This window comes from Danio rerio, chromosome 11 (assembly GCF_049306965.1).
Source record: "Danio rerio strain Tuebingen ecotype United States chromosome 11, GRCz12tu, whole genome shotgun sequence".
In the NCBI taxonomy this organism is placed as follows: domain Eukaryota; kingdom Metazoa; phylum Chordata; class Actinopteri; order Cypriniformes; family Danionidae; genus Danio; species Danio rerio.
The window spans coordinates 26961952-27427306 of NC_133186.1; the positions used below are offsets into that span (position 1 = coordinate 26961952).

At 35.9% G+C, this 465355-nt stretch overlaps 15 protein-coding genes, 3 long non-coding RNA genes and 1 other non-coding gene across 53 annotated transcripts; 15 read left to right on the forward strand and 4 right to left on the reverse strand.

Moving 5' to 3' along the window:
* The first annotated feature begins 2135 nt into the window (after positions 1–2135).
* Positions 2136–8913, forward strand: lmod1b (leiomodin 1b (smooth muscle)). The gene is made up of 4 exons (XM_073916759.1): positions 2136–2604; positions 3775–5493; positions 7309–7468; positions 7529–8913. Exons 1-3 carry the CDS (start codon positions 2335–2337, stop codon positions 7333–7335), a joined length of 2016 nt encoding a protein of 671 aa, XP_073772860.1. The 5' UTR covers positions 2136–2334; the 3' UTR covers positions 7336–7468; positions 7529–8913.
* A 4354-nt stretch (positions 8914–13267) lies between these two features.
* timm17a (translocase of inner mitochondrial membrane 17 homolog A (yeast)) lies at positions 13268–19175 on the forward strand. Its single transcript, NM_198367.1, is given in 6 exon segments — positions 13268–13297; positions 14879–14978; positions 15099–15162; positions 15989–16117; positions 17439–17549; positions 18297–19175. Coding segments are annotated over 6 exon segments (501 nt in total). The 5' UTR covers positions 13268–13271; the 3' UTR covers positions 18368–19175.
* A 1077-nt stretch (positions 19176–20252) lies between these two features.
* sulf2a (sulfatase 2a) lies at positions 20253–102417 on the forward strand. 9 transcript variants are annotated; one of them, XM_005169270.6, is made up of 22 exons: positions 20253–20293; positions 69061–69492; positions 77081–77320; positions 77717–77956; positions 80453–80604; positions 81927–82096; positions 83154–83304; positions 85243–85418; positions 85505–85633; positions 87570–87635; positions 87885–88008; positions 88098–88296; positions 90244–90487; positions 90588–90684; positions 90779–90873; positions 91914–91973; positions 92069–92238; positions 95892–96034; positions 96116–96224; positions 96329–96362; positions 98755–98808; positions 101456–102417. In XM_005169270.6, the coding sequence occupies exons 3-22, from the start codon at positions 77140–77142 to the stop codon at positions 101484–101486; spliced, it is 2625 nt and encodes an 874-aa protein (XP_005169327.2). In that variant the 5' UTR covers positions 20253–20293; positions 69061–69492; positions 77081–77139; the 3' UTR covers positions 101487–102417.
* Positions 102418–103956: 1539 nt separating this feature from the next.
* arhgap46a (Rho GTPase activating protein 46a) lies at positions 103957–151796 on the forward strand. 3 transcript variants are annotated; one of them, XM_005169287.6, is made up of 11 exons: positions 103957–104098; positions 120799–120954; positions 121040–121266; positions 135602–136874; positions 141076–141700; positions 143345–143437; positions 145376–145449; positions 146860–147059; positions 148374–148465; positions 148550–148719; positions 150438–151793. In XM_005169287.6, the coding sequence occupies exons 3-11, from the start codon at positions 121043–121045 to the stop codon at positions 150630–150632; spliced, it is 2946 nt and encodes a 981-aa protein (XP_005169344.2). In that variant the 5' UTR covers positions 103957–104098; positions 120799–120954; positions 121040–121042; the 3' UTR covers positions 150633–151793.
* LOC141376609 (uncharacterized) lies at positions 107762–113584 on the forward strand. Its single transcript, XR_012387167.1, has 2 exons — positions 107762–112312; positions 113456–113584. It is a non-coding gene; the product is annotated as an uncharacterized lncRNA (long non-coding RNA).
* A 2291-nt stretch (positions 151797–154087) lies between the features above and the next one.
* Positions 154088–173578, forward strand: phf20a (PHD finger protein 20, a). Of its 4 annotated transcripts, none has more exons than XM_021479839.2 (17): positions 154088–154225; positions 156616–156713; positions 156810–156981; positions 158796–158880; positions 160133–160209; positions 160301–160772; positions 163063–163119; positions 163200–163337; positions 163418–163468; positions 163550–163960; positions 164062–164160; positions 166235–166416; positions 166786–166894; positions 168572–168776; positions 168855–169215; positions 171031–171184; positions 172041–173578. In XM_021479839.2, the coding sequence occupies exons 2-17, from the start codon at positions 156631–156633 to the stop codon at positions 172181–172183; spliced, it is 2799 nt and encodes a 932-aa protein (XP_021335514.1). In that variant the 5' UTR covers positions 154088–154225; positions 156616–156630; the 3' UTR covers positions 172184–173578. The 4 variants fall into 4 exon arrangements, with proteins under 4 accessions (XP_021335514.1, XP_021335516.1, XP_021335515.1 ...); XM_021479841.2 differs by having other exon boundaries at positions 166786–166885; XM_021479840.2 differs by having other exon boundaries at positions 163421–163468.
* A 951-nt stretch (positions 173579–174529) lies between these two features.
* On the forward strand, positions 174530–249176 carry ndrg3a (ndrg family member 3a). 7 transcript variants are annotated; one of them, XM_021479547.3, is made up of 17 exons: positions 174534–174631; positions 206274–206364; positions 211718–211750; positions 229022–229127; positions 229219–229339; positions 232150–232212; positions 232439–232499; positions 237916–238002; positions 239090–239146; positions 239231–239334; positions 239612–239677; positions 240109–240160; positions 240266–240313; positions 242426–242461; positions 242587–242638; positions 245955–245993; positions 248305–249176. In XM_021479547.3, exons 2-17 carry the CDS (start codon positions 206308–206310, stop codon positions 248448–248450), a joined length of 1128 nt encoding a protein of 375 aa, XP_021335222.1. In that variant the 5' UTR covers positions 174534–174631; positions 206274–206307; the 3' UTR covers positions 248451–249176.
* A 162-nt stretch (positions 249177–249338) lies between these two features.
* On the forward strand, positions 249339–265116 carry sla2a (Src like adaptor 2a). Of its 2 annotated transcripts, XM_009306053.5 has the most exons (8): positions 249339–249682; positions 254365–254503; positions 254608–254707; positions 257106–257192; positions 260935–261038; positions 261126–261272; positions 264298–264427; positions 264527–265116. In XM_009306053.5, exons 2-8 carry the CDS (start codon positions 254425–254427, stop codon positions 264642–264644), a joined length of 765 nt encoding a protein of 254 aa, XP_009304328.1. In that variant the 5' UTR covers positions 249339–249682; positions 254365–254424; the 3' UTR covers positions 264645–265116. The 2 variants fall into 2 exon arrangements, with proteins under 2 accessions (XP_009304328.1, XP_073772862.1); XM_073916761.1 differs by lacking the exon at positions 249339–249682 and having other exon boundaries at positions 254313–254503.
* Positions 265117–267489: 2373 nt separating this feature from the next.
* trpc4apa (transient receptor potential cation channel, subfamily C, member 4 associated protein a) lies at positions 267490–290575 on the forward strand. The gene is given in 19 exon segments (NM_131569.2): positions 267490–267625; positions 273433–273561; positions 273684–273800; positions 275499–275553; positions 276815–276870; positions 276978–277106; positions 278033–278234; positions 279915–280103; positions 280675–280817; positions 280898–281029; positions 281123–281181; positions 281274–281375; positions 283340–283423; positions 283506–283596; positions 283684–283824; positions 283904–284015; positions 286659–286771; positions 286862–287068; positions 288856–290575. Coding segments are annotated over 19 exon segments (2325 nt in total). The 5' UTR covers positions 267490–267499; the 3' UTR covers positions 288994–290575.
* On the reverse strand, positions 288352–325074 carry myh7ba (myosin, heavy chain 7B, cardiac muscle, beta a). Of its 7 annotated transcripts, XM_073915468.1 has the most exons (42): positions 324268–325074; positions 323832–323985; positions 323466–323569; positions 321832–321975; positions 320640–320796; positions 320425–320452; positions 320103–320199; positions 318151–318243; positions 317876–317939; positions 317693–317791; positions 317491–317594; positions 317266–317404; positions 317076–317194; positions 316678–316827; positions 316417–316587; positions 316121–316300; positions 315786–315918; positions 315630–315706; positions 315164–315251; positions 314704–314821; positions 313051–313174; positions 312781–312917; positions 309424–309679; positions 307185–307427; positions 306925–307101; positions 306686–306831; positions 305261–305351; positions 304693–305082; positions 303953–304079; positions 303529–303647; positions 303244–303440; positions 300871–301220; positions 300454–300578; positions 299631–299746; positions 299328–299520; positions 296996–297199; positions 296788–296913; positions 296534–296704; positions 293968–294072; positions 293594–293689; positions 293357–293503; positions 289665–293266 (listed from the first exon to the last, which is right to left on the reverse strand). In XM_073915468.1, the coding sequence occupies exons 2-42, from the start codon at positions 323929–323931 to the stop codon at positions 293255–293257; spliced, it is 5817 nt and encodes a 1938-aa protein (XP_073771569.1). In that variant the 5' UTR covers positions 323932–323985; positions 324268–325074; the 3' UTR covers positions 289665–293254. The 7 variants fall into 7 exon arrangements, 6 of the variants coding, with proteins under 6 accessions (XP_021335219.1, XP_021335218.1, XP_073771567.1 ...); NM_001324479.1 differs by lacking the exon at positions 324268–325074 and having other exon boundaries at positions 292131–293266; positions 323832–323975; XM_021479544.3 differs by lacking the exons at positions 320103–320199; positions 321832–321975; positions 323466–323569; positions 323832–323985; positions 324268–325074 and adding an exon at positions 318328–318348 and having other exon boundaries at positions 288352–293266; positions 320640–320728.
* mir499a (microRNA 499a) lies at positions 315439–315529 on the reverse strand. The gene has a single exon (NR_030503.1). It is a non-coding gene; the product is annotated as a microRNA 499a (primary transcript).
* On the forward strand, positions 320658–340305 carry LOC141376610 (uncharacterized). 2 transcript variants are annotated; one of them, XR_012387168.1, is made up of 3 exons: positions 320658–320828; positions 325744–325938; positions 336973–340305. It is a non-coding gene; the product is annotated as an uncharacterized lncRNA (long non-coding RNA). The 2 variants fall into 2 exon arrangements; XR_012387169.1 differs by lacking the exon at positions 320658–320828 and adding an exon at positions 324324–324402.
* Positions 340306–361775: 21470 nt separating this feature from the next.
* On the reverse strand, positions 361776–367879 carry snai1a (snail family zinc finger 1a). 2 transcript variants are annotated; one of them, NM_001313699.1, is made up of 4 exons: positions 367773–367879; positions 367037–367237; positions 365445–365957; positions 361776–362914 (listed from the first exon to the last, which is right to left on the reverse strand). In NM_001313699.1, the coding sequence occupies exons 2-4, from the start codon at positions 367110–367112 to the stop codon at positions 362721–362723; spliced, it is 783 nt and encodes a 260-aa protein (NP_001300628.1). In that variant the 5' UTR covers positions 367113–367237; positions 367773–367879; the 3' UTR covers positions 361776–362720. The 2 variants fall into 2 exon arrangements, with proteins under 2 accessions (NP_001300628.1, NP_001300629.1); NM_001313700.1 differs by lacking the exon at positions 367773–367879 and having other exon boundaries at positions 367037–367328.
* Positions 367305–370055, forward strand: LOC103911839 (uncharacterized). Of its 2 annotated transcripts, XR_012387170.1 has the most exons (4): positions 367305–367430; positions 367817–367893; positions 369235–369280; positions 370000–370055. It is a non-coding gene; the product is annotated as an uncharacterized lncRNA (long non-coding RNA). The 2 variants fall into 2 exon arrangements; XR_662916.4 differs by lacking the exon at positions 370000–370055 and having other exon boundaries at positions 369235–369322.
* Positions 370056–370318: 263 nt separating this feature from the next.
* tp53inp2a (tumor protein p53 inducible nuclear protein 2a) lies at positions 370319–376518 on the forward strand. The gene is made up of 4 exons (NM_001326480.1): positions 370319–370528; positions 371896–372123; positions 375842–375938; positions 376056–376518. Exons 2-4 carry the CDS (start codon positions 372000–372002, stop codon positions 376309–376311), a joined length of 477 nt encoding a protein of 158 aa, NP_001313409.1. The 5' UTR covers positions 370319–370528; positions 371896–371999; the 3' UTR covers positions 376312–376518.
* Positions 376519–387029: 10511 nt separating this feature from the next.
* cyld2 (cylindromatosis (turban tumor syndrome) 2) lies at positions 387030–402567 on the forward strand. The gene is made up of 13 exons (XM_009306058.5): positions 387030–387490; positions 389055–389181; positions 389635–389879; positions 389958–390120; positions 392665–392797; positions 393204–393311; positions 395028–395107; positions 395220–395286; positions 396937–397069; positions 397147–397255; positions 397380–397498; positions 399236–399440; positions 401425–402567. Exons 1-13 carry the CDS (start codon positions 387077–387079, stop codon positions 401604–401606), a joined length of 2085 nt encoding a protein of 694 aa, XP_009304333.1. The 5' UTR covers positions 387030–387076; the 3' UTR covers positions 401607–402567.
* Positions 402568–406648: 4081 nt separating this feature from the next.
* Positions 406649–421963, forward strand: top1a (DNA topoisomerase Ia). Its single transcript, NM_001044324.2, is given in 21 exon segments — positions 406649–406801; positions 407195–407219; positions 410978–411074; positions 411314–411434; positions 411595–411641; positions 412460–412549; positions 412759–412840; positions 412925–413022; positions 413216–413331; positions 413616–413737; positions 413840–413962; positions 414042–414229; positions 414310–414454; positions 414898–415041; positions 415259–415444; positions 416684–416752; positions 416846–416960; positions 417035–417162; positions 417287–417381; positions 417499–417648; positions 420460–421963. Coding segments are annotated over 21 exon segments (2277 nt in total). The 5' UTR covers positions 406649–406768; the 3' UTR covers positions 420563–421963.
* Positions 421347–438331, reverse strand: zhx3a (zinc fingers and homeoboxes 3a). 3 transcript variants are annotated; one of them, XM_073916763.1, is made up of 3 exons: positions 438267–438331; positions 425735–428807; positions 421347–425255 (listed from the first exon to the last, which is right to left on the reverse strand). In XM_073916763.1, the coding sequence occupies exons 2-3, from the start codon at positions 428644–428646 to the stop codon at positions 425222–425224; spliced, it is 2946 nt and encodes a 981-aa protein (XP_073772864.1). In that variant the 5' UTR covers positions 428647–428807; positions 438267–438331; the 3' UTR covers positions 421347–425221. The 3 variants fall into 3 exon arrangements, with proteins under 3 accessions (XP_073772864.1, XP_002663833.3, XP_073772865.1); XM_002663787.8 differs by lacking the exon at positions 438267–438331 and adding an exon at positions 434468–434707; XM_073916764.1 differs by lacking the exon at positions 438267–438331 and adding an exon at positions 432410–434707.
* Positions 438332–438448: 117 nt separating this feature from the next.
* fam83d (family with sequence similarity 83 member D) lies at positions 438449–447204 on the forward strand. 4 transcript variants are annotated; one of them, XM_073915837.1, is made up of 5 exons: positions 438449–438535; positions 438592–439067; positions 441484–441651; positions 441764–441888; positions 445756–447204. In XM_073915837.1, the coding sequence occupies exons 2-5, from the start codon at positions 438594–438596 to the stop codon at positions 446591–446593; spliced, it is 1605 nt and encodes a 534-aa protein (XP_073771938.1). In that variant the 5' UTR covers positions 438449–438535; positions 438592–438593; the 3' UTR covers positions 446594–447204.
* The last annotated feature ends 18151 nt before the right edge of the window (positions 447205–465355 follow it).

Below are 465355 nucleotides of genomic sequence, written 5' to 3' on the forward strand. Positions count from 1 at the left end.
ATGCTTAGTGAAAGTAACATCATCATCATCATCATCATCATCATCATATTATATAAACTTTAAACGACTTTCAAAACTCGCTGCGTGCCGACACTTCTGCACAAAAGGCTGTTACTCCGGTTTCACGGCGCATGAGCGGTGCCTATTATGTCGGCGTGCATGCAAACAACCAACCGGGATTCACACAGGAGTGCGTGAGGCGCGCGGGAATGGTTTTCCGCGCGCATGCGTCAGTTTGCTTTCACCAGCATTGAACCAGAGGGGGAGAGCTACGTCAGTAACACCAACAATAATTTAGTGACTGCATTTTATTTATTTATTTATTTATGTATTTATTTATTTATCTAAATATTGGGAATTTATAAGTTCATTTAAATCAATAATGTCAACCGCAAAATTATATTGGGGTGGCCAAAGGGGTGGCCACAGGGGTGGCCAGAGTTTACCGAGGGGTGGCCGTGGCCACCCCTTGGAGGCGCCCCTGGCAGCGCGATATCATAAATTGTTTGCATTGTGAGAAAATACAGTGTGTTTCATTAATTTGTTTGCGTTGTAAGCAAATGCAGCATTGCAGCTTGTGTGCTGTCAAACAGATAAAGATCTTGTCTCAATTTGCTGGCGTTTTTTTTTTTTTTTTTTTGTAATTGCACATTTTATTAAATTGCAGCATGTTAAGCTCTCTCGGCCACCATAACCAAATGTTCTTTTGAAGAGAATGTAATCACAGATGACCTGAAAGTGAGTAAATGAAAAGCAAATTACATTTTTGGAGTTAAATCTACAAACGTGAGTCAAATCTTTAACTTCAAGACAAAAACAAAAATCTGGCACTTTTCTTTGTCTATTTAAACTACAAATGTGTGGTAATTTACCAGCACACAACATGTTTTTGCAGTTGAAATACAGTAATTAAAGTCGAGTACCTTAATTGGGAATTTTGCAAGGAACATTTTCCTGTTACAATTTTTTATTGTTATGCGACTTAAGATGGCACTTTTATTGCCTGCCAAATTTAGTGTTTTTCAATTAACACAAGCATCATTGTATTGTCTCTGCCTTATTTTCAAAGTTTATCATCAATTACATTTCGTCCAGTGGTCAGTTAGAATGTATTTAAAAAGAATTAGAAACTATCTCATTAGAAAAATTTTGTTCAAAATGATTCATCAGGTACATATGAGGTGCAATTTGTTTTGATTTTAAATGATTTGTGCTTCCTCTTCATTTCACATTAGTTGTGATGCTTTGTCCACTGTTTAAATAACCTGCTAGTTATTTAAATGAATGTAAAATTAACAGTGTTGTTTTTTGCTATATACAGCATATGATACAGTTTTGTCACTTTGAAATGTGAAGTACAAACAAAGAGGAATTTTTACAATGTGGAATATTAACATGTATTTCAAGAGGAAAAAAGGGAATTAATAGGCTACTAGTGTTTGAACTTGCACTAATCAATCCTATAAAAGAGCACTAATTGAACAGACTGGAAAAGGAGTATTGCGTAATTCTCTTTTTACAATAAAAAAAGTTTTGACTTTGCATGCAGTCTCTGATTATTGCTAGGAACGACAAGCAAACATATTTGGTCTATATATTTTATTTTATTTTGTTTAGTTTCTTTATTTATTTAGTTAATTTTGGTCTATTGTTTTACCAAGACAGTTTTTATTTTAAAGTGTTGGAGTTGCTTTTTTAGCAGTTAATGTTAGCTTTCACAATTAATGCTTGACATTGAATAATTACTTAAGTGGTTTACATTTTAGATGGCAGTATATAATATGTATATAATAAAAGACAATTTGGCCCACAGTTTGCTTCTAATTTACAAACATAACCCAATATCATTTCAAATTTATGAATAGTCTACAAATCTTCTGCACCACAGTAAACTGATTCCTTGAATAGCAGAGCAGCCTATTATAGTATCTAATCTATTTCTATAACCCTGGAAAAATATTGTCAGTACTCCAGGAATCCTGATTTGTTCAGTGACCAGGAAGTATGTTTCGGATGCTTTTGAGTTTTACTAAACCATAGCCTTCCCAATTGCCTTTAAAGGACTATGTACCCCCATCTAAATATGGGCATGAGCTCGCGATGGATTTCAAGGAATGTCCGAGCACCACAAACCAGGGCTAATAGTCCATCGCGTCTCGCCCTGCTCCTCGAGTTTCTTTCAACATCCAGAAAGGCTTCAATTTGACTCCTTTTTGTCCTCCATCTACTATTTCTATTTTATTCACATTTGACTGGTAAAGTAAGTCAAAAACGCACGGATAACGTTATCTTCAGCATATTCTTCTGAAATCTGCGTTAATACTGACAGCGACCATGTCAAGGAGGAAAGTGAAGGGACTCACTAAAACCGGCAGACAGGTGAGTGAGGACCCGGAACTCGACAGTTTACTGTCAAACCTGTCGACTGCAGAAATGGAAGAGTTGGAGAAAGAGGTGTCGGTTGTTCCCGATCCAGATCCGAGTGAAATTATCGTTGTGGACCAAACGGATTTAAAACCAAGCGCTCCGGTTAGAAAGGAATCGCAACTGAGCAGCCAGACCGACGACTTCAAATCCCGCTTCCAGAGAAACCTGACAACTGAGGTAAATATATTCCATCACAGGTCGGTCTGTGTTGTAGAATGTAAATATGAATTCCTCAACTTGAAATTACATACTTAAATCCAAATTAAAAGTAAACTTTTAGGGTAGCATATAAAAGTCCTATTTTATTACTCCTGTGGCAAGTAAATATAGCTTTTATATCATTTACATGTTTGTGCTTTGTTGATAAAGTAAAGATGTAAATGTTTTGGTTTTAAATGTTGTCTATATAATAAAAGCTGGGTAAATTGTTCTTAAATTATTTCTAATGGAAACTGCAGTTGGCCCAGATGAAGTTCTTGGGTTAATTGCTCCTTTGCTCACTGCCTTTTAAGGATAAGTCTGCCAAGGCTGGAGCTTTCCAGTGCAAAACAGTGTGTCTCACAAATCAAACACTCAGCCACTGTGCAAGTTTACATCTTCACTTTGAAACAACCACTATAGTGTAAACATCCCATGTGCATGCAGCACAGCTTTTGTTTCAGTCTCAAAGCAATAGCATTAGTTGTAATTTTAAAAGGAATCACTCACCCGAAATGAAAACTTGCAGTTAATTTACCCAGGCCATGTCTTTCTTCTTCTTCGTCTTCTTCTTCTTCAGTAGACCATTAAAGAAGATATTTGGCTGAAACTGGTTCTTGATGATTCATAAGATTCATGCCAATGGCTGCCAAAACTTTAAAGAGTAAAAAAATACACAGGCATATATACCGTGGTTTCTGGTAATACATTATGAAGCAAAAGACTTGCTGTGTGTATCCTAGAATGTCATGAATGCATTCTAAACCGCCTGCCAAATCTGTTTGTGGATCAATTAAAGGCATTCATTTTGTAAATAACATTCAGTATTTTACCCTTGAGTGTGTCATCAAGAGCCACAGATATTAGTTTTGTTTCACTTGTATGTGCTTAATTTAATTACATTTTATGAATCACTAAAAACCAAGGTTTCAGCTAAAAGTGCTCTTTATTATTCAGCTGAAAAAGTCACCCAAATCCTGGTTGACTTAAGTAACTAAAATAACAGCAAGGTTTCATTTTTAAATGGACTATACCTGTTATCATTATCAAGTCATTTATATGTTTTTTTTTTTTGCTCTTCAAAATATTAATAAAATATTAGTAGTTGTTACCCAGTTTCTCCATAATTCAAACATGTTTGATCCCCAGGTAGAGCCGAAGAAGGAGAGCCGGAAGCAAGAGTATCTGCGTAAGATGGGCCTGAGCCAAGAGAAAAATATCTCTGCATCTGACAGCAGAGATGGAGGACTTCAGAGGACGTCCTCCACCTCTTCCTTCCCTAAACGTGATGGTAGATTGGAGGACAGGACCCGCAGAGTCACAGAAGGCACCAGAGATGAAAAATTCGGCCCATCTGCTGTTTCCAAGAGAGACGAGGAGATTGAGAAAAAAAATGACACAAAGGACCAAAACGATGGGAGTAGATTAAGAGACAGAAGAGAGATGAGAGAAAGTAGCAGCAGCAAAACCAAAGAATTAATTTCCAAGCTTCAAGAGAAAAAGGAGGATAGTAAAGAGAAAAATAAAAAAGAAGACAGAGGGAAGAGGGAATCTGGAGAAAGTAGAGCAAAGGAGATGATTTCTAGGATACAAGAGAAAGAGGAGAAGGAACGGGAGAAAAAGGAAGAGATTAGAAAGAGAGAGGAGACTAAGAGTAAAGGCTATTTATCCAGGTTAGAGGAGAATCAAAATCAGGTTCATGAAGACAAGACGAAAGAAGAGAATAAGCACAGGGATGAAAAACAAATAAGGTCAAGCGAAAAGGTAAAAGAGACTACTGCATTGTCTGAAAATAAAGAGAAAGAATCTGAAAATGTAAAAAGGCTTCAGGAATGCAATGCAAAATCAAGTGACAAAGGAAGAGGGGATGTTCAGAAACACAATGAAAATGTAAATGAAGTTCATAAACCAAAAGAAGAGAAAATTGAAAACTGTGTCTCGGACACTATTTTGAAAGGTAAGACCAAAGAGGAGGAAGAAGATGACGAGTCAGCCAGCATGTTTGATGAAGATCTGGAAAAAGTTCGTCGCAATGACCCAGGCATGACTGATCTCAACGTGAACAATTCTGAGGTCATAAAAACCAAAACTCTTATTCAGTTCTCTGAGGCATTGAAAAACAACACGCACATCAAAGCATTTTCTTTGGCAAACTGTCGCGCTGATGACCATGTGGCTTACGCTATTGCTGACACCTTACGCAACAACAAAAGCATCACTAGCATCAATCTGGACTCCAATCTTCTTACTAGCAAAGGCATCATGTCTCTGATTCAAGCCCTTCAACACAACTCCACACTCACTGAGCTACGTTTCCACAACCAGCGACACATTATCGGAGGAAAATCTGAGATGGAGATGACCAAAATTTTGAAAGAAAATACCACTCTACTAAAACTAGGTTATCACTTTGAGTTAGCTGGACCTCGTATGACCATGACCAATATTCTTAGTCGGAATATGGACCGTCAGCGGCAAAAACGGCTCCAGGAGCAGAAGCAAGCTCAAGCACAAGGAGCTGGAGACAAGAAAGATTCATTAGGAGTTCCAAAACCCAGCTTTGGTAAAGGCTCCCCCAGAGCATCACCAATACCTTCACCCATACCGTCACCTGCTCCGTCACCCAAGTTGACTCATAAGAAAAGGGTAAGTGGGCTTGTTGGTGGACCACCACCTCCTCCACCACCACCTGGAGGACCACCGCCACCTCCACCACCAATGCTGGACGGAGACTTTCTGAAGAACTCCTTAACGCCTGTGTCTCAGAGGAAGCTGGACGACAGGAGTGGAGGAAGAGGAGCAGCTCAAAACACACGGGACCAACTTCTAGCTTCCATTAGGAACAGCAATGTTAAGCAGCTCAAAAAGGTAGGAAATGGAAATTAAATATCTAATGATAGCTATTTTTATTTTAGTCAAAGATAACACAAAGGTAATCACAAAACAGTTTTGAAATGTAGGTTTTCATTATTACGGAAAACCAAAATTCCTTGTTGGGTCACCCTTTATCAGCAGCAACTGCAGTCAAGCATTTTCAATAACTTGCAATAAGTCTGTTACAGCACTGTGGGGAATTTTGGCCCACTCCTCTTTGCACAGTTGTTGTAATTAAGGCACACATGAGAGCTTTTGAGCATGAACTGTTTTTAAGGTCATGACACAGCATCTAATTTGGATTCAGGTTAGGACTTTAACTAGGCCTCTCCAAAGGCCTCATTTAGTGTTCTTGCAGTGTTACTTTTATGCCACATATAATGGGACACACACCTTTCAAAAAAGTTCAACTTTTGTTTCATCACTCCACAGAGCATTTCCCCAAAAGTCATAATCAAGATCAACAAGATTTTTTCTGGCAAAACTAAGATGAGCCTATCTGGCCTCTTTGCTCAGCAGTGTGGTTCGTCTTGGAATCTGCCATGCAAACCCTTTTTGCCCTGTCTTTTTCTTATGGTGGAGTCATGAACACTCATCAAAACTGAGGCAGAAGAGGCTTGTAGTTCTTTGGATGTTGTTGTGGGGTCTTTTGTGACATCCTGTTTGAGATGTCTGTGTGCTCCTGGGGTAATGTTGGTCAGCCAGCCACTCCAAAGAATGTTCTTCACTGTTCCATGTTTTTGCCATTTGTAGATAATGGCTGTGTAGATAACATTGTACATCATAGATCATGGTGTATTCTGCTGCAGTTCCAGATAGGTGGATGTCAGTTCTTTTCTTTCGCATTTGTTTTTTTTTTTTTTTTTTTTTATTTCTTTGGATCTTGGCATGATGACTAGCTTTTGAGGATCTTTTGGTCTACTTCACGCAGATATTATTTAAGTGATTTCTTAATTGCAAACATGTTAGATAATCAGAGTTAAGTTGTTTTACCAGTGTTTAAAAACATTTTTTTCACACAGGGCTATGTAGTTTTTCACTTTTTTCCACCACTGTATTTATGGAATTTAAAAACTACACTAGATATTAAATAAACATACAAAAAAAAACTTTTTATACATTGTGTATTAGTTAAAGGTTATCGTTTAATGTAGTATAATTAAATCTGGTATAATTTATGTTATTCAGTTTATAACATTTCTTAATTAAAGTGTATACAATTATTATATTGTTGCTAAAACTGTTTTTATTGTGTACTGTAGATTGTAGTTGATGAACAGTACAACACATAACATTTCAAATTTCATGTTTTTTTGTACTTCAGATACATTAGAATAAACTTATTTTGCAGATAAAAAAAATCATCCAAATTTTAAATAAACATTAGAAATGTGCTTTGCTTTCATTAAAATTATAGTTGGTCAGAGAATGCTGAACAATATAATTTGTAACAGAAAATCAGCGTTATTCCACCAAAATTTTTATCTTTAACACTTTCGAAGTTTTTTATTTACTTTTGAAACATTTTATTTTGTTGTTGAAATATTATGTAAACATGTCCAAAAAAACATTTATTTTATGCACAAAAAGAAATCACAAACACGTTTATTTTAAATGTAATCTAAATTAAACTAATGGCATCAGTTTACAATAGTTCAAAGAATAAATTGACCTTTTATTCAAACCCATTATTGATAGTAAATCCAGAGAAACTAACAAATGTCAAGCGGTTCCTTGAGTTCTTGAGGTATATATTTCCTTTTTCACTTTACCCTGAGAAAATGCTCAATATAATTTTTTTTTTCACAGGTTGCAGTACCAAAGCTTTTGCAGTAAGTGCAAAGAGATAGATGTGGATAAAGAAAAAGCCAGGAATGAAAGGACAGACATCTCACAGACCTTGAGAAGATCATTGCTCAGAATCTTCCATACAGAGTCTTACTACAGTTAAGAGGACAGGCAAAGACTGGTATATATATATATATATATATATATATATATATATATATATATATATATATATATATATATATATATATATATATATATATGGGGATATTCACAGCTTCTGGCCAAGAGTCTTTGTACAAATACACTGGACGATAGGAAGACATGAAAGTGTGGTGCAGTCATGGGTGCTCAGAGGATCCGATGGCCTATGGGACTGCAGACGTGAGGCCTTGCTTGTCATTTGCACTAAATGAATAATTTCTAATAATAGATTTATGAATGTGTGTTTGGTACAGTGTGTGTGTGGATGTTTGTGTCTGAATTAGAATGGCATCTGAATTAAACAGCTGGATGTTATCCTACATTATTAAAAATATCAGTGAATTAACAGGTAACATGATTTTGTATTTCATTATGGGATCTGTAACTTCCAACAACTTTTGATGTTAAAATGTTTTTGAAAAGTGACTTTTATTGCCATTTATAAAAGTTTATAGTAACATATTGTCTGGGTTGATGTTGTAAATGATGGTATAATAACCTGGTAATAAACTGTGAGTACTTTTTTGCTATTTTACGTACATATTTCTCTCTATTTTATTTCTTACAACTACTAAAATGTCAATGAAAGTCGCATTGTTAACTGCAGTGTTGAATTATTTTCAACATCAAAAGTTGACTGCAGAGATCAACAGTCCCATAATGCAATTGATAATCATAAACAGGAAAATCTTGTGAATCGCAAAATACCTGAAAAAAAAAGCCTGGTAAATAACATATTACTTTTACAGTGTAGTATTTAAGTTATATCTGAATAAAAGCTCTTGCTGATCAGGGAAAAATGATTTGAATCAGAAATCACATAAACAAAGGTGTTGTTTCCAATACACTCTACTTTGAATGAGTGAGTGAAAGAGAACAGGATTACAGAAAGGGATGGATGATCAGATCTATGTGAATATGACTTCGAACACATACAGTATTTATTTTGATCTGATTTCCTCGTTAAGCTTTTATGTAATTCATTGAGTATATACATGTTAATCGCTACCAATTGTGATTAAATATCATGCATTTGTAATTTATGAAATTATATCAAAACAGTTTTTACTTTGGGAGTGGAAGCAATGTCAGCACAAATATTTGCATGTGCCTCACATGCTTTGAAACCAGTTGCGTATATTTTTTATGCTTGTACAAAACAATCTCAGTTTCTTAAGAATGCAGGATGCAGGATATTGAACATGAATTCACTGTTCTTTTTTCAGGTTTCAGCTGGGAGAATTGATGGAGTAATTCCATTTGTTTTATTTAGAAAACAAAGTGTTTTTGGATGTATCTTGTTAAAGATGTTATTGGTCCAAGAAAGACATCCGGGTTGTGTGATTTTATTTTATTACTTCCAGGTCATTGTCAGAATAATTTTTGTGTCTCTTTTAATAATGTTTTCTTTGTTAATGTCTCTATATGTGCAATATTATGTCCTAGTAGAAGCTAACCATGGTGGTGGCCGTAATTGTTAGAATATTTAACGCAATTTCACAGCAAATTTTAATTTAGTGGCTAATTCGTATGAATTCGTACAATCTAATTTGTACAAATTAGTACGATATGCTCAGCACCCAATTCAATTCAATTCACCTTTATTTGTATAGCGCTTTTACAATGTAGATTGAGTCAAAGTAGCTTCACATAAAACATCATAGTAAATTGAAACAGTTTTCAGAGTCTAAGTTCTGTTCAGTTTAGCTCAGTTCAGTGTGGTTTAATAATCACTACGGAGAGTCCAAACACTGAAGAGCAAATCCATCGATGCGCAGATCTACAGATCCCGAATCATGGAAGCTAGTGGCGACAGCGGCGAGGAAAAAACTTCACCAATTGGCGAAAGTGAAGAAAAAAAACCTCGAGAGAAACCAAACTCAGTTGGGCACGATCATTTCTCCATTGGACCAATGACGGTTGGGTTTAGGGGTGGGGTTAGGTGCCTCCTTTTTAAAATTGAATATTCTTGTATGACTGCACTCTACAAATTAGCCACTAAACTGACAAAATGTAAAATGCTTAAGTTTTCTCGTGAGATCAGGCTGGAACATCCCACAGATCTGAAAATATTGAGTTTTTCTATGTTCAAAACATGATTTCAATTGATTATGTTAATTTTATGTTATTATATAGTCCTCAAAATAAGGTATAACAATTTGGGGTTGTCAACACATGGGTAAAATATGGAAAAATCCAACTGCTGAGAATAAAAGTGTAAGTTTAATTGAAAAAACAACAACAATGCTGTCCATATTTTACCCAATGTTGGGTTACAAAAACCCAAAACCTTTTTGCACTGTTAAAAAGTATCAGTTGAACTGACTTGTAAAGTTCATTTGATTCAGCAACAAAGAAAATAAGGAATCAACTATTTTTAAAGTGTGAAAGGATGTGTAAATTATGAACAAACATCTTCAATTGGTTATCTTTATGAATATTAGTCACAGAACCTGGAGTATAGTAAGTGACATAGTATAAAACTACAAAATACTAAGCATCTTTTAAATTTACCTCAGCCTAAGTAATTTTATCAAAACATAAATATGCCATGCGTTCTTTCGAGTTCATAACCATAGACAGGATAAATTATATTATTATGTACCAGTTGCAATCCAAACAACTACATTCTCGCCTAAAAAAGCCTCAAAAGTACATTATGTTGTCCGACAGCAGCAATATTTGTCAAACTGTAGTAGGTTTATTTCTTTGCTAGGCACTCTATGTGGACGGAGTAATACACAAGGGTAAAGAGGCTGTACGAGTGCTGTTATTGCAGAATATTGCACGATTATCAGCCAATCAGATTCAACAACCAACGGTTGTATGGATGATTATAGTGAATTCGGAATACCCTTCATACAAGAGGCATAAATAAAGGCATAAAAAAGCCAGTGATCTAATGCATTCCTGGAAATGTCACGAAATTCTGCTTAGCTCATTTGGTCACTGCTAGAATAAAGAACTATACATGAAGCTTATGGTGGACAGCCAAAGTAAACGAACAACATGGGTAACAAAAGAGCCCACCATTTGTTACGTAAGATAATAAATGAACCGGGTTTCAGGTCGCAAATTTCAAAGTCTTATTGTAGAATTATGTTCTTGGGATGAATGACAGATGCTTCTTTCAATGCATAGATTAGAAGTAATTGCTCTGGGGTCTTTCTACTTTTTCTTTCAGAAATGACTTCTCCTTCAAACTCTGGAGGTTGATTGGATTGAAAGCGAGCTAGTTTATATTTTGATTGCCAGGACTAACCCTCAGCACTGCTGAAATGTCTATATTTGGTCATTTCTCGATGCAGGCTCAGTCTGCGTATCATTCCTTCCCTCTTCCTAATAATGGAAACACAGCCAACAGCCTGTCGGACTCAGAGCAAGGCAACATCAAGGAGCAAGAGAGATTCTTGACTTTAACATAGAGCCATTACCCAGCCAAATATTTCTGTTTAGGAAAAACTAGGGCCAGGTCATTTTGATTCACTTGCCACTTGACAACATCTATTTGCAAGATATGAACTTGAATATTGCTTTCTAATAAAAGAAATACAAATAGAATCAATTTGGACACGGTGGCTCAGTGGTTAGCACTGTGGCCTCACAGCAAGAATGGTACAAGACTGGGCCAGTTGGTGTTTCTGTGTGGAGTTTGCATGTTCTCCCTGTGTTGGCTTGGGTTTCCTTCGGGTGCTCTGGTTTCCCCCACAGTTCAAACACTTGTGCTATAGGTGAATTGGGTAAATAAAATTGGCCATAGAGTATGTGTGTGAATAAAGGCAGCTGGAAGGGCAATCTGCTGTGTAAAACATATGCTGGATGAGTTGGTGGTATAAAGAAAATTGAATGAATGAATCAAATAAATTTGCAAGATGAAGTGCTATTAATAACATTTTACACTTTTCAGATATAATTAGATGTTAATTATAAACATCATAAAAATGAGCATTTCCCAGAGATTCCCAGAGGAAGGGCATCCGCTGCGTAAAAACTTGCTTGATAAGTTGCGGGTTCATTCCGCTGTGGCAACCCTGGATAAATGAAGGCACTAAGACGACAAGAAAATAAATGAACGAATGAATAAAAATGAGCAGTGTTGGGGTGTAACTTGTTATTTATAATGGCATTACATAATTTAATAAAATGTAACTGTTGTTATCCATTACAGTTTCTGAAAAATGTAAAATTCAACTAAATTGGTTAAATCTGTATATTTTTTGTAAAAAGCTTCAAGAAGTTAGAAAATATTCCGATTTTTTTCTCTTGTTTAAATTTGTTCAGTTTAGGACAAAGAATAGGAAACATGCCTATTCTATAAATGTTTTGTTTCCTGTAGTTAGTTAGTTCTATATATTTCCTATTAGTGTTGTCGCAATACCACTAGTTCACATTACAATACTTTACCAGCTTAAGTATTGTAATACCAAGTAGTATTGCGATACTGTAATTCATAACTCAAATTTATGAAATAAAGAAAATGATCAGAAAAGCTATTTTATAAGTTATAACAGGCCTACTTGAATTGAATTCATAATTCTCTTATTATTCTAAAATGTATTTGCACATCAATATAATACATTAAAATAAAGATACAAATTATACCGAACAGAATTTATTACAAAAAGAGCAAATTAGGCAATAAAAAGAGGTCAAAAATGGTTTCGATGTTTCCTGTTGCTCTTTTTGTTTTTCATCTATTGTTTTTTATTTTTATTTTTTCCTTATCAGGTAAGAATCCAAAGTAGGCCTAATTATAATTTTTACTTTGTGAGTCGTTGTTTTTAAGAGATTGTTGTGTTTGTTGTAGCTACTAAATCATATTGACAGGAACAGAAATGAACTGATTCAGATGTGCGTTTAAACTGAAGTGTCAAAAATCGTAAAACCATAAAAACCATAAAAGGTGCAAATTTTACACAGTTTTGCAACCTTTGACTGCTTTATTCTAATAAAATGGACTATTGTTGCACAAACTTGTGAGCAATTTAGTGACTTTTCCACACACATTATTTATTGTAGATAGACCATTAATGACGATACTACCATATACAAACTACAGTGGTATTGCCAGTATTTTGGAGCCATAGTGTCACGATACTACCATAGTACCGGTAAATGGTGCAACCATCCTATATAGCCTAGCCAACAGTTATGACAGTGTTTCTTATTAAAGCTATTATTTCAAAACATTAATTATGAAATAAATAAATAAAAACTATTTCATATTATGATTTTAAATTTGTACTTACCATCAGAATGGTTTCAAGGTAAAAAAATAAAATAATGCTACATTATGATTATGTGTTGGCAGTTAAAAACATTTATTAGAAATTTCGAAATGTTATTAAAAAAACACCATCAGTTACATTACTTTCAAAAAGCACTTAAATTAATTAGGTACAACTTTAAATATTGTAACTTGTGATCTTTCTTAAAACTTTAAACCATGAGCAAAAGATCACAAAGATCTCTTTTTTCACCTTTGTTGTTCATAGTGAAAAGAGGAGTCCTCGTAAACTAGAATACTCCCAAGTCTCAGCTGCCGGCAAACGAATGACAACGTCGCGCACCTCTGATGATATATGATAATGATAATATATAATTGAGTCACATTTTGTGACTTTGAATGGTTTGTTGGTTTGTAAAACTTCCTCCACTAGAGGGGCGTCTTTGCAATGTTCACACAGAAAGAACCAGCAGAAAACGCACGAGGAACCTTACGTCACTTGCAGCAACAGCACGTGCTTGGTTACGTCAGTTGTGAACGGGAAAAGAACAAAATGGAGGAGTACGCGAGGGAGCCATGGTGAGCCGACAGCCTCAAACCTATTATTTTATACGTTCAGTGAATGTATATGGTTTTATTTCTCTAACGGTCATACTGTAGTATGTTATTTCTACGCTGTAATTAATTGTCAGGGTGTCTGACGCTCGCAATATTGTGATATGGTGGTTTTGATGGAGGTTTTTTAACACGATGCCCTTCAGTGAAGGCTTCGTGCTGTCAGTGCCGCACATGACCTTGTTCTACCGGCTTTAGAGATCACTAGATTTTGTTTTTGTATAATGTCTTCCAGAAATGTCTGTTGTGTAAATTCGTCGACTGTTAAACGCAGAATATAGATTACAATATACGTTACAGTTATGCTTGCTGGTTTCTGCAAATCACCTGGGTAGCCTTACGGTAAATAACTATGTAGTTATGAAGTAACTATGTAGAATGTAATAACCTTGTTTGGTCCTATTGATCACTGTTGGTTTTATCAGATATGCAATAGGCAAACTATTTTAACAAACTTGTTTTTACTACGAATAATACCAAAAGACGTGTTTTTGTAACGTTGTTTTATCCATGACATAACCACACATTACCCTATGTTAACTACAAAAAAGTTTCTTATTTAGTGAAAACCATAGTAAATGAGGGTGGACGTATAAAGTAAACACTAATGAAATGTCTTATTTATAAAAAAAAAAAAAACTGTTTTTTAAATAATTTCCTGTTATTCAAGCAAATTTGTATTGATAATATTTGTATAATAAATATTTACTGCAAATACCAAGGCTAAGATATGGTTAATGTAGCAAAACTATAGTTATTTCACAGTTAGCATGGTTTATCTACAGAAATCATGTGTTATGCATTTTATTTGTACCACAACCATATAGACGTAAAGTCATTTTTATATTCTCACATTCGTTCAGTGACAACTTGTGACACACTCCCAATGTTGTTTACCATGCCACTTTAAATATTCGGTCTGAAATAAACTGCAGGTATGACTTGAAAACAACATTAACACTGTTTATTTGACTGTTGAAAATGTTGTACTTTGATAGTCATTGGCTGCTAATTAGGCATGGGACGATAACCCTTTTCAAAATATACTACGGTTTGGAAAAGTCAAGGCCAAAATTTACTATAATACCGTTCCTAACGTGTGTGTAAGAGTTTTTATTGACCTTTTGTTTTTTTTAGGAAAACAGTATCTCCAGCAGAAAACCTATCCAAAGATGCAGTTTTTAAAACAAATGAAGACAGTAGAAGTCAATGATTGATTTGAATTATTTAGCCTGACATGTTTACTGCTCCAAAATATTTTAAATCTTTCACAAAATTATATATTGCGTTTAAGGGGGAAAAAGTTTTTGTTTTTCACCCATACATTTAAAAAGAACATATTTTAGAGCAGCGATCACAATCATATTATGAAGGGGAAAGTCTGAATTTGCGAATATAAAACCAACTTTACCTCTATCACAACCATAATACATTTTCATTGGTGATGCGTTTATCATGCTATTTTACTGTTTTGTAAGAACTGCAAGAGTTGTTAGTTGGAAAGATGAACACTACATGTCATGACATCTCTCTGTTGTTTGTCAGTCCCTGGAGGATAGTGGATGACTGTGGGGGCGCCTTCACCATGGGGGCCATCGGTGGAGGGATCTTTCAGGCAGTTAAAGGCTTTAGAAACTCTCCTTCTGTGAGTCATGTTTGATGCTGCTACTAAAGCAATGCTGTTTAACTAAATGATTAGTGCTTGGTTGTACGTTATTGTCCCTGGCGTTAAGGTGAATGTTGTTTTTGTTTTTCATCTTTTTAGGGAATGAATCACAGAATGAAGGGTAGCTTGACAGCCATAAGAACCAGAGCTCCACAACTAGGAGGTAATGATCTTGTTTAAAGTTATTTGTCACATGAGTGATGCAATACTTTTCATAAGGTTTGGGTTTTTTATTTTGTATTGTATTGTTGATTAGCTGATTTAACTATTTGTGTTTGTGTATATTACACAAGTTTGAAAAGGTTTTATTAAAAACACGTTTCATATTAATTTGTTTATTTGCCATCAGCTTTTTAAACTGTGACCAAATTAATATCATAAGATCTGTGAAAATGACTGGAGAAAAAGCAAAGCATTAATTCTTTTAAAAGTTTAATTCACACAAAAACAGGATCAAATAAGATTCAAATAAATAATCTAAAAGGGATCTAAAATAAATATATAAATAAACATTTGATCATTTAATATTTTCTTTAAAATTAATATTAGAAAGTTTTAAATAAATTAAAATAAATTAGTAAATACAGTACATGTATCAAATCTATAATATAATTATTTCACATTGTAAATTTGGTCTTTATTTTAGACCCTATACAAATCCCTTTAAGCCCAAAATATGTTTGGTTTTATATGCACAGCCTTTTCAATTACAGCAAAAAATGATTTAATGTGCTTGTGCAGCCTGTGCATAACATTTTGGACAATGTTTTTTTTTTAAATTAAATTATGAAATATATTTTGAACTTAATGCTGAAGAGCTCCTGGACAAGGATGATAATAATTGGTGGTCTCGTATGTCTAAAAGATTGAATAATGATCTACATCCCACTTTTTTGTGCTTGCTCAAAAATCCATTCAGTGACCATACAGTTTTTTTTTTTTTTTTTTTTTTTTACAACACATGACATTCAATTGTCTTCGAACATCAGGAAGCTTTGCTGTATGGGGTGGCCTGTTCTCCATGATTGATTGTGGGCTGGTGAAAGTGAGAGGCAAAGAAGACCCTTGGAACTCAATCACAAGTGGAGCCATGACAGGAGCCATTTTAGCAGCAAGAAGTGAGTCAAATCCTGATCTAAAGCTGGTAATGCTGTGGTGTCTTTAATCTTTTCTAAAGTATTAACAACACACAGAAATGGTGAGAAGGTGTCTGTAGCTTGTAATAACTCTCCTCAAACCCTTTTCCCAATCTTTCTTCTTACTACTCGGAGTAGAAAAACAAGCCACGGTGACAGTTTTCTCATTTAATATTCTTTTCTTCTAGGAACTGTCATAATACAAAAAAACAAAGAAAAAAATGGTCGCAGCTTTGGGTTTATGTGGACTTTAAAGGGGTGTATTTTTAAGGCTTTGATGTGTTTATGGGGTGCAAAGCAATGTCTACTCATGCTTAAAAATCACATTGTTTTTTTCATGCATCTTACTTTGATTATATACAGCTACTCAGCTAACATGAAAAAGACTCAAATTTCCTAGTTCCTCCAAAAGGTCCGCCCTCAAGAAGCTCTGATTGGTCAGCTAACATAATGTGCTGTGATTCGCAGATCAGCTCCACATCACCAGGAATCATCTCTGTTATAACATTACAGTGCCTCTGGCCACACCCCTTCGCTGCGCGGGGTGTATGTGCGTAAACTGAAGGGTGTATTACATCATTAACCCGGATGTATTTTTTTGTAGTCCCCAAGCTTTGTTCACTGTAGGTTTGTTCACCTAAGCCAATAGCTGCGTCCCAAATTGCATACTTATGCACTATTCTACGCCATTTTGTAGTATAAATAGTGTAAGTAGTGTGTTTACTCTGAAAACTCGAAAAATGTTAAGTGCACTTTAATTACCCGAATAATGCACTCATTTAGCCGGTAAAATGAAGTGTCTAATATTGGACACTTCGCACTTAATGACCGCAGGTTTGCTCACGTAGCGGAAGGGGCAGAGCTATCGGGCGCACATGTTGGATATCTTTATTTTTTTTGGGTGGTGAAAGCAAAATTTTCCCACGAGAGTGATTATAGCGCCTCCTGATGTTGAATGCGGTTATACTCATTGCAGGTATTTGATAGTTTGGTCATTTATTTCACTGATTTAGCAACCGTCGAACGTCATTAGGGAAAGGGTTGGAATTTCCGCTCAGTAAAAAAAAACATTGGTGTTCCATTTGGGACAACACTACATACATATACTATGCTTTTAAATGTGTAAGTGCATAGTGTATAGTGTGCCATTTGAGATGCAGCTGTAGTCTCACTTTGCATTGAACTTTGAGCATTTTACATTCAGAGATGTTGTTTATGTTCACACAGCTACGTCACACATTAACTAAAGTTTAAAATATGATATCGTAGTGGACCACCCCTCTAATCTTCTGTCTTTTCACAGATGGACCAGTGGCCATGGTTGGCTCTGCTGCAATGGGAGGAATACTGCTCGCATTAATAGAAGGTGCTGGAATTTTGCTCACAAGGTTTGCTTCAGCGCAATTCCCAACTGGTAAGTGTGGCAGATTATTCTCTGAGACGAATTGAAATACAAATTTAGGCATGCACAATATATTGTTCCAGCATTGATATTGCCATATGTGAATCTACAATAGTTGCATTACAATATCTGCAATGCCAAGTTGGTATTATAATTAACAAGAAACACGGTTCATGCTCATGCAAAGTTTAACCTTAAGAGACTAGAAATTTTTAAGGCCTGTGACTGTGTATGATTCCAAGCTCTTTTAAACCATTTGGGCACTAGAAATTATTACATTTGTAGCTTCAACATAGTTTAATTGTATTTCATTATTTCTACAGTAGTAAACATTTGAAGAGGATCAATGAAGTTTTTCAAAATTGTCCAACAAAAAGAATGAAAATTGTTGAATAGTTTTAGGACAACTTTGAGAAAAGGTTTTGATTTACTTCAAATGTTGACTACACAGTGTTATTTTACATTTGATTGTTCAATTTCTGAACCATATTACTGTTCAACTGTGCAGAAATCCATAAGGCACGGTTTATTTCTTTTAAATCTTCATTCTATTGTATGTCCGTAATGTGTTTATTATATTTTATGCAGATGCACTCCCAATCAATGTTAAGTTATAAACTATTTTCAAATAGAGTTATTTAAATCCGCTTGTGAAATTAAATTCATATCACAGAAAAATTAAATAATGTCAGTTTTTCCAATATCATACAGCCCAAATAGGTACTTGAATTGCTAAACAATTGTCATCTTTCTCTACAGGCCCACAGTTTGCAGAAGAACCTGCTCCAATGCCCACTTCTTCATTTGGAGACTATAGACAGTACCAATGAGAAGTCCTTTAAAACTCAAGGCCTTTTCTTATTCCATGAACTCATCTGAGACACTGAATTTACAGTGTGGACCTCATTCATCAACAGAGCATGACTGTGACAAAGGAAATACCAAGGCCAAACACTATTGTTCCTGTCATTGCGTTTATCTGCAGTATGCCTTTTGCTGTTCTCAGCTTTCTCATTGGCCTCTGGGTCATCCTATTTAAGTCGGAAAGGAAATCAGACTCATCCACGTGTTTTTGTTTTCTTTGACCTCATTTTGTCGCTGACATAACTTGAAAGTGTTTGATGATGCAATGGGTATACAGTTAATATCTTGTTCTTTGAGTTGAACCCCAATCAATTGGCTGTATAAAGTGTGTGTTTGCTGCGTGTGCAAATGATTTAATACCATTTTTGTGTGTGTGTGTGTGTGTGTATGCAAAAGAGTTTAATACCTGCCTATGAACAGATTGTTCTCTTTAATGTAAACATTCTTATGGGCTTTAGCAAGATCATATAAACATAGTGGAGATTTTTATTGACTGCTCCATGCCAAACCATCCCTCTCAGAGTATATTCCTCAGTTTACTTCCTGAAGTAGCTATTTATTTTGTAGAAGTCCAACTTCCTCATTTTGAGATGTTATGCTGTATTTTACTTTAAGTATGACTCTACGGTGAAATATTTGGATTTTTTTGTTCAATAAGAGAGCATCTGGGAATAAGGTTGATGAATTAACAGAATTAGTTGTCTCTTCTGATGGTTAATGAGCCAAATTAGGCTGAGAAACATCATAAATAAACTAGCTATTACTATTGTGTCAGTCTCTGTGTGAAAATCTGCTAGATGTTATTGAATATGGTCAATTATGAAGTCACTTCTTTTTATTATTAGTGGTTTTTCAAAGGGTTGTCTAAAACTTGGGGTTATTTTCCACTAGAGGGAGCCATAGACTTATAGCAATTGTCAAGTTAAAAATTTCAATGTCAACGAGACCTATAAAGTGCATGTATTGAACTACCTGGAGGGCCGCAGCTTTAATTCTAATTAAACACACATGATCAAACCAATTGAGTCATTCAGGCTTGTTTTAACCCCCAGATAAGTGTATTTTAGCAGGGAACTAAACTGCAGGTCTGCAGCCCTTCAGGAACTGAGTTTAACACCACTGCTGTAAAAGAACAGAAGATGAAGATGTATAAAACAAGGACAGGCTTATGTTGATTGTTTAGAAACTCATAAACGCTTTAAAAACAAACCCTTAAACAGCGTTCATGCTGGGTTGCCTGCGTTAAATCCTGCATTTCTGCGGATTTAAGCTGCTTTTAAGCCTTGTTGTGGGTTTTTTATAACGCGGTTTAAAAGGTTGACAATATGCATCAAATATATGGTTGTGTTGTTTAACTTTTTTGTATTCTACCAATGATAACTTCTAGACAAATAAAACTAATTAAGCACACTTTTGGAGGGCTTTAGTTCCAACCCCAATTAGACAGACTGACACACCTAGGCTAGCAAATCAAACTCTTGCAAGGTTTTCTAGAAAAGTCTTGCAGCTAGGTGTGTTAAGGCAAATTGGAGCTAAAATTTGCAGGACACCAGCTCCAGGACCGAGTTTGGACACTCCTGCACTAAGAAGGAAACGTGCCGTGCTGCTGCTGATACTTGTGTTACTATAGTAACAGATTGGCAATGGCAGCTTTCTTCAGGATTGTTGCTAAAAACAAAAAAGGTATGTACTGTAAGTTAATCTACAGAAGAAAGTTCACTGATAAAAATTTAATTAGGATCTTATGATTATTTTAGATATTTAAAATATATATGATTTGTTATAATTTCTACCAATTTGGGGTGAACTTCCGGTGTAGTTCTTTATTTGTCTTCCATTAGGTTCATCGACAGCATGGCAGTCACGCGAGGACACATCCCCTCTATCTGAAGGTAAAATTATTTCTGAAAATAGAATCTTTGTTTGCTAATATAAAGTGGTTTTAAAGTATAAGGCGTGTATAGTGCGTGGCTTTGTAAAATGACAATTTTGAGAGGCATATTTTCAGTCCTGCTAGTTTTGTTATGAAAACCTAACAACCCTGCGTTCATGGGAACAGACTCAGTTAAGTAAATGTGTTGTAGCCACTGGTTATTTCAGATTAGTGTTTGTAGTTCATGAGGCTTTTAATTTGATGCTAATACTAATATTGCTTAATTTTAATCTAGTTTCATCAGATAATAGTGCGTTAACCCAGACTTTAGCATATAGGTCTCAAATTTGATTCCTGGAGGGCCGTAGCTCTGCAGTTTTGCTACAAAACCCTATGAAACACAGTTGATCCAACTAATCAAGGTGTTTAAAGCTGCGGGCACACTGTACTTTTCTCCCCATAGACTTCCATTCATACACACACTATACAATGTTCGATGACTTTAAACGCAAGCTTGTGCGTCAAGTTTCGCAGTTTGCTTTCATTGGAAAGTTCAAGCAAAGTAAAATGACTAGCGAAATCGCATCACATTTGCTTGAGACTAAATTAAAGATTAAAATATGATCTTTCTGGACAGGAATTTAAAATATGGACCAATCGCTCGCGTTTTTTAAATGTCTAATCAACTTGTTTTATCCCGCCCCTATTCGCAGCACCGTACTAAAGAATTTAGCAAGCTCAAACTCTAGTGCAGTGGTAGAGAAACCTATGATTCGAGCCACTTGTGGCTCTTTGACCAAAAATACGTGGCTCTCCAGCTGTTTCCCTTCAATATTATTTTACCGTTTAAAAATGTATAACCATCACTAAAAATCCGTTTCCCATCGAAAATACACCTACAATCCCCTTTTTAATTGTAGTTTTATACAGCACAATGAATAAGAACTCCGTTAACAATAAAAGGACGTTTCGACCTATGTGCGTTTGTGGCAATGTGGATAAATTTGAATTGCAACACCAAAAAAGGGCAAACAACTTACATTGCGAAAATGGCGAAAGTGATGGCGAAAATAAAAATACTATAAATTGTTCTTTCTTCATTCATGGACTTGCTCAACATGTGATGCTTCAAATTTGTTTATTGTTGAGTTGTGTATGGACATAAATTAAAGTTTAGTTTAAATCTGTATTTATATAGTATTATACTATATATAATATTATATTATATTATATATTATTATATTATATATAATATAGTATTATTAGTAATACTGTAATAATTTTTAGTAATTTATTGTAATACAGTAGAAAGTGCATTTTTAAGAAGCCATTTTGAGATCTATACACATCCAAATGGCTCTTCAAAAAATGCATTTGCTAAAAATATCAGTAATGGTTCTATTTTTATTTTATTATTTTGTTTTTTTGCTAAAAAAAAAAAAGGTTCACGAGACCCCTGTTCTAGTGTGACCGTAGCTTAAGACTAATAAACACCAGTGATTTTGAACACCTTGATAAGTTGGATCAGCTGTGTAAAATTAAGGTTAAAAATGAAGTAGCAAAACTATGCAGAGCTGCGGCCCTCCAGGAATTGAGTTTGTGACATTCCACAACCACTCCACCGCGTCACAATTTCTGTTTATAGCATGTTTTATTAAAATATATTTTTATTTATATAATGATATGACATTACCACAATCTTCAAAAGTTTGCAATGGAAAATTAAAATGAGTTTAGAATGGTGGGAATTTCTGCAAATACTACAGATAAACTATGTAGTTCGTGTTTTAAAACCCTGGCTGATTTTTGGTTGCCATGATTTAACAACAGTAACCACTTTTTGTGTATGATTTTATTTGTAGTAAAACCATAGTTCAGTACAGGGTTTAGTTATAAATGACAATAAATAGGCAATTATATTGTTGAGAAATAGATTAAGTATTTTTATTGATGAGACAAGTCAGTGCATTTAGTATCTTTATTACTTTCATTCTCTTTTCTTGTCTGTTGCTGGACAAAAGCATTCTAGCAGACAAATGTTTTCCTTGAAACCCGACACAACCTGCTGTTTTCATTGATTTTTGCTGCGTTTCATGCCATTCAGTGTCTCGCTCTGTGTCTTTTCAGCCTTGCCGGTTGACGTTTCTTTATGAGAAAGTCATTTTCTTTGACCTTTTGCCTCTGCATTCAAAAGTCCAAGTGGTTTGGCTTGACTTCTGCAGCTGAGTTTTATTTTCACTCCAATCCTTCTCATTCAGAAAAAGCATGTCTGCTCTAAAAAGCCTTGGCACTTTACCTCACACTTCTTCCTGTTCCATGCGAGTTTGTTTGGAGATCGTGGCGGCAGAAGGAAGGTCAAGTTGTGGTGCAAACAACTCATTAATAATGGAAGGCAGCAAACATGACTGGTTGCTAATCTGCGTAGCTCCTAAAAAGTGCTGTGATTATTAATTCAGGGCTTTTGAAGGCACTGTGGGAGCGTAGCATTCTTGATTGTTTACAAGAGCATTGAACAAGCTCTGGCTGGGCTCTCAAGATGTTTGGTGAAAGACTCCAAAACTTTCTGTTGCTGGAGATGGGGGTGTCTGAATGAGGTAGAGGCAGTGCATGTGGCATTTTAAGTTATAGGCGAATTCTTATACAATGACGTGTAGATGCTCATGCAACAATCCAGGTCTTGTATGTCCATCTGTGTGCATCACTAACTAACTAAAAGACTTTCAAAGAGACTTTTAATTGGATGTTTTTCTCACTTGAGGCCCTACTCTTTATCACCAAATGCTCACTAACTAGCTCTTATTTCATGACCTGCATAATATCAATGGGAGAATTTTTCTTGGTCTAAATCAGTGATTTTTGAGAGACTAAAAGTTTTAATTCCTATTTTAAGGATTAATTATGACAGGCCAAATTTGATGTCTTCGTAATTGCTTTTTATCTATGATGTGATAGCTTTTTAACAGTGATGTGAATATTAATACAAGAATTTCAGAGTTTTACGTTTGTCTGCATTTAGACTTTCAAATTAAGATATTTTAGTGTTATTGACATATTATTATAGTTTTCATGATCAACAGCGATCAAGCCTGTGCAAATCGCTGGAGAACTACACATATGCTACTGATTAGAACTACGAATCCCATCCCGCACCACACACACCAGTTCCAGTTCTCTCTCTGATTGCACTTATACAGCTGGAAGCTCATGATGAATAATCAAATAGACCATTTAAACAGCACACACGCACACACACGCACACACACACACACACACACACACACACACACACATACTTTGCAGAATCTTGTTTACCTGTAACATTACCAAGCGTTATTCCTGTCTAGCCTTGCCGTTCCTTTTGGTCCTTGCTTTGTTTTTTAGTGGTGGGCTAAGCAAGGCTTCATGAAACACTGAAACAGTTGAAGCAAATATGTCGAAGCCTCACAACATTTTGAATCCCATTTCTAAAGTGACAGCTAGTGGTCATTTTTTTGTACCACTCTGAAGCATCTTCAGCAAATAAACAGTTAAGCAAATTGAGGTAATAAACCGCACATGGTACAATTAAGGCTTGGAATGATTTATTGAAGCACTAAGAGTTCCAGACTAGCATGCTAAGATAATGGGTTTGAATCCAAGGTGATGCAGCTATAGATGCTAGTTTTTAAATGTTCTGTTCTTGTAACGTGTTTTGTTTTAACATTGGTCTGACATCTGGATGAACACTTTGTGGATAAATATATCTTGTTTGGTCATAAAAACATTTATTAGAAATAAATCAATTAATGATTTCATAATATTCGTACAAGTTGGGATTTAAACTTGGGCTATTTTGTTCTTCTGAAATGGCTGATGCTTTGTATTGCTTTAGTCACGTAACCTGGTGTGTTAAAACACTTAAGCCACATGACCTGGGTGTTTTGAATTACCTTAATCACATGACCTGGGTGGTTTGGATCATGCTTCGGTGCAGTGTTTTGAAACACTTGCACTTTAGTATCTCGACACTGTGTCAAAACATCAGTTTTTTCGTCAGCCTTTAATAGTTTTATTGTTTATGCTATTTGCCGCCTACACTGACCAACTACTCTCTGTATAACCCTCTAGCTCTTGTTTGTTTCTGTTTGACCATTGCCTGCATGACTTAATAAACTGCATTTGGGCCCTCAATTCTATTGTACCCTGACTCACATGTACAACAATGTTATTTAATAATGTTTGAATCTGTTTTTATATTTGTAAATTACTAATTAAAAGAATTAAGGAAAGTTTTTTTTTTTTTCATTTTATTGATTTGGTGTTATATTTAGTTTAGCTTTAGAAATGTAAAATAAGTTTGTTGTTTTACATTTGAACTATAAAATCCCTCCTTTTTCATTTGAACTTTTCATTTATATACAATTAGAAGTTAAAAGTAATTAGTCATACTTTGCAAAAGTAAATGTCCTTGAATTGCTCATCAATGCATTTGTGTCCAGTTTTAACCAATGAACATCATAATTCTCCCCTTTTAAATGTTCACTGTGTTTTCATCACTCTTCTGCTCTGTCCTTCACTTCTGAATTACAGATCATTTTTACAGATGTGAGGCTTGCAGGCAATTGAATGGAATAAGCGGCAGTTCATAAACGTCATATTAACTATTTATGTGAATAATCAGAGTCTGTGGTGTGAACAGTTGCAAGCGGAAAAAATAAATAAGACAGAATGCATTAGACATGACAGCATGATGTACAGTCGACATTATCACTGTTGGTGATAATGACCCTCAGATGTTTTGCTGGAACGCTGTGCATTTAATGAGGTCTTGCTATGCCGTGCACTACTCTCAGCTTTTTGAAACTATTTGCAATGTATTCGCTTCTGTGACACACTGACATTCAGGATTTATAAATATATATATTTTTTATCTCTGTAGCATGACGTTGATTACTAAGAACTTTCTTTAAAAAGCAAAAATCAAGGTTACAATGAGGCACTTAATGGGACCAGTTTTAAGAGGCTTTCAAAGAAAGAATGTGAAGGTTATCATTTTTAACAAAGCTGTTAGCTCCAGTTCTCGAAGCTGATTGGTCAGTAGCTGTGTTTTAGTCAGCTCTGCCATGACCACTTCCCCCAACAGTTTTGTATATCAACAGCCTTAGGAACATAAACAAACAATATTCTGTCTACTCTTATATGAATTGTATATGTCATAGAAATGAAGAGTTGAGTTTATTTAAAGGTCCTATGAAATTAAAATAATTTTTTTTTTAGATGTTAGTATCAGTATGTTTGATTTTAAGGATATCTATAAGCTAGTGTGCTCCAAAACTGTGAAAAAATTCACATTTAACATATAAACCTGATATAAACATTCAAAGCTTGCAGTTTGTCACTTCTGTCTAAATGGATAAACTATTTTTTGACAGCACCTCATTCTTCATTTTCTCATCAAATCTTCTGACCAATCAAATGTTCTCTAGTATCTGACAAGTCCCGCCCCTGCAAGACTCTCTTTTCTTTTGCTTTTCATTTTGCATTTCAATCACTCTAACTCTCGGAGCTGTGATAGCAAGAAACCAATGACTGTAAGAAATATGGACGACGCGACAGCCCTTTTTCCCATTGAACGCCTTGAGGGCAAAACGCCTGCTTGACGGGCACAAACTGTCGCAAAAGACTGCTGAAATTGGAGCCTTGACATGCGCAGAAGGATGGAGCCAGAGGAGGAGCCGCGAAAATGAGCGGAGTCGAGCTTCCAACCAAACGCTTTATGTAAAATCAACCACGCCCCCCGAACTTCTCAGCATGCGTTTGCTGTCATATCAACACAAATGGATGTAATAACGTTAACAAATATGAGGGTTTTATATATTCAATCGCGCCAGCTCCGGGCCGCCCGCAGCGCATAACCTACTCGCGGCGTCGCGGGCTGATTTCAGCTCGCATGCGGCAGCGCCGGCTCGCTCGGCCGCCGCATCTGGCTCGATTGACTCGGGCTGGAATCGGGCAGTGAGTCCAGGCATCCGGAGTAGGTCTAGCAGAGGTAGTCAGTCTGAGTTCTGAGGGGTAAGTCTCCGGCTGGAATCTAGCTGGAACTGGCCCTAGTGTATTTTGCTATCTGGGTGGTTAGGCGTGTATCAGCAAACTAATAAAGCCCGAAAAAAGCCCTGACCTTAGCGAATAAACAGTGTTCCACCAGGATCATGTATGTCAGAAACTATAGTTTACTGCTGAACTCATTTTGTCATGGTAAAATAACACAGAAATCGAATAATAACACTTCAGTCTTCTACCGAAGCTCAGACGCGCTGCTTTGAGAAACTGTCAATCACAGCTGTCAATCACGATGACATGCCCAGCATTAAATTACAGCTAAAAACAAACTGTTTACAAAAATGAAGATCTGCACCTATTTCAGCACAATAACCAGTGCCTTAATCGACCAGAACCATCTTTCGGGACAGTTTATTGCAAGTGTAATAAATTTTTTTATTTGGGCTCAAGTCTCCTTCATTAACACGGAGGAGGCGGGCTTTATGACTTGTACTCTAGCCAGCCCCCAGGGGCCGATCTAACGGCCGAGACCTTCACTCAAACGCAGGCTTGCGGCACACTTGCAAGAAACGCTAGTGGCTGTTTTTTTTTTTTTTTTAAAGGGGAAGAGCTACTATATGCCCCACCCTGTCGTCATGTTCGAGTTGAGATTGTTAAATTTCTATTTTAAAAAAGCACGTCACAGAACCTTTAAAGGGTATGAGTGACTTTTGCTGGTTTTTATTGCTTGGAATTATTAGAGACAACACGCAGAACAACATGCAGAAAAGAAAATTTTCTCTCGTAGAAGAAACTTTGACGTGTGCATGTCTGTGTGGAAGCAAAATTTTGCATATCTATACATTGCATTTTTAACTTCTCCCCCAATCTCCCGCTGGCCTGCAGATACACGTTTCTCTTAGATTGCGTCTTTGATAGTTCACACTGTGTGATTGTTACTCACATGAACGAGTACTGTTTGCTTGTGATTTTTGGGCATTTGTCGGTGATTTCTCAAAAGTTATTGACGAGTTAAAATCGGGGCTAAAATCTTGTAGTCTGAACTCGGCATAGCTTGTCATAACTTTGCCAAGTACAATGCGATCTGTGTTTATCCTGGAACATCACTTTTGTTGGAAAATGTAATCAATATCTATTCCCTACCCTAAACCGAATCATAACTGTAAATTATTTCCAAAATCAGAGGAATAACAATCATCTAGAAGTGAATAAACCTAACCGTAAGCCGTAACGTAAACATATCCCTTAAATCTGATTGGCTGATTGGAATGTTGTTCCAGTATAAACATAGATGTTAACCCAGGAACATTTTTACTCATTACAATTTTGTATTTTTGTAAAAATTTCAATGGCCTGAATAAATGTTATCAGTCATTTAAATTATGAATTATAATTTGCTGATATCAATTATATGTGCAGCACTTCTATTGTCTCACAGTCTCATGATTTTGGTTATTTTAAAGAAAATAATAAGATTTGATTATAACTAATAAGTAGATTTTAAATAGATTTTAATATATCATGTCAAACTACTAATCATGCTACTTTTTTAAACTTTTCAACATTTATTGGAGCACAAATCAATGTCTCATATTGATATTTAAAAATGACAAAACAAATGGAATAAACCTGTAAATCATAAGCTGTAGGCAGCCAAATTAATTTAGGATATTAGGATATTTTTTACAACACAGAGATCTCCAGTCTTGAATTGAACCCCGAGTTAAATTAACCTTGAATCACGAAGAGTTTATTACCATTCCAGAACTGGCTATACATTCCTATACATTCAGGCCACAGGAGTAACACATGAGCAGCAGTAAATCCGCCTTCCCCTCAATCCTCAGTGTTGTCCTTCAATATTTAAGACACCACCATTCAGATTCATTGTAACGGCAGCTCCGTCCCTAAGGTAGTCATGGTGATCACAAGGGCATCGACCGATGGATAGAGACGCTCTTTGAGCCGTCAGGAATAAAAGAGGAGCAGTTTTGAAGAGGCAGTGTGGGGTGATGGAGGAGGGATTCAGGCCCCAACAAAATAAAATGCCCATAGAGAATAAACTGCTTTCAGAGGTAGAGAGGGGTTGGTCTAATTTGCACAAAGTCCGCTCCTTCTCAAACCAGAGCTGACAGCAGACGTTTTTATCAGTGAGGAACACACTGCGTGCAGAGAAACACATTCATTTCAATGCGGAATCCTTGCCAAGGACAATTGCCCAGCAGGATGGAACATAGGCGCTCTTTTCGGAAAATCAGAGTAAACATTATTCCGCTTTACTTATTTGGCCAAGCAAACATCCGTGCCCACAACTAAACGTGGCTTTTAGATTAAGGCTAGTGGTTGTGCAAAATACAGGTGGAGCGGTTTTTATTGATTGCTTTTGTGTATGGGATTTTCTTGTTTTGGTACATGCACTAGCAGATAAGTGCTTGAATACACTCAAAATTACTTTTACTGCTTTTTCAAAAGTACTTATTTAAAAAGAGTTAAAACAACACAGTTCTTCTTACATTTTTTTGGGGTGGGCCAACTTAATTAAGATGTTCAATCCACTTAAATTAGTAGTCAACTTAATCGATTTGGGTTGGGACAACATGAAGGAATTGTGTGGATCTCTGCATTTTGTACAGTGTACATTAGCCCCTTTCCCACATACTGACCTTTCCAGAAAATTACCTGCAATTTTCCGGAAAGGTCTGTATGTGTGAACAGAAATTCGTTCCGGCAATTTTCTGGAAAGAGAAGTTGTAACATTACCGATATTTTTCCGGAATGCTGTGCTGTGTAAACACAGAAGGAAAATTGCCGGAAAGAGCGCGTTCACGTTTAGAACGTGCTGTCGTGAGACATCTACTCCAGCCAATCAGAACATTCAGAAGCATGTTTATGAAATAAAATCTCTTGAATATTTTTCCAGACACATTTAGCTGCTAGATGTTAACATTTCTATGTTTCTTCTGAATGCCAATTGTGTAAAAAAATGTGCATTAAAACGCTTATGATAAATCGCTGTTTGTTTACCTTCAAACTCTGCTTCAGTTGCTTGATGCGTGTGCACAGGAAGTGCACGAGTGCTCCGGCAAAGAGCTTAGAATCACCAAAGCCCCTTTCACTCAGTGATACCGGTAAATATCTGGAAAATTTCCGGTAAGACTTTACCGGTATATTGAAAAAAGCGCTGTTCACACAGGCGAGGACGTTACGGAAATTTTCCGGAAAAGAGCATTCACACATCCATTCCAAAATACCGGTAAATTCTGACATCATTCACCACAAATGAGCTTTAAACGGCTGCGCTTGTATTTGTAAACATTTGACTAAATTACAAACTCTGTGGATGATCAATATTGTGAACAACTTTCTCAGGATCACTTTCGCATGTCGAGATGTTCATAATATGTGCGTGTGCAGGCGCTCATAGGCTGTATCACAGGCACACGCAAAGCTTGAAGGTAAACAAACAACGGCTTATCATAAGCATCTCATCGATGATTATTTACACAGTTGGCATTAAGAAGAACATATAAACGTGATCTGACTAACTTCTAGCAGCTAAATGTGTCTGGAAAAATATTCAAAGGCTTTTATCCTCACAAACCGCGCGGACGTAAATGCGTCTGACTGTTGTGATTGGCTAAAGCAGACGTCTCACGTCAGCACGTTCTAGACATGCACGCGCTTATTACGGTAATCTTCCTTCTGCATTCACACAGCGCAGCATTCCGGCAAATTGCCGGTAATGTTACAACTTCTCTTTCCGGAAAATAGCCAGAACGAATTTACCGGTATTTTCAAAAAGGACCTGTTCACACATACAACCTTTCCGGAAAATTGCCGGCAATTTTCCGGAAAGGTCTGTATGTGTGAAAGGGGCTCAAGAGTCCCTGTATTCTGCTATTTTGGAGTTAAGTGATCGGCTTTCCATTGGATCCTATTGCTGTCGCATTGTCAAGCAGCTGCTTTGTTTTTATTTATTTATTTAAAAAGTGCATTAAAGCTGAGATACAACCTGAAAGACGACAATACAACACTTACTATCACAATCATCAGCACTTTTAATAGTTTATTTTACAGACTTATAATGTGCAGTTGTTCTTTTGGGATTTTCATTCCAAAATGGCCGCTGTGCCGTTTAGTGGCTATTTCCTCTTAGTGATTCTATGCCAGGGGTGTTCAAACTCGTTCCTGGAAGGCCAGTGTCCTAGAGAATTTAGCTTCAACTCTAATCAAGTTCACGTGAACCAGCCAATCAAGCCATTACCAGACATACCAGAAACTTTCCGGCAGGTTTGTCGAAGTTAGTTGGAGCTAAACTCAGCAGGACACCAGCCCTCCAGGACCGAGTTTGGACATCCCTGTTTTATGCTTTTTGGCTCTGGTGAGCGCCAGCACACACACATATTATCTACATCTTGACATGCGAAAGTGTTCCTCCATATGTTTTCATCAAAGATGTTCACAATACTTTTCTATCCACAGAATTTGTAATGTAGTCAAGTGTGTAAACATTTAGCTGTGGCTCACATTTCTGCATTATGGATGTCTCTGGGACAAAAGCAGCTGCATGAATGCTAAATCTTAAAAAAAAAAAGTCAACCATCAACAAAAGCCAACCCCTTCTGTGTTATGATACAATCGCAGCCGTTTAATGCTAATTTCTGGTTAATGATGTCAGAATTTATAAGTATTTTAGAATGGATGTGTGAATAGTCTTTTTCAGAACAACATTCTTTTCAGTACGTCCATCCCTGTGTGAACAGTGCTTTTTTTAATATACCGGTATCGCTGTGTAAAAGGGACTATCATTTATTGTTTTAGTATGTTATTCCAACAACTTTTGTACTGGTTCAAATCAGTCAATTCAAAGGAAATGATAAGTCAGAATCAAAAGATATAACACAAGAAATAAAGTCTGAATAGTAAGAGACTATATTCACAGTTGCAAGAATCAAAATTCAGTGAAAATAGTTAGAGATAACAATATCAAGTTTATATCTTACAATTATATCTTTAAAATGTAAATGTAAGTTTACATTTTTTTCCCTGAATTGTGATTTATATCTCAAAGTTTTTATCATTTAATGCTGATAGTTTTATTTTCATCCTTAAATGGACTTCAATCATATAACAACATATAAATACTTATAACATGATATTATGTTTATGAAATGTAGAAAATATGTTTACATTCTATTATTTGAAGTGTTTAACATAAGCCTTAAGGGATAGTTCACCTAAAACAATATTCTGTCATCATTTATTCACCCTTCACTTATTCCAAATCTGTTTGGCTTAATCTGTATTTCAGAGGTCGAACACGGGGAGAACATGCAAACTCCACAAAGAAGTGCCAACTAGCCCAGCCGGGATTTTTACCAGTGACCTTTTTGTGAGGCGACAGTGCTAACCACTAAACCACCATTGGAAACGATTAACTATTGACTTCCATAGTCAACTTTCATAGTTTTTCCTACTATAGATGTCAATGGCTATTAGTTTTCAGCTTTCTCTAAAATATGTTATCAGCAAAACAAAGAAACCCATGAAGGTTTGTAGATAAGGAGTACATTTTCATTTTTGGTGATGAACTATCCCTTTAGGGTCAACAATCAGATGTGTAGTCAAACATATACTTTGCCTTCTAGTGTATGTTTTTAACTAATGAACCAGAAACCACAAACATCTTTTTTGAATCAGCTTGGTGAAGGCTTCATGTTTTTGTGTGAATCTTATTATTGATTACTGTTATGGAGAAAATTACAACAAAATATGTCCTCAGGAGAATCGAGATCAGTGACACCTGTTTACCTCTCCCTTGTCAATGCAGAGACTGGCCGAAATCTCTTAGGATCCGAATCCAGACATTTCATTTCTCCCGGGAGAACATATATTAATAAATCATGCCTTTCCATTCAGTGATGAGCGTGTGTGTCTGCACATTTCATCTCCTCTTTAGTCCTACATGTCTGTCACAAGGTCTGTTCCAGCTGCTCATCTCACTGACTGTCTCCCTTCCTTTAATGATTTTGTGATCAAAACTGACAATTAGGGACTGACGCATGATTTCAGATTATCACCAGGGGGACGTTTTTACCTATTTGAAGATTAAAAGCACTTGCATTTGGATAGATTAAAATCAAATTTAAACCAATATGAAGCAGTTTTTTTATGGTAAATACTTATTAAATGCAGGCATAATGAGCACTCCTTGTTTGTTATGAGGGTAAATAAGAGTAATGCAGGTTTAAGGTTTTTTTTGTTTGTTTTTTTGTCAGAGCAGTATTAATGACCAGCACACATTTTATTATGTGATTTACAGAAGACAACATAGCAGTGACAGGCCATCAACATGACATCAGATTGACATAGTTCCCCAACGCTGTGAGATTTTTGGTGGAAATGAAAATCGGGTTGACGTCAGACTTATGTCAGTGTCTACTGTTGGACAGACGTTGCATTTTGGTCACTTTCCAACTCAATCTAAAAACAACCAGATTTTACTGTCTAATGATGTGGCAGTTTGATGTTGTGTGGACATAACCACTGTGACGTCAATTAGACAGATTTTGGTTGCCAAACTGACAAATAAATGTCATTACTGACGTCTTAAAACGTTGGCTTAAGATGTTGGCTCAATGTTGGATTTTGGTCTCTGACCAATGCAATCTAAAAACAACCAAATATCAACATTACCCACATAGCAAAATAACCAGCTTTTGCCTGGCCCACATGCCGCCGTGAATTACGGTACATCACTGGACCAAGTCTGACTTCCAGACAAGGGACAAACACGGACCATATCTGGGCCATGCCAAGGTAATAACCCATAACTGGGCCTGAACTGTGCCAGATATGTGCATGTGTCACGACTGCAATGAAGTTAATAAACTCATGAAGCATTGCCTTTAGGTGCGCTATGGGCGTGCTTTTTCTTAAAGCGACCTGATTGGTAGATTTTTTTCTTTCCTTTATTCAAAAATAATGAAAATGTATTTTAAATGTGGGTCAAGATAGACCAAACTTACATGGCCCACATATCCATTATTAGCATCTGGGCCAAATACTACTTTTGTTTTCTGGCCCCAAGTCTTGTGTGTCACCTTAAGGACGGTGCCTCCTGTGCCAAACCCGGATCATGTTTGGCCCACATGCTGTATGCCAGGGCTGGAAGAATATTTGCTGTGCCAGCTTTCTGCCAAATCTGGGCCAGAATTCTTTGCTACCCGAGTATTTGGCGTCATTATTGGAAATCAAAATAACGTATACTGAATTTTGGTCACCTGACATCATGACCTAAATCTAACCTAATATTAATATCATTTGACGTTGCCTAACTGCTGGGAATCATTAAAATTCAGTGTAAGAGTTTTTATATAAAATCATTCTTGGCATATTTGGAACAATAATTTAAAAATGTATTAGAAGATTAAATTTAAAGGAATAGTGTATTCACAAAGGACAAATATGGGATCTTTTACTGGTCGATGACTTGTTTCAACCCAGTTAGATTTTCTTCTGTTGAACACAAAAGAAGATATTTAGAAAAATGTAGAAAAAACTGTAGCCAAAGACATCCATAGTTAGAAAAACAAATACTATGGGTGTCAATGGTAACAGGTTTCCAACATTCTTCAAAATATCTTCTCATGCGAGTAAATAATTGAAATTTAATTTTTGTTGGATCACCGTGCAATTCCAAAATACTAATAAATGTTGTTTTTTTCTTCTCGACCAAGATTTAACGCATTTGTCAGCCAAATATTTTTAATGATTTAAAACGAAACAATTTAGTTTGATCTCTTATTCCATTAAATAATTTAGTAGTACATATCATATGTGTTTCATTTTTATGTTATACTGACTGATGATGGCGATGGTGCAGTGGGTAGCACTCTCGCCTCATATGAATAATTTGCTGGATAAGTTGGTGATTCATTCCGCTGTAGAGACCCCTGATTAATAAAGGAACTAAGCTGAAAAGAAAATAAATTAATGAATAATTGATGATGGAATACTATTTCACCCATATTTTGACATTTTAACAAAAGTTATTGGCAAACTTTCCTAGTACTGAGTCACGGCTGGAAGGGCATGCGCTGCAGTAAACGTGTGCCAGAGTAGTTGGCAGTTCATTCCGCTGTGACGACCCTTAATATATCAGTAACTAGTTGAAGGAAATTAAATGAATGAATATTTGCAACCTTAAAGAAGTGACATTACTTGCTTTTATCCTGCTTTCTATGCTTTTGTTATCTTATGACTCAAGTGTCATTTAGCCAGTCCGATGTAAATTTCCCCACAAAATAGAGAGAAAACTTTCACAGTTTGACTGCAATAGTTTCATTTTCATTAGAGATGCCGCCTGCAGCTGCCGAGATATACAGTATGTGTGGAAGGGGGTGGATGAGTGATTAGATGTCCTCGTCCTCTGATCGTTTGTGCCTCTGTGTAAATAAATAACCTGCGAACGCAAATAAACAGAGGCATCCATCATGAGCGCGTCCCAAAGACAGTGACTGATTTGGGTGTGAGGCTCCCGGGGGAGTAGGGTACGTGGCACTGACACTTTTATTGTGAGAAATGGCAGCTGCCAGTGAACCAATATTCACGTGGGTGACATCATCACTGAGCTGCATGGGTGAGCAAGTATGTGCTTTCTATTGGTGTTTTATTTATCCCTTGATGAACAGCCTGATTAGTAGCTGTCTTCAAAAAAAAAAGTGTCCTTGGGAATTGATATGGGTTTGCAAATAGAGAATTTATATTTTGTTTGTCTGAAGATGCTTGCTGTGGGTCTGCAGTGGACGATGCCTATGGTGTTCTGATGCCACACCTCTTCTGTGAGCACTTCACTAAAACACTTAAAATGGAATTGTTGCAGCTATTCCTCTTCAGCTGAAGCCACACCTCTTCTCCCAAAACCACACATTTTCTGCTAAAAACACACCCCTTCTGATTCCGATGCTGCACAGACTATGGTTTTTTTATTGCATAATTATCTTCTGCTGAAGCCACACCTCTACTGTGAGCACTTAACTAAAACAACAAGTGTGTTAAGCTTGAAGTGACACTGCAAAGACAATTTAACTTCATTATTATTCAAGCCACACCTCTTCTGCTGAAGCCACGCCTCAACGGAAAATGAACTAAACCTTTCAGATTTTTAATTTTAGTGTTGCCTCACATGGATGAGCCAGTTGGCATTTCTGTGTGGAGTTTGCATGTTCTCCCTGTGTTGGCGTGGGTTTCCTCAGGGTGCTCCTGTTTCCCCCACAGTCCAAACACATGCGTTTTAGGTGAATTGGGTAAACAAATTTGCACATATTGTGTGTATGTGTGTGTGAATGCAAGATGGTATGTAATGTGTTTTGGCTGGAAGGGCATCTGCTGTGTAAAAAATGTGCTCAGGGCAGGGCAGATTTAGTGATTTAGGGGCCCTAAACAACTCCAGCCATGGGGCTCCAAGTCCTTAAAATGCACCCCTTCTACATTAATTTAATTATTATTTATTTTGGCTGTTTTTTTTTAATAAATCACTCAATCTTTTTTTGTAAATTTTTTCTAAATGTAAATTTTACATTTTAAATTATTAAATGTCTTAAAATAAATTTACAACTAAAAATAATAATATATATTTTTTATAAATTTGACTGCTGCACTACTCCATGATTGAGGGGTGTGGATTGTTTTTCATAATATTATATTACATAACATTATGTCATTACAATAATATTTTTATTGTATATTAAATAATATTTAATTACGTTGTATTTGTTTGACTCTCACTATACAAAATATGATAGAAAATGATGTTATATATAAGTTATACTTCTAGATATTTATTTGGGGCCCTCAGATGTCCTGGGGCCCAAAATAAATATCTAGAAGTATAACTTATATATATAAGTTAAGCTACACCATGCAAACTCCACACAGAAATGCCAGCTGACCCAGCCAGGGCTCTAACCAGCGACCTTCTTGCTGTGAAGCGATCGTACTACTGCGCCACCATGTCACAAGCTTAAATTTAATTATTGCTTAATTGCCCACTTCTCCTGTGCTCGCTTCTTTTAACATCAAAAGTAACTGTAGCTTCTGTCCATCACTTGATTATCTGATTATTATTCTTTTAATAATTATTCATTCATTCATTCATTCATTCATTCATTCATTCATTCATTCATTTTCTTTTCGGATTAGTCCCTTTATTAATCTGGGATCTCCACAGCGGAGTGAACTGCCAACTTATCCAGCATAGTTTTAAGCAGCTGATGCCCTTCCAGCTGCAACCCATCGCTGGGAAACACCCATACACTCATTCACACACCTACACTATGGACAATTGTAGTTTACCCAATTCACCTATAGCACAAGTCTTTGGACTTGTGGGGGAAACCGGAGCACCCGGAGGAAACTGTGTGGGGAGAACATGCAAACTCCACACAGCAATGGCAACTGATCCCGCCGAGGCTCGAACCAGTGACCTTCTTGCTGTGAGGTAGCAGCACTATCTACTGCGCCACTGCGTCACCCTCTTTTAATATTAATGTTTTATTGAATTTTTCAAGAACAACCACAGAGAAACACATATACACACACACGCACACAACACTCGGCACTGTCCCGGACAAAACCCATACAATGAGTCAATGAGCAAAACCACAATGACAATACAGTTTAGTGAGTGAAAACAGAAAATAAAATAAGGAAAGAAAAATAAATAAATAAATAAAATCTCTTAAGAATTCACAGAGTTTAAGTGGCTTGTTTGTTCATCCAAATATTCAAGAAATAAACCCCAGACACTAAAGAATTTTTCGATAGAATGAGTCCTCAGAAATCTCAGTCTTTCTATCTGTATTACCGAGATAATGTTTGCAATCCACATTTGAAATGAAGGAGGTGAAGATGACTTCCAAGCCACAGCACAAGCCTTTTAGCCACAATCATATCTCTAGACAAAGAGATGTTAGAGTCCATTTGGGAGAAGAGAAATGTGTTGTGAATATACAAAATATAGCAAGCTCTGCATCAGGTGATAAAAATTTACTATAAGCCTTAGAAATCCAATCAAATATGCTTGACCAAAATGTGTATAACAAGGACAAAACCAGAAAGCATGGGAAGTCGTTCTGATTATTATTCTTGATTAATGCTTATTTAATGTTAGTATCATCGTATTTATTTAATTTTAATACATTTATTGTGTTTATTTGTATTTATTTGTGTATCCAAAGTTCATTTGTATGCATGTGATTGCGTCCTTTACTGTTTTCAGTATTTTGTTTCCTATTTGGGTTGATTTGTTTCTTGGAGCGCTCAACTTTCCAGTTTGTCCGTGCCCCTGTTAACAGCCCTCTGCTCTCCAGAGCTTCTGATAGTTGCCAGCCCAATAAATACTGTCTCTGTACACGGCAATCCAGTCCCCTTGCCCTCCTGCTCCAAGATTGATCCCTTATCCCCACCCCTTCTTTTCTCTGGGCGCTGCCAGACCCGCAGCTTTAGAACCCAAGTGAATAGGTGAAACTCTGAGGCTCCAACAGATGGCCAGAGCTGCCCTGATTCAGTCACACTGCTGCCGGATGAATACCAGCTCACAGAGCCCAGAAACAGAGGAAAAAACAGAGTTCAAGGCGAGCAAAAGAGAGATAGAGAGAGTGATAGAGTTTCCCCCATGTGTGTGGGAGAATAAGGCAACGTGTTAATATGCATGAGGGGAAGAGTAACTGTGAGAGAGGGAAAAAGAGACAACAAGAGAGGGGAGTGGACGATATTGAATTGTAGATGGAGGGACTTCTTTCCCTCCCGCCCTCTTTTATTTATCTGCTATAGAACCACGCCTCCTTCCTTTCACCTCTCCGTGTGTCTATATCAAGGGACCGGCTATGAGAGAGCCCACTTGTGTGGCTGACAGAGGGGGAGTCGAGTCAGAGGTGGTCTTTCGAGGACCGAACAGGTGACGGATCTTTGTATGCCAGAGTTTGAAGGCTTCTATAGTTTTGCTGTTCCTCGGGAAGGATTCAGAGGTGGGAATCAGTGAGGTACGTGCCTTTGTCTTAAATTATTGCTTGATAATATCACCTCTGCAAGACTATAATGCACAGGTATATTCGTCCATTGTTAAACATCCTACAGAGGTGTCTGTGTAATGCACGAGCATCAATTTAATGGATATCTGAATAGACTATAACTGATAATTAATATTTTTCTCATAAAATTATTTTCTCATTGTCATTAAAAGATTTAGAAAGTTGTCTGCTGTGATGCCAAGCTAGTATACATATATAAAAAGCAGGGTTGTATTTATATGCACTCTCTAGATTGTAATATGCACAGATCTGCACTGCATGATCATCAGTTTAATGTAAAAGCTGAAATTTGAAACACTTGTGAAACGCTGTTTTCCCTCTTGTCTTTAAAGCCCAAATCATTGCATTTGAGAAATTCAGAAGGCTGTCTCCTGTGAAGCTAGTACTACATCTGTGCATATATATACTGTATGAGTGGGTTTTTATTTTTATGCACTCTTTAGATTGTAATATGTGTCATTTTGCATCATATTTAATGTACAGTTGAAGTCAGAATTATTAAACCCTCTGAATTATTTGCCTCGTTTATTTTTTCCCCCAATGTCTGTTTAACGGAGAGAAGATTTTTTTTCAACACATTTCTAAACATAATAGTTTTATTAACTCGTTTCTAATAACTGATTTGTTTTATCATTGTCATGATGACAGCAAATAATATTTGACTGGATATTTTTCAAGACACTTTTATACAGCTTAAAGTGACATTTAAAGGCTTAACTATGTTAATTAGGGTAACTAGACAGGTTAGGGTAATTGGGCAACACTGCAAAAAATGCTTGTCTTACTTAGATTTGTTTGTCTTGTTTCTAGTCCAAATATCTTAAAATTCCTAAATCAAGAAGCATTTTCTAGACAAGAAAAACATATAGTCTTGTTTTCAGAATTAATATGCCAAAAGTAGGTGAGTTTTTCCGTAAAACAAGCAAAATAATCTGCCAATGGGGTAAGCAAAATAATCTTACGTCAAAAGAAAAAACATGATTATTTTGCTTACCCCATTGGCAGATTATTTTGCTTGTTTTAAGGAAAAACTCACTTAATATTGGCATTTTATTTCCCAAAACAGGACAATATGTTTTGCTTGTCTAGAAAATGCTTCTTGATATAAGAAATTTTAGATATTTAGACTAGAAACAAGACAAAAAATCTATGCAAGAAAAGCATTTTTTTTTTTGCAGTGAAGTTATTGTATATTGATGATTTTTTTCTGTAGACTATCAAAAATATATATATAGCTTAAGGGGGTTAATAATACTGACCTTAAAATGGTTTTGAAAAAATTAAACACTGCTTTTATTCTAGCCAAATAAAACAAATAAGACTTTCTCCAGAAGAAAATATATTATCAGACATACTCTGGAAATTTCCTTCCTCTGTTAAACATTATTTGGGAAATATTTGAATAAGAAAAGCTGTAGATCTAAAACGAACTGTTATTTTTTTCATTTGTGCTCAACGCGCCTGATTCTTTTAAGTAAATCTGTTTCTTATAAAGCCCAAATCATTGGCATTAGGGATAGCAATTATAGCGTTAGCCAAGTAATTTATTTAATATACTCTCTAGACTGCAATAAACACAATTCTGCATTGTAAGATCCTCAATTTATTGTATGGCTGAAATGAATGCTTGTGAAATGCTCTTGAAATCATAGTCATAAAGGACTGGTGGATGAGTGTTGTTTTAATGGAATTTGATAACAAACACCAAATGGGAGGGAAAAAACTTTGCATTTCAAAATGTGTAATTCTGTGGTCCTTTACTGACTCGATAGTTGCAGAGAATAGTGTCAAACAGCTGTGTGTGTATAGACTATCCTGTCGGAAGCAGTGAATAATCCTACATGACTATAATAGTATGTTTGTGGTGTTTACATGTCTGTTCTGCACTTCAATAATGCAACTGAAATCGGCATACTCCACATGTCTTAATTCGATTTTTGTTTAGTTCGATTATCCAGATTAAAGTAATCAAATTGCTGTTTACATGGTAGACTCTTAATCAGAGTATTGTATTAATTGAATTAAAATCGGATTATTGGTGACTATGTATACGTACTCATTGATTTAGAAAGTTATCTGCTGTGATGTTAAGCTAGTGAATCTATAGTTATATACTGTACTGCATTTAAAAAGCATATTTGTTTTTATTTAATATCCACAATTTTGCATAGCGAGATCCTCAACGCATATCCCTTGTCTGACTGAACTTCTTCCGTCTGCGTTGCTTTGTGGGTGATTTTGGCCCTTTTAAGGACTTCAACAAGAGTCTGTCGTCACCTCTGTAAAATGCTACATGACTCACGCTGCATTTTTGAAAGCGAAGAACCGCTCTCTGGGTCAAGTAGGTCTCTGGAAGCTTGTGATGTTTTGAGTGCTCAGTATTCGCCGGGTAAAATATGCATGACTGAGCGTGTTCTTGCGTGAGGCTATGAGGTAATGACAAAGGTGATGAGGGTTGAGAGATCTGTGCCTTGGTCATTCATTATTTAATGTGCACTCTGTCTCTGCTCGGCCCCAAAACAACTGGCCTCCTTTTCCTCTTCTGCTGTCTGAACTAGAGCTGTGGACCAGCGGTGCTATGACATTTAATGCAATGGAGCTTTATAAATGAGTTCTCATTGTCAGAGTCACCCCCCCCCCCCCCCCCCTTTTTTTTTTGATTAGTGACCTACAAAATGAATTATTCTTATTTGGATACATAATAATGTTCGTATAGGTTTCAAATCTTGGCATTAACATGTTTTCAAATGCATTTTTTTTTGTGTGACACCTGGATTTCGTCAAGACCCATATTATTTCATCATGCTCTATCACATTTTCAAAAGCATTCAGTGCAACACTTGGGTGCTGTTGAGTGAACAAATCCATGTTATGCAATGATTATGCGGAAAAATATGTGAATACTGTGTTTTTGTAATGTGAGAGGCATGCTGACAAAGAAGTGTGGATCCAAATGCGGGGTTTATTGAACAAGAATGGTCAGGCGAGCAACGGTCAACACAGGCAAACAAATGTGTACAGGGAATCCAGAGTGATGGTCAAATAACAGACAAATGGTCAGTACAGGCATGCAGCAGACAGCATAAACAAACAAATAAACAAGGTGAGGGTGAAAACACGGCAAGGGGAGGCAAGAAAAATGCATCGTAATGTTCACAGTAAAAGTATAACAAGACTCAGCCCTGATGCGTGTATGTGTGCTCTTTTTTTAAAGTCCATGTAATCAGTCCTTGACAATCCTCTGGCTGTGAGTGTGCGTGCAATCAATGAAATGAGGAACTGGTGTGTGCGTGCGGTGCATAACTGAATTTGTAGTCCATGTAACAGCGGATTTGTAGTTCTTTAGCAATCTGTGTTCAAACTACTTCACTAAAATTAGTTGAAGCAATTCTTGAGTTTTTTCGGACAACTTAATTGTTTTATGTTCAATCTACTTAAATTAGTAAAAAACAATTAAGTTAATTTAATCCATTTGTGTTGGGATAACATGAAGGAATTTTTTTCATTTTACAGACCATTAACTTCCATAGTATGAAAACTAATACTATTGAATAGTTACATGTTTCAACATTTTTCAAAGGAACTCTGAACAAAAGATTTTTATTTTATGGTGAACTACCCCTTTTAGTCAAAAGACAGAGTAGGGGGGTTTTTTTGTGGCTTTTTCACATGATCATCTTCTCTGTGAAAGCAATTCCATTGAATGCATTTTAACTACATTTCATACCCTATTTAGAACTGTAATCTGAGTCATTAACTTATAATAAGATACGTAAATGCACAAAAATGCATCTTAATACCAATTGTAAACAGAGCCTTGTATTTTGTACGCTCAGATTTTGGACCCCATTGAACACATACACATACACAAAGGCTTCCTGTGTATGCTCTTTCTTTCTTCAAAGATATCTTAAAGTAGTTCAGCAGTAACTTTAGAGCTGAGTGAAATGCTCATTTGGGACCTCTGTCTGACAGCACAAAATGGGGAATTTGATCTCAATTTTCTTATTCTTGAGTGGGAGCTATTTAGGGTTCATTTGCATATGTACGTCCGTGCCTCAATAGGGTTCTATCCTGTAATGATTTAATCTAATTTACAAGCTAGAAACCACCTATTTTTGGATCCCTTGCAACAATAAAAGCTGGTATTGTTGGTTTTAGAGCAAATACTATATAGCAGATTCATGTATTACAAAAGCTTATAATATTTTGATCAGAATGTGAATGCCGGAAGAACTTTTTTAAATCTTAGATAAGCATACATAGATTGACTCTTCTGTAGTTGCACTGTGTAGAAAGACAGATGGAAAATGGAAAGTTGCCATTTTCTATTCAAATATATTTTCGGTTCCAGTATAGGAACCATAGTTACAAAATCAAGGATCTATACTCTCTCAAATAAGGAACTGGCGAGAGCACTTTTTTAGCTTAGCTTAGGATACATAGATAGACCACTACAATCCCACTCATAAATGACCAAAGAGTTTTGATAATTTTCTTATTTAAAGCTTGACTCTTCTGTAGTTCCAATGCGTAGCAAGACAAATGAATATTCATGGAACTTTGCTGCCGTACCTTGACTGTAGCAGTTGCAATGATATTATAGCACCTGAAAATCAGCTTTCACAAAAATAACCATGTCCACCTGCTTGCACAAGAGTGTGTGCCAGTCATGTTAAAAGTTACTGAGGACTATTTTCAGGATGCTGCATAATATTATTGCAACTGTGGTAACCATTCATAGAAGCAAAATTTTATTGGAAAAAAAAAAAAAACAGAATACACCTAACCATAAAGCCTCACTCCTAACTAAACCTTACGGCTAACCATATATTACATAATTTAATTAGCTGGAATGCTGGTCATAAGTCAACATAATTTGATAATTTGATTAAGTTGAGAACTACATTTACAAGTTAAATACACTAACTGGCCCATCACTAGCTGAAACCCTATTTATAACCGTGATTTAAAAACTTTTATGAAAAGCTATAAAAGTAATTTTTTGGTATTGTCATAGTCATTTAATATCATTTGTTTTTGACACAACATTTGAATGTGTTAGCAGAGGTTGAGCTTGAAATAAACAGCTTGTCACAGATGAATAAATTCAGAATCTATTGACCGTTCTAAAGGTTAAATCACATTGCTGAAAGTTGTAAATTCATTTTTCTTTTCATTTAAAATGGTTTGATAATGCAAACTGTGACTAAGAGCTGTGTTCAATGTTGTGCTCTGTAAATAGATGTGCTCATTAAATCAATAAGTACAAGCTTTAAATGAAATGAATATAAGCTGGCAGCAAAATTGTGAGTCCACTCTGACCATAACCCATCATTGATTACATGTAGATGTTACATTTTACATTACATTTCTTTAAATGGTTCTTTGGAAAAAGGTTCTTTAGATTTTTAAATACTACATACTAAGAAATAATGCCTCCTTGTAAGATGTCTTGTAGTTGCAGTTGCAAATTTTTTAGTCTGTCTACTTGTATTGCTAGAAGTATTTTAATAAAAATACTTCTTGTTTGTCCTCATTTGTCTCTGCATCTTTAAAAAAAATTATTCTACCGCACCCCAAAACATTGGAGCGAAAATTTCTAACCAGCCCACAGCATGTCTATGTGAGACACAGGATCTCATTTTCATGAGCCGCTGAGAGCAAAACAAGGCCTGATATGAATCTAAAGTATAATTTGAGCCTGGTGCCCACCATCTTAAATGTTAATGCTGACTGGAAGTCTTTGATGAGTGATTTGGAGTACAGCACCTCTGGCGGTGCCCTGTGAGGCAGAGAGTGATGTGAATGCATTATTACAGAGCTGTGCCAAGATACGGCAGGTGTCCAGTGGAGATCTGTAATTACATCAAGCCAAGAACACAGAGAGCATCAATCTTAGATCACAATCAGAATTTGTTATCAAAGTTTTTTTTTCTTTGAATTTCATTAAAGATTACATTATTTTTTCTTTAATAATCAGATCTGAATTCGAATGAAATTACACTGCTATAAGTCTATGTAAGCTTTGTTGTCAATTATATTAGTATTATTATAATAATAGTTGTCCCTCATTAGTCATCACTCCGGCTGCTTCCTCTATAAAACTCTCTCTTCATCAAGCCCAAACATTCAATACCAGAATCCATCTCTCGTCTCATGTAACATTAACATCTGTCACAACAATAAGTGGCCATCTGATGCTCAGATGAAGTACTGTATATTGGATATGGATGTAGAAGTTTAGGTTTCATTCTTTCGTTCTATTACATTTAAATGTGGAGTTAAAAGAAATTAGGTCACCATTCACCAACTTTCCTTATTCTGTGGACAACCTAATAATAATAATGATAATAAGTTTTTGTCTGTCAAATGGAAGTAAATGGGGTCCAAAACACCACTCAGACTAACTTGCTATTATTATTATTATTATAAAAATTTATATATTTAACTTTCTTAATTAAATTTTGGATCTGTTGGCCACGCTGTTAGTGATAAAAATACTGATTCAAATGAGCTGTATAAGATTTAGGTTTATTTCAGTTTCTGAAACTTCTTAGAACAAAATCTCATAGTCTGTTTTTTTTTTTATCACAAAATCTGACAATAAAATCTGACAACAACACGCCCAGTTTTTCTGATGCACACCCAGATTCTCTTTTCATGCTCTGCTAATACTTCATATACAGCCCAAATTCTGTATGAACCATGCAGTTTGACCGGGGTTGACGATGACGAATCTCTTCATTAACTAATTAAATGTGACATCTCCTCATGGCTCCACTAACTTCCACCCATCGCAACATACTGTATAATTATCATGGTGCCACATGCAAATCCTGCTTTAAACAGATGTGAAATTATGACATTCAATGTAATTGACTCAGACAATTGGATATGCACGTTTAAATGTAGGTCAGATGTCCAAATATCAGATATGTATATGATTTAAAGCCACATTATAAAACGGCCCAAATCAGATCTGGAAAATATGATCTGTATCAGATGTGGGCAAAAAATTTGGCAGTCATACGGAATTGTTTTTACTGATGTGATATCTTAAATACCACAAAATCTAGTCAATAATCCAGGTAATTTCAATTTCCTATGCCATAAACATTTATTAGAAGGTCAAAGTTTGATTTGAATCATGAATTGTGATCATCTGAAGCCATAGTAGGCTCAGGCAACTCCCAGGCTAATTAAAACAACCTATTCTTAAAAGAGGTGTTGAATGGATTTACAAATGCTTGATCGTTGTCTGTTAGAGAATATTATTTTAGTTGGAACAGGGAAGCAGTTTAGGGAACATATGTGTAAGTACTTGTGAAAGTTCAATAGGGGGGCTTCTGCATTCAGGATGAACTGCAGAGGTATGATTACATACCCCGGAAGACAACTGTGACAATCATTGGAACTAATGAAGAATTGCACCGAATGAAACAACAGTAATCGTAAAGTGATATTAAGTACTAATGGGGAAACAGACAGTCACAATATGCGTGAGTGATGTTATCAGTATTCATTATAAAGCATTTAAAAAAAATGTTCATATATAATACAATGTAAAGACGCGTCTTATGTTCATTTTTAAAAGGCATTTCTTTGTGTTATCTTTGCCGTTCTCCTCAATCGCGGACCCTCAGGGTTCTCCCAACTGAGTTTGATAGGGTCTCGCTCAGACTTCAACTCACATCTAGCCCATTACTCTCTCTGGCTTTCTCTCGCTCACTGTATCTATCTCTTGCTCCCTCAGGAGCTCAGCAGGCTTTGTGGCTGCTTATTAACTTTTATGGAATTATAGATTTCTGAAATTGGATTTTCCCTACTCACTAAAGAAAGCAGATTAGCTGGCTACTTTTACATGCGCCAGAGTTTTTGTGGCCTGAAACTTAACTTGAATGTTTGACTGTGGACCATTAGTTTGGATGGCAGGTTTATCGGTCTCTTTTGTTTCTTCTCTGGTAGAATCAAATCGCACTTCAGCCTTTGCTTTTGTTGTATCCAGTTAGTCAGCTAAAGCATATATGAACACTTTATTTTTATTTATTGTTTCAATTTGTATCAAATATTGTGTATTTCTGCCTTTTTTATTTCTTTATTTTGACAATAAATTAACAGTATTCATTTAAAAAGTGTTACAAATCAACTATATTTTATAAAAGATATAATTAAAATAACTTTTTAACTTAACTGTGATTTAATTCCAAGCCATGCCATGAAATTGTATTTTTAATGGTTTATAAATAATTTAATTATCTATGTTCTACATTAAACCAAAAATTATGTACACTGTGAATTATCAGATTTAATATTTGAATAAATATTGTTAAGTCTTATAAAATTATTATAAATATAAAAATATGTGGTACAGGAACCTCAAAAAAATCCAGGGGGCACTGCACTAACTAGGGACTGAACTACTTGGGATCTTAATTGGGTAAATAAGTGGATTCTGGAGTCGACTGAGAGAGATTTGGACCAGACGGAATTAAACAAACATGGCCTGAGGGCCAGTCTGCAACTGATCTGAGGGCTCTGATAAAACACTCATTAAATAGGCTTCGTATTTCTCGTAAATTAGAAATAATGAGTTGGCTGATGTGCACTTTTCTGACAACTATGCATTAAAGAGATACCTTGTTTCAGTTATTTTCTCCCAGTATAGAATACTTTTTTATAATAGACATTAATATCATTTTGTTTCACTGCTTTAAAAATATGTGATTTACTTTTACGGAATGGTATAAGCAGTATATTTTAAGTGTATAACTTCACCAGTTTTCATTTGTTACAGTGTTGGTAGTGTTGTATATGTTTATTTTTTCTCCATGTTACATGGATCAACAAAAACCTGTTTATTTGTCAGCATTCAGAAAAGGTGAGGTGTTTTGACAGCTACTGTGCTCTTGTAAACACTACAGATGCCTCTGCATTTTTGTATTACTGCTAGCTCTTTGGTTTTGGTTTGTAAACAAAGTTGAATTTACATCCAGTTAACAATTAAACAAAACTGGGTTCCACACAATTCCTTGATGTTGTTCTTACTCAAATCAATTTAGTTAACTTATTGGTTTTTACAAATATAAATGGATTGAACATAAAACATTTAGGTTGTCCCAAAAACCTCAAGAATTGCAAGTTTTTAACCCAGGCTCATTCTGATTATGTTCTCCTATATACATTTCTAGAGAGAGTGAAATACATCTCTTTTTTTTTGCAGTTTTTGTTTTCGCGAATCCACCAGAGGCTGATGTGTATGTTTTGTTCAGATCTTAAATTCCTCTGGCAAGTGCCATTTGTACCTGCTCACGTAAATCCACCAGAGGGCCCTAATAGTGTTTTAAAAAGCACTGATTGACCCGATTGACTTTTAAAGATAAAATGCAGCCATACGTAGCTCTGGCTAAATAATTCACGATCTCCAGAAATATACATAGGGCTACGTTTTCAGACTGAGCCTGTTTTGCAACAATTGTGTTGATTCAGCTTTGAACAAACAAAAAAAATTTTTTTTGAGTGATTATACAGTTTTACCGGAACAAAGAGCACATTTTCCATACACTAAATGTTTACCTAAAAATTATATTATTTTTTATTGTAATTTTATTGTTTCTATTCAGCTGTCGAGTTTTAGGGCTGGATTTCTCATGATGTCATCACAGCAGGTGCGTGGAGTGATGATTGTGATTGTGAATGTCAGCTGTTAGTTGTGAATCATAACAAACGGCATCTGTGAAAAGAGATTGAAGCATTTACATGAAATGAGCCATAATGAATGACAATGATGGATAACAACTGCCATGGTTATGTGTCTTTTTTAAGTAATAGTCATTCCCAGACACAGATGTTAGTACTCTTAAGTTTATCAAAGTTCAATCATCAGGCCAGTGGTTCGAGAACATAAATTTGACACAAGGCCTAAGTATACAGAATGCGTCATCATGCTTTAGTTGAAGCCCATAAAAGTTTGATAGCAGTAATGATTAATATAGGTTTTACCAGTTCTAGCACAGCTATATTGATAACAACAGAGAGGTCCAGAGAATGTTTTTTTTTTACCCATGAATGATATAAACACTGTCAGCTAATCAGAATCCATCCTTCTTTATAAATATACACCCATCAGCCACTTTATTAGGTACACCTGTTCAACTGCTTGTTAACACAAATTACTAATCAGCCAATCAAATGGCAGCAACTTAATGTATTTAGGCATTTAGACATGGTCAAGATGATCTGCTGCAGTTCAAACTGAGCATCAGAATGGGGAAGAAAGATTATTTAAGTGACTTTGGACTTGGCATGGTTGTTGGTGCTAGACGGGGTGGTCTAAGTATTTCTGAAACTTCTGATTTACTTTCACGCACAACCATCTCTAGGGTTTGCAGAGAATGTTCCAAAAAAAAAAAAAGAAAATATCCAGTGAGTTCCAGTTCTGTGGGCGCAAATGCCTTGCTGATGTCAAAGGAGAATGGCCAGACTGGTTTAAGCTGATAGAAAGGCAACAGTAACTCAAATAACCACTCGTTATTTGAAGGCACAACACGTAAAACCTTGAGGCAGATGGGCTACAGCAGCAGAACACCACACTGGGTGCCACTCCTGTCAACCAAGAACAGGACACTATCAATGGTTCAGGCTGGTGGTGGTGGTGTAATGGTGTGGGAAATCTTTTCTTGGCACACTTTGGGCTCATTAGTACCAATTAAGCACCATGTCAACGCCACAGCAGACCTGAGTATTGTTGCTGACCATGTGCATCCCTTTATGACCACTGTGTACCCATCTTCTCATGGCTACTTCCAGAAGGATAATGTGCCATGTCATAAAACACGAATCATCTCAGACTGGTTTCTTGAACATGACAATGAGTTCACTGTACTCAAATGGCCTCCACAGTCACCAAATCTCTATCTAATAGAGCACTTTGGGATGTGGTTTAACAGGAGATTCACATCATGGATGTGCAGCCGACAAATCTGCAACAACTGCGTGATGCTATCATGTCAATATGGACCAAAATTTCTGAGGAATATTTCCAGTATCTTGTTGAATTTATGCCACGTAGGATTAAAGCAGTTCTGAAGGCAAAAGGGAGTCCAACCCGGTACTAGTAAGGTGTACCTAATAAAGTGGCCAGTGAGTGTATTTTAAATGTATATATTTAAAGGCAGTAGATGACAAAAAGTAAAAGTACTGTGCTCACAACAATAAATATGCATCCAGTTGTTAATCTAAGTAATCTAAAGTATACCAGTTATTATTCCATATAGTTTAGTAAAGGTTTTATATGAGAAAGTGCACACTATTTAGTGCTACATCCTCCCTTATGCTTGCCTCCTTAGTGTTACTTTCTCTGTAATTGGTTGTGGGTGGCAGCGCTTGGGTTTAAGCCTGATTTGAGACTGAATTGTTGCCTAGTTTCTGCACAGCCCCAGAACAGAAATAGAGCGATGCCTATTAGTTTTTATCTTGCCATGTTTCCTGCAGTGAGTCAAGCAAACAGGCCATTACACAGTTAGCTGTGCTCTGAGTAATGATGCGCAGCCCTCATAAGAACCCACGTTCAGGAGCATCTCTGCCCGTCATATTATTTCGAGTCCTCATTTATATTAAATTGCTGCCAAAGTTACTAATAGCCACCTAGGCAGGGGGAGACGGGGGAAGATCAGTAGCTCCGGATGCTGTGATCTCATGTCTTCACGAGTGTGAGCGTGAAGTAATGCAGTTTTCATGAGGGACCTGCCCTTTGGACATAATCAAGACCAAACTGAAGGCTAATGGCTTTTCTGTTCTGTACATAATTACATCAGCGTTCGTGGCGTTGATCTTTAGGTGGAGCGTTGCATTGATGGATCACACTCTGGAGATTTGGCACATTGTTAATGAATTGTAGGAAGCCATAAAGCTGTCCGTCAGCAGATTCGGAGACTTGGATTACTGTTTGTGTACTTGAAGGGTTTTTGCTCGAATGTTGCAGGAAAAGGCTATATTCAGCTATTCTGTTTGAGGCATGATCGTGTACTTCAAAAGAGAGTGTGTGTACTTTACCTCTCGTTTCCTTTTCAGGCTCTTTTTTGAAATTGCCTTCAGCTCAGCAAGATAAAATAGCTACTGCCACCTGGAAGAAAGGGAAAGAACTCTTCAAAGACATAGTGGAAGTGTTGAGATATATATTTTTATGATTTTTAACACGTCCTTCTTCCCACAAGCCCATGAATTTTTTCAATCTTGCATATAATTGCATAAAACACTTAGGTGTTTCTAAGTGTTTTCCATCAGAAATGGCTGTTTATATAATGAAAAACACAAACACTGGCTGATTAAAAGTTTTAGCATGAGTTTTAACAACTTATTGTAGTATAGTCTTAAAATGTAATATAGTAATTCAAGACTAAATTGTAATATAGTCTTAATAAAAACATAATGTACTTTTGAGGCTCTTTAGGTGATAATGTAGTTGTTTAGATTGTGACTATGCAATTTATTTGTAAGGATAATGCCTATTTTAAATACTCATAATTTCCGAGTTTCGGATTCATTGCTTTGGCGGCCATTAGCCTGTCACACTGAGCAGAGCAAAGACTGTTGACGTTCTGCCACAAGATGGCAACAGAGACCGCATAATAAGCCCTTAAAAAAGGATATGCATAATTTCAAACTACAGCTGATCAAATCATTTTAAAACTGGTAAGTGGCATTCTAACTTGATCTCTCTATTTTGAATTTTGTAGTGCTGTATTTATACCACAGAAATTGGTCATTTTTTTGCTTTGCTTTGGCTTTCGGGGTTAATTATTGTGATATCCCAATTGCAACAGAGAAATACTGGGAAATCTCTGTGGACCAGGCATGTCCAAACTCCTGCAAACCTGCAAAGTTTAGTTCTAACCTTAAATCTGACACACCTGGGCTAGCCAATCAAGCTCTTACTAGGCTTTCTAGAAACATCCTTGCAGGTGTGTTGAGGGAAGTTGGAGCCAAAATCTGCAGGACATCGGCCCTCCAGGACCAAGTTTGGCCACCCCTGCTGTAGACTGATGGCATTTCATCTTAAAATGTGAGAAAAATCACCTGTTTTGTCCTCATTTTAGACATTAAGCTAAAGAATCATTCATATAGTAGTTCTAAAGTGGTGTTTGTGAAGTAGCAACAGTTTCTGCTGTTCTGACTATAGCTGCAGATGTAAATGAATGGCTGAAGAAATTAGTTGCTTGTACAAAAGGGTTTTTGAGACTCTGTATTTGATTTTCGTTTTTATACAAATACTTATGCTGTCGAATTGTTGTATAAACTCAATATCACACTTGTAGCAGTGCGATGCGGCTGTATATCATCACTGGTGGGGCACTAAGGCACTCGACCTGCAGCCTTGAGCCAACACATGCGTCATTTGCGCCATATAGCACTGCTACTTGTGTGATATTGCTCGTATATATAACAGGACCTATACATATGATTTGACAAAAAATAAAAACGTAAAATATGAAACTTGAATTTGCAGCTTTTAAAAAATAGTTACAAATTGAAATAAAAAGTAAAATAAAAATATAATACATAAATTAATTATCCTCATCAAGGCTTCATTTAACCAAAATGTCAATAAAGACAGTTTTATATACAGGTAAAATACACAGTGTATCAATAAATTAACCTTTAAAACTGTGTAATAAAAATTTTATGAGGTCTATTTTATCGTTCAGCATTTTTCTGGATTAATAAAAAGTTTAAAAGAACATAATTTATTTGAATATAAAAGTCTTTTGTAACCTCTAAAATGACTTTACTCTCACATTTGATTGATGTATACAGTTTTTATTTCTTTTTTAAAAGACGTCTTGCTGACCCCAAGCTTTGGAAGGGTGGTGTTTATATTAAAAAACCCTGATCTATTTACACCAGGGATCTCCTCCTGCAATCTAATTAGGAGTCAGATATTAAAATGGCGAGCTGTGCGCTGGGATAATTGATTCTTTCCACTCGTTGCACACGAAACAAGCAGACAGCAGGAGATACCCTGCTTTGTCAACATCAGGCGATGTGCCCGCTTTTCGAAAAAAGGCACCCCAATCAAGCTACGTAGATTGTGCCAACAGACACCCCACACACAAAGGTACGCCACATGCATCCCAGTGTGTATAGAGGCGACTGAAAAACCTCCCGTTTGTGTGTGTGGGTTCGTCTGGCAGGTCAGTGGGAAATCATACGCGCTTTGTCTTGCAACACTTTTTGGCTGTCATGAGAGGATCCGTCTCTCTGTCTCTCCTCCGGCAAAAACGCTCAAACCCTGATAATTACCCTCTTCCTTTGAGAGTTATCAAAATGGACAACTCTCCTGCTGCTTTGCTAATTACTTTAATAGGTTCAGATAGAGATTAGCGACAGCCTAGAAGCTTATGGGATGTAAAATGCTGATAGTAAGCGAATAATTCCTCTTACCCTTTTGGCTTTGTTTGTTTTGTTTGTATGTTTATTTTAAGACTCATATCTGGTGTATTTATACCATGTTGACTGCAGATCATATCACGAATGTTAACGTTTAGGGCTATTAACTCAATAGTTCAGACTTGAAGACTCGTATTGTTGTTCGCTCACCCAAATGTAGTAGCCACGACTGCGTGTCTGTAGAGTCATTTACTAATGCGATTTATGGCCTATTTTATAGAGGTTGGGTCAGACTTGGTCTCTCATCAAGTAGTTTAGCTTTGTTTAGTGTCGTCTTCCCTCAAGCAGATTCTACAGGACCTCTCTATTAGCAGAGGTAACCACCTGCGCTGGTCTGTTTGGGAATGTAATGGCCATTGTGATCAGCAGGAAGCAAATGGAGGGGGAAAGCAGTGAAATTGTGGGAATGGTAATAGTCTTTTTTATGGATTACAGATTACAATCATCAAAGAGGGTCCAGTCCCGCCACAGGGTGAAAGACTTTTACATGAGGCCCAATGACAGCATCATTAACCCAAATGGCCTTTAGTGGAACGACTCCACATTAATGGCCAGTTACCAAATGGAGGGAAAAAGTGGCTATTGTAACTAGATACTATGCATTGAATAGGTACAGCTGAATGTATATGCAATATGTGGGAACTCTGCCTACTCTCTTAAAAATAAAGGCTCTTTATAGGCATCAATGGATCCATAATGAATTCTTAACATATTTGGAACCATTTAGTTGCAAAAGCATTTTTCGTGATTAAAATGTTCTTCACACCAAGAAATAAATGGTTCTTTTAGAATGTTTTGACTATGCGGTGTCCTCCTAGCCTGTTTGCATTAGAATTCATTTGGTAGATGTTTTTTCTAAACTTGAAATACATTGAGTATAATTATACTTCCATTAAAAGATTTAGCGAATATTTGTGCCATGGGTTTCTAGTCCTAGCTGGACTAAAAGGCCTTTCTGTGCGGAGTTTGCATGTTCTCCCCGTGTCTACATGGGTCCAAAGACATGGGGTATAGGTGAATTGGATTAACAAAATGTAGTGTATGAGTATGTGTGGATAAGGGCATCTGCTATACACTGTAAAAAATGCTGGGTTCCACTCAATTCCCTTATGTTGTCTCAACACAAATCTATTAAGTAAAACTTATATTTTTATAAATTTAAGTGGATTGAAAATAAAACAATTAAGTTGTCCCCCCCAAAAAACAAGAATTGTTTGTTTTAAATAAATTTAAACAAGCAGTTAAAGACATTTTTTGAGTGTATGTAAAACAATTTCTAGAGTAATTGAAAGTTCTTTCCGCTGTGTTGACCCCCGAAAAAAGCAGGGAATAGGTGAGTGAGTGTGTGATTGTGCCATAGTTACAAAGTTTAATTTAGTAATTTAACTTTTTAGAAATTATAAAAATATGAATTGAAAAGCATAAATACAATAATGAATCAAAGCAAAGCTTTAACATTATCAGTAAAATTAAATAAGTTGCAGATTATTTTAGTCACAGTTGTGAACAATATAAAGTTTTATTTTGAATTGTAGTTTTAATTTCAAGGTCTAGAAGCTGTCGATGATTAAAAAAAAAAATAAATAAATAAAAAATTATTCGTTAGTTAATGTCTACATCCAAAACTGCAATGTATAGTAGACAAAACAGCATGTACTGTAGATCTATTATCAAATTCACAGTACTCTTAAAAGTGCAGGTTTATGATAGACAGATTACTGAACCATAAAATGACAGGATTTGTGCAAGATACGTGCAATGAGCAAAGATAATTAAAACACTCAGGTGACCTGAGGCTGTCACACTCCTTTTATATTTATTTTACTCACACTGTTAATTCTTGTCTCTAATAATCTGTGGTTGAACATTTAGACTTATTGGAATGTCTAGAAATAATAAAGCAGAAAAAAATCCATCCTGCATGGGATCAGTGCAACTTTATTCATGAATTTATTACCTTTTCTGAGTTTTTTTCATAGAACATCTGTGGCTTAAAATATGGTAAAATGTGTTAAATAAAACTGAGAACAATTTTTTATAATGAGGGTTAGGTTAGGGTTTGACTTCATCATAAGTCCCAGGTATCAGTTTTGTTTAAATCTTTAAATTCTAAAATCTTTTTTTGGTTTTGAAGAAAAATGTCACCTATTGGATATCCTGAGAGTGAGTGAATGAACAGGATGAACTTTTACAGTTTACAGTATTAAACCACAGCATGTTGGAAATGAGAATAGATGATTTCCACCAGATGTTTTATCAACTTGGCACTTGTGTGTGACAGCCAGTGGATTTATTTCCATTAAACCTGTGTGTTTATGATTATGCTAAGTGTGAGAAACCACTTTGGATATGGATTACACATTACATCCAAATTTAGCCAGACAGGAATTAATTAATGTGATAAGAACTTTCCAGGAATACATAAAGTACTTTGTTATTCTGAAGTCACAATGACATATTAAATAAACAATTTCCAATATGAAAATAGATGTGTAACGCTTTAGCTGTTGGTATTGGCTGTATGATATTGGAGGCATTTCCTATACCTCAGTTCTACCCAAAAAGTGTTATTCTGAACATTTAGAATCATTTATATAGTTTAATATATGATCGTTTAGTTTAAAGAGAGAGTTCTGTTTACTTGTCATCCTTTTTGTTTAAAACCTTTTGGAATCACTCTTCAATAGATATTTTACTTTAAAAGATATTTTAAAGAATATTGAAAGTCGGCCATAATTGTTTACTGCTCTGGAGGTCAATGGTTACTAACGTTCTTCAAAATATCTTCATTTGTGTTCAACATAAAAAATGTTACAGTTTGAAACCAGTTGAATAAATGTATATTTTACTCAAAGGCTGTTTAATTAAGTTCACTCTTAAAGCAATTTCAAATTTAAATATTGTTAGTATTAGTATGTTAGTCTTAAATACATTTTAAAAAATGCTGGCTTCTACACAAAAAAAAATTTCGGGACAACGTGAAGAAATTAAGTCAACTTAGTTTTTTTTTTTTTTTTTTTTTTTTTTTTACCAATTTAAGTGGATTAAACATTAAATAAATAAATTGTCACCCTCCAAAAAATAAGAATTGTGTTGTTTAAGATTATTTTCATTAAGTAGTTTGAACAAACAACAAAGGTAATTTTTGAGTGTTTATCTGTAAGCAAATCAGTGACAATATTGTCATTAAGAAGGTTTAAACATACAAAGCTTGATCACTTGTTTTTAGATCAAAGATTTTTTAATGTCACCATAGTTCGGTTTCTCATCAAATCCTCTGACCAATCAAATGCTCTACACTGCCTGACTAAATTCTTGTCGCCTATTCAAGTTTTAGGAACAATAAATAATAATTTGGCTTAGTTGATCATTTGGGATCAGAAGTGGCTTATATAAAAGGCAAAGGCCTCTAGATTACGCTTATTTTACCAAAATTAAATTATGATGATGAAATTAAATTAAGAATTTGCCCTCTCCTGTGGTTTGTAATGAAATGGGCAGCACAAATGTCTTGATACCTCAGGCTGTTGATGTTGCCATTCATCTCTCACACACCCCCATACTAAATGTAACCCCAAACCATGATTTTTTTTCACCAAACTTGACAGATTTCTATGAGAATCTTAGGTCCATGTGGGTTCCAATAGGTCTTCTGCAGTATTTGTGATGATTGACATGCAGTACAACAGTTGATTTGTCTAAAAAAATCGACCTTCTGCTACTATTCCAAACGATCGACTAGAAGTCAAGTTATTATTTGTTGCTGTTACAACTGAGATCATCGACAAGACTTTTGTCAGGTGTATAGTATCGGGGATGTCCTGCCCTTTTTAAAATGCTTCTCATTTGCTTTTCATTTGATGCGCATGATCTCAAGCCCTCTCACTGGCAAAACTGTGATAAAAACTAAGCACTATTGGCTGTTTTTCAACAAGAGGAGGGGCTGCTATATGTCCCGCCCTGCCTTCATGTTTCAGTTGAAGCTACTAAGTCACAACAAACACAGTAATTCACATTTCAAAGCACTTTACCAGACCTTTACATTTGAAAAAAATAATTATTTCTAAAATAAGTTTCAAGCTTCATATTTCGTAATTTATTCTTCCATGTTTCATTAACTCTTCCTCTCCCTGTAAAGTATTCACAGACAATCGAAACACTGATTTCTGATTAGCTAAGTTTTCTTATGAAGACTCGGGTCAGTGTGCGAGGCGTCGGACCTTGCCTAATTCCTCTTTTCAAGTTCCCATCCATCCCCGCTGTTCTTAAAGCCCTTGTGTGTTTTTGGCAATGAGGCCTGTAACATGTATAGATTTTGGAGGGGCTGCAACTAAGCCTGCTAATCTAAGCACAAAGAGAAGGAAGGGAGAAGGAGAAGAGGATTAGGATGAGGAAAGTCAGAAAAGGAAAATGCCAACAGACGCACATCCCCTGGGACAATCTCCAGCGAAGATTAGAAAATCCCCACAGTGGCCACACTGACGCTGGGAAGCCCATGTAAATTATTACGAACGTTCATGTGCTGGAATCCACAGGGGTCAGAGGCGATGGATGTGATAATTACACTTTCTGCTGTGAGCTGCGAAGTGCTCCTTTGAGGGAGGAATATTGAAGATGGTTTTTAGTGAATGGAAGGAGAGCTGTGCTTTCAAAGCTGCAGTTGGGGGTTATTAGGGGTTTGGAAGTTTATTTAGTTGTTGTGTGTATTTTGGGTTTTCAATTACAATTTTCAGGGTTCCCACGGGTCATGGGATTTCTGGAATATCTAAAAGATGTATTCCAGACTTTAAAAGTATATCTGTGGCAATAAAAAAAATGCAAGCTCTCTATTTTTTTTTACTTTTTCACTCAAAAATAGATTTTTTGCTGCTTGTTCTTGTTATTTAAAATCAACACAATTTTTCTTTGGACAAAATAATTGTTTTATGTTCAATTCATGTTAATTTGTAAAAACAATTAAGTTAACTTACTCTATTTTTTAGTTGGGACAACATGAAGGAATTGTGTGCAATCCAGGTTTTTTTACAATGTAATTTTGCATTAAAATCTGCAATGACTGTATTTTAATCAGTGAATTTATATTTGTCATAAGTCATGGAAATTTAGCTTTAGTGTGTGAAAGTTGGAAACGTCAAGGAATTTGACTTTTTTTTTAAAGTGGGAACCATGAATTTAGTTTTTATTTACTTTTAATTGTTCAAAAATAGTTTTTTTCTTTAAATTTATTTCATTCTTGTTTTGGAAATTAACTTGTGTTTGATTTCAGTATTAGTTTTCATTTCTTTACTGTAAAAACATTAAAGGTGTTTTCTGTTTATTTCTGTTTTTGAATTGAGTTACATGTCTTTTAGACAAATTTGAATTTTGAAAGCAATTGATTTTTTCTATAAGTTTTTTTTAAATGTCAACAAAAATCACTTTGTTAAACATTAGAGTTGCATTTTTAATATCAAAAGTTTACAAAGCAGAGATCAAGGTTCAGTAATGCACTTTGAAAAACATACTTGAGTTGACAATTTCATTGTTTTCTAAGAAAGTTTTCCAAAATTGCTTCATTCAATGCATTACTTCCAAATTTCTTGAAATTCACAGGACAGCTTCACAGTGACTCTTTTTACAACTTTTATAATAAGAATAATTCCTTACATTACAATAGTGCTTTTCTGGACACGTAGCATTTTACACACTTTAAGGGAGAATCTCCTCATCCACCACCAATGTGCAGCTTCCACCTGGAAGATGCAACGGCAGCCATATTCCGCCAGCCGCACACCAGCTGATTGCCAGAGAGGAGGGAGATAGTGATGAAGCCTATTATAATATGAGAATGTTAAGGAGGCCAGGATGGACAGAGTCCAGTAAATTTGGCCAGGATGCTCTTTTACTCTTTTTCGAAGGATTTTTATATTTTTTAATGACCAGAAAATCAGAACCTCAGTTTAACGTCTCATCCAAAAGACACTGCTCTCTAAGCAGTATAGAGTCCCCTCAATATACTGGGGCGTTAGGACCCACACAGACCACAGGTTGAGCGCCCCCTGCTGGTCTCACTAACCCACTTCCAGCTGCAACCTAGCTTTAGCCCTGCTTAGTTTCAGTGGGCAACCATGTGAGAGTTGTAGAGAGCTAGCTGCTGGCTAGCTTTTTTTATTTATTGATTAATTCAGAATGGCCTTGCATTCATGAACACAATAATTTACTTTCAATATTAGTGAGCCATCGAGTCATTCATTCAGTCAGTTTGTTGAAAAATGCAGACTCATTCAAGTTCAATTATTTTCATCCTGAAGGAATGAGAGTTTTGAATGAACAATACAAAATAAACCTTTTCATTCATAAATTGCCAATCATATTTTTTTAGTCTGTACTCCATTAAAATGCTTTTGCTATTTAGCCAGCATAGCTAGTTTTTGTGTAACCATTGTGTAACATTGCGTTTTGTGATGCTTGTCATTACGAGTGTGGTGTGGTGCATATAGATTTATGCATTTCCTTGTATTCGCAACAGAGCCAGCTTACTGAAATAAGAAACCAATATTGTCTGTAATCATCATTACGGCAGGGCCATTACACTTCCCCTCTCCCCAAGTCATTTAGAGGAGACAAGAAAAATTGGAAGTAATTAAAAGAAAATGAATGATGTGAACTGGCATCCTGTAGTGTGGCAGAAAGCAGATTGTATAGAAAACTGATACTAATTGTTGAATACAAACAAAAGACAGATCTTTCACTACAGACTCAAAGTAGATTGTAATGAGATTCAAGGTACAGGGAAAAATGATGGAAATAATGGAAGAATTTTAAATCCTAAAACTGACAAAAACAAAGTAAATGTGGTGGCCAGAGATGCTAAATGCTTATAATTGATAATAGTCATCATACAAATGAGATTTGGTAACTAGATTAGCCATTTTGGTAAAATAAAATTGCCAGATTGGATGTTTTAGGTCCCCTAAATGGTCAATAGCTAAATTTACATAGCTAAGTCACCAAGTTTAAAACACAAAGTTAAAACATCACCTGAAATGATAATTTTAGCTAAATGTCTTTAGCCTCTCAGTGAAATGACTTTACGATTGATTGAATGTCTAATTCATACGTTGTGTGTATTTAAAAGACTCGTGATTTTAATTTGATGAACATTTGGCTGAGCAGCATGTTCCTATTTGCAGTTTCTCAGGATTTCTCCTTTTGAAATAGAATTTGTAATTGAAGTCACCAGTAGTCGCTCTGCCCTCACATTTTATTTCTATCATTCTTGCTCACTCGGTCTGCTGCTTTCTTCAGAATAGGATGAGTAGGACTGGTTCTCTCCTGAACACTAATCTTTGAGGATTTTCCTGCCGGTTAGCGGTGGAAAAACACTTTGTTGAGGTTGAAGCATTTACCAGAAACTATTTTCTACTTCAGTTGCTTGTTAAATCCCAGATATCTGTGGTCCGCAAAAAACCCTCAGAGGCACAATCACAGTACTGCTCATATTTGGTACAGTGAGGCCAAAAAATAACTCTTCTAGAAACTAATTCTTTTTTGCATTTGCAAGTTTAATCCAATTTCTTTCAGTACAAAATATGCATGATAATTTAAGGTTTCAAAAGAACATTTGGTACACTTTACAGTACCAGTACATAAATAATGATGTGATCATATGTAAAATAAACATTAGTTTATTATGAACTAATGATGAGTTCATGTACAGTATGCACTAATCATAAACTAACTTTAACTACAACATGAGCCACATGAGTTCATGTGTGAATATCACCTACCTTAATTACTTATTAGTACATGTTGTTTGTTAAGTCATGTATTAAATACCACATTAATGTATGCTAAATTTATCCATTATGAACTCATAATATGTTGATATTGTGACTACTTGAAGGGCACATCATCAATAACTCATTCTTAACTACTCATGAACTCCTTATGCATGTCCATCTAGTGCGTTTACACTGAATAACAAAAGAAAAGTGGGTAACCCTTTAGTTTAGGTCACAATTCATTCAACTACTGGCTTATTACCTGCCTATTATTAAGTTATTAACTGTTCATTAGTAGTAACACCAAAACCTAAACCAAACTTCTACTTACTAATTATTAATAAATATGTAATTTGTCTTTTATTTAGTTAGGAGTGTTAATTAGTTTGTTAATACTGTGAATTGTGACCTAAACTAAAGTTTTACCAAAAAGGGTCAACATCAATGTGAACATTTTAAACACAGGAGTTCATGAGTAGAAAAGGATTAGTTGATGACGATGTGCCCCTCCAAGTAAAGTCATGACATGATTATACTTTAACAGTTCATGTAGGTTGCATTTAGCTTAAACTTAAATGGAAAAGGAATTTGTGGTTCATTCTGCTGTGGTGACCTCTAATAAATCAGGAACTAAGCTGAAGGATATTGACGATAGTGGCAGAACATGAGCTAAGCTAAGTTCACAACAACAGCTTGTTGAGAGTTCAAAAAACACCAACTTTAAAAAAAAGTCCTTCAAAGAGCTGTTTTTTTGTTTAATATTAGATATTGTTGAGTAAAAGAACTTCAGCTTTTGTTTCTTTACAATGCGACAACACCAATTAATGGCCATTCATGCATAGCATTGACAACATTTTCATCTATATGCAAATCATTTAGAAAAAGCCAAATACATCTATTGATTGTTGCTGAGTAAACTTAAATCTCTTGAATCCCATTTGTTCATCTTGGATCTTTGATTTTTGGACGCCACTGTATGTGAGGCCTCTGTCCTTATGTCACAGGACAGACGGAGGGCGGTAGAGTGGCCTTTTCGACACCATGGTGACCCCATCAAATATCCCCCATTGGCCACAGGGCTCAGGACCACCACGCTTGCATTGTGAATGCCATATGGTTGCCCAAGGATACAGAGAACAGGATTCCTCAGGAGAACAACACATATCATTTGTTAATCAGTCACTAGTTAGACACTGCGATTAGTAAGGGCAACTACAATTAGCAGTACCTAGAGTCCCTGTCTAGTTGACTCCAATTTTGAGCCCTAAAATAGCAGCAGTGCACACCTTTATTTAACACATAATAATAAGAATCTCTATAGATGAAAATGAACATTATCTTTGATGCATTTAATCTCTATTTATTTGAGTCTGAAAACTGTCAATGTTATTTTGTCTTCAGAGGAAGCACCAAATTGTGGCTTTGATGCATTTGTTATTAGCCTATCTCTACGCTAACAGCAGGAGATTGTGGTGATGATTAGCACTTTTTTGACCTTTCTTTGGTGTTGTTTGAAGCTGAAAAGGAAAAGGCTCATCATAAACTCACTTAGAAATCTGTTCAAAGACAGTGGTTTAAAGAGGCTATTTTTAAAAGCTTTTTATGTGCTTATAACGTCCTTTAAAATTAACATCCTGGGCTCGAAATACAAGTTCAAACAACAGCAAAAAAAAGGAAGGTTATGGTGAGGCACTTGTGATGGAAGTTAATGTGGAGCATTTTATGCAGCAAAATGTGAAACTTTACATTTTACAACAAACTAAAGGCGAGTCCAAAATCTCATACTTATGCACTATTCTGCGCCATTTTGTAGTATAAATAGTGTAAGTAGTGCGTTTACACTGAAAACTCTAAAAATAATAAGTGCACGTTAATTACCCGGATGATGCACTCATTCAGCCAGTAAAATGAAGTGTGTAATGTTGGACACTACGTACTTAACGAGCGCAGTTTTGCTCAGGTAGCGGAAGGGGCGGAGCTATCGGGCGCACATGTTGGATAACTTTATTTATTTTGGACTGTCAAAGCGAAATTCTCCTATGGGAGTGATTATAGCGCCTCCCGATGGAGAATGTAGCAATACTCACGGCAGTTATTGTTATTTGTTACTAGGGTTATTAGTGTTATTTGGCACTTTGTTCATTTATTTCACTAATTTAGCAACCGTCAAACATCATTTGGGAAACAGGTTGAATTTCCGCTTAGTAATAAAAACATTGGTGATCCATTTGGGACAACACTGCATAGATGTACTATGCTGTTAAATGTGTAAGTGCATAAGTACACACTAGTGTATAGTATTCTCCTGTTAATTCTTCTGTTTAAGCTTATTTATTATGTGAACTGTAAAACAATTTAATGCTGGGTTAAATGTTGTTTTGACCCCAAACTTTGTATCATGAGCAAGAAATGCTTGCTTACTGATCAGTCATTGCCATCTTTAATGATATGTGTGATGTCATTAATAAGGCAGAACTAGCGACCGGATAGCAGCATGCTTTCTGTTGTTGCCAGAAGGTTTCCTTCATGTACTCCGCTTTCTCCCACAGTCTAAAGACAATCAAGTATAGGTGAATTGGGTAAACAAAATTACCCATAGTGATTGTGTTTGTGGTGGGCGCGGTGGCGCAGTGGATAACGTTATCGCCTCACAGCAAGAAGGTCACTGGTTCAACCCTCGGCTGGGTCAGTTGGCATTTCTGTGTGGAGTTTGCATGTTCTCCCTGTGATCCTGTAAGCTAAATTGTGTGTACGAGAGTGTATGGGTGTTTCCCAGTGATGGGTTGCAGCTGGAAGGGCATCCGCTGCATAAAACATATGCTGGATAAGTTGGTGGTTCTTTCCGGTGTGTGTGTGTGTGTGAATGAGAGAGTGGTATGGAGTATGGGGTTTCTCAGTGCTGTGTTGTGACTGGAAGGAAATACAACACATACAAATTATTATACATAATTGGTGGTTCATTCCTCCGTAACAGCCTCTGATAAATCAAGAATTAAGCCGAAAGATAGTGTTGTAGCCAGATAAGGACACAAAATAGCTCCATGAACCTTTAATCTATTGTTTAATTCCACCTAGCAGCATCAATACCATCATCTCTCTCTCTCTCTCTCTCTCTTTCTCTCTCTGAGTTAGTTGAAAATCATTGAAAATATTTCAAAGATTCAAACTGGTTGAGATGTTAAATGTTTTATTATTTAAAATTTGACACCCTATGTCAAATATGCCAAAATTAGTTTATTAGCATGTAGTCCAAACTCATCATAAGTCATCATGCTTATTGTTGTTTTACAAAATGTAGGAGTTGTCATGTAATCAGAGTTATAAAACTGCATACTGTATAGCCTTACAATTAAAAGGTTGGTCAGCAACATTTTAACATGCATGTTGTTCACATCTTGTGGATATACTAATGAAACTGAATACAATTCCAATAAGTTTCCTGCATATTATGAGCATTGGCTCTGTAATAATTCATAATTGGTGCTGTATTGGTTGACATGTCAATGAGATCATATCTTTATTCTTCAATGTGTGCATTGTAGGTAAATCATCCCCAGAAATATCCAATCCTATCTGAACTTTTTTGGAAATGCGCTCTTTTTGGAAAATTTGGCCTTTTACATTTAAATTGGCAGAGTGCAGTTTTGAAGGGGTTGTCCAGAGTGTATTTTTAAGGCTTGGTAGTGTTTAAAGGATGGAGAGCAGGGTGGTGCTCATGGTTCATTAGTAAAAAAAAAAAAACAATTTAAATTTTTATTTTTTTGTCATTATTTTTTCATACATCTTTAAAACAGAACAAGTTCTGGGGAAATAGCACCGTTTTTGGACAACATTTTAACTTTGTCTGCTACATTACAGCGCCTCTGGCCATGCCCCTCTGCTGCGAGGGCTGTATGCGCATGGTGAATGCGCATAACCTGAAGCATTTGTGATCTCACTAGACTGGATACATTTTTTGTAGTGCTCCAAATTCGTTAGCTATATGCTTTGCTAAGCTAACTCTATAAAAGCCAATCCAGCTAACTCTATAAAGCCAGTCTTCCTTTGCATTGAACTTTGAGCGTAATACATTCAGAGATGTTGCTTATGTTCACACAGCTACATACACATCAACTAAAGTTTAAAATACGATATCATGGTGGACCACATCTTTAATAAAAGAAAAATCCACTGGTTTAAACTCATTTTACCTACTGTATATTTGGGTTAAATCAACTCAGCCTGTTTTAGGGTGTCAGTAGGCAACTTCAGCCATCCCCAGTAACATATAAACCACTGCTTTATGTTTCTCATTTGTTCTCTATTTCTTGTCAGCACAGTCGTGTGATGTGTCTCTGAGGATTTAAATGTCAGTGACGATTACGGGACTCGAGGTTTCGACTCTGACCAGGTTAATTAGTTTAAACCTATGATTTAGAAGCCCTTTGTGTCCACACAGTGCTGACGTCCAGCTTTTCTGCTGTTTATCATACTGCTGATCAAGGCAGAATACGCTGTTTGCTCTCGATAATTGCATGTTCAATGTTTGCCCCCTCTCTAAGCGCTCACGGCATCATTAAAACCTGCGAATCAATTGTTATAGGTGCCACTGCATATACGTTCCAGTCTAAACAAGACGGATACTGACGTTGACCAAATCCGACGCAAGTCCCTTTGACCACAAAGAAGCCTGATGTACAGTATTGAGCTGGGGAATCCACATTTCCCCCACCTCACTTTAAACTTGCTGGCAGATAAAGGTCTTCTCTATGAAAGAAGCTTGTCAGAGCATTTGCATCTGAATGGCAGCTGCTGTTGGCAAATTCAGGGAGACTTTGGAAAGTTTGCATACTGAATCGGAGGGTGGACGCACATTCCCCAAGCCATGCCAGTATAGTTATGCGGGCAGCAAGAAGACTGATGGTGGTACTTGAGAGGCCCGGGGGCAAGAAAGTCGGGTCAAGTGGCCCTTATTTCACCTGCCACCAATGGCTCTTAGCAGTTTAGGTTGTTCTGCCATGTACAGTACAAGACCTTCTCTCAATAGTGTAATTATGTTGTTTTGTCAGTGAGTCTAGTGACTGCTTTCTTATGCAGCTGCTTTTCTTTGGTTTTTATTTTATGTGATATTTATCATAAATATCTAAAGATATAATATTCTAATTCTCTTATTGCCTGTTTTATCAGGGGTTGCCACAGTGGAATGAACCACCAATTACTCTGGCATATGTTTAACAGACAGTGGATAACTTTCTAAAACAGGCTGGGTTGATTTAACCCAAATATGTAATGTCGCAGAGAAAGCTAAAATGCTGCTCAATTGCTGTTATTTCCTCAGAGCTTGTTCTGTTTCTGTATTTGGGCTTCCAAAGGACACGACACAAAGAGAGAAGTGCTTTTTCACTTTAATTATGTTCTAGAGAATTATAAAAAAATATATAGCTAGCATTTGACAAAGAACAGCTTCCTCAGTGCTGGGAAACATCCACACACACACTCATATACCATAAACTGGTCAACCAGGCAAAAATGTCGAGCCAGTTATGCTAACCAATTAGCCGCTGTGCTGGCCATAATATCTAATTATATTTATATATAATAGTTTTCTTGGTGGTCAGAATGCAAATATGTTCTTAAGTAGGAAAATTATCATTTTAAATCACTTTTCTATATCATTGGATAAGTGACTGCACAGGCATTGCAGACAAAGAGACACACCCTCTCTCCTGCTTTCACTTCTAATTCTAATGGAGGGAGCAATTTATTTATTTATTTTTTTGTGAATGAATATCCATTTTGAACGATTAGCGTGAACCATCCCTGCATCTCAATGTGCACATCCACCTTTCTGTAGGTGGTATATTGACACATGCTCAGGGTCCTTATGCGAGATCTAGTGTATATATCTATGGTGACAGGGGTCCGATGTCGGCATGCTAACAACATCATACATCATTGATTTTCGTTTTGGTGTTAAAGAATGCAGAGAAACATCAAAAACCAACACAGGCTCATTTTGAAAACGTAATCCCGTGGATGTTTCTGGAGACCGCGAAATACGTTATGGAGGTACGTATTTTTGCTTGTTTTGTTTTCACAAGTCCACGAGAGGCCACTGTGTGCGCTTTTTCGTACCTCAAATGCCTCTTGCAAGGGCTGTTCGACCCCATGCTGTTCTCGCATAAACCCACCAGAGGCCACTGTCGAATGACCATCTGTCTGACTGACTAAATGATTAACTGTGCGACCGGCCAATCGACTGACCCAGCCTCCTCCTTCCCTAAACCCAACCAAATTTACAGATTGACCCGCCCACCCGCTTACTTCCCTAAACCCAACCAACAATTTACAAAAGCCGTCCACAAAAAGAAAAGCCCTCGTCTGATTTTTACCACGTTTTCAGATTTTACCACATTCTCACCCTGTTATTAACTTGTTTATTTTATTTTTTGGATTCTGTTTTTGTCTTACCTGATTTCTGCAACCACTCTTCCCCGGACTCGAACCTGGCCGTTGTCATCATGGTCAGCTCCTCTCTGCGTCTCAAGTCCGCTGACGTACACGACAAGCTAACTAGACAAACTGGTTGCAGCGGGAAAGCCCTCCACACGGAGGTAAGCGGTCAACAAGGGAAGTGCAAACCTTGTAGCGTTCGCTTAAAAAATAAAATGCAGCCATACATACCTTCGGCTACATAATTTGCAGTCTCCAGAAACCTCCACGGGACTATGTTTTCAGAATAAGCCTGGGTTGTCAAAAACGTGTTATGCATTTTAGTAGATTGCATAGCAGCTCGTCCATGAACATTATTTCTGCAGGAGTACTGAATGTATTGTAATGTAATGTGTATTTATATAGCACATTTTATTGTGTATGGCCATACACCCAAAGCGCTTCACAATTATGAGGGGGGTCTCTCCACACTACCACCAGTGTGCAGCATCCACTTAGATGATGCGACGGCAGCCACAGGACAACGGCGCCAGTGCGCTCACCACACACCAGCTATAGGTGGAGTGGAGAGACAGTGATCGAGCCAATTCGGTGGAAGGGGATGATTAGGAGGCCATGATCGTAAGGGCCGATAGAGGGACTTTTGCCAGGACACCGGGGTAACACCCCTGCTCTTTCACGAGAAGTGCCATGGGATTTTTAATGACCGCAGAGAGTCAGGACCTCGGTTTAACGTCTCATCCGAAAGACGGCGCCCACTGACAGTATAGTGTCCCCTTCACTTTTACTGGGGCATTAGGACTCACACAGACCACGGGTTGAGCGCCCCCTGCTGGCCTCACTAACACCACTTCCAACAGCAACCTAGTGTTCCCTAGTGGTCTCCCATCCAGGTACTAACCAGGCTCAGCCCTGCTTAGCTTCAGTGAGTAACCGGTCTTGGGCTGCAGGGTGAAATGGCTGTGGCTAAAGACTGAAGACTACAACTCCCATGATTCCACATTCAATGTCTCGATGTCATAAAACTACACCTTTGTTTGTTGTAAATACACACTTTCTAGCGGTGAAAATCTCTTACTTTCACAACAGCTCCACAATTTATAATTGTATTGCATTTTTTTCCTCAACATCTGGATAACATTTAATCAGTCTAAATATTTTTTTCCACACTGTATCACATCATGCCGTCTTGCATTGAAAGTTGAGCAAAGCGCTGAGGGCAGCAATAACAGGAGCTTGGCGCTAGAGGACAAAGCTGGCATGCAGAACAGTAGATCAGATACAAAACATCTGATACTGGCACCATTTTACCTTCAGCCCCTTGTCATAAATTATTCTCACTTCTGTGGTAATGAAGACCCTCGAAGAAAACACAGAGATTACCCTAAACGTATTTCTCCAGTAACCCTGCAGCATCCATTATGCTGAAATTAAGGCAAGACAATGCAAATGGGGTAAAAATGAACTACTATTAATCACCATACTACTAGAGTTGACTTGATTACATTATGAACTACACAAATGTTTGTAATACATGCTAACTCAGTATGTACATACAGTAATATAGTAATGTCGTATGTAAATACACAATGCAAACAAGGCATTATTTCATTGCAGTTGCACTAATTTGCATACATTTCCTGCAGAAAACAACAAACAATTAATGAAGTCATGTTTAAAATCCTGATTAATTTTATTTTGACGTATTAGTCGAGACAAAAACAATTTACAATTTATTTTAGGGGATTTTGGGAATAATCTTTTACCCTACATAATTCAGAAAATACTGCAAATAGCCAGGAAACAAAGTACATTAAAACAGTATAGAATAATATATCATACATATTTACATTTGACTAAAAATCTGTATAGCAGCAGCCAAAAAGTCCACAATTTTCAAATCAACAGTGTTTTTTCCAGTGTCTTGCCTTTAAAAAGTGAAAGATCTCCTATTTGTCCAGCTCTTTAAGATTTAACTCTATTCTCAAGCTGTTGTTTTTATCAATTGCCAGCAGTGAGTCCTGGAGAGGCAGAAGGAGGAGGAGATGAAGGGGGGGGGCTCGGGGTGAACAGAGCAGCCAAGAGAATTTAAAACAGGAGACCCCCAAGGTCAGACCTCATCCATTCCCCTGAGAGGGAACAATGACGGAGGAGAGAGCAGGAATTAACATGGACTGAATGCAGCTGCGTGAGGGTTTGTGGGGAGATGCTGGGAGAAACAGAAGGACGAGAAGAGAGAAAGCTGTCAGATGTATGATTCAAAAGTTGAAGAAAGCTGTGGAGGATTTGTTTGGATGGGAATGTCCAGGGATGAGCAGTGCATGGTGTTTGTTGATGAAGGTTTTTGCTGTTTGTTTGGATGGGTGAAGTTTGTTTGGTCACCTTTAACCTGAGAACCGCAGGGTGTCTGGATCTACACTGCAACAGGATTCCACTTTTCTGAGGTAAGGTTATGAGGATGATGAAGAATGAAATTAAATTTACTTTATGGAAATCTGATAGATATTAAGTTTGGGATGGTTGAGTTTTATGGTGTTGAAAGATGTCTCTTCAGGACTGCATTCACTGGATTAACAAAAAAGGTGAAATATTATTAGAATGTAAATACAATATGTATTGTAATGTGTTTTGAAATGCAGTTTATTCCTGAGATTCAAAACTAAATTTCTTTTGTCAAAACAGTATTTTTTATAAACTTTTTTTTGTTCTGCTCAGATTTGATTATTTTTCATAACTGTTGTGTAAACTGTGATATGCTTCAAAAAGACAAATGTAAGATGAAAAAACATGAATAAATCATGGATTAAACTGCTCAAAACTGACAGTATATACATTTTTAATGTTGCAAAAGATTTGTATTTCAAATATTCGTTTTTTTTATTAAGTATTTTTGAACAACAAATTATGTTTTCAACCAAAATACAGTTTTTCTCAGTCACTTTGGTCCATTTCTCAAATCAGAATTGAAATATTTAAAACTACCTGTTCAATCTTCAGATCATTGTGTCACTTGTGCACATCAAAAGATTTTTCTCATTTCTTTGAACAAGTTGCAAATGCTTTTGTACAACCATGCAAACGATTATGTACAATTCTCTGATGTTTCTTACATTATCAATTGGTCAAAACATAATGCAGTTTTTTTCAGTGGCTTTGGTGCATTTCTCTTAACACTATTTACATGTACACTATAGTTAATGCATTTCTCAAAAAAATGAGTACAAACTGCAAAACCTGGTTGATAACCTGCAAAACCGTGTCACTTGCTTAAAATGGATAGCTCATTCCTCAAAAGGAAGTATTCATGTCAATGAAAGTGTCAGTGTCACCAAGATGAAAAGTACTGACACCATTGTTTATAAACAAGATAGTCAAATGTCTTTGTCCTGTTTTCATTATGACAGTTTACTCTAAACATTTTTTCAATGCAAAAAAGTCAGATTTTTGTGACACTTGCTAAAAAAGCTCAAGACAGCACTATATACTATTTGCACAGCCATTTGAAAACTACACTAAAGTTACACTGCATTAAGTGAAGTATCTGAGTACAAGACACTGAATATGTATGTTTTACATTTTTACTGCATTTGCTCTTTACAATTCTAATTTATTCACAGCATTGTGCAAAAGAATAAACACACCCTTATTTACAACAAACAAACTTCATTTGGGTAGAGCTGCGCACAACTGTAAACAATAGTGCAGAACATATTGGAACTGAACCTACAACACAGGTCTGTAAATCATTCATCAAATTGTTCAATTTAGAAAACATTTTCAGGAAGAAAAAGATTTAAAATTATTTTTAAAATTAGCTTGACAGATTTTGACAACTAGTTCAACATTTTTGTATGTAATGACTCCAGTAATGAAATGAGGACTATTAGTTTAAATGGAATGTCTATTCGGCATTTACAAGTTTAGTTTATTTTGACTGACATGACATAAACAAATGATAATGTTATAAATAGCAGAGAGTTGTATGAAATCAATTGATGCATGTCCAAAAGCATTTGCATTTTTTTGGAAGGATTGAGAAACCGCTACTATGATGTGCACCAAAAATAGTTTTGAGAAATCCCTTAACTGTTGTGCAAATATAAATAGTGTTGTGAGAAATGCACCAAAGCGACTGTATTTTAGTCTCTGTTGAATGGTTTCACCCTCAACAACATTTGTCTGCAGGAGATTCTGCTATATTCACATTTCTACTTTTTGTTTTTCTTTGTACATGATCTGTCAAAAAAATTTTTTTTGCCATAGTTTGGATCAGAACACCCCTTCTGAGAAGTTATTGATAACATGACTAAGTAATTTGATTGTCTTATCCGCACACAATGACACAAGGACTTGTCTTTCTGAAAGCACTGACATGTTCATTGACACAGAAATGTAGTTTTGAGTTATGAACTAAGGATTATGAGCAAGAGACTGGCTTTTGCATGTAATCCATGGTGTTTTGCTATTTGTACGCATTGTTTTGAGAAATGCATTAACTGTTTCACTAATTAAAATTTTGATCTCAGAAATGTACCAAAGTGATTGTTCAATATTGATAATAGTATTAATAATGAGTACCAAAAATGATTAATTACTATTTTGATTAATTACTATTTTGATCAATGTAAAATATAATAAATCTTACTTATATCAAACCTTGGGTATTCGTCACAGTTTACACTCATTTAAAGTTAAATATTTTACTCCTTAAGGCAGGTGGATGGATGGATGGATGGATGGATGGATGGATGGATGGATGAATTGATTGATTGATTGATAGATTGATAGAGTGAAGGATGGATGGATGGATGGATGGATTGATTGATTGATTGATTGATTGATTGATTGATTGATTGATTGATTGATTGATTGATTGATTTGATTGATTGATTGATTGATAGAGTAGGGATAAATAGATAAATTGGATGGATGGATGGATGGATGGATGGATAGATAGCTAGACATATTTAAAGTAGATAGATAGATAGATAGATAGATAGATAGATAGATAGATAGATAGATAGATAGATAGATAGATAGATAGATATGGATGGATGCATGGATAGAAATATAGAGTGATGGATGGATAGATAAATGGAGTGACGGATGGATGTATGGATGGATGGATGGATAGATATTGATGAATGGATGGATAGATATTAATAGATGGATGGATGCATGGATAGATGGATGGATGGATGGACAGATAAATGGAGTGACGGATAAATGGATGGATGGATAGAAATTGATAGATGGATGGATGAATAGATGGATGGGTGGATGGATAGATAGATTGATTGATAGAGTAAAGGTGGATGGATGGATATATTGATATAATGATAGAGTGATTGATGGATGGATGGATAGATTTTGATAGATGGATGGATGGATGCATGGATAGATGGATAAATGGATAGATATATGGAGTGACGAATAGATGGATGAAAGGATGGACACTATGTCCACTAAGGCCTGGAGTGAGACTGAAAAATTGATTACTTTTTAAAATGTCTTTAAATAGAAAAGATTTAATCAAAATTAAACATTTTTAACTATTTTTATTGTATTTCTAATGGAATAAATGCAGCCTTGGTGAGCAGACAAAAACATAAAAACAAACGTCTCTAGTTTTTTGACCAGTAGTGTATTTGCACTGTTTTTAATGGACCTCATAAGATGCTCTTATAGATTTGTGTTTTGAAGGATGACACTGTGGGAGTCTGGTTTCCTGTGGTCTCCAAAACAAACAGTAATTCCGGTCTTAGCTCATGTTTCTTTCTGAATGTAACCCTTCACAGCAGGTGGTGTGTTGGGTTAATGCTGTGTTAAGAAGCTAGGCAATCCTTGCATTGTGTTTGACCATCAGTTATTAAACTTTTAGTTTGACCTCCTCAGGGACAAAGAACAACTGCTGAGCCTTTTATCAAATAATTCTGCTGTTTTACGACATGTGTTTCGCAATTGTGCTGTTTTTAACAGAGGAAACTTAACAGTGAATTATGAGAACAAAAAAATTTAATAAATAAATAAAATAATTTTTCATTAATCGTAATCGAGTTAAATGTTTAATTAATCGAGATTTTGATTTTAGGCCAATTCGCCCAGTCCTAGTGGCACTTTTGAGGTGTTTGGCCTTGGTAGAATAGATCTGCTATGCTACTGCTGCTGCAGCTTTTATTATGACAGAGCAAGTACAGACACTTGCCACTGCCAGTACATTCATAGATTTGCAGTCTGAGAATTTAATACACTGCTGCCGCTGCAAACATAATATACATCTAACTCTCATAGTAGATCTAAACACAGGTGGAGCTGGGGTGGAGGAGGGTCTCTGAAAACACGGTGCATAATCTTAGCGGAAAACAACACTGAGGAATTTAAAATGTTGAGGAGCAAGCTCATTGGCTGCATTTGTGACGGCAGCCAATCATCTGTACCATGTAATGGATATAGCAGCAGATAGGAATGAACTGCATATCCATAAATTAATCAGTATCATTATAACTTAAGAAAAAAGTATGACATTTCAGAAATTTAGCATTTTCATGTATTTAGCCAAGTGTTTATTTTAAAGGGCACCTATTTTATCACTTTTTCAAATTTTAAGATAAGTCTTTTGTGTCTCCAGAATGTGTTTGTAAAGTTTCAGATCAAAACACCCATCAGGTTATTTATTATACCTTTCAGAATATTGGAACTTTCTGCTCTGAACACAATGTAGCTGTTTTTGTTGCCTGTGCCTTTAATGCTAGTTCTCCCCACCCACCATTCCCACGTGCCTGTCAGATTGTGCCTCAATCTCCGCCTTGGCTATGGCAGATAAACAGCACAGTGACAGACATGATGAAGGAAGCAGATATCATTTAACGTCTGTGAGAAATACTACAGTAAGAACTTTCCCAATGATTATTTGATGTATATGTTGTGGAGTTAATTCAAGCCTATCGTCGACAATTAGTCACACACAATGTTGTTTCAAAGTTCATGCACACACACACACGGTGTGCGTTTATTTTTGCAGTGTTTCTGCATGGCAAAATGTGACAGGATACACGTTAACATCTACTGTATTGATATCCGTTATGTTAATGTACAAAATAAACCTGATTTAACCTCCACAAAATGGGACTGAAGCGTCTTCTTTTATAATTGTACTGACATGCGGCTGTGGTCATAAAGACGCTGTAATTTATTACAGACATGCACTGTTTTAAAAACATTTAAAACTTGTAAAACTCATTCTTAATCACCTTTGATGATGATTGATGATCACAGAGAGCTGAACAGATCTTTTATCGTCGCTTGCTTTGCGCACGTCCTGTCTTGTTGATATGATACAACGGAGACATGTTAATACATGGCTGTCAATCAAATAGGTGGGTGGGGAAACTGCACTTCGTCATGTTGCAGTGGGCCTCAAAATGGGAGGGATTTGGATCCTATTTTAACGTCAGCAAATTTAAAACAAGTGGACACACTATACCTACACACGGTTTTTGTCCAAATAGCTTCAAAAAGATTATTTTCATTATAGATGCCCTTTAACTGTTAGAGTGGAAAAGAACTTTTGTGCTGTTGTTAATTTATATATGCTAAATTATTAATAATTTACTTACTACCTTACACTTACTATTACTTCCAGAATATGTTGTATTTTGTTTCATTTAGACATATTCATAGTTTTGAACAATAAAAAACTTAGGTTGATGTTCATTGTGAAATTCTTAAAGCAAAACCAATTATCCGCTATAATCTGTTTTCTAGCTGTGAGGTCCCTGAGTGTGAGGTCAGTCTAAACATGCATCTACACATTTCCATAACTAATCTGCATCAGACATCACATGCCCTCCCTTTTCCAATCTATTAACACCCCACTGTCTTCTCTTATAATGGCCCTTTCCTCTTTTAACCTTTGGCCGTATCAGTCAGCGTCTCTCTGACTCTTTTGGCCTGTAGCCGCTGTCATTATCATCCACACCAGCTGCCATGTGTTCAACAGAGCCCATCGTTACACTTCGGGAATGAGTGGCTCTCTATGCATCATTAATGATTAATTAATGCCAAGCATCATAAATAAGATCATTTATATGGGTGAGCTCCTCAGTTACTCTGCAAATGGTGACCGAAAACCCAAAGGAGTAGAAGTGGAGGGTCATTTGAGAAGTGTGTGTGTGTGTGTGTGTGTGTGTGTTTGTGTGTGTGTGTGTGTGTGTGTGTGTGTGTGTGTGTGTGTGTGTGTGTGTGTGTGTGTGTGTGTGTGTGTGTGAATGTGTGTGGGTGGTTCTGGTGTTAATCACATTCTGGGGACCAAATGTCTCCTCAAGTATAGTAATACCAGTCATTTTTGACCACATTGGGTCATTTAATTATATATTTATTTGGTCCTCATGAGGAAAACCACTCATACATCATTCAAAATGAATTATTTTGAAAATGTAACACTGCAGATTGTTTTGTGTGAGGGTTGGGATTAGAGGTAGGGTTGGGAGAAGTGGACAGACTCCATCTGTACAGTATGAAAATCATCATGTCTATGGGAAGACCCCATAATACATGACAACCCAACATGTGTGAATGCGAATGCCAGTTTGAGTTTATGTATTTAAAAATCTTCAGTGTCACATGATATGCTGATTCTGATATGCTGATTCTGATATGCTGATTTCTTATAGATATGCATGACATTTGGCTACAATATCAGCAATATATACAATATTAGACTTTTATATTATTAAATGTTAGTTTTAAACTATTTAAATATATTGTTTAAATGTAATATAAAAAGAGTTGAATTACTTCATTATTATTTTTAACATTGCTGTTATTGACTCTACAAGAACATTTTTGCCAGTTTATCCACTTTTGGGATATGGCTATTTTGATTGGATGCTTAATCATGACATGAAATGTCGCATGTCACATTTTAGTAAGGTTTTTGCTAAAGGATAGACAAGATGTCAGCATTGTGGCAGAAAAATGTAGATGTTTTATTTTTTATTTAATTAAATAAAGATTTGTTGTCCACTCTGTTTATTTGCATGTTGTTTTTGTAATAAACATTGCAGCACAAGCTCTTTGGAAATACATACTCCTGCCTACAGTTATGTAAATGCACTAAAGCACATACTTAAACATACATTTGATTGCAGTTTCTAGGTAAAATAAACTGTACGTGGCAGTATGATGTCAGCGACTTTTGTTTCTTTTCACACTAATGATATTTACAGGGACATATTATTAACAAATAAATAATTATTTTAACACATTTCTACGCAAATCATCAAATAAATACTATAAAACAACTTAACAATGTCTATAATTTGTTTTCTAATATGTTTGCCTCACCCATCTAACTGTAGTCAGTTTGTTTAGTAGCTTTGTTTGGTGATGCAAAGTGCAGTATACATTTCTGGAGATAGCAAATTATGTAGCCAGAGTTACTTATGGCTGCTTTTAATCTTTAAAACAAACACTATGGGGCGATATGAAGCCACTGATGGCTTTTGTTTTTTTTTGCGCTACCAGCTGACCGCTTGCCTCTGTGTGGATGGCTTTTCCGCTGTTACAGTTTGCCCAGTAGCTTGCCATGTATGTTGGTGGACTTGAGACGCAGATAAGAGGTGATACAATAACGGGGTTGGACTCCTGTGAAGAACGGTTCTAGAAAGCAGATAAAACAAAAGGTAAAAAATAATAATAATAATAAGTAAATAACAGCGTGAGAACGTGGTAAGATCTGAAAATATGGTGTAAATCAGGCAGCCACAAAGAATTTTCTTTGTCTGGATTGCTTTTGAAAACTCAATTGGTTGGGTTTAGGGAAGGGTACAAGCCGCCTCTGGTGGATTCTTGAAGACAAAAACTGCAAAAAAAATGGCACCTGATACGTATTTTGTAATCTCCAGAAATGTATATAGGGATACATCTCAATAATTAACCTGTATTGGAACATTTTGGTGGAAACCATTTTTTTCAGGATCCTTTGGTGAAAAGAAAGTTTAGAACATATATACTCTTTGTTCTGTTCTCCAGGTTGACAAAAAACTGCGACCTTACTAGTAAGTGTGGGAGGTGGAGCACTGGTTAAGGTCATGGCAGTAGGGTGGAGACCGGCCACCCTTCTCCTAGTCTTCATCCTGACGTTCATCTGTCTCTCGGATGGATCCACGTACCTCTCTGGCCAAAGACAGAGGTCTCGTCTTCAGAGAGATCGGCGAAATGTTCGACCAAACATGATTCTCATTCTTACTGATGACCAGGACATTGAACTTGGTGCGTTGCCCATTTGCGTTTCTTTCTGTAAGGACATAATTTAAAATGACGTGTGAGTTTATACAGAGAATGAATGACAATTATGAATCATCATCATATAATTCACTTTAGTTTCCTACAGAAGGACATCTCACACATTCAGTCCTGTAGTATTGACCAACTGCTAAAGTCCATTATGCCAAACGTGCTGTTTTTCTACTAGTTTTTTGGCACTTTAATCACTGAAGTGGCAGCATAACAGCTTCGCTGCTGGTCTTTGTTCAGGCTTTTCATTCAAGCTCTTTTAGAGAGGAAATTTATGGTCAAGCATCTGTTACATAAAACAATCTGGATCTCTTTTTTGCTCTGTTTCCTTCTTTTTCCAATCTACATATATTCTCTGTTTGTTGCCGAAAGGCTCCATGCAGGCCATGAACAAAACAAAGCGCATAATGATGCAAGGCGGCACTCATTTCTCCAATGCATTTGCAACCACTCCAATGTGCTGCCCGTCTCGATCCACCATCCTGACTGGGAAATATGTGCACAACCACCACACATACACCAACAACGAAAACTGCTCATCGCCGTCCTGGCAGGCCCATCATGAACCACACACGTTTGCCGTGCACCTCAACAATTCAGGCTACAGGACGGGTTAGTAGACTTTCATTTCTATGTACTCACCTCTAGGCAATCTAAGATGTGTATGAATTTCTTTCTTCAGCAGAAGGGAAACCAAGGTTCTATGTAAATCTTAAGGTGGTCATGAACTGCCTCTTTTTTTATTTTGTGCTGTTCTCAATAGGGTCTACTTATGTTATTAATAATTTACAAAAAATAAAGGTTTATTTTCTCACCTGTTTTGATCACCCGATTTGAAGAGTGATTGTAGACGGCCACTGGTATGACTATCCTACGGTTTCATATTCAATAATCATGTAGATTTGGCAGCTTACATGCTTCATAGATAATAAGTAATTTGTATTTATATAGTGCATTTATCGTGTATGGCCATACACCCAAAGTGCTTCACAATTATAAGGGGGGTCTCTCCACACCACCACCAATGTGCAGCATCCATTTGAATGATGCGACAGCAGCCACAGGACAACATCGTCAGTGCACTCAACACGCACCAGCTATAGATAGAGTGGAGAGATGCAGCCAATTTGGTGGATGGGGATGATTGGGAGGCCATGATGTTTAAGGGCTGATGAATGGAATTTGGCCTGGACACCGGGGTTACACCCCTACTCTCTACAAGAAGTGTCATGTTTTTAATGACCACAGTGAGTCAGGACCTCGGTTTAACATTTCATCCAAAAGATGCCACCCACTGACAGTATAGTGTCCCCTTCACTATACTGGGGCATTAGGACTTACAAAGACTGGAGGTTGTGCGCCCCTGCTGGCCTCGCTAACACCACTTCCAACAGCAACCTAGTTTCCCCATGTGGTCTACCATCCAGGTACTAACTAGGCTCAGCCCTGCTTAGCTTCAGTGAGTAAGTGCTCTTGGGCTGCAAGGTGATGTGGCTGTGGCCAAGATGAATGCTGCTGTGATTTAAAAATGCATTAATACTCCTTACTTATCAAATAATCTATAACAACAGATAAAAAAATTGTGAATTAATTCAAATCTACTTAAACTTCAACCTCAAGGTTGTGTGGTTCAACATTACTGTCAGCAGAACATTGTCTTTTTGTTTACATGTTTCTGAAAATTCAGCATTGAATTGAGCCTTCTTTCTAATCAAATCTGTGTTAAAAAGGGGGAACAAATGATCTGATGTTATCTAGAACTTTATTAAAATCTCCTCCTATTATTGGGATCAGATTGAAAGAAAAGCAAAGCTGTTTTTCCACATCTTGGCTCTGTACAGCATCTTGGTGTCTTCACGGGCCTGTACCATGAAGCTGGATTAGCTGGCTGGCCAGTTCATTTCAGTTTAGTTTGCATCAATCTTGGGTTTTAGATAACATTTAATCAATCGTTGTTGCCATGGTATTATGGAGCAGCTGAGCTGAGCTACATTCATGGTACCTAAACCCAGAGTTGGTGCAAACTAAACTGAAACTTATCTGGTTTGCCAGCTAATCTGGCTCTATGATACAGGCCTCTGATTTTGCCTCTCTTGTTATTTAGATACAGCACAAATCAGTGGGCGAAGCTAAACAGACAGTGATGTAGAAACCTCTTCTTCTGTGGAGGCAGAGTTTACCCACCTTTTTATATAACAGTGTTTTCACTCACATCACAATTTGGTTTAGATGCCTATGATGCCCATGATGGAGATACTCAGGTGCAAACACCAGCACTGATTGCATGGTAATCTATTACTGAAAACTTTCTGCTTATTTATGCTGTCTAAACCACAGGAAAACATGTGGAAGCTGCTAAATAATAACTGCTAAACTTAGCAAGCAGGAAAAGAGGAAATCATATTTTTTTTTACAAATTGACTTTCTATTCTTCTAGATTTGTTATAACTTTTTCAGTCTTTAGAACAAGAATGCTTTTCTGGTCCGACTGATTAGGAAGCCAAGGTTTGACAAAAATGTATCATTTTCAACAGCAAAATATGGAAGTTTTGTTCAGTTCAGAGGCATTGTTTATGTTCTGCTCTCCATCATGGCTGACTGATGACGTGTCATGAAAACACTCTATAAAGAGGCATAAATCACAACCTTCTTTGCAGACTGCCCTTAACATAAGCTGTTTTAGACAAACAATAGAGTTTTGAGTTTTGTAACTTACTGGATTTTTTTATATACACTCCAAATATTACATTTGCTGCTTGTTTAAACTACTTATTTAAAATTGGATAAAACGACACAATTCTTACAATTAGTTTTAGATCAAGGACAGTTTAATTGTTTCTGTTACTTCCAATCAACTTAATTGATTTGTGTTGAGACAACATGAAGGATTTGTGTGGAATTATACTGTAGTAAAATGACTTCTCATATCAAAACAAATCAAATTTTGATTCCTCAGTTCACGATCAATTTAATTTCTATTCAGCTGCAAAAAGTAAAATCATAGAGAAAAAAGTAAATACCCACGAAGGATTTTTTTTTTGACCGATTTTTTTCTTTTTTTCCTTTAAGTCTGATATTTGTTCTGATAATAATGGCTTTCTGTTTCAGCATTCTTTGGGAAGTATCTGAATGAGTACAATGGCTCTTATGTTCCTCCTGGCTGGAGAGAATGGGTAGCACTGGTGAAGAACTCTCGTTTCTACAACTACACACTGTGCAGGAATGGAATCAGGGAAAAGCATGGCACACAGTACCCGAAGGTTGTTCACTTGTTGTCTCTTTTCATATAACATGACTCAACATTTTATGATCTAAAAGTTTACAATTTCCTATATAAAGTTAATACATACTGGCTGTTCATTTCAATATTTCAAAAGTTTTAGAACAATAATATCTTTGTTTTGTTCACCAAGCCCGCATTTATTGATCCAAAGTTTAGCAAAAGTGTCAAATTTGTAAATATTTTTTACTATTTAAAATGACTGATTTCTATTTGAATACACTTTAGAATGTAATCTTCTGAAGGATCATCCGACTGTAGTAATGATGCTAAAAATGCAGCTTTGAAATCACAGGAATAAGTGACATTTTAAAATCTATTCAAATAGAAATATTTTGATTGTTTTTGCTTTATTTGAATCAAATAAATGGGTAAGACTTTATTTTGATGGTCCCTATTACACAATGTTGACTAAAAGTTGCAATGCAACTACATGCCAATTAATTCATTTTTTTGAATATTAGTAGACTGTCTGCTTAATATCTGCTGATACTGGTCTTTCAACAAATTTACCTGACTGTAAGAAACTTTGTAGTACATGTCAATTTAGACTAATCCTAAACTTAACCTAACAGTGCTTATAATCTAATGAGAGTTTGTGGGCATGTAGATACAGTGTAACTTAAATTTAACAAAATGTGTTAAAGGGACCATCAAAATAAAGTGATACCAATAAATGCAGGCTTGATGAGCAGAAGTGATATCTTTAACACCAGGGTTTGCACAGATTCTGGTAATGATTGAAGTTGAATCTGGTGTGTCAAAGTTTAAAAAGTGCTTAGACTTTGGTCTTTGTGTTGCTTTCATTATAATTTACTAAAAAGGCAATAATAATGAACTGTTTGAATAAAATGAAATATATTGTTTGTATAAAATGTAAATTTGGAGGTCAAGAAACTCTGTGCAGGTGCCTGTAGAGTAATTTGCATTGTCTTTTTTATTTGGGCTCTTTGCTTAAATAGTGGGAGAAGACATAATGCATTTAACTCAAATGAGATTACCAGTTCATGAGTGAACAATGCATGAAATTAAAATAAATACACATTTAAGATTAAATATGACACATTTACTGTATTTCAATGTTGGTCTTGGGGCAAACATTTCATCCATATGTAATGTGCCACACTTGTGGATAGTTTTGAAAAAGTTTGATAATGCAACTGGAAAGTGCTTTAAAGTGTTTAAATTGGATTTTATTTTACTCATCTTAACCTTTTGACCAGTAGTGTACATAATAAAGACTTGATGCGTACAAGAACATTTAATAAAAGTTACCTTTTTTACCAATTAACTAATTTACAGGACTATCTCACTGACGTTATCACAAACGACAGCATCAACTTCTTCCGTATGTCAAAGCGAATGTACCCTCACAGACCTGTGATGATGGTTCTGAGCCACGCTGCCCCTCATGGACCAGAGGACGCAGCGCCTCAATACAGCAGCGCTTTCCCCAATGCATCGCAACACATGTAAGACTCTTTCTCTTCATCTTTCCTTCTCACTTACACACACAGTCTGCTTGAGTCTACAGCTTCACATGGCCTCATAAATCTCATTCAGTATCAATTCTTCAGTCTTCAGCACTTCATTGAATATTCCCATGCCGTTTGAGATACGACAGCCTAATAAATAATGCTCACTGTATTGCACTGTAGCCACTGTTCTCATTACAGCCGAGCTACTTTTAATGAACCAACCCTTATGACTTACTTTCTCTTGGATTATTGCAGGAACAGAGGTTTTATTATGTATTCTTGGTACAGTAATTGTTTGCACAGTGCCGCCAGCAAATGAGTTTATGGAGTAGGCTCCACAGAGATATAACAGTGCTATTATTATAATATTGTGATTTATTATTCGCCTTAGTGTTCATTCATTGGTCCCAATAGAGGTATATAGCCCACGGCTAGTGCATATACTGTTATTTTTGTTTGCATTTGATTACTCTGCAGCTCTTTGGTTGTTTTCTGTTCTAAATGAACTTACTGAACATACCTGATTACAAGTTGACTGTTAGTTTGTTTTGGTTCTTAAAGCTGCAGCTGGTATGCGCAATGCACTTTTATGCAAATCGAATCCCTACGAACAACACTGCAAACAATAAGATGACAATGCGTCGGCTTATTACAATATGAAACAGGACTTGAGAATTTAGCACAATGCACAGTTATGCAACAATGCCATTTTCAATCTTCAGCACAATGACATTTCTCAGCTTTTCATTCAGCATGTCCGACACCATGAAGCTGCATACAATGCATTACACACAAAGCTTCTCCATTCACAAATGTTTGTGTACTCAGTATATGCACATAAAGTTGGACTGTGACTCCAAATTCCCTTGGCAGCAATGGTAAAGGGATAGTTGACACAAGCATTGTTGTTAATTTAGCTAAAAATCTTTGCTGTGCAGAATTTAGTATGGCCTAAGTATTAATAAACCTACAGCAAATGTGATTTTAAAAATGTTTTTTTATGATTTATGTACGGAAGTTTTAAAAAATCTTTAAACAATGTCACACACAGAACCCCAAGCTACAACCACGCACCCAACCCAGACAAGCACTGGATCCTGCGTTACACGGGACCCATGAAGCCTGTACACATGCAGTTCACCAATATGCTGCAGAGACGAAGACTGCAAACCCTGCTTTCAGTGGATGACAGCGTTGAGAAGGTCACATATCTTGCTAATTTCACAGAATAATGCTGTGCTAATTTGCATACACTATGCTCTATACTAAAGTATATACTTTCCTTGTGTAAAAAAAAAATCTATTTGAGTAGGCATGCATTACTGTACTACATGGTTAAAGTTTTGTCTTAAAAAGAAGGGATAGTTCTTCCCAATTTTAATTATGTCTTGATTTTTCTGCTCTTTACTTTTTTTAGACCTTTTATGAGTTTCTTTTATCTGTTAAATACAAAATAATCTATTTTGTAGAAAGCTGGAAACCTGAAACCATTGACCAACCATAACATCTGTTTTTCCTAAAATGGAAGTTAGTGGTTACAGGAGTAATACAGTTTGTCTAATATGAAGAAAGAACAAGGCTGGGTCAGTGATTCTAGTAGGCTAAGTGTTTATTTTGTTTTGGCACAAATGCTCAACACTCTTTTGGTGCATTCTCATTGGCTCCTCTCTGTCCCTGGCTGGCCCATTTTCCCACTTAAAAAGCATCTCTTCAACCGACCCAATCACTGAGAAGAAACAGGAGTTAATCATAACTCTAATTGACCTACAGCAAGGTTGTCCAAACTCGGTCCTGGAGGGCCAGTGTCCTGCTGAGTTTAGCTCCAACTTGCTTCAACACACCTGCCAGGAAGTTTCTAGTATATGTAGTAATAGCTTGATCAGCTGGTTCAGGTGTGTTTGATTGGGGTTTGAGCTAAATTGTCCAGGACACCAGATCTCCAGGACCGAGTTTGGACACCCCTGACCTACAGTAATCAACATTTGAAGTGGATCAAAAGATTTCATCAAAGTTGTCCTTAAAGTATTTAATAACACCCATTTTTGTCTTAGGACAGTTTTGGAGAACCTTTTTGGTCCACTTCAAATGTTGACTACTATACTTTCCAGCCGCTGGTCTCCTAAAGCCGCAGCCATCCTGGAGTTTGTGCTTTGCAAAATTCTGTGTTGTATCGTGCTACAAACATGGGCTACAGAAATTGCATTTTTGTAGAAAGAGGTCATGTTTTGATCATCTATTGGTCTCACACAACCACATGTGATTTCGCAGGTCAGAGCTCTTCAAGATTTAAGTTTTGAAAGCAGCAAAATGCGAAACTTGTCACTTGAGCTTGGGTTTCTGGTCTGCTGCATTCGCATGTGTATGAATGGATGACTATGGGGCTCAAACTCTAGTGTGACTGTTTAACTCACTCTCCACTGTTGCGGGGCATTCGACCACTCCTTCCTCGCCACAACAGGTTTCTAGTAATCTTTGAAATATCTTCTTTTGTGTTCAACAGAAGAACGAAACCTCTTTTTGGGGAGAGCTGTCGCTTTAATATAAGTGAATATTGGTTATTTATGTACAGCCTCACTGTTTAGTTGCTCTTGGATTGAAAAGAAATGTAGCACAATGATTAAGACGTTCAAGTGGAGAAATTTGCTCATAATGATGCCAGTAATAGTTCACAGTGTCTTTGCTGATAAAATACAAGGTGCATAACATTATAAAATAAATATATAGTCATTAAGTTAGATATTGTTGATATTGTTAAGAGTTGTATTGTTCTAATTGAATCATTATCCATTATTAGCCATTAAAAAACTTTTTTTTTTAAGTGAACTAAGCCTGTTGTTGAGATTTGTTGAGACCTGTCCAGATTTCATTCTTCTGTTGAACAAAGAAAAATATATTCTGAAGAATGTTCACGACTTTTAGACACTAACTTCCCTACTATTTTTCCTACTATGGAAGTCAACGGCTGTTAGTTACCAAAATATCTACCTCTGTGTTCAACAGAATAAAAAGAAACTTATAAAAGGTTTTAAACCATTTATGGGTGAGTAAATATTGAGTAAATGTTCCTTTATGTGCGAAGTGTTTCTTTAAAATAAAACAGCTTAAATCGATGTGCTCAATTATTATCTTTTTTCTGACAGGTCTACAATATGTTGGTGGAAACTGGGGAGCTGGACAACACCTACATCATTTACATGTCTGATCATGGCTATCACATTGGTCAGTTTGGGTTGGTCAAAGGCAAATCAATGCCATATGAGTTTGACATTCGAATCCCCTTCTACGTGCGAGGGCCCAACGTGGAAGCTGGTGCCATGTGAGTCCCAGATAATAACTAAACTTTACAGTGAAGTACAAAAAAAAAAACACAGAGTTGACTGTACGTTTGTGTTCCTGCTCCAGTAATCCTCACATAGTTCTGAACACTGACCTTGCTCCTACCTTGCTGGATATGGCTGGGATTGATATTCCACAGGACATGGATGGCAAGTCCATTCTCAAGCTGTTAGAAACAGAAAGACCAGTTAACAGGTACTAAAGCACACAAACATACACATTTAATGCTGAAAATGTGTAATTTTATCTGTCTGACTACACTGAACTGATTTTAATAACTACAATATTGCCTTCTGTACAAATACTGTATACCTATATGTTATAATAATATTAACGAATTTTGCATTGCAGTTTTATGATTTTTTCTTTTTATATGAACTAACTCAAGCAAATTGATGACCCAGCAAGCAGTTTTTGTTTTTAAAATATGTCTAATAGATGTCTAATAGACATCTTAACATACTGTAGTTGTCTTGGCTAAAACAAGGCTAAACTTGGACTGTCAGTGAAAATCTAATAGATGTCTAAGAATAGGCCAAGGCTAGACTAGTCGTCAAATAAACAGAAATGAATGACTACACATATAAAAGTCTAGTTTTAAGCTATTCTTAGATATCTATTAAATTTTTAATGACAGCCCAAGTTTAGCCTTGTTTTAGGCAAGCTGTCTATGTTTAGATGTCTATCAGACGTCTATTAAACAAAGTTGTTTGCTGAGAATTGTCTTCTGTATAGCTGCTTATGGTTGTATGAACTTCATTATATGATTATAAAAATAGTTTCATAATCAATGAACTTTACTTCCAGTTTATTTAAAACAAAGTTATTATTCCTTCTTAATGCAGTACAAATAAGTTAAATTTACCTGATTGGTATATTCAGACCATAGAAATGTGTAAATATTTACTGTGTCTGTACTAAAGTAAATATACAACTAAACTTGCAGCGGTGAGAAAACAGCTGTAAAGAAAGCTACACTGTAAAAAAATATCTGATAATCAACAGGTTTCATATTTTGTGATTCACAAGGGTTTTCTGTTTATATATAGTTGTGATATGCATTATTGGAGTTTTATCTCTGCTCTGTTGACCTTTGATGTTGAAAATTTAACTCTACTGTTTAACAAAGTGACTTAGATTGGCATTTTATAAGTTTGAAATATTGTAATGTATAACAATATAGAAAGAGAAATCTTGAACAAATAATATTTGAGTTACTTTTTAAAAAATGTAATGCAAGATACTTTTTAGTTTAATTAATTAACTTTTAAAAACAATTGCTGAATTAAAATGATCGTTGTAACGTTAAATCATTCACTCGGGAGAGAATGCAGGAACATGCAGAAAGGAAGATGGCAGAGTCTTACATTTCTGTGATCAATATATTCTCATGATTTCGAAAACATGAAAGAAAAGAAAAAGAGGATTATCGGAATGGAAAGTGATTTTACTTTTTAATAAGACAAAAAATACAAAAGTAGCAAACGCATTGCTTTACACTTTCATTAATCTACATATATACGGTAGAGCTCTGGGGTCTGGACATTTTCAGAAGATAACATTCTACAGTGTGCTGTTCATTGGAGAGCTCCTCTATTTAAAAAAAAAAATCTTGCAAGTTCTGAAAGAGATCAAGCCTCAGCCAGGTCAGAAAAAGTAACACAAAAGTAACTCAAAACTAACTTAAATGTAACATAACACATTGCCTACCATAAAAAGTAACTAAGTAATGTAATCAGTTACTTTTTGGGGAGTAACTTTCAACAACACTTGTCTTTAAACAATAATTTACAACAAAAGACAGACAATATATCACTTTAAACTGTAAAAAGATAAAAAAATAAAAGTAATTTTTCAAACTTTTCAACATCAAAAGCTTTTTGAGGAAAGATCAAGATCCCGTAATGCAATTCAAAAGCATAAATAACTGGAGAAAACATGAAACACAAAATATAGACAACTGCTATATTATGTAGATTTTTACAGTGTAGTAATAATAATAGACATGCCAATGCCAAACACTTCAGGTTTACTACTTTAAATTTGCATTAAAACGAGTATATATTGTTTAAAGCACTATATAAAGAAAAGACACTTCAATAGTGCTGACTTCTGATTATATCTTTCCCAGTTTCACCAGGTTTCATTCGTACAAGAAGGCAAAATTGTGGCGGGATTCTTTCCTGGTAGAAAGAGGGTGAGTGCATTTGATCAGGCCAGATGAACCCATGCATTTTTAATTAAACACCGTATCACAAACTCTTCCACTGTACCGCTCCTAAAAAAGATTTTTAACCCCAGAAATTGATTAGACACGGCTCCATTAGAGAGGCACCAGATGGCACACTGACACCGGACACATCTGCGTGTTTTAAAAAGGGGCTGTATCTAATTCTTTGCTGTATTTTTGGGTGGCAACCTGATGTGATCTCTTTGCCATCTCCAGGAAGCCACTGCATAAACTAGCAGATGGCAAAGAGGTGGAACAGAATTCGCTGCCAAAGTATCAGCGGGTCAGAGACCTGTGTCAAAGAGCCGAGTACCAGACGCCCTGCGAGCAGCCAGGCCAGGTAAATACTTTTTCAATTACAACTGAATATTCCCTAGATGACGTTTATCTGTCTAGTGCTTTCAAGCTAACATCATTTCCTCTGTGCAGAAGTGGCAGTGTATTGAGGATGGCACTGGCATGCCAAGACTGTATAAGTGTAAGGGTATGGCGGGCCTCTATGCACCTCGAGCTCTCGGCCTGATGGCTGCCAACAGAGGACAGATCAGTGCTGCTCACTCTGGTTCAGACTACTGTGATTGTGAACCCACAGCGTCTCTCAAGAGGAAGAAAGCACTCACAAAGAAGAGTGGGTCACAGTATAGTTTCACATTATCTCTCTAGGTGGCCCTGCTTGCTGTTGTGCTTTGGTGTCTTTTTATTTCATTTTCATGTGAAATTATAAAAAAATGTTAGTGTAAAAATAAATGTGCAAAACTTGCAAATTTTCTCTAGTAGTTGCTCAACTTGTACATGACTCTTATTGAGTCTGGTTTTTAAATCTTGGACAAAAAATTATTCAAAATATTTTTTACTATGCATATTTCATATTTATATGTTGCAAAAATGTTAAAGGTGGAAACTGGATCAAAACAAAAGCAAGCGCAGGTTGTCAGATTGAAAACCAAAAGGAGTGAGTCTGACTATCGAGCCTAAAGGCTGATTTAAATCGTGTTCTAAATAAAAGCAGCGATGCGTGATAGAAAGAATATTTAAAGGGGTTTTTGTTCTAACAAACACATTTAATAGATATATTAGAAACAGATTTTATTTATTGCAGCTGAACAACAGAAAAACTGACAATGATCACCTCAGGTACACCTCATGTGCGTTATTCAGTGTTAAATGCTAACAGTGTGCCATTTTACATCACATTTATAGCCATATACTGAAAACAGCAGCAGAGAGTTTACCTCAGATCTTGAAAATGAACTAAACCGTTTGAAATTGTACTTTAGACTCAAAATCAACACATAACAGTGATTCAGCATGTTCATTTAATAATGTTATAGAGGTTTAATAAGTATTAATTAGAATATAAAACTACCTTACCATGTCGTGAATGAGTGCATATCCTGTGTTTCTAAATGGCTGTATTTAAATTTCTGTCATGTTTCGTCTTGTGCAAATGGCCAAATTCCTCATCACTACATCTCGTCATGTAGCGTGTTGCTAGTACACGCGGTTAGTAACCTGCTTACCTAATGTTTACATTCACAATATTTATGTCATTTGCTAATTACTTAACACCATATGTGGATCTCTGAATCTGCATCTCATTTCTGTGCTACTGTCCACCAGAGGCCGCATTCAGTCACAAACACATGCTTTGAGAGCCATTCTGAATGAATGAACGGAATACACAGTTTTCCACCAAGGCAACCTGCGGTGCTGAAATATAATTGGCTAAACTGGCAGTGGGCGGCTTAAAAGAACCAAAACAAAGACAGATTTCAGGCACATAATTTGCATTTTCAAAGCAAAATATCTGACTTCGGTATTGTTTTTCAGATAAACATGAATGTTCACTTAACATGTTTCTTAAATATCTGCAAACATATTATGGAATTTTTATGCTTTTAGAAGAGTCAAAAATACATACATTACAACTCATTACATACAGCACCTTTAAATAAAATATAGAAAATATTTTAATCATAATGTGAAATTATTAATACTATGTTAAGGGTTAGTTCCGAGGACATCTGTAATACCTGAAGAAACCTAATATTAGTATGTTTTTTTTTCATATGTAGGATGAAATATTTAGCTGAAAATAATTTTTAAAAAAAAGTCAATTTCAAAGTGCATTTTAAACTTGTAATATTCCAACTATTCGAGATTTATGTAATGAGATTTGAGATTTAAATAATGTTGCAAAAAATGTATTACTTTTAGATAAAATAAGAATATCGCAACAATTTCTTGTGGCATTGGCCAAAACAGGCTAACTGAATGATGTGTAGCAAAAAAGTGTTGATTTTATATTTATTATAATTTGTCAGATCAATTAAATTCATATTTTATATTACTTATATTTTCCGTTTTTAGTCATTTTGTTGTCATTTTATTAGCTTATTTATTTATTTTTAAATTAACTGTGTAGTTTGTATAGTAATATGACAGTTTCTTTAGTTTGAATATCTCCACCTGGTGGTTGATTAAATACGTATGTAATGTTAAGTTATGACACCGGTTTAATTAATCGATCATACCTGTTACTGCACCTGTACTAATTCCATGTACTATTTTCCAGAACTGAAGAACAAAAAGAGTGTACCACGGAATCGCTGGGCCCGCTCTGTCCCCTATAATTTGGACTCAAATGTGTACACTTTAGACCTGGAGAAGGGCTACCGTCCCCTCAACCTCAACACCAGCCTCATGCTAGGCAGCAAGCAGGCGGTGTATGGACAGAATGAAGAATATAGCGGCATGGGGCCCACAGAAGACAACTTCAACTCCCTCACGCCACCTGCTGCTCTTAAAGTCACCTACAGGTATGGCATACATAGTCCAGTTATGCTGGATAACAATAACAATACATGCCAGTGATAGAACAGTAATTAAAACACAAAACCTCTCTGTATTTTTGTTCAGATGCTCAATACTAATGAATGACACAGTTAAATGTGATGGTGGATTATATAAATCTCTACAAGCATGGAAAGATCACAAACTACACATTGAGCATGAGGTGAGTTCACAAAGTAAATAGCTCTCTAAGGCAACAACAATAAAAGAAACACATAATATTTTACTTTTAACTACTTTTGTTGCTGTTTAAATAGATTGAGACACTGCAAACCAAAATAAAGAACCTCAGAGAGGTTAAAGGACATCTAAAGGAGGTTCGACCAAAAGAGTGTGAATGCAACAAAAACATGTAAGTCTTTTCAAACAAAAAATTAATGTATACATTCACCAAATAGTTCACCAAAAAATAAACTAGCTGTTAATTTACTTATGCTCAGGCCTTCAGTTGTGGCTTTTTTTCTTTAGTAGAAAATTAAACACATTTTTAGCTCAAATCGTAGTCCTTGGACAATGGCTTTAGTTACTTTGATTATCCAATAACATACAAAGGCAAAATAAAATTAATTCCTGTCACTACTGATGATACATTGAAGTCTTATTCAAAAACTGAACTATTGATCTGTGCAGGAAACATTATTTTTATTATTATTACATTTAATCCAGGGGAGGATTTAACTTATAAGCGAGGTAATCGGCTGCTTAGGGCCCTATGAAATCTATGGGCCCATAGTAATTGTTTAGAAGTATAAATTATACCTATGAATTATATATATAGTGTTGTTTTTTATCTTGTTTTCTCTAGAGTCTATTAAATAACATTTTAACATCAATTATTACATCTACGCAATTTTTTAAAGTTGTGAATTCATTTTAAGGAAACAAATGAAGAGTTGATGCAAGATGCAAAAACCTATCAGCGCCATCTGGAGTTTTCTTCTCTTATATTTGTATTCAGTATTTCATGTTAAAGGCAATGAAAGTAAGATATTCTTTGCCATAAAAGTCAAATTTCTGAACCTACACATAAGAGCTTAAAAAATTGCTCATTTTAGGAGAAAATTTCGCTTAGAGGTTTTTGAACTCTTTGAATCATTCAAAATCTAGAGCTTGCATTGAGATTAAATGTAGAAAATGTGAGAGGAAAAAAAACCCAATATAAATAAACAGAAAATAAGTACAAAGGGTGTATTTTTGCATTGTCGGGCCTTAGGCTGGAATGACTTACGGCCCCCAAATTAATAAATCCGCCTCTGATTTCATCCACACTCTTAGCATGTTCACAACAGTCAAACACCAAGTTTTTTTTATAAATTTTTTATATGAACTTTATAAGTGTTTGCTTGATTTTTTTCTCATATCTGACATAATTATGTTTACATTTTTTTAAAGGTATCAGTACAGCAGCAGAGCACTGTTTAAACTCAAATCAGCCCAGACACATTCTGTCAAGTACGTCTTCGTTCATCATCTGTACATAAAGGTACATTGCTGCAATCTAACATACACACAGTTGATATCAGTGATGTGTGTTCTTTTAATCTAAGTAGAATGACCTCCAAAGATAAGAAACAGTGGCTGATGAAAGAGCAGAAGCGCAGGAAGAAGCTGAGGAAACTCCTGAAGCGTCTGCGTAATAATGACACTTGCAGCATGCCTGGCCTCACCTGCTTCACTCACGACAACCAGCACTGGCAGACCGCCCCCTTCTGGACAAGTACTGCATTACATGCCACAGCTCTTCTTTCAGATATCACATAAAAAACTATTTAAATGAGACATGACTTTTGAAATTAAAGTTGCCTTGATCTTTTTACATATAAGAGGTTTCCATTAAAACATCCTAAAAAACGTTTTAAAAGAACTTTCGCTTTGACACATCTGGTTTAAACAGGTGGTTTCCGTCACTGTACACTGAATTCAAAAGGATCTTAGTACCAGGAACAAGGAACAAATTAAGCTAAAGTCACCCTGATCTTTTGACATATACAAGTTTTTTCCATTAAAGCATTTTGGCAGTTACAAATAAAATCTTTCGCTTTGACGCATCTGGTTTAAACAGGTTGTTTCTGTCACTGTACAGACTTTAGCAGGATCCCAGTATCAGGAACTAGAAACAATTTAATTAATTCATTATTTTTTAACAATGGCACATGTGCATTATTAGGACATATTACTCCAGATTGTTTTTACTCCAGAGTTTTTTTTATAGAAAAGCAGTCAACTAAACTGGATCGGACAGCGGCTGCATAAATATATATATATTTTTTATTTCATAATGCTTTGTTTGTTAATTACAGTTGTATATGAATAACAGTTGTCAAAGCACATTCAGCAGTACAACACTGTCTAATAGTGAAGGGGCGTTGATGTTGTTTCCTATGCAGTGACATCAGCCAATCCAAACACTGGATTTCAAGGGTCACGAAACACCAAAACACATTTTTTGAGATGTTGACAATCATATATGTGTCCCACATTGCTAAAAAAACACTATTAGGACGCAAATGTTTCACAAAAAAGTGAAAATTGTGTTGTTTTTGCATTATTTGCAGCAAATTCGTACTTCCTGTTTGAAAATTTTTTTTTAAAGCTACGTCACGGCAATGAGATCATTGAGTAAATTCCAGTCTGAAGACTGGATGTCTGTACCGGCCGGTACAACATGACATCTTTGAGTTTTCAGCATTAATTCATGAGAAAGACTTGGTTTGAACCAATCAGCGTGCTCTATTGTGAATGAGGTGGAACTTCATTAATATGCATGATAGCTTCAAAGACTGTTTTTACCTGTTACAGTGTTCAGAGAGATGCCACGTTGTGTTGCCAACCATAATTAAAACAAGTGAAAGAAGAATTGGTTGGAGACATGGGTCGTCAGTGTTGTTTATAAATGTGCGGCAAACAAAGGTTTTGTTTCCATTTTTCCGCAATGAGAGCACAGCTCGCGTGTGGACATGTGGATTACAGTGGTCTGCTAACACGCAACAAAAATATGCTTGTGAGAAACATTTTTTACCTAAGAGCTTTTCGCATCTGGAAATAGTAAAATCCAGATTTGCCACTCATCTTCTTTAAAACAAGTGTCTTTCCAGTTGGTGTTAATTGTCCTCTCTCTATAGATTTGGTAAGTGTGTGATCAGTGCCTACTCACACTATGTTATCCGAACCATGGCCAGGCCCGTTTCCCGGATCGTTTGAGAAGTGTGAGTGATTTACTTGGCCGGCCCTGGCCCGGTTAGAAAAGGTTTCCCAGAGCGCGGTTCACTTGGGCTCAGGTGCAGTATGCTTGTAGTTTAAGTGCAAAGCGCGCCAGAACCCGAAACTGAAGACGATACGTGACTTTTACGGGATTGTTTCATATGGATTTATTAATCATTCTTACTGTTCAATGAACACAAACTGTCGTAGATTATTAAAGACGCAAACCCCTCACTGCACGACAGCTGCACCTTCTGCAAACCTCCTATTTCCTGCAGCAGGAGGACTTTATAATTGTTTATGAGGGCCAAAAGTGGCGGATCTGTTTGGCGAAATATTTGACTGCGTGTCACTGCATCCCAAACAACTAAAACAATATAACTAAAGAAATCTCCACTGTACTGAGCGAGAGCGCTTGTCTACTAATGTAATGTGAGTGCGGGTCGTCGGGGGAGGGAGGACAAGTGTGCTTTGGCCTGGTTCAAGGCAACTGTGCATAGTGTGAGTACGCCCTATAACTTGTTTGTCATGTGGGGCATGCATGAACTATTCCTGAATGAAAGTGAAAGTGCCAAACTGAAGTTAAAGTCGACAAATTAAGAATCAAACAACCGAAATTAATGGCGAGGCTGTGGCGCAGTAGGTAGTGCTGTCGCCTCACAGCAAGAAGGTCGCTGGTTCAAACTTCGGCTCATTTGGCGTTTCTGTGTGGAGTTTGCATGTTCTCCCTGCCTTCGCGTGGGTTTCCTCCGGGTGCTCCGGTTTCCCCCACAGTCCAAAGACATGCGGTACAGGTGAATTGGGTAGGCTAAATTATCCGCAGTATATGAGTGTGTGTGAGTGAATTTGTGTGTGGATGTTTCCCAGAGATGGGTTGCAGCTGGAAGGGCATCCGCTGCGTAAAAACATGCTGGATAAGTTGGCGGTTCATTCCGCTGTGGCTACCCCAGATTAATAAAGGGACTAAGCCGACAAGAAAATGAATCAATGACAACCGAAATTACATGAAACTCCAGAGGAAATGTGCATAGCGCGACGCGATGACGCTAATCGTTAAATTATGTGCTATAACATGTAAAACAGGATCATGAAAGGAACATACAAAACGGAACTCATGTAAACACCTTAATCATATTACTGTCTTATTCAGATTAAGGCAAATAATTTGATTACTAATGTCCATGTAAATGTAATTCACTGCCGCCATGAAAATCAGCTGTTGTGCATGTACTGAAACTCCCCTTTTCATCAAACCCTTTCCTCTTTCGCCACTCGATACGCTCACCTAAACAAAGCTGGACTCACCTACTTTCCTGACTTTTTTTAAACCAAAGGTGTGAAAACACCCTGCTGAGACGAGGTTTCATGGCCCTTTAAAGCACAGGTGTCAAACTCTTCTCCTGGAAGGCCGCAACTCTGCACAGTTCAGCTTTACAATAAACACAATCCATTTGTGAAAATGAAAATTTTGTTATTAAATACTCGCCCTCAAACCCCTGATTTATAAACTGACCACACTGTAACAAGTGTAATGATAAAAAGTGAAGACAACAAACAATTTTATGTTGCTTTACATATTTTAACAAGTTAATCAGGTTTCAACTACATTTTTAAAGTTATGCCAAGTTTAACCTAATATTTTTAGTCAGTTTGATTGATGTAAGTTAAGATGACTAGAAAAGTTCATTTGATTCAATGAATACATTTAAGGCTGCAAGATTTTTTAGTCCATATGCCTTCAGTGATTCAATTGAAATATGAGTGAGCACATTAAACAAACTGTTTGTTTACCTCAGTGTCAGTACAGGGCAAGTGTTTACGCTATAGATGTGCTATGCTGTTGATGTTTTACCTCAAATGCAAACTGTTCTTAGTTTTAAACAGAGGAAGTTGTGTGTGGTCATCTGAGAGGGAATACATCGGTGTACAGTGCTCAAAATACTGACACTGAGGAGAAGAAACTTTTGAAAGTTATTTTTGGTTTATGTGCACACAAAAGTATTCTTGTAGCTTCATCATATTCACAATTCATAATGGATATTATTTAGGTAAATTAATATAAAAAAAACCTTCATGTTCTGACAGAATCCTTATTTTTGGGTGTACTATCTCTCTAACTAAACTATTTACTTACATTAACTTGTTGTTGTTCTTTTTGTATATTGTCAGTGGGGCCTTTTTGCGCTTGCACGAGTGCAAATAATAACACTTACTGGTGTCTGAGGACTATCAATGAGACACACAACTTCCTGTTCTGTGAGTTCGCCACTGGATTCCTGGAGTATTTTGACCTTAACACAGATCCTTATCAGGTAGATTTTTCCACTTTAAACTTTGTTTATTGGTTTAATATGATTTGTAAAGGAAGTATGTTTTACTGCTGTTGTCTGCAGCTGATGAATGGTGTGAGCACACTGGATCGTGATGCGGTTAATCACATGCACCAGCAGCTCATGAAACTGCGCAGCTGCAAAGGTCACAAAGAGTGCAATCAGGAGACAGGTGAGTCACACAACGTCTTTGATGAGTCCCTTGGCGCTTCAATGTAATACCTGTAAACATATAATCTACACTATAGCCTGATGACATATCATTATCTGTTACAGGTGGTAAAGAGAGAAACACGTTGTACGATTACAGGTATGGCTTCATTCAAAACATTTTAATAGCTATTCATTTATAAACTTCCATATAAAGTTTTTTTTTCCTAAATTCATATTTTTATTCAGGAAATTATTGAAATTTTATGTTTATATGCTAAATGTTTTTACACAAATAAAAAGGAAAAAAAAACTATTTTATTTAATTTAATTTGTATGTTTTTATATAAAATATATATTTTTTATTATGTTTTGAAAATACAGTTCAAAAGACTGCTCAATGGGTTTTTAAACAGAAAATAAAAGTAAAGGTACAAAAATGCAATACTTAATTAAAAAAGTAAACTTTTGTAACATTACAAATTCTTGCGGTTTCATTAATAGAATGCTTTGGATTAAATATTGTATTAAATATTATAAAAGATATAAAAATGCACCACAGTCTTTAAATGTTTTATTTGAAAAAATAACAAATGTTTCTTGGACACCAGATCCTCATATAATATAAGAGATTCTGAAGGATCATGACACTCTATTTGCCTCAAGAGGATTAAATTACATTTACAAATATTATAATATGGCTTTCATTTTAATGTAATATTTCACAAGTATTCTATTTGTACTATATTTGTAATCAAATAAATGCAACCGTGCTGTTTAAATGACATATATATAGAGCAAGAAAATTTATAAATATTAGTAATTAGTAATTATATCTAAAATACCTAAAATGTATGTAATCATATAATCTTTTGAAATAGTGAACACAATTAAATTATGTTAAAAGTTCAATAACAATGACTTTTCAAGATCTTTTTCAGATCTAAATCTTTGGAAAGAATTAAAGGTGCAGTAGGTGATTGTCTTCAGAAACATTTTTTTGTTGTGCTGGTTGAAAGTCTCTTCACATTCCAATAATAGTGATTAAGGTCAATGATCTAAATGTGTTTGTATGTATTTTTATATTCTGGGTTAGGCATAATGCTGCGTTCACACCAGACGCGAATGAGGCATCAAGTGTGAGTGATATACAAGTTAAGTCAATGCAAAGACGCGAATAGACATCCTGCGGCACAAATGAAGTGGAGGGAGATAAGCGTTTTGTGCATTCAACACGCTTAACATGCCTATCGTTTGAATCGCTTAAGTTGGAAAATCTGAACTTCAGTGGACATTCGCGCCACGTTAACCAATCATAAGCTTGCTCTTGCAGGGGCGTGATTATGACAAAGTGCCTGTTGTTGATATCCCAAGGAAAAAAATCTTGCCGAAATCAGTCAACACTTCATCAAACTGGGCTAGGTTCAGCCTCCGTCATCCAGGTACAGTTTCTGGAAAATTGATGATCTCACAGAGATGGGTGCACCTCTGAAAGCATCTAGTGGACTCAGCGGCAAACGAATATACACTGTTTGTCAGCCATCCTAAAGCACATAAAGCACAGCTACTATCTCAATAAAATCCACATTAGCCATTTAGCAACAAAGCTGAGTCACTGGGCAAACAAAAGGAGACAGTCCTAGCTGCAGCCCGCAGCTTGATGACATAGCTGACCAGGTCTGCTATGTAGTTGGCGATCGCCTACACCTACCCCCACCCTAAACCCTACCGTCACAGTAGCATGGGCGGCTCCCTTAGTGGGCGATACAACGTCCACTACATAGTTGATGATCACCTACACCTCCCCCTACCTTAAACCCAATCATAACAGTAGCATGGGCGTTACCTTAGTGGCCGGTACAAGGTCAGCTACGTAGTTTAGGATCGCCTACACCTCCCCTAAACCCATCAGTCACAGTAGCATGGGCTTTACCTTAGTGGGTGGTACAAGGTCCGCCTACATTATCAAGCTGTAGGATGCAGCAAGAACATCTTAGACAGAAGCCTTGCCCATGACGCGAATCTGTGTCTATTGTGAAGTGAATTTGACGTGCGAATGAAGTGAGTAAACTCAAAATGTTGTGTGATTTATTTGCACGTTCTGCATCTGGTGTGAACACAGCATGAGACTAAAAAATGTTTATCCAATTGAAATGTGTCAGGCCGACAATTCCTGAAATTCTGATAAGTTTGTTGGGAATTGTAGTATTATGAAGTACTATAAAGTTTTCTAACTGGCGAATGACATAATCTAGTTGGTAGTCTACTGTCATCTTTAAGGTGCGCGTTCGTGATTTCAGGAGGTGTGGCTTTGGACAGCAGGGGAGAGACTGTGTTTTAAAGACATTATGCTAACGTAAAGCATTGTGGCAGATTACCTACCGCACCTTTTAAAGATTTTTCATGTTGTTGATGTGTATTTTGGCATGGGGTGTTGAACGTGTGTGTGTGTGTGTGTGTGTGTGTGTGTATGTGTGTATGTGTGTGTGTGTGTGTGTGTGTGTGTGTCTGTGTGTGTGTGTGTGTGTGTGTGTGTTCTCCACATTTTTCAGGCCCCTTCATCGTCGAAAGAGGCCAAAAGTGAAGAAAGCATCCTCCAAATCAATGTGAGTTTGTTGTTCACACCATCTGCTTAATATAACTGAGCCAGGCAGTTATGAGCACTAATCCTCCGCAGCTTTCCTCCCTCTGTCATACAGTACATACACATGCTGTCACTCCCCACATGAGCAGCTTCTCAATTCTCCTGACATTCCTTTAGATGCACAAGCGTCCTTCATTACCGATTTAAAAGTGTGCTAACAGAGAGCAGTGTGGAGCGACCCACTGCCATAATTACACATTGTCCTCGTTTTCTGCTGCTTGACTTTCTTTTGTCTTTATGTACTCAGAACTTATTGAATGTTCATATTGGGTTTTACATCTTTCTGGATCTTATTTGTATGTCCAGTTGATGCTCTTTTGGTTTTCAGAAAGTATGTCTTGTATGGAAAGCCAATGATGCCAAAGGTTTTGAAAGAAAATAGGTGAAACATGATGATGCTGATATGCACAGCTTGACTATGTGATTAAAAAGTAGAGCAGATGAAATTGTAGTATTGAAGACTTTATATGTCTCTTTAAGATGTGCTGATATTTTTGAATATACACATACAAAGATCAGATGGCATGTTTATATACAGCAGGGAAAATAAGTATTGAACACGTCATGTTTCTTCCTGGTAATAATATTTCTAAAGGAGTTGTTGACATAGAATTGAACCAGATTTTGGTAAAACCCAAACAATACAAACATAAAAAAAAAATAAAAATAAAAAATCTGAAAAACTTGTTACGTGCAATGAAATGACACAAGGAATAAGTACTGAACTACTGAAATGTATTTAATACTTTATAGAAAAGGCCTTTGAGAATAAGGTCACATTCATTGCTCGGGGGGGAATTTTTTTTACAAACTTCAACAGAGTGTAAAAATCTTGACGGTTCTGTGGGTCTCGTCTATCAATTCATTCATTTATTTTCTTGTTGGCTTAGTCCATTTATTAATCCGGGGTCGCCACAGCGGAATGAACCGCCAACTTATCCACCAAGTTTTTACGCAGCGGATGCCCTTCCAGCCACAACCCACATCTGGAAAACATCCACACACACATTCACACACACACTCATACACTACGGACAATTTAGCCTACCCAATTCACCTGTACCGCATGTCTTTGGTCTGTGGGGGAAACCGAAGCACCCGCAGGAAACCCACGCGAAGGCAGGGAGAACATGCAAACTCCACACAGAAACGCCAACTGAGCCGAGGTTCGAACCAGCGACCTTCTTGCTGTGAGGCGACAGCTGATCTTTATTTTGTATTTTATATTGGGTTCAAGTCAGGTGATTGGCTTGGCCATTCTACAGCTTGATTTTCTTTCTCTGAAACCATTTGACAGTTTCCTTGGCTGTGTTTTAGCTCATAGTCTTGCTGAAATGTCCACACTGGTTTCATCTTCATCATCCTAATGTAGATGTTGAACTGAAGCAGCTAATATTTATTTACAATGAGGAAGGTTGCTGGAAAAAAAAAAGATTTCAGCTGCTGTCTGGGCTTTCACTGCCTTTCTACACCTCGGTTTCTTCATGTGTTCATTACATTTTTCCAATGTCATTTTATTTTATTACACATAATTTTGTTTGTAATTTAATTAGTTTAGTTTTCTTTGAATATGGATTTTTTGGTGGTTACCAACATCCGGTGAAAATTTCAAGTCAACTGTTTTTGAGAAAAATGATGACGTGTTTTATACTTATTTTCTGTGCTGTATGAAGCATATAGTAATGATATATTCACATGTACGTATGCCAACAACATTAATTATACTATCCTATATTAAATCTGACTTAAAAGTTACATGTTAGGATCATTAGTACCACAAAAGTGTGTCTTGAATTTTTAGGAATAAATATGTACCATTGAGGTACTAATATGGACCCTAGAAAATTGTACCTTTTGAAATGGTATTGTCCCAGTGAGGACAACAGAATACATTTTTTTTCTTGAAAGCAAAACTGCATATGTGTGCTAAAAATCAACACAATCAATTGTGTTAATAAAATAAAATGTCATGTTTAACCAGCAAAATCCAACCATTTAAACTGAACCATGTTTTCAGAAACGTGAATTTATTAAAGGCTTTTAAACAATGTATAAACTTGTTCAGACTATCGGTTTAAATTAACTATTCATGCATAACCAATTGGATTTCAGTCATATTTAGCAACTGTAAATGTCGAAAAATGAATGAATAAATAAATAACATTTTTATCTGTTTCAAACTACATGCATGTGTTTTGAAAGCCTATTCAAATAAATGTACATCTGTGAGCTTAAAATGGTGTTTAAAAAACTAAAAACTGCTTTTATTCTAGCCGAAATAAAACAAATAAGACTTTCTCCAGAAAAAAACATTATCAGACATGTTGTGAAAATTTCCTTGCTCTTTTATACATCATTTGGCAAATATTTAAAAATGAAAAAAAAATCAAAGGGGGGCTAATAATTCTGACTTCAACTGTATATCAGATTTTGGTTGATTACACTAAAGATTGAGTTTGCTCTGACCTAGCTCATGTAGCTTAAAATGGATTTGTAAATATTAGTATTTCACATTTTTGTTGTCATTCACACTTGGTAAATAAGACTGGATTCAAATCACTTGTAGAAAAATCTGATTTGGACTGAGATTTTCTTGTCTGTTTACCCAGGGGCCAGATTTGGGAAGGATGGGTTGGTTAGACCGATCTCTGCTATCCGCTGTGAAGGATGTGCAGAGGTGAGGAATGTGAACCGATGAACTCCTGACCCGAGGACAGCATAAACTCTTCAAACGTCCAGCTATAATCAAGTGAGGATCAGCACGGTTTTCTCTCAAAATGAAAACTTTTTCAATTCACTTTTTTTTGACCCACTACTTTATTCGTGAACTTTTTAATGACCTTTTCTCTCCTGGATTTTTTAATGAACGTTTTTTTTTAATGGGCCACTCTCTATCCGACCAAGCACCTAACATTTTGTGGCTGAGATTGATCAACTTCACGACTCTCATAAGACAAGAACACTCATATGGCTCATCATCAGACTTTTTCCTTTATTATTCCTGTAAGACTGTGATGTGGGACTCTGATACTGTGTTACAAACAGGGCCGCTGTGTGCCCTGACTTCTCTGCTGCTGTGGATACTGTAATATTACTCTCAAAGTGAATATTCCAAGGAAACGTCATGATACTTTACACACATTGTGCTGTAGTGTATGATATTAATGTCATCTGCAACAACAGTATGTAATTCTGTTCATGTTGCTTTCTGAAACATGGTGCTACTGTAAGTTAACACTTGGAACTGAATGCTGCATAGTATGTATTTTGAATGTATGTGCAATTAATGTAAATATTAGTGTATTTTTGCCAGACTGAACAAACGGGAGTAAGGAGAGCGGTCTCAGAAAAACCCTCAGTCTAACAAAGGTTTGACGTTTATCTGAATGCACTTATGAGTAACATACTAAACGGTGTTTGAGTAATGACGTGTTATTAATAGTTATGAAATTTCAGATATCTGTGTAGTTGTCATCACAAGCCAGTTCTGTCATTTTTGCTGTTTTCCTTTGCCTTTAAATGTGGAAAACAATTAAGGTGTAGTAGTTGTTGAATAAAAATGTTAAATACACGTGTATACCAATTTTTACATATTCCCCATTAGTATATAAGATTTTTCTAACATTAAAATTACCATTACTTGCAATGGAATAAGAATGTATATAATGAATCCCAGAATTTAATTTGTAACTAATATACACTCGCAGGCCACTTTATTAGGTACACCTTACTAGTACCGGGTTAAACCCCCTTTTGCCTTCAGAACTGCCTTAATCCTTTATGGCATTGATTCATTAAGGTACTGGAGATATTCCTCAGAGGTGTTGGTCCATATTGACATGATAGCATCCCCCAGTTGCTGCAGATTTGTTGGCTGCACATCCATGATGCGAATATCCCGCTCCACCACATCCCAAAGGTGCTCTATTGAATTGAGTGTTGGTGACTGGGGCGGCCTTTTGAGTAAAGTGAACTCATTGTCATGTTCAAGAAACCAGTCTGAGATGATTCGTGCTTTCTGACATGGCACGTTATCCTGCTGGAAGTAGCCATCAGAAGATGGGTTCACTATGGTTATAAAGGGATGGACTTGGTCAGCAACAATAGTTTAGGTAGGCTGTGGCAATGACACGATGCTCAGTTGGAACTAATGGACCCAAAGTGTGCCAAGAAAATATCCCCCACACCATTACACCACCACTGGCAGCATGACCCATCAATACAAGGCAGAATGGATGCATGCTTTAATATTGTTGATGACAAATTCTGACTCTACCATCTGAATGTCACAGCAGAAATTGAGACTCATCAGACCAGGCAACTGTTTTCCAATTTTCTATTGTCTAATTTTGGTGAGCCTGTGTGAATTGTAGCCTCAGTTTCCTGTTCTTAGCTGACAGGAGTGGCACCCGGTGTGGTCTTCTGCTGCTGCAGCCCATCCGCCTTAAGGTTGAAAGTGTTGTGCGTTCAGTACTTTGTATCTGTTTTATTCTATAAAAATTTGACAAGACAAAAATTAAATGTGACATTTATGATTTAATTCTGTTTATGATTTAAATCTGTTGGTACAAGTCTCTTACCTTATTTTTGTCAAGCTTTCACCATGAAAAGTATTAAAAACAAATGAATAACAGATATTTAGACATTATTTAGTTGTTAAATCATATTGAGCGAATCTTTATCAGACTAGGATACCATTTAAACCAGCTAAAATCAGTTTGGATTGTTTTACATTCATCATACTTTTCGAATTTTCAGCAGAACATTCAAGACTACGCTCCTCTTTTAAATATCAGTTGCCTAGTTCGCCTGCAGGTGGCGCTTTCTACAAATTTCAATATAATTCCCTTCAGGCAATCAAATATATGAATCCATTTCCACCTGAACCTGCACCTGTCGCGTGATATGAACCAACAACAAAACCTTCGAACAGGAAAAGTTTGTTTTACTCAGCTTTTAGGACGTCACGTTTAGAAAGTATGGGACAAGAGTCACTATTTGTGTGAAGGGGTGGAGAGAGCGAGAGAGAGAGAGAGAGGGAGAGAGGGGACTGGTGGCCACGAGACACCCCTGCGCGTTCACGTGCACGCGGCAGCAGAGGCGCGCGAGCATTCAGAGCTCTGAACCCATCACGAAGACCTCGCGCAGGACGTCCGACACAACGTGGAGATAAAGTTTTTACCATCTCTACCCTGACTTTTACACTATTTGTGGTTTAACCCTGCTATGTGAGGAGAAATGGCCGAGACTACGTAAGTTTGAATCTTTTTAAAAAGAAATTTAAGTCAGTTTTGACATGGGGGGGTTAGCGCGGTCAGTTGAACGTTAACGTTAGCTACTCAACTAACTTAGTTTTAGCTCTTTAAATCAGCTATTACTTGATGTTAAACTTCAAAAGCAGCGTGATTTTGTATGTAAGTCGCCAACACGTCAGCGTGAGAGAAAATGTGTAGATTTTGTCAATGAAGTGGTGTTTTTCTCTTGACTCGTGTAAGTTCAGTCATATGTTTTTGCTGTCGATTGCCCAGTCTTGTCATTAAAGCAGTCACTGCCAGAGGCCCGTTTTTTCGATTGTGTCTAATTTATTTGATTTGAATTGACTTCCCTGTAAACATGACTTGCTGACAGAACCCGAGAGTTATTATTGAAGTAAAGTTGGTTTTATATTCGCACATAATTTCTCCTTAATATAAATTCAAATCTGATACCATTTCAAAAGGTACACTTTTTTACTTAAATGGTCTATATTCGTACCTCAATAGTTCATATTTATTCCTAATAAATTCAAGATACACTTTTTTGGTACTAATGATCCTAACATTTAACAAGTCAGAAATTCAAATTCTAAATGGGGAAATCATGTTAACAGCCAATGACTATCAAAGTACATCATTGTTTACAGTCAGTAAATATCGCTAATGTTGTTTTGAAGTCTGACTTGCATGCTATTTCAGACCTAATATTCAAATTAGCATGGTAAATAATATAGGGACCGTTAAATGAAATAATGTGCAAATATAAAAGCAACTTTACCTCAATATGGATATTGGCTGTTTACACTAGTTTTACTCTTACTGTAATCTCAGACTGATCTCATCTGATAAACGAAAAAGATAAATTAACGTTACATCACTGTTCATAATCTTAAACATGGAACTACACAGGTTTCACAACATTACCCACCATAAGTTCTAGAAATAGCAATATTTATATTTTTTCAGTTAGTCATAGATGATTAGTGGATTGTAGTTCTATTTTAAGCTTTCCCAAATGTTTCTTAAACTTATAATAAGCACTGTCATATATTAGTTCAAAGAACTATCAGAGTGAGTCTTTATCCATATTTTACTTGCTTTGTTTAATTTCATTAACATGGTAAAGGTTTTATTAACCCTTTAACTGCCTGCTCTAACGTTAGCAAATGGTTGACCATATTTTGACTATTTGAAATAATCACTGTTAAAGTCTTTTAAATAATGGTTTACACGCACAGCATTGTTCGTTTACAAAAAATCAAACAAACATAATCCTGTTGCACTACTACACTTGATTTTGGTTTTATTGTAAAAAAAATAAATACATAAATAAAAATGGTTTAGTGTTCAATTTAGAAATTGTGGTTATGTTTTAAAAATAAATTGGTCTTACAATTAATATTTTCATAGTTTTCATAGTATATGTATTAATTCTGGTACTTTTACCATAAACCAACATATCAACCATTTGTTAGAGCTTGATATTTTAGAAATTACAGGATGTGTAAACTAGCAACAATAGGAGTTAAATAATGCAATCCAAATTTCTTTCTTCGTTGGCCAGTAAAAGGGTTAATTATTTTTGTGTTTTTATTTTTATTGAGGTAAAATTGGTTTTATATTTGCACATTCAAGCAGTTCTCCTTAATATAAATGAGGAAAACTATTAATACCAAAGTCTAAATAGACAAATCTAATTAGCAACCAACGACTCTCAAAGTGCAATATTGTTCTCAGTCAATTAAATGGTGTTAATGTTGTTTTGAAGTCATACTTGTTTGGGATTTCAGATTGAATATTCAAAGCAGCATTATAAGGACATTGTTGATGTTTAAAAAATGAATGAATGTGCGAATATGGCAAAACTATGCTATTTACACTCAGTTGTACAAATAGAGAAAAAACAGTTTTGATAAATATATTATGTTGCCAGTTTTAAGAATGTACTATGTGTTGTTATAGAGTCACCACTGTAATTATTCATTTTTGTTGGTAATATTCAGGTAATTTTTTTCATTTAAAGACTACAAACTTCTGAAGAAATGGCTACTATTTTTAAATATAATTAAAATATTGGGTACTGCGACAATATCATAAGAATGTTTTGTGAGCATATTGGCAGTTCAATAGATGGGGCTTAAAATTGAAAACTAGGGCTTCACAGTAAAGCGTTTTAGCATCGATATTGCAATGTGTGAACTCTCAACAGTCTCATTGCAGGACCTGCAATATCGAGTCAGGATTAGTTGTGCTCTCATTGCAGTTTAACCATAAAATGGTTAAAGTTTGAGAAGTGTGTGTGTGTTTTAAGGCCTGTGACAATGCTGGCATTTCTAAAGTAAATTTTAAAGCATTTGAGTACAAGAAATTGTTGCATTTTAGCTTTAACAAAGATTAATTGTATTGAATTATTTAAGACTTATTATATCATACAGCTGATTATTGTGTTTTTTACCTGATTACTGTTAGTCTCCTTCACTGTATTTATCTATGGTTGTATTTTGGTTACTATTATTTTATGCAGATGAAAAATCATCCTAATCAATCTAAAATCATGAATTCTTCCCAAATAATCTATTAAAGTTATCTGCTGAAATATCACAATACAAATTGCAGAAAATATATATTTTTTCTAATATCCTGCAGCCCTATTGAAAACTATCATCAATTAATAAATTAATTATTTTATATTAAATAGAAATGACATTTTCACCCAAAATTTGTCCAAAAATAATATTTTCACAAAAGGTATTTGAAACATTTTAGTAGAAATTTACTTGCATATAATGTTATGTCTACCTATATAACTTTTACCTAAACATCATTCCCATCCCGTACGAGCCTCCATGTGTAACCTGCCGGTCCTACTGCACCCAACCCATACTGAGCTAAGATAGAACCAATAATTTTTTTTAAATCGGGATTCGGTTGCACGTACAAAAAGACTGCAGGCCATGTCCTTGCAGCATATGTCGCTAGAGCACCTTTAGAGGTCAGAGGAGCCAGGTTTACCTGCATAGCACTTCACTAGCTGACCTCCGTTACACTTGTATAATGTCACCATTGTAGATTTGATTGGACTGGACGTTGGATATAGTCTTTGATTGTTTCTTCATGATTTGCATTAGTATTATTTTAAAATTTCATTGTTATGAGAGTACTTGGTGATCAGAATTTAATGATACAGTCAGTGAATCTGGTCTTATTCACTAGTGTTGTATTCAAAGCAGCTTAATTTCAGCTGATGGTCACAGGAAACCACCAGAACCCTCTTTGATATCCCACAAAACCTTTACTGTGGTTAGAGGCTCTGAAGTCACGTTATGTGAGCTGCGTACACATGTTGCGTTTGCGGGTGCTGTGCATCTGTTTAGCACAGGCTTTCAGATGTACGAATTAATTAAATTCATTGAATTAAAATATAGCCTAACCTCTTTTTCCACCCTGAGCTTGATTATGACACAGATGCTGAAGTGTAAATAGATAAAAAGCGGTGGTTGAAAGACTTGCTGTGTGTGTGTGTATGCTGTTTGATGTAACACTACTGAGCTTTGATCAGCCGTATGAAGTATTGATGGCTCACTGTTGGTCTCCGAGTTCGCCATTTAGAAGCTGAACAGGGGCATGACTTTGGACACTTGATGCTTTTTTTACATTGATGGTACATCATTATACAGCTGAACTTGAAGCTTATTTAGTGGTGCTGTCGTTTTGAAGCTTATTTAGTGGTGCTGTCGTTTTGTAGATCTCTGACAAAACTCTGATATGATAAGAGACCGCTGACTGATGTTAATGGGCACTTTTGTGGTCTGTAGCAGTTAGTGAGTGTAAATGTATGTTTTGACAGGCTGAGGTTTATCTTTGATCCAGAATGGGATTTCACAATGGGATGTTTTTCCCCTGTTTGCATATCTGGTACACAATAGTGTGCGGACAAAGGGAGGACATAGCATTGTGACAGCAGTTTAGCACCAGTGTTTTAACAAGACCTTTGAGCTCCATGTGAAAAGCACTCAATGGCCAATCTCCAGCACTCTGCCTGAGGGCGTTTCTTACTGGCGTACTTTCTTTTCTATTACATTTTTTGCTTGATTGTTGTTGTTGTTGTTTTTTTTTTTTTTTTTTTTTGAGAATAATGTCAGATGATGACGATACTGTTTTTTTGTATAGATGATAAATTGTGAATCGGTACATAGTGCACAGGTAGTCTTGTGGTTTGTAAAATAATACAATGCATTTCTGCCGTCATAAATTTAGCAGTTTGTTTTTGACAGATCTTTCTTTTCTTTACAGTAAGTATGTTATATGGACATTAATAATCCTATTTTCACACTATTAAGACAATATTCGGATTAAGAGTCTACCATGTAAACAGTCATTTTTGGTTAATTTAATTCGATTAAGGTCATAATTGAGCTAAACAGAAATCAAATTATGACATGTGGATTATGCTGACTTTAGTCGCATTATTTAAGTGCATTGCAGACATGTAAACACCGCTATCAAACTATCACCATCATGTAGGGTTTTCGCCACATTTAGCGACAGAATAGTCTATACACAGCTGTTTGACACTATTCTCTTCACCTATTGACTCAGTGTAGGACCACGGACACCTGCATCGCGAAATGTGGAGGTGTTTTCCCATACAGTGTTTGATATCAAATTCTATTAAAACAACACTCTTACAGCAGTTTATACTCTCATCCAATATCTCGTTTGTTACAGGGGGCATGCATGAAATGTTCCAGAATGAAAGTGAAAGTGCTAAACTGCAGTTAAAGTCGAAAAATTAAAAATGAAACACCCAAGATTACATGAAACTCCGAAAGAAATGAAGATAGCGCTGTGACGCAATAACGTTAAACGAATTATGTGCTATAACATGTAAAACGGGATCATGAAATGAACAATCAAAATGCAACTCGTGTAAACACAATCACACCATTGTCTTATTCAGATTAAGGCAAATAATTCGATTATTGATGTCCATGTAAAGGTAGTCAATGTCAAATTGGTCTTAAAGGTTTTATTTTGTTACGTTTACAAAAAGTTTGGTTTACAAAAGATTTCATTTTCATGCACTCAAAATGCTCTTGTGTAAATTATCGTCCTTTAAATGAGTAAGTCACTTACTGTAAGTCTTGCTCCTTTCATACTTCTCATAAGTTTTGTCTGGATTGCAGATGGATTGAACAAAGTCCATCTACAAATTGTTTCACCTATTTCACTGTACATCAAAATAAGTTTTTGGGTGTAATTAGTTACAAAGTAAATTCATTTATTAATTTTCTTGTCGGCTTAGTCCCTTTATTAATCTGGGGTCACCACAGTGTAATCAACCGCCAACTTATCTAGCACGTTTTTACGCAGCGGATGCCCTTCCAGCTGCAACCCATCTCTGGGAACCATTCACACACGCTCATTCACACACACACACACTCATACACTACGGACAATTTAGCCTACCCAATTCACCTGTACCGCATGTCTTTGGACTGTGGGGAAACCGAAGCACCCGGAGGAAACCCACACGAATGCAGGGAGAACATGCAACTGCGTCGCCTACAAAGTAAATATTTACTGTTAAGTAAAAACTATTTAAAAAAAAAAAAAGAAAAAAAATTCAATTACAGTACACCGGCTAGAGCTGTATGATTCTGGCTAAAATGAGAATCGCGATTTTTAAATTTTTTTTTTGCTTAAAATAAAGATCACTATTTTCTCACGATTCTGTAGATGTAAAATAAAGGTATGGTAAAAACAAACATATGGCACAACATCGATAATAATATTATGTGTAGGTCTACTGGTTTCTATAAATAATTCTATTCTACTTATAATAATTCTGATGTTGATTTATTATGTTTGAGATATATGCTTGCAATCTGTCATATTAGACAATTTTATTCACTGGTAAAATCAGACATTTGCCATTATCAGATTATATTCAACAATATATAGCCTAGAGTAGTTATACTGACACTGTAAACATTTATTTTCATGCACAACTGTGTGTTCGCTATGAAAGAAAAAACATAGCCTATCAAATGCTTGTCGTAATCATAATCTCTAAAATGCGATATGATCATTTAAATTAAGTGCACACTTTCAGTTTCATTTTTACTGTTAAGTGCTTGTTCATACTTCGTGCGCGGCTCTCAAACGTTCACCACAAACTGAATATTATTTACAACTTACCTGTTACTCGCAACATATGCAGGTTCTGTTCACTAAAGTAGACTCACGCGCGTCTATCATTAAGTAGAGCGCACGCACGCCCTCTCTGTGAAAACAGCTCACGGTCAGCAGCTCACGGCACGTGTGATTTCCAGCTAGCGAAAACATCATTATATGAAGACAAAAATGACATTTTTAGGTGAATTATACCTTATGAATACAGTATGTGACTCATTCAACATCATTTGGAGGTGTTAATGTCACTGAGCAACGTATGTGAAACAATACTCCTAAACTTGAAAATACGATTGGCAGAATCGTAGAAATGCTGGATTAGGATCGTCTAGGGCGTCGAATCGAGATACTGCTTAAGTTAAGTCGTTTTATAAATCAATTCAACAAAGCATTAATTATAAATATTTAATATAGATTAATAAATATTTTGCAGAGTAACTGCATTTTCAGCTACAGCTGCATATAAATTAAATGCAGTTTTGTGGTTGTATATAATAATGAAATATTTTTCTAAAGTAACTTACATTACATCACAATGACTAATTGACAAATTGGTCTTAAGGAAACCCTGCGTTTCTTACACACTTTTTCACAAATGTCGTCTGCGTTGGAAGTAGTTAATGGGCATTAATGGGCCATCAAATAATGATTGGGTTATTTGATCATGACATCATTTGATCAAAAACCTGTAAAACACTTTAAATAGGTGGGCATTTTAATTGTTATATTGGCATTAATTGCTTTCATCTCAACTCTGGTGTTTGTTCAGGATGTAGCACTTCAGTGCAGCTGTGGCCAACACCTCGATAATTTGCTACCTAAAGGCCCTCAAGGCGAACTCATTATTTTTATCCTATCCTTATACTTGGAACTCCTTACAAAGCCCTGAAACAAACAATGACAACTCAATCAGTTGACTAGATTCAGGCTGCCATGCCCATCTCCTAGGAGCTTGCTCTGACATCGTCATCCTTTGAGGTGGGTGGGTGACCTCTGACCTCTTCTCCCACCCAGTCTGACTGTCGACAGCAAGAAGAAATCTGATGCGTTGAATCTGATACTTTTAAACACTCCCAGTGGATGGTAGATGTTAACCTGTTGCCCATAGGACCCTTCCTGGACATCTTATAATAAGGTCATCGTGTTCAGCAGTGATGGTCATCTCAGAGAACAGTTAATCTCTTTATCTCCCTGAATAATAACAGTTGTTTCTGTATTTCAAAATGGGATGTTTCAAAAGAAGTATTGATACTGACGTTGACAACTGGAAGTCGACAAGAAAATCTGTATTTTAATGAACATCTACACTGCTATCTTCAATGTGTCCCACCCCCCTCGCACATGTCCATTCACATCTCACTGTTGCTGTCACTGTGCTCATTTGTCCTGAATGGGGTGGTGGTGTGTGCATGCCTGCAAATGGCGGGCTTGTCAGAGTTGTCCCCTCTAGAAAGAGGATTTATTGTTTCGCCTGCACAGTTGCTGTTTGGCAGTTACAGACTTCCCGCCCGGAGTAGAAGTTTCCGGCAGCACTGTCCACCAAGACAGGAAGTAAATCAGCAGCCGTGTGGACAAAAAGAGTCATACTGCAGTGCATCGTCCCAAAAGAGGTCAACTTTTCTGCCTTTATTTAGAAAGAATTCCCGGAAGGGGGTTGTAGTTCAGCAGTTCAGCATCTCAGACCCCTTATCCTTTACCCCAAAAGCTTCATGCCCCCACTAAGACTCAACTCGCGTTCTGATTGGCCTCCAGGGCCTTGAGCGTTTTATTTGTGAAGGGGGTTGTTCTAAATGAATAGAGCCCAATGGTTAGCCCAACAATGCTCCCTATTGTCACGTTCCCATTATCCACTATTAATGGGTGGAATTCCCATGTATTGTCATGCATATGATACTGACTGACTACAATTTCACTAGACAGTATGATCCCCTGCTTCGTTGAACACCAGTATAGTCTGGTCATTGGTCATATTGGACATTAGTCAAACGAACACTGCAAACTTGGCATCATTTTCAGGCCCCGTTTACACTAGTGTGTTTTAGTTTGAAAACGCATAAGTTTTGCTACGGTTACGCCATCCGTCCACACTACGCCGGAGTTCTCGAGCGCCAAAAACGGAGCGTTTCGAAAACGCTGGAGAGGCCGTTTTCATTCTGAAACGCTGCTGCTCCGTCTCAGTGTGGATGGGGAAAGACGGAGACATCTGAAAACGGAGGCGGGGCTGCAGACATTCGCCTCTCTGATTGGGGCTTTTCCTCAATATTAAGTAGCCTAACACACAGTTCAGTCCTGAATCTTCTCCGTGTAAGTTCAGACTTCGCAAGTTTGATCAAGGCTGCATCTCTTCTTCTCAGTTTGATATGGAAAACATACCGAGGACACGCGTCAATCTTCACAGGGAACAGTGTACTTTATAACTTCATTCACATCACCCTGGCTACGTTGTTTCACTTTCTTAACAATAAAATGTAAACTTGATATAAGGAACTGCCTATTTTTATTTTAATATTAACAACTAAACAGACAGCAGACATGTTGAGGCGTCGTGCTGCCTGAGCGTCATCTTCACTGTGTGGATATTTATAACAAAACGGAGCCGATAACAACTGCCTCCTTTCAATTTCAGTGAAAATACGAAACATACCCTCTCTTTTGCTGAATATCAGTTTTAATCGATAATGGCCATTATAAAAGTATAACATACAATAAGTTTATACATTATAGGAAATAAAGGCAAGCAATCAGTCAATATACAGAATGTAGGCTACGTGGTTACATTAATCATTAACTCATCTTTGCGCTCAGCCAAAACATGTTACCTGAAAACAAGTAATAGATTCCAATGACCAAAGTCAGGGAATATGTCGTTAGATAAAGACAACAAGATGAATGAAATATCACGTTTAATAAATATAGTGAGATTAGATCCAGCGGGAGATGCTTGATGAGAAGTCCGACCAGCAGAGCTCTCATCTGGGTAGATGGGCTGCAGTGCTTGCCAAAGTGTGTGTGTGGTCACGTGATGTGCATTTTCAGCGTTTTGGTGTGGACGGAGAGCAGTTCAGAAATGCTGGGTAAAACGCAAGTGTGGACGCGGATCGTTTTCATTCTAAAACGCCGTTTTAAAACTAAAACGCATTAGTGTAAACGGGGCCTCAGATTCACACTAAAAATAAATACACAAATGTATTAAAAAAAACATGTTAGAAAAGCTTAAAATATTATGAAAGAAAATTATTTATTGTTTTGTTTGTCATCTATGTATAATTAAAAAATGTAGATGAGTCACTCCTGTGTTTTTGTGGTTTTCTAATGCTGTGCCTCTTGACGAGCTGTCAGGGTTCAATAGAAAATGACGTCAATATTATCAGCTAATTGTTGTGTGTTCAGCTGTACACACTGCATTGTTCATGGGACTTTTTGATTACTTAGCTTTTTGATTACTTAAAAATATTTATTAATTTTAAATTTATTCTTTTTTTTTTTTTTGTAAATTTGTTTGGGTGTAAATAAATTTTTTCCCCCACTTCTGAAAATAACCAAAGAAAGAGCAACAAACAACCAGTCTCTATCTGTGTACTCAACCATGCAAATTCATTTTAACTATTAAAAGACATTTTTATTTAGATTAAATAAAACCTTAAAGATGCAATGTAAATAATTAAATAGCTAAAGATGTATTATTAAAAACTTCAGTGAGGTGCTTTTCATCAGACAACTGTTGTAGAATTATAATCCTTGTGGGTTTTTAGCTGTAACTTAAACTGGCAGCTCATATAAGATCGAATGTTCTGGGTCTGATTTTGATAAGCTTAGGCTTATTTTCTTATGTCTAATCCTATTGAGTTTCAAGGGTCTGCAGTTTTAAATCGTGTTAAATGAATTCAGACACAAACAAATGATTTAAGTTTTTCTCTTTCACATTTGATCTTGTATAAGAGACTCTGACATACCATACTCTTTTTCAGTGTTTTTAATATTATTATAGCAATAATATGGAGTGCCCTCCATGTTGCCAGCCTGTTAACACAAGAGAAGCTATAACAGTCCTAACATGTTAGCCCAAAGATAAATGAAGCTAATGTAGGGTCGTACATCCAGGCAGAATAAAGGTAAAATGGACAGGAGCAGCTGTATCATGACCTCTGCTGATGAAGGACTGGTTCACTTGAGTCATTTCCCTCTTCAACATGAGCTAAACCAACCTTCAACTGGTATATTCAGGATTGTTTATTAACCCTAACAGCTAGGAAATAAAAGCCCTGCATGATATTTTCAAGACTTCTTCAGTTTTGCCAGTTTCTTTGGTTTGTTTTCTCTATTTAGTCTGTTAAGACTAGATGTCTGAGTAACAGCGTTACCACTAAAGTAACAGTTGCGTAATGCTAGGGCTGGACTGGATAAGCTATGCCAAGTTGAGTTTGAGATCAATTTAATTGGACAATAATGATTGGCGTTTTGATATAATGACTCGTCAGTGAGCTCAGTGTTATTGAGTGTTTGAATATATTTGTCAGTAATTTTTGTCATAATTTTGTCAGTTGATTCCATTTAATAGTGTAAAGTTGCTTGCTTTAAAGCAATATATTGCATGAAGTTAAACATAGCGTTACGTAGCTTTACCGGGGTGTCAAATTATAGAGCTAATAGAAAGATGCTATTATCAGATGCTTTCTTAACTACTGTTTTCTCACCAGTGTAATTTTTTTTGGATGTTTGACCAATCACCACAAATGTTGAGTCAAGGTGTTTACTAACATCTCAGGTTTTCATATATATATATCAGGGCATATATCAGGGCATTATACACTGAGTGCCATGGGATAAATGCAGCATTTGCATGTAGCACAGAAGAGACATGAACATAGTGTCCTTTCATTTCCATCCCTCTATTTTCATTCAAATGTGAGCAAGCTTTTCCTAGTATCACAGAATGAGTGACCTAGAAGTACAGAATTCCTCTGACAGGTGCAGCAGTTTGTTTTTTGTTTGAATGAACATGTGCTCGCGCTCTTCTCTATTTCAGGGGCACGGCAATGTTCTTCCGTGTGTTTTGTTTGTAGACCAACGCCTATTGTTTGCTTTTGTGTGTTCTCAGCTGACACTCTGTATGTTTGTGTTTAAGAGTGACACAGCATGTTTCTGTACTCAAATGCGACAAATATGCAAGTTTAATTTGTTCTAGGGCATTTGGTAGAAAATAGTTTTAGAGGTTAATGCTGATTTATGGTTAGAATTATTAATTAGAGCAAGTACTGGATATACTTTTCATTTTCGCCACACCTTGACTCAGGGAATTACGTAACCCTGCCCCCCGCACAATTTGCATGCTATGCAATCATATTGAATGGCATTATGTCATGTCAAACTTCTTTTGTCTGTTATGCCAATACAATTTTTTATTAAATTCCTTACAGAAACACAGTTTATTTCAGGATAAATTATCTGTGTTTCGCACCTTTCAAATCAGTCAAGTCTAAATGAAAGGCAGGTTTATTTTTTAAAATGCATTTGCTTGGCATGGCCAATGCTTTATAAGTGTAAAACTCCAAATAGTATGTTGTTGTTTGGTTTGGCGTTTAGCTTTATGAGGAGTAAATGGCAGAGAAAGAGACTTTGGCATTGTTAAATTTGTTGCAGTTTTTCCATTCTATCACAGTGGTCTCGGGTAGTCCAAATTAGAAACACCCAAGGTGGAATTTCAAAATTGCTCTCCTAAAAAAGCTCAAAATAAAAATGGCATTTAGCCTCATTGTTGAACAATGGATTTAGTCTGTTATGTCGTTGTTTTTTTACAGCTTGGAGGCCAGCCATTTTACAACTATTTTTAAACAATAGTGCAGATTCCAGACCACAAGAATTTGCCTAATTTTATTGTTCTATGAGGAAACGATTTGACATAATATTAGACCGTTTCTAAAATGATTTCTTCATACAGATCTAGGTTGAAATAGTCATCACACTCTTTGTATGCTGCCTGCATAACCAGGATGCTGTAATGGCAGTGTGCGCTCTTTAAAAATGATTTCATTTAATACTCTACAGGATGACCACTACTACCACACAAAACTACTGTACGCAACTTTTAACAAATATTTAGCAGCATCAGTGCAACTGTGTGAATGTGCTCAGCCTCCAAATTTTGTGCTGTCTCAGACCTTTGACCAAAACTTAGACCGACCAACTGATGTTCATGAACCTTGGCATGGTAAATGTAATTATAATAAGTTTTAGTTTTGCATGAGTGCATGAGCTGCTTCAATTGTCAGTGGAGCAACATCTCCCTGAACTGCCTTCATGGACAGGCACGTAACAAGGATGCAACTCACTGGCCAAAACAGACATTTTATCAGTGCTACTCTTTTGTTTTTAGAAGTGAAGTACAGCAGTGCTTCCAACACATTTTACCTGGGTGGGCTGCCCTGGTATATTAAAGACCGCTCAAGTATATTTGGTTGTGATACATGAATAATACTATTATTTTCGTCCCTTTACACTTTTTTTGTATCTGTCCCAGAAAGCCAAACATTAGTGATCGATTAACCAGTGGCTCTGCACGTTTGCCCGAGAACTGCCAACATTCACACAACCTTTTGCGCCCAAATGCATCCGACCGTAGTTTCCTGACTCTCCTAAAATGTCTGGGATTCATATTTTACTTTCACGTTCTAAAGTTGGTTATTTGTATGCGGTTTTGCATTACCTTTTCGCTGCTGACTGCCCGCACACATGAGAGAAACCTTAAATGATTAATCATTTTATAAAAGACTCCAATAAACTTTATTATATACTTAGAGAGAACACAAAATTTACTGTACAAAATATTTGTACACTTGTACGCTTAAAAATAATCTCATAAAACTATACATTTTCTACTCATGAAAAGAAATTTTAATGTCTATGAAATCATTAGTCAGCTAGAAAACTCTCTAGAGAAGGGGTATTTTGCTTCATATTATTTTTATTTGCTACATGTTATATTATTATCATTGTTACACTGTTTGTTATCCGTAAATCTCCCTAAAATATTACCTTATAATTGGCCATATATTTTTTATTAGAAGGTGCTTCAAAAAGCTTTCCCTATGGTGTTAAATGCTTCCAAAAAATCGCAGAAAGCTGGAATTGGACATAACAAAATTAGAACGTGAAAAAAGCATATCAAAAACATACGATCTTTTATGATTAATTCAGCAGTTTCATTTTTATTTTATTAGTTGATGGAGTTTTTATTTAAACTTTTAAACAAAACTCTGGCATTATTGAATTTATAAATTAAACCCCCCAGAGAGATCACTAAAACATGTCAATCTGTTTGATTTTTACAGTGATCTTGACAATCAACTGTTGTACCCTATGCTTTATGCAGCCTTTCACATGTTATCTTTTTGATTTTTATCAAATGTACTAGGGGTGTCACGATTTCGATTTTTAATCGAAATCGATCGAAATTTATGCTCCGTTTCGATTATCGAATTAAAAAATAGAATCGTCGATGCTGCCACGCCCCCATGTCACGTCAGCTTGGTTTGCCTAGCGGGAAAAAAACAGGCTTGTTGAAGTGCTTGTTAAACTGCAGAAGCAGGAGACCCGTCGACAGAACTTAAACCCTCTCCTCTTTCAATGAAGTCGCCGGTGTGTAAGCATTTTGGATTTCCAGTGAGTTATGTTGACAACGTTCGTGTTGTCGACAAAAAAAACACAGTTTTGCAAGCTCTGCTATGTACGTATTACGTACGGTTCATCCGATAGACAACACCGGCATCGCGATCCTCCGCCCGCCCCCGTTGCAAATCCGCTCACGAAAAGTACACACTCAGGCCCTGTTTACACTGTCTTTGTTTTTAAATGGCATGTTAGAACGACAACGATTTGACATCCACAGTGGCGTGTAGCATTTCTGAGCAGCCCTCCTTCCTCTCTACCTCTGAAAATGCACATCACGTGACCACAAAGACGCACACACAGCCATGCGCTCGAGACAGCAGGTCCAGGCAGTCAGAGGACTGCTTCAATCTTGCACTCACTTGTACTTAGTCATTTTAGCGAACACCTCAGATACTGTTGGCTGGTTCCTGTTGGTTGTGCATCTTTTTTACCGATGCCATTATAACGACACAGATCACTGCCTATTCACGAGTCCCGCAGAAAAAGTGATTGACAGGTGGTAATTATGTGTGTATCTTGCCTTTATTAATTTACTGTATGATTTGTTTATGGGTAAACAAAGACCATGCAGGTCAGGTAGTTTAAACGGTAAGCTACAAATAATTAATTGGTTATTAATTAATTAATTATTCATAATCGAAAATCGAATCGGGCCTTTAGAATCGAAAATGCAATCGAATCGAGGATTTGGAGGATCGTGACACCCTTAATATGTACGCAATCCTCTTCTCTCCAAAATATAATTGTAAACATTTGAATTTGATAAGGAGGAATTTTAGTCGCAAGGATTCAGTTGCAGAACCTGAATGCCTCTCTTGAGACGGAGTGAGAAAAAGGTGGGTGGAGTTCAGCACACAAAGGCCTCCAGTTTAACTGCTCTTCAATTACACCGCTTCCACCCATAAAGCATTTGATCTAGTAACGAGAAACAGTTTGTACAGAATAGAATCTGCAGGACAGGATTCTTTGTGATCAGTAGCATTGGTAACCTTACCCTTTATTAATGTTGTCAAACTATCAGATACACACACCCTCAGAACTAAAAAAATCTGTGCATTTGCTCACATCAGTTACTGTTGATGCTTAAATACTTGTGTTAATCAAGGTAAAATGAGCTGATTGCTATGTTTGAGACAGATGGTGTCCCAGTATGTCTTTGCTGAGTCTCAGTCAAGTCTGTTGTTTTGGTTCGCATTTCGCAACTTACCTGGCACCAGCTGTATATCAGTCTCTGTTGGCCTATGTATATCTACATTTGTTTTTAGGAACATTGAATGGTATATAACGGATTTGGTATGTGTAAATCTAAAATACAGAGCAGTAAAGTCAGTTGGAATGCTTAAGATACATTTCAAGCACCTTTGAACAGGTGGGCTGACTATTTCTGATCCTGAGCCACAGCTTGGGATGAAGCCCAGGGAACAAATGGACATATGGACGTGACACCACACAAGCACACTCTTCACTACCCGACCAGTGGTATAGAGGGCACGTGGCAGAAGAGAAAAAGCACACTTGTGGCGTTGAAGCTGCAAACTCTAGCATGCCTTACTGAAGTATCATCAGACCATACTAAACAGCTGAAGTTGATCTGAAAGGATAATTTACAGTAGCTGTGTCTTCATGTCTAGACATCCGAGTGTTCATATACTCTCAAGTTTATTCTTCATTCTGTATAGGGATGTGCTGTGTGACTAAAACACTTAAGATAAATATCAGTATTTTGACTATCATAATGAGTCAGTGAGCCTCCTGCTGGTTTAGGTGGCCTATAAGCAATCTCGCCACACGGGAGACATGGTTTGAGCTCCCACATGTCTTAAATTAGCACACTTTAGTTTCTCTGCACTAGGAAACTAGATCAAAAGAAACATTACAGGTTTCTCAGAGGAACAGCATGACCCAAATTAGCTGCTTTACAGTTTTTTTGTTGTTGTTTAGGTCTCTAGATGTCACTTTCTATATGCAGTGTTCAGAACAGAGGTGAGGAAATTGGGAAATTTAGCTAAAAGTAAATGCGTATAAATGAAAGTGTGACCTTGAATGCATATCAGCCTGTTGTTGGAGACACCAAAACCAAAATATGACCTTTTAAAATGCATAATAGGGGCTATTTAATATTCTGTCATCTGTACAACTGTTGATGATTTGGAGCTTTTTGGACCAAAAAAAGCAAGTCTATAACAAGATGGAAGATCTTAATTTATTTTTCTATACAGAAGCCCTTTTCTGCAAATACATTAGACTTCTGATTTATTTTATGCCATGATTAAATGACTAGGTACGACAAACCAGTATGTTTATGACAATACATTAAAAATAAAATAACATATTTTTAAAAATAATTTTAAAAAACTGTTACAACATGCAGCATAAGGAGCTATTTTGTACAGTTCCAGTTTAATTGAAGTGAATGTGACCGAAAGGCCTGACACATTTAAAATAAAGTAAGGTGGATATCCTGTGTGTAGTAGTAGGAATATAGGTGAAGACTTTCCAGATCACAACTCTGGTTCCTCGACCATGGCTGTATCTGCTGATAGGATTATGTGTCTGCTGAGCCAGCGTTTCTGAGCATGCATTCTCACACATGGCGTATCTCACCGTGGCTTTGGCCTAATTCCCTTGATAACACATCCGTCAGATTACACTTAAGAGATTGACCGTGAAGCTTGGCCTAAAATTTGTAACTGTGGTTCTTTGTTGTTTTAAAGAGTTGGTTTTATTCCAATATAACTGCTTTTGTTTGGTAAACAATCACGGTCAGTATTGTCACATTAAATAATATGGGTTTTATTTGCATACTAAAATTAAAAAATTCTTTGTCTTCTCAGCGATGATTGGGTGGAAATCCTGGAGCCTCGTCTCAGAGAGTACATGTATGTGAATCTGACCACGGGAATATGTGGTTGGGACCCGCCCAAAAATGTATTAATCCGCCCAGCTGATCACAACCAATGGTGGGAACTTTTTGACCGTGTGACTGGCAGGTACTACTACTTCAACTCTGCTGGCAGTATCACAGTGTGGCATAGACCGCAGGGGGCGGATATTATCCCTCTGTCTTCCCTCCAGGCCATGAAACGCAACACAACGTTAGAACATAAAACTGATGAGGACACTAAGGAAAGGCAACATGGGAATCAGTCCACAGGCAGTCAAGATAGACGCACCCCATTACCACCCGTGGAGCCCTGCACTAAAGAGCCAGAATGTGCCAGCAAAGAGCCTAAAGAACCAGAAATGGACAACAGACAGAAGCCAGACATCCACGTTTCAGACATCAACAAAGACTCACTCAGGTAGGCCTCTTGGCTTTGTATGAATGTTATCTTGAGTCTAGCCGTTATGGTTCCTCCGAAATAACTGGCCTCAACCAGAGACCAATTATCTTTGAGTGCTGGAATATTACTCTGATTTTCCCTGACATTAAAGAAACATTCTTGGTTCAATACAAGTTATGCACAACTAGCAGCAATTGTGGCATAATGTTAATTGCCACAAAAAATATTTCAGCTCGTCATTTGTTTTCTTTTGGAAAAGAAAGGTTACAGCAAGGCACTTATAGTGTGGGTGAATGGGGCCAATTTTAGGAGGGTTAATTTTAGGCCTTTAACTTTAGGATTATAAGCACATTTCACACTACTATCATGTAAAAGTATAGTTTAGGTCTTGCGGTTGTACTGTGCTGTTGTATGGTACATTGTATGGATTTGCCCCATTCACATTCATTTTAAGCGTCTTGCTACTTGAGGCACAAATGTAAAGGTAATTTATCAGACCCCCGAGTTTTTCAAGGTTTTTTTTTTCTGCGACAAAAAATAACAGATTTTGTGGTGGTATTTCCTGGTACCTCAGGACATGCATTAGGGAAAAACTAGGGGGTCTGATTTATTGCTGTCGTAATCAACATTGTGCCACAAAGGCTGTCAACTGAGCTTAGCTTGTACTGCATTGAACAACCTTTAAATTTTGCTGGTCCACTTTTTTTGTTTCTGATGTGTTTGTAAGGCTGTCATTAAGATAAATTGCTGCCAAATGTGAAAAGTAGCATTTTTTTTTCTTTTTAAGTCTTATTATGGCGCGCTTAAATACAAGTTAACTTGTTTCTCTCAACTGCATAACCAGATTCCAGTCATGCCAGCTCTATTTCACCTGGCACTGGGCTGTGTCTCTATGATTTCAGTGCCTTAAGCTTTAACCTTCTACAATCCTTTGGCTATTCAGTCTTTCCTAAAACATTCTCTGAGCCCCACCAGATGAAAGCTGCTGGGGTCGGGACCCAACAAGAGCCAAACCATTGTGGTTTGAACATGACTGGACTTTCTCTCTTTCCCACAAAGAGAAAGCCACGGTATACATTATCCAGCCTATACAGCGGTTCTTTTTATTTCAGGGAAATGTTTAGCAGGGTCTTTTCATATCCAGCCATGGAAAAAGAGTTAATGGAGTCCAATATCTTAACAGCGGGATCCCAACTTGGGAGGATTTTGAAATATTGTGGCTCAAGCTTCTTGGTGAGCGGTGAGTGTTATGAAGAGCTGCCTTCTGTCTTCACATCAGACACGCATGACTGCTGTCTTTGGGAGGCCCTGCATTTTTAACCTTTTTGTAAAACTAGAAGGGCAACAAATTTTTGACCTTTAGGTAAAACTAGAAGGGCCAAACACTACTCAGCTCCCACTGACTGGCCTGCAATGTTTCAAACCTCGCAAGTAATATTACGGCTCTCTCGGGAATCCCACACGTCAAAGCCTCTCTTTATGGATGACTCACATTTTTCAAAGGTCATACGATGTACAAAACAATAGACAGCTGTGTGCCAGAGAGAATTAGAGGCCATATAGTTTCACACAAGCATTGTGCCCAATTTAGCTGTATGGTAATATCTTGTTTTCAAATAACTTTTGAGGGTTGTGAATAGGGCTGGGAGATAATAGTGAGTATTCATGATGTTGATTTCTGTTCAAAAGTTGGTGATCACTAAGATTGTTTTTCATTTTAAAGAGCATCATTTAATTTAGAAAACATTAAACTAGTTAAAAGTGAAATTTAAAAAGTTTGGTTTCAAATGAATGCTGCTAAATGAAAATCGTGACCAAATAAGAAAAAAGTTTTCAAAATGTATCTTGTAATTAAAATTATTCCATAAAAATTGCTTTACACTGAAGGAGTGAGGGAAAATATTCAGCTTTGCCATCACATGAAGTACAGTGTTTCCTCTTGGATTTTTTAGAGGCCTTTTACACAGATATTCCAACTACCTTTGACGTTATTTCAATGACAAAAGTCATGAGCACAGTATTACAAGGTATTAGGGGTGTGGGATTTGGGGAAAATATCTAATAGTGATTTTTTTATTTTAATTTTTTTGACATATTGTGATTTATTCGCGATTTAATTTTGTAGTCAAGATTCAGCTCAATAACTGTAAGTCATGGCAACAATTCTGTGAGAGCTCTTAAAAAATCTCTATTATCCCACTTGTTTGCGCTTTCCTATTTGTTTTCTTTTTTATTGTGGGCGTTCTGCATAGTTCGGTAGTGCAATTCTGATTGGGCAGAACAAAAATGTGCTCACTCAATTGGCTAGTAAGACTGTCACACACAGTGAGCATTTGATCTGGTAGGGGGAAATTAAATAACACATACAGGGGAAGTCAGAATTATTAGCCCCGCTGAATTATTAGCCCCCCTGTTTATTTTTTTACCCAATTTCTATTAAACTGACAGAAGATGTTTTTTAACACGTTTCTAAACATAATAGTTTTAATAACTCATCTCTAATAACTGATTTCTTTTATCTTTGCCATGATGACAGTAAATAATATTTTACTAGATATTTTTCTATTCAGCTTAGTGACATTTAAAGGCTTAACTAGGTTAACTAGCCAGATTAGGGTTATTAGGCAAATTATAATGGTGATTTTGTTTTGTAGACCATCAGAAAAAAATTAAGCTTAAAGGGGCTAATAATTTTGACCTTAATTTTTGTTTTTTTTAATTAAAAACTGCTTTTATTCTAGCTGAAAAAAAAACAAATAAGGCTTTCTCCAGATGAAAACAATATTATCAGACATGCTGTGAAAATGTCCTTGCTCTGTTAAACATAATTTGGGAAATATTTAAAAATAAAAAAAAAATCAAGGGGTGTTAATAATTCTGACATCAAATGTACATATTTAATATCGCAGCCTCTTGCGATTAACTAGTTGCAATGTTTCAAATTGTGATTCGATTTCGTTTAATCGCACAGTCCTAATGCAAATCTCTTTGCTGGCACACCGGTTTCCTCTGCACAAAACGTCTTGCATGCCCTCGAATATACACTCCTCTAGTGCAGATTTTCTTGTGTGCTTTCAAATAAACACTTCTGAAGTACGACTTTAGTGCGTTTATGTAACGAGCAACATTTATTCGATTTGCTGGGAGTATTTATGTATGTCTCCAATAGACCTACAGAACAGCACTGGTGCATCCTGAAGTAAAGGGAACCGGCTATAAACTTTAGCATGATAAAGTAATGTTATGCAGAACCACAGACCTTTATTTATGGATAAATTATAATTATGGAAACTGTGTTCATCATAACTGAAAGCTACACCATGTTTGCTGGCCTCACGCATCACACAGCGCTGTCAGTCAGTCAGCATGTTTAAACTTTTAAGTGTTAAACAAATAACGCACAGAACTACTACGATTACAGAAAAGTTCGCTCTGTTATAATTCACTTGCATTTGAATACGTCTTGATGTGATTAAATCCCAATAAAACCAAAAAACTGCAGAAACTGGTTTTGAATGAGAAGCTGTAATGTAGCTATGGCGGGAATGAATTTTGGTGTGGCTCCCTGCCATGGAGGAATGAATTTAGCGGAAACCATGAAGTATAATAAAATTTATTTTTTAATAATATGTTTTTACAATAATTCATTGGTCATTGTTGATATTTGGTTAAAATACTACAATTTTAAAAGCTTTGTTTTAAAAAGCTGGAGCAACGCATCGTATTCAAGCATTTTCTATCCCTGGAAAGAGGTTATTTTGGCTCCTATTGTCCTGTGTTTGCTTACTCCAGAATTAAGCAAGGTAATTTTGCTGAATTGCTGTGTAATTATTATTGATCTGTTGTGACACATGCTTTGTTATTGTTTCATACCTCAAGGGGAAGGAGTCTCCAGTAACGTTTTCCGCTGTTTGTCCATCTAAAAATAAAAGCTAGGGAGTGGTCATAAAATATCAGCCTGACAATGATCCAAATAGCACCATCTGTGTTATCATATGGTGTGTGTGGTACAAGCAGCTTCCCCTGATTGATGAACAAAGTACTAAATCTGGTAGTCATCACACCCTCCCGTCCAGGACGCAGTCATGGTACGGCTAAGCAGAGCTTGACCCTAGTCAGAGCGAACCCTGTAAACATGCACACCAAATCCCTGTAAACAAACACTAACACACTGGCACACACATACAATGCAATTTTGTTTAAATGATGGATGGGTTGCTGGGACGGGGGTGTTTCTGTGAAAGTTATTAAGTGTAGAAAAAAAGGGAAACTTGCTTTTTTCACATCTCTTCTAGAGATCACAAGGGGTTTTCAGCAGTGTCTGTGTGTTATCTAGCATTTGGTTGTTTAGTTGGTTACCATGGCGAGATGATTGGAGATTAGAGGACACCTCTGTTTTTCCTTAGCCTTGTGACGCAATGGTGTAACGTAACCCAGGGATGACCTGGGGAAGTTGTGAAGGGGTCATGAAATTCTTTTGTCCTACAGGCCGACCCCAGGCAGAGTGGCTGCTATAGGAGGACAAGGGTTTTAGTTAAGCACGCAAATCCCTGAGGACCAGCTGTTAGGCTTTCCCATAGCATGAATTGGAGCGGGATCTAAGACATTAAATTAACACCCAGCCTCATACAACCATCTCTTTGTAGTCAAATGATTTAAGAGACTTTCCTTTGATGGGATACAATCAAATTTGAATAGTATTTCATTGACATTTAGAGGACAAGGCAGATGCTTAAGCCAAGATACTGCAGGCAAATCTTCTTTCATGGATCAATTTTGAGATTTTAGGCTATTTGGGTTTCCATAAAGTAAAATGAAGTGTGTAATGATTGATACTTCACGCACTCAACGACCGCAAGTTTGCTTATGTAGTGGAAGGGGCGGAGCTATCAGCCGCACATGTTGAATAACTTTATTTATTTTGGATGGTGAAAGCAAAATTCTCCAACGAGAGTGATTATAGCGCCTCCCGATGGTGAATGCGGTTATACTCACGGCAGGTGTTATTTGATAATTCGGTCGTTTATTTCACTGTTTTGGCAACCGTCAAACGTCATTAGGGAAACGGTTGGAATTTCCGCTCAGTAAAAAAACATTAGAGTGCCATTTGGGTCGACACTACCTACATATACTATCCTGTTGAGTGTGTAAGTGCATAAGTACATAGTGCATGAGTGTATAGTGCACTATTTGAGACGCAGCTGTTGTGTACCTGGCTGTATATCTTATCAGCGAAAAGAAAGTGACACAAATTTATAATTTTGCTGCCTTCTGAGTGACCCAAAGGTTCATTCTGATTGGATAGTGAAAATAAAAAGGGATATTGGACTTTTTAGCCAAGTTAAGGGAAATGGCACTAGTCAGCTAATGTTATCTTTCCCAAAGACACATTTTAGATGCCATTTATCAAACTCAAGATAATGAACTGATTCTTTCACTAAAGTTAGACCTGTCATGATACAGAGTTTTGGTAATAAACCTTTAAGCGCTGAGTGCATCCCTAAACACAGCTGATTTGCCATAGTATTCACCAGTGCTATCCAGAAATGACTGTGGTTTGCTGTGAAGGTCATCAGTTCACCGCAGTGCAAACACAGACGAGTGATTTGCTGATGAATTGACTGATCTTCGCAGCTGTAAAATGCTCCATTGTCTGTGTATCTGAGTTTGCACTCAATGAAGAGCGGTTAACAGATACCCTTCAAGACCAGTCACAATCATTTCTGTTGAGCACCGGTAAATACTATGGCAAATCAGCTGTTTAGGAAGATACTCATCGTTGCTTAAGTGTCAGCGGGAAATGGGTGTTCTTAAAAGTTCAGTACAACAACAACACCATTACAGACAACACAAACGTGTTACAGATGACCGCATTGTTTTATCACTCACAGGGTTACATAGGCTGAAGCAGGGAAGCGTCTGCACAATGTTTACCTGGTGCCATGAACTGAAGCCTAGGAGGACACTTAAGCTTTTAATTGTTTCAATTAAACTTATCTGAATTATGTTGAAGTGATGTTTACACCAAATCTGCACTTTGAAATTGTGGCAACAGCTGGAGGTTTGTAATCCACAGAATGTTGTTGCAATGTTTACAGTGCTGATCCTATACTTCTGGGATTCTTCCCACAGCAGCCTCGCTTTAATTTTTTAAAATGGCAGCTGCATGAAATAAGGGTATACAGAATATCTTTGTGGGAAAGTATGAGAATGAATATTATTATTATTATTTTTTTTTCATTAAACTTTACATTGCACGTTTCTGTGTGAAATCAGTCCGGAATACAGGTAATGATGACAACAGGAATATTGCATAGATACCATTTATGGATGTTTCTAAAAGGCCTGAAACACGCTGTGTAACGGTGTAGTTGGATCCCAAAAGTGAAAGTTGCAAAAGAGAAGCAACACTTTTGATACCGGTCTTGTGCTCTTAGTTTTGCTTGTCATGCTCACGTGGTTTGTTTAATTGTGGGAATGTCTGGGAGGTAATAAATAGCTGAGATTGCAAGACTTTGAAAATGAATTATTTTGCAGATTATGGGCTATCGCGCATGTTTGGAGTGTAAAGGTCATCATTAATATCCTCAACTAGTATCGCTGCAGCAGCATCAGATTTCAGGAATGATTTGGCTTTTCTCATGCTTCCTTTAACAAACATACAAATATCGAAGCTGTAAATCTTTTGTGCCCACTGTCACACACATTTTGTGTTACCTCAGTCCTTTATTCTAAAAACTAGATTAGTGGCCTAACACAGATCGTCTATGAAAGTAGAGCAATTTCAACTGTCTTTTGTTTTATTTTAGTCATGCCTTTGGTGTTGCTTAAAATACATTAAGAACAGATTGCTGCCTTGATCTGCTGGCTCTGCTTTAAACGCATAGAAACTCTGAAAGTCTGGTGCAGGGCTAGTGTTTGTCTAAACCAGACAGGTTTTTCTGTTTTCTTAGTGTTTCTTGAACTTTAAAGTTAATAAAAGGGGTTTTTAACATTAGAATTCTTTACGTATTTACATTGACCAGAAGACTGCAGTGGATCTAACCTCAATTTTTATCAATAGCCACAGTCATCTCTTGTGAAAATGAGTACTTAAAACTAATCTCTGCATATTTTGGTCACACTTTTGTGGGCCCTATGTTCTGTACAGTATGTTCACTGTTCGTGAGAGAGGAGGCGGTTTTTACAGCTGTAACTAGAGCCGGGGATTCTCATGCTATCTGATTTCATATCAACAGATGTAGATTAGTGCTGAGATTCCAGAGCCACCTCATTGTCCATATGCTGAGCTGGCCCCCCTCTGACTGACTGTTCCGGAGGTTACAGGGAGCCCAATAACATATACAACATGGGCTCGGTATGCATGTGCTGCTATGGTTGAAAAACATTTTAAGAGTAAAGACTGGCAGATTAGATTTTTATTTATTTATTTTTATTTTATGGTAAAATTACTCTGCTAGTGTGGTTAATTCTTATAAATAGGAATACTGCCATCCGAATCTTGGTGGGCACCAAACTAGAGGATAAAGACTCTGAAAATGTCATTTTGGCCGGCCTCCAAACAAAGTAAAATATTTTTCAACTGAAATAATAATGCAATGTATGAATGCAATGCATCTAAACCAAACATGCCCAAACTAGGGCCCGCGAGCCTAAGTTGGCCCATGGTAATCTTTGATTGAAGTTTAATGAAGTTTGAAGGTTTCAAGATCATCAATTCAAATTTAATATAAACCTTTATTTGTTTGATTGTTTGTTTTATTGTTAAAAGCTGACTTACATTAAATGTTTCAATAAATGGTGCAAATGAATCAGATTTTGTTAAAATGTACTTTCTGTCACCCGACAATCCAGAGACTTTGGTGAGCAAATCAAGTTAAAAGCAAATTCTGCTTGACTAGTGTACTCAGCATTGAACTCCGCTGTGTTATAAAAGTGATTTTTATTTTTTATTTTTATTACTATAAGTTATGTTTTTAAAAGTTATACTGCATTAGATAATACAATTTAAAGTAATATTTTGTATTTGTTTTAAATTATTATAAAAAAAATTAGGAAATTACCCATGGCAACGTTAACGTAAAATAGTTTGCTGTATTTGCCTTTGGCCCATGGCTCTTGATGATATTTGGTTTTTGGCCCTTTCTTTTTTCTTGTCACTGCTTTTATGTTGCCCATTACAGTTCAATACAAGTGTCGAAAATGTGACTTGTTGAAGAAGAGATTTTCTTTTTTGGACCGTGTTTCTTATTTGAGATCTTTTTAGATTTTATACTTGGAACTCTTTAATATTTTTCAATAAAATAGCACCTCTCTTATAAAAATCCCATCACTTGTACAAACACACATCAAGCTTGTTTACCCCAGGACGCCATTACTGTTTTGAATGTTTAGTAAGTTCTATTACAAAGTATACATTATAAATGCTGCTTTTTTGTGTAGCACTTTTAGGGATATTCCTAACAAATAAAGCAAGGCGGGACTTGTGAAGGACAAATGTGAACACAACACACTCTAAATATTGTGAAACTTTGTAAATATATTAGGACCCCAAATGATTTCCACCCTGTTTGTTGTTTAGCTTTATTATTTTTAATAATTTGAATTAGGTTACTTAAGTCTTTTGAGAGCAGGGTGTGGGGGGAAAGGATGGGCCGGTCACGTGTGCGGTATGTGAAGTAGCTAGACTCTTTGGCTCAGTAATGAGAGGTGTTCAGCTGTCCCAAACAGCTGAGTCCTCTAGAGCTCAAGCCACTTCAAGTTTGCTTCATTGAGTAAAACGTGAGGAATTAACAGTTTATTCCAAGTTGATGAATTATTGTGAAATGGAAAGAATATTATATCCTATGAATGTATGCCACTGTTCAAAAGAATTGGATCACTTGTAATACTTTTGTTCAGGAGGTGTTAAATGTGTCAAGAGATTTATGCCTCTGATATGTCTCAAATATCTTGCAGTCACCAACCTTTCTTTAATACACAAGTCTTTCACATCTGTTCAGAAGATGATTATCAACTCTGAGTCATCTTTCAGGTGTTTGCTGTAGACCTCATTTCCTCTTCCTGTGTCCATACAATGAAAATAGCCTATTATATCAGTTTTCCTCTTTTGTTGGTAAAAGGCTTTGGCTGCATTGACATAATCTGTTTTGAAATACTGTTGAAAAGTCCAGTGCATTTTAAAATAATGAGAATAGACACATTTCACCCTCCAAAAACTCCTAATCTCTCGCCTCAGCTTGGGCTGTTAGACACCAGACAGCCTGGGACAATTTGATCTTCCCTGACTAGTTAACCTTATTTTCCACAGTGCCAAATTTAATTATCCAAAGCGGCTCTACAGAATTTTAACTCGCTTTTTAGTTATGCTGGCCTACTTCTTTATTTGTGCGTTGTCATAATGTGCATATTGAATTTGCTGAAGAAACCGACTGATGTCTGCAAACTGCCTTTTCAAAATGATCTTAGTATGTTACATTTAAGTTACAAAAAATACTGTCATGGAGCTTACCAACGCTATTTAAACAGTCTTTGCGCATTCGAGTGATCAGTGCAAGGAATGCCAGCGTTGTTTCTAATACCAACCAAATCAGCCTCCCATGACTAATCTCCCTCTGTCTGTTTCCCTCTTCCCCTCTCATTTTACTAGTTTTTGTCCTTTGGTGCTTTTATGCCCACATTGTACTTGTTCACCAGGGAAACATATGAAACAGTCACCAATACGTCATTTATTGGCACCAATCTTTAGCATCAGAAACTTGAGAGAGACAGCTAGACATGGTTGCCATAGTTATTTCTAGGGCTGGGCGATTATTGCAAAAAAAAAACAAAAGATCACTATATCATGTTTCAAATAATTTGATATAGATAATTATTAAATATTTTTTACCTATACATTTAGCAATAATAGGATTTTTTATTTAACCACTTTATTTTAATTTACCAACATTACTAAGGCAAATAGTTTTAACAGACAAAAACATAAACATGTAAACAAAATATCCGATCTCTTTATAATAAAATAAACATAAGTGTTTTTGATACTCTTAAACTTGATAAAGAAAATGTTACAAAGTGTGTGCAACTAAGGTAGATCAACATCTGTAAGGTGTGAATAATAATGCTACAGTAAACCTTAAACTCTGTAAACAAAACTAATTATGATAATCAAATCTGAGCGTTAAGTAAAATAACCAACCATACTCATTCAAATACATATTGAACATTAAAATTTGTGAAGTTAGATGACTACATGACCCCTATGCTAAAAACTCTTTTACATGGGTAGCTAGTGGTTGGAATCCACAAGAAAAGAAACCCAAAAGCCACTCTATCGACATCCCTACATCCTTATTTATTTACAATCTCCTCACTGCTGCAAGCCACCACACTTACTTTTGCATGTGTTATTATTCTGACCTGATGTGGCAAGCGCAAGCCTGTGCTTTCCTTGACCATTACACTGGGTTCCCCTGGCGTGTCTCGTGACCAAGCGACCATCAAGTGTTTTCTCAGAGGTTCACAGGTTTATGAAGAAAAGTAAAAATCACTGCAGTCAGTGTTTGTATGCTATGTGTTTTCTGAGGTAATTAGTCTGTCGTTATTATTGAAATATGTATTCCATACAAAGTGTGAGGCAGATTGGTGAGTTCTACTTGCATGAATCGCGCGGTGTGCTCGCCAAGTTCGGAAACATTTTGATGTTTTTAACTAGGTGTGTCTTTGAGCCAAAAAGTGTATCTTTATCTGTCAAAACGCAATTGGAGCCAATGTTATGTAGGAGTTGTGTAGCCTATTAATTATATAAATTCTATTAAAATGAAAACCAAAAAAAACTATTCATTGCATTTTTTGTTTGATAAAAATATACGTAAACGAAAAAAAAAATCAAAGGGTGGCTAGTTTGTATTATTGTGTCTTAATATTAGTAAAAATATGCTTAGCCTATTTAAGCTTAACGGTTATATACTGCGCACCACGTTACTGAACTCCAATATCTCTGAGGGAGATTATATTACTCGATAGACAACATTAATTTGAGAGATTTTAAAAAAGGAACAACGCGCAAATCGGCAACAAATAAATAATCTTGCCAGGGTATGCTGTGTGTAATCTGCCACTGACAGTGACATAAGACACCTATGCAGTGCCTGTCAACTGCCGCTTGTGTGAGAGAGCTCAAAGCTGGTATCGATATAACTAAAAAAGCAAGATCATATAGTTATAAATATTTCATAACAATACTTATCGAAATATTTATACATTTACATGTTGTTTATTGAGATTGTGTGATCTGTATAGGCTGTCTGATCTTTATAGAAAATGTAAACTGACACGCGTGCGGTAATGTTAGCTCTGACGACGCGCTTTTATTTAGCCTGTAGTCTTTAGATTTTTTATGTCATGTTTCATTTCTTAACATTTCTTTCTTTTTTTTATTTATAGTTTATATATAAAATGAGTGCTAGCTTGTTTAGTTGTGATCATTATGCAAGGATCATATTTCATATTCGGTTTATTCTTCAATAGCCTATAGATTTGTTAATAATGTATTTTAAAAACGGATTGTTCATTAGGACTAAGCTATTAATATATAATGCATTAGGCTAATTAATACATTAAGAAATTGAAGTCAGGTAGGAAAACAATAGACAACCAAATATGTTCCTCCTGTTGACAAATGTAACCAAAAAGTACCTTTGAGTGTGCGCAACAAGCTGCACATCTGAGAGTGTGTTCAGCACGATGGGGAACATAGTGAGCCCCACAAGATCCCATCTTTAGCCAGAGATGGTCAACATATTAGCCAGGATTCCTGGCAAAGAACATGTAAACCTTATTGTTATTAAATGCCAGTTTACAGTGTTTTTGTTTATTTCTTTTTTTTTTTAAAGACTTTGTCGACCTGTAATTTTTGTAATGTCATTTTGTTCATTTAGTTTTTCTTTTAAATTTTTTTCTTGTTCATTCGTTTAATCTTATTTAAATGTTTGCAATTTAATTATTTATCTTTCTATTGTGTTTTCTTATTCGTTGGAAAAACATTCTAACATTCACCACATTCGTCCATTTAAACAATTGCTGCAAAACTGAAATTGATATTGTTCGCACGCAATTATAAGCTATTTAAACGCAAAAAGAAAAGAGGAAACCCCCACCCCCTCGGTGATACGGGTATTACCGGTGTTCTCACATGTCGATTAACCGGTGGGAAAATTTTCTCATGTTCACAACCCTACCTGTAACTATGTTCTTGATGCCAGTTAGATGTCAGAGTGCGGCACCAAAAGGCCTCAGGGCATTATGTAAACTTACTGTTTTCATGACCTGTTTAAACATGTTTTGAGTTTTACTGGTGTCTTTAGCAGGTCGCATACTGGAAGCACCGCTCGGCGGCGCGCCGTGCAGCGCCACGCAAAACCATGCATTTTGGAAATCTAAACATAGGTTTCTATCAGGATACACACACTGGCGCCGCAAGTCAGCACACCAGAAGTGCTGAGCGGTGCTTCTGGTGTGCGACCTGCTTTTGTCTATAAGAGATAAATATCACATATGTTCTGCTTAATTATTGACAAATTACTGTAAGTATGTGTTGTCCATTCAAGCCATGTTCTCACATTATTTATTAGTAATTAATGAAATATTGATTTTGTTGCATGGGTGCCTAAACATCCTTCGTAGCTCTTTGATCAGTACTGTACGTTAGTTGATTATTTGCATTTCCGAGGAATGTTCACAAGTACAGCGATTAAGCTGGGGCTAAATTTACATCCGCATTAGTATTTCCTCTTTAGGTTGTGTACTCTTGTCCTTTGAACTCCTTAACAGCCATTCCCTGTGACAGGAAATCGAGCTGCCGACTTCCACACATCGGCAGAACTCGTAAAACAACAGCCCATTGAATCCACGGCCCTTACATAAACATCTCTCCGTAGATGTTCAGTGTCCCATGTTTGAGACCTAAATCTACATTACAGATCATTTTCATTGTTGCCTGTATAGTATAAGCTAAATTTCAATGGAAAGAGCAGCTACTTGTTTACAATCTTCTCTTTGGTGGGTAACAACATCCCCTTCATCACCAGCTTGAGAAAACCAACACCATTTAAGCTGTGTGATTCAAGTGTCAAGTCTCTCAATCAGTGTGACAGACTTTGAACATTGTTGATTGTTGTGTTGTCACGTCTGACAGTCTTTACAATGGCCTTGGGGCTCTGCCAGATGGCTGACTTTCAGTCTTCCTATATGCTGTACCTGTCTGGCATTTCAAAGAGTTGCTTACCTTCAAATATGTGAGAAATGAATTTGATAAGAAAAGGAAGCAATTCTACCTGGAGGTAAAACGCCACAGCAAATTGAAGGGAAAGGAAGTAATTTCCTCACGTGTTGTTTCCAAACGCAACAATGGATCGTCATAGTGTAATGGCTGAATAAAAGTTTACCTACAGGCTGACATAACTCTCCTATTTCTTACTCGAGATAGACCCGGTAGATCTGTTTGTTTATATAGATTATTGAGGTGAAAGAGGAAGCAAAACCAGACCAGACTTTAGAAACTTTACTTTTGAAGTGACTCATGAGAATTCCCCTTAGAGGTCGCCTGATCAGTTTTTAGTAGAGGATTTCTTGGGGGTTTTTGTGGTGTCCAGTTGTGTGCATAAACTCTCTGTAGTGTGAAAGTAAATCACTTGTGGATGTCTAAGTACAGAACAGAGTTTGTCTTCTTGCACAGTAACGGTAATTTAAATCTTTATTACTACTGCTGCTACTATTTTACTAATTGTGTTGTGAATTGTGTTGAGTATGTTTGTGGAATTTGATTAGTCGCCTGATATTATCATATCTTTTGGTTTGTCCTAAGTATGAACCACTGTTTAGGACCACTGAAGCTGTGGGAGTTGTCTCATTTACAAACGACTACAGATCAGCTTAGTGACAATAATATGTTGTAGATAAACCCTCAAACTAGAACAATTCAAGGAACCGCATTCATTTCCAGCACAAAACTGATTTAAACTCAAACATTGTAGTGTTTTAAAATCTATTTCAGTTGAACAATCATGGTTTTGTTTTCCTGACAATGGCGTTATGTACGTTTAAATAGACATTCTGTACTCTACACAGACCTTTAATTACATTAAATTGCTGAGAATTTAGCTAGATTAGTCTGGATGGTGAAGAGTACAATGAAGATTGGAGTTTTGGACTCGCAAAGATGATTGGTTTTGGTTTCCTAGGGTAGCTTTTTAACAGTTACTTGTACTTGTTTTTACTGCTGCTCCATGTATTTGTGTTGCATTTCTCTCACATTCTCGTTTTGAAAAACTAAAATACATTTCTTTGACAACAGGCAAGAGCAAAGAGACTCATCTCAGAAGTGGCAGCCCTCTCCTGGATCTAAAGCCGCCATGTTGGTAAAGGTCAGCAGCATCGGCAGGAGCCAGACTAGAGAAACCAGAGGAACTTCTCTTCATCTCCCACAAAGCAAAGCCAGTGATCACAGAGCCTGCACACTCGCTCCTAGCAGTGGCAAACCTGTTACAGAATACAAATTTAAATGCACAACCACACCAGGTGGAAAGATAGCTGCGGACTCAAGGCAGGCCCACCATTTGAGAAAGGCGACCAATGGTATCTTCTGCCTGGTGACCTCTGGGGACTGTGCAACCTCTTCTCTACGACCACAGTCCAGTTCGTCTAGACCAGTCTCTCCTCAGTATGGAGCAACTGCACGGTTTTATAATGACCCATCATCCGATTGCCCAATTTATGATGAGCCTCCAGTAGATATGGAGGTTGAAGGTGCTCACCTACACAACGGCCTCTCCAGACACAGCCTCCAGAAGATGAAACTCCTTCAGCATCCAGCTCAACCTCACACCAGCTCCAGACACAAGAGGAACCCCTCTGATTATAGTCCGGCAGGCTTGGAGTGTATCAAGCATATGGTGAATGTAGATCCCAAACAAGGGCTGCTTTCCTCGTCACCGGTCCCTTCTCCCAGCCCCTCTCCAACCTCCGCATGTGAATCTCTCCTTCTTCCAAGGTGTCACCCGAAGGAGCCCACCAGTCTGGAGAAGAAGCAGTCATTGAGGATCCTAGAAGCAAGTGTGCTCAGAGCTATGGAAGTGCACCACAGCCGACAGGGCAGCCAGGGATCTCAGGACTATTCAACACCACCTCCTCCTGCTGTTAGCTACCAGGACTCTGGTTACTCAACTGGTCCATCTCCCAGCATTCGGAGAAAAAGCAGGAGGAGAATAGCCCAGGGTCGCCCAGGCTCTGTGGGCAGCACTGGGGAGCTCACTGCTTTAAATGAGCGTCTCATGGAAGAGATGAGGGAGGTGGTCAGTCGCTCAAACACAATGCGGGAGACCAAAACCAGTCTGGACTCTGAGATGTCAGAAAGCTCTTCCTCTCAGCGCACACACAGCGTGGGACAGTGCTCCTCCAGGGAGGATGTTGCATCTTGCAGCAAGTCACTAAACAGGACAAATAACAATCCTAGTATGGCCTTCACACCTCTGGATATTCCAGGAAGACAGAAGCGGACTTATGAAAAAGTGGACACGCTTGAAGAGAGTTATTTGTCTTTGCCAGAGACTTCTGGACCCCCCTCACAGGTACTGCATAGATTCTCTGTTTGACTCCTTATAATCAGGTTGAATAATTTGACATATCATGAAATAAAAATTAACAATACGTTTGTTTAAAAAAAAAAGTGAATGCCTTTATATTTTACACAAATGACTGCAAGTTATTAGAGCCATAAACAGCATTCAAACCCATTTTTAATGGGTTTTTTAACTCAGTTTAGCATAGATTGTTGAATGGGATTAGACCATTATCATCTCACTCAGAAAATACCAAAAAGTTTCAATAATTTTTCTATTTAAAGCTTGACTTTTCTGTAGTTAAATTGTGTATTAAGACAGAATGAAAGTTGATATTTTCTAGGCAGAATTATTCTCCCATTCCAGCATAATAATCAAGGGACTTTGCTCCCGTATCATGGCTACAGCATGCCCAATGATAATCTTGCAACCTTGAAGACATTTGTGAGAGACTCTTTTTTTTTTCAGGTGCTGCATAATATCATTGAGCCTCCAATTATTTATTTTTCATTAGTAGTACAAGCTTTAAATAGGAAAAATAGTGAAACTGACCATTTTTTTGATTGAGATGCTAATGGTCTAATCTGATTCAATTAACTATGCTAAGCTAAGCTAAAAGTGCTCCCACCAGACACGGAGATTGGTTTAAAGAATTAAAAAAGGGTTTAACTCAATTGTTTAACTCTAGGTGAGATGTAAAATGAGCCTGTTTTTAAAAGAAAGTGGAGTGTTACGTGTTAAGGCGTTACACATTATGAATTAATAAACAACTGGTATATTTATAAATAATTATTTTGAAAATAACTAACATAAAAAAAATTCAATCTTATCGGAAAATTTTACAGATGCTCTTATGGTAAACTATCAGTTTCATATTAGGAACTTAACATTTACACATCCTCCACGGGAGTAGCTTTTACCTTGTTATTTTATAGCATTGCTGTCTCATGTGTATGTACTTCTGGCATGGTGTTTTTTCCACAGATCTTGCGTTTCAGGATCATTAAAAACCAGACGTCGTATTTGTTTAATCTCTACATGGGACTGTTGGGAGAGGGCTTTGTTTTGGTTGAAGTTTTTCATGGCTGTCGGATTTTATTTTTTTTTTAAGCACAGCCTTTATTAGAAACACATTACTGTGTACACCTTACACCACCAATTTTAACATAGTAGCGCAGTAAAATATCAATCTTGTAGTTATTTCAGTCGAAAACATAAATCTCAATGAGGCAACAGGCAGTATAACAATATCTTTCACTTGTGTATTCAACGTTGCAGTCAGGCAAGTTAGAGGCTATTCCCCAGCGGCACATGATTCTAGTTAAGGGCAATGATTTCACTCAAAGGAACGGTTACTGCCGCTTTGACCCGTAGCAAAGCTGTAATCTGTCCTCCCTCAGTGATGAATTCTATCTGCATTGTTCAATAGCCCGGCGCCCAGAGGGCCGAACTTCTCAAATGCCTTCAAGGATTCATGACTAGGGTTTCGATCCAAATCAGCTTTGGAAACATGAAAGGGATTATTTCAGGGCTTTGAGACTTACAGGTGCTGATCGTTGCAAATGTTTTCTTTACCCATTTAAAAAGAGGCGATGATATCTACTCCGTCTCGCCCACCTCTTTCCCTCCCGCCATCCTCTGGTACAAATCCAGCAGCGGTCTGCCAGGGTAAAGGGTAAAATGCCAGAACGTAGCAGAGCTGCAAAACATGACGCCTATTGAGCAGGAAGGATGGCTGCTGTGGCCCATATGGTAGTATTGCTGGCACAGACGGGACAGTTGGGTCCTGGTCAGGCGTGGTCAGTGTATCAACCAATTGTGTGTCTAGGGTGCAGCCGATAGGGGTTTGCTACCTGCTGGGGATTGTTCCATACGCTGATGACATCATAGGTCAACTCATTCCCTAGTGTATAAGAGATATCACCACATTGGCATTTTAACATGCTACTGACCAAAACCTTTGGCAGATAAGAGTGAATATAAGATATTTGATATTTCTTGTGGCCTTTAGTCATGGGACAATAACCGTTTTTAAGGTATACCATGGTTTGAAAAAGTCAAGGTTTTAAAACCTTCCAGAATTTTCAACTATAACATTCCTAGAGTATATGTAAGATTTATTTATTTTTTTTATATTTTTTTAGGACAATGGTATCTCCAGCAGAAAAGATATCCAATTTGCAATTACAAATTAAATTGTAAAGAAATCTGTGTTTGAAATGAAGACAGCAGAAGTCAATGATTGATTTGAATTATTTAGCCTGACATGTTTACTACTCTAAAATATTATTAATGTTTCTCAAAATAAAATATATTGTGTTCAAAGGGGAAACAAGTTTTTGTTTATAACCCAAACATTTTAAAAGAGCATATATTTTAGAGAACTAATCACAATACTGTGAAACTTAGATATTTTTATACAAGGTTACCATATCTTTAGAATCTTATACCAGCCCATGCCTAGTGGTCTTCTGGTTTTAGTTGGACTAATGGTGAATCCAAACATAATAGTGGTGTTATAATACACCAAACAAACAAAATGTAAAAACTAGTTTTCACCAAAATATCAAAACCGTTACTGCGTTTTTTTGTGTAATCAAGTATTTTACAGCACTTTAGAAATACTCATAAATGTCTCTCTCAGTATTTTCAAACCATTATGTTTGGTTTACCAAAATCACACAAGTGGCAACTTCACATGTCACATTCATAATGGAGATATGTTACATCCATAATGGAGCTTTTTACTCATTAATGCAAAAAAAAGTTAAATAAAATCAGTTGTTTTTGTTTTATAGAGAGAACTCTTTATTTGTCTATTTATCTTTATTTCTCTATTTCTATTTCTTTTGGGTCATGCAGTTTAATACATAGAATTTCTACAAAGTATTTTGTATACTGTAAACTTGCGTACTTTTTTGGTCACATCCATAACACATGTTTATTTCCCTCCTTTAAGATGTATAATATGTATACAGATTGATATTTTTTTCGCTCCTATAACTATGTGGTCAGTTGTTTTGTAAAATAGAAACAGATATTTCAATATAATGTTAACATATACTTTCTCTGTGAATTTATGTTTTGAGATTTTAGTGCAAATGTCACATCCATTAGGCTGGAATAGCTCATATATACTGGGAAAGGTCCACAAGCCGGTATTCGAACTTGGGACGCCCGGAGTGCTGTCACACCAAATGTCGGTGCACTGACCACAGGGCTATAATGCCAAAAATTTTTGCCCTATTTGAACAGGGTGTCCGCAGGGTCTTAAAAAGTATTAAAAAGTCTTAAATGTTATGCTTAAATGTAGGGTATTAAATGTATATTAGTTTTGATTGTGCAGTGTAAGGTTGTAAACTAAAGTTTGTCTGAATTTAATCTGCTAATATCAAGATGCTGTGTAGTTTATGCAGTCAATGAAATCCTACTAGATTTAACATCATGCTGGTTTGTTTACTGTAGTAACCAAGACAAAACCAATATTTCCAGCAGTTCTATAGACACTTAGCTAGATTTAATAGATTTCTATTCAGTATATGGATAATGTTTTAGTTTTGGATTAATTTCTTTCATTAATATTTAGTAAATATACTAAAAGGTAGAATCTCGCCAGGTTTTCTGTTTGAAGCCTAAAGTGCTTATATGGTTTTTAAAAATGTATGGACAGAGTCTTTAAAAAGGCCTTAAAAACTATTGAATTTCACTCTCTGATTCCTGTATAAAATCTGTTGAATGACCTCTAGGAATTATGTCATTTTGACCAACAGTGTCCTACATTTTATATATTTGGTATAAAAGTAAAGTTGGCAAACACATCGTGTCTGGTTTTTGTACAGGAATACAGCTTTCAGTACAGCTAGAGAGGCAATGACTGCATAAGGGACCTTCTTACAGGACAAAATTCCTCCAGGGATCAAAATGAGGCCATTGCTGGATATGCACTATTTTTTAGAGACATGGAAGGAGAAATGACTTGCTGTAGAAGTTTTCATGTCAGTGATTGGTCACACTTCATCTATAGTGAATTGGAATTCTTTATCTGTGGAGTTGAAACATTTTAGGGGACAGATCCTGCAGTTATAGCAGAGCAGAACATAGGGATGGAGACAGTTAAGTTCATTGAAAAGCAGTTTAAGAATCTCACGGTGTGTTGAAACAAGCTATTTTATGAATATTACCCTTTCATCTTGTTTCTCCTTATTTGCAGGCTGGAACTGTAGAGCCAAAGGCTCAGTTGGACAGCAGAAAGAAAGGTATAGTAGACAACAGAACGGGTTCCCTTGGCCCTCATCGTCACATAGCCAGCGAGACCAATTTACAGGGAGGTGATGGTGCTACCTACCAGCTTTCCTACGCCACCCTCCGTCAGCCTCCACCCCCAGACACCAGCATGACAGACTGGGCCAGCAAACACTTGAACATGCACACCCAGGGCCTTTTCCGGCGCAAAGTCTCTATTGCCAACATGCTGTCCTGGAATCGCGGCTCCATCAAGAAGCCCATGCTGATGACCAATGACCGCACTGTCCGCAAAGAAGCCTGCGAAATGTTTAAGTTGGTCCAGGCTTACATGGGGGACCGACCTTCACGTCTAGACCGCCGCCATGCAGCTCTCCTCATAGTCACTAAGTGCTGGGGCATGCAGGGCCTGAGGGACGAGCTCTACGTCCAGCTGGTAAGGCAGACCACAGGAAACACCAGCCCGCGAAGCCTGGCTGCAGGCTGGGAGCTCATGGCTGTGTGTCTGGCCTTCTTCGCTCCTTCACCCAAGTTCTGCTGCTACCTGGAAGGATACATTCAGCGGCACATAGAGCCAACCAATGACAAGAAAAGTGAGTTTGATTTTTTTATTTAAACCATATAGAAAATATTAATCATGCTAGTTGGTGTGTCTGCTAGGCTACAGAGAAAAAGTCATTCACACAGGACACATTCTTGTGCACTATGACAGCAACACAAAAACAAACACAAGGCCTCAAGAGGGATTTTTCTTACTTGTTGCGGAATTTTAGCAATGCATAGAACATATCCTCTTCACAGATCTGAATGGACATACAAGTGTTAAATTCTTTTTTTCAGGAGTTAATTTGACCAAAAAAAATTGTAAACACTTAGAAAGGATTTCTGTCTTAAGAAGACTGGAATAAACATATTTTAAAAAGGACATGTATATTCAATTTGAATATATATAGTATATTTCAAATAGTAACTGTTTTTACTGTATATTTATATTAGAGCTGAGCCAATAAACAATATTATATTGAATCACAATAAAATTCATGTCAATAACAATGATAAGCTCTGAACATTTTTACTATTGATCTAAAAGCCAATCACAAAACCGAAATGTGCAACAATGAGAATCTAAAAGTGTGTTAATATTAGAGATGTACTGAATTTTTGACCAGCGAAAAATGTATTGGCCAAAGATGTTATGCCGCTTAATGGACCCTTTAATGTTTGTGGCTTCAGTCATTGTTGGGGTACTTTTTAAAATCCTGAGGCATTAACAACTCATATTAAAATATCGATCTTTATGCCGTATCGCCCAGCCCTAATGTATTTTATATTATATTGTACAGGGTGATTCAAAAGGAATACCACAACTTTGAAAATCTGTATTTATTCAAAGAAACATGATGGAACCTTAGTCCTTAATCAATGTAAAGAGTACTTAAAGTGTTTTTTTAGTAGAAAACAAGTTCATAGATGTTCAATATGACACTCGAGACAAGTGACATCAAACCAAAAGTCTTGGTATTCATTTTGGATCGCCCTGTATATACAGTTGAAATCAAAATTATTAGCCCCCCTGAATTATTATCCCCCCTGTTTATTTTTTTCCCCAATTTCTGTTTAACAGAGAGAAGATTTCTTCAACACATTTCTAGACATAATAGTTCACATAACTCATCTCTAATAACTGATTTATTTTATCTTTGCCATGCAGACATTAAATAATATTTGACTAGATATTTTTCAGGACACTACTATACAGCTTAAAGTGACATTTTAAAGGCTGAACTAGGTTAATTAGGTTAACTTGGCAGGTTAGGGTATTTAGGCAAGTTATTGTATAACGATGGTTTGTTCTGTAGACTATCGAAAAAATATAAAGCTTAAAGGGGCTAATAATTTTGACCTTAATGTTAAAAACTGCTGTTATTCTAGCCGAAATAAAACAAATAAGACTTTCTCCAGAAGAAAAATTATTATCAGACATACTGTGAAAATTTCATTTCTCTTTTAAACATAATTTGGGAAATATTTCAATTAGAAAAAAATATATAAAGGGGGACTAATAATTCTGACTTTAATGATTCTGTAGGTAGCCCTGACGCATATTATTGAATTATTATTATTATTATTATTATTACAAATGTAAAAATGCAGTTAATTGATTAATATAATATTATATAATTAAAGCAAATAAATGTATTTTTCTTTGTATTTAATTAATTTTGTCTTCATTACAGTAACCCAATTCATACTGGACCAGCAGGATAGTAAAAAGAAGAACTCCAAGTCAAGAAAGAAGAGAAAACAAAACTCAGATGAGGAAGCAGAAGGTTTTTTTTTAACTTATTTTGTACAGAGAAAAAAAAAGAACAATTTGATGTTAGATTCACTTTAAACAGGGGGAACTTTGATGCAATAATAGACTTTTAAAAATAATTATAAGGAACTTGAAATATGTAATGGATAAACTAGAGATTCAGCTCTCTGAAATATGAGGGAGAAGGAGAATCAGATGTTCACATACAGGCCTCTTTAGGCATATATTTAGTGCTTTGCTCCTGGCAGCATTAGTAGGATCAATTATTTGCCCTGTCAATAAGACTATGTCAATCCTCCCTTTCGGGCAGTGCACATCACGTGTGCTTATCAGTAAATGACAGTGCCTCCATGTGGTGAAGCTTTGACCTTACTACTATTACCACAAAGATTAGCCCTGATGAGTTCTGCCTACACACAGCCATGGCATTGACCGCAGCGAGGATCCCTTACACTCTCACCGCCTCCAGGCATGGCAGAACATTGACTCACAGCCACTGCTGCATGATCCGTCTCTATTCACAAGCCCATTAGACCAGCTTCAGCCACTGGCCACTTGAAGGAGCAGGATATGGCTCATATGTCTGCCCTCGCCTGCAATGTTTTTGAGTCATTAAGCTGGATCTGATGGGCAGATGTCCAGATGAGTTGGTTGACTTCACAGATACTGCTGCAGCTGGGTGTGTGAGTCACAACAATAGGGGGATTCTTGAGGTCGGATCTGGTCTGAATGCTGGGCCGGCTCAGCTGAAGAGTTTATTGGAATGCTAAGTTGGAAACCCTGATGACGAGCTGCTGTAAAGCAGGAATTTACTCATCTCTCTGACAGAGGGAGTCTCCACAAAGATCTGTGTGGTCTCATTTGCGGCCCCTGAAAAGTTGTTGTTTCCTCTTGTTTTCCTTCATTTTATTGTTGCCTTTCATTTGAAATGAGGGCAAGCTGTTGATTTAGAGCTGGACCACCAGCATTTAGTCAGTCACGCAAAATATCAAAACCAAGGGAGCAGAATCTCTGTTTGCCTTCTAAATGAACTGTTTAGGTTCAGGAATTTGGGGGAAAAATAGAGATCAAGGGTAAATTCATGAAGCAGTATCTCTCATTAGATGTAATTGCAGTCTGGCGCGCAGAAATGAACAAGAGCTTGTGTCAACACGCATGTGTGTCACCTGTTTGCCATAAATCTGAAGGGGTGCCGAGTTTGGGGCACTTTCCAGAAAAGATGTTTTTTATCGCCCCACAAGTTTTTACCATCTGGCTCCTTTAGTTAAGATTCGCAAATCCTGCTGCGCCTGTATTAGAAATGCCCCCTATGGATTTAACTTTGGAGTTATGAAGCTCTCCTGTGAATCCTGTAGTGAACGGCTGCGGTTTCTCTGAAATACTGAGCATAGACTGCTATAAATTCCACATTGCTGGCTGTACAATAAATCCAGTAATTCTACAAGTCTGGAGTTTGTTTCACAATCTGACATCAAGTGATATCTGGAAATATAATTGACTCCAAGTAATGGAAAATGTTCAGCGATGTTCACTTAATAGTCTTTGATTCTTACATAACTGAGGAACAAAACAGAGCATTGACAAAACACGGCCTAGGAGAAAACCCTTCTGTTTGTTTCACATGTTGATCTGATGAGTCACTGCTAACAGAATTTGCTGGCTGAATTGGTTCCTCTACACTTTGATGGGACCAAATCTTCATTTTTTAATTCATTGTTAAAACAACGTCTCATTTTAAATGCTTCGCTCTTCACATGGCGCTGGGGTCCCATGATCACTCATGCTTTAACAATAATTATGGCGCATTTTAAACAAGTTCCAAACAAAGAAAAGTGATTCGGTTTAACTTGTAAAACTGGTTTTGATGCATTAGACACAAGTCTGTCAAAGAATTGACTGTAGGCTTTGTGTCTAAGAAGGGTAGTAATCACTCATTTGTTTTTGTCTCTAGCTCTCCCAATCAGCACGTATGCCAAATACTGTTACCGGAAACTCCAGAAAGTGGCCATTACTGGAGGCAAAAAGGTGAGTTTTGATCAAACACACTCTTTTAGTTAAACATTTAGACATTTAAAGGGCACCTATGATGAAAATCATCTTTGGTAAGCTGTTTAGACAGAGCTGCGTGTTGGTGAAGTGTGTCCACAGTTATATTGGGGTAATATAAACACAGTGAGTCTTTTTTTTATTTGCTGAAATTAAAATAGGATCCAAATCCCACCAATTTTGAGGCCCAATGCAACGTGACGTAGGAGTGTGGTTTCCCCACCCACTGATTTAATGGACAGCCACAAATTAACAAGTCTCCATAGTTATGCATACAATTGTATCAAGACAAGTTTTTAGTTTTTTACAAGTTTAAAGCGTTGCAGTGTATGTTTGTAATGAGCTACAGTGATTTTAACATCTTTTCTTAATCACCACAGCCGCATATCAGCACAACTATAAAAGAAGATTTTGTACAATAACATAACGATTATCCATTCAGCAGTGGATATTAACGTGTATCCTGTCACATTTGCTGTGCAAAAACAGTGCATAGTTAAAAGCACAGGCTGTGTGTGTGTTTGTACGTGTGTGTGTGTGTGTACGTGTTTTTGTGACATAGCAGGACACAAATCTGTATAATGACATGGGTATGACACAGGTATTACAAAAAGCAGGTGAAATATGAGGACATTGGTGATGTCGTCATTTCTCAAAATCCTTATAAATCCTACAAAATGAGTTTAATCAGAGAGTAAAGCTGCACACAGTCTCCTATGATGGTTGGGTTTAGGGGTGGGGTGGGTAAGGGCAATACAATATACGGTTTGGGCAGTATAAAATGGAAACCTATGTAATGTCCCCACTTTTCACAAAAAAAAAAAACGTGTGTGTGTTTGTGTTTGTGTCCACTGTGTGTGTGTGCGCGTGAACTTTGTAACAACATTGTGTTTGACTCATCGTTGCAAATCCACAACAAATACATTAAATAATCATTGGGAAAGTTTTTACTGTAGTTTTTCTCACAACCATTATTTAAGATCTGCTTTCATGTCTGTCACTGTGCTGTTTATTTGACGCAAGTAGCTGGCAACAAAAACGGCTACATTGTGTTCAGAGCAGGAAATTGTGAAAGGTATAATAAATAATCTGATGGGTGTTTTGAGCTAAAACTTTACACACGTTTTGTAGACACAAAAGACTTGTGTTAAATCTTGAAAAAGGGGTTAAATAAGTGCCTTTTAAAACACAGAGACAGAAATACATTTAGTTGCATTTGCTAATATTTAAATGGCCAGAAATGAGATTAAATTCTGTTAGCTTGTTTTGTTTGTTTTAGTTGTTTTCATGCAGTTTTGCTCATGTTAGAGAGTTTAGAAATGTGTATGTAAAATTTGATGGACAACTTTGATTAAGATTAGCTGAGTGATCTGACTGTTTCTTATATAGGGTCTGCGTAAGCCTAGTTTGGAGGAGGTGGACCACAGTCGGCGGGCCATCTTGACCCCTTCACTGTTCGGCAGCTCTCTAGAGGAAGTGATGGAGCGGCAGAGCGAGCTCTTTCCAGACAGGAAGCTGCCGTGGGTGCAGGTGCAGCTCTCGCAGTATGTGCTGGCTCTGGGTGGAGCTCAGACTGAAGGCATATTCAGGTAAGACCTGCTCAACCTCACGATAATTAAGGTGAACAGAAGAGCAGGCTGTATTTTACTACATGAGTGCTGACTAGTAAATCATTTTCAAAGCTGAAATGCTTCAAGCTCAACTACATTTTTTCAGTATTTTGACATTGGCACAGCTTTTTCTAGTGACAAGTAACCTTTTAATGAGTAGATGTGTATCGCAACAACATGCTAAATTGTTTTTAGGTGCATAGAGTCAGATATCGACATGTTAGCTAAATGGTTCACTTACAATACTATACAAAAGTTCCATGCAAAAGTTTGAAGCCTTTTTTTTTTTTTTTTTTTTTACAAATATTTCAAGTCTACATTTATTTGCTTAAAAAATATGTTAAATAAATTGTAAAATGCAGCTTTTACTAATTTTTAGCATCTGTACTTCAGTCTTCAGGCTGACATGGTCCTTTAGATGTTTTCTAATATGCTGCTTTGATAATAAAGGCATATATCTTTTGCAATTAGGCTTGGGCTTTAATATGGTATTCCATGGGATCTAAAAATAGTAACGTATCAGTTTTACTGTTGTAGAAAACAATACACTTATATTGAAGACAATGAATAAATATTACATTTAATTTATTTAATGCCTAAAAATGCACATGCGGGACATCACGGGACAGCGTGGAGGAGAAAGAGAGAGGTGGGGAAAGATAGCGAGTCGCACACCAAGTGACCTGGTGTCAAAAAAGAACACAACTTCTGAAGTTTGGCAGTATTTCGGGTTTCAACTAAACAAAAAGGGAGAGGCTGTAAATATAGACAAGGCAATTTGCTTATTGTGGAACAAAAAAGTGACCGCAAGAGATGGAAATACCTCGAACCTAAGGTCGCATATACAGTATTTAGTTTCAGAATGGTTTAAGCACAAACCAACTGTTTGGTGACACTGCCTTACGTCAGATTTTTTATTTTATTTTGCACAGTAATACACTATACCTAGGTAAAATAGGGAGTTAAAATTTACGGTATTAAATTTACGGTATTAAAATTTATCACCGCCCAAGCCTGGATAATAAAGGATCTTTTTGGCTTTTGGACGATGAATTTTAGGGTCATCTAATTGCATTCTAAAAGGCTTTAAAACTCTAAAGACATATGCTTCTTTATATTGAATGTGTGACCTGCTCAATAATAACAGCTTTACACGTTAAAACCACAACATACACAAAATAACAACATCCAACAAACCTTCCAAAAGCCAGGCATCTAAAAACGTTCATTCATGGCCTGCTGTCTCCCTCTGCTGGTGATCACATGATGTAACATGAAAATCTCCTTCTGCAGGGTTCCTGGTGACATCGATGAAGTGAATGCACTGAAGCTACAAGTGGACCAGTGGAGGATTCCTGAAAATTTGTCCGACCCCAATGTTCCTGGTGATTAACTATTCTCATGCATTTATAAGAATACTAAATAGCCGCAGAGAAATGACACTTCTCCTTCACTCGTGTTTTTCTCAGCATCTCTGATGAAGTTGTGGTACCGTGAGCTGGAGGAGCCGCTCATCCCCATGACTTTCTACAAGCAGTGTGTCAGTAACTATGATGATCCAGCGGCCGCCATAAGTGTGGTGCAGTCTCTGCCGGAGCTCAACCGACTGGTGCTCTCCTACTTCATACACTTCCTACAGGTAACATTAAGCACTCAAAATTAAAGACTTTTGACATGAAGAGCCATCACTGGGTCAAATTTACAAGTACCAACACATATAGCTAAAGTCTACATAATCAATTTACTCTAAAATATCCAAGTGTCCTGGTTGTTGACATTTTAATCAAAATTACTCCCTGTAAGTAAAAATTGTTCAAATGAAACCTGATTTAAGAAATGGGGCATTTATACCTATACTGTACATGCCAGCATGTCACATTTACCTTTATAATGCCTTTATTAAGGCGATTAATGAATTCCAAACTGGTATTGGAGACACTAAAGGTTTTGTTTCCAATGAGTGGTGCTAGGGCTGAATAATATTGGAAAAATCTGACATTGCGATATTTTTCTTAACTATCTAGCCCAGGGGTGTTTAGTAAGAGCTTGATAAGCTAGTCCAGGTGTGTCTGGTTGGGGTTGTTTTTAAACTTGTAGGACACTGGCCCTCCAAGACCAAAAAAGTCTCAAATTTGACTTGGTGAAATCTGCAGAACTCCTAAATTAAACATACACATTAAAAGTGGAGTATTTGGTTGTGTTGTTGCGGCCCAAGTGTTTCCTAGCGCTACATCAACACAGATTGGATTTACTTCACATGACAACCAAATGCAGAAACGCAACATACACACACACTTCAAATTATACATAGACAAGAGGACTGAGCTGCCAATGGCAAAGTGTAACGTTTCTACAGGTACTGTTTACAAACAAGGTGAGAGGCCCAAATACTTGCCAGACATGCGTAATGCTTCTTTTTTGTCCTTTTTTGCTGATGCGTAAATATAGACTTGCTTGAGGGCGTTGTCGTGTAGACAAAACTTTTTCTAAATGCAAGAGTAAATCATTGACGTGTAAATGTAGCTTAAAGTAATCATAAATTTTGGACCATGACATAATATGTTTCTAAACCCTGGTTAATGCTTCTGCATCGAGTGATTTGTGTGACCCACAGCGCATGCCTTGCACGTTGCTGTGCATTTATACTTCTACGCGCTGTTTGTTTTGCTTTGCAATAGCACTTCCAAAACAGAAAACTCCTGCAGTGAGGCTTTTGTTCCTCTTTGTCGAGTTTCTTTACTGGTGTTTTGTTTTTTCTGAACGTGACCTTAATGTAGAACTAGCTCAAACTCGCTCATTTTGAGGATATGGTTGCGGCCAGAAGTTAACGAAAATTATTTATATTATTATAATAAGTTTCCCGTTTAGTGTATTTTATTAATGTCTACCCCCACCACAAGCCTAAACCCAACCATCTCAGTAGCGTAAAAACAGTTGTTGTACCAAGTATTATTTATGCTATTATTTATGCTGTCTATTAAATTACCCAATAAATTGTATTTTTAACGCCTACCCCAACCCAAAACGCAACCATCACAGTACTGTAAAAATAATAATAAACTGTTATACAGAGTAATAAAAGAGACTGCTTTATTGATGTGCATATCGCACTTCCAGTCAGCCGCGATCTAGACTGTACTGACGGGCATGGCGAGGGCTATGCATTCTTGCGCATGCTACACCACACCATACGCAAGTGCTTGACGCAGAAGTATAAATCAGCCTTTAGACAAATCCAAATTGTACCCGCTGTCAGTTTCAGGTATACAACGACCCCTGGTGGTCAAATGGCTAAATCCACAGAAATGTCCTCTGACTTAATGCACAGATTTGACTGATGTTACATGTCTTCCTCAGGTTTTCGCTCAGCCTTCAAACGTTTCAGTCACTAAAATGGATGTAAACAACCTCGCTATGGTGATGGCTCCTAATTGCCTCCGGTGCCAATCGGACGACCCTCGTGTCATATTCGAGAACACACGCAAGGAGATGTCTTTCCTGCGAATGCTCATTGTTCATCTGGACACAAGCTTCATAGAGGGCGTTGTTTAAATTGATCTCACTGGTGCACCAGTCAATGGTTGACAGATGCAAGAGTGATATTGAGGGTAAAAGTACACTTTTAAGGATGATTGTTGTTATTTTGACTGGAAAACTCTCCATAACTTTATAATGTATGTTTCCTTCTTAAGTACGTGTTTCCTGTCCTCCTTATCAATATAAAGACTGTTCAGATTCATTGATTGTAACATGGCAGAAATGTCATGCCGAGTTCATCATAAGTTTTTTGCATGTTGAAGAAATGCATGAAAACCGTTTTACTTGCATTATTGTGCACTGCAAGGGTCCGAGTTTAAAAGTAACTTGCATGAATGCATCGTTTTGTAAGCATTCAAACACTGTTCGCTTGTTTTGAAGATTAAGTCATAGTGACAGACCGTAAGAAACCACTTTATTTTGTTGTTCTCTGAGAGTATCTTTGTGTATTTGTGGATTTAAAAAGAAGATAAGTTTATGTACAGGACAAATAAATGAATGTTGTATTTGTTCTTAGTTTTGTTTGAAAACTTTAACTGTAGAAAAGAGATAAATGGGTTTGTTAGATTGGGTGTGACCTCTTCATACTCTATGAAATAAAACAGTATTTTAGGAAGTGAAGATTTTCTATTTTATTTTGTAATTGTTTTTAGGAGAAACTATCACTCCCTGTTAATCAGGAATGACATTAATGCGAAATTGTCTGGAGATGAAATGGTACATTTTCAGCTCCCACATCCTTGTTACATACAACTTTTAGGACAGTTTGTTCATGATTTAAGTATATTAAGTGATACTGAATTTATATGCCGTTGTATGATGCCTGTGAAATAGCTTTTGATTCATTTGAATGTAAAAAAAGAAAGTAAATAAAATCCATGGCTTAAATAAAAAGACACAGGTACCTCTGGTATGTTCATGTTTGTTGTGAGGTTTTGTATGTAAATATGGCTTGTAAATAGTGCTGCTTATTTTACTGACGTTACTTACGAATGAAAGTGAGTACTGGTGAATTGTTGGCAAAAAGATGGAAGAAAATCAAAACTTTTTTCTATTTAGTATTTGATTCTGTGGGCTGATTGTACATGATCAAAATATTCTATAAAACATTTGGATTGTGTAAGTGTTTTGTGTGAAATGGATGTTGAGTAACAAGTAATAAAGTTTCACAAAGAATTGGTTTATTTGGTCTTTTCATACTTTCATAAGTGACTACTTTTTTTTTTACCTACACTCATCGGCCACTTTATTAGGTACAGCTGTCCAGCTGCTAGTTAACGGAAATTTCTAATCAGCCAATCACATGGCAGCAACTCAATGCATTTATGCATGTGGACAAGGTCAGGATGATCTGCAGTTCAAACCGAGCATCAGAATGGGGAAGAAAGATGATTTAAGTGACTTTGAACGTGGCATGATTGTTGGTGCCAGATGGGCTGGTCTGAGCATTTCAGAAACTGCTGATCTACTGGGATTTTCATGCACAACCATCTCTAGGGTTTACAGAGACTGATAAAAAGAAAACAGTAACTCAACAACTCGTTACAACCGAAGTATGTAGAAGAGCATCTCTGTACGCACAACACGTCGAACCTTAAGGCGGATGGACTACAGCAGCAGAAGACCACACCGGGTGCCACTCCTGTCAGCTAGAACAGGAAGATGAGGCTACAATTGGCACAGGCTCACCAAAACTGGACAATAGAAGATTTGAGAAAAGATTTCATCAACAATATGAATGCATGCATCCATCCTGTCTTGTATCAATGGTTCAGGCTGCTGCTGGTGGTGTAATGGTGTGGGGGATATTTTCTTGGCACACTTTGGGTCCATTAGTACCAATTGAGCATTGTGTCATTGCCACAGCCTACCTAAACTATTGTTGCTGACCAAGTCCATCCCTTTATGACCAAAGTGAACTCCTCTTTTGATGGCTACTTCCAGCAGGATAACGCGCCTTGTCATAAAGTGTGAATCATCTCAGACTGGTTTCTTGGACATGACAATGAGTTCACTTGGCCTACTCAAATGACCTCCACAGTCACCAGATCCCAATCCAATAAAGCACCTTTGGGATGTGTTGGAACTGGATTTCCGCATCATGGATGTGCAGCTGACAAATCTGCAGCAACTGTGTGATGTTGACATGTGAACATGGACCAAAATCTCGGAGGAATATTTCCAGTACCTTGTTGAATCAATGCCATAAAGGATTAAGGCAGTTCTAAAGGCTCCAACCCTCTACTGGTAAGGTGTACCTAATAAAGTGGCCGGTGATAGTATTTTACATTGTAAAAATTAATACATGCGGTACAGTTTAACTGGGTAGGCTAAATTGTCCATAGTGTATGACTGTGTTTGTGAATGAATGTGTGTGGATGTTTCCCAGAGATGGGTTGTGGCTGGAAGGGCATTCGATATGTAAAAACGTGCTGGATAAGTTGGCGGTTCATTCAGCTGTGGCGACCCCAGATTAATAAAGTGACTAAACCGACAAGAAAATGAATAAAATGAATGTCAATGGTTTTTAATGTTCACCAATTCTGCATTTACATTTAATTATCTTATGCAGTGGTTCCCAAACTGTGGGACGTGTACCACTAATGGTACACAGAGATCAAATGAAATGTGTCATATGAAAATGCTACATATATTTGAAAATTTATAAAAAATTATTTATACATGAATATGACATATGACATATGACAATATATTTTTTTATTAAAATATTGATGTCTTTAGTTTTTAGTTTGCTTGTTTTTTTTTACATATAAGCAAAGCAGTGTTAATGTTCAGAGTCAGGCTATTTATATTGTTTAAAGTGGCTGACAATAATCAATATTCTTAATAATATAAATTAATCTGCCACGTTTTAGAGTAGTGCAGAGCTGTAGCTGCTTTACTGGGCTTACTATGCTACTGTATTTCAATGCTGCTCATTATGGTGGTACTTAGAGACAGTTTTGTTTCTGAGGTGGTACTTGATAAAAAGTTTGAGGACAACTGATCTGATAGAAGTACTCAAAGTAACAATAGAAGTATGTAAATAATATGACAAATCCTACCTTGTTTAATGCATCATAAAAATGTAAATAGAGGGAGTGAGATGGGTTTATTTCAAAATTTGCTATTAAAAATATATATACATATATTTTCCCCAAGTGTTCAGCATCAAATAACCCTTGAGAAATCTAATATAGCTGTTTGCAGTTCAAGAAATATTTCTTCTTATTATAAATGTTGCAATATTTCTGAAAATCGTGATCTATTTGTTTTGTGTGTATATTAAATGTAAACATGTTAATAAAAGTATTAAGGTATCTAAGTGGTTTTGATCAATTTAAAAATGTGAATTCCTTTATGGCGTTAATGTTTAGTGGCACTAAAAGACTGAAGGGTAGCAGAGCATCACTAGACGTATTTATACAGTCGCCAAGTCGTCCGCGCTGCCGCGCATGCGCAGATGTGGTATTGTTCATACCGGTAGTCTGTGGAACACATTGGAAAATAAGTGCGCGCATCTCGCGCCCAACGTGCTTACAATAAAAGACGCTTTGATACATTAACAACGGGCGTTTATAGTTACAAAAAGACGGATATCACCACAGGTAACATATTTATTTAGCATTTTGCAATACTGTTTACGCTGTGCCAAGACTTTGCTCGAGTACGGAGTCTGTAAAGATGCTGTTTTACAAAATTGAATCTCTAATTTCGAGTTTAAAGGAACGAAATATCATGAATATCAGAACATGTGCACTGCTAGACTGATGTTGTGATTTACAGCTTGTATTTGTGGGAGTGGCGATGTTCTCGCCCATTACTATCCATGACATTATTCTTATGGAGGGTGTGGATCAGTCAGGAAGTTCCCGTCTGCTCGTGTTTTCGCCGAGATGAAAAAGATCCGTTCCAAAATGTCGTGAATGATGTGCTTTTGTCTGCTTTTGCATATAGACGGACAGAAGTGTTTAATGTAGGAATAACAGGCAAACATTTAGTGGAGTATTGGAATATCTGGCATCTCTATTGTTTCCATTGTCACCGTCAGGCACTTATGTATAGGGGCCCCTGATGAAATCACAGTTGATCACTCTCACTTACACGGTTACTCTTAACGGGTTCATTTAATAGCGTTGTTATGCAAAATGTCGCGATTACATGTATTCATTTGTTTAATAGGTACATTTTTGATATGGCTATTCGATTAAAGCAATCTTTACATTCTGTTCATACAAGGCAGAATCTAAACTTATACATTAAAGTTACGTATAAATAAGAGGCTTAGTAAAGTAGGCTGTTGATAATTGATTTAAGTCTGTTGTTCCCTGTGTGTTTATTGGCATGATGCCATGACCTGGATTTTTTGCACCTACAATGTTCACAAGTTAAATACTATAGATCAGTGATCACCCGTCTTTCAGGGAACTCTAGGATAGTTTTTGCTATTTGAGAAATTAGTAAAAAACAATTAATTTGGTTAATATTTGTTTGCTAATAATTAAACATTATAATTATTTTAAATGTAGCAGCCTAAAGTCAAGTAATTGTACAGTATAATGGTATTATTAGCTTTTAATTAAGTTAACCAAGTTAATTTATAAATATAAATTATAAATATAAATATATATATAATATTAAAGCACACAGAATTATAGCAGCATGTACATTTTTTTTTTAATCTTCAGGTTTAGTGGACATTTAGATCTCAGTCTTGGCTGCCCAATATATTGTAAAATGATCTGCAATTATCGCAATATACATATATGATATGCATCAAACATATCATAGACATGTGTGGTAAATTACTGTTTATTAATTCAATAATTATTGTTTATCTAAATTTGACCAATTAGATTGGGGATTACTATCTTTATCCCTGCCTCCTCAGTAGTTGCTGTTCTGCTATTGGTCGGAGTGGCCCAAATGCAAACCTAGAGTTTAAAAAAAAAATACTAATGGTGGGAGTTAATACAATTAGAATTAATTCGATCAACAAAATCATTTACCTTCTTATTTTAATATCATTTCATAAATTGATTTAAAAATTTTTTTTCAAAAAAATGGTTTAATTTTCTAGGTTATATCTTTAATATAGTTATCGCAATACTTCACAACAATATCCCATAATTTCCAGTATCGTACAGCTCTAGTTCAGTGTGTTTCATGATTCTTTAAATATTTTTTGTTTTATTAATATTTTGTTAACCATAGTTTATCTACTGCTGAGTTGCTTAAACAAAAAAGTGGGTAAAATTTGCTGGGTTACTTTTTGCAAATAAAATGTTTAACTCAGTGGTTGTGTTTCAACACATTTTACTTAAATTAACATAGAAAAAACACAGAATTTGATTTTAGTCTACAAGTAAATAGTAAAATACAAAATGTAAATAGTCAGCCTGATCTTACGTGGAAACGTAACTATTTTACATTTTGTCAGTTTATTGGCAAATTCATATGAATTCATTCAAACGAACAAAAATGTACATTTTTAAAATGGAGATGTGGCACCTAAACCCAACCGTCATTGGGGAATGAGCAAGTCCTACTAAATTGCACGAATGAGATCGTATGAATTTATATGAATTAGCCACTAAATTATAACTAAATTTATGAATTGCAATGACATTGTGTTGGAATAATAAAGAAAAAAATGTCTATAGCCCCACCTAATAACCTTAATTACAGAATAAATTCTTAATATGTAAAATTGTAAATATATTGTAAATTTCTAAATAGCAATGTCTAATAATAAATACTTAGTGATTAGTTTATTGCCAAAACTGTTGCTCTGGCTGCAAGTTTCTTCAGACATGAAAATGTTGTAATATATATATAATCTCCAATAGATGGAGCATCAATATTAATATACAATTCTCCCTTTTCTGGCTATTAAAACATCTACTTGTAAAAACAATATGTATTTTGACAGATCAAATGCACTCTAATGTAATGATCTCTTATTCTTTACTAAAATGTGACTGCTGCTTTACGTTAGGTAGTTGCTGACATTATGAGCAAAAGGCCTCCTAACAGACGAGGAATTAAGTTTGAGGTCGGCGCCTCGCTTGAAGCACGGGACAGTCTGAAGAACTGGCAAGTGTTGTTCTTTTATTCATTTGTGTCTTGTTTGGTATAACTTCCTCCCTTGTTAAGTTTTTTATGAATCTATCTGTGTGATTGATCTCGCAGGTATGTAGCCAACATAGAGAAGATCGACTATGAGGATGAGAAGGTGTTAGTCCACTATCGGCAGTGGAGCCACCGCTATGACGAGTGGTTCGACTGGGCCAGTCCGTACCTGAGGCCTGTGGAGAGGGTTCAGCTGAGGAGAGAGGCACGGCAGGACGACAGCTTCATCCCTGTGAGTCACGACTGCGCTCCTTCAAAATCCCAGTGCATGAAAGCTAATCGAGGATCAGCCTTAGATATTAATCTGTTTACAGAGATGTGAAAGTGATTTTGCATTCTTGCTGTCCTTTTATTACATTGTGGATGATCACAATAAAGTATATTATTATCCATCTACACTAATATGCAGATATTAATCAAGCATGGTATTAAATTACAACTCAGCCACTTGGTGAGTACATTAACAGTAGGGTAAATTTATTTTCTGTATTATACTACTGTATAGTAATTTCTATACTATACTGCATCTTTACTATATAGGTTTATATTAAAGTTCTTTTAAAAGATATTGAGGGTGACACGGTGGCTCAGTGGTTAGCACTGTTGCCTCACAGCAAGAAGGTCGCTGGTTCGAGTCCCGGCTGGGTCAGTTAGCATTTCTGTGTAAAGTTTGCATGCTCTCCCTATGTTTGCATGGGTTTCCTTTGTTTCATCATGGCGACCCCTCATGAATAAAAGGACTAATCCAAAGGTAAATGAATGAATGAATAAAAAATATTATCTATCTGCACTAACATGCAGATAATAGTTTAGCTGGTAATATACTACTATACTTATATAGTATAGTAGGTACTTCTATAGTATAGTAGGTACTTAAGTAGTAGGTACTTATATAGTACTTCAATATAGTATATTGAGGTAAAAAAATATTGTCAGTTAGTATTACAATTTTGTAATAAAATTGTTATATATTGTGGTTCTATGTAATATCTATAGTATTATTGTAATACAGCATTTATTTCTGTGATGTAAAATTCTTTCAAATTGGTGCATTTTTTGTTGGAAATCATTTTTGAAGAATAAAAGCATGTTTAGTTTGAAATATAAATCTTACGTAATGATGTCTTTACTGTTACCTTTCATTAACACAATGCATCCTTGTTGGATGACAGTGTAACATTCAAAAACATCTTATTTGCCCCATCCAGTTATATTATTTAGATATTTATTATGTTTTATTCAGAGCGGCATAACCTTTATTAAAATAACATTATTAAAATGAAAAAAATAAATTAGTGTAAGCTGTGGCGCATTGAGTAGCACTGTTGCTCACAGCAAGAAGGTCGCATCGGAGCACCTGGAGGAAACCCATGCCAACATGAGGAAAACATGCAAACTCCACACAGAAATGCCAACTGACCCAGCCAAGGCTCAAACCAGCCACCCACTGCACCACCACACCACCCATTTTGTAATAATATTGTAAAATATTTCAGTATTATGTAATAACATTAATATTAACATTAATATTTCATATTAATTAATAATATATTTTGCAATAGAAAAACTGAATCTTGTTCCACACGATCCTTCAAACATCCTTTTAATATTCTGATTTAGTGAATTATTTATTTATTTCATTATTATTTGGTCTAAAAAAGTATGTTTAGTTTGAAATATAAATTCTGTCATTTATAAATGACCTAACTTCTACATTTTATTATCATAATGCATCCTTCCTGAACAACAGTATTAAAGTCTTACTAACCTCAAACCTCTGAACAGTGGTGTAGAATATCACATAACCTCTCCATTGGATGTCTTTATATTCATATAAGATATGTGATTCACCAGCATGCAGAAAAATAAGATCTCTGCAGACCCTTATAAATATGTACACCCAGAGGAAACCCACATGAACACAGGAAAAACATGCAAACTCCACACAGAAATGCCAATTGACCTAGCCGGGACAGTGCTAACCACCGAGCCACCGTACCACCAAAACCCTAATTCTAATTGTTTGCCTTTGTCTTTTTTTTGCAGGGATTTCATGTGAATGACAGAGTTCTTGCCAGTTGGTCCGACTGTCGATTTTATCCGGCAAAAGTTCTGGCTGTCAATAAAGATGGTAATAAAATTAAAACCAAAGTGTTATTAAACATTTATATGTGACTCTGGACAACAAAACCAGATTTATGTTGTACATGTATATTTTTTTGGAAAAGCCAAAAATTTTAAATTACTGATTTTTCTTTTATGACAAAAATGTTGAAATATTATGTAAAGATCAAGTTACATGGAGATTTCTTTGAGAATTTTGGACTATACGTATATCAAAACTCTTGATTTATAATGTGCTTTGCTAAGCCCTTTAATTAGAAAGAAAATGAGGGAATGTTTTCAGTATTTATTTATTTTTTAAATCAAAGATTCCATATTTTCAAATAGTTGCATCTCCGCCATATTCAACCCACGCTCATTCTGAAAATGTACCGCTATATACATTTCTGCAGTACGCCAAATACATCCCAGGAGATACTTTTTTTGCAGTTTTGTTTAAGTGAATCTACCAGAGGCCGCTGTGTATGCTTTTTGAGATCCCAAATTTATCTGGCGAGTGCCTTTTGTGCCTGCTATTTTCGTGGAAATCCACCAGAGGCCGCTGTCGACTGACTCTTTGAATGACTGACTGACTGACCTATCGACTGACCCACTCTCCTCCTTCCTCCATCCTAAAACCAACTAATAGTGTTTTCAATAGCACTGATTGACCCGCCTACCCAATTCCCTAAACCCAACCGACAAATTTAAAAAGCAGTTTAGAAAAAAAAAACGCCCTCGCCTGATTTTTACCACATTCTTCACCGTGTTATTTACTTGTTTACTTTACTTTTTGGATTCTATCTTACCTGCTTTCTGAAACCGTTGTTCACCGGACTCAAACCCAGATGTCGTGGTCAACTCCTCTCTGCATCTTAAGTTCACCGATGTACATGACGAGCTAACTAGACAAACTGGTTAAAGCGGGATAGCTGTCCATATGGAGGTAAGCGGTCAGCTAGTAATCGCGAAAAGGAAAGATGTCATACTGCCCTGTAGCATTCGTTTTAAAGATGAAATGCAGCCATATGTACTTCTGGCTACATAATTCGTGATCTCCAGAAACGTAAATAGAGCTACGTTTTCAGAATGACCCTATGTTGGCCACATTTTATGCTTTTCTTACTAGATGTACATTAATAAAACACATTTATTCAGGTGATGTATAAATCTTGATTTCAGCAAACTGACACTTATGATTAGTTTTGTTGTGTTTGATCAAATATCAACAGTTAAATGGTATATGTTTGTATCATTCTAATGACAAAATGATCTTCCAGCATCCTACACAGTAAAGTTCTACGATGGTGTCGTCCAGACAGTCAAAGGAATCCATGTGAAGCCCTTCACCAAAGAGGTTCATTCCGTATTTCTATCATGCTCATATTTAGACTCTATCACAAAACCTGCTTTGGCCTCGTACTCATTCTCTCAATCCCTCTATTCAGAGACGAAAGAAACTGAGTGACCAGAATGGAGAGAAGCCAGTGATACAACAGGCAGAAAAGGAAATCCAGGAGAATGAAGCCAATGGTGATAAACAAGCAGCAGGACAGACCAACTGTGTTCCTGAAAAAGATGAGGACGGGATCTCAGAAGTGAATGGAGAAGAAGGCGAACAAATGCGAATTAAAGTGGAAAATGAAAGTGTAAAAGAGGAGAGAGATTTGGAGGAAATAGGTCAACACAATTACAGTAAGTCACTTGTGAAGAAGGGCTCAGGGTTTGAGGAGAAAGAAGAGGAGGTCATGGTGAAGATGGAGGACTCTGCGCTGTTTGACTCTAATGTGAACTTCAGCGAGAGCACGGTAAAGAGGAACGAGACAGAGGAAACAGATGTCCTGGCACAACAAAAGAAGGAGGAAGTCGAAGAACAATGTCTTGTTCATGACAAAAAAGCACGGAGGCAGCGGATAAAAAGTAAGCACAAAGTAAAACTATTGATGATTAAAATTTGTTTTGAGACATTTGTAAGTTGAGCTCTCTGAAAAGTGTAAACATGGCCGCTCTGTTGCTCAAATCAGTTTTATTTGTTTAATAATTGTGACCAGCATTACCTAGCAACATTCACTCAACTAATAGCCTTGAGTGTGGCGTAGGGGTTATTAGTTTGATTACCCAATTGTGAGGGGTTATTTGGGAAACCTGTTTAGAAATCATAATTTTTTCAGTTTAGTAGGATGAAATGCTTGATGAAATATTATGGCTAAAATTGTTCAGCCCTGTGTTCGTTCATTCATTCATTCATTCATTCATTCATTCATTCATTCATTCATTCATTCATTCATTCATTTTCTTTCACCCATACACTCTCATTCACACACATACACTATGGACAGTTTTAGCATACCCAATTCACCTGAACCGCATGTCTTTGGACTGTGGGGGAAACCAGAGCACCCGGAGGAAACCCACACAAACACAGGGAGAACATGCAAACTCCAAAAAGAAATGCCAACAGACCAAGCCGAGGCTCTGCAATTTCTTGTTGTGAGGCGAACATGCTACCTACTTAATATTACTCTACAGCAGACCTGGGCATTTTACAGCCCCCGGGGCACATGCGGCCCGCTGGACTCATTTGATTAGCCCTCTTGAAGTATTTATTCAATTTAAATTCAACTGCAAACAGGGTCTTGCAGTTCACAGGTCTAATATTGTGAGTCAACAAAAGGGGATTTTCATGTATACAGTATTGCTTTGGAGACCTTTGGAGGGTTCAAAGGGATGCACATGCGGTGTCACTCTCACGTTTTTTAGTAATTAACACAGATTAACGATTTAACAAATGCAGATACAAATGCTCTCTCAGTGATGAACACTACATCACATATCCACCTCACATTCAACCTGGCTTAGTGCACTTGTTCAGTCCAAAACAGGCTAGAATTCTCTCGCTGAACACCGAATGAATGGATAAATGAATAAATGAATGAATAAATAAAAATAAACTAAGGTGAAGCAATTAAACAAAGAACCCTTTATAGGTTACACTGCATGGTTCAAGTGACTCAATTTCGATCGTATTTTTCTCCCATGTGGCACAGATCGGATATGGCCTGTGTACATTTAAGCAGGAAAAATATCACATATATTCCGATTTACTAAAATCAGATTCAGGCCTTGTTCATATGTGTAAATTTATCTGATATGGGTCGGATCCATGCCCTCGTGTCTGTAGTGTAAACAGGGAAATCGGATTTTCACCTGTCAATGTGATTTGCTCATCATTAAAAACCATACCGAATAACGTCAAGTCTGACATTTTCATTTCAGAACAGACTTCAGCAGAGTCTCAACCCTTACAACTCATACATGAGGACTAAAAAAGCTTTTATATTGTCATGTAGCATAAGTATGTAAGCATGTTAATGAGAGAGCTAGAGAGCACAATATCTGCCATGTAACCAAATTAATACAACTAAAATAAAACTATTGCATACATTACGTGCATAAATCACGGCATAGACATTTCATTTAAATGCCTACTGGTTTAAAAAGGCCTGGATTAAAGGAAGATACTCAAATGAGAATTTTTTGTCATAAACTATAGTAAAACAACTTGTCAAAAAGATTTTTAAAAAATGAAACCCTGCAAACTCATTAAAATACAGGAACTGAGAAAAGGGCGCTTTTTAATCATCAGCTGTCAGTCAGCGCCCGCTCTTTTTTTTTTTTCATAGCCATTGTGCCATTGCCGTGTGCAGTCTAAATGCAGACAATTGAATACGATTCACTTTTAACATAACATTCAACATAACATACAGTCACAAAATCGGAATTGACCATCAAGATATGTTGTGTAAATGCAACCATGAAGTTGCTATTGTGACGGTCTTTAACATTTTTATGAGAAAGTTTTTATGAATGTTTATTTAATAGTTTTACAGAGTTTTTTTTAAACAAATTAACTGTATTGATTGTATTGACCCTTAAACCCCCTTCTAGAGTCTAATGTGGCTCCTTGGAAAAATGTATTGCACACCCCTGCTCTATGGTTATGTTAACATATTATCATAATAATCTACTATGTGTTTGTCCTTTCCCAAAAATACAGCCCTACCATTAGGAGAGGATATTGGAACAGAAATTACAAATATATCTATTTTTTGTGACTCGTAATAACATTCACAATTTACAAATTATGTCATACATTTAATGTCAATCACATGATCATGTGTTTTTGTGACATCTGTTTTATTTTCTCTAGGGAAGAGAAGACTTTCAATGGCACGAAGGAGCTCCAAAAAAAACAAGACTGATTCAGGTTTGACTATTTAACCGTAAAACATGTGAGTACTGTACTTGTGCAATATTATTGCTTTATTATTTATCTCTCTTTTCCAGAAAAAAGTCATAATGATGGCAAGCCCAACAATCAGCAAACTCAAGGAAAAGAACCAGACTCCTTACATCTTACACAACCGTCCAATGGCACATCAGCATCTCAGGCTCAGTGCCAATCAGAAACCTTCAAGCCTACAGGTGAGATTCCACCCGCCACATCTTTAAAACATATATGTCGTCAAATAATTACATTATGATTAAGAGTTTTTTAATTGCAGCAGTTAGAAAACAAGCATTTCACAATCCCAACCGGTTCAGCAGAGAGCCTCGTGAGTAAAGATCTATACTAAGCACATTTACACAGTCATGAATGATCTTGAATTAGTGATGACTGAATTGACTTCTCACAGTGTATAGAGTCATCAGAAACCAGCCTCCACCGGTACTCTCTATCAACCTGGATCATAACCTGTATAAATGCAACACCCCTGGCTGCTCGAAGTCCTTCCGCAAAGCAAAACTCCTGCACTATCATATGAAGTACTACCATGGAGAGGAGTGCCCCATAGAACCAGAGCAGACCAGGGAAATGGACAAAAAGACCACACTTAATAGTCACGATGGCTCAAAGAAGAGATGCGTTACGTCACGCGAGTGTGCGCGGGTGACCGTGAAGAATCGCTCTCTAGCGCCTCCTACTGCCAGCACACAGAATTACCAGCAGTGGCCTTTACTGAAGGACAAGACCAGAGAGAATCAGCTAGATGACACTATGCAGAGATGCTACAACAAGGAAAGAGACAGGAGATTTATGGAAATGGGTATGGCTTATGTAGAGAATTTATATTTCATTTTAAGCCAACTGCTGTAGGCTTCAAAATGTGGCTCGATCTAACTGAGATTTGGTTTCTTTCCTTTGCAGAAAGTGTGAAGGAGCGCAACAGGCTGAAAGAGAAACAAAGGAGAGACTTCCTGCGAATAAAGTTGAAGGAAAAGAAAAAGATACGAAAAACCACATCAGGTGAAGAAAATCTGCATTTATTTCTGTATTAAGCAACCTGTTCTTAATTGATTTTGGAAGCTTGATAAATCTGCATTTCTGTGCACAACAGCTGTAAATCCTTTTCAAAGCTATGTAAGATTTAAAAAATATATAGAATACAACTAGGTGGCGGTTCATTCCTCTGTGGCGACCCCTGGTGAATAAAGGGACTACGCTGAAAAGAAAATGAATGAATGATTAAATAATACAATTAGGGCTGTGTGATATGGGAAAAAGAAACCTATCACACATTTTCTTGAACAACATTGCTATTTAAATTTTTTATCACGATTTTGACACACACACACACACACACACACACACAAGTTTTACAGTTTGAATATAAAACATATTTATTAGACCTCAGTTATTTCTTTAGGATTTTATTCCAGCTGTGGTGGCAGGCCTTTTACACAGATCCACCAACTACCTATGGCGTTATTTCAATGACAATTGTCTTGAGCGCAGAATTACAAGTCGAGATCAAATTTATGTAATACGAGCATCCAATTCTGTTTGCTTGTGCGCCGATTCCCTCTGTTCGTGCACAAAAATTCTTGCATGCCCCCTCAAATGTATGCTGCTTATGTGCAGATTTGCTTGTGCACTCTCACAATAACGCTGCTGAAGTACGATTTAGTGTGTTTATTTAATGAATATGTCTCCAACATTTATTAGATTTGCTAGAAATATTTATGAATGTCTCCAATAGGCATTAATGCGTCCAAAGTAAAGTGAAACGGTTATAATTTCCAGCAAGATAGAGTCTTGTATGCAGACTCAGAGTATTGTTTGCAGAGCCATAGACATTTATCTGTAGAGTATAATTATATAAACTGTCGTGTATATAAATATATATAATAAAAACTGAATGTTTTGAATGAGAAGCTGTAATGTAGCCGTGGTGGGATGAATTTTGGTGTAGGGCCCCGCCATGGAAGAATGAATATAGTGGAAACCATGAGATCTTTATCAAAGTCCTGTAACATGTCTCTAAAACAGACATAAGGCAAAAAATAAAAATCCTCTAGTAAAAATAATAATAGATTGTCTCTAGAACAGACCTATGGAAAAACAAATAAATAGACTACTGTGTGTGTGTGTGTGTGCGCTGTCAAACAAGGTTCTGATGTTCTTTTGGACTACATATCAGAAGTAGTTGCCTGTACTTTTGTATGTGTCCAGATATTATTATTATAATTTTTTTTTACCATGCATAATAGATAATAGATCTCTTTTTGACGCTGCTGTAAAATAGGATGTTCACATATCGCATAATAAAAAACAAGGTTATTATTTCCAATGAAGTTGCATGGCTTGCACGCATATTTGACGCTCACATATTCCAGGTGCACACACTTGAAAACATCACTACTTTCAGAATGCTGCAAGTGACCGCGAGTCATGTAACAAAAACTGAGTGATCAGCTTCATACTTTGTATGGAATATAAGTAGAGAGAACACCCAGTGCTTTTTCATTTTCTCTATAAATAAAACTTGTACTGGACCTACAGCAATGTTTTGGATTGTCAAATGTCACTTTCCACATGCTTTTAGAAGCAATATGTGACTGACACGTCTTATAAATTACCTTATTCTGTGATGCATCAGCCTTCCTCTATCCAAAGTAATCCCACACCAAGTCCTCCTTTGCTGAACTCATCAACCCTATTTGTGCAGGCTATTTGTCATTAAGCTCAGTCTCTAGTTCTTGCGCTCTGTTTAGGCGCAAATAGCATACTGTGGGAAATTTGTGCTGTAAGGCGATTTATAAATTGTGCATGTTCAAATTGCGATTTTGATAGGATTTTATTTAATTGCACAGCCCTAAATACAACTATAAGACTATATGATTTAATTCATAATTTGTTACAATGTTATTTTACTTTATATTCTATGCACTCTACAAATCTTGCGTTTTATAATTTGCTATATATAAACATTGTGCTATGCTTCCCTCCTTTCAATTACTACATTTAGCAATGCTTTATTTCAATTAGTATCATTTTGTGATGTGATTCATCTCCAACTTGTTTTGTTGTATGTTTCCAGATGAGGACAGTATTTCTGATTGGTCTTCTGAAAGCTGTGGGTGGAGTGAAGATGAAATGGAGGCGGATCTGGATGTTATCACCTCACCTCTTAGCTGTAGTTCTGTTGCTTCGACTACAGAAAGTCAGGAAACTGTGCGCTGTGTGTGCGAAGCAGACGAGGAGAATGACTTCATGTTACAGGTGAACATTCTTTTGGCCTGTATGTTACCGTAAAATGTATATTTAGTATTAAGAAAGTAATACTTTCACTACGCAAGGATACTTTCAATTGAAAACAGACAAAAATAAATGAATGAATTGAATACTGATAATAAAAATTGTTGAGGTGTTGATAATATTTACTGGGCACCAGATTAGAATATTAGGATAATTTCTGATAGATCAGGTGTCATTAAAGACTAAAGTAATTATATATTATACATGGAGAATTTGAATATAGTAATGCATTATGTACTATGTTTCATGAAATACAAGTCAGCCTCCTTTTCTTAAATACTACTGACCTTAGAGTTTGAGATCATGTTGATTGCTTTTTCTCTTGCGCCTCAGTGTGAAGAGTGTCTGTACTGGCAGCATGGGACCTGTATGGGCCTCCTGGAAGAGAATGTTCCAGAACGATATTCCTGCTTCATTTGCCGGGATTCTTCAGGTTTGGAAAGTATGTTTGTTTTAGCATTGATTTATAAACAGAACTTTACTTGAAACCTCAGAATAGGTGACACTTTGGCTCTGTTTCCGCTTGCTGTCGACATGTGATTTCAATGATTTTATTAAAAATGGTCAGCAGAGACATTACTATTTCCACCTGGTATTAACATATCAAATAGTATAGTGATTCAAATGCTTCTCTTTGACCACTTGGATTCAGTTTTCATCAAGAATCTTCCCTCATGTTTTGTGTCACTTTTGCAGGAGGTGGCTTATAAGCAAGAAGGAAAACTATATAACTAGTCAAAAACACATTAGATTGGATTGGTTTCATGTGATTGAATACAATCTAATGTGTTCAAAAGTAGATGATTGCATAACATTTATGGCCCCTTTCCACTGAGTGGTACAGTACTGTACGGGTCATCTTTATCAGGCTTTTGTTTTCACTGCCAAAAAAAGAACCGATGGTACTCTTTTGATGGGCATGATGTATGACAGAAAGTTGGAGTTGACGTCGTTCTCACTCAAGAAAATGACAAAGTAAAGCTGAACAGGTCATTCACATGTAATATGAGAAGCATTTCTCACAAAACAGATGCTTTATACACAAATACTTGTGCAGAAATGTTCATTACTAACCTTTCTATTAACAGGATTTGATTATAACATCAATGATGTGAAATGGCCTACTGTAACGTCTGCAATTACGTAAAATAAATAAATAAATGCAACATATATGAACACATACAGACCCTTATAGTCTCCAATATGTTGCCAATTACAGAAAAACTACATACAGGATACATTTAGTCCTTATTTGGGTTCAAAAACAACTCTCATCTGTATCTTTCTAACATCCTGTTAGAAAGCAATTTCGTCATTCCGAGTTCATAGTAGACAAAAGGTGATGATAATAGTTTTAGGTTGCTGAAAGAATCATTTGCTCTGTAGTTTTTTTCGTGCTTCACTCTTGCATTTGTCTGTTTTTAAAAGGATGTCAGGAGCACTTCAGTAATAATGCGCATGTTGTCATTATCACTTAAAAAGTTTGTTATTTTAAATATAGACCCGCAACGATCGCACATGAGAAAGCGAATCCGCACACACTTTAGACAGCCTTGTAAACAACCACAGGGCACAGGGTAGATTCTGCTCTTCTTCTTGGCTTTATGGCTGTTTATCAAGATGACGACAGGGTTTGTTTAAGCTCAGGTGGACCATGGCTCCTATCATATGTATTTAGTATTATGGTGTAATGTCTTGGCTGTGTATTTATAAATGGCACTTTCTTTGTTTTCATTCTTCTGTCTTGTACACAAGCGAGTGACATATCTCTGTAAACGATTAGTGTTCAGTTGCGCATCTTCCTCCGCCTTTTGGTACCCTTTTGCTGTGCTAGGTACCTTTTGCAAAGGTTTTTGGTATCTTTTAACAGTGGATACGGCCATAAAAGCATTCCGAACCCTACAGTACCACTCAGTAGAAACGGGCCATAAGACCCCATTTTACACCTGTATTCAGCATCACTCACTTGACTAAAGAGCATGGGTCTTTTCTGTAGTTTCACTTAACTTATTGCCAATTGTGTTCCCCAGCTGGGAAATCTTAATGATGTCATTTCCTGCTGTTTTCATTTAAATTTGTTCACTAAATCTTGCTGTCTCATTTGTGTCTGTGTATCCAGGACGGGTGAGAGGTCAGAGACAGAGCCTGAGGTACTGGTATGACAGGGATTGGCTGAGCACTGGCCACATGTACGGCCTCTCTTTCCTGGAAAACTACTCCCATCAAAATGGCAAAAAGATTGCAGCCACCCATCAGCTGTTAGGGGACGTCCAGCATGTGGTTGAAGTCCTCAGTGGCCTGCAGCTCAAAATCAGCGTGCTACAGTGAGTGATGCTGCTTTTTCTCTGTTTGAATCCATTCGATATGTGCTATTTAAAAATCCACATCTTTTTTTTCTGCAGGAACCAGACTCATCCAGATCTTAAGTTGTGGCGACAGCCGTGGAAGCCAACTGAAAGATCCAGGATGAAAAGCAAGGCTCTTCATGATGCAAAAACAGTTTCTTCTTCAGCAGGCTTGGAGACCATTGAAAATAAAGAGGCGTTTTCTTCATCCTTCCAGGACTACATCAGCAGTGAGCACTGCTACCAAAAACCACAAACTCTGTATCAGGTATTGGAGCCAAGGCTGGTACTAAAAACACGGGTAGAGTCACTGCTGGAAGACCGATTACACAGCACAGAAAGAGTGCCGATGAATGAACAACACTACAATGGAGACATGCTGAAGACTTCTAATAGTCAGCTCTTTAACCACAGCAAGGTGGGTGTCACATTAAATGAGCCTTTAACAGCATTATCACAGTCCAGTTTTGTGAAATGTAATGGTGTGATTTGATATTTTTAAAGGTAAAATAAAATATAGGTATTTGCCATAGTATGAAAATATGGATATATCTAAGCATAGCTGAATAATAAATGTTCAGTATATGGAAATGGCATACCATGAGCCTCAAACACCATTGTTTCCTCTTTCTCATGTAAATTCTGTGAGTGTGAGAGTAAATCCTAGTGAAAAAATGGAAATCAGAACAAAACACAGACTTTGGTAATCCACACAGGATCATTAATATGCATGTTCCCATTAGTGTTTGATTACAGCAATATTTTCTCCATATTTTTAAGTTGATCCAAGCTTTTATTATACTTACTATGCATGTGAGACCAGTGTTATGGAGCTCTAAGGTAATGCAACCAGGTATGAGTATCTCATGTCATCACAGCTTGTCTGTTGAATGCAAATATGAATTAAAGATTTCTTCAGCGCAGCATAAAGAGGCATTAGGTTTGTTTAACTGTCTGTTGTTAGTTTAACATGAATGTTGTGATTTTTACATGTTTGTAATGAGGCAATGAACATGAAGACTGCTGAATATAAGAGTTTAATGCACGTTTATGCATTGTGTCATCACTTAGTGCTTACTGTGATTTTTCAGAGTAAAATAATGACAAAAAGCTTAAAAAAATGTATGTTTATACAGCAGTTGATATTAATTCCCTCTGTTTTTATCTTAAAACCACTAAGTTCAACTTTTAATACATCTCTGATAGCCTCTTTTGTCAAGTATAATTAGGCCTATATTTCATCCACAACACAACTCAGGAAAAACTTTCATTTCATTCACTCATTCCTTCTAGCTAAAATAAACATTTCTATCACTTTAGTAAAAAAAAGATTTTCATTTAACAAGGAATCAACTCAATTTGTTACAATTTTTGTTGACAATTGCAGTATGATTATTTTGTGTATGTGTGATTCAAAGTGCATGGTGTGTGTTTGTGTGCACTGGTTTAAGTAGTTTACATGGACATAAATTGTATAATGACATTAGTATGACTTAGGAATTACAACACTGGGGTGGTTTATGAGGACACGCCTTAGGTCTTTGTAATTCAAAAAACTTAATAATGAAAAAAGTCTCCTGTGAGGGTTGGGGTCAGGGATAGAGCAGGGCCATTTAATAAGCAGTTTTTACAGTATAAAATACATTATGCCAATGGAGAGACCTCATAAACCACCAATGCCAATGTGTGAGTGAGAGGGCACTAATACGAGCTGCAGAGCATTACAGCAGAGCTCATTAATACTTATGACAATTCTAAATATGGTCAAAACCGAGCTTTTCTTTAAAGGGGTAATTCCTGTGGGTATAAATGAACATAAAATGGTTACTGGAGAATCTTTGCACTTACATAAGACACTTACAGTACTATGCAGATATCAGAGAATAACTAAACAAATGCACTCTATGGCACATTTAAATGATTAGTAAATCTAAAAATATATGTAATAAAAGTGAGTGAGATTATGTGGTGTTAAAGAGTTTGTTTACCCTAACAATTTTACATTATTTACTTACAAACTCATGCCCTTCGAAACCCATAAGACTTTTGTTGAACCCTGAAGGCACGCGTTCATTTGTCTGACACTGAAGACTAGAGTAATGGCGCTAAAAATAGACAATAAAAAAATTCAAATAGAAAACAGCAGCTTTTCACAATCATTTAACAAATCATATCGATCCCGTACTTTTTAGTAGTTGCACAGACTGACTAGATGTCACTTTATTGCATTTAGGTTATAGGGGAGAAGTGTGAGGCGGGTGCAGATGGAGGTGGAGATAAAAGCGGAGCTCAGCCGCAGCAGTGGAAAGTCAACTTGCTGGATCATATCGAGACTGTTCAAGAAGAAGTCACTCACAGGATGGATTTCATCGAACGGGAGCTTGATGGTGCGCCACAGGGTTTCAGAGGGGTGGATTTATGTTTTGTAATGTTACTTCTAATGATTGTAATGATTTCTTGTAATGATTTGTAATATTTTTGTTATGATTTGCATTATAAGAATGTTTCATGTTCATTTAAGATAATCAACGCTACAGCTATATACAGTCATTTGATTTTTAAAGTCCGTGTAAAATCTAAATTCACTGTTTATTTTTCTAGCACACATTGTTATTCTTTAGGGGAACAATTAATTTGATAAATTAGTAAGTGAATACACTGAAAAAATTTTTGTTTTAGTAATCTTCAATCAAACACTGACCATTTGCTTCCCCGTTTGGAGTGGTGCTTGTTCTCTGTTGACATCAGTTTGATGGCTTCAGCCAGAATATTGTTAACCACACCCTCTTACCATTAGCTTCCTATGAGGGAATGATGCGCAAAAAGAAAGCCCCGCCCCCTAATCAATATTCTAATTCAGTTAGAAGTACATCAACATACTGAAATAAAAGACTCAATGACTTCCAGTTCACACAGACATTAAAGTCCGCATGAACCAAAAGCTGTTTTTTTTTCTTCATATTGTGACGCAGTTCCTTAAGAAACTGAATATTAAATAAGAAAACCAGGATTGGCTTGTTTACTGCGAGCTGATTAGATCTAGTAGAGTAGGCATTCAATTCAGGAAGAGCTGGAAAAGGGTTTGGGGAGATGTATTACAAACTAACAGATACCTCCGCCTCACCATTTCTGTTTGTTTTTAATGACGTTCGACACAAAACTAGGAATGTGAGCTAACAAATAAGTATATTTAGTTTTGATTTCATGTGTACTGTAAACAGTTTTATTTTTATTTTTTTGCAGTGCTTGAAAACTGGCTGGACTGCACGGGTGAGTTGGAGCCTCCAGAACCGCTGGACCGTCTGCCTGAACTCAAGCACAGCATCAAACAGTTGCTGAGTGAACTGGGAAAGGTGCAGCAGGTCGCTCTGACTTGTGCCACATGAGGGCGCCAGGACTTACTTCACTATCATCACAGGACGACTACCTCAGTTTAAAACATTCCTAAACCAGGCCACGAAACCAAAAAAGCCTATAGAATAGACTGAGAAAATGTGAAACCGAACATGCTGGGTTTTGTTGAATTAATACAGAATGTCACCAAACTCTTTATCACCTCACTTACAGCAAATGTTATTTATATCCATTTAATTCCTTCTGTTTCTCCAAAAGGAAATAACAAAATTCTTTAGGAGTATGTTTACTTAAAGGTTTACCAGATATGTCTTTGACATTTAATAATGCACAGCATGCTCACATTTCGTAAAGGGTTAGTTCAACCCAAAACAAAAGGTTTGTCATTATTTACTCATCCTCATGTCTTTCGTTCATCACTGGAACACAAATGAACATAATTTTAATCAAGTCTGAGATAGTTGTGTTTGTCCATTGATAGCCTATTTACCCCAAACGCTGACGCTTCAAAATATTTTGAAAGAAAGTAAATAAATCAGTTTAAATAAGTGATTAATGCGTGTCTTCTGTAGGCGTGATTGGATCATTAGATTAACAGATTTATGCTTTTATTCGCATGAATACATCATAAAAATATATAAAAACTACACTTGCTTAGTGTATAAGAGCAAACCTTATTGGTTCTTGGTCATAAACCAAGCATGGCTCAGCTTCCATGACCAAATCTGTTTGCTGTAAACATTGTTTTCTGGTTATATGTGAATGAAAGCTTATATTAAGTCATGCAAAAGGTTATTTAAAGAGACGTGTCTTTTGGCCATTCAGTCTATTCTTTGTAACTCATGAATCTTTTTATGAGGCATTTGCAGTAAATAAGCTTTTTTTCTGGAGGAAAATAAATCTCTTATTTGATTACAAATGTCTTCATTTGCATATTTCTAATGCGTTAAGAACATGAGGTTGAGTAAACATTGTCAGATTTTTCATTCTGAGGTGAGCTTACTTTTTCAATATATTCTCACTTAGTCAAGAAGCAAATCAACTCAACATATACAAGCTAGATTTTGTCCTTAGGAAACGTTACCTATATTCAAACTGAAAGGTTAATCTCAATTGTTTAATCTTAACACCAATTTAGGAAGTCACCATTTGCCATCCACTCTTTAAAACGCTAATTAACCCTTAACCTCCTTGTAACTGGTTGGTTGTGAAGTCAAATGTATGTTTGCTCTATTATATTTAAAAGATAAGCTGCTTAGAATGTTTAAGTGTTTTCTGAATATGGCTTATTTATTTCTGAAAAACTGTGAATATCATAATGACTGTAATCCTAAAATCAGAAACTTTTTTTCCAGAACTTGGAAATACTGAAATTCTCATTTCGAATGCATCTCAGTATTAAAGAGATAGATCACCCAAAATAAAAATTTTGTCATAATTAACTCATCATTCACTTGTTTCAAACCTGTTTGAGTGTTTTTCATCTGTTGAAGGCAATAGACAATATTTTGAAGAATGTTAGAAACTGTTATCCATGCATTGACATCAATAATATGTTTTTTTTTTTTCCTATTTGCAATGGTTACTGGTTTCAAACATTTTTCAGTATATATATATATATATATATATATATATATATATATATATATATATATATATATATATATATATTCATTTTCTTGTTGGCTTAGTCCCTTTATTAATCCGGGGTCGCCACAGCAGAATAAACCGCCAACTTATCCAGCAAGTTTTTTCGCAGCGGATGCCCTTCCAGCCGCAAAAAAAATTATAATTTATATATATATATATATATATATATATATATATATATATATATATATATATATATATATATATTGTGTTCAGAAAAAAAGATTCAAAAGTGGTTTGAAAGCACTTAATGGCAGAGTAAATAATGGTGTTTTAATTTTTATTCACCTATTGAACATTTAAATATTTGCTGTTATCTAATGTTAAAAGTATGTACTCACCTGTATGCGTCTGTCCAAAAACTGAAAGAGTGGAAAACAGCATCCCCCCTTAAATACTGCATCCTAAAGATGGGCTTGTTTTACATGCTGTCAGTCCAACAATTGAAATTAGAGAACGTTATAACAAAAGCATTACATAGTTACATAGCCTACGTATGTGTACCTGCTCTACGGCTTTGCTTTTTTTTCAACGAGAAAAAAAGGTTTATGAAAAAAAAGTTGTAACTCGATAAAGACGCGAGTTCGTCATCGTGATATCATAGATAACCTCACGGGGGCGATAAATCGTGATTGAGGGGGTCTTCCAAACGCGTTGACTGTAATGTGGGGAGCCCTTGAGGCCCCGCCCACCAAGTGACATCAAAACACGGCTGGCAGAGAGACTGCGAGCAGAGAAACGTGCGGACGACGAGCCCTTCGTTCACTTCAACATCTCTGAGGAGGATTTTCCCCTTAACAGATAAAGATATTGCTCTTCAACATTGACCGGTGAGTCAAACACCCCCATTCTTGTAAATAGCTAGTTTGTGAATATGGACAAAACCGACGAGAATTCTGTGATATGATTCAGAGTGATAGTGTTGGTTATCTTCTCTACAGCGATCAATGTAATTCCATTTAAAATGGCTCCGTGTTTTAAAACTGCCCGAAGCCACAATAACGTCGATTTACATCACAACAGCCGCTAAAAAGACATTACAGGATAAATACGTGCCATTTAATAAATTGTAAATCGATTTTTTCTATATATCTCACACATCCGACACTGAGGATGTTTGATGTCTCGCCAAAAATAGAAACTTTGTACCTTATTTGATAAAATGGGTTGAAATTCGCTGTTTTTTCCCGTCTCGTCGTTGCAGATGTTTTATAGTTTTCATAGATGCTTTTTCTCCTGTAGCTGCATCGAACATTCATACAGTCTTTAAAATATTTTCTTTAACAGCATTATATAACGTTACTGCGGTTTAAATGAAACGATGTAATGTTTTCGTAACGTATCTGAATATACATACACTGCTAAATTATTTACGTCTATCTAACTTTGATTTAGGATTGCATCAAGTCCTCTTTCTTAATTGAATCCATATATAATTCCAGTTTTCCTCAATGCATTAGCACTTTTTTACGTGGCGCATGTATATCAAAATCATAGTGTTAATTGACGGATTTCTGGCTTCGATCGTATATGGCAAAACTTCCGGCATGACACAAATGACATTGTCCTCGGTCACCTGCTCAGGGGAAGGTCGCAGGGCTGATGATGTGATCTCCATGTGCTCGCAGGTGTGTTGTTGAGCACACTCAGACAGAGTCCTGGCGAACTACTACAGCAAATACACTGTGTTGACATAACAAACAAACAACACTGACTAACCTGTTGTTATCATCAACAAAGGGCTCTAAATCAAATCCCTCTCTGTCTCTGTGCTGAATTCTGTTTGTCTTGCATACATTGAAAAGTTTGTTATTTTAGGACTCAATGTATGTTTTAATGCGTTGTATTCAAGACAAAACATCTTAAATGTTGAATGAAGGCATGTCATTTTCCATAGAAAACCACTTAATATTTCTTCTTAGTATTAACGTGATGCATTAACAGGCATGTAATTTGGGAAATGTGATGTTTTGTTATATGTAATTATTGGTAATTAATGATATGCCGCTTGTACTCCATAATTGATCATAGAAAGTTATCTGTCTTTAATGCTTATGGAAAGTTAACTCAATAGTTGACATATTTTTTAGTTCTAGACAAAAGCAACAACTAAGGGCCATCTAATGCAGAATTCAGACTTCATGACTTTCAAAGTAGTCGTGTCACAGATGTTTTCACACAGCATGTCTATCTGGGCTAGCGTTTCGTCGCTGTTTTGTTTGCAATGCAAGATGGATTGGCATTAGGGGGTTTCACACTGCATGACTTTAGAATAGGAAGAGTCAGAGACAACTTAATCCAAACTACTGTACATCTCACAATGAAACACACCCGAGAAGTGACATGGACACAATGCAAGGTCATGTATATCTTATATTATTAACTACATAATGAGAAAGAAGCCTTTAGTGTGGTAGAAATTGTACTTATTTTGCTGCCTTAGCTTTGAAGGGAATTAGCAATTACTCCTCAACTTTTTCGACCTGGTTGTGGTATTGCTCAGATGACATGTCAAACAGACACGAGTGCTCCTGCCAAATTTCCTTTAGTTTTTCCTCCATTTCTTGGGTTCAAATAAACTGAAATTGAGTGCTTTTAACTTCTTCCTCAACCTCCTGCTGGTCTGCAGATATTCATACTAGTGGATGCTGCTCTCTTATTGGCTGTAGGTCATCGCAGATGTTATATTCAATCAGAACACATTCACATGGCATGATTTGAATCGCAGGCAGCTCCAGATATTTAGCATGACATACTGTATATCTCACGGGTGTCGGCGGCTCATCTGATTTCAAGCATTTGTCGACGATTTTTCAAAACCTGACGACAAGTGAAAATCGAGGATAAAGTCATGGAGTCTGAACTCGGCATAGGATGTAGGTGTTTTTATTTATTCAGAAGGACATTAACAAAGATTTTTAGATTAAACATGGAGCTTTAATGTCAAGTCAAGCCAATGACTTTCTGCAATTTGACAGTCAAAAAAAAAACATAAATGGCCAAAATAAAATGAGTAGCCACTTATCGATGCTGTGAAACAATTAATAAATAATACTCAGGTTTGTGTAAAGATTGATTGTTACACTGTATTGTCAATCATGAGAACTAATTTCCTTTTGGTTGAATGTTTTTTTGACTGTCAAAGTGATGGTAGGCGTAGGGCATTATTTTGAGCGATGTTGCCTGGCAACTTTGGCATATGATGACGTCAATTGACAACCAGATGAGACACAGGGCAATTAATTAGGGAAACGAGATACAGATACAATATTTTTGCTCATTCTCAGGTGGCACGGTGGCTCAGTGGTTAGCACTGTCGCCTTTAACAGCAAGAAGGTTGCTGGTTTAAGTCCTGGCTAGGCCAGTTGCATTTCTGTGTGGAGTTTGGATGTTCTCCCTGTGTTCATGTAGGTTTCTCCCGTTTCCCCCACAGTCCAAGGACACCCGCTATAGGTGAATTAAATAAACTGTAATGGCCTTAGTGTATGAGTGTGTGTGAACTGAGTGAGTGTGTATGGGTGTTTCCAGCCTGATCTCACAAGAAAACGTAAGTATTTTAAGTTTTGCCAGTTTAGTGGCTAATTCGTACGATGTAAAAGGAGTTTGTAAAACTGTTTATTTTGGGGCGTTAAAGAAATCGTTTAGAAACAAATCTGTTGTGCATCTACTGTTATGTTCATAATTTACTCCTTTTGTCACAAACCTATTTGAGTTGCTTTCTTCTGTTAAACACAAAAGAAGATATTTTGAAAAATGTTAGAAAACCTGTAACCAGAGATTTCCATAGTAGGAAACACTATGGACGTTACAATGGTTACAGGTTTTCTAACATTTTTCAAAGTAGCTTATTTTGTGTTTAACAGAAGAAAGCAACTCAAATAGGTTTGTGACAAAAGGAGTAAATTATGAACATAACAGTAGATGCACAACAGATTTGTTTCTAAACGATTTCTTTAACGCCCCAAAATAAACAGTTTTACAAACTCCTTTTACATCGCAAAATCCCTTTATTGTTAGCTTTGAATATCCTAAATGGTGTTTTTCCTATTATTAAGACATTTAACATTTTAATATTTGAATAGACAAGTATATTATTGTAGAGAAAGAAGAACTGTGCTGTTTCTAGTGGTTGGCATGTGTAGATAGATAGATGTCAGGGAATCCCGAGACTCTTGGGAGCAGCAAGCTTTAATTAAGCTGTGCTTCAGTTCAATTGAGTCTGCTCACAATCTCAGAAACCCTGCTTATCTGGACTGTGGTGCCAATAAGTTTAGCCCACAGTGCTATACAGAGATAAGAGCAGACGCTTTGTTTAAAACTGGCCTTTCTGAATATGTCATGTCATCTAAAAGGAATACGTTATATCCTTGTATATGAGTGTATACCAAGAGTGTTAACAGTTCACATACAAACATTATTTAAAAGGATAGTTCACTCAAAAAAAAAAAAAAAAAACATTAAAAAAAGAAAATGATAAATTCAGCACTGGTTTATTCTGTTGTTTTTTAAACTGAACCTAAAAACTGAAGAAAAAGTATTTTCTGACTTTATGTAAACTTTAGAAGAGCTTATTAAATATGTTAAACAGTTAAAACAATGCCATCACACACACAAAAAGAAAATGCGTTTCTTGTATTGAGCGTAATGGAAATGTGGTGAGAAAAAGGCTGTTCTTGAGCATTCTGTCCTTTTTATGGCTACATCTCATGAGAAATTTGCTTCGTTAGTGTTTTTTTTATTTGTTTAAATCTTTCATTCATGTTTCAGTCTAGATGCACCACAGTTTGTTTGAAAGTGAGTAAAAAACAACAACAGATTTTCAAAGATCTCAGTCTGCTTTGGTTCAGATCAATGCTCCGATGGCCTTATTCACATTTATTCAAGCATTTTAACAGAACAAACACAACATAGTTCGTTTTAACTATGTTAACTATGTTAATGTTTTAATTCAAATTTCAATTTAAATAGCACACATTTTTTTGTTTGTGTCAATAAATGTACATTTCTTTCCCTTTAAAAAAAAGTAAGCAGTACATTTTGCGTCTCCTCATAGCATCTTCTAGAAAGCATCTGCCAGAGGTGGAGTTTTGGCACAGGTGTTAGGTGTCTACAGAACCATCGTTATACAACAACAACTTGCCTAGCTACCCTAACCTAGGTTAATTAGTTACCCTAATTATCCTAGTTAAACCTTTAGTGTTACTTCAAGCTGTTTAGAAGTGTCTTGAAAAACATCTAGTCAAATAGTATATACTGTTGTCTTGGCAAAGATAAAATAAATCAGTTATTACAAATGAGATTTTAAAACTGTTATAATTAAAAAATCTTCTCTTCAAAAAATAGAAATTGGGAAAAAAAATAAACAGGGGGGCTAATAATTTAGGGGGTTTAATAATTCTGACTTCAACTCTATATAGTGGGAAAAATAAGTATCAAACAGGTCTCAATTTCTCTACGAAAACACATTTCTAAAGATGCTGTTAACTTGGAATTTTCACCAGATGTCAGTAATAACCAAAGCAATCCTCATATACAAAGAAAAAATAATTTGTTTAGAAATTAAGTTGTGTAATAAAATGCTTGACGTTGGGAAAAAGTATTGAACATATGACGAAAGTGAGGTGTAAAAAGGCGTTGAAAGCCCAGACAGCAGCTGAAATCTCTGTAAATCCGGACCCTCATCAGTGTAAATGAATATCAACTTCTACAATAGCAGATGAGGAAGATGAAACCAGGGTGGACATTTCAGCTGGACAAAAACCCGAAACACAGCCATGGAAAGTCTTGATTGGTTTCAGAAAAAAAAATAAAGAATGGCCAACCCAATCACCTGACTTGCATCCGATAGGGAAAAAAAACTAACAATCAGAGTTGATAGACCAGAACTTCAGAACTGTTGAGTTTTTAGACTCAATACCACGAAAGCCTTTTATACAAAGTATTATATATATATTTCAGTAGTTCTGTATCTTCTCCTTGTGTCATTACTTTGCTATTTCTACGCTACACTGACTATGACTCATGTCATTACGTTGTTATTACACTGTTATTATAGTTTTCAGATTTTTATTTGTATGTTTGGATTGTTGGAGTTGTTACCAAATTTGGATTAAAATTATGTCAACAACAGCTCCTTTAGAAATAAATTTACTAGGAAAAACAATACTTATTTTATAATTAAAGTAAATTAAAATGCTTATATAACTTATAATAAACAATACTTGTTTTATAATACTCAATAGTACTTTTCATACTTATTTTACACAATGTGTATATATGGCCAGTTTTGTTTATCCAATTCACCTATAGCCATATCTTTGGACTGTGGGCGAAACCGGGGCACCCTGGGTAAATCCACGCCCACATGGGGAGAACATGCAAACTTCACACAGAAATGCCAACTGGCCCAGCCAGGACTCGAACCTGCAATCTTCTTGCTGTTAGGCGACAGTGCTATTTATTGCTCTACCGTGCCCCCTTTTTCTGCTAAAAGTAGATTTAAAAAGAGATGTGGTGCTGTTGGGTTATAGACATGATTGTTTCAGTTTGGTTTAGTTTAATTTTATTTTCAAATATCAACATTGGCAAAATTCACTTAGCCCACCTTTTTTAAAAAAAACAAGTTGTTCATTCATTCATTTTCTTTTCGGCTTAGTCCCTTAATTAATCTGGGGTCGCCACAGCGGAATGAACCGTCAACTTATCCAGCACATGTTTTACCCAGCGGATGCCCTTCCAGCTGCAACACATCTCTGGGAAACATCCATACACACTCATTCACACACATACACTACGGACAATTTAAGCCAACCCAATTCACCTATACCGTATGTCTTTGGACTGTGGGGGAAACTGGAGCAAAACAAGTTGTTGTCTCCATAGTTTCTGCAGCATTCGTTCCCTTGAGTGTGCTTTCTTAAGTGCAGTCTAGTGGAGAGAGAGAGAGAGAGCAAAGGATCACAAACAAACATCAAGCATCTAATTTGCTTAGTGATTCAGCAATCAGTGGGATTCTGAGGTCTTTCAGTAAATCTATTCTATTGCACTTTCCTCTCCATTACAGTCAGAAATGCTGTGCAACTGGTTTTAGCGTAGGGCAGCTGGTGTTAGCTTGACTGTCTGAAGATTTGTGAGTTCCCTGTGACCTTAATTTGTAGATTCTGCTGTTGCTACATGGAGCGCTTGCTTTTTTTCTGCTCAGATGTGCACCTTGTTTATCAGCCCGAACCCATCTAATATCTGACCTACAAAGGCAAATCACTTCTTTGCTGAATCTCGGAGCACTTTTAATCAATTGCGCCAGTTCAATCTTTGTCTGATTAACATTAAAGGACATTCATTTAGGCCTGTCACGCTGGTCGTGTGGTCATCCTGGACCATTGCCAGACCACTAAAACCTGTGTCTTTGGTTTTCTGCCATCTCCCACTGTTTTCTCCTCTCATTTTCACCTTGACAGCTGTGCCTGATGTCTCGGTCAATTCCATCAAAATAATCATCAGATTTCACACTGACCCCACACATTTTCACATCATGCTAGAGGCTTTTATTCTATTTGTTCAGTGTATCTTCATGCAGCTCTTGAATTTTAATACTGAGCCGTAAGTTTGCATTGGATCCCATAAGGACTCAGGGTTCATAAAAACAAAACATATCCTTTTGCAAGTACAACAGTACCTGTTTTGCTTTTGGAATATTTTTTCACATTGTTAAAAATAAGACAGTTTAGTCTCTGCAGATTTTTACCCTGAAATTCCTATTTTGTAAAAAATAAAAAAACAATATAAAATATAAAGGCAAATAAATAAATATTTAATATAATATAATACATAATAATATTTTTTTAAGATTACATGTTTGTTGTTGTTTTTAATTGAATAAATGTAGTGTAAGAGGCTGAAATATAAAGACAAAATCTAAACATGCTGTTTTGCTCTGAAATATGTACATCAGTTAACATATTTAGAATCAGAAGTACTCGTTCAGCTCCTTTTTCCAGCATAGTCATACAAGATTACAGCTTCTCAGATAAATATGTCAACTAAAATGCACTTGAAAGTGTTACAGAATGTTTCTCAAATTAAATCTGACTTGGTTCTGGGAACATTTCTTCGGGTCCTGCTGAAAACCAGCGGTGCCATTTCTCTGTACATAGCACTTTTATTCTATTTACTCAGTGTATCTTCATACAGCTCTTTAATTTTAATTAACTTGAGTCGTAAGTTTGCACTGGATCCCATTAGAACTCAGGGCTCATAAAAGCAAAAAATATCCTTATGCAAGGACAACAGTACCCGTTTTGCTTTTGGAATATTTTTTGCATTGTTATTAATGAGACTATGCAGGTTTTCACCCTAAAATGGCTATTTTTTCATTATTAAAATAAAATAAAATCTAAAGATACATGAATAAGTATATGAAAATATAATACATAACAATATTTTTAGTATTGCATGTTTGTTGTTGTTTTAAATTAAATAAATGTAGTGTAAGAGGCTGAAATAAAAAGACTAAATCTGAACATGCTGTTTCGCTGTGAAATGTAACCATTACTATTGATCAGTTAGCATATTTAGAATTTGGAGTAGGGCTGAGCAATATGGCCAAAAAAATCACAATAATGTATTCATATCAGTCGTTATTGATAATTATCACAATAAATGTCAAATCTTTATATCTAGCAATTTTAAAGGATTTTCAGCATGCCGGTCCCTTTGTGCAACTGAGTTAACACATTTTGTGACATGTTTTAGCTGTCTGACAATGTAAATAAAAAATAATAAACAAAAGAAAAATCTTAATTCAGCATTTACGGTTTAGGTTTTCAACAACCAAAGACATGTTATTGGATGTTATTGTTCAACATCAGAAAAAATAGAAAACCGGTCTGGAACAAGAAAAGGGTGAGTTAATGTTGACAGAACTTTCAGTTTTAGATGAACTCTCCTTTTAATGGTGAGTATGGTGAATTTAGGGTGAAATATCCTTGAATGTATTGTATTTAGAGATATTAACGATTACTTGATGATCTGTTGATTGTCAATAAACCTTTAATCGATAGACCTTATCGATGACTGATTAAGCATGGACATCTAAAGGTTAAGTTATGCTTTGCGCTTATGACTGACTCTTTGTGGTCATTAAAAACCACTTGGCACTTCTCGTAAAAGAGTAGGGGTGTAACCCTGGTGTCCTAGCTAAAGTCCCTCAATCGACCCTTACCCATCATGGCCTCCTAATCATCCCCATCCACCGAATTGGCTTTCTCACTCCACCAATAGCTGTGTGTGGTGAGCGCACTGGCGCCGTTGTCCTGGGGCTGCCGTCGCATCATCCAAGTGGATGCTGCATAATGGTGGTGGTGTGAAGAGACTCCCCTCATGATTGTGAACACTTTGGGTGTATGGCCATACACAATAAATGCTCTAAATAAATACACATTACATTACACTACATTATGCAGTCACCCTCTTGACATTGCATATTGCTGGATACATAAAACCCTGTGCAGATCACGTTTATATTTGCGGCTGTTTTATTCAATTTTATCTGAGAGACTGGCACGCATAGTCCAATGTACCTGTTGACTCTTATTTTAAAAATTACAAAAATGATGACATGAGACTGCTGTGTTGTTGCGCTGATGCATGAAGATTGTCCACGTTTACCAACACTTGTTCGGATCTATAAGTTCTTATAATCTTCATAAGGGTGACATTGTTTTAAAGGAGGAAACAGGTTTGGTGGCCTGTTTTTGATGGCACGAGTCGTCTGCGCAGTTTGCTCTGTCATGATGCTCTGTTCTGTGTCAGATTTACAAAAAACACTAGCTGCGGACTAAGGGTATCACGATCCTCCAAATCCTCGATTCGATTACATTTTCGATTCTAAAGGCACGATTTGATTCGATTTTCGATTATGAATAATTAATTAATGACCAATTAATTATTTGTAGCCTACCGTTTAAACTACCTGACCTGCATAGTCTTTGTTTTACCCATAAACAAATCATACTGTAAATGAATAAAGGCAAGATACACACATAATTACCACCTGTCAATCACTTTTTCTGCGGGATCGTGAATAGGCAGTGATCTGTGTCGTTATAATGGCGTCGGTAAAAAAGATGCACAACCAACAGGAATCAGCCAACAGTATCTGAGGTGTTCGCTAAAATGACTAAGTACAAGTGAGTGAAAGATTGAAGCAGTCCTCTGACTGCCTGTACCTGCTGTCTCGAGCGCATGGCTGTATGTGCGTCTGTGTCTGTGTGGTCACGTGATGTGCATTTTCAGAGGTAGAGACGAAGGAGGGCTGCTCAGAAATGCTACATGCCACTGTGGATGTCAAATCGTTGTCGTTCTAAAATGCCATTTAAAAACAAAGACAGTGTAAACAGGGCCTGAGTGTGTACTTTTCGCGAGCGGATTTGCAACGGGGGCGGGCGGAGGATCGCGATGCCGATGTTGTCTATCGGACGAACCGTACGTAATACGTACATAGCAGAGCTTGCAAAACTGTGTTTTTTTTGTCGACAACACGAACGTTGTCAACATAACTCACTGGAAATCCAAAATGCTTACACACCGGCGACTTCATTGAAAGAGGAGAGGGTTTAAGTTCTGTCGATGGGTCTCCTGCTTCTGCAGTTTAACAAGCACTTCAACAAGCCTGCTTTTTTCCCGCTTGGCAAGCCAAGCTGTTGTGAGATGGGGGCGTGGCAGCATCGACGATTCTATTTTTTGATTCGATAATCGAAATTAAGCATAAATTTTGATCGATTTTGATTTAAAATCGAAATCGTGACACCCCTACTGCGGACTAAGTTTAGTGACGTTTCTTGTCAACAATGTCTGTGTCTGTGACCCTTTTTCTTTTCTTTTTTTTCTTACTCCTCCAAGTGCAACTAACACTGTATGGCTGTAAACCTGCAGTACGTGCGGCATCCGGAAGTGCAGGCTGTAAAATGCCTGCGCAGCGTTAAGCATGCATAAACATTATCGAACACTTATCGAACTGTCATTATCGATTTACCGAAAGATTATATATTGTGATATTTTTCATTATCAAATTGTTGCCCAGCCCTAATTTAAAGTACTCGTTCATCTCCCTTTTCCAGCATAGTCATACACAATTACGGCCTCTCGGAAAAATGTCAAGTAAAACGCACTTAAAAGTGTTACAGAATGTTCCTCAAATTAAATCTGACTTGGTTTTCAGAACATTTCTTCTGGTCCTGCTGAAAACCAGTAGCGGCATTTCTCTGTACATTGCATTATACTGCAGGTTATCTTTTATACGTGTAGTCCACGATTCACATGCTACACGTTGTGATTTTATTTATGGCTCTGTGAGCTGTTGCAGAAAGTCATTTACAGAGCTCACATCTTGTCTGGACAGGTTGGAAATTTATTTTCTCCCATTTATCTGACCAGATTAATTTGGTGACATCTATCTAATGCTGCCCGTTGCCTGCTTTGTGCATATCTGAGGAATCTGGCACCCTCAACAAGCTGTTACCATATTGATTATTGATTGTCTAATTTATGGGCAGGTCTAATTGGCGTACATGTATTGCAATTTATACATTTATTTACACATTATACGTTTTAGATGTGACCATCCGTCTGCTTGTTTGCGTGCTCAGACTAATTTAATCTGTTTTAAATCCTCATGCTTTTGGTACACAAACAGAGGCCGCAGTTTCCAAGAATTCAATCACATCCCTTTAAAGCCTCAGTAAATATCTGCAGCCTCATCCCAGGCTTGTTATGTGACATATTTTTGAACTTAAAGCTGATGCATTCTGGGACAGGTTTGTTTTGATGTCACATTTTACATACCCCTAATATACTGTATGTACCGAAATATATCATCTGTATATATATATATATATATATATATTTTAATAGGGAAGGTAATTATGTATACAAAACAAGCCAGGAAGAAATGTCCTGACACAAAAATCTGTATAAATGTAGCTTCATGAAATTAAATTTTGAGTTACTCTATTGTATTTTAGGCTTTTATTTTTAACATATTTTGAGATTTTCATTCATTTTAACTCACCCATTTCTGACAGTAATAATTTATTAAAGTTAGTTTTAAAATAATGATTAGTAAATGTGGCGAGGCATTGGTGCAGTAGGTAGTGCTGGCGCCTCACAGCAAGAAGGTCACTGGGTCGCTGGATCGAACCTTGGCTCAGTTGGCGTTTCTGTGTGGAGTTTGCATGTTCTCCCTGCCTTTGCGTGGGTTTTCTCCGGGTGCTCCGGTTTCCCCCACAGTCCAAAGACATGCGGTACAGGTGAATTGGGTAGGCTAAATTGTCCGTTGTGTGTGTGTGTGTGTGTGTGTGTGTGTGTGTGTGTGTGGATGTTTCCCAGAGCTGGGTTGCGGCTGGATAGGCTGCGTAAAAACTTGCTGGATAAGTTGGTGGTTCATTCCGCTGTGGTGACCTCGGATTAATAAAGGGACTAAGCCGACAAGAAAATGAATGAATGAATTATTAGTAAATGTAAAGTGCTCCATTAACCTCTTTTCAGATTATACTTCTTTGATGTACTGTGTAATCTAGCAAACACAAGTTTGTAACAAAATTGCATATTGTCAGCCTATGGTAAACTAAAAAAGGCTGGCTTTTACACAATTCCTTCATGTTGTCCCAACATGAATCATTTAAGTTAATTACTTCATAATTTTTATGAATTTTAATTGATTAAACATAAGACAATTAAATTTTCCCCCCCAAAAAAACATTAAAAATTGTGTTGGTTCACTGATTTTAAATAAGTAATTTAAAAAGGCAGCAAAAGTAAATTTTGGAGTGTATTTTTTTGGCTTATTGTTGTCAAAATTCTAAAGCATTCATTTTGCACTTTTGAAGGATGATGTTTGCATCACTGTGTATTTTATAGCTTAAATTTCTGTTATGACCATTGGTGTTTTCTTTCTCACACTCTCTGTTAAAGGTAGATCAATCACAACAAAATGTTCCATCTGACCAATCAGAACAAAGCATTCTATCAGAAATTTGGGGCAGAATGGATTCTTGAATTAAACATTTCAGACACTGTGAAAGAAGAGCTGATGCTGCAGTTAATATAGCAAATATATCAAAACGCCAAAACAAAAATATACTCATAAAATAGCACTGTAACGTCCTTTCGTTTCTTATTTTGATGCATGGTCAGCATAACAGTCATTCAATCACTTCCATGAGCAACACAGGCTCATTGTGAAAACGTAGCCCTGTATACATTTCTGGAGAGCACAAATTCTGAAGCCAGATATATGGCTATGGGGCAGTATAATGCAGCCAACAGGTTCTGTTTCTTTTTGCACAACCAGCTGACCGCTTGGCTCCGTGTGGACAGCTTTTTCGCTGTTACCAGTTTGCCCAGTATGGCGAAGAACGATTCCAGAAAGCAGGTAAGACAAAAACAAAAGGCAAAAAATAAAATAAACAAATAAATAACAGGGTCAAAACGTGGTAAAGTCAGAAAATGTGGTAAAAATCAGAAGGCCACGTGGGCTTTTCTTTTTCTGGATTGCTTTTGCAAATCCCACTGTTGGTTGGATTTAGGGAAGGGAGTGATTGGGTCAATCGGTGCTTTTGAAAACACTATTGGTTGGGTTTAGGAGATGGGGTAGATGGGGGTATTGGTCAGTCAGCCGACAGTGGGTAGATTTACGCGAGAAGAGCAGGCACAAAAGGCACTTGTGAGAGAAATTTGAGATCTGAAAAAGCGTACACAGCTGCTTCTGGTGGATTTGCGAAAACAAACTGCAAAAAACGTACCTCCTAGGATGTATTTCGCGATCTAACAAATATAGGGGTATGTGTCAATAATGAGCCTGGGTTGTCCATGACTTATTTATACAATGTTTTTTGCATAATGGTGAACTGTGTTGAAGTTCACAAAAACTCATGTCAAACAGACTCTGCTCTACACTAAACCAGAACACTTAAGATGCTTTTACTCTTGATGCCAACAACTAGTAAGCATTAAATCAATACACTAAGTGGCCTTTCTCTTCTAATAATAAAAACCATGACTCTTTTAGTGTAATGGACTCCTAATGCATTCTGGGAACTCTGAAAGGGGTTTTGCTGTAATCTGCTCTGTGTATGTGAAATGAAAGAAAAACTGTAAGAGATATTTGTGAGAACATTTCTATAAAAGACAAATATCCTCATATACACTTGTTTGTATGAATGTCCTCTCTTCTTCAGGAATTACAGGAAGGATGTGGTTTAATGTTAAAGGCAAAAGCCAAAGTTTGATGGATGTGATGGAGGGAATCTGACAGTTTGCGTCAGCATGCAGGGTGTCCCTCAGCTCTTAGTGTATGAAATGAGAAGGGGTTGGAAGGTCTTTTTTGGCAGAGAGAGCCTAGCGCATTGGCTGCAATCTGGCACCACATGAGCCCTAATAATAATGGAGTGTGCACCTCGCCTTATCACGTACACACTCCATTAGAAAAGGGGTTTCCCTTAATTCAGTTAGTGACAGAGGGAGCCACAGAGATGGAGACAAAAGCAGGAAGAAAAGGTCAGAGTGGGAACATGAGCCTGCCTTTAGAATACAAAGTTGAAATATGTCTTTTACTTAACTGTTGGCTAGCAATAGATATTTCTTATGTTTTTTTAATTACCAGTAAATTATACAGTTATTATAAATTATCATTTTGTTATGGATTATTATAATAAATATTAATATTATTATCATTATAGAGAGTGAGTTGTATTTTTACTTTTGTTTCTTAATTTGTTCATTTGAAGCACTTTTCTTATTTTATATTTTTGTTTATCATCTCTGATTTCTAACTTCTTCATGACTTCATTGAGTTGAGAGCCGCAAGCTAATACAAAATCATAAGATAAATTCAAAAACGTGTCATACAAATTTAATACAAAGGGATATTTAAAACGCAAAACAAACATTTAGTTTCCAAAAAATGTGTGGATGACAATGAATTAAACATTATTATGCAATATTACAATTAAAGAGCCCATATTATGGGTTTTTGAAAATTCCCCTCCATGTAGTGTGTAACACAGCTCTAAGTGAAGTGAAGTATCCAGCTAAGGCTTAAATCTGTAAGAATACAGTGTTTAAAACTGTTGATTCATCTATAAAAGAGTCGAATCATAGTGCTTCAAACGAGTCGCCTTGATACCGACTCATTAGGTGTTTCGCCATGACGTACGAACGAAACAAAGTTTTTCACGTGCACGCGCAAACCCGGGAGATTTCAAACCTGAGGCCCCGCCCTCTGACGCAGTAACCCAGACACACACACACACACACACCCACAAACACACGCACACAAACATGCCGGTCGATTGAAGTCACACTGCAGATGGATATATTGAGTCTCTACCCAAAGATGAAACATCAGCATTATAACCAAGCAGTTGGAAACTTCTGGAAGCTACATGCTACAAAGAATACTTCATCTGAGTTTGTTAAAGGAAGGATCAGTAAAGAGTAACTGATGGACGTCAGGATGGGTTTCTTCCTACATTTCTCAAGTGTAAGTACGTGCGGTTAAAGTTGCCTCGTTGACTCTAGCTTGCAAATGTATTTAGTTGTGATTTGTTACTTGTAACCGCGTGTACTGTATCAGGTTAACTGGATATATTATCTTATCGCGTGCAAAGTCACGTTAAAAACGCGACGCGTGCTGTTTGTTTATGGAGCTCCGTGCTAGAGTTCTGCTCCCGCGATTTATTCGGAAATGTATTCCCGCGCCGCAGAAATCTGGCGCTGGGAGAGAGAGGGAGAGAGAGAGAGAGAGAGAGAGAGCGAGAGAGAGAGCGAACGAACGAACGAGCTTTGTGTACTTTGTGCTTTGTGCAGCTTGGCTGTCTGGACTGTATACTGGGTGATATTTGGTTGTGTTCTCCGCTCTATCGGGACCGGGCGCGGCGGGCAGAAAACGGAGTGGGTTCTCAGGCTAAAACCTGGCGGGTGCGGGCTGAAGCGGGAGCGTTGTCATCCGGAGGTGTGTGTGTGTTTTTGTGTGTGTGTGGTATGGCGAGTACACGACTGTCTCCTTCGTTCGGTTATCCGTGGCACTATCCACTCGCCATAGTGTGGCAGCTAAAGTCCACGCCTGCACTATCGAGCGTGTATGAACTGTGATTACTTTTTAAATTGCTGATTAGCTATTGGCCATTTCCCTCTCTGACTGAAGGCAGTCGACCAATCGCGACAGACTGTCATCGGCCCAATCAGCGCAGATTAGCTTCGCGCTAAGGAGGGGTTTGGGAACAAATGAATCACTGGACGATTCATACAGGAGTCGCTGGGATAATTAGATAAAAATAAATGCAGATTATAAGACCATGAAAGTGTTTTTTGACCTTGCATGTATATTAGACTGTTGTTGGAGACCCTTACAACCAAGATATGACCTTATTTCATGTATAATATGGGCTCTTTAACAGAATTCTGCAACTTTCATTCATTCATTTTCTTTTTAGCTTAGCCCCTTTATTAATCAGGGGTCGTCACAGCGGGATGAACCGCCAACTTATCCAGCATATGTTTTATGCAGCGGATGCTTTTCCAGCTGCAACCCAACACTGGTAAACCTATACACTCTTGCATTCACACACTTACACTACGGTCAATTTAGCTTATTCAGTTCACCTGTAGCGTATGTCTTTGGACTGTGGGGGAAACCGGAGCACCCGGAGGAAACCCACACAAACATGGGGGGAACATGCAAACACAGAAATGGCAACTGACCCAGCTGGGGCTCGAACTAGCGACCTTCTTACTATGAGGCGATCGTGCTATCTACAACTTTATATAGCTCTTAATTATTATAATAACTCGTATTACTCAGTAGAAAGCCTTATTGTAAGCTTTGAGAATATACATTTTTAGCAATTAATAAAAAAGTGGAACTAGTTTTAAATGAATCCTATTAATAAACATGCGCTTCATTAATGATTATGACATACCTGATGACACAAAGCAATGCATCTGCAAATTTTTGATCTAGTAGGCCGTTTTTAGGGCTGGACAATATATAGTTTCAGCATTTTTATCACAATGTGATCATAACATAAGGTTTTTTGAGGCTTGTGACTGTGTGGTTGTCTTTAAAAGCATTCAGGCCTAGGAAATTGTACCGTTTATAACTATGACAAATTAATAACGATAAAATTTTTTATAAAACAAAGACTATGTAGTATAATTTTACATTTGATTATTCAATTACACTGAATACTGTTCAACTTATTGTAAAACAATCAATTGCTGTTTATTTAGTTGGTATCTTTTTCTTTATTAAATATATCCATGCTTTTAGATTGTTTCTTATATTTTATGTACTCCCCTAGAATCATCGCAGTTAATCTAAAATGATAAGTTCTTTGCAAATAGTATTTAACTCATATTGTATTCATATTGCAGTATATATCACACAATAAAAAAATATTACAATGTTAGATTTTTTCCAATATCGTGCAGCCCTAGTATTCAGTATTCACTGCACAATATGCTGTATATATTCCACTATGTATTCCAATCCATTCTGTCTGTGCTTTCCACTTTCCACTCTCCCAGTAAAGAGGGTGGGATTGAGAGGAAGTGATTGGACTGGTTTAAATTCAACACATGAGCATGCATGTAAGTAGCCTGTGGTGAATGAATGAAAACCGGAATGACCTTCGCTGTAAAAAAGAGGTTAAATAGTAACACATTTATGGAGTTTGTGCTTTTGATCTTACTGCTTGATCTCAGTTGTCTCACAAACAGCAGGTACTCCATAACCCATTATAAAAAAAAATACATGGAACAAGAACATGATCTTTACAAACATGTTTATTGTTTACTTTTATTTATACAATTTCACCTTTATAATTGTCAGAGATATGGCATCAGGAATAATCTGGAACTGAGCATGTCACACACTGTCCTAAACAGAATAACCCTGCTGTAAAGATAACAGTAGCTGAAAGTATACTGGTGAGCAGGAACAATGCTGTAGTTTTATGTCCTTAATTGGGTAAATTTGAGCTTCTGCCATGACAAACAAGTACAAATCATTCACACACAAATCTCTAACTTTTAGAAAACTGATGACCTGAAACATGAAGATGCACTGATGGTTTTGTTGAGTTTTAGCGAGGACCCATTCAGCAAAAATATTTCTGATTCAGTATTAATAGTTTCTTTAATACTATGAATATTTTTTAAACTAAATTGTGTAAGATACCTTATCTGTCTTGAATTGTTTTGTTACTCTACACTGAAAACTGAATTTTAAAACTAAATTTAACACAAGTAGTTGCAAAATATTTATATGGGCAGATTTTAACCCAAAAAAAAAGTTAAACAATACTCAATTGTTTAAATTCAGCCCATATAAATTGTTTGCAAACACTTTGTCATGGTTGGATGCAAGAAAGCGGACCCAGTAATAAACAAAACAAAGGTGTTTCTTAATGGAATTATCTACAAGTAGACAGACAGGGGGATGACAAGGTCCTAACAGTAGGGGTAGTAACACAGGGAAGCCAGTAGCAGGGACAAAATGGCACCAGAATAAACAGCTAACCAGGAGTAGGAGCAACAGTGGTCAAAACCAGAGCTAGATACTGGGAGCAAGCCATGTAAACCACAGACTGGCAGGCCAGAGAAGTCAGGACGCAGGATAGAACTGGAAAAGTATAACAGCAAACAGGCAGCCATAATTGTACGATAAAACTAACCAAGTCTAAAAGAAAACATTAAATCAATATAATTTAGTAAAAAAGAAAACACCTAATTTTTTAAATTAAGTTTGTAGTAGCCACAAACAAACAAAAAATAAATAAACAAAAGAAAAAGAAAATGGTTAACAAAAACAAAGATTATTGACCTTATTCTGCGATGCGGAAGTGCGCTCATTTTTCCAATTGCTTTATAACTTCCGATTCAGTTGCCTATGGGAAAAATGACTAGGAATAATTAACAGCAGAAAACAGTAAAACTACTTGCTCTACAAACAAGTGATGATTACAAGTGTCAATAAGAACGGAAGTCTCAAACCAAAAAGCTTCCAATGGCTGCAGTTGCTCGTTTGTCAAGTATAAGGTCAATAGGTTGTGACATTGATTGGTTTTGCTTTTAAAGTTATTAAGGTATTCTTACAGTAGGCAAAAATAGATATTATGGCTTTCCAGAATGATGAATTTTTCAGATTAAGAATGTAAATATCTACAGATTACCTTGATTTATCACTGTTTAATTGAACAATTAGTTGATTTTTATTGTTAATAATGTGAGATGATTCTGCTTCAGTGACAAATTGTCACTGGCAAAATGCAAACATCCTCATCCAAAGGAAATTAGTTTTCATGAAAAAATGAAACAGAATTGCAGAAAGAATCAATAATTGACCGTTTAAAAGAACCATTTAATGATTAAATGACATGTCATGTATATTGAGTGTCAAAGTGGCAGATGTACACACTGACAACTGGTTCATGTGAGCAAATAGTTTTTGTTTCAGTGATAGTTTTTTATATTCTTCTAAGTTTTGAATAGGATATTGAACATGTGAGTGAATGAATAAATGAATGAATGTATAGTTCTGTTTCTCCAAGCATAGGTCCAGAGAATTTTTAGTGCACTCTTACAAACTCACTTTATTTTTCCTTCAGATCTGCCATACATGCGCCTCAACTCAATTTAAATGACATCTGTGCTTAATCCTTCATCAGTAAGCTGTATTGGTTTAAACAATTGTCAATGATTAATGGATAGTCAATTGATCTTTGGGATCCCTAATCCTGATTTATAATAAATAATTCATCCAGTTTCTTGAATAAAAAAAAAACTAAATTAATTAAATGAGTGTGACACTGGACAGAACTTGACCCATCCAGAAGAGAAAGGGCACAGACAGTCTGTCCACATCTGTGTACACATCTTACTGGCCAACTGTTGACGCATGAGCTGTTTATAGCTTCAAGGTGAAAGAGAGGGAGACAGAGAGAGATGGATGGTTTGATAGTAGCAAGAAGGCTTTGTGATGACCATCCATCATTCAGCTGTGTTTTCTGACACCTTTCATTTCAACTCCTCTTTATATATCACTTGGTGTGTGTTTGTTAGTAGGTGTGTGGTTAACTAAATATTTGGGGTAATCTTTTTTATCAGGAAACTGCATCCATACATAAGGGAGGAAGTTTTAAAACTGATTGAAAATATAATTATTGTATTTAGATATTAAATGCAAATTATGTTTTATTTTTTTATAGTTTTTTTTAAATATCCAAAAACCTCTAGGAACGGCATTATATATTTTGCTGACCTTATGTACTTGCATTATTCCAAATGTTTCAAAGAATGTTCACGTCCAGAGAAATGAGCATTTTAACTAGTAACGCAAACCATGTCAATGTGTCACCATGCTTATGACACACACCCTTAATTTCGGGTTTGGTTTTATTGACCTTATTCTCTACATATGAGTGGGCGCTGCCACTGGAATCTTTTTGGCTAGAGACTTCAGATCTCATTTACTTCCATTGATTTTTAGACATTAAGGCCCAGTTTACACTAATACATTTTAGTTTGAATACGCATATGTTTTGCTACAGTTACGTCCACACTACGCCGGAGTTTTCAAGTGCCAATAATGCTTTTTAAAAACGCTGGAGAGGCTGTTATCATTTTAAAACGTTACTGCTCCGTGTCAGTGTGGATGGAGGAAAACGGAGACATCTGAAAACGGAGATATAGCTGCAGACATTCGCTTATCTGATTGGGGCTTTTTCCTTATTATTAAGGAGCCTACACACAGTTCAATCGTGCATCCTCTCCTTGTAAGTTCAGACTCCGCAAGTTTGATATGGAAACTCTAGAGGACACGGGTAAATCTTCAAAGGGAACAAAGGGAAGACTTTTGGCCAGTGGAGAAATTAAAATGGTTGTGCCGAACTGAGTCTGGTTCTCTCAAGGTTTGTTTTCTTCACTCTCCTATTGGTGAAGTTTTTTTCCCTCTCCGCTGTCGCCACTGGCTTGCATGGTTCAGGATCTGAAAAGCTACTCAAAGATGAATTTGCTCTTCAGTGTTTGGACTCTCAATAATGACTTCAAACCACTCTGAACTGAGGTAAACTGAACTGAACTTAAACACTAAAAACTGAACTACCCTGATCCAGTTACTATGACCATTTATGTGAAGCTGCTTTGGCACAATCTACATTGTAAAAGCGCTATACAAATAAAGCTGAATTGAATTGAATAGAATTGAACAGTGTATTTTATGACCTCATTTACATCACCCTGGCTACTATGTTTCACTTTCTTAACAATAAAAGGAAAACATGATTTAAGGAACTGCCTATTTTCACTTTGATATTAGCAACTTAACAGACAGAAAAAATGTTGAATTATTATTTTTTTGTTGTTTATATGACAGTATCTTGACTGTATGCAACAAAACCGAGCCTATAACAATACCACCTTTCATTTGCATTGAAAATATAAAACACACCCTCTTTTTTGGTGATTATCAGTTTTACCAATCAGTCATGGGTGATGCGGTGGCACAGTAAGTCGCTGTGTCGCTGCACAGCAAGGTCACTCGTTCAAGCCTCGGCTAGATCAATGGTGTTTCTGTGTGGAGTTTGCATGTTCTCCCCGCGTGAACTTATTTTTGCAATCAGCCAAAACACGTTACCTGAGAACATTTAATACATTTTTAAAGCTATGGAATATATCGTTAGATAGAGACAAGATGAATTAAATATCATGTTTGACAAATATAGTGAGATTATTCAGCAGTAGATCCTTGATGAGCAGTATGATGTGCACAGCTCTCTTTTGGGTTGATGACTGCCTGGAGCTCAGACGACATGCACTGCATCTCATGCCAGAGTGTGTGTGTATGTGTGTGTGTGTGTGTGTGTGTGTGTGTGTGTGTGTGTGTGTGTTCACATGATGTGTAATGTATGATAAAACAGTCTTTTCTCCATGTGATCAAAAGCCAAAGAATCGTAAGAGATGTACTGTGGCACAATAAAAGCTCTGCTGCTCTCGTACTCTCATTTTACTTCAGCATCTTTCAGCTTTAATTTGCTGTATTTTACCATAACATTATTAACATTTCTGGAATACTTTAGCTCATCCATAAAAATGAACATGAGTCTCATAGAATGTATTGAAGATGACAACACCTATCATTCCTCACGCATTAGGCTGTCATTTAATGCATTCAGGTCAGTCATTCAGTCATTTAACTATGAATTTGTTTGTTGGGAATACATGCGCTCTAGCAGCCAAAATTACATACTGGTTAGTAATAATCACATAAACTATTTAATGACTATTAAAATATGAAAAAAAGTTTTTTTTTCCCTTTTTTTTTACTTCATCTGTCAGTTATCATGTTACAACCCTGTAATTTGTTTTCTTGAATGTAACAACACAGTAACAAACTATTAAAAATGGATGTATGCTATGATCTCTTTAAAACAATTGTGGTATGTGTTCCTCCGTAAATGTCCTTTAAGAATGAACAGAGATGAAATGAAAACCCCCTCAAGGGTATACAAGGTTGTGTGTGTGTGTGGGCTGAAGAGCCTCCTTGTCCATATGTGACTGATTAACAGAATACGTGGAGTGTGACTTGTGAACGTTTCCAACAGCATCCTATTGAAACAACTCAATGAAAATTCATATAAAGACCATTACTCTCAGCTTGTTTGGACTTAACGTTGTTTTTTTGAATCCCACATTCAATTCAGCTTTGCCCTGTTGCAACTTTGCTTCTGACTCATGGCTGTCATCGTTTCTTCTGATATTTTCTTTTCACAGCTGTGTGGATACGCATTTGCTCAGAAAATCGCAGTGAAATTAGAGGAAGGACTCCTGGGAAGTGTTTTTACATAAGTCACATTTCTTCAGACGACATAGTTATGCAATACTAAAGGGGAGATGTGGATTCAGGATTTTTGCTTTTGGGTTTTACCAACAGTTGATTTGTAAATGTATACTTAAAAACTGATGTGATGTGAAGCCTATGATTATTAATTGTGGTTACTGCCTCGATCTTCAGTTCAGACTTCATTACTCCTTCTCGTCCCTTTGGGAGGCCTTTCTGAAAATAAACATCAGCCCTTTTGTCTCTATGGCAACAGTTTTACACTTCACTGACTCCACAACTAAACATTGATTGTAGTTAATAGTTTGGTGAACATGTGTTGGTGAAGCAAGTCAAATTTTGTTGAAATGAAATCTTCAGACAGATATTGACAAAAAAAAAAAAAAAAAATCAGATCTAGATCTTTTGAGCTTCGTTCTGGGATTATGATCGATCTGGGGCCATGATTGTGGTTTGGCCTTTGCCCTATCAGCTTAGATTCGTGGAAGATCATATGCGGAAGTGGAAGGAATTGAACCAAGTCTTTACATGCATTCTGAACATTTGTTGTTTTGTTTTCGTGTCACTCTTCATCTAAATATTATTTAATGCCCTTCATCCGGATTTGCTGCCGGGATTGCAAAGGAGATTTTCACCTCTAAGCTTTCAAATCTTAATACGTGCTAGTAGTTTCCTCGCTTTTTACGTAATAGAAGTTTATTTTCATGCTGCTGTGGTATTTCATTAATGGAAGCGCACTGAACTTTTGCTGCTATACACGTTTTAAAACTGCTTTTTAACTTTTTGGATGAGGTCAAAGATAAGATTTTTTATTTTAGCTTCTTGGATCAAGTTCAGTTTACACTGGCTAAAATAATGCATTTAAATATTTAGCATGGAGCATTCTTACTCTGACCTGTACTTAAAAAGCCATGAAATTCTCCGTTTCAGCAGGGTGTTTTCACACCTCTAGTTTGGAAAAAGTCAGGAAAGGGGGTGCGTCTAGCTGTGTTGGGGTGGGAGTGTCGGGGGAGGGAAAAGGGGAAGGATTTGAATAAAAATGGGAGTTTCCATTTGGGCACGTGCTGATTTTCACAGAGGAAAAGCAAACACACAAGCAGGGGAGTAAGACAGTGACTGTGTTTAATGACGGTGGAATGTTTGATACTGCACATTGTATAGGAGAAAAAAACCTCTGCATTTCTCGGTAACTTAGATGCAATCGGTAGGTCAGAAAGCCATGTGTGTGTGTAGACTATCCTGTCACAAAATACGGCGAAAAGACGGTCTGCCATAGTTTGCATGCAGTGTTCACGTTTAAACTCTGAGAGCAGCATTACAGCAGATCTTTCAGTCCATAATGTTGTAGTGATGTTAATGTAAACTAAGTAACTTAGAAATCATTTTGACTTAAGTATGTCTTTAAACACTGAAAGAATACTGCTGACGATACAAACTATAACTTTGCCATCTGAATTTACAAAGAAAACGCGCTGATTGCACACACCAAATCTGTAGAGACAGGACAATCAACACATACTAGAGTCGAGTCTTTTTTTAAAGGAGACGGGCAGCAAATCCAGATTTCACAATTTCCAGATGTAAAAAAAATTTTCTGTACAAACGTATTTCTGCCGCGTGTCGCGTGCACCGATCCACAAGTAAGTCCAGTTGTGCTCTCATAGCTGGAAAATGAAAACAAAACCTTCACTGCAGCAAATTATAAAAGCAACACTAACTACCCGTATCTTCAAACAATTCTTATTCGTTTCCCACTTCTTTTGGTAACACAATGTGTCGTCCTTCTGCCGTCTGAACACTGTTTTAGGTACAAACAGTCCTCGAAGCTTGCATGCATATTAATAAAGTTGCACGCGTACACAATAAAGCACGCTGATTGGTTTGACCTAAGTCTTACTCATTAATTAATGCAGCACACTCAAAGACGCAATACGGTACTCCCAGGTATTGACGTCCAGTCTACATGCTGCAATATACGATAAGATCTCATGGCCGTGACGCAGTTTCAAAAATTCGTTTCAAACCGGAAGTACGAATTTGTTTGAAATAACGCAAAAACAACCAGTTTTAATTTTTTAGTGAGATATATGTGTCCTTATAGTGTTTTTAGCAGTGTGGGGCACATATACGAATGTCAACAGCTCAATAAATGTGTTTTGGTGTTTCATAACCCTTTAAGTTTTAAAATAAAAAATCATGCAACTTTATTTTAAATGATTAAAGACTGATTTTACAGAAATGTGTAAAACCCAGTGGTTAAAATGATAATGTTTTTTATAATATAAAGTTTACTAATGTGTTCATAGTTTAGTGCAGATCACTTTCTGATATCTCTTAAAATTTAGAAGCTGAAAACTGATAAATTATATTTATTTATGATAAATTTTTATGCTGTAAACAACTGATTTTATTTTAAACACTTCATAAAAGTTTAAACTGATCTTAGAATGGCCTACTCAAAGCAAAATAAGCAATAATTTCTAAAAAGGTGATCATATAGACCTATATTCACGATTTCACATAAATCAGCATGCCAAAAATATATTTTTTTTGCTTTGCATAGCAAATTAACATGCAACTTGACTGTTGCATAAAATCATAGATTAAATAACAAAACGGGAATTAATTAACATTTTAGATTCTTTTAAACACATGTCATTGCTGCTTGTCAATCAGACAATGCTCCTATGTTTGTTCTTGCTGTCAATTGCAGGAAAAATGATTAATGAAAGGTTTATCATAAACCATTGTGAGTTTGAAACTTTAACTGCAGGCGCTGTGTGATGCGCGTGCACACCAAGCGGAGTCAGATTTATCCTCAGTAGCAAATTTTGCTACAACACCTCAGCATTGAGCACAAATAACTTGAAAACAGAGTGCATGATATAAAGACTGAATGTGGTGGATGGTTTCGAACCCCTATGCTGGATTCAGTGACGTTATCTATTATGTAATTTATCGTGTTAAAGATATTGGCCTAATTTTGACATCGGACCAATAACAGTAACATTAAAAATAGCTTTTATCAGCCGATAACAATATGGCCACTAATATATCATGCATCCCTAGTTATAAATGTAGATGCAGAACTTAATTAGATGTAATTACATGCAGGTATTAAATCAAGCTTAAGCACAATGTATAAACAAACATGTTTTTACACAATAAGTACATTGAAAGGACCTATTAGTTTCAGTGTCAGTACATAAACTAAACTTAGTACTTGACTTTTGACCAAATAGCATTTTAGTGGATGTGTCTTGTAAATCATCGTTATTTTTTTGTTGTCATTTATGAAAAAAGTTCAGAATTAAATGACTTATCCTAATGCATCCGAAAACAATTAAAGCAAGCTGCTGTACACTTTTATTATTTACGACTTTGAACTTGAGCTATTTATAAGCACATTTTTGAGGATTTAAAGCACATAAACTGCATGTCATCATATCACATCTTGCACATCTAATGGCGGTCACTGCGTTTCAGTTCGTTGAGCATCACAGCAGCCGTCAGTCCTGTTTGGACCCGTCTCAAGGTCGGGGAGGTCAGAATGACTGTGACAGCAGACAGATGAGGCTAGTGGATATGGGTTAAGCCACATCAGCATGTCATTCCCCCATACAACACGAGTTCAGCAGATCCCTATAGATGCCTCATTCATACTAAGTGCCGTTTTTTATTGCAACTAGGCCAACTTGAATCATTTTAATCTTTGAATATTTTATCATAATTAGTCATATCACATGTTCTTGTTGTGATAATTGCTGTAGTTTTTACCATGATACAGTGATATCAAAATATCGACATAAGCTGTAAAAAGGGTAACTTTAACAGATACTATAACAAAAACATCTCTACTTTTTTGTGCATTATTTTATTCTATATGACTGATTTTCATGCAGTTTAAATTAGAAACGAATGATAAAGTACAACAGGTAACATACATAGATACATACACACACACACACACACACACACACACACACACACACACACACACACACACACACACACACACACACACACACATATATATATATATATATATATATATATATATATATATAAATATATCAAGTAAAAAATAAAAATCAAGTAATTAAAAAGGAAAAATAAAAATGGAAGGAATTATCTAAAAACTGGCACCCATTATGTTTATATATATATATATATATATATATATATATATATATATATATATATATATATATATATATATATATATATATATATAAACATAATGGGTACCATTTTTAAGATTATATATATATATATATATATATATATATATATATATATATATATATATATATATATATATATATATATATATATATATATATATATATATATAAACATAATGGGTACCATTATTAAGATAATTGCCTCCTTTTTATTTCTCAGAAAGAAATACATTTCTTTATATTTTTCATTAGACCCTTTTACTTATTAATTATTTGATTTTAATTTTTCAATTGGTTTACTATTTCTTTATCTCTGACTTGATTAATCTTTGCACACTTATTGAAGGCCTCAGGAAACAGGGAGGGTTGGTAGATAGGACAGAGGGTTCTTAGAAGTGAGTAGAAGAGTTTAGGTTAGATGTTTTTGTAATTCTGCAGTTTTCTTGTTTTTTTTTTTGTTATTGGTTCCACTATCTTATTATCTTATATATTTGATGTCATCTCTTTTTTTGCTTGTAGGACTTCTTTCTTCTCTTTTTTCAAATACATTTATATGTTTGTGTATTATCTGAAAATAAAAAGCAATAAAAATATTAAAATATAACACAATAGGTAACTTTAGAATAAGGTTTCATTTAAGACTGCACTATTTGAGCTAAAATGAGAACCCCAATTTTTTTTGCTTAAAATCAAGATCATAATTTTCTCAACGATTCTCTAGATGTAAAATAAAGGTTAATATGGGTAAGCTATTATTATTGTTAATTGTCAAAAATATGATAAAACAGCAATAATAATATTGGGCCTATCTGTAAGTCTACTGTTGATTAAAATGCTTAATTTTGTATAGACTTGGAATGGTGGAATTAAAAAGAGTTTAAATATGTCCTGGTTGTTAATTCACTGTAAAGTGATGACATCAGAATACATCTATTCATAAGTCTAAAGTTGAATTATTATGGTTCAGACATATGCTCGCCATTTGTCATTGACATTATTAGACCATTTTTTTCACTGGTAAAATGAAACATTATTCATTATCAGATTCACTCTTGTATTATATTCAACATTATATAGGCTAGAGTTATAGTGACACCGTAAAACATTTATTTTCACGCACAACACAGAAAAACATATCAAATGCTTGTCGTAATCATAACTTCACTATGCGATATGATCATGTAAATGATCGCGGTTTTGGTTTCACTTTCACTGCCAACTACGTTCATGTCATATAAGCAAATCATACATGCAAATCATACTTCTCACGTGGCTCCCAAATGATTACTCTGTGAAACAATCTGAATGTTATTTACAATGTTATTACCTGTTATTCACAACCTAGGTTCTGTTTAATGAAGTATACACCATTGGCAGGCACACGTGCGTCCTCTCAGTAGTAAACAAACAGCTCAGGTGTGATCTGCGGCCGTGAATACATCATTACATCAAGACGGAAATGACATTTTTAGGTGAACTACAGCTTACACATTCAGTATGTGACACTTTTAACACCTTTGCAGGTGTCCATGTTGTTTAGCATTGTATACAAAATAACTTGAAGACTTGTGCGACGGCCTTTATACTTCTCCCAAACTTGAAAATATAATTGGCTGAATCATAGAGATGCTCAGTTAACATCGTGTGGGGGGTCGTATCGAGATCGTTTTTATTTTTGTTTAGTATTTTTTGCTTAATCGTGCAGCTCTAGTCCCATTTGTGTATGTAAAAAAGTTACACAAACAATTAATATTATTTTCAATTAATATTTTGGTGCATTTCATAAACAATTAACAATTTTAATATTTTTTTTATGTTTGAAAAATAAATACCCTGTTACATCTTGATGAACACAACTGCCAATAAACTGAATATTCCTAAAATTCTATTTATTGTAAAAGTTTAAATTATTTAGGTTATTCACAAAATGTATCAGGGGTAATGCGGTGGTGCAGTGGGTAGCACATTCGCCTCACAGCAAGAAGGTTTTTGGTTCGAGCCTCAGCTGGGTCAGTTGGCGCTTCTGTGTAGAGTTTGCATGTTCTCTCTGTGTTCACGTGGGTTTCCTCTGGGTGCTCCGGTTTCCCCCACAAGTCCAAAAACATGTGGTACAGGTGAATTGGTAATGCTAAAATTGACCGTAGTGTATGAGTGTGTGAGTGAATGATTGTGTATGGATATTTCCCATTACTTGGTTGCGGCTGGAAGGGCATCTGCTATTTAAAACATATGCTGGATAAGTTTGCGTTTCATTCCTCTGTGGCGACCATTGATTAATAGCCGAAAAAAAATGAATGAATGAATAAAATGTATAAATTGTTATTAGTAATATAAATAAATTGCTAATAATAGTAATAATGATAATAATAATAATCATTAATTTATTTATAATATTAATAATAATAATTTTTATATTTATTATAATTATTATTATTCGATGTATCCAAAGTGGCAACTCATATTTCATCACAAACATCACATTTCTTGTGGTCTCACCTTGAAAAGGCAATTCTTCATTTGCATACTCGCATATTAGCAGCCAGAGCAAAAAGATGAAACACAAAATTTGCATTATCATTCATGTCTCTGTGCTTTTAATAAATGCAGGAAGGGATTTTAATGGAGGAATTAAAAATAGAAACTCATCTTCGGAATGCACTGTGCACATCTGCATTCCTCTGCCTTCAAACTGTTAATCTCAGACCGAATCCATGCAACATTTATATATTAGTTAGCTGGCAGACTGTACCCTTTTCATCAAAACATTCCTGTTCCCAAGGCAACGGAAAAGAGCAGATTTAATTGTACAGACATTCCCTTCGGCTCTCGGCTTTTTTACTGTTTACCGAAAGTGTGTCGCTTAAGGCTGTTGTGGGCTGATACTCAATCTCAGGCCTACCAGGTTAATTAAAAACAAAACGGTGGCTACACTGATTACAGGGGAGAAAATGATGGGAACTCTGCTAAGTACATTGCAGAACACCCTTATTAAGAGAAATTTAGCAGAAGGCGTCTGTATTGACTCGAGTGAGGTCTGCTGCAAATGTGAAATTTGCCTGGCAGTGTTGAATATTATTAGACTTAGATCAGATTGTACTAATCATTGTACTGAGGGTGTCAATAACGTGTTAACTCATTTCATTAGTTTTAAGTCCTTAACATGGTAAAATAATGCAAATAAATTACTGAAGTACACACAATTGTGAAAACTTTGTGTGCTGCATTAGCCCTGGTCAGATCACACGATTTCTTTGTCGGTTACAAAAGTCACTACGTCAGATTATGCGATTTTATTTAATTTTAATTTGAATAGTATTTTTTTCTTGATAAAATCTTAACTTGTTTTAGGTAACTAACAAATGTACCAGACTACATGTTCCTTCACGATCAGCCATCCTGTCAAGTCTACGACTAGCATTATTTCCCAAATCAGTCACAAGTATTTTTCTAATGATATTTCCCATCTCAATTTCAATTTGTTTTTTATCTTATGCCAGTCTCAATAAACACTGATGCTTGCTGACAACTAATAACTGCATTATTTAAGGGCATTCATGACAACATGGATGGGATCAAACTTATGATTCCTTTTTAATATTAAGATATTTTCTTTGAAATCTAAATGTATGTTTTCCTGCCAGGATTATTGAAAACTCTCTTGTCTGAACTTGCCGCGAGTGAGACGGAAAAATTGAAAGCACATCAGCACCAAGGAAAAATCAAATGCTCAGGACAATTTATTTAAAATAATGACACAAAATGAACAAATATATGACAGATTTCCATGATACAACAAATACAGTGAAGCATTAATTAAATCCACAGATATTATTTTCCACAGAGCGAAACAAATCATTCGTCCGTATAGTTTAGTAGTGGAGGAGCACAAACAATAATATAATTTGTATATTTTTGAAACTAATTTCGTTTGGTGTAATTTTTTATCTTAATTTTAATATATCTTTGGTTGGTCAGTTATCTTCTGTGGTGTTGTGAACTGAATCAGTTTAGAGATGAACTGCACTAGAATTCCACTACTCTGCTATCTGCTGGATATGCTGAATATGTCCCACAAACGTAATTATTGTTTTGGCATTTTATTCTGTTTCTGTTCGTTCATGTAAAACAGCTTCACAAAATGCTGCACTGCAAAAAATGCTTTTCTTAGAGTTTTTGTCTTGTATCTAGTTCAAATATCGAGCAATTCTTACACCAGGGCATCCGCTGCATAAAACATTTGCTGTTTAAAAGTTGGCGATTCATTCCGTTGTGGTGATGTCAGATTAATAAAGGGACTAAGCTGAAAAGAAAATAAATGAATCAATAGATAGCTGGGCTAGAAACAAGTAAACTCAAGTTTTTTGCACTGTATAGAAATAAAAACGATTCACTTGTCATATTATGTACATGTTGTTTGATTACTTCTACTGAACTGATTTTTAAATCACTTTGGGTTGAAGCATCTGCCAAATATTTTGTTGTATGTGTACATTTATGTTTCATGACTGGATAATCCCAGAAGTTTTTACAGATTGAGGATCAACAATAACAGTGTTTGAAAAATTCAAAAAATGAGCTGTACCTTTTAGATTCCCAGTATCTGTTATTGAATCCACATTTCCAAATATTTATAATGTCAATATCCAAGCTGCTGAACTCCAGGAAACTTTTCAGTTCAATGATCGAGTAAGCAAAAAAAAAAAAAAGCTAAAAATATATAGAAAATATGATTCTCTGACAGATAGCAGAAAATGAACAGTGGCTAGATGTTTAAGTGAATTATTCATTCCAGCATGTGTTTGGCTTTAAAACACAAGCTCAATCATATTCTCAGATTTGTTTCTGAAGAGTACAAGCCCTCTTGTATTGCGTTGTATAAAATAAAGACTGAACAGAACATCAAAACATCCCACATCTGTGTGGACAAATACGACACAAACTACTCAGAGAATTTTTTATGAACTTACTTCAGCTTGTTAGACATACAAAATAATTAAGTTAAAAAAACAAGTTGAAGTAATTTTTTTTTTTTTTGGTTATTTTTACAGTATATAGTAAATAGTATTCTTAGTTGGAATAAAACAGACCCGTGTATTGTTAGAAATGTTTTGATAAATCAAGGATATTATTGTGTGTGTTGTGTTGTGTGTATGTGTTTATAGTTGTCCTGGTTTTTGGACACAACTTACTTTGAAAAAAGCTTGCAAACATACAGTTATTCTGAGAATAATTTTTCAGTCTAATGGTTTTCTTTACTGAATGAATACAATAATAAAACTGTTTAATTTCATGACGAAAAAGTGTACAGGTAAAACATTTTATTTATTGACAACCCTTTACTGCAAACGGTTTTATTAGATTAATAAGTGCTTATGTGTCTTGTGTTTGATGTATGTTTTTTCTTCTTGTAGTGCAGACCAACACAAAGATGGATGAGTTACAAGATGTTCAACTGACTGAGATCAAGCCTCTGCTGACCTACAAGGTGAGATAAATATGCCAGAAACATTCAACTGACACAAAGAGACACACTCTCACTTATATGCTTGTGTAGCTATCACTCATGAACAACCTGTAGCAAAACCATGGATATCGCCAAAGCAAACTGAATATTAAAGCAAAGCCGTAGATCTTGCTTCTTTAATTAGTAATATCTTGATTGGATTTGAACAGCAGACACGGTTTCTGTCTTGTGTACTACCAGTTTCTATCAACACAGGTTCATTAGAAATATGTGCTTTGGCCTGCATTTTTCTGAAACTGCAAAAATACTTAAACCTATGTTTGACTGCAGTTTCTAGGTAAAATGAGCAATAGTACACTGTAAAAAATGCAGGGTTCCACACAATTTATTCATGTTGTCTCAACACAAATTGATTAAGTTAACTTAAAACTTTTAACAAATTTATGTGGCTTGAACAAAAAAAAATAAGTTGTCCCAATGAAATCTCAGCTTATTATTATTAAGTTTCAGCTTATTTTAATTAAGTAGTTTGAACAAGTAAAAAAAATTGAGTGTAGTAGCAGTATGACGCCAGCAACTTTTGTTCCTTTTCACACTGATATTTAAAAGGACATATTATTGATGAGTAAAGGATTATTTTCGTGCAGTTCTTTGACCAAAAAAAAAAAAAATCAAACAAACAGCTTAATGGTGCTCATTATTTGTAATGGAGTTTGCCTTACTTGTATATCTTCATATGGTCAACTTTTACAGTGTTTTGTTTAGGGATCTGTACCACCTTCTGTTTGACTTGTACAAGAAGGACATGTCTAAAACATACAACAAATTGTACCATAAGTTTCGTATATTAAATTTGTAAAAAATGTAGACATCATCCTCTAGTGGATTTGTCATCTAAAATGTGCAAGAAAATGTATTTCGTATTTTGCAAAAATGTTGGCTGAGTCATGTATTTCCAAAGAGCCTGGGCTGTTTTTTTTTTTTTTTTACAACTTAAGCAGTTTTTTGTGTGGCTAATTTTAGAACAATAGAAAGGTCATCACATTATGCAAATGGAGATGATTTGTTTTGTGGTTCTTAGCTTTTGACTGTAAGTATTCAGTATATCATGAATTATCTTAAATAAGATTTTTTTTTCTTTGTATTATGCTGGCCATAAGCATAATACAAAGTATTTAATTATGTGTTCACTACCTGACAAAAGTCTTGTCGTTGATCCCAGTTGTAAGATCAACAAATAATAACTTGATTTCTAATTGATCATTTGAAAAAGTGGCAGAAGATTTGTTGAACTGCATGCCAATCACCACAAATACTGCAGAAGACCTATTGGAACCCACATTGACCTAAGATTCTCACAGAAATCAGTCAAGTTTGGTGAAAGAAAAATCATGGTTTGGGGTTACATTCAGTATGGGGGTGTTTGAAAGATCTGCAGAGCGGAAGGCAGCATCAACAGCCTGATGTATCAAGACATTTGTGCTGCCCATTACATTACAAACCACAGAAGAGGGCTCATTCTCATTCTCCTTCTCGTACTTCACCCTCCACATCAAAAGTCCTGAAAGCAAATAAGGTGAAGGTGCTCCAGGATTGGCCAGCCCAGTCACCAGACATGAACATTATTGAGCATGTCTGGGTTAAGATGGAGGAGGCATTGAAGATGAATTCAAAGAATCTTGATGAACTCTGGGAGTCCTGCAAGAAAGCTTTCTTTGCCATTCCAGATGACTTTATTAATAAGTTATTTGAGTCATTGCAGAGATGTATGGATGCAGTCGTGCAAGCTTGTGGGAGTCATACACAATATTGACTTCTTTCCACTGCATCATGACTTTATATTCTATACTGTACATTGTTTCTGTTAAGTGACAAGACTTTTGTCTCAGCAAAGTCAGATTTTACTGTCCTAATTAAGTGATTAAAATCAAGGTATGATCATATTTTATTTAGCTAAAATAAGCGTAATCTAGAGGCCTTTGCCTTTCAAATAAGCACTTCTGATACCAAATGATAAACTAGAAGTCAAGTTATTATTTTTTTGTTCCTAAAACTTGGATAGACGACAAGATTTTAGTCATGTAGTGTAAACTGACCTATTTTTTTAATCATAAAAGGTGATAGTAGGTGGAAATTATAATATTCCTTTTGTTCAGTTTTTCGTATACAACCCATTAGTCGTTCTCTTTATTTTTACAGAATCAATTGTTATAAATCTTTTAAGTCAGCTAGATATCAATTTTGACTCAGAATGTGCTGGTTTGACCCGTTGTATGCACATAAATGTATGAGGAGCAAGAACTAACACACTATAAAGACTGTAGTTACCGCGGAGGTCTTCACTACTTACAATCCATAATGTATAGAGATGTTCATGCACCTTGTATTAGAGATCTCTGTGTTTTCCTGTAGCTGACGCGAAGTTCCTCTCTACCGCTGTGTTTGTCTTCACTTCATCAAACTGAATAATTCATGTGAGTGTTACTCTGGCAAGAGAAAAGCAGAGGAGATGGAAAAGAGGCCGATGGGGTGGAATATTGCTAAAAAGAAAGAGAACGACTGGAGGACTGAAAAAAGAAAGGGCAGATTTGGTTTAGATGCAGAAAAAAAAGAAACCAACACAATGAAAGATATTTCTGTCTGTTCCAGAGTAATACTCATTCTTACTGCAGGCCCTGTTGGCAGGAATCTTCCTCATTGCTTCTCTGGGGTTTGTCAGTGTAAATCTTGCCGTCCTTCTTTTGCCACACTGCATCCATATCAAAAACACTAAAAATAGAAATGTAAATGGCGTGCACCCATTAGCGCTGAGCAAGGCCGCCAGTATAATTTACGAGGCAAGAAACAAGCGTTTTATGGGTGGGCCTTCTGTCTCTCTCATCGGAAACCAATGGAAGAGCTAATACAAATAGTGCAGGGCTTTTCAGACAGATCTGCAGAGGCAGAGTTAAGAAAAGTAATAATAAAAGGTGGGTAAAGGTGTCTTCAACCTGATGCTGCGGCAAAACAATCAATGTCTGACATGAAGAAATGCATGTTGATTAGAAACAAGACGTCACTATTATAAATACACCTTTAGTTACATTAAATGCACAGCAATTTCTGCTTTTAAAACTATAGAAACTTTTGTTCAAAGTCGTTGGCTATTTTTGTACAGCAGGCTCTGTATGAAACAAATGAAAATATTTTCAGTTGTTTTTTTATAAAAATTCGTTAAATATTGCTTCTTATCTGCTTCATTTGATACTGGAGAAAGTACTACAGAAAGTATCTGATTTCTTGTCTTTGTTATTATATACAGTTGCAATCAGATTTATTAGCCCCTCTGAATTATTGGCCCCCGTTTATTTTTTCCCCCAATTTCTGTTTAACGGAGAGATTTTTTCAACACATTTCTAAACATAATCGTTTCAATAACTCATATTTATTAACTAATTTTTTATCTTTGCTATGATGACAGTAACTAATATTTCACTAGATATTTTTCAAGACACTTCTATTCAGCTTAAAGTGACATTTAAAGGCTGAACTAGGTTAATTAGGTTAACTAGACAGGTTAGGGTAATTAGGCAAGTTATTGTATAATGATGATTTGTTCTATAGATTATCGAAAAAAAATTAGCTTAAAGGGGCTAATAATTTTGACCTTAAAATGTTTTTAAAAAAATTTAAGACTGCTTTTATTGTAGCTGAAATAAAGGTAATAAGACTTTCTCCAGAAGTAAATATATTAGTAGACATACTGTGAAACTTTCCGTGCTCTGGTAAACATCATTTGGGAAATATTTAAAATAGAAAACAGGGGGGCAAATAATTCTGATTGCAACCTAGGCGATGTATTTAATTGTAAATTATCATTATTTACTCACCCTCTTGTCGTCCCTAATGGGACAGTTTACCCCAAAATACCATTTCCTCACCATTTCCTCACACTTAATCAGTTCTAAAATTGTATGAGTTTGGTTTATCTGTTTAACAGTAAACAATATATTCTGAAGAATGATGTAAAACAGTAGCCATTTACATCCATAGTAGAATAGGGGGGTGTATCGTCGCTGACGAAAGTGAAGAGCAGGATGGCGGGGTGTTGGATGGCGGAGGGGTGTCGCGGACGAAAGTGAAGAGTGTTGGGGAGTCGCGGAAGAAAGTGAAAGTGAACAGCAGATGGAGGAGGGTGATCTGTAAAATGATGTTCATGTTCCAACACAAATTAAGCTCAGAGTTTAACAATAGAAAGAGACGCATATAGGTGTTGAACAAGTGGAGGATGAGTAAAGAATGACAGAATTAAAATTTTAGGGTAAACTGTAGCTTATAGACTTTTGTTCATCTTATTGAATTCTGATACTACTTTGGTGCTTCAAGGAATCTCAAGAGTTCCCGTTTAGATATTGCTTGATACTAGTTGCAGGTTTGGCATGCTGTCCCCGGGAGAGAACCCTGAGCTCAGAGATAATTGAGATCAGGTTTTTTTTGAGAGCTCCCCCTGGTAAAGAAATAAAAGGGGGAGATGGGGTAGATGGGGGGGATTGTTCAAAAACAAAGATAAGGGAAGTAAGGTGAAATGGGCTATTTATTGTAGGTTTGGATTAATCGGAGAGGTTTATCAATGATTGCAGATGACAGCACAGCCGCGGTCAATCATATCACATGCTTCTCTTAAAACTAGTTTATTAAACTTCACTTAAAAATCTATATGAAATGAGTGTTTTAGTCTAAGTCTTCTAAAGAAATATGGACATTTTTTATGATAAACAGATGTACACATAAAGATTGATTGGCAAACATAAACAGACGCTCAGCCTCATCTTTACCTGCTTGCTGCACAAGACCAAACTGCACTTTTTGCTGCAGAAGGTGAAACATCAGGAATAAACCTCACTGGTTCTCACATGTAAGACAAGCAGACTTGAGTTTCTGGGATCAGATTTGAATGCTTTAATGAATGCGTGGCTGATCAATGTTCTTATGGGAGTTAAAACCTATAATAAACATGATTATCGTATAAACTTTCAATTGTGGTAAAAATGTCCTCATTTTTGTTGTGAAGAAGTTTGGAACAACAGGAGGCTGAGTAAACAATGACAGTTATTATCTCGGTGCTCCACTGAAAAATAACAGCAGGCAGGTTTAAAATGACTTGTTCATTGAGTGAGTTCATTATGACAGCAATATAATTTTGGGATCAAACAACCAATTAAATGAGTTGAACTGGAGACATTCACTGACCTCTCACTCCATCTAGTGGTGCCAATACAAAGAGCAGAAGGGTCTAAAGAATAATTGATGATGCGATCAATTTTTGACACTGTCTGACATTTTCATCCAAGTCATTGAGTGAGAAATAAGCATGTATCCTCTCTCTCTCCAACAGAACTCTCAGAACTTTCAAGACTTTGACTGCCAGGTAAGACCTTTGCTTATTTTGCAATAATTTCATTAGTAGAGGAGATAAAAGTAAGTTAATCTTAGATGCTGATCAGAAGTTTGCATGTACGATTATGGATATTTTAGGCTGCAGTCTTCACATTTTCATATCAAAGGTATTATTTCCATCACATTTTGATGTTGAAATAAACCTTATGAGAATCTTTGCTTTGATAATCTGTTTCAACTGTTATCAGGAAATCAGCTCTGACATCTTTTATTTGTTGTTGTTAATTAAAATGAACACATTTAAGGCAAGACACTGCTGGTTTAGTGGAGTAAAAAATCATACTATAAAAAAGTTATCACCAATCTTCCCCAGATGATTAGTTTATCTGTCAATATGGGGTGCTGTCTGTACATTGTCGAGAAAACTTAAATTATTTTGCAATATAACAGAGTAAAAAAATTAGGTCTGAAAACTTTCCATACCCACTGTTTATTAGGAATTGCATACATTTCAAACCAAAAAATCTGAACATTAGGTGATGTCGAAATTACAATTTTTAATATACACACACACACACACACACACACACACACACACACACACACACACACACACACACATTTATTTATTTATTTATTTATTTATTTATGTATTTATTTTTTATTGTAAATTTTTTGGGGGGAGGGAATCGTTTTAGTACTCCATAATTCAGAAAATATCACAAATAGTTTAAAATATATAAATATTTCCACACTTTTATTTGAAATAAAAAATATATAGCCAATTTATGTATTAAAGAGCCCCTATTATGCATTAAAAAAGGTCACATGTTGGTTTTGGGGGTCAACAGTTTAATGTGCAAGCAAGGTAAAATAAAACGTTTGTTGTCTTTTTATTATGCATTTTTTTTACCTAATTATTCCAACGACTCCTATATGATTTGTTCAGCGATTCATTTGTTCCCAAACCCTTCCTTAGCGCGATGCTAATCTGCGCTGATTGGTCCGGTGACCCAGTCTGTTGCGATTGGTTGACTGTGTTCAGCGCGAGACAGAGAGAAATGTGCAGTACAGATTATCAACAATTTTGAAGTAGTCAGATTGAAGAGTGTATGTGTGAGCCCAATGCAGCAGTGCATTAAAGCAATGCAGTTAAACACAAGCATAGTGCTCTTCTTTACCATAAGTAAAAACAGTCACACATTCAGTATTAACCCACACAGTGACAAAAGCTGAACTATTTTAAAAGTTGTTCGCCGCATGTGTGAAGGAACAGCTGACAGTAGCCATGGCAAAGACAAACTGCAGTGGATCGTAAGCTCACAAACGCATTTAAATCTGTTAACAAAGCGGCACGCAATGTGGTTTTAGACATGATATGAGAATATGAAGATTTAACCAAATACAGTACAAGCGGTCACAAGTAACAAAACAATTAAATACCTAATTTGCAAGCTAGAGAAAACAAGGAGGCAACCATTTTAATCACATTTACACTTGTGAAATGGAGGAAGAAACTGATCCATGAACTGTGTCCTGTAAAGTTCCTGTCAAGGTCTGACAAAAGTTCCAGTCACCAATAGTTTTTTCTACTTTTCCCTTTAACAAATGCCCAATAAATGCCCTGTTGTAAGCGTGTAGATTGCTGAAGCACTCGTCAGAAAAATGACAGAAACGCAGGACAAGACTGGGGCTGTAATGCTGAGGTATTTTTTGCAAAAATAAACTTCAACGACTGACTCTTCAAAGCCTCATCTTTGGGTAGGGCAAAAAATAATAACTCTCCCTCACACTTCAGAGCACAGTTTTTTCACAACATGATTCAACCGGGATCTGCTTGTTTGTCATCCTCTTTTTCTTTCTGCAGTGTTTGTAGGCACGGGTTTCAATTTTCCTGGGTCTGCATGCAGGGTCGGCGCATTCATAGAGGCGACCTAGGGCGGCAGTATAGAGAGGGCGGCATCCGCGACACCTCCCTTACCACCCGTGTCCACAGTTATGTCCGCGACACCTCCCTCACCACCCACGTCCTCAGATATATTCGCTCATAGGGCGGCAGAATAGAGGTCCGCGACACCCGCGCGTCCTCAGTTATATCCACGCATAGGGCGGCAGAATAGAGAGCGCAGTGTCCGCGATACCTCCCTACCGGTCACTTTCGTTTTCACATTGGGGTTGAGGGCGGCATGATCGTCCTCTGCCTAGAGCGGCAGTTCAGCTTACTAAGGCCCTGTCTGCATGCACTACAAATAAGCAGCCTTGAGTTTCGATTCATTCGAACCACTATGAGTTGACTCTTTTATAAATGAATCAATAGTTTTAAGCATGGGGCACTTTCAGATTTAAGCTTTAGCTGGATATTTCACTTTGCTTTGAGCTGTGTTACTCACTACATGGAAGGTCATTTACAAAAACCAGTAATAAGGCCTCTTCAACAAATCCCTCAATAATAACCTTCAAAATAAAGATATAAATAAAATTGTACAAGTAAATTGCATATAATATCACAACTCATACTCCTTATGTATTATAATTAAATTCTACAAACACAAATTGATGAAGTGCATAACACTTGAACCGTTTTTGTATACATTTTCTTTTACATTTGACAGAAAAAAACAGTTGCATAAAGGTTTTGCCTGCAGTGTCTCACCTAAATGAAAAGATGCTTAAATCTGAGAATGTGCTTCAGACATCTTCCTTTAAATCATATCAAGATTATTTACATTGAACATTATTCATTGCACTGTGTAATGGATGACAAGATGGTGGTTGACGTTATTAAAAATATAGATGCGTGCATTATTTATGAGTAGCGTATTTCATGTCTTCGTACCATTGAGGAAATGGTTGGTCTTGAATCCCATCCTCCTCGTTCTGTGCAAGGGTCTTAGATGAGCTAAATATAGCGCCTGCAGCTGCTGAAGTGAGCATGCTCAGACTCAGGCATGACCTGGTCTACATTATATAGTGACTTTAGTATTCCTTAGTCAGCAAGGCTCTATACACGTTAAGTGTTAAGTCAGGTGGTGGGCTGACAGCAGGCCAGCCAATCCACTCTCACACAAGCACAAAGGGCTGCAGAACAGTGCAGGAGATCTGCAGGTGTAGGGAGTGACTGCTCTCTGCTGGTAAATGGGGGCAGTGCGGCCTATTTCTCTCTCCAGTTAATTTTTAATGTGGAAAAAAAAAAACAGCATGACATGTATGCCTCTATTATCTGATGTTTTTGTCTATCGTTCATTTGACTAATTGTCAGATTGACTAATTGTCAGAAAATTAGAATGCAACTTCATATGTTCTTGGGTGTGCTTTTCAGTAGATATAAAATACTGACATAAAAAAATAATTCTATATATATGCAGACACACACAAACACATTCAAATAGTATGTGCTGTGGTTGTTATTAGTATTATTATTAACACTAGTAGATTATTATTATTATTTAAACACATTTGTATTTAACTTAATTAATGTACAATTGTATCAATGACATTTTTAAAGCATTACAAATGATTTCAATACCATAATTGTAAATAATCGCATTTATTATTATTTATGGATTTATTATTATTTATATTAATAATTGTGAATAGCGTTTTTAGTAGTAGTAGTAGTAGTAGTAGTAGTGGTGGTAATAGTATCAATCTTGATGATAGTAAACTACTAATAATAATTAATAAAATAAATTTAATAATTATTATTTTTTATTAGTTTATTTATTTTTAGTAGTTCAATCTTTATTATTTTTAAAGTAATTTTAGACAAAAAAATTTAATTGGGTCTTAAGGAGAGATTCAGGGAGAGATTCAGCTTTCTTCGACCTCCTTTTGAGAAGCAATATTTCCTTCATTTCTTAACTGGTAGCATTAGTCCTAGTGTCAACTAAATACTGCAAGTCATCACGACATTTTCATTATTATTCAGAGACCGTTTCATCCTATAGAGGGCATCAGAAGCTCAGAGTAAGCAAAGTCTTATCCTTGACTCTGATACAGTGTCATTCATTTTGTTAGATAATTCTAGAAATAATCTCAAATAGCAAAAGAGCATTACCCAAGAGAAGAGATTAATTAATAACACAGTATTCCTATTTTTTAATGGCTTTAAGCTTCAGCCTTCAATCACTAATGCAAAACTGTTTCCCAAATGTGCAGAATAATATTAACTCTTTCTTTTTGTATGCAGTTTTATTTTTTTTTTAACAATATGTTTATCTGATTATCTTTTTTTTAAATGGACAGTTCACCAAAAACTGAAAATTTCATCACCATTTACTCACCCTTCACTCGTTACAAACCTACTTGTGTATCTTTTCTTTTCTTTTTCTTATTTAAAAAATAAGACAAGAGAAATTATTTTGAGAAATGTTTTAAAACATTAGCCGTTCACTTGCAGTTACGTTTTTTTTTTTTTATCAGTCAATGGTTACTAGTTTCTAACATTTTTCAAAATAGCTTCTTTTGCATTCAACAGAATAAATAAACTCATAAATGTTTGGAACCTCTTGAGGGAGAGTAAATTTTTATTTGGTGGGAACTGTCCCTTTAACAGGCCTTCAAGAGGCTCTGTTTGTCCATTTTGCCCTTTAGTGTCCTGAAGGTCACTGGGATAAGACTCGCTCCGCACGACTGCTCATCAGATGGAGAATCACTGACATCTGATTCATCACTGAAGCTAAACTCCATCAGTTACTGAGTTACTTTTTTACCCTCAAGTACTTAAAGGGACAGTTCACCCAGAAATTCTACCATCTACTTAACCATCTACTCATGCTCCTCTTGTTTAAAATCGGTTTGAGTTTCTTCTGTTGAGCACAAAAGAAGATATTTTGAAATATGTTAAAAACCAGTAGCTTAAGCTCTGCAGTATTTTTCTGTGCTATATAACTACTGGTCTTTAAAAAAAACTCAAGTTTTTCCAAACCACAAAAGGGGATGAGTAAATGTGAGTCTCTTAAAGCTGTTTTGAGATATTTTGTATTTTATATATTTTCAGTATTGTAATTTTTATCATTTTGAGATATCAAATAACTAAATAGTAAATGTTAAATGTTTAACGTTATTTTCAAAAGCACAAATATTGCACTGTAAAATATTTCAGCATATTTTCACCATTTTTACTTTTTTTTTTTTGTAAATTATGTTAAATGGTAATTTCCTTTAATTTAATAAAATATCCTGTGTAAAGCAAACTACTTTTATAGCCATATTTTACAGAAATTAAGCATACTTTACAGTAATTAAGCATATAGCACCTTAAACAGTTTACTTCATGAACTTTAACAGCAGCTGGCTGAGTCAGTCAGTTTCTATAATAGGAATGAGTTTATTCGAGATTTGTCTTTACTGATGAAAACCGTAAATGTCAGTAACAGAAAAGCACTGTCAAATAAAATGTTGTTCTGTTAATTTGCAGAGTATATATTGCCTTATATGTTACAGCTTCAGTTGTATTGGATTTCCCTGGCTGTTGCTCCTCAGATTGTGTTTGTCTATGGTGGCCCCTGGAGGACAACACTAGAGCTTATTGAATGAAAAACAATGTTTCAACTTCATATACTGATAAATGAAAGCATGGCAGATCAATAACCTATCAGAGAGCGAGACTCGCAGAGACATCAGACATCGCTCACATGAGACCATAGTGCACCTCTCTGCAGGGCCACAAAATTCCTTTACTGAGCACAAACTGTGCTTCGAAACCATGAGCATTTACTGCAGTGTTTAATAATAATAATAAAAATAATAATAATAACAATAATAATAAATTTTATTTGTAATGTGCTTTGCTTAGACTCAAAGTGCTGACAATTAAGAAATAAACATTAGAGTATCCATGGACACAGAAAATAGGTTTACTTTTTTATTTTTTATTTTTTGGCTTTTTTAAATAAATAATCGAAAATACAATTCAGACATTCAAGTCAAAGGTGAAACATCCCATTTTTGTTTCTTCAAAAAATACATTTACAAAACATTTGATATAGATAGAAATTATATTAAATGCAAGGAAAATGTATATTATAATGTTTCAATTTGCATTTGTGAAAATTAAATGTAAAATATGTGTGAAATGATTATAACATCATAACAGATATACAGTGTTCAGCATATATGAGTACTCCCCATTTTGATATAAATATTTTTCATCCATTTCTCAGTGAATATGGGAAGATTTATTGGTGCATTTGAACAAAGAGATTTCTTAGAAAGATATATTTATTAAAATAATATTTGAGTCACAGAACATCTTAAGAAATGGAAAGATAATACATTTAAATTCATCCAAAATATTGCAAAAAAAAAATTACAATCTACAACATTTCAACAAAATTGTATATTTTTTGTTTCTCTTGATTTTTGCTATTTTTTCCCTAACATATAAATTTGGGCTACTAGTTTTTGGACCGTTATCATAAGTTATTTTGTTAGATTAGCTCCAGATTTGGCTTCAGCACTGACTAAACTAATGTATATGCACAAATATAATATATAAAGCATCCTACAGAAATATCAATGTAATTAAGAGATTTCTGGGGGGTGTACTCATATATGCTGAGCACTGTATATATACATAACTAAGATTGTATTAATATATTTTTAGTATGAATATTGATCATACTAAATTATATTATAACTTTTTAACCTCTTTAGTAACAAATGGATAATTTGGTATATAAACTACAGCAGGGGTTCCCAAACTTTTCAGCCCGCGACCCCTAAAATGACAATGGCAGTAAATCGCGACCCCCAATATCCTCTGAGGTGGCTATAAATATAGAAACCTTGCATGCAATGGCGCGCACACTCCAACAGACCGAAGTCTATTCTTTGTTTAATTTTCAGTCAGTGCTGTAAATGTGCCAGAAAGTTTAACCTGGTATTATAAAATCAATCTGCTGCATCTGACGCTACTGCTGTGTCTTTAATGTAATGTATTTACCCCAGGGGTTGCAGTCCAATAGAACTAGTAACTATAAGCTACTATAGTAACTATATAGTATAACTATAATCAACTTGGGTTTAATAAAAATAAATAGATTTTTGGAAATCACCAGGAGACCCCCCATTCATTGTCCCGCGACCCCTCGGGGGATCCCGACCCCCACTTTGAGAACCACTGAACTACAGTACTGTTACATGCCAAATACCATTTGGTGTCTTCTGTAAATCATGGTAAAACACATTCCAATGCACAGTGGGAAAACAACTACATTTAAAGCACTATTATATTTTAATCATTTGGTTTAATCAAAACTTTTTTGGAAGTTTTCTTTGACGCATACACAAATGTTAAATCTGTTTAAAATTATTAAAGGGATGGTCCACTACGATATCATATTTTAAACTAGCTGTGTGAACATAAACAGCAATTCTAAATGTCATGCGCTTAAAGTTCAATGCAAAGGGAGACATTGGCTTTTATAGAGTTAACTTAGCAAGGCCTACAGCGAACAAAGTTTTGGGACTACAAAGAAATATATCCAGGTTAATGATGTCATAAACCCTTCAGGTTACACGCAAACACCCCGTGCAGCAAAGTGGCATGGCCAGATGCGCTGTAATGTTATAACAGTGACGCTTCCTGGTGCCGATCTACGAGTCACAGCACATTATGTTAACTGAGCAATCAGAGCCTCTTGAGGGCCGGCTTTCAGAGGAATTAGGAAATATGACAGCCGTTTTTATGTTACCTGAGTAGCTGTATATAATTCAAGTAAGATATATGAAAAAAATAACATGATATTTCTTTTACAAGTGAAGCATGAGCACACATTGCATTGCTTCTTATAAACACAACCAAGTCTTAAAAATACAAAAAATACTCTCTAGACCACCCCTTTAATACACAATACATACATTTTTAAACAGGTTCAAAAGTCCTACACCTTAAAACACCTTAAAACACCATTATTTAGATGTAAGTTTTAACAAAAGAGAATATTTCCTATTTATGCAAAGATGTTATTGATTTGTATTAGGGATGCACAATGTATAATTTCAGCATTGATATTGCAATGTCCGTATCCGCAATTAAGTCACATTGCAGGATGTGCGATGTTAAGTTGGGATTAACTAAAAATAACAATTCAGTACATGATTGTTGAGTCATGGTGAATTTCAACCATAATCTATTAGTTTGAATGATTTGTTTTACTCAGATGGATTTTTTAAGGCTTGTGACTTTAAGATTTAAAACAAATTTAAAATCATTTGGGAACAAGACATTAGAAAGTTTGCCACTTTAACAAAGATTAATTGAGCGGAGTTATTTATCAAATTAAGACTATACAGTGTTATTTTAGATTAGAGGATTGAGTTTTTTATTTTTTACCTCAGTTTTGCAATATTCCACCAAAAACCATAAAACATGGTTTATTTTGTTTTTATCTGTGTTTAAATTTTTTAAATACATTTTTATATGTATTTTATGCAGGTGCACTCCCCTACAAAATCATCCCAATCAATGTACAATTGTGAATTGTTCCCAGTTACTTAAGTCATTTTGTGAAATTATGTTCATATCACCATATATATCACAGAAATACAAAATAGGGCTGGGCGATTTGGCCTAAAATCAACAATTTGATTAATTGAACATTTTAACTTGATTATGATTAATGAACCATTATTTTATTTATTTGTTTTATTTATTTATTTTTGCCCTCACACTGTAAATATGCTCATGTTACAAGTGAGAGATTTTCGAATGAAGGGTGGATTACTTGATTTTAAAATAATTGAAGGAAACACACACCTAAGGCATCTCTGGCGCAGCTTCCAAAATCATCAGTGTATAGTGCAAAATAAGGTTCAAGAATGGGTCTATCGTTCTACTTGACCAGAGATCAGATATGGCTGCAAAGCGCTGAACATTTTTCAGTTCAGCAGCTACATTTTTATAACATGTCTTGTACATGAGCGGGTCAGGTGACTCAACACACAGTAGGGAAAGTAATTGAAAAAATCGACCTGGAATAATTTTAATAAGAAGCTATACAATTTTATATTTTATGCTTTTACAGTAGATTAGTCAGTACTGAAACCAAATCTGGAGCTTATCTAACAAAATAATATACAATAACGGTCCAAAAACTAGTCAACCTAAATATATTGGTCTACCTTCATGTTCTATTTCTAGACTTCAAATGGTCCAAAATGTGGCCGCCCGTTTGCTGATGAGCAGCCACAAATATGACCATATCACACCAATATTGTGATAACTACATTGGTTGTCGGTTCGTTTCTGAACAGACTATAAAATTTCACTCTTTGTTTATAAAACCTTGCATAACCTATAGCGCCCCTGTATCTTTCTGATCTGATCACTGCTAAGGCCCAAACATGATCGCTTAGCCTTAGATAAAATTCTGACTGCCATCAATTGCAAATACCTCGATCTCATCTCAAATGCAGGATCAATAGAGCCTTTGCAGTTGTGAGTTCGAAACTATGGAGTAAGTTACTATTAAAAATCAGAATAGCACCCAAATCTTTTTTCAAGTGCATTTAATATTCCCCAATGGCTGTTCCAGGCTATACTAAATTGCTTTTCTCTCACTTTTACTGTTGTTACTAATGTTTTATATTGTTGTTTTTATTGCATTTTATTGGTGTTTTTTTTTTACCTGCTAATGCTGTTGTACAGCACCTTGGTCCAAGGTTGGACCAAAGGTTGTAATTAAGTGTGCACTAGAAATAAATTTTGATTTGATTTCGATGGATGTGCTCTTCAATGTTTGGACTCTCAGCAGTGAAATTTAAAGCACACTGAACTGAACTAAACTGAACTTAAACTCTGAAAACTGAACTGACAGTTTCCATTTACTATAATCTTCTATGTTAAGCTGCTTTGACTACAATGTAAAGGTGCTATAGAAATAAAGATGCATTGAATTAAATTTGAAATTTGAGAGAAAAGATTAAGAAAGAGGAAAGATCAGGAGGAGCAAAAAAACTGAAAATTTTGTTGAAATTTTGTAGTTTGTAATATTTTGCAACATTTTACTTGAATTTAGTTGCAATATCTTACTATTTAAATGTGTATGGTGACTAAAATATTATTAAATAAATATATATGTTTAATAAAAATGAGTTTTGTTCAAATGCACCAAAATGCATTGCCTATATTCACTGAAAAATGGATAAAAATATTAATTTTTAAAATGGGGTGTACTCAGTTTTGCAGAGCACCATACATTTAAAATATTAGACATCAAAAACATGTTATTGTATTTCATAAGAATATTCAAAGGTGAAAGAAAAGTGAATAAATAATAAAAACCTGATTGTATTTTTTTGTAAGATAATCAATTGTGATCTTATGTTGACAGCCAAATCTGTCCTGATCCTAAAGCATCTGAACATCACTAGCATGACTAACATCTAATCAATATATTTAGTCCAAATGTGTGGATGTGCAAGGTCAGATCAGTTTGCACCTCTCCTCTGAACTGGTTGACCCCACCCAAAAACAAATAATAAAGTGCAGTGGAGAGCATCATCATCTCTCTGTATCAGCCCTGCCCCTCTCATCCCTTCTCCTGCCCACCTGACTCCCTCTCGTCCAATCAGAGCAGCCGCTGGCATATGCATGAGCAAGCACTGCCTCCCCAGCGCAAACCGCAGTCACTTTTCTCTCCTCCCCGCTCTCTCTGCATCTCTCTCTCTCTTTCAAAACATACCTCCTCTCTTCATTCCTCCGCCTCCCCTCCCTTCTGGATCTCTGCCTAGCTACTGCTGTCCCTGTCCGTTCTCCTCCATCCCTCCTTCAGCCACTCTGTGTTTCTCTCCTGGATCCTCCCATCTCTTCCTGTCTCCTCTGTGAAGCTGTCACTGTCTCGTGTGTGGAAACATGTCAACCGTTCTGGATGTGGAGCAGAATGCGTGTACTGGAGATGCAGTGGTGAGTGTGTGTGCGTGTGTGCGTCAGAGAGACACTACTACTGATTCCTGACTTTTCCTTTTAGCAGAAATGTGCATGCCTGATGTCATATGAGATTCTCTCTGATGTGTTTGTCATGCGAGTCATGCTTCTCTCGGCTTGTTTACTTTACCTCAGATTCATCCAGTTTGAGACTAAAGTGTTAGTTATGAATATTTTTAGTTTAGAAGGTTCAAAATCAGACGTTGTTTATGGGTTGATGGTTACATTTTGGGGGGTTTTGTGGCTATAAATGTGGCAAACGTCCCGATGACTGACTAATAGGTCAAGTAAATGAAGGACATTTGGAGTACTTAAAAACACTAGCACTACTGGCAGGGTGTGGTGGAGAGTGTATGCTGTATGTGTGTTTTTTTCCCTAACAATGCATTAGTATGGATGGTGTGTATTCGCATCTGTGTGTGTGTGTGTGTGTGTATAATAGTGATCTGCCGTCAAGTTTGTGCTGTGTAATGGCTCCCAGGCTTGTGGTCTGTGATTGATGCTATTAGGTAGAGAAGCGGGTGTGGGGGGGCAAAGGCTTATACTGTTTTTTCTTGAATTCATTCATTCACCTTGGCTTAGCCTCTGCTTCCCAAAGAAGAGCTGCATTGATTGTGCTTTTTCCAGGTTTAAATGTTTGGATGCAAGAGGAAAACCATGTATTTGGTATATAAGTGAGCTATTCAGATTTTACTTTCAATCAAGAATGCACAATTTAGGAACTCAAAACATAATATGAATATTGGTGTGTAAATATTTTATTTTTTACCAGGAATTTATATTTGAAATTTGCCCGATCAGCCTCTGAACTAAATTAACCAGCAATGTTCTTACCAGTTTCTCAAGAAAGATTGCAGTTTATGTATGTGCAATATTAAAAACAATATCTCAATACATCCTGGGAGGTTTAGTACTACTAAATTAGCTATTTTTAGAGGCTTACATTCTCGTGGTTATATAAATATCACAATAAAACTGCCAGTAGGTGGTGCAAATCCTTGCCTTAGTGAGTGAGTCTTTGATCATTCATTCAAGCAATTCGTTCAAAAAAGCTGAGTCATTTAGAAATACAGTATAGTAAGTAGGCCTTAAGTAAGTAAAGGTGCACCCACACTGCCTTTCCTGGTTCGTTTGACAAATGTAAGTGCTCTGAATCGTTGGAAGAGGTGTGCCAAAGCGCAGTTTGGATGGGCTTCGGCGTGGTACGCTTTTAGTGTGAGTGCAAATCACGCCCGAGCCCGAAACTGAAGTGCGACGTCACTTTTAAGGGGCTGTTTCATATGAATTTATTAATCATTCTCACTTTTTAATGAACGCAAACCCCTCGCTGCACGTCAGCTGCACCTCCTAATACCTGCAGCATGAGGACTTTTATAATAATTTATGAGCACCAAAAGTTGAGGATCTGTTCAGTAAAATATTTCACTACGTGTCACTGCATCCCAAATGACTAAAAATAATACAAAACGATTTAACTAATGCAATTTTTACTGTGCTGAGCGAGAGCGCTTTTTTTCTGTTACTAAACAGTTGCATTATCAATGACTTAAGCATGCTCAGGTTCGGAAAGCAAGATGCAGTGTGAGTGCTGGTCATCGGGGGAGAGGGGACAATCGCACCTCGGCACGATTTAAGGCAACCATGCCTAGTTATAAACGCCCTAAGAATCATTCAGTTGATTAATTTAAAAAGAGATTTGTTCTGAAACAGCACACTACAGAACTATCTATTTGGAACCAGATAATGTTGTGTCTATAATGTTACATGATACAACTGTTTGTGATAGGGCTGCACAATATTGGAAAAAACTGACAATGCAAGGTTTTCATTCATTGCGATATATATTGCGATATAAATGCACTTTCAGCATTTGACTTGAATAGCTTTAAAGAAATCAAAATTTCAGATCGATTTGGATAATTCTGCAAGGGAACGAATCTGCATAAAACAAATTCAAGAAATGACAAGCAAAGTTAAATACTACAGAGAAAAGATGCAAATAAACAATGATTTATGATTTTCTGGCAAGTCAAGCGGTATTCAAAAGCAGAAATTAAATAATCACTGTATAATAATAATAATAATAATAATAATAAAAACAACAGCAACAACTACAACGTATCATTTTAATTATATTATTAATTATAATTTTAATTATTAATATATAATGTACAATTAATCTTTAAGCTATAAAGGTTTCATTTAATGTGCCCAAATGGCTTAAATTTGCTTTAAATTCTTACAGTCAGGTCTTAAAACACATGCAAATAATAAACTTTCACTCTAAGATTATAATATGAAATTGCTCCACAATGTTGTTAACTTTAATGTCGGGTCAACTATAATCCCAACTACATTGCAGATCCCTGCGATGTAATTATTGCGAACATGCACATTGCGATATCGATGCTGAAACGATATATTGAGCATCCCTAGTTGGTATAGTCAATATTACATATGGAATTACATTATTTGTGAATATTTAGGAAAACTTGTTTAGAACTTAACAATTTTATGTCTAATAAATAGAAGAAGAAAAAATGGGTTGACTAAATTCTTGTAGGTTTCTTGTGCAGTCAGTGCTTTTAGTCTGAGGAGAAAAAAATATTTTACAAAGAGACTGACATACTTGATAAAACTGCTTATCATTAAAACAAGTATATTATTACCATCTACAATATATATTTCACACCCCTGCAGGCTGTTTAATCAGCATTTCTTGATTGGGAGCAGCAGGTTACAAACATTGCAGTGTTCCCTTTTCCATACCAATTTCCCTCTTTTAAATAGCGAAGAACGAAAGATAATTGCGGCATTTGACATCAATAGTATTTCATCATATTGCGTTTCTGTTTTTAATAAACTCAGTTGCTCAGTTTAGATCATCTCGCACAGCCAGATTTTGATAGTGAGTGATTATAATGACCCAACACTATTTGTCCCTCTGAATTAGTCTTCTTTTCTTCAGGCTCATTCCTATTCCTCACCCCTCTCTCCCACCCTCTCTAGACCCACATCAGCGTACAATGTGTGTCTGAAACATTGACAATGTGTTTAGAAGAGGCTTTTTTTAATGTTACATTTCAGACTCTCCCACTCTCTGGCCTTGATCATTCATATCACAGAGACCTGAAAACATTCGGACTCACGCCAGGCGTTTGTTCCAGACAATCTGCATGCCTCACTGCAAGCGCTACTAAATTGCACCTATTTTTGATCTCACCCTGCAAGACCCCTTAAAATCATTTGACAAGGGCAGTTTTCTTTCCTACATCGATGCATTTGCTATTGAAATCTGTTTTGACATATTTCATGAATAATAGCCAAGTTGCTTAATCTACATCACACCCATGAATCATGATTTTTCTGCTCACTAGATTGTGATATTAGGGCGTTGAACAGTCTTCAGGGAGTTTTGATTGGAGAAAATTTGCATATAGTACAGGATGAGTCATCAATATTTTTGGTTCGTTTTCATGCAATCAATTACTAATAGATTTTGCATTAAGATGTTATTTTAAGGGATCTCTTTGTCTGTATTGTGATCTACATTGAAATTTTTTTTTTGTATTTGTTTTTTAAAGAGAAAAATCTAGTGGAAGGGAATTTTTTTTGAATGGATGGATGGAACAATCTTCAGAGAGTTTTGATTGGAGAAAATCTGCATAGTGCAGGATGAGTCATCAATATTTTTTGGTCTGTTTTCATGGAATAAATTCCTAATAGAGTTTGCATTGTGATATTAATTTTAAAGGATCTTTTTGTCTGTGTTGAGATCTACATTGAAGTTTTTTTTTAAAGGTAAAAATCTAGAGGCAGGGACTTTTAGGAATAGACGAATGGAGCAGTTTTCAGAGAGTTTTGATTGGAGAAAATCTGCATAATGCAGGATGACTCATCAATATATATACATATATATATATATATATATTTTTTTTTTTCCTGGAATCAATTAACAATAGATTTTGCATTGAGATGTTAAATGTAAGAGATGTTTTTGTCTGTATTGTAATCTACATTGAATAAAAAAATAAAAAAAAATCTGGAGGAAGGGACCTTTTTTGAATGGATGCATGGAACAGTCTTCAGAAACTTTTGATTGGATAAAATCTACATAATGCAGGATGAGTCATCAATATTTTTTGTTTTCATGGATTCAATTACCAATAGAGTTTGCATTGAGATGTTAATTTTAAGAGATCTTTTTGTCTGTATTGTGAACTACATTAAGGTTTTTCCAAAAAAAAAAGGGGGGGTGGAGTGGTATCTAAAGGCGGAGTCTTTTTTTGATTGGACGCAGATCTTAATTTTTAAATTACTATTTTACAGCTAGTCGTTTACACCAAAATCAATGAAGTTACCTAGTCTGATTTGAAAAGAAAAGGCTCCGGTTCTATTAACGTATTGTAATCAGCTTTACTAGATTAACAAATAACCGCCAGTCACAGTTATGTGAATCTTATTACACAAAGAGCTTCGGTACAGAAGCTAATTTTTCCTGTCTCAGACTCCTGTGTGTCCCTCTGCTGTGACTCATTTCATTATTGATGGAGAGGAAGCTGTGATGCGCAAAATGTTCTCTCTCAAGCACACACATAAAGCCCTATATATGTACTATATATAGTGACATGAGTATATACTGTACATATACATATATACATCACTAAACATGATGCTCCATCCAGGATAAATGGACAAAACAAGCAATTTAGTTGGTCCTTCCTTAACACAAAGCACTGAAGACATTCCAAGGTTTGCTCTCTCGCCAACAACCCAATCTACTTCTGCTAATATGCAGAGTGAATAAATCATTAAAACAATTATAGTTGTTAATGTCAGCAGATATATATTGAGTTGAGACTTTCTTAGACTGTTTGATCTCTCAGTTGGCTCTTCTTTTGCAAAGAAATCTTTCTGGAGTGTTCACCATATCACAAATTTAAAACGGATGAGAAACAGATGGATGTACTGTCTTATGAGAATTTCTTCTCAAACAAAGCTTTCTGTTTGTCTCAAATTGTATAAAAACAACTTCCAGTAACCTCCTGTGAGTTGCACAAAGGAAGCCAATTATATTGTGACTGGTGATTTCAGCCTTTTTGCTTTCTGACTTTTTTGCAATATGAATCAGACGGTGCAGGGAGACCGTCTGTCACGAGGGCTGCAGTGTGTTACAGTTCTGCAAAGTCACAGAGTCAGGATGCCGCTATTGTAATAGTTCTGCAGCCACTCCCATTAATGGCTCCGGAAGCATCCGTCTGCTGTCCATTTTGATAGATATCTTTGATTTTATCAGAGGAAGTGATTCTTTTTGGGTCAGCTTGTCACATATATTACCAATTTAAAATCAGTAAGATATTTTAATGTTCAAAGTATCCATTATGCCCACCAAGATTTGATCAAAACTAAAGAAAAACTGTATTCATTTCAAAACTTTTTAAATACTGGTTTTAAAATACTTTTAATTCAGAATTCTTTACTGTTACATGATCATTCATGAATGATACATTTATTATTGTCAGTGTTAAAACAAATCAGTATTACTCGGTGAAATAAAAATTCAATAATTATTTGAAACAGAAATATTCTTTAATTTTCCTTATTCCTTATTACCCTTATTTATCAGGAGTCAGCACAGCGTAATGAACTGCCCAGAAATATTTTGTAATCTTAAAAATATTTTCAATGACAATTTTATTTTAATCAATTTAATGCTTTCTTGTTGCATAGAAAATCTCACTGACCCAGACTTTTAAATGGTAGTGTAAAATGTGAGTGTGTGTCTTGCGTATCTAATGGCGGAATAAATAACTCCAATATCATTGCACTAATTGGGCTCTTGGAAGGATGCATTATAGATTTTGGATTTCATCCTAAACAGATGTAGATGATGATGGCTGGAGAGAAATTACAGCGCAAAGAGTTCACGGTTCATCCTTTCAACATTTAAATACATTAATATTAGTGTCTAAGAGCTGTACATTTCTTTTTCTTACATTAAGACAGTATACACAATCAAAATGAATCAGTTCACTGATTGTCAATTGAATCCTCACACGTTTTTTTATTAATAATCATAATTTAGTGTAAACCAACATTTCTAAGGCCCATACCCATATTGCAGTAGCACTGATGTGTGATAGGACTGAATCGTGACTGTCTGCAGCTGCTTGGCCTTCTATCTGGATCTTTCTATTGATCTTACAACCATCTGCCCGAGTCGCCTCATGGGAGATATCACTTACCACACAAATACATGCTTCCTGAAAAAAACAGCAGCAACACTTCGCTAGCTTTGTTGCATAGTAAATCCACAAGCATTTTGCGGAGAGATCTTATCACCTGTATTTGACTTGTTGTCCTCTGTTTCAGGAGCATGACATTGAGACGCCCCACGGTGTGCTCCATGTGACCATGAGAGGCAGCCCTAAAGGCAACCGTCCCGTCATTTTGACCTACCATGACATCGGCCTGAACCGTATGTGAATAAACTATTAAAATGACTGAATGTTAAAAATGTTGCTTGTTTGTAAATCTGAGAATGATAATGGTGTTTGGGTGGTTTTCAGACAAGTCCTGCTTCAACACACTGTTCAACTTTGAGGACATGATGGAGATCACTCAGCACTTCGCTGTGGTTCATGTTGATGCTCCTGGACAGCAGGAGGGAGGACCCCCATTTCCTACAGGGTAAATGCCACAGCTGCACAGCCAAAATCTTTAATATGAGAATACAGAATGGCTGGATAAATAAAAAAACGATACTCATACAGTTTGTTTGATTGGTTGTTGGTTTATTTGTTCACAAAATAGGAATGCATTTTTTTTTGTCAAAAATGTAACTCCATATATAAATCAATTTTGTAAATTTATGACATCAAACACAGCTGCAGAACAGTAAGATTTGTAATGTTTTTTAAGAAGTCACTTCTGCTCCCCAAGCCTGCATTTAATTGATCCAAAGCAGTGGTGTAAAGTAACAAATTATAAATACTCAAATTACTGTAATTGTGTGGTTTTTCTCAGGAATTATTATTAATTAGTTTTAAAGATGTGTACTTTTACTTTCCCTTGAGTACATTTTTTGTGCTGTATCGATACTTTTACTTCACTATTTTCCTTCAACCTGCAGTCACTACTTAATTTTTTTCTAATCAGTAGAAAGATCAGTCCTGTGATTCCTGCCAAAATCACACATAGATAGTAAATCACATTATACTGAACAATTTTAAGGCATGGGTGCTTTATAAATGCAGCAAACCAATTGGAAGCATTACAAGTGTCCAAGAAATAAGTGTCCAAAATCTTTACAAACAATGAGCATGAGAGTGTTTAGACTGCATGTCACTAATCCCAGCCGAGACACAGTGGCATAATTCATTAGTATTAGCTTGGATTTAGGTCACCAGAGTCTAAGGACAATGTTATTTTGACGTTCATTATTGACTTGAAATGATGTTGATATTTGGTTGATTTTAGGTTGTGTTGGAAAGTGACCAAAATCCAATGTCAAACCAACATCTTAAACCAACGTCATATTGACGTCAAATGCTGACATTAATTCGTCAGGCATGGAAACTAAAATCTAACATCTGATAGACGTCATATTGGTAACGTCCACACACCATCAAGCTGTAACATTATTAGATGTTGATATTTAGTTGTTTTTAGGTTGCATTGGAAAGTAGCTAAAATGCAACATCTGTCCGATGTTGAACATTGATGTCTGCCTGATGTTGAGTTCTTATGTTAACACGATTTTCCCACGACTTTGGGGTAACAACATCAATCTGATGTCATGTTGATGTCCTGTGCCTGCTGGTATGAAATCACCAAATAGTCTTAAACAGTAACTAAATCCACTACAGAATGTTACGTTTACACACATGTGCACAAATTACATATAAACTCACCAGCAATTTCACAGCGTAATACTCACTACTCTAGAGTACTTTTAAAAAGGGCTACTTTTTACACATATTTTAAGTAGAATTTACAACAGATACTTTTACTCTACTTGCACTACATATAAGCCAAACAATTTTATTTTGGTGTATAAACTATTCTTACATTCAGTTTTTTGTTGACATTTGTGTATGTATCTTCTGATATAATAAGGGGACATTCTGAGTGGCAGATCACATCAAATGCACTTTTTCGTTCTAAAAACTTGAGGTGCAACACACTGTCTATTTTTGTTAAAAAAAAAAACTTCCTGTGCTTTTTATGCTGCTAGGCAACCACTGAATCAGCTTGTGTATTGTGCGTGAGCATTGTTGATATTAGTACAATTGCAACTGCTAGTCTCTCGTTCATCTTTAAAGTCTCCGTAGTCATCTTGAAAACACAAATACCACTGCTTCAAATACAATGGAAACCACGCCTCTGCTTTCATTTGATTGGATAATGAAAAACAGCGCGCGTGACATAAGGCACTTTATTTTTTTAACTGCGAGCACACATGGTGCAACAAAAAAAATGCAAGTGCAGCAGGCAGTTAAAACACAAGGCACGCAGGACACATTAGCAATGCGCAAAACAACTCTCGGCCTTTAGTAAACTATTCAAAAGATGCACCTCTCAACGCAAAAATCCTGTTTGGTGTGATCGGCCCCTAATAATGGAAACGAAATAAAGTTGTATCACACTTTTATTGTTTTGGTGCTTAAAAATTCCTTTTCATCCCTGACCCCTGTGTATTAGTTTTAAAGCAGCCCTCAAATTATCAAAAGCAATCACATACCAAAAGTTTCAGTTTCAGGGATAGAAACAAACATTTAACATGTAGCATTTTGTCCAACGATACATTAAAATATTCTTTACAATAAACTCAAATTTATTGTACAACTTTACAATAAACTCAAATTAACAAGCTTTTTTTTACCAAATCATTTGTAAAATCTTTTCTCATATTTTTGAACAACCAGCTCATGTATTTTCTTCTGTCATTTAAAATTTAATAATTCTTATCTTAGGCTTAAACATTAACATCAATAAATCATCTGATAATTGGACAAAAAGGTGTAACCAGTAGGATTTTTGGTGTTTAACACAAGATTTGAAAGAAAAAATGCTTTGAAATGTGCTGCTTTTTATGTGAAAATGTGACCCACTAGAACAACACTATGAAAACTGCATCCCAAGAAAACACATTTAATAGAACCAATATTCCACTTTAGTTTCAGAAACTAGGTCCATTAGCAACAGAAGACAAACAATACAATAAAAACCAATCAATATACATTAAAAAAGACAGTTATGCCAATACTTCCTCAAAGGTGACTGATAATGCCGCTCAGTAAGCTTAGGATTTCTCAACAACATTAAAATGCTATTATGAGAATACTCCAGTCGACAAATGCATTTATACATCAAATTACTCATGAAACCTCTTTCCCTACAGAATTAATCACGTGCACTGCACCATCAAATATCCAATATTTTGTCATCTAATGTCATTGTTTTGTCATCTAATGTCATTGTCTTTGTTGAATTTTCAGATACCTGTATCCTACCATGGACGAGCTGGCAGAGATGTTGCCCTCAGTCCTGACTCAGCTGAAGTGAGTATCAAAGTCAAAGCGCTCCATTAGTCCTGAATTACCCTCCAGCACATCCATCACGAGCTCCGTGTGTCTGAACACGGCTGTATCGCAAGGACTCGGCCTGACAGAAGTGCTCATGATGGCAGTTTGTCACGATTTAAGCCAATTACAGTATTTCACTGTAGGAAACACAATGATGAAAACCACCATCAGAAGTGACACAGGTTTGTGTCCATTTTTGCAGGGTGAACAGTGTGATTGGCATTGGAGTGGGCGCAGGAGCGTACATCTTAACCCGCTTCGCTGTAAGTCCTTTTTTTTAGTTTGATTCAATGAATGGTCCCACTTTATGGTGGTCTTAACTAATATGAACTTACACTGAAATTAATTGCTTGTAGTTACTGTGTAAACACATGTTTTGACATTGAACTGATGATTGATTAAATACCTCCATGTAATTACATCTTTAATTACACTGTTGACCATTCCTTACATCTTAACCCACCTTTAAACCTACCTGGGTGGTGCACGCGAAGTGGAGACTGGGGGTGAAGGTGCGCGCTAATTGAAGAGTGGGGAGCAGGTATGAAGATGGTTGCGCATTCGCAGTTGAGATATTCTTTTAAAACGACAGGGGGCGGTCAATATTAAATCAACTGTAAAATCAGACGGATAAACAGAGAAGTTGGAAGTTTATGAAACTGCGTCACATCATTCTAGATTTTTAAACTAGTTATTTTCATAAATTAATTTAATTATTATAAACAAATTTATAACCCTTCAAGACTGTTTTTAAATCCAACTTTGATGCATCATTTGCTTTTGTTCATATGTCGGACAGTTCTACCTATTGATGTTTATTAACATATTAATGACAATAAAACATGGGTTGCTCTACTAATATATTTTTTATTATGGCAAGAATAAAAGCAAAAGAAATACACCATTTAGTCCACTCCACAATTTACACATTACTGCCTGGCTAGTTTGTGTCCTCTACTTATATCCTAAAAGACCTTCCTGACTATTATCACCAATAAAGCCTAGATAAACAGGACATTAGTATATTGTAAACCAATAGGTTCATATATTCTTTTCCAGTTATCAAAGAAATAATTTGTTAATTTTAGTTTTGTAGAAATTGTTTTAAATTTAAATTGTAATATATACATTAGTGGCGAGGCAGTGTGGAGTTTGCATGTTCTCCCTGCCTTCGCGTGGGTTTCCTCCGGGTGCTCTGGTTTCCTCCACAGTCCAACGACATGCAGTACAGGTGAATTGGGTCGGCTAAATTGTCCGTAGTGTATGAGTGTGTGTGTGGATGTTTCCCAGAGATGGGATGCTGGAAGGGCATCCGCTGCGTAAAAACTTGCTGGATAAGTTGGCAGTTCATTCCGCTGTGGCGACCCCGGATTAATAAAGGGACTAAGCCGACAAGAAAATGAATGAATGAATATATACATTAGTGTAAATGCTATGAATGGTGTAAAAACATATTTTGTAATTATGTATTAAAACCATCTGGGTCTCCACTTTTGCCTCAGCCTCTCTTTTTCGCTTTAACAAACTTATCCCTCAAGTTTTTCTAAACTTTTTACAAAAACTTGCAATTTCTAGCCAAGAATTACTGGCCATGTGGTTATCACCCGGAGGAAACCCACGCGAAGGCAGGGAGAACATGCAAACTCCACACTGCCTCGTCACTATTATCACACATGGACGGATCTTAAAGATATCTGTATAGGCGTACCAAAATCTCTTTAATATCATTCATTCATTCATTTTCTTTTCGTTCTTATTCCCCTTTATTAATCTGGGGTCGCCGCAGCGGAGTTAACCGCCAACTTATTTAGCATATGTTTTACGCAGCGGATGTCCTTCCAGCTGCAACCCATCACTAGGAAACATTCATACACACTTATTGACACACATACACTATGGACAATTTTTAGCCTACCTAATTCATATGTCTTTGGACTTGTGGGGGAAACCAGAGCACCCGGAGGAAACCTACGCGAACACAGGGAGAACATGCAAGCTTCACACAGAAATGCCATCTGACCCAGCCGAGGCTCGAACCAGCGACCTTCTTGCTGTGCGGCGAACGTGTTACCCACTGCACCACCATGTAGCCCTAAAGTGATTCAAATATAACTCAATTGAAACGTGGCACCATGCAAACTGTTCATTCGAGTCTTAAAAAAATTAATGCACTCTGAAAGCATGTTGCGCGCCCCCAAAGCAAACCTCTGCAAAAACTGCGATGACGTCACATTCGCAGCACGCAATCAAGCGAACTAGTGGACGCGTCGAGTATAAATCAGCCTTAACTCCACCAGTATTCTACCTCAAGTGTTCTACAATACATTGTGAACACAGTAAGTACATTTTGTTTATTTTTTGACTCAAGTACATAGTTAAGGCCATCTATTATAAACCAATATAAACTAATATTTTAATGTGATGATGTTAATGATGTTAAACTATTTCATGACTGTAACAAGAGGCAATTCAATCATAACAGTTGTAATGTAAAACAGCTGTCATAACATTATTTATCAATATGTGGCTCTGCTTGGATTCTCAGAAGCTATAGAAATTAAAATGCAAAACAAGGAATACGTTGAGGTCATTGTTATTGTTTACATTCCTCAAAATGGTCTATAAAGTGAGACCAAATGAATAGTTGAGTTATGACTTAATTGTGTCATCATGTATTCACCATACACTTGTTCAAAAACTGTTTGAGTTTCTTTCTTGTGTTGAACAAAAAATACATTATTTTGAAGAATGTGGGAAACCATTACCCATTGACTTCCACAGTATTTTCCCCCACTATGGATGTCAAATGACTACTGTTTAATATAGTATTACATTTTTTATACAACTTTTTGTGTTCAGTTGAAAAAAAGAAACTCAAACAAAATAAAAGTTTGGAACCACTGGAGTGGGAGTAAAAGATTGAATTTTGTTTTGGTGAACTATCCCTTTCACCTAAGGTCTCTGTTTCTAGCTCGTTCTTTCTCTTTCTTTATTATGAAACTGAATCCCCTACATTAGCATTCAGTGTGTGCACAGAAAACTGAATTCTCTCTCAATCCCACTGGCATAACCTTAGCAACATGTTGGCGTCTCTCTGCTGTAAACAAGGGGCAGGGAAGCCAACAGTTTAACTGTTTGACGTTAGCTGTTTTTGCCCAAAGAAACAACAACAACTGCTGACTTACTGATGTTGATTTATTAGCAAAGCTACAGAGATGTTTAAAACTCTCTCTGGATTGTGAAGTTACTGAAACGAATTCACATATTCTATATACCAGCTCATTTTCAATTTTTTACTTTGACAGGCCTATTACCAATATTTTTGAATGACACATTTTTGAAAGGAAAATGTTTATTCATGCATCCATATATAATGTTTGACTAATAATATTTATTTTAGAATAGAACAGATTAAATTACAGAATATACATCAAGAACTACATGATAGCTATATTTTCTATATTCATATTTTTTACTGGAATTCCTTTTTCTATTTTCAGTTTTAATTTTAAGAAATTGTTATGTGTGGTTTTTGTACTTGTTGTATTTCTATTTAATAAAAATGTTTTATTTTTCGATTTTCTATTTTCATATTTTGTATTTCAATTTTGTATTTCAGTTTTTTATTTCAATTACTTAAATTATGTATTTTATATAATTTATGTATTGTTTTATCTCTGCTTGTTTTATTTTACTTCTGTTTTGTTTTACCAGAGCTTATTTTATTTGTGTATTTCATTTTATATTATTATTATTTATTTATTTTATTTTTACCACATTTTATTTTATTTATTTTATTTTTTCAGTTTTGTTTTTACCAGAGCTTATTTTACTTTTTTTTCTTTTTTATTTAATTTAATTTTTGTTCTGTTTTGTTTTTACCAGAGCTTTTTTTTCTGTATTATTTTTACCAGAGCTTATTTTATTTTATTTCTGTATTGTTTTTTTACCAATTCTTATTTTATTTTATTTTATTTTAATTTCTTTTTAGTTTGAGTAAATTTTGTAGGTTTTTTTTCCAATTATTTGCAAAGGTAAAAAATTTTTTTTATTTTATTTTATTATATTTCTATGTTGTTTTAACCACAGCCTTTTTAAGTAATTTAATTACATTTTATTTATATTTGTTTTTTATTTTATTGTATCACCCCTGCATTAAAGGTTCTTCATAAATTGCATTAATTTCAATATTTCAGTATTTATATAAAATAATTATTTCTAAATAATAATTTTAATTATGTTAATTTATTTGTTAGGTGATTGTTTTTAACCACTGGCCACTTTTTATTTCATTTCATTTTATTTTATTACATTTTTATTTTATTTTATTTTAAACAATATGAATGATTTTTAGTAGTTAGTGTTAGTTAACAATAAAATCCCTTAAAGGATGGTGCACATTTGTAGTGTGTCCATGCTCTTTATCAAGCAGCAGTATCACATATCTTCATCATATATTCTCCACCTGGCCTTTTAGAGCTGAGTCAAAATCGTGCTGCAAAACTGCATTATCCCCAGAGACTGTGACTGCAGGACTTTTATTATACTGCAGCCTCAAGCTTTTCAAGCCATTAATCAAAGTCTAAACATTTCTGACGCACCAACAGGCCGAATATATTCAGCATTTATTTTATGCAAGATATCTATTAATATATCTCTGCTCTTTCCTCATTCACTTTTGGTATGTGTCCTGTATCATTTATACTACTTCATGTGCGTGCATAGACTGACATACCAGGTCAATTAGAATGGATAAAATGTATATTTCATTTTTTCTACATCCAGCAGTGTTTGGTAAAGACAATACAAAAATTAAATAAACAAACAAATAAATAAATGAATAAATAAATACAACAATTTTTATATATAAAAACATAAGTAAAATACATTGATTTGGTTGAAAACCAAACCAAAATAACATAAAATAAAATAATAAAAACAAGAATTATTTTGTAGCAGCAGAGTGGAAAAACAACATGGGAGAAATTAAAATAAAAAATAGTAATTAAGTAAAATTTTAAGTAAATGAATAGCGAACAATTGACAAAATGAACAAATAACATAATATATATATAATTATTTTGTGTCAGCAGTTGTAATAACAATAAAGGAATGGCACAGAAATAAAATGAAATTGAAAAAAAAAAATACACACACACACATATACATAATATACAAATATATATACACACACACATTGTACCGGCATTGTTTAGAACAAAAATAAATAATTAAAATAACAAATGCAAGAATTCTTTTGTACAAACAGTATTAAAACATTAAAAAAATTACATATACAAAACAGTATTTAAAGAAACAACATAAATATTAAACAATAATAAAATACAATTATAATTACAATTCTAAAAATATAATATAAATATATAAATATAATACAATAAATAAATAATACAAAAAATTACAGTAAATGCAAATATAAACACAATAATTATTTTATATCAGCAGTAATAAAATGAAAGTCTGGCTTAATAAAGTGCCAGTCATAAAGCAGCAGTCTGGCATACTGAAAGATTAATGCCTGTGACGGTCGGGGCTGCTAAAGGTGATACTTTGAGTTCAGTCGCTAAAAGCTCCTATTCTGATGTGTCTGCATGCATTTTTTAGACCCTCTCCACATGTTTCCTTCATTAAAGGCTCAATCCTGTGCTCTTTCTGCAGCTGATTCATCCGTCGCTGGTTGAGGGGCTTGTTTTGATCAATGTGGACCCCTGCGCTGAGGGCTGGATAGACTGGGCTGCTTCTAAGGTGAGCAAACACTTTGAACAAACAGATGGTGTCCTATCTTGTGTTTATACTGTTTTACACATCCATTTAAGTTGGATTTGGTTTTTCTCTATTTGACTGGGTGGACTAGCAATAATAGCTAAAAAATAAAATAAATAAATAAAAAATTTATGTAATATAATTTTTTATAATATAATATACTATAAAAAAATAAAATATAATATTTTTGTAACAGCGATGGCAAGTGCAAGTTTTTTTTTTTTTTGGTACAAAATAAGATGCTAATAAACAATAATTATTTACAATTAAATTAAATTAAATTAAATTAAAAATACAATATTTTTTTGTTGTTGCAGTGGTAAAAACTAATTCAATTTAATAAATGTTTGGTGTCTGCAGTGAATAAACTTTGTAAAAGTTTGTAAAAAAATACAATTAAGAATATATTTAAAGTAAAATAAAATAAAAGATGAACAAACTATTTGAACAGGCATGTGATTTTATTTACCATATTTTTCATATACAGTTAAAGTCAGAACTATTAGCCCCTTCCTGTTTATTTTTTCCCCAATTTCTGTTTAATGGAAAGAAGATTATTTCGACACATTTCTAAACATAAAAGTTTTAGTAACTCATTTCTCAAAACTGATTTATTATATTTTTGACATGATGACAGTAAATAATATTTTACCTAGATGTTTTTCAAGACACTTCTATACCGCTTAAAGTGACATTTAAAGGCTTAACTAGGTTAATTAGGTTAACTAGGCAGGTTAGGGTAATTAGGAAAGTTATTGTATAACGATGGTTTGTTGTGTAGACTATCGAAAAAAAGAGTTAGCTTAAAGTGGCTAATAATTTTGACCTTAAAATGTTTTTTTTTTTTAATTACTGCTTAAACCTTTTATTCTAGTCAAAATAAAACAAATAGGACTTTCTCAAGAAGAAAAACTGTTATCAGGTATACTGTGAAAATTCTCCTTGTTCTGTTAAACGTAATTGAGGAAATATTAAAAAAAAAAAAAAAGAAAGAAAAAATCAAAGGGGGGCTAATAATTTTCAAATTCAACTCTACATATTATTATTATTTTTATTTTATTTTCTCTAGCTGACTGGATGGACTAGCAATCTTGTGGACATTGTGATGGCGCATCACTTCAGCACTGTGAGTAAATCTCTATAATGGCTCAACAATCAATCCCATGATGTTTTTTTTTGAGCCAGCTTTTTTGTTATTGTGGTCATTTAGGAGGAACTGACTGACAACCAGGAGCTGATCCAGACGTACCGCCTGCACATCGCACAGGACATCAACCAGGACAACCTGGCCCTCTTCTGCGGCTCATACAACGCGTAAGTGATGTTACGTTAAATTTATCATGCATTGAAAAAAATGCAGGGTTCCACACAATTCATTCATGTTTGTCCCAACACACAAAATGATTAGGTTAATTTTTAACAAATTTATGTAATTAAAAAAAATTAAGTCTAAATAAAATCTTAAGAATTGTGTTGTTTTAGCTCCTTTTAAATAAGTAATTTGAACAAGCAAAAAAAATAATAATTGAGTGTGTGCATTTGTTATCACTTTTGGGAGCAGACGTGTAAATTGTGTGTTTGTTTTGAACAGGCGTCAAGACCTCGGAATCGAGAGGCCTATTGCTGGTCTTAATGAGAACATAGTGAAGACACTGACGTAAGTATTTATTTTGATTTGATTTGTTTAATGTTTTACCACTATTTTTACTAGAGTTTTTTTGTTTTGTTTTTGTTTTGTTTTGTTTTACCAGGGCTTATTTCATTTTATTTTTTCTGTATTGTTTTACCAGAGCTTATTTTATTTTTGTTTTATTTTATTATATTTTATTCATTCATTTATTTTTCTGTATTGTTTATAACAGAGCATATTTTCTTTTCTTTTTTTTCTTTATTGTTTTACCAGAGCTTATTTTATTTTATTTTATTTTTTTATTTACTAAATTAATAAATCATTTTAATTTTATTTAGTTCAAGATTTAATAAATTATTTAAAATATTTATTTATGAATAAATAATAGATTTAATAAACATTATTTATTTATTTATTAGTTGATTGTTTTTCACCACTGGCTGTTGATCTTTGTGCAGATGCCCTGCACTTCTGGTGGTTGGAGACACTTCCCCTGCGGTGGAGGCTGTGGTAAGTTTGGAAGTACAAGGTCATTTTGCTGCAGTTTTTGTTGTTGTTGTTGTTGTTGTTGAATCCTTGAATATTTTAAACCTCTTGAATAATTTTGCACTACAGGTTGAATGCAACTCAAGGTTAAATCCGACAAAGACCACCTTGCTCAAGGTAAGCCACACAACTATTTAAAACTCTAAAACGTCAGCACTTAAGACAGGACACTGCAGGAAGAAAATAACTAATATTTATCACCATACTTCAGAATGTTTTTTCATCACAAGTTTTCTTGTCTGTTATGTTTAAATATTCAAATAAGTCTTTATTTAATTGAATATGCACCAATTTGCATATAATTCTAGCAAGAAATTTTGAACATTAGAAAAGTGTTGTTTCATTTAATTTTTCATATTGGAGAAAAAAATTACTGTGGGGATTTTGTCAATCTGTTTTGCAAACAAACAAAATTAATTTGGAAACTACTTTCTGCAAAAAAGCCTCCAGAATACAGACATGAATAAATCATGTGCAGTTTGGTGTATGTACGTGCAGCTGAAGTGGAGATTCATGGCTCAGTGCTGGAGAAAAATCTCATTTTGAGAAAACAAAATTCCTTTAAAAATATGCTTTGTAACTGAAATCTACAGACACAAAGTCTGCATTTACACTGCACTGTTCAAGTGACTCAATTCCGATTTGTTTTCTCCCATGTGGCACAGATCGGATATGGCCTATGTACGTGTAAGCAAGAACAAATCACATATATTCCGATTTACTCAAATCAGATTTAGGCCTTGTTCATAAGTGGAAATTTATCCGATATACATTGGATCTGTGTTCTCGTGTCTGAAGTGGAAGCCGGTAGATCAGATTTTTATCTGTCAATGAGAGTCGCGCGTCATTAAAAACTATAGCGAATAGTGTCAAGTCAGAACAGACTTCAGCAGAGTCCCAACTTAAATCTCATATACGAGGACTTATACAGCTTTTATATTGTCATATAGCACAGGTATTTAAGCATGTTAACGAGAACTAGAGACCGCAATTTCTGCCATGTAACCAATATATTATAGACTAATATAAAGCTAATGCATAAATCACGACATGGACATTACATTAAGATGCCTAAAGGTTTAAAAAAGCCTATATATCAAAAGAAGATGGACAAATGAGAACCATTCTGTCATAAACTATCGTAAAACAGCTTGTCAAAAGCTGTGAATAGATTACATACAGCAATAGAGAAAAGAGGACTCTTTAATTATCAGCTGTTAGTCAGCGCCCAGTCTTTTTTTCCTGTTCATTTCGCCTTTGCCGTGTACAGTGTAAATGCAGACAATCGGATACGAGTCACTTTTAAAATTTGATATAAGCAGGTCGTCAAAAAAAATCGGATACAGTCACAAAATCGGAATTGACCATCAAGATCTGCAGTGCAAATGGAGCCAAATTGATAAAGTGTGACAAAAGAAACACTTTAAAGTGTGTTTTTGATGTTTCTTTCCATTAGACTGAAATTATAAAATACACGGTAAAGCTTTACTTGAAGAGGGAATTTATAAGACTGACATGAGGCACTGACTTGACAACTTTATAATCATGACATACTGTATGACATGAATATGGAGTGTTTGGAATATTTTAAATGCAAAGATGACATTGCTTGAGATGTCTTTGTTACGACAACTTGACATAAACAAATTCATCATAGTCTGCGTGTCTTTGTCATGACAACTTGATATTATCAAGACAACATAACCTCTCATAAATCTGCCATAAACATGATTGTCATGAGGCCATTATAATTCATTATAAAAGCATCAAGTTTTTCCTGTTCACATTTTTCAGTGTATTTGCCATTAAAATGTTTTAGTAAAAGTGTCAAGACACTGCTAAATAACTTTATAAAAGTGTCTTTTATATTTAATGATTATTTTAATGACAATTTCAGTTTGCACCACTGTAGTTGAGGTCAAGCAAAATATTAATGATGCTGTAGCTGTAATAAAATGAATGACACAATTATATTGGCCTCATGATAGTCATGTTTATGACAGTTTTATGACAAGTTATGTTGTCTTGATAAAGTCAAGTTGTCATGAAAAAGACACCTCAAACAGTCTCATCTTTGCATTTAAAATGACCCTTTAAGTAAAGTGTTACAAAAAAGCTTCATTGTTTGGCCTGCAGTGTTATATTTTGATCTGTTCTTCACAGTGATTTTTTTTTTATCTCTGTCTTATTTTACTCATCTCTCTCTCTCTCCCTGTTTGTGTGTGTCAGATGGCTGATTGTGGAGGTCTGCCTCAGGTTGTTCAGGTTAGTATTATCTCCATTTTGTAACCTTGAAAACCACATTAACCACCTGCGTCCTGCTCTTATCTTCACCATTGTGAATGCCTGCTATAATTTGAATACATGAACATCCTCTTTTCTCCCAACAGCCTGGAAAGCTGGCCGAAGCCTTCAAATACTTTGTACAAGGAATGGGCTACAGTGAGTATTTTTATTATCTGTTTACCTCAGCTCTTGACTTTCCCTAACCTATGAATCTGCCTTCAGATGTTTGTTTAATCTGCCGAGCAATCTGGGTCAACTTACTCCGTAAACACGCATCTGTTTACCCGCATTTCTCAGACGCTAGGCGACGCTAATTAGCAATTCAGCACAACACTATGACTAATGGCCATCTTTTATCAAGACAAATCCGGCTCGGGGAGACTGTTTTTATTTCTTGTTGTTTTTTTTTACCACACACAGCTCAGCATCGCTTCCCACTCGCTCCATGTTGATTAGTTTTTTCTTCCAAGCGGCAGACGTGCGCAAAATCACGATGTGCTCTGAATGAGGCCTCCTCACATATTTGTTGACAGGTTTTGGCGCTCGGTGTGCTGCCAGCGCTCAGTGTGAAAAGATGTCACCCTTTCTCTGACCTCGTACCTCCTCCTCCTCCTCCAGAGAGACTTGCTGTTTCATTTCTGTGCAGTGTTAGAGTTCTTGTTGCAATCTCGCAGGAATTTACGTCACGTCTGGTGGCAAACCAAGCTTTTAAGGCGAGGCGCTGCAGGCAAAAACATTGTTTTGTGTCTGACAATTGGGCTTTACATGAAGATTTCCAGCCTAAAGAAGTGTTAAAAAACCTTTTATAAGTGTCACTCTTACCAGTTTGTGTCTATAGATTTTAATCACAATATTATTTTTAGATATTAGCTTCTTTTCTAACATACTTTTTTTCTTTAGAGTCATAAATCTCCACTTCAACACCACTTACATTAGCCAAACTTTACATTTTAATTCCTATGTAGATTCTTAGACTATCAAAGACAGATTTAAACATTATATTACGCAAAAAATTGTGAAAATAATTGTTCTCCTTTTGTAAAAATCTTTCACTATAATATGTCAAAAAATGTGATTCAAAGTTAATCCACTGTTCAGATTTTTGTGCTAAAATATATATGAAAAATGAGCGCATGTTTAAATAATGTCTCAATTGGATATTTCCACATCAAAAAAAGTTCCACGTTACAAAAAAGTGTGCAATTCTTAATGAAATCAATCACTGTGAAAAATATTAGTTCATTTTTTACTCTGTTCACTTGCAGTGTCTTGCCATGTGAGCACAAGGCTTTGCAACTTTCATCCCAGACTTTTCAATTAAGCCATCAAAAGCTCTGGAGAGTTTTTAACCGGGTCACATCAGGAGGAGTCTAATTTTGGTCATTCTTATCTTGAGATTGTGCTATCAAAACATACTGTGATATTTCAAACTAGTTCAAAAAGATTATAAGATTTATGAAAAAAGAACAGAACAGTGCAATATTAAATCATAATTCATTATTTTATTTCCTTTTTTTAGCACTACTGGTAACAGAATAACCTGTATCTACTGGTAACAGAATAACCTGTATAATTTGTATAGTTCTTTTATTTCTCTTACATCTTTTTAACCACAGCAGGTACAAAAAGTCCAAATTTAAAGAAAAATGCATGATTATGAGAATAAGGCCTAATAATAATTATATATAATAACTCATTTCTAATAACTGATTTATTGTATCTTTGCCGTGATGACAGTACATAATATTTGACTAGATATTTTTCAAGATACTAGTATTCAGCCTAAAATGCAATTTAAAGGCCTAACTAGGTTAATAAGGTTATTTAGGCAACTTGGGGTAATAAGGCAAGTCATTGTATAAAAATATTTTGTTTTGTAGACTATTAAAAAACTATTGCTTAAGTGGGCTAATAATATTGACCTTAAAATGGTTTCAAAACTGATTTCATTCTAGCCAAAACACGAAACAAATAAGATTTTCTCCAGAAGAAAAAATACTATAGGAAATACTGTGAAAAATTCCTTGATCTGTTAAACAACATTTGAGAAATATTTTGAAAAAAGAACAAAAAGATTCACAAGAGGGCTCATCAGTTTGACTTCAACTGTATATAAATAAATAAATAAATATATATATATATATATATATATATATATATATATATATATATATATATATATATATATATATATATATATAGTGCAAGTAGAGTAAAAGTATCTGTTGTAAATATTACTCAAAGTAAGAGTAAAAATTAGACCTTTCAAAAAGTACTCAAGAGCAGTGAGTATTACGCTGTAAAAAGCTTATGCATTTCCATGTAATTTGTGGATGTGTGGAAACGTATCATTTCTTTAGTGTGTTTAGTGATTGTCCAGCAGGCACACAACGTTATAATACGTTAATATTAGGTTAGATTTAGGTTGTGATATTTTGTTGAGTTTTGTTTGATTTAAATCAAACGTTGAGCTAACATCTTAAACCAACATCATATTGATGTCAAATACTGAATACTATTTATTCATCAGGTATGGCAACCAAAAATTTGGTTGATTTTAAGTTGGATGTTACACATTGACATCAGCCTGACATTGAGTTCTGATGTCAACCCGATATTCATTAGCAAACAAAATGCAATGTCCTCACAACGTTGGGGTACAACGTCAATCTGACGTCATGGTGACGTCCTGTGCCTGCTGGGTATTTAAGGCCATTTCAGTCATCGTACAATAAACATCCATCTTCTTCTCATCGGTGACTTGCATCTAAACAGTCTCTGGGTCAATGCGTGTAAAGATTTTGGACAACTTCTTGGACACTTGTAATTCTTCCAAACAGTTTGCTGCGATTATAAATCGCCCATGTCTTAAGGTAGTTCATAATGATGCGATTTACTTTCTATGTGCAATTTGATTGGACAGGAATTACAGGACTGATTTTGGTAATTCCCATAGACAAGAAAAAATGAAGTAGGGACTGCAGGTTGAAGGAAAGTAGTGGAGTATAAGTACAGATACTGCACTTAAAATGCACCCAAGGGAAAGTAAAAGTACACATTTTTAAAACGACTTAGGAAATTACAATTCCTGAAAAAAACTACTCAATTACAGTAGTTTGAGTATTTGTAATTTGTTACTATACTTTCCATAGTGGAAACAGGCTTTCTTATAAACATAATGATTTCTAAAGGCATGTTTTGTCATCTTGATGCCCTCTGTGGGTGAAGAACTCTAAATGCAGTTTGAGGTTCAGCTGCTAAAAATGTCACTGCAGAAAAAAAGCTTTTGAGATTTAAGAGCCCGCAGAGGCCATTAAAACACCTGCAGGATTTACAGAGGAAATTCAATTTTAAAAAACAATTGCCGCTTACTGTAATTAGAGCCTTAACAGAACTATGTTAAAAATGTTACTGTATTTAATAGATGTCTTATTGTTCTGTCTGTTTGTTTCCCGTCAACGTTTGCCAACAGTCCCTCATGTTTTGCTCAGTCATCTGAGCTGTGAATCAGGTATTTGGATGTGAACCAGCAATTATTGTGAACGCTCTATATATGCATGCTTCTCTTCTGTGTTGGTTTACAGTATTCGCATGGTGATATTTGACTTTTTTATGTGTGGTTGACCGATGTGTTTTTTTAATGGATTTTTAAAAAATGTCTGCATATTTATATTAATGTTTTTAGTTTTGATATATTCTTAATGTAGATATTTATTTCTTTTTTATTTGTTTAATTATTTTTTATGCTTTCTTCATTGCACATTTATTGGTTTTTATGTATGTTTTTGTTTTGTTTGGTACATCTTTTTTGCAGAAATTCCTCTCTGTGGCTTTTTTCTAAAAAAAAAAAACTAATTTAAAGTTAACACTTGAAAGTATTGATCCATTAGTTAGTTTTAGTTAATGTATTTACTAACATGAACAATACATTTATTATATCATTGTTGATGTTATTTAACATTATTTAAGTTAAATAGTATAGTTCATGTTAACTTGCGGTGCATTAACTTGTCAACAAACTCAATTTTAGATTTTAATAACGCATTAGTAAATGTTGATCTATGATTAATTAATGCTTTACAAGATTTTTCATACTTAATATTAGTAAATACATCTACTAACTTTAACTAATGAACTGTTATTCTAAAGTGTTGCCAATACAAATTATGTTTTTATTTACTTTATTTTCAATTTAGGTTTTATTTGTTGAAGTCTGTTCTAAAGCAGTGGTTCCCAAAGTAAGAGTCGGGACCCCCCGAGGGGTTGTGAGACAATGAAAGGGTCTTGCTTGGTGATTTCCAAAAATCTAATTCATTTTATTAAACCATTAGAAATTGGGCTGTGTAATTTGGTCTAAAATCTACATTAATTGAACATTTTAAATCGATTATGATTAATGAATGATTATTTTATTTATTTATTTATTTATTTATTTTTTGCCCTCACAGTTCACTGACAGGTTTTGTACAGTAAAAATGTTCAAATATTATAAGAGATTTTTGAATGAAGGGTGTATTACTTTATTTTAAAATAATTGAAGTAAACACAGACTATCTGCTATTTATGATTATTTATTGAACATCAATGCTGAACAACTGAAATTAAAACACACATTGCCTAAATCCAAGTCACTTTTTTTCTTATAAAAAGTGAAAACTAATTTTATAACAAAACTAATATGTTCAATGTTTTCAAAAGTAGAAAATATAATTTTCAATGTAAATAATTTTATTTTAATAGAAAATATGCCATATCAAGGCATCTGGCGCAGCTTCCAATCATCATCAATGTAATCCAAACATGCGATGTGTAGTAATTTTTTTCGAAAGGGGCACATGCGTTCGACGCAGACGTATAAATCAGCCTTAACAGAGCGGGGTCATATGACTACACACAGTAGGGAAAGTAATTAAAAAAATTGACCTGGAAAAATTAAATCGATTATAGGTTCTGAATGTCGATTTCAATAACTTTTAACTAATTAGAATAACCATGTTTTATTCATAACCTACTGAAGATAAAAATAGTAGTTTATAGCTACTATATACTACATATTTACTATAGTAGCTCATAGTTACTAGTTCTATTGGATTGTCACCCCTGTGGTGATCACATTATATTAAAGATACAGCAATAGTGTCTAATGCAGCAGATTGGTATTATACCACCAGGTTAAACTTTCTGGCACATTTACAGCACTCAAATACATTAAAAAATTAAATGAAGAATTGTCTTGGGCCTATTGGTGTGTGTGCGCGCCGTTGCATGCAAGCTATATTTAACTGTATTTATAACCACCTCAGAGGATATTGGAGGTTGTGGACTGAAACGTTTGGGAACCCCTGTTCTAAAGTACTTATTTATTTATGCTGTTTTTTCTTTTTCATGTGTTCTTTATTCTACTTCTGTTATGATTTGTCTATATTTTTATGTTAAAAAGATTTGAAAATTGTGTGCGCGTGTGTGTGTGTGTATAGATATATAAATATATATATTTATATATATATATATATATTTATATATATATATATATATTTTTTTTTTTTTTCAATCATTTAGCAGCTTTTTGTAGGTTTTCAGAAAGCATGAGTTGTTTTCACTTTGCCTTGTATGCGTCTGTGCTCAGCAAGTAATTTGCTTTCATCAGCAATGCTTTCATGTTCACATTTATACCAGCGTGTAGGCAGACGACACAAGACAAACCTGTGATCATCTGTTATTACATTCTCAGTTTGGTTTCCTCTTGCATGATGCTTGTATTTTTATCCCCCTGAAGCTACCAAAAACAAAAATAAACACAAAATCTCTTTTACGACCCACAGTACCTGCAGCCGGCATGACCCGTCTGTCCAGATCCCGTTCCTCATCCTCCAGCATCACCTCCACAGACGGATCCCGCAACCGCAACCTCAACAGCCCACTGGACGGGCCCAATTCTGGACCACAAACCATGGAGGTGTCCTGCTAAAGCTCAAATGTCCTCCTGCTACTGCTGTATGAATAGAGAGGCAGACATGTGTGATATACTGAAGGTATGCATAGTGAATATATATATATAAAGATGTTACTACACGCTAGCCACATTTTCAGTCATTAAAACGGATCAAATGAAAGATTAATATATAAATAACAGTGAGGGTCTTCCAACTGGTTTGAGATGCATTTGATTCACTTTGTTTTCAATTATTACAGTGAAACTCACTTAAAGGAAAACACACGCATTAAAGAAATAGCTTTTATGTTTTACGCTGTGACCTGTGACCTTTCCTGTCTGCTTAACTTGCTTCATGGTGTTATATTGTTTCTTTTTTTTGTCTTGTTTAATAACCGTCTTTCAAGTCACTCCCCTGTTTATCTTATGAATGTAATTAATATTTAAGAGCTAACTTTTGTTGTATTTATATTAAGAACTCTTAACAGGATACTACTAAACACATCAGCTATTAGGAGATAAACACTCGGGGTGGTCTTTATTTTCAGTTTAATTTGTACTTTTAATATTTTTAAATATGCAAATCGAACGTAGCATCTTTCTTTTGTACGTTTACCCCCTTACCATTTTTTAACATCATTATTATTCCTAATCGGAGCATAAATCAATGTACACATGGAATGACAGCTTTCATGGACATGAAATAGTGTCACTGTCCACTGGTTCTCAGTTAATAAATAAAGTTATATCATGGAAAAAACACACAGTTGGTGCATCTTGTCTTTTTAATAAACCTTATCTCTTAAAAAACAGTTTATCAACGGCATAAGAGCCGGAAGATCATTGAGATTGAGAAGTTTCCGACCACATATGTACTTTCTGTTGAGCAACCCTTACCCTCATCGTTGTGGTTAAACTATATTTATCCTGCTAATATTAAATGGTGCTAAGGAAATGATCAGCTTGAATTCATCTTGCTACATTTCCTTTGTGCATTTATATTGCATTTAGGCAACTTTCACATACATGTGCAGTCTTTAAGTCATTCATATGTAGTTCTGATTATAGTTTTGATCATTGATTGGTAGCGTCTGAGGTCTTTTGGCACAGGAAATCTCATTTGCATATCGCTTTGTTAACCACAACTCCTACTCGTGAAAACACGAGGTGCTTCACACGAGCAACAGAGCACGAAGATCACATCAACACTCATCTAGAGATGGGATCCCGCTAGTGGATATTGTTTGAGAAGATTTTGCCAGAACACAGTAAGTACTCTAATGTGCTTTAGTCTGGTTAAACGTTTAAGAGATTATCATCTGACTCTGACTTTGATTCTGTCTCTCTTCCATTGTATCTCCATCTGCATGTTTGTCATCCGTCAATCGTCTGACTTTCAGTTTATCTTTCTTAATGACTTTGTGGATTATCAGTCTGTGTGTCTGCCATTCTATCTCCATCTACCTTTTTGTCATCTGTCTATCATCTACCTGACTGTCTTTCTATCTTTCTATGCAACTATTTGTATAGTCTGTGCAATCATGTGAAGAAGTTAGCACAGCCTAATGAACCTAATGTTTTTTTGCATCAGGAAATCATTTAAAAAAACAATATGGTCTTTGGCAGGGCTTAAAATTCATGAGATAAACCCTCAGATGAACAATGACCTCTCACACATAATTTATTGAACAAAAATAGCCAAGAGAAAAAAGCCATTGGTGACAAACATAAGATTCAGATGACTGTAGGTCGACTTTTATCATTAATTAAAGTCAGCATTTTCTGTATGACTTTTATCAGTCTCTCAGATCATTCTGGAGGTGTTTTGGAGTTTTTCTGTCAGCATTTCTGTCACCATGACTATTGTTGAAACATCCATTTTTTTCTTTTCATTGGTTCTGTTGTAGTCTGTTGTATGTACTGGTTTGCTTGAGATAATTGTCTTGTTACATGACCCAATTTGGGCTAGGTTTTAGCTGTGGGACGGTCATAGTGTTCACACACCAGACGCCAGACTAACAAAATGCTAAAACTTCTGCTGATGATCAGTTCAGGCATTTGATAAGCAGTGACGGATTGTTTTTGGTATGATGTACTTTACATTTTAAGACCTGCAATAAATCTAATATCTTTTAAACTCCTGAAAAAATGGATTTTAAATGGGTGTCTATCTGATTGTATATCTGTCTATCTGTATGATGTATTGCTCTATAGGTCAGTTTAACAAATGGGGCTTAAGCCAGGACTAGGCCTCGATTAAATCAGGTAATGAAAGGGATAGTTCACCAAAAAATTTAAATTTACCCATGGTTTACTCTCACTCAAATGGTTTCAAACCTTTAAGAGTTTCTTTATTCTGTTGAACACTAAAGAAGATATTTTGAAGAAAGCTGAAAACCTGTAACCACTGACTTACATAATAGGTGGATGAGTATTCTTTGTGTTCAACAGAATAAAGAAACTCTTAAAGGTTTGAAACCGCTTAAAAGAGAGTAAAGAGTGAGTAAATTGGCATTTTTGGGTGAACTATCCCTTTCATTACCTACTGTTATTTAATCAAAGCCTTGTTCTAACTTAAGTTAAGCTCTGTTTGTGAAACTGACCCATAGATCGATACATTGATTGATAGACAGACAGATAGACAACTCAAAAACACAAAGTTTAGAACAAGTAAAGGAATTGTAAGTGATGGCAGAGATTAAATTAGGTAATGAAAGGCATAATTTACCCAAAACTGAAAATTTACTCAAGGTTTACTCTCACTCAAATGGTTTCAAACCTTTAAGAGTTTCTTTATTTTGTTGAACACTAAAAATAGATATTTTGAAAAAAAAAAGAAAAACTGTAACCATCGACTTCCACAGTAGGTGAATGGGTATTCTTTGTGTTAAACAGAATAAAGAAACGATTTAATGTTTGAAACCACTTGAGGGAGAGTGAACAGTGAGTTAACTGACATTTTTGGGTGAACTATCCCTTTCATTACCTACTGTAATTTAATCAAGGCCTAGTCCTAGCTTAGGTTAAGCTCTGTTTGTGAAACTGACCCATAGATTGATACATAGATAGATAAATTGATTGATGAACAGACAGAAAGACAACTCAAAAACTCAAAGTTTGGAACAAGTGAAGGAATTGTAAGTGATAACAGAGATTAAATTAGGTAATGCAAGGGATAGTTCACCCAAAAATTAAAATTTACTCATGGTTTACTCTCACTCAAATAGTTCCAAACCTTTAAAGGTTCAGGACACACTGGAGAACTTTTTTATTAATATTAACAGATGTGTGTGTGTTGAGCATCAGTTAAGACAATGTTAGCACCTGTCAGCTTTAATTGTGGGGAAAACTGGATAATTTTGAGCTTTTGTCAGCTAATTTCAGCTTCCGGGTTTAAAATGATTTTTGGGGCGGGATAAAAATCTGCGACGCAGCGCAGTACTGCAAGTGCAATGATGACGCGTCGGTTTCTCATTATTATTCAAAGCGGAGTTTCCTTATTCTATGAGAAGAGCCGGCTGCTAAATTATTCATGAGACCTGCCAGACCTGCCAGAAGCCCGAGCTGTGAGACACGCCACAGCATTTAGCCGTTCATGAAGGCTCATATGCTTTTGTTTCCATGATCCACGGGGTTTGTTGCATGTTTTCCCCCGCGATCATACAGCAAAGCTGTGTGTGTGCTGCTAGCATTTTTGTCGGGAGAGCAGCACGAGAATTAGAAAATGGCGGACGCTGTCTTTTATCGGGAGTTCGTTCACATTCAGACACATCACTGTTCCTCCTCACGGTTTGTCTCATTTTGTGAGCTAACTGACGACAACAACAGTTTTTCGCTCATGTTCTCCCCTGCTGGCCACGCCCACTCCTGCCCGATGCTCACGGAGCTCCACGCCCATTAATTATGCATCTTTTGAAAAAATTCTGAAGTAGACTTTAACCGAAAGTGGGGGGTGTCATGGCCCTTTAAGAGTTTCTGTTGAACCCTAAAAATAGATATTTTGAAGAAAGCTGAAAACCTGTGACCATTTACTTCCATAATAGGTGGATGGGTATTCTTTGTTTTAATCAGAATGAAGAGTCTCTTAAAGGTTTAAACCACTTGAGGGAGAGTAAACAGAGGGTTGTTTTAAATTTTTGGGTGAACTATCCCTTTAATTACCTACTGTAATTTAATTAAGGCCTAGTCCTAGCTTAAGTTAAACCCTGTTTGTGAAACTGACCCCTAGATCGATACATTGATTGATAGACAGACAGAAACACAACTCAAAACTCTTAAGTTTGAAACGAGTAATTTTAAGTGATGGCAGAGATTAAATTAGGTAATGAAAGGGATAGTTCACCCAAAATTTTAAATATACTCATGGTTTACTCTCGCTCAAATGGTTTCAAACCTTAAAGAGTTTCTTTATTCTGTTGAACACTAAAGAAGATATTGCTTTTTCAGTATACCTATTATTACAATACATTGATTGATAGACAGACGGACAGAAAGACAACTCAAAGTTATTTGTCGAGTGGAAAACAAGTAAAGGAATTTTAGGTTATGGCAGAGTTTTCAGTTTTGTGTGAAATATATATTTAAGCAGCTTTTATAAAAATGACTTAGAAATTAGTATCTTGAAACTTTTCTATGGAACTGACATTTTTGTTTGTGACAGCACATGAATGCAATTTAGTTTACTTAGTTTACCAGCAGATTAGCTTTAAGCCAAGATTCTGAAAGTGGGGTATCTGTCATCCATGCATTCATTTAATTGTAATTTTGGTAGTGCAGTTTTTACAGAATTGCTGAAGGATTTTTGGATACATCGGATTTCAGTTTCCAATGAATGGCTAATATGAAAAATTTGCATTAATATATTGCGATATTTTGTTTTTCTGCAATGTGAATACAGATCCACCAGAATATTAGGGAAAGAAAATCACATTTAGATTGATTGGGTTGATTTTGTAAGAGTGTGAATCATGTATAAAAATAATAAACAAATAAAACAAGCTAAAATGATTACCATAGAGCAGGGCTGGCCAAACTTTTTCATATAAAAGGCGAAAAACCAAATAACATTTGAGAGCCATGAGTCAAAGTAAATGTATGCCAAGCTAAATTACATTAAGGTTGCCATGTTTTGTTTCCTTAACTATTAAATAAGATTTAATAGTAAACAGAAAACATTACTTTAAATTGTATTAGTTAATGCAGTATACCAGTTAAAATGATAACTTCTTGCAATAATATCATGAACAAAGAACATTTGAATTGGTCCTCTGTCAGGTGACAGTATGCACATTTAAGCTAAATATAATTAATTTACACCATTTAATTGAAACTTTTTATTTCAGTTAGTTTTTAACAATAAAACAAACAAACAAAAAGGTTATATTAGATTTAAAAAGACATCTTCTAAATCATGTATATCATTCTTCCTGTTCTCAGATGGGATGGTGGGCCAAATCAAAGGTCACTGTGGGCCCCTAAATTGGGCATCCCTGCAATAGAGCAACGAAAAAAGTAAAAAAAAATAATAATAATAATACATAACAAATAAAACATGCTTTATGGTTTTCCCTATAGTCAAACAGTCATCAAGTACAGAAATTGAATAATGTAGTAAGTATAAAGTGTTAAATAACACTTTATAGTATTAATGATTCAGTAATATGATTCTTTATTAAAGTTACAAATGTAGTATGAATGTAGGAGTATGAATGCTTTACACTCTCTTGAAATGCCTTTAAAACACATGCAAACTCTGTTATTGGTTTACTTTACACAGACTCCACAAATCTCATGTATGCTCAACTGTTGTGCTGATCAACTAAAAACTCAACATTGCACATCCTGTGATGTGACCCATTACCAACACACACATTGTAATATCGATGCTAAAATGATAATTGTTTAGCCCTGATGTGAAATTGAACTGGTAAATGGAGTGCTGTTTCTTCAGTTGTGTTTTCAGGTTGTGGGGTCTTTGAATAAATCCATCAGACATGGTGATAAAATAAGCATGGGCTGTCTAATAAGCAGATTCTGGCCTCGATCTGATGTTCACAGACTGGAGGAAACTGTCTTGTTGCCTGATGGAGGTTTGAGAATGATTATACACTTGTAATTATACACTTATATACAAATAAATAACACATCGTTGCTTGTATATATTTATCCCTCATGTGAGTCTTGTTTAATTCAGCTTCAGGAAGTCACACGGCAGTGGCCTTGTGCAACTTTCCATCCTTCAGGTCTGATGAACATACCATATGTTTAGGAGACAAGCTGAACATTATATCAGAGTAAGAGTATGTTTTGACATATCCTGATATTTAATAATCTAATACAGTCTTATGCAAAGATTTGGGCACCCCTCTGTGGCTGCATAATAATGCGCTCTTTCTCTATAAGATTAGATTACAGTGAAATACCATTCAGTTTCTAAAGAAAGCTAGATAATGTCATGCTTTCCAGGCAGAAATCCGTAGTGTAACTGCATTGAGATATGTGAAATTAAATGTAACCTAAAAATAGGCTATGCAAAAGTTTGGGCACCCTCTCTTTTGTGTGGATTTCAAAACTTGCAGTCACTTAATGCTGATTGATTACAACACAAAATTGATTTGAGTGAATCTTAACAATCCTAACACAGGTGCGACAACAACAATCATAAAAAATGATATTTAAGATGGCTGATTGCTAGTTGTGCTTCTCCTTATTGTGAACCTGAAAAAGAAAACTTCCTAATGACCTAAAAACTAAGATAATTCATCAACATAAATTAGGAGAATAATACAGTAAGCTATCACAAAGGTTTAAATCTCCACAGTCGGAAGTATAGTAAGAAAATGGAAGGCCACAGGAACCTGTGAAGGAAAGACATGCTAGACCAAGAAAAAAATCTGAAAGGCAAAGGTGAAGAATAGTTAGAATGGTCACAGACAAACCACAGACCATCTCCAAAGAGCTCCAGTAACATCTTGCTGCTTAAAATGTCATTGTATATCATTCCACAGTTCAGGTCACTCTTTACAAAGAACAGCTCAAGGGAAGGTGAAGCAGAAGAAGCCTTTTCTGCATTCTGCCAACAACAAGAGTCATTAGAGGTATGCAAAGACTCATCTAGACAAGCCTTAATCATTTTGGAAAAAATTATTGTGGACAGATTCCACAATCATATGTGCTCTGCATGGTGGAAAAAGAAGAAAGCACTCCAGGAGAAGAACCTGCTCTCTACTGTAAAATATGGTGGAGGGTCCATCATGCTGTGCAGATGTGTGTTAAGCACAGGTACTGGAAACCTTGTCTGAGTTAAAGGTAACATGGATTCCACCCATTATTAGCAGATTCTGAAGAACAATATTCAGAAATCATTAAAAAGGTGGAAGTTACAGCAGGGTTGGATGTTCCAGCAGGACAATGACCCAAAGCACAGCTCCAGATCTACCAAAAAATCATGGTCAGAGATGATACAATGTTCTAGAATGGCCATCCCAGTTCTCAGACTGGATTGATTTGAAAAGGTCCGTTTGCACTTGGCACCCATCAAACCTGACTAAACTGGAGGACTTTTGCAAGGAAGAATGGTCCAAAATGCCTTCAAAAAGAATTCAGGGACTTATTCTTTGCTATAAAATGCATCTACAGGCTGTTATTTTAGCAAAAAGCCGCTGTGCAAAAGATCGATGTCAATATTCTGTTAGGGTGCCCAAATTTTTGCATCTGCCTGTTTTTGTTAGGACTCAAATTGCATTGAATCTGTTGATTAAATAAACGTTATGTCAGAACTGAAATGGTGCTTTTTTTCTACAGTATAAAATATATAAATGAATTTGCTGATGTGAAAGGCCAGCAGGCTATAGCTTGCAATTATGAAAATGATCAGATGTGGCCAAACTTCTGCATGAAACTGTACATTGTGAATCGAGATAGTGAATGTGGATAATTTTAATATTGTGGGCACTTCAAAATACTCTGTATATTTATTTATTATTAAAGAATATTCAGATTGTTGTTTTTACAGGTTTAATAGACCAATTATTTTCAAACCTTAAAAATAAATGTTCAACTAATTTTCACGTTAATCTGGTTTGCAATATTGAAAATTCTCTCACTATTTATAGACCTTTTGTTCGTTAACTAAGTACAGTAAGATTCAGTAAGATTAGTTAATTGAACTTAATTCAACGCAGTGACAATTACAAAAGTATTTAATAATCTTATGTTGTGTAAATGTCTTAAGTAATGTCTAATAGCAATAAAAATATCAATCATTTCATTAAATGGAGTTAATAACTTATAAACGTCAGATGTATTTTTTAAATTAACTTTAACATAACTAAAATATGACCTTTTTCAAACTGTTTATTTTAATTACTTAACTAATATTTACTTATGAGACTTTAATGTAAAGGTTTACATATTGTACTTTATCATCTTTTTGTAATTTTATTTGTTTAAAACTTGTATTTTTTCTAATTATGTTTATACAATAAAACTACACAACAGGCATTCTTTTCAGTATTATAACTGTTAAAGTAACCTTTTTTTTTCAGCTTAGGTCAATATCCTGATAATGCCCTATTTATTAGTGATAAAAGATTCAACAATTATTTGCAACATGAACATTTTATATCAGTAGAAGGCCAAGTACGTATGTCTTTGTTAAATTGAATCATAATGAGTTTGTTTCTGTTGCAGAGATGATGACATGTTGAGGGTTTGCTCCACATCAACTGGCAATGAGTGTTTCATTCCTCACACTTATGTTTCCAAAGTCCATGACCAGTCAGTAAAGTTCAGACTGTTTCTTTATAATACTTTGTTATGTTCTAATATTCTATATTCTATTATGTTCACTTGCAAAAAGCTGTGTTTTTAGATTTTTTGACAATTTAATGTTTTAATACTGCTGTTTTAGGAGTATTGTTTTACTCTTCTTTCAATATTTTCCTGTTTTAGTCATTTTTATATGAATAATCTTTTTTTCCATTGTATGTTCTCTCTAAACTCACTCTTAACATGCACTCTAAACACAACTGGTGGGTTTGTCCATATTTGACCCAATGATAGGTTACAACAACCCAGCTTTTTTAGAGTGTGGTATTTGATTTAAAAATGGATTAATCTTTTCTCTTATTTTGTAAATTAAAAATGTCATAAAGTATATATATATATATTTTGGCCCTCCCTTGCTCTAAATAGTGGAATATAGCCATTGCAAACCATCCCACAATGATTTTATTGCTTATTAAATACAATCAATGAAACAGAAAAGTACAGCCTGATTTCTTCAACTTAACAACAGTCTGAATCATTTGGACATTTTAAAACAGCATTGTTTTTTGTCAACTAACAGCTTTAAAAATTAAAGATTAAACAATCTTTTTATAAAGGGTGCAGTGATTCCTACTGTGCGTCCTTCTGGAGTGTTAATATTCTGTTAATTTAACAAACAGATTGAAGAATCTATAAAAGATTCTAGGTTGAGTTCAAAAAAAATATCAATTCCAAAAGCAAAAACCCTGCAATGAAACAATAATAACAATAATGAACAATAATTAGTCAAAACTGAATATGCATTACTTAGTAATAAAATATATGTTCAGAGCTCAAAAATAACAACAACAACAAAACAATTAACATTAATGCAAAGACTGATCCATGAATAATAAAATCAATAAGCAAATATTATAAAGTAAATCTGAAAAAAATAATAATAATTTCTTATGTATAAATATATATATAAAATTATAAATTTCTTATATATTTATATACATATATAAGAAAAAGGGAAGCAACAAATAATGGGTTAATGTTAATACCCAAACACAAACTGTATTCCCTTCACTCTCTTACCCTGTTTCTTACATAGAAATTTACATATAAAAGACTATTAAGTATGAAAACATCGGGTCTGTTAAACTGGGAAAGAAATAAAAAAATTTATATAACTAGATGACATTTATTATATGCCTATTTTTGATAAATGTGCTACTAGATTTTTATATTAGCGTATAACATATATAAATATTTAAGTACCAAAGCACTGCCAATGAAGATAATTTAAATACATTTTTAAAGTTCTTTCAATATAGCTCAGGCTATTTTATCGAGACATGACACTATTGTTTTGAGCCCACAAAAGTGGACAGGTAGTTTGTAAAGTTTTATTTGATTATGTTGTATTCATATTTTGTATAATCTCCAAAATAAAGAATAAAGAAAACAGCTGCTCGCGGTCTCTCACACACATACAGTACAGGCATCTAACACGCATGTATCACACACAAACACACCTTTTAAACTTAACAACAACTCTCGACAACCTTTACTGGCTGCTGTGTCTTTAATAGATGTAAAGGTTATTATGCATTATTGAAACATCAAGGAGAACGCAGCAAAGAAAAGTGACTTATAAATTAAAACTTTATTATTTTATGCAACAGCCTTACATTAAAAGGGAAATATAAGAGCGATCATAAGCAAAAAGACCCCCAGTCTATAAGCTGTTTTATAGAATAACCTTATCTAATAATCTTAAACTGATCAGCTATATGTTTTCTTACCCATATTTATTTATTTGTTTGGCACATGTAGTAATGTGCGATATGAAAACTAGTGTAATGGCAGCATGCTATCTTTACCAGACTCGGGCAAAGTCTGCCTCTCCTTTTACTCCACCCCGAAGCCCCAGCTGGCCCTCTTTGGCCCAAGGTATTTTGCGGGCTGAAAAAGGCCAGCAGCTGGCCCCGAGAAAGCCCAGCTTTGGCCCGATCAGGCCCTGGAAGTGACAGTGAAAACGCGACTGGCCCTGGCTCGCTCCCTTTAAACGCGAAAGTGGAAACGCGGCTAATTAGTTTGCTTATTGAGAGGGTCGGCTCTGGGTACAAAAAGTATTCAGACCCCCTTACATTTTTCACTCTTTGTTCTATTGCAGCCATTTGCTAAAATCTTTTATGTTCTTTTTTTCCTCATTAATGTACACACCGCACCCCACACAGATTTATTTAAAAAGAAAAACTGATATATTGCATGGTCCTTAGTATTCAGACCCTTTGCTGTGACACTCATATGCTCAGGTGCTGTCCATTTCTTCTCATCCTCCTTGAGAGGGTTCTACACCTTCATTTGAGTCTAGCTGTGTTTGATTATACTGATTGGACTTGAGTTGGTTAGTCACACATCTGTCTATATTAGGCTCACAGATCTGGCCAAGGTAGGTTACAAAAAAATTCAACTGCACTTAAGGTTCTCAAGAGCACAGTGGCCTTTATAATCCTTAAATAGAAGACATTTGGGGTGACCACAGCCCTTCCTAGAGCTTACTGTATGGCCAAACTGACTTTAGGGTAGAAGAGTCTTGGTGAGAGAAGTGAAGAACCTAAAGATCACTGTGGCTGAGCTCCAAAGATGGAGTTGGGAGATAGGAGAAAGTTTTAGAAAGTCAATCATCACTGCAGCCCGCCACCAGTGATAGGCTTTTAGTGGCTCAACAATAACCTCTCAGTGCAAGACACATGAAAGCATGGAGTTTGCTAAATTGGTAAGAAATAAGGTTCTCTGCCCTGATAACTCCAAGATAGAACTTTTAATTATAAGCAGTATGTGTGGAGAAACCAGGCAGTCCTAACAGTGAAGCATGGTGGTGGCAGCATCATGCTGTGGGGTGTTTTCAGCTGCAGGGACAGGACGACTGGTTGCAATCAAGGGAAAGATAAATGCGCCCAGGTACAGAGCTAACCTGGGCGAAAACCTTTTCCAGAGTGCTCAGGACCTCAGATTGGCTGAAGGTTTACCTTCCAACATGACCCCAACAATGACCCTAAGAACACAACTAAAATAAGGTGCGGCTTTACTACAACTCCGTGACTGATGTTGAAGGGCTTAACCAGAGCCCTAACTTAAACCCAACTGACCATCGCTGGAGATACCTTAAATGGCTGCCCACCAACGTTTACCCTAAAGCCTAACAGAACTGGAAAGGATCTGCAAGGACGAATGGCAGAGAATCCCTAAATCCAGGTGTGGAAATTTTCTTCAAAAAGACACATGGCTATATTGGATCAAAAGGGTGCTTCAGCTATTTTTACAGGGCAAATGGTCTGAATACTTAAGAACGTGATATTTCAGTTTTTCTTTTTTAATAATTCTGCAAAAATGTCAACAATTTTGTGTTTTTCTGTCAATATGGGCATGCCGTGTATACATCAATAAGGAAAAAAACTTCAGCAAATGGCTGCAATAAAGAATGAAAAAAATTAAGGTCTAAATACTTTCTGTACCAACTGTATTAGCACAAAATTACAAATGCTAAATCATTATTATAAGGCTTGTGTTAGCATAACATTGCTGTCTTTCTAATGTTTCTGTTTTCTCGACTGTCGATAACGGAAAAACGTTGTTATGTGTATCATCAAATCATTCATAAAGTGAATTGAACTATAATCCAATAGGTTATCAATGTTGATTGAGAGCTTTAGAAAATGGTGTGACTGTGTCTATTATTGCTTTATGTGTTTGGATTAAGGTGGTTTTTTGAAGGGATCTCCAGGAGAAATGCAGAACAACTACTAATGCTGCCTCAAAACTACTCTGGATGTTTTCTAATTCGTGAAAGCCAGTCATTCCCTGGTTAGTGCTTCCAAGCAATTTATTGATTTTTTTTTATTTTTAAACTGGATTTCATAACCATAAAGCTTGTATTTGCATTGGTTGTAGGTTTGTATTCACTGTCAGTGCGACAACACAGTGGGCAAATGCACACTGTACTGCACTACAAAATCTATCAGCTCCACAACGGCTGGTTCTACATCCAACCAAACCACCCCTTCTCCACTCTCTCCCAGCTGGTGGACTATTACTCACGTGAGCACAAAGTAGCAAAATCTTATCCAGCTATAAATAATATGTTCTAGGAGCTACGATAATGTGGAATTAAAAAACTGTTATTTGCAACACTGGTGGCCATTAAGTGAACTGCAGTCAGTATTTTTATTAACACAACAGTGGAAATGTTGCTAATGAAAATACAGTAACTAATAGTATTTTAGGAGTGTGTGCCTTTTTCAAAACACATGCAGAGACTATAACATCAAAATCAGAGTATCATTTTATTTTAAATGCACATTACAGTCTGTTCTTACTGTAACATTTTCATTGCATAAACTGGGTTACAACTACTATTCCTAAAACTACACCTGAACCTAACCATAACCCAGTACTTTTTTGAGGTATACTTGCACAGTAAGTACATACTGTAAATAAAGTGCCACCAAAATCAGTCTTTAGTATTTTATAGACAACCTATGTTTCTCAACCATGGTTCTGGAGGCCCACCAACACTGCATGTTTTGGATGACTCTTTTCTTTGTTACACCCATTACAGGTCTTTCAGTCTCTGCTAAAGAGCTGATGATCTAAATCAGGTGTGCTTAGTCAATGACTATAGCATACACAAGACATGTCACTTGTAGCGTTTTGAATGGGGAAAAGTTTAATGGTTAATATGGCGATTAAAGCCCCGCCTTCTAGTACAGGAGCCAATTTGTGATCGCTTTAGACTGACGTTTCTCCAGGGGAGAACCTCGGACCAGACGTGTGCTTTTACGACCGTTTGGTGGTAAACAAACGCACTGGAATATCAGCAAATACTTGCTTCACTGACATAAGAAATATATCCACATAAAGCTTGAAATCTACTTTTAAATGAAGCAAGTGCACTTGAAAAGAATAATTTTCTGGTTTTGTAATCAGCATGAAACAAACGCGAGGAACAGTCCTTCCTCCCAAATCACATGACAGCAATTACTTAAACGCCGAAAAACTTGAAAACAAAGAGTCCTTGTCATTTCTGGAGGAGATTCCCCATCAAGACCAAGTTGTGTATTGCTTCAGAAGACCAGTGTGATCGACCGTAGCATTATTAAAGGATGATAATGTGTAACACGGCCATAAATGAAGTTGGTGTCATGATCTTGTTTTGTTTCGAGTGTGATTGCGCTTTAGCATGGGCAACCTGAAAATATGTCTATTTTGCTTGATTTGATCGTTTCGAAACGAAACTAAAGAGACAGTTGTTGTTCAATTTTATTGGCGATTCCAAATATGTAATCGTAAGCTTGACAAACAGGTTTGGAGAGTTTGATGTTTCCCCATACAGACAGAATGCCCAAGTATACTACCTGAGAGGCATTTCAAAGATGGCCGCAGAGTGAAATGACTTGCTTTTTAAGGGTCTTTGGCTTGATTAAGGAGACGTGGAAAATGTGCAGAGTTATGGTCCTCCAGGAACGTGGTTGAGGACCACTGACCTAGGATATCGAGGAAGATGTCATGTTTTTTCTTTCTCTTTTTTTAACAACCTGTTCAAAAATTCCCAATGAAAAGACTGTTTATATATAACAATTTTTATGTAACGCCCCTCAGAGAACATTACTGTGTTATTTTGCATAAAATAATGTTGATTACTTTTAAAAGTTCTCTCAAACACATGATAGAAATGTTGATGTCCATTTACATTTCAAAACACTCAATTATGTATTTGAATTTTGTATAAACAATATTCCTGCAGTAATATTTTCAGAACATTCTGAATAAGCTTAAAGAAAGTTTGTTTGTAAATTTAGGACATCTTGAAATTATAGACCTGTTTGTTGTTAAGCTGGGATTTATCAGGCTCAGGGTACATATATGGTGATAAGATTTATTAGTTTTAAAGCTAATTCTAAAAATCATATTATTGCAATCTTGTTTTTTTTCTCCCAAAAAAATGATTAAAAACAATAATATTTACTGTCAGTCAGAATTAATCAGTCTTCTTTGTTGAATTGATATGGACGCTAATGTAAATACTATTTTATACTTATTCTTTTAGGTGTAAAAGGGTCTTTAGGTCCTTCCACCTTCAAAAGACAGCCTATTTTGCATTAAATCTAACAAAATTAACATAAACTGTAAAAAAATGCTGGGATCCACACAATTTCTTCATGTCATCCCATCACAGATTGATTAAGCTAACAGTGAGCATATTTACATGGACACCAATAGTCTGATTTTAATATGATTAAGACAATCGTCTGATTAAGAGTCTACCATGTAAACAGTGATTTTTTATTAATTTTTCCCCTTAAGGTCATAATTGACCTAAACAGAAATCTGATTAAGACATGTGGAGTATGTCAAATTATTGAAATGCAGTACAGACATATAAACTCCGCAATCAAACTTTTACCATCGTGTAGGATTTTCACCACATTTTGCAACAGTATAGTCAATACACACGGTTGTTTAACACTATTCTATGCACCTAACGAGTCAGTGAAGGACCACAGACACCTGCATCGCGAAATACGGAGGTTTTTTTTCCCCATACTGCTTGCAGTTCAAAATTCCATTAAAACTACATTCTTCCAGCAGTTTATACTCGCATCTAATATCTCTTTTGTCACGGAGCGCATGCATGAAAAGTTACTGAACGAAAGTGAAAGTACCAAACTGCAGTTAAGACGACAACTTAAAAATTAAACACCCGAAATTACAAGAAACTCTGGAGGAAATGTGGACAGTGCGATGACGCAATGACGTTAATTGAATCATGTGCTGTAACATGTAAAACCATATCATGAAAGGAGATTTCAAAAAGTAACTTGTGTAAACACCTTAATCATGTTATTGTCTCAATCAGATTAAGGCAAATCATTTGATTACCGATGTCCATAAATGTAGTCACAATTTTAAGTTGATTGAAAATCACATAGTTAAGTTGTGTTGTTTTTGCTCATTTTAAATAAGCAATCTGAACAAGCAGCAAAAATATTTATTTTTTGCTCCACTATTTAAAAATAGTGGAGCATATGAGACAGACAAAAAAAAGAGTTTTTTCAATTGACAGGATCTTCTGTTGGTTCATTTTGTCATCTGACTGAGCCTTGCAGACTTCATGACTCCATCCCAACTGCAGCTCACAGCCCGTCACCAGTAGCAGCGCAGAAGTCCAATTTTAACTGGAGAGAATTGTCCACGTAAGTTTTTTTTTTATCACAATTTCTATGTTTTATAGTAGGATGCTTGAATTGGTATCATATTGTTACCTCAGAAGTCATTTTAGTGTTTCTCATCAGGTCGATGATTAAGAGGCAGTTAAAGGGAATGGATCAGGAGAGTCTGGTCAGCGAAGGACTTCGTGAGACTATGAATGCTTATTTTTATCTGGCAGAGGAGTCCAGCTTGGAGGACTAGCATAAAACAGACCTAGGAGACACTGATGACGTTATGTAAGGGTCTTTTTTGTGTGTGTTTTAAACCACAGCACTTTGCTTAATATGTTATTATTGTGCGCCCGAAGTGGAATTAATTATTTTGTTAATTGTGCCATTTTGGTTGTTTATTGCTTTTTTGTAAAAAGTGAATATCGTTTTATTGTCATGTTTTTTGATTGCCGTAATTGATGGGATGCATTACCTTGGATAACTACAAATAAACTGGTCGATAGTGCAAAGAGAAAGCAATCATTAAAGAGCATACGGAATTTGATATAACGCAAATGAAATTGTGGATTTCAATGCGCAATTGTGTGCAAAATGGGAATAAATCCAAAAAATGAAAATTCTTTTTAATTTTATGTTTACTTTGTTGAATTTCATGTGCTTAAAATCTTTGTTTTAAATTTTATTTTACGACAAAAGGTAAAAATAAAAAATATAACTGATGTGATTATATGTATTGTATTTATTTATATGATCAATTTTAATAGCTCCTTATTAATTTTCCCTATAGATATTTATTTAGTGGTATGGACATCTTTAGCCTCTTTCACACAGTGATACCAGTAAATATCCAGAAAATTACCAGAAAGACTTTACCGGTAAATTAAAAAAATACTGTTCACAAAGGCAAGAACGTTATGGAAAATTGCCAGTTATTCTCTAGAAAGGTCTGTATGTGTGAAAGGGGCTCATGTTATGAAAAATATTAGGTGTGTGTCGAATTGGGTGCAACGTGTTCCACAGTCGTTACTGTATTCTACTGTAATAATTGGAGTCAATGTAATTGCGTTACTATGTTACAGATATAGTTTTTGGAAGAAAAAAATGCTTCTTTTAAATCGCTTTTTCTGCTGCATAGTCAGTCAATAGGCAAGCGCTTTTAAATTGCTGGAGAATGCGAGCTAAAATGTTTGCACACAAGAGTCCTTGCTTCTTCAAGTGGAAATACAGACATAACTTCAATTTCACTGAGCGTAAAAACAAAAATATTGCTGTGAATTGCAGTCTTAAGATCCTTCGACTGTTTTTAACTTGACCAGAAACTTGTTCAGCACTAGAACAGAAAGCATTCAATAACAATACTTCTCACCAAGGAGGACAACGGCGGCCAAAAACACGGTGGCCAAACTCAGCCTAAAAAAATATTGTGCAGAATCTGGAGTGAAGGTATTTTCTGAATGTGAAGAGAAGTGTAGCTGCTTATGGTACGTTCACATATCGCGTCTTTTGCGCACGCGAATATATTTAGAGCGCATTTTGGGAGCGCAAATATTGGGAACGCATTTTGCACGTGCTCGCATTTCCAGTCGCACCATGTAAAAAACACGAGTCAGGTGACAGGAACTGACCGATCGGCTTCATACTTTAGAACAGGAGTCACCAATCTCGGTCCTGGAGGGCCGGTGTCCCTGCAGGTTTTAGCTCCAACTTGCTTCAACACACCTGCCTGGATGTTTCAAGTATACCTAGTAAGACTTTGATTAGCTTGTTCAGGTGTGTTTGATTAGGGTTGGAGCTAAAATCTGCAGGACACCGGCCCTCCAGGAACAAGTTTGGTGCTTTAGAATATGTACATTTCTGTAGACTAATTATCTCAGACACAGAACACCCAGAGAATATATTGCTTTTTATAGTATGAATGTCAATGGTTACAGGCATCCAGTTTTTTTTTTCTTCTTTTATATATAAAAAAAATACAAACGTGTTTGGAACAAGTGAATAATAAGAGAGCTTTAAAGTTTTGTATGACTCTTTAAGTCTTTTGAATATGTCAAGCTGCTGTGATCAACCCATTGTCATGTTTCTCAGTGAATATTAAATCAATGAAAGGGCTGCAGTTTATTTTGTATTTTCACAAGTTTATTTTAAATGTTTTAAAAGTAACTTCAAAGTAAATTAATTGGTAATCTGATTACTTTTTACATTAAGTGTTAATGTAATCAGATTACAATAATCTTTGCAATTTGTAATGTAGTGTGTGTTAAATGCAGCAAACTTTTTAGACTCTTAACACAAATATTTTTTTAACAAACAGTTGCAGACAAGACCTTTCTCTAAATATGTATTTTAACAATAGATCTAAAAATATGTTGTAATGTTTATGTCGAAATACTGTATTGTTTTTTATATTGTATTATTATTTAAAAGTTACTTTGCTTATGAAGTTATTTATTGATTTATTTATTAATAAATAACTTATTAACTATAAATATAAATATAAATAATTTATTTAGTTATTAAATTTTTTGTTTTATTTAAGTAAATGTAAAAATTCTGTTCAATATCATACACTGCAAAAAATGCTTTTCTTAATTAGGTTTTTTTGTCTTGTTTTTTGTCCAAATATCTAAAAATTCTAAAATCAAGAAGAATTTTCTAGACAAGCAACACATTTTGTCTTGTTTTAAGAAATGATATGCCAAAATGAAGTGAGTTTTTTTTTAACAAGCAAAATAATCTGCTAATAGGGTAAGAAAAATAATCTTATGTCAAAAAGAAAATGAAGATTATTTTGCTTACTCTATTGGGAGATTATTTTGCCTCCTTTAAGGGAAAACTAACTTAATATTGGCATATTAATTTCAAAAACAAGACATTATTTTTTGCTTGCCTTCTTGATATAACATTTTTTAGGTATTTGGATTAAAAACAAGACTAAAACAAATTTACAGTAGGCCACATGTAAACACATTTGAGCTCACGTAGAGCAGCGCCCCCTAGTGTTTTGTTTAAATATCATCCACGCGAGGGCGCTCAACACACACGAGCGCGCGTCGAAGACAGAGCGATTTTAACTTCCTGTTTGGAGCAGTTCAGGAAGACGAAGTAATGGCGACGCTACTGGGGCCCGAGTCCCCTTGTATCGGTGGAAAGAAGCGGACTCGAAACAGGAATATCATCACCAGAATACGGCAAAGTCAGATCGGTGGCCGAGGCTTCAGCAGAGGGACGCAGGTAACAGTGAAACGGCAAAGAAAAGCCGCTGTCAGGGTGCGCGTTCATAAGCTGAACCGTCGAGAAGCCTGCTTTAAGTTAGCCAACATAACAAATATGAAGTGTATGAAGCCTTTTAAGTAGTTTAAACTGTCTATTCGTGCAAGTGTAGTCTAACGGTGAGTGTGTTTTAAAAATAAGTCTCGTAAATGGAGAATGACAACTGGCCGTTAACCAGTTGGGCTGTTCTCAGCTTTGACTGTCCGATAATAATTTAGGTTAACGAGGCTTTAAACACAGCCCAAATAACGTAAAATCCATTTATAAACTCGGACATATGGAGTCGAGAATGAGTAATATTATCTCTTACGGATTAATATCTAATCATATAATGTTTATAACCGATCAGCTGTGTGGAGTAAACACAGGCTGTGTCTCACAACCGAATGTCCTGCCTATCTAGACAGCATTTTTGAATAATAATATTTATGTCTTAACTATTACTCTGAAGTCAAAATACAGTTTTTTTCCTGTCTTAAAATGTATATAAACATAATTAAATATGGTACTTTTTTGTAATTTTATACAATTAAGTTGCCGGTTGTAATTATATAAGGTTAAGTTAATCATCACATAGCGGCACTAATTAATGAGCTGTGTATACCCTTAATAACCGAATGATTTGCAAGCATTTGTATTATGTTGACTAAAAATTTAAATATGGCTTCTCTTATTTATCTTATACAATGCTCAGTGACAACATTTTTATTTTAAATTTGCGAAACAAGTCATTAATAGCTTACAGAATAAAACAAATACAGACGGTCACGTAGTCCGAACGTTATTTATTTAATTTTAAACATCGCAAAGTTCACAAGTGCTGGCAAAGCAGTGAGCATGCTGCAGTTAGAGAGCCACATTGACACAGACGCTTTATATACTGTCCATAATATGTGGCATCTTCCTTAAGATACCAGATGCATGTTATATTTAGGCCGGCTTTAACAGTAAACTGCACTCATTTTGTGTGGCTTATTGGCTCAGACAGTGATATTTTGCTGGCTCAGGCCTGGAGTTTACAGAGCTTGAATTATGTAAGATGTCCCATTGAGTTGGACATGATCTGAGCCTGGGAACTCCACACAGGTTTCACTTTCCCTTCATTAACACTGTCTGACACAGTTTTTGTTCAACACTGAAGATGCTAGAGTTTGTAGGAAAAGCTAGATTAAGGTTTCCATGTGGCATAAAAACAGTCTAGTAGAGATCCAGTGTGTCCTACATCAGCCTGATTGAGTTTTAGTGTTCTATTGTTATCAAATGAAATGAGTGTAGTTAACTCAAAATTTACTGAAAGTTAATTCTACTCATTTGAAAAGAGTTTTGAACTAATTAAATACCTCATTATTTCAACTTAAATGGAGTAAGTTCACAGTACTCGTATAGATTCGTTTTTTTTTTTAACTCAAATGGTTTGTCACAATTGTTTTCCTGAAACGGTTTAAGTTGCCTTAACTTGAGTTTTACAGTACTCAGTTGGTTTGAGTTATCTCAAATGGATTCAGTTCACAGTACTCATTAGAATTAGTTTTTCAACCTAAATGGTTTGTTGCAGTCGGTTTCCTCAAATGGTTTAAGTTACCTTAACATTTTGGGTTTTACAGTGTTTGATTAGTTTGTATGAACGTTTGATTGTATTAGGAGTGCATGCAGTGTGTGGAGTTCATAACTCTTAGTTGTGCAGTTATGTCTTAAGTCAATACTTCAAATTTCACAAGACACTTTATAAGTATTATGTGTAATTTAATATAAAAAAAATCTAATGTCAAACTCAATGAAGGAAACTGGGAGATGGAGAACTTGAAAGTGATATTTACATTTATGCATTGGTTTTGTTCAAAGTGACGTAGACTGCATTATATTTACAAGTTTAAACAGTTCTTGCTTTTTGATGTATATGAAGGAATGAATAAAATAAATAAATGAAGCTTTCACACAGTTAAATGCAAAGATTATAGCCCGCCTTTCCAAGTTATTTGCATTTTATTGAAAGCATTGTATGTGTAAAGGGCACTTTGAAGACTCCAAAGTATTGCATATGTTGTTTTTATTATAATGCCATATTTTTACAATTAGTTGTGAAACATGAAATGGAATATTTATTTTAAAAGTATTGTATAAGCTAGGGCTGTGCGATTTGGGGAAAATATCTAATCTTATAGCGTTTTATTTATTTATTTATTTCAACATATATTGCGATTTCAAATTGATTTGCGATTTAATTTTGTAGTCAAGTTTCAGCTTAATAATCTGTATCGTAGCTTTTTACTGCTAAAATGCAGTGAGTGTTAATTAAAAAAGGAACTTAAAAGATATAAAAAGATAACTGTGAAATTGTACTTTGCTGTTGCTTGCTATTACATGGAGTGTCACTGGCAGTACTTTTAGTTTGACTTTTTTGCAAGACACTCCTCATAGCCGTCTGTGGAGGTTTTTTAGGTGCTGGTTGTATTTTCTCATGCTCTAGTAACAATTCTGCGAGAGTTCTTACAAATTACAAATTATGTTTGGTGTCTGTGACTTTGAAACCAAGATATTTCAATATTACTGACCGACATGCTGTTTTTCTTTGATATTAATTAGTCTATTAATGCTTCTGAAGCGGCAAATGCTGTCATCCCACTCGTTTGCGCTTTCCTGTTTGTTTGTTTTTCATTGTAGGCGTTCTGCATTGTACGGTTGCACAAATCTGATTGGGCAGAATGAAAGTGTGCACTGCTCACTCATTTGCCTAGTAAGACTGTCGCACACAGACGGCAGTCACGCATTTTAGCTAATCGCAACATATGAAATTGTGATTCGATTTTGATTAACCACACAGCCCTAGGATAAGCTGATCCTTTTAATTAAAAAGGTGTTGTTGGCAATAGGCATGAAATGATAACCGGTTTCAAGGTTTACTGGGGTTTGGAAAAGTCAAGCTTTTAAAACCGCTAAAAGTTTCTGTTATACCGTTCCTAAGGTATATGTGAGGATTTTATAGGTTTTTCATGTCTTCTAAAGAAATCAGTCAATGATTTATTTGAATTATTTAGCCTGACATGTTTACTGTTCCAATATAGTATAAATGTTTCCTAATGTTTCCTTTGTAGTAATTACAGTTACCATGAATTTTTTAATCCAAGGTTATCATACTGTCAGAAACTTATACCGGCCCATGCCTAGTTGGCAATGTTCTGAATATGAAAATATAAATGTAATTCTGAATATCAGAACTACAGCATGTCCGCAGGGTCTTAAAAAGTATAAAAGCTGATTAAACTTAAAGAAATTTAAGATCATTAAAAACTCTTGAATGCTAGTTTACAAGATATTCAATTTTGCATTAGGGCTGCACAATATTGAAAAAAAACTGACATGGCAATATTTAGTTTTTTTCGGCGATATATGATTTGAATACAATTACACAAGATGACTATTTGAAAAATGATCACAATTTTACATTCATTGTGATGATTTTGTTGGGGAGCGCATTTGCATCAAATATAGAAAACGATACAAAATAATCTCATTTAAAGCACAGGTGAATAAATAGAACAAAGATAAAACTTAAATAAACAACACTGAGTTTAACAGTATTGAGATATGGACATTTTAATGGAAATCTTCATTCATTCATTCATTTTCTTGTCGGCTTAGTCCCTTTATTAATCCGGGGTTGCCACAGCGGAATGAACCGCCTACTTATCCAGCAAGTCCTTCTCTGGGAAACATCCACACACACATTCACACACTACGGACAATTTAGCCTACCCAATTCACCTGTACCGCATGTCTTTGGACTGTGGGGGAAACCGGAGCACCCGGAGGAAATCCACGCAAATGCAGGGAGAACATACAAACTCCACACAGAAACGCCAACTGAGCTGAGGTTCGAACCAGCGACCTTCTTGCTGTGAGGCGACAGCACTACCTACTGCACCACTGCCTGGCCCTGGAAATCTTCATCGTATCAATAATATAAACCCAATTGCTAAAATCTAATGTAATTGTTAAAGCAGAAAACATGATAATGATTATGTCCAAATGGTTTAAATCATAGGTCTGAAACTCGATTTCTGCAGGGCCGCCGCTCTGCATAGTTTTGCTCCAACTCTAACCAAACACTGCTGATCCAACTAATCAAGATGTTCAAAACTACTAGTGACTATTAGGAGGTGTGTATTGAAGGTGGTTGGAGCTGCACTATGCAGAGCTGTGGCCTTCCAGGAATTGAGTTTGAGACCACTGGTTTAAATGAACTTGAAGTCTCTTGAAATCCTGTGATATAACTTGATTTGCACATTGTGATATCGATGCTAAAACGATATATTTTGCAGCCCTATTTTGTATCATTTTTGATTGTACAATCTATAGTTGTTTGACTGAATTTAGGTAGTGTATATTATGAATATATCAATAAAATCCTGCTAGATTTGTCACCTCGCTGCTTTAAATCACTGCAGTGACCAAGACAACATCATTATTTCTACTGATCTATTGGCACTACCTGCTAGATTAGCATTTTTATTCAGTATGAGAATAATGTTTTAGATTAGGATTAAATTCTTACAATCAGTATTTAGTAAAGTTATTGCAAGTTAAAATGTCACCAGTGTTACTGGTTAAAACCTAAAGTGCCAAACTGCCAATGTATGGAAAGAGTCTTAAAAAGTATTGAATTTCACTCTCTGATTCCTGTATACCCTGAACTAGCACTGATAGTAATTTCATCTGTCAATAGAAGTCTTGGGACGGCTTGATTGATTTCTAACAGATTCTATGTTTAAATTGTTACGTTCAGCTAAGACTCATTCATCATGTAGAAATCAATAAATACATTAGACCTAAAAACATCACAGACATTTGTGATTTGTACTGTCTACTAAAAAGTGTATAATCTTTTTAAACGCATACCTGTTTGTGGTATTGGTTATATAAAATTGTATTTTAATTTAATCAAATTAAATGGACAATTTATATATATATATATATATATATATATATATATATATATATATATATATATATATATATATATAGTCTTAAAAAGGTGAATTGATTAAAGATTTTAGGTTTTAAAATGTTCATTTGTATTTAAGACTGCACTGTGATTCTTAAAATAATTTTTTCTCAGATGTTCTCATCAGATGTTTCTTATTTTAAAAATAAAAAGACTTTTGATCTATTTATAATCATCAGGGACAATTAAAGAAATTTGGTTTATAAAATCTGAGTATCTGGACACATTAATTATGTTGAAAAAGATGTGTAGTATGCAAGTGGAGTGTATACATGTAGCAAAATGCTAATCAATAATAAATGTTTATGGATATTTTTATTAGATGGTTATCTGCTGTTATGGTATGAGCCGTTCCATACCATTCTTCTCTGCTATAAAAAGGGCAGAGTGAGCACAGTATGGTGTGGGATGTAGGAGTAAGGTTGTGGAGTAGTGTGGAGCAGTAAGTTGAGTAAACTTATTTCTTTATTTGTAGAAGGTAGACGTTAGCCAAGTGCCACTTGTCTTGTAGTTATTTTTGTTTTGTTTTTGCTGGTTATTATTTTTGGGGGATTTTTTTTACTGATCACTGTATTTAAAGACACTTTACACCACAGTGCTTTTTCAAAGTTTCCATTTTTTAAAGATTTGAAAGGTTTGGGACCTGACAGAAAATCTTCTTCATAACAGCTACACAATGAAATTTTAGTCTGTTTGCTAGTTTGTTTGTTTTTTCTCATATCCTAAGTTAATACAATTCCAGTAATTGTGAGATGTTTCTGTGCAGCTCCCCGAAGTTCTTCTTCAGGAGAGGGATAAAAGGGCGAAATGGCACGGGATTCCTGTTTTACTCCAGGAGCTGTACGAGAGCAGCCACCTGAACACTGACTTCACCCGAACACACACTGTCCTGAAGGTGACACTACTTTCTGTGACTCTGGGACATTATCTTACTGCTTACACATAGACTAGTCAGTGCAGACTTCTCTGTGCATCTCTAAGTTTAATTTTTTCTCACATTGTGTTGTTTTGTTACAGGAGCTGTCATCTCTACTGTCTATGGAGGCCATGTCTTTTGTGACGGAGGACAGAAAGCCTGCGCAGGAGTCTACCTTTCCCAATACTTACACTTTTGATCTGTTTGGAGGTGTAGATGTGAGTTCTGATTCAGTCATATTTTCTCTGAAATCTGATTTTGACTACTTAAAGGTTATAATGAAAATGATGGTAACAGTAGTAAACAAAGAAGGATTAATGCTTGTACAGAATTTATTAAACATAGTTTAACATTTGCTAATGAATTATTGAAGTCTAACACAGTGCTTGTTATCATTAGTTAATAAACTCTAAACTGATATGTTTACATAACTTTATTTTAATTAAATAATTTTAACAGAAAATGAATTTGCACTATAATAAATGTATGGTTCATTGTTCATTCATGTAAAAAAAAAACAATAATTAACTTTAAGTATGTGTAATTATTATATGATTAGTTTGGTAATTTTGTGATGCAGCACAGAGATTTGTCACTGCCTCATTTTGCATTAACCCTTTAACTACCCCACCAAAAATTTTTTATTTCGATTGCAACTCCTAATGTTGCTAGTTGACACACTCAATACTTTTTTTTCCAGCACATCCCCTAATTTCTAAAATATCAGCCTCTACCAAATTGTTTATCTCTGTGTTTGGTAAAAGCAACAGACTTAACAGATATACTATGAAAAATATGAAGTGTAAGACCAATTTTATTTATATATATATATATATATATATATATATATATATATATATATATATATATATATATATATATATATATATATATATATATATATATATTTAAAATAAAACATTTTTAATACTAAATCAACTTTTTTTTTTTTTGAAGTATGCCATAACATATTTCTCATTTAACATGCTTTGTTTTTGTTGTTGTTGTTTTTTTTTTTTTTTTTGTAAACCAAAAATTCTGTGTGTGTAAGTCATTATTTAAAACGGTCATTCTTTAATAATAGTAATAATTCCCTACATTTATATAGCGCTTTTCTGGGCACTCAAAGCGCTTTACACAATGGGGGGGAATCTCCTTGTACACCACCAATGTGCAGCATCCACCTGGATGACGCGAAGGCAGCCATTTTGCGCCAGACTGCACACCACACACCAGCTGATTGGTGGAGAGGAGATGGAGTAATGAAGCCAATTATGATATGGAAGAGTTAGGAGGCCATGATGGACAGAGGCCAAATTTGGCCCTTTTTTTACTTTTTTTTTTTTTTTTTTCTCAAAGAAAATCTTGGGATTTTCAGTGACCTCAGAGAGTCTGAACAGACAGCACTCACTGAGCAGTATAGAGTCCCCGTCACTATACTGGGGCATTAGGACCCACACAGACTGCAGGTTAAGCGCCCCCTGCTGGCCTCACTAACACCACTTCCGGCAGCAACCTAGATTTTCCATAGTGGTCTCCCATCCAGGTACTGACCGGGCGCAGCCCAGCTTAGCTTCAGTGGGTGACCATATGGGAGTTGCAGAGAGCCAGCTGCCGGCATTTGCTTTGAATGACTTTAACAGTCATTATTTAAAACAGTAAAAACATGGTCAACCGTTTGGTAGAGGGGCAGTCAAAGGGTTAAAGAGGAAAGTAAATAAAGAGCTGTGGTAAACATGTTAAAGGATCTCAAATGTTTTTGTAAAAGTAATTTTACAAACTTTGAAATGTAACAGTTCTGCTTCTAATTACAAAATGTGACAGGCAAGAAATAATAAGTGAATAAATTGTATAAGTTTATGAATAAATGAATAAGTTAATTGACATTTAGTTGTCTGATTGTATTGTATTTTTAGTTACTGGTTGAACTTCTGATGAGACCTACCCTGACTACACTACAGAAGCCCAAAAGTAAGTTGATTATAAAAAATTGTATTATATATATATATATATATATATATATATATATATATATATATATATATATATATATATATATATATATATATATATATATATATATATATATATAAACAATGATTCCATTTATTTGCATGATTTTATAAATGATTTACATAATGTATACTCATGCTGCTTGCGCCAACATTTTAAGTTTAACTCACTTCATTTGCGTATGAAATTCACTGCACAATAGATGCCGATTTGCATCATGAGTGGGGTTTCTGTTTTCCTATTGACTCTAGTTTTGTTGCTAAATGGCTAGCATGGATGTTATTGAGAGAGTAGCTGTGCTTTAGGAAGGCTGAAAAACAGCATATTTTCCACTAGATCCTTTCAGAGATGCATCTAGTTCATCAACTCCTCCAAAAACTAAACCTGGATAATTGAAGCTTTCGGCGCTACTTCTGACAGAACCGAGCCCAGTTTAATGAGCTGTTGTCTCATGTCAGCAGGAGGATTCCCCTTGGGACACCAAAGACAGGCACTATGTCATAATCATGCCCATATTAAAGCAAGCTTCTGATTACAAGGTGCAAATGTCCCTTAAATTTCAGTTTTTCCATTGCCGCCAGTAGCATATTGGTAAGTGCGTTCAAAGGTGAAAACCCCCCAAAAATACTTGTATATTACAAAAAAAGTTGAGGTTTACCAACTCGAGTGGGTCAAACACTCAAAACACTCAATTTGCGCCGTTTCATTCATATGAGTTGCGTCATTCGCTCTGCCTCATTTCTATGAACAGCTCTGAAGGATGTCTATTTGCATTTTTGCATCGATTTAACATGTAAATCACTCACACTTGATGCTTCATTCATTTCTGGTATGAACGTGCCATCACACATCTCTCTTGTAAATTAATATTTTATATAGGGAAATATTAAACAAACAATTAATAACCTGGAAGAATCAAGTATAAAGTATATCAAATTTAATTTAAATTTTGTAGTTTGTCATTTATGAAGTATTATCATTTTATTACTAAAGATGTTACATTACCAACACTTATTTTAATGTAAAATAAATGATAAATATAACTGCTTAATAAAACTGTTATATTCACTGGGAAATGGATACAAATATTCATTTTCGAAAGAGGGTGTACCACTGATCTATATAGTATCCTCTATTCTAGATCAGTGGGGTGTATGTCTGTCATCAACAAATGTGTAAATCTTTGTTTTTAATGAAGTTTCATTTAAACTTCTTGTAGTGAATGATGACTTGGTAAAGGACTGCCTAAGCGTGTTGTATAACTGCTGCATATGTGTATGTATTAAGACTTTTTTCTCTTTTATAAATTAATTTATTTATCAGCATTTGCATGTTTTAATTTGGGTATGTGATGAGTAAAAAATGCACTTGTTTTCCCGTAGACTGAAGGAGTCACAAAAAGCCTGGCGTCAAGAGATGATTTTGTATTATTTCTGTTCACCTTGATGACAAACAAGAAGACATTTTTGCAAACAGCTACATTAATTGAGGATATTCTTGGAGTTAAGAAGGTCAGTGCTGGGTATAAAAATCTGCAAACCAAAACTATAATTCAAACTTTTTATAAGTTAAAATTAAATAAATGTGAACTGAAGTTAAATAAAATGTAATATATGTATTTTGTATTTTATATAATGTCTTTTGTAATTTGATTTCACTCGTATGATAAACTGTGGATAGTAATATTAATAAAGCTGAACAATTCTATAGATATAATAATATGACACTGATATATAGCTACAAATACAACCCATAATTATAGGTAAAATGCAGTAAATGTTGGTTCCTGAAATAAAATGGAGCTTGACTTCTGCTAAAACGTAAACAACCAAATTTTATTTATTTAATTCATTTATTTACTTATTTAGCCAGGAAAGTCCGACTGAGGTACAATATATCTTCTACCAGGTAGTCCTGGTCAAGACAGATTAAAAGGACAGAGTTAAAGAAAAATACACACCACAACACAGACATACACAACAGTAATATAAAACATAAACATTCATTAGAACATGTGCACTGTTGAAAATAGACAGACATTTTTCAATTCAGTGATTGATGGTACAGATTTTATATGCAGTAAATCTTGAAGCTCAAACCAAAAATAATAATTAAAAAATATATTAAAAAGATTATTATATATATATATATATATATATATATATATATATATATATATATATATATATATATATATATATATATATATATATATATATATACAGACATACACACACACACACACACACACACACACACACACATACATACATGCATATCAAAATTTAAACCTAATTTGTTGCTACAGCTGGATCATACTTTAATTTCTTTAATTATGTTGTATAATACATTTTACTACATCAAGATTTGGAATAGTGATATTCATGCTAAATGTCACCATATTTTTCTGATGGTGTTTGATGATGGTACATAACAGGAAATGATACAGCTTGAGTGGATCCCGAATCTGTCAGGACTGGTTCAGAGCTTTGACCAGCAGCAGCTTGCCAACTTCTGTCGGATTCTCTCAGTCACCATATCTGAGCCTGACGTGGGGAATGATGACAAACACACACTTCTGGCTAAAAATGCACAGCAGAAACGCAACACCAGCCCCTCGCGTGCAGAGGTCAACCAGGGTAGGTCAACCACTAATTGTGATTTGATTTAGTGCTAATCAGAGTCGATCCTAGACTTTTTGGAGTCCCTAAGCAAAACGTTGTGGAAAATGTCATCAAACAAACAGTGAGTTGAAACAATCAGAAATAGAATTAATGTAATTAAAAAATGACAGGATTAATAAAATGGGCAAAAAAACAAAAAATGATTTAGCTTATTAAAAATATTAGCTTAATATGCAGAAATTAACTGAGGTAAAATATCAGTATGCTTTTTGTCTTAACAGCATGAATTAAATATACAGTTAAAGGCAAGTTTAATAAGGGATGTTTAACAGTTCCTATTATATTTTTCTTCTTGAGAAAGTCTTATTTCTTTTATAAAAATGTAAATATTAGCCAAAAAATTATATCAAAACTATTAAGGTAAAAATTGTTAGCCCCCTTAAGAAATCCTTTTTTAGTTTTGATTGGCTACAGAACAAACCACTTGCCAAATTAGCCTAACTTGTCTTAACCTAATAAACCTAAAAAGCCTTTATATGGGACTTCAAGCTGATTCTTAGCATCTTGCAAAATAACTAATAAAATATTATGCACTTTTCATTCAGTTATTAACTTTCTTTTTGGCTTAGTCCCTTTTTTAATCAGGCCACATCGGAATGAACCGCCAACTTATCAAGCATATGTTTTACGCGGCAGATGCCCTTACAGCTGCAACCCATAACTGTTAAACACCCATACACTTTAATTCACTCTCATACACAACGGTCAATTTAAACCCATGTGAACACAGAGAGAATATGCAAACTCTACACAGAAATGCTAACTGACCTTGCTGAGGCTTGAATGATTGACCTTCTTGCTGTGAGGTGACAGCGCTACCCACTGCACCACCTTCTGTTATCATAGAAAAACAAAAGAAATGAGTTATTAATATTACTCCCTCCGTTCAACATCACTTGGAAAATATTTGGAAAATAATTCATGTCCTTTGAGGGCTAATAATTTTGGCTTCAACTCTACATTTAATAAATATACATTTGAGCAGTTATAATATTAGCCCTGGTGGTTATAGGGAGGATTGGCTCCGATCCCATAAATATTGGTAGATTTGTGAAGAAAAAAGATTATTGGTAAATATCAGTTTGTTATATGGTTAATTTACAGCCCTTTTATCTAGGTTATTTATTTCGAGGCCCACAAAGAAATCTTTGCACACAGAAATATGCAGATTTTTAGCCCATCATTGTGTCTATTTATTTACTTGTGTAAATTTGTGTAAACTTATATTTATTCAGTTTTTAAATTTATTTCACTTATATTATTGCATAATAATAATAATATTAAAATGTTGATATGATTTATGTACAATACAGTTTGTAAAGTAATATGTTCTGTCTTATAGTAGTAATATTACATGAGAGACTTGCTTTGTTTAATTGATTAGTTGATTTGCATTGTAAACATTAAAGAAATGTTAAAAATGTATTTTTTATTTCATATATTAAGTTTTTAGTTATGATACAGCTAAAATCATTCTGCATAAATCCACAGGTTTTTAACAAAATTCTCCACAGAAATAGCAAAAATATCTGCAGATACTGACTGGCACTAGGAATTTTGGACAAGGATCTGTTCATGGGGTGACTGTTTAAAGCTATGAATAATGAAGATATAATGTAACGTAATGTTTTCCAGTCACTCTGCTGAACATCCCTGGCTTCATTGAGCGTCTCTGTAAGTTGGCAACACGGAAGGTGTCTGAGGCAACCGGAACGTCAAATTTTCTGCAGGAACTGGAGGAGTGGTACACCTGGCTCGACAACACGCTAGTACTGGATGCTCTCATGCAGATAGCAACTGATGAAGCCGAGCACAGCAGCACAGGTAAAACATCATTGACATTCCAACATGAAGAATAAAAATGAAAATATAACAGGAGATGAAACGATTGTGCCAGTAAGTAATATGTTTATTCCTTATCTAAAATCATTATAAACAATTTTCAAGTTTAAAAATACACCAGCCATTTTTGCTTCATGTTAGAGGCGTTTTAGAATTTGGATTATACAAACAGTATGTCTTTGTTTTTGTTATTTCTTTTTCTTTTTTTTTCATACACTAAAATTGTAGAAACAATATATGTATTTTTTATTATTTGTAGTTGTAAAATGGAACTTATTGTTTGATCCTAATCTTATTTTTCTGCTTTTCTCTTGCCAATCTTCAGTGTCTTATGATTATTCAGAAATCCTTTTAATATACTTATTTGCTGCCTTATTATGGTTAACTATTATTAGTTATCGATAGCGAATTGTACTTGGTATCATTACTTACTTAGTCATTCATGTTTTTTTTCCCCTATATATAACTGTATAAACTACAACATATTTGGATATTTTAAAATAATTTTAAACTTAAATATAATGGCATTTTTGAAAATAAATTTCCCTCACAGAATCGTCTGATGAGAGTACATTGGCCACCATCCCGCTGAGACATCGCTTACCACAGTCCATGAAGATAGTCCATGAGATCATGTACAAGGTGGAAGTGCTTTACGTGCTTTGTGTCCTGCTCATGGGTCGACAGCGGAACCAGGCAAGAGTTGATCAAGACTGTAAAAAAAAAAATGTGCATAAATCGACTTGTTGTAATCGCCACCCTGTTTTACCTGTTAGGTGCATAAAATGTTGGCGGAGTTTCGTTTGATTCCTGGACTCAACAACCTTTTCGACAAGCTCATCTGGAGGAAATACACCGCCTCTAATCATGTGGTTCACGGACAGAATGAAAACTGTGATTGTAGCCCGGTGAGCTCTCAGTGAAAACATTTAACTTTATTTTGTTAACTGTGATAGATTTTCTTATCATTCTCACTGATGTTATGCTTTTGTTTATAACAGGAAATCTCATTTAAAATCCAGTTCTTGAGGCTTCTGCAGAGCTTCAGTGACCACCACGAGTAAGCTGCAAGATTGTAGGCTTTGAATCATGTGACATAGCTGTAAATTGACAAAGACGATTCGTTTATTTCTTTTTTTGTGTTGTTAACAGAAATAAGTACCTACTTCTCAACGCTCAGGAGCTGAATGAGTTGAGTGCCATTTCCCTAAAGGCAAACATCCCTGAGGTGGAGGCATTAGTAAACACAGACAGGTATAGTTCAGAAATCAAAAATACTAGTTTTAGCTCTGGAAATGCTGGACAGTATAACCTAAAATCAAAACCTTAATAGAGGACTTTACATTCATTTAGATTATTGAACAATTATTTTATTTTAAGTGTAATTTCCCCCTTTCAGTTTATAACTGTTATAAGTGGGATTTTTTTTTGCAGTTAGCTTATTTGTTGAATATTTCAAACAGCTGAATTTAAACCACATATTGCTTAATATGCTTTCATATTATTATTGCTTGATATGCTTTCATATTATTATATATGAAATAAGTATATAATATTAACAAATATAGTAGTCAATATAACAAAGTCTGTGCCACAGTACGAGTAATTTAATTTGACTGTAAATATATGTACACAATATATTTATTTATATTTATTCATTAAGGAAATAGACACAAATTGCTTCGTAATGTGCATATACATAAATAAAACTTCACCTCATTACATTATTATTATTATTTTTTATTTTTGGAAAGCAAAATAATGTTTTCTTGGTAAATACAATAAACAAAAAGACTTAGACATTACCATTGCAAACAAATCTCATAGTATGCCACATGCCATGTCAACTAGCAGTGTTCAGTTCTGTTTTTTTTTTTGGATTTTTAGGATCGGTGGAATCGACTCCAGAATCGACTCCTTTTACATTAACTTAAAATAGCACAAGTATTAAACATGCTGTGTCATATCACACTTTACACAATGCTACTGTGTCATTTGCAGCTTTACATTTACATTTTAGATTTAATGACCAAATAAATATGTAACCCCATACATAACATGTTTAACTTAAATACTTCATGCATTAACAAACCTCAAATAAAGCATATCATATCATATTGCTCTTTCTCGTAAATGTGGTAGATTTTTTTAATTGTAGCCTTCTGGTAAATAGCTTATTACTTTACTTTTAAATATCACTGTTTTTTTTGTGCAATTTGTTCATTGATTTGAAAAGGTTGTGTTAATGGGATGGCATACGCTGGAAGAAAAGAAGTCAAACTGGCTATATTTTTATTTAAAAATCGTCTTTTTGAAACAAATTTTCTTTGGTATAACTAGTTTCTAGATTTTGATGTATTTTTTGTAATTATCTACAAAATAAATAATAAGAATGAATATTAGAGGTCAAATTAAGTGCGTTCAGGGCCAAAACAAAACCACAAACACATGATCAGATTTTGTCAATAAATAAATCTCTGCTACTTTTGCTATTATGATTACTGTTTATTTTGTTTATTTGTTTGTAAAATAGGCATGGGTTATATAAAACATTTAATTGAGCATGTAGCAGCAGCCAATACCATAACATTATAATTTTACCTGCAGTGCTAAAGTAAGTCGTCGAACTGCAAATAGTGTATGATCCACTCCAAATCCACAAACAAATACTTGATAAATACATTACATTACTGTGTTATGAACAAATACATTTATAACACCGCAAGCTTGACATTTCAGGCAGATCATCTTTAAAAACAAAATGCAAAAAGGTCTGCTTTATAGGAATTTAAAAGTGAAAGTGAGTGTGTTCGTGAAATTCAAAATCAAAATCGCAGAACGTGTGACCACGCATTCAAAGCGGGTGCCTTCTGTGTTAATTATGCGCGAGAAAGAGCATTATAACTGTACAATGTAACTGCTTCATTCAGGACCGTTTGAAAATACAGACTCAACTCTGGGAGTCGATTTCTGAGTTCCAGTAATGGGTTCATTGACAGTTAAGGAATCAAGCCTTTTGGAGTCGACTCCCAACTTCAGAAAATTAGTTAACATTAGGGATTGGAACATAATTCTCAAGCTATTTTAAACAGATGTCTTTAATTTATTTTTTTTTTAAATGCACAAATTAGTTGTTGAATTTCTAATATATATTAGCCTTAATCATTTGCTTTCAGAAGGCAAATATTGTAATGCATCATGTCTGTGTTCTCTTGAAGGAGTTTAGTGTGTGATGGTAAAAAAGGGCTCCTCACGCGGCTCCTGACAGTTATGAAAAAAGAACCCCCAGACTCTTCCTTCAGGTGAGACACTAGATTTATAACAGTGTGTCTAAAGTTTTTTGCAATAACACATGAATAACGGCGACATATTTTCTCCCTGAAGATTCTGGCAGGCCAGAGCTGTTGAGAGCTTTCTGAGAGGAGCCACATCATATGCAGACCAGATGTTTTTGCTGAAGAGAGGCTTGCTGGAGGTGAAGATCTTAATAGAACACATCAGAGTGTCTGTATTTGGTTCGCAGAACTGGATGAGTCACTGAAATGTTGTCTTGTGATTGCAGCACATCCTCTTCTGCATCATTGACAGCGGCTGCAAGTCCAGAGATGTCCTGCAGAGCTACTTTGACCTGCTCGGGGAGCTTATGAAGTTCAATATTGATGCCTTCAAGAGATTCAACAAATATGTGAACACAGACGAAAAGGTACTTGTAGATGCTGTGGTATTGGAAAAAACTAAGGCTGTTGTTAACATTATGTGCTTGACTTTGTTGCCTCTTTTAGTTCCAGGTGTTCCTCACACAGATCAACAGCTCTCTGGTTGACTCCAACATGCTGGTCCGCTGTATTGTGCTCTCGCTGGATCGCTTCGAGAGCCAGACGGAGGATGTGAAAGGTGAATTCAGACACAGTGCTCTTGGATTGTTATTGAAAGTAATCTAAAATGTACAGTACTGTTCAAATGTTATCGGGTTGACAAATGTTTATATATAAATTTTTCTACAAGGATTCATTAAAATGAACTTAAGTAACAATAATGACAGGTAAATTGTTCCTGAAGAATTCTTTTTTATAAAACAAATACTGTTTTTAAATTTTCTCTCAAGATTCATTAAAAAAAAAAAAAAAGTGTAATGGTTTTAACGAAAATATTATGTTTTTTAACATTGATAAATTCTTCTTTAGCAACAATAAGCAGATTAGAATAATTTAGAACGATCAAGTTACCTGAGGTATTGAATAATGGCTGCTGAAAAATCAGCTTTCTGTCACAGGAATTATTTTTTTCAAAATGATTTTATAAACCTTTAATATTTCACAGTCATTTAAATATTTTATCAGTACATATTTTCATTTAATTAATCTTCATATTATAATTCATGGTGGCTCAGTGGTTAGTACTGTCGCCTCACAGCAAGAAAGTCACTGGTCCAACTAGGCCAGTTAGTATTTCTGTGTGGAATTTGCATGTTCTGGCATGTTGGCGTGGGTTTCCTCTGGGTGCTCCGGTTTCAGCACAGTCTAAAGACATGCGCTATAAGTGAAACTTAAAATTGTTCTAGTGTATGAGTGAGTGCATGTGTGTGAATGAGTGAATGTGTACAACAACGCGTAGCACAAACTCTGTGATTGGTCGGCTTGGTAGCGCTGACGAGTCTGGGCGGGACCGAAAGCCGCGCGAATGGCGTGGAGTTTCGTGAAGGAGCTCCGGATGGAAAGTTTTGTTTTGTGTTGACCTCATAGTTAAAGTTGTTGCACGTCCGCCGGTTCCTGCCTCAAAATGAGCGAGTTTAAGCCACTTGTACATCCCGGAAGTGTTCAGGAAACGCAAAAAAGCAGCGAAGAAACTCGACACAGAGGAAGATTTACACCTCACTGCCAACCAGCGTTTCGGAAGTGTTAATGCAGACCAACAGAGACAGCGCGCAGAAGTATAAATGCACAGCCACGCGCGTTGCATGCGCCGTGGGTTACGCCGGTCAGTTGACGCAGAAGTATAAATCAGGCTTAAGCCGAAGGAAAATGAATAAAGGAAAATTTATTATTTGCTTTCCCCAAAGTCCCTTTAAGGCATGTCATTTCACTTGGTGGCCATCTTTGAAATGCCTTTTAGGCAACATGCTCTGGAATTCTGTTTAAATGGAGAAACATCAAATTCTCCAAAATTGCTTACTAAGCTTACTGTTAACTTTCATATTAGGAATGTGCCCTAGTTTTATTTCTAAAAGTTCAAATCACTCAAAATCTGCAGAACGTTGGGTACAAGTTTCTCCCTTGGAGAAACGTCAAACGCTCTTGTACTATTAGGTGGGGCTGCATTCGCCACATTGACCATTACACTTTTCCACTTTCAAAACTATTTGAGTGACATGTCTTGTGTATTCTATAGTCTTTGCTTTTCCTTGTACAACCATTAAAGCACAGACACATACATCATTGAATTTCAAGCCTACATAATCTTTTTTTTTTGTAAACATAGTAGTAAAACCCAAATACCTGTAGAAATCAAATTTTAATAAGTAATCAAGTCAAATAAGTTATTTTTAAATAAATGTTATTCTACAAATAATTTTTTTTAATATCTTTGTAAATGTTTATTTATATTTAGGAAACTCACAGAACAACAGTATATACCACCATATTCTTTTATATAATAAATATACCATTGACAATGGGCTATATGCATAGCTAGTGTTTGTCAGCCAAAGATAAACTTTCGGTGAAAGCTTAATGTGACTGTTTTCAATTTCACAAGGTTCCTTTTACAGCGTCGATGTTGTGAAGTCATTACAATACATTCAGTTAAATAGACTTAAGCATTTATTTAGTTGTTAAAGCGTAAAACGAGATGAAAGACCGTTTAACTGCTATCGTCGTCAGGATCAGCAGGCGAGCGCAGAAACTCCCAACGAAAAATACTGGGGTAAAGTAAACTGTCATATTTTAAAGACATGGCTGGGGGAAATGTCATTTAATCCAGTGCTTTTTGTCCAATCTGAGATCCACTTGGTATTGTAAATCAATCAGGCAGTGAAGATCATTAGACTTTTAAAGAAATCAACTAAGAATTAAACTTGGCAATTTTATAATGGAAAGACAGTTCATCAGAGGCGCTGAGGCTGGCTGAAATGAAAAGTATGTGGGCATTTACCCCATTTGAAATCATTTCAATTAATTCTGCGGATATAATAGTACTTTTTTTTCTTAAAGCGTTGATATATATATTTCCTTGTTTAAGCTTTTGTCTTTAGTGCATGGAAACATTAAAATAGTTACATTGCTTTTTCATTTTAAGCATCCATGCACTTCAAATATGTCATAAGTGTGTAGTGTAGTAAAGAAAAATCATATGGAAATTTGCTTTAACTAGCTTTCTTGGGATTTTCTTTAAAAATCTGCTTGCTTTCAGTGATGTTGTAAATGGCTTAATCAGATGGATGGTCTGTCCAGAGCATTAGACGTGCATGTTTTCCTGGAAAATATTCTACTGGAAATAATGGCGTTGTCTATTTTGGTGGGTGTTTTTGCTTCTCTGCAGTGGTTGAAGTGCTCTCCGAGTGCTGTCTCCTGTCCTACATGGCTCGAGTGGAGAACAGGCTGTCCTTTCTTTTTAGGCTGGTCAACATCATCAACGTGCAGACCCTCACACAGGCAAGACCACAGTGCACATCTTCTCCACCTGTTTGCCTCATTTCAGTCCTCTTGTGGTAATTATTCCTGTTTTTCTGGCTGCTATCCCAGGAGAACGTGAGTTGTCTTAACACCAGCCTGGTGATTCTGATGTTGGCCCGGAGGAGAGGCAAGCTCCCGTTTTACCTGAACGCCCTGCGGGAGAAGGAATATGCAGAGAAATATCCTGGATGCCTGCTCAACAACTTCCACAACCTGCTGCGCTTTTGGCAGCACCACTACCTCAACAAAGACAAGGACAGCACCTGCCTAGAGAATGTGAGTATTTGTAGGGTTTGGGGAACTCCGCACAATTTAGCAAATCGCAGTATGGATGTTTGGTAAATACATGTGCTACTGGTTTACCTTATGTGCTTCTTGTAAGCAGTAAACCAAATGTGCTTGAAAAGTAAAGTTGAAATCTTCACCCCCTGGTGGTGACCTGCAGTATAGGTCATATTTCTAGCCCTCTCCATGTAATCAATTGGGATGTGAGCTAAACTGAAATAAATCAATTATACTTTATTCTGATACTGTAATCCTGCAAGACTGAAGGACTGATTATACTTATTTTTCTGCCTTCTGCTTGAAGTATACTCAATGAGTTTATTAACAAGAGCACAAGAGAAGATCTTTCCACAAGAGAAGGAATGTTGGTAACCTGTAATCATTGAAAACAAATCACAGTGGAAGTCAATGCAGAGTTTTCAGAAAAAAAGTAAAGTAAAAAAGTTAATTCGTAAGACTTTAAAAGAAAACAAGCCAATAAAGTAACAATTATATTCACAGTAAATGTTTATTGGCAGTGAATGACTTGAGAGACATCATTTGCCTTGACAACACAGTTGTGCTATTGCAAGCAGCAGGAACTAGTAAACTACTTTGAAATGTCCCAATGGCACAATATTTGAGCAGACTTTGCTTTTCTGGTGAAAATGTGTGATTCATGCGTAGGAAAGTATACATGGTATTGAGCGGTGTGATCCACTTCTCCTGTGCTTTGGTGAATATTGCTGGTGAAAGAGTGAAAGAGTTTTACTCGCAAAATAAAAAAAATTTGCAAACAAAAAAATAACCTTTTTTCCAAAAATCTCTAAGCAAATTTAATTTTGGAGAAATAAAAACATTTTGCTAACAAAAATAAAGAACTGCAAAGGCAAAATTAGGTTTTGAGAAATAAAGATGTAATTTGCAAACCAAAAGTAAAGTGTTTTCTATAAAAAAAAAACAAAACTATATATATTTGCAAAACACTTTTATAGCATTGCCTTTACAAAAGCCGTCCAGTCAATTGTGATCAGCTTTTTAGTCAACCGTGAGTTTGCGATGCTTTTTTTACTTTGCTCGTTTTTGTGTTTCACTTTGTGGCCCTGATTTGACAGTGGGTGGGGTCAAGGGAACTTGGTCGTTTATGTCATCATCTGAAGACACAGTATCACCAAGGTGATCTTAAAACCCAGTAGCACCGGGTCTGTTGCAAACGGCCAAGTTTACCCTCGACTCTGACCCCTTGTTTTGCAAATATATATAATTTTTTTTTACTGCTTGATTTTTATTTGCAGTTTTTTTTTTTTTTTTTGCAAATTTCATTTATTTCTTAACTTTCTTCTTTGCAGTTCTTTATTTTTGTTAGCAAAATTAATTTTTATTTCTTAAATGAATTTTCTCTTTGTAATTTTTGGAGATTTGCATTGATTTATTTATTTTTGCTCAATACTTTATTTTTTGTTTGCAAAAATGTCTTTTATTTTGCAAGTGTATATATAGCCCTAGGTTGACTCCATAAGGATAGCCTAGTTTTGACTCATTTTGGCCTTTTTCTCGTTTGGTCAAAAACCGAGAAAAAAAATTTGATAGCTAAAAATTCAGTCCATCGCTAGCTAGACCCTCTATAAAGGTAATATATAGAGAAAAATAACAGAAATAAAGGAGGAGAATGTAAAATGGATGAATGTCTCAAGCATTTTCACTGGGGTTTTAGCTCTTCATAATGATTTACATGAATAAATAATTAGGCTCTTCCCAGACCTTACATTTGTAATCATCAATGTGGTTCTTATTTTTAGAGTTCCTGTATTCCCTTCAGTTTCTGGAAGGAGACAGTATCAGTTCTGCTCGGAGAGGACAGGACTTCTCCCTGTGCCATTATCAGCTACATAGACGAGCCTTACATGGAGCTGGACCGGGACCTTCTGGAGGATTGACTCTTGCGGGTGGGCTCAGGGAGGGGCTCACATGTTCCGCTCCGATTCGGTCCAGAGAGCATATAGTACAGCCTCCCGGCTCATCCCACTGCATGCTGCGGCTCAGTGAGCTGCCCTTTCTCTACTGGTGCCCATGTTCCACTGCTTCATCTCCAGGTCACCGGGTGCAAGCAGAGTCCTGCGAAGGATCGCCCACCCAGTCATTCATTCAACAGGAACGCAGTATCTGAACAGCTCAAGCCGAACCTTTGACCTGAAACTGTCTCGTCGTGTGTTTCGGAGGTGAAATCTTGTGGGGCCTTTTATACAGAAACGTACAAAGAAAATAATATTGCATCCCTGAATGATGACGATCTGACGATCGATGAACTGCACAGCCAGCCTTCTAAGAGATTTTCTCTCATTTTTGGATGAGGAAGTGTGGGATTGAGGAATGGTGAATTTGCCAAGCAGTCAGAAGGTTAACTGATGTTGAAGAGGCGAATGGCTCTCATGCTGGAGCGATGTCAAAATCTTTGTACAGTGTAGATGACAGGAAACAGAATTTGGTCGAGTCTAATTTATTTTCTCACATTTCTCTTGTGATTTTGCTCTCATATGATGAGCTTTGGTTTTCGTATTCTCTCCTTCCTTTCGTTAGGTTTTATCAAGCACATATATCAGATATGAGATTTTCAGTTCTTATATTTTTAATTTTGTATAAATTAGTTTTTAACAATAGGTAATCATCCCTTTTCTTTTATTTTGTCACGATGAAACACTTCATATCCTGTGGCCACTGAAGGTGTTAAACTATGCAGGTTCACTCACACCATGGTCGGAAATATCCAGCTAGCCTTGCTAACCTCCATGCTGCCATCTGTCATTTGTTCTGTAGCAAACCACTAAATCACCATCTTCAAAACTTTACAGGCATAAGCCGTTGACAGTCTGTTGCTCTGGAAGACGGCGACTGGGAAGGTGCTGCTCCGCTGCGGTGGCTTTGTGCTGGATGTGGTAGCTGAGCTAGACTAGAAGCGCTAAACTAGAAACTTCCAATCAACTACCTCGTTTCACTGGTGTTGTTTTCTAACCCACTCCTATAGTTTAAGCATGCTGCAGCTGATTTCACTGTGTATGCAAACGTTCCTGTGTGTAAATGGCTAAATGTGTTTGACATTGAGAATTGCTTCGCTTTTACCTGTGGGTGTTTGCAGCTTCTCTTGTTTTGTTTTTCTTTAAAGCAGTTCCTTATACTGTCACGGTGCTTTGCTTTTGCCGAAACACAATTTCATACAATTCATAAGAAGAGGAGGGAGTTTTTTGGTCACTTTCTTTGACCCCAGGAATGTGTATGGTTGTTGTATTAGTTGTAGTGTGAATGTGCTTTTTTCTGCTCTGAATGATTGCAACATCAACACAAAGGATCTGAATGTCTCTTCTTTATCCACAGGCCTTGGTTCACGTCTCGCATGGGTTGGGTTTTGTTTTAAATACCGATGTTTTCTTACTCTGAATGAATTCAGTCATACGTGGTAACCATGTCAAGCCCAGTAAACTTAATGCTTTAAATAAACCTGAATTCAATATATTGCCTCCGACAGTTCAAGTTTGATGGTGTTTTCTCTTTCTCACTAAGTTTTTGTCTGAAATAATCTCCTGGGGTTTGAACAGTAATCACAGGCTTTTTATTATCTTTTATTCGCACAATTCCACAATTGAAAGACACTGTAGGTGCAAAAGGCACAATATAAGAGCATTCTAATTATTAAACGTTAATTTTTTTTATTCAAGTCTCATTTTGAATAAAGGAATGATCTAATCTGTTTTATTTTGGAAAAACCTTTTCAAAATGAAGCACTGTTCTAAAACAAATCTTCGTATATAAATTGTTTTTCAATGCATGCAATTCTTATGTATGAATGCACTCGATACAGTTACTTGACTGAATGACTTTAAAAGTGCATTTCTTTGCCCAATTTATTAACTCTTTGTCTAACAATTTTTGGAAATCATGTGCACCTACATATTGAATAGGCCCAGATACTGGCTTCTATACATAGATATTTACAGTAGATGCCGCCTACACTGTTGATGTCTATTGGAAGGAATGCGTCAATAGAGCTGCCATTTTAGTACAGGGTAGCGCTCCTTGGAAATTAATGTGGGACCAAGGTGCAGTGGAGGACTGGCCATCCAGAGCCATGTATATGTAAGCATATATACATATATCTATGATCAGGAGTTTTCCTGGTGGTCAGTATGCAACAATTATAACTTTATATCACTTTCCTATACCGATGGATAAGTGAATGCACGGGCTTTACCAACAAAGAACGTGTTTGTGTTCATGGAAATGTATTATACTCCCCAGTTAAATTTGATCTAATCCATGTCCTGAAACACACCAGCTCTCCTGCTTTTACTTCTAACGCTAACGGAGGAAGTGATTCGTTTGTGAATGATCTAAATGGTACAACATTTGTAATATTCAATAATTTAGGGTGGACAGTATGCACATTGTGGCGCAGGCACTGTTATGTTATCAGGCACATTTATAAGTTACATTAGAAACTAACGCTTGTGACCTTAGCCGACAATAATATGTTTCTGGCACCGCAGAGCTTTGCCGTTATGTTTTATTTAGGGTAACTAGCATCAGTCTAGAATTTAGTGCAAGTTGGTGCTACTTTACCTTATGGTCAGTGGCAGTGCTGTAAGTCAGTGGTTCTCAAAGTGGGGGTCGGGACCCCTTGAGGGGTCGTGGAACAATGAAGGGGGGTCGCCTGGTGATTTCCAAAAATCTACTTATTATTATTAGGCCATAAGAATTAACATATTTTATCCATAACCAACTGAAGAGAAACAAACAGTCGTTTATAGTTACTATAGTAGCTTATTTACTTGTTCTATTGGATTGCGACCCCTGGGGTAAATACATTATATTAAAGACAGCAATAGCTTCAGATGCAGCAGATTGATTTTATAACACCTGGTTAAACTTTCTGGCCCATTTACAGCACTGACATACATAAACAAAATAAACGAAGAATAGACTTTGGTCTATTGGAGTGTGTGTGTTCGCCATTGCATGCAAGTTTTCTGTATTCATAACCACCTCAGAGGATATTGGGGGTCGCGAGTCACTGGCATTGTTATTTTAGGGGTCGCGTGTTAAAAACTTTGGGAACCCCTGCTGTAAGTAACTATATTATCATCAATAACGTGACTTGTTGAGCATAAGAGTTTGTAACATTGGCTACAAAAACATAAAAAGCTAAATCTTATCTATGAAATGTTCTGCCTTTGTGCCTATTGTGTTTTGTTTTCTTTGTTAGCTTGTTACTACTCCCGTGTGGTTGAACGACATTTGCCCTGGGAGCACTGTACAAATGTGGCGGCGCTATTGACGCAGGCTCAGAGTCCGTATGCGATATCTAGACTAGTGTATCGATCTATGGCTTCCATACTTTCTGGTGCGGGTCGCCTCATGGTGGACGCCATTCAGGTTACATGTCTACTCACACACAAATCTTCATTATTAATATCGGTAACTCTTGCACATAGTAATAATTTAAAGCGTAGTATTGTTAGTATCGATTTCTAAACAAAATGTTACAAATAGTGAATAGAAACGTGTGCTCCATCCACGCCGCTAGGTGTCAGCATAAGTCCATGACGACCGCCGTGACTAGTGCACCATGACAGCAGTTTCAAGGTACTCATTATGTTCGAAATGTCGGACAGTTACACTTTAAATACAGATATTTTTTTGCAAAACGCCTTATACTTCATAAAGAGGGTTTCTAAAAGGCATGTTTTATGTGTAAATGGAAGTTTGCAGTCAAAGAGATAATGTAATTGCGTCAGTGGCGTAAAGTAATGATTACAAGCACTCAAATTACTTTGAGTAATTTTTTCGACGTTACTTTTTTTGTACTGAGTAGTTTTAAATATGTGTAGTTTTACTTGAGTAAATTTTTAGTGCTGTATCAGTAGTTTCCTGCACTAAAAACTAGCCTATATGATTATTTTCTGGTCTGACATTACTTTGATTAGGTAAATAATAATCAGTGCTCGTCCTGTCAAATTTGCACTATATTTTGGGGCAAGTTAATGGTACTTTTACATGAGTATCATTTTTCAGTACTCTTTCCACCACTGATTGCAGTATATATTAGTAGTACAGTTAAATACAATATACCCATTTCTAATGCTCTACATACAGATTTCTTTAACTTGCTCATAGGTTTTGTGGCCACAGTTAATGGCCCCTTCCTCTTCACTCTGCAAGCTGAAATGAGTAAAAACAAAGTTGAGTAAATTCATTCATTACATCCTTGAAAAAAATCTAATTTAAGACGAAATGACATTGGTAACATGCCTTAGGAGTAGTCTTACTGCCAGAGTCTCTGGAGCGGGTCCGTAGTTTATTCACTTGAGACTCTGCGATATCTGCTCGTTCCTCAGCGTCGTCCAGCTCATGCTGGATCTTCTTGTACTTGGTCAAGTTGGAATTAGCTTGTTCCTCCTACAATTATACAATCAGCAGGAACCTTCAGTGATGCCGTTTTAAGTATGCATGATGAGGTTGCATGCAAAGCTTTGCTGATAGACTCACAGCATCTTCAGCTTGTCTCTTGTAGGTTTTAACTTTGGCTTGTAGCTTGTCTATGAGCTCCTGGAGGCGAGCAATGTTCTTTCTGTCCTCTTCAGTCTGTAGAAACAGCAAACGAGGCCACAGGCTTAATGAAATTCCATGGCAATTCATTTTTACAATCTCTTGTTTTTGTACAATATTCTCACATTCCAGTGATGGATGTATTTACAGAAGGGGCGAGCCTTCATGCATCCAATTGTCTAAACATTTTAGATTTTCATATGAATGAAATCATAGAAATAGGCCTACAAATTCTTCACTGTTTTCCAGTGAGATCAGGACTGAAAAGTGCAATTCCAGGACTTGTGCATGAATTTGTCTTTTGGATTTTGTACCTGGTAGGTGAGCTCCTTGATCCTTCGCTCATATTTGCGAATTCCCTTCTGGAGTTCATTGCTTTTTTTCTGCTCAGATTCCAGTTCACTCTCCAGGTCTCTCACCTCGAAGAAAACAAAGTTAAAACAATTTAATATTAAACAGACACATTAACAATCTAGTCATCATTTACTTTTCATGTCATTACAAACGTGAAAAACGTGGTAATCTTTATTAACCAAATGAAATCAAATCTGAGTGAATTCAACCCCTAAATGTAAAGTCTTTTCACCTAGATTGCCAATGCTGTCTCATGGCAATTCAAAACTTTTTAATTTAATGGCTAATTTGTATGATCTCATTCGTACAATTGACTAAAATTTGATTATCCCCCAATGACGGTTGGGTTTAGAAGTGGGATTTGGTGCCACGTCTTTAAAATCATACATTTTCTTATGACAAAATTAGACACTAAATTAACAAAATGTAAAATAGTTATGTTTCCTCTTGAGATCAGGCTGAGAATGTTGCCATTTTTAGACAAGCAAATCCATATGAATTGAGTGGATGAACATTTTTCATTTTCATTCTTTGTAACGAACATTTAATTTAGGCTTTTATACATTCATCTTTTTACAAAGGTTTTTAAGCTTTAGACTTTAAATGGAAGTACAGAAACTGTCAGATTTGTTTAAAAATATCTTTATTTTTGCTTCAAACATGATTACATTCATTATAGGTTTTAGTCCCATGGTTCCTACTGGTAAAGGAATTTCTGGACTATCATGGACATTGAAGGAATTTTGTTATTTTTTTCGTCCACTTTTTGCTTTAAATTTCTGTTTCCATTGCTGCTAATATTCAGCTTCCTTTTACTCCGCTTCATTTTATCAACTGGTGGTCACTTAAGTCAAATGCAGTCACCCGACTCTGCCTGTTAACTAAGGCTAACATGTCAGGATAACATTCACCTTATTCTTCAATGCGAAAGTGTGCTAGTTTTTTGCAATTGTTTTAGAACTTATGATTCAGCTTATTATGGAAGAAATTATAAATAATAAACTGCATAAAACTATCAAACTACTCGCTCTACAAACAAGTGTTGCAACAACGTATTGTTTTTGACGTCTAAAAATAAATGAAAGTGAATGAGACCGGGAGTTTCGAGCCAAAAAGCTTCAAATGGCTGCAACTGCTCGTAAGCAGAGAATAAGGAAATACATTTTAGGAGCTTTGACTCCAAAATGACCATTTCAAAGACTGAGAGCTTTATTTTAATGATCTAGGTGCACAGTCTAAACCGCATGGTGCAAAAGTATTAAGGGCGAGTCCAATTCCACTTTTGCTATTTTAAGGACAGAGAAATATGCTCTGCGCCCCGGCGCATGGTCTAACAGAGTTGTGCTTATTCTCCTAATGAGTTTTGATTGTGTTTGAGCTTAACACGCATTAAACTAATCAGAGTCTCCTCTCCCATTCTCTTTAAGAGTCAGTTGCATCATGCCATGGTGCATTTGCTATTTTGGTGGATTTTGTAAGTTGAAAAACAGAATGCTTCACTAAAATAGTTAAACACACAAGAATAAAAAATGAACCTCTTCTATTTGGCCTCTTTACTGTCTCTATACTTTTACTCTTTTCTTTACTCCTTTACTTTTGGGGAAAAGGAAACGGTGTTGTACACACTCCACTAAAGACATCCATCAGCCTTCAAAATTTATTTTGTTTGTTAAGCACAAAGATTTGTTTCAAAATTATTTCTAAATTCAGTTTTAATTTCCAGCAAATGGATAAATGAACAATAATAACAAAGTGTGGTCAAAAAACTGAGTTATGTCCAAACACACGTACACGCGTCTTATTCTTATGCCCCATTTGGTGATGCATACATCTCCAAAACCTGACAGGTGAACAAATCTAAACTAGTTTTTATTAAAAATAATATAAATATACATATAATAAATAATACTGCTAATAATAATAACATTATAAAAAATGCTAATTGTCCCCCAGACATGAAGAATGCATGGAGGTAGTGGTTTTTATATCTATGTAGTACATAATAATTTTTGTAACATTTTAATCTTTTAGCAACCCACCAACAATGCACCTTAACACACCTCCTTTATAGACCAGCACACCCATGAGTCCGAAGTGGTGCAAGTGAATTAGCTACTTAACGTGGCACAAAATGCGAAAATTAGGGTTGCACTGGTCTGAAAATAGCAACAAATTGCACCAAACACATCTTGCGCCTTATTGTGCCGGCTGTATGATAGGGCCCGGATTGTTAAAAATCAGATGACAGAAAAAATAAATGTAAAGTTTGCATCGAACTATCAAATATGGGAGAGGGAGCACTTCAAAGCCACTATGAGTATTAAAGTCTTAAAAAAAATGTATTCAAGCAAAAATCACTTAAAACAGCAGCCTGTTTTATTACAGGACAGAGAAATTCAGCGTTTTAGTCATGGAACCATCATGGAATTTGATATTTGTCTTAGAATGGCAACCCTGCAGTTCAACATTAAGTCAAGAAATAAGGACGTGGTTAGGTTAAACTAAGTTCATCATCGTTCTCCATACCTTGCTTTCCAGTTTCTGGATTTGTTTCTTGCCTCCTTTCAGAGCGATCTGTTCAGCCTCATCCAGACGCAGCTGCAGATCTTTGATGGTCTGCTCCATGTTCTTCTTCATGCGTTCTAGATGAGCGCTGGTGTCCTGCTCTTTCTTGAGCTCTTCCGCCATCATGGCTGCCTGCATGTTGAAAGCATCATATTAAATCCGCTTCACAACACAATATCATACAGTCTCTACTGTACAGTATGCCAGCTGCTCACATCAGTGATGGCTTTTTTGGCTTTCTCTTCAGCGTTTCGACATTCCTGCACAGCATCGTCCACCTCACTAGAAAGTGTGGCGAGATCGTTCTCCAACTTCTTCTTTTGATTGAGCATTGAAGTGTTCTGGAGAAGCGTGGAAAATCGTTAGGAGTTACTTGACATGACTGCTCAGATCAGTTGCCTTTGAGCAGTCTTTAGGCATTACCTGTGAATGCAGCAGGTTGACTCTCTCTGTGGTTTCCAGAAGCTCAAACTCGGCCAGTTTTCGTGCTCGGTCGTTCTGCTCCAGCTGGCATCTCAGCTCTTCCACCTCAGCAGTCAAGAGGTTGTTCCTGCGTTCAGTCACGGCAGACTGCTCCTTCAGTTCTTCATTCTGGTGAACTGTCTCATCCAGCTCCATCTGAAGGTCCTTTTAATTTACAGCCGAGATCAAAATGAGAGCTTTTATACAAACTGTTTTTTTTTACATTTCATGACAATATATTCTCAGGGCTCGCAAAACTGCTACCCTGACATCCTGGAGCTATAAGCTTTTCCAGTTGGGCTATCAAAAATGTATTCAAAATCACTGGCACTTTAGTACCAACTTTAAAATAAAATAAAGGCCTACCAGTTTTCACATAATTTTTTTTTTTCAAGGACAATTAAAAAATGAACAAAATTAAAAGTTTTGTTATTTTCCAAAAAAAACCTATGTAGTTTTTATTGAATGTCCACAGCAAGCACAGGACGTCAAAGTGACGTCACATTGATGCTGTACCCCATAGTTGTGGGGACGTTGCATTTTGTTTGGAAATGAAAATCAGGTTTACATCAGAACCCAACATCAGGCCAAATATCAATATCTAATGATGTTGATGTTGAGTGGACGTTACCACTATGACGTCTATCAGATGTTGGATTTTGGTCACTATACCTGACAAATAAAGGTCAGTATTTGAAATCAGTATGACATTGGTTTAAGAGTTTTGGTCACTTTCTAACACAACTTAAAATTAACCAAATATCAACGTCATTTGATGTATTTATTGGACATCAAAATAACATTGTCCTTAGATGCTGGCTAGACATTGAATTTTGGTCACCTTAAGTCACAACCTAAATCTAACCTAATATTAATGTCTTATGACGTGTTCCTGCTGAGCCTTTACAATTTATTATTAGGGTCTGTATTTCCTTTTATTTACTAAACAGGGTCTTTCCTATTCGTGCACAGCATAAAAACTAAAATCTGATATTTTGAAAAGGAACCCATTTTCAGATTTTTCCCAGTTATTGCTTACCTTTAGGTAATTTCTTTAATTTAACAAACACTTTTTAACTGGCTGTAGTACTTACCAGTTTTTACTGACCTAGCTTCTTTAATGTGAGTGAAAACCTCCAACAATATTTTGTCCAAGTGAAAGCCAAACGTTTTTGTTTACTTGGTTCTAGTAGTGTGGTATAGAGACCACTAAAATAAATGCAATGTTTGAATGAAAATATAATATTTCTAAAAATATAATAACATAGAATTAAAGCTGCAAGCAGCATTGAAATGGTCACTGCTAACTAGTAAGCTTATGCTGCATTCACAATGGCTGTGACTTTGTAGCTGCTTGTTACTCAGGGTGGCAATTGAAGACTCTGGTTAGATATTCACTGAGAGCAAATGAGTTTATGACCTGCTGAATATTAACTTTGTTCATGGAAAACAGTAAATATAAATGGAATCAGTGCACAAAATGCTTAATTACAAAGATGAACAAGAAAAAATGTGTTATCCATCATTGCGGCTTTTTATTTCCTGCAAACGCAGGTCTGTGTGGATCTACAGCATGGAGATCCAACCGGCTGCAGCAGGAGCTGAGAGTGGATCACGTGAGCTCTACTGATGCTCGTATTGGTGGTCACTCGTAAAAGTTTCTTTTTATTTGCATAAAGTTGAATGATTCTCAACCTTGTCATATCGCTCAACACGCCCACATCTGTCACCAACAGTTGTTGTCTCTCGCGTACCAGAGGTCGCTGGAAATTGCTTTAAATCTCCATTAAATTGAATGGTCAATTTGTAGCTGTTTTTCACTTGTAGTGTGAATGGAGCTTTAGAATAACAGAGAACAGCGATCAATAAGCATTCAGTCTGTAAATTAAAAGGAATATGTCAAAGTTATTAACTGATTTCAGATTTCGCTCTTTTGTATATATTGGGACGTTCCATGTGTCTGTAAATTTTTGGGGATGTACATGAAAGGTAGCTCAGTGAGCACTTCGTTGAAAATGTATAGCTAGGGCTGATGAGCCATTTTGCCACACAAAGTTCTGAAACCTGTATCAGATTCAGGTGTGTGTGCAAAGTTTTGTGAGTTTTCAAGCATGTTTAGATCCTCAAAAATGCGATTTACCTTGGAGAAGCAGAGAAAGCGGCTACTGGAATAATATAAATGAACTAGGCAATTTTAGAGTCATCGCATCATCAGTGCCCAGGCCCTAAATACTCCAAACTCGTTTTTATTCCCGACATTAACGATGAATTAATTAATATGATTAACATTTACCTTAATCTGTGTCTGTAGGTTTCGGACCATTTTCTGGGACTCAGTGGCCAACCAATTTGCATGATTCAACTGAACCTCCATTTCATTCAGGTCATTCTCCATCTTCTTTTTCACCCTAATGGCTTCACTACGAGATTTTGCTTCTGCATCCAGCGTGGCTTGCATGGACTCTAGGGCACGCTGATGGTTACGGCTAGAGAAGTTAATAAAGGTTAAATTTATTAGGGAGCCTTTTTGTTTGTATAGCAGATTCGCTGAAGATCTTCATCAGTTCTCAGACTTGTCTCATTAAACTAAACTCACCGGAGATTGTCAATTTCCTCATCTTTCTCTGCCAGCTTCCGGTCAGTGTCTGCTTTGATCTGGTTGAGCTCCAGCTGTATACGTAGAGTCTTGCTCTCTTCATGCTCCAGAGTGCCCTGACACAAAAAGGTAAGACAATTTAATAATGAGAGTATCTTAAATTACACATAATTATATATTATATATAATTATTATATTATATTATATTATATTATATTATATTATATTATATTATATTATATTATATTATATTATATTATATTACATTATTCTTTATAATAGATCAAATAAATATATAAAAATGCAGTAATGCTAAATACAAATGGCTTAATTCTAAGTAAAACACTGAAATACTTGAGGTATTAAAGATGAAGAATATAAGAATAAGAAATAAACCTCAATGTGTTAGGGATGACAAAAATCTCTGGAAATTCTGACGCACAGAATTAAAAAACTAAAATCAGATATTTAAGCCATTTTCAATACATGAGTTTAATTTCCATGGATTTCTGTTATCTCTAACTCTATTAGGTTTATTACTTATCTACTTTATCGTTAACACCTCAAGTATTTTTTGTGTGTTTTACATCAGTTATGTAAAACAAATTTATGTTTTTTTTTACAATTCAATAGTTGGAAATGTCCCATTAAGTAAAAATCACTGTAATAATAAACATATGTACATATTAACAACTTTTGACATGAACAGCTTGACATTTTGACATGAACAGCTTCATTTTGCTTTGGTATGTAATTTAACATAATGTAAATGTAAGGCAAGTTTTCACCTTCAAAAATTTTTAGAAACAAAGAAACTCCATACTTCAGCTTCCTCAAGAGCTGCTTGAATTTCCGTCTTCTCCAAGTCCAAGCCCTTCTTGATCTTCTCCAGCTCATGAATGGTCTTGCCGCCCTGGCTAATCTGGTCATTGAGGTCGGAAATCTCCTCTGTTAGAACCGAAAAAAAGTATTCATAAATCACATTTTGTTACTGACAATATATGTTAGATCAGTGTTTCTCAACCACGTTCCTGGAGGACCACCATCATTGCATGTTTTGGATGACCCCTTTGTTTGCTACACCCATTACAGGTCTTTTACTCTCTGCTAATGAGCTGATAAACTGAAGCAGGTGTGTTTGGTTAAGGAGACATGGAATATGTGCTGAGCTGGTGGTCCTTCAGGAATGTTAGATGATAGTGATTTTTTTCATCTATTCATAATCCATTAAACGACATACCCTGTAGATTTTTACTCTCCCGTTTGATGCTTTCCAGATGGTCGAGAGCCTCCTCGTATGAGTTCTTGAGTTTGAACAGCTCCGTGCTCAGATTACGAGACTCTTTCTGAGATGATTCCAGCTCAGACTGGCACTCCTCGTACTTATGCCTCCATTCAGCCAGAATCTTGTCAAATTGCCTCTGCTTCTTGTCCAGTGCAGTGGCGGCAGCGTTCGAGCGCTCCAGATCTAATACCAGATCCTCAATCTCAGACTGCAGCCGATGTTTGGTCTTTTCTAATGAGGAACACTTGGCGTTTGAGGCTTCAACTTGTTCCTCAGACTCTTGGAGGCGTGTGGCCAACTTCTTCCTGATGAGTTAAACAATTTAATGATTTGTAGTTTGAACCACAACGCAATTCATTTATAAGCTGCAATTCAATGATTCAATATATTGTGATAATAAACATGGGTTATATTGATATTGTGGGCACTTCAAGATACTGTGAATAACAATTTACCATTTAATCCTTTGGTATGCCTCTTAATAATATTCAGATTGCAGTGAGTTTCAGAGCCAGATGCTTAAAGACTTAATTGGTTAATTAGCTTAAAAGTTCAAATGATGAAGATTTCCCTATGTTAATCTGGCCTACTACATGCTGAAATATTGGTTAAAAGTTCTGTAATCATTTATATAGATATTGAATGTAGGCATGGACCAGTATAAGGTTCTGACGGTATGATAACCTTGGATAAAAATGTCACGATATTATGATGTTGTAATTACTGCTCAAAAATAAGAGGGTGTGTAAAAAAACCCAATAAATACAAATTTTTTTTTTCGGAAACATTTATAGTATTTTAAAGCAATAAACATGTTAGGCTAAATAACTAAAATAAATAATTGTCTTCTGCTGTCTTTGTTATATTCAAAAACACATTTCTTTGGCCAGTAGCTTTTGATATGGTTCTTTTCTGCTGGAGATATACTGTTGCCCTAAAAAACTAAATGAGATGGTCATAATAAAACCTGTAACAAAAAAAAAACTCACATATGAGGGAAGACACTTTTAGCGGTTTTAAAACCTTGACTTTTCCTTACCGTGGTAAACCTTGAAACCAGTTGTCGTGCCATAATTGAATGTGAACAATGTGAAAAAAGGCTCCAATAGTTAAAAGAAGTTAATTTAACCTCACAAAAATATTACAAACCATTTATTAATCTTATGTGATGTTAATTTCTTAGTCAATGTATTAAAGTCAGTGGTCACCAAACTTTTTCGTGGAGGGCCGGTATCCTGCAGTTTTTAGCCCCAAGCTTAATTAAACACACCTGAACAAGCTAATCAAGGTCTTACTAGGTATACTTGAAACACGCAGACAGGTGTGTTGAAGCAAGTTGAAGCTAAATCCTGCAGGGACACCGGCCCTCCAGGACCAAGATTGGTGACCCCTGGTTTAAGTCATGGTTTAATCTGATTACAAGTTCATAATCATGACTACATGACAAATTGTTACCTGTTCAGGGTATCTGCGGGGTCTTAAAAAGTCTTAAAATGTCTTAAATCTCAAAAACAAAACTTTAGGCATTAAAAAGTCTTACATTTACTGAAATATTGTGTTGTAGGTCTTTTTTTTAAAAGGTCTTGATATTCCTTTGTTCATGTATAGCAACACAATCTGGCCATTAACATCCATACAATTACCAACAATCCATCTCAATAAAACTTTAAACTTTATATTTAATGTAATTTTTAACTCCATTTACTATAGTGGTTTCATTATTTTCTTTACAATAACATATGTTTAAAAGTTCTACATGTATTTACTGCTTATTTTAAGAAAGTTTATTTTGAAAAAAATGTATATATAGAACTAGAGCTTGCTTGTTTTGAGACAATATTTAAAATATTTTGCTCAGAATAAACTAAAATATTATTTATTATTATTATTATTATTATTATTATTATTATTATTATTATTGTATTATTAAATTATTTTAAAAAGTTTATACAGCAAAAAAAAAAAAAACATTTCCAACTGAGCCATTCAAAAAACTCCTTGGTGTTTAGCACTGTATGAGTCTAAAATTTCATTTTCAAGATCCTAAAATGTCTTTAAAAGTCTTAAACTTGCTGAAACCTACAGAAACCCTGCCTATTGTACTTTATAATCCTTCTTTACTTTAATTTGCTTATAACAGTTGCTTACTCTGAAAATGTAAACAACAAAGCAATACGGCAATTTTGTTTTTGTTATAATTCTTGTTAATGTAACATTTTGCAGCTTAAATCAATATTGTATTGTGATAATACCATAAACCATGATAAAAGCTTCAGCAAATTATTGCGACATGAAAATCTGATACCTACTGTTTAATCCGGCACTCACTTTGCTTCTTCGAGTTCCTCTGTCTTCTGAATGGCGTCTGTCTCATATTTGGTCCTCCACTGGGCAACCTCAGCATTAGCTTTGGACAGTGCGCGCTGAAGCTCAGATTTACCCTCTTGTTCTTCGTCATATTGCTCTCTCAGCAGATCACAGTCATGTCTGGAGGATTGTAGGGCATGAGTCAAAGCATTCTTTGACTGAAAGAAGCAGATGCAAAAGACAAATCAGAGTATTTATTTGTTCCACATAAAAGCCAAACGAAGTGAGGAATGTAGTTTCTGTTACTTTGCTCTCTTCTTCTAGCTGTTTCTTCAGCTCCTCAATGTTTTGGCTGAAGGTGTTTTTGCTGCGCTGCAGTTGAGACACCAGAGCTTCACGCTCCTCCAGCTTTCTGCCAAGCTCAGCTGTATAAAGTATAAATTATATATTTTTTAAAAATGCTCAAAGTTAGTCTGTGGTTAGTTGTCTCTTAGAGGCGTAGTTCGCCCCAAAATGAAAATTCTGTCATCATTTACTCAACCTCTACTTGTTTCAAACCAGTTTTTTGAAGAATGTTGGAAACTTGTAACTTACATTACAGGTTATTATACTATTTGTTTTACTTACTATGGATGTCAATGGTGAAAGGTCATGGGTAAGTAAATGATGGTAGAATTTTTATCTATTAACTGTCTCTTTAATATTGCATTGGTTTGATTTGCTGGTGTACCGCTTTCAGCCTGAGCACGGGCTCGCTGCGTGTTGGTGTCACTGAGCTGCCTCTGGAGCTCCTCCACTTTGGCTTTGGACTCGTTCATCTGGTCTTCATAAAGGCGACAGGTTTTCTCAGCAGTAGCCTGTAATGTTTTTATATTTATATAATTAATTAAATTACAGATTGTTTTCAGCCAACTGTATTTTGTATTATGAAATATATGCATAAGTGTATACATATACTAGTTTTTTTTCTAGCTAAATAGATTTTCTACTACATATTTATTTATTATACATAGGTTCATATTTAACAAATTAATGTCTTAACTCTTCTTAATCAACTACCAATGAAGAAGTATTTTTGCAGCATTTATTTATTATGTTAATTCATAATTTATTTATTTTTTTATTTTATACTTCATCACAACAGATACATTGATGTTAATTGAACATAAAATTTAAAAACTTTGAGTATAGTTAATTTAGCATTAATCTTCATTAATAAATTCTGTAAAATGTGTTTGTTACATATTTATGACATCTAATTTATATTTAAAATAAACAAAAAATATTTTCAAATAAATGCAATTTAAACTAAACAAAAATAAGAATAATATATACAAAGCTGATCAGGCAAAGCTAATTTAACCCTGAGAAGTGAAATCTGCCCTTGTTTTTTTTTAGTGTTAAAGTCTACGCTAAGTTAATGCTAGTTAAATTAGATCAGCATGTGATGCAACAGCTCATATTTTCCACCTTGCCCTTTGCCAGCTGCTCTAAATTGGAGGTGAGGTCATCGGCCTCCATCTTGGCCTCACTTCTCTCCTTCTCCAGCTTCTGTTTGACTCGCTGAAGGCTGTCAATCTGCTCACTCAGTTCAACCACGCTGTCTGCATGCTTTTTGCGCAATGCGGCAGTCATGGCCTCATGGTGCAGTATGGCCTCCTCAAGGTCACGGCGTAGTTTTAAAAAGTCGGCCTCTCGTTTCTTATTCATCTCAATTTGGGCCGATGTGGCTCCTCCGGCTTCTTCGAGACGCTCACTGAGCTCTTCAAGCTCTTTGGACGAATCGCTTCGATGTTTCTCCATTTTGGCTCGGGTAGAGCGCTCTGCTTCCATTTCCTCTTCAAGCTCCTCAATACGAGCCTTAAAACACAGTGGAAGATTAAACAATAATATGTTCTTATGAAGAGACACATACATACATATACATACATATATATATATATATATATATATATATATATATATATATATATATATATATATATATATATATATATATATATATATATATATATATATTTGGTCTAGTTGGACGTACTTGCAGTTCCTTGATCTTCTTTTGAAGCTGGATGATTAGCACTTGGTCATCTTCGATTTTTGAACTGATCTGGTTCATTTCAAAATCTTTCCTATAAAAGATCAACAATTCATTGGTATGTTAACAATATACTGTAACAGTCTACAAAAAGAAAAGTTTTTCACAAAACATCTGTTTTCATAAAGTATCTAGCTTACCTAAACACAAGCAAAAAATCCTTTATTAAGTGCCTCAAAAACAAAACACATATCATTTGTTTGTAAGGCACTATAAACTTTTTTCATAGAAAGCAAAGTTATCTTTGCATGTATGTGTAAGCAGGATGCTACAAATTTCCAGTTGGCAGCTTGATGTGTAAAAACAGTAACATTTAAGCAGCTTTGAAATGATCATTTTAATCTATTTTACTTGCTTTTAACGTCTTCGAACTAATATTGCTGTCAATTAGCGCCACCTCCTGGACTGATCATTTAAAAAAATTCCTTCTAATAGGAATGAAAACAACTGCTGCGAGGCATTTATTCTTACTGTCACATGGCATCTTCTGCCATTAAAAAGGAGCATTATCATTGCTAAAGTAAACACTTACTCTTTTTCTTTTTACAAATATATAACCAACCCAAACAAATATAATTCAACAAAATGTTTGACACACACACTGGTACTGTACCACTAACAATGATTTAATGATTGACAAATTGAAAATAAAGTGGCCTTTTGAAATGACAGAAAAACAGATGGTAAATACTACACAATACAAACTAACAAAACATAAACTGCTCCCAGTTACAATACACATCCAAATCAGCCAGCATAGTGTCCAGTAATGTACATGCCAGTAATATGGTTTGCTCTATAATGCAGTGAAGTAATGTGTGTGATGTTTGTGAGCATTGAAGAGCTGCGGAGTACAGTATAACAGCTGACTGGTCGGGAAAACTTATGCTGCATTTCAACATCTTATCTGACGGCAGACACTGAATTACGAGAACGCCTTTCTCTCGCACTTGAACCACATCTGACAGAAGTATAATCGCTTTAACATACATCTTTCAAAATTAAGTTGTGCATCACAAAAACAATCAGTAAGCCACTCAAAATGTTACTTTGGGATAAATAATTCCAGTTGAGAAACACTGTAAATGGAATTTCTAAGCGTCCTATTGGAAGACACTGGCCACTATTGCGCCCTCCATGCAGCAACGAAGAAAAAGGTCTATATAAAGTATGAAAATCTTTATAAATAGATAGCAATCTTTATAATAGGTGTATTTTTAATTCCTTATTTCATTTTTCTCAAGTTGAAGTGTAATGGAATTGTTGCTGTCATGTAAATAAATGGCCAAAAATCACAACAACGTTTCTTGTTTCCGAATGAAAATGGTGTCATATTTTTACAGCGTCCTGGCACATAATAAATCTTACTTCTTTAGCTTTTCCTCTAATTGCTGCTTGTCATTTTCGAGGTCCATGACAGACTCCATTGACAGCTTCAGATCGCCCTCCAGCTTGCGTTTTGAACGTTCCAGATCCATTCGCAATTTCTTTTCCTGTTCTAAGGAGCCCTCCAACTAAAACAAAGGCATTATAGTGGATTACTGATTCCTGACTCATTCTAGACCCATTAACAGTCCTGTTACTATTTATCCAGCAAATGAACATACATCATCAACTTGCTGCTCCAACTTGGCTTTGGCCTTAGTCAGAGTATTGACTTTGTCTTCCTCTGTCTGCAAGTCGTCCAAGGTCTGCTGGTGACTCTCCTGTAGGGCTTTTTTCTCTTTGGTGAGCTTCAGTATAGTTTCATCCAAAGCTGCCATCTCTTCTATCAGATTCTTCACCTATAAAAAAGGAACTTTGATTATTTGACTTCAACAACAAAGCAAGAGCTTCATTTGTCTTCAGAACAACAGAATGGCCTCACCTTGTTTTCAGTGGCATGCTTCTCCTTCTCCACCTTGGCCAAGGTTATCTCCAGATCATCGATGTCTTTTTTCAGCTCGGCGCACTCATCTTCCAGTTTACGCTTCTTTGCCAGAACTGTAGCATTCATCTCCTCTTCGTCTTCCAGGCGTTCGGTCATCTCCTTTACTTTGGCTTCAAGTTGGATCTTGGTCTTAATGAGCAGATCACAGCGGTCCTCTGCATCTGCAAGGTTATCTTGTTCCTGTAGCGTGAATATGCACAGTTATTCAATCCTTCAAAGACAATTTCATAGTTTACAGAGTAGCAGTATTAAAACCATATGCTTTCCACCATCATTCTTGCCTGAAGCTGCAATAGATCATTGATAATTTTGAAATTAGGCTCTGTGTACAACTAATAATTGAAGATATATAGAGAGAAACGAAGTATAGTAATCCCATACTTATGAATTCAGCCTATTCATTTGTCGGCAACTAGCTCTCTGCAATTCTCACATGGTCACACACTGAAGCTAAGCAGGGCTGCACCCGGTCAGTACCTGGATAGGAGACCACATGGGAAAGCTAGGTTGCTGCCGGAATGGGTGTTAGTGAGGCCAGCAGGGGGCTCACAACCTGCGATCTATGTGGGTTTTAACGCCCCGGTATAGTGGAGGAGACTCTTTACTGCTCAGTGAGTGCCATCTTTCAGATGAGACGTTAACCCAAGGTTCTGTTTCTCTGTGGTCGTTACAAATCCCAGGATGTCTTTTGAAAAAGAGGGGTTTATCCCCGGCATCCCAATATGGCTGCTGTCATGCCATGCAGGTGGATGCTGCACATTGGTGGTGGATGATGAGATTCCCCCCAATGTGTAAAGTGCTTTAAGTGTCCAGAAAAATGCTATATAAATGTTTTTATTTATTTATTTATTTTTATGCATGTAATTATTATTATTATTAGGGCTGCTTGGTATTGGAAAATATTGACATTGCAATATTTTGTTTTGCTGCGATTATATATAAATTGCGATGTGAATTCTATTTCACAAGATAGCTTGAATGGTTCTATTTGGAAATAATTGATTAATCTAGACTGATTGGGATCATTCTGGAAGATTATGGGGATTATTCTGTGTTATTATTGGTACAGAAATTAAATAAACTAATGTAAAAATAACACTGTATAGTCTTTATGGTATAAATAATTCAATAACTCCATCTTTATTACTGTTACAATCATTACAATTTCATATACTTCAGTACTCAAAGGCCTTAAAACATGCAAATGATAAACGTAATGAACTCCATTATGGTTAAACTCTTCAGTGACTCCAAAAATCTTCTGTGTTCTGAACTGTGGTTTCTGAGAAACTATAATTACGACGTGATTATTGAGGATGGGCGAATTGCAATATCGATGCTGAAACTATATATTGTGCGGCAATACTTTTAATACACTTTTTGAACATTTAACAATTTAGTGTGTCTATGTGCAATGACACTGCAAATTATTTAATGTACTTTCATTTCGAAGAAGAACAAATAGTTTTGTGACCACTGTAGCTTTTTTGATATGAGTAAACCATACATGTACCCAAATAGGCTCATTGGAAATACTTGCCTTTTTCAAACCCTAAAATACATTGCTCTGAGTATGCTATGTTGCTGTTTCAGATGAAAAATCCACTAGAAGATGCTGGCTAAAAGTTGTTAAATCTGAAACACATTAATTAGGGTATGTTTTGTTATATGCGAACCACTGATCTGAAACCCTTTCCTCAACCCAAGCAATAGTGTTTTTAAAAACTATTAAGAAAAGTTTTACCTTGATTTTACATTGCTTTTATCTCTTTAGTGGAACTGTACTTCAAGCTGAGCTCTCTGCATCACAAGTAAAACAATGTACAAAGTGAGTTTGCAAACAAACTGACCACACTGGAAAAGTTGTCCAAAAGGAGATAGATCAGAGAGGCAAACATATTATTCCACAAACCACAGACGCCAGTCATTTGTTTTGTATAATTTTTTTGGTGTTGTGCAAATAACTGCAAGAAAATAATCCTTTATTTGTTGATAATATGTCCCTGTAAATATTATTTGTTCGAAAAGGAAAAATGCATTCATTTAACCTAGAAACTGCAGTCAAACATATGATGAAGTGAATTTTTTGCAGTTCACAAAAATGTAGTCTGAAGCATGTATTTCCAATGAGCCTGTGTTATATTTACAAGATAAAGTAATATTGCATGATACTTACTGCCTGAAGCTGCAGAGAAAGGTCATTCTTCTCTTGGATCAGGCTGACCTGTTTCTCCTCCAGTTCCTTACGTTTGGCCTCAGATTTCTCTAGTGCTTCCTTTAGCTTCAGGAACTCCTCTTTCAGAGCGGCCAGCTCTTTTTCTGTGGCTGCGCTCCTCAGCAGGGGTTTGATTTTGAAGAACAGTTTCATCCATGGCCAGTTCTTCACAATGTTGAAGGCCCGAATATTCCACTGAATGATCATCAGAGCCTCCCTAATGACAAAGACAGGTATAATTAGTCTTATTAAGTCTCATAATTATCTTGGTTGTACACGTAGCTCTTCTACTGTAATGGCAAAATAAGTAAGTTTTACCTTTTTTTAACTCAACTTATACTTAAACATGCTTAAAAATGAATAGTTTGGGCTTCTTTTATAAAACGTAATATGACTTTTCTTTAACCAGATATTTTTCGATGGATGGTTTGATGGTTTGACTCTTGTCCAGTCCTCTTTTTTTATTTTATTTTTTTTTAGAAAATAAGTTATAGTTGTTGTTTTTTAACACTGAAGTTATCGTTTCATTCATTGTTACAGTGACATATACTCAATGGCCACTTTATTAGGTACAACTTACTAGTATAGGGTTGGACCCCTATTTGCCTTCAGAACTGCCTTAATCCTTAGTGGCATAGATTCAAAATGGTACTGGAAATATTCCTCAGAGATTTTGGTCCATATTGACATGATAGCATCACACAGCTGCAGGTTTGTTGACTGCTCATCCATGATGCGAATCTTCGATTCCACCACATCCCAAAGGTAATATGGTGAGATCTGGTGACTGTGGAGGCCATTTGAGTACAGTGAACTCAGAGATGTTTGTGTGTGAAAATCCCAGTAGATCAGCAGTTTCTGAAAAGCTCAGACTTTCTTTCTCATTATGATGCTCGGTTTGAAATGCAGCAGATTGTCTTGACCATGTCTTCATGCCTAAATGCATTGAGTTGCTGCCATGTGATTGGCTGATTAGAAAATTGCGCTAACAAACAGTTGGACAGGTGTAACTAATAAAGTGGCCAGTGACATCTTTAGAATCATTCATTCATATTTAAACTATAAAAATAATGTGAACCTCTGACAATAATATTTTAGCATTACATTAGACTTTAACATTCTAATGTTGAAAACACTACAGCTAAACAAAACGACTTTCAGTGACAGTTTTTAGTAGTCTGAAACAACATATTGTATAAACAATTATATATGAAGGAAAAAACATTTTAAAATGACTGAAACATACTGGCTTTATCTGGTTTTTGTGTCTTAATTTACAATTTAAACTTAAAATACTCAAAATATCTAATTAAAACAGAGGTTAAGCCTAAAAACATTATAGAAAGTTATAGAAAGTTATCAGAGCAGAGATGAAGGTCATATAATGCGATTTGAAAGCATACATAAATGTAAAACTCATGCATCACAGATAACATGAACTGTAAATTAATGGATTTTTTTATAATAATATTATTCTATTAATTAGAAATGTATTTCAGGTTTTGTACTTCAACCTAAACTTATGTTTTGTTTTATTTTAGCATCACTTTGGTTTGTGAATTTGTAATTGAATAGCTTTGATTATCAATAATAACACGGACCATGGGAAAACTATCACCCACATAAGACCCACTGGCTTATGTCCATGAATGCTTGAAACGAGGTTCATTTTAGTTAGTCTATTACTGGGGTGACTTTCAGATGTCATGCACTTGCTGTCACAGTACTGCGGTTACATGTTAGCAGATGACGCAGAGAATTCGGTCTGATCAAATAGCTGCCATGCATCTGTGCCCCAGGCCACCCAAAAGGTGAAGTGCCTAATATTTATTTTAGAAACCGAGGCCTTCTGTTGGACCAAAGGCTTTAATCCTTTGCCAGTCTGCAGATATGCTTTCAATGGGGTCCTTTAGAGGCTCAGGCGCCTTGGCAAAACTGTCCTTTGAGAAGGGTGCTGGCCTGTATTTTTAGTGAGGAGTGGAGTGAGCAGCTGCCTTGTGACCCACAGGGTCCCTGGGCTTTAAGGACACCGCCTGCATTGTCTAATAAAAGGAAAGGGTGGAGATCATAGATATAGACATGGAGTGTTTGAAAGAAAGTGTCGGAGCGCATGAAGGGTCTCGGCCACACATACACATGGACAAATGCATGTCTGAAGACACACGCCTCACACACTCCATCCACATGACTCCAAAATACTTCTCATGTTGAGGATTGAGAGCTATCATGTGACAACAGATTGTTGCTAACTTTATTAGGAGCAAACCTGTTGGATATCAATGTAGTTTGTGAATATTTGTGTGGGACTGCATTATTTCAGGCTAATATGGAAAATCAAAGAGTTTTGGAAGCGCGTTCTCAGAATAAAAGGATTGGACACAAGGTGTTAGTAGGATAAAGTGGCACATTTTTGTGAGCAAAATTAAGCCATTTCTGAAGGAACCCACACCGGATGAAATATTTCACTCATGGGTTTACCATTGGGTTTAGGTCAGTCACAAAAATTGACAGCGATGGGAACAGAAATTGCCCAGTGTGAAACAGACTTCTGTGTGAGCAGTGCTATTCAAAAATTATCATGTTAGCCTGTGAAATTTAGCTTGCGGCTGCCACCTAAAGCCGAATATGTAATCTTTATATTCTATATTCCAAAAAAATCTTAAAATCTTTTTGTTGTGTTTTTGTTTTAGTCTTTTGTAATCCATATTTATTTTTAACATACAATTGGAAAACCTAAAAAGACATATTACTGTTAAAATCTCCATGAACCAGAAGTTGCAATCTTTTTTTGTATTGTGATGCAGTTAAGGAAATGGAATATTAAATGAGAAATCTGTGGGGTGGCTTGTTTTTTTCTACTGCAAGCTGACTGTATCTAGTAAAGCAGGCAGTTCATTCAGAAAAATTGGGAAAAGGTTTTAGGAGAATTATTACTACCTAACAAACACCTACTCACCATTTTTGTTTGTTGTCGTACCACTGTCAAAACTGACAGTTGACAATACCTCAAATGGATAGAATTTAAACAAACAGGAAGTGTTTCAATTAAAGATTTCAGATTCTAATTAAAGATTACAAGAGGAAACTATTCACACAGATGAGTTGTTCACCACAAAACTAGCAATGTGAGCAAAAAAAAATCTATAGATTAGTTTAGTTTTCAAGCATACTTAAAATATAGCTTTCTGTAAAATGAACGGAGGCTGGTTTGAAATGCAATCTTATGTAATGACTTTCATTCTTTTTCAAGTGTGCAGTGAATGTCTAAATATATGGGGGCTGCTGTGATTTAATCTTAAAAACATCTTTAGCTCATACTTCCTCTGCGTCATCTTGTTCAGCTCCATCCTCATGATCTTGCCGCGGCTGGCGGCCTGCAGCAGAGTGAGAATTTTAGCCAGACGCTCGTCTCTCATCTCCTCCAGCTGTCCCAGCAGACCAGCCTTAAAGAACACCTGTATTGCAGAAACACTTTGATTTGGCTTGATTTAGCCTATCTTGTCTTGTGTTCAGAGTCATACCTCTGAATGATGTCCCACTGCTTGAGCCTCAAAGCAACAAACGTTTTCTAGCAAAAGTCTGACTTGCCTTAGTATGTCCAAATCTATATTGATTGTGGTCAATATCCAGTGAAGCCAGAAGTTTCTCCGCAGCCTTCCTGCTATCCACAAACTTGTCATCGGGAATAGCGTGAGGATTCAGAATGCGATACCTGTAGAAATAAACACACGGTTAATGTTTATTCATTGTGCTGTTCTTCATATAGCAGCTAAATCTCACGGTAAACATATTGTTATATTGTTTATTGATTTTATGGATACATACTGTATGTTTAGACAGGGTTTTCATCATACTCCTAACAAGTTACAGAAGGGTAAAGGGTTATAATGTTAAAATATTGTCACAGCCATGGCTTAAATGAAAAAACTTTCATATAAATCTCTATGTTTGACAAATATTTTAGAAATATTCATTTATTCATTAATTTTCTGTCAGCTTTGTCCCCATTATTCATAAGGGGTCACCACAGCAGAATGAACCACCGACTCAGCCGGCAGCTAGTTTGCTGCTGGAAGTGGTGTTAGTGAGGCCAGCAGGGGGTGCTCAACCTTTGATCTGTGTGAGTCCTAATGCCCCAGTATATTGATGGGGACTCTGTACTGCTCAATGAGTGACATCTTTTGGATGAGATGTTAAACCGAGGTCCTGACTCTCTGTGGTCATTAGTAATCCCAGGATGTCCTTCGAAAAAGAGTACAGGTTTAACCCTGGCATCCTGGTCAAATTTGCCCACTGGCCTCTGTCCATCATGACCTCCTGACTATTCCTACATGATAATTGGTACCATCACTCTGTCATCTCCACCTATCAGCTGGTGTGTGGTGTGCGGTCTGGCGCAATATAGCTGCCGTCGTTTTCACCTAGGTGGATGCTACACACTAGTGGTGGATAAGGAGATCTAATGACCGGAAAGCAGTATATAAATGTAAGGAATTATTATTATTATTATTAGTCAGCATGTGTTTTACACAGCAGATCCCCTTCCAGCTACAACCCAGTACTAGGAAACACCCTTACACTCTTACATTCACACTCATGCACTATGGCCAGTTTAGTTTATTAAATTCACCTTTAGCACATGTCTTTGGACTGTTGGGGAAGCCGGAGCACCTGGAGGAAACCCATGCAAACACAGGGAGAACATGCAAACTCCACACAGAAATGCCAACTGACCCATCCGGGATTCGAACCAGCAACCTACTTGCTGTGAGGCGACAGTGCTAACCACTGAGGCACTGTGTCGCCGTTTTAGAAATAATTTATTGAAATGAACTTAAAGGATAGTACACCTTTAAATGAAAATTTGTGTTCCTTTACTCTCCCTTGTTTCAAGCCTGTTTGAGTTTCTTTCTTCTGTTGAACATTGAAGAAGGTATATTGACGAATCCTGGAAACCTGTAACCATTGACTTCTGAGGCATTTGTTTTTTTCTGTATGATTTCATGTTTCCAGCATTCTGCAAATTATGTTCATATGTAGGTGAAAAAAAACTCCTAAAGATTTATAATCACTTGAGAGTGAGTAAATATTGAGGACTTTTTATTTTGGGGTGAGCTATTCCTTTAAATAATGATACTATCCAAATTCCATGATAGGATGATAAGCGCATATGAGAAACCAATGTTCTTCCTTTATAGTGCTACTTAGCATCCCAAGCTGTTTAAGAATAGCTCTTCTCACCGTTGTTTGAATTCAGCATAAAGCATTCTGTTTGGAAATCCCTTCCTGCAAATGCGTATGCCTTCCAGGACTCCATTACAGCGCAATTGATGCAGAACCATGAAAGAATCCATGATCCCTGCAAATAAGAGGAAAATATTTGACGAAAAAACTTAGATGTTTGAACTGAGCTTGGGTGCCATTTTAGATCACTGCATTTACGTAAAATAAATCTAGAAACACAGAGGATGTTATTACAATACAGTTGGTTTAAAGCAGTGTTTCTCAACCATGTTCCTGGAGGACCACCAGCTCTGCACTTTTTCCATGTCTCCTTAAGCAAGCACACCTGATTCAGATCATCAGCTCATTAGCAGAGACTGAAAGACAGAGGAGACATCCAAAACATGCTGTGTTGGTGGTTGAACATGGTTGAGAAACACTGGTTTAAAGGTTTTGACATGCTCTGGGCTTTCATTACCTGGTGTTTTGGTTTCATTGGGAATGATGCAGCGGACAAAATGTGGCTGAGTGCTTCGTAAATTTGTCATCAGCTTGTTGAGATTTTCCTATAGTTGGAGGAGAAGCAATCAAGCACACAATCAAGACCAAAAACTATTACTGTTGTAGATCAGTTCTTATCTTTTTAAAACTGAACAAACCAAATGCTATTGATCATAACATGTAAAAATGTCTAACTTTTTAACTTTGTCAGTTATTTCTAGACCTACCTTGAGTTGTTGAAGCACTTTGTAGACTCAGAACAGGAGCCAGCACAGACTTAAAGTGATGTTCATGTGACATTTCTCTAAACATCACTGCAAGTCTTAACTGCCTCCCTCTCAGTATTGGACAGTTTTCATTTTCTTTTAACGACCCCAGATAATAGTTTTTTTTAATATCAATAATCTACTGAAAACAGTAGTGAAGTCTGGTTAAAGTCCCACCTTGTGCAGCTGTGACACTGTCTGGAAGGAGGCAGCCTTTTTTCTCTTTTCCTTGCCCCCTGTTTTTGGGTCAGAAGCTATGAGAAAATATTGTATTTAGAAGACTTTTTAAAAAGAATTGTGTTGTATTTTAAACAGATCATGTGGTTTATTTACCCGAGTCAGAGCTGACGTATTTCTCATACAGACTAGCAAGAAGCTTGTTGGATGATTTCTGGAAACAGATGACCACTGTTTCGTTCAGAGGGTCTTTGTTTTTGTCTAGCCAACCGATGATATTGTATGGCACCTGAAAATCAGAGTAAAGTATTTTCAGTAGTATTCAGTGGTATTTTTTTAACATCACTAACCTTGCTAATGTATTTACAGGGCATTTTTGAAGCTGATTGTTTTAGGTGCCAAAAATGTTCTTAAATTTATAATACATACTTCTAATTTCAACACCACCACAATTAGCTTTAGTTAGAGCTTATTTAGTGCTACAAACTCACCACTCCTGCATAGTGCACCAGCTCAAAATGAGCTTCATACTTTCTCTTCTTGTCAGGCCTTGGCTTTTGGAAGTTGGCCGACTTTCCAAGGTGATTGTCAAACAGCTTAGCCTTGAAGCTGTTGTCAGTAGCTTTAGGGAACATGCACTCCTCTTCAAGGATGGACATAATTCCTAAGGGCTAACCAAGAGAATAGAAGTGTGATTGCAATTTGGTACTTTCCTCTGATTTTTTTTCCTGTTTTTTATTATTATTTTTTTGTTTTGTTTTTTATAGTTCTTTATCTTGTCTTTAACCTTTTCAATAAGGTCAATGCAGGCTTGGAGGTCAAGCCCAAAGTCAATAAAGGTCCACTCGATGCCTTCCCGTTTGTACTCCTCTTGTTCCAGGATGAACATGTGATGGTTGAAAAACTGTTGCAGTTTTTCATTGGTGAAGTTGATGCAGAGCTGCTCGAAGCTGTTGAGCTGTTGAGAGAATCCACATGACAGATGCACAAGTGTGAATGCCGACGGAAATCTAGATAAGTGCGGTGTGGAATTTCGAGAGTCACTCACCTCAAAGATCTCAAAGCCGGCGATGTCCAGCACTCCGATAAAGAACTGGCGTGGCAGAGCAGTGTAGAGCGTCCTATTTATACGCCCCACCAACCACTTGAACATGCGGTCGTAAGTGGCTTTGGCCAGAGCTCCAACAGCATAGTTAACCTGGTGGAGCCACACAATGTGTGGGGAGCACATGAAGACCACAGCTGTCACTCACATGCATTGCAACAGTTGCCTGGATACCAGGCTGATTTCTCAGGCTACTTTATTCCTTAGCAGATCAACAGTAAATGTCAGTGGATTCAGCATGCATTATTATTGGCATAGCAGAATTCTCCCAAGACCCTTTGTTTGACTTTGTAGCTACAGACACATATTCAAAGAGGAAGGATTTGGGGAGCACTTCTCACCTGTTCCACATTCTGTCCTTTAACCACATACTCATTGCCCACCTTCACTCTAGGGTGCAGAAGACCTTTTATAAGGTCTGCTGAGCTAACGCCCATCAGGTAGGAAGCCTTATCAGCACCTGAAAAGATACGTTTTAGACCATATTTAAAACATCTATCGAAATACGTCAGATGCAAGGTTTATACTCACTTTCAGTGCCATCAGCCTCTGCCTGCTCCTCCCTCTGCTTCTGTTTGAATTTCATGTTCCCGAAGTGCATGATGGCCCCTACTATTTTATAGCAGCCGTACTTTTCTTCTGGAGTGAAGCCCAGGATGTCCATGGCATGCTGGAAAAGAAAGAGAAGGGTTTTGCTGCCTGTTTTTTTTTAGTTGGTCTTTGTAGGCGATGAGATAATAAGAATTTACAGCTTACATCAGTAGCCATAAGTTCCTGTCCATCATCCATATTTTCCACCGTTGTCACTCCTTGGGAGCAAAAGTGGTAGTCATATGGGTTTGAAGAGACCAGTAGCATGTCTGAAATGCACAAAGCAAGATTATGAGGTCAATGATTTTTGGTTAATAACAGGTCAATCTAATATTTTGTTGTTACACATTTACAGTGTTCATCATACCAAGAAGTTCAGGCTTCTTTTGTGACATGATCTGGTAGTAGATGTGGTAACTTCGCTCTCCAGGTTGCTGAAATATCACTCTGGATTTTTCCAGAAGATCTGTCATCATTTTTTTTTACATTTTCATTAGTTTTTTACTTTTTATAGTGTTTATTTCACATCATTTTTTAAAATATCACTTACATATGTCAATGTCAGCAGAGGCCAGTTTCCCTGTTGGTCCAAAATGGATCCTGATGAACTTACCCTAGTGGGATTTAAGCAAATACAAAGCAAGAAGGACAATTAATTTGCATATTAATCATAAACTAGAACATCATGACTGAAACAACCATGCTTGCTAGCAATATGCAGATATTTTTTATTTTACAGAATAGTATTATCAGTCTGTATGTATACAGTATGTTAGAAAAATTTATTAAAAAACAATGATGATTTTTATAGTGTCAAATACTCACAAAACGGGACGAGTTGTCGTTCCTCAGTGTCTTGGCATTTCCAAAAGCCTCCATTGCAGGATTAGCTTCAATGATCTGATCCTCTAAAGTTCCCTGGGAAAAGTCATTTCAAATTGCTGTTTAGCTTACCTTGATCCAATTTATTCAGTATGTCTTCATGTTTGAAGATATACTCACCCCTGTTTTAGTAGCAGGGGCCTTAAAAAACAAAAACAAAAAAACAACAACAACAACAATAAAAACATTGTTGTTGTCTTATTAGAGTACATGTTTCTCAGCTTAAGATTGTCATTATGTTCCATTATATTTAACAGCCTGATTTTTTAGCAACCAGTGCATGTAACATTTTAAAGGGCACCTATTTTATCCCTTTTTCAAGATTTAAGATAAGTCTTTTGTGTCTCCATAATGTGTCTGTAAAGTTTCAGCTCAAAACACTCATCAGATTATTTATTATACCTTTCAGAATATTGGAATTTTCTGCTCTGAACACTATATAGCTGTTTTTGTTGCCTGTGCCTTTAACTTTAAGTTCTCCCCACCCACCGTTCTCACGTGCCTGTCAGAGTGTGCCTCAATCTCCCCCTCGGCTGCGTCAGATAAACAGCACAGTGACAGACATGAAGGAAGCAAATGTCATGTAACATTTGTGAGAAATACAACAGTAAGAAATTTCCCATTAATTATTTAATGTATTTGTTGTGGAGTTAATTCAAGCTTTTCTGCAACAATGAGTCACGTTTAAGTTCGCATGCACGTTTTTGCATGCAAATGCGACATGATACAAGTTTTAAGGTCCACAAACAGGGATTGTAGTGTCTTATTTTATCATTTTACTAACATGCGGCTGTGGTGATACAGTAAAATTGTTGTAATTCATTACAAACATGCCTTTTTAAAAATGTTTTAAACTTGTAAAACTTTTTCTTGATTACATTTGATGATGATTAATGATCACAGTGAGCTGAACAGATATTTTAATCCGGGTTGCTTTGCGCACGTCCTGTCTTGTTGATATGATTATACGCGTTACTACGAAGGCATGTTAATACGTGGGTGTCAATCAATCCGTTGGGCGGGGAAACCGCACTCCTTCATCACGTTATGGTTGGCCTCAAAGTGGGAGGAGTTTTGATCCCGTTTTCACATCAGGAATTTAAAAAAAAACAGCTTATGCCTTTATATCACCCTAATATGACTGTGGAGACACTACACCTACAAACAGCTGTCCAAACAGCTTCAAAAGGATGATTTTCATCATAGGTGCCCTTTAAAGGATGCATTTTTTTAAAGTAGTTTTTTTTTTTATATATTATATATAAATTAATAATTTTTACATTAAATGTAATGATTAATATAACTGAAAACGCAAATTCATAGACGACATGCATTAAGAATTAAAATATGTGGTAAAATGTTGTTAGCTCACATCAGAAACAATAACGTTTTTAACTTTCACACTCAATGATAATCAGAGAAAAAAATGAATCCATGAATAAAGTATTTTAAAATGGAGGAAACAATTAAATCAAGGAGATTGAAAGAGGTCGGGCCTGCTGGAGACAGGAAAAAGGATGTTTAAATGTTAATCACAAAATAGTTTTTTTTTATGTCAAAAACAAGAAAGAGAGGCAGGAGATGGTGTGCTGGGGTTAAGCCATCAAAGACACATGGAGTCAGGTCAACTCCACGAAAAACATTTGGGAAAACTGCAAGAATCTACAGTATGCAAATGGAAGGGACAGTCAAACCATAGTCTAGATGTCCAAAACACTTACATGTAATACAATAATACATAGTACAGCTAGCACGGTAAAATGTGATGGACATCTAGATAAGGAGTGACTTCAAAATTAAAATGACACTTGCCAGCATGAAAGGTAAAAAAGCATACTGAACGAGAAAAGGGGGATGATATATGATAGAAACCGAGAGAGCATTTTGTGTCTTACTCCTTTTTTAGCCGCTGCCTCACCCAGGGCCGCTACTATGGCAAAATACTGAATTACACGTTTCGTGTTTACTGTTTTGCCAGCACCAGATTCTCCGCTAGGAGTATCAAGAAATGGTTCAGTGATGAGACATTTGAAAAACAAGATTAAAAAAGGAAAATACCACAGCTTAAAAAAAAACAGAGCAACAAAATCTTCTTTTAAGAAAATACAATATCGCAACTGCAAAAACTTATGAATTTATTTTTTGTTTTTTCCACTCTGAAAATGTCTCAACGCAACAGCAATGCAGAATGTGTATATGGGTATTTTTCAAACTTACGTGATTAGCATGGACTGATTCTCACGATCTGTGTGGGAAAACAATTAACACATTATTTTCAGCTCATTAACTTAATAAAATAATATACTTAAAATAATAATAATTTTTAAAATATAAAAAAAATCTTGGCTGAAGTTTGTAAATAGAAATGATCCTTTTTCTAACTTATTATTAATAACAGGGAAGATACAAGCAATCCTTTTATTAACACTTACTGCGTAACATGTCATTGTAGGCATTGTCAGCAATGGAGTAGATGTGAGGTGGAGCCTCCGAGCGGCGTTTGCCTTTGTAGGCAGCCACTACAGGGGCAGTGTAGACGGGGAGCCATTTATATGGGTTCACGGTCACACAGAAGAGCCCAGAGTACGTCTGCCATGAGGAGATGACAAGATTAACACCAAGTACTGTATCAAGTCACAATAAATGTCTTGGTTTTGTATGGATAAAGAGATGAAGGGTTAATAATAAGTCCTAGAGTATTTACATATTTCTTGCAGTGATATTAATATATTTCAAATCTTAAAATGAAAGATTTGTGTACAGGGTCATTGTGTTGTTTTATTTTTACTTTTACTTTGGGCGATGAACGATGGCGCAAATACCAGTAAATTGATGACCACAAATCTTAGTACTGTAAATCATGTTGTGTAATGTCCTTAAATACCCCTCTCATAAATTATCTGTCTGAAAGGAAAACTCTAACAAATGCATATGTATGTCAGCTGCAGGAATAACTGCTCCCATGCCTTTTCATCGCCAGTTTTTCACTGCACGTCTTTAGTCAATTCTGAACATATAAAAAAATAAATAATAATAAATAAATAAAAAATAAATAAAATAAAATAAATAAAAATAAATATACAAGTACACAAATCTTCACATCAATAATGGTTATTTTAAGAGTTGTTAGTAAAACTAGTGCTTAATATTATATTTATGACACAGACTCCCAAAATAGAATTTAAAAATAAAAGAAACCTTTTTTTCTGAAATCAAATTGAAGACCCAATGTCATAAAAACTGTTCTGGAATATGAACATTTTGCATGAATTTGTACAATTTGGAGTTTATTAAAGAATGATTGTCCACCCTTGAACTTAACCTTAAGCACACCATACAAAATTCAGTTTACATGCTCTTCAGGAACCCTTTACCTCCCTGATATGAATTAATGAAATACTTTGATAGTGGCACTTATAAAGGACATGCCTCTGGGGAATTCACTTGTATTTGTCCCTTGGCAAAGGCAAGTGTTAAATTCATTGCTGTGACCGTAAAGTTCTATGAATAGTGCTGCCCCTCTATGTTTAATACTCCGGTCAGGTTATTTGTAGCATCAAAGATTAGTGAGAAAGGGCAGATCATTTTTTTTATATTTGAGCTGTGTGATGTGATGGTACCAACATAAATCATCCAACTGCTGTATCGCCTCCGCAGATTGAAGAGCACCGACGCTTCGTTCAGGTGTGTGAGCATGGCCATGTCCTCTATCAGGTCAAACTTTGGCGGGTTCATCTGTTGAATGTCATCTTCCTTGACAGTTAAGCACTACAGGATTGAGAGGCAATAAGTACAATTAGCGGATAAGTAAAAGGTCAGAACAAAGTTGAATAGCATGAAACCGAAAAAAAAAACTACTTAAAGCAGTGGTTCTCAAACTGTGGTACGTGTACCACTAGTGGTACGCAGGCTTCCTTCTTGGGGTACGCGGAGGAATAAAATATGTCATGTACATGCTACACACATTTCAAAATTTATCAAAAATTATGTATATAATATGTCATATATGGCATATAGCCTATATTTCTGATGTAATCTGCCACGTTTTTTAACTGTGCAGAGTTGCAGCTGCTTTACTGGGCCTACTGCGCTACTGTATTTCAATACAGCTTATTTTGGTGGTACTGGGAGAGACAATTTTTTTTCTGAGGTGGTACTTGATGAAAAACGTTTGAGAACCACTGACTTAAAGAGATTTAGAGAGAGAGATTTAGAAAGAAACTTCACCCAAAAATTAGCAGTATGTCATCATTCACTCACCCTCCACAGCATGTTTAAAACCTGTAAGAGTTTGTTTTTTCTTATGAACTCAAATGAATATGGTGTGAAAAACACAAGGAACCAACTGTTTTGGTCACCATTGACTGAAAGTACTTTTTCCCTATGGAAGTCAATGTGGATGGTTAATCAGCTTTTTGAAAATGGAATACACATTGCATGGCTTTCTGAAGTATTTAAAAATTGCTGTATTTATAAATTACTTGATTTGAACAGGATGACTGTACCTCTTTTCAACATAGTAGCACTAACTTCACTTCACGTCTTTTGTATCCCTCCGCCGTCTTTTTTTACATTCTTTAAATAGCCTAATGTCGCCATCCGCCGGCTCTAAGAAGTTATTACACACGCCTATCCCAAATGACAAGTACTCACAGAATTCACGTTGGTAAATATAAAATCTTTGAAAAAATGTCTAGAAGTAAGGAGAAAGTGAATTTAAAGCTGAAAAACAAATGAAATGACGAAAAACTTAAAATAGAGGACAACTGACGTAGCATAAATATGGGAACTAATTAACTAGGTTAACGTTAGTCGCTTTATAATTGCATCAAAAGTAGTTTAACGTCATAGCCATTATTGTTGTAGATTTAAAGGCAATGTCGTTAGCTATCTAAGTAAAGAGCTTACTTGATGTTCGTCTTTTATATGTATAGATAATCTTACTTTACGAATAATTTACACTTAAAATAATATTCATGTTGGCTAAGTTAAATGACTATGTATTCGTTAAACGTTAGCGGAATAGTGTCGCATACAGCTAGCATGTGTTATTCATAAAATAAATCTGCATCATTACAATTTAAGTATATTGGTTTTAGTTACATTTGAGATCTCATCACTGAGCAAGAAGGAGTAACTTATCATAATAATAGGAAGAAAATGTTATTTACTGTACCCACATCTTTTAATCTTGTAATTTAATAAATCGTACTTATTTGACCGTTTTTAGCTACATGATAAATAGTCTTAAGCCTTACCTTTCCATCCTTCGTTTCAACTTCGACTCTGTCACCATCAATCTGCTTGATTTCCACCTCAATATACGCGTCCTTGTCATCTGGTATCCAAGCGCGTTTCTTTCCTGCGCACAAGGGAGGCTGTCAGAGAGCGATATCCAAAGGCTGACAAAGTTTCTCATTGGTTGGTTTGTTTGTAATAAATCCAGTAATTCAATTCCAATTTTATTTCAGTGTTTACGTTAACAAGTTATAACACAGAATTACGAACTGCCTTTAAAAGCCGGCGCGTAAAGAAATGACAATTAGCTATTTTGAAGAGAAACTAAAGTGCTTGTATCCGCTGTAAAACATTTGTTGAAGACGCTTGAAATGTTTCTCAAGTACCATCAAACGCCACAGTTTGCGCAGCCAGCAGCTCCAGGTCGGATTTGCGCAGAAACGGAGCAGCTTCTCCAAACTCCTTCATATCCAACATTCGCGACATGATGATAAATCCACCGCTGCTTTACGCACTGAAGACTGAAAACTTGCCTGACGCCTTAAAAGTATAGACAAATTGTTTTGTTTAAAACTTTTAAACTTAAAATTAAAAATACTTTTATGTTGACAAAATTAACAAGTCAGACAAGTAAACAAACACAACGAGTTAACTTAAATTTAATGTAGGCCTATATTCCAGTAGGTCTATACATTTATATAACAAAACTAATTACATTATTAGATTTTTAACCTAAATAGTTTTAATGGCATTTATGATTCCTGTTATTAAAAAATAAATGATCAATTTAGTGTTAAGTGTCTAGTTAATTTGGTAGCTGACCTTAACAGGGACTGAATGGCTGGAGTGGCTAACCTCCTTTTATCATCTCCTCCAAGGTCATGGTCAGAAATTATCGTGTGTCGCCTCCTCCAATGCCTATTGGTGCTCACCATGTGCCCAAACTGACACAAAAGGGCAAGCCATATTTTCATCTTTACCCAAACCCAAGCTTAGTTATTTTTATAGCAGCATTATATTGAAAAGGATGCATGAATATGATTCGAAACTGCTTGCCATTTTCAACTTTATTAAACTTGCATGGGGATATTGGAAATTATACTGGGAATTTTCTAAGTTAAATATGTCAACTTTTCCATAAAAAAGGAAATTATAATATGGTGCAGTGCAAAATACAGATGAAACTTAAATACAAGTATATTTTTATTTAATTTATTTTAGTTATTCACACTTCAGAACAGGGTAATTATTAGCTTAAAACCATATAACTAAAGTCAATTTTAGTTTTTGATCAGAAGATTTGTTAAAATGAAAATAAATTCCATAATAAATAAACCCATTAAACCTGTTTTACTTTAGCTATTGCTAAGAAAATGCATCTCATTTTCAGCTTTTCTTTAAAACTAATTGAAAACAGCAATAAGACCATTTTTTCATGTTTATGGCTTTTATTTTCATTCTCATTTTCAAGTAACCTACAGTAACTAAAACAAAATCCAAAAAATGTTTTCTTTTTCTTTTAGTATTCATCATAGTTTACTTGATAGTTTTCAGGGAAATACTTTTTTTATTTTTATTTAGTTAACTAAAAAAAACTAAAAAGAAATTAAAAACAACAATAACAGGAATGCAGCAATATAAAACATACATATTAATTATGCTATTAGTCAAATTTGCATCAAATGTATTAATATTATCATGAATATTAATATTTTTAAAGATGTGTTGTTACTGTTGTTGTATTAACTTCATGTTTTTTTTTGCTTTTACAAGTTTCATTCTCACTTTAAAAAGTTTTTTGTAACATGAAATAAATTAATCATGTAAAGTTTTTTTTTCTTACTTTAGCATACTGTAAAAATTTTATGATCTATTAGTCCTGACAACATATGTTTTACTAAACTAATTCAAGCATGTTCTAACTTAACTTTATAAGTTATGCAAGGTTTTTAAATTCAGTTTAACATCATATAAATTCAATGGACTCATATAAGGTTAATTTGATTCAGCTTAAAAATTTAAGGCAACCAGGATTTTTAGTGTAGTTATGAGGGAAATCACACTTTAAAATTTATGTCTTTGATTTTTAAAAAAAAATTTTATTCAGTTTGCATCAAACTTCAAAACTGGGGAACCAAAAAGTTGCATTTGTATTGCATATTAGAATAAATGTAATGTGCATTAACACTTTAATGTTTTTAAGGCAATAATAATTATTAATCAACATATTTCTTAAATCTTAATTATTATTATCATTTATTTTTGTTTAATAACATGTTTTTTGTTTGTTTTTCTCAGAGTTTTATTTTGTCTTCAACATCGACAGTCATCTGAGCAGCGGCGGTGGTCTCTGAAACTCCCCCATGGTCCCGGCCTGGATAAAGGTTACAGATCCACTCAGCGGCAACAAGCAACACCCTTTCCACCGGCTCTTTAACATCTCCTCAATAACTCGTCAACTATTCTCTCCTCAACATACAGGACAAGTATTAGGTGAACATAATGGCCATGTGTTCGCTCTTCTCTCTTACTCTAATTGCTTGTTTGCGGAATCCTTTGTTGTAAACGCCAGCACAGGCAGTCATTGTGCGTGTGTGTGCGTGTGTGTGCACGTGTGTGTGTGTGTGTGTGTGTGTGTGTGTGTGTGTGTGTGTGTGTGTGTGTGTGTGTGTGTGTGTGTGTGTGTGTGGCCGCAGTAAATGCAACCCTAGACCAAATTGCTAAAGGGTCCCTTGTGCTCGACATGATATGGGACGCTAAAAATACATGCCAATATAAGCCATGATGCACTGGCCCTAATGATAATAGCAGTATAATTGATATGGATGTTGTTTCCTGCATAGATACTTTCCTTCATGGATACCGGTGCAGTTTTCTGATTGAGTGAGTGAGTGAGTGACAATTCAAATTGATAATTTGTCTTTACGTGATATGACAGTTATAATTATTTTATATAATTCTATAAGTTATTATTTATATTTACATTGAGTCACTTAGCAGATGTTATAGTTAACCTAAACTAAAGCTGATAACATCATTTCTGAAACATAATGATAACAGGAGAAAAAATAAAAAAGCTATGGAAATATTTATTTTATATTTTTTATTCTTTTATATTTATTTTGGTTTATACTAAAATGTAAACTTAATAAAATGAAACACTAAAAACAAAAAAGTAAAACAATAAAATTAACTTCTCTTGCTATTTATGTTTTCTTGAAAAAATGTATTTAAAAGTATGCATGCACTACTTATGCAAGTATTTATTTAAATTAAAAGTTAAGACAATAAAAATATTTTTATATATAAAATATAAATAGGCAGCACGGTGGCGAAGTGGATAGCACAATCACCTCACAGCAAGAAGGTTGCTGGTTCGAGCCATGGCTTGGTCAGTTGGCATTTCTGTGTGGAGTTTGCATGTTCTCCCCGTGTTGGCATGGGTATCCTCCAGGTGCTCCGGTTTCCCCCACAAGTCTAAAAACATGTGGTATATGTGAATTGAATAAGCTAAATATTCCATAGTGTATGTGTGTGAATGAATGTGTATGAATGTTTCCCAGTGATGGGTTGCAGCTGGAAGGGCATCCGCTGTGTAAAACATATGATGGATAAGTAGGTGGTTCATTCCACTGTGGCGACCCCAGATTAATAAAGGCACTAAGCCCAAAGATGTTTAACAGAGCAAGGAAATTTTCACAGTCTTTCCGATAATATTTTTTCTTCTGGAAAAAAGTCTTATTTGTTTTATTTTGGCTAGAATAAAAGCAGTTTTTTTTATTTTTTTGAAAATCTTTTTTAGGTCCAAATTATTTTAAGCTATAAATGTTTTTTGGTTGTCTAGAAAACAAACTATCGCTATACAATAACTGGCCTAATTACCCTAACCTGCTAGTTGACCTAATTAACCTAGTAAAGCCTTTAAATGTCACTTTAAGCTAAATACTAGTGTCTTGAAAAAATCTAGTCAAATATTATTTACTGTCATCATGGCAAAGAAAAAACAAATCAGTTATTAGAATTGACTTATAAAAAGTTTATTTGTTTAGAAATGTGTTTAAAAAAATCTTCTCTCCGTTAAACAGAAATTGAGGAAAAAATATACAGGCTAATAATTCAGGGGTCATTTAGTTGAACTAAAACAAAGGTAAAAATACCATCATTAGTAAATACTATATAGCTATAACTAAACTAAAGCTAATATAAATGACAATAACAAAATTTCTACTACAAAAAATTACAAAACAAAACTAATGGAACTATTTATTAACAATATACAAAAATGACTCAAAACTGATTATTTTCAAAATGTCAAAAAAATGTATATAGATAATTAAAAATGTAAAAATATAATTATACTTTTATTTATAATTATTTGCAGTTATATATGAATTGTTTGTACACATATTATGTTCATGTAGAAATATTTATATACATTTATAAATATATGTATTTGTGCATTTGATTGCAAATAAACCTCATTTTAAAACAAATATCTTACAGTTAACTAAAACTAAATCCACAAAAATAAAGTTAACAAAAATAGTTAATGTTTTGTTTTTCTATCAAAAACATTACCTCAAAAAAGAAAAAAACATATTCATCTTATTTTACTTGATAGTTTTTAGTTGAATTATTTTTTTAAATACTTTGCTAATGGGTCCCTTGTGCTTGACATGATAAGGGACACTAAAATGTTTTTATTTCTGAAAAACACAATTTACTGTGATTAAATGAATCAGGCAGTTTGTTTAATCATTATGTGACTCCTAAACATGTTCTTACAGTACTGACAACATGTGCTTTCAGATCTACTCATATATAATAATTAATTCACACATCCAGCCCACTTCGCTCCCAACACACAATTTTGATATTCAAAATGGCAGGTGTGGCGCAGAACTTTCCAGACAAAGTGTTAAAATAACAGGCCTAAATTGAGCTTATTATGCAGGCAGTAATTGAGCGCCTCTTTTTACATAGCGGCCCCAGCGGATCTGACCTTGAGCTCAGTGTCCTTGTATGTGGAAAAGGGGTAAAGAGCAAAAGGGGAGGAGGAGGCTCATAGTGTCCTGATATAGACAAGAATACGCCATCCGCGCCTCATGCCAAAGACTGGCATTCCTGGCAGACCAACAGCAACAGACCAGGCCTATTGTTTGAGAACGAAGTCAGTGGGTAGATTTTACCGGCCGCTGTGAAACCTGTTGCTGCTGTAAATCAAGTGGTATTGTGGTGGAATAAGTACCAATTATTGTTGTCGATATAGCTGCTGCTATCTGTTGGCGAACCGTGAAGTGTTACGTTGACGACTGAAGGTTTGTTGCGCTTGGGTCAGATAAAGTGAGCCAGTTGAGAGCTATTCTGGGACGCTTCATGAGTGTGGCAGCTGGGTTATGTACAGCCTCACTTGCTAGTCGTGTTAAAAAAAAAACGTTAACAGACTGATAAAACGTGAGGGATAATTAAATTTGATGATGATTTTATATTTATTTATTTTATTTTTTATTATGCACTGGTTAAAAGTTCGTAATGCAATGATTTGTTAATATGTTTGGAAAAAATCTTCTTTGTTTGTCTACACTGGAAAAATGATGTTATGAAAAAACCTTTACAACGTATTTTTCTGTGATACTTAAAAAAAAAAGAAAAGGTTTTGACTTAATTTTTTTTAAGTTTTTCGATTGGTACTTGATGTTTTAAGTCAGTTTAACTGATATAAATTGAAATGACTTGTAAAGTTAATTTGATTCAACTTCCTAGCAGACACATGATGTCAATATGATGTCAGATTGACGATGTACCCCAACGTCTTCGAATATTTCAATTTGTTTGGAAATGAAAACGTCAGACGTCAGAACCCAACGTCAATGTCCAACGTCGGACATACGTTGCATTTTGGTTATTTTCCAACACAACCTAAAAACAACCAAATATCAACGTCTAATGATGTTACAGCTTGAGGTTGTGTTTACCAATTTGACGTCTATCAGACCTTGGATTTTGGTTGCCATACCTGATGTATAAATGTCAGTATTTGACATCAATATGGCGTTGGTTTAAGATGCCGGCCTGATGTTTGATTTTCCTCACTTTCCAACACAACCTAAAATTAACCAAATATCAACATCATTTTACGTCTTCATTGGACAATATTAACCTCTCATGACGTTGTGTAGTTGGGTCTGCTGGGTTCATTTAAGACAGCAACTACTTTTTACAGCATAAGATGCATGTGTTTGATCAAATATACAGTAGAAACTATATGAATATACTTTACATGTATTTTATTTCTATTATTCAAATAAGGATTTTCAGCATCATCAATCAAGTGTCAATTGATTCTTCAGAAGTTATTCTCATAGTTGTAGTGCTCAATGATACATTAATGGCACTCAATCATTAATAAAGGCTCTTATTATTAACATTGCTGAAATGGATAAATTTTTTAATTTACATCAGCAGACTTTGATTTGATTATTTTAGAACTAATTGTAAAATTGTCGATTTTAAAATTATATTTTGGTTATTTATTTTTAAAATAGCAGTGGTGAATTATAACAAACAAAAAAAAAACAGTTATAACAATATATGTGGGTGCCACAGTGGCTCAGTGGGTCAGTGAATCAACCATCAGTTCCTCAGATGCTCCGGTTTCGCCCACAAGTTCAAAGACATGCGCAATAGGTAAATTGGGTTAGCTAAATTGTCCGTATGTGTGTATGTCTTGGTCCTCCAGGTTGGTGGTTGGGCTAAACCATCTCGTAAAAATTAGATGTTATGAAAAAATCAACATGATGCGGGTAAATATCAACTTCGATATAAATGGCCCTGGGAGTAAGAAGAACATATTTCCCATTTTCATTAGTTTAAAATTAAAACTAAAAGCAATAAAACTAAAATATTTTTGATATCAATTTTGTTACAATAAAATAAATATTTACTAAGAAAAATCTTTTAAAACTTACAATTTTTAATTAAATAATATTTTCTAATTATTTTTTTAAGACCAGAATAACGGTGAAACAGCCACAGAAAATCAAGCTGGAAACCATTTTAAATGAGCCAGACTTTGGACCATGTGTATGTTTATCAGTTGTTGCGAAACAGTAGAGTTAAGTCAGATCATCCCGATTGAAACAGGGATTCCTGGAATCAAAGTTGCAATTGCAGTTGGGTCACAGTTGTTTTAGATCATCGTGCACCAAATGCCAGCAGGCTTAGACACCGAAGCAGAGAGAGTCTGAAATTTACACACACACCCACACATACACACTAACTCTTTAGGGAGACAGTCTGCAACGCATACATGCCTAATTTGTCATGTAAGACCTGATAATTTATATAAACGCCCAGCCCTGCAAGTGGTAATAGGAAAAATAGTAAAGTATCTTAGTGTTTCAATAAAATAGCCCCATCGACGGCCTTTACAGGAGAATCCAGTTCAACACCTTGGATGTCTGATAATCGCTGTGATCGTCTGCAAAAGCTTTCAGCAACTGCACTGTCTCTGTCATAGGCCATCAATCCGTCCGTGGAGAGACGGAAAAGCATATTGAGGAGACACCAGTTAATACCGCAGCTCTTTGATAATCTCATTCAATACTCTGAGCAGGGCCAACACAAACAGACAACACAAGTATAAGTCAATTAGTCTGTTAGCAAGTGTTGAATTGAGAGACTGTCCTGCTGCCCCTGCGGCTTCACACAAAAGACTGTCTTTCACTGGTTAAGTCGTGGCCTTTGGCCCCAGTTTGAGATACCGGCGTCTTTAGCTGGGTTTTCTATTTATGCTGGTTTATCTCAGCGCCACGTGGCTTTATCTAAACCAATGCAGACAAGCCGTCGCACTTTGGGATCTCACCGCAATCCCTGCTTGATTCCAGTAATGCATTAATCGTCCCCAGATTTCACTTCTTTATACTGATGTGGTGACGCTCTTCGTGTGGAAGAATTATCTTCTGTGCCTGTTGGTGATGTTTGTATTGTGCATGGTTGAGGTCATGGAGGTCTTTTAGAGAGGGATAATGGTCAATTGTTTTAGTAGTCAAGGATGACTTCTTTTGTTAATGTCTCATTAGAATTTTTGTCTGATGAAAATATGACCCAAAAGTAAAAATACAGCTACATTCAATGCAGACCATTTCACTTTATACTTTAAAACAATATACTGTTTAAATTATGTTACTGTGCTAAAACTAGTGTTATTCCACTAATATGTATATATACAGTTGAAGTCAAAATTATTATCCCTTCCGGTGAATGTTTTTTTTTTTTCAATTATTTCATAAATGGTGTTTAACAGAGCAATTAATCTTTCACAGTATTTCCTAAATTAATTTTTTTCTTCTGGAAAAAGTCATATTTGATTTATTTTGGCTAGAATAAAAGCAGGTTTTAATTTTTTAAGAACCATTTTAAAGTCAATACTATTAGCCCTCTCAATATATATATTTTTTGATTGTCTACCGAACAAACCATCACTGTACAATGATTTGCCTAATTACCCTGACTTAGTTAACCTAATTAACATAGTTAAGCCTTTAAATTGCACTTTAAGTTGAATACTAGTAGGCTATCTTGAAAAATATCTAGAAAATATTATGTACTGTCATCATGGCAAATAATTTTAAAAATCAGTCATTAGAAATGAGTTATTTAAACTATTTTGTTCAGAAATGATTGGCACGGTGGCTCAGTGGCTAGCAGTGTCGCCTCGCAGCAAGAAGGTCTCTGGATCGATTCCTGGCTTGACTAGTTGTCATTTCTTTGTGCATTTTCTTGCATGTGACTAAGCTGAAGGAAAAAGGATGAAAGAAAGTGTTGAATTTTTTGTACATGTATTAGGAGTTTAATAATATATTCACAGTTTTCATAAAAAAAGATTTGTCATTTTACTACTTTTAAAAACATTTTCTGGTATGATTCAATTTGTTTGCGAACATTAAATGGATAGTTCATCCAAAAATAAAAATGCCATTTGCATAGCACTTTTCACAATGAATATATTTTCAGAGCATAATAATTAGTTCTAATAAATGATTATAAAATGTTGTAAATATAAAAATCTAAATATAAAATGTTCAAAATATAAAGGCTGAAAACTAAAACTAATCATCAGAAATGAATACTAACACAATCAAGAAATTCAATTCTTCATCAGATTATTAATCAATTTGGTTATTATTATTATTATTCATTCATTCATTTTCCTTCGGCTTAGTCCCTTTATTAATAATGGGTCGCCACAGCGGAATGAACCACCAACTTATCCAGCATATGTTTTACACAGTGGATGCTCCTCTAGCTGCTGCCCAGTACTGCCCAGCCATTTTAGCTTACTAATTTCACCTATATCGCATGTATTTGGACTGTGGGGGAAACTGGAGCACCCAGACGAAACCCAGGTGCTTTGGTTTCCCTCACAGTCCAAAGACATGCAGTATAGGTGAAATTAGTAAGCTAAAATGGCTGTGTGAATGTGAGTGTGTATGGGTGTTTCCCAATACTGGGTTGCAGCTAGAAGGGCATCCACTATGAAAAACATATGCTGAATAAGTTGGCGGTTCATTCCGCTGTGGCGACTATGATGAATAAAGGGACTAAGCCAAAGGAAAATGAACAGGGGTGCCAGCTACCAGCATTCTTCAAAATATCTTCTTTTGTGTTCAGCAGAAGAAAGAAACTCAAACCTGATTTGAACAAGTGGAGGTTTGAGTAAGTGATGACATGATTTTCATTTTTGGGTGAACTACGTCTTTAATGGTTAGGGATTTTTGTTTATTAGATAAAGAACTTGAATAATGACGTTTGATTTTACGGAGATTTTTGTAAATTTTAGTGAGTGTCTCCTAAATCATGATAAAAATGTATAATGGTCATTGTGTTTTGTTTAGATTTTTTTTAACTAAACAACTCAAACAAATAAAGGCCCCATCATGTTCATAAAGTGAAAACCACTCTATACTTCATTGTCTTGTTAAGAAATTTTAGCCCTATTCACTTGCCTGACCAGTTGTTGCTCTGATAACTTGCTAATATGAAGATCAGTGTGACGTCTGTAAGAACATACCTCAGGCTACCTGAAGACAGCAGATGAGTGATCTGCAAACGAATGTTCATTGTCCACCTCGAGGTGTTTAGTATCCGAGCGCTGTGATTCTGATGCCAGGGGCCACAGTTGATCTTGAAGATGGTGTGGAATTCATGGGGGTTTGCCCACCGTTTACTCTGCCTGCAAGGCGTCCCGGGGGAGCCTGGCACCTGTCCCGCATGGAGCAACTGCTTAAACGCAGACACAGATGGCTCCCAGCATGCCTTTCTCAAAGACTAAACAGCAGCATCTCAACTGTGGAGACCTGAGAACGTGTTCAGGGCAAGCGAATTCGCAGTACTGTTTACTTAAAGTTTTGTGAGTTTCTTTTTTTTGATGAACACAAAAGAAGATATTTTAGAGATTACTCAGAAATCACTGACAACATTAATTATAGAAGTCAATGGTTTCACAATGTCTTTTAAAACATCTTCCTTTGTGTTCAGCACAAGAAAGAAAGTCTGCAAACCCGAGGGAGACTTCACACTTGAAACAATAGCAAACTCTATATTCAAATGTTTTAAGCATTAAAATTCAAATGTAAATGCATTACATTGATTAAAAGTGCCAGTTATGATATTATACTTTTTTTATATATATTAATATAAACAATATAGCGTTTGTACAATTTTTAAAAATAAATTCTGCTCTTCTGGTCTCTCTAAAAAATATGTTGTGGTGATTTTAAGCATCAAATTAGAAAAATTGTAGTACAGAATGGCTGATAAAAATTTAGCTTTGCCCTCACAGAATTTTTTTTAAAATAATAATTTAGATTCATAATAACTTTTTAACAAAAAAATGAACTCTTCTGCCAGGGCATGATCTTTTTAAACCGTTTATAAAATTTGTTTTACAGTGTGCTGCATCATCATTTTACAATTGGATACAAGGAAAAAAAATTTACATTTTAAAGTTTTTACACCAAAAACCTGAATGTTTAAGCAACATATTAAGCCCCTGTCAGATCTGCATTAATACAAAAAATTATAATACATTATTATTATTACATTATCTATACAAGAGTGAACAATATTTTTCAAAATTATTAACAATAATTATCTGTTAATAAATACATAAATATATCATAAAAGATGTTTGCAGCACTTTATAACCCTAGAAATCAAGTGGTGCAGTTGCTTTAGACATTCTTTATACATTCATTCATTTTCCTTTGGCTTAGTTCCTTATTTATCAGGGGTCGCCACAGCAGAATGAACCGCCAACTATTCCAGCCTATGTTTTATGTAGCGGATGCCCTTTTAGGCACAACTCAGTACTGAAAAACACCCATACACTCACGCGTTCAGATACATACTCATACAGTGGACAGTGGGGTAAACTGGAGCACCTGGAGGAAACCCCCGCGAACACGGGCAGAACATGCAAACTCCACACAGAAATGCCACCTGATTCAGCCGGGACTCACCAGCGACCTTGCTGTGAGGTGACAGTGCGAACTACTGAGCCAACGTGCTACCTTGCTTTAGACATCTTGGCAGAAAAATATGGCAAAAGTACTTTGACACATGTAAAAGCAGCCCTCAGGGGGTTGGTTTCAGTCTACAGCGAGAGAAAAGGCATTGCTTACACTTGTGACATTGTGGGGTGTTGGTGTGAACCCCAAAGCATGTTGAGAAGAGCTGTTTCTTGGCAGAGTCTCAGGCACTCGAGAAGTCTTAAGAGACCCTTAGTGAAATAGCTGTTCATTTTGCACTTAATGTTAATGAACTGACAGTTTAGACCATGCTTGAGATGCTGTACACTTATAGTGATGCCCAGCTGTAATTACAAGCCATTGTTAGAAAATATAGTTTTGATGAAGTGCAATACTGTTATGTCACTTGTGCTTTTTAGTGCTGATTCTGCTCTCAAGTTCAGGGCATTGATTTTTCAGTCTCAGAAGATGGCTTTAAAAAACAACCAAATATTAGTTTAAATTAATCAGAGATTATATTTAACAAAAAAAAAAAAAAAAACATTTTGATAATGTTTAAATAAATGTCTCTGTCACAGCTAAAACATTGCATTTTCATCACCTAAATAAAAAAAGGTTTGACATTATTATTATTATTATTATTATTATTATTATTATTATTATTATTAATAATAATAATAATAATAATAATAGTAATAATAATAATAATAATAATAATAATAATAATTACAAAGTCAATGTTTTATTATTTTCTACAAAGTTGTTATCTGTTATCTGTTTGACTAAAAATGCTTTGACATTATTTTAGGATAACAATGCTCTCTCTATCCATTCAAAATTAGATTATTAATTTATTATTATAAGTTATAAAACTAAATTGTGAAAATTGGATGATAATGGAAACATATTAATGAATGCCAAAACAGGTTTATCAGTTTAATCTGAAATAATGCGCTCCTTTAAAACTTATTTGAGTCCTGTTTTGTAGTAGTGAAGTGAGGTGCGTTTGGCGCTATCTACAGGACTAATCCAGCCAATACAATCCGATTTAATTACTTCACAGTCGATGACAGTGTAAATGCAGGTGTTGCTGTAAAAATGTGTTGTTAAGTGTGCTAAAATGTGATTTTGTTTACTCTAAAACTAAATTTGGCTAAACACAAAGCTGCCACGTCGACTTGGCACGCATGCTGAGGTACGTTATTTTGTTATTTCCGGAGGGACATGTAATAGTGTCTTTATGAGTAAATAACAATACTAAATCTGTGTTTGAATATGAAAAGATGCTTATAGAAAGCCGCACTACTAAGCTAAACTACATCAGTCAGTTTTCTGTGATGTAATTACTTTTAATTAAAGCCAATTAACTGGAATAACAAACAAGACTTTTATCATTTTGCCTGTATTTTGTTGTAATCGGCCACTAGATGGCCTCATATGCTACTTTAATGGGACAGAAAGTAAAACATTGTTCAGACTGAAAGTTAACGTTACCTTTCATATAACAAGGGTTAATACACCAGGTTTTTTATTTATTCTGTATTAATTTGTCATTGTGTTATATATATTTCTATGACATTAATCCTGCTAAGTTATGACGTCAAGGCAAAACAAAAGTAAGTTTAAGTTACTCTTTATTGTGTTTGTTTGTGTGTTAGAGATCGGCTCTGCATTCCCATAATGTTTGGAGGTGCATTTCTCTACCTCATATGGAATTTGTTCTTGAACATTCCCCTCCTCACATCCAGGCATGATGGCTAAGTGTGTTTATACATAACCATTTGGCTTCCAAATCTAATAAACCTCTATATTTAGAGCTTTACTGCTTTCTGTTTTCATTCCATTCTCCCACTAATTCAAAATGTCTCAATCTCATGTTGCGTTCAGATGAACCACGATCTAAGCTAAACCTGCTAACAAAATTAGCTCTGACCACAACACTGCTTTGTTCAATATTTTTTGCCATTATCACGTGAATATCTGTTTTTCTTTTCAGGCATTCTTTCAGTGGATGTCATCTGGACAGGAAAGGGTTATCTGACAGGAAGTGGAAGTCCTCCTGCCGCCCCATCCTGTGGCTGAAGGCCTGTGAGCCAGGAACCCCAGCACCCCCCACCTCTCTCTCTCCTCTCCTGTTCCTCCGCAGGGCACGGCTGCCCGCTTGTGTTTTGGTAATCTTCATCCACCCTGACCTGCTGGCCTGCTCCTGGCGCCAGCAGTCTCAGAGCCCCCAGCACCCCTGATTCCCCTGGCTAATTCAGTCCAGCTGTTGCAAGGTGCCTCTGCCACCCCCACCCGTCACTGCACTTGCCATATCCCTCACAAACGCTAATGTGCTGCCTTTGCGGAAAACACAGAGCGCTTTTCATGCTCTTGTGAGAGGCAGGTATAAGAGGGACCTCGCAGCAGTTATTTGGTGGGTAAAAGAAGTTTGTTCAAGCAGGCTGAGGGGTTTCAGTGCTGCTTTGGCCCAAATTTAGATTAACGTACCACGACAAATCAGCGTGTGCTTTTTACTTGCATTCCATGAGGCTTTCTCTGCCAGTAAAACACACTTAAAAATAGGTTTAAATAGTGTGTACATAGTCTTATGTTTCTTAAAAACATAAAAGTTCAAGTCTAGATAAAACAAATGTTTATTGTTTAATTTACTATGTTTAGGATTATTTATAAATATATTTATCTAAGACATTCTCTGGCTTTGAAAATCTGGCTTTCCCTGGCTATTTCTTTTTTTTTTTTTTTGGATTTTATTAGGCTTTTAATATTAATGTTAAAAAGCATCATTTGTCTTGAATTTTAGTGAAAACTTTAGGTATACCTAAAAACAAAACTACTATTTATAAATCAGATGTTTTAAAGTATGTCATTTAATTTTTTTATGTTTTGAACATTCCATCTAATTGGTTGTGTTTATTTTTTATTATTATTATTTTTTGTATCATTAAATCCAGGACAAAACTGTGCATATTTTATGCAACACAGGCTCAGTCTGAAAACATAGCCCAATATACATTTCTGGAGATCGTGAATTATGTAGCCAGAAGTACGTATGGCTGCATTTTATCTTTAAAACAAACACTACAGGGTGGTATGACGCCGTTCCTTTTTTTGCTTATCAGCTGACTGCTTACCTCCGTATACACGGCTTTCCCGCTGTTACCAGTTTGTCCTGTAGCTCAACATGTATATTGGTGGCCTTGGGAGGCAGAGCAAAGTTGACTTTGACAACAGGGTTCGAGTCAGGTGAAGAATGGTTCTAAAAAATCAGGTAAAACAAAAACACAAGCTAAAAAAATAAAATAAACGAATAAATAACAGGGTGAGAAAGTGGTAAAATCTGAAAACATGGTAAAAATCAGTCAAGGGCTTTTCTTTTTTCTGGATTGCTTTTAAAAACACTGTGGTTGAGTTTTGGTAAGTGGTAAGGTGGAGGGAACGGTCGGTTGGTCAGTCAGTTAGTAAGTCAGTCAGTCGACAGCGGCCTCTGGTGGATTTACGTGAGAACAGCAGGCGCGAATGACACTCGGGAGACAAATTTAAGATCTGAAAAAGTGTACACAGCGGCCTCTGTTGGATTTGTGAAAACAAAAACTGCAAAAAACAAAGCTCCTGGGAAGTGTTTTGCTCTATCCAGAAATGTATATAGAGGTACGTAATCAGAATGAGCCTGGGTTGGTTTTAGGGTATTCCATTAAACAATTCTTGGCCAAAAATGGCACATAAAGATACTAATTTCCTTGCAAAATTAAGCATCCTTAAAATAAGAAAAGTGTTTATTTTAGATAAAATATATTTCTTTTTATATTATATTATGATTCATTTTATCTGCATTCAAAAAATTACATTTGTTCTTTGTTCAAACTAATTTAAATTGAGCTGATTAACACAATTTTATAAAAAGTTTTTTTTTTTGTGGGGGGGAACATAAAAATTTAAGCGTTCTCCCTAAAAAACCTCAAGAATTGTGTTGTTTCATATGTAATAAGTTAGCCTAATTTATTCATGTTGTCCCAACACTTATCAATTGTATGGGACACAGCATTTTTTACAGTGTGTCTATTTTTGTTTGCATTTATTTATGCATTTTCCTTCCTGGAAATTATTAGATTTATGTTTTTTATGTCAAACCTGCACATGTATTCCATCTATTTCTATTAGATTTTTCTCTTTAATATAAGTAATTTATGTGGTTTGCATGTTGATCTCATACCTACAAATATAAGGACTTCACGAAAACACAGAAATTCCCCCAAATTAGTTTCATTTCCAGCAGAAACGTCTCAACAGCCGCTCTCACATTAGCTTGACTGCGAACAGACCCTCAGTTGACAGCCTTGTCCATATTGAAATCACATGCAGACCATGAGCTCTCTGAATGAGCAGATGATAGAGAGGCCTCTGTTTCCTCCACCGTGGAGGAATGCACTTCTCTATCTCTTCTGCTTCTCTGTGAATGCACTTGCTTCGTTTGGCGCCTGTTTATATGACAGACATATAATTGTGTGCTTTGTTTAGATGTTTGTTTCAAAAAAACAACCCATGTTTTAGTGGCTTTTGCCACCTTGCTTGTTTTTGCCAAACTCTCGTAAATGGGAATAGCCCATAGAGACATGCAGCTTTTGATGTACATACCACACCCAGAGAGAGAGAGAAAGGAAAAAGAGGGAGAGTAGGTGAATTCATGTGTAATGTTGGCTGAAATGGAGGTCAGGTTGCTTTGGGATTTCCTCCCTCGGCCCTCTGATGTTCTCCTCATCCCTCGATTCTGCCCTTCCGCTCTTTGGGATTAACAACACTGTTGTCATTGTGCTCATAAAAAATGCAACTCATCAGGATCAGAATCAGTAAATTCTGTAAACATACATAGTAGTGGCTGTTTCAATTTGTAGTTACAGTGTAAAAAAGGCTAGCTTCCACACAATTCCTTCATGTTGTCCACAAATCGTTTAAGTTAACTTGATCAATTTCACCAAATTTAATTTGAGCATAAAACAATAATGCTGTCCCCAAAATAAAATTATGAATTGTGTCATTTCAACTTATTTTAAATAAATAGTTAAAAAAGTCATTGTTCTAATGTAGTCCACCATAATGGTATGATTAACGTCAGTCTGTTTATTTAAAAGCAAGTATGTCTTCCACTATAGATATGCATGCATGTTTATAAATAAAAAATTAGGTCAAGAAGAAAAAATGTCTTCATGTTACTTTATCTTATTTTAAGTTAATCATTGTCCAACTAGATTTTAAGTTAAACTTAAGAATAACTTAAAAATGTATTAGCCATTTTGACTGATGTAAGTTGAGTTTGACTAGAAGGCAGCAAGAATTTGAGCAGATAATTTTGCCAAACAAAGCAACAACACAAAGGCTTTATTGATGAGTCATAATACTTAAAATAGTAGTAATATGGCGTTAAAAACATAAAAAATATGGTTTGTTTTGACACATTACATGCTGCCAGAACTTGCAATAAAGAACAAACTCATATAAAGCTTAAACCCTAATGATTTTCTCTTAGAAACAAATCAAACACATACCAAAACATTTCACCATGTGCCTAGTTCTACTTTATTAACTCCATACACATCTGTTCAAATCCAGAGATGTTTAATAAGCATCTCTTAGAAAATGGACAAGGCAACAAAGATACTAAATGTGTGAGATGCCAGAACAGTGCTGTGGTTGCCAGTAGTTTAATTAATCATTGCCATTATGTTAGTAACAAATGTTAAATCTTTTTAAATATGAATCTGTTCATGTTGTCCTATCGCAGATCAATTAAGTTGACTCAGCGTTTTTTTTTTTTCTTCAATTTTAAGTTGATTGAACATAAAACAATTAAGTTGCCCCCCTAAAACCTTCAATAATTGTATTGGATTCTATACAATCAAACAAAAATCATACACAAACCAAAAATAAGTCAGGTAAAGATAGTAAAACTTTAACAAAGCAAACTACGAAACAAAAAAAGAATGTTATAAACAGCATAATATTTATTTAAAATGTAATGTTTTGAAAATATATATAGAGTCAAGATTTGACTTTATATTTACTTTTTTTGTGAAGCTTTCAACCGTGTATTTATGTGATTATTATTCAGCTCCTGCTACCCAAGAAAATGCATGTGAAATTGACTTGCAAACATCATAATTGTAACCAAAATCTTTACACACATTCCATAACATCTCAGCCGGCATGTTTATTACCCTACAGGACAAACTGTCACAAGAATTTCAAAATAATATGATAAGTTAAACAGTATTTCTCACTTCTCAAACTGACCTGCAGCATCATGTTAGGGTTGAAATAACGGATTCCTTTGAACTATTTGCCATCTTTTCAGAATTTTGCAAGTTCAATGATCAAGAAAGAACAATTTTACAAGGTTTTAAAAATGTTTTTACAGCAAAACATGAGAATTGAAGCAAATAATGTCATAACTTTTGAGAACAGCGATCACGAAATCAGTGGTTTTAGGCCACAAAAATGTTCCTGCAAAATCATGGACTCTCAAAACCCTCAGACTCTCTTTAACAAAGTACATGCACCAACATAATTGAATTAAAACAAATGAAGGACTATTTAGACAATTGGCATTGCACAAAAGTTCACGTAGGTGTCAGCCAGCTTCATTTAATGCATCTTTCTAGGCAAACATGTGTGTTTGTTTTGTAAAGGGCCATTTAGAGGCTCATTCAAGCTTTCTGCTGAAGACTCCAACCACTTAACAAACTGACCATGTCACAGAAAGACAATGAAAAGGCCCTTCCTGCTTCGTAAAAGTGAGAAGGCCTTTCACAGCTGATGGCCGACAGGTGATTGCACAAGGACGATGTCACTGTTTGAACTGTAGACAGGTGTTTGCGCCATTTGCCCACTTCAGACTTATCACTGGGGTGTTAAAAGTGAGGGGCTGGTGGAGGAGGGCAGGCTGGTGCACACTGGTATGTGAGCAAAAGCCGTTGTCCTGCAGTTCTTTGATCTGAGGTGTGAATGTCCGGCGTGGTGGGCAAGTGTCACTCATTTAGCGTTCAAGTGAGAGACAGAAGCTTTGGATGGAGTTGTGCATTAAAACAGTGGCGTGAAAGACCTGGCGGTTTATGTAGCGTGTAGCTTAAATACACAACTTCTTTTATGTGTGTTATTAGTGAACATGAAAGGAAAAGAGGAAGAACTGTTTATATGTGCATGTTACTTGTACTAATGATGTTGATGTCGATGTCGCTTTTTTGTGTGTGTGTGGGGGGGGGTGTGAATTTTGTTTAATAACTATGAAATGGCACAAGGAGAATGTACTGAACTACTGAAGCGTATTTAATACTTTATAGAAAAGGCTTTTTTGGTGATGGCAGCTTAAAGACTTCCTTTCATATAAAGAATATTGTTATATTTCATATAAATAAATTGCTCAGGTGTGAGTTTTTTACAGACTTCAACAAATTGTAAAAATGTTGATGGTTCTTTGGATCTTGTCTATCAAATCTGATCTTGATTTTGTATTTTATATCGGGTTCAAGTCAGGTGATTGGCTGGGCCATTCTACAGTTTGATTTTCTTTCTTTGAAAGCATTTGAGAGTTTCCTTTGGTGTGTTTTGGATCATTGTCTTGCTGAAATGTCCACTCTGGTTTCTTCCTCATCATCTTGATAATGTAGATGTTGGACTGATGCAGATAATAATCATTTATTAATAGTCATAATAATTAATTACACAATATACAAGTCAACGGTACCTTTAGATTTTCTGAGAAAAATGGTGACGTGTTCAGTATCTATTTTCCCTGCTCTATATTTATTTATTTATTTATTTATTTGACATTTAGTAAAAACATCTAAATATATCTAACCAGGATATTTTTCTATTTTTTATTATATTTTTTTATATTTTATATACAATACTGTGCAAAAGCCACTAGAATTTTTGCCAAAAAAAGTATTTTATTTTTCTGTAGCATGTCAGTTGAAAATATCAATTTACATTTGCAAACATTATTTTAGTCATTAATTGTAATTATACAGTAAGATTATTGTCTACACAAGGAGTCTGACAACAACCAGTGCTCCCCACACTCACAGAGAACTGATCTGACCATCATCCAGTCTGTCAAAAAGCCTACCTGCAAACCTGCAGTGCCGTTCAAAGTTTTAGGCACTTATGTAAAAATACTATAAGATGAGGATGCTTTCTAAAAAAATAATGCATTAATACCTTTTATTTATCAATTGACTTATATTAACCAAATCAACTCAACATTTAGTGTGACCACACTTTGCTTTTAAAACACTTTGTACACTAGCCCCAGTTATTCAGGTAGTTTTGCAGGTAGTTTTTTTAAAGCATCTTAGAGATGTTGCCAAATTTTTTTTCTCTCAGTGGATGTTTATACATTTGTGTGTGTGTGTGTGTGTGTGTGTGTGTGTGTGTGTGTGTGTGTGTGTGTGTGTGTGTGTGTGTGTGTGTGTGTGTGTGTGTGTGTGTGTGTGTGTGTGCGTGCATGCGTGTGTGTGTGTGTGTGCGTGCAATGTTTCCCAAAAAAGATTCAAATACTCCTCTTATAGACATTATAAATCTCCTCCATTTTCTAGATTTCATGGTCACCACAGAACCTCTGCATCACAAATCGATGTCAGAGAGAGAGAGAGAAGTAAAACATCTTTTGCTCTGATGATATTTAATAACACGGATGACTTTCCTTTTGAGAAATTTAACATTTTAGCTTGTATATGTTCATGGCTCATTAGAGTTTTTTATATTTCCAGCCAACATTCCTACAACCCAAAGCTCAGTTGGGTGGCAAATCTTTCGGCATTCTTTGCGTGAAGCCTTTTTACTTTTGGGAAGGGAAAACAACAAGCTGCAGTTTAATGACTTCAGCATGTGAGAGCTGTGAAACTGACAGAGGAGAGCAGGATGGCAAAAATATCTGCTTTGTTTAACATGCATTCATTGATGTTAGTAGGAGCCAGCATGAAGGGGAGCAAATGTGGAGTGTGGTGACTAGCAGATTTACTCTAATGAGACTTTTAAACCCATAAAAAGAGGGATTTCCAGAGTCAGATCTTACAGTTGTTGTTTAAAAAGCATATTCTGTATGCCAAGGCTGCATTTATTTTATCACAAATTTTGTGAAATACTATTGGAAAAAATCTGATATTGTGATATTTAATTTTTCTGCAATACATTTGCGAAGTGAATACAGTTTCACAAGATAGTTTAGTTTAACATTATTCAAGTACAGAGATTAAATAATCACAATGTTAAAAAAATGCTTTTCATACTTTGCTTTGTCCTGTTTCTAGTCCAAATATCCAAAAATTAACAGTTTTTCCTCAAAACAAGCTAAATTATTTGCCAATGGGGTACGTGAAATAATCTTGCTTTTGCTTTCAAGTGTAGATATTTGGTCTAGAAACAAGACAAATTGTGTATAAATAATTAAATGCAATTAATCTTTATTACATATCCAAACAACATCATTGTTTGTGCTCAAATGTTCTAAACACTCTTGAAATGCTCAGTCACAGGCCTTTAAAACACATGCAAATTATAAACCTTCACTCTTTTATGGTTAAACTTAGCAGTGATTCTACAAATCACGTGTTCTCTGACTCCTGGTCAACTATAATTCAGACTCAACATTGCAAATCTTTGTGATGTGACTATTGCAAGATCATAGCTGAAATTATATCTTGTGCAGCCCTAATTTCTTTGCCAAATGTTACAGTTTAAGTTTTCTGAATTTCGAATGTATTCTAAACATTACACAAAACATTTATTATTATTATAAGTTATATTTAAAATTTTTTGGGCTGCTTCATATTTTTGTGGCAATTCAATGCAGCAAAATTCAAATACCAGTGCATTTACTTTTAGTCTTTGACATTTTACATTGTTCAAGAGTAAAAGTAAAGACATTTTAATGTTAAAAAAAAGAAAAATTGTATTCAAAATATATGCTGGTAATTGAATTTTTGGTCACGCTATTTTATTTTAGGTACAATTCATTAATTCATTTTCTTGTCGGCTTAGTCCCTTTATTAATCCGGGGTCGCCACAGCGGAATGAACTGCCAACTTATCCAGCAAGTTTTTACGCAGCGGATGCCCTTCCAGCCGCAACACATCCCTGGGAAACATCCAAACATACACACACACACTCATACACTACGGACACTTTAGCCAATTCACCCAATTCACCTCCACCGCATGTCTTTGGACTGTGGGGGAAATCGAAGTACCGGGAGGAAACCCACGCGAACGCAGGGAGATCATGCAAACTCCACACAGAAACGCCAACTGAGCCGAGGATCGAACCAGCGACCTTCTTGCTGTGAGGCGAACGTGCTACCCACTGCGCCACTGCGTCGCCTGTACAATTCTCACCACTAAAAAAACATGGATGTAGAATAAGATCATACTTTAAAAGTGTAAACAGCCATCATCCTAATAATAGACATGCAGGTAATAAGCCACCAGGTAATAGTAAGAACTGGTACTTCAACTAAATACTACACATTCTGTTCAAAATGTATAATTTTCCACAAAACTATGATAAAGAAAAGCAAAGATTTCATCTATAATGTTACTAAGAATCACTATAGCTGAGTTCCAGAACAGAAAAAGCAGAGATGCCCTAACTAGGAAGCTACAAAAAAGCTATCTGAAATTAAACATTTTATTTTAAATGGTGTAAAGTGATCAGATTTAGTTTAAAATGTACATACAACATATAGAGGATATTGCAGAGACGTCGGTGAGTGAATGAAGGCAAAGGCAGATTCTGCTTGACTAGTGTATTCAGCATTGAAATTCACTGTGGGTTTTGTTTTTGTCTTTGAACATTTTTTATTTAGAACTTATATACCCCACACAACATAAAATTCACAATATAAAATCACATTCAGGAAAATAATGTTACAACAAATTATAATAATAACAAAACAACAATTCTAACATAAATATAAAAAATACAACAGGCAGCCAAATGACAACCCTTTAATTTTCCCTTTAGATGCTCTCCAAATACCTTAAAAAGCTACCCTATTTCTGATTGAAATTATGGTTGGAGTCCTGAAGTCTTGCCAACATATGTTCATATGATGCAGTAGATGTCTTCAGCTCAATCCAATCCTGAAAAGAGTTAGTATCTAAGTTCTTCCAATTTCACAGCACCAGTCTCACAGTCATAATACATCCTGCAACGACTAGCCCAGCCTATGCTTTAGATATCCCCTTCTGTAAAGTGGACGTATCACTAAGAAGGCAAAGGTTGAATAAAGGTTGTCCCAGCCATTTCTCAAGGTTTTGAATAATTCTTGTAAAGAATGTTCCACATTAAATATAAAAAGGTGTCCACAGAATAACCACACTTCCAACAGTGGTTATTTTTCATTAATCCTGCACAGAGGTGGGTAGAGTATCCAAAATCTAATTTACATCTAAAACCTAAGCCTCGAATTTTTTACTCAAGTAAAAGTAACAATCTTAAAAGAAACTCGAGTAAGATCAAAAAAGTTCTGATGAAAAAAATACTCAAGTAAATAGTTGCTAGTTACTTTTAATTATATACAGTTGAAGTCAAAATTATTTGCCCTCCTGTGAATTTATTTATTTTATTTTTTTTAAATTTTCCAAATGATAACAGTGCATGTAATTTTTAACAGTATTTCCTATAATATTTTTTCTTCTGGTGAAACTCTCACTTGTTTTATATCAGTAAATAAAACCAGTTTTTAATGTTCTAACCAATTAACCGGGTTAAGCCTTCAAATTGGACTTTAAGCTGAATACTAGTATCTTGAAAAATATTTAGTCAAATATTATGTTCTATCATCATGGCAAAGATAAAAGAAATCAGTTATTAGAAATGAGTTATTAAAACTAAAGAAATGTGTTGAGAAAATCTTTTTGTAAACAGAAATTAGGGAAAAGTGCAGGGGGCTAACAATTCTGACTTCATACACTCTCAGAAATAAAGGTACGTGATCTGTCACTGGGGTGGTACCTTTTCAAAAGGTACGAATTTGTACCTAAATGTCTATTTTGTTACCTTAAGGGTACATATTAGTACCTAAAAAGTACATAAGTGTTTCTCTCAACATTCTTAGGTACTAATTTATACTTTTGAAGTACCAATATGAACCCTTCAAGTACAAATGTGTACCTTTTGGAAAGGTACCACCCCAGTGACAGCTTGCAAACCTTAATTTCTGAGAATGTACATATTTAGTATATTTATCTTTGGCCCAATGCTATCAATGATATTTGTTTTTTGGCTCTTCATACAAAAAAATTTGGCCACCCCTGTTCTAAAGGAACAAACCGAAGAACTGGATTAATGATGCTGAAAATCCTGATATAAGGGACGTTTTAAGCTACATTCTACACGAAAACTGGATATTAGATATGTAAAACTGTTAAAAATATATTTAAATGAGTTTTTACGGTATTTCTGATTAAATAAATGCAACATTGGTTAGCAGAATAGCCTTCTTTTAAAAATAAATCTTACTGATCCTTTGACCGCTAGTTTATGAGAATATAAATACATGTGAGGTTGTGAGTTTTGGAGGAGTTTCATCTCATTTCCTGCTCGGGATCTCTGACATTAATGAGCGAATCCCCCTCCTCTTGTAATATGTTAGTTTAGAGATTGCGGGTTGTCAGATTCCTCCAAACAACAGGATGAGAAGATCAGAACGATGCCTCATAGAGGATTAGAGACTGCCTGTAGATCAGGGTTGACTGCAAGGTTGCAAAGTGCTGCTGGTCATTATGGGTCTCTGCAACAAAAGACCACCCCTGGATGCATGTATTTGTGTTGGGGGAAGGTGCCGGGGGCTTGCATGATGTTATATGACAGCTGGAGAGAGACTGTGTTAAATTGTTTAGTTAGTTCAGTAAACTGAGAGCCACCCCACGTGATTCTGGTGTATAAACAGCTTTTCATCAGTCGTGCATTAATTTTTTGTGTTTTATATGAAGGACGTCAGCTCAGAGCACACCTGCTGTTCAGATGTGTTTTTGCTAATCAGATCACAGGTGAATAATGCAAATTACTGGTGTAAAAGACGGTCTGAAAAGTTGAAGATGCATTAGATCAGTCTGGTGTAAGGGTGTAGATGCTTATTGTCTTATTTGTTTGAATCGCCACAATGAAAAACACCACTCTGCCTACCAAACTCACTCTTAATAAACGTTTCGGGCTGTGTTGAAGCAATGCACAGAACAGGTGAAAGATATAATTTGTTGATAATCCTAAATTTGATCTAATGGTGAAATTAATGTGTATACATTCATAACAGTTGGTACAAAGTTTAGCTGCAGGAATTTTGACTTATCAGTGCAACATAACGCCAATTTTGGAAAAAACTGCTCTGGCTTCCTGTCAGTCTTCAAATAGATTTTTGTGTGCATGCTGATTTATACCTTCAATGGTCTGGGACTACAGTATTTGTTAGAGCTTTTCATTTCTTACACCCCTGCACATGCGTTATGCTTTTTTCTGCTGTAGGTCTTTTAACTGTTAAGTCGACACAGTTAAATCTATTAGGGATCGGGTGTTCTCTTCACTGGATACATTTTGTAATTTTCTACCCACTGAGATCCTGAATGCAGAATCCCTGAGATTGTCAAAAGCATTACTTAAAATCGTAGAATTTATGTGATTTTTAATGGAATTTAAAACTTTTCTTTGTTTGTATTATCTGGAATTTGTTTTTTTTTTTGACTAGTTTTTATGCTTGTATCCTTGTAAGTATCTTTTTATCACAACCCAATTTACGCAAACGTGCTGCATTTTCACACTTCAAAATAGCACTGAACACAACGGAAATGTTTCAAGAGGACCCTAAAATGTGACGGACCCGGCTACTTAGGTTTTGGTTATTTGGACTAATAAAATACAAAAGACAAGGGAATCAGAATGTTAAAACAAACAAAGACAAAACTTACCTTTCACAGATCAACTACAACTTCACTGAGCAGTAGTCATGGCACATCATGTTTTAAGGTCCACTTGAAATATCTCCATTGTTTTTCAGTGTTTTTGCAAGTGTTTTCAGAAATTGCAGCGCATTTTTTAAAATTATTTGCATTGTTGGAAAATGCAGTGCATTTCATTAATGTGTATGCATTTTGAGGATTTGTCGCATGTACAGTGTGTTATCAAACAGAATATGCTGCTGTTTTTTTTTTCATTGCATATGTTTTCTTAAATTGCAGCACATTAAGCTCACTTTAAGATGCTACTTTTAAATTTTATAAATTATTATTTAGTGGCTTTAATAGCATAATAATAAATGGTTATTTTACCTAAATTAAATTTCACTAATAATTTCACCAATTTCATTAATAAAATCTGGACTAATGTGGAAAATACCAAATGAATTGCTAAAATCTACATATTTTTTCATTCACAAAAACAAATTAATGTTTGACTAAAAATGTATTTATGCATATAGTTATACATAGGTATATAGTTACCTCTTACCCTGGATTCTTTCTTTAAAAAATATTTATGATTATTTTTTAAATGTAGAAAAATCATCTTCTGTTTATCATTTTATTTAATGCAAGGTAGCATACAAGGACACAATTCAATAAAATGATTTCACATGCTAAAATAAATGATTTTGTTTGTAAAGACACTCAGTCTATTCTCTTTTACATGTAGTAAAAGACTACATGTAAAACTAATTTACATGTAGACAATATTATAAAAAGTCTACTTATACACCTGTCTGTAAACATTCCCTCATCAGAAAAGTGGTTAAAATAGGCAGAATAAATCGGCAGGTGTAAACAGCAGCCTCCCCACCTCATATACTTGTGACCAAAACACATGTGAATGGCAGGTGTAAACAGGTCCAACTCTTTAACAAGTCAGCAACAACAGGAAATCCAATAGTTAAAGTCTCCAAAGCCACCATTGATCAACCAGTAAAGTTTCGACACTTGTCCGTCTGTGAATAACGACACTCTTTTCCCTCCGCATGTGTGAGGAAAGGCCTGGGCAGCACAGGATACGAGTTAAGTACGACCTGTGAGCCAGAGACCTAAAATTGGACTTCCATCCTCCATGTGCTTTGCAGCCTACGCCTACATTCGTTTTTTTACAGTCAAGGTTGTTTCTCTCCTTTTGGCACAACTTTCAGTCATGAGTCATTAGGCATTTCTACATGGCTTTAAGCGGTGTGCATTGATGAGGATATTTCGAGTAAGTGGTGTGTCATGGTTTTAAGTGGTAATTGGTGCAATGTGTTATTTCCTTGAACGTAGCCCTAATAATTCAACAAGAACCATGTGAGGAGTTTTTATTTTATTGCAACTGGTGAGGTGAAGTGTGTCATTTCTACACTGCCAGTGGAAATGCTGTGTGTTTGTTTGATCGTCCCAAATGTCAGATGTGACGCTCTGTAATAAGGTTAGTTAATGCATTAGAAGCAATCAATGGACAATGCTTGGTACTTTCATAGCCACTTTTAATCTGTAGAATATATCTATTAATGAGTAGTTGTATGACATTTTAGTTACATTAAGTGTCTGAAACTCTCCATATTGTGTTTATTTATGCTTTTGAATGACATTACGTGAGCTTGATCTCTGCTTCAGCTACATATTATCTGGGCAGGTCATGTCAAGTCATGTTTCTGTACAAAAACCCCAAGCTATGAGTAGTTTTTCTCTTATGTGAATTGAAGGTGAATTGGATGAACTAAAATCATACTCCACATTTTTTCCGTAATACAGCAGCACGGTGGCCCAGTGGCTAGCACAGCAAAAGCGTCTCTGGTTCAAGTCCTTAAAAGGCCATTCGACATTCCTGTGTCCATACGGATTTTCCCTGGGTTCTCCAGCTTCCTCCTACAGTTTAAAAAACATGCGCCATAGGTTAATCGACCAATCGAAATACACTATAGTTGAGCTCTCCACCAACAGTATGTCTATATACAGCAATTCCTAACTTATCACTAGCCCCATAGGAAAGAGGAGTTCTCGGGACCTACCTGAGCTCAAACTTCCCTCTCGCCCAGCAAATTGGAGGGAGCCCTGGGCTAGTGGATCTTATAAGCTCAGGGGTCTCTCCTGGGACTGTATGCTATACTCACTCCTTATCATTTATTTTAAAACAAAATTTTAAAAAGTTTTCATTCATTCATTCATTTTCTGCTGCTTTTCCGGGGCTGGGTCGCGGAGGCAACAGTCTTAGGAGAGAACCCCAGACTTCCCTCTCCCCAGACACTTCCTCCAGCTCCTCCAGGGTGATCCCGAGGCGTTCCCAGGCCAGCCAAAAGACATAGTCCCTCCAGCGTGTCCTGGGTCTTCCCCGAGGCCTCCTCCCGGTGGGACATGCCTGGAACACCTCCCAAGGTAGTCGTCCAGGAGGCATCAGAAACAGATGCCTGAGCCACGTCAGCTGACTTCTCTCGATGTGGAGGAGTAGCGGCTCTACTCCGAGCTCCTCCCGGATGTCAGAGCTCCTCACCCTATCCATAAGAGTGCGCCCTGCCACCCTTCGAAGGAAACTAATTTCGGCCGCTTGTATCCGAGATCTTGTCCTTATGGTCATGACCCAAAGCTCATGACCATAGGAGGGAGTAGGAACGTGGATTGAACGGTAAATCGAGAGCTTTGCCTTTCGGCTCAGCTCCTTCTTCACCACAACGGACTGATACATAGACCACATTTCTGCTGCCGATGCATAAATCTGCATGTCAATCTCATGTTCCATCCTTCCCTCACTTGTGAACAAAACCCCGAGATACTTAAACTCTGAATGACTTTCCACCAACCTGGAGATGGCAAACCACCTTTTTCCGGTGGAGCACTGAAAAAGTTTTTTACTTTTTAGTTTTTTACTTTTTAAAAAGTAAAAAATATAATTATATATTTAAACAAATTGTTTTATTTTTAACTCTTTTGTCAAGTTTTTTTTTTTTTTTTGTGAATCATTCTTTTTTCTTACTAAATTGCTAGATAAACAAAACAAGTTGCCTTATAAACCAAACATAAACTATTTTACTTGAGGTACATTTATGTTGTTTAAAGGAGGTTTTATATACATTTATTTGGATTTTTAAAATAGGCTAAAATCACGGTATTGAAAAAATCATGTTAAAATCTGTTTTCAAACATTTGCATAAACTACAATAGAAAAACTTTTACCAAACAAATTCCAGTATGTGCATTAAAAATGTAATGGTATTTTGTTATAAGAGATCATGTGATGATAAAAATGTGTGTGAATGGAGAAACCAGCAGGCTGAGCACATTGTAAAACATCTGAAATGTTGTTTTGGTCATTCTAAAACGCCTCAACCGCTTCAGAATTAGTGTTATTATATTATCAATTATCTCCAGAATCCAGAGCGTCTGTGGTCTACGTCTCCTGCCTTCAAAGACCACTATGCATTCAGTGCATGTTGGCTTTTGACTTCTGGGATGCAAGCAATTTATTAAAAAAATAAAAGATTCACGCAGCTTCTCCTAAAGCTGCAAATTCTTTTTTTACTGTTATATTTGGTGCCAGTTATTCAGGAAGTGACAATTTTGTTCTCTTTGGCTCATCAGATGGAAACGCTGCATTATTCGCATGTCTTTTATGCAATAATACTGTTTTGCGCATAAATTTAATTTGCATCTTTGGATGTAAACATAGCTAATTTTGTAGTGTAAATGAACTGCCAAAATGCATTAAAATATTTTATTTTTAGTTGGTACTTTACCGGTGGACTTTTTACATGAATCACTCCGATTCAAATGCATTTGTTATCTCATGTTGAACTAATTACTACAATGTTTTTACATAATAATATTATAATTGCATCAAAACAGTACAGTTTGTGATGGAACTGAAACCTGTCTGAAAAGTCATTTTTGCAATTATATTCAGTGCCACTAGCAGGCAACTTTTAAATTCAATTTATAATTTCAGCCTGATCTCACAAAAAAACGTAATTCCTACAAATTCGTACAAAATTCAAAATTCGTTCGAGTTCAGTCGTACGGAAATGTACGATTTAAAAAAGAAGGCGTGGCACAAATCAAAGCAAATCATACTGAACTGTACAAATGGGACGTACGAATTCATACGAATTAGCTTCTAAATCAAAAAGTTACGAATTGCTGTGAGATTGTTTCGATAATTTCCAATCCTACTTTGAGATGCTTTTCAAACACCTTTGTGTGTCTCTGAGTGTATTGGAATGAATTTTTGGCCATGTGATGAGGTTCAAAACCAGTGCATTGGCTGAAATTAGAGGCTTCATGCTCCTGCTTAATGTGGATCTCCTCTCTCCAGTGTGCTTCCTGTCCTGAGGTTTACATGGTTTATTTTTCTCAGCATGACCCCCACAGTTACCCCAACCCCTGTGTGTGTGGCAGCGTCAGGGCCAAGGGAGCCCAGGCGCCACACATTCGCGCTCCGCTCTCCTTCCCCTCGCTTCTCACTGGAACTGAGACCTCAGAAACACATGTCTCTGATCAAGTGCAGCCTGCGTCATTGGTTAGTAAACACGCAGCTCCAGGAAAACCAACAGAGAGCACATTCATCTTCAGCAACCCTGTGACTTAGTGAGTGTGTGATTCATTATTCTGTAATAAGGTCTCTCTGCTTCTCCAGCGGCCCTCTGGCAAACTGCAGAGCTCTTGGAGAGAACGACGAGGGCCTTTGTTTGCCGTTTGTTTGGTGGTTTTGTTTAGATGCTATTGTTCATGGGAGACTTGATGCAGAAGTGTCTCTGTCTGTAATTAGCCTCATATTGGGGCACATCTGATGGACAGACGCTGAAAGATTCAGGTTATGTGAGGTGAACTTTGCTATTAAGATGCGTGATTTTCTCATCTGTCAAATCTGACATTGTTAGGAATAAACAAAGCTTTGGCATTAAACTGCACTTACTTTTTCCCAAGCCTATGTTCTGTTCGTGTACCTGTCAATATGATATTTATTACACTCGATTGCATAGATTGTGTGCAGAACTGAGTTATGGAAGTAGGAAGTCATCAAGGCACGTCTGAATCCATTATTTGTAGATTCACTTAAATGCCTCCAGCTGGTAATTTTTTTAAAGGTAGCGCAGATGTGTCCTTCAGTGCTCATGATTTCCCACCATTCTGCTCTTGCAATCCAGTGGTTGGTTTAAAGAATAAAAATATCATCTGACAGAACATATGAAAACAGTAAGTTAATTATAAGCAAGTGTTTTTTCATCCGCTTTCAGTGCAAACTTGTGCAACACAATGCAGTATTTTGATATGAATATTGCTGGAGTTAAAGATGCAGTAGGTGATTGTCTTCAGACACAATTTGTGGTTGTGCTGGTTGAAAGTCTCTTCACATTCCAACAGTAATGATTAAAGTAAATGATCTAAATGTTTTTATATGTATTTTATGCTGGGTAAGGCATAAGACTATAAAATGTTCATCCAATTAAATATTGTCAAGCTGATAATTCGCATAATTCTGATAAGTAGCCCAAACGGTCTGTCAACAAATGTAGATTTGTACATCTGCACACCCGGTTACGCAGATCCGCCATGCGCCGCGTTCACCTGCACACGAGAGAGCAGAAAAACAAATGCTAAATTAAAACTTTAAGACAAGCTTGGCAAGTATTATAATAATTAACAAAATAATCTCAAAGAACCCTAAATGTGAGTAATTGATGACTTTTTTCAGAGAGTTTTCAGTTTTGGGTGAACTATCCCTTTATTCATTTATTCATTTTCTTTTCAGCTTAGTCTCTTTATTAATCTGAGGTCACCACAGTGGAATGAACTGACAACTTATCCTGCATATGTTTTATGTCGCGGATGCCCTTCAAGCTGCAACCCAATACTGGGAAACTTCTGTACACACTCATTCATGCACTACAAACAATTTAGCTTACTTTCCTTATAGCGCATGTGTTTGGGGGAAACCGGAGCACCTGGAGAAAACCCATGCAAACACGGGGAGAACATGCAAGCTCCGAACAGAAATGTCAACTGACCCAGCCGGGGCTCGAACAGCGACCTTCTTGCTGTGAGGCGATTGTGCTACCCACTGTGCCACCATTCTGCCCACTATCCCTTTCATTTTGGGGATTTTATTCATGCGAGTACAGTACACTTATTATTGAACTTTAACAGATGTGCTACATAACCACCTCACTTTGGTTACCACTGTTTGAGATCATCTGATGACGTGATGTTAGGATGTCTCTGAAGGCGGTCCGAATCCATTTTCCATCATATTTAAATGTAGTCTGATAATCCACTACATAAAGCTTCTTCAGTTTCAGACACAACAGCGCTCTAGGGAACTAACAGCAGAGATGCTTTTTGAACTTTAGAACACACGTGGGGAGAAATGCATGACTTTTGCATTGGTCCAGTTTGACACAGACAGTCCGGCGGCGGCGGAGCATTCCCTCAGGCCCTCATTGGTCGTGGGTGCAGAAGCAATGCATGTTTATAGGAGGCTGACAGCTTCTTCCTGTATCCCAGGCCCCGAGCCCCAAGTCCTGGCCAAGGCCCTGGCGGCGCTCTCCCCCTGACTGAGTGGGAGCACAGGCGTGGGAGGGAATCTGGAGAGGGGGATGGGGCTCGTCCCGCAGTCACCGAACACTTGAGCCCACTTGTTCTCCCTCTGCAATGTCAGGCCAATGTAAACTCCCATTTCCTGCCTGGGACTTTGGTTGTCTCTGAGGGAGAGAGATGATCCTCATGTGAAGTAAGGCAAAGACACATCATGCCTGTGCTCAAATTTAGCCATGCAAAGTTGAGAAAGAGCGAAAGAAAAGGGAGTAGAGGCGCACACACGAGCCATGAGAAAAGGGCTGGAATGTTAAACACATGCTTTATGGCAGCAGCAGCAGCCACTTTTGGTAAATTACAGTGAACGTTCTGGCACTTGGGAACGCGCAGTGGGGAAGAAGTTCTCCGATTTCAGGACCAGACGTCTCATTATCCCTCAGGAACGACTGTATGAGAGTGCATATTTAGTTTTCATTTCTCTGCACAGAATGTGCACTAAATATTGCTGCGGGTTGCGTTACAGCAAACTCTCTGGCGGCGCATTGGCGTGTTGGCTCACTCTACGTTTACTTTCCAGGTTTGGAAAGGTTCTTTTTTTGGGCAAATAGTGCTTGCTATACTAGCGTGTGGTCTTTTTAACTGCTGACGGAGCAGAGTCGAGTTTTATCAGGAATTTCTTCTTTAAAGTTTCTCACAGCAACTCTGATAACGTCATCTCATTAGACTGACTCTCCCTCCCCTCTGGGCTTGTTACAAATCGGCCACATTCTGCTTCCATTTCATACAGATGTTTTCCAGAGCACAGGGAGAATTGCATCCTTCCAGTCTTGCACTGCACCTAAACATGAATTAACCCCAGTTTCATCATCAAAACATAAAGTTTAGACAGTTCTTTCCAAACCAGACCCCCGCAAAGGATTACACTGTGGTGAAGTGCGTGTCAGCACCTGACACATGCATTCCAGAGATTGTGTATGACTGTGAGTGGTTGGGTGACTAAATAGGAAGAGGCTAACAGTCTTTCAGACGTTCAGATCTGGGACAGCACATGGAAGGACTTACCTCATGCTTCACAAACGCACCTACATTTACTATGAGAGCTCGCTCTTGCTCCTGACACAGCTGACTCACTGTCTGGATTCAACACTTCGCTCTGATTAATGCAAACCTGTGTTTCCGCTACCAGCATTTTAGGAGAGTACAGTACAAGTTTTGTTCAAGAATAGATTTTAGCTTTTCAGATCATGTGAACAATGGCGTATTGGAGCCTGTTTCCCCTCAGAGTAGTCAATGAAAAGTGAGTTTAAGCCAAGAAATAAAGTAACTATATTCATTGTAAAGTAACTGTGAGAAATAACATCATAATGGATGAGACACAAAAATACTTGATGAGATGCACGGTGGCAGTTGTGAAGTATAAAGCTATGTAATGAGAAAAAATTGACCGTTGAAAGAAACAAATCTACTCTAAACAAGAAACGTTTGCGATTGTTAGATATGTCATATTATCAAGACAGGCTGATAATTTCTCAAAAAGAGGACCTTTATGCAGTTACTCGCCTCAATTTGTATTAACTATGAAGTTGAGTGTTTATAGATTAAATACTGTATTTTAGTGACATTTTAAGCACTTTTTTCTGCATTAACTTGTCGCATGATCATCATAACCACACTTTTTGATGAACTACAAACATTTACTAAAAGTTTAGAATAAATAAAAATGAAAAAAACTTGTTTATGTGTTATTTTTAAAATACAAATTTGTCACATCGTATATTATTAGAAAAATTAATCTGTTAAAGTTTTAAATTAAAAAAAACTTTAAGGTCAAGTAGCCTGTTGTCATCTATTAGGCAAATAATAATCTTCGTTGAGTTATTTACACAATTTATGATGGCATAGCAGTCAAAATAGAACAAATAAGCTCATATATGGGACAAATTCTGGACCTTTGTCAGTGGGGTGTGGGTCTTTCGAACCACCGGAACTCCCCTGTCTTCGGGCCTGATTATGCAACATATTGTTGCAAAATTGCATTGTGAGATTCACAAAAACAAAGTTGAAGTCACAACTGCAAGAAAACAAAAGTACAATAGTGAAACATGAAGTCACTTGAAATTGAGATATTCAAAAAAGCTGTAATATTATATTTATAGTCACAATTGTCAGAAAAATATGCAATATTAAGAAATATAGTCATGACAGACAAAAGCTGTCTCATTTCAGAGGCTGTATCCTTTGATCTAGATCTAGAACTGAGGATTTATGAAAAGAGATGATCTAGACCTAGCAAGCATAAAAGTTGCTGTTAATAAGTGGTAATAGAATTTGTAATAACTTTTTTCCTCAATGATTTAATTCATTTTCATTCGGCTTAGTCTCCGATTTATAAGGGGTCACTACAGCAAAATAAACTATCAACTAATCCGGCATATCTTTATTGCAGCGGATGCCCTTTTAGTCGTAACCCAGTACTGGGAAACTCATAGACTGCATCCGAAACTGCCTACTACCCAGTAGGTACTGCATTTGAATTTAAATTAACTACTTTGCCATTACAAATGTATGTTCTATACAATATGAATGTGAGCAGTATGAGCGGAACTCGGATGTACTACTATGTACTCCCATTTTGTCATGATCTCATGACCTACCCACGTGAGTTGCGTCGCTTCACTCCCATTCATGAATTCTTTCGCAGGGCATCATGGGATAGCATAGTGTGCATCGGATGCACACTTCAGAATCTCTCCAAAAGTAGTTAAGTCATCCAGGTACTTCTCGCATACTGATTTTCGAATTCTATAAATACAGACATACTACTCGGCTCACATACTGATTTTAGCGTACTATATAGTATGGAAGTATGCAGTTTTGAAAGCAGCCAAAGTGATTTTTAAACTTATATTATGCAATCTGAAGACAAAACAAGGTTCACAAAAACTGGAAATACTGTATATTTCCTTTTTTACACTTTATTTTGAAGCTCCGTTTGTTGAATTTAAGTTACATTGCATCTACATGCCAACTAATTCTCTATAGATTATAAGTAGACTCTTAGGTTGGGGTTAGTGTTAGTGTAAGTTGACATGTACTCGCAAGGTTTCTTATAGTCAGTTAAATTTCTGATGAAGGAGCAGTATTAACAGATATTAAGCAGACAGTCTACTACTACTCAAATGGACTATGAAAATAAATATACATACATGTACACATAAAAATGTAAACTGTCTATAAAATGGCTTAGTAGTAAGAAATGTCAAACTCTTTTTGTTTTTATTATGCGTTTAGATACCCAACACAGCCTAATACGAACATTTAAAACTGTAATCCAGAGTTTGTAATCCACCAGTTGTATACTTTATTACCTGGGAAACAAAGGATGCATTTCGAATCTGTATTTGAAGGAGCCTTTGATTTTTGGGGGGAAATGAGAGTGTTTTAGTCGTGATGACACATCGCCCTTCGAATGCATCCTTCTGAGGATGCAGCCTCTAAAATGATACACAGCTAAAGATGTGAGATTGCCAAATAAAAGTGTGAGACCTAAAATAGGTTTAATCATTAAGGGATTCATTCTCACTATTTTGATGTACAGAGTTGCAGTGTGAGATATAAATCTGCATCGTGAGACTCAAAATTATGAAGAATGAAATTGCAAATGTGTAAAACAAAGCTACATTTTGATGCATAAAGTTGCAATTTTGTAATTTAAAAAGTTTAATTGCAACATATAAAGACACATATTTTTATTCCAGAATGGAAAGAGCCTTTCATAGTAGGGATCTGATCCTCGCTCAGTCCTTTTTTTAGGCATTAGTTACACAGGCAAGGTTTTGAGGTCAACAGATAGGAGTGCCTTATATCAATGCAGCATACACACGCAACTCTTCCAACGCTCATAAGCAAAGCTTCCAACATGAAAATATTTATGTAAGACATTCCATCAGTTAGCCTTGCAGCAATACCTCCTGAAGCAAAATTGCAGTTTGAACGAACACAGAGCCCTCAGATGACTAAAACGCCATCAGGCCACAGTGACATCTTTATGTCTTGTATATAAAAACAGATCTGCTGCACTGGACATGCATACACTTTAAGATCAACACACATCCCATATGCATAAGCAGGCCAGGATCTGTTATGGTAAACCGTTTTGTTTGCAGAGAGGAAGTGTGTGTGTGTGTGCGTGCAGTGTGACAGGTGTGTAGAGCAGGTGCATGCAGTTGTCCCTGTGCTGTCATAGCGCATTCACCTGTTCACCTGCCACCCAGCAAACATCACAGTTACAAACCAGTGAGTCACTCCTATTCATGGGAAATGAGCCACTATAGTGCATTTCAACAGCTTCAAATAGTGAGCCGTCAGGTGTTTTTAACTGTAACAAACGCAGCGAGCACGAACCAAAGTCTTTGTATAAACTTAAATTATTTTATTGAATGGAAATGATTTGGACAAATACAAAGAAACGTCAAATAAGGAATGCTAAAAATTCCACTGAACCTATTCGGTTTTAAGAAAATACTTTATGCACAAATTCTGCCATCAATAAAATATGTTGATAGAATATAGATAGGTGTATAAAATTGGTGGTTGTTTAATAAGAATGTCCATTTCTTCACAAATTCATTTTGCGCTACGACACTGTGTACTCTCCAAAGATGAGTCCTCCAAAGTCCACACAGGCCAAACTGAGCAATTTTGAAAGTAGACGATCTAGCCTACGGAGGACAGATCTCATCACTTAGCAACCAACAGCCGTCAGTAATAAGCAGTCATAATATTGGCAGTGGTGAAAAGAGTACTGTAAAATCGTACATAAGTTAAAGTACTTGGCTAAAAATATAGGGTAGGTAAAGTAAAAATATCTGTGGTAAATATTACTCAAAGTATGAGTAAAAAGTAGACCTTTCAAAAGTACTCAAGAGTAGTGAGTATTATGCTATAAAAAGCTGATGCATTTACATGTAATTTGTGAATGTGTGTAAACGTAACATTCTGTAGTGCATTTAGTTACTATGACACAATGTCATAAGGAGATAATATAAAGGATGGATTTAGGTTGGCAAGACATTGGATTTTGGTCACCTGACATCACAGAGTCAACGTTTTTTTGAAATCCAATAAATGACGTGAAATGACATTGATATTTGGTTGATTTTAGGTGTGTTAGAAAGCAACCAAAATTCAACGTTAAGCCAACATCCTTAACCAACATCATATTGATGTCAAATACTGACATTTTTTCATCAGGTATGGCAACCAAAATCCAACATCGGATAGACGTCATAGTGACATCCACACAACATCAAGCTGTAATATCATTAGACGCTGATATTCAGTTAATTTTTAGGTTGGACGTTGAATATTGACGTCGGCCAGACGTTGGGTCTGATGTCAACCTGATTTTCATTTCCAAACATAATACAACATCCCTACGACGTTGGGGTACAATGTCAATCTGACATCATGCTGACATCCTGTGTCTGCAGGTTTAAGGCCACTTCAAGGCGTCATACAGTAAACATCCATCATCTTCTTATCAGTGACACCCATCTAAACAATAGGTTTCAAACTCAAGTCCTAAAGGACTGCAGCTCTGATCAAACACAGCTGATCCAACTAATGAAGATGTTCATGACTCTTATTTGGATCTGCTTTGTTTGATAAGGTTGGAGCAAAACGGTGCAGAGCTGCGATCCTCCAGGAATTGAGTTTGAGACCTATGATCTAAACAGCCTCTGGTTAATGTCTGTAAAGATTTTGGAAATCTTGGACACTTTAAATGCTTGCAAAAAGTTTGCTGCAATTATACATTGCCCTTGTCTTGAGGTAGTTTATTATGATGCGATTTACCTTCTATGTGGGATTTGATTGGACAGGAATTACAGGACTGATTTTTTAAAATCCCCATAGACAAGAAAAAAATTGTAAAAAAGCAGTGACTGCCGGTTGAAGGAAAGTAGTGGAGTAAAAGAACTGATACAGCACTAAAAATGTACTCAATGGAAAGTAAGTACACATGACTTAAAGTTTCTGAGAAAAACTACTTAATTACAGTAGTTTGAGTATTCATAATTAGTTACTTTACACCACTGAAAATTGGTTATGACTTTTTCTCAAAGTGATTTCCTTTAGCGTAGTCCCTGATTTATCAGTGGATGCCCTTGCATCTTCAACCGAGTACTGAAGCACTATCGTGCATTTCAACAGCTGTAAATAGAGAGCCGTCAGGCATTTTGTAACTAACAAACACAGTGAGCACAAACCAAAGTCTTTGTATAAACTTAAATTATTTTATTGAATGGAAATGATTTGGACAAATACAAAAGAAATAAGAAAAACAAAATGCTAAAAATTGCACTGAACTCATTCGGTTTTAAGAAAACACTTTATGCACAAATTCTGGCATCAATAAAATGTGACGAAAAGTTGATGGAATATAGATAGGTGTATAAAATTTGGTAGTTGTTTAATAAGAATGTCCGTTTCCTCACAAATTCAGAAGTGTCTCAAAACTCTTTAAATTACACACACACAAAAGAAAAAGCATGGCTTTGGTTTCAATGGTCCAATCACTCGATATAATACAAAATGAATGGACTTCAATACTCTTTGGTAAATTGGAGTGCACTTAAAACTGTACAAAAAAAGAACAATAGACAGAGTAAAAAAAACAATCTTTGGTGAAAAGAATTATTGGAAAAAAAAAAAACATGCGATGCACCTTCCGCATGCAAGCTACAAAACTTTAAAACCAACAACATCAAAAAAAAGTAAAGCAGTCAACTGTGCTCCATAAGGACTCTCTCCAAGTGTGTTTCCAGAGAAATCAGCAGACGCCACCTGTTTTCAGAGATGTGGCGGTCAGGGCACCTGTTAGCACACTGCCTCCGCACCACACAACAGCTGTCTCTGTCTGTGTGTGTGTGTGTGTGTGTGTGTGTGTGTGTGTGTGTGTGTGTGTGTGTGTGTGTGTGTGTGTGTCATGCTGAGAGACATACCCTACCATAGTCAACCCACCCCCAACCTGACAGCAGCTGCTTCAGGACACCCTTAACATTCATAATTCCTTCATCTGAAGTATTTTGGTTCGAGGAAAAAGGCATTTGGAAATGTTTTAAGAAGTCCGCTTTAATGATGCGTCATCCTTCTGTTGAATATTGTGCCCGTTTAGAGAAGAAGCTTTTCTCATTAGTCCTGAATTAGAATAAAATGGCTATTGGACATTGGCCGTGGAGGGACAGCAACCGGCCGCGCTGTGTTTCTGCAGCAGTGACATGCGACTGAAGGTGCGAGAGCAGGTGCTGCACTGGTATTTCTTCACATCTGCGTGGGTCTGCAGGTGCGCGCGGAGGTTCGAGCGGTCTGCGAAGGCACGGTTACAGTGTGGGCAGGAGAACGGACGCTCACCTGAGAGGAAAGAAAGCGGTAAAAGCTACAGTTAGATGTGTGCTTTGTAATCAACTTGGGTAATCACAGTCACATGGGTGACTGATTAAATCAACTGAGAGTACACAAAATAAGTGGATGCTCAGCAAGGATGATAACAAGAGGGCTCACTGGAATTCTCGATCCACTTATCTGGGCTTATCTGGCCTCTCACACTAGTGATTGATAAGATTGTCCTATTGTGTCATTGTTAAGACGACGTCAACACAATGATCAATGCAAAGCAAGTCTATTGAGGACAAACTCAAGTGACTTGAGTGAATCACTAAACTAATGGTGATGCATTAATGAAATGACCGCTAAAAGAGATTCTGGAGGCTTCAGAAGGAAAATGGAAGACATTTGCTTTGAAAGAGACTACGCATGGAACGATAACCTATTACAAGGTTAATTGTGGTTTGATTCATGGTTTTAAAACCCCAAGTTTTTTTTCTCCATGTTTTATTATGGGTTAATTTCACCTTTACTTTTTTATGGATAGTTTTTTAAAGGCAACAGTATACTATGGTCAATAGAGGAAAAAGTTTTTTACCCAGACATTTAAAAAGAAGATATTTTAAAGCAGTAATCACAATACTGTGATTACGTGATAATTTTATTCAAGGTTATCATAGCGTCAGAATTTTATACCGGCCCATGCCTAGAAGAGATTACTTAAGATCGAATTTGTATTTAACATTAGAAAACTTTGTTATGTAGAATGGAGTGGTGTAAGAGGAAAAAACATAGGAGAATATAGAAAATTTCATAGTAAAAGGGAAGATTTTACTTTGTCTTAAAATTAATCTAATTTGGAACAAAAAAAAAATTATTTTATGAAATGGTATCACTTTATTTTGAGGGTCCCTTTAATGCATTTTGTTGAATTTAAGTTACACTGCCAACTAATTCTCTATGGATTATAAGTAGACTGTTAGGTTGGGGTTAGGGTTAGAGTAAGTTGACATGTACTTGTAAAGTTTCTTATAGTCAGTTAAATGTCCATTGAAGGAGCAGTCAGCAGATACTAAGCAGACAGTCTACTAATGCTCACATGAGAAGTAATTGACATGTAGTTGCAATGCAACTTTTAGTCAACAAAATGTGCAATAGTGACCATCAATTAAATATCTAAATAAATAAATAACTTCTAAAACAAATTTAAAGCAATTTAGGTGAAAAAACACAAACTTTAAAGCTTAATAGCTAGATACAAGTATAATGTAAATCATTAAATGTTAATTTCAAATCCTTATTCAAATGAAACTAAAAGCTAAAATAAAAAAATATTCTTAAATGGAATGTTTCTATTATAAGCTACAAAACTTTTTAAAAAATTTAATACAAATTACCTCCATTTTACACAGGAAACGTCCCATGTAAAACAGAACAGATTAGTAACATGTTTTACTAATTGTAGCATTTTGCTACATTTAAAATAAAAATATTAAATATATATATATGCAATTTTTAAATAAAACAACTTTAAAATACATAAAATGGCTCTTTTAAAATAAACATTTTTATAAATCATCATGAAACAAATTTAAAGGAACAATCCTCAACATTTAAGTAATAAGCCGCTTCCTACACTTGTTAATAAAAAAGAAGCTCAGATAAAATATTAATTACCTTCATTTTACACAGCAAACATGCCACCATGTAAAATGAAACAGATTTGTAAAATGTTTTACTAATTGTAGTATTTACTTTGCAAAATTTATTCATTCATTCAATTTTCTTCACCTTAGTCACTTTATTCATCAGGGGTTGCCACAGCAGAATGAACCGCCAATTTATCCATCATGTTTCACACAGCGGATGCCTTTCCAGCTGCAACCCAATACTGGGAAACACCCATACACTCTCACATACAGACACATACACTAAGACCAATTTAGTTTATCCAATTCACCTTTACCTCATGTCTATGGACTTTGGGGGAAACCGGAACACCCGTAGAAAACCAATGCCAACACAGGGAGAACATGCAAACTCCACTCAGAAATGCCAAATGACCCAGCTGGGACTCGAACCAGTGACCTTGTTGCTGTGAGGCAACAGTGCTAACCACTGAGCCACCGTGTCACCCACATTTTAAATTATTACCTCAAATTAAAACTAAAAGCTAAAATAAATAAAAACTTTAGCCGTAAATGTATTGTTTCCATTGTAAGCTATTTTAAAAAATAAAATAAAAAAAGACCTACTGCCATTTTAAACAGCAAACATCCCATGTAAAATGTAACAGATTGGTAAAATTTTTTACTAATTGTAGCAGTTTGCTACATTTTAAATAAAAATAATAAATATACATGCAATTTTTAAATAATACAACTTTAAAATACACAAAATGCTCTAATCAGGACATAAATCATCATAAAACAAAATTAAAAATTAAAAATAATAAAAAATTAATAATTAATAATAAAAATAATTAATTAATAATTAAAATTAGTTCAAGAAATTAGCCATTTCCTACACTTGTTGATAAAAAGACGCTCAGATTTACCTGTATGTGTGCGAATGTGTCCCCTCAGCAGCCAGGGTCTGGAGAAGGCCTTTCCGCAGGTGGGACAGACGCAGGGCAGTGTGTGGGAGCGGATGTGCATCTTCAGCGCCCCGAGGCTGTTGTACTCTTTAGGACAGTGCTTGCAGAAGAAGGCTGGTCGACTGGCGGCAGTAACTGCAGCCTCGCTCTTGTCCTCTCTCTGTCCAGCCCTGCTCTTGTTGGAGCGTCGCGGCCTGCTAGTTTGCTGGGGGTGATAGGTGTCAGAGGAATCTGGGCTTGGTGGGTCTGACGTCCGTCCTTCATCTTCTTCCCCACTGCTGCTGCAGCTGATGCTGGATGGGGAGCTGAGGTCCAGCGGGCCCTGGTTTGTGGAGAGGGTGGACGGGGATGGGGAATTGTGAAGGGAAGGTAGCAAGCTGACGTCCCAGACCAGTCCGGTGGTCAAACACGTCACTGGGAAGTCATTGCTGACTGCTGGAAGCTCTGCTAGCGGGTATCTGTCTGGTGAAGTGTCTGATTGGAAAGAGAGAGAAAGGGAAAATTATTATTACTCTGGATGTTTGGTTCATCCTATATGACTTAACAGTTTTTTTTATTATTATTATTTAATTAGATGCAATGCAAACAAGATGCAAAGGACCAAAAAAATGCATGTGCTTCATCGAAATGCAACCAGATTCAGTGAAGAAAGAGTGATCTGCTCATCGTGGCTGTATTCGTTTGACCTAATATGTAATAAAAATAGTAATGTAGTGAAATATTTTAGTTTAAAATAACTGTTTTATGTCTTACTGGGTGTTAAATATATTTTTCTTCAAAGCTGAATGTTCAACAGGTGGTAAAGCTGAAAGTTTAAATATCATTGCCGTCTTCAGTGTCACATGATCCTTCAGAAATCATTTTAATGTGATTTGCTGCTCTGTTATAATCTAATATAGTTAGTGCTCAATTTTAGTTTAGTGGTTCTTATTATCATCAATGGTGAAAACACTTTTGTGTTTCGTGCAAATCAGGTTGCATTTCACTTTTCAGGATTCTTTGAGAAATAGAAAGTTCAAACTAACAACATTAATTTGATATAACAGATTCTGCAAACCTATACAAGTCTTTATACTTTATAATTTAATTAGTCCTTGATTAATAAAAGTACTTTAAAAGATAAAATCTTGGGTTTCCACAAAACAGTATGTCCAACATAGCTAATAATTAACATGTCTTATGCACCAAATCAGCATATTATAATGATTTTTAAGGATCATGTGACTTAAGTAAAAGAAACTAAAATAGCTCTGCCACCACAGGAATACATTTTAAAATGCATTCACATAGAAATTAAGGATTGAAATAATAATCAACATTTCATGTGTTTTTGATCAAATAAATTTAGTCAATTGTGAGCAAAGGAGACTTTTTTCGACTATAATCTAATTCCAAACTATCCAAGTTTGGCTTCACTTGTCGGGTGTGTGATTTGAAGACAAAATGAACTAAAAGATGCAATTTTCGTTATTCTAAACCTTAAAGTCAACCAATGTGACAAGTGTACTGTTTAAAACATTTACATTTAACTCGATTAAAACAGCAGTTCTCACCGTTCTGACATTCCAGCTCGCTGTAGTTTGGCCTCTTGCTGGTGAAATACTTCTTTACCAGGAAAGACCGAGGCATGCTGAACTCTGAAGTTGATCAGTCCACTCCAGTTACTTTCAGTGATGGAAAAACTAAATCCTCCACTCTCAGATAGTCCCAGAAATGCAACGACGATCCAATCCGTGCTTCTCGTAACGTGAACGCTGATGTGAAATGCACTACAATTAGTGAGCCTGTACTTATTTAAAATAGCCTGACAGTCTAGTAAGTGGGTTTACGTCCATTTGGACCCGCCCAAAAGAGCAGCCAACAGACATCGCTGTCGTCAGTGTTTCATTTAATTACCCAGCACTTGACTGCTGCCTAGGTGTGAATGTTCCGAAGCGCACTTCGCAGGTAATACACATGAGCCAATTGTTTAATTCGTGCCTATCAAGATCATGCAAAATAGCCATTGTAAACTCATTGTTTACTTCGCGACTCCAAGCCAATGTGTGGAGATAGCCAGATCACCGTTCATTTCAATAAAAGCTTTTGTGAAAGAAAATGCGCGTGCCTTTTACTAGTTTGCACAATGAACGATGATAGAATTAGCGCGTGCAACATTAATCTGCAGTGCACGTAGATGGTGTTTGCACAGATGCAGCGTTTACAGCTGAAATGTTCTCTGTCATCACGTTTTATTTTAACGTCGAGTGCATTATATATTATACACTGTAACTGGTGATGTTTTATTACCTGCTTTTGATGAGCTGACAAGTGCACAATGCACTTTTCAACAGATGTCAGCGTGAGTCTGGAATGAGCTTGGTTTAAGTGGTTCGTGAAAGTACAACTTTGAATTTGGCTCCCCCTTGTGGTGAGTAAGTTATTTTACGTTGTTTTACGTACAAATAAGAGCACTGCATTTTATTCATGTTTAAGTTACAAAAAATACATTAGCGTGTAAGCATTAATAAATAAATAATTAAAAATTAGCCATTTAACTTTGATAAAGTAATGATTTTGCTTTTCAACATAACAATGGTACAAGTAGCCTACAGCAGTTTGTGTTAGACATTCAGATGCATAAGTGCTTTTGAGCAAAGGCAAAAATAAAAGAAAATTGTAAACCAAATTTAGTAAGACACTGAGTACTCTAAAAAAAATACCAAGTTTGTCTAAATTTAACCTAAAACGTTGTCTTGTATTTAATAAATGTATTTTTAAATTGCATCAGATGTGTTGCTTTTGTCACATCCAGTATGATGATTTAATACGATTAAAATAACAATTTATTTCAGTGGTCAGAAGTCAAAATCTAATTAACTTTTATAAATAGTTTTGTATTCATCATAATATTTGTCTATTAAATAAAAGTTTGTCGTCAATTACATTTGCTAAAAACACTTTTTTCCATGTAAAAAATACATGTAAAAAAAAAATCACAAATTAAAAAGGTATGGTTGCGTGTTAAATTTATTATATCTAATTTCCGGTTAATAAGGTCACATTAATCACTTCAGGCAACTAAAATATTCATTCATTCAATAATTTTTTTTCACATATAACCAACTGTCTAACAACCTGGTCACAGGCAAACAAAACAACACTTAAACCCATAGAGTCACTTTACAAACAATTAAAATACTGGATAAAAAGCCTCTAAGACATCATCATTGTAACATTTTACAAAAACATAAATTGTTAAGCTGGAAAAATGTCATTAAGTGTTCAAACATTTGTCTGATGTATAAAATCATTCATGGTCTGTCATCCCCACCTCTCAGTCAGTTTGTAAACGTCAGGAACACACAGAGCAACACGAGGGGCAGCCCGAGGAGACTGTATTGTCCCACTCCAAAAAAGTACTTTTGGTCTGGGTGCCTTTTCAGTTACAGCTGCACAGGAGTGGAATTCTGTCCCTGGCAGCATCAGAGCTATAAAAGCCTTATATGTTCAAAAAACATTTAAAAGTCTGGTTTAATCAGACGTACCATGATTCCTATTAGAATTAACCTAGCATGTTTCCATTTGTGCCATCTTAATGATTTGTTGTTTAAATGTGTTTCAACTATTTTTATCTCTATTACAAAATGTTGGGGTTTTAGTTTAATTTGTATATATTATTTTTTATCAACATCTACATAACTATGTATATTTTAGTGCTTCTTAACTATGTTTGATTAATTGTATAATTCTTGTATTGATTTTTTTTTAGGTTTTTCAAGGACAACAGATGAAAAATAGACTTCTGGCTAATTCTGGTACATATGCAGAAGTGCTAATTAATGTACACTGTCCCTACCAAATAAACAAATAAAATAAATCAAATAAAATGAAGTCAGAAAGTTTGGTTCAATATTAAATCAATAGGATTTTTCTGAATATTTCAGTTTAGTTTGTAGAAAACTTAAAGGTGCATCAGTTATAAATTATAGAGCATCCAGAGTAAGAATATTTGAAGGTATATTTGAGTTTGTTTCTATTGTGTATTGACAATTTGTAATTTTAATTGATGGCAAGAGGCCACAATATAAGTGTTGTAAGATATCAGCTATTTCCCCCCTTCACGTTCATACATTGGTGAAGTTTCAGTGACAAGCAGTGACATTTGCGTTATATTGATCTGAACTCAACTTCAGTAGTGGCATTTATACTAAACTAAACTGAAGAGGTTATAATTTCTCTAGAACTATATCAGCATACTACACCACTTCATTCTTCATTCTTCATCTATGTTAAGCTGCTTTGACACAATCTACATTGTAAAATGTGCTAGAAATAAAGATGAATTGATCATCAGAATTATTCGCTGAAACTAATGTGATATATGTGCTATTAATCACATCGATTAAATATTTATTTAATAATACTAAAGACAGAAGTTTTGAAATACCAGCTTGCTTCAGTCACTATATTGATCATCATCAGTGCATCTGTATATTTTAATTGACTGGCGACTGAAGCATTGTGCCTTTTTCAGTGCCCTACAAAAGAAAGCAAGTGATTTTTATGGTGAGTTCATGGAACAGCATGAAGGTGGGTTTATTTTTTCAATGATCTCCCCCTTTAAATGTGTTTTAGTGTCCGTGTATCCGTTGCTGAGGAACATTCTGCAGTTTTCAAATTTTGTTAATACTCCCCCTAACTCGCTTTATTCTCAACTGACCTGGAGTCAGCTGTACTCAAAACCGGCCAATGAGTTTTAAAGTACAATGTTACAACTGTTCCTAGGTCTGTAGTAGCTGTAAAACGGTAAGTGCGCCCCGTTTATATAAGTCTCCGCCTTTCGGTTTGTGTTTGAATCTTATTGGACTAGCCAAAATCAGTGGGCGGGTCTACTTCGCTGGGCTTTTTGTTTTTAATATCAGCTGTTCGTCGTGATCTAAACTGCGGTGCTGTGTTTTTTTGTGTAATAAAAGCATAAATTACAAAAAGAAAAGAACAAATATTCCGCATCTACCTCGGATTATACAACCAAAGATTAATTTAATGCGAATTAGACCTACAAGGTATGTTTTCTTTCAACCTTGTTTATATAAGCAAATCATTTTTTCTTTCCATGTACTGTATGTAACGTAAAATTTGTGTGTACATTTATAGAAATGTTTATGTATGCTCACATTGTGTTTCCTATTCCCATTCTTACCATAAGCGCTTAATGTACATTCTCGCAGATGCTGTACTTATAGTATTGACATTTATATTTCTTCAGATTAAGAGTATGTTTTAGCCGGTGTGCTTTTTCAAGCTCACTCAACAAACAGATACATACGTGGCTGTCGTATTGTCCTCGACTTGCCTTTATGTATGATTAGTGTTTAACGTTATTTAGATCAAAACAAATTGTCCAGATCATCCTTAAACAGCTCTTTGATGAATGAACCGTGCATAAAAACCATTGAAATTAAAGTATTTGCGCATGATGCATATAGTGTTTTCAGAGAAAACGTTGGTATTGTTTAAAGTGGCACTGGCACACACCCTCCAGCTGGGAGGACGACAGATGGACACCAACAATGGAGCTGGGGTCCAACAATGCACTCCCAAATTTTAGTTTGTCCCTTTTAGTGACTATGTGAACAAATAAATTAAGATATGAGTATTAGTTTGCAGTCATATTTTGAACAACTACATCTAGGTAAGATTTGAGTATGATAACCTTGGATAAAAATATCATGGTATTGTGATTACTGCTTTAATATATATATATTTTAAATGTCTAGGTAAAAAAAATTAAAACTTTCCCCTTTGAACACAATATATTTTATTTTGAGAAACATTTAAAATATTTTGGAGCAGTAAACATGTGAGGCTAAATAATTCAAATTAATTATTGACTTCTGCTGTCTTCATTTGTTTCAAACACAGATTTCTTTACTATTAAAAACAGCATCTTGGATATCTTTTCTGCTAAAGATACTGTTGTTCCAAAAAACAAATCGGAAAAAAAAATGTCGGAACGGTAGAGCAGAAAATTTTGGTGGTTTTAAAAGCTTGACTTTTTAAAAAACCAAAGTCAATTTTGAAAACGATTGTTGTCCCATGCCTAACTACAACTGATGATAACAAATACAATATAATCTAAATGTTTAACATTTTTTAGAGTGCACAAATGAGGAAAATCACTGTGTTTGGAAGTGTTTCTTTGTTTAAGTTTAAAATCAACCTTACTTTATGTCTGTTGTGAAAAAACTAGTCCCTGCTTGCAATGACGCCTGACAGATGAGTACTTTATGAAAGAATGGCCTCAATATGATTTTAAAATAGCTCTTAGCCTGCCCCAGTCATGTGCTGTTCCTAATCACTCCTTGATAAATGGATATAATTATATGCATGAACTATACACATTTATAGTTGCATTTTTCCTTTACCAAAGGTCAAACTGCTGAGTTCTGCTCTTCATATCTGCCTGAGAGGAGAAGTTTATACCAACCAAGCTCACCATCAATTATTCAGTACAATCACAAGTAAATTATAACCATGTTTCAACGGCTCACGAATCTGCTGTTCGGAAGCGTGAATGAAACAACTCAGGAACCAACTGTACCAAAACCAGCATCCCCAGAAGTGGACGAAGAGGGCTGGCTATTGGTTAACGCAGCTGGTGAGTATAGTCACAAATGTCTTGAATTTAGATTACAAATATTTCTAGACTATTCAGCCTGTAAAATCTGATAAAAAACAATAATAGAAACTAATAAAAAATATTTTTTAAATTATTGAATGGTATGTTCAAATTTGACACATTACATGTTTTTGTTGCCCAAATATGACATGTATAATTGGGTACAATGTAGAAGTCTTTGATGTTAGAGCAGACTAATTACATAAAATATTTTCTTTGTTGCTTTATATGTTCTAAGTAAGCAAGTTGGTAAAATTATGTACACTCAGATTTTGCTGCTTGTTCAAACCACTTATTTAAAATGAGCTGAATCAACACAATTCCTGAGCTTGGTTTGTGACGACTTAATTGTTTTATGTTCAGTCCACTTAAATTTGCAAAAACATTTAAGTGAACTTAATCGATTTGTGACAGGACAACTAAGGATTTGTGTGAAACTCAGTATTTTTTACAGTGTATAAATGCTTTTCGTGATTTGGATTTATTGTGTTATACAGAAATGTATAATTGGTTTTGGAAATTAAGTTGCTTTAGCCCAGTAAGTGCTATTTTTTATATAAAACAAACAAAATACAATATGCTTCATATAAACATCACATTTCTACAACAAAAGAAAAGAGAGATATTTTCATCATTAAATTAAGACCTTTCACTTGCTAAAAGCGTTTAAAAAACTATCTGTCAATAGGCTTGTTGTATTTGCTCATGATAACAGTTTTGAGGCTTTAGATTTTTGCATACATTTAAATATAATACAGTGGACCTTATTGTGTTACATCTGTAGAGTCTTTTATGCTGTTAATTCATAGATATAAAGTAACATGATCTGAATAGTTCACTTAAAGTCAACTTTATTCAACTTTTTGAATGTAAAAATATATTTTAACTAGTTTATATACACTGTAAAAAACACACAATTTCACACAATTCATTGTGTGTCTTGACACAAATCAGTTATCATAACAAATTTAAGTGGATTGAACATAAAACAAATAAGTTGTCCCAAAAAGTCTCAAGAATTGTGTAGTTTCAGCTCATTTTAAATGAAGTTTTACAAACTAATATCAAGAGGAGCATGTGATATGATTGATCGCGGCTGGGCTCTCATCTTTAATTTGCAATAAACCAATCAGGGGAGGGTTTCCAAAAAACTTTGCTAGCCAAATATAGGTCGCAAGCTCTGTTTTTACAAACATAGTTTATTGATTTAGTGTTACCCAAATATGTTGTTTCAATGATCATTCGCAAAGTGCATCACAAACCTTTACGCTTGTAACTACACCTCTAGATCTGTAGTTAGAAAGTAGCTAGTTCCAAGTTATCCCCCCTATGCTCTTTTCATTTAAAACGTTCCACTATTTAAACTCGATATGATTAAAAAAAACATTAAAGTCATCTCTCTTATGTGTAATAAGCTTTTTTACAGTTTAGTTTAAGCGATCTTCATATTGATAATTGCGCTCCCTTCGCAGTACACTTTGAAAACATTTATGATATTTTGAATGCAGCTGTGGCTCATGACAAAAGCTATAGGTGACTTATGATTTATAAGCGAAATTTACATTACGCCAACAATGCTTGTGAAAACAAAAATATAAAGCATACGTTAATGCTTTAAATTTCATTCATACATTTTCTTTTTCGGCATAATCCTTTTATTAATCTGGGGTCGCCACAGCGTAATAAACTGCCAACCTATCCAGCATATGTTTTACACAGCGGATACCCTTCCGGCTGCAACCCATAACTGGGAAACATCCATACACACTCATTCACACACATACACTATGGTTAATTTTTAGCATTCCCAATTCACCTGTACCACGTCTTTAAACTTGTAAGGCAAAACATAGCAATCGGAGGAAACCCACACAAACACTGGGAGAACATGCAAACTCCACACAGAAATGTCAACTGACCCAGCCGAGGCTCGAACCAACAACCTTCTTGCTGTGAGGCGATCGTGCTACCCACTGCACCACCACGTCGCCCTGCTTTAAATTTATAGTAGCCTATTTATTTAGAAATATATCTGTAGCCTACTGTAATTGACATTGGCCTAGCGGTTAGAACATTTCTGCATTGGTTTAAAAGTCACAGTTGTAAATATAGACTTTAAAAAAAAATTAAAAAATAAACAATATCCTACTTAATAATAATAAAATAACAATAATAATTATTATTACTCTTGTTAATAAATAGCCTACTGTAAATTACAACCATAAACAATTTATATGGCTTGTGTATGAGATTAGAATGTTAGCTACGTAGTTTTATGTTTTAGAATAGAATATGTAATATTCTCAATAATTTTTGTAAAAGAAACATAGGCCCTATATGTGCCGTTTATATATATTTCAGTTAATATAGAAAGTGATTGCATGTTTTTACTAAAACTAATGTTGGATTTTTTTTTTTAAGTCTGTGTGTGTAAAAGAATATAATTTTATACAAAAAATGCTGGTAATTTTCTCTAAAGAAGTTGATACTCCACCCCGTTTAGAGCGTCATTATGGAGGTTTTACATTATAACTAACGTGGTTCAAATGATTGATCTGCGACAGAGAAACTACGGGTTTGGGGAAACACTCATCACTACATCGTTCATTTCCCAAACAATGCATTGTACTCTGATAGTTCAGCCATTAATTATGTCATTATTTGGGAAACACACCCCAGATTGATTCAAGCTTACAAGCTTACAAAGGCAGATTTTGGCCTACTACTAGAGATCTGCGAGGGACTAAATTATGAATCCCGCTCACGCCAGGTTTTAGCCCGAACCCGACTGCTACCGCTTATATTCAGCATTTGTTGTCCCGCTGCCTGATCCGCCTGCCCCATTTTCCACCCGCCGCGCCCGATTCCGCTAAAAAGCGGGGGGAGAACAAAACCGAAAACCACCCAGCTATACAGTTCAGACAGCCTATAACAAGCCTGCAACAAAAAAACTAAGCAGCATCACGCTGTCTCGTTCACACACATACATACATGTGCTCGCTCGCTCGGGAGTCGGGGGCGATATTCCTATACGGCCTGCTCCCGTCCAAAATTAAACCAGTTTCGGACTGCCCCCGCGCTTTATTCGGAAATTTATTCCCACGCCGCAGAAGACCTCAACCTACTACCTTATCTTCGATTTGGAAGAATACCCCCTTCCACCCCATCTCCTCCTTTTTCTCCCTTTACCAGAGGGAGCTCAAAAGATCTGATCTCAGACCACCTTATATACTTATTGACCAGGCAGGTTCTCTCCCGGGACAGCATGCTAATAGCGTTAAGCATATCTGAGTGTGAACTCTTGAAATATGGAGTTTAAACAAGCAGCGAAAATCACTTTTTGAGTGTAGCACAGATAACAATTGTCTCATAGCAAATGTGATTGTACCTATTCTATGGGATAGATCATTTGAAAAATGAACGTTTGCTTTTCATGCAAACACCCCCAGGCTTTTCAAGCTGTAGATGACTTATTTTATTTGAAAAAAGTTAATATCTGCGACTCTCGATGATACTTTGAAGTCTTATTAAAGCAAAACAATCAGTCTGTACAAAAAATGTAGCTCGTCAGTTTAAGTTTTAAGCATTGTCTTATTCTACTGAAGGGAAAAAGTCACCTACTTATTGAATGGCCTGAGGGTGAGTAAAGATAGAGCTTCTCATGTCATTCTGTTAACTGCATTTCTCTTCTCTGTAGATGGAGAGTCATCTGAAACCGGCGAGCTGCAGTTCAAGTTAATAGGAAGCCTGTCAAACACTGAGATTTGTGCTGCCAGCTTGGTCAGCGAGGCGAGGTAAATTCACCACATCTGCTCAGAGACTGCAGTCGGGATCACTTTATTCCCAGCAATATTGACACTGACAGTCTGTATCGGCTCGACATAACCAGGTGTCTTGTTCTCTTTGTAAAGCATCGCTGAACCAGAAGTCCCAGTAGCCCGAAGCAGTGGTCGAGTCTCTCAGCGACTGGTCTCTCAGGCTGGAGCTCTGGTCAAAGTCACACAGATGGGCAGAATACAGCGGGCGCAGGCTCGTGCCAACCGCCACAGTCTCGGCCGTAACTGCATTCAGCGGCAGAACAACATCCGTCAGCGTCTTCCACAACACTTCTCTCGCAAACACCGCATGGTCCTTCACCAGCCTGGCCGATGCAACTTTAATCATTAAGATGCAACGAGTACGCAAACGAACAACCAACATGCAAGTACCTTGGTTCAAAGTTAAAGCTTGATATGAAATATTTGAACCAATTTATACTTACATCTAGGGTATAATAAATAAATCTTGTGGCAGCTGACATTATGCCTCCAAAAACTGTTTCTTTTACATACTAGTGTGCTAGACTGTCATGCAGCAATAAAATGAAGCAAAGGACTTTTGAATCTTTGTGTTTTCTTTTATTGTGATATTAGATCAGAAAAAAAGGGCAGCAAGTAATCCACATGATCCAAACCCAAAAATTGAGAAACAATCAGCCATTTTTAGAAATAATACAAAAAAAAATGTTCAAATACAAATGCTCACCTTGGTGTAGTTCTGCAAAGCATGTCCATGAGATTTGCTTAATTCACAACCTTATGGCGTAGATGGCAAGATCACTTTTAGTCTGCTTAATTACAGCATGTCTGCAGATCCTTACAAAGTCTTAAATTCCATAGTAAAAAAATAAGGCCTTAGGGGGGTGGTCCAGAGCATGTTTTTAAGGCTTGGTAGTGTTTATAAGATGCAAAGCAATGTGTGCACATGCTTCATTTGAAAAAAAAAATCATGTTATGTTTCTATATACTTTAATTTTATACACCCAAACAGCTAACATGAAAACGACATATTTCCTAGTTCCTCTGAAAGGCCCACACTCAAGAGGCTCTGATTGGCCAGCTAACATAATGTGCTGTGATTTGCGGATCGGCTCCACGTCACCAGGAAAAGCGTCATGCCCCTACAAGCACATGCATTTGTGCTGTATAAATACTGTCAGTTAGAGTAGCTCTTAGTGGCACAAAAGAAGACACAGCTGAACCACTCCTGCTCTCTAAAATAAAATCTGACAAGTGTCTTTCACATATATTTGGGTTAAAAGCATGTAAGTAATACACGTTCAAATATCTTATATATATATATAATATTATCTTATTATCTTATATATATATTTGAGATGTAGAACGCATAATTGCGGCTGCATAGAGAGACACTGCAGCACTGATGATGATTGTGTGAACAGAGGTTTGATGGATAAATATTAATTTGTAGCTAAATTGTTAACGATGCCAAACAGCATTTCCCATTGTTTACATCCTATCAACAACATCCCATTAACACTAGAAACTGTGCATGTCATAGATCAATTTTAACAAAATAGAAACACTTATAGATCGAGGTTCACAATCCACAGCTTTGTTTGTTATTGTTTTTAGCTGAATCCAACACTGAACTGGAAGAGATTCTGAAAGTTGTCCTTTGTCAAATGCTAGCTATATATTTTTTATAATTCTCTGTACCATAATTAGTATGAAACTGTAAGCACTTCTCTTTTTGTGTCTTGTCCTTTGGAAGCCAAAATACAAAAACAGAACGAGCTCTGTGGAAATAGCAGCATTTAGACAGCATTTTAGCTTTCTCTGCTGTAACATCACAGCGCCTCTGGCCACTCCCTGTGCTGGACGGGATGTATGCGCGTGGTGAATGTGTGAACTCATGTTTGTGATCTCACTAACTTGCATGTATTTTTTTGTAGTCCCCAAACTTCATTCGCTGTCGGCTTTGGTAAGCTAACTCTGTAAAGGCCAATGTCTCTCTTTACATTGAGCAATTACATTCAGAGATATTGTTTATGTTTAAAATTTGATATCGTAGTGGACAACCCTTTTTAAACTAGTCCTAAAATGTCTTAAATTTGTGTTTTAAAAGGTCTTAAAAATCCAATTGAACTGACCCCAGTACAGAAAATGTTGTCACCCAGAACCCAAAAACATACGCACTCATAGGGATTTCTCTTACGCAAGCAGGGCTTGCTGGCATTTCACTCTTTATTTTGTGCTCTTTTTTTTGCGAATTTGGTACTCTAACTTTAACATTGGTCTTAAATTTAAAGCTCTTACCTGCAGATTATGGCACTCTGCTGAAGGCGCTCTGCTAAACTGAGATCTAGTGATCATGATGGCCATTACAGTAGTCATGTTCGAGAAACATGGAGGTGGCATGGTGGCTCAGTGGATAGCACTGTCGCCTAACGGCATGGAAGGTCAATGGTTTGAGTCCTGGCAATGGTTTGAGATGGCATTTCTGTGTGGAGTTTTCATGTTCTCCCTGTGTTTGCATTGGTTTCTCCGGGTATCTGCCATAATCCAAACAACTGGATCAACTAAATTGGCCATTGAGTGAATGCGAGAACCCCAATGGGTTGTGGCTAGAAGGGCATCCGCCGCGTAAAACATATGCTGGAATAGTTAGCGGTTCATTCTGCTGTGGTAACACCTGATAAATAAGGAACTAAGCTGAAGGAAAACGAATAAATGAATATTCAGCAAACAAGTCTGACACGATTTGTGCTTTGTGACGGGGTACAGCTAAGTACAGCTATCACAACTGTGGTCATAACTTAATGCACATAGATTTACTGTACTGTAGTGTTTAATCCTCCTGTTGACTAAAGGGTCAGAAATTACCTGTGACCCATTTAACAGCAGATTTTTTTCTTTTCTTTTTTTTTTTATTTGATGTTTGATGACTTTTCTAAAACTAACAATTTTCTATTTTCAAATGTTCTTGCTATGCAGGGACATTTAGTATTAGAAAATATAAACACTTACTTTGGTTTAAAGAAGTGATGTCCAGTGAATAAACGGTAATGAAATACTAACGAGGAGAGTAGAGTTAATGATGAAAGATGGGGTTGTTTCTTAAAGAAAAATAGGTTTTGAGAATTTCAATCACATTTTGCTGCTTTATTTTCGAGGTTTAGTGAATGCAGCTCATTTTTGTATGTGGAAAATCCCTGTAGATCAGCTGATTCTAAATCTGCCCATCTTGCATTAATTGACCAGGACACATTTAAAATCAAATAACTCTCTTTTCTTCCTCGTTCTGATGCTCAGTTTGAACTTACAGCAGATTGTATTGACCACATCCACATGTCTAAACGTGTTAAGTTGCTGCTGTTTCATTGACTGATTCAATATTTGCATTAACAGGCAATTAAACTAAGGGCTGATGAGTGTATTTTTCCCAAGTTTGGGCTCCAAGCATGTGATTGTCCTGCAGTGCATTATGAAAACCACAAGGAGGCGTGGGGTTTCAGCAAGTGTGGCCATTTCCTACTTAATTTCTTTGCTCAAATTGTCCATGGTCGGGAGGAATGTCACATGTATGTCTATTATATATGTAAATTTATGAGCCTCAAAAGTCCTCGATTATAAAATATATAAAAACAATATAGTTTGATTTTTGACATTTATTTATTGTATTAATCCCTGTTTTATTCATTAATTAATTCATTTTCTTTAGCTTAGTCCCTTTATTTATCATGGGTAGCCACAGCGGAATGAACTGCCAACTATTCCAGCATATGTTTTATGCAGTGGATGCCCTTCTAGCTGCAACCCAGTACTGGGAAACATCCATACACACTCATATACAGCCAATTCAGTTTATTTAATTCACCAATGGGACTGGGGGAAACCAGAGCACCTTGAGGAAACCCACGCTAACATGGGGAGAATATGCAAGCTCCACATAGAAAGGCCAGCTGGTCCAGCTAGGACTCGAACCAGCGACTTTCTTGCTGTGAGTTGACAGAGCTAACCACCAAGCCTACTGGTTTATTATTTATAACTATTTCAACCGGTCATTTTATATTATTTATGCTCTTAATAGTAAACTACAGATGTTTCTATGTTAAAAGGTACCATTATTTACATTGTTAAGTGTGACTGTTTTCATGTTTTCCACATATGCTTTTTTTTTAAACTAGCAACTGTGATAGTTTCCTGAATTACATTTTTTTAAAAGGATAGTTTACCCAAAAACTATAATCCTGCCCTCATTTATTCACCCTTCACTTGTTCAAAACCGGTATCTTTCATAGAAGGTAACCTATTCTTAAAATATTTCCAAAAATACTGGTTACATTTTTAACTTCCATATTAATTTTTGCACTCAGTGATGAAGATGGGTCCTATAATCCAGCATCTTTTAATGTCCTTTTATTTTTTATGATGAAATTTTTATTTTCTTCAATAATTTAACAGTACTATCAGTTTACACATTTTTACATCCTTTTAACATCCCGTTTCCCCTCCCTCTCTAAAAGCGGCAGTTACAGTAATCAGACTTTGCTATTAACAATCCAGTAAATACAGATAAATAATATAATAAATAAAAAAAGCACACATAAAGAAAAAAATAATAGTAAAAAATAAATAAATAAGGTAACACTTTATTTTGATGGTCGATTTGAGTATTAGTAGACTATCTGTTTAATGTCTGTTGATACTGCTCCTTCAACAGATATTTAATTTAACTATAAGAAACTTTGCAAAGACATGTCATCTTACATTAACCCTAACCAAACAGTCTACTTATAATCTAATGAGAATTAGTGGACCATCAAAATAAAGTGTGACCATAAATAACAATGCAATAATAATAATACAGTTGAAATCAGAATTATTAGCCCCCTTTGAACTTTTTTTTCTTTTTTATATATTTTCCGAATGATGTTTGACAGAGCAAGGACATTTTCACAGTATGTCTGATAATATTTTTTCTTCTGAAGAAAGTCTTATTTGTTTTATTTCGGCTAGAGTAAAAGCAGTTTAAAATTTTTTTAAACACAATTTTAAAGTCAAAAATTGTTAGCCCCTTTAATATATTTTTACAATAGTCTACAGAACAAACCATCGTTACACCATAACTTGCCTAATTACCCTAACCTGCCTAGTTAACCCAATTAACCTAGTTAAGACTTTAAATGTCACTTTAAGCTGTATAGAAGTGTCTTGAAAAATTTCTAGTTAAATATTATTTACTGTTTTCATGGCAAAGACAAAATAAATCAGTTATTAGTTATTAAAACTATTATGTTTAGAAATGTGTTGAAAAAAATCTTCTCTCTGTTAAACAGAAATTGGGGACAAAATAAACAAGGGGGCTGATAATTCTGACTTCAACTGTAAATAAATCAAATAGGATGTGTGTCTCACCAGTGATCGTATTCAGCCTTCTTTTTCATGTTTTCCCCCAGTCAATAGATTTAGGAAAAAGTAGAGTGAAAGTATGCAGTGCATCAGACATTGTGTATTGTGTCTTTGTTTCTCTGTAAGGACATCTTAGCCCTGCAGCACACATCACAGATCGCACAGAATGCAGGTGCTGTCATGTGAACGGGTTGTTTGAGGGCGTCCAAGACATAATTCATCATTCAATAATTTAACAGATGGAAATTGTGCTCCAATAATATCCACAACCCATACTCAAAGCTTGATCAAATGTATTTTGTGATGGTATGTGAACAAGAATCACTAATGAAATGATAATGAAGTGCATTAGGAAGGTAAAAGTATATCAAGGTCATCATCGGTTACATAAAATCTATCACAAGATTTTATAGGACATGGTATCGTGCTGATCTTGTGAACACCGTCTCGAGGTAGAACATCTTCATACTTGAACATCACTTGATCTGATGAGCAGCTAGATAAATCTTAACTTATTTCAACTATTCCAAGTGGCGTCTGCAGTTATTTGAGCGTTTTGGTCTGTCAGTTTTATCTGACATGTTCAGAAAACTGTTCAGAACACATGAAATGCATGACTTGAGAAGTCTTGTGCTAAGTTTAACGATGTTCCCTTATGCAACAAAGCAGAGTTTTTGCTGAAACATGTCTGCAGATTTGTAAAATGAATAATAATGGTTGATGGGTTTTGCAGAAGTGTAATTTGCATGCAGTGTTAACCAGGTACATACACACTGTTTAGCTTCAGGCTCTAATTAAGTAATACTGTTAATGTTCAGTTTCTTTTAAATAATGTTCAGTTTTATGACTTGCTATATATGACCCCAATGTGTCGTCAAGAGCCACAGGTTTTGTAAACTCTCACAAATGTACAAAGTCTGTCAATGGGGTGGTACCTTTTCAAAATGTACATCTATGTTCCTAGCAGGTTATTACAGGTGCAAATTACCAGTGTTGGTAACACATTACAAGTAATAATGTTACTTTTTAAACGAGTAAAGTAACTTATTACTTTTTCAAAATTAAGTAATAATAGTTGAGTTGCTTGTGTTACTTGAGTTACAAAAAACGTAATATGAGTTACTTTTTAGCTTGATTAATGAGCTTTTAGAAAATAAATCGCTGAATTAAAATGATCATAGTCAGAATGAATCCCACACGCAATGATGGAATGAAGGAACAGACAGAAATGAAGAAAGTAGAGTCTTACATTCCTGCTATGGAGAGAAAAGAAAAAAGAATTACCTAAATAGACAGTGATTTTGCTGTTTAATAAGACAAAAAGTACAAAAGTAGCAAACGCATTGCTTTACACTTTCATTAATCCGTTAATACAGCATGTAGAGCACTGGGGTCAGGAAGTTCAGACAACATTATCCTAAACACAAAAAACAAAGCTGACTCAACTTAAAAATTTTAAGGCAACAAACTTCAGGACACTTTTTTCAGTGTTATTTTTACCTTTTATTATGATAGGACAGTGGAGGTTACAGACAGGAAAGCATTGGGAGCAGAGAGAGGGGACGCATCGGTAAAGGACCATGAGCTGGGAATCAACTCAGGTTGCACTTATCCACTAGGCTATTGGTGCTGGCAAACTTAAGGACATTTAATGATCACTCAACTTTCAACACAATTTCTACACTTGACTCAATTTAAATTGAGTAAACTCAAAAATGAAATGACCTGTTTTTTTAACAAGTTGCACTGCTGGGTGGCATTTATTAATAAAACAGTGGCATGACATTTCTCAGTAGCAACAGTGCTGATCTCCATGCAGTTGAACTTGTCAATGTTATTTTAGTAAACTAAAACTATTGGTCAAAAACATTTTCATTAACTGAAATAACATTCACAATAAATGAAAAAGAAATATTCACAATAAATGAAAAAGTAAAACTGAATGAAACATTTGTTACCTTAAAAAAATGTGTTGCCTTAACTTGTTAAGTTGTCAATTTTTATTACAGTGTATTAATTTTTTATGTGTTTTTTTAAAAGTAAATGAAGGTTATACAGTGCGTTTTTAATTTTCAAAAATAAGGAAAAAAACTGCAAGTTCTGAAAGTAATAGAAAAAGTAACGCAAAGTAATTCAAAAGTAAAGTAACACATTTAAAAAGTACCAAAGTAATGCAACTAGTTACCTTTATAGGGAGTAACTCAATATTAAAATGGATTAGAGTAACTTTTCCCAACACTGCATATAAATACCTAAAAAGTGCAAATGTGTACCTCATAGTACCATAAAAGTTATACAAAAGTGTACCCCAAAGGTGCTAATGTCCACCTGTATGGTTTAAAAGTGTGAGTGTGTAATAGTTTTTTTTTACTATTGCTCTTATTACAGATCAGGATGAGTAAGGTGTACAGGAAATGTGCAGAGGAAATTCAGATGTTTTAGTTAATGCTTTTTTGCTTGCTTGAGAAATTTGTTCAAGTAAACGTGTTTTATAAATTTAAAGGAACTGTTGAAAAAAATACTTGAGTAGCAACATGAATGTTTCCAGAAGTTAAACCTTGACAATTCATTTCATTTTTTAATTCAACACGCAGTATTTGAGGAACTTGTAATGTTAAGGTAAAGTATTAGGCGAATCATTACAGTTTACAACAGAATAAGTTTGATTTTACTATATGCAAGGTGTATAGAAAAACAAAAAACGCAGGATGTCGTTTGTGCAGTATGTAGGTTTGCATTGGCTTCTAGTGTGATAATTTATTACTCTTAATATTCCTAATCTACGTAATTACAACATTCATCATTATGTGTGTGGGGAAAAAAGCAACAGTATGTCTTTCTAAGCTAAACATCAATTATGTATTTGCATTGCATTGATATTATATCTCTTTTGCATACTGAACTAAAGCCATTGACTCAATGACCCTTTGTAATGACTAATGCTTTCACACGCTATTTGACTATGAAAAGAAGTTATAAAACAGGTTTGTTGAGTTTCAGACACTCAGGTCAGGTTTTCAAGCATGAATACAAAAGCATGCGCATAAACTACAGTACTTACAGTGCAGATGCTTGAATATGTAAACGATGACTGTCTGCAATGTGTGTGTTTTATAAAACATTGTCTTTTCAAATGTATCGAACATTGAAGTGACTATTGATAGCCTTGGTTATAGGGTACTTGGTTTATGATGTATACTTATGATATTTTTAGGCATCCCATGTGTTTTGCTGAGCAGAGTTTTGATACTCCAAATAGTCTTTGGAACAATCAGTAAACTGTAAGTATTGTACTTTAAAGGGTTAGTTCACACAACAATGACATTTGCACACCCTCAAGTGGTTACAAACCTCTTTGAATTATTTTTTTCTATTGAACTTGAACAATTATATATTGAAGAAAGGATGAAAACTTGTACACATTGACCTCAATAGGAAAAACAAATACTATGAAAGTCAATGTTTACCAACATCTACCAACGGTTTCCAACATTTTAAAAAAATATCTCCTTTGTGTTTAACAGAATAAAGAAACTTTTAAACTCAAGGTTTAAAACACAACAGGTGATTAAATGATGGCAGAATTGACTTTTTTGTGAACTATCCCTTTAAGGAGGGTTATACTGGATATTTATCCTAATTTTGATGTGACCTAGAGTAGGCAATATTGCAATCAATTGGTAGGACAAATTGTTTAATCCCTATAAACTGTTATAGTTTTAGCCTTTTTATTCTGTTGGTTGCATTATGAAATCACTCAGTGAGGGAAATTTAGTGCATAGTTTTTTAACGTTTATGTCTGTTTAAGTTATGGACATATATGTGCATTAAGCAAAGATTAACACACATTGCAATCTTTTGTTATTAATATTATTATTATTTCAATTATTTTTACAAATGTTGTTGCTTAAAAAATGCATGTAATGTCTAATTTTTAATGTTTTACGTTGCAAGGGTTTATTAATGGGAAAACCCAAACACATTATTTAAATAACATTTTTTTTTCTTTTATGACAAAAATCATAAGAATATTTTGCAAAGCTTTAAATATTTGTAAATTAATGAACTTTTTGTTCATTTTCTGCATTGCTAAGAACTTCATTTGCATAACTTTAATGGTGATTTTCTCACATTTACACTTTTAAGAATTTCCTGCAGAATCTACAGTAACTTACTGGCAGCAGTTCACCAGTAACTTGATAACATACTGCAAAACTGTCCTACAGTAAAATACAGTTCACATTATAATTAAATACTGTGTAATTTACAAAAACCATTAATAGTGGTTTGTTAACAATGTCTTGTAGAATCTAAAGTTGCTTACTGTAAATCAATTACAGCAAAAATTATCAGGTAGGCAGTAACATTGACACAATGCTCAAGTGGTACTAATGGGCCCACAGTGTGGCAAGAAAATATCCCCCACACCATTACACCACCACCACCACTAGCCTAAATCATTGATAGAAGGTGGGATAGATCCATGCTTTCATGTTGCTGACGCCAAATTCTGACCCTACCATCCGAATGTCGCAGAAGAAAGTGAGACTCATCAGACCAGGCAACGTTTTTCAAATCTTCTATTGTCCAATTTTGGTGAGCCTGTGCGAATTGTAGCATCAGTTTCCTTTTCTTAGCTGACAGGAGTGGCACCCGTGGTCTTCTGCTGCTGTAGCCCATCCACCACAAGGTTGGATGTGTTGTGTGTTCAGAGATGCTCTTCTGTATACTTTGGTTGTAACGAGTGGTTATTTGAGATACTGTTGTCTTTCTATCAGCTCAAACCAGTTTGGCCATTCTCGTCTGACCTCTGGCATCAACAAGGGATTTGCGCCCACAGAACTGCCGCTCACTGGATATTTTCTCTTTTTCAAACTATTCTCTGTAAACCTTAGAGATGGTTGTGCATGAAAATCTTAGTAGATCAGCAGTTTCTGAAATACTCAGACCAGCCTGTCTGGCACCAACAACCATGCCACGTTCAAAGACACTTAAATCACCCTTCTTCGCCATTCTGATGCTCGGTTTGAACTGCAGCAGATCATCCTGACCATGTCTATATGCCTAAATGCATTGAGGTGCTGCCATATGATTGGCTATTTAGAAATTTGCATTAACGAACAGTTAGACACGTGTACCTAATAAAGTGGCCGGTGAGCGTATATACTATTTTCTTCATCTCTTCTATGTTTCATCTCTTACAGTTACTTTTTCAACTTTTTGTAAATATCTGACTATAGTTAATACAGCTTGCATATTATGTAGTACATTCCTCTGTAAATATTTCCTAAAGTTTTCTATAATTGCACTTAGGCTATAATCCTGCACTTGCTGCTATTGCACTCCTGTTTAGACCTAAACTGCATTTCGTTGCCTTGTAGGCTACTTGTACATGTCTAATGACAATAATCGAATCTAAACTAATCTTCCATAAATATGGTCATTAAAATTGCACAAAATCTCCCAGTCATCATTGTAAACGTGCATAAATTACCACAATTATCACTCATTAATAATTAAACACTGCACACAAATCATCCTTTTTTGTACTTTTGTCTGTGACTGATGTACTCCTTTGCACAGATGTAGATCTCCAGTCTCATATGACTTAGTGGCACACGTCACGGGAGGAATGTTGATGACATTACCGCCCTTCTAGTTGATAAGTGACAGCTCTCACATTCTGCTGTCACTGATCTCCCGGCCGCTCTGTGTTCATCAAACACTCTCCATTCAACATGGAGCTCAACGAGCAGCGGTACTTCATCGTCCTGAGGAGAAACAAGAAAGGCCTGTCCCGCGGGACTATCGGGCGAGCAGAAGGGGAGACAGCAGAAGAAGAGCTGATTGGGATGGTTTGTGAAGGAGGAGGTAGCATCAGGAGCAGCAGGACGGTAAAGAAACACGACACTTACCCGCTGTCGAGGCACCAGGCTGGACTGCTGATGTTGGTGTGTCCCGCTAGCAGGAGGCTGGAGCTGCTGGGAAACCTCCAGCTGTTCTCCGCCATCTGTGAGCTGGCGCGGGATGATCTGGTGATGGTCAAACATAAGAAGATCTTTCAGCCGTGCTTGGTCAAGAATCTGGTTCAAATAGGCAAACAAGACAAACAGGGAGACTTGCAGGTGCTGGGCTTCGAGCTGGAGCTGGTGGTGAGGAAATAACTTATTTTGATGAAAAATGTTTGCATTTATTCATGCAAAAATCATCCAGAAATCTTTGTAAAATGATAAGCCAAAATGAAAATTTTGCTATCAATTATTCACCCTGCTTTGAAAACAAAAGATAATATTTGAGAAAGCTGGAAACCTGTTACCATTGTCTTCCATATTAGGTATTTCTTTTAGGTTTTCCTACTATGGAAGTCAATGGTTACAGGTTTTCAGTTTTCATTAAAAATATATTAATTTGTGTTTCCTGAAAAAAGAAAAACATTCAAGTAGTGAGTACATTTTCAGTTTTGGGTAAACTATCACAAGGAAAAAATCACGATAGAAGTGCAAAATTGCATAGTTAACTTTTAGCAAAACAATAAAAATGTATACTTAAATATAAACATTGTATAAATATATATTTTCAAGTAATTTATTTTATTTAAACACGTTTTTAATTAGTCATATCAATTAATTTTCTTTTTGGCTTAGTTCCTTTATTAATATGGGGTCACCACAGCGGAATGAACCGCCAACTTATCCAGCATATGTTTTACGCAGTGGATGCCCTTCCAGCTGCAACCCATCTCTGGGGAACACACATACACTTTCATTCACACACATACACTACGGACAATTTAGCCTACCCAATTCACCTGTACCACGTCTTTGGACTTGTGGGGGAAACCGAAGTACCCGGAGGAAACCCACGTGAACATGGGGAGAACATGCAAACTCCACACAGAAATGCGAACTGACCCAGCTGAGGCTCAAACTAGCAATCTTCTTGCTGTGAGGTGACATCACTACCTACTGTGGCACCGCGTCGCCATTAGTCATATTAGTTTGGTGTAATAAATTTTACAAACCATAATGAATGTACATTTTTTATATGAGTTCTAAAATGATATATATGATATATGAAATGAAATAGATTAACTATGTCCATCAGATGAATTGTTTAAAAATAACATTTAAATCAAAATAAAATAAACTATAAATTGTACATTTTTATTTTCATTTAAATAAATTAATGATGGTGTTCATGTGGGTTTCCTCCAGGTGCTCAGGTTACCCACACAAGTCCAAAGACATGCACTATAGGTGAATTGGGTAAGCTAAATTGTCCATAGTGTGTGTGTGATTAAAAGTGTATGGGTGTTTCCCAGTGATGGGTTGCAGCTGGAAGAGCATCCGCTGCATAAAACATATGCTGGATAAGTTGGCGGTTCATTCCGCTGTGATGACCCCTGATTAAAAAAGGGACTAAGCCAAAAAGAAAATGAATTAATGATTTTTACAGACAATTTTGCATATAGAGGAAACATCTATAAAGGAAACTTTACAGGAAATGCTCGCATTGAAATAAATAGATGATATCATAACATGATATGAATAACATTACATAATCAGTATGCCCTTTTCAACTCTGACATAAGTGTTAATCTGCCTGTAGATCACATAAACAGAATTCTTGAAATACAAAGGGAATAGCTGCATTATTGCAACTCACAGAACAGAATGCACTTGATCTCTTAAAATCTGTTGATTTTTCTTTACACAGGAGACTGAGAATGAAATTTCTTTGAAGAAGACAGCTCCTCTGCCCTTTTTCAGTGCAGCTGATATTCTGCAAGTGGCTCCTTCTGATTTAAACACCAGGGTACCACTGAGAGATGCCATTGATTTAGGTCAGTACCTTTTTTGCTCATATTCAAAAACCCAGAACAGAAAATATTAATCTAAATCATTTACTCCCCCACTGTTAGTTGCAAACCTGTTGAGTTTCTTTTTTGTTGAACAACAAATATATTTTGAAGAGTGTTAAAAACCAGAATTGACTTTCATACATTTTTTCTATGAAAATCAAAGTTCTACGTGTCCCTACATTCTTCAAAATATCTACTTTTGTGTTCAACATAATAAAAGAAACTTGAGGGTAATTAAATGCTATATAAATGTTCATTTGTGTGGTAACTCTCACTTTAAGAGAGTGATTAAATGACTAGAACGCGGAAAAGATTCTTATCTTAAACTGGAAAGACCATGAGCTATCAGTCTCAACTTAACTGCAAACTTCCTAGCAATGAATTAAGGAAAGAACTCAAGTGGTTATTTATGATTGATGTGTTTTCCCCTTTTAGGTTTGAAGAGGAAAGCAGTGTCCCTTCTCAATTCCTTGCCATCACTAAACTCACGCAATGCTAAAAAAGGAAGTGTCCTCTTCAAAAAGGATGTGTCCGAATCTATTCAGGCCTTGTCCCATTATTCTCTGGAGGTGGGTTCCATGGCAGAGGTTCTGTCTTTGAATGGACTGACCGTGTATGGGGTGATCAGATGGATTGGGGTTCCAGAAGGAAAGAAAAACTGCTGGGCAGGACTTGAACTGGTGAGCAATGACTCTTTTGTTTTTGTGTGGTGTTTTATGCAAGCAGATTGTTAAAAAATGCCCCTTAAAATCTGTTAGGACACAGAGGCGACGACTTGTTCAGATGGGACGTTGGGAACAAAGCGATATTTTACCTGTGAGGCAAATAAAGCCTTGTTTGTGCCATTGACCAACTGCAAACCAGACAGTAGATTTCTGTTAATTCCGGATGAGATGCTGAAACCACTCAACCCTCCTTCAGGTGAGACCCATCTGCTTTACTTCATATCTCAGTAATTATGGGCTTAACCATCTGTTAAACATGGGAAGGAATCATTTTGTAGAAAAAAACTGCAATGATAAGGAAAACAAAATGAGAAAAGAACAAAAACAAATAAAGTAAAACAAATAAAGTCATAAACAAAAAAAAAAAATGAATATAAATTATCTTCAGTTCATACACATGCAGGTACAGGAGACAGGAAATCCAATTTTATGCAAATTTAGCTGCAAATGTTGTAATTACCATAATTATGAGATTCCAACGTTCATATCTTTGTAGAACGCATAATTACTGCTTGCAAACCGAGATTTGTTTTATCATGATAACTAGGACATGCCATGAATGCAGCACAAAGCTAAAGTTTGGTGAAGTCTGACCTGCTATTTTGCAACCAACAGAAAACACATCCTGAAAAGTGAAACCAAAACATTTGATTGTGCCCTATAGTGGCTGGCTGCAGTGTATAGAAAATGCCACTTTTTACATATAAACCAATGTGCCTGATCATATTCGGTGTTAAAATGTAATGCTGCACAAAGGCCTGACTAAATTACCTTTACTCACAAAAATAAAAATTCTGTTATAAATTATGTAATGTAACGTAATATGTATTTATAAAGCGCATGTATCATACACCCAAAGCCCATCACAGTCATGGGGGGGGGGTCTCTCCACACCACCGCCAGTGTGCAGCATCCACTTGGATGTGGCGACAGCAGCCACAAAACAACAACACCAGTGCGTCACCACACAACAACTATTGGTGGAGTAGAGAAACAGTGATGAAGCCAATTAGGAGGATATGGATGATTAGGAGGACATGGTGAGTAAAGGCCGATGGTGGACATTTAGCCAGGACACCAGAGTTACATCCCCACTCCTCACGAGAAATCGCATGGGATTTTTGATGACCACAGTGAGTCAGGACCGGAGTCTCATCTGAAAGATGGGGCTCATTGACAGTATGGTGCCTCTTCACTATACTGGGGCATTAGGACTCATACAGACCGTAGATTAAACGCTCGCTAATACCACTTCCAACAGCAGCCTAGTTTTCCCATGTGGCTCCCATCCAGATACTGACCAGGCTCAGCCCTGCTTAGCTTCAGTGAGTAACCGGTCTTGGGCTGCAGGGTGATATGGCTGTGGCTCAAATCCCTGAGACCTTTGTTTATCTTCTGAACACACATTAAAGAAACATTTCACTGTTTTGGAAATTACTTTTATATCTCCCCTAGAAATAAGCGGTTGAATTTTACCATTTTTAATCCCATTCAGCCAATCTCCAGGTCTGACAGGAGCCCTCTTAGCTTAGCTTTGCTTAGATCATTGAATCGGATTAAACCATTAGCATCTTGCTCAAACAATTAAAAAGTTTTGATAATTTTGCCATTTAAAGCTTGAGGTCTCTGTAGTTACAGCATATACTAAGACTAAAAGAAAATAAAAAGTTGCTAATTTCTAGGCAAAAATAGGACTGTTTCTTTAAGATATTTTTAATCTGAGCGCTCTTTCATCCTCAATAGACAACAAGGGTTTTGAAAAGGAAGCAAAAGTATTGTCAAAATGTTCCATGTGACTTTAGATTGGCCTGAAGACCACATGGGAAAACTAGGTTGCTGTTGGAAGTGGTGCTAGTAGTGAGGCCAGCAGGGGGTGCTAAACCTGAGGTCTGTGTGAATCCTAATGCCCCATTATAGTAAAGGGAACAATATACTGTCAGTGGGTGCCATCTTTCGCATGAGATGTTAAGCCGAGGTCCTGACTCACTGTGGTCATTAAAAATCCTATAGCACTTTTATTGTAACGAGTAGAGCTGTAACCCCCGATGTTCTGGCCAAATTCCCTCCATCGGCCCTTATACCCATCATGGGCTTCCAGTCATCCCCATCCACTGAATTGGCTCCATAACTGTCTCTCCAAGGCGGTGCAGTGGTGCATTAGGTAGTGCTGTTGCCTCACAGCAAGAAGGTCACTGGTTTGAGTCTTGGCTGGGTAGGTTGGCATTTCTGTGTGGACTTTGCATGTTCTCCCTGCGTTCATGTGGGTTTCCTCCGGGTGCTCTGGTTTCCCCCACAGTCCAAAGACATGCAGTACAGGTCAATTGGGTAGGCTAAATTGTCCGTTGTGTACGACTGCGAACGAGTGTGCATGGATGTTTCCCAGAGATGGGTTGCAGCTGGAAGGGCATCCGCTGTGTAAAACATATGCGGGATAAGTTGACTGTTCATTTCGCTGTGGCGACCCCGGATTAATAAAAGGCACTCAGCTGAAAAGAAAATGAATGAATGTACTATCTCTCCACTCCACCAATAGCTGGTGTGTGGTGAGTGCACTGGCGTTGTTGTCCTGTGGCTACCGTCGCATCATCCAAGTGGATGCTGCACACTGGTGGTGGTGTGGAGAGACCCCCCATGATTGTGTAGCACTTTGGGTGTATGGGCATACACGATAGATGCACAATTTAAATGCACACTTTACATTACATTACGATTATTTATGTGTTTTTTTCTGTGCCCTTAGCCACACTTGTGGAGGATTTGGATGAAGACGTTCCACCTGTAGCTGAGCAAGATGTTTTGTCTCATCTGGTTGGCAGAATGAAGGGGATCCAAGGTCACTTCAACTCCTGCTATCTAGATGCCACTCTCTTTAGGTAGGCATCTCAAAAAGCATTGTATGTATCATATTTCGGTAACACTTTACAATAAGGTTCATTATTTAATGCATTTACTAAAATGAACTAATCATGAACAACACTTGTACAGCATTTATTAATCATAACTGAACATTTACTAATGCATTATTAACATCCAAGTCCATGCTTGTTAATATTAGTTAATGCACCATGAGTTAACAAACTAACAATGAGCTACTGTATTTTCATTAACTAATGTTAACTAACTAGAATAAATACTGTAGTAGATGTATTGTTCATTGTTTGTTCATGTTAGTAAATGCATTAATTAATATTACTAATGAACCTTATTGTGAAGTGTGACTCATATTTTATGTTGCGTTCATGTTGCATGATGCAATTTCTCTCTTCTCTCCTTTTACAGTCTCTTTACGTCATCCGTAGCTTTTGACAGAATTTTTAACAGATCAGCAGATAGCAAGAAAGGCATTTCTCACATTTTAAGACGGGACATCGTGAACTGTTTACGCAGGTAGATGCTCTGAATATCTTGGTGTGTGCGTATGATTCATTATAGTTCATTAGACAGTTACATAACAAAGCCCATGTTTGTAAGGCAAACAACCCACATTGAAATCTGATATAAGGCATTAAATATATGACATATAGTTAAAAACAGAATTATTAACCCTTTAGAATTATTAGCCCCCTGTATATCTGTCCCCCAATTTCTGTTTAACAGAGAGAAGATTTTTTCAACACATTTCTAAACATAATAATTTTAATAACTTGTTTCTAATAACTGATTTCTTTTATCTTTGCCATGATGACAGGACACAATATTTTACTTGATATTTTTCAAGATACTAATATTCAGCTTAAGGTGACATTTAAATGTTTAGCTAGGTTAATTCAGTTAATCAGGCAGGTTAGGGTAATTAGGCAAATCATTGTATAACGATGGTTTGTTCTGTAGACTATTGAAAAAAATATGTAGCTTAAGGGGGCTAATAATTTTGACCTTAAAAAGGTTTTCAAAAATTAAAACTGCTTTTATTCTAGTCGAAATAAAACAAATAAAACTTTCTCCAGAGAAAAAAAAATATTATTTGAAGCACTGTGAAAAATTCCTTTCTCTGTTAAACATCATTTAGGAAATATATGGAACATATATTTCGAAATATTGCAAAAATGGCTGCTTAAATATACAGTAGGTAAGTATTGAACACGTCATCATTTTTCTTAGAAACAATATTTCTAAAGGTGGCGTTGGCTTGAGATTTTCTTCAGATGTTGGCAACAACCAAGGAAATCCACATGTAAAGTAAACAAATCAAATTAGGTTATGCATAATTAAATAAAATGATGCAGGGAAAAAGTATTGAACACATGAGCAAAGGGAGGTAAAGGGAGGAAAGCCTAGACAGCAGCTAAAATCTCTCGGAAGTTAAACAGCAACTCTCTGCCCTTTTCATTGTAAATGATTATTATGTGCTTCTGTCCAACAACTAAATCAGCAGGATGATAAAGATGAAACCAGGGTGGATATTTTAGCAAGACAATGATCTAAAACACAACCAATGAAACTCTAAAATGGTTTCAGAGAAAGAAAATGAAGCTGTAGAATGGCCCAGCCAATCACCTGACTTGAACCCTATATAAAATACAATATAAAGATCAGAATTGATCATCGAGACCCACAGAACCATCAAGATTTTTACACTCTTTTGTAGTCTGTGGGAAAAATCACACCTAAGCAACTTTATTCCCCATATGAGAGGCATCTTTAAGCTGCCGTCATTTGAAAAATTATATAAAGTATTAAATACGCTTCAGTAATTCAGTACTTTCTTCTTGTGTCATTTTATTGTTATTAAACAACTATGACGTGTTCAATACATATTTTGCCTGTTATATTTTCCAACTTTTGCAATTACAAATCTGTACATATATGTTCAAATATATTTGATTTAATTGTATGTGTTCATATTTGGCTGTATATGAACAAATATACATAATAATATGGAATATGTTTATAATTCCAATGGATGAATATATTATACCATATGTAAGCAGCCATTTTTGCAATATTTTGCAATATTTTGTTTATGTAAAATCCAAATATGAACCAAATATGTAATTTGCATATATTTCCATGTATCTAATCTCTCTATGGAACACATCATGTGAATATATGTGGTGTTTATAGTCACAGTTGATTTGATAGGATCTCTGTTTTTCTTTATAGATCAGGCTTTGTTCCAGCAGAGAATGTGATGAAGTTTCGTGAACAACTGGGCTGCAAATCTTTTGCTTCAGAAGAAAAAGGTATTACTCGCCCTGTAGTGGTCATTTACGTCTTTGATGCAGACCTGCAGGTTTTACATCTGTGGCTTAAAGGGAATATTATCCTAAAACTTTTTACCACTACTTCCTTCAGATCCAGAGGAGTTCATCACTTTACTGCTACAGCATGTTTTACACATAGAGCCTTTGCTCAAAATCAGGTGTGTATCATTGCCAATAGTATTTGGGTGCAGCCTTGATGATGCAAAATGAGACTGCATATATCAGTAATGCAATGTCAGACACAATGTACTCAATGGAGCTAGTGATGTCACTGTGAGGGGTAGGGTTACAGGTTGGGTTGGGTGAAAGCATTCAAAAGAATTGGATGCAGTTCAGATTGCACTGCTCCAGGTCTGCATTCAGACCATTCTGATCATTGCAATCTGTTAAACACGGCTCAACATTTTACTACATCATATGTTCATTACATTTTATTATAATATGTATGGAAGAAAATAAATATACTGTTGAAGTCAGAATTATTAGCCCCCCCCCCCCTCCCCCCCCAATTTCTGTTTAACGGAGAGAAGATGTATTCAACACATTTCTAAACATCATAGTATTATTAACTCATGAATATTAACTGATTTCTTTTATATTTGCCATGATGACAGTACACAATATTTTACTAAATATTTTTCAAGGTACTAGTATTCAGCTTAACTAGGTTAATTAGGTTAACTAGGCAGGTTAGGGTAATTAGGCAAGTTATTGTATAATGATGGTTTGTTCTGTAGACTATCGAAAAAATATATAGCTTAACGGGGCTAATAATTTTGTCCTTAAAATGGTGTTTAAAAAAATAAAAACTTAAAAATAAAAAAATTTCCTTGATCCATTAAACATCATTTGGGAATTTTTTAAAAATTCAAAGCGGGGCTAATAGTTCTGACTTCAACTAAATGTACAAAACATGCATAAAACACATTTCCAAAATTTATCACATTAAGTGAAAACATATTTTTCTTATTATTTTTGTGAAAAAATATTAATTCAAAAACATAAATAAAAATAAAATTACTTTGAATATAATTAACATGTATATATTTTTCCCCAATTTCTGTTTGAAGGAGAGAAGATTTTTTCAGCACATTTCTAAACACAATAGTTTTAATAACTCATCTCTAATAACTGGTTTATTTTATCTTTGCCATGATGACAGTAAATAATATTTGACTAGATATTTTTCAAGACACTTCTATACAACTTAAAGTGACATTTAAAGGCTTTACTAGGTTAATTATGTTAACTAGGCAGGTTATGGTAATTAGGCAAGTTATTGTATAATGATGGTTTGTTCTTTAGACTATCAAAAAATAAATAGCTTAAAGGGGCTAATAATTTTGACCTTAAAATGTTTTTTTTTTAATTAAAGATTACGTTTTATCTAGCTAATATAAAACAATTAAGACTTTCACCAAAGAAAACATATTATCAGATATATTGTGAAAATGTCCTTGCTCTGTTAAACATCATTTAGGAAATATTTATAAATGGAAAAAATAATAATAATAATTTAAAGAGGGGCTAATAATTTTGACTTCAACAGTATTAGAATTATTTAAGAAGGATCATGTGACCCTGAAGAATGCAGTATTTTACATGAAAAAAAACATATTAAAATAGAAAACATTTTAATAATTCACTCTATGCAACTGTTTTCTATTAAATAATCACATTTTTGATGACTTTAAGAGACTTTGTTTTTCAAATGTACCAACCTCAAACCTTTGAAAGTAGCTTACGTACATTTTGTGTAAACAAGCATTAACCACACACCTGAACCACCTGTTTTTACTTTTTTTCAGGTCACAAGGAGAGTTTCCACAGGAAGCTTATACGCATCAGATCATTGTAGAGAAGAATCAGGTCGCAGCCGTGCCTTCAGTTCAACAGCTGCTTGAGATGTCTTTTGTAACAAGCAATCTAAAGTTTGAAGAGGTTGGTTCATTTCCTAAATGTTTAGCATGCGCTTCCATACAAAAGTATGCATCATTAATCAAACCTTTTTCTTTTAGATTCCATCCTGCCTCATAGTTCAGATGCCACGTTTTGGAAAGAAGTTCAAGATGTTCCCTAAAATCATTCCCTCAACAGAGCTGGACATCACAGACGTATTGCATTGCTGTGAGTGTGTAACAAACATGCTTGTAAATGAAATCTGCTCCCGATAACATTTGTTTTGTGGAAATAGATATTGGAGTGTTGCCGGTTGCAATACCTCTTATGCTTCCTCTATTTTCTTTGGCAGCTCCTCGGGAGTGTTTTCTGTGTGGTCATCTGGCTAAATATGAATGTGTGCAATGCCTGATGGACCGCAAGCTTCAGCCAGGCAAAATTAAGCAGTATTGCTCCACCTGCAACACACAGGTAGTACACCTGAACCTAAAATCCAGTGATATTTGTATTCTTATAAAATCTTTATTCCTATGTGGGAATTTGATACATGGAAATATATGAAAAATACATGCAAGTTTATATTCGAATTTCACATATACAAAATGTCACATATGCAACATATATTTTGACATATTGCATTTTTAAAACATTGGTATTACAAATATGTAGATAGATATATGTTCATATAGATTATATATAGATATTTATATTTGATCAAACACATAAAATTATAGCTAAAATATTTAGTCATGTATTTGCATATATGTATTTTTAATGGTTGAAAAATATATAGGTAGGCAGCCCTTTTTTAAATATATGTTGCATAAATTTCATATATTATAAACAGTTGTAGTCAAAATAATTCGCCCTCCTGTAATTTTTCTTTTTTTTTTCAAATATTTCCCAAATGATTTTTAACAGAGCAAGGTATTTTTCACAATATTTTCTGTAATATGTTTTCTTCTGGAGAAAGTTTTAATTCAGCTAAAAGAAAAGCAGTTTTTAGGTCAATATTATTAGCCCCCTTCAGCTATTTTTGTGATTGTCTACAGAACAAACCATAGTTATACAATGACTTGCCTAAGTACCCTAACTTTAAATTACACTTTAATCTGAATAGTATCTAGCAAAATAGTACTGTCATCATGGCAAAGATAAAGGAAAGCAGTTATTAGAAATTAGTTATTTAAAGAGCCCCTATTATAGGTTTTTAAAAATGACCTTCCATGCAGTTACACCGCTCTAAGTGAAGTGAAATATCCAGCTAAGGCTTAAATCTGAAAGTGGACCGTGTTTAAAACTATTGAATCATTTATAAAAGAGTTGACTCATAGTGGTTCGAATGAATCGCTGCAGTAACAAGTCTGTTGGCGTGATGTATCAAGCCGTATCTGGTTAACTTTTTATATTCTCAAATCGCGTCCAAAACCATGTTGAAAACAAAATGCGTGCCGATTTGTTTACGGATTTAAATGCGTTTGTGAGCTCACGATCCACTGTTGTTTGTCGTTGATATGGTCGCCATCAGCTGTTGCTACACATGTGCGGCGGTCAAGTTTTAGAATAGTTCAGCTTTTGCCACTGTGTGGATTAATACTGAATGTGTGTTGTGGTTAAAAATAGACAATAAGCCTGTGTTTAACTGCACTGCTTTATTGCACTCTTGCATTGGGCTCACACAAACATTCTGCACTCTGACTACTTTAATATTGTTGATAAGCCATACTGGGCATTTATCTCTGCCTCACACTGAATGCAGTCAACCAATCACAACAGACTGGGTCATCAGACCAAACAGCACAGATTAGCATCGCGCTAAGTAGGGGTTTGGAAACAAATGAATCGCTGAACGATTCAAATGGGAGTCGTTGGGATAATTAGGTAAAACTAAAAGCATATTATAAGACAGTTTGTTTTTGATCTTGCATGCATATCAGCCTGCTGTTGAAGACCCCCCAAACCAAAATACAACCTCTTTTATTGTATAACAGGGGCTCTTTAAACTATTATGTTTAGAAATGTGTTGAAAAAAATCTTCTTTCCAATATACACTGGGGATAACAATTCTGACTTCAACTGTATTGTAATCCAAATATGGACTTGTATGTCATATGTGTAATTTGCATGTATTGTCACATATCAGATTTGTATGTGGGTGTGCTTTTTTAATCCCTAAAATTAAACTTTCTTATTTCTTGCCTTATTTAGGTTCACAATCATCCCACCCGACAGGAACACACTCCTCAGAAACTCACACTTCCAGATTGTCCTGCAGAAGATGCACCTGTTCAAAGGCACCCGATGCAGCTCTTTGCAGTTCTGTGTATAAACACCAGCCATTATGTGTCTTTTGTCAAATACGGGCCTGATCCTCGATCCTGGATCTTTTTTGACAGCATGGCTGATCGATGCGGTAAGATTTACAGTCTTTAAAATGTGTTTGTTCATAATTTTGTAATTACGTTTTGATGTAATTCCAACAGCACCTACAGTATGTTGACTGAGTGCATGTGTGAGGGAATTAAGAAATATTATCTGCAATTCATTTTTATTGCTTATTACAAGAATACATTTTTCTAATGTGCATGCATCGAGGGCCCTTTCTCATGCAAGCTATCAAATGATGTACAAGCAAGTTCTGCTTAAAAAACTCAAAGTATACTTCACGCTTAAGAAAAAGATTGTTCTTTAAAAAAGAAAACAAAATGTTGAATAAAAAGCTTAATGTTGTTTTTATTTTTTTATATATTTATTTAAAGGAAAGCCAAAAATAAAAATTACATCATCATTTACTTAATCCTTTTGTACTGTTGGGGATGTTTTCATCCACTCTGGGGGGATTATGAGTCTTAATTTGGCCATACTTTTCCCGTGTTTCAGCTAACAGAACGATTTTTGGTGACAAATCTTATTTTGACACATATTTTGGGAAAATGCTTTAAATGTTAAAAAAACTCAAGGAAAATTTCACTACCCTTTTGTTATGTTCAGGATGAAAACATAGACAAAATTAAACTGCTGTAATTATGCATCAGATAAATATTTTTTCAATTTTTTGCATAAATTATTTATGCAAATGAATCAACCTCAGTCCTGATCAAAACTACTTAATTGCTTAGAAAATGACAAGATTTTAACTCTTTAATTGCAGAGTTCATAAATAATGTCACTGATTTGGTGAAAAAAACACAAAATTATGTATTTTCATTATAAAAAGTAATTGTGGACTGGATTTCTTTTTACCTTTTATCAAAGTCTTGGACATGTGAACGATTATTAGTAAAAACATTGGCTTTGATGCAGTGTTTTTGATGAATTTTTCATTTTTTTCTCTCTAATTTACTGTTAGTGGCTGTTTTTGCCCCATTGACTTCCATTATAACCACATTTTTTATTACAAAAACATGACACCAAATAATTGTGCATTTTTGATTGTTGGTGTTTTTCCCTGTTGGGAAGAAGTCAAATTTGACATTTTTACTGTTGATCATCAGTTGGCACTTTAACTCTTTTTCTATAACTCTTTTTTTTTTCGCCTGTGCAAAAAAAAAAATCTTAGTTTCTGGATTTTATATGGAGTTATAACAACAAATTAAAGTGTGTGTCTGTGATTGTGTGAGAGTGACCTTTACACACTTACCTTAATGTGTCTGAAAAATCAAAATAGGCATCTCAGCTCTCAGAACTACATGGAGTAAACAAAAACAAAGACTGTGTATTTATGCACCATCAAATGTGGTTATAATGGAAGTCAATGGAGCAAACCACTACAAACAGCCACCAGCAGTAAATTAGAGAGAAAAAAATAAATATCTAACAATGCATCAAAGTCAATATTTTTACTAATCATTCACATGTCCAAGACATGGTAAAAGGTAAAAAGAAATCCAGTCAACAATTACTTTTTATATTGAGTATTGATAACACGCATCTTGTGTGTTTTTTCACCAAATCAGTGGCATTATTTGTGAACTTGGGAATTAAAGAGTTAAAATCCTGTAATTTTTAAAAACAGTTGGTCGTTTTGATCAGGACTGAAGTTACAGTAGTTTAATTTAGTGGATGTTTTCATCCCAAACATAAAAAAGGGTAGTAAATTTGAACAGTGCACAAGGGTTAAATCTTTTAGTTTCTATTTTCTGTTGAACACAGAATCAGCATTTATCAAAATATCTACTTTTGTGTTCAACAGAAGGAAGAAGTTCAAATGGGTTTGGAACAAGTGAAGGGGAGAAAATTAAAACAGAATTGTCATTTTTGGGTGAACTATCCCTTTAAATTTAAACAATTATTTAAACAATTAGCATTGAGATTATACAAACCTTTCTGAAATTCCTTTATTATTGCGTAAGAAAATGTTTGATTCATCATGTTTGATTTTTGTTTTGTATTCTTAGGTGATGACAACAAGGGCTACAGCATTCCTGTGATCAGGTCTTGTCCTGAGGTTGGAGATTTTCTGTCGCAGTCTGAAGAGGAGATCAGCTCAGCCGATCTGAGTCAGTGCAGTGAGGCGGTGCGCCGACTGATGGTTGATTCATACATGTGTCTTTATCAGACAACAGACTGTCAACAATAATCACACACACACACACTTACACACACACACACACATTTCTGATGCCCATACTGTAACTCTTATGTCATTACATCATGAGGGCTGACACAAATGAAGGACTGCTCAGACACTCTGTTCTTATGATTTCTGATGGAAGTTTATGTCTGCTTGAAAGTGCCCTGATTTATACGGACATTAGGATCATAGGACGTTAGGGCATTTGATCAAGGACAAGTATGAGTTTGCACACAAGCAACATTTTCTCTATTTTGATATGAGAAACGTTCTAGTATATCATGTAAGGTTTTTGTAGGATTTTTTTTGTCATTTTTATTAGATTATTTATTTTGTACATTATCGTCTATTCAAATTATATATATTATATTTTATTAAAGTTAAATCATCATAAATTTGTCTCTGTTATGCTTCATGTCTGAGAAAATGTAAAGAAGTATGACCAAAATTTTGGAATTCATAAGATGGGAGGGATTTATTGTGAAGTAAAACAGATATTACATATCATGTGGCCTGGTTAAAAAGAAACAGGCTGATTGTGCCCTCTAATGGAAAACTCACAGCATTGACACAATAACGATGTTTACAAAATGGACTTGATTACCAGGTTTTAAACTGACATCTGAATCACAAATGAGTCATTTTGTCGAACTGATTCTTTTCAGTGAAATGTTTCTGAATCATAAACCTGGTGGTATACTTACTGCTCATTGATATTAGAGCTTTGGAATTTAGTTAATTACTGCTAATGTAATGGAGGCCAGCTAGTGAGTGCTGTGCAGGTAAACCTCACTCCTCTGACCTCTAAAGGTGCTCTAGCAACAGACACTAGAGGCCATGGTCTTTAGCCTCCTTGTTAGAGCAACCAACTCCCATGCGGAAGGTCGCCGTTTCGATTCCAGCTTGGAGCGGGTTGGGTGGTGTAGAACAACTAACTAATTACACTAATTTGAAATAAAGAAAGAAAGAGGGAGGGAAGGAAGGAAGACAGAAAAAGAAAGAAAGAAAAAGTACAAGCAACACTAGTTTGTTTGGCTCATTTCGTCGCTCTAGAATTATAAGGTTCTATCTGCTTCTAAAGAATTTTGAGATATTGAGCTTCAAATTTTTTGGCATTTCATTTAGCAAACAATAAGTGTTTAACAGTTCTCTTTCACACAATAACATGACAGAGACCCTAAATGTACTCTATATGTAAACGATTAAAATTCTCTTTAATTTGCAAGTTTGGGTAAAAAAAATTATAAGGTTCTATCTGGCAGATCATAAATTAAAGCATTACTTGTCAATAAATACAATCAGTCTGCTTATTAATTTAATTTAAGAAAACAAAATTGGTGTTGTAACAATATATTGATGCTTGAGAAAGGTCAGTTGTTGCTTTATTCAATGTAATGCTAAGCATATAAGGCTGTGCTTAATATTTTGTCCAGTGCAGCTGTTAATTTTATGTAATTAATATGGTAATGCTTATTGAATTATATACAAATTATTGAATTATATTTATTTAATAAGCCCTTCAAGGCTTAATATAAAATTTGAAGACTTTAAAGGAACACAGACAATGAGCAAATGCGTTTAAAAAACACTGAAAAGTCTTTCACTGACTGTAAATACACAAATAAAAATATTTCACATTTAATATATGACACTTTTTTAGTTCCTGTTTCTTTTTCAACAATATGAAATTTAACCTTTCACCTCAATGTCAAAAAATGCTTCTAAATCATCACATTTACACACATCTTTTCAGTTTCAGGTTTCTTCTGAATTTTGTGTGGTGTGGCATTATTTAATCAACTCTGATTTTTGTGTTTCTTCCTGGTCTTTCCCTCTGTCAACCGGGCAGTCTGGCGGAATGTTTTTAAGAAAGCTGATCCTAACTGGTCCTCGTGCATGCAATTTAAATCCTCATTGGTTCACAAAAAAAATTATAGAGCCAAGCTACAGTTTGTTTGTTTTAATTAAAAATCTTAAAATGAAAACAATATAAAAACCCCATCACATAATGTAAATAAGTTGACATTTAATGATAATATATTCAATTCAATTCATCTTTATTTCTATAGCGCTTTTACAGACTGTTAGATTGTGTCAAAGAAGCTTCACATAGAAGATTATAATTAATTGAAAGTGTCAGTTCAGTTTTCAGAGTTTTAGTTCAGTTTACTTCAGTTCAGTGTGCTTTAATTTTGACGAGCAAATCCATCAATGAGCAGCTCTACAAGTCCTGAACCATGCAAGCCAGTGGCGACAGTGGCGAGAAACAAACTTCAGCAATTGGCGAGAGTGAAGGAAAAAAACCCTTGAGAGAAACCAGGGGTTTCTCTCACCTGGTGATTTCGCCTGGTGATTTCCAAATATCTATTTATTTTTATTAAACCATAAGAATTACCATATTTTATCCATAACCTACTGAAAAGAAAAAAAATAGTTGTTTATAGTTACTATATAGTTACTATAGTAGCTCATAGTTACTAGTTCTATTGGATTGCGACCCCTGGGATAATCATTATATTAAAGACTTAGCAATAGCGTCAGATGCAGCAGATTGATTTTATAATACCAGGTTAAACATTGCGGCACATTTACAGCACTTACATATGTAGGATACACATACATAAATAAATGAAGAATAGATTTGGGTCTATTGGTGTGTGTGCGCATTTGCATGCAAGTTTTCTGTATTTATAACCACCTCAGGGGATATTGGGGGTCGCGAGTCACTGGCATTGTTATTTTGGGAGTCACTGGCTGAAAAGTTTGGGAACCCCTGCCTAGGAGAATTTGGATTTCAAAAGCATCTGTGTTTTGTATGTTAATGCAAATAGATGTGTCTTTAATCTAGCTTTAAACTGACTGAGTGTGTCTGCTTCCCGAACTGTGCTAGGAAGGCTGTTCTAGAGTTTAGGTGCCAGATATGAGAAAGATCTACTGCCTACAGTTGATTTTGATATTTTGGGGATAATCAATTGTTCAGAATTAATTGAGTGTAGTGGACGTTAGGGGCTATAATACACCAGGAGCTCCCTCAAATACTGGGGAGCTAAGTCATTCAGGGCTTTGTGGGTAGTCAATAAAAATGTTTAATTTATACAATATTTAATAGGGAGCCAATGCAATGATTAAAAACCTGGAGTAATATGATCATCTTTCTTTGTTCTAGAAAGCACTTTATCAGCTGCATTTTCAAATAGCTGAAGTTTGTTAATTAGGCCAACAGGGCAACCGCCTTGTAATGCATTACAACAGTCTAACTGAGAGGTCATGAAAGCATGAATAAGGTTTTCTGCATCAGACATTGATAGCATATGTTGAGGTTTAGCAACATTTTTGAGATGAAAAAATGCAGTTTTACAGATGCTTGAAATCTATGAATAACTCAATTTTGACAAAAATGTCAGGTAGAACCTCATAATTCTAAGGTGACAATTTGTGAAACATGATCATTGCAGCTTCATTGCTGTTTAAATTGTAGGCTGAATGTTATCTTAGCCTAAGGCCTACATTTATTATGCCAGCTATAAAGACACAAAGATCATGTATATAACATGTGGTTGTGAAACACCAGTTTCCGCCTTTGAATATCAGTGTCTGGAGAGAGATAGGCCTAGTGCAGGTTCAAGATAAACGTGGCAATTGGGAAGCAATGAAGTGAGCATACAGGCAAGATACCATTAGGGATTCAGTGGCATAGTCGTTAAAAGAAACACTTCAATCAGTCATCTGTTTAAATGAAAATACACACATTGTCCCACCTGGTAAAATGATTACTGTTAGTTACAGGTTTGACAATTAAAGCTGTTAAAGCCATAAGTCAGAGATGCCCAAAGTAGGGCCCACGGGCCAAAGTTGGCCCATGGTAACCTTTGATTTGGCTCGCCATACCATCTGAATAGAGAGGGAGAATGATGGGGAGGTGGTGGGGCGGATGCTTTGGACAGAGATCGTCATTTTGAATTGAACGTAGTCTTTTGTTTCTTTGTTTTATTGCTGAGCTAAAAACCCCACCTGAAATTAAATGATAGGATTAAATGTTGTAAATGTTCACTTTTAAAATGTGAAAACTGTCTCTTGACACAGATAGAGGACAACGCACAAGTCTTCTACGAGCAAATCAAGGTGAGGGCAGGTGCAGCTTCACTGTATTCTCCTTTGAACTCCATTTAGTCATAAATAAGATTGTTTATGTTGTTACTCTATTAGTTCAGTATAAAATGTTACAATTTATACTGCGTTAGTTAATATGACTTAAAGCAACATTTTTAGGAATAAAACAAACAGTTCACCTCAGCCAAAAGTTAAAATGGGCTTTTAATTTACTCTCAGGTCTTTCATAGTGTCTTTTTTAGTTGAACTTTAAGGATGATTTAGCACAAAAGGTGGTCTTTGGTCATGCAAGGTCTTTTAGTATAAAAGAAACAAATAAATAACAAAAACCATGTAATTAAAATATATAAACAAATATTTATTTTCAATACTATTTATTGTATTATTTTAATTAGTCATTATTATATTATGCAATTAATATTTTATACCCACAATATTTAATATTTAAAAAGTGTCTTATATTACAAAAGCAGAAGGATTTCATATTATAGCCTACATTCGCATTGGAGTCCCTAGCACAAGAATGATCATATATGAGGGTCTTTTAAAGACTGAAAATCTTTGTCTTTGATTACTTATTGTTCTCATCAGTAAATGGTTTTAAACAAGTGTCTGTCAAAAGATTGACTGGAATTTTTTGTGATAGTACACTTTCACATGTGGATATTATTATATCAAATGTTAAACATATTGTTACTGTATTACCATTATTACTTAGACTACTTTTATTTCGGTTGTTGTTATAATAATGATTATTTATTGTAATAATCGTTGTTATAACTGTTTCAAATCTCTCTTTACTGGCACCACGTGGCTCCATAGTAAGTCTGGAGTGACGTCACAGAGGGGAGCCGTGCGCGAACACAGTGTGGGCGGAGTCAAGGCCAGGAAAAACGCCTTTTTATCCTTTTAAACGCGTCTGACATGCGCAGTGGTTTGAAATTCGGGCTTGGTCTGTTACACAACTGTGTCTTTCTTCATTCTGCCCACAGCTCCTCGCCGGCATTTTATATTAACAGGCTTTTAACTGTGTTATTTTAAAAACAAGACCCATAAAAATGAGTGGGGACCATTCCCACAACGATTCCCAGGTAAAGTGTTTGTGCTTTGTGGTTGTCAGTTATCTTTTTTCTTTCTTGATGCTTTGTAGTCACTAGCTCGGCTGTTTAAATTCCATCCGCAGCGGCAGTTTTCCACCAGCATGCTAAGCTAACAGACAGTGGAAGTCGGCTTTGATTGTGTTAATGGAGTATTTTCTATCACTCGCGGCTTTACTTTTAATAATGTCCCCTATCAAAGACTTCATTTTGGGAATACAAACTTTGTATGCTCTTCTGTCCCTCGCAGCGGTGGTATTTAAACGTTGTTGTATGAACAGGCTTGTTAGCTTGAGCGCTAACCGCCGACTAGCATCAAGTTGAAAGTTAGCAGCCTATTGACATGGCACGATTTAACATTAACTGTACACCACTGTTTTTCCGCAGATCGACTCGGGATCCAGACATAATGGTGAGTGGGATTCGTCTAATCGCCACGTTGTGATTAAAATACAATTTCATACGTTTTAAACCTCTAACGCTTGCTTGACGACCAGTTAGTTTTAAGGACAGAAATGGCGTCCCAGAGACTAAGTCCCCTCTCGCTCACTGACAAGCGCCTATTGTTCACATTGAGCCCTTTTAAAACGCTTTTACAATGCTTCAAAACCAACAAAAAATGTCTCTTTCGAAAGAGAAAGAGATTATTTGTCAGTTGGCGTCGTTTGAGCGTTTTTGGAAGATGGACAATAAGCAAACGAGGCTTGTGAAAGTGAGGTTTTGGGGGTTGAGGACTTAGTCTCTGCGCCATTTTCTTTTTCTCTGTCTAGCGGTCTGAGTGTAGTGAACGTTAAGTGCACATCGACGTGATTATGGAGGCGAAGGATTGAGAAACGTGGGTGACCTGTTCTGAATCCTCTCACCAAAATAAACATGTCGACCTCAAATACATCTTAAATCGATAAAATGTGATGAAATAAAACAAATGTTCACAAATCAAATCAGTAAGTAATTATTCAGGAATTGGCTATGATGCACGTTTTTTTTGTCTTGATGTGTGCTGTAATTAAATATGCGTAAAAAAAATTAAAAATTGCATCCAGATTTAGTAAACTTAAACGAACCGCTAATGAGGGATTTCATTGGTCCTAAACCTGATTTCACAGTGTCATTGGTCAGATCAGTTGGGTCATGCAGGTTCAAAACATGGTCATTCAGAGACATAAATTGTCAATTTACACAATTATAAATTGTTTGTTTTTACATAAAACTTATAATAAAACATTTTCTATATAGTTTTAACTTGCCATGGCATTAACTAAAGTACTTTAACACCTGACACATTTCTTTTGTCCATGCACCAAATGTCTGTTAACGTTTTAGGTCCATAACTTTACTATAACAAGTTCTTGTAAACCCGAGGTGGCAATGAAACAATAAAATGAAAAATACTTGACCTTTTTTTATACATTTTCAGTTTAAAAGATTTTAATACTTGTATATTATTTAATGCATTATGATCAGTTTAGTTGTTTTTATGTTAATGAGAAGAAATTTAAGAATGTAGTGCTTGCATTTGATCACATGATCTAACTGCATTATCTGTTAACCGTAAAGGAGTATTGATTGTGTATTGATAACATCTAGGCCTACCCAATATTGAAAAAACCTGATATTGTGATATTTTATGGTTCTGCAATTAAATATTGGTTTGAAGAGCTCTATTTGCTGGTTTTCTGGGGAGTCTAACAGTATTCACGTACAGAAATTGAATTATCACAATGCAAAAAAATGCTTTTCTTCCTTTGGTTCGTCTCATTTCTAGTCCAAATAGCAAAACCTTTTCAGTTCAAGTAAAAATATAGTTTTATTTTAAAATTTTAATTTATTAAAAAAAAAGTTTTTAAAGCTAAATTCTCTCAGTGGATAAAATCTTAACAAACAAGTAAAATCTTGTTTTTGTGTTGAAATTTATGTGTAAAAAAAAAAAAGTAAGAATTCTGTATAAATACAGTAATTAAATACAATTCTGTAGCCACTCGGTTAACTATAATCCAGACTCAACATTGCATGTCTTGAGATGTGAATATTGAGTATTAGCACATTGTGATATTGGTGCTGAAACGATATATTGCGCAGCCCTAGTAACATTTTAGTTCTCTGTGACACAAGAACTGATAATCAAGTGTGTAATCTATAAATTCATTTCCTTTTTTTTTAGGCCATTAGTAACATTTTGGTCACTGTCTATTATATATTGTTAGTAGTAGTTTTTTTATATATACTCAAATCGATATTAAAAACAATAATGGAAGTTCAAATATATTTTTCTTCCTTCGCTCCTTTTTTACCAAGCAAAATCACAGCTGAACTTGACAGCCAGCCATTATGCTGTTTTGTTGCACTTTGATAATTAATTTTTTGGCCAACTGGGAAATATGAGAGTTGGCAAATTATTTCTGCTTCAGTGTTTTAAAAGTGCCACAGAGTTTCCAAAATAAAAATAAAACCTACAATAATTATGCATGTAATCTCATGAAATATTTTTATTTCAAATCTTATTTTACCCTTTTCTCCGCTCCCTTCATCCCCATTTCTTACTCTGAGCATGATGCTTCTGGTGAATATTCTGCTTTCCTCCAGAGCGTTTATGAGCATTTAACCATTGCTGTGCTAATACATGAACTGCCTGTTCACACCATGCCACTGTGGTTGTCACTATAGGGAGATAAAAAAAAAGTAAATCAGTGTCTGTCACAAATAAAATTAGACTATTTAATAAACGGTGACACAGCGTGAAAATTGTTTCTTTGTGCTTTGCAGGTTTTGTGCGTATCTGCACACAATGTTTGTCTGCTTACAATGCATTATAAATGAAAACTGAACTGTAATTACATATTTAATAACACATCCCATCAGTCCTGTTCAAGGGCTGTTTTTACATTAGGTTTGCATGTACTTTGAAGTAATTTTAGGATGAAGGATTAATTTTGTGTTCATTTGTTTCATTTACCCAGCTTTTACCTTTTAATTATTTTTTTGTTAGACGGCTTATATCAGTTATATTGGCTCAAGCTTCATTACTTGTTCATTTTTTATTTTTATGCATTTCCAGCATGTAAGTTCTGCTGACAATGAACTTGTCCACTAGAGGGTACAGTTCACAAATAAGTTGTCCCACAGTCCCAGATGTGCATGTGTTTTGCTGAAGGGCAAAACGAACATGGTGAATGATTGGAGCAGAGTGAATTTTTATTGTTTTATAAATAAGGGGAGAAGGTTGCACCACAATTATTGATTACTGCACACCTGAATATGAGTTTAAGAATACACATCTAGATGGGTTGTGGGGTTTGGAAGTGCGCTCATGCGTACTGTGGAAGATAAAGGATTTGATTTCATGTCCTAACTGAGCACTCTGTCCCTCTTAATGCTTGAATGCATCTTACTGTAACTTGAGGTTCATTGTTTCTGTGCTCTTAAAGGATGACATTTGAGTTTGCTTGGATTCCAAACTCTCGTACAACTCTCATTCCTCCTTTTAGTTTTCGTAAAATAAAGGGAGATCATTTTGCTTTTGCCTTTTGGGAGGCCTGTTATAAAACACCTCCAGCTTTTTCACTGTCCGCTACAGTGTCAGTAGGATCTGCGTGGCCCTCTTGTAACCCAATCCAGCCCACCAACCTACACATTTCCTAAAGCAATAGTCCTCTCAGAGTAAACAGTCTTAGCTGGACCCTGTGCAGAAAGGGGCCCTTTATAAACACCATACATAGCTGAGAGTGAAAACTGGACATTTCACCTCAAGAGGTAAAGTGCCAAAATCTACAAGGTGTGACCAATGTGTCTGCAGTGGGTCGAGCAAGGACAACCCTAAATGTGTCATGCTGTACTTATTTCAAACCAGTTGTCTGTAAATGGTCTTCAGCGTTTGGCAGGCTCACACAGGTTTCTCTGAAATGCGTTTCTCATTCAGGTGTGTGCAAAATCTGCTGGTGTAGCTTTCTATAAGGGCTATTGCTTGTTTTTGATTAATTTATGCTCACCTAAAGCACTAAACTATTTCAGTGTACGGGTACATCTTTCTGAATCAAATCATTTGTATGCTGTCTAACTCCAGATTTACAACACTTTTGAATTCGTTTTTCCTGTTTCAGGGTCATACTTTTGTTACCAGGTGTTCATTCCTTTTTGAATGTGCTACTTAATTTTTAATTTCTTTGTTGGCAGATTCTCACAAACACAAAGATAAATACAAGGACAAAGAACACAAACACAAGGACCACAAGAAAGACAAAGAACGTGAGAAATCAAAGTACAGCAACAGGTATGACGTCTCCTACTTTGTCCTACAGCAGATATATAGGCAGTTTATAGCCCAGTTTGCTCTTTATGGAGTGTGTTTGATAAGCAGGGTGTGGCCTTTAGGGTTCAGACCACAGGAAGGAATGTTGGCTTTACTGCAACTTCCTTTGTAAACACTATCATCTATTTGGAGCCGATTTTGTTGATGGACCAAGCCATTGTGGCAATTAGATCACGGCATGTTTTATTGCATTTTGGCAGCGAACACAGGGACTCCTCGGAAAAAAAGCACAGAGATAAAGATAAAGAGAGGCAGAAGCTCAAAGATGGATCTTCAGACAAGCAGAAGGACAAACACAAAGAGAAGAGAAAGGAGGAAAGGGTGGGCAGAATCCTCGGTTACTTTCACATTGCAGCGGTTTTATCTGAGCTCAATCCTCTGGCTCTGGAGGAGTTGTAAATAGTCTTTTGTGATTCACACAATATTGAGTGCTGTTATTGACCTTTTTCTGTTTTTTTTGTTCTCCATTTCCTTCCTCAAGTCTTCTGATGACAGGCCTAAAAAAGAGAAACAGAATGGATTCGCAAGGTGAGCGTGAGCCCTTAATGTGACTGAAAATGATGCAACTGTAAGTTGAGTTTCACTATAATAAGAGACCCCTTAAATGGGTCATAACTTAAGTTAGGTAAACAGTCGACCCAAAACACAAGCCACTCAAATGTCAAAAGCAATGGTTGTCCTAACAGTGAGAATGACTCCTCTTCAAGTGCTTCCATGTCTTTGATTTTTTTTTTAATTGACATTTATAGCAGGGAAAAATGGATGATTTTAAAAACGTATTGTTTTGCTTTGTGTTCCGATGTCAGCCATGATGAAGCTATTTCAGTTGATGGATGTATGTTAACATAACCATTTCATTTTCGGTACATTGTGGTCCTTTAGCAATTTGTTGAAATTGTCAGGTTCATAACACATCCTCACAAAATATGAAAATCCCAGTGTATTTATGTTTGGCCAGTAGTTTAACATGTTGTAGAACAAATATTCTGCTACTGTTGTTATGATTCACATAATGAGCATGTCTTTTTGTATACTTTTCTAAATGCTTGTGGTTTAACACCACCCAAAATCTTGAAGTCATGTAAAAGAGCAACAGTGTTACAACAAAAAAATCTTTAAATGTTGCGGAAATCACCCTTATGCTGAAGGGTTTGGAGAATTACTGTATGTTTTCATTCTTAAGAGAAATCAAAGTGTTTCTTTATGATAAGATCCCTTTTAGGATCCACAGAATGGATGTAATCGCATAAATAGAAACATGAATTTATCTTGAGCCAATTTAAAAGGCTTCTCTTATTTGGTCATGTGAGTGAGAAAATGAATAATGGTTTTCATCCTTCACACAGCCCTCACATTAAATCTGAACCTGACAGCGATGACTTCTATCACTCTCCTAAACTAGAGAAGTCTCTGAAGAGAGAGCGGGATGATGACGAGTAAGTGACATTGTGTTTGCAGGACATCTTGAACTCACTTGTGACATTAAAACAAACTTGCAATCCTCTGTAGTCACGAAAGCTCCCTGTTCCTCTAATCTTTGTTTAAAATGGTAACCATTAGAGTGAATGAGACAGTGATTGTCTGGTATTTGAACGGTGTGTGTGTGGTTGCAAGGCATTTTGACATTTTGTTTTGTTTCATTCAGTGGTGATTACAAGCCCAAGAAAATTAAAACTGAGGATGACAGAAGTGAAAAGAAAGCAAAGAAACGGAAACAGGAGGAAGAGGTAAACTAATGAAGTTACTGGCTTATCTCTTTAGATTACACTTTCCAAGGTGTCAGTAATTTTGAATCTTTTGATTTGCCATAGGACATAAAGCCCAAAAAGAAAACAAAAGACAAGAAAGGAGAAGTTGCCACAGATGGCAAGAAAAAGGCAAAAAAGGAGCCAGAAGAGAAGTGGAAATGGTTAGTCTCACATCCTCTGATGGTCAAGTAATTGTAGGCTGACTCCTTGTCTTGAGTCTGTTTTGATTTTATTCGGGGATATGGTGCTGATCACAAATGTCCTTTTTCCGGCACTTTGCAGATCCATTTTGGTTGCCTGCATTGGGATGTTGGTTTACCTCCTTTCCTCTTTGTGCTTTTTTATACCATTTAGGTGGGAGGAAGAAAGGTACACAGATGGAGTGAAATGGAAGTTTCTGGAGCACAAAGGACCTGTCTTTGCACCACCATATGAGCCTTTGCCCAGCAATGTCAAGTTTTATTATGACGGTATGTCCTTCAATAGTTCTCTTGAAGTGCAAGAAGGGGGTTTGCCATCTGTCAAAACTGTTAAAGAAGCGGGAGTCGGACTGTGAGATCTTCAAATGTTTGAAACCACTCCTTTTTTCTCTTTAAATGAACAAACTAAAATTTTATATTGTCCATCTTTTTTAATTGGCATTGCATGAGGAGTATTTAGATATTGTGGATTTAGTAACTTTTGTTAAGATAGATTCTGCTCTATTGCTGTTGTTTTTAATCTGGTTTTTATGGGTTTTATGTTCTGTCACCAGGGAAGCATATGAAACTCAGCCCAAATGCAGAGGAGGTGGCCACCTTCTTCTCAAAAATGTTGGACCACGAGTACACCACTAAAGACATCTTTCGTAAAAACTTCTTTAAAGATTGGAGGAAGGTAACGTTGTTTGGAAAGTGTTTCTTGCTATTACAAAGGCACTTTTTTATTTATTTATTTATTTTTTTATTAGATTAATCCTGCATGGTTTTCTCATTTTAGGAAATGACGTCTGAAGAGAAATCCAAAATCACTGATCTAAATAAGTGTGACTTCTCTAATATGAGTGAATATTTCAAAGCTCAATCTGAAGCCAGGAAGGCAATGACTAAAGAAGAAAAACTGGTGAGATTGGAGATCTAAATTAAGAAATCATTCTGCTGGTATAATATTTAAACCACAAATGTTTTTTTTTCTTGATCAGAAAATCAAAGAAGAGAACGAACGCATTCTGCAGGAGTATGGCTTCTGTATTATGGACAATCACAAAGAGCGCATTGCCAACTTTCGAATTGAGCCTCCAGGCTTGTTCCGTGGAAGAGGTGACCATCCTAAAATGGGCATGCTGAAGCGTCGTATCCGACCCGAAGACATTATCATTAACTGCAGCAAGTAAGCAGCATTCATTAGAGCCCAAAACCACCCCCTTGGTGGAAAAAAAAATTCTTATCAGTTTTTTTTTTGTCTTTTAGGGACTCAAAACATCCTACACCGCCTCCCGGGACAAAGTGGAAGGAGGTACGTCATGACAACAAGGTGACATGGCTGGTGTCCTGGACCGAAAACATCCAAGGCTCCATCAAATACATCATGCTGAACCCCAGTTCGAGGATCAAGGTGAACTAGCACTATCCCAATACAGTTAGTTGTGTACTGATTTAAACCAATGATTTTTCTCATGTTAAGATTATTTAATGTAGCATAATAATTTTTTTTATGCTGTTTCAGAAATCCTCATCTGTTTCTATCTATTAATTTACTTTGGAAAATCTGATATTGTCTAGTTATATACCTTATAGTTTTGAATAAGATTTTAGAGAAAATCTTAATTTTCTGAATTGGTTTTCAATGTTTTGCTGCATGTTTGTGGAAACCATTATTTCAGCAATTATTTGAAATGCATGTGTTTGTCAATAAATTAGTCTTTGCTAGGTGTAGATATATATTTTTTTGGATTCATAAATTAAATCTTCATTTATTCTTCTTAATGCCTTAATGAGAAAATGATCAGTGTTGGCTAGACCTTTAATATCAGTGCAAACCTCATTGTTTTCTTACAGGGAGAGAAGGATTGGCAGAAATATGAAACAGCCCGTCGGTTAAAGAAATGTGTGGATCGGATCCGTTCGCAGTACCGCGATGACTGGAAATCAAAAGAAATGAAGATCAGACAGCGTGCTGTTGCTCTTTACTTCATTGACAAGGTTTGCATGCCTCAATGTAATATCCTTCATGTCAGGCTCATGACCCTGAAAGCATGTGATGAATAGGTTAATTCAGAATTCCTCTTTAAAAGCACTTAAAGCGTTTGGTTCAGTTACTAACATTTCAATGGGTGTACGTTTGCTGTGAAATTTTTGAGCTAAAGCAGAAGCTGAAAAGCAGAACAGTGTTATGAATCTCTGTATTTCTCTGGTGTAGCTGGCTTTGAGAGCAGGTAATGAAAAGGAGGAAGGAGAGACTGCTGACACAGTGGGCTGCTGCTCACTTCGAGTGGAGCATCTCACTCTGCATCCAGAGATGGACGGCCAGGAGTTTGTGGTGGAGTTTGACTTTCTTGGTAAAGACTCCATTAGATACTACAACAAGGTCCCTGTAGAGAAGAGGGTAAGTATTTGATTTTATCTTATTCTTGTATTACATTTGCTCTGTTTCAATATCTAGCGAGTTGCCTACAGGGGAAATATTGTAGGGTATAAAAAAATACACATGTGAAGGAGGTTTGTTTAATTTAAGGCTGTGGATCAAAAATAAAACCTTGTGCCAAATTAATCTACAACAGTGATTTTTTTCATACAAACATTGGTTCATATATTTGATGCCAGTACTTAAAAATTTACACTGAATTATAGTGCATTTAATGAATTAAACCAGTATTATTTAATAAAATTATGTTAAGCTGTTTTTTCTTATTTTCTTATGCATTTAAAATGTAAAATCATCTTTATTTGTTTTGAAATGATTAAACATTCAATTGATTCAATTTTAAGCTGATTAGTAACGTAAACCTCTATTTTACAATTATTTTTAAGAATTGCAAAAAAGTTCAGTCTATCTGAGATGGTGTATGAGGCAGAGTAAATGTTGAATTATAAACGCTTGATTCAATATTGAAAAGATTACCCAGAGGTCCGCTGTGCTCTTGTGTGGTGCGCAGATTGCTGATGTAGAGCGTTCCAAATCAGTCACTTACGAGGTTCCTTTTCAGTTAAGATGCTGCCTGAGGCATCTCATTAGGTTTTGGAACAGAGCTAATATATCCCAAACTCTGCCGCCCGTGTCCCTAAACCAAAAAGTCCATTCGCCAGCAACTTCACAGGTTACTAATCGCATGCAATAAAGTCCTAATTACAGTTTTTAAAGCTTGTCACGGTCTAGCACCACGATACTCCGCTGAATTGATCCATTGTTATGCTGTTGCGCACACACTTAAGACCTTCGTCACCCAGATATTAGCTTTTTAGTAAGTTTTGATTGTCCTACACGGGCTGTAAATGCTTCTAGGTGTACCAAGATGTTGTGATCTCCCTCAGGTCTGCGTGATGTTCTGTCTCTGATTGCACAACACGTTTACTTGCATCTCCATGTTCATTGCGTCTTGTTTGTCAGTCATCAATTTATGCCAGGTTTTGCTGTTTGCAATCAATTTTTGTGTGTGTTTGGGGTTGTGGTCTTTTGTGCTCTTCAACTGTCCTTGAGTTTGTGAAAGGCTCTGCGCGAATCAAATGTTCACCAGTTTACTGTGCCCTAGTACAAATTGAAATCTTCTCATCTGAGGGCTATTGATTAGCATGGTCGTGTGTTCTGCTTCTGCCTTTTGTGTAAAATCCCTTTTAAATGTTACAGGTTTTCAAAAATCTCCAGCTTTTCATGGAGGATAAGGAGCCAGAGGATGACCTCTTTGACCGTCTCAATGTAAGCAGTCACTTTCACCAGTCTGTTATTTATGGCATGCAGAGGAGAATCTCAATTCTGAATGCATCTCATTAATTGTAAACCATCTTGCAGACCTCCATTTTAAACAAGCATCTTCAGGAGTTGATGGACGGCCTTACGGCTAAAGTGTTCCGTACTTACAACGCCTCCATCACACTACAGCAGCAGCTGAACGAACTCACTAACTGTAAGTCCTGCACGCACCAGATTGAGCAGAGCTGCTGGAAACGCATCATATGTGACGCTTGTGTGTTTGTTTAGCTGAAGATAATGTTCCTGCGAAGATCCTCTCCTACAATCGGGCCAACCGAGCGGTAGCCATCCTGTGTAACCACCAGAGGGCACCACCAAAGACCTTTGAAAAGTCCATGCAGAATCTTCAGACCAAGGTATGAGACGTTGGCGAACTTGTCCTTATTGTTGTCTTCATGCTGGTATTTCTTTGTTAGCGCAGGGTCTGTTGGACCATCTAAATGTTTGCCTTTCCCGCATTCACTTGTTCATTAAAACCAGATTGACGCAAAGAAGGAGCAGCTTGTTGAAGCTAAAAGAGAGCTGAAAGGTGCCAAGGCTGACGCCAAAGTACGCAAAGATGAGAAATTCAAGAAGTGAGTGTCAAAATATTTGCTTGAAGGGCGCCCAACTGAATTTGGCCTCTTTGTCGCTCATTGTGCATTCGTATGTGATTGTATTCTGCTTTAATGTTGATTCTTTTGGCAACGCAGAGCTGTGGAGGCCAAGAAGAAAGCGCTTCAGAGGGTGGAGGAGCAGCTGATGAAGCTGGAGGTTCAGGCCACCGACCGCGAGGAGAACAAACAGATCGCTCTGGGGACCTCCAAACTCAACTACCTGGATCCACGCATCTCTGTAGCCTGGTGAGATTACCACCGTACCGTACACATCCATTTGTTAAAAAAAAAAAAATCTGATTTACATGTTGTGACGTGAAAACAGTTTCAGCAGATGGCTTGAGTAGCTCTAGTAAGAATTCAGGTAGAGATATTTAACACTCAAATGTAAAATAGCACTGTGTAGTACTGAATTAGGCATTGGCTAGTATAAGATTCTGACGGTATGATAAAAATATGAATGTTTCACAGTATTGTGATTACTGCTCTAAAATAAATATATTTTTTTAACTGTCTGGGTAAAAAACTTTTCCCCCCTTTAGTACACACAATATTTTATTTTGAGAAACGGTGATTATATTTTTGAACCGTAAACTTGTCGGGCTAAACAGTTCAAATCAATCATTGACTTCTGCTGTCTTCAGTTTCAAAAACACACAATTTAATACAGCACTTTGCATCTTTTCTGCTTTAAGATACTGTTGTCCGTTAAAAACAACAACAAAAAAAGTCAAGTAAAACAAATCTTTCATATACCTTAGGAACGGAATAGCAAAAAATGTGCCAGTTTTAAAACCTTGACTGTTGCAAACCGTGGTAAACCTTGGAAACAGTTATGCCTATGTTAAATAAAATAATTCTTATTAAAGTTACAAATGGTACAATTTCCTGTGGCTGATTGATTTAAACTCTTGATATGCTCATATACAGTCACAGGCCTTAAAAAACCGGCAAATAAAAAACTTTTGCTCCATTATAGTAAAATATAATCCTATTATATTATTAGACAAAACAATATAATCCCAGTTCAACATGCATCAACAGATCCTGCAATCTGACTGCTGAAGATGCACACATTGTGATATCAATGCTAAAACTATATCATGCTGCTGTACTGTGTATGTGCACTAGGCATGGGCCTGTGAGTGATTCTGATGGTAAGTTATCCTTGGATAAAAATATTATACGGTATTGTGATAATTGCTTCAGAATAATTAATTAATTTTTTAAATAAATGTCTGGGTAAAAAAACATTTCTTTCCCCCATTGAACACAATATATTTTCTTTCAAGAAACATTTCAAATACTTTGGACCAGTAGCTTTTGATGTGGAGGTTCCTGTTCTGCTGGAGATTTAGTTGCCCTAAAAAACTACATAAAATAGTTGTGAAAACATGTAAACAACAAACTTGCACATACCTTCTGAATAGTATAACAGAAAACGTTTGCGGTTTTAAAATCTTGACCATTCCAAACTACAGTCAACCTTGAAAGCGGTTATCATCCCATGCCTAATGTGCACTACAAAGTGTCAGCCTTGTCCAGTGCCTGCATGTTTCTCCTCCATAATAATGATGTGTATAAATGTCTGCTCATTTCAAATTAGTTGAAGATGCCTTCTGAAACGCATGCACTCATCAACATGGGTATCTGCTGGTTTTTGTTGTTGCTTGTTGCTCTGTTTTATTTGGCACTTTATAAATTTTATAAATACAAAATGTATATTAAATACTTTATTATTATTATTATTATTATTATATCTTCATTTTGGCTTTTAACCCCTACCACATACAGACATGCAATCATCAAAAGTCTTTGGTTCTTCACTTTAAAGCTGTAATGTTTAGTGCTTTAAATAATGAAATTTATCCCTTTTCTCTGTAATTTTTTTTTTGCTTAATAATAATAATAATAATAATAATAATATTTTTTAGGGCTGCAAAATATTCCGTTTCAGCATTGATGTTGCAATGTGATCATTCAATAGCCACATCGCAAGTATGTTGAGTCTGGATTATAATTGATCGTTTTGCCTTGTTTTTTGATGCCTGTGACTGAGGGGTTTAAAAGCATTTAGGCATAAGAAATTGTAACGTTTGTGTCTTTGACAAATTTACAACGATTGAATTTATGGAATTCTTTATAAAACGTAGACTATGCAGTATTAATTTACATTTGATTATTCAGTTATTGTACACCTGAATACAGTTTAACAACTCTTAAAAAATAAACACTATTAGTATCTTTTTTTATTTTTATTGTTAGTATCTGTGCTCGTAGATTTCATTATATTTTATGCACTTTCCCACAGAATCATCCCAATCAATCATATTTATTCAGCTCATATAGTGAATTTTTAATTATGTTGCAATAGATACGACCGAATAAAAAAAAAAAAAATCATTTTCATTTGTTGTTGTTGTTGTTGTTGTTGTTATTATGACTTTTGACTTATCAGAGAATTCATCAAAACCACACCAAGTTTAATAAACAATTGGCGTCTATTCTTTGTCTGAACTCTTGTCTTTGGCATTAGTTTTCAAACTGAATCTCCATCAGTCTCACCTGTGCTTCTGGAGCTTTGACCACTTGACCCAAAGCTCAAATCTAACTGGGTCGCTCATTTCATCACACGCTGATGGGGGAACAAAATTGAAGCACCGGTCAAAAAGCCCAAAATGTTGCTTTGTGCTGTGATATGGTGAAGCCTGGTGTGAAAACCTCCATAGGGATCTGTTGTTTTGATTGAAGAGCATGCTTGCGTCGCAGTGTGAAAGGGCTTTAAGAGGTGCAACAACAGTTTGGACTGAATGTGAAGAGTTCAGAAGCCATGACAAGTGCACTGCTATCTGAAAGTTTTCTTCTGAAATGAGCATTTCCTCCTATGTTTGTTCAGTTAATTTACTTTAAGGCAATGAAAAGAATCTATTCGTTGTTATTAAGATATAATTACTGAAGCTGCATGCAGGAGCCCGAGAGGAGAATTTCACTCTGCTTCATGTGTAGGTGAAATGATGCAGACCATCAATTAAAAATGTTTCATGTCCGTCTTTCCAGGTGTAAGAAGTTCGGCATCCCGATAGAGAAGATCTACAACAAAACTCAGCGTGAGAAATTTGCCTGGGCGATTGACATGGCTGAAAAAGACTATGAATTTTAAATCTTGTTTGAGATTTTACTTCTCCCTCCACCCACATCCTTTTTATGTTGTTTTAATAGATACTTTTAGTCAGTGATTTCCAGCAGGTTGAGAACCTGACGAGGGAAAAGATGTGAAGCGAGCGTAGTGTCCAGAGGAGACCTGAATGTCATGATTTCAGTGACGGGCTTTTGTGTTTCTCTCTTCGTTGATCAGTTGTGTTTTTATTTTAGGCTTTGACATGTAATCTTGTAGGTTTTATCAGGTCGTTCTTTTGAGAATGAAGTACACAAGGTTGCATGGTCCTCAAGCCAGAAACTGGAGAATCAGCGGCTCAACCTTTTTGAACACTTGTACTGTTTGTCTGTCCGTCTCCCCCCTCGGGGCTCTGGACAAACGGAGCCCGGGGATGTCACAGGGGGGAAAAAAACAAAACGTTGAACTTGCGTGGTCCTCTAGCTACTGTATTCAACTACGACTCGCTTTGTGGATCCTTTCAGTTTTAGTTTTGCTGTATTTTTAGCCCTCCTGTATTAAAATAAATTCTATATTTTAATAGAAAAATCAAAGAATCGCTTAAGTACACCCACACGCCTTGTTAGGAGAGAAACGTGTACACCAGGTGTGATTATTTTCTGGGAAATATGACCATGAAGAGCTGTGTGTTTGAGTGAGTGTTACGTGAACTGTTCTCTTTCAAACTCTTGTATAAACGATATCCAGACCACAAAGTAAGATGCTTGGATGAGCTGCAGGGGATTACAGCTTCAATTATATTTCCTTAAACATGCAGAATGTGAATTCCTTTTCCTTTTTTTTTTTTTTTTTTTTTTTTTTTTTTTTTTACAGCTTCTATATCAGGGTCTTGTTTCCAGTGTAAATGTGAACCAATTATTTCCCCCCACACTTTTGTCTCCCGTATCCTACAGCTTTGAGTCTCAATCTGGGTTTAACTTAATGTGTAATGACTGTTTCCATAAGATAAAACATTAAAAAAAGAAAAAGATTACAAAAAAAAAAAAAAAAAAGCGAAGCTCCTGTATCTGTTACTTGAAGATTTCACTATTAGGATGTGTTATTTCAGGGTTTGGCGAAAGGGGTTTGTTTCAGATGGGTTATGTGAGGGAAATCAACTTTGCCAAAAACAGTCTGTTATGATTGAAGCTGTTTTATTTTGTAATTGTGTCAAGATTTTAAGAATAGACTTATTTTAACATGGACTTTTAACACTCTTCATTTTGTTTTCTTTTGATTTTTCTTTCCCCTCACTCCAGTATGAAATCAAATGTTGTTAGTGGCAGCCATGTAACCTTTTCCAACTTATCGAGCTCATGCCATAACCTCTGATCACGTTTTCTTTCTTTTTTTATTTTCTTTTTCCTCAAGTGTAGGTTATTTAAAAAATAAAATCCTACAACATAACCCTGTCATGTTGCTGTTGTTTTTGTTTGTTTCAGATGAAGAGCTTTCTTGGTCTTAGCTGTTTAGTCCAAACCTCAAAACAAACTAAAATCTTTCATATAATCCAGTATTGTTTTCTTTTTTTTATGGGCTGCATCTTGGACTGGAAAAAGCTTTCATTCATCCTATTTAAATAATTTAGGGTAATGGTTTCATGTCTAAATTTTAGCATTTGACCCAATGAAAGAAAATATTGTTTATGGCAACTTATTTATTTTTCACTGGGTCAAGTGATCAAATTGTAGATGTGAACCATTACCCTAAATTCTTCTTGTTGGATGAATAAACATTTTATAGGAAGAGTTGTTAAGATTAAAACTATAGATTCTTGATTAGAAGAGAATTGACTTTCTTTAACAAGACAAATATGCTTTGTTACCGTTTATAAAAATTTTTCATCATTGATATGAATAAGTTGCCTTAATCTTTTCTATCTGAATAAAAGCAATTTTTTATAAGCTGGCACAAAATGTATTTGTCTTGAAGAAAGTCTATTAATTAAAATTCTCTTCTAAACAAGGAGAAATAGCTTTAATCAAACTAACAATTCGCATTAAATGTTCATTCATCCTGTTAAAAAACGGAGGGCAATAGTTTCACATACAAATTTCATCACTTGAGCCGATGAAAAATAAATAATTTGCCTTGATATTTAAGTCCTTGAAAGTACAAAACATGCACATTTAAAAAATAAATAAATTGCTGCTTCTTTAAATACATAAAAATTAGTTGAAACAACAAAATTCTTAAGGTTTTTTTTTGGGACAACTTAATTGTTATGTTGATTTTACTTAAATTTCAATTCCAATTAAAGTTAACTTAATTTGTGTTTGGGCAACAAGAAGGATTCATGTGGAACCCAGCATTATTTTATTAACAGAATATTGAGTTTAATTTACATGCACTGGCCTGTACGAGTAGGTAAAATATAACATTGGTCAAAACAAATCTTTCTTAGTTGAGCTCTTAATCAGAAACATTTATATTTACGTTTGAACTTAAAGTACACTGAAGAAATAATGTCTGCAAAATTGTTGCAAACAAATTTGTAGAATTTAAACAAATGAAAATTTGTTAATGTTCAACAGACTTTGTTCAAAATCAGCCCAAATAAATTGTTTACAACCACTTGTTTTTTTAGCACGTCCAAGGACTCATCTTTGAGTGTAATAATTGAAAAATAAAACAAAAAATATTTAACTGAAATTAATGATGCGCTTTTAATTAAATGAAGTGCTGCTTGAAAGTTTTTCAGTGTGGTAAAGATTTTGGAGCATACAATGAGAAAAAACATGAAAGACTATTTTCACAAATGCTCATTTTGTCTGCAAACAAAATTATGCTGATAGTTTTCATATTTTCAACCACTTTAGATTTTTAGCTGTTTGGTGTTTTTTTTTCTGAGAAAAATACATATTTTTAGTTAAAATTCTTCAGTTTTTGGCATTTTTATTCACATTTTAAATATGCTTCTTAAAATAAACTACTCAAATGCCATTAAGTGCCATTACAATTCCTAGCAAGCTCAAAATATTACTGACCCTTTAAAAAGATAGTACCTTAATGGCATTGAAATACATTAAAAGATTTGGATTTTTGAGAGCCACACAAACCGCAGCAGAGGCGGCTTATTAAGCATTATCCCTCAAATAATGGGTTGAAAAAGTTCCTGTGTTCCCAGAAGCGCGTGAAGCGAGCTTTGAGAAGCGGCCTCAGGAAGAGCTCGGAGGGGGAGCGTAAAAAAAAGCCCCTGCCTGTTTGTGTTGGAAGAACGGCCTGTATGATGCATAAGCCAAGCTGTAGATTTAGGCAAGGTTTCACTCCTTTTGAGAAGCGCACCCAGGACCTCTCGGTGACTCTTTTGCTCAGGAAACTATTCTAATCATTTATTCCCCAGAGATGGCCCTTTTTTCTCTTCTTCTCGCTCTCTGCGCCGTCGGACATTTGCATGTGCTTCATTTTAACACAAAAATCCGCAATTAACGCAAATCCAAACAATCGTGCGTCTGTTCCTCTGCGCTGGAAGTTTCTTCGCCAAGCCATTGTGTATAACTCTCAGTGGCATGAAATGCATTCAAGACGCCATTTCTTAAATCTGACATTCTCCATTTATTACCAAAAGATTTGTAATGTGTAGAAAGGATAACACTCCAGTGCACTGTGTTCTTTTAGACAGACCTGCACAATGGGAACTGACGGGAAGGTAATACTGTAAGTCCAGATGTTATCTTTGTGTTAACTTTTTTTTTTTTTTTTTTAAAGAGAAACCACGTTGGATACAAATGCAAATAATACGGGATGAAAAGCACCTGTTATTCACTTTGGATGGTCTGAACTTAGCAGCATATAAATGATGCATAATGTGTGTGTGTGTGTGTAGATATACTATATATATAGATATATATATATCGTAGCCCAACTCAAACACAGGGAATATCCAGTTAGCAGAGCACTTTATCTGACTGTCTGTGAGAACTGTAATACCCCATCGGATAAGCAAACCGTTTTAAACTTTCTCCACCATAAATTAACATTTCTTTTGCAAGCTTTTCACATATAATAGTCTTGTTAATGCTTATAAAAAAACAAAACACTTCCGAAGATATAGCAGCAGTTCTGTTGGGATTTTAAATCCCCAATTTATACACACATCAACACAGTTGCTGAAAAGCTTGTTTGTGCAGCCAGTCATAGAAATAGAAAGGTGATGTTTAAGGCAATGTCTGGCCAATTGGGTTGTGTGTGCAGACAGACACCACTAAAGCGAGTTATAGTGCATGATTTGTCGCTAACTGCTCGATGCTTTGTGGAAAAACCAAAAAAAAAAAAAAGAAAAAGCGCCATGGAGAACTTGTTTGATCTGGACATGAAGAAATGAAAACGGGTAACGGTAAAAACCCAAGGCATTGCAGAAGTGCTGATTATCTGACATATAACAAAGTATCACAATATCTAACTGACATTCCTAACGTCCAGTACACCCTCGATAGTGCAGTTTCAAGCATATACATCATAGTTTCCTACACAGAGTTTACCTAAATCGAATCGGATCTACATTTGTAGCGGCTACTCTCTGGATCGGCCCAAAACTCCACAAGTCCATTGACCATCACGAATGTTTTACAATCTCATCTGCTGTCATATGTAAAGAAAACAAGAAATGTAATGTTCAGGATGAATACGGGATCCTCTGCCTCTTCGGCTTGCGGAGCCAAGTCCTTAAACTTTCAGAAGCTCTCCTCTCAGACAGTCCCTGTAGAGGAGGAGAAAGACATGTAAGACCAGCCCAAACACGACCGACAGCATCACACCAAAAGATCTCAGAGTCCAGCACTTTGCTACACATGATTTTCATCATTTATTCACGTTAAGACACACTTTGAGTAAATCTATAATTCATTAGCTGCGCCTTCGCTAACGCCAAAAATAGCCTCTTTTTTTGTTTTTTTTAAATAAAGCACATAATCATGAGCGTGCGCCAGTGACTAATTCAAAACACTGTATCAAAAATCTGTTGATCAAAAGGGCAAGAACTGTTAATATGCACATAATTTAATTCACCATTAACAATTGAGCTCGTTTTAAAATTGCCGCTACTTTGATTACCTTAAACAAAGTGACAATCCAAGAGTAGTCGACAGTTACTAGAAAAATGACAACAGGTCTCTTGGGGGAACGTTCAGAATTAGCCTGTTTATTTCTCTCAAATATCAAAAGTCCATCAGCCATTACCTTGATTGACTGTCTTGTGCTTGATGCCCTCTCAAACTCTGGTTTCCCATTGGTTGCTGATGCTCGTCATCCTTAATCTCCCAGTAATCTTGTTCTCCTGTGGTTGACTTGTCTAACTCCGCCATTGCCTCCTGTGATTTTTTCTTCATTGGCAGCATGGGAGCTTCAGAGTCTAGACTCTGAAAAATACTCTTCCGCTCCGGGCATAGATCTCGCTTGACTTGTTGGGTTTCAAGACCTACAAGTTTATCTGGCTGGTGTGATTCGCTGTTACCTATATCAGTTGTGCGATGTTCTGCATCCACTGGTAAAAGCCGTAAGCTTTCATGCCATGCTGAAGATTCGTCTTTATGACTGGAATCGTTGCCACTGATCAAGCTCTCTAACGGCTTGCAGATTGGCGGTTTGCTGTTGGTCTTGTACAAACTCTCATCTTTGTTCAGCGATATTACGTTTATCTTCATTGGGCTCATGTTTGACTCTTCGAGATGGTTGCAGTTGCTTTCCCATTGGTCCACTTCTTGTATGTATTGTCTTAAGAGCGGCATGGCTTGTTTAGCCTTGTTAGTGTTATCGTTTGTGAAGGTATGTAGTGTGTTAACTATTTTGCTATGCTCGTTCTTGTCAGTGGTGTAAAATGTTTTTGTAATTCCACTATCCGTTTCAGAAACTCTTCCTTCATTTTCATTTTGCGTTACGTTTCTGTAGAACCTTTCTTTATCAAAACTTGATTGCTTAGAGTCTTTGTCTAAGGCAGGTAAGTGTTTGGGGTCCTGTTCCTTGTAGTGGACGGCAGTAATGTCTGTGGACTGGACCTGAGGTGCTCCCAGTAGGGTTTTTGGAGAATGTTGCTCCTGAGGAGCAGAAAGGGGTGGAGAGGAGTGTTGACTGGGTTCATCTTGGATATGGGAGCTTGGTGCAGAGTTAGACTGGAGGGAGCTCTGGGGCAGGTTGATAAATGAACCCCCCAAAGCGGACTGGGAGTCTGTCAAAGTATGTATGTGGTATGGTTGACCTTGTGGTGCAAGAAAGCGTTTTTGTTCAGGGAATGAGTTATGAGTAAAGCTTTGCTTCAGGGTCCCTGGCAGCTCAGGTAAAACCTTACTCTTACCAAAGGATAGATCCATGCTTCCAGGCTGTGGGACCAGGGTATGGGTAAGGGGTGGTAAAAACTCATCAGTTCTTATGTTACTGTTGCTACAAATCACACTAGTGTCAGTGTTGCTTTTGCTGGTGTGGTCTAAGATGTTCCCCTCCCTTTTAGTGCAAATAGAAATGTGGCTGGTGCTTTTATAAGTGCTTCCGTTGTTATATTTGCTGGTGGTGGCAAAGCTGCTTTCTTTTGTGTTATTGGACGCTTTCTGTTGCCCATAAATGGAAGTTGGACTGGCTTTTGTTTTGCTGGTGCAATTTGCGTTCCTGTCATTGACATGACAGTCAATTTTCCTGACTATGTTGGTCAGATTCATGATGCTGCCCTCACTATAACTGCTGTTCTGACTTTTGGAAGCGCCAGGCAAGATGGATGAGCTGCAGCCAGTCTCGCTTTTTCCAGTGTGTCCAAGATTGCTAACGCTACCTCCTCGGCTTGCATTGTTGCCGTTCTCAGTTGTCCAACAAGATAATTCATTTCCAGTTTCCTTAGTGATAACAGCATGGTGGATATTTACCTGTGGCGCCTGAACCACTGGCTGCTGCTGCTTAAGGGATGTGGCCTGGGTCACGCTAGGCTGGCTGACTATGACCCCTCCTTTCCAACCCACTGCACTTCCCTTTGGTATCTGTTGTATATAGTTAGAACTCAAAGTGGCAGACTGGACAGAAACACAGTGTTGGGAAATGTTGTGATGCAACTGATTCTGTGATGTTTTCGGTGTGGCTTGGAATACAGTGTTGAACATCTTTCTACGTGTGTCCTCGATTTCTTCAGGAGACCAGCTAATACCTTGCTTTAGCCTTTGGGCTGTGAACCAGAGTTTGATCTGTTCCTCTGGGAAGCCAGAGACCACTGTCAAGTAACAGAGCTCTGCTTTGGTAGGGTAAGGGAACTTACCAAAGGATGTCTTAAGAAAGCTGCTTAAATCCATAGCTGGATCGTAGGTGGGGATGCTACTTAGAGGGATCATGACCTTTGGGAGATCAGCATTTGAATCGGCTGATGACATATTAGAGTTCCACAGAGGACCACGGTTATGCATTCTTGGGATGTTTGGGATTTTATAGATTGGAGGGGCACCAGTGCCACCAATGATATGTGTTGATGTCGTTAGGGGAAAGGTCCTAACTGAAGTGCCATTGGTTACAGTTGCGGGTTTGTCGATGCTAGGCTCAGCCCGATGTACCTCAACAGTATGGGAGACGACAATTTTTTTGTGCCCCCCTTTGGTCATTTTCATTATGGGTGTCTTGGTAATGGATATTCCGGATTCACTGAAATCCTCTTCTGTAAACAGGCTTTGCTCCACTGTAATAGCCCCATCTCGTTTGGTAACTTGCAAGGACACTCTCTTGTGCGCTGTATGGAGTTCAGGATGTGATTTTGCGTTATGTAAAGCAAGACCTTCAAACTTCACCGCTGAGACCTTGCAAGACAGGCAGTAGAAGTTTGGTTGAGCATGAAAGTCCTTGTGACAGCTGTCCATATGATGAAGAAATAGGTTCAAGTCTCTGGACTCAAAGCAGCACAGAGGGCAGGTATATGTTCCCCTTTCCCAGCATGAAGTTTTCGTCACGGCTTTTGAGAGATCATGGAATCGTTGTGCATCCTCATCTTTTGAAGAGATACTGAGGATGCTGTCTTCAGGTATTGTGGGTAGGAGCTCAGGCAAGCATCCCAGTATGATGTCCTCCCGCATGTGCTTGCTTTTAGATGGAATCATACAGGGAACGGTGGATTTCCTCTTGCTGGCCATATTGTAGGATTGTGCAGATGAGTGAAGAGTCAGAAACAAATACTGGAATTGTGTGGAGTTGAGGTATCATCACCAGCCGTGATGAACCAGCAATTGGTGAAATCTTCAGCTATCAGGACTTCCCATTGTTAAAGGGAGTGAAGTAACAGCTCCCTGTGAACCTAAGGAAAGAAAACATGACATTTTGATATAACAACACTCTGACACAAAATAGAAATTAATGTCAGCATGGGATATGCATCACAGTTTTTGATAGTTTATGGAATTGCTCCCACCAACCACTTATTAATACAGCCATGTTTATTAAAATCAAATGACTGATATGAACACCAAACCTTTCTTGACTTAGTTTTGCCAAGTAGAACTCTATTAAAAGCAGAAATGTTGGTACTGTTGCGCCAAAATAAAATCTCATTTTTATGAACCGCTAAAATCAACAAAATGTGCCTGTAAGAAATTTTCATTATAAGCGACCTAAAATAAACAAATAGCAGGATAAAGTTTCTTGTTATAAATATACTCCAAAAATGTTTGTTTCCAAAAATGTGACTGTTTGTAGGCTTACATCGAACATCAAGGCCAGTTCTCTGTGATTTCTACATGTGTTCTCTCTCCCTTTCTCTCTCTCTCTCTCTCAATCACACACACACACACTTTTTTTCTTTTTGCTGCACTTCTCCACATGCTACACAAGGGAGCATTTCAGGATAAAGTTCATACGTGGTTCACATTTTTCCGCCTGTTCGGTTTTCAAAAAAAAAAATGTAAATATCTTTTATTGATTCTTATATTTGACATATTTAGCCAATTCTAAATGTCTTAAGCAAATAGTACAATTACAAAATGAATGTGTTTAAATCTGGCTTTATAAAAATGTATAAAAATATGCGTTGTCTCCATCTTGGAAGCTGATAGCAAAGCATATAAATTTCTTATGTTCTTTGTGCAGTTTTAATATTTCAAATAAACATTAGCAGGTGAAAGAATCGAATGATTTAGGACTATATTTCCATGCAATATGGATCTGCAAAAGATATTAATTAAACCGTTTAAGACTTCTATTGGGGGTTTAGCTCTACATTTCCTTGACCTTCTCTTTCATCAGTCTACATTTTGGATGAAAGCATTGTAAGGGACCATGTGTCTACATATTTTTTTTTTACTGTGGCCAGCTGTCTTTAAATAAAAATATTTATAAAAAAAAAAACACTGCCCAAAATACACAATGCTCCCAGACATGGCCGTGACGTACTCTTTTGCAACTGACTCTTTTATTTCTCATGACGGCTGCCTTCCTGCCAGAAAAATAAATAAATAAATAAAAATAAAACTAGGTCACCAGCATCTTATGCTGTAATCCCGGTTCCCTGCATCCAGACGTGGGCATTTACTGTATGTTCAGCCTGCTTACGAGTCCATGATACTCAGATTTCATCAATGGATGTTAACCCCTGGCATGAATCAGGGTTACAGAAATTGCACCAGACTTCTCTGAATAAAAAAACAACTATTCAGAAAGTTGCTTGTGTATAAATTTGTGCGTATAAAAAAAACCTTGGACTGAATAGAAATTAAAATGTGTGCGGCATATGTGACTTCTATTTGTTAAAGAGTTCTAGCTGAGTTAAAATGTTATGGAGTTCGTCTGAAGGAACAAGGGCACCTACTATTCTCTCAAAAATCTGCTCTCCATTTGTGCAAATATTAACCAAACAAAATGATTGTTAGCCATAACAGACTTATTAATATCTCAATGACTATACCACCCAAAATTTTAAACTGCTAGCCTGATTAGCACTGGACAGGCAGGAGATGGTTCAAAAATGTTATATAAAAAAAAACAGGTCACTCGTCAAAGAATGGGATGCTTTATCTGGCAACCGAGACGTGCGATTAGACACAGGACAAGAGGTTTCCAGACAGTGAGCTATTGAAAAGGGAACTCAGAAAGAGAGGCCTCGTGTTTCAGCACCGGGGTGAACCAGTCTCACACAAAACAGTCTATCCTGCTACTGTGCGTCTCAGTGCTTTCGTAGCTTTAGCGGCGAAACCGGAGGCCTTTTTATCCCGGCAACCTGTGGAGTCAAGGCATGCAGTAGATTTGGTTGAAAATTAGCACAACAACGCTGACCTACATTTACGTTTTCGAGCAGTTCAAAACTTAAATGTTACACCACGTTACGTGATACACATTTAATAAGTCTGGCTCTGCTTAAACATTTTAGATTGTGATGCGGGGTATTAAATGTAGAAAGAAGCCAAAGGTCTGGCAATACAGGCCTTACATAATAAAACATCCTCTCTCATTGTTATTGATTAAAGGCTGAAGCATCCCGGACTGGACGTTCTTTATTATGTGGGACCACACCGAATAAGCCTTCTAAGATATCAACAGCATGAATATCTTTCATAAAGCCGCTGAAATAAAATCGCTTTTTTTCTGCGCAGCAACAAAATGTGCTCAGAAGTTGTTGTTTTTTTTTTCATGATAAAGCGTTAAGATTGTTATAAACAGACACGTCGTTTGAAGCTGAGGGAATGTTTGTATTCCTACATGCCATATTCTCTTTTATTTGATTATGTGCTCTCACACACACACACACACACACACACACCCCAAAATCCTCTTCTTTGTGGTGCACTCCTCCACACACTACACTTCAGGCAGTGCGGGAGCATTTTAGGATAAAGTTCATCTGTGGTTCACATTTTTCCTCCTGTTTTGCTTTAACAATTATGTAAATATCTTGTATTGACTGTTAATCCGAGTGTCCACCATATGTAATAGAGTGATTGCTGTGTGTATTTCCAATTACCCTTCAAAAAAAAAAAAAAAAAAAAAAAACTGGCACGAGATGAAGATTTGTGAGAGTTGTGTGTACTGATTAAACCTCTCAGACTGGCTTTGCTTTTAGCTCTGAATTTTTGTGAGCTTCTCTTTCATCAGACTATAAATACATTTCGGATGAAAACAATGTGGTGTCCATGTGTATATATTTTTTCCACTGGTTCCATCTGTCTTTTAAATAAAGGAGAAAACCATTCAGGAATAAAAAAAAGAGCTGAAATGACGGCCCAAAATACACAGTGCTCCTAGACATGACCGTGACGTCCTCTTTTATTTCTCAGACTGGATCAGCTTTATTACACGAGGCTGAGCTGAATAAGCCTGTAAAATATCGGCTGATTTTTACATGAAGTTCTGGCTGAATGTGACTTTTGTTTAATGCCATAACAAAGGTCAGCTGCGCACATGCTGTAGTAATTATAATTCTATAAGTACAAAACTGAAAACAAGAAAAGAGGTCATCATAAGAGGCTGTCGTGATCATTCTTCTTCATCCTAAACAATGGCGCTGCCATTTACGAGGGAAATATGACACTAAGCCGGAAGCCATATGCAGTGCCCTCAACGCTCACATGCCATTGAAATATTTCCTGAATGCTTGTGCCAGACTGCCAGTATGTAAGGTGGGCATGTGACTACATGCCATTGTGGTACAATGCTGTTTGTGTGATATATCAGTGATGGCGTCAAACACATCCACATTAATTATGTAGAGACTAAAGAGCCACTGAAGCATCCTACAGTTCACCTTCATTATGGGATGTGACTCATTAGCAAAATGCCACCAACACTGGCGTTTGTACCATCAGCTATTTGTGGGCCGACCGTGTTTATGTTTAAAACCAGTCAATGAACCTTATGCGAGTACTACAGAACGCTGGGTGCCATCAGAAGTGCCCACTTTGCCCCCCTTACCTCGATGACTGCTGCACGGACTCTTGGGAGGCCAGTCTGCGCTGCCACTCATGTGTTAACATTGCCATAGCAACCCCTCTCCTTTCCCTTTCCTTGCCCACAACACACAGAGGGGACTAAATCCTCTATTCTTCACCAAAAAACACTCACTTGGGGGACATTTTTTTTGTAGCCCTCCAACCCAAAAGAGAGAAAACTCCAAATATTTTATTTGACTGTGCTATTTGTTTATGCCAACATACAAATTGGAAACAAATGAGACTATCCGTCCCTTTTTCCGCTCTGTAATCATGGCAGATTTTTTTTTTTTCATGAACAAGAGCACCCCAGAATTTTACAAAGGCGCTACTTGCGCTTTCTGAATTACTTTGCCAGTCTTGCGACACAGAAATCTGCGCGCAACAGATTCGGAAATTCGCATTTAAAATAAGTACTTTTCACGCCTCAGACAGCAGAGAAATAATCACTGATGTGATGTGCGGAGTTTGATCACCGGTGCGACACACTCATTAGTTACAAAAAAAGAAAGATGGCGGAGCACCATGAATTGTACTGAGTCAAGTGCCAGGTCTCGGCGAATGCCAGGCTCCTCTATACAAAACGGCGCTGGAACAGCTGAAACACTTGTATGGCCGTCACTCCGCTGTTAAGCCAAAAGTTTGCCTCAAAAAGTACTGAGGTTAATACGGGCTTTTCAGGGAGGTTTGGGGGGAAATACTCCTATTGTGGAGCTGTTGTTCATCCACTCTTTAGATTTACAAATTTAATAAGGTAATGTGAGATATCACAGAAGGGCATTTTCTGTTATTACATGCACAGTGAGCTTTTCATTATAAATAATTTAATCATTTTGACTGCTTTTATAGCACGGATAGAGGACGTAGAGCCTCCATAATTATAATTCTGCTTCGAAATCCAGTTGGCATTAGGCAGACGATTCTCCTCTCCTAATTCAAGGAATATTACATAAACCGACAGCTTTTACTGGAAATCAACATACAATAAAGGGACTTAACGTTTCAGTGCTCGCAGTCACGCCATTCAGATTGGACACACAATAATAAAGCTGCAAACTGTGCATGCATGTGCGAAAGGCATTTTCTTCAGTCTGTAGGCGCAGATACTTTTGGGAAGGTCACGTTCTAGATGGTTTACTTTTCTAATTGCTCAAATTCAGGATGAAAGGCAATATTGCCCTGCCTTATTACAACACTGCAGACCAGAACACCATTCCCACAGGAGAACAGAGGTTCACCCAAACCCCATTGCATGCTCAGCGACCTACAGCAAGCATGCATCCATCCAATATTATTCAGCATGTTAACTTGAAGAGAAAAGTAGTGCGGTTCAGCAAAAAAGTGATGGTTAGTGTACGGCCAGAGAGTTGAGCTGAAACACCCTGAGAGCCTTTCATTCTAAATAATGATTTATAATGTGTGGTATCAGAGCCAGGGTTATGATCTGGAGTTAAATCTGAGTTTGAGTACATTCTGTACCCATTAACAGTTGATAGCGCGTGCTTTTCCAGATCTGCGCCAGCTCTGAACTACAGGCACCCCCGAAGGGCTCGCCATCGTAAAGATGACTTTTGGAGATCGATCAATGCGCCAATATTTCCGTGCTCCTCGGTCCTCGTTTTGAAGTAGAAATCGGACGCGTGACGCTCGGAAACGGACACACTATAGTAACATCCCATAGGCACGTTGTAGCGTGCGAATAATCAAATTGGAAGCAGACGAGAACATTGAGTAACAAAACTGTAACAAACTGGTAAGTTAACCCTTTCGCTTCGTATCGAGGCACTAGTAACCTCCATCCGGCGAGACGTTTCTCGGGAGTTTGAGTGCGTGTAGCGCGGCGCAATATTTTGGCTATTACCAAAAATTTTAACTAAGCACTCCCATCTACTGTCGCCATTTTATACATAGAGGCGACTTCACGCGCCGCATATGAGTAGAATAACAAGGCACGCTTCTCTCTGCCAAAACTACTTTTGAGGAGTGTTCGCGTCACCTAAATAAATCGCTTTCACTTCTACGAAAAGTCAAAGTTCCCTACCTTTTCGTCGGCTCTGCTGACTGCGAATGGAAATCCGTTATTGATACAGAAATGAATAACATTTAGGTTTCTCTCCGCTCCGGGTCTCGGGGGAACAGGAGGGGCCGAGACCTCTCCTCAGATGAACCCTGTGAACTAACGTGAACCCTCCGGGTCACGGCGATAAGGAGCATCTACTGCTTTATGGCACACTGATTATGTGCCCGGCTGACATGGGCGCTGCTGGAGTGGCGAGAAGGGAAAGAAATGTACGCCAGGCGCTCTCAAATAAGGGCACGTGATTAAAACGCGTCACCCAAACCCAAAATCCTGATCCTACCCCTCTCTGTTCTAGGACGGGCTGAGCAGACACACTGAAGGGAGTGACTCATGCGCAAATGTCTAATATAGCCAGAAATATGGAGCAGCGCTTTCGGTCAGTAGGTCGTATAAGGACGAGGGGGAAAACAACCTACTATAGCGATCACGAGCATGTGCCTCTACTACATACAGTCACACACTACACACGCGTGTTTATGAATAGGAACAGCAGATAGATATTGCGCGCAATGTTACGATGGAATAAAACAGAGCGGAACAGAATCTACGCGCGACCAAATTAAAAAGGCATATGCAAAGCGTGCTATTAACACAGAATAGGATGGGAAATGTGAAATTAATAGGATTTCTGTTGCTTTAAAAATGTAAATGCAACATGCAGTTTAAAACATATTGCTAAACATGAATAGAAAATACGAGTCACGAGACCAAAATGTCAATTATTAAGCAATCACAATAAAATGTTTAGTATTAGAACAACGTAGAGTAGAAGGTAATACAATAATATAATCTTTATTGGCACACCATGGCCAGGGAAAAAATAAATTGCAGTATGCAACAGAATTTATATTATTAGACAATGATAGAACAGAATAAAAATAAAATCTTGAAGCCAAATAAAATCGTATTAGTAATTTCTGAGCAACATACAATGTTATTACTCGAACATAATAAAACAGAATAATATCTCAGTTGCTACACCACGACCAGGGAAAATGAAATTGCAATACAAAACAAATATTACAACCAAACAAAACAGTATGACAGAACAAGAATGATCAGGATATTACATAGAATAGAATAGAATAGAATAGAATAGAATAGAATAGAATATGACTTCCATCACACATGGCCAGGCAGAATCAATGCAATAGAATACAAACTGTTCGTGCATAGTATTATCCACAAAACAGGAAGTCCTGTTGTGCAACATACAGTAAAACGAGCATTTCTTTCTATTATATTAAAACTCTATAACCAGAATGGTTGTTCTTGCTTTAATATTTCAGTACTAATCGCCAAATATACAATATACAAATATATAAATGTGCACAGCTGCATGCACGTGTCCTTGATTCTGTTGTATTTACTACTGACACCAAAAATGTTTCTGAAACTGATTACATTTTTTAGAGAGGGTCATATAAGGTGAAAGTAAATCTGAGAGTTCCCACAGCCTACTGTTCTGCTCTCTTAACTGATAACAAACAGACGAGCGGAGTGCAACAAACACCAGCCCGTCTTTTATCAACAGGTTGTGTGATACTCCGTACTTGTATCTGGCCACATAAAATGTGTATAATGTTTCTGAGTCTTTTCTTTTCTAAGGAACGTGGTGGTAGACCTGCTATCCAGGGGCTCCCCCTCACGCCACAGTGGCAATTACACCTTCAGACGTGCAGCGTTTTTGACAGTACAGGCAGAGATGAATCTGATTGGATAAAGCCTGAAAACACCTACTGTCCATTACGAGACGGTTGCCATGCGGTTTGGGCTTTTCCTTCATTAAGGCCTCAGCCCAAATTTGTCATTTCCCTTTGAGAACACATGGCAGACATAGCTATGCTTTTAAAACATTATTTACAGGAGACTGGGATTATTTATTAAAAGCACTGTATCCTAGTAATAGGTTTTGAACATCCAGTGGCATGTACATCTGTGTTTTCTCTTGCAGTGATTTGATTTGTTGGGTTTTAACACCTATTGAAAAATAAATTATGCAAATTAGTTGTTTTTTTTTACATTTGCCCACCAAATTATACATATAATTTGAATTTATATTAACTAAATTGTATTTTTACAACTATACAACTTTTGTATAATTACAAAATTTGTATATTTACAAACTGTAAAACTGAAAGGCAGAGAGAAGTGTAGGGTCAGGTTGAGACATGTCATATATTTTAAATGCATACAATTTACTGATTATAGTATTTGATGCTCAAAATAATGATTTAAAATTGTATGTTGTGTTTTTTAAAGTTTTGCATTATGAATAATTTAGTTTTATAATCATTTTGTAGTTTAACTTAGCTGAAAAGCTTACAATGACAGGCTGACTATGTAGGACAATGTCCTTTTTGACAGAAAGTCAGTGTGACTTCATACAGGCATATATTTCAATTATACTGTGTGTTCCTGGTATTTACAACATTGTGGGTACATTTAAGTATGGTATATCCTATGGTATATCCTTATCCTTAAATTTTTTTAACATGTGTGGGTTTCATTCATTCATTTTGTTTTTGGCTTAGTCCCTTTATTATTTAGGGGTCACCACAGTGGAATGAACCGCCAACTTATCCAGCATATGTTTTACGCAGCAGATTCCCTTCCAGCTGCAACCCAACACTGGAAAACATGTATGGGTTTCAGTAAAATGATCATATTTAATTTATTCCATAAATTTACAACAACATTTCGTCAATATTTAAAAAAAAAAAATTATTCATACAATGAAAATTGGTGAGAATATCAAATGTTTTCAGTTTTTATAATTGGTTTATTTCACCAATTACTTTTTTTTTTTCCTTTTCTGATCTAAAATGATGGTATAGTGTTTAAAATTTAATATAATCTGTCAGAAAACATCCCGGGCGACATGGTGGCTCAGTGTCACCTCACAGCAAGAAGGTTGCTAGTTCGAGTCCCTTGTTGGGTCAGTTGGCATTTCTGTGTGGAGTTTGCATGGTCTCCCCATGTTCGAGTGGGTTTCCTCTGGATGCTCCAGTTTTCCCGACAATCCAAACACATGCGCTATAGGTGAATTGAAAACTATACTGACCGTAGTGTATGTGTGTGAATGCAAGGGTGTATGGGTTTTCCCAGTGCAGGGTTGCGGCTGTAAGGGCATCCACTGCGTAAAACATATGCTGGAGAAGTTGGTAGTTCATTCTGCTGTGGCGACCCTAGATTAATAAAGGAACTAAACTAAAAAGAAAATCAATAAAAATATTCAGTGTTTTTGTTATTTTATAGCCCACAAAATATTTTCTCTGAGTAAAAGAAAGATTTGTTTTGTTCCATAAACTACCAATGAAATTTGCTCTGTATTTAAATATAAAGGTTGCCATTTCAAGCCTGAAATTATAAAGGTGCTATCTTTTCAGACATATTACATTACTTTTTGGACATTTTGATAAAAAAAAAATAAATATAATAAATAAATATCTAGTTAAATAACACAACAAATGAAATCATGTATTATCCTCCTGACTAATTGTCATTTTCTCACTTTAAAGTTCTAAAAAATAAATATTTAATGTAAATTTTAATACATTTTTATCATTAGAAACTTCTTATTATCAAAGAAACTGGGAATTTTGTAAGTCTCGTGTTTACCACACTGTATGCTGGCCACATTGTATAGCCATACTGTATATCACAATACAAGTTCAAAAGCAAAATGCGTTATGAAAACGAGCTGCTTAAACATCTTGCTATAACTTTTATACTGTCTGTTTATATGAAGTATTATTACCTGTACTTTATGAGGCCATTTAGTTTCACAACACCACCGGGCGTGAACATTACAACACACAAACTGTAAAAAAAAAAAAAGCGAAAATCACCCACGCCGCTTTTGTTTGCCTCCAAATTCAAACTCTTGACCAATAGACGCAGAGCACACTGTCCAATAGCGTCCTTTCTCAGCAGACACGTGACGCCACAACTAGACTGGCAACAACGTAGCAACCAATGGTGGCTCTCCAGCTGTGGGACGAGTCTTCTGGAAAGTACAGCTTACAGGTGGGTGATTTTCATATTTGGGAACGCTTGTGCGTGTGAGACTGAGAAACTTTTAGTCATGGCTCTTTCCCAGTGTCTCGAGGACTCACCAGGCTGGCGCACACCGAGGAAAGAGCAGGACTCGAACCTTAACGAGCTCTACAATGAGAGACACCGACTGGCTTTGGAGGAGCTGGTGGCCGGGGGAGTGCAGTCATTCATGGGCTTCCTCAAGAAAGAGAGAATGCCCAACTTTCTATCCGAAGACGAGATCAGGAGGGTTTATCGCGCGGCTGTGGTGCCCAAAACAATCTCAATCAACGGAGACGATTCTCATCTGGATCAGTCGGGCACCCTGGACTGCTCATCTGTCACTTACTTCCCGGAGGTCTCTGACATTGAGCCCCCGGTGCTGGAGAACGGCTGGCCGGCGTTCACTGCAGGCTCGTACCGCGGAGTAACGCGAGCGGTCGCCTACTTCCAGCCGAGCTACGGAGAGTGCATTTACAGCTGCAAAGAAGCAGCCAGGAGGATGATCAGAAATGCCAAGGAGGTATTGCTGATATAAAGAAATAGATTTGAATATTTTTTTCCCCCTTTTGCCTTGTTGAAGCTTCTTGATTCTTGTTGGTGAATTTATGTGTTGTAATAATTAATCAGTTCATTCTTATTGACGCTAAAGTTAGTGTTTGGGAAACAGTAATATATTACAATCTAAAGTCTTTTTAGGTAGCTAAAGGTGTTAGTTACTTTTTAATTAAAGTTAAAGTAAGCGTTATGCTATTATTACATGTTTATTAGAGTAAGATATACTAATAATAATATATACTAATAGTAATATATACCGTAATATATTACTTTGTTTTGCTCAACAGACATCCATGCTAACTAATCTAAAGTAAATTTTTTTATGAATATATCTCTCCCAAGGTCAAGACCAAAATTACATCTTTAACCTTTTACATTTTTAAGTATATTCACCATAGTTTTACCAAAGCATTTTCTTTGCACATTTTCGATAATAAAACCATGCAAAAATATCGTAAGGGAGGAGATGCAGGGTTTCTGCAAATCCACAGAAGACTTAATTAATGCTTTTACAGTTTAAGACCTTAAAAAGATCTGAAAATCAGTGCAGACAACCTCAAATGCAAAGTAATGGCATAAAAAACTGCATGATTCTTGCATGATCCTCAGTTATTATTATTTTATTTTCAAATATCAATAATACATATTTTACAGACAGTTGAAGTCAGAATTATTAGTCCCCTGTTTATTTTTTTTCTCCAATTTCTATTTAATGGAGATTTTTTTCTACATATTTCTAAACATAATAGTTTTGATAAGTCATTTCTAATAACTGATTTATTTTATCTAAGCCATGATGACAGTAAATAATATTTGACTATATATTTTTCAGGATGTTTCTATACAGCTTAAAGTGACATTTAAAGGGTTAACTAGGTTAATTAGGTGAACTAGGCAGGTTAGGGTAAGTTATTCATTGTATAACGATAGTTTGTTCTGTAGACTATCAGGGGAAAATTAGTTTAAAGGGGCTAATGATTTTTACCCTAAAATGTTTTTTAATAAATTAAAAACTGCTTTAATTCTTTCCAAAATAAAACAAATAAGACTTTCTCCAGAAGAAAAAATATTATCAAACATACTGTGAAAATGGCTCTGTTCATTCAGGAAATATTAAAAAATAATAATAATAATAATAATTCTGACTTCAACTGTATATTTACTTTACTAAAAAACTAACAAAGTATTTTTGAGAAATTGAGAAATAAGCAAGAAAAACAATATGAATAATTGAGATGTACAAATTATTTATATGTCCGAATTTTTAAATTTACACACTAATTTAAAAAAACATATTTTCGTGTGTGTGTATGTGTGCACGCAATCAAAAGTTACTGTACCTGCTTTTCTATATTCTAGTGTCTGGGAGCAGAGCTATTATTCTTTTGTGTAAGCGTAAAGTGAATTAAAAGTCATGAAGTGTTCTAATAATATGGTCTGCTGCTCATATTTAAGAATATCTGGATCTATTTGTTCCCTTCATGCATTACATTTTTATTACTTGCTTTGTTTAAAAATCCTAAAATATTTATTTCTCAGTTGATTTCCAGTTAGCTATTTTTTACAAGTGTACTACACTTTTCCAGTAACTACACAGTCCAGTTTTCATAGTTCATATTTAATTGGCTTTAAAAAAACAGTAATGAATAGTAACTAGAAACAGATGCTTATCTTTGATGGATTCATTTAAAATAATTGGATAAAAAATAGATGTTATTAATTTATAAGCAATGTTCAAATGGATTGCCATAATATGTCTTAATTAATTTTTATTTTATTTATTGTTATTAAGTTTGAAAATTAATTTGTTCTCAGATTTCCCAATATTCAAGAGGATTAAAATAAAACAAACAACCAAGCAAGAGCAATGGAAAGAATACTGATGGTTTGGTGATTATGATGATAAAAATATCTCTCTGTTTCATTGATATGAATCAAAAGATGAGCCTTTGGGTTTTCATGTGATAGAAGAAATAGTGTGTGGCTTATTCAAAGTAGTTGGATCTGAATCTGCAGTGAGGAATGATAAGAATGTGCTGAAGCGTCGATCACACATGGGTCTGAACCTGGAGGTGCCAGAACAGGCTCTTTCAAATGAAGGGCTTTTTTGAGTTGAATGTATCGAGGTTACACCTGCAGGCAGCCTGGATCTGTTCCAGCTTGCATGTGTTTAAAGGCCAAATGTAATAAGAAAGCATCAAGGTGTGTAGCCAGCGGCTGTTCGGTCATGACACTCATACGAATGAGCTTGAACACTGATGGTTTTCAAACTCTAAGCTGTTTTCTATTTTCTATAACCAGACTTTAGGTCATACATTTTGATTTGCATGGAGAATCATTAAGCGACTGTATTGTTAATCGGAAGTGATTTTTATCCTTAGGTGATCGCCATTGTGACAGACTCTATGACAGACCTGGACATCTTCCATGATCTGCGGGAAGCTTGCACACGCCGCAGAGTCCCTGTTTATATTCTTTTAGACCAGTCTTCTGTTGCCTCTTTCTTACAGATGTGCAAAAACCTTTGTGTACACCTGGATGAACTCCTGGTATGAGTCCACAGATTTACATTATAACTACATTAATTATGTCATTTATTACATTATATATATATATATAGTTAACTGCACCTCTTTTAATGATTTATTTTGTTTGTTTAAGCAAATGAAAGTACGGACCATAACAGGCTCTACCTACTACATGCGATCAGGTGCTCGGATCACAGGAAAGGTTCATGAGCGTTTTATGCTGATCGATGGAAACAAAGTGGCAACAGGTTCCTACAGGTGAAGAAACCTTTTCCTCACATCTTGAAGATCTTCATGGGATAGTTCACCATTAAATAAACGAGTCCACTGTAATGTCATTCAGATCCATTGGCTATATGCACTTGGACTTTTAATTTCAGCCAGCCAGCATCAGCACTTCTGATGTATTGTCTTTCCATTATAAAATTGCCACATTTAAGATCTGATTTCTTTAAAAATCAAGGGTCTTCCATTATAAAGTGGGTCTCAGACTGGACAAGAAGCACTGCATTAAATTCCATTTCCCCTGCCATGTCTTTAAAATATGACCGTTTACTTTACCCCAGTATTTTCAATGGAGTTTCTGCACTCGCCTGCTAATCCTAATGGTGCTAGCGGTTACACGTTTTTTATCTCGTTTTACTCTTGAACAACTAAATGAATGCTTAAGCCTTGTTAACTTAATGTATTTTAAATACATTACAACATCGATGCTGTAAAAGTAACCTTAAGAAATTAGAAATGGTCACATTAAACTTTCACCGAAATTGTTTGCACTTTACAAGGTCCATTTGTTACATAGTTTCAATCAAATTCCTACAAACCCAATCTAAAGCACACAATTCTTGACAGCAAGCCCCTATTTTTATTAGGCATGGGCCATATTAGATTCTGACGGTTTAATAACCTTGGAAATAAATTTCACGGTTTCACTGTATCACGGTATTGAGATTACTGCTCTAAAATATATTCTTTATAAATGTCTTGGTAAAAAACAAAACCTTTTCCCCTTTTGACACAATATATTTTAATTTGGGAACATTTAAAGAATTTAGGAACAGTAAACATGTCTGGCTAAATAATTCAAATGAATGATTGACTTCTGCTGTTCTGTCTCCATTTGTTTCAAAAACACTGATTTCTTTACAATTAAAACGGCATCTTTGGATATGTTTTCTGCTGGAGATAGTGCTGTCCTAAAAAAACAAAAAAGTAAAAAAATAATAAAATCTTACTCGTACCTTAGGAACAGTATGGCACAAAAGTTTAACGGTTTTAAAACCTTGATTTTTCCAAACCGCGGTATACCTTGAAAACGGTAATCGTCCCATGCCTAATTTTTGATTGCTTTAAATAAGAAAATAAATACCTCACAGATTAGAAAAATATACAATAAATTGGTGGCTGGGTGATATATTTTTACTGTGCAATAATAACTGAAAAGGAATTCGTTATTGCATGTTTAGTGCAACAAATGGTCATGGCCTGTTTGCTAGAGACTCAGAGAATCGCTGAAAACAGACAAGTAATGTAACTGGAGCACTTGTAGCAACCGTTTTTGTATTATCTTGCAAATGTGAGTACAGAATAACTCGATGTAGCAAATACCTCTGAAAAATTAACAGCCTCAGCCAGCTAACAGTCTACTCCAGATCCTAAAGCTTGCCTGCAAACATAACTCATTAACATGGGGGCGCTATAAGCCTTAGACTAGGAAAATGAAACTAAAATATACAAATAACATAAAGTAATGTCATGAAATGCTTAGTCTTGTTAAATATATTGGTAAGCGTATATAAAAATATGATTGGTTTTATGACTGACAGCAATCATACAGCTTAATGCATTATCTGCTCTATTAATCCTTTTTATGACATTGCTCTACAAGCAGCTTCCCATTGGGTCCTAGTGCCTGCCCAATAAGTAATAACTGCTGTGTTACACTATTTAAAATTTCACCAAAAACAAATAGTAGCAACAAAGCATTATTTGGTATTATAAAATTACAAGTCTGATTTTAGTTTATGGTGCAAAGCTAACAGGTGGGGAATAAATTCCTCACACCTGACTTTGTAAATAAACACTTCTCAAAAACAGAAAAGATATCGCCATCAGCTCAGATAAATAGTTTTAAAGTTCTAGAAAAAATAAACAAAATATCATGCATCTTTACTATATTTAACAAAGCCCAAATAAAAGAATAAAGGCAAAGTCCTTTTTCTTAAGTATTAAAATTTATTTATTTATTTTAACTCTTTTCATTGATATTTCTGACGTAACTTTTTATTTAACTATATCTTGCAATATATTGATAACGTAAACTAAAATTTATACCACCCACCCACAATTAGTGTATTTACAATTTAAGTTTAGCTCTTGTCCTATTCATTTACATGGAGAGAGCGGGATTTCAGACCTCTTCTCCAGTCAGATATTAACATTAAACCTAACCTATCTATGATCCTACATTAAATACTTGTTGTCATTTCGATCAGTTTTAGAGTTAATATTTTCAAAAAGCTATATCATTCAGGCATGTGATCAGCCGAAGACAAAAAAGAAGGAAACCGAGAGACCCCCCACCCAATATATATAATATTATTATTTTTTATATAGGTTCATAGCTTACTTTGTACCTCAATGTCAGGACAGATCCACACACTGCCGCTAGATGGCGCCACTAACTCGGTTTAGTGTTCTTGTGTGCACAGAATATATTTTTTCCTGTAATTTAGTAGACGCTTTATCCCACATGATAAATAAACTACTAGTCAGTCAACAATTCCAACTGTAAAAATATTAAGTGCAGTTGAATTAAGCGGTTTAATATGCTTTAACATTCCACCCTGAAAGAAATCTTATACATGCATAAAAGAGTTTATCACTTTCCCTTTCCTATAGTTTAGTAACTTTTTTTAAAATAGTTTTAATTAATTATAAAGTATAAAGTAAAATATTTTTTTTTATACATTTGTAATATCATTTAAACTTATGAAACTTTCAGGTAATACATTTCAGGTGCTAGGCTGTAGCACAGACTTACAGAGTTTAATAACAAATGTGCGTCCTGGCTTTATTTATAATGTACACAGAGCACACTCATGGTTGTGAGAGCAGAAAAAGTGCACAGCCACGCACACATTCAAAGCGATTTCATAATCTTGCATATTGTCAGCAGTTTCGTCATATGCGCACATTATTACACACATATAATTATACACATAGCCTAGTAGGTGCACAGTTACATCCCTGCAATGACATCTGGAATAAAGCAGTTACTGCTCCTTCTTGTGCACAGTTATGAACAATGAAGATGCAAAGCATCAGGTCATCTGCCTTGATGACGTTGAACTTCACTGAGCCCAGACACCCCCCCCCCCCCCCCAACCAATAATTAAAAAAAAAAAACTTCAGATTTATGCAAATTACAGGGGTCGCCCCATTGAGCATGGAAAATATGGAAGATTCACATCCCTGAAAATGATCGTGTCTAAAATGAGATTTTATGTAAAGTGCATAATTGTGAGTTCTGCGCATGGCACAAATGTATTAACTATAGGAGTGCTTGACAACTACAGGAACATATGTGTACTTAAACATCGCCATCTACTGTCCTGGCTTGCATAATACAGCATATTTTGTCATTTTTATAGATTCACGATAATGGGATTCTGACACCGTAGACATTTGCAATTCTTTTCTAATTTTTTTGGTACAATTTCTTAGTCTAAATGCACACTTAAAATCAATCCTACATCCTAAAACAATAGTCATATTTTTCAACTTTACAAAATTTCGAAAATTAAAAAGATTAAAACAAATTTAAACTATTATACTACGCTAGGCTGATATTAAAATAGCACCAGCTAATGTTCGTCAATAATGCATTCATAATTTAATTAATAGGGTTTATCCTAATAAGACTTTACTGTGAACTGTAAACAAAATATTTTATATTTTGCTATGGATTTGACCTTTCAGTTAATGTAGAATGATTCTGAATAAATGATGAAAAACATTCACCAATAAAATAAATTTTAACTTTGTAAATGTCAACCAATCAGTCTTTCCTACAGTTCTGTTCCAACCTTTCCTATTTATTTTACCACATTCTTTTACCTACAGGTTCAACTGGACGGATGGCAAACTCAACAGCAGCAACCTTATCGAATTATCAGGCCAGATAACTGAGAAATTCGATGAGGAGTTCCGTATCCTCTACGCTCAGTCTCTACCGCTGCCAGTGAACACGCGAGCCCCCTCTAGTGCCAGAAACTGCAGCTTATATGACCACCTTGTCCTGAAAGCACCTGGAACGCCTCCCTCCTACTTGGCACGAACAACAAAGCCTCAAGCGGAGCGTCTGACGAGCACTCCAGCCAGACTTCAGACCCCAGAGATCCAGCGGATGAATAAAGACATTAAAGAGCCAGACAGAAAGAGTAACCCAGTTTCTGACTCCTCCACTCTAGGTGAAGACCTAGAACTGGTGCTCGCCTCAGCTGACCCTCCTCGCTTGCCGTCAACCACTGTTAACTCTCAGACTCAGACAGTGGATGTGACGATTGTGTCTTGCTGTGACGTCTCGACACAAACTACCTGCCACACGGCTGATGTGAGCGTACAAACATGCAAAGAGCCTCAGAACTCAAAACCCTCAAGTGAACATCAGAAGGTGGACAGTTGCCCGCCGATCTGCCCCCAGCCACAAGATGTCAACTTTAGAGAGTGTTTCCTCAAGATCACCAAAGAGCGACAGCATCACTACAGCTCCATTCGCTCCAAGCTTGACCACATGGTGACACTGCTGTCCCACAAGAGGGAGTTGGTGGATCTCACCAACCTGCCGTTGAGACCCGGCCTGAACAGAGGACGCAAGGCCCAGCAGGAGGCCAGACAGCCAAACACTAACATTGACAGTGGGATTATGGGCACGTGGCCCAAGTCAAGGGGTTTGCAATAACATGAACTCATGAAAATTACCCAAAGATGAGTCAAATATAGACAAATCCAAGCTTTTTTAAAATCAAAATAGTCTATATTTTGAAACATCCCAGCATTTTTATAGGGTATGTTTTAGTGCAGCACTTTTTGTAAAATCTGATATTTTATATGGTGATATTTGAATATATGCAAGAGACAAATGTGCAAAGATACGGTTTCTTATTTTTGGATGAGGGTTTATTGTCTTTGAATGCTGTATAGTAAAAAAAAAAAAAAACAACCAAAGTGCTATGATGAAATCCTGTTCAGAAATGTTTTGTGTTTGTTTGGATGTTTTTCTGTTTCTGGGTTGCTTGAAGTTGTGGAGTACTGATCTTCTTTGTTACACTACTACTGCTTTATCGGTATGAAAACAACAGTCACTCACTTTTGAGTGTTTGATGTGCCTTGAATGATGTTGGTGAAAGGAATGAATCGAAACAATTGTGCTAAATTGGAAACTTTTGGTGTCTTCGATGCGCTCGAGGCATTTGAATATTTCATCAAGGATGCAGAATTGTTTAAAAAACAAAATATGTTAAATTATTCATCATTGGCTTGTTGCAATAAAACAGTTGATTTGATGAACAATTGTTTGTTGTAGATTTTTTGCAAGGTTTTGGAACATTTATCAAGGCTCACTCTGTATTAATTTAGCACACACACACACATACAGTACTTTTAGAAAATCATCATACCCATTTGAAGTTATTACTTCGTCATGCAGCCTCAAATCAAATAATTGTTCCAGCCTTCTCCTAACCTGTGCCTTTCTACAACTTTATCCCGAAGGTCGTTTGAAAGCAGGGTGTAAAGCAAGTAAAGGTATAGATTTTAACACATTATTACATGTAAGAATAAAAAAAATGAAACATGATAGATTGATATGAAATATTCCAGACCTTAACTACTATAGATATATGTATATACGTAAATATGAAGAGTTCAGATACAAAAACCTCTAAATTCCATCAGAAATTGTCTCCAAAAATTATAATTTTTCTCAAACTTCCTGTCTTGATTCAGTACTTTCACTTTTATGACAAAGAATATGTAATTTTCATAGATTTTAACATGAAATAACTGAACATAAACATAAGAGGCAGAGGAAAAATGCTCATTGTAGAAGGAAATTCTGGATGGCACTTGGAGGTTTTTGCATCTGAACTTCATATTTCTATACATTTGTTTTAACGCTTCAAAAAAGCCCTTAACTGTCTCACAGACTAAATGGTTTTCAGTACATTTTACACATAATATTTTTGTCCAAACCTGAAATTATATGCATAAATCATGTAACTGTGTGTAAATCTGAGATCAAAATATGAAAAGATAATAAAGTTAAGATCTGGCTACATGGAATATTTTGAAATATAAAATATCAAATCTAGAGAAATTAAAACTTTGAAGATACCATTAGCCTAAAGCAGTAGTGCCCAAACGTTTTTCCTATAAAGGGCCAAAAACCAAGCTGGATTGAGGACTGTGCCGAATTAATACCAAACCATATTACAATAGATTTGCCAAGAGGTAATTTCCTCATTTATTTGGTAATATAAACAACAGACTAGAAAATGTTGCTTTAAATTAAATTAACTGTAGTATCATTTTTAACATTTTATAGTGAACTTAATCCAGTAAAAACATAAGCAGTCCTATTTATAACACAACAGAGTTCAATGCTGAATACACTATGAGCTGCTACTGCCTGCTGATTTTCTCGTAGATGACTTGTGCATGTCCTCTATCTGTCAACAGACAGTTTTTACATTTTAAAAGTCTGATTTATTTAATTTCAGGTCGTTTTTTTTGTGCCTCAGTGATAAAACAAAGAAACAAAAGGTTATTTTAAATTCAATATGACGATCTCTGTCAAAGGCATTTGCTCCAACCCTCCCCGTCATTCTTTCTATTCAGATGGAATGGCGGGCCAAATCAAAGGTTTTCATGGGCCAACTTTGGCCCGTGGGCCCTACTTTGCACATCTCTGGCCTAAAGTGTAATTCAGTGAATTGTAATTGTTACCTTTATTTTCAAATAATGACAGTAAAGGCGTCTAAACTGTTACAAAAAATGTTTAAAATAAATGCTGTACTATTTTTAGAATCGCAATTGAGAATTTTTCCTCAAGCGGTACGTCAACATAGTAAATATAATAGGATAATGTGGTGCTGAATACTACAGTATGATTTTGAAAAATCAGCTTTAAATCAGATAAATAAATTACATTTTAACATATTGCTATGAATAAACACTCTTTTGCCCCTCCACATTCACCTCCACACTCTCCTCATAACTTATACTCTACATAATCACTGCACTATTTAATATTTAAAATTGGACACATTCACTGCACTTTTTATATATATGCATTAGTCTCATTATTAACAACCACCTGTACATATATTCATCTATTGTAAATCTTGGTTCATAGTTAATACAACCTGTATATAATGTTCATCGTACATCCATCTGTAAATGTTACCCATGATCTTTCTATAATTGCACTTCTTTAATTGCAACATACCTATATCCTGCACTTTAACTCTAAAGTGCATTTCATTGCCTTGTACTTGTACACGTTTAATGCCAAAGAAGTTGAATTTAATCTAAAGTGATTTAAAATGATTTACTTCACAGTATTATTGTTCTACAGTGCTATTCCTGTAGGCCATTTTAAGCACTGTGTTGCATATTGTGCTTGTTCAATTAAAAACAAGGGTGAATTCAGGCAAACTGGGGCACATTTCATCTCGTTAAAAAAAAAAAAAAAAAAAAAAAGATAAACTCAGACACAATTTCCAAAACTTTCCGATTTTAAAACAAGGATCTGAAACTTCATGCATAAAATGAATAAACAATGCGCAAAATTCTAGGTTAGTATAAAAAAGTATGTTCACTTGTAAATTCGACTTTCTTACTGAAATAATTTTGCCAGTAATCTTTAACAAAACACTTTGAGAAAAATAATAAACAAATGCGTTTATAGCAAACATGTGTGCTCCAGTATCAAGAAACTAGTGAATCTTCCACTTTGACCCCATTGCAGACGCTACTTCAGGCAGATTTAAACAGAGGGAAAAAATCCCATAAAAACAGTTGGTCGTTTCTTTTTTAGGTCAGCAACTCTGTGTTCACACCTTTCAGTGAAAGAGGAATTCTGGGAAGTCTATCATCATGTTACACAAATAATAGCCGAGTGCAAACTGAAGAGGGCGCTGTCATCTTACGCCTTGCTAGTGCTTCACGAGACTGACATAAATAAAACATTTAAAGGCACATTGGTAAATAATTTTCCGTTCTGTAAAATTTATTTATGCTTTGGTTCAGACATTTAGTGTCATTTACAGTACTTTTAATCCGCAAGGACGCTTAATAAACCAGAATATTTATATTGTTGCAATAGATGTAGTTTTTCTATCTATCTATTTATCTATCTATCAATCTATGTATCTATCTATCTATCTATCTATCTATCTATCTATCTATCTATCTATCTATCTATCTATCTATCTATCTATCTATCTATCTATCTATCTATCTATCTATCTATCTATCTATCTATCTATCTATCTATCTATCTATCTATCATTATTGTTATTATAACCTTTATTTTACCAATAAAGACACAATGAGATTAAAAGATTAGGCAGTATACATGTCACATGGGTCTAACAGACCACAAACAAAAACTATTGGCAATTAACATGAATCACACATTGACAAACAAACTATTTCAAACATCTACAAGCCTGTGTTTCAATTTCTAAATCATTTATACTCTTTTTAAAAGCATTTAGTGAAATCAATTCTTTAAACTGCAATGTTGCTTGTAGATTATTCCATGCAAAAACCCTTTTCCCATTTCAGTTTGCACTTTAGGAATAGACAGTAAATAAATATCCTGTGACCAAAGGCAGGTTTTTTACAAATGTAATTCTTGAGATCAAATGGGACTAAACCCAATATTGTATTAACAACAACAACAACTACAAAATACTTCAAAAAAAAAAGCGATGATTCACCCAGAATTGAAAAGTCTGTCATCATGTATTCATCCTCCACTTTTTCCAAACCCTTTTGAGTTTTCTTTGTGGAACACAAAAGAAGATATTTTGGAGAATGTTGGAAAGCATTGACTTCCATGTTATTTTTTGTTACAATAGATGTAAATTGCTACCAGTTTCCAACATTCTCCAAAATATCTTCTTTTGTGTTCAGAAGAAAAGAGGTACTTTTAAAAGTTTGATGCCACTTGAAGGGGAGTAAATGAGTGAATTTTCATCTCTTAAACAAAGCAACAATCATTTTCAACTTACTAACAAGAACAAATGTGCCCTGAACAGCGATCAAGCATATTTGAGATAATTTTTTGAAGGATTGTGTACTAAAATTGGAAAAATTATTGCTGAAACTCAGCTTTGCCATCAAATACATTTTAAAATATAATAAAATAAAAACTAAGTGCATTATTAAATCAGTAATATGGTGAAATATGTGCTGATACATGATTATTTTCTTCTTTCTAAAACAAAACTCTTACTGACCGATACTGTATGTTTATAATACTGCCTTGAGGCCTAAATACTGCCAAAATATTGACAAATGACCCATTAGAATACTTCTGGCTGTAATTTTAGAAAGTAAAAGCATGTTTTAACACAATGAATAAACAGGTCATAAATATATTCAATGCCTCCCTGAAAAATTACTGCAAATAAATTAGCATTCAGAAGCAGTTTAATACCTTGAATTATCATACTTTCAAAGGCCACCCCTGAGGTTTAATATTAATAGCGTGATTAAACAGATCAACAAGTGATTGTTGGCGGTTAATTATTTATCTTGTTTAGCTGAGTGTTTTGAGCCTCAGGTTCTGCTTCACGAATGGCCAATGATCTCAGTCAGAAGCACTGCTCTGGAGGAATCAAACATGACGCTGGTTTTTACAGCAGTTGCTACAGTTCATGTTTAATCACTACAGTCTCTTTCTCTTCCAAAACCCAGATTAACCATATTTCAACTGGTCGAAAATATTATCCATTTATTAGCTACACGTGATCATGATCTTGTGTGAATCACAGTTTCGAATAGTGTATAAATTTAATTCATATATTTAATATGTTCTTGTCTTTATACTTTTCTTTTACTCATTATATTATCTTTATTTTCTTTTTAACAGTAAGAATTATAATAGGGGTCATTCTTAAAATGCTCAATATACATTTTAGGCAGCAGTACAATATTACTGAATACAGTGCATCCGGAAAGTATTAATAGCGCTTCACTTTTTCCACATTATTTTGGTTACAGCCTTATTGCAAAATGGGTTGACAGTGCATTTCAATGCACAAACCAATCATGAAGACAAAGGAATTGTCTGTAGACCTCCTAGACAGGATTGAACAACGTTTAGGTAAGGTTACATAAAAATTTCTGCTGCTCTGAAAGTTCCAATGAGCAAAGTGGCCTCCATTATCCAAGATGTTTGGAACAACCAGAACTTTTCGGTGATCGGGGAGAAGGGCCTTAGTCAAGGAGGTGATCAATAACCCGGTGGTCACTCTGTCTGAGCTCCAGCATTCTTCTGTGAAAGGAGGAGAACCTTACAGAAGGACAACTATCTGTGCAGCAATCCACCAATCATGCATGTATTGTAGAGTGTCCAGACAGAAGCCACTCCCCGCCTGGAATTTGCCAAACAGCATCTGAAGGACTCTCAGACCATAAGAAACTAAATTCTCTGGTCTGATGAGACTAAAATTGAACGCTTTAGAGTGAATGCCAGGCGTTACGTTTGGAGAAAATCAGGGACTGCTCATCACCAGGCTAATACTATCCCCACAGTGAAGCATGGTGGTGGCAGCAACTAGAAGACTAGTCAGGATAAAGGTAAAGGATGAATGCAGCAATGTAAAGACACATCATGAATGAAAACCTGCTTCAGAGTGCTCTTGACCTCGGACTGGGGTGACGGTTATCTTCCAGCTGGACAATGGCTTAAAGCACGCCAAAATATCAAAAGAGTGGCTTCAAAACAACTCAGTGAATGTCCTTGAGTGGCCCAGCCAGAGCCCAGACCTAAATCCTATTGAACATCCCTGGAGCAATCTGAAAATGACTGTAAACCGTCGCTTCCCATCCAACCTGATAGAGCCAAAGAAGGGTCTGCCAAGCTTGTGGCATAATATTGAAAAAGACTTGAGGCTGTAATTGCTGCCAAAGGTCCATCAACAAAGTATTGAGCAAAGGCTGTGAACACCTATGTGATTTTTCAGGTTTTTATATTTAATACATTTGCAACAATTTCACAAAATCTGTTTTCACATTGTCATTATGGGTTATTGTGTGTAGAATTTTGAGGAAGGTTGTCACATAAAAAAAGTGGAAAAAGTGAAGTGATGTGAATACTTTCTGGATGCACTGTGATTATTCAGGGTTTCTGCAGGTCTTTAAAAAGTCTTAAATCACTTTTTAACAGTGAATAAAGGCCCTAAAATGATAGTTCACCAAAGAATGAAAATGTACTCAAAATTCACTCACCTTTAAGTGTTTCCAAACCTTTATGAGTTTCTTTCTTCGGGTTAAACACAATAGAAGATATTTTGAAGAAAAGCTGAAACCCTGTAACCATTGACTTTCATAGGAACACGCAGGCTTCGAAAGTCAATGGTTACTGGTTTCCAGCTTCTTTAAAAAAATCTTCCATTGTTTTGAACAGAAGAAAGAAACAAAGAAAGGTCTGAAACAAGTAAAGAGTGAGCAAATGATGACAGAATTTTCATTTTGGAGTGCACTTAACAGCCCTTAAAGGGACCTATTATGCAATAATTCTTTTTATAAGGGGTTTAAACACAGTTGTGGGTATTACTGCTTCATTCAGTATGTCATTCAGAGATGTGATTGTACCTTATAATTACAGATTTCCCTATTTTCTTATGTCTGTGGGATGCTCTGTGAATATATAACAATCATAATGTGTAGTATAACATAAGCATAACAGCGTCAGTGACTATAACAGTGGTTCCCTGAGAGTCGCTTTGTGATTACCAATAATATATATATTTATATATTATTTATATATATAATCATATTTAGTTTATATAGAAGATAAAAAATAGTATTTAATAGTTACATAAAAAACAACATGCAAATAAAAAGCTACTAGCCTTCCAATTTTTTTAATCAAATGAATGAATGAATGAACTTTGAAATTGTGCTGAAAACTTAAGTCACACTCTACAATGAGGTTTTATTAATTATTGTTGTGTGCTAACATGAACAATAATTGTACAGCCTTTATTAAACATAGTTCAACATTTACTAATGTATTATTAAAAGCCAAAGTTATGCTTTTAAATATTAATGCACTATGGGTTACTTCATTCAACAACTTCAATTCAACAACAACAACTAACAATTAACAACTTTATTATCATTAATTAACATGAACAAATTAATTTATTATTGTTTTGTTCATTGTTTGTTCATATTAGTAAATGCTTTCACTTACATTAACTAATACAACGTTATTGTATGGCAATCTTAGCATTATATCTCTTCATCTGCTCCTTATACTAATCACTGCTTAGTTCTCGGCACATCACTGTATTGTTTTTATTTGTCTTACATTTTCTCTAGTTGGTTCTAAAAATGTCTTTAAAAGGCTTTTTTTCCCCACTGCATAAACTCTGAAATTAAGCTCATTTTGTTTAATTTCTCCCATTTTTATATTTAAATTCTCAGCAATACATCTGTGTACTAATAAATCTGATTTATTCATACAAAATGGCATGCATAATGCAGCTCTTAGTTATTTTTTATAGATACACGCAAAATGAGACAGTTTTGATGATGTTGTTTGTTTACTAAACATTCAAAAAATAAAGAAAAAACATCATGTTGTTAATAAATAATTGCATAATTATATGTTATAAGTCCAATTATAAGTCCAATAAATAGAAAATAACCACAACTGACCATAGCATGAGCATTTATTTTTAAAGATATTTCCTATTGTTAAAAACATGAATGTGAGTAAATTACTTCAGATTGAATAATTTGTATATGATCCCAACAACAGTTTTCTGAGAATGATGGACAATAACAAATTAGTTTAACTGCACTATTTTATTATGTATCAGTTTTAATTTTATTTGAGGCAACTTTAACTTTTGCTTTACTACATCCTAAAACCAAATATTGTAAACTTTAATTCACTACATTTCATAAATGTGTGAGAGTAAAAAGCCATTATGAAGTGGTGACGACATGATAGCAGAGTTCAGTTCATCAACAAGCTGAATTTAGTCAGTTAGGCCGTTAAATCAGTGCACAAATTCAAAGATCTGTTCATGAGTAAACAGCTCACTGAATCAAACGAGTCTACAGTCAGTGACTCACTGTTTCGAATGATCTGGTCAGAGCGAATCTCCGGTTACAAATTTATTGACATATTTGGACAATATAAACCTTGATGTATGTGACATTTTAAAACTCAGAATGATATAATGTCCTTATGAACATTCATTTATATGTTCTGTTTTCACCAAACTTCTCACTCGTGCCTATTGTATGATTAGCACAATGTTTTATGGCTTTAGCCATGTGTATGCAGTTTTGTTTTGTGTCAGGTGTTTCATGCTGTGTTTGTAGTTTTGTTTGGTGTATGTCCAAAAAGAAAAAAAGAAAAAAAAAAATTAGAAACTGATTAAAAAGATGTGCAAAAAAGAGAGATCCTTTCATAGCACAAAAACAAAAAATGACAAATTACTAATGGCAAATTTTTCAATTTTATATAAAAATCATATTCATTTCACAAATGTCAGCATTTTCCTCAATGCCGTAGCACATTATAGATATAAAACTAGAACAAAGAGTCACTTAATATTGTTAGGATAATTTTACCCTGTGTTCACATACCGTGTTTGTGTTTATCAGTGTTTATTTTACACTCAGCTATATTCTATATTTTGTTAGTTTCACTTATTTGCACACAAATCATCATTAATAACCACTAGATTATCAGCACATGACACGTTTTGAGAATAAATGAAACATTTTTTTTCTAAATCAATACACATTTATTAATAGTTACATTTTAATTTTAACATTTTTTTATTTGATGATAGGGGCCAATACAAGCAAACACATTGTGGAACCAGGACCAAACACTATATATTTATATATATGATATATTTGTGTGTGTGTGTGTGTGTGTGTGTGTGTGTGTGTGTGTATGTGTGTGAAATGGCAAATAAATTGGATTGAAATAATTAAAAAAAATATGACAAGAATAATCAAAGAAAGAAAGAAAGAAAAGAATGTAAAAATGTGGGGATTACTGTTAACCACAATATTTATAACAAGTAGTAATAAAAATATAATTACATATAATCTAATGTATCTTGTGGCATGGTGGCTTAGTGGTAAACAGCACTCACAGCAAGAAGATCACTGGTTCGACCTGTGTTGGCGTGGGTTTCCTTTGGGTGCTCCGCTTTCCAAAGACGTGCGCTAATAAACAAAACTGAGCATAGCGAATGAGTGTTTGATTGTGACGGTATAAGGGTGTTTCCCAGTACAGGGTTGCGGCTGGAAGGGCATCCGCTGCGTAAAACATATTCTGGAATAGTTTGTGGTTTATTCTGACGTAGCAACCACTGTAGCGTCGAAGGAAAATTAATTAATGAATGAATCTAATGTATCTAATCTAATCTATCTACACACACACATACACACACACACACACACACACACACACACACACACACACACACACACACACACACACACACACACACACACACACACTTAAAGTTAGGTTGACTCTAATTCCCTCTGTTATGTACATTAAAAATCAAATATTTCTGTAGTAAAACTGAGTAGGAGGACTTTATAATTTTACTCTAATGATATTTTTTTGATTATCAGCACTTTTTCTCCAGTGCCTGATTTGTGCGCTTCATCCACCAGTAATAAAAAATGCCTGCCACAATGAATGAGAGTAGGATTTCTGCTTGGTGGAAAAAACTTGGGATAAGCTTTAGAACTAACATCCGCTATCACCATTCTAAGGGGATACGGGACAAATTTGGCAACACACGGATGTACATCCTCCCCTAATCCGGGTCTGTGTCATCCCAATTAAAGCGGTCTCGCAGGTGGAGACCTTTAGTTACCTGACTGTCCTCGTCAGCTCTTCTGCCCTGGCAAACATCTGACTTTCCATCAAGAGCAGACTGGAGCCCTCGCCATCTGGAGGAGGGTGTTTGGCCTGAGGATACAAAACAATGACATGAAAATACAAGTCAGGGGAAAACAATGTGATGACGCGTGCCAAAACGGCCCGGGCCGCGTCTTTCTCTAGTTCGCGGGAGAGATTCTCGGTTTCAGCGGCCCCCGCTCCTATTTTCGGCCTTCAAATGATGATGACACACGGTTGTTTTCATTCCCTGCGGATCCGTGTTGGAGTTGACGGCGTGTAAACTTTCTCTGCCCCGTTCCCCAGTGTGACATGTTCTTGCCCTTCGTTTCGTATCTTTTCCTAGGCTGATTTCAGACTGTTCTTTTGGCCCAAAACAGAGCTGCGATAAATAATAATACGAGAGCTATTCGTCAGTGTTTTTTAAAAGCTTTGTGACCTTGCTTCACACACTCAGCACATGAGTAATACAAGCCACATTATAGTAAGTGCTGTCAGTGAAGGTAACCAGCGCTGCTTCTAGATGTGTGTGTCAGCAGCAGCGGCCAAACTCGGCTATTAATAGAAGCACAGTGTGTCTCAGGTGAGAGCAGCCTTTGTGTCCTGTGCTCTTTGCTCTCTCTCTCTCTCTCTCTCTCTCTCTCTCTCTCTCTCTGTGTGTGTGTGTGTGTGTGGCTTGGGGAAGGTGACAGGTGCAGGTTTGTGTTAAGGCCAGCTCATCTGTTTTGCACTTTTTGTCTTTTTATTGCTGAAACAATGCTGCACAGGGTAGCTTGGCTGTAAATAGCCGGAGAGGTTGGAATGAAGCTTAATATATGCAGTTTCTGTTTTGTAAAATGAATCTCACAGTTGATTAGAAGTGATTATTAATTCATATTTAACAGCATATTAAATTCATTGAGAAATCTTATGAGGAAGTTATAAGTAATTGGGTAGCACTTTAGTTTAGGTCACAATTCATGCTATTAACTACAAGCTTATTAACTGCCTATTATCAAGATATTAAATGTTCATAAGTATGATCGTATTCTGCATCCTACCCAAAACTTAGGCCAGGCAAGTTTATTAATATAGCACATTTCACACACAGTGGCAGTCCAAAGTACTTTACATAAACAGGAATAAAAGAGACAGATATAAGCATAGTAACAGTGAATAAAACGTAAAAACAGATTTGAAAATGTGGTAAAACTAAAGGTGGGCATAGATAATTTAAAACATTTTTAGATTAATTTAAAATGGCTCATATGAATTCTGCAGAAGGCATTCAGAATATGTGTGCTACCCAAATAATACGTTTTTGAGAATAGGTTTCTCGAGCCAGGTGTCGCATTAGACCAAGTGCTCATCTCCTGTTTTCAAAATGCATCCCAAACTGCTTGAGAAACTGTTCTACTGTGATAATTGGTAATAAAATTAAATTATGTTCAATAAGATGTACTTGTGTTTATTAACTGTTTATTCAGTTAAACATGAATTTTAAACTGTAGGCCAACGTAAACTCAAAACAGCTATTTTTTGACTAAAGTCATAACTGAACTAAACAGAAGTGGAATTAAGACGTGGAGTATGCTTATATTAGTGGCATTACCGAAGTAAACCTCGCGATCAGTAAACACCGTCATGTTTCACCATATTTTCTGCCAAGATCCACACACGTGACACACAGACACATACACACACACACACACACACACACACACACACACACACACACACACACACACACACACACACACACACACACACACACAAACATGCACACACAACATCGTGAAACGCAGAAGTTTTTTTCTTTCCATCGTCAAGCATTATTAAATTTCATAGCACTCTCACCAGTCCTTACTCCTTATTTGTGTCTAATATCCCAGTTTGTTAGAGAATAGATTAATGGCAATATTTTTTATCACGCGATAAGAGTCTCGTGTTAACCCAGCACGTTAATGCCGAAAACGGCCCACCATAGTTAAAACAGATTATAAAAGACTGAAAAAGAAAAGAAAGACATAATAGCGCGATCTGTCAGACGTAGCACATGGCTCATTCAGTAAAGGCGCAGCTAAACAGATGTGTTTTCGGTCTTGATTTGAATATGCCTAATGTTGGAGCACATGATCATTTCTGGAAGCCAATTCCAGAAGCTGGGGGTGCAGTGGCTGATGGATGATTACCCCTGCTTTGACTGAACTCTTGGAATTTCTAGTTTAAATGATTCTAAAGATCTGAGTGAGTGATCTTTTAGGTTTGTATTCAGTGAGTAAATCTGTAATGTATTGAGGTCCTACGCCATTTAGGGATTTATAGACAAGTTATAATACTTTAAAATCTATTCTGAATGTAACCGGGTACCAGTGTAAAGACCTGAGGACAGGTGTGATGTGCTTTGATTTTTTGGTTCTGGACAGAATCCTGGCAGCAGCATTCTGGGTGAGCTGCAACTATCTGACAGTCTTTTTTGCAAAGGCCAGTGAGGAGTTTATTACAGTAATCCACCCTGCTGCTGATAAAAGCATGATCAAGCTTCTTTAAGTCCTCAATGGAAACAAAGCATCTACTTCTTGCAATGTTTTTGAGATGGTAGTATGCTGCTTTAGTTACTGCTTTGACATGGCTATTGAAACTCAAATCTGACTCCAGAATCACACCAAGATTCTTGACCTTATTTTTGGTTGTTTGACCCTTAGAGCCAAGGTACGCATTAACCTTGAGAACCTCATCTCTATTCCCAAATGCAATGACTTCAGTTTTCTCTTTGTTTAACTCAAGAAAGTTTTGGCACATCCAACTGTTCATTTAATCAATGCATTGGCAGAGGGTGTCAATGGGGCTGAAATTAAAACCTCAAACAAACGTCTACCTTACTAACTATTAATAAACACCTAAATAGTAGTTTATTAAGCTAGTGGTGTTAGTTAATGGTTTGTTAACGCTGTGAACTGTGGCCTAAACTATTGTGTTAACAGAAATTGTGTAAAGTGTGAACTGAATAGACATACAAAAGGAAGCTTCAGAAAGAAGTGTTTCGATTCAACATAAAGTATAAAACACAAACAATTTAGGCTACAACAGCTGTGTTTTTCTTTTCAGAGACTATATAGATGTATTCACAGACCATTTACTGCAGCAACAAATCAGTTTGATTTATTTATCAATGAAACCAGCACAAAAACATCTTCAGGAAAATATTGTTTAAATACTGTTTATAAAAACAAATGATTAAACATACTGAGATACAGCTGAAGTCAAAATTATTAGCCCCCCTTTAATTTTTTTTATTTATTTTTTTTTATAAATCTTTCCCAAATTATGTTTAACAGAGCAAAGAAATTTTCACATTTTGACTGACAATATTTTTTTCTTCTGGAGTCTTATTTGTTTTATAAAATTATTAGCCCCTAATATTAAACATTTTAAGGTCCAAATTATTAGCCCCTTTAAGCTATATATATTTTAATAAACATCATCAGACATACTGTGAACATTTCCTTGCTCTGTTAAACATCATTTGGGAAATAAAAAAATAAATAAAATAAAAAATCAAAGGGGGGCTAATAAAATCTGACTACAACTGTAACTTATTATTTTAGTGCATTTTTCGATATCAGCAACTTGAAATTGGCTATTGAGTTGTTCATTTTCAATATCTGAAAAATAGAACGATATAAATAAAAAATAAATAAAATAAAACAAAATTAGCCATTTGGGGGTTGCCTTTCATATATATTACATTTATTTTTCATAAACTGAAAAAATGGTTCAATGCAAATTGTTGAAAACAATTTATATAAGCTGAATTTAAACAAATTAAATTTAACATTATTCATTCATTCATTTTCCTTTAGCTGATAGTCTCCATTTCAGAGGTTGCCACAGCGCAATGAACCACCAACTATTCTACTATCCAGCCACGATCTAGTACTGGGAAACACCCATACACTCTCATTGACACACATACACTACAGCCAATTTAGTTTATTCAATTCACTTATGGTGCATGTCTTTGGACTGTGGGGGAAACTGGAGGTCCCGGAGGAAACCCACGCCAGGGGAGAACACGCAACTCCACACAGAAATGCAAACTGATCCAGCTAGGCCTCAAATAAGCGACCTTCTTGCGGTGAGGCAACAGTGCTAACAACTGAGTGAGCTGCCGGCAGCTACAGTAGCTCTCTGCAACTCTCACATGGTCGCCCACTGAAGCTAAGCAGGGCTGCGCCCGGTCAGTACCTGGATGGGAGATCACATGGGAAAGCTAGGTTGCTGCTGGAAGTGGTGTTAGTGAGGCCAGCAGGGGGCGCCTAACCTGCAGTCTGTGTGGGTCCTAATGCCCCAGAATAGTGACGGGGACGCTATACTACTCAGTGAGTGCCGTCTTTCGGATAAGACGTTAAACCGAGGTCCCGACTCTCTGTGGTCGTTAAAAAACCCAGGATGTCCTTCGAAAAGAGTAGGGGTTTAACCCCGGCATTCTGGCCAAATCTGCCCACTGGCCTCTGTCCATCATGGCCTCCTAACCATCCCCATATTCCAATTGGCTTCATCACTCTCCTCTCCACCAATCAGCTGGTGTGTGGTGTGCGGTCTGACGCAAAATGGCTGCCGTCACGTCATCCAGATGGATGCTGCACACTGGTGGTGGACAAGGAGACACCCCACCCCCACCCCCCCATAGTGTGTAAAGTGTTTTGAGTGCCCAGAAAAGCGCTATATAAATGTAAGGAATTATTATTATTATTATTATTTGAGTTGAACAATACTCAATATAAATATAAATTGTTAACAACCATTTACCTTAAAAAATGAGTAAATCCAATGAAAAAAAATTTCAGTGAACATTCTGTAAATAATTCTGTGTCCAAGTATCTAGAATCATCACATTAATAAAAAAGCCAATACAGAATTACGAAACACTCCTACAGCCCATCAGTCAGTTATCAATCTTCAGAACCGCAAGTTTCGGTTTAAATTTCGAAACAGATTAAGGTCATTCATGATTCTCTTATTTTGTTTTTTCCTGACTGAGATAGAGAAATCAGATTGTGTGTGGTTAAAGAAGGGCCCATGAGGAGAGCGCTGTTCAACTAGATAAAGCCCTCACTGCTGCACCGCCTCACCCTCATCCAGACTTTATCTCATCTCATCTCTACCAGCTCTCTTTCCATCTGCCTCATCACTTTACCACACACTGTGAACTTACAGATGAACCTGAGAGCTGCTGAAGCCTCCTCCAGAGCTCAGGGCTGTGCTGATTGTCTTGGATAATATTGTGACTGTTGTTTAAATGATGTGTGAGATGACACTGTTTTGTGTGTCGGTCACTTTGGATGAAGCACAAACCAAAACAGCTTTTTAGAGTCTAAAAGCACCAATTGGAGTCTACTGGATGCAGGTGAATCTATCATTCTAATAAATAATAAAAATCCCAAGCCATGAAAGCAAAAAAATAAATAAAAATAAAAATCACTGTATGAGTTTTGGTTTATTGTGTCTATAAAATATGATTTGGAATGGACCAATTTATCAGGCGACTATATTTATCAACCGATATTGGTTTTAACATGATTAAAGGGACAGTACAGCAAAAATTCTGTGATCATTTTCATACTTTTGTTAAACACAAAAGAAAATATTTTTAAAAATGCTGGTTACTTGGACTCATTGACTTCCACAGTAATTTTATTTCCTAAGGAAGTCAATGGGTCCCAGGAACCACATCATTCTTCAAAATGTATGTTTGAGTTTAACAGAAAAATGAAACTCATTAAGGTTTGAAACCACATGAGGAAGAATAAATAATGAGATTTTTTTTTTTTGGGTGATACAGTGTGAAAAAAGCCTATATGAATCATTTATTAATTACATGGAAGCAATGTATTTTAAATAATCAAATGTTTTTCTCAGAGTACAATTATTAAATACTTGCAAAAAAGTAAATATAGCCTGTAAAAAATATCAGACCCTAGTCTAACATGTAAAAAACCTCAGATTTGCATTGAGAAAGCAAAAATGCACCATGATCAAGCACTGGCACAAACTTGTGTATTTTAGGCTAAATTTCTTGCGCAATAAAAGAAACCAACTGCACTTTATGTGTCAATATTTTTCTGGAACACCATATGTTCTATTCTATCTCAAATAAGAGTAAATTCCATTGAAATTGCGTTTTCATGAATTTTCTTAGAATTTTTTTAACTACTCTGTCAAGTCCTTTTGTACTTTTCAATGGACATCCTGGGCTTTCTAGTGATTTGTCATTTGAGTCATGAGTCATTTGATTAGCTGGCATGCTAGGAACCACTTCTTAGGGCCTACTCACACTATGCCATCCGTTCCGTGCCCAGGCCCGTTTCCCGGATCGTTTGAGAAGTGTGAGTGCGCTGAATCGGGCTCAAGCACGGTTCACTTGGCCGGCCCTGGCCCAGTTGGAAGAGGTGTGCCTGAGCGTGGATCACTTGGGCTTTGGCGCGGTACGCTTGTGTGTGAGCGCGAAACGCGCCAAAGCCCGAAACTGAAAGCGAGACGTGACTTTTAAGGGACTGTTTGATATGGATTTATTAATCATTCTTACTGTTCAGTGATCGCAAACTGCCGTAGTTTATTAAAGACGCAAACTCCTCACAGCACGCCAGCTGCACCTTCAGCAGACCTCCTCATTCCTGCAGCACGAGAGCTTTATGATTGTTTATGAGCGCCAAAAGTGGCGGATCTGTTCGGTAAAATATCTGACTGCGTGTCACCGCATCCCTAAGGACTGTTTGGCGAAATATTTGACTGCATGTCACTGCATAACAAACGACTGAAAGGATATAACTAGAGAAATCTCCACTGTGCTGCTGAGTGAGAGCGTATGGCAAGCCGTTTTAACATTTAAACCTTGTTCTGACTATCCATAAATATATTTAGAGATATAATTATGTATTTTGACTAGTCATAATTATAATTCGACTAGTCAGAATAACAATTAGAGATATCTGCAATTGCAATTGTACTAGTACGAAATCAGATTGGAGATATCTGCAAATATATTATGACTAGTCATATTCCTCCATTGACTTCCATTGAAAAATATTTGCAGATATCTCTAAATGAGTTTTGACTAGTCACAATTGTAATTAGAAATATCTCTAACTGAGTTTTTACTAGTCATAAATTTTGGAGATGTCTTTAATTCGTCATATTTAGAGATATTTACAAATATATTTGAAGATCTCTAATTAATTTACTAATAGTCGAATTACAGTTGTAGATATCTTGAATTGGATTTTTGACGAGTCAAAACTCATTTAGAGATATCTGCAAATATTTTTCTCTAAATATATTTATGGAGTCAGAACAAACACTACATCCAAAATGGCCGACATTCAAAAAAGCACATTTTATGGGAAGGAGAGCTTCACCTTTTGAAATGTTTTTTTACTATTATTATTACATATATATATTTGTTTATTAAAGTGTCAGGAACAATACATTTAGCTTTCAAATCTGTTAAGATGTTTGTTTCAAAATATCATCCTTTTTTAAATGTCCACTACAGTGGACACCAGGACCATCTTAATGTAATTGATGACTGCATGTTGTAGAAGGCAGAACTAAAGCAGAGAGGATTCTTTATAAAATAGATGAGGGAGACTCTGATTTAGAGTCTGACAATCAGACAATTAGAGACAATTAGAAGAATGACAATTACTTTAAATTGCTTTTATATTAAATTTGTTTTTGATTAACATCACTTTTTTTTTCTTTCTTTCTTTTTTTTTTTTTTTTAGTTCGGGTCTCTTTTAGACTAGACTGTTTCAGGAATTTCAATACAAAAGGAAAAAAGGGCTTTTGTTTTGTTTTTGTTACATTAATATTGGTTTAATCTTACAGCCATATACTGTACAGTTTTGTTGTCTGAGTGGTGGTCGTTTTGACCTAAAATGGTCATGTGGTCCACTACAGTGGACATGCTGTAAAATTAAAAATAAAAGCAAACTGTAAAAACTCTAAATTGTAGAATTTTTTTAACCCAAAGGATGCAGGAAATCCCAGAAAAAAAAAACTGAAAAAAAGAAAAAAAAATCTTTGGATCTCAGGAGGATATTGTATTTTTTCAGTGAATTGGAATGAATTTAATTCACTTTCAGTTAACCCATTTAATGGACAAAAAACTAACTAGTAGAGTGACAGAGTGACACAGTAGGTAGTGCTGTTGCCGCACAGCAAGAAGGTTGCTGGTTCGAGTCTTGGCTGGGTCAGTTGGTCTTTCTGTGTGGAGTTTGCATTTTCACCCTGTGTTCGCATAGGTTTCCTTCGGGTGCTCCGGTTTTCCCCACAGTCCAAAGACATGCGGTACAGGTGAATTGGGTAAGCTAAATTGTCCATATTGTATGAGTGAGAATGAGTGTGTGTGGATGTTTCCCAGTGATGCGTTGCAGCTGGAAGGGCATTCCCTGCATAAAACATATGCTGGATAAGTTGGCGGTTCATTCTGCTGTGGCAACCCCGGATTAATAAAGGGACTAAGCCGAAAAGAAAATGAATGAATGAATGAAAGAA

Excerpts from the sequence above, each read along its gene's own strand:
- lmod1b (XM_073916759.1), top strand. The coding sequence starts at position 2,335 with ATGTCAAGGAGGAAAGTGAAGGGACTCACTAAAACCGGCAGACAGGTG. Across the intron at positions 2,605-3,774 it reads AGAGAAACCTGACAACTGAG|GTAGAGCCGAAGAAGGAGAG; the intron begins GTAAATATATTC and ends TTTGATCCCCAG. Across the intron at positions 5,494-7,308 it reads ATGTTAAGCAGCTCAAAAAG|GTTGCAGTACCAAAGCTTTT; the intron begins GTAGGAAATGGA and ends TTTTTTTCACAG.
- sla2a (XM_009306053.5), top strand. The coding sequence starts at position 254,425 with ATGGGCTGTCTAATAAGCAGATTCTGGCCTCGATCTGATGTTCACAGA. Across the intron at positions 254,504-254,607 it reads TGTCTTGTTGCCTGATGGAG|CTTCAGGAAGTCACACGGCA; the intron begins GTTTGAGAATGA and ends TGTTTAATTCAG. Across the intron at positions 261,273-264,297 it reads GCTGGTGGACTATTACTCAC|GATCTTCTGTTGGTTCATTT; the intron begins GTGAGCACAAAG and ends TTCAATTGACAG.
- phf20a (XM_021479839.2), top strand. The coding sequence starts at position 156,631 with ATGAGCAAAAGGCCTCCTAACAGACGAGGAATTAAGTTTGAGGTCGGC. Across the intron at positions 160,210-160,300 it reads TGAAGCCCTTCACCAAAGAG|AGACGAAAGAAACTGAGTGA; the intron begins GTTCATTCCGTA and ends CCCTCTATTCAG. Across the intron at positions 168,777-168,854 it reads CTCAAAATCAGCGTGCTACA|GAACCAGACTCATCCAGATC; the intron begins GTGAGTGATGCT and ends TTTTTTCTGCAG.
- fam83d (XM_068224159.2), top strand. The coding sequence starts at position 438,485 with ATGGTGGCTCTCCAGCTGTGGGACGAGTCTTCTGGAAAGTACAGCTTA. Across the intron at positions 439,068-441,483 it reads TGATCAGAAATGCCAAGGAG|GTGATCGCCATTGTGACAGA; the intron begins GTATTGCTGATA and ends TTTTATCCTTAG. Across the intron at positions 441,652-441,763 it reads TACACCTGGATGAACTCCTG|CAAATGAAAGTACGGACCAT; the intron begins GTATGAGTCCAC and ends TGTTTGTTTAAG.
- sulf2a (XM_005169270.6), top strand. The coding sequence starts at position 77,140 with ATGGCAGTAGGGTGGAGACCGGCCACCCTTCTCCTAGTCTTCATCCTG. Across the intron at positions 85,634-87,569 it reads ACAGAAAGACCAGTTAACAG|TTTCACCAGGTTTCATTCGT; the intron begins GTACTAAAGCAC and ends TATCTTTCCCAG. Across the intron at positions 88,297-90,243 it reads GAAAGCACTCACAAAGAAGA|AACTGAAGAACAAAAAGAGT; the intron begins GTGGGTCACAGT and ends ACTATTTTCCAG.
- myh7ba (XM_073915468.1), bottom strand. The coding sequence starts at position 323,931 with ATGTCGCGAATGTTGGATATGAAGGAGTTTGGAGAAGCTGCTCCGTTT. Across the intron at positions 316,588-316,677 it reads CCGGCTTTGAGATCTTTGAG|CTCAACAGCTTCGAGCAGCT; the intron begins GTGAGTGACTCT and ends TTCTCTCAACAG. Across the intron at positions 306,832-306,924 it reads TGGAGCAGCAAGTTGATGAT|TTGGAGGGCTCCTTAGAACA; the intron begins GTATGTTCATTT and ends CCTTTGTTTTAG.
- snai1a (NM_001313699.1), bottom strand. The coding sequence starts at position 367,112 with ATGCCTCGGTCTTTCCTGGTAAAGAAGTATTTCACCAGCAAGAGGCCA. Across the intron at positions 365,958-367,036 it reads CGAGCTGGAATGTCAGAACG|ACACTTCACCAGACAGATAC; the intron begins GTGAGAACTGCT and ends CTTTCCAATCAG. Across the intron at positions 362,915-365,444 it reads ACACATTCGCACACATACAG|GTGAGCGTCCGTTCTCCTGC; the intron begins GTAAATCTGAGC and ends CTTTCCTCTCAG.
- arhgap46a (XM_005169287.6), top strand. The coding sequence starts at position 121,043 with ATGAAACGCAACACAACGTTAGAACATAAAACTGATGAGGACACTAAG. Across the intron at positions 143,438-145,375 it reads CTCAGATGAGGAAGCAGAAG|CTCTCCCAATCAGCACGTAT; the intron begins GTTTTTTTTTAA and ends TTTTGTCTCTAG. Across the intron at positions 148,466-148,549 it reads GTCCGACCCCAATGTTCCTG|CATCTCTGATGAAGTTGTGG; the intron begins GTGATTAACTAT and ends TGTTTTTCTCAG.
- ndrg3a (XM_021479547.3), top strand. The coding sequence starts at position 206,308 with ATGGATGAGTTACAAGATGTTCAACTGACTGAGATCAAGCCTCTGCTG. Across the intron at positions 211,751-229,021 it reads TTCAAGACTTTGACTGCCAG|GAGCATGACATTGAGACGCC; the intron begins GTAAGACCTTTG and ends CCTCTGTTTCAG. Across the intron at positions 229,340-232,149 it reads GGACCCCCATTTCCTACAGG|ATACCTGTATCCTACCATGG; the intron begins GTAAATGCCACA and ends TTGAATTTTCAG.
- zhx3a (XM_073916763.1), bottom strand. The coding sequence starts at position 428,646 with ATGGCCAGCAAGAGGAAATCCACCGTTCCCTGTATGATTCCATCTAAA. Across the intron at positions 425,256-425,734 it reads GCACAAGACAGTCAATCAAG|GGACTGTCTGAGAGGAGAGC; the intron begins GTAATGGCTGAT and ends CCTCCTCTACAG.
- tp53inp2a (NM_001326480.1), top strand. The coding sequence starts at position 372,000 with ATGTTTCAACGGCTCACGAATCTGCTGTTCGGAAGCGTGAATGAAACA. Across the intron at positions 372,124-375,841 it reads GCTATTGGTTAACGCAGCTG|ATGGAGAGTCATCTGAAACC; the intron begins GTGAGTATAGTC and ends TCTTCTCTGTAG. Across the intron at positions 375,939-376,055 it reads AGCTTGGTCAGCGAGGCGAG|CATCGCTGAACCAGAAGTCC; the intron begins GTAAATTCACCA and ends CTCTTTGTAAAG.
- cyld2 (XM_009306058.5), top strand. The coding sequence starts at position 387,077 with ATGGAGCTCAACGAGCAGCGGTACTTCATCGTCCTGAGGAGAAACAAG. Across the intron at positions 389,880-389,957 it reads GCTGGGCAGGACTTGAACTG|GACACAGAGGCGACGACTTG; the intron begins GTGAGCAATGAC and ends AAAATCTGTTAG. Across the intron at positions 397,499-399,235 it reads GCTCCACCTGCAACACACAG|GTTCACAATCATCCCACCCG; the intron begins GTAGTACACCTG and ends TGCCTTATTTAG.